Below are 576,716 nucleotides of genomic sequence, written 5' to 3'. Positions count from 1 at the left end.
AATAATGAAAATGATAAATGTGAACTTGGCTGTCCAGGGTTCTGTCCATAAGCAGCAAACACTGACTCCAGTTGAGTAAAGCAAAAAAAAAAAAAAAAAAAAACCAGAGGGAGAGAGAAAGAGTGGAACTGTTCACAGAATGGAGAAAACAGGCAAGAACTAAGACACTTCACAAAAGAAGATATGCAGGAGATCAACAAACATGAAAAAGTGTTTAACAACTCTAGCAATTAGAGAACTGCAAATTAAAACCACACTAAGATTTCATTTCACTCCAATTAGAATGGCTATTATCAAGAACACAAGCAATAATAGGTGTTGGTGAGGATGTGGGGAAAAAGGTACACTCATACATTGCTGGTGGAGTTTCAAATAGGTGCAGCCATTCTGGAAAGCAGTATGGAGATTCCTCAGAAAACTTGGAAAGGAACCACCATTTGACCCAGCTATCCCACTCCTCGGTTTATACACAAAGGACTTAAAATCGGCATACTACAATGACATAGCAACATCAATGTTCATAGCTCCTCAATTCACAATAGCCAGATTGTGGAACCAACCTAGATGCCCTTCAATAGATGAATGAATAAAGAAACTGTGGTACATATACACAATGAATATCATTCAACCATAAAGAAGAATAAAATCATAGCATTTGCAGGTAAATAGATGAAATTGGAGAATATCACGCTAAGTGAAATAAGCCAATCCCCCAAAACCAAAGGCTGAATGTTTTCTCTGAAAAAGTGAATATTGATAAATAACAGGGGGTGGGGCCAGGGGCAGTAAGAAAAGAATGGAGGAACTTTGGATTGTGTAGAGGGAAATGATGGGGGAAAGGGATGGAAGAAAAGATAGCAGACTGAGACAGACATCATTACCCTACGAACACATATGACTACAGGAATGGTGTGAATCTACATCATGCACACCTATAGAAACAAAATGTTATACACCATTTGTGTACAATGAATCGAAATGCAGTCTGTAAAAATAAAAATAAATAAAAAAATTTTTTAAAGATCTAAGAGAGGCCAAGAAGTTTCCGGATTCATAGCATGGAGGCAAGCCACTCCCTACAACGCCAGCCGCACACTGGCCGAGCTGTGGTTCTGTGCATGAAATTCAAAGTCCTGAACCTTATCAATGATGAAAAGAAGGGAAAATGGTCCATTCTCCAGGGTCCTTCAAATCTCCTCACGGTGTGTGAAGTAGGACAGTGACAAGTCCTCTAACGATTCCTCCCCGACCCCAAGAGAGGCCATGGTCTTTCCACCTGCTGCCCCATGGCCTGTCCATCAGCAGGAAGGAAAGGACTCTCCTCAGCACAGTTCCCCAGGGAACACACTGGCTCAAGCTAGCTTTTCCTTAGATGTCCAACAGCCAGGGCTTCTGCTCATATCCCACAGCACTCTACTAGCCAAGCTGGTCAACTCTAACTTACCTGCACTTTATATCACTGAAGCATGCTCCACGTGAACTCAAGAGGTACCAGCCCACAGAGGGTAAGCCACAGCCCTGGGCATGCAGAGCAGTGCCCTCTCAACTCGTCATTACCTCCCTGTTTCTTTTTTAATTTTTTTTTTTTTTTTTTTTTTTTTTTTTGCTCCACAGATGGGATACAACTTTTCATTTCTCTGGTTGTACATGATGTAGAATCATGCTGTTTGTGTAATCATACATGTACACAGGGTAATGATGTCTGTCTCATTCCATTATCTTTCCTTTCCCCACCCCCTCCCTACCCCCTCATTTCCCTCTACACAATCCATTCTTCCCTTACCCCCTCCTCCACTCCCTTTATGTATCAGCATCCACTTATCAGAGAAAACATTTGTCCTTTGGTTCTTTTGGGATTGGCTTATTTTACTTAGCATGATATTCTCCAGCTCCATCCATTTACCTGCAAGAGCCACAATTTTATTCTTCTTTATAGCTGAGTAATATTCCATTGTGTATATATACCATAGTTTCTTTGTCCATTCATCTGTTGAAGGACATCTAGGTTGGTTCCACAATCTTGCTATTGTGAATTGATCTGCTATAAACACTGATGTGGCTGCATCACTGTAGTATGCTGATTTTAAGTCCTTTGGGTATAGGCCAAGGAGTGGGTTAGCTGGGTCACAATATCAAACGAACTATACTACAGAGCAATAGTAACAAAAACAGCATGGTATTGGCAGCAAAATAGACAGGTAGACCAAGGGTACAGAATAGAGTACACAGAGATGAACCCACATAAATATAGTTATCTCATACTAGACAAAGGTGCCAAAAGCATACAATAGAGAAAAGATATGCAGCAAAATGAAATTAAACCCATCTCTCTCACCCTGCACAAAATTCAACTCAAAATGGATCAAGAACCTAGGAATTAGACCAGAGACTCTGCACCAATAGAAGAAAAGGTAGTCCAAATCTTCCTCCTGTTGGCTTAGGACCAGACTTCCTTAACAAAACTCCCAGAGTGCAAGAAATGAAAGCAAGAATCAATGCATGGGATGGATTCAAACTAAAAAGCTTTTTTTTTTTACAGCAAAGGAAACAATCAACAATGTGAAGAGAGCCTACAGAGTGGGAGAAAATCTCTTCCACATGCACTTCAGATAGAGCGCTAATCTCCAGGATTTATAAAGAACTCAAACCTTTACACGGAAAATATAAATAACCCAATCAACAAATAGGCAACGGAACTGGGCAGACACTTCACAGAAGAAGGCACGCAAGCAATTGACAGATATATGAAAAAATGTTCGACAACTCTAGTAATAAGAGAAATGCAAATCAAAACTACCCTAAGATTCCATCTCACCCCAATTAGAATGTCTATTATCCAGAACACAAGCAACAGTAGGTGTTGGCGAGGATGTGGGGAGACAGGCACACTCATCCATTGCTGGTGGAGCAGCAAATTGGCGCAGCCACTCTGGAAAGCAGTATGGAGAGTCCTCAGAAAACCTGGAATGGAACCGCCGTTTGACCTCCCTGTTTCTTGTTCCTGTTTCTAGCCATGATCTCACGGTTCCCCATCCACAGTACCCAGCACACAAGGTGTGGCTGCTGCTCCAGATGACAGTTCATGTGTCAGGTTTCTTCTTGGTTCATTCATTTTCAAGGGCCAGAACCATGACAGCATTCATGTCAAGACCTCATTGTGGCAGTAAGCGCCCCACCAGGCCTCCCATGCAAAGGGTAAGAAACTCCAGTTCCCATGGAAGGAGAAACCGCCACCCCAGAGTCACGCATACCGTGAGGTCAGAGGCCAGGAAGGTGCGTTCTGTGCGGAATGTCTGAACTTGCCAGATCTCGGGGAAGTTGGATCTCTCCCAAGGAGCGTTTTGCCCTGACTCTTGATAACTGTCAGCACATCTCACAGACAGGAACTCTTGAGATAGTGACGCCAAGCAGCCGGGAACCATTAAGAATAAAACTGGAGCTGCTGAAGGAAATCAGACTGGCCAAATCTCTGAGCTGATCCTTCAAACTTTGAGGAAGGAGAGCCATGAAGGTGGGCGCAGCCCTGGGCCTGCCTCTTAGCACACTTTGCCTCACAGAGCGGTGCAGCGTCGAGTGAGGATTCCCAACTGGAGTGCTGCTGACACCCTCAACTGCACAATGCTTTGTAGCAGGGCTTGTCCTTAGCAGCATCCGGGACCTCTACACGCTAGGTGCCAGTAGCACCCCTCCTGACAGTTGTGACAATGAATGTCACCGTGAATGTCTCTAGATATTGCCAAATGTCCCCTGCAAGGCAAACTCATCCCCAGTTGAGAACCAGTACTAAGTGCAGGCTCTGGAGTCAGACCGCCAGGGGCCAAATCTTGGCATCCACTTAGCAAGAAAGCTTAGAAAATGCCTTCATTTTTAAACCTCTCTGTTCCCTAGTGGCCATAACTGAAAATAAAGTCAGTCCCCACTGGTAGACTGGTTGTGAGGACAAGGTGAGACACTCCTTGAAGCACACAGAATGGAGCCTGGCTCCTGGAAAGCCAATGCTCAGATGCAGATGAACATCCTCATCTTCCAGAAAAGGAAAGCAACCCTCAGAGAGCACAAGCCCAGCAGCAGTCCACGGCCACGCTAGGACACAAGTGAGCGTATCTTCAGTATTCCTAATGAGCTCAAGAGCCGGCAAGTGAGCTGCTGCTGTGCGACAGCTTCCAGCCTGGACTCTGTGACTGAAGAGGACAAGAGAGATGATCCCTGTGTTTGAGGCGCTCCAAACCCAGTGAAGGAGGCAGGCCTGTGGCCCGAGGGTTTTCAGAAGTGCCTATTGTGGGCTGTGCTAGAGAAAAATGCGGAGTACGGTGGGTTCACAGGGATGAGGCACCTGATCCAGCCAGGTCACTCAGTGGGGATATCCAGAAGGGCCCTGAAAGACTATCAGCTCCTTCCACCTCGCCGCCCCACTTATTCCATCGAGCAAATGGCAGGCAGCTTTCAGCAGCGACTGACTGCGCTGGTGCGTGAGCAAGGGCACCTGCCTTCGAATATTTGTGGAGAGGAAAGAAACCACAGACTCTCAGAGACGGGCTCAGATCTCTTCTTTCAGAAGCACAGGACGGGCCAGTGGGCCACTGCCCCTTGCCTGCAATTGGTGCATTCTTTGGCAGTGTGGTGACAGAGCTTAGCACACCCAGGTTCGCCAGCACTGGGCTTTTTACTCAATGTCAAAGACAATTAAACTTACTCAGCATGAATAGGCAGTGATGATGCATAAGCAAAATCCAAAATTGCCACAAGAGCTGGTCCTTTTCCTTGAAGAAGCCGATTGCATAAGGTGGGACAATAACGATCCTCATGACAGACAAGAAAGGGTTTCACAAGCGGGGATGTTTTAATAGCCCTGTATTTCACTTAATGAGCTCACTGCTGAAGGCACACACTCAGACTTCCCCTGGTGGGTGAAACACCTGTATCACGGCTGTGTCATCCTGCACCTGTACCCAACCTCAGTCACTTGCACCTGTCCCTGACAGTACTGGGCCCGTGTGAAGAGGCTCAAATTCCGAGGACGTCCTTTGGAAACAACACCCAGGGCCACCTCTCGCCATGCATCTCTGTTGGAAGAAGACCCTAGAGGCCAGCGCTGCCCAAAGTGTGGCCCTTAGCCAAGGAGCACCAGCCTCCCTGGGTGCTGGCTAGAAATGCGCGTGCTTGGGCCCCAACCCAGGCCTACGCACCAGCCTGTGGGGGAGGGGACCTGTGTTTTAACCATTTCTGCACAGGATTCCGACATTTAAACATTAGTTTAAAATCACCCCCCAAAAGTTCTCTTCCTTTTACTATCTCTTTCATTAATTCATTTAACCAAGATTTATCAAGTAATGATTCCTTATTAGCCTTGCTACTAGATGCTGGGTGTGTAGGGAATAAAACGGATGTGATTTTGGCTCTTGCAGACTTTAAATTCTCCACTGTGGAAGAATTGGGGTTGGTGGCCACTTTTGATGAGAAGCCCATCAGGGAGTTAGAAGTGAACTCTTGTTCCTGGCAGATACTCAAACAGAGTCGCACAGAGTGAGCTGGCTAACCCAGAAGAAGCATTTAGTAGACGCCAGAATTGCGCTGGATGATAAAATGACAGCAACAAGCAATGAGACTTAGGCAACTCCTGCTCTGTACCTTGACACCCCTCCAGCCCCACTCCAGAATTCTGCACTCAGAGGCTTATTTACATGTCGATTTCCTCAGCTGGGAGACTGGAGCCCTTGAGGAAAGGGTCAGTCCCATTCGCCCCGTTTCCCAGGGTTCAGCATGGCATGTGGAACTCACTCCCTGTTTGCTGAATGAATAAAAGGGATAAACCCCACTTAGCCTGGGAGGTGGCCAGTGCTCTCTGTGTCCTACAACCACCTGGGACAGCCTGCAGAATGCCTCAGGACTGGGAAAGAAGCCCCTGCTCTTGAACAACTTGCATGTCAGCAAAAACTCTACCAACAGGACCCAAAGGTCTTTTAAGTCAGGTCCCCATGAAGAAGGCTCCGGAGCAGAGCTTCCTTGAAGGAAGTTCTGTCTTTCTAATAGTACCTCCCTATGTGTTCAAGGAGGAGAAAAGGCTAAGGGGGAAGGACAGGAGAGATGGGCCTCTCTGGGGGTTAGGGAGATACAGGGCAGTGCCCAGCCTGCCTGGAAACAGGAGTATTAACCACTGACACTCAGTAGTAGCTGGGACCTCAGAGGCTCTGCTCAGCAGCAGATCCTTAGGAAGCTGATGGCGACAGGTTTTTGCCTCATTTGGGCACTTGATGGACTTAAACCAGACTGTGTACTTACTTGGAAAGAAGAAAATCAAACCATGAAAACATGTTCCTCATGTGAAATTACATCATCCCAAAGCGAGGTAGAAAATGGGGATTTCATACCACTTTTTAGCTCTGGAGGAGCAAACTCCCCTCCAAGCATACACCAGTGCTGTTTGGGTTCTGCTCAGGGACGTTTTGTTAAGACCATGACATGTGGGAAGGGGGAGCTTTGGCAGATAATGAAAGTGGAGACCGCAGGGGCTGCAGGATCACCTGGGAGGGGCAGGAGGAAGACCAGGCAGGACAGAGCCCCATGGCCAGGGCCACCAGTAAGCAGCCACTAAGGGACAGGGGCTCTCTGCGTCTCATCTTGTGCCTCAGGAAGAGTCTCCTACAACTTAATGGCATAGTCCATGGCCCAGGTGTGAGGAGAGGTGACCCAAGCAAGGCTCACGCTTACCCTCAGTGTACAGAAGCGTCTAAGACAAGGCATGAGGGGAAGGCTTAGGGTCTCCTCCATCTTATGCAGGAGGAGGGGAATTGAAGACGAGGAAGGGTCCCCTAGCCCAACTACCCACCCACTGCTACCCAATGCAGGAGCTCCTGACTGAGGCGAAGGCAGGGCTGCTCAGGTCAGCTCTGGAGGAAAGTCAGGGGCCAAGCTGGAGATGATACAAGGAGCCTGGGGCCTCAGGCTCTGGGGACTTGGTGTCCAAAGGGCACCTGTAGGCCTCAGGCAGGGCAGGTCTTGAGGTGCTCCCACCACAGGAGCCCCCCTTGGGCTGGCCAGGCAGGGGCTGACAGAACTCCTAGGACGGGGCTCAGAGGGAGGGAGGGAGAGACGGAAAGACCGAGATTTGGGAAAAGTGAGTGAGTAAATGAGACTCAAAGAAATAGGGACAGAGACAGGCAGAGCTAGATGGCAGGAGGAAAGCAAGCAGAAATTATAGTGGCTTAGGGGTGACTGAACGTTGTTTTAAGAGCGTCACTTTTAATTCATTTACTTAACCTCTCACAACATCCTGATGCAGGTATTATTACTATTTCCCATTTTATAGATGAAGAAAACCGAAATTTAGAGATAGTAAATGTCTGAACCAAGATTCTAACCTAAACAGTTTGATTTCAACATGAAAAAGAAAGAAGGGGGGAGGAGAGGAGGGAGAGAGAATCTTAACATGGAAAACATTTCATTGGATGGATGGATGGATGGGTGGGTGGGTGGGTGGGTGGATGGATGACTAGCAGGTAATAGAGAGAAATGTGTGGAGCAAATCCCAAACCTCATGATGACCAAAGCTGTACCCACACTTGTTTAGCTTTCTGTCTATTCTGCCTAGTAGAATATTACATGAAATCACTTGTTATTTCACAAACTCATCCTCCATAATCAAATATTTCCAAAAAGAAAGATGGACAGAGAACTAATAGCCTACAAAGGGGAAGAATATAGTCCTGTCCTCCAAGACTGGAGTTTCAAAGTATGTCCCTGTATCACATTAAGAGACCCAGAGAAAATGAAACGATTCAATGTTTTCAAACTTTGTTCAAAGGATCAGTACCTCATAGTCACCCTGGACCAGGGACTGTTACAGTCTGGACAGAAGGAGGGGGAGGACACTGAGCTCTCCAGTGACTCAGAGATGGCCTTCAGAGCCCCCAGTTAGTGTGATGAATTCTGTATGCGTGAAGTGGGAGAAAGGGACATGAGCACAGAGAACAAGGAGCAGCCCATTTTGCCTGGTAAAGTGAGAAGACCTTCACACAATTAGCTTTGAGCTAGACTTTGAAGGGCGAGCAGGAGTTTGTTCTATGGGGAAGGAAATAGCAGTATTAGCAGGAGAAACCACATGAGCCCAGCCTGGAGTCATTAGAGTACAAAGAACCTTCCAGAAAGTCATCAGACATTCAGTACAGAACTTCATAGACGAGTAACCAAAAATGACACCAATGAGAAACAGGGAGGTCAGACGGTGACAAGTATCAACTGTTGGTCGAAACCACATGTATTTTAGTCTTTGAGGTCAGATACCCTTTGCAAATCTGGTCAAGTTCTGCATCATCTTCACACACACACACACACACACACACACACACACAATTCTGCATGTGAAGTCAGTGATCTCAGATCTCCAGCTAGGTGTCTTTGCTGAAGGCAGTTAGGAACTGTTGATTATTGTAGCAGGAAAGTGGCCAGATCAGATCTAGGTTTTAAGAGATGGCCAGAGAATGGATAGACTTGGAAGATTCTACCATAAGTAAAATAAGCCAGGCACAGAAATAAAAACGCTGCATAATCTCACTTACATATGGATCTTAAAAAGGTCAAACAGAGAAGCAAGGAATATTGGTTACCATGTCGTATACTGGGAATCGATTAAAAGGAGATTTTAGGTGCTCATACCACAGAAAAGGAGATAGCTATATGAAGGAAGACTATGTTAAATAGTGTGTCGTAATTAGTTCACTAGGTGTATGTATATCAAAACATAGTGCTGCACACATTAAGTGTTTATAATTTTATTTTTTTTAAATGAGAGATGGCAGGAACACAAAGGGTAAAAGCCCCCACATGGTCCCATGAGGATCTGGGACACTGCTGTCCCTTAGTAACTATAAAACCTCGAGTAAGATAGCAAGTTGGCATATGATTCAGCAACTGGCTTTCCCATTATAAAATGGTCATCATGCTACAGGTTGAACATTCCTTGCCTAAAATGTTTGGGACCAGCAGTGCTTTGGATTTTGGAATTTGTGAGGTTCTGGAACATTTGTATATACATAGTGAGCTGTCTTGGGACCCAAGTCTAAACATGAAATTTACTCATGTCTCATATGCACCTTGTACACAGAGCCTGAAGGTAATTCTATGCAATATTTTCAGTGCATCTGCATTTCGACTGTGACCCATCGCGTGCAATCAGATGGAATTTTCCATTTGTGGTGTTGTGACTGCATTCAAATCTTGGGATTTGAAGCATTTCATATTTCAGATTTGAAGCATTTCAGATTTCAGGTTTTCAGATTAGGGATGCATGACTTCTGGTTGCCACCTCAAAAGACCAAAGCAAAGATAAAATAAAGTAAAGCATTTAAGGCACTTAGCACAGAGCCCCGAGCACACAGGGAGCACATGAAGAAGTCTTTGAAAAGATGAGCACAGCTCTGGTGGGTACAGCAAGGAGAGGGTCCTTGGTCATTGCAACAGTGCCAGAGGACCTGGCTCACCTCCGGCCCCAGGACACACCCAACCCAGACCCCTGCTCCCTGGACACTGTCTGTGTTCTGAGCAAACCAGGCCCTCCAGGGTATGCTCCTACTTCCTTTCTAAATTAATGGTGCATGCACCTCCTAAAGCCAAAAATCATAAGATTGGAGAAGGACCGAGCAAAGCAGCTCAGCCACAATGTTTCCAAACAGATCACACAACCAGAGAGATTATGCCTAAGATTTAAACTTGGCAATCACAGGCCTATTCTTCAGGTTGTGAAACCAATATTCAAATAGCTGATGAGGCGGATTCCCAATCAAATGACACAGGCTCCACTGAAGATGCCGACCGTAGATACGCCACGGACACGTCATCGTGTGTCACTCAGCAGGAAGGGCACGAATCATTCAAGGCAACTCTGCTTACAGGGCAGATGGCAAGGGCTGGGACATAGTAGGCCCTCAATAAATATTTGGTCAACAAATAAATGAATGAAATGAAAATGGCCACTGGACTTTCCAAAGTGAAAGAGAAAGTACTCAAGATAAAGGCTTGGGTTTATCCAGCTTTCCCAGAACCCTGCGCTGCAGGTGTGGAAAGGCTGCTAACACAGGCATGTTCCCAAGGACCTGGTATGTTCATGGGTTGAGATGTCCATATGCTGAAGTCCTGCTCCCTTGGTGTGGCCTTATTTGGAAATAGGGTCTTCATAGAGGTAATTAAGTTAATATGAGGTCACTAGGGTGGACGACAATCCAATATGACTGGTGTCCTTAGAAAGGGGGGTAATTTGGAGACAGACTCCTGCAGAGAACACCATGAGTGGATGAAGGCAGAGATCAGCATGATGCTTCCACAGGCCGATAATATCAAAAGTTGCCAGCAAACCACCAGAAGTGAGACGAGAAGCCCAGAACAGATTCTCTTCACAGCCCCGAGAAGAAACCAACCCAGATAACATCTTACTCTCAGACTTTAGTCTCCAGGAAGAAAGACAATAAATTCCTCTCATTCAAGCCACCCAGTCTGTGCCACTTTGTCACAGCGACCTCGGGAACCTAATACCGTGCTCTCTGCGACATACCCAATAGCTCCAGAGAGCACGGGGAGCTAGTTTAGGTGACTTTTAATGGGACAGCCAACCTAGTATGTGCCTCTTTCTAAGATGGTCAGAAAGTGAAATGAATTGTAAGCTAGAGAATTTTAGTACTCCTTCTCTTGACTAATACTTCACAGGCAGGCAGGAAGTGCCTCCACTAGCTGGTCTCTGTCCCTGCTGATGGTGTCGGGGTCTTAAGCCCCCTTGCTCTTCTCGACCAGCGGCAAGGGAAGGGGACACTCCCCAACAAGGTCAGACCGGGATGGGTAGGGCCGACTGACCGCCCGCTCCCCAGCCCTCCCAGCGGAGGACAATCAGACGCATCAGGGAGACCCGTCACAGCAGGAACTCCTTTATTGAGGAAATCCCACAGCTTTTATGTAGGGTGGGGGCTAGGCAGGAACCAATCAGCTTAAAGGTCAGCAAGGCAGGGGGTTCACGCAGGCGAGAGTTCCATTGGACTATATGACAAGCACGAGCTGATCACCTTCGCGGAACTGTTGTTAACAAATCCCTGACGGTGGTCCAGTTTATCGCCATGAACTATTGAAACCGCCTTTGAGGCCTTGATCCTGCTCACTCACCAGGAAGTAAGGAGTCAGCCTGAGTTAGTTAACGTGTCATTAGTCCCAACATGATGGTAGACACACAGGTGAGCCCCAGAGGCAGACGCAACTAGAGTAGCCTCCCTGTAGCTCTGCCTACAGCTGTGAGGACGAGCTCGCTCTGCCCAGAAGAGTCAGGGACGATTTCACAGAAAATGTGACATCTGAGAAGGTCTTAAGCGTTTCCCCAGCAGACAAGGACATTCTGACAAATTAATCCCCAGGGGCAAAAGTCTGAGTCCCCACGGCAGGGGCACAGAGAGGGAGCGATGAGCCGGGCCAGGATGGAGAGGATGCGGGCGGGGCTGTGGACAGCTCCACTACCGCGGCGGGGTCTGGGGCAGGTGGTGATCCTGTGCTCAGGTAACCTGGGCCACAGCACCGTCAGGTCACTTTTCATGGTGGTCACTCTGAGGAGATGGTCTGGTGCCCGGGAGACCAAGCAGCAAGAAGCTCTTGTCACAGTCCTGGGAAGAGACACCAAGGGCCTAAACCACAGGCACAGAACCCTAAGACAATTCTGAGGCCATTATCAGGCTGTGTTGACCCAGTCACCACAAGAGGGAGGGCGTCCCAAGAGGAGGTGACTCTGCCCTATAAGAACAGTGCCAATGACTTCTTACCTTCAGGAAAGAGGACAGGTGGCCCTGGTGAGTCCTCAGATCTCACCTTTCCTTAAGAGGTGCAGAGAGGACCTATGAGGAGGCCCTGGATATCGGAGCCCACTGAGGACAGAGGACAATGTGGGTGGCATCGCTCTTCAAAGCTGGTACCCACCCAGCTAGGTGCCCTCCACGCCAGCCCTCGGCCAGGCCAGGGCGCTTGAGACCAACCTGACCTACTATGCCCTAGCCTCACAGGAGACGGCAGAGCCTGTGGAAGAAGCGGAGGCACCCGAACGCCAGGCGGGCCGGCCCAGGAGGGAGCCGAGGCACCCCGGAGTCCCACCGGGCCCTAGAATCTCAGAGTCTTGGGCTCCGAGGGACCGCAGCCCCCACCGGCCACGGCCACCAGCATGGGGTCCCGGGGCCCCAGTCTTCCATCAGCTACATGCCCGACCCACTCTTGGGCAGCTGCAGGAGGGCGCACAGCCCCCGGGAGCTCAGCTCACCCTGCACAGGTGAAGACCTCCTCAGGCTGAGCCCGTGTCTCCCCGGGCCACCCCCGAGGGCCACAGGGCGACATCTCACACGGCTCCCTTGGAGCATCTGAGGGCCGCACTCCGGGCCCACCCAGTCCGAGCCCCGGCCGTCCCCCTCGCCCCACAGGTGGCTCCTTGCCGACCTGCACTCCGCTCACGCTCCTCTGAACTCATGCCAGGGCCGAATCACTGCCAGTTTCCCCCTTGGGGTTTTTACATGGGAAGGGATCTCACTCCAAAGACCTCCCCACTTGAGGCCCAAGCATGTGGCCTCCAGCTTGCCGCTCACTGTGCCTCCTGCTTCGCAAGGACAGCTCTGGCCTTTGGGGATGAATGGCGGGAGGGAGGAGTGGAGACAGAGGCAGCGGTCAAGGGAAAGGGGGAAACAGGGTGTGGTGGTGGAGAAGGGCGGCCGGGGTGCAGAAGACCCTCCTTTGTGCTCATTCTTCTGTGTACCCAGCCGCATCTCCATCCCCATCCAGGAAGTTTGGAAAGCAGTGCGTTAGACCGTGCGGCTGCCAGGAGCACAATCGGACTTCCATTCTTTGGCACAGAGCTTTGCTTAGTTTAGCAGGAGGACACGAACATCCCCAGGTGGTACATGAGACAATAAGTGATGGCGAGAGTATTAGAATTTTTATTTTTGCCTCATTTCGCACCATTAAATTCTCAATTTTTTACATGCACCATATGCATTCATCCATTATAGAATTCATAAGCAAATTGATATACACATATTGGAGAGGCATGCTCAGTGTATTTTTACTAAGATGCCTGAGCAATCAAAAAGGTTTAAGGAATGCTGCCCTGGTGGCTGTCAGACAAACCTCACATGCCTTCGACTTCACTAGGGGTTAGCGGGTGAGGCTGCACCTAGTGAGACATTGGCACTGCTGTAAAACCCGTCATTTTGCATGTGACTTCCTGACCCTTGGTAGGAGCATCATGAAGAACGTGTTATGTAGGCTGCATTGACAGTATCAGCAGCTCTAGAATGAGGGAGGGGATAGTCTCACTCACCTTCACTTGTGCAGACCACACTAAAGTCTTGTGTGCCCTGCCAGAAGTTATATTTTAAGAAATGACAGAGTCCTTTCAGAGGACAATGACAAACAATGTCCAGAGCACTGAAGCCACATCAGTAGAGGAATTCCAGAAGGAATTCAGTATGGCCAGTCTGGTCAGGACATGGGGTATCTAAGAGCCAGCTACAGATTTCTAAAGGCCAGACTGGAGAGTGAAGACAGACGTACTTCATGTGACCCAAGAGTCAGAGCCAATGGGTGGAATTACAGGTAAGAAAATAAAGGCACCGTCTACAGGAGAATCTTCTGGTCGAGGATGGAGGGTCCTGCCACTAGAGACGGGCACACAGACACGGGCACCTGCTCGCTTGAAGGGTAGCAGAGCAGACTGCAGCCCATGCTCCCCGCAGGCAGCACAGGGCCAGGTGGTCCATGGGTGAGCGCGGGTGGAGTGCACGGGTATGTGTTAAGTCAGTGGTTAAATGGAGACTCACAGACACCCTCCACCTGAAGAGGCTGAACTTCCTCAGGTGAGAAAACCGATGCAAAGACAACCGGGGGAAACACACCCTGATTCCAAGGCTCCCCGAGTGCCCATGACACACTCCTGGCCCAAGATGGACCCTAACTTCTGTCTGTCTTCCTCAGCAAAGCTCAGGCCCCAGCCCTGCAGCCCCACCGCCTGTGTTCACCTCCTCTGCTCCATCCACGGGAGGAGCTGGGTGGACCCTGCACAAGCTGCTCTCCTGGGGCAAGACACATGGCCCCTCACCGCCTCCATCTCCAGGAACGCGCGTTGGCGGGGGCGGTGGCATCCTGCAGAATATATTTGCACCTAAGAGTGAAACTCCAGAGTCAAGGAGGTTAAGGATTAAGGCAGAAGTTTCGAGGGAAATATTTTTCCCTCAGAAAGGGACTTAGCTCTCGCTCAAATTACAAACTCACAACATTATTAGAATTATGCATTTAGCTTTTCACAGTTTACAAAGCATTTTCCACACCCATTTTTTTTTAATCTGATCCTCATGATAATCTATTGAGATAGGTCTTACAATGATTATTTCCATTTTGGAACAAGAAAATTGAGACACAGAGAGGTTGCTTAACTTGCTCAAGGTCACACAGCTTTCAAACTCACACCCAAATCCCCTCATTACAAAACCAGAACTCAATCCACTGTCCCACACTGCCCCCCAGTGTTCCAGAGGAAAGACTCCTGCCTGTCTACAAAGGTAACAACAACAGCTGCTGTCCCCACATTCTTAACAAAGGCTCTCTTCAGCTTTTATTGACTGTCTTGATAATGATGTGGGTGGTTGGCCTCAGAATGATTCTCATACAGTTCATTTCTGCCCCTCAAGGAGCCAAGCAGTTTCCTCATCTGTTTAATATATGTGGTTGATACCTGCCTGTCTCCAAGGATGGTTCTTAATGGCATACAGTAGGTGCTTGAAAATTGCATACTGGGTCTGTTGGCACACTTCTCTTTTCTGAGATGCTGGTTATAAAAAGACGTTTGGAACAATTGACCAAACTTAAAATGTACTGAGCGGGAACTGAGGCCCCAGGTCCCCACATGGTATCTTTTCACTCGAAACCTAAGTGCATGTCTCTGCTTGTTTGGCCTGCGGGGATTTTGTAAAATGAATCGTTTCAGCAAAATGCATCTCCATATAAGAGAAGGCAGAAACCCAGGAATCTGGGGGTGGAGGAGAGAAATAAAATGATTATTATTAAATTCCACGGAGTCTTAATGCAAAGCCATCTCAGGCACGTTTTCACCATATGGCCCTGATTGTCCAAGATGGTCCACATTTCAGATGCTCTGCATCCCACTCTGACCACACAGGGGACTCTGGGCTGAGTCACGTGACTTCATGTGGGGCCAGAGAAAGATGGGTGTGGGCCAGACTCTGCTTGGGAACTGCAGACTAGAGAAGGCAAGGACTGGGCCCCGGAGCATTCACAGAGAAGAGAAGCAACGGCTATGAGAGGGGCCACGTGGAAAGAGCTGTCAGCTCAGGGGAACAGAAGGGCAGGTTTCCAAGGAAGTGGCCTTTGAGATGGATGCAGAAGGCTGAGAGGAATTGCCCGTGGAGGGAAGTCAAGAGGTACCCGCCTGCCATATGGGCCAATACTCTGTGTCCTGGATGCTCCTGAACTGGCTTAAAAAAAAATTCATAACTTAAAGAGAAGTCCATTCTCTTCGTGGTCAGTTCTCAGATTATGGGTTAAAAATGTATAGAGGTTTATTAGTCCCTTCTGTTTCCTTGTTTAATTTTTAAAGTATTTTGCCCGTTTTTCTACTGTGATTTTATTCTAGTATTTTCTTACTGACTTGCAAAACTTTCAATGTCTTGATCGATATCTTTGTCACCTAGGTTGTGAGCATTTTAGCCTGGTTTACCATCTTTTATGTGCAATCATTGGATCCGTAAACGTTCTCTATTAATAAAGAAATCAGCTTGCACAAATGTACCTGTCTGCATTCCTGTTGTGTTTCGCACACAGCCCCGAACCTTCCACTCCTTATCTGGACCTGGTGGTTCACCGTTCCCACCCATCCCCAGGAGGCAGCCTGGCCTCCTTGCCTCTTCTGATCCTCATCCAAACCCCCTCCGCCTCCTCCACAAATCAAGGGCCCCAGTCAGAGCTTCCTTCTCCCTGAAAGACTCCAAAGGGTTTATTTATCTAAGACTCTCCCTCCACCCCCAGTCCTCTCTGTCCTCATAGGACAGTGAAAGGAGGAAAAAGTCAGATGCAGCAGAGGACAGAAAGCAGTGGAGCGTGGCCGTACTGCCAGGTCTGATTCATGATTCAACAGAGATGAGGGAGGGAGGCCGAGGTGGGTGTGGGAGCCGCAGACACACAGAGGAGAAGGATTAATTGAACCAAGCCAAGCTCAACCTTGAAGATGCTGGTTTGGTTTGTTCCCGAAATAGGGTTGAGCGGATGGCTGGTTCTTACTTGTTGGTAACCAGCTCACCCATCCCTTCTCTTAAGTCCTTGTTCATTAATCTTCTTAAAGAGAGCGGCTTGACTCCATCAGGTCTGCTGGCGGTGTGTCAAAAGCCTCTTCTTTTACTGAGTTTGCGAAGGAGAAGTCCAGGGATTTCTGCACAGGGAGCTTCCGTGTAGAACAGGGAAGCAGTTGCCCCTCCACTGTTGAGGCGTCCCTGTGAAGGCCCAGGGCCGAGCACCAAGGAGCCGCCATTCCTGCCAATCACACATTGGGTTACGCCGTCAGCGTGGGATAGCATTGACCGCGATCCAGGCCTGGTGCACACCCACCACCCTGAACAAGTCAGATGCGGTCTCTACCGCTGTCGAAGGAAAACTGCAATCGGTGGTGTAGGGGGACCCTGAGAGCAAGCTTGGGGAATTCCCAATGGGACCAGAGACATTTTCACAGAGAAAGTGACACTTGAGGTTGCCCTTCGAGGTCAAGGACTGTGTCTTGCTCACCCCAGGTGTTGCTCATAAGAGGTGCTCACAGACCTGTGCCAAGTCAGTAATCAGGAGCTCAGAGGAGTAGGAGTCACCAGGAAGAAGGATAAAGGAGGTGCGTGACAGGAAGGAGGCCCGTGATGAGAGGCGCGGAGCAGGAGCGGAGCCTGGGGGCCGCAGCAGTGTCTCAGCGTGGGTGTGGACTGCGGGCAGCACAGAGGAGGCCGCAGGCTCGTGTGCCAGGCTAAGGAGGTGCGACTAGGTCCTGGGAACCGGGGCTTAGGTTTACTGACGCAGGCTGGGGAGTCACGCAGACGTAGTCAACGGAAATGTGATCGGAGATTCCAGGCCGTGGGGAACGGCGTGTGTGTGTGTGTGTGTGTGTGTGTGTGTGTGTGTGTGTGTGTGTGTCCATCAAAAGTGGTCATCTTGGTAGCATATGGGACGACCCAGGGAGTGAGGTGAATTTTTAAGGATTTCGAAGGCCAGCCAGACGCCTGCCCAGAGCCTCCTTCTCCCCGTCTGGGAGGCCCCTTCATAACTGAGTCCCTCACTTTGTCCTTCAAGTATCCTTCAGAGACGTCCCCGCCGATTGGCTGCTGCTCCTCTGGATTAGGGTGGGCTGCAAATGTATGAAACCAGGAGGAGGAAGGCACCAGAACCACCGCAACTGTGACTGGTGGGCACCTCCCGAGCCCGGCCGACAGCGACTTCAGCTCAAGGCTGCCCAGCTTGCGGCCATAAGCCAGGAGCACCCGGCTGCTGGATTCTCCTCTCTCTTCCTCCCTTGGTTCCTTATTTGACAGCACTCAGTATATTAATATCCACACCCGCATTGTAAACCCGGGGCCATCTCTAACTCTAAAGCTGACGATGAGCGTCCGCCGAGTCACCGAGTCTGAGACCCTCGGCACCACTTCTAAAGGATGACACGTCCAGGTGGCGGATGCCGGAGCCCACCGAGGGGGCCTGCAAGCCCCTGCGAAGGAGCTGGCTTAGCAGTGCCCAGCACCTCTGCCCTCAGCACCACCACGCGCCCTGGGAGGGAGGCCTGAGCGGCGGGTCGGCAGGGCTCAGTGCTGCCCGCCGGGGCCTGTTGGAAGATTTGCCCACCTTTTGCTTTACAAATAAGGACGGTCATTTCCTAGTGACTGGAGACCAGCCAAACAATAGCCAAGAAATGGGCAGAATCAAGTAGCTCCTCGGCCATATTCCTCCTCTCCTTCCTGCAGGAGCCCAGCTGGTACCACCTCACCTGCATACCCACACTCCTACACTCCTACACACACACAGCTACACACCTACACTCCTACACACACACACCTACACTCCTACACACACACACACACACACTCCTACACACCTACACACACACACTCCTACACACCTACATACACACCACACCTACACACACAGCCCTACACTCCTACACACCTACACTCCTACACACACACACCTACACACCTATACTCCTACACACACACACCTACACTCCTACACACACACACCTACACTCCTACACACACACACACTCTCTTACACTCCTACACACACACAGCTACACACCTACACTCCTACACACACACAGCTACACTCCTACACTCCTACACACACAGCTACACACCTACACTCCTACACACACAGCTACACACCTACACTCCTACACACACACACACTCTTACACTCCTACACACACACAGCTACACACCTACACTCCTACACACACACACTCTTACACTCCTACACACACACAGCTACACACCTACACTCCTACACACACACACACTCTTACACTCCTACACACACAGCTACACACCTACACACCTACACACACACTCCTACACTCCTACACACACACACCTACACTCCTACACACACACACACACATTCCTACACACCTACATACACACCACACCTACACACACAGCCCTACACTCCTACACACCTACACTCCTACACACACACCTACACACCTACACACACTCCTACACTCCTACACACACACAGCTACACGCCTACACTCCTACACACACACACCTACACACCTACACACACACAGCTACACACCTACACTCCTACACACACACACCTACACACACACACTCCTACACACCTACACACACACCACTCCTACACACACAGCCCTACACACCTACCCACACACACACACTCCTACACTCCCACACATACACAGCTACACACCTACACTCCTACACACATGCTTACACACCTACACACACACTCCTATACTCCTACACACCTACACACCTACACTCCTACACACACATACCTACACACCTACACACCTACACACACACACTCCTACACTCCTACACACCTACACACACATACCTACACACCTACACACACATACCTACACACCTACACTCCTACAAACACACCCTTACACTCCTACACACACACACACCTACACACACCTACACTCCTACACACACACCTACACTCCTACACACACACACCTACACTCCTACACACACACACCTACACACCTACACACACACACCTACACTCCTACACACTTACACACACGCCTACACACACCTACACTCCTACACACACACACCTACACACACACACCTACACTCCTACACACACACACCTACACTCCTACACACTTACATACACACCAACACACCTACACTCCTACACACCTACACTCCCACACACACACACACCTACACACACACACCTACACACCTACACTCCTACAAACACACACCTACACTCCTACACACACACCTACACACCTACACACACACCTACACACCTACACACACACACACCTACACTCCTACACACTTACATACATACCAACACACCTACACTCCTACACCCCTACACCCCTACACTCCTACGCACACATACCCCTATACTCCTACACACACACACCCCTACACACCTACACCCCTACACACCTCTACACACCTACACTCACACATACACACCTACACACACACCTACACACCTGCACACACACACCTACACACCCACACACCTACACATACACCTACACTCCTACACATCTACACACACACCCCTACACTCTTAAACACCTACACACACACCTATACACACACCCCTACACACACACCTGAACACCTACACTCCTACACACACACACTTACACTTCTACAACCTACACACACCCCTATACTCTTACACACCTACACACACACCTACACACCCACCTACACACCTACACTCCTACACACCTACACTCCTACATACCTACACTCCTACACACCTGCACACACACACCTACACTCCTATACACCTACACACACACCTACACTCCTACACTTCTATACTCACACACCTACATACACACACCTACACTCCTACACACCTACACATCTACACACACACATACTCCTACACACATACACATCTATACACACACCTACACTCCTACACACACACCTACACTCCTACACACCTACACACACACACCTACCTACCTACAGGCACACACATACACTCCTACAGCTTGCAGCCACCGCCGGTGTGCCCTGCGGTTTCACTTTTTCCAGAAGCGCACGTCTGCCATCTCCTCGTGACTGATTTACTCACCTTCCAAGTCTCAGTCCGTGTGTCATCCTCTCCAGCAAGAGAGCACCCGCAGGAACACAGCACCTCCTTCCTGCTTCCCCGAGTCCTGCTCTTTCCACCTTCTGATCTTTGTTTTTTGGTACTGGGGAACTGACCCAGGGGTGCCTAACCACTAAGTCACAGCCCCAGCCCTTTTTATTTTTTTATTTTGAGACAGGGCCTCGCTAAATTGCTGAACCTGGCTTTGAACCGGTGACCCTCCTGCCTCAGCCTCGCGAGCGGCTGGGATCACAGGCGTGTGCCCCAGCTCCCAACTGCTCTGTCTTATCCTGTACCACGATGCATTCAAACTTTCTGGTTTGCTCTCTGTACTTGCCAAGAGGCCTTCAAGTCCTCAACAAGAGGAATCATGACTTAGGCATCATCTTCCACAGGGTCCCTCTCAGAAATAGGGACCAAGTGGACATTCAGCAGAGTTGTTGAAGGGAACTGACAATGAGCATGAGAGGTGTCCTGGAAGACGGCGGCCTTGAATTACCTCTTAACAAACCCTCAGTCTCCAAAGGCGACTCCCCAGCTCCACAAACCACCTCTCCCTGTGTCCGTGCCCTGGGATCATCCTCTTCTCGCCTCTGTTGGCCCCAGAACTCACCTGGTACCAGGAGAATGCAGAGGCAGGGCCTGTCTCTACCTTCCAGGGTGGTCACAAGAAGACGTGCAGCTTATCCAGGCTTCTTGCCACACTCCCTCAAGGACAGTGCTTCTCCAGCTGAGGCAACTTCGTTTCTCAGGAACTTAGCAATGTCTGGAGACATTTTAGCTTGTCATAATTAGACAGGGAAGGAGACGGGGAGACTTTCCTCTAGCATCTAAATGATAGAGGTCAGGGATGCTGCTAAACATCCTCAGTATACTAGACAGCCCTCCACAACAAAATGACCCCAAATGTCACTTGTGCTGAAGTTGAAAAATCCTGCTCTAAAGGAAGCTAGGTTCCATGTAGGAAGTCCTACTCCCCTCAGACCACCATGCTAGAAGGAAGCCCAAGCTAGTCTGTGGAGAGAGAGGGAGATATGGCCAGCCTCTGACTCCATTCTTCTGCAAAGCTAAGGGTCCAGACACGGGAGGAAAACCATTCCAGAAGCCAACAAACTAAGGCATTCAAATAACTCTAGCCCCTGACATTCACAACAGCAACCACATAAGCCCCCAAACAAGTTGATCCCCATCAACCCATGGGATTGCAAACTGGCAGCAGCACATTGCTTTAAATCACTCCACTTGGGGGTGGTTTGTTATGATTCAATCAATAACTGAAACACCCAGATTCTGATGTTACTGGTATTCTTATCTCTATCTCTCTCTCTCTCTCTCTCTCTCTCTCTCTCTCTCTCTCATCCTGTTATGTGTCTTTCTACTATCCTATAGCCTGGGATGGCAAGGTTTTTATGCAAACTGATCGACGGGTCTCCCAGGTGTTTTAGACCCATGCAAACTCCCTGATAGTTGTTTTAGTCCTACCAGCTGGGACTGCAGGAATCCTGCAGCACTTTCTAAGGGAGGGACAGGAGCCATTTTCATTTTATTGATGGGAAAAGGAAAAGAGTAAAAGTCAAATGCTGCTACTGCTTTTGCCAACATGATAGACCCCAGGACCTGCACTGGGCAAGGTGAGAAGGTTCTGCCAGAGGAACAGGGTGAATTTTGATAGAGAACTGAAGCCACTACAAGGGGAATCCTGAATGACATCAGGCCACACCCGGTATCCTTGTTTCCAAATCCAGACCTGTTTATCACCTAACTCAATTCCATTCAGCAAGCCATTTTTGAACACTTGTTCAGAAATTTATCCCCACTGGAAGACTCAGAGATGAAATTACCTAATTCTTACTTAAAAGGTTCATTTTTTTTTAATTGTTGATTCATTTACACAATTGTGGAACAACTTTTGTTTCTCTGGTTGTACACAAAGCAGAGTCACACCCTTTGTGTAATCATACATGTACATAAGGTAATGGTGTGTGTTTCATTCTGTTATTTTCCTTCCTCCACCCCCACCCCACCCCTCATTTTCTTCTATACAATCTTTCCTTCCTCCATTCTTGCCTGCCCCCCATCCCACCCCCATCCCATCATCCACTTATCAGAGAAAACATTCGACCTCAGGGAGACTAATGTGTCAGCAGTAAGCTATGAAACAGGACAAAATGAAATAATGCTAAAGTGTAAGGCTAAGAAGTGAAGCGGTCTGTGGGTTGTACTCTTATGTCACTGAAGGACACTCATTCATCCTACACTGTTTTCCAAGCATCTGCTTCATTCTCGGTACTGAACCCAACAGAAATCCAATAGTCAGAGGTTCCTGACTCAAACTTACAATTCATTCTTTCAGATGTAGAACTGGACATTTAGTATAAACCTGTTTTAAAAAGTGATGTTTCAGGGACTAGGGTCGTGACTCAGTGGTAGAACACTTGCCTAACCTGTGTGAGGCACTGGGTTCAATTCTCAGCACCGTATATAAATAAATGAATAAAATAAAGGTCTATCGACATCTGAAAAAAAAAATTTTTTTAAGTGATATTTCCCAAGAAGTAACCAATGAACCGTCAATTTTAGTCTACATACTGAGACTCTATTTTTTCAGTTTTACTTAAGTATAATTTATGAATGAAAATTGTGCATATTCAAAGTGTGGCTGCATTTGGCTTGTTTCACTTGGCATAATGTCCTCTGAGAAAGACTCCTAAGTCTCATACTATGCTCTGTAATTTAAAAATTAAAAGGGGATAAAGAAATAATCTTTCTGTAAAGAGGGGAAATCCAAAAGTTGAAGTTTTTCATCTTCCTAAATGTCCATTTCTAGACAAGGTGCCTCGGGCCATGCTTTCAAAATGGGGGGCAAGCTCTCCTTCTGGAACTCGAGGGTAGCTAGATGGCACAAGGCAGGGCAGGCTAGGTCATGCTGCCATAACAAACAGCCCTAAACTCTCAGTGGCTGTAAACAATAGCATTTGTGTCCTCTTCACCCAACCTGTACAGCGCAGTTAGAACTCAGCTCGTCAGGATCACTCAGGGCCCCAACTAACAGAGGGTCCTCTCAGTCCAGGCCTCTATCTCAGCACAGCAAGGGAATGTGGAGAACCGCACACTAGCCAGAACCAATGGATGTTCCTTGGCAAAGCTAGTCACGTGGTCACACCTGACTCACAAGGATAGAGACTGCAGTCCTGCTATGTCCCTGGAAGAAGGAGGAAAAAACAGAAATGCCTGAGTATTACCAATGACTATCACAGAGAGTCACGGCGTAAGTTCACAGGGACGTGTTCCTGAAATATCCCATTTTTACCTGAACATTGATCATTCAAAGCACTGATTAAATATTTAAACAAATATGAAAATATAATGGACCCAAGTGCCAAACAATACATGAATTTTTAAACTAAAACATATAACTTGAAGGGAATTTCAGGCTTCTGGATTTTTAGCCTTCTACTCTTTAAACTCCCCTCAGTCACTATACTTTGCTGTTTTGAATGGTTCCAAGGGGTAAGATATTAAGAAGCACTGGTTTAGGATAAATATTCCATTTAAGAGAAATGGAAAAAATAGATGCTTTGGGGACCTCAATATAAGATATGGATAATGTTCTCAATTTCCTGACAGGTAAGGCAGAAAAGAAAACACAGTCACATAAATTTGGGGTTTTTGTTTTTGTGTTTTGTTTTGTGTTTGCGATTGCTGGGGAGGGGGCAACAGAAGGCAAACATATCCAAACAGAAGCTAGAGTCTTCCTGGGAATGCCATTTGCCAGAGAGCACACATGGTATTCTTACATCAACTGCCATTGACTAAAGGAATCCCATCCAACCTGGGTGAGAGAAAACCGGTTGTTTTCTGTAGATAAAACCCAGTTCAGGCATACCTGAACATTGTAAAGGCTAAATATGCTACCCAAGGCCAACATCATTCTAAATGGAGAAAAATTAGAAGTATTCCCGCTAAAAACTGGAACAAGACAAGGAGGCCCTCTTTCACCGCTTCTATTCAACACAATCCTGGAAACTCAAACCAGAGCAATTAGACAGAAGAAAGAAATTAAAGGAATACAAATAGGAAAAGAAGAACTCAAACTATCCCTATTTGCCAATGACATGATTCTATATTGAGAAGACCAAAAAATACACCACCAGAAAGCTTCTAGAACTCATAAACGAATTCAGCAAAGTAGCAGGATATAAAATGAACACTCATAAATCAATTGTGATGGACGATGAATGATGAATCAGCTAAAATAGAGACTAGTAAAACCACCCCATTTACAATAGCCTCAAAAAATAAAATAAAATATTTGGGAATTAATCTAACAAAAGAAGTGAAAGACCTCTACAATGAAAACTACAGAACACTAAACAAAGAAATTAATTAAGACCTTAGAAGATGGAAAGATCTCCCATGCTTTTGGATAGGCAAAATTAATATTGTCAAAATGGTCATACTACCAAATGTGCTATAGAGATTGAATGCAATTTCTGTTTTAATTAAAATGACATTCTTCATAGAAATAGAAAAAGTAGTCATGAAATTCATTCAGAAAAATAAGAGGCCCAGAATAGCCAAAGCAATCCTCAGTGAGAAAAGTGATACAAGGAGGCATCACAATACCAGATCTTAAATTATACTACAGAGCTGTAGTAACAAAAACAGCATGGTATTGGCACCAAAACAGACAAGAATACCTACAGTACAGAATAGAAGACACAGAGACAAACCTACATAAATACAGTTATCTCATACTAGACATAGTTGCCATAAACATATATTGGAGAAAAAATAGCCTCTTCAACAAATGGTACAGGGAAAACTGGAAATTTGTATGTAGCAAAATGAAATTAAACCCCTATCTTTCACCCTGCATAAAATTCAACTCAAAGTAGATCAAGGACCTAGGTATTAGAACAGAGACCCTGTGCATACCAGAAAAAGAAGTAAGCCTAAATTTCCATCATGTCGGCTTAGGAACTGAATTCCTCAACAAGACTTCGAAAGCCCAAGAAGTAAAATCAAGAATCAATAAATGGGATGGTATCATACTAAAAAACTTCATCTCAGAAAAGGAAACAATCAAGAACATGAAAGAGCCTGCAGAATGGGATAAAATTTACCTGCACCTCAGATAGAGCATTAATCTCCAGGATATATAAAGAACACGAAAACCTTAACACCAAAAAGAAAGAAAAAAAAAAAAAAAAAAAACTCAGTAAATGGGCAAAGAAGTTGAACAGACATTTGGTCAACAAATACATGAAAAAATAGTCACCATCTCTAACAACTAGAGAAATGCAAATTAAAACTACACTGAGATTTCATCTCACTCCAGTCAGAATGGCAATTATCAAGAATACAAGTACTGATGAGGATGTGGGAGAAAAGGCACACACATACATTGCTAGTGGAAATGCAAATTGGTGCAATTTCTCTGGAAAGCACTATGGCAATTCCTCAAAAAACCTGGAATGGAACCACCATTTGACCCAATTATCCCACTCCTCAGTATATATGGAAAGGACTTAAAATCAGCATACTACAGTGACACAGTCACATCAATTTTTATAGCAGCTCAATTCACAATAACTAAACTATGGAACCAACCTAGGTGCCTTCAACAGATGAATGGATGAAGAAAAGGTGCTACATATACACAATAGAGTACTACTCAACCATAAAAAAGAATGAAATTATGGCATTTGCTGGTAAATAGAAGGAACTGGAGTCCATCACACTAAATGGAATAAGCCAATCCCAAAAAAACAAAAGCCAAATGTTCTCTCTGATATGCAAATGCTAACTCACAATAAGTGGAGTGGGGGACAGAAGTTCATTGGATTAGACAAGAGGAAATGAAGGGAAGGTGGGGGATGGGATAGGAAAGACAGTAGAATAAATCAGACATAACTTTCCCATGTTCTTATATGAATATATGACCACATGTACAACCACAAAAATGGGAAGTTATACTCCATGTATGTATATGTTAAAATACATCTACCATCATGTATAACTAAAAAGAACAAATAAAAAATTTTAAATATTAAACAAAAAAAATCCAGTTCAGGGACGGAATGGAAAGAATCTTAAAAGACTGATAATAGCTCTACCCATTAAGTACAGATTATATGCACCATTTAGAAGTCATTTCCCTGTAATAGCTAATTAAATGCTCAAAGCATCCCTATGTGGTAGGTGCTGCTATTATTCCCCATTTTACTGATAAGGAAACTGAGATACAGAGACATGAACATGCCCAAAGTCCTAAAATTGAAGGTGGTGGAGCCAGATTCTGACTCAGGCAGCCTGACCTAGAATCCTCACTCTCACGCATCAGGTTATTCCACCTCGACAGGATCAGCTGTGGCCCTTGCACCTTGTGGGTTTGCTGAGCTCTGAACAGTTGCTGATGATCACGCAGTTCCTTATTAAGTTTCTCAAGTAGGCTATCCGTTACAGCCCAGCCAAAGGGCCTTCCTTCTTCATTCACCCAGGGAGGCCTTCCCTCTCTTCTGAGGACAAGCCTGGACCAGATTCTCCTCTGGTACTCAGTCAGGCCTGGCATGAGAACCTGGGGCCAGCATGATTTTCTGGAGGGAGATTTGCATTTTCTCCACATCATTCCCAGTGATTGATGGAGACCCCAAAGCTCCACACACTACATTAGCTGGCAGAGATGACTTCAGCATGGAAACATTTCAGGGGATGTAATACCAGCTGCCTGCCCTTTCCATGAGAGAACTGGAGAAGTACTCCTTGCCTTATGCAGAAGAAAATCCTTCCTTTGGAGCTATGGGAAGAGACTGGCTGCTGCATATGTTTCTTGCAGTCAGGAAACAGAACCAAGCATCTAGTGCATGCTGTACAAAATCCCTGCCACTCCAACCACCTCCATCATCCCTGCCTCTGAAACATCCAGAACCACATGAGGCTGTGTGCTTGCCATAACTAGTTTGGGTCTATTCAATCTAAAGCTGATGGTTGATCTGTGGGCCTGAAGGAACTGAATCAAAGACTGTGGAGACCATTAGCACTGAGACAGAAAAAACCAGAGGGACCAGCAGTGTGGTCGAGGCCCTGTCAGAGGCAGCAATAGCCTTAAACCCACTGAGAAGAGCACTATCTGAACTGGGATTGCACACGCAGCTGCCTGTGAGCCAGGCTAATGTGAACAGGACCTAGGGTTAGACCTAGAGAGCAGAGGGGCCAGAGGGAGCCTGCCTGAAGGTACTCACCTTCCATGTTTTCCTCCTCTACAAACAATACACAGCCCAAACAAAACATGAGCAGGACTGAGTTGCCAGGTGCCTGCCAGGGCCCTCTGATGCTGAGTTCCACCACAGGGACCCTCACTTACTGCTAGGGACTGAATCAGGCCACAGAGCTTCTCTGAAGCTTGCTTTCCTTATCACTCAGGAAGAGTTAGCTAAGAATTAAACAATGACATCCACCTGATTTTGAGCTCCTTGAGGGTAATGACTATTCTACCACTAGCTCTTGACCTCAGGTCTGATACATGTAGATAACCAGTGGGTGATGACTGGAAGGATGTATGTATGTATGTATGTATGTATGTATGTATGGATGGATGGATGGATGAATGGATGAATGGATGAATGGGTGGATGGGTGGATGGGTGGATGGATGGATGGATGGATGGAGGGATGGATGGGTGGATGGATGGATGGATGGATGGGTAGATGGATGGATGAACAGATGGATGGATGGATGGGTGGATGGGTGGATGGGTGGGTGGATAAGTTAAAGAATGCACCTACTGGGGCTGGGAAGATAGCTCAGTTGGTAGAGTGCTTGCCTTATAAGCATAAGGCCCTGGGTTCGATCCCCAGCACCGAAAAAAAAAAAAAAAAAGACTACACCTACTATGTGCCAAACATTGCACTTGATGCTCTATAACCATATCGTTATAAAAAGAAAAGACTCAAATGCAATCCTATTGGTCACAAACCCAAGTTTTCCAAGTTCATTCCTTGTGCCTTTTGATCTTCACATCATGCAGTCGATTCCTTATGGTGGAGATGGGCTTTCAGGCAGGAATTTGTATGCAGGGTGGTGTCAGGATCATGGCTTCTTTCAGCCAGCCTCTCCCAAGGACCTTCTCCCTCCTCTTACCCGTTTAATAGCTGGCCTTGCTCACTCACTCACCTCCTGTTCCCTGAGCACCCAACCCACACCAGGTCCCATGCCAGGCCAGGGGACACAGAGTCGATGCCCAGGGTCCTGTCCTGGGGGAGGTCACCTTCCAGGGTGCCGCCTCTGCAGGGCTCCAGACAGGATTGCCACAACCCACACCAAGCACCAAATTACAGCAATGTTCTAAGGAGCAGCTGGGGTTTTATTTTTCATTTCCTCAGCACACCCGTCTCTCCACATTTAGTTGATATGCTCTAAAGAACAGGCCCTGACACCTGGGGGTACATTTTTGGAAAATGTGTGGACCATATGCATACCTAACTTGCAGCAGAGCCAGGGAGCAATTGGTACGACGCATCTTGGCACTGGCTGGCTTTTTTTTTTTTTTTAATTCCTTAACATCTTGCCTACAAATTGCATCCTCCAGCACTTCAGAGAGCTGAATAACCCCAAATGCTTATGGCTCATTTCATTATGCTTTATTTGGGGCTTTAAGGAGGGTGACCAGAGTCTGTCAGGAATAGTCCAGCAACATCAGGGTTGATTAGATTGAAGAACGTTCTAGGAAATTGATTTCTGTATTCCTTTTGTTGTGGAGACCACGGGTCCCCCTAAAGTGGTCCTGTGATTGCCCCCAGGAGCATGTTCCCTAACCTCTTGTGAACCTGTTGGCCACTGCTTGGCTGCCTTTTATTAATTTCTTCCAAAGAAAAGGGGGCAGAAAGCAGAGCGCTCCTAAGGCAGCAGGCAGGGTCCTGCTGCACGATTTCAGAGGTTTCTGTCCATACTTGCTTGGCCCGCTTGCTTTGGGCTTGTGGCAAGGTAGTTCATTATGGGGGGAGAACATGGTGGAGGAGGTCTCAGAACAGGCCCTGTTCTGAGAATCGGGAAATCAAGTCTCTGCCCCTCTGCTGTTTCTCAGCTGTGTGGCCTGAAGCAAACCTTTGAACTTCAGTTGCCTCCTCTGTCTAACTGCCAAAGAAGTGATGCTGTCCATTTCTACAAGGCTGTACAGCTTACACGCATTGCTGGGTACACATCAAGCCTGGCATGGGATCCACCTCCAATCCGGGAACTGTGTGCCCTTGTGCAAATTAAATAACCTGCCTTCTAACTTCCCTGTATGCTAGTCACTTTTCTGTTATTGTGGCAAAATATTTGAGATAATAAACTCATAAGGTGGAAAGCTTTACTATGGCTCATGATTTCAGAGGTTTCTGTCCGTGCTTGCTTGACCTGCTTGCTGTGGGCTTGTGGCAAGGTAGTTCATTATGGGGGGAGAACATGGTGGAGGAGGTCTGTTTACCCCATGGCAGCTTGGAAGCAAAGAGAGAGGGGCTGAGGCCCCAGTACCCCTTCAAGGGCAGGCCACCCACCCCAGTAACCTGATTGCCTTCCATTAGGCCCCACCTCCAAAGGTTCCACCACCTCCCTAGAGTGTCACAGACTAGGAGCCAGCCCCTCAACATATGGGCCTTTGGGGGACATTCAAGAGCCAAGCAATGACATTTTGCAAAATGCAGACAGGAATAGAAGAGTAGGCCTGAGGCAAGGGGTCTACGATTACTTTTTAAAAAACTGTATGAACATTTAGACTCAGTTGTCCCTTGAGCCCGTCTCCTTCTCCATCATCTGCACAATCACTTCCTCCCATTGCCCCAAATGAACAAATGCACAACAAAAGTAAAAGCGGTGTGCGTGCTTCACAGCAGCAGCTTCCAGATCAGTCTCAGCATCTGATTCCAAGCCAAATCACTCCCCTCCGGTACAACAGCCACCACACTGAATAACGCAAACGTTGTCATTGCCATTACAACATCAGTGTGCCCTGTGCTGGACCCAGTTATTCTGAACTCTCCTGACTCCATGCTTTCAGTGATAACCTTGGAGCACCGCTAACCACGGATGGAACTGGACATAGCATTGCTGCACGTAGCTATCGTGTGCACGGCAACCCACTAGCTGCTGTCACATGGCACCATGACCCCATTCAACCTCATAGTAGCCCTGAGCCATACCATGGCACACACAAAGAAACTGAAGCTCCCAGAGGTGAAGTGACTTCTCCCGAGTCACACAGCAGGTGGTAGATTGCAGATGGGACCCAGGATTTTGAATTCTAGATCTAGTAATTCTATACTTGGATTCTGCTCTCTGCCTCCGGCAAAATACAGAGGGTCACATTATAAAGACACTTGCCCTAGCTCTGCTTCCATGGCCACCCTGTTTTAGGGTAAGGGATTCCACACAATGAGCTCTCTACTTTCTTTCAAGAGAGAAGAGATGGAAGGAGATCTGAAGTCTCTCTCTCCCTCCTTTTTTTCTTTCTTTTTTTTTTTTTTTTGTAACCAGTAAAAAGGGACTTTGGGTTACAGTGCCAGAATGGCCCTACCATTTATACATATGAAAGTTTTGTGCTTCCTCTTTGTTTTTTGTTTGTCTGCTTGTCTAAGAGGCTGGGCACAAGCCCATTTATTCTTCACTGTCATACACAGGGCTCAACTGCACTTCTCACTTGACCAAGCTGAGTGGCCACCACTTGCTCAAACACATGTAAATCCTCATGCATTTTGTAAGTATTGCCATCAAGAACAAGAGTTGCTCTTAGGAGGATCAGAAAAGTCACTTTTGACAACATATACAAAGAAAATTAGAGCTAACTTATTGAGTGCCGTAGTCCATGGAGGCTGCTATAACAAAATGGCCTCGCCTGGGCAATTTATAAAAGCAGAATGTGATTGCTCACAGTTCTAGAGGCTGAGAAGTTCAAGAGCAAGGTGCCAGAATGTGTGGTGTCTGACAAGGACCTGTTCCTCAGAGATGGGGCCTCTGTGTCCTCACACAGCAGAAGAGGAAGGCAGCTCCTTCCTACTTTGTTCCTAAGAGTACCTCCCACTCACAAGGTGGAATGCTCACAGCTAAACTGCTTCCCAAGAGGCCTCACTCCTCTCTGCTATTGTACTGAGTATTAGGTTCCAAGGCATCAATTTGGGGAGACAAAAACAGACCATAGACCAAGCCCACCCCAGGTTCCAGCCTTTGCAGAGAAAGAGAATCAGGGGTGGGGAATCAGACTCAGACTAGCTGCTTACCCAGGGTCCATGGGGCAAGGAGAACAGGACAGAATACAGAGTTGTTGGAGTACAAAACCTCATCCTGCACCTGCAGTGTGTACACGTGCACTGTTAGGGAACCTGAGTCACATGCTTCTCCCAAACACATCTCCATTTCCAGCTGGGCAGACCTGAGAGCAGAAGGCAGGAGGCTGCTTCCCAGCACAGGTGATTCAGGTGAGCTGGGAATTGGGTGGAGGAGGGGGAAAGTCAAGGCAACCACGTGTCCAGCCATAATTCCCACCAGGAAGGGGAAGTAGACGTTCAATGGGATGGGAGGAGGGGGGGAGGGGTAGCCCTGGGTGGCTCCTCTCCAGTCCCTGGATGAGCTCTGCTGCTAAACCAAAGAGGCAGATGGTGGCCAGTAGATCCCATCCCTCCAGATCCCCCAGGCTTTGCCCTCCATCCCCTTCTGAGCACAGATCTGGCCTCCTCCCACTTGCCCGAATTTCCTTGCCCAGCCTTCCATGGGAATGTGTCACAAGTCAGCTAATTTAGCTAGTTTCTTATCATGCTTGCATCTCCAGCGATGCCCTGAAAAGCATCTCAGGCTTTCTCTCTCCCTGGTACCTCTGATAATGAGATTTATGACAAAGATGCATCTCATGAGAACACATCTTCTTAATTTATAAAAAGTATCATTGTTTCACTAGGTCTTGCAAAATGTCAACGTAGTTTTGTTTTGTTTTTGTACCAGGGATTGACCCCAGGGGTGCTTTACCATTGAGCCACATCCCCAGCCCTTTTTTATATTTTAAAGACAGGGTGTCTCTGAGTTGCTTAGGGCCTTGTAAGTTGCTGAGGCTGGCTTTGAACTCGTGATCCTCCTGGCTTAGCCTCCCAAGCTGCTGGGATTACAGGTATATGCCCTGCTCAACGTAGCTATTTTCAAGCACCTACTGTCCCAAGTATTGTGCTTTTTAGGCACAAGCTCAGTAGTCCTCTGATGAATGTATTAATCTCAATCCCACTCTGCAGATAAGGTGGATGAGCCTCAGAGAAATGTGGCTCACCCAAGGTTATCGAGGTGGTACCAAGACTCTACCTCAAGGATTCCAGGTCTGATGTCTATGTTCCTCCAATGCCCTCCGCCTGACACTCCTCCAGTCAGCTCAGAGGGAGGAACTTAATCAAATACACAGCATTCAATAATTTTTCAGACTCGTGCAAGTGCTATTAATTGTATTAGTCCAGGTCACCTGAGAACAGATATCAGTGTGCCAGAAATGTACTGTCTTGTGAGCACAAAATGGGGAGGGTGTCAGGAAAGGCTGCAAAAGTCACAAGACCACAGTGCAGGTGGCCACCCTGAGTGAAGGAGAGAGGGGATACAAGATGAGGGAAGCCTGAGTAGAGGGGTCTCAGATGTCACTCAGGCTGAAAGAGAGCTAGGCCACACCACTGGGGGAACCTTGGGCTAAGCAACCCATCAGAGAGTTCCCCGGGCCTCTTTGGATCTCTCTACCAGACCCAGTCACTGAGAGCAACAGTAAGCAGTGGGCTTTGGTGTGAATGCAGAGATGGACTCCAGAGCAGATGGACTCTGGTCAGCCATACCCACTACAGTCAGAGGCTCATTCTCATGGCCGCCGTGGTAATTTTGTATAGACTCACGTGAAACATTTGGAATTTTTCTGAAACATTTGTTTAATTTGCAAACCTGCTTGAATGTTTTGCAACTTTTTTGTCTGAACACAAAACTAACCAATACAGTAAAATAAACCCTTGAAAATAAAGACAAATTCAGCATGGAAAGTAGTTCAGATGCCCTGTGTTATGACACAATGGAACTCAGACAAGAATACTGAATATAGATGATAATACCTGTGTGGAAGGGGTATCTCCTTTCCCATCCTAACAAGCTCACATGGAGGGCTCATGGGTCTGGGTACCTGAAGAGCCAGCTCGCTGAACAATTGCAAAGTATCACAGTAGCAGACAGACCCTAAGGGGATCCCCAACTCCTGGTGTTCACGCACTCACTCATACAATCCCCTTCTTGAATGAATGGAGATAGTAACTTCTCACCAATAGAACATGCAAAGATCACGAGATGTCACTCCCACGATTACGTTACTACATATAAGACTGCCTCCTCGGGTCACTTCTGCCTCCCCTTGCTGTGCTTGTAAGTAGCCCATGGAGAGAGCCACCTGGCAGGGTCCTGTGGGCCTCCTGGAAGATTGCGACTCTCACCTCCTACAGGACACAAGAAGATGGATTCCACTGAAAATTCCATGCGGCCAGAAGCAATGCTTCCCCAGTTGAGGCTCCAGATGAGAATACAGACCAGCCAACACAGTGATTGCAATGTGTGGATCCCCAAGTAGACAAAGCTGACCCAGAAATCATAAGATAATAAATGCGGTTTTAAAACCCCTAAGTGTGTGGTCATTTGTTATGCAGTGGCGTGTAGTAATGCAGTCATGAATATGCTTTGTGCTGAGTGAGACTTTGTACAGAGTAGTCACATTCACTTGGTTAGACCATCCACCCAGGCCTAGGCATGGGGGAGTGGAGGAGAACTAGTTAAGCAGAGATGATAGCTAAACTACAATACAATTAACAAAGTATCATAATCCCCTGAAAAACAAATTTCTGGGTGCATGCAGCCATAGAACATTACTTCTACTCCAGGGAGTCCAGAAAAGCCTCACAGGCACAACCTCTGAACTGTAAAGAAAGTTCTAACACCATGAAGTCATTTCACATTCACAGAAAGTTCTATACTTTAGGTTAAAATGACAGCATCTTTGCAATGATCCATATTCTCCTTTTTAAATGTGCATTTTAATTCTAACTAGGAGAAACAGTTTCTTCATCATGAAAGAATGTCATGATTCAGAAGATTTTTACATTATACTTTCTCCTTTGCTTCTTCCCCAATTCAGCAGAAGACGCACCTGTGCCACTTTCTCAGGGTGTGAGAGTATTACTTGTGTGCAAGACCCAGAGGAGTGAAACAGCTGTTGGCAACGTCATTCAGGAGGGTTTCCCTCACTCAGTTGCTAGTCTCCATGGTGACTGCCGGCCACAGCCTGCAAACAGTTACCTTGATTGCATTACACATCCCCGAAGACTCTGCAGAGGGAATCCTTGTTGATTCCTCCGTCACCATGGTTTCTGTTTCTACCATGCTCCTGGGTGATCTCTAAGTGTGTGCACATGCACGTATATATATTAATGTATGCACTGAAGTTTAGCACATGCTGCCCTTTGCTCTCGATGGAAGCCAACACATGCTTGAGGAGTGACTAGTATAATCTTGGCAGTGGAAATGATACAGCAATGCTCATCCCAGAAAAAGGTCTGTGGTTGCTCATAGTATCAGCTGAAAAATTCCTTCAGATTGACTGATAGAAACATATAAGACTGAGTCTCCCCAGAGAAGAGCATCTCTGCAGGCACTAAAACTACTTCTAAGTTTTGGACTTGATAGAAAAATAACCCACAACGGAGGGATCAGTTTTGCTCCATGTCCAAAGACTGTGACCTTCATACGAGAAAGTTGTGTGCATATTCATGACATTTGCTCACAATGACTAACATTTATAGTTTCTGTGGTGCAGCCATCTCATCCAGACTATCAGAAGCATGAGCAAGTCTGTCATCAGAGTCACATCTAAAAGTTACAGTTGCGATTTCTATTCTGATGCTGATGAATCTGCCACCATTATGACTTGGGAGCCATCAGTGTTTCTCAATGTTGAATATGATCATCAATTGCCCTGCAAGTTTTGTGCAAATGCAAATTCTGAATCAGTGGGTGAGGCTGGAGATTCTGCCCTAGCACCTCAGCTTCAGGTGATGCTGATGATGCCGGTCCAGGGACCACTGAGCTACAGGCTTCTAAGGAGTGCTGACTGCAATTACAGCGAGGATTCTCAGTAATGACGCGATTGATCTAAAATGCCACTCACAGCACTTTGCATGGAACAAGTATTCCATAAATGTTGTTTCCCTCTTTAAAAGGTGTTCCCATCCTCATTCACTCATGGCACTGTCCAGCAACTTTGGGAAGTAGGGTAAGGCAGAGATAGAGTGTATCCCCCACTTTAAAGACAAGGAAATCTATGATTATAATAATGAAAAAAGAGTACTGGCATAAAAGGAAGAAAATTTAAAAACAAAGATAAGGAAATGGAATTTTGGAGGGGTGAAATGATTTGGCCAAATTTGTGGAGTTAATGGGGCAAAGTCAGAAATGAAACCTTGGTCTTCTAATTCCCAATCCGGTGTTCTTTCCATCACACCATGCTGTGAGCCTTCACATCCACATTCGGAATGTCACTTAATTGATTCAAGATGAAAACCATCTCATCTTATGTTTGGAAGCCAGAAAACCCTGAAATCAAAATCTGGCACAGACACTACTCTCAAAAACCTCTACAGGCCAATCTCAAAAACATAGAAGCAAAAAATCCTAAATAAAATATTATCAAATTAAATCCAGCAGTGCATTTGAAGAAACATACAGAATGACTAAGTAGAGTTTATTCCAGGAATGCAGGATAGTTTAATATGAGGAAATCTATTAACATAATTCATCACATCAACAGGTCAAAGGAGAAAAACCATATGATCATTGCAAAAGATGCCAAAAAAAGTTTGATAAAATTCAACGGTCATTTGAGATTTAAAAAAAAAAAAAAAAAAAAAAAAAAAAAAAAAAAAACACCCAACCTGGGAACTAAAATCTATTTCTTTAACATGAAAAAGACTAACTTGCAGAAAGCAACAGCCAGTAATCTAGTTAATTGGGAAACACCAGAAATAAGATAGACCTGACAATCCTCACTGCTATTTTTAACCTTGTTTTAGAAGTTTTAATCAATGCAATAAGACAGGAAAAATAAATAAGAGGTAGAAATAGTTTAAAGAAAGAAATAAGATTATAATTATGTACAGATGCTGATTTTTTTTTCCAGAGAAAGAGAGAGAGAGAGAATTTACTTTAGATCTGCTAAAAAGAGTTCAATAGTCTCAACAATGAACAGTTTGAAAATAAGATTTTAAAAAGATCCCATTCAAGCTAAGGAACCAAAAAAAAAAAAAAATTAAGATACCTACTAACAAACTTAACAAGTAGTATTCATCAAACTATGGAATTTTACAGTGAGGCATAGAAGAAGAATTGAATAAATGGAAAGAAATCCCATTCTCCTAGTTGGGAAGTCTTTATATTAATTTACAGACTTAACACTTTTTCAGTCAAAATTACAATGGTATCTTTGGAACTTGAGAAAATAATTCTAAAGTTCAGCTAGAAAAATAAATGTGTGAGAACTGTCAAGAAAATATTTTAAAAGAAGAATAATGTGGATAAACTTGCCTTACTTGACTAAAAATGTACTATAAACCTACAATGAATAAAATATTGCTGTAAAGGTGCCAAAGAGAAAGATAGATCAAAGAAGCAGAATGGGAAGCTCAGAAATGTCCCCAAGTGGAACTACCTAAGAATTTATCAAATAACACAGATAGCATTTATGTTCCATGGGAAATTTTGTGGAACTAATGAACTCACTATGTGAAAGTAAGTTTTCACAGTTTCACCTTACATCATGAACGAATATGAAGTTGGATTCAAGAGTTATATTTTAAAGACGTCATAAAAGGAATGCACACACATACCTAAGTTCCTCAACATAAAACAGAGTCAGAAGACCTAAAATACTGACACATTGGGCTATCTAATAATAAAGAATATTTGTCCTAAGGAGAAAGAAAGCCAATGACAAAATGGAAAACTTTAAGAAAACTTGTATGACAAGCAAAGCATTAATATCTTTAATATGGTAAAAAGATTTATAATGCGATGAGAGAAAGAATAGCCCCACGTTATAGAAATAGGGAAACTATATAAGTCAGTTTCAAACCAAGAAATACAGTCTATATATACACAAACAAATGTTCAACTATATTACTCATCAAAAAACACTCAAAATAAAATCCTTGATGGGGTATGTTTCCTGTAAAAGCTGGCAAAGTCTACAATTCAGTGAGGCAGTTCAGAAACCGTAGAAACTCGTGTATACTGCTTGGAGCATAAATGGGTTCAAAACTTTTTGAAAGGCAATTAGCAATACATCTAAGGAGTCTTCAGTCCAACTATTGTACCTTACAGATTTATTACCTACTGAAACATTATAAAATACAAATATGTATGAGACAAATGCATAATAATATATTTATAATGTTATTTATAATAGAAAATGATTAATGATTTACAATAGGGAATTAAGTTAGTTGCAGTTAATCTATTCAATAGACTACATTAAAGTCACTGATTCAGTGAATTAATCTATTTATTAACCTGAAAAATGTTCAAAATATATGACTAAAGGGGGAAAGATAAAAATGAGCCAGTATGCCCTGTTTGATAGCATTTTGATAAAACAGACACATGGAACAAATGGAAATGTTTATAGTGATTCTCTTGAAGTGATTGAACAATAAGGGATCTGGTTTTTTTTTTTCTTCTTCCATTTGCTTTTCAGTATTTTTCTATTTTGGCACATGGAGCATGAATTGCATTTGGAATAACCACAAAAATTATGTGCGTGCATGCGTGTGCAGCTTATCTGAATGAGGCCACGGAAGCCAGTGTTTAATCCTGAGGAGTAGCATGACGCAAGCTCAGTGAGGATCAGGAAAACCCGCCTGCACTGTGAATAGGTCAAAAGAGTGAGAACTTGGGAAGGAGGAGACGAATTCTCCTGCTGGACTGCAGCACGAGGCCCCCAGAACCCCGCCGCCTGGAGATGGTGACCAGGTGGAAGCAGGCGAGATCCAGGAAGCCAGAGGAAGATGAGTCTTCAAGAAGAGGTGATAGAGAATGTGGTCAGGCGAGGGGAGTGAGGATGGGTGAGCCCTGGGGACTAAGGACTGGCGATGCAAATGCGGCCACAACAGAGAAGGAGCCCAGATTTCCAGGCAGATCATCCCCAGGAGGTGGCGAGGTAGATCCCAAACACCAGCGCAGAAGCTTATTCAGGGTGGAGTCAGGGTTTCTCTAAAACTCTTCAATCTGTTCTTTATGGTCACAAATGCTGCTCTCTTCATTGATCTCATCTGATGGTCACAGGTGACCTGGGAGACAGGCATGACCATCGTCATCACTCCAGCTGTACAGAGGAGACAACGGAGGGAACTTTAACCTCTACCCAAGTCTGTAATGCAGTTGGCTCAGGACTGGATCCCTGACCTGTCTTCAAATCCTATATTCTTCCACCTACCTACCTGTTTCACTATAAATATAGGTCACAGATGAAAATGAACAGTCGGATAAATTTCCTTTAAAATTTTTTTTTTAAAAATGGAAATGAGAAGGTCCAATTAAGATTTAGCATAGAGAGTGGTGAGAATAGAAATCAGTAATGAATTTATCCATTCAGTAAAGAATTATTGCATCTGTCTGGAAAATTTAGATTACATACTGATAACAAAAAAAAATCAGTATCTTAATGTCTTAAAACAATGAACGCTTTTGTTTCTTTCTGGTTCCCAGTACATGCAGAGCACAGCATGTCAGAGAAGCTTGCTGCTCATCAAAGTTACTCAAGGACTCAGGCTCAGTGAGAAGTTCGTGTCTTCTATAACATTGGCAGTCATTGTTCTAGAATGGAGAAAGCTCTAGATACTCTGTCACCAACAATTAAATACCTTGAGATGGAAATGAAATGAGAAATATATCACTTCTACTCCAATCCCTAGCCAGAACCAGTCACATGTCCCACCCAGCCACAAGGTTCCAGAAAGTTGGAGAACCCCAAGAGCTGGTGAGCAACCCTCAGGACCTCCATGGCAATACCCATGCTTACCATGGGGACACTGCCAGGGTTCACTGCACTCAGGAAGAAGGGTAACACGTGAGGAAACTGACGGGTAGGTGACAGATAGGTGAAGAGTCTACCTACAAGATAAGAAATCAATTCATTGATTTCTAATAACAATACCATTGAGGTAAATCATTCCAGAGAAGATTGCTTCTCTTAACTAAACATCAGGATTTTAAAAAAGAAATCCTTCATCTTCTAACACAGAAGAAAGCATATCAGAAAAATAAGTTATGTAGGTCAATAATTGAGTTATAAATAGCTAATCAGCTACTACTTGTTTTTTAATTTTTTTATTTGTTCTTTTTAGTTATTCGTGACAGTAGAATGTATTGTGACATATCAAACACACATGCAGTATAACTTCCCATTTTTGTGGTTTTACATGATGTGGAGTTACCCTGGCCATGTAAGGTGTCCACTCAGTCAATATTCATTTTAAAGATGTCAACTGGATGCAGAACATTATCCCAAAACCCAGCTCCAACCCTAAGTTCAGAGCGCTCCACCAGTCTATTATGCAGGACAAATGGGTGTTCTCCAGAACACTGAAGAAACTAAAGTCCTTCCTGTGCCCCAGGGAAACTATTTGGTGTTCTTTGTAAACTTTTTTGATACTCTTGACCTGGAGTGGCAGCAAGATGGACTCAGGGGATGGTCAAGGGCTGGTGCAGAAAGCTGGAGTCGGGTCTTGGTTTTACTCAGTCTTTGCTGAACACTGACAACGGCGACCTCACCACCATCCTGTAAGGAGGCAAACTACAAAGTCCCCGACACTTGGGGGGCATTCCAGGCGTGCAGTTGCCCTTGCGTCACTACAGCAGCTCAGGTTTTAGAACATCTGCCACAGGCAAAATTCCAGATGTGCCAAGCAAGCTTAAGACCTCAGATTTTATTTTACAAGGCTCAGATCTGGACCTGCGTAGTAACTTCGATGGAGAAGGTGTCAGAAGTTTTTCTCATGTAAGTTCTTTTGCATATCATACCTCCTTCAAAAGCCAAATTGCTAGTTATAACAGCCCTTCTACAAGCTTGCCTCATGTCATATGACAATTAGCCCGAGAATAAAGTTCAAACACATTTCGGAGAATGATGAGTTAGAAGGATTTGTCAGTTGACCAAACAGGAACTAGAAAGACGGACGGCTGTTGGTGATGCTTCGGTAATGCTCAAGCCAGGCGAGGAACAAAGACATTTGCAGTGAGGACTGGGTTTATCGTTGGAAAAGATAGCAAATATGTTACTAATGAAAGAACAGAATCACTTTCAGGAGGCGAGCAACGACTTCATCTTCTCTTGGGGGTACTCAGTCTTCTATTTTTTCTGCAAACTATACCCTTCAGGCAGCCGGCGAGAGTCCTCGGGGAGGGGCCAGGTGCATTTCTCCACAAGCCTTGAGCACTCTTCTGTGAGCAGAGAAGCACATTATCCAATCACCTCAAGTTCAGAGCCCTGACTGTTGTGGAGGAACCTGGCCATCCTGGTAGATGGGCCTGCAGAAACTTGATGTCTTCTGATAATAAGAAGAACTAACCAAAATCCAGCTTACCACGCCCTGCACTGAGCATGGGCTCCCTACATCATCTGTCACCTCTGTGACTGAGCCACAAACTGCACAGAGGGGCAGGAGTGAACAAGGAGGAGGAAGAAAGAGATTAGGGGGACAAGAATGAAGTTGGGACAGGGAGAGGGAGCACCAGGCGGACAGCCTCCGATAGGGAGAGCTATACTGAATCACAGTGAAACTGCTCTCTGGAATCTGATAGGAAGAGCAATGACGTGAGACAGCCCCAGGCAAAGGGAGGGACATGGCACAAACAGCAGCAAATCACCCCTTAATCCGGACTCGGCTGTGTTGCTTTGGAAAAATCACTTGGCTTCTCTGAGCCTCTGCTCTCTCACATTTAAAAGAGGGATATTTATCATCCAACACACGATTGGAATGAATATTAAATGATAGTGTATCTGAAACCGAAAAGCCCTGTATAAATGTCAACCCTTAAAAGTTTTACAAGAGTTCCATTCATTCTTTCATTAAACATTCTATATACCAAACCTGGTGTCACAAAGATAAACAGGTCAAAAACAAAAGCCCTGCCATTTAGGACCTCTAAATCTAGAGGCACAGACAGATAAGAAGCACTGTGGAGATACCATAATGCAAGGGATCCGCACACTTTTCCATCAAGGACCAGAGAGTGAATGTTTTAGGCAACTCCTTCCTGGGTATAGCCAGAGTCCAGCCATAGACAACACAGAGATGAAGAAACGGGGCTGTTTTGAAACAAAAGATGGCAGGAGCAGTCAGGAAAGAGGCAGGACAGGACGTGCAGGGTTTTAGAGCCTTGATAAGGAATTGGATTTGAGCAGAAGCAGAAAATAACTGAACAGCTCTCCCCCTGCCTGCAGTTGCACAGACCAAAGTCCATTCTGAGGAACGTAAGGCCTCCCGAAGGCTCACCCAGGAGTTTCCCACGCCCTCTGAACCTAGGACTTGAGTATTCCTGATGCACATTAGCATTTTTAAGGTTCTCTCTCTGAGAACTCACAGAAAGGGAATCCATTTAATTGTATTAAACTTTTCACATTTACTAAGGAAGTCTAGGTAGGAAAGGAGGGAGGGAGGGGAGTAGAAAAGAAGTGTGTTTCAAAAAAAATACCCACCACAACCCCAGGAACCAGTGTTCCGTGGTGTATCCACTTTGGAAACATGAGAACGTGGAAGAAGCAGACTCCTGAGGAGTATGTCAATAGCCTCAACCTGCCTCCTGATTCTTTCTTGAGCCTCATGGTCAGCTGTTCCCAAACCCCCAGGACTCTGCCAAGGCCAAACCACCTGGCTCTCCAAACATACCATACTAGTTCCCACCTCCTTATTTTGACATGTTCTGTTCAATATGCTTGGAACATTCCTCTCTTCCAGGTCCACCTGCTAAACTCCCTGATCTTAAAACCCAACTCAAGAAGGTCCTCCTTTGTGAAATCCTGAACACTACCCCTCCCTGGTTCCATGGTGCCTACACCACAAACACACACACACACACACGCACACACACACACATGGGGCACTGTTTCCTTCTCCATATTACTTATATAGGGTGTACCTAATTCTTTCATTGCCTCTATCATTTCATATCATAAGAACTTGTCTGTGTCTTCTATTTTAAGACCTCTCCAGTGCATTTCCAGTACCAGACACTACATAGATGATATTTCAATGGGTGCATTCATTCATAGATTTTATGTGAGAAAAGTACCCAATGAGTTCTACCTCTATTGAAGTCCAACTAATCTCTCCCATTCTTCCGTGGGAAGGCAAAAGATGTTTAATTGGGGAAAATCCAAGGTAACATAAGAAGCATCTCTAGCCTTTGATCCTGTGTTGAAAGACAAAGACTTCATTAACTTAATTTAAGGTACGGCACCTACCATTGCAGCACTTTGGTGAACTGACCTCTTTGCTATCCTTGTGATCATGTAGCTGTGTGAGAGAGCACCACAGAAAGGGGTGTCAGGTGTGGCCCTGCCACGGGATACCAAGGTCAGCCTGCGTGAGGAGCAGGGGAAGTATGTGTCATGATGACCTAGGCCAGTGATTCTCAAGCCTGAGTGTGCCTGCCACCTGCAGTGCTTATGAAAGCACAGATAGCTGGCCCCCACCCTCAGGAGCTGATTCAGTAGGTCCAAGGAGGGGCCTGAGAATTTGCATTTCTAACAGTTCCCAGGGGCTGCAGATACTGCCGGTCCAGGGACCACACCTGGAGAACTACTGACCTGTGGGTTCCCTGACTGCTTTCTGGTGTTTATGACTGTGACTTAGGAATAGGTAAGCTCCAGTCATGTGGTACTACTCTCAGGAAATACAAAGATGACCAGCACTCAACTTGGAATCCCAAGACCAGTCTTGCCATTGTTTCCCAGCAACGTAACAGCCAGCAAATCACAGAACCTTGGAACACCTTAGCTTCTTCCACGAAAAAAAAAAAAAAAAAAAAAAATGGCAACTGATTGCGCATCACTGTCTGCCCTCATTGATTTGCTGAGTGAAGATGGTGGGGAAATGTCTTACAAGTGTCTTTATACACGAAAAGCACTAAAAGAAGGAGAAATTTGACCATTCGAGGTAATACAAACACATGTGAAGGGTACAAAACAATTTTTAAGGTGCAGGGGTGGTGGAGGGTAATTCAGGGACAGAGTTCAGAACCAAATTTCTCTATATTAACCACAGAAGTTTCACACATTAACAGATAGCAATAGAATTTAACTTTAACCATTGAAGGGTTTTCCTATATAGACATAGGAAAAACATTTCCCCATTATTTAGGAAAACATCACACTATCTATCTGGGATAAAAAAAAATGCAAAATACAAACTTTTCATCTATTCTAAATCAATTTGAATGTACCTGATATCCAATAGTGGATAGTATACATATTTCCAAAGGCTATTTTTTGTTGATACCTCACACAACTTAATACATGATAAATTAGCTATGCATTTTTTGAGCTAAACTTTGTCAAAAGAAAAAGACCTTGAGTATCCAAAGCTTAAGAAGATAGGCTTCTTTCATGTAATACAGCATTTGTCAACATGAAGAAAAAATTGAGTACTGATGGTCTCTTCTTAACTTAGTTTTTTAATCAAACTGTTTTTGTTTTGAGGTACTTATAGAATCATACTCAGAAGTAATACAGAGAGGTCCCATGTACCCTTTACCCAATCTCCTCAATGCGGGTACCGTGCAAAATGATGGTAAGTATTGGAACCAGCATATTGACTTGATATAGTCTATTGATCTTACTCAGACTTCCTCAGTTTCACTTCTGCTCATTTCTGTGTGTGCCTGTATATATTTAATGCCATGAACTTTTATCACATGTGAAGGTTCATGTAATCAGGATACAGAGCAATTTCATCACTTGATTATGGAGAGCCTTAGTGTCAAGTCTAGAATTTGCTAACCATCCAAAAGTCACCTGGAAGGTTTTCCAAGCAGTTATTCTGTGGAGAGAGGAGCACAATTAAACAGAAACATTTACAAGATTAATCTGGAAATAATAGATAAAATTAACGCATGATGTGAGCAAGAGAAGATGGAAGAGTGAACTGATTTAAATGACTACCATGATTGTCCAAGCTAAAAACAAAAAAGAGCCTAAACCAGGCTGCCATAACTGACACACATAAGGGAAAAAGGACTGAAATAAATTTTAAAAGGAAAATTGAGAGAATTTGGAATTTAAGAGATTGAGAAAGCAAAAATCAGCTCAGTTTTACTGCAAGCCTAGGAATGAAACTAACTTGAAGTTGAATTATTTGTTCTATCATTTACTTAAGCAAGTTCTGAAATCTCGGCTTCAATTTCCTCATCTATGTAGAATAAAAGCAGCACCCCTCCCTCATAGTGCAGTTGGATAGACAGCATGAAATAATAATGCAGGTAAAGGCTTCATCAGTAGCTGGTATCCCCCTCCAATCCCCAGCCCTATAATGATAACAATTTTATAACCTTATTTTTCCATTCTAAATGTCATGAGCATTGCATGTTCTCATTGAATGATTCTACTTAATAATTCCTCTTGTTGGACACCTTCTCTGTCTCCAATACTTCGCTATTTTTTTTTAAATCATTCAAGAGGTTATTATTGCCTTTGATCAACTGAAAAATCCAACTCAAAAAAAAATTTAATAAAAGAATGTATTGGGAAAGAAAGAAGGCTTTTCCCAAATCTTATCAATTCTCTCTTGCTGATTCTCCCACTTCCCTGCCTCAGTTATCTTAATTTGGGAATATAACATTCAGCTTTTCCAACCCTGCAAAGCCCCCAAGTTACCGGACTACATAGCTGTTTGCACTCTGAAGGAATTTCTCCTAGCAAAGCTGTCTTTTCTTCTCTTTCTACATTCAGGTGGGCCGCCTTCAGCTAAAGTCTGCCCTATTCTTACCGAAGATGGAACAAGGACTTGCAGGCAGACATCCTGGTTATCCTTATCATTCCCCAATGTTCATGTCTCCACAGGGTGATGGTCACAATCCTAAGCTATCATAGGTGGGAGGTTAAGAAATATTTAACCCATGTTATTTTCTCTTTTTCCTGGTTATTTCAAATGCAGGATTTTTTTTTTTTTTTTTTTTTAGGGTAAAACTGATTTTTCAGGGATTGAAAACTATTGTTAGCAAGTGCCTAAAAAAAGATGTGAAACAGTTTACATATGTCAACTGTAACGGTAAGGTCCCAAATGGGCACATTCCCCTCATAATTTTTATTTTAAAGAAAGCAATACATAGATGCTTCAAGCTATCTTGCTATGCACATTACACTTGTACTGTTTGGGGGAAGTTTATCTACTTTCTTAGTGAAGTATTTTTTGTATAAAACCTGTTAGAACCATGTTTCTTAAACTGAGTCTAAGAATGGAGTTGATTGGAAACACACAGTATATATTAATAATGTATATGTGTTTAAAGAATGGTAAGCATTGTTAATTTCATTGTTCATTGTTGATGAATGTTTTCTTCAATTAATGTTATCTTATGTTTAAAAAAAAAAAAAAAAGAAAAGAAAATTTTCATGGCAATGTAACAGAAGTCACTGACTTCTCAATCTGAAATAACTGGGACACATCAGCCCTAAACACTGCCTCCACTAGTTAGCCAATTCCACCTCTGAGGACCAATAGCTTGCAATATATTCCATGATTTGATCCAAATTATGGGTCAGTGAAGATGATAAACAACTTTGGATTCCAAATTTTAAAAAAAACTCAACAACTCAGAATGTCTTAAGTGTGTATTATTTCACAAAGAAAGAAGACTTAAGGCAGGGTTCATTCTGTATTGATTAATTTAGTTTTTGCATACAAGTTCATTACCTATTCATGTTTCTCATTTCATTACTTGTTTATGTCCTGTACCCATTGCAGGGGTGATTTTTTCCATTTCCTTTGATTTGTAAAAATTCTTTATATAGTGAGAATTTCAACAATTTTTCTACCATACATTTAAAAAGTCTCCCCAGTGTAATAGCTCCTTTCCAATTCTTTGGCATTTTTTTAAATATAGAAGTTTATGCTTTTGTTTATATATTATAAAATGCATTAATATTTTATTTGGAGTTTAATATGTAGTTTTTTAACTCAAAAAGCCTTTTCCTATGTGCAGTTAAATAAGTACATCCTCATATTTTCTTTTAGAATACTTATGGCTTAATAATTTATAAAAACATTTAAATTAACTCAACTGAAATTTACCTTAGTGAAAGTCGAAGGTAGAAATGTAATTTAAAAAAAAAAAAAGTGGTAGCTATCACAAAGCAGTTTATAAGGTACATTCTCTCTTATGTGGCTTTCAATGCCACCACCGATTTACATGAAATTATTGTGAAAAATTGTTCTGGTTTCTTGACTTCCTATTCCCCTCCATTCTAATGTCAGCTTGCTCCTGGGCCTCCTTACACTCTTTTAATTATTGTAGCATGATAGCTTGTTTTTCCATCAAGCATAGAAATTCCCTACACGTTTCTTTTTTAGAAGATTTATGACTTGTCCGGTATTTTTTCCTTAGACGATCTGTGCATTTGTGTGTCGAGGTGCTCTCGAAATTCTGTTAGCATTTGAATTGGGATCAAAGCGAATATTTACCTTTTTTAGAGAGAGAACTAAAAATTTTATCATACTGCATCTTCCCACCCTGAAACATCCTTATCACACTAATTACCAAGTTTGCTTTAAGAATTCTCTGAGTTTTAGAGTTTTCTTTTTAAGGGAAGATCGCATGTGTTCCTTAGTTACTAGGACTTGGGTCTAACAGTGTTGTTATTGTCATTATTGTTGCTATTACAAATGAACTATTTTCTATTAGTCTCTCTTCATCTATATTTTATATGACCATCTTGTCCAACTTATGTATTAGGACCCAATTTATTTTAAAAGTTTTTCAGACTTTTGTTGGTTCTGCAGGTAGGCAGTTTTATCTTCTGCAGTTAGTATTTCCAATATCATACCTATTTTTCTTTATTTTATCGTATTGACCAAAACATAATCCCCAAAATATGTTATGATAATGAGAGGAACCCTCTTTGATTTTGCTGACTTAAATGGAATGTTTCAAATATAGGTTGAAGTATATGAAATTGTCACTTTTCCAGGTCAAAGAAAGTCAAATATCAATAATTCCATAAGTTTCAAGCTATTAGGTCCAATATTGGAATTTGAATTTAAGTAGGAATTCATTATGAGTTAAACCAGCATTTCTGAGCTCATACAGTTATCAGGCATGGAGCCCAGCTATGGACATAGAACTCTTAAAGAAACAAACACAGACTCTGCCCTCTGGAAGTGGATAGTACTGTGGGAGAAAGGAGACCATGATTCAGCTAACACAATAGTGAACACATAAATAACAAACTAATTTAAATAGCAAAAAGGGCTCAGAGGACTTGCCAGAGACCCTGAAGCTGAGGTCTGAAGGTGGATGTGGAACCAGTCACATGCTGGAGACATGGAGGGTGAGTCCTGGCGACTATCAGGAGCCCAGCGTGACCAGAATGCCATGAAGTGAGTCCCCCAAGCCACAGGCCAAGTCTGAGGTGAGACAAGGTGGAGGAAGAGCCAAGGTTTGAACTGGACATGGACTAAGATTTTGGTTTCAGCTGGGCTTCTAATTCCTGCAGATGAAATATGGCTCATGGCCGATACTGATTAGCAGTGATGGGACAGTCCCAAGCAGCCCACGGTGGGAGGAGGCATGCTGACAAGCACCTTTGGAGGGACTGGTGAAAGAAAAACAAAGCCATCTCCCGATTGTCCCAGACTGCTCTCAGGCTGGACAGGCATGCAGAGGACAGATTTGGGAAGGCACTGAACTTGACTCTGGAAACCAAAAGGGAGAAATAATGCTTCTTGAACAAAGGAATTCACTTGATTCTCCAAAATCAGAGAAGCGCTCATGGAAGCCCAGGACAGAGGATAGAGATAGTTTCCCCCACAGGTGGGCCTGTGTTATTTGTGAATTCTTTTATAAAGCCCAGCAGAAAACCCCAAGGAAACAAGATAAATTTTCATGGCTGTGTCCAGACCACACTTCCTCAGGAAGCACCTCATTATCTGCCCACTGGACAGAGGAAAAGACAAACCAATTGTGTCTTAAGAGCTGTCGAGAAGAACAGGTGGCAGAGAAAGGCCAGCTGGGCTCCAGCCAGGCCCACAGAGACTAGGAAGCTTCTGGGGCAGTGGGGGTGAGGGAGTTGAGAGCCCAGATAAGAGTGGACGACCAGGCATAATCACGTGGCAAGGCATAAACAAAGATGGGGCAGAGGACGGCAGGAGTCCAAGGGGAACGCGTATGGGTGTTCCAGTAAGGGGCAGTGGGAGGAGGAGCAGGCCACTTGAAAGCTGGACTGGAGTCGTTGAGACTGTGTGGCACAAGTGGAAGCCCAAGGTGAGCAGGTCCCTGCCCCAGGAGGCTCCTGGCTCCCAGGCAGGACTGAGGCTCAGAACTTGCAAAAAGCCCAGGGCCAAACACTGGATTAAACAACAGTGTGAGATCAAAAAGGATCTCCAAGGGGCAGGCTGTGTTCTCAAGTTCAGAAGGATCTAGAACCCCAGCAGAGAGAGTTGGAAGAGGAACATTCAGTGAGTCCAGTTCAGGAGAAAGTGACAAGACTGAGGGACACGTCTGCTTGGCCTCTCAGGACATCCTAGCCTGGTGACGGCAGCGTCCTGCCTCCTCTTGTCTCTCTGCCTGGTGCTCCCTCACTCCCTGCCCTTCCCCAAGTGTGTCTGGGCACGTCGAAACCCTGACGTGAGCGACTGCAAGCGTAACCTGCTACGAGAAAGAAACTACGCCACAGGAGAAAGAAGAAACGCTGCTGGCGTCACATGGGACACTCTTACTTAGGTATTATTGGTCACGGGACCAACGGGTCACTTGTCACCGTGGTAACGACAATGTAAACAGCTCCAGTTTTCCTGAGCTGGTGTTTAATGACGATTGTGTTACACAGAATCATAACTAATCCCACAGCGGACTATAAACAGAGTTGCCAGTATCCGACCTCATCAATGATGGAGAAAAATAACTTGTGAGTGGACATTTCTCAGGGTAGGCGTGCAGTTCAAGCCAAGAACACAGGGAAGGAATCTCTCGGCTCAGCTTGAAGTCATCACTGTATCCAGGACTCCTTTTTTCCCTCTCCATCTCAGTTTTTAGGGAGGGATACTTTCAAAAACTCTTAAACATGATAGATTTGCAAATAATCCCAGATATGCATATCTCTAGCCCTATTGCTAAATGAGACCTAAAGTTAATGATTACTATGAAATATCTGCATTTGGAGTGGATCAGATCTTTTTTTTTTTTTTTTTTATGTCATCAGGGGAAGGCAAAATTCAGGCTTATAAGGCAGATTGTTCCCTTCCAAATGTGTGGTGCAAATGGGAAACACAGTCTTCTCTCTCCTTTGCTCTGTTCCCTCCCCTCTGCCAGAGTAGTAAGACCCAGGTTATAGGACCATTACTGCCACCCACTGGTTGGGAAGCCAAGTCACAACCTCCATGACCTTGGGTTTCCTGACTCTCCAAGGTTGCTTGGGCAAGGTGGCAGGGATGCAGCATTTGTTGGAATTTTTTTGTTTCAAAGCCTGTTCCCTTCCCATCCATCACACAGGTCTCAGAAAGAGCAGTCTGAACTAGGAGATCAGCTCACAGGGACCAGCTTCAGTTTTTTCCTCTACTCTGATTCATCATTTACATTAAAACCAATTTACTCCAGTTCCCACATAATAGTCCAGATTTGCACAGAGAATCTACTAAGTTACTGAGCACCCACCGCATTGACCACCCTGTGGTCAGGTGTCTAACTTGGACCCATCAGCTCTGGCTAAGGGTGAGGATCATCTGGAACCAATATGGCTGTCCTGTCGAGCCCCAATGGTCATTTTCAGAGGCTGATAATGAAGTGGGGTGGTTCCCTCTTTTGTAGAAATGGAATATGCAATTGATTCTGAAAATCAGAAATTGAACATAGTAAAGCTCTCAGGTCTGCATGTAATCACACACCGAGAGCTCAGCCCCTCTGGCTTTAGTTTGGTGAGGAGAGGTGATGTCTGCCATTGAATCCAACTTCCTGTGGCGAGTCCTGAATCTCCCTGAGCCTCATTGTCCTGGTCTATAAAATGGGGCCGTGTAGAATTAGAGTATGAGTACGTGAAATGAAGCACAGCAATAGGGCACTTGGGAAACCATCCTCTTCCTTTAACTCTGACTCCACTTAACTTTGTCCATTTCTTTCACTCTACTTGTTTCCTATACTTTATCCCAGAGATGGTGTCATACAGGTGGTTGTGACCAAGCTCCTGCTCTTAGGCAGCAGCATTTTCTGGTTATAAAACTAGGAGAAATAACCTAGAGTCCTATGACTTAGGTTTGTCAAATGGGATTATCAGGAGGATCGTTTTTAAAATTTGTGCTTGTAGATCACTTAGCATAAGGCCTGGTATCTAGTCTGTGAAAAGATTAGTATTAGTGACCATCATCATCGTCGTCATCGTCATCATCATCATCATCAGTCAGACAGTGCGTTTTCAGAGCTTCAAGTCAAGCACTCAGATCTACTTCTTGCCAAACCAGCTCCTCTGTCCCACTTATTAAACTCAACATGATCAGCTGGTCATGGCTTGAAACACTCACTGTCACTGTGCAGGATCTGAGTCCTCCCTTTCAGCATGGTGAGTGGAAGAGAGTCAGTTCCCAGCAGATTCCACCTGGAACTGACACAGAAGGATCCTGTACGAGACTGCAAGGCAGATACCTTCTCCAGCTTTATGATTCCCTGACTGCTGGAGCAGAGTTTCTCAGAAAGATGTGAAAGTTCAATAAACCAGAAAAGATGGAACTCTGAAGGTTAATCTGATCCTGTGTCAGGAAGTCCACTTGGGAGGAAAATATTTCCTCAGAGTAGGAGGGTCTTTCAAGGGGAGCTAACTCATCAATAAACCTCCAAAACAGAAACAGCTCCCTGTTGAGATTGTGGGTTTTGGTGGCACCTAGAGGAATCTGGCTGTTGGGCAGCTCTCTGGCACCTAAAGACCTGATGACTGGGGAAAGGCAGCCTGGGAAAATTGACTCAGCATCTCCGTTTAGTGGCTCCTTATGGAAAGAACTTTGCCTGGGGACAATTCAAATTCTATTTCAAAGAGGTTTACAATCTGAAAAACTAAAAAACAGGGACTTTGGGAGTGGTAATGGGAAGACCTGTAGGCAAGGCCACTACCTCTTATCTTGGAAATGATTTTGAGTCCTGAATCTGCAACACACCAGCTCAGAGACCCTGGACGAGAAACCCAACTTCTACATAACAGGTGAGAACTGAACAAAACCAGTGGTTTCAAGCTCTTCCATCAAGTCTGGTGGTCCCTTGTTATGATCTCAGAGACCATAACAGGTGTGAAGGAAAAGATATGACAGTGGTGATCTTCTGGTCCCCCACCCCCACCACAACCCCTTCAGCTAGACAGTCTCTGCCCTTTGTTTTAGACATCGTTGTTTCAGATGAGGTTGTGTTAAGAAACATTTTTCCTTTTTTTCTAGGCAAGAAAAATGATCTCCAAATGCTCTCCATCTCTGACAGCCTCAAGCATGCAGGGGACAAGAGGCTGGGAAGGGGGGTTAGCACAAGGTCACAAAGGACCTTCCCTGTATGCTAAGGCCTCCAAGCCTTGGCCAGTGGGAAGCCACAAAAGAGGGATCATGTGAGCAGGTCACTGGGGTGGCAGAGCACCCTGAAGGATGGATGAGTAAAGAAAGCACGGGGTTGGGGGACCCCATACACCAACCACAGCCGCCAAACAGGATGTAAAAGAATGGATGGGGAGCGGGGGAGGGGCAGGGGCCTCCTTCACAAGTCGGCAACTTCCATTGTATTTTTCTTCTGCTTTTGTCTTCTAATTCCATTCCTGTCTTTTAAAAAGCAGAGGAAAACTGGCTTGCACCAGCAGTCAGTGTTGCTGACCTGTGTCGCCTCACACCGGAGGCGCACAATGGCACTGTGGTGAAGGGCGTGTCACGTTCAGCTAATTAATAAAGGCCCTGACACCGTCCCCAGCCAGATCACGGCTGAGGTTGGCCGCCAGTCCAAGACAGACACCCACACTTCCCCGTGACACAGGCACCCCGAGCCCCAATGTGATGCCCCTGCACCTCCCTCATCAACTGCAAAGTGGCACTTGCAGAATTCCGCCATGCCAGCTGCAGCCCGCCGTCCCGTTCCCACCATCAGCCAGCCAGGGTAGGGAATTCCCACAGGCTTTCCGGAGAAGTGTTACAGACGGAAAAGCCACGTCCAAGCCCCTGATTTATGACGTGCCGTGAACTTGACACTTGTCTCATGTTCTTGAGCCCAACGCAAATGAGCAAAAGCGGATCTATAAAACGAGAACTGAGGGAAGGTTGTGTGCCTTTAAAACACCTACGAAGGACTCCTCGGCTCTCCGCAACACGGCGTGGGGGCTCGGCGGGGAGCAGGGTACCATTCCCTCCTCTGTGGCAAAGATTGTTTTCCAGAAAGAGGTGCCAGCCATGCCCCTGGCATGCACTCTGCTCCCATGCCATCCTCCAGGCTGCCTCACCCCTGCTGGGTGCTCGCACACCTTCCCCGGCCAGGAACGCCCTGCCCCCACTCTCAAGATGCTCACACGTCCAAATCGTGTTTTCATTTACCCAGCAGAGGAAGGAGTGAATTGTGCTCCAGCTTCCTGAAATCAATTTTGCTTTATAGAACCCCAACAAAATTGCAGAGGCAGAGAATTGAAAAGCAGAATTCCCGATAATGATCAAGTCCGACCTGTTCATTTTCAACCTGATGAAACAGACCCAGAAAGGGAAGATGGACACTCCGAAGTCCCCCAAGAATGGCCAATGTTAACAGTGATGCACGGCCAGGAGCTAGGGACTGCTCAATGCCACACACACATGATGCTCAAATCTCACAACCAACCATGAGTAGATGCTATTACTAGCCTCATTTTATAGGTGGGAAAACCAAGAGGGAAGAAGACAATTCCAGGTTGTCTAGGCTTGATGCGGGGAGAAACACAGAAGGTGCCTGGAAGACTCTCCATGGACAGCCAAATACCTCACCTCTCTGAGCCTCTGTTGCTATATCTGTGAATTGAGGATAATTCTATTTTGCTCCTAGGATAGTTATGAGATTTTAAAAGAAATGAGGCATGTAAAATCACTTGAAAAGCTGAAAGACACTGTGCAGAGGAAAGAGAAAATACGTTTTTCCTCCAAAATGAAAAGTGTATTTATTGGAAGTTTTTGTTTACAATATATGCTTTTAAATATGTGTTAAAAAAGAACAAAATAGAACAGAAAAAAATTATAAAGAAAATAAACAAGATCCAAAGTTCCACTATCCAGAGCTGATCAGCCAGTTTGGGAGATCACTGAGTGTGTGAGCATGCCTGTAATTATTAATTAATGGTATCACACTCCTCATGCTGTTTTGTGGGTTGTGTTTTCCCAGAAGTTATTCATGGTAAAAAAAAAATCAAGAAAGACTTATTTTAAGGAGGTTGCTCTTCTGAGTTTTGCACATCCCATAAAAGAGCCAGGGTGGTTTGTTGATCGTCCTCTTTCGGGTGAAACTGGTCCTCAGGGGCAGTGTCATCACCTATGGTGGGACAGTCTGTGCCCTGCAGAAGCCAGGGAGACAGGGGGACAGAAAGCCAGCCTGTTCCAGTCCCCTGGCACAGCTACAACACCCAGGGAAGGGCGCCTTTGTGCAATCCGCACAAAGGCACCGTGTGTACTGGCCTCTGATGGAGGCCGACGCTGGCCGTAGAGACCCTGGAGCCAGAGAGCTGCTTCCAAGCATGGCCAGGGCCAGCGAGGGCAAGCACAGCTGGCGCCTGCTGGAGGTCACTTCTGTGCCAGATCTGTGCCCATGCCCTAGAGCACAAGGTCAAATGCCCTGGCACGCACACAGCAGCAGGCTCCAGGATGTGCACTGAGTGGCTTCTGCTCTGTGTGAGGACTACTTACTCAGCTCCCATTCTTCTCCTCCAAGCAAGTTTTAGGAAAATATCCCAGTGACAGGAAATTTTAGCAAAACTCTGCTCCAAATGCTGCTTCTGAGCTACCTGGGAGAATCAGGTGCCCCAAGTCTGGTTTCCAGAAAGGCTGCCTTTGGGAGGCTGTGTATGAACCCAAAATTCCCTGCATGTCTCTAAAGCAATGGCAGAGTGAATGAGCTTTCCCCAGCTGCAAAACAAATCACCTCAAAATTTAGCTGTTAAAAACAAGCATTTCTTATCACGAAACTTCTATGGATCAAGAATCCAGGTGGCAACTTAACAGGGTCCCTCTAGGTCAAAGTCTGTCATAAGGCTGCTGTCAAACTGTCAGCCAGGGCTGCCGTCATCTCAAGGTTCAACTGAGTCAGAAGAAGAATCCACTTCCAAGTTCATCCACATGGCTGTTGGCAAACTTCAGTCACTTGCCTCCTGGGCCTCCCCACAGAGTTCCCTCAGCATGAGGATGAGGGGGACAAGGGGAGGGGAGGAGGAGGAAGAGAACACAGAGGAAGAGAGAGAAAGAAAGGGGAGGGGAGGAGTTGAGAGAACAGAGAGGCCAGTCTTTCTGTAACCCACTCTCAGGAGGGACATCGCTTTTGCTGTATCCTATTCCTTAGAAGTGGGTCCCAACTTCAATCCACACTAAAAAGGGGAGAATTAAAGAAAAGCACCCATCTCCAGACTCCTGCATGAGTTCTGACAGCCATCTTGTCCCATGAGATAAGGACACCACCAGGGATGCCAGGAGAAGGAAGAGTCTGGGGGCCTGATGATTTCACTGTTGCCTTTGCCTCCAAGATTAAAACCTTAGGTGTTAAGGCCCCTTTTGAGTTTCCCTCACGTACTAGTGAATCTCACGGCAACTGCTACAGGTTGTCAGCACTAATCCTCCAAGGGTCCAAGTTCAGAGTCAACCAGCCTTTCTATCTTTTTGACATGAGATACCTATACTCAGAGAGGTAGCAGTATTCACCCCTCACCGTCCAGCTGCAGACTGGCAGGGACGAGGCCCAGACCCCTGGTCTCCACAATTACCCAAGCAGGTTCTGAGAGTCCCCAGACCTTACTGAACACTCAGGCCTCTGTTTGGGACATTCCTGGCAGCTGGAAAAGTTCTGACTTCCTCAGGCTATGTATTTGTACCAGAACATTCCCTGCTCTGTTTCTCTGCTTACCAAGTAAACAAGAGAAATGGAAGAGGGAAAATATTTTGGATGAATTGATGTCTCACTGCTCAAAACCTTTTGTTTTATACGCGCTCGAGCCAGTAGCCCCAGAAACCGTCTCTTCATTTCTCAGCCCCTGTGCACACGGTTCCTTCTTTGGAGCCCAGCAGTTAGCAGCAACCACAGATTAAATATGTTCTGTGGAGCAGCAAGGTAGGGAGGACTTTTCAAAGAGCACACAGGCCCACAACCTAGAAGGATTGTTTGTTACCAAGTTGGCTCACGTGGCTGATCTCCTAGGGGAGAACCTTCCACCCCACTTGGAGCAACTGGCAGTTGACCTGCCCAAGACAGAAGCATCATAGCTGTAAAGTTAATAAACATTTAATGTAGTAAAAGACACATTGGTGTCCTTGCACACCCCCATCATTTGCCCCAGGATGGGCTACACTGAGCCCCTGCCAAAGGACTAATCTCTGTCACCATATTTGAATGATATGTCATCGCTCCCCTGGCCTCAGGTGGTTGGTCCCCAGGTGGTCACCAGGCCCCAGGGAAGACCATACATCAGCCAAAGAATTTTCTCTTGAGAAATTGAAGTAAGGGACACACAGACTATCAATGATGACTGGTTCAACTAAAAGGTCATGCAGCAATCGCACTTTTTAGCCTTTTGCATAACAACAATAAGAGAAAACCAGCCTGCAGAGAAGGCAGATTCTAACTCAGAGAAAAAGTGAAAAGAACCCACATCATTTCTGAGAGAGGGGAAGAGCAATTTCTAGTGGCTTCCCAGTCACCAGGTAAGGTCTCAGGCCCATCTAGAGCTTGGGATTCCAGTGGCTTTCTGCTCTTTGCCGCAGTGATTCACCTTCCAACTTATCGATTGTTTCCACCCACATTGCCTTGTCTGATCTTCACAAATACCGGAAGACAAACACGCCAGTAACCTCATTCTTCTTTTATAGAGAAGAAAACTGAGGCTTAGGGAGGGGAGGATATTTCCTAAAATTATTTACTCAGCTAGCTAGAAGGAGCAGAACCTGAATTCAGGTTTTCTGACCATAGCAATATGATAAAAAATAATCATCATCATCATCCAGAAATGGAGTAAATTTGCTAGGAATGCCCATGATTTTTTTTAGGCACTCTGGTTTGAGGAAGAGACAAGAGTATGTGAATCCTCAGTGGTGACAGAAACAGTCCAAATCCTTAGATCCTATTTTACTTTCATTATTTTATTTTCATTATTGGTTTCTTTCCCTTTAAGCTCTGAATTGCAAACAGAGATGCCTACAGGGGCCAGGCAGGAAAGGGAAAAGAGGGAAGCAATCAGGAGCTGCGGAGACGGTGGCAGACCAGAGTGACCAAGTCCTTTACGACTCAGCTCCAGTCACGTGGGAATGCAGATCCCACACTGGAAGGCTTTCTCAAGATTTATGAAAAGCTAGAAACCTGATTTTTAGTGAAATGGCCTAATTGTGAAAATAAATATCAGCCACACAAACGACAGGTGTTGGCCACCTCCTTGTCACCAACCCGCCCCTCTGTTCTGGATTGCAAACAGTAAGGCCAGGACCACGTGGCATTCATCTTTACACCTCTAATGCCAAGCACAGAGGAAGCACTTGGCGATCTGACTGTCAGGATTAGATAAAAATGACATCATTCTCTCTCAATTCAAATGGCACCATCTTTGAAAGGTCTTTCCTCACCACCTCTACTCATCCTGAGAGCCTTCTCTGCCCCCTACCCAAACCCCACCCCATGCAAAATAGGTCCTTGATTCTTACCTAGACATGCGGTGACCTAGAATAGAGGAAACATTTCCCAACCTCTCTTGCAGCCAGATGTGACTGGGAGGATGAACTTGGAGGTACTATGTACAACTTCCGGGAAATATGTTCCAAGAAAGGGTTGTGCCCTTCTCCCTCTCTTTCCCCTCTTCCTGCTGACTAGGATGTAGGTCTGATGGCTGGGGTTGAAGCAGCTACGTAAAGTCAGGAAGTACAAGGCGTATAGTGAGGAGAGTGGGACAGAGGATAAAAGGAGTGGGTCTCTCATGATTTCTGAGCTATTTTAGCAGCAAAAGATTGATGGATTTTGCCTGAGAAGAAAATATATTCCTGCTTTGTTCCATCTACTGTTTTGAAGAAACTCTAAGAGAACAAATTTTTATGCTCTATGTTCTTGTCCTGCTTCATTTTTATTTAGCACTTAGCATAAAAAACACGTGTGCTCTTTGGGTTTATTTTGGATCTAGGTTTCAGTCCATGGTCACATGACTCTCCATCGCCTTTGAGCCTGTGGTGAGGCGGGAGGCCATGGCAGAGAGCATGTGACAGAGGAGACAGCTCACCTCATGGAGGCCAGGAAGCAAAGAGAGGGAGGACGAGAGGGGCCAGGGCTCCAGCATCCCTCCAAGGACACACTCCCAGTGACCCTCCTTGTTCCGCCAGGTCCCACCTCCTAAATGTTCCACCACCTCCCAACAGTGCCACAGGCTGAAGACCAAGCCTTGCGCAAGGCAAATTATAACAATGTATCTATTTGTCAAACGCATCCATTATTTTTGTCTCCTATTAGATGATGAGCTTCACGAGGGTGGAACTCTGATTTGCTCCCAGTCATTTCCCTGGTGTTTAGAAGACTGTCTGGTATACAGTAGGTACTCAGAAGCATCTCTCGAATGCCTAAGCAAGGTGGGCTGGATTAGGTTACAAGCGAAGCTGCACTGAATGATAACCTCCACCCTGTTTCACAGCAGCTACCATCAGCTGGATTCGTTCAATTCGTTGAACAAATTCCTCCAGTGCAAGTGAAACCAGGGAAAAAGAAGGGGGCACTTCAGCAACATAAAGGACTTGTTCCAAATTCACAAAGACCACAGGAAGAGGGGGGAAAAAACCACTGAAAATACATTTCCACTTCCAAAGGCATACTTCCATGATTTCTACCCTATTTTTACTCAGCAATGGCAGCTCCAGGGTCCAGCCAGGGCCTCAGGGCCTCTGCAGTGTGAGAAAGCATGTGTATTCATGGACTGGCAGCTGGTCAGTGTGCTGGATTCAGGGCTGCCTTCTGGACTCTAAATAATGTCGTTTTTAATTGCTTCAACCTCATTCCAAAAGGGGGATGCTGCCTCCCTTGTAGAAAGATAAGCCTGTGGTCAGGAAGCAAGGCCACCAAACACTAGGCCCAGCCAAGTGGAAGACAAGAAGATCTGACCCCCACTGCCACAGAGGGTGACAAGGCCCCGTGGCACTCTGTGACCTTCCCAAAGCAGTAGCAGCCATTCTAATTAACAGAGGAGGCCTGAGGGAGCCCAGAAGAGATAGGAAGTCCAGTTAAAGACTTCAGTCTCACACTGCTCCAAGGCTAGACCCAGGCCTACGGCCGGGGCCCAAGCCTGGAACTTTCCTATACGAGCATTTCAAGTAGGGAATGGAGGAAAGAAAGGCTGAGTGTGCTAAAATGCCACATTATTCACTCAAAATAACACCTGGCAGGATACCTCCACATCTGGAGTACGTCACAAGCCTGCAATTGCATTTGGCCAGGCCAAGTGCTCTACAGCTGTTAGAGGGTAAAGGCGGATAATTAAAAACAGCAGGTTGCCATGGTGCAAAATCGGTCACTGCCGAACAATTTGCGTGTTTGTCTTCAGTTAGAAGTGAGTTATGTCTTTGGGGGAGATGGGAAGGTGATTTCTCAAGACACCTAAATGGAGAGGAAGTAAAGGCTAAAGGGAACTCGCTTGTTAAGCACCCCCCCTGTGCCAGGCGCCCCATGTGTACTTTTTCTTTTAATCCCCACCACAAGCTTATAAATAGGAATTCTGATCGCCCTTCTCCAGATGAGGAGATGGAAAACCGGTGTCTTAGTCCACTTCCTGCTGCTATAACAGAGGACCTGAGACCGAGTAATTTATAAAGATCAGAGAATTATTTCTTACAGTTCTGCACCTGGGGAGGGCCTCTATGCTGCACCATCCCATGACCAAAGGCAAGAGGGCCAGAGAGCATGCCTGAGGGAGGGCAGAAGGAGTCGGAGTCACCTTCCTACAGAAGCTCATTCCTAGAGTTGCATAAATCCATTCATAAGGCCAGAGCCCTCAAGACCTCATCTCCTGCCACACATGGTGACGCACACCTGTAATCCCAGCAGTTCTGGAGGCTGCAGGAGGATGGCAAGACCAAAGGCAGCCTCAGCAATTTAGCAAGGACCTAAGCAACTCAGTGAGACCCAGTGTCAGAATAAAAAAATAAAAAGGTTTGGGGATGTGGCTCAGTGGTGAGGTGCCATGAGCTCAATCCTGGTACCAAAAAATAAAATGAAGACTAATCTCCTCTTATTAGACCCCACTCTCAATACTGTGGCTTTGGCAATTACATTCCAACACATGGATTTTTGGGGAGATGCATTTAAACCATAGCAACCAGTGACATACCCAGAGTTCCACAGCAGAGTTAAGTGACCCCACCAACATTCAATCCAGGTGGGTCTGTTTTTTCCCGTCCACCATCAGTTCACTGGCCCGAGCTGGAGACTGCAATGGCTCCAGATGGTACTGAGACATTGGGGTAAGAATATCAATGAGCCCAGAGACATGGGAAAGCTTTCCATGCCCCAAGACACTTGCTGCAAAAGGACAATCATGCAACACATAAGTAAATATAGATTATAGGTTACATGTTAATTATCTGGTAAAGAAGAAACCTTGAGCTTTATAAAAATTGGCAAATGATTACCAAGGTGAAGAAAGGGTCAGAAGGAGTGGTACATGCCTGTAGTCCCAGCAACTTAGGAGGTTGAGGCAGGAGGATTGTACATTCAAAGCAAGACTCAGTAACTTAGAGGCCCTAAGTAACTTAGGGAGACCCTGTCTCAAAATAAAGCATTGAAAATGAAGAAGGGGGAGCTGGGGATGTGGTTCAGTGGTTGAGTGCCCCTGGTTCAATTCCTGATAGAAAGGAAAGGAAGGAAGGAAGAAAAAGGAAGGAAAGAAGGAAGGAAAGAAGGAAGGAAGGGGGGAAAAAAGAAAGAAAAAAAAGAGAAAGGAAGAAGGAAAGAAAGAAGGAAGACTCTAGAAGGTGGTATTTGTGTGAGGGGGCAGAGTCAAGGAGTGGTTTCAGTATTCAGGTCCAAGGAGTTTGTCTGGCTGAAAAGAGGGACAAGGTCCAAGGCCAAAGGCAGCAGCATCCAGTGAAGAGGGATCACAGCCCCACTGACTCTGCTTTCTCTGGCTACAACCCACTCACCTCATTATTAGGCCCCAACCCTTTCCAGAGGGTTGACCTCCAGAAAGGTACAGCCATGTCAAATCTGGGAAACCCTGTTGCCTTATTTAGAAAAAGAAACTTTGTAGATGTAACTAAGCTAAGAATCTTGAGATAGAATCATCCTGGAATATCAGAGTAGACTCAAAATCCGAGGACAAGTTTCCCTCTAAGAAAAAAACAAATAGAATTGTGGTTGCCAGGGGCTGGGGGAGGGGGAATGAGAGTCACCGATCGGTGGACATGACGGTTCAGGCTGCACAGTGAATAAGACAGAGACCCGCTGTAAGGCAGTCAACAATGCTGCACTGTCCACTTAACCATTTGTCAGCAAGTAGATCTCACGTTTTCTGTTCTTGTCAGGAAGAGAGGAAAAAGGGAGGCAGGAAGGGAGGCTAAAGAAAGAGGCAGAGGGAGATTTGAAACACAGAGAGAAGTCCAAGTGACAACAAGGACGGAGCCTGGACAGGCAGCTATGAGGAGGGCCAGCAGCTACCAGAAGCCAGAAGAGGCAAGAAAGAGATTTTCTCCTAGAACCTAAGGAAGGCGTGCAGCCCTACCAGCACCTTGACTTTGGATTCTGGTCTAAAAACGCAAGAAAATAAATCTCTGTTGTTTTAGGCCACGCAGTTCATGGCAATCTGTTACATCAGCTCTAGGAAATTAAAAGACCCCCTTTCAAAGTTTCCATCCTGCCCGTGGGCCAGGGAGACCACATGTAGCACATAAACAAGTTTTTCCCATACAGAGCCCACGGGTTTCCATTTCCCCAGTGGTGTTGTCTTTTGGCAGCTCTTGGGCCTCCATGGGGTGGAGAGTCATGTGACCATGCCGCCTGATACTGTGCTGCCAGCACCCACCAACCCGGGCACAGCGAAACACGGCAGAGGCTCTGTCTGTCTTCTGATGCTCCTAACACTACCAACAAGGCTTCAGGCTGCCGCCATGGCTTCTGGGACTGTCAGCCCCCATCAGAGCTTCTGATGCTGCCTCTTAATGAAGATGTTGGTACCCAGGCTAGGTGTCCACCAACAGATGAGTGGATGAAGACAATGTGATCTCTATACACAAAGGAGTGGTGGTGATAGTCAGCCATAAAGAAAAATGAAATTATGTCATTGGCAGGAAAATGAATGGAACAAGAGACCATCATGTTAAGTGAAATAAGTCAGACTTGAAGGTGAAGGGTCCTACGTTTTCTCCCATACACAGAAGCTGGAGAAGAAAAAGGCAAAGAAAGGTGAGGGTGGCTCTCATAAAAATCAAAGGGAGTTCAGTAGAGGAAAAGGACCAAGGGGTAGGAGACGGGGAAGAAGGAGAAAGTGGTGGGGAGTGATATTGGCCAAATTACATTGTTATATTGTGTACTGTGTGCAATCCCATCAGTATCTACAACTATAATGCACCAATAAAGAAATGTGGGGAAAACGGATGCTGGGATCATCCACCATGCGGGAACTTCAGGAAACTCTCCCATGGGGACCTCAAACACCTGGCACCAGCCTGGCCAGGATTCTTCTTCTTCACATGCACAGGGGCAACAGATAAATCCAGGGTGGTCCCCCGTTCCTCCAAGGTCTCTTCATGTCTGCATTGAAGGAAGGGAGATGCTCGCTACACCCACACTGCAGGCTCACACCTCCTCTACTGTAGAAAGGATCTTTGCGCCTCTGAAATGTTCATTTCCATGAACAGACTAAAGAAAAACATATCCTGTCCCAAACACAGCCAAAAGAAATCTCACTGACTTTCATTTTGTGTCCATAATTTCTGTACCAATGCAAATAATAACAACGGACAAGAGAGGACCATCTGTTTACTGGAGCTTCAGAGAAGAGAACTTTGGCAGTGAAATTGTATTTGAGCATTTCACGTGGTAGTGAATAAAACCTGGAAGACTCTTCACCAATCTTTGTCTCTTGGGGCCCAAAATATCATTGACATTAAGAAAAATGGAATAGTCAGGCCCAGAGAAAGGAGATTTCTAAATTGGGCATTCTGAAAATGCTCTCCCCTACCCTCACATCACAATCCACAGCACTGAAGCTGGACACCCGTGGACTCAGCACCACAGAATGACTGTAGAGAAATGAAAAAAGGACTATTTTGACACACAGCACCTTCTCTTCTCAGAACAAAGACATAAGTTCACAAGAGCTAAAGCTAAGGAGAAATCTAAAAGATAGGTAGATCTGAGTTGCCCCTGTCCTCAAGGCCTGGAACTCTGTTATGGGTCCAAGCTCATGTGGCTGACTCCTTCTTCCCTAAGGATGAACTGTTTTCAAGAAACTCCATGATGGATGGCAAAAACAACTGCCTGCGGCTCTCCCTACCAGTTGTCTTTCCAGGGAGAGGCCAGAGGAGGCAGGTTTAAACTGGGTGACTTACTACACGGGTCCAGAACAGCCCCACACAGTCTCTGCAGAAAAACAGGAAACTCACCCTCAACTCTGAGAGCCCCTTTTTCTGCTAACTAAAGGTAATAAGAGGTTGTATTCATTAAGCACCTATTACATGCCACCCCTGTCATAGACATTACCTCATTTGGTCATTTCCCTGCAGGAAAGGTTTCATTATTCCTGTCTTACCCCTTTCTGCTGTGCCCCATCCGCCTATTGGGGACAAGATTGCAGGCATCCAAAACGGAACACGAAAAATATTCTGGCTGATAAACATCAGCTGCTGCAACAAGTCCCGGGGCAGGGTGTGTCCGAGGCCAGAAGTTTTCATTCTTTCTCAAAACACAAAGCCCACAAATTAGAGGGCACCCAGTCCTGACGGTGACGTCAGCATCTGCTCCCCGGCCTATTTTCTTTAATAACCGAGCTATTTTTCCCTGGCAGAGAACTCTTTGAATCCAACACAAGAGTTGGGTCTAGCACCTTCTATCAGCATCTGGTGACTGATGGGGTGGGAACTGACCCTGGAGGTTGGAAAGTGAGAAATCACTGACGTTGAAAGCACGGCCAGGCTTTGCAGCAAGCAGTCAGCTAAAATCGTCATATACGTGGTCCTCGGCATCTGGTAAAAAGTTCCAGTCCGGAGGCAGAAAGTGGGAAGAGACCACCGTTCCCATGGTAACAAGACAAAGTCAGATCAGCTACAAAATCAAAGCTTGTCCAAAAACCCACTGGAGAAGTGATGACGTAAAGAAACCTAAATGAACTAAATTCCGGAAAGTGACAAACTTTCCTAGGGGAGAAAGAACAGAGAACACCACGGGCAGGGGAAAGACAAGGCAGCTGTAGCCCATGAGGCCTAAGTGCAGGTGCGGGGCCTGGGTGGAGCAGAACTCAAGGGCAAGGCTGCCGTGCAAGCCAGTCGCTCAGCTGAAGGCCTGGAGCCTGGCGGGAGAGAGGGGAGGGGCGAGGGGAGGGGCGGGGGGAGGGGTCCCCTCACCACCGCCCAAGTGCAAGAAGACTTCCTCTGGCCCCAAGGCAAGGGCCTCCGACCACAAAGGGTAGGACCAGAAACTCCAAGGAGAATCCCTCAGAGCACTCAGCAGCAGTCCTCGAAAAATGGGAGCAAGCAAGAGAACTGGAGAATTCCCTACCAGGTGCTGCAGGGCCTTCCCAAGAGCACCGCAGTGGGCTTTCAGAGGCCGGGCAGGGCAGCAGGATGCAGAGGAAGCTCTCCAGGAGCAGGGACCAGTCACAGAAGACAGGTGTGCACAGTAAAGGGAACGAAAGAAAACAAAAGCTGACATATATACACACACGTTTCCCTGAGAGACCACTGACCAAGGCCAGCAGCAGCACTGTGGGATGGGGTGGATGGTGTAAGGGACATGATAACAAAAGCAGGAAAGCCGAGAAGACTGAAGCACGTTGTGTCACCGTGAAGTTCTCATATAGCCCATGAGGATGGACACTGTTGTTATTTGAAGGTAGACTTCTTATTGGTGCATGGTGATGCTTCGTAATAGTGGACTCAATATGCCATCTTCACACATGGCCCTGACATCAGTTGACCCACCTCGCTGCCCAGTACCTTCCCTTTGCTTCCCCGCCTCCCTCCTCCTCATCTGCTTTTTCCACTCTGCTGATCGCCCCTTCTATTATTATTAACTAATGTGCTCTGACTATATATGTATAAGTGGACTTGGTTGTGGTATGAACATGGACATAGTGTAATTTGGTAGATGTCATTCCCCAGTATGTCCCCACATCCTGCCCTCCACCCTCCCTCTACTCTCTTGGTCTCCCTGGTCATTTGAAGGTAGACTCTTAAAAGATTTCTCAATCTTCAGCACTCCAGTTCTCAATCAGTGGCAATTTTCACCCAGAGCACATTGGCAATGTCTGAAAATACTGTTTTGAATAGAGACCGGGATGCTGCTAAGTATCCAACAATGCACAGGACAGTCTCGTACAACTTTGGTCAAAAAATTGTATGACCATCCTCCCAAGGTTGAAAAACTGCTCTCTAGAGCAAAGACTAAAAGATAGCACCATGATGCAACCCCTCTGGAAAACAGTGTGGAGAGACCTCAGAAAACCTGGAATGGAACCACCATTTGACCCAGCTATCCCACTCCTCAGCCTATACACAAGGGACTTAAAATCAATATACTACAGTGACATAGCTACATCAATGTTCATAGCAGCTCAATTCATAATAGCTAAGCTATGGAAGCAACCTAGATGCCCTTCAACAGATGACTGGATAAAGAAAATGTGGTATATATACACAATGGAATATTATGCAGAGCCGTGACAGAGGATGGGAGAGCAGTGACTGAGATCGGGGTTCTCTGATGACCTAATGGCTGTGGTATGCCTGGTGCCTGGGAATGTCTTTGTGCAATGGCACAGAATGCTTATCTGCTGTAGTAAAGACCTGCATGAAGAGGCCCTGTGCGAGAGTCCTATAAGCTCTGACCTTGATCTCAGACACATGGCTCCCAGGAATAGAGGAATTCTTATGTTAGACAACCACAGTGTTTCACCAGCTCTGCTTCTCCTGTTCCTACCTGCTTTACAGTAACTTTTAACAATTAACTTTCTTGAGAACTACACGAAGTTCTTAACATTGCACTTTGCAACTGTGGATTGCAACTGCGGAAAAGCTTACATAGATTTCCTGGTTTCTGTAACTTTACTGAATACAAAGAATAATACTTTCATAGTCTTTAACCTGATAATGAGAAATACATAAAAAAAAAAGATTGCTGGCATAACTCTTTAGATCTGCATCTCCATCAGAGAGCAGAGTTCCACCTGATCCCAGCTTAATTCAAAATCTGTGTTTGTGAATCTTTATTTTTCTAATCCCCCTTTGCCCCTCACTGGAACAGTGAGTTTGGTCAGGCTGGTCTCAGCAGAATATTACTCAGCCATAAAAAGAATGAAATTATGGCAGTAAATAGATGAATCCAGAGACTATCATGCTAAGTAAAATAATCTAATCCCCAAAAACCAAAGGCTGAATGTTCTATCTCATATGTGGATGCTGACACACAATAAGGGGTGGGGGGAGGCAAGAATAGAAGTTCATTGCATTAGACAAAGGGGAATAAAGGGAAGGGATGGGGATGGAGATTGGAAAGGGAAAGACAGAATGAATCAGACATAACTTTCCTATGTTCATACATGAATACACAACCACTGTAACTCCACATCATGTACAACCTCAAGAATGGGAAGTTATACTCCATGTATGTATGATATGTTGAAATACACTCTACTAGTCATGTATAATTAAAAAGAACAAATAAAACTTTAAAAAATAGTACCATGAGATATGAAGAAGAAGAAAACAGGAAAGGACAATGGGACAAGTACAAAATAACAAAGCTGTAGATTTAAACTAAACCATGTTGATGATTATATGAAGTATAAATGGATGGAGCATACCAGTTAAAAGGCAAGGATAATAGACTAGATTTTAAAAAGCAAAAGTCACCTATTTGCTGGTTTTGAGAAATATGTTTAAGATATACTGACACAGAGAAGTTAAAAGCAAAGGGTAAAAACGATAAACCTTCCAGATACCACACATAGCAAAGTTGGTGTAACTGCTTTCTCTCAGCAAACATAAGAAATACTATATGATACAAACAAAGTCATTTCAAAGCATCAATTCATCAAGAAGACAAAACTCCACACATGTGCACCTGCAGAGCTGAAAATTATATGAAGGAAAAATTCACAGAACTAAAAGGGGAAAACAGATAAATTCACACTCACAGTTGGGGATTTTTCTCCCAGTAAGTTATAGAATATATAGACCAAAAATAATAATAATAACAATAACATAAAATATTTCAACAACATTAACAACCAAATTGCCTAACAGCTTACAAAATACTACATCCCACAACTGTAGAATATACATTCTCCTTAAATACATGTGGAACTTTCACCGGGACTGACCATATGTTGGATCAAAGAATAAATTTCAATACATTTCAAAGGATTATAATTGTACAAAGTATGTTCTCTGGTCATATCTGCATTAAATAAAAAGCAGTAACAATAAGATATATAGAGAATTACCACCATTTGGAAATTAAGCCGTGTGGTTCTAAGTATCTCATAATTCAAAATCACAGAGCCAGGTATGGTGGCACCCACCTGTAATCTCAGTAGCAGGAGGCTGAGAGGCAGAAGGATCAATAATTCAAGGCCTGCCTCGGCAATTTATTGAGACTTTGTCTCAGAATAAAATAGTTGAAAGGGTTGGGGGTATAGTTCAGGGGTAGTATGTCCCTGGGTTCAATCCCCAGTATAGAAAAAAAAAAAAATCATGAAAGATATTTTAAACTAAATGATAGTGATATAGCAAATTATGGAATGCAACTAAAGTAAAGCATAGAGGAAAATTCATAGCTTTAGATGCCTATATTAAGAAGTAAGGTGAAAACTAATCATCTAATCTTGAATATCAGGAAACTAGAAAGAGAAGATAATGTAATAAGTAGAAGAAAGGGAATAAAACTAAGAGTAAAGAAAATGAAATGGAAAAAGTTCAAAGAGAAAATTTAAAAACCAAAATTTAGTTCTTTGATCAGGATAAAATAAAATGCTAAAATGCTAACATGACTAATAAAGAAATAAAGAGAGAAAATAGAAATTACAAACATAAGAAAGGAAGAAAAGGATATCACTCAATATCTCACAGACATTAGAAAGACAATAGGGGATATTATATACTGTTATGCTAATAAATTTGGAAAACTAAGATAAGTGGGCAAAACTTATAATGAGAATTAGAGAATCAATTGATCCATATCTATTTTTTCGTAATTTGGTTCATTACCTAAAACCTTCCAGAAAAGAAAAATCCAAGCCCAGATAACTTCGCTTATAAATTCCATCAAGTATTTAAGGAAGCTATAACATCACATTTATACAAACATTTCAACCCATTTTTAAGCCAGCATTAACCTCTTGTATTTGATTTTCCATTTCATTCTTTGAAATTTTCTGATATTATTTCATTGAAAAGATTGTGCATTCCTTTCCTTATGGAAAAAAAAATGGCAGAGAAATAAAATGAAACTTCTTCAATCTGATTGAAATAATCTACAAGAAAACTGCAATGTTAATGTTATATTTCATGATGAAAATTTTACTTATAACATCAGGAACAAAGTAAAGATGTCTGTTCCCACCACTTCCTTTAAACATTATAGTGGAGATCCTTATAGTACAGTAAGGCAAGAACAAGGAACAAAAGCATGCAAATTGGAAAATGAGCAGTAAATCTGTCTTCATATAAGGAATCACTACGTATGTAGAAAATTCTGGAATTTTAAAAAATTACTAAGCAATTTTACTAAGTTTTCAGGATACAAGTTCATCTATAAAAAAGTTACATTTCTAAATATTTGCAACAAATAATTTAAAATGAAAATTAAAAATCAACATTATTTATAATAACAATTTCAAAAGATTAAATATCTGGGAATAAACTAGCAACACCTCCACACTAAAAACTACAAAGAAGTACTTAGAACAATAAATACAAGGAGAGAGATGTTGGACTTAGGCATTCAAAAAGGCAATAGGTGGGCAAAGAAACTAAGCAGACAATTCTCAAAAGAAGAAATACAGTCAACAAATATATGAAAAAATGTTCAACATCTCTAGCAACCAGAGAAATGCAAATTAAAACTACATTGAGTCAGGCAAGGTGGTGCATGCCTGTAATCACAGTGGCTCGGGAGGCTGAGGCAGGAGGATCAAGAGTTCAAAGCCAGCCTCAGCAAAAGCAAGGCACTATGAAATTCAGTGATACCCTGTCTCTAAATAAAATACAAAACAGGGCTGGGCATGTAGCTCAGTGGTCAAGTGCCCAAGAGTTCAATCCCTGGTACCAAAAGAAAAAATTACATTGAGCTTCACCTCACTCCAACCAGAATGGCAATTAACAAGAACACAAGTAACAATAAAAATTGGCAGGGATATAGGGAAAAGGGTATACTTATATATTGTTGGTGGGACAGCAATTAGTGTAACCACTTTGGAAAGCAGTATTGAGGATCCTCAAAAAACAAGGAATGGAACTACCATTTGACCCAGTTATCCCACTCCTAGGTATATATCCAAGAGAGTTAAAAATCAGCATACTACAATGACACAGCCACATCCATGTTTGTAGTAGCTCAATTCACATTAACAAAGCTATGGATCCAAACTAGATACCCATCAACTGTTGAATGGATATACATATAATGGGATGTTACTTAGCCATAAATAAGAATGACTTTATGACATTCACTAGAAAATGGATGAAGTTGGAGACTAGCATATTAAATGAAATAAGCCAATCACCAAAAAACAAAAGTCAAACATTTTTTCTTATATGTGAATGCTAACCCACAACAAGGGGCAGGAGGAGGAGAATAGAAGTTCAGCGAAATAGACAAAGGAAAAAGAAGGAAAGGAAAGGAGGAAAATAGGAAAGATAGTGGAATGAATCTAACATAACTTTCCTATATACATGTGTGAATACACCACAGTGAATCTCCACTTCATGTACATCCTTTAAGACTGGGATCCAAATTAGAATAAAATATAGTCCATGATTGTATAAATATAGCAAAATAGATGGTACTGTCATGTATAACTAAAAAGAACAAATGAAAAAAAGGCAATAGGACTAGCTATTCATTCCCCTAAAATAAGCTATAGACAAAAGCCCAACTTAAATCCTGGCTGACAAGTCAATTCTAGAATTTATGTGAAAGATAAAAATCCCAGATGGTCAAAACAATTAGAGAAGAGAAAAACAAAGCTGGAAAATCTTAATTTCAAGACTCACCAAAAAGCTACAGAAATCAAAACAGTGTCATAATGACAAGAAGACAAGCAAATAGATCAGTGGAACAAAATTAAACGTTCAGAAATAGACGCACATATACAATATCAGTTGATTGAACCATAGTTCCAAATCAAGGGAATGAATAGAGAAAAGTTATTTCAATAAACATGGTTGGAACAACTGCATATTCATATGGGAAAAAATGAATATATAAAGAATTCTTAAAACTAACAATAAAAACAATCTAATTAAAATGGGCAAAGGAATTGAGTATACACTTCACAAAAGTAAATACTAATGACCATCCCAAAAAACCAAAGGTCAGGTGTTTTCTCTGATATGCAGATGCTAATTCATAATAAGGGGAGTGGGAGCTAGGGAAGGAGGTACTTTGGACTAGGCAGAGGGGAGTGAAGGGAGGGGAGGGGGCTTGGGGGTAGGAAGTAGAGTAGAATGAGCCAGACATTATTACCCTGTGTGCATATATGATTACACAACCAGCGTGCTTCCACATCACATACAACCAGAAGAATGAGAAGTTATACTCCATTTATGTATGATGTGTCAAAACATGTGCTGTCATGTATAATTAATTAGAACAAATTTTTAAAAATACAAATGGCCACTAAACACAGAAAAAGAAGCTCAACCTCATTCATCTTCAGAGTGATAGCATTTAATACCATCGAGATGTCTTAAATTTTTTAAACCAACAATAATAAAAGGTTGAAAAGGAACTTTCGTTGGTTGCTGGTAGGAGTGTATAATGGTACAACCATTTGGGGGAACTGTTTCCTAGTTTCTTCTAAAGGTAAGCACAAATCTACCCTGATAACTCAGCAGTTCCACGCCTAGGTATTTAACCAAAGTGAATGAAAGAAGAGATCTATGAAAATATTTATACAAAAGAATTCATAGCAATGCTGCCCTTCTTCACAGGGGGCTGTGAACAGAGAAGCGAATGGGATGTTATGCAGGTGATATGGATGAATTAATGATAGATAGATACACACAGAGGTGCAGGGGGGACAGTTCCAGCTTTGATGAGATTTTCAGAGACCTGTGATCCCTTGGAAAGCGGTGGAGAGCAAACCCTCTGGTCTGCATACTCTCTCCCCTCTTGGCCACTGGACATGACTCCACCTCTTCCCTGGATTCCAGCGACTCTCATACTATGAAATCTTGAACCAGTTACCCTCACTGAGTTCTTCATCCCTGAAATGAGAGATAATGAACTCATAACATCTACCCTGCAGGGTTGTCATGAGGACGAATTGCAGAGAAAACCAAAAGCCAACCTGCCATGTAAGAGACCAGGGGCCAGTTGACAGGTCCCATAAAGGGCCAGATCACCCACACCATTCGCTCGAGAGGCTTTCCCTCATGACTGTACCTCTTACTACCTGACTCCAAACTCTCTCTCCAATTCTTCCACCCACTAGGGGCATCTTGGAACGTGGGTCACGCTCTCTGTTGCGTTCCCACAGAGGTTGAACTTCCCTTACGGTGGCCGTCATAGCTGAGTGTGCACCTGTCTGCCTCCCCCAGTGAATGGGAGCTCTTCAAAGGCAATATCTTTAAAAGCCAAAATCACGACAGAAATTAGTCCAACTCATCTGAATGCAAAAGGACCGCCATTAAAGAGAGGCAAGGGAAAGCCATGCAATTTCTGGATCAGATCCTGCCTGTATTTAAAATGTTGATATTTTGTTCATTGTAGTTTTTTGCATTTATGTTGCTTTTGATGGGTTACATTAAGATATTGTTTATCTGAGTTCGTTGATATTCCTTAAAATTTGTAGCCAAGGTCAGTTCCTTACTCATCCCTAGTCCTGGCCCTGAATTAGTAGCCAGCAGGTCTGGGATTCCCAGCTCTGATTCCATACTGCTTCCTAAGGTCAAAGAGAGACAGTATTCACCCTCTCGAGGAGCTCACAGTCTGATGACAGGGTGACGGTTGCGTGGACAGTTATAACAGAAGGGACATCTGCCAGCATGAACATCACCACAGGGGACTGTGAACAGAAAGGAGAGCAGATGTCCACCCCTGCCTGAACTTCTCAAGGAAGAGTCCACCAAAGAGGAAAGGTCTGAACTTACAGCAGTTCCCTGGAGGGGTTCACCCGGTCGCCTTCGAAGGCTGTGGCAGCACCAGTAAATTTGGAACAATTGTGTATCTCTCTTCATCTATGTTCTATTGCCTTTTACCTTTTGGTGTATTTCCTTATAAATTCTGAGCCCAAGGACAAGGCTGAGTGACACACCACATGAATGCAGGAGCCAGAGGGTGAATGAGTGAATGGAACTGGCTCAGCCTCCAGTGTCATCGTGCCGGCAGATGGCACTGGCTTGGGAAAGGACTATAGCTCCGTGTCCACAACAGCAAAAATACCATCTGCACCCTACCGTGCAGGCTGGAGACACCGGGGGAGGAGGCGTCCGCGAGGAGGTGACATAAGCAGCCACTGCCAGGTCCAAGTGCAGCAGAGGACAACTGCAGAAGCAGCCACTCCTCCCTGGAAGAGGATAGCCCCATCCTAGAGGAGGAGGCTTAGGAACCAGGTAATGAGTGTGTGACTAGCAACTAGCTCACTTCCCATCAGTAATGGGGCAGTAAAACCTCGTCCCTGGGTGGAGCATTGAAAGAATATCGGAGCAAGATGCTTCCCCCCGTGCTGGCTCCCAAGGCAGCCCGTGAATGTCAGCTCTGCTTTCTAACAGACTTTATTCCAAAGATTAGTTTTAGGCTTAGAGTAACATTGAGGAGAAGGTGCAAAGATTTCCCATATGCCCTCTGCCCCCACCTAGGCACAGTCTCCCAAAGGGGTACACATCATAATCGCCCCAAATCTATTTTGCAGTGTACATTCTTTGGGTGCTGACTAATGCACAGCGACACATATCCACTATCCCAGCCTCAGCCTCCAGCGTGGTTCCACTGTCCTGGAAGTCTTCCGTATTTCACCTGTTCACACCTCCCCCTCCACAGCCCCTGGCAACCACTGATCTGTTCACCATCGATAGTTTTTGCCTTTTAATTAATTCTACATTCAATTCACTTTCTCAACCAGGAAAATAAAATATAGTTCCAATCTAATTATCACCAGGGGTGCCTCAGAGCCCAAACGTGATAGCTGTGTGCAAACGCGGCAGAATCCACGTGTGCTTCTTTCTGGAGTCCCAGGTCTGGGCCACTCTCCCATTCATTAACCACTTCCCTTCTGCAAGTGACCAGACCTCTTGATTCTGCTTCTTCATCCGCGTAGCAGGGATAATAATGGTGGTGGGGACCGACAGCTCTTTGAGAAGCATAAAATTCATTGCAAGTGCTCTCATTCACTTATCGATGGCGTCCGCTTTTTGGAGGCTTCTAAATGCTAGGAGCTGTGCCTCCAGAGCTCACGTGGTGCCACGGTAATTCTGTGGGGCAGAAACTGAGCTCAGAAATGTAGGTGATGTTCCAGGTGCCAAAGTTGTTAAGAGGCAAGCTAGCTCCAAACCTCGGGGTGTCTGACTCCAAAACCTCTATTTATTCCACTACTACCAAGTGACTCATTGAACAAGGCAGCAAGGTCTGCATCTGGAGGCAACAGTGAAAAGCAAAATGTTTTCAACTCCTGCCCAGGTGAACCAGGGAGGACTTGATACTTGAGCCAGGTCTTGTGCCTCTGTCCCATGTTGGCTGCTAAGGGCTCTCACTGCAACCTTCTCCAAAGAACTGCCTGCAGCAGACAGAAGCCCCCTGACCTAACTGTGCCTGAGAGGTTTTGCATCCTCCGCGCCACCCCTGCCCCAATCCAAGAGCGACCCTCAGTCAATGCCTGACCACTTCAGAGCAGAAAAGCTACACCCTTATTCCCAGGGTGCTCTCGGCCTGCAGAGTCCTGCATGGGATCAGGCTGAGGATAGGTCTCCGCAGAAACCACCCCTTTGATGGCTTCATCCTCTGCCTTCTCCAGTCTCCCTCATCTCCTTGCAGCTTTTTTCTCTGAGAGTATTCCTTCAATTAACCACACACATCCTCCCCAGCTCAGTTCTGCTCCCGGAAAACTGACCCAAGACAATCTTTGGAATTTCCACTCGGAAATGTTTTATAATTAAGAAAAGAACCCTTCAGTAAAATGGAATATCTTCAAATAAAAAAAAAAAAAAGAACTATCAAGCCCTTTCATTGTGTCAGGCACAGCAGTATGTGCTAGAGAGAATACATAATCAAAAACACACCCAGCTTCCAGCAGGAAGAGGGCTTCAGCGAGTCCTTAACAGTGTGGAGCTTCCTCAAAAGACAAGGAATGGAATAACCATTTGACCCAGTTATCCCATTCCTAGGTATATATCCAAGGGAGTTAAAATCAGCATACTATAGGGACGCGGCTACACCAATGTTTCTAGCAGCTCAATTCACAAGAGCTAAGCTATGGAGCCAACCTAGGTGCTCCTCAACAGATGAATAGATAAAGAAAATATTGGAATATTACTCTGCCATAAAAAGAGAATGACTTTATGACATTTGCTGGTAACTGGATGAATCTGGAGACCATCAGTCTAAGTGAAATAAGCTAATCACACACACAAAAATCAAAGGTTGAATGTTCTTTCTGATATGGGGATACTAACACACAACATGGTGGGGGAGGGAGAAGAACAGAAGTTCAGTGGATTAGACATGGGAGAATGAAGGTAAGGGGGATGGGAATAGGAAAGAGTGGAATGAATTGGAGATGACGTTCCTGTGTTCACATACACCACAGTGAATCTCCACGTCATGTGGAATCCTAATAAGACATACTTCATGTTTGTATAAATACATCAAAATATATGCTACTGTCATGTACAACTAAAAAGAACAAATAAAGTTTTAAAAAAATAATAGAGGGGTCTAATGAGCAAAGATGTCATCAGGATTGCACTTGAGAAAGGCATCTCTTGACCTGGCAGGACCAAGGGAGAATCATCGGATTGGAAGGAAAACACCAAAGGCAGAGAAATAGACCATAAGATGATGTTATGGTCCAAGAGATTCAGTGAATGGGAGGAGACAGATTGGAAGGGAAGGGGCACAAGATTAGGGCAAACAAGTGACTAAAAATGCCCGACATTCACTGATGATACCGTTAAGCTGCTTCGTAATCTGTTCCTGATGCCTTTCTCTTCCCAACGAGTGCTTATTCCAGGTCTCAGCATACAAATGACTCTGAACACAGTTCACCTGGGAGCCCCTGGGCACCAAGCCCTGTGCCGGGTGCTGGCCCTGCCCTGCAGCACCCACAGTCTGCTGGACACAAGGCCTTGGGCGTCCGCCCTGGGGATTAAAAACAAGCCCCAGTAGTCTTTTCCTTCCAATACCAGTCTCCAGCCTCCACAATCTGAATGCTATTTCTCCTTTAATGGACTCTAATCCAATGTGTCACTGATGCATTGTGTTATTTGGGCAAGACCAGAAAGTCTTGATGACCCAGTGGTTTTATGAAGCCTGGTGCGGTGTGAAGACTGTGGGCTTCAGCCTCAAAAAGACCTGGGGTCAAATCCCAGCTCTGCCCCTGGCTTGCTGCTCATCCTCCACCAATACGTAACCTCTTCCAGCCTCGTTTTCTCATTTAAAAACCTGAGGACTTACTAGCTACCTTTAAAGGTGTTTGAGAGAATCAACTGGAACACACGAAATAGAAGGCTTGGAGGAATGCCTAGCTCAAAGTAGATGCTCAATAAATGCAAGTGATTCAATTGCCGTTGTTTAAATCCCTCTGCGGTGATTTCCACACAGGGACCCAGGGGAGATGCAGATGTCCAGCCAGATTCTTTATCCAGTCTTTCATCTCTTGATTTGCCAGTCGCTTGTTTTGTTCAAAGGACAACTGTTGAAAACAGATGTCACCATGTGCCATGAGAGCTGGTATGTGTTTGGGGACAATCATTGGCTCAGGCAGGCCAGGTGGCATCTGAAAAATGCATAGGAAATACGCGTCCTGGCATGATACTCTGAGAAGTCAGCCTGTTCCCTCTGTGGCTTCACTTTCAAAGCAAGAAGTTGACATCCGTCCATGTTCCACATACCTAGGATGCCAGACAGACCACCAGCGGGTGGGGCCCATGTTCGAAGGGTTCAGTGTCTCAACCGCACCAGAGGCCAGGAATCTCGGGGACAAGGGGTCAACCCACTACTCGGTTACCCTGCGAGGTCTCCTCCTGCCCTGCAAGCAGACAGAAACCAAAATGGCATCTCTGTGCCCCTTACTCCCTACTCAGACTCTCTTTTCATTTTGCTTTTGTTTTTAAGTATTGGGAACTGAACCCAGGGATGTACCACCACTGAGCTACACCACAGCCCTTCTTATTTTGAGGCAGGATCTCACTCAGTTACCCAGGCTGGCCTTGAACTTGCAATCCTCCTGCCTCAGGTAGCTGGGATGACAGGCAAGAAAAGCCACTGCGCCCAGTTTTCCTCAGGATCCTAAGTTCCAGGGGCCTCAACAGCTTTGCCAGTTTAGCTCAACATAAGCTGGTGCCTGAAATCCCAAGGCCATCAGCCGTTCCCTAAGCCCCTAACTGTCCCACCCCAAAGTCCCATCCAGGCCCGTCCTGGAGGCTGTTCATGTCTCACCTAGACCACCGCTGTGGCTCCTGAGGTCTCCCTGAGCCTCAAAGGAAGAGACCTGGAAGACGCCCCCTACTCTACTCTAGCCACCCCCTTCAGAGCCCCTTCATGAACCTTCCGGGGAGCCCCAAGCGTTGCACCTTGAGGTGGGTGGCAAGTGAAGGTGACGGACATGTAATCAACACAAATCCACCCAGCTGTACAGGGAAGGTCGGTGCCGTTGACACAGGTAGCCGTGTATGTTACTCCTCAGTGGGAACAGGGCAGGGGAGGGAACTGGCCTCGTCCTGGCTGTCAAACTTTTCAAAATAAGGTGAAAAACTAAGATGGCAGACCTAGTACTAAGGCCTGCACACCGATTCCAGCCTCGCCTCCACTGGCGCCGGGGAAGGAGGCCAGCTTTCTGGCCTGAGGCAAGAACGTGCTTAAGAGACAAAGCGGAAGTGGTTCACCTCGTCCCCGGCTCCACACAAGTGCCAGCTCCGGCTCACGGCGGGTCCTCGGTGCAGACAGGGACAGCCTCACGTGGACACGCGTTGAATACTTCCCAAACGCACTTTTCCACTCTTAGGCCTCTTGCGGGAAGAGGCCCCGTTATAAAGACAAATAGGTCCCGAGGAGTGGGCCACGGCCTGAGGCAGGATCTTCACCTCCTCAAAAAGCTGATGCTTTTAGGCCTCCTGGCTTTGTATGAGGAACCTCACCGAGGGAAGCAGAAGGGCCATGGCAAGGGGGCCCGCCCACCGCACCACTGACAGGCCAGCAAGCTTTTCAATGCACTGGGCAGGCTGATTTAAGGCAAATGTTTTGCTGTAAGGTGGTTGGTGAAAAAAAAAAATCCAACAAACACACATTCCCAGATGTCTGCTCTTCAGCGGGCAGGATGGCTAGAAAGAATGTCAGGCAGCAGAATCAACCTATAATGGACATGGGGGCCTTTTCCGAATCTTGGCTCTGACACCGAGGCTGTGTGATTTCATCCTGTCTCTACGCCTCTCTGGGCATCAGTTTCATCACCATAAAATAAGACAATTGAACGAAATTACTTTTCCCCCAACTTCAGTCCTGGGAGCCCTTTCCTCACTGCTCCTCATATTGATACACACCACCTTGTGATTTTTGTCACATCCACATGCCATTGGCACTGTTTAGGTAACATTTTGGGTTAAAACTGCCTCACTTCCTCCCTTCCCCCCACCCTTGAAACTGATTTTGAAAGGAAACTTAGCAGAATTACCATGAATGGAAACCCCTGTCACTTGCCAGAACAGAAGGCAGCCACAAAAGTAAATAGAATAAAAACAGAACAATGCTTTTAATACTCTCTCCAAAACTGCTGCCTGTGAGACCCATCTCTCTGCAGCAGGAGGTTGGTAAATGGTAGAGAGGGTCGAGGATCGTCCAGCACCCACCTGGGACTTTCCCCCGGCCAACCCAATGACCAACAGAGAACTTGAAGGGAAGAGCTTCTCACCGCAGAACTGCTATCCGTGTCCTATCTTGATCGCCCAAATCTTCCCAAGACTCCTGTGGTTTCGGAAACAATCGCTAATTTCTAAAGTTGACTCTTATACTGATGTTCCCCTCTGGCCCTGCCGTAGAAGATTGATTATAAATAGCAGAAAACGTGAGTTACACGCGATTTTGAGAGAAATGACTTTAAATATCAAATGGAAACATTCTCAGGACATTTGCCAATTAGAAGGGCCTTGACCATACATTAATAGGCAATAATCTGTGATTCGTGTAGTCACCAATTATCTTCAAATAACCACTTCTCAACGACCTGCAGTGCTTTAAAAAGAAACTTGTTCAACTCACACAAAGAAGTAGCAAAAGTGAAAAGGTGAAGAAAACTTAGGAAAGAAAAAAACCAAGTCTGATAATGAGGGCTATTCCCACCCTCATCTGATATCTATACAATCGGGACCAGTGATGGCCATATTTAAGGACATACTGTTCCTTGGACAGTCCTAAGCTGGAGGAGGCTGTGCAGCATGCAGCCGGTCAATTCGTCATAATGAATATCCACACAGTGTTTGAGTAAACTCTACTTCCCTAAAATCTTGTTTGCACCACTGATTTGCTTCAAAAAGCATTGTGCCAGTGTGCAAAGATAAATTTGACAGGAGCTTGTGTCGTCCAGTTAACACAACTTCCAACTTAGTAGAGTTCAGGTAAATCGTGGGACCTCAGACCCCTAGAATTTGTGTGTGGATATTCAGATGAGGGTGAGAATAGCCCTCATTACCAGTCTTGGTTTTTTTCTTTCCTAAGTTTTCTTCACCTTTTCACTTTTGCTACTTCTTTGTGTAAGTTGAACAAGTTTCTTTCTCTTTCTGGAATTCATTTCCCCCATTTAAAAAGAGGGAGGGGAAAGGATTGCTGGACTAAAGTAAGAGTCACATTTTTTTTTCTGTAAAAGACCAGATAGAAGATATTTTCAGCTTCACAGTACATACGGTCTCTGTTGCAACTCAATCACTGTAGCAACTCAGCAGCCGCAGCATGGCTGTGTCCCAATAAATCTTTATTTACAAAAACAAGTTTTGGACCAGATTTGGCCTCCAGGCTCAGAGTTTGCCTTTCCTGGACTAGAGGATCTCAAACTTCCAGCTCTGAATTTCCTTGTATTGACCAAAGTCTGTCATATGGCAGAGTTGAGATTGAAACCCAGGAGTCTGAATTTTGAGTTCAGGACTCCTTCCTCCAGAACTGTCTAATCAACCAACAAACCTGCAGCTAGAAGACAGTGCCTCCAAAGAGAACAGGAAGAATTTCTGTTACCACTTCAGATACAATTACTCTAAACTTTTTTTTAGCAGTGGGGTGTTAGAGTCCATGAAGTTTCTTCCCCCATTGCCGAGAAATGTATCATTAGCGTGGGAGAGAAAAATTCCGGAGGGTGGGGAGAGGGGCAGATTTGGACCTTCATCAAAGTCCTGCTCCAAAAAGGGAATTATTTCCTCTCCACCTCACATGTGCATGGCATGGTATGGTTTATCACAAAAGCACTTTCATATGTGTTATTTGATTTAATCTTCACAACATCCCTGGGAGGTGGGACTCATTCTGTGGTTAAGGAAACAGAGGCTCTGAGCAACTGTGATCGTTTAGTGATAACAGAGACAGGAGACAGTGGTCTGTGCCACGGTTACATTTGATTGATTCATTCACTCATTCATTCACCTGGACCTCCAGGCAAATATTTCCCAGGCAATTGACAAGCAGGGGCTGGGTGATCAACATAAGCTGCATGAACCCTGCCCTCATGGAGCATCTAGTCCAGTGGGAGTAAGAGAGAATGAACAGAAAAAGCAGCAGTTCGCTAAGTTATTAGGAACAGGGACGGTGCTAAGAAGTAGACAGACAAGGTGAGGTGATAGGGAAGGAGCTTCCTCAGGACAGGGATCAACAAAAGCTTCTGGAAGGGAAGTTTATAGCAGAGCCTGGAAGGATAAGAAGAAGGTTGGTAAAGAGAAGAACATTAGGGGTTCAAGGAAATGAGGGGAAAAAAAAGAGCCTAGGACTGGGGATCAAAGAGCTGGTTCCAAGACGATCATGCCACAGCTGTGAGCCCAGGGCCCCTGTGTACAGAATGATAAGGCCAGCACCTGCTGGCAGGGCCACTGGACTGCTCAGAGCTGGGTCCCCGGCTCTTTTCATCGTTATGTAAGGCCTGGAGCAACTTCTCCTGACTCAGTTACCTGGCTGGAAAAACAAGATGGTCATATTGGTACCTACCCTGCACAAAGGTGGTAGAGAGATTTAATCAGATTGTCCCTTAAAGCTTTAAGCACAGGGCTGGGGCTGTAGCTCAGTGACAGAGCGCTTGCCTAGCATGTGTGAGGCACTGGGTTCAATCCTCAGAGCCACAAAAAATAAATAAAATAAAAGGTATCATGTCCATCTACAATAACAAAAAAAAAATTTATGGTTTTTTTATTTTTTTGTTCTAATTAGTATACATGACAGTAGAATGCATTGATATGTTTTGATAGATCATACATAAATGAAGTGTAATCTCTCATCTTTCTGATTATACAAATTGTAGGATCACATCAGTCATGCCGTCATATATGTACACGAGGTAATAATGTCTGTTTCACTCTACTACAAAAAATATTTTTAAAAAAAGCTGTAAGCACAGAGTCTGGCATCCAGTAAATGCAAAAAACATGGACAATCATGAGGACTAGAAGGACAAAGGAAAGAAAGGGAACATCTTTTAAGCTCCTGCTGTATGCCTGAGCTGGATTGAGTATTTGTTTTCATTAGCCTCACAATCCTATTTCACAGGGAGAGTATAAATGGTCTTCTTGTCCAAAGTCACTTTATGATAAAGAGTGAGGCCAAGATTAGAACTCAGGTCTGGATGATACCATGAACCACAGTTTACCTGGCTTCTCACCATCATTCCAATGAAACATCAAGACCTAGTCCTGCTCTACAAGGAAGTCCTTGCACCCCACCCTGGTCCCTCAGGAGCCAAGATCCCTGGTGGAGGGGCCCCAGTTCTGTTCAAAGTGAATGCAGCATCCACCTAGGCTTGTGAGGAGGGTTCCTGTTCCAGAGGAGGATCCAGGCTCCGTCCACCCATCCCAGCCTCCATCTATCCATTGCGGTCTCCATCAGATGTCCTCCCTCATTGAGGGAGTCACATACTTTGCCTCCCAGGGTTTCCTGTGCTGTTCTTCCCATTCCATAAACAAGGACCCTAAGGCTCAGAGGACAAAAGTGACCAGCTTGGAAGTCCAGTCACACACATGGGAAATGCAAACTCAGCCTGATTCAAGAGTTACGTCTTTTGATATTTTGTCAGGCTGTTTCTCCTTAAGGATAGCAAACTCTGGCACCTTAGGGACTTCACATTTTAATGGAGAGGAGAGGAGAGGGCAGAAGAGAAGGCATTTTCCCTCACACAGCACAAAAATTGGACTACTAGAGAAGCTATAACTAGTGAATCCTGAGTTTTTTCCTCTTTTCACTTCCATTTCCTGCCTTTAGTTCCATCCACCTACCTCATGACCCTGTGGACTTCCCTCAAGGTGCTTAAAAAATTAACCAAATTGCATCTTAGTATTCTCACAAGAAATTCCATCAAGGGTCACACTTATTGTGTATCTACTATGAGCCAAGCACTGTGGTAGGCATTTTCCCAACATCACCTCATGTAGCCTTGAAAAGATCTCACGGTCAGCAACACCAGCCTTATTGTAGAGGAGGAAGCAAGACCCCAAGAGGCCAGATTCCCACAGGCACAGAAAAGAGGCCCAGAGGGGAACCTGGGCCTAATTCGGAAGCTCTTGTTCTTCACACTGTCAGGCTGCCTCTCAAGAAATGAATGGGTTTCACGTCACAGGAGGGAGTAACTGTGACCTGGTCATGGGAGGTGGTGATCATGGAAAATCTAACCAGCATTACCTGCAGGCTGGTTAGTGGCCACCTACTCAGGCCCCACCCAGACCCACTCAATCAGCATCCTGAAGATGGGCAGGAGTATGTCTACAAGCTCTCCAGGTGATGTGACCAATGCCATTCAGCTTTATGACCTCTGCTATATACAGCGTCTCTGCAATCTGCGGCACACAGCACTGCCTGTCAATCACAGACTGGGGAAATTAGACACAGCGGAGGAATGCATCTTCCTCCAGGGATACAGAGCGTCCTGTGGAATGAATAAAATAAACCCAGACAACTTCTCTCAGGGTCCATCCCCACAACTAGGAATTCATCCTTCAGTAAGAAGGAATAAAGAGGCTGAAGCTGGACTGGCCAGTCGAATGTTCTTTGCTAAACCCAGACCCACCCTTAGGAGAGGAACACCCCTTCGGCTCACCCTCTGGGGACCCTCAGTTCACAATGGGATTTCAACCCTGGGTCAGTGGGTGAATCTAAACTCCCAGCAAAACAGAGTTTGCTTTTCTTTTTGAGGATCTCCATAGCTCCTTACTGTGCACACCCACAGTGAATATGGAAAACAAAGGACTCCTCTCCGTTTCCATCTGGACAATTCCTTTGCTTGTAAGTTTGTTGACTGCCTTGGGATTGATGCTACAAAGCATGGATTTGAAGCTCCAAGACTATTTATTAACTCTAAGGGGGGAAAATGTTATGAAGTGAGCAATTGTTAAAATCCAATCCTACTACTAATACTGGTGGCTTATTTTGCTTCAATCAACCTGAAATGTGTGATCCAAAAAATATCTGACTTCATTTTGTTTTGGAAATGTTTTAGTGTTGCAAAGCCATTGGCCCAGAACCTCACACCGAACCCGATGACCTTCATGTTTGCCGTTCCGTTTCAGGCCTTGTTTTCCTATTCACATACAATTTTGCACGGTTGTTAATTGCACACAGAGAGATTTAAGTCCTGCTTTTTTCCTGGTTCAAGTTTCAGCATAAGTGAGTTTACGCTTGATCTTCATGGAGATGATTTGAATTTCTGGACCATGGACTCATGAGTTGGCACATCACTTGATCATGCCATAGTGAATCAGAAAGTACTTACTGAGCTCCTACTGTATGCCAGATGCAATCATAGGCCTCCAGGAATCTAGCAGTGAACGAGACAAAGTCCTTGCTTTCAGAACTGCAGCAGCACGCGTCTCCTGGGGAAGTCACTCGCTCTTGTCTACATGATTGACACCGCTGGAGCTGAGAGCACACAGCCTGTGTGGCTCACACTGAGGAGTTACTTCTTTAGAACAGATTTCTTTTGTCCCTTTAGGTGGGAAGCAAATGGAACCAAAGGCCAGAACAAGCCTAGGGATATGCACCTTCAGGGCCGGCCAGGGCTTCCATGTTATCCTCCTGCCTCTTATAAGGCGCTATCCCAATTTTTGCAGCCAACAGAGACAGCAATGTGTCATTTTCCACCAGAAATTCATCATCATGGAGTATTAACACTTCTCTCAAACATTTGCCAATTGAGCTGGTTCACAGACATCCCTGAAGATAAGCTATAGGTTTAAATATGTGTGTTCCCTGGTATTCCAGTTCTTTCTTTTGTGTCTAGGATGATGCTATTACAGATTGTGTCCCCCACCAAATTCATGTGCTGAAATCTTCACCCCCAGGGTGATGGGATTAGTCGGGGTGGCCTCTGGGAGGTAACTAGGTCACAAGCGGGGAGCTCTCAAGAGTGGGAAGTACCCTGGTCCACCATAAGACGCAGGAGTTTGACTCTTCTCTCTCTCCCCCTCTCTCCCTCTCCCTTTCCCACATGCAAGGATATTACAAGACAATCATCCACAATCAGAAAGCAGGCCCTCAACCAAAAAGCAGGCCCTCACCAGACACTGGATCCGCGAGCACCTTGACCTTTAACTTCCCCACCTCAACAGTGAGAAATAAATGGTGTCATTTAGCCACCCAGCCTGTGGTGCTTGGCCACAGCAGCCCAAGCTGACAGAGATGGACGCTGTCAGACAGTGAACATCAGCGTCCAACTAGAACACTGAGGCACCTGAGGGAGCTTCCGGGGGCTACAGGCAGGGAAGCCTTTCCCACTGGGTGGAGTTCTTCTTATGGAATGTCACCCCTGAGGGGCACGAAAAGGCAGGCGAAGAAAGAGCCACCCACCCCAACTGCCCTCGCCATCTCCCTCCCCCCACTGAGGGGCAGCACATGCTCCGGGGGAGCTTGCTCCTTCTCAAGAACCCTCAGGAACTTCCAGAGCAGGGCCCCACACGCCCCACACCTGGCTCCTTGCTGGGGCGCATCTTGCCTGGGCCCATTGTGTTGGGGACAGGACTTGCCTTTTCACCTGGTTTTCCGTATCATGCCACCAAGGCCAAGACCTGTCCTTGGCCGTCTTCTGTCCCCAGCAGTGACACATGCCTGGCTCTGGAGAGATGCTCAACAGACGTTTGCAGGCCCCATGAGGCAGAAGGTTGAAAAGAGGATACATATTCTAGCAGGTAAGTAACAGGATAACTGTCATAGACCAGTGCCCTGTGGGCCTTGTTGATCTGGGTCAGTGAATTCAAAGTTCCCAGGTTCCCCTCCCTCGGAAGCTCAGGAAAACAGCAAGCTTTGTGATTTTTTCCCACTTAATCCCAATTACTCTTATTTTCAGATTTTTTTTTCAGTGCTGGGGATTGAACCCAGGGCCTCGTGCTACATCCCAGCCCTTCAGACATTCTTAATTCACACTCTGCTGCTGCTCGCTGAGTTCTTCAAGTTCTCATGTTACTGTGTTCCGTCTCTGAACCCTACCTGCGCCCCTACTTCAAACCAGGAAAGCATCCTTCATTGCTCTTTTTCTTCAAAATGAAAGAAAGAAAAACTGCCTCACGTTTGAGCACCTGACGGCAACACATCTCCTCAATACTCAACAACAGCCCTGAGCACGGGGTGGCAGTGTTCTATTTCAGAGGCAGGGAAGTGAGCCTCAGAGAGGTTGTTTCCTGCCTGAAGTCACACAGTCAGCAAGTGACAGGCAGGATTTAAATCCTGTCAGGCTCTCCTCCCAGCACCAGCTCTTGGCAGTCAACACTAAATGCCTGACAAACACCTGAGAACCAAGTGCTCCTCTTCCTAGCCGGGCCACCAACTTCCATGCCCCTTCTCAGCACATGCTGTGACTCTCCTAACCCACTGAAGTGGGTGCTAACACCGTCCCAGCATCGAGGCCTAGAAAAGAGAATTGCAGGTCCCAGAGCCAGGAAGGAGCTCTGAAACCTTTGATGTGTCCCGTGTTGCTCATCAGAACAGCCTGCTCCAAGGCACAACTCCTATTCCAAGAAGGCTCAGGGAGAGGTAACCACGACCTTCATCAGCCACAGTGACACTCAGGTTTACCACATCTCAGTCTCCCCTTCATAACTGGAACTCACCTGGCCCGAGTGAGTTGGAAAACCAGGCTTATGAGCACGGCGTCCGGCTTTGAGTGGAAAAACATCAGTGCTGGAAGAGTGTTCGGAAGTAGCTAGTCAGTCCTTCTGTTTGGCCCATGAAGAAACCGAGACCCCAGGTCCTGGCCCCACTCTGATCCCCAGTCTCCTCATCTGAGGACAGGGTGGGCTCACGCCCCCTGCTTGTTCTTCCTAACCTAACTATCTCCAGGCTCAGGGGCCCCCTGGAAGTTCAAGCCCAGCTCTTTGACCTGGAAGTGCATTGCTGGAGCTCAAGGACCATGTCAAAAATGACAAATAGAGATGGAATCAAAAATGCTTCTTCTAAGACAGAAAAAGATGGAAGCACAGCACATATGAGACCACAGATGACCCTCCTTGGTGACATAAATGAGAATGAATCAAGGATGATGTCACTTTTCTTCTCACAAATAATCCAAACATTTGGACCCAGGTAGGCGCTGTCTGTCAGGGGGCTAAGTACACGCTGGGGCTCTCAAGAGCTGGTGGGCGCCCAAATGCAGATCAGCAAGAACAAATCAAAAAGGGTCGACTATTTATTAACCAACTGCGCTGTCTTAACTTTATGGACAATGACTTGAATCAAAAGTGAATTCAGGAGCAGGACATTCATCCGCTCTTCAATGATAAATTAAGGTGAAGTGGCCAGGTTGGATGGTGCAGGCTGGCGTTAACGCGGAGATGGGAAATCACCATGGAGCTCGCACGCCTCCTAGTGGCCGAGCTGGGTTCCTGCCAGGGAGGATTCCCCTTCATCCGTCCTGCCCAAAACCCACTGCCACCTACCTGGTATGTCCACGTCAGTTCAGAGCCCTCCGTGTACCAAGATCTGGGCTATGTGCCATCGTCAACGTTCATATTAGGTGACTCTCATTAAACTCATTTTATAGACAATGAAAGAGTAACTCAAAAAGCTTCAATCACTTATCCAGAGTTACCAAGCTGGAAAGGAGTCCAACCAAGATCCGGGGAATTCCCAGTCCAGCCTCCTTCCCCAACATCAAGTTGTGTGCCAAGTGTTGAGGATGCAGAGATGAGCACTCTGTTTGATCTTGCGGCATCCATGGGTATTTATGGAGCAAGCAGACTCATATTAAAAAATCTGGCCACAGAATCCCAGTGGCTGTTTGCAAAGGGGTAGAACGGAGGCCAGTTAATGTACTTGGGGGGACCAGCCCTTCCCTCCTCCAGCATCTCTGACCAGCCTCCCAGGGCCCAGGGGAGCAGGAGCTTCCGCATGGACCGCTGCATCCATCGTTAGTGAGGACGGCTCCCTCCAGCCTGACATGTAGGTAAGAAATGAGGTCCTGGGTTGAACAGCTGTAAAAACAGACATCATTAACCAGCCTCAGCCTTCAAACGCTCCAAGTCAAGGCAGAGGAGAGGAGAGTTAACAAGCCTTCCAATCGGCCTTTCACAGGGCTTGATGTGTCAGGTCAAGGAAGATTCGGAACCCTGTGGGAACTCAGCACAGAGAAAGTCAGGTTGTTATTTTAGTTTGTTGATAGGAGTGACAGGTTAGAAATGATTCTAGCCAAAGCAGCCCTGGGCATCTATTTTTGCAAGGTACCAGAGTGCCATTTTCTATTTGGCACTGGAAACAAACCATCCCTCAAGGGAGAAAATCCAACACCAATTTTTTTCTCATGGAAGCTTTCTTTTGCATACGCATTACTTCGGTGGTGGGAATTCTTTCCTTCTTTCATTGATGCATATGAATCAGCTTTTATAGAAGTAACATCACACTCAATACGCTATTTTGCAAACTGTCTTTTTCACCTACCCTGAAAAATTTTCATATTACTTAAATATTCTTCTACCTCATTTTTAAATAATTGCCTGAAATGTCAATTTGTAGATTTATCTAATTTTAAAATGTATAACCACTTAAAAATGAAAAGTGAAATTTAAGTAGCTTCAAGTTTTTATTATAAAAATTTTTATTAAATCCTTAGAGCTAAATCTTGGCTATATTTTCATTTTTCACATTTAAATTGTGATGTGACACATTTTTCCAAATACTTAACCAAGAACTCCACATTTTTTTAAAATTCATGTAATGTTTGGGAACTTCTATCCCTTCTATATTTTCTAGATCTCCTCCTTATCTTCATTTATGTGTTCACTCACTCAACAGCTATCTACCTGTGGAGCACCTACTCTGTTTCAGGCACCAGGCTAAGGACTTAAAATGCACCCATGAAGTAAGCTCGCACACACACACACACACACACACACACACACACACAACTGCCTCATGGAGTTTACATTCTGTGGAGAGGGAGACAAAAAAATAAAAATTAACATAATCAATATGTTATGTTAATAACACAAAACGCTGAGAACTTCAGGGGAAGAAAGACTGGGTTATAGGAAACCAAAGCATTGGGAAAGGGTTGCAATTTTCAATATGGCGACCAAAGAGAAGAGGTCTTTGAAAAACAAAGAGGAACAGCTGCCCAGAGGAAAACTTCCAAGTAGAGGTCACAGCCAGTGCAAAGGCCCTGAGGAAGGAGCACAGCCAGCAAGTTTAAGGAAGAATAATGAGATCATCTCATGGAAAGGTTGGTAACTGCTATATGTCCCTTTAAGTGTAAGATTCAGCACCCATACCAGTACCAAGATCTTGATAAGGTGACCTTGAACCTCAAAAAGGTCACCAGCGTTGGTGTCTTGAGGGCAGCACCACCAATCACAATTTGATTAAACCCTGTGACTCCAAAGCACATGCCCCTCCCTCATTCTCCTAATCCAGCGTTTCCTGGTGTGGAGGCTGTTTTGGAGGCTGGACAGTTCTTCATCGTGCTGTTTTGGAGGCTGGACAGTTCTTCATCGTGCAGGACTAGCCCAGCACCATAGGACGACCAAAAGCCCTGCCTCCTGCCTGCTCTTTGGCATCAACACCCCTTGTCATTGGGACATCAAAGCAACCTCACACTGATTCCAAGTACGTCCTAGCTGAGACCTCCACGTGGCCTGTGAGGAACTGCGATCCTGGCAGGGCTTGCTCTCTGGGTTCTGCATGTTCCTCCATGACCAGCCACGCTACCTTGCTGATTGAACAGGGACCCTGTGCTTTACACATCTGCCACGCCGGCAGGAAAATTTCCCTCATGTCTTTAAAAGTGAAATTCAGAGTCACGATGATATTTGCTAGGTAACACACCAGCAAGTGGGGGAATCTGGATTTACTTCTGGCGCTGTCTGTACATGTGTGCTCATTTAACTAAACTAGCAGCAAGTCCAAGTTCAACCAGCTCATTTCAGTCTCAGTGCTTTTTACATGAAGAGGGAGACAAAGGGAACGAATGGGCTGATCCTACATAACTTAACATTAATAACACTAACAGTGTTAATAGGATTGCTAGCAGTTATTAAGTCTGTACTAAGTGCCAGGTACCGTGCTGACCAGCTTACCCCAGTCCTGCTTCCACTTCCGTACCGTAGGTATGATTATTACTGTCCTTTCAAAAACTAGGGAACCGGTCTTAGAGAAGTATCAGGGTCCTGCAGAGGCAGAGGCAGAGGCAGAGGCGGATTTGATGCCGGCAGCTAATCTCTCCACCCGCAAGCATCAACTTCAAGCAGTAATTCTTTCTTATGCTGCTAGAGCAGCAATTAACAAACAGAAAAGGAAAGCCCTAGAGGAGCACTATATTTTACAATGGGCTTTCTTGTGAAACTCTAATCCAAAGTCCTTTTTTTCAAGTTTTCTTTACAATGAATCAGCCAATCTAAACAATAGAATCCCAAAACAGTGTCTCAAAGCTAAAATTCATAATTACCATTAGGAAGATGAAATTTAAACATTTGAGAGTCAATGGTTCATTTAGTTTGTGGTGTTTTTTGGTTTTTTTTTAGCATCTAAATTATTTTTAGAACAAATCAAAATAAGCTTGTTATATGGCCAGGCAATAAAGTTTTCTTGGGCATGAAATGGGTTTGGGGTTTTGTTTTTGTTTTTGTTTTTAGTTTTGGTTTTGGTTTATTGGCACTGGGGATTGAATCCAGGAACACTTTCCCACTCAGCTACCTCCCTGGTCCCTTTTGTTTTTTTTATTTTTGAAATAGGGTTTCTCTAAGTTGCTAAATTACTGAGGCTGACCTCTAACTTGCAATCCTCCTGCCTCAGCCTCCCGAGTCACTGCACTAGCTTACAGGCTGAAATAATTCATAAAGCCTAAAATGTGCAAGTTGGCAAGCCACAGGAGAAACTGGTCACCGTCACCAAGAACAAAGGGAGTTTAAAGATTGCTTATTGCCAACTTAGCTCAACATCTCAGGCTTAGGGGGAAATTACTTTTTAAATGATGACATGACTTGTTAGCAGATGGTTTAATGTGTCTGTTTGCTATAATGTTAACCCCCAACACTTCCCAAAAATTAAAATCAACAAAATAGATGTCATCTGGTAGAGAAAGAGAAATAAATATATCAAAAAGCCAAAGTTAACAGGGCTAACAGCATTACTATAACATATTGTTTTACTTGGTTACTACTGACATCCAAAACCAAACAATAAAACAGGAACTTACAGGCTTCTTATTGCCTCATAAGGAAGATTGGTTACCCTTTGTCAGGTGAGACAAGAATTTCCTGACACTGATATCTAGGAGGAATTTATTGCTCAGCACTTTGTATTGGAGACATTGAAAATCATTCCCAATAATATACTCAACTTTGATATTACTAAAAGTAAAATTCTTCCTCTGGTTCTTTCTCATATTGACCATGAATAAAAGTTTAGAGATGACAGAAAACTGTTACTCAGTGATGCTCTGGCCTGCAGTTCCCTGGGTTAGTGTGATCCAGGTGTGCATGCTAATGCTGATTGGTCTCTACTACTATGAGGAGCTCAGAGAACAAAGACAAATGGATGAAACATCACTCAGATTCACTTCCTCAAACAGCAGCGATGGTGGTCTAGCTTTGGACCAAGGCTGGACTCTTCCTTTGTGAGCTGCCCTCCATCCATGGTGAGACCCAAAAGTGAAGCTACTCTTACTAGTTGATGAGTGTCGGTAAAGGCTCAGTCCCTGGGAAACAGATCCAGGATTCCAGCAGGTGGAAGATGATGCAAGGTGAAGCTGGGGTAGTAGACATTCTGGGTTCAGAGGCGGCAGCAGCCTTCAGCCTCCAGTTCCAACCCCCTTTAGCCCCCCGAGCCTTTTCCATAGGCCTTTTCTAAATTCAGACCAGACAAAGAAGGCACCTTTCCATCAGGTTACAAAAGTGAGCTCACAAGCAAGTGTTTATGACCTTGGGTACATAAGCTGAATCAGGGTGTTCATGACCTTGGCTCTATACTAAAAACATAGCCCACCAGAAGCCTCCTCGAGGGAGCCTAAATATAGCCACTTCGGGCCTGCCCAACAAGATTCACACCAAATGCTATGTTTAACAAAACAATAGAGAATACAGAAGAAAAGATCCTGAAAACTGTATGGCAGTGTGGTGGCAAGGTACGATAGTGGCCCCCAGTGCATTGAGTGTCTCCTAGGTAGGCCTGTCCCAACTGACTCCAGACCATGTGACTTGCTTTAACCAGAATTACCCTCATTTGTTATCCTCAGACCACTCTGTGCAAAAGCCCCAATTAGTTTACTGGGTGGGTGAGAGGTCACGCGGAGTAGAGAGGAGCTGTCCTGGTCGGCACCCCATAGGATGATCAGCCTGTGGGCACCACAGGTGAGTGAGGTCATGCTAGACCAGACAGCTGACCGCAGAACTGCTAGTCAATGCTCTGATCTTAGAGAAACCCTATTTCAACAACCCATGCTCAATAATAAAATGGTCATTGTTTTAAGCCTCCAAGTTTGAGGCTGCATTTATGCAGCAAAGCCAACTGAAACCAACACTCATTGCAAACAAATTCTGAAGTGAGAATGAGATTTTGAAGTGCATTTGACCATTTCAATCTCTGAGTTGAGAAATGTCGTACCCTAGTTTACAAGTGGGGGATATTCCAATAATTTATAGAAGTGCTATACAGAAACCAAAAAGCATTTTTCAATAGAAACTCTTAACCAAAAATGATGCCTGGGTTTCTAGACTGGCTCATAAATGTGTAGTTAATCAATGTAAGAGATATTGTTTAAGTGATGCATTAAAATAGAAAAATGTTTAAGTAATTACTATGAAATGGAAAGTGCACTTGAACAAATTTAAAATCTGAATGATGGCGCTTGAGAAAATATAAGTTCGGTTTTAGACTGAGGTGATCACTCTCTGACAAGGCTTGTAGTGATGCTCCCTTCTGCATTTCATGCCACGGTGTAACCCCCTGCTGGGGTGGGCTGGACCTAGCATTTTGCTTCTGGTGAACAGAATAGACAAAGTGACGGGGCGTCACTTCCACGATTAAATTACAAAATATTGTGGCCTCCATTTTGCTAGTGCTCTCCATTTCCCTCTCGGCTTGCATGCTGTGACGAAGCAAGCTGTCCTGTTGGAAAGCCCCAGTGGCAGAAACCGAGGGCAGCCTCTGGCCAGCAGCCACTAAGAAACTGAAACCCTCGTCCAACAGCCTGTGATACTGACCCCTGCCAACACCCACATAAGTGAGCTTAGAAGCAGACCCTTACCCAGTCGAGCCTGAGATGAGACCACAGCCCCAGCCCACGCCCCCACTGCAGACTTTTGAAAGATCCTCCAGCAGAGGATCTAAGTAAGCCATGCCTGTTCCTGACCCACAGAAAGTGCACCAGAACAGATGCTTGTGGTTTTAAGCTGCTAAAGGTGATTAGTTATACAGCAATAAATCACAGACTATGGTCTCCAAACCTGCCTGGGTATCAAAATCACTGGAGAGTTTTGATATTTTAGTCATAATTTAATTTTTAATATTTTTTTAATTTTTTTAAGTAAAAAATACTCATTATCCAAAAAAAAAAGTTTCTAAAGAAAAAAAGCCCACTTACCTCCTCCAAAGTAACCACTCTATCCATTAGGGGGCATATCCTTCTACATTTTTTTATGTAATTACATATTATATGATGATATCATACCAGAAATATTGTTCACCAACTTGCTCTGTTCACAGAACATTATATCCTAAAGCCCTCCCTCCCCCCCATGTTGACCTGCATATTACATTATTTTTAACTCCCTCCAAGTAGTTCATAAATGAACGAATCACAATTCATTTAATCATTTCCCTACCAAAAAATATTTAGAATTGCCTCTTATTTTTATATTATAAATAGGATTTTAGTAAACACCCTAAGGCATCCCCTCTTTGTGCATATATACAAATAAAGGATAAACACATTTTTAATTTTAGTAGACAGCAAAAGTTTCTCTAAAAAGGCTGTACCCATAACCACTCTCACCAAAGTGAATGATAGTACAAGTTTCCCCTCACTTTCATCAATAATGAATATTATAAGTCTTTATTATTCTTGCCAATAGATGAAAAATGTCATTTGGCTTTCAATCCTATTGTTTTATTATAATCTCCAACACTAAAAAACATGTGGATTTCATTTTCTTGCACATGAGCAAATCATGACCACAAGTATCGTTCTATGTGTCCTTCCAGGACTTGGGGAATTTTTAAATTTATGGATAAAATGGAAAGAAGAGAGACATAAAAAGGAAAGGAATTTCTTTAAAAGATGGATTTTAGAAGTAAAGTCCATCGTGGACAGAGAGGAGCAGGATGTTCAGCTCCAGGCTCAAAGGAGGTCAAGGAGCCGTGACAAGCTACCAGGTGGCAAGGATAGCGCAGGGACAGTGCTGTTGACCTGGGAGAGACGTTCACTTGTTTAGGTGTCTTGTAACCATGGACCTTGAAAATGTGTTTCTTGAAAGTACAAGTCTACATTAAGGATCCTTGAGTCAATGCCTCCAAAGTAGTTACATGGCCAAATAAAATCCAACAATAACAATGTTTTCTCTGATCATCTTCAGGAAGATGAAATATAGTATTTCCAGTAGTATATTCCCAATGATATATTTCTTCAAGGTACACACATTCTCCTTTTGCAGATGGGAACACAGGCTGGGAGAGATGGAGTAATTCTGCTCAGCTCTCCTGTCATTAACTGGCAGAGCAGAGGTCTGAACCCAAAATGTCTGATGCCAACATACGAACTCTTTCCACCAGACTCTGTTGCCTCCAAACAGATGGGAAAATTTGGCACTGGTGCTGGGTTCTTGTCATTCTTGCCGTGTGATTTTGGGAATGCTGTTCACATTCTTGGACTTTCGTTCAGGTCTGACCTGAAGCCTATTTATTCAACTTTAGTTTTGATAAATCATTTTTGCAATTACTATTATCTACTTAGGAGCTGCTTCCTGAAGTGAACATGAAATCTCCACTTATGCTTTCAGGAAATAAATTTGGGATGAGAAAGTAACACCATATTCAGTGTGGATAAAAAGGAAAGGAAAAGCTTGTCTTTTTTAAGTGTAACCATTTTTTTTCTGACCAAAAAAAATATCAAATGCTCATTGTAGAACATCTGGAGCGGAAAAATTATCAAAATCCACGTTTTTTAGTGTTGGAGATTATAATAAAATAACACGATTGAGAACAAAACAATATTTTTCATTATGTAGATGTGTTTCCTTCTACTTTTCTTCCTATGTATGTGTTTTAAAACAAAACGGGGATTCTGTTATGTATGCAATTTTGCTTTCATTAAATAAATATTATAAAACATTTCCTCAAGTCATTAGAAATTATTCAAAAATAGCATTTTTACTGGCTATACAATGTTCTGCATTTTAGATGTGCCACAATTTACTGAACTGTTCTGCAAGAGGACTGCAAATAAAACACCTGTGTGGGGAAGAAACTAGATAAGACAGGGAATGAAGAAATTTGGTTCTAATTTGCTACTATTTGCATAACAAACAACCCCAAAACTTAGTGGTTGAAAATAATACAACATTTATTTCATTCAAGAATCAGCAATTTGGGAAAACCAATGGGGTAGGTAATTCATCTCTATTCCATTTGGCATCAGCAGGGTCACATGGATTCCAGGGTCTAGAATCAACAGAAGGTGCTCACCTAATGTCTGAGCACTGAAGCCACTATTAGCTGGAATCTTAGCTGCTGCTGTCAGAATACCTATACTACCTGAGGTTTATCCTTGAGACCTGGACTCCCTAACAAAATGGCAGCTGGGGTCCCAAGGTAGAGCATCTCAAGAGCTCTAGAGAGCCAAGCAGGAGCTGCATTTCCTTTTCAGACCTAGACTCAGATTTCAGCAGCATCCCTTCTGCCACATTCCATTAGAAGAGAGTCACCAAAGGCCAATCAAACAGAGAATTAGACTCTAATTCTCCAATTTCCTTTGATGGGTAGAAGGTCAAAGAACACACAGATCTGTTTTAAAGCTACTACATTTGGGTACTACCATCAATGGAGCCCTTTCCTGAAGCCAACTTCCTAGCCCAGGGGATGGATGCTCCTCTCTTTCAACCCAGGCCAACCTGGAGGCTTGCTGGTGGCAGACATCTGAGGAATTACATGTGGTCCCTGAATACACAGCCAAAAAGCAGAGCAGGTCCCTTAAGGGTATGAGCATACCCCTTTCTTGGCCCAGGCCAAGCCCAGCAGCCCTCCAAGCTCCACAGGTCTTCTTCCTACTCCTGCAAAAGCTTCTGCAGACCTATCAAGATGGGTTCATGGGCCCAATGGCTGGGGGCCATGAATCACAGGCCCATGGTCCCCACTTGTTGAGCACCCCTTCATCCAAGCAGACCTTCTGAAGGCCCCAGGTCTCACAATGCTCGTGGTCCAAGTAGACTCTGAACTGAGCAGGGAAACAGGTGGGGGAGAGCAGGGGCACCAGGCTGAGAAGAGGAATGAGGAACACTTGACAGGAGCTGAAATTCCATTTGCATCTTGAAGGAAATAGTATTCCAACACTACCACCCTTCATCATCCCAGCTTTATGATCCACCAACTCTGCTCTAAGCTACATGGTCTTTGGGGTAAGTCATTTCAAGGTCTCTTCAGTTTAGGAAAGGATAATATGAAATCCACCCTTAAAACATAAGCAATCTACGGTTTCAAACTTACAAATCCATTAGCCAAAAAAGAACTTTCCAGTCAGAAAAGAAAGGTGTTTCATTTTCTCTGAGGAGCAGATGTCACAAAATAATTCTTTATTTAATGCTCTGGAAAGGAGAACTATTCCCCCACATGCTACCTGTTATGCTTTACATATGAGGTATCTGCTAAAAGCTCATGTGTGAGACAATGCAGGAAGGTTTAGAGGTGAAATGATTGGGTTGTAAGAACCTTAACCTCATCGGTGCATTAATGCCCTGGTAAGGATTAACTGGTGGTGACTGTAGGTACGTAGGGTGTGTGTGGAGGAGGTGGGTCCCTACAGGCATGTCTTAGGGGTATATGTTTTGTCCCTGGAAAGTAGAGTCTGCTTCCTAGTGCCATGTCCCAAGCTGCTTTCCTCCACCACACACTTCCACCATGATGTTCTGCCTCAGCTCAGACCCCAAGGAAGGGAGTCAGCCATCTATGGACTGAGACCTCTGAAATCAAGAGCCTCAAGTTTATCTGGAGGCTAAACTTTTCCTCCTCTGATTGTTCTTGTCAGGTCTTTTGGTCACAGTGGTGACCAAGCTGACTAAACACCATCTTTGTCTTTTCATGTTTCTCAGTTACCAAGAAAGTTTTACCCACAGGAAACCAATTTTTCTAAAGGAAATTTTCAGAATAATCTTTTTTGGATGGTCCTATTTTGGACAAACTCCTTCATCCAAGAGCTGGTGATGGTTTTTTTTTGTTTTTTTTTTTTTTTTGAACCTGAAAATCACTCTCTACCCACTTCCAAACCAGTTTCCAGAGCTGAAGACACCATGGTTTGGATTTCATTCCCAGATCAGGCTGCTAGGGGAATCACAAATTGGCGACTACCCAGTTCCTAAAAATAAGCAACTGCCGGCGACCTCTGAGCTGGCTCACTGGTGCTGTCAGAAGGGCACTTTCATGTCACCAGCGGAGACTCCCCCACCACCGGCCCAGCAGTGGGTGGAACAGACGCCACCAAAGCCCTTTCCATTCCCTCCGCCTCCAACACACCAAGGCATTTGCACACGCTCCCCGGAATTGCTAGCTGGTCATTTGAGGCTAAGCCTTATAGACAAAGTCGAAGTTCACTCAGGGACATGGCAAGAAAAGACAACAAAACACAAATTCTCTCCAAAATCTGTTCCCAGACTCTGGGATATGACCTGGCACCCAGTCAAGTGAGAGAAAAAGGGAAAGAGGAAACGGGGGAGGAAGGACAGTCATGAAGTGATTTTGAATAAATCCTCATTTATGTTTGCCATACACTGTCTCTCGTTATAAATTAACAATAAGTAAAACTGAGCACTTACTATGTTGTGGTCACCCTGCTAAACTGCCTTGCAGACGTCAGCTCAAAACCCATGATAACACCACAAGGCAAGAACCTTTATGAACCCCATTTTACAGATGAGGAAACAGAGCAATTAGGTAACTTGCCCCAAGTGCCAAATAATAAGTGTAAGGCCAGAATTTGAATGCAGGCTTCTCTGAGGAGAGCGGATCTCTTCCATTCCTTCTTTTCCCCTCCCTCTCCTCCTCAGAGCCTCAGCAGCCTCTGGTAGCCATTTCCAGCCACGGGCACACAGGTACGAGCCTCGGCAAAAAGCAACCACATGGTCACAGAGCTGGGCCACCAGGACCGGGGTTGCCGCTGTCAGGCCAGGAGACTGAGGAAGAGCCGACTAACTCTGATGCCAGAAGTGAGGGTACAGCACTCTGGGTAGAAGAAAGAACCTCACAGGCCTTAAGGAAGGAAAGAGTGTCCCGGTTCCTGGAAGGACCCCGTGCGACTCCAGTCACAGGAACAGTGAAGTCAGAGGGGTCGAGAGCCACCAGGGTAAAGAGGCCACCGCGGGGTTCTGAGCAGATGAGCAATGTGACACCAGTCGTGTATTTAAAACCACACTCTAGCCACCGTGTGGAATGGGCTGGAGCCCAGTAGACGGGCAACACGTGCCAGGAGTCCAGAGAAAACCCCTTGACAGTCCTCAACACGCCTTCTGACCACTGGTTGGTGCCAGAACACCAAAATGATCAGGCCTGATCCCTGCCCTCTGAGAGTGCCGAGTCTGGAGAGGGAGAGGACGTGTGGAGAGAGTGAGGGGCTCCATCCTCTAATAGAGGCAGCAGGAAGAAGAGAGTGGGGTCAGAGGGCACTTCACTGAGGAAGGAGGTCTGTGGGGTCCGGGTCTTAAGGAAGGAACGTGAGTCTGCAGGAAGATAAGAAGGTGCCGGCATCCCGGGACGGGGGCCAGCACTCAGGAGACCTCTACAAAACATGCCCCTGTGAACCTGGGAAAGTTCTCAATGGGAGAAGCACCTGGCCAGGTGGGAATCCAGAAAGAGGCAGTGGTGGGGTGGGAGGAGACTAGGGCCCAGCACAGGTCCTGAAGAGACTCACCCTGGTACTTCATCTCACAGGAACTGCACTTTCTCAGGGAATGAGAAGTCACAGACAATTAGTGAGCAGGGACATTTCCCCTTCCAAATGCCACCCTCCACGAGGGAAGGGGAGGCCTAGCAAGGAGAAATATTGAGGGTTCCAAACACACTGTGGGTCTCCCGCAGAGGTGACCTGGGATCCAGCCACTGGGACCCGGTTTTGAGCAGCTTCTCATAAAGCTCACACACCAGTGGCCACTGGGCATGCCCAGCTCAGAGCAGCCCTCTCAGCCCCAAGAGCTAGAGGCCAGAGAAATCCAGGAAGAGGCAGTGTCGCAGGAAACGGAAAAGGAGCTCTGGTGCACACCAAACTCAGAGGGAACCGGCAGTCCTGCATCACCTCCACCCAGAAGCCTCTCCCAAGGTGGTTGCTGCTCCCAGGGCCCCTCGGCTCGTCCCCCAGACCCCTCTTCTCTCCCTCATCCCTGGAGAGGCTGCTGCCTGCCTCCTCCTCCCTTCACTGAGCTCAGTGTGGTGGGGTGGCAAGATACCTTTCTGCCCAGAAGATCAGTGACCTGGCTCCCAAAGTCCCAACCCCACGCTTATTAACTACTCTCCATCCCTGGCCTCAGTTTCCCCATATGCAGCCCTGCCTCCTTCATAGAGGTGGTGGGAATGGGCCTGGTAGTCCACAGAGTACCATTAAAGTGGAAGAACCCCTCTGCACCTCACCAGGTTTTTACACCTGATTTTCAATCAACTTCCTGATACAGAGATGGTTGTCTTGGAATACAGTGTGCTGCTCAGTAAGGACTATTGAAGCAGAGACCCTGGAAGTTTCCAGAAGAGCAATTCTAGAGATTCAGGGCTCACCAGCACTGTTCTGATACTTCCTCTTCAGCTCATGGTCAAGAGCACTGAAGCCTCAAGACAAGGACTAGATCCCAGTCATTTCTAGCAGGTCCCCTGGAAGCCAAGCGGCTGTCCCTTCTTCCAGTGCCAAGGACCCAGCTGTGAAGAGCGAGCTCACTTTCCTGCACAGAGATGGGCTGAAGGCAGCTCTGCACAGGAAGGTGGGCTGGCCTTTAAGGAGAAGAAACAGCCAGGCATTGTTTGCCTCTGGGTCCTGGCAGGGTTGAGGCTGAGTGGGCAGAGAGGGGGCTGGAGGCTCTGGCCACAGAAGGGAGAACCCCTGGATGGGAAGGGAGCAGGGAGTGGTGTGTGACAGCTGGGCTTACAATGGGGTCATTGTTCCCTCCCTGTGTTACATCTGTTCCCCTAAGGAAGAGGGCAGATAAGGAAAACTGAGTCAGGAAGCATCTGCCATGGCCCAGGGAGAAAACTGCGAGCTGTCGGCAGAGAAGGCAGCCTGGACGCTCCTGTGGGGCTGCCCAGAGCCAACCTGGCCAAGGCTGTGGAGGTGGGAAGCTTCAGCTCCCTTCCAGGGCCATGCCCCCTCCCCCAGGCAATCTCTTTGATCCTTTCTCTTATTTCAATCTGTTCATACCATGCTGTGCATCATGAATACTCTTGTTATTTTTCCACTTTTCACTAACTAAGCATTTCTTTTACACATATCAAAACTTCCCTAAGTACCTATTTCTAACCTAGCATGTCTATTGTGTTGTCCTTTAAATCATAAAATTCAATGCTGGTGAGTTTGCAGAAAACCTGCATCTACTAAGTTGCTGATGATTCCACCTTCTGCTGAGGAATTTGATAATATGGCTTAAGAAGCACAAAAATGTTTATCTGTCTTCTGCTGAAACAAACTCCTTTGAGTATGCTGTGTGCTGGTACTTACATGATAGCTCGTGAAGCCTCATTAAAATCCTACAAAGCATGATGAAGTGCAAATCAAGTCTCCAGGTGAGAAAACTCTAGCTCAATGATGTGAAGTCATTTCCCAAGATCAGACAGGTAGATCATCAGAGATCAATCCCAGATCTTCTGACTCTAAATCCAGTACCCTTTCTTTGCTGACTGATTCTCCAACTCACACAGAAATCCCACCCCTGGGAATTTAGACTGAGAACTTTTATTTTTTAATTTGAAAATAAAAATAGAAAGAGTCCACTGCATTGCTGATTATTATATGAAAAATTAGAAGCTAAATGTCAATCGCAAAGTAACAAGGAAGCAAACTGAAATGAGTCCACTGAAAACAGTATTATTCAAAAGTAAGAAATTAAAATTTTGTGGATAAACAGCATAGAAACTTTTGATAACTGAAAAACATATATGTACTGTATGACTATAACGGTAAAAGTGTGCCTACCTAAATTGGGGTACCAGGACATCAGGCAAAATGGAAGTACTACTTTACAGGGAAGTAGAATTCTGGGTACACTTTTCTTTTCTTGGTACCAAGGATTGAACCCAGGGGTGCTCAACCACTTAGCCACACCCCCAACCCTTTTTATTTTTTATTTAGAGACAGGGTCACACTGAGTTGCTTAGATCCTTGCTAAGTTGCTGAGGCTGACTTTGAACTCACAATCCTCCTACCTCAGCCTCCTGAGTCATTGGGATCACAGGCACACATGAGTGCACCCAGCTGGGTATACTTTTTTCTCTACAAGACTTTTTTTAATGCCAATTCTGATGTTTTAACAATAAATAAGTTTGTAACATCTCTACTAATTTTTTTCAATGATTGTTTTCAATTGTTTCCCAAAATTCTCTTTTCTCTCTTGTTATGATTTATATATGAGGTGTTCCCAAAAGCCCATGTAAGAAAATGCAAGAACATTCAGAGGTGAAATGATTGGGTTATGAGAACCTTAACCTAATCCATGAGTTAATCCACTGGAATGAACTACCTGGGTGGTATCCGTAGGCAGGTCTGTGTGGCTGGAGGCGGTGGACACTGGCAGAATGCCCTTCTATTTTGTTCTTGTCGAATGGCACGCTCTCCCTTTGGCTTCCTGATCGTCATCCCGAGCAGCTTCCCTCCTCCCTACTCTTTCACCATGATGTTCTTCTTCACTCTTGGCCCAGAGCAATGGAACCAGCTATCTATGGACTGAGACCTCTGAAACCGTGAGCCCCAGAATAAACTTTTCCTCCTCTAAAATTGTTTTTGTCAGGTCTTTTGGTCACAGTGACGAACCTAATTTATCTCGGATTCAGATAAATTTAACTTTGTGTGCAGAAAGAAACATAACTGCCTTTGAACTAAAATTTTTTTCATTTCTTATGTCAGATCTGAGCACATCCAAACCAGACTTTGCAATACTTGTGCTACCACAAGATTTGGGCCCTCAACCTTTCTGAACAAAGAGGAAGAGGAAATGGCAGAAAGTCGCTGACCAGCTGGAAACAGCCCTTGGGGGATTCCAGTGGCCAGAGGGATTGGGGAGAGGTGCCCGCTGGTCCACAGGGCCAATTTCAGAGCCTCTGCAGCTCCCAGTCTACAAGGATTTGGCGGTTTCAGTGATTTCAGAGACTATTTGTGGCAAGGAGTAGGAATCACTCACACTAGTTGAGGTTCTGTGGTAGTGGGTTCTAGGACTCGCCGAGGTATTCCCAACACCCTCAAACCAGTCCTTGTCAGCCGTGAGACCCAGGGTTTGTCTCGCCTTCTCTTTGTCTCTCTCTCCAGTCTGGATCCCGTTCCCCAGCACCACATCACAGGGACCACAGCTCCAGTCATTCCTTCCCCTCAGAAACCACCAGTTTCTGTCACCACAAACCAGGGACCCAGTCTGATGAGAACAAAGATTTTGCATCCGAGAGGACTCACTGCAAAACCCACAGTGGAGAAGGGACAGATCAAGAAGGCTAGAAGAACACCCACAATGTCCAAAAACCAAGATCAGACTGGATAAAGAGTCAGGGTTAATAAAATACTCAGGGCAACAGTCTAGGGAGAAAAATAATGATTATTTGTGCTCAAAGTAAACTGAAAATTGAAAATTTCTGTAACCAGACTGGGTCACAGTTTGGTACCAAGGGTCGTTTCCCTGTGCTGCCCTTGGACTGTGTGGTACTGGGGAAATAGCACAGGGATCTACTGCACTCGTCCCATCCTGCCAACCCAGACATCAGGAGAAATCATGGGGCAAAGCCATAAAAAGAACCATGGACATTTATCAGGCAACATCAAATGAGCAAAGGTAGATAGTAAATGACAGGTTAAGAAACCTGGATCTGTCACTAATTTGCCAATTAACTGTGAGTAAATCGTCCTACTCTGTGGGCCCATGTGTAATGTGAAGACACTGAACTAAGGAACCCTATAGATCCCTCCTGCAATGGCTCTGGAGGCAGGGTATGCTGCTGTCATCTCTTGCTGACTTATTAAAACCAACTGTTAAATTTGGGTGAATTTTTTTTAGGGGGTGGGCAGTACCAGGGATTGAACTCAGGGGCACTTGACCACTGAGCCACATCTCCAACTCCATTTTGTATTTTTATTTTTTAGAGACAGGATCTCACTGAGTTGTTTAGTGCCTCGCTTTTTTGCCGAGGCTGACCTTGAACTCACGATCCTCCTGTCTTAGCCTCCCAAGCCGCTGAGATAAACAGGCGTGCGCCACAACTTCACTCCCAACTTGGGTGAATTTTTTGAGTCAGTTATTGAACACAATCATAGGAAAAAAATAGATTATATACATTTACAATTAAATTCTATTAAAAGTCAAAAGTAAAAATGCTTAAAATTCTCACTTCCTAATTGTTTACTATATTTTACTATTATTTATGCCAGGAGTTGACAAACTTTTTCTCTAAAAGGACAGATAATACCTTAGACTTTGAAGACCACAGAAAATCTTCATCACAATATTCTCTTTGTTTGTTCATTTGTTTGCTTTGGGGGACTTGTCTGTTAGTTTTGTAATCCTTTAAAAATGTAAAAGTCGATCTTAGTTCATGGGTTGCACAAAAAGAAGTCAGGGATCAGATTTAGCTACAGGCTGTAATTGCCAACTGCTGATCCAAGGTTGTAAATGAACTGACACGTTCCTTCACCTGTGAGGTGGAAAGGCTACCTAGTGTGTACTATCGCACATCTCTTCCTGACTGCATGTTGCCATCTCATTAGTGTCTTGGAATCGGCCATGATGGGGATATTTATTTACACAGTGGAAATGGACAAACACACAGATCAGGACTTCTTTCCTGAAAAGGCAGTTGTTCAACATTTACCAGGACCACAAGGAAACTACAGTACTTCCATCCTATCCAGGAAATCCAAGCAGGGAAGCAGGATGCAAAGGGAAATCCCAACCCACAGAATCAAAGAAAAAGACCGAGCAAGGATCCCTCCCTCCAGCCGCACACACCCAGGCATGGCCAAGTGACAGGTGATCTTTGGTGACCACCCTTAGGTCTCAGATGTGCTTTTCTGTGCTGGAAACTTACCCTGTTTTTCTCTTCTCCCCCTTTGAAGCTGCTGTTTCTGTCTCTACTGTTGTCCTGAGCAGTAACAAAGCAGCTGAGGTCCCTGCAGAAGCTACAGGGACAGACATGGTACAAAGGGGTCATGGCTGTGAGGCAGAGAGGCAGATGCCAGAGGAAAGACGGCTCCATGGAGCTGCCACCCGGCTGCTCGTGAACTTGGGGCTTGTCTGAAAATAGAACAATAAATGCGCAGGTCTAGACTAAGTGGCAATTTTGGTTTTAGGGAAAGCTGATCCCCCCAGGTTGAGAATATCCCTGAGAAAGCTTGTTTTCAGCAATTTGGGCTCAATTAGGCAAGAAAAGTGCCTGGTAAGACACAAAGACACCACACAAGCCAGGAGCAGGCCTTCGGGGCATTTGCAAATGCCTGAACAAATTCTGTTTGTGCAAACATTGCCTCTGTCCTGGAGGGAATGAGGTGCAGCCTGGAGAAGCCACTCAGTGTCCGTTTATCTCCAGGCCCCGGGGGATGAACCCTGGGCCTGGACACCACCTCTCGCTGTTCTGCTTCTGGTTATAAGGAAGCTACAGGAAACCAGAAGAGAGCTGGACCTTTCCCCAACACCCTGCTGCCTGAACCAGGTACCACAAAATGCTGGGGTTGGCAGATGAAGACTGAGAGGGTTAGAGACAGCTGCGTAGACAGAGACACCCTTGAACTAACCCTTGAAGGAATAGGCAGAGACTGAAAAGAAAGAGCACCCGTGGAGCACACAAACCCAAGCCGTGGTTGTTACACTGAGAGGTGTTTAAGCTCCTTAGTCATGGGACAAATTCAAATTAAAAACCACAACGAGAGTTTAAAAAGCCACAAGAGAACACCCCTCCCACCCAAACAAAAAAGTCAGATGATTGACAAAATCATTACTTCCTTTGAGCCCATCAGAGAGTCAAGGTTACAAGGTGACCAAAACTAAATGCCAAAGAATGACAACCCCCCTGTAAGAGGACACACAAACTCTTCCACCTATACAGGAGGAAGGGGTGGCTATCATAAAAGAGGGTAAGAAGATCATCATTAAAACAAATTCTTAAAAGCCAAGCGTGGGCTGGAGTGAGCATTAGGAACTCCTGCAAGCCCCTGACGCAAGGGGAGGTCATGCCCCCCAACTCTTTTTCACAACCTCTACTGGATGCTTAGGAGAGAGACGGGGCAGGCAGGAGACTGAGAGCCCTTGCTGCCCCATAGGCATGAAACCCCACCAATTTTCCAGAAGCTTCCTTCACAAGAAGCCAAAACCTTAAGCCACTAGGATAGAGGCAGGCAACCTCCACTCCCAAGATCCAAGCAATGATCCACTGTTAGAGAAGGGGCAGAAGTACAGCCATCTGCCTCAGGGGACGAAGTAGAAAAGCTCCGTCCCCATGACAAGCCTTATGCTGAGCACAGCAAAGCAAGCCACAGCAATCTCCTGCGGGGTGAGGGCCTCTCCTGCAGGGGGCACTCTCCTGCTCTGCTACTGGCCTTCAATCATGACATCCCCCTTCACCAGAATGGCTAAAACTAATAAGACCGATGTTGCCAGGAACTGGCAAGGATGTGGAGCAACGGGAACTCTCAAACTCTCCTAGTAGGAGTGTGAATTGGTGCAACCACTTGGGAAAACATTTGGTAATATCTACTAAAGCTAAACACTAAGCATACGCCTCCCATTCCAGAAATTCTACTTCTGGGTATGCATCCAGGAGAGATGAGGGCATACATGTGCCCCAAGGGGCATTCCTGAAAGACTGTTGGAAATAACCCCAAACTATAAACAGTCCAGGAGTCGCGAGAATCACGTATGGACTGCAGAGCTGAGGCACCTTCACATGACGAAACGAACACCACGCAACAGTGATAACTCGCACCTGTGACCAGAGTAAGTCCAGCCAACAGGCTGAACAAAGAAGCCAGATTAAAAAAGAGTCAACAATAATATGTGATGATGGAATCAGAATGCAGTTAGCCTGCAGAGGGCAGCAGCCGGGAGAGGAGGGGAAGGGGAGCCCTGGCAACGTAGGACTTTGTGATCTGGTTTGTGTTGTGACAAGTTCATCTGGCTGGGCCTCTATGATCTGAGCCCTCTTCTATCTCACTGTTGCACTTAATTAAAAAGACGTTTCCTTTAAGGACTAGAGCATGGTACCATGGGAAATGTTGATCAAGTCGGCCGAGCTTGAGCAGTAAGCAGGGAGATGGACAGTGTATGGGCAGAGCCAGTCAGGATGGGCTTCGGGTCCAGATCAAGGGGTCTAGCCTTTGCTCCACAGGTAGAGGAGTGCCTGTCACCAAAGTTTTTTATAAAAAGATAATTGTAGAGTCACGTGCAGTTGTAAGAAATAACAGAGAAATCCTTTGCTTCCCGCAATGTTGACATCTTACAGACCTCTCGTATCCAAACCAGAAAATTGACTTTGATATAAGCCACCAGCCTTATTCAAATTTCACCAGTTTTACATGCACTCATTTGTGTATTGTGTATGCATGTGTTCAGTTCTATGAATTTTATCACATGTATGGATTCCTGTGCCCACCACAGTCAAGATATATGTGTTAAGTCAGCGTCTCATTACTGTGACAAATACCTGAAATAAATCAACTTAAAAAGAAAATGTTTATTTTGGCTCACAGTTTTGGAGATTGGTCTAAGACCAATTGGCCCCACTGCCTTGGACCTGTGGCAGCCCAGTACATCATGGTGGAGTACATGCTGGAGGAGGCCCATTCACCTCATGGTCAATGGAAAAGAGGGAGACCAAGGTCCCACAATCCCCTTTGAGGGCATGACCCCAGTGACCTGAGATCTCCCACTCAGACTCTCTTCTTAAAAGTTTCACCACCTCCTAAAGGCTGCACCACTTCCCAATAGTGCCACAGACTGGGACCCGGCCTTTAACACAAGGGCTTTGGGGGGAATGTTCCAGACCCAAACTATAGCAGTACAGCATAGTTTCCTCACCAGAATCCTTCCCACTTCCCTTGTATAGACTTGCTAAACAAATGGGTGGTATCTAGATCATAAAATACCACTTGGCAATGAAAGAGAACAAACTATTGATACAGGAAACAACCGAGATGGATCCCAAGGACACCAGGCCAAGTAAAAATGCCAATCTCAAAAAGTTCCATGCTGCACGGTTCCATTTATATCACATTCTCGAAATGACAAAATTATGGAGACGGAAAACAGATTCGTGGTTGCCAGGGATAGGGAGGAGGAGGGAGCGAAGTGCCAGCCATAAAAGGCAGCAGCCAAGGCTTCTGAGCAGAGGACAGTCATGAATAAAGTCAGCCAGGGAAGCCTGCTCCCAGGAACCTCGACCTTGCCTTCCCAAGGCTTGAATCCTGCCACCCTCAGCCATGCCTCTCTCCTGCCCCACCCAGCTGCCACCCTCGGCTGCTGTCCCTTGCTGCTTCAGTGTCAAGTATGTGGGCACTGGTCCTGGTTGAAGGACCTTATTGATAATAGCACTCAATGTGGTGTCATCTGTCCCCTGGGGAAGGAGGCAGGCCCTCCACTGTGACTCCTTTTCATTCCCCTGCAGACCTGCTTGAGGAGCTGCGAGATCGGGACACTCTCGGGACCTTCGCTGTCCCGTGAGTTTGGACAGGTTGGTTGGTTTTGTGGTTGGCTTTGCTTTGCCTTTGTTCCATCCTCTGGTCCCTGGTTCTTCTCTAGATGTAATTCTATTAGACTTTTTTTTTTTTTTAAGATGTTGATAGACATTTATTTTATTCATTTATTTCCATGCGGTGCTGAGAATTGAACCCCGGGCCCCAGGTATGCTAGGCAAGCGCTCCACACTGAGCCACGACCCCAGCCCTCTATTAGACTTTTACAGAAACAAATGTGCCAAGGTGGAGGGTGGGGTTAGTTAGCATAACATCTCCATGTCGTTTTGGAATTAGACTCATGGGAAGCCTCCAGGCACACAGGGAAGTCTGACACAAGCCAGTTACAAGGGACGATTCAGGGGGCTGGTGATCTCCCACCAACAGGCGATTCCCCGGCGTGCAAATGGCGCCCAGGGCCCAGGAGCCAAATGAGGAGAGAAAGTGTTTCATAGCTCCACACCAGGAAGCCACCCGAGCCCTGTAGACGGGTGACCCTGCTTCAGGAACAGCCAGCCCCTGAGTGGAACTCTAGTGACATCTAGGCTGTGAGCCAGGCTCTGTGCTTCTGCTGGGGACACTGTCTGTGTGATAAGGACACTGTCCATGATAGAAGGGGCAAGGGTTTCTTAGGGGAGGGGACGCTGAACTGAGCCCAATGGACGAGAGGCTAGCCGGGCAGTGGGGTGTGTGTGTTCTGGAGAGAGGGAACAGCATGAGGAAAGGCACCACACGTACCAAGAGGACTTGGAGAAGGCTGCTGTGATGGGGCGTGTGACATGGGTCAGGAGGCAGGGGCTCGAGGTCAGGAAGGGCTTGTCTATTATGCTAAAAAGCTTGACCGTTAAGTGACTGGCAAGCACGGGCAGTTTGGAGAGCAGAGGAGTGACTCGGAGTTTTGGAAGATTACTAAGTGGCCCTGTGCTGGCAGATGAAGTACAGGGGCAAGACACTGGTCAGAAAGATCAGCGAGGGGCCCGCCACCCTCTCTCCTCCTCCTCACTGCCAGGAAGGAGCCAAAGAGATGACCCAACTTCCCAGGAGGGTGACACGTTAGGGGTTAAGGGCAAGCACTGCCTCCTCTTGTTGGGACATGATTTATCCAAACAAGGATCAAGCCTCAGCTTGAACTGCAAGACTCAGGCCTTCTGGAGCCACCCGTGGGCTGAGGAGCCACCCTGAGAGAGACCTGGCCGAGCACAGGCTGGGAGTCGGGCAGCCCAGGGCAGCCTGGCTCATCTGCCAGACGTGCGTCTTCTCTGCAGAGAGGAGAGATGAAGATAACCTGGGGAAGGAAAAGCCTTCCTCAGGATGGGACAGCTCTGAGTGCACTGATCTGCCTGCCTGCTGATTTGTCCCCTGTTGAGAAAGAGGCTGGAGGACGGGAGCACCTTGGAGCTCTGCAGCCCTGCTTCGGGGCCCCTCTAGGAGAGTGCAGCAAAGGTGGAGGGGACAGTCTCCCTCACACACCTCACAAGGACAGCTGGTCAGGAACTACAGGGTGAGTCAGTCATTTACAGGCTGGTGCAGAGAGGTGTCCTGGCCATGTCAACTGCCTCAGTCCATTTGCACTGCTATGTCAAAAAATAAACTGGCGCCTGGAGGAGTGGCTCAGTGGCATGGCACTTACCTAGCAGCATGGCAGCCTGACCTCCAGCACTGCAAAAAAATTAAAAATCACTAAAAAGCCTCAACTAGGTGGCTTGTAAACTACAAACACTTGCTTCTCTCAGTTCTAGGGTCTGGGAAGTCCAAGGTCAAGGTGACTGCAGATGACACTTCCCCACTGTGCTCAAGTGATGGAAGGGGAGAGGGTCCCCTGGAGCACTGGAGTGAGGGCACTAATCCACTCCTGAGGACCCCACCCTCATGACTAGTCACCCCCGAGACACCAAGCCTTGCGGGCTAGGATTTCAACTTGTGAATTTGGGGAGGACACCGACATCCAGACCAGAGCACCCGCAGCAGCGATCCCACCTCAGGAATGGCCACCCGCTGTGGTCCTCTGTGGTGGCACAACGTGGGCATGAACTTAGTGGATATGCACGGAGCTCATGGGAAGCACACCCTCAAGACTCGCTGGGGGCCCAGGTGGGGCCTCTGCAGGGGCAGTCAGGGCCGAGCTCAGCTAACTTGTGTCACAAGTGCCCTGTGTGAAGACAGAACTAGCTCACCACTTCTCATCGGTCACGTTCTGAGTGAGTGCCGTTCAAACAAGAAAATGCAAATAATTTTGAACCAGTCTAGCGTTAAAGAAAAATCAGAATCCAACGAAGGCAGGCAGAGAACTTTGAAGATTGTACCCTCTTCCCCACTGACATTACCTCCCCAGAGCATGAAAGGTTTTGCGGGTGGGGATTGAACCCAGCGATGCTTTCACTGAGCCACATCTCCAGCCCTTTTTTTTTTTTTTTTTTTTTTGTAAACAAATGGGATACATGTTGTTTCACTGTTTGTACATGGCATAAAGGCATACCATTCGTGTAATCATAAATTTACATAGGGCAATGTTGTTTGATACACCCATATGTTTTATTTTTTCCCTTCCCCCATCCCTCCCACCCCTCTTTTCCCTCTATACAGTCCTTCCTTCCTCCATTCTTGCCCCCCTCCCTAACCCTAACTCTAACCCTAACACTAACCCCTCCCACCCCCATTATGTGTCATCATCCACCTATTAGCAATATCATTCGTTCTTTGGCTTTTTGAGATTGGCTTATCTCACTTAGCATGATATTCTCCAATTTCATCCATTTGCCTGCAAATGCCATAATTTTATCATTCTTTATGGCTGAGTAATATTCCATTGTATATATATACCACAGTTTCTTTATCCATTCATCAATTGAAGGACATCTAGGTTGGTTCCACAATCTGGCTATTGTGAACTGAGCAGCTATGAACATTGATGTGGCCGTATCTCTGTAATATGCTGATTTTAAGTCCTTTGGGTATAGGCCAAGGAGTGGGATAGCTATCTCCAGCCCTTTTTATCTTTTATTTTGAGACAGGGCCTCACTCAGTTGCTGAGTCTGGCTTCAAATCTGCAATCCTCAGTCTCCAGAGTTGCTGGGATTACAGGGGTGCACCACCGCACCTAGCCTGAGCAGGAAGGGTTGGGGGGGCACACCTGTGTAATGATTTTCCCAGGGTTCCCCTTGTCCCCAGTTAGGTGAGTGCTTCCCAACACCTCTGTGATTCCCCTACATCCTTTCTTAGTAACAAACCCGGCCTGTATTCAAATGTTTAGATAACTTGGGGTTTTCAACATATGGTCAAGATAAATCTTGGGATATCAAGGGTCAAGAACAACACCGCAGGCAAGATGGCAGAAGGAACCCTTTTTTTTTTTTTTTTTTTTTGTGGATTACCCTGGTGACAGGAGATCAATTGACTGAAAGGAACCTAGAGATTAAGGCAATGTTAAATACTATGACTTCTCTGGGAAAGTCCCTCCGTCTTCACTGGGTGTGAACTGGGGCATTCCCTGCCTTCAATGTAGTGGACACGGTGTGGTCAATCGCATCTCCTAAGAGTTTCCTGCCGACACTGCATGTTACTCCCATGCTACTCTGGACCCGGCTTTTGAAGGGTGGGTTTGGAATAGCAGTTATAACCAAAGCAATGCTTCCCTTCCAGCCTAAGCCGAGGACTGAGTCACGAACACAAAACTCAAACATTACTGTGCTGAGTCAATGGATTGGTACAAACTGGCCTTCTTTCCACTCCTCTAACGTGCCAAGTTCTTCCTCCTGCCTTCCCGATCGTCCTCTTCTACTGGAACACTCTGAACCCAGGTCTCTGCATCGCTGCGCACTCCACATTCAGGTCCCAACTCAGATGTCGGCACCACATGGGTATAGATGACGTTCTGAGAGCTGTTACGTATGCTTCTGGTAAATTTTCAAAAAGTCATCAAGTTTTATACACACGACATAGGATTTTTGTGTGTATGTTATATTTCAATTAAAAAGTTTCTTTTATGAGATAAGATACCTCCTCAGACTAACCTTCCCTGATCACCCCATGTCCCCACCCTCTCACTCTCACGTCAGCCTGATTTATTGTCTTGATGGCATTATAACCATCTTCCATTAACTTGCCTATGTAAATGTTTACTTGTTTATTTCCTGTCTCCTTCTCTAGATGATAAGCCCCAAGTGAGAACAAGGACAACACCCGTCTTGTAAATAACTGCCTGGCGAAGAGCAGTTCACCATGAAAGAGTGAATAAGTGAGCGGCAGTTTCCCTGAGTCCTGTTCTGAATCATCTGTATATTTAGAATCACAAAATGAAGGTCTTTTCGTAGGTCACGTAAGCCGAGGATTCCCAGATCTATGAGGCCACCGTGCACTCTGGTTAGTAGGGAACATTCGTCTCTGCTATGCCTGGTACAGTAGCAAACACCCTGCCTGGAGCCCCTCAGTCCTGGGTAAGGGGACTAGATGGACAGAACTGTCAGCTGTGTGACCTCCCTGAAACACTTCTCCTCCTGCATAAGATGGCAAAAGAATCCCTACCTCAGCAGTGAGCGTAAAAAAACTAAAGAGAAAATAAACGTAAAACAAAGAAAAAAGCGCACTTAAGCATTAAACAAAAAACAATGGTGAGCGCACGGGAGAACCTTCTAGAATACTGACGGCATTTCTGTTTCTTTAACTGAATGCTAAGGATTTGGGTGAAGTCCAATTGTGAAAATTCAAGCTACACATTTTATGTTTTTGTGAATGTATATTTTACTTTGTCTAAGAAAACTCGTAAAAATATGGCAAATCCAGCTCTATCTCCAAAGCCTCTAATTAAAAACCCATGAGAAAGGCTTCTACAAAGTGTCCCTTAATAGCAGGGACACAATTAGAGGGTCAAAAGATGGCCCCATGGGCATCTGATAGAAATGAAACAGTTTGTCAACAAATTCAAAATTCTATTTATGCTGTCATTGTGGAAAGCCATTTATATCCCTACCCAGATACAAGTAAGCTAGAGCAGAAAAGTCAACCATTTTCATTTGTCTGTGGGCACTGCCTCTGTCATGCAGAGCAAAAGCATCTGTTTAAAACCCATAAACAATTATCATTAAACACAATAATAGGGCTGAGGATATAGTTCAGTTGGTAGAGTGCTTGTCTTGCAACCACAAGGCCCTGGGTTCAATCCCCAGCACTGTCCAAAAAAAAAAAAAAAAAAAAGATATAAACACAATAATACATGTGAGGCTGATTTATTAACGGGCAAACTGATCCGCCTTCAGAATAACCAGATTCTTGCAATCTTGAGATGTGAATCAATTAGATCAAGTGATGGAACTGTTTCTGCTGGTGGCAACACTCAGGTCAGCACACACTGTGCTTATCTCTGTGCCGGTCACTAAAAGAACCAAGCTGAACTCAATGCCAGAGCCCCGCCATGCAGGCCCGGCCTCTCGACCCAGCCTGCCCTCCAAAGACGGTTGAATTCAAAGCATGGCAGGCATAAGTGGTATTAACTGGCTTTCAGCAGAATCACATGAAAAGACTCATTTCCTGATTTTTTTTAAGAGGAGTGGGTTTTCATTTACTTATTTATACATTCTTACCTATTTCCATATTAGGTCTGTTTTCCTGAAATAGCTCCAAATGAACTAAAATTCAACATGTGCTTTTATACTTCCTGTAAAAAAACAACTGTAAAACAACGATGGAAATCACCAGAATTTCACAGATTCCCTAGAGTCAAAAATGACTGGCAAAATAATAATAATAATAATGGTAGCAAGTAAAGAAATGATTTTCTAAATTTTAAGTGGAAAATAGTTTTATTCTAACAGATTCCATGGATCTCTTCTCAAATGGGCTAATTACATCACAAATACCACAACCACAACACCCAAAGCACAGATGCACTGGGAAGGGGGCGGAAACAGAAGACAGACACACACATACACACATACGTACATACACACACACATACACACACACACACCAGCAATAGCAGCAGGTGGCCTGTTGGCACATTTCTGTGTAAGGAGCTAAAACATTGGTTGGTTAGAGTTTCCAGGCAAGTCCAATCGCTATGCTGAGTTCCTCCACACCCACCTTCAATTCAATGGAAATTTTTTTTTTTTTTTTTTTTGGTAACAGGGATTGAACCCAGAGGCACTCACCCACTGAGCCACATCCCCAGCCCTTTTTATTTCTTCATTTAGAGATAGGGTCTCACTGAGTTTCTTAGGGCCTCACTGAGTTGCTGAGGCTGGCTTTGAACTCAATGATCCTCCTGCCTCAGCCTCCCCAGCTGCTGGGATTATAGGCATGCGCCACTGCACCCAGGTTCAATGGACATTTTTTTGCCAATAGGTGAAAATGACTTTGAATTGGGTTTTATTTTTTTTTTCAAATTATTCAATTTTTTTAACTGGGTTTTAAATAGGCAAGAGGAACTTGGTAAGGCAGGGGAACGGCTTGAGAAGGCAAGGGTGGGGGCAAGCACAGAATGGAGGACCTCATCCCTCCGGCTTGAGCTCCATGCCGGTCTCAGGCAGTGGTCAGGAGCCCCTCCAGGTGCACAGTGAGGAGAACCCGCCCAACCTCAGAGAGGAATTGGCAGGAGGAGGAGGAGGGATCTGCCTCCACAGAGGCTTCTACTGGATTCCAAATTCAGTGTCTAGGAGTAACACAAATCTGTGAGCCGTCCAGGTTAGAAAGGAAACAGAAAACAGGGACTAGAAATGTGCGTGTTCTAAAGGCATTTTTTTTTTTTGCAGGAAAAAGACATTTTTATTGAGTAAATCTCATCAACTAACTAGCATTCAAATGTGCCTCTGTCCCTGCAATTCAAAAGTAGCCAACCCTACTTTTGTGCTAGGCCCTACACAAAGCTTAAGGAAAGATGTTCTCACAAATAACTGAGAATGTGTTAAACCTCTGGACTGTTAGTTATTATGTGATTCCCTCTGCTTTGTCCCCTTACTTTAATTACATTCCGATGGGAAAACATGATGAGGATTAAGAAAGATCAGCGACTTTCTTCAATGGCTTTAAAATCCAAGGAACAGGAGCAACCTCCACGCTTCCTACTCCTTTCATTGCAATAATTGGGCCACAATACTTTCTTTTTCCAGCTTAAAAAAATACTAGTAATTTTGGCAAGTGAACTCAAAGAAATAGATAACATACACAGAAAAGGCAGAGAGCTTTAAGCCTCTCTTGGAGTAGATGCATTCATCTTTCTTTAGCTGGTACCTATTAAACCAATGTGAAGTTGAACCCAGATCTCAAATCTCAGATTTCTCTGAAAACTACTGGTACTAATCACAGACACAGACACAAATACTCCTCGACCCAAGTTGACAGATTTGATTATAGGGCTTGAATGGTATATCAGGACTTACATTTGGCTGTGAGTAAAGAACTACTAACATTGGCTTAAATGAATAAAGTTTTTTTTTTTTTAAATTACAAAATTAGAAGTCTGAGGTTAAGTAGTCTAGGACTAGAAGGATGGCTCAAAGGTACCTGCTCTACCATCCTCCTGATCCTCAGGGTCACAAAGCGGCTGCTGCCCACCAAGCATTTCATCTATATTCTAGGCAAAAATAAAGTTAAATGTGTTGTCTTTGTGAGGTTTTATGTTTTTATTCAAAAAAGGATATCACATTCCCAGACCTCTACCACATCTCACAAGCCAGAACAGAACAAAAAACCAGACATCTAGCTAAAAGAGTGCCAAGACAGCACAAGGCCCTGGGTTCAACCTCCAGCACCACAAAAAACAAAAAAACATAAAGAAAGAAAGAAAAAAAGAGTGCCAAGACATCAATATTTCCATTGGATATTTTAGCTTAGCACAGAGTTACTCCAAATAAAATCAGGGTTCCCTTAAAACAGAATGGGAAGGCCAGGAATGTGGTTCCGTGGTGGAGCACTTGCCAAACTTTCATGATCCCCAGCACCACAAAACAAAAATAAAAGGAACAAATAAACAAACAAAAAACCAAATAAAACACAATGAGAGAAATGGGGAAAAGATAGAGTACAGAGATTAATAGAACTTGTCCTAAGTGGTGACAGACTGTGGCTTGAGTTTCTGGTTTCACCATGGGGTGGGGGTGAATTAAAATGGCAAAGGATTGCTAACTGAAATGGCTTTGTATTAGTTGGTAATTAACAGTAATAACTACAATGGCCCCGTGGATCTATTCATATAGCACATGTTTTCTATATATACTAAACTTTGTCACAAGATTAAATGAAAAACTTTCCTGAAAATATTTGCATAAGGCAAAGAAAGACATAGAACACGGGACTCTAGAATGAGCCTCGTGCCAGCACTGTGCTAGAAGTGTCCCCCGACCCCACTGCCCTGCTGTGCCACCCAGCACCCCTGGAGGTGGAGGGCTCAGCTCTTGCTGAGCAGGGAGGCAGCTGGGTGAAGGATTCTGAACCCTGTGCTCTTCACCAGCTTCTCTGTCTCCTGTCTCCTTGTCACTCTATAAGATAGATACCTGGTTGTAGTGGAAGTGAAATGGAAGTAAAATGGATGGAGGCAGTATGTGAATTTAGACCTAAAGAAAGGTTAGATATTGTATGATATGTCAAAATATCTTCTACTGTCATATAACTAAAATGAATAAAAACAAACAAACAAACAAAAAGGTTAGCTAGACCTGTTCAAGAGAAAAGCCCTCACACATTTCTAAAATACCCCATGGAGAAACTGCTAGTTTCCTGCCCAATATCTAAACTCCCCTCCTTCCTTAGCATTAGGACCCCAGTTTTATTAAGGATAGAAATGACCCATTTAAAACACATTTCCCAACCTCCCTTGCGGCTAAGTGTGGTCATGTGACTATGTTCTGGGCAGTGAGTAAGTCCTGTTGACAAGGAAGAGAACAGGAGTGGCTGACAGCAGGAGAACCCAAAGCATCTGTCCTGTCTATAGCAGCAGGGACCCCACCACGGACAGTCCGGGAGACAGACAGGTAGGAAACACAGTCACAGGGTGTGTCCCAAGGCAATAGGAATACCAAGTAGGAATTATTAATTCTAATGTTTTCCAGTGGACTCTAGTGCAATGCCTAGTTACCAGCTGTGTGATTTTCAGCAAATTACTTACTCTCTGGGTTTTCCTGGGTTTTCCCCTATTTGAATGGAAAAATAAATCGCACTCCACAGAACCACTTTGGGGATTCAATGAGGTTATTTAAAGCAGTCAGCTACCGGTCAAACTCGGTAAATAATCTCACCTGGCATCTCCTTCCCATCTTTTCCTTATGTTGTTCAAGAATAGAGGCCACTGTGCAGTGACAGAGATTAAAGGCTGAGAAGGGGGGGTCTGACGAGCTGTTTTCCTGCTCCCACTCACAGGACGATTTGATAAGCCACTGGTGTGCATTGGGAATGCACCGACGCCAGACCTGGTTTGGAAAAGTGGACATTTCTTTACCATGACCAGAGGCCTCATGTATTAACCTGCTACAATCCCATCTATCCGAGATGCTGGAAGTGACCACACCCCACCACCATCTAAACCATGGCTGGGGGTGGGGGTGGGGAAGGAGAGCTCTGTTCTCTGTGCTTGGCAAGTGTCCCACACTCTTGATTTATGAGGCAAACTTGGCCAGGAAAGTCACCCAGGCTCTTCAGGGAAACGAACGTCAAGGAACAAAACCAGATTGTTGAGCACAGACTAAAGCATCTTTATCCGTAGCTTACTCTCATCCCTCAATCACAGACATGTTCTCATAGGAAAAAGCACACGAGGCCTCCCTCCAGGACCACCCAGTACGGGATTCAAGAATTCACCAGGAGAGGCCTCCAGGACCAGTCAAGACCTTACACATCACACAGTGACAGCCCCACTCCAGCTTTCTGATGGCAATGTCAGGCTCTTATACAGAGCCCCAAAATGCCACAGGGGCACCTCTTGGAAATCAGCAGCGGCTGCAGCAGCAGCAGCACCCAAAGATAGATGTGAGCCTGTGTGAAAGACCGATTTCAGTGACTTCATGAGTTTTCCAAAGCACGAGCTGGTGGCACTCTGCCGGCTCCCCTTGGCACCCTGGTACTTCCTTCCCCACCCGCACACCCATCTGTGACCTGCTCCAACCAGTTTGTGCCTGACAGGCACTCTCCCTAACGGGCTTGTGTGGTGTGGCTGAACACCTGAAGTTCAAATCTATTGAAAGCACTGTTTTCTTGGTCCTTAATATTTCAAAAAAAGACAATGGAAAAGTGAAGATATTAATATCTTCCTGATGAAAAGACTCATGTTGAACATTAGCCAGCCCCAGAGCAAGTGAAACCACGCAGGACCCACCAGCCAAATAAGAACTGGCTGACCTTTCTCCTGTACCTGCCAAGGTCTGAAGTTCCAGAGTGGTTGCAACCATAGCTAACGAGGAGAGAATGAGCAAGAAAGGGGGCAAAGCTGATCACAACCTCTTCCCTGGTGCGGGAGGCCTGCCTGCTAGTCACCAGCCGGAGAGGCGGCGGGACCTGGGAGAACCATGACATTTTAAGGTTGAGCTAAGCATTGATGAATACACTATATTGGACATTTATATCTGAATCAAAGCTGTAGTTTCCTCAAGAGAAATATGGGCCTTTATGATACTTCAGAGCAACCAGAAAAGTCACAGTGGCTGCCAGTTTTCTTTAAACGTTAAAGGGACATTAAGAGAGAAAAATACAATTGCATTCAGATGGCATCCTCGGAGCTGTGCTTCACAACACCTGTAACAGGGTTAGAACAGGCATCTCGGAATTATCATATGCAAACACACACCTGACTTCCATCCCAGAACCTGTTCTTCCTGTGGTCTTCCCCCATCTCATTAAACAAGCACTCACTCCGTCATTGCACTCAGGCAGGCCAAAATCCTTGAGGTTGTTCTTGAATCCTTTCTTTCTTTTACATCTGAGGTTCAAACTACGATAGAGTCCAAACTTGAGGCTCTAGTTTCACGAGTTACCACCTGTCAGCGCCATGGGATCTCAGCCACAAGGGCATCTCCCTGGGTGGCTTCAACAGTCTCAAGACAGGTTGTATTAGTCAGGGTTCTCTACAGGAACAGAACCAACAGGAGGTATGATTATTAGATTGGCCTACACAACCAGAAGCTGAGTAGTCCACTATGGCCATCTAGAGACTGGAGACCTGGAGAAACTAGTAGCTATGTAGCTCAAGAAGCTGAAGCCTCAGAACAAGAGGAGTCAACCATGCTACCCCAGTCCAGCACCAAAGGCTTCTGGAAACTCCCTGGAGAATCACTAGCAGAGTTCACTTTGGAAGAGTGAAAAAGCAAGAGTCTGATATCCTCAGGCAATCACAGCAGCTATCAAGAACCCATTCCAGAAGAATCGAGTTTGCATCTACTATATATCTCAAAATTCCTCTCACCCAATTCCAAAAAACTCCAAAAGGTTCTGAAACACACGGTCAAGTTAGTCACAGCAACAGCCCCATTGCCAGTACCAATTTCTGTTTTAGCCAACTTTTTCGCTGCTGCAACTAAAAGACCTGACCAGAACAATTTTAGAGAAAGAAAAGTTTATTTAGAAGGCTCACAGTTTCAGAGGTCTTACTTAGTCCATAGACAGCTGGCTCCATTCCTTGGGGCTCAAGGTGAGGCAAAACATCATGGCAGAAGAGTGTGATGGAGGGAAGCCGCTCACATGATGATCAGGAAGCAGAGAGAGACTCCACTGGTCAGATACAAAATAGACACCACAAAGCCACGTCCCAATGCTCACCTCCTCCATATACACCCTACCTGCCTTCTACTACTATTCAGTTAATCCCTATTAGGGGATTGATTCAATGATTGGGTTAAGGTTGTCTTGATCCAATCATTTATCCTCTGAAACTTCTTACATTGTCTCACACATGAGTCTTTGGGGACACCTCACATCCAAACCACAACATGTCCTTCCTACTTCTCTCCCTTCCCAACTACATCTATCTCAGCACAAGCAACCCAAGGGACACTTGTCAGATCTGCTCAAAATCCTTCAGTGCCATCTCTTTTAATTTAGAATAAAAGCCATCATGCTCAGAATGCCCCCCACCCCCGCATCTGCCCTGTATCTTTTTGTCAATTTATCTCCTCCTGCTTGCACCCTGATCTGGACCACCGGGGCTCCTTGCTTTCCCTCAAACATGCTGAGCACTGTCCCAACTCCTTAGTACTTGTTGTCCTTTCTGCTCAAGTTATCTTTCACTTTTAGTTTTCTGCTTAAATATCACCTTATCAGAGAAGCAGCCCTGAAGTTCCTAATACAAGTAGCAACTCCATCCCTCCTACATGGACTCTGATACTCTCCATCTCCTCCTCTTGCTGTAGGGATGTCCCTGTCACTTATCTTCTCCTGAAGTACTATACATTGGTTCACTTCTTTGTGGTTTACCTTCCCCACCCAGGGTGTTCAGCTCTCCAGGGACTTTGCTTTGTCCACTGTTATAGGCACTTGTTATTTTTTGAGGGAGTAAATAATAATTTATATTCAAGTATTTATAAGGGTTCCTAAATGCCAGTCATTTTATAAATGAAAATTTTGTCCATGGCCCCTTACATTTGGAAACAAATTCTGAAAAGGAAAGGAGCTGCCTCCCCACCCCAACCTCCCCCTGCCCCAAGCCTCCTCTCAATTCCTCTCTCCTCCATCTTGGAACATTTCCAGGACAGATGGGGGTAGAGGGAGCTCAGGGGGTCCCTTATGGGCAACCGCGGCTGCCCATCAGTACTTGACTCTAACACACACAGACACCAGGGCCAGATCCTGGGATTCCCAGGCCTTTGCTCTGACCGCCAGACAAGAACGTCTCTGTTAATTTGACTTCAGTTCTGTTTAATTACTAACTTGGTAGTTTCTGCTCTCTGCTTAGCTGGTTGTCAAGTATGTGGCACTTTTGATAATTTAAGGGTTGGAATTTAGTCTATTTTTACAATTGAAATTCAGCCTGGAGCTAGAGTTTCCCTTTTATTCAGAAAGAGAAGCAGACAGAACATCAAAGGCAGCTGTGCTGTGATTCTGTCCTTTCTGTTGCAGTACAAGCAGGCCTTTGCACACTGGAAACTTCTACTGGACCTGTAAATATGAAGTCCAGTGCTTTCGTATCATTAGTTTTTGTCTTTCTGTGTCCAGCTTCATCCAAAAAATCACCCAGTAATGTTCGATGACCGTAGTGGGAACCAGGAATGGAATGGAATCCTGGGTTCACTACAGCCTCTGGGTTGAATGACTACTTAAGATCATATTATCCCCATTTATGAATTCTACAAGTGTTCGTTCCAACCAACATTTATCTGGTGCCTCATAGACATATGCAGTCTCTCTCACAGGAATCCCACAAAGGGGAAGATGCAGTCCCTGTCCTTGGGGGGCACCCAGTCTGATGAGAAGACAGAGAGGAAAAGGTACTGTAAGGAATCTGGCCTCCCAACCACCTGTCAATCTGCATTATGCCAGCCTCTCCCTTTACAGGAATTTCCGGCTTACGTTGCCGTAATCTTCCTGCCTCCCACATTACGTTCTAATATGTCATTGGTCCATCAGTCAGTCTGTAATAATTCTCCTCCGTGATTGGTTCCTCCCAGCCCGCGAAATTCCGATATCTGAGGAGAAACCCTGCGCCATCTTCTTCCCTTTTCCCCTTAAAATAAAGTTCCTCGTGTGGGACCTGTGTCTGTGGAGCGTTTTTCTAGGAGTTATCCACGAACCAAAACTGCCCCTAACATCTGGCTAACAGGTACCACAGTCCCCCTAACTGTGGTAACCAAGGTGTGCAGAAATCGTGGGGACAAGAGAGTTGGTCAACTTGAAGGATGGGTCAGTCATTACCAGGGTTCAGGAAAGAGGTCAGTGTTCTCAACAGATGACAGCCCGTGCAAAGGCCTATGCAGGCCACAACGAGCAGACGGGAAGCTCTGCATAGGTAGTGTGTCAGGGAGTGAGGCTGAGGAGGTGTGAGGGAAGATGGGGGGAAAGATGGAGAAGGTGACACTCCACCTGTGAGGTCGGGTCAGATGTGATGGGAAAACTTGAAGCCCCTTGGTAAAATGGGCATGACGGAAACAGCAGCTAACAATTCCTGAGCCCTCATTTCCAACATTCTAAGTACCTTCCAGAGAAATCTACAGGTTTCAGAGATGGCAAGTGTTTTGCCCAAGATGACTGAGTTGGGAAGAGATGAAGACGAGGATCCAAAAGCAACCTGCAGCTCCAGAGCCCAGCCCTTAGCCGGCACAGAGTTTGCAAATATTCATTGAGCTAGAGGATATGGATGTGCTTTGCAAACTATTAAGTGCTGCCCAAATGTATCCACTGCTGTCTATCCGTTTTGTGACAAAATGGTCCAAACAGGGGTCTTTCTTCATGGCTACTTGACAGTGCAACCCTGAGCTGTTTTTCCCAGGCTCAGAGTAGCAAACAAGAAAGGCCATGAAAGACAGAAATCACTCACTGGGGATGAAAGGAGAGCAAGTCTGGGCTTTCATGAGTCACACTGAGGGACAGAAGAATTCTAAATGCAAATTAGGCAGCCCTTCCAAAAGCTTAGCCTGTGCTGGCACCTGCCGGTGCCCACAGCAGATGTGGCAGCATGACGGCATCCAGGCAGCTTCCCCTGGAGGGTTAATGTTGCAGGGCAGTTGCTTGTGTGAAGGGGCCGTGGGGCGGGGGATTCAACTGGGAGTCTTCTTACCTAAGAGGCTGCTGTGCATCTTTGGGAAAAAACTCCAGCCTAGAACTCACTAGCGATAATCATTCCTGCGTACCTCCTGGGAGCTGCCTGGCACTGAGAGTCTCAGACACCTTCCCCAGGAGCAGTGCCCACCTGCACCTGGGGACATCATTCTCCTTGTTTTAGAGATGCAGATAGCTGGAGGTGGTGGCTTGATTTGACCAGGATCACTCAACTAACTAGTAAGTATCAATCCTAATTTGAAACTAAAATTCAATATAATACATTCTCTTTTGACAGTACCGGTTGTTTTTAAGCTGGAAGCCTAATTCTTCTGTTTGCTGCATCTGTGATCCTGGCACTACTGGGAGTTCTGTTCTGATTGATAGATGAGTTGATACCTGCTATAGTTTACATGTGTCCCCCAGAATTCAAGCATTGGAAAACAGGCCCCCTGGGAGAGGCAGTGTTGGAAGGTGGGGCCTTTAAGAGGTGTTAGGGCTTTGAGAAGAATTCCGTGCTCTCAGGGACTGGATTAGTTACCACCGGAGCAGGTTGTGGTAAAGCTAGCACAGTCCCTCTGTCTCTTCTGCTGAGCCTACTTACTCTAAAGCTTTTCCACCATGTTCCATGTAACCAGGCCCTCACCAGAAGCCGAATGAACTTTATGCCATATTCTTGGACTTCCCAGTCTCCAAAACTATGAGCCAAATAAACTTTCTTTATAAATTACCCACTCTTGGATATTCTCTTATACAGGAGAAAACAAACTAAGGCAATGTTTTAGCCTTATTCTGGAAAATGTTAATGTGGCTGTATAGAATCCTTTTCTACAATGTGGGGAGAAACTCTTCCCACAATGTTTGTGTAGATCCTGAAAAAAGAGTTGCTTTGAAAACATAAACAACAATAGAACAACCTTTAGCACCTGAAGACCTGCTATCTTGTAAAACATATCTTTGAACTTCATGGCTCCAAACAGAAACAAGAATTCTAAGCATCCTCTGAAATGGTTTCTAAACTTACGAATAAGGAAATCTCTGACCTAGGTCCCTTGTGGGTTAATATTCACACCTTGGAAAATTCTCTTCACCCTGAGTCCAACCAAAGATCTAGAAATCTCATTTTCTAGAGTTCAATTGAATTTTGGGGAGGGGAGAACTGGGGATTGAACTCAGGGGCACTCAACCAGTGAGCCACATCCCAGTCCTATTTGTATTTTATTTAGAGACAGGGTCTCACTGAGTTGCTTAGCATCTCGCTTTTGCTGAGGCTGGCTTTGAACTCTTGATGTTCCTGCCTCAGTCTCCTGAGTCACTAGAATTCCAAGCATGCAGCCTCCTGGTCCAGCTTCAGTTGGAATTTAAAGAAAAGATTTAGACGGAACCACGTGAATCACCAAAATATCTGACAGCTTTGAATTGCAAAAATTAAAAATAAAACTGTTGGGGTTCAACATATTTTATGCAGACCTTTAATAAGACAGTTCCTTCATCACTGAAGTGATTGGACAAGCTCACCCAGGGCCAAACAACGCAGGCAGAAGCAGGAATCAGACTAGGGATTGGCGACTATGCAGATCCCCTGCTCATGCCTAGAATGCTGATCCAGCACCAGAGCTGGGGTAGGGGCAGTTCCAGCATTTGCCCTTTGAAGAGGCATCCCGAAGTATCTGCTCTAGTGGGGCTCCCCTGGACCAGTCTTCTGTTCCCAAGGTCTCTGAGGACCAGACCCCAAGCTGGGGTGCTCTCAAAGGGTACCCTCAGTCTGCTCATGGGCAGGCCACATTGAAGACTGCTGTAGAAATGGGCATGAGACTGGAGGGGCAGTTTCAAATCTCACCTTCATAACTTTCTAGCTAGAAGTCTTTTGAATACCAGCTTTTTGCTTTGTTCTCTCCACTTTGTGTAGAGTTGTTGTTGTTGTTGCCCGACATTACTGATTATGGTAAGGGGATCTGGGTCCCTTTTGAATAGCTGTGTGTGGTACTGTGCCCAGTCCCGTCCCCTACCCTGCAGGACAGAATGCCAATCTACGGGTTGTTATAGAGACTATTTATAAGCATTTCCATCTTCCGCATGGCAGATCCAAACCCGAGCCTCATTATTTCCATTGTGTTTGTTTTGCTGCAGAATGGTAACATTTACATGGAAATGGGTCTTTTTCTCTATCCTGTAATTTGGATTGTTTAGTTTTCCTTTTTGGACTTCTTTGATGCTGCTGAAGAAAGAAGTCCGCAGGAATCTGGAGAAAGGAACAGAGTGGGCGGCGAGGGGCAGAGGCGGTAACCTGTTTCTTGGCCTCTCTCTTGGCCCATCTCCTCTTGCCCCAGCTGGACTAAGCATCTCCTTCCTGTTCTGCATTTCTGCCTCCTCCAGCTGGGGTTTCATATGTCAGCATTTAGGGCTGGAGGTCTCACTTTTACTCCTGACTGGAGATGAGACCTTACACATGTCTCCTTTTCTCTCAAGGCCTTGCTTCCATCCTTGTGAACAGAGAAGGTGTTTAAACTGATCATCTGTAAATCCAATTACTTTCATAAGCCCACTGGCCTGACATCCATTCCATGGTGAGGTGACAAGAAAACAGGCCCTTCACTAGCCATATATCACTTTATTTAACCCCTCTGATGATAGATCATCTAAATGAATCATCCCTTCCTCTTCTATCTCTGATGAAGTAAAAGTTCCTTCATTATGCCCAAGGTATGAAAATAATAACTGACCATGCTCCCCCTTGAGTTCCATGGGGTCATTACTATACCAGATTTTCCAGACTTCCCATGGCTCTAAACCTTCTCATGTCCTTATCATACTACCTACCACCAAGACTAACCCAACTAGTTCCAATTTAATTGCAACCTTAAAATCTGTGTTAGTCAACTTTTCATTGCTGTGACAAAATACCAGAGAAAATCCACTTACAGGAGGAAAAGTTTACTTTGGCTCTGTTTCAGAGGTTTCAGTCCATGGTTGACTGGGTCTGTCTGTGCCTGTGGTGAGGCAGAGGAACAGGCAGAGAAGGCATGGTGGAGTACAGCTGCTCATCTCATGGCATCTGGGAAGGAGAGAGAGGGAAGAAGGAAGGAGGGCACACCTCCAGGGACCTACTTCCTCCAATTGAGCGCTACCTGATAGCCCATTCACCTATATCAATGGATTAATTAAGTTCATTCGTGATCTGATCACTTCCCAAAATCCCCACCTCTGAACATTTCTGCACTGGGGACCAAGCCTTTACCACATGAGCCTTTGGGGTGCATCCCTGATCCAAACCATGACAGAACCTTCTAGGTTTAATTTCTTTCTCTCCTTTCCCCTTTATTCCTTCCTGAAGGAGTTATAAGAAATATAATTCCACGTCTATGTAGATACTCTAGAGAAGCACCTGCAAAGGTCTATAATAAGGCACACAGAAGGATGTCTTACTCAAAAGAATACAATTTTACCATAATGAATAATAAGAAAGAAATGTCCATCAGCTTTTTATAAATTCAATGAAATACTATGTAGTTCAAAAGAATAAAGGAGATCTAGAAGTATTAATTATGGGTAACAGACAGACATGAGGAGTGGGAACACGAGGTTTAAGAGGATTATTCTAGGCCTTCTCCTCGTAGCTGGAAAAAAAGTAGGTCGAGGTTGAAGCGGCTTGCAGAATCACCGCAGCAGCACGCTGTGTCCGTCGCCTTCAGGTCCTCCTCGCCCCCAAGAGGCAAAAGAAAGTATAGTTTCTCAGCTGAGTGATGACAACATTACAGAAGAAAGAAGAATGTGGAAAGGGACCGAAGAAAATCTTTGCCCCACCTACACAAAAATTGGATAGCATGATACTGCATGGCCCCAACTCACACAGAGATGAGACCCTGGGGATCAGTTCCCCAGTGGCAGGAGCCAAGCCAAGCCTACCAAAATCCAGGTTAGAGGAGGAGGAGAAGACAAGAGCAGAGGATGGTCCAGGGGCTGGTCAGGAGAATAAAGGAAAGGCTCAAGACAGCAAGCCAGCAGAGGAGGAGGAAAAGGGAAAATCAAGTCTTACCAATGCAGAATTTGAAGAGATTGTCCATATTGTGCTTCGGAAGTCCCTTCAGGAATGCTTGGGTATGGCTTGTGCGACTTCCTGTGTCCAGACCGTAGTACATACTGAGTCAGACAGAGAACCAGGCACTGCTTCTGCTACTGATCATGAGAATGCTGATGGAGAGAGGAAAATGGTACCTCATACTCCAGAGATTTCAACCTCTGTAGCAGATGAACTTTCCCCAGAGCTAAGGATATCTAAATCAGGCCAGCCAGTTCCTGCACCCTCTGAGAAGAAATCTAATAGACTTTCCTTAAGCTAAAGAAAGAAGGAAACACAAGATGAAAAAAATGGAGAAAGCTCAAGGGGGACATGAGTGCAGAGAGAAAGACCAATCAGAGAAAATGATTCAGGGCGATTCTCAGATCAGAGGTCAGCAAAAAGGAGAAGAAAGTGGTTTTGGTCAATGTTTAGTTTGGGTCCAGTGTTCCTCTCCAAACTGAGAAATGGAGGTAGCTGCCTGGGAACATTGAACCCTCAATTCTCCCAGATAATTGGTCTTGTGAGCAGAATACAGACTTGGATTATAATCGCTGTGATATTCCTGAGGAGATTTGAACAGGGCATGAGAGTGATGTGGCCTATGCCTCCTATGTCCCAGGAACCATCATCTGGGCCAAGCAATATGGTACTCCTTGTGGCCAGGCATGGTAGAATCTGATCCTGACCTGGGGGAATATTTTCTCTTCACTTCTCATCTTGATTCTCTGCCTTCTAAGTACCATGTGTCATTTTTTGGAGAAACAGTTTCTCGTGCTTGGATCCCAGTCAACATGCTAAAAGAATTTCCAGAAGCTGTCCCTGGAGCGAGCAGGAGTGAAAAAGTGCAGGAATAAGGGCTACAGCCAGAACTGGTGGCAGCCATCATGGTGGCTCAGAAGGAAGAACAGACCAGCTCTGGGGAGAGGGTCAACTAGTTTGGTTTCTGGAGCCATTACAGTGAATCTGACAGCAGTGGGGATGGAAAAGACTTAATGCTTTCTGGGGCTAACAGCCCAGAGTCCTGCTTGGAAAAAGAAGAGGAGGAATTAGAGATAGAGGAGGAGAAAGAAGAGAAAAGAGACCCAACTTTGCCTGGTCCCAAGCCAACCAAAACACATTCAAAAAAACCCAAGGCAAGACGCATGACAGATGGACAAGAAGGGACCGTGAAAAAGAAGATAGTGAAGAGACCTCTGGGCAGTGACTCCATGGTACCTCCTGAACCCATAATGGGAAGGAAAGAAGGGCAAAGGACTTCAGATCTGGACCAGCCAGGCCCTAAGAAAAAATTTCAAGTTCCCCAAACCAAGGCCTTAGCAACCACCTTGTCTCAGGAAAAAGAAGTTAGAATGATGCCAAAGGGCCCAGCCCAACCAGCTCCTCAGGGGGCCTGTCCCCGGAGGGGAAAGAAGGGCCTAGACCCCAGGAGCCTCCAACTAAAGAAGCCGAAAGTATCCCCACTGAAGACAAAGCCTCCAGTGACCTGGAGCAACTCATGGAAGTCCAAGGAGCAAGGGGAGCCGCAGCCAGGAGAGGATGCAGAGGGGTTCCCCGTGGCCTTCTTCGAGGAGAAGTCCTGTGCTCTTACCCTACTGATCTCTGTAGCAGTGAGGGGGTCCCTGAGCCGACGATAATTGTTGGGGTTGTTAACTGGCTACAAGGTTCAATTCAGTTGTGCAGTTTATGTGTTAATAAAGCAGGTTACTGATGTGAAAAAAAAAAAAAAAGAAAAGAAAAGAAAAGAGGATAATTCTATCAACTGGGCCCACTGTGCTGGTCCCCACATTTTAAAGAGCAATTTACCTGCAACCCTGCCTGTTTTAAGTCAACAGGATACATCACATTCCTCAACAAACTGTTGTCTGCAAGAGACATGCAACCCAGAAAGGCTCCTCCCTGCAGATAAGAATAAGGGTTACCCTGCAAGACTTTTGTGACCTTTACACAGACCAAATTCCAAAATGTAGGGGGATGTGATCATTAGAAGTCAGTCTCCTAACCATAAAAAAATAAGAAAATAAAAAAATCTGTAACAAGTTCCAATTAGAACTGGTCAGTGTGGACCAAAGTGATCCAGAATTCCCTTGGGTCTTTAGAAAATCTTCCCTTTATGGGATAAGACCGTGCATAGTAGGAACTTGGAAGTCTGATTTAGTCTTGCTATCAGTCAAAAAGTCAAGAGGCAGAACTGAGTGAAGGACTATCTAGAAACTTCCCTGGGACCCCAAGTTAAAACTGGAGGGCAGGAGGGGAATGACCTATAAAATTGCTTGATTTAAGTTTCTATATGTGTCCTATACACAGGATGGCAGGCATAATGGTTTAAATATAAAGACATAAATAGGTTAAGAGTAAAAAGAAAGAGATGTGCATGTGAATACTAATTAAAAGGAGACTGGAGTACCTATAATGAATACCAGGTGAAGTAGACTTCAGGACCGGAATATTACCAGCAATAAAGAGAATCTTAAATAAAGAGGACAATTCATCAATATGACAAAAGAACCCTAAATGTGTGGGGTGTGTGTGTGTGTGTGTGCATGTGCACACACACAGAGCTTTAAAACATATGAAATGAACATTAATAGAACTCAAAGGAAAAATAGACAACTAACAATTACAGTTGAACACTTCAACAATCTTCTCTCAGTCAGAAAAATCAGAAAGGACATGGAAAACCTGAACAACACTATAAACCAACTTGACCTAATAGATACTTACAGAGAATGCTACCAAATGCAGCATTAGCCACCAAGACAAACCAAATGCTGAATCAATCGTATAACAAATCTCAATAAAATTTGTAAGACTGAAATTGTACAAAAGCAAATTCTCCTCACAATAATGAAATTAAGTTAGAAATCAAGAACAGTAAAGTATCTGGAAAAATTAAAATTTAAAGAGGGAAAAAAAGAAAACTATCTGGAAAATAGCTCAATATTTGGAAATTTAAAATATGCCTTTACATAACTGAAAGTCAAATGAGAAATTATGAAATAATTTGGAATTAAATAAAAATGAAAATACAACATTTCAAAACTCATTGGATGCAGCCAAATCAGTTTTTACAGGGAAATTCATAGCATAAAGACTTTATGGTGATAGCATTCCAGAGAACATGGTGAATATTCCTAAAACCCACCATACTTCAAATAATATGTGTGGCAAGGACCAATTCCACAAAATGACACAGTACAAGAAGAACAAGGACTCCCTGTAGGCCCAGGGAAAGCAGTGTGAGGACAGGAAGAAAAGCAACACTGGTGAACAGAACTAAGCCCTTCTTCCAGGAAAAAAAAAAAAAAAAAAAAAAGGCTAAAAGTACAAAGAAGATCATGATAAGGCTTGAATGCTTGAGCCCAACTGCAGATCTAAGAGAATGCTGGATATTAAGAGATGCAAACATTCTGAACTGGAAGGAGATGAAAAGAGAAAGGACCAAATGAGGCAGACCTGGGCTTTATCTTCTGTTAAATTATAAAGATAGTAAAATTTTGAGGTTAGGTTCACTTCAAAAAATTAAGTTTTATGAGAAGACATCTTAGTTCTTTTTTTCTGTTGCTATAGCTGAATAACTGAGACCGGGTACTTTGTAAAGAACATAGGTCTGTTAAACCTGGCATGGTGGCACATGCTATAATCCCAGCTACACAGGAGGCTAAGGCAATAGGATCACTTGAACTCAGAAGTTTCAGAGCAGCCTAGGCAACATAGTGAGACCTCATCTCAAAAACAGAAAAAGTTGAGGGTGCTGCTGGGAGCATAGCTCAGTGTGTAGAACACTTGCCTACCATGTGCAAGACCCTGGATTCAATCAAAAGAAAAGAGTAAGAGGGAATGAGGGAGGAAGATAAAGTGTTTATGTAGCTCATGATCCTGGAAATTCAAGGGCATGGTGTTGGCATCTGCTCAGCTTCTGGTGGAGGCCTCATGCCACTTTACACAAAATGGAAGGGCAAGTGGAACATGTGAGAAGTCAGGGGAGACAAACCACCTGACCTGCTCTACAACAAACCACTCACAACGTCTACCCAATCTCAAAGGAACTACATTAACCCTATTCAGGAGGGCAGAGCCCCATGCCCCAACCACCTCTTAAAGATCCCACCACTTCTCAACACCGTGACATTGGCAATTCAATCTCAACACGAACTGTAGTGGGGACAAACCATACTCAGTCCACAGCAGAAGAAAAGAATGGTCTCCAGTCAAAGAACCAATAATTATTCACCTTAAGGAAATAGAAAGAGAGAGGTAATATGTACCCCAAGCAAACAGGAAGGACATGATAAAAATGTGAGCAGAAATCTACAAAAGAAAAACCAGAAAAATAAAGAGAAAAATCAATGAAACCAAGAGCTGTTTCCTTAGGGGAAAAGAAAGACAATTCATGAACCTCTAGTCAAACTGGTCAAGGAAGAGAATATACAAATTATTAATATCAAGAATGAATCACCAGATCTACTCAGGTTAAGAATAATAAAATATTATGAACAACTATGCCAATAAATTCAACAATGATATGGATGAATTCTTCAAAAAAACATAGTCTTTGACCCAAAGTTGCTTACAGTCTGCTTGGAGAGTATAATACACTATGACAGGGCTGGGGTGTAGCTCAGTGGAGGAGTGCTTGCCCAGCATGTGCAAGGCCCTGGTTCAAACTCCACCACCACAAATGATAACATTTGTTTTAATACACCATGAGAATTCATTTTTATCTACCTGAACAACTCAAATAAGAAATTATAACAAACAAAGATATGGAAGCACGGAACAAAACAGAGGCTTCTCTATCACTGGAACAGGAAAAAGCAGAACTTTTCCTTGGGTAGAGAACTGAGAATCAGTGAAGGATATTAAGCTGTAATCATGTATATTTGTTTTAGGTGGATTGTTCTGTCAGTTGTGAGGGGAAAGAATTCAAGAAGGCAAGACTGGAGGAGTAGAAATTAGGAGACTCTATAGTTGAGTATTTCATGAGGGTCTTAACTACCAGGGTGGTAGTAAGATCTGAGAAGAGAATAAAAATCTGAAATATTAGGAGACAGAATCACAGAACTTGGTGACTGACCAATAATGGGAAGGATGAAGGAGGGGGAGCATAGGAAGTCTGTTGTTTCTGGCTTGGGCGTGAAGGGCTAATGGATACAGGGAACATGAAAGGAAAAAGTTGTTAGTGGCAAGGAAGGTAAGCTAAATTTAAAGATTTTAGACTTGAGGTACCTATGGGAAATCAAAGTCAGGCATGTTAAGCAAGCGTTTGGACACAGATACTTGAAGTAATGGGGAGAAGTCAGCACTGAAATAACATTCCACATGGGTAGATCTCTCATCTACAAAGAGAATACAAGAGAAGGGGCGAAGAGTAGAACCCTGGGATAGATGTTCAGAAAAAGCTTTATGATTTTAGAATAATACAGTTCATAAGAAAGCACAAGCATGCACAAGAGTGTTAAGCCACATCTTATTAATATCAAAAATTTGGAAACAACCTAAATATCAGAGAAAAGTAGAATGGCTAACCTGACAGCCTTTTAAAATTAAGTTTAGGAAGAATCTAAATTAATATAGAAAATGGTTATGATAAAATGTTACATGTGTTCCTAGCTTTAAAAAATATGTACAATACGTGTGCATATATATAGTATTATTACACATTATTTAAGCATAAAGTCCAGGGGAAAAGGACATGGAAACATCAGGGCACTGACAGGTGGCCCTGATAAGGCCCCGGATGCAGCCCCGCCCCCTGACTGCAGCCCCGCCCCCAGAGCCCACTGGGCGGGGCCTCCAGCTAGAGATTCAGCCCCGCTGCTCCTTCCCAGTTCCCCCGGCGGTTATTGACCGTTAACGAGGCTCGAGGCACAGGCCAGTAGCGAGATAGAGAGGGTCCCTGTCCTCAGGGAAGGGGAACCGCGACGCGGTTCAGCAGGAGTTGAGTCGGGGAGAGCGGGCCGCAGCCCCTCCTGGGAGGTCGAGGAAGGCCTCTCAGAATGGCTCTTGGACGCGGCAGAGGAGGAAGGGAGGCGGGCTGCCGCCAGTTCTGAAGGTTCGATGCCCCATCTGAAGACCTGTGTTTCGGAGGTGCGCAGGGCCGCAGATCCGTGGAGGGCTGGGAAAGTGAAGGCTTGGCACCGCTGGAGGCAGGAGAGGCAGCTGCCTAGCGGACCCTGATGGAAGCGCCACGGCGGCAGCTTCGTTCCCCTGTGGATTCCCAGGGCTGGGAGCAGTGACTCGCATACTTTTCCCAAAGACTCTGATTTCACCTGAATGGGGACGATACACAGTCGATTAGTTTTTTGCAGGTGTCTTTCTTGCCCTTGACCTTGTGTCCTGAAACAAAGCCACTGAAACAGTTCCCAGTTTACTTTTGTAAAAGTATGTTCTGTCCAGGCCAAAAACTAGGGGTCTCGTTCACTAGATGGTCAGCTAAGTCCCTGGTCTGGCGGGGCAGACTCTGGCTTTGACCCCTAATCTTGCCCTCCTCCTTGATACACCTGTGCTTTGGATCTCCCCAGGGCCTCTTATTTTGGGCTACATTCTTGTTCTGGCTTTTTCTGAGGGCCTGAAGTTTAGGGACATAGGGCTTCTGCCAACTCGAGCTACTCCAGAGCTGGTGATTCCTTGTCCTTGACTATTTCCTTAGACTGTTCCACCCTTGAAAGAATTCTTAGTTATTCTCAAGTTCATCTCCCTCATTGTATTCCTGAAGTGAAAACTTAAAAAGACCCTGTCCTCCTCTGATGAGCGCCCTCACTCAGAAACTTGCCCCCAAGAAGTGGGGCTAGGCCCTTAAGATGAGGCAAGGTTTGGGTCTGAGTTAACACCAGGGTGTTTCTGAGCTGTCCCTGGATTAGGGGTGGGGACCTTAGAGGTGGAAATAAGAGAAAGGGAGAGTGTGTGGTGGGAAGAGAGGGACATCCATCAAAGATGGTTGTTTTGGGGCTGGGGATATAGTTCAGTTTGTGGAGTGCTTCCCTGTCAAGCACAAGGCCCTGAGTTCAATCCCCAGCACCACAAAAAAAAAAAAAAAAAAAAAAAAAAGGTTGTTTTATTCAGTTTTTTTGTTGCTGTGACTAAAAGATCTAACCAGAACAATTTTAGGGGAGGAAAAGTTTATTTGAAGGGCTCACAGTTTCAGAGGTCGTAGTCCATACAAGGCCAGCTGCATTCCTCAGGGCTGAGGTGAGGCAGAACATCATGGCGGAAGAGTGTGGTGGAGGGAAGCAGCAAGAGACTTCACTTGCCAGATACAAAATATATACCCTAAAGGCACACCCCCAATGCCCACCTCCTCTAGCCACACTCTTCTGCCTTCAGTTACCCCTCAGTTAATCCCCATCAGGGGATTAATTCACTGATTGGGTTAAGGCTTTCATAACCCAATTATTTCTCCTCTAAACCTTCTTCCATTGTTTCACACATGAGCTTTTGGGAGACACCTCACATCCCCACCATAACAGTTGGGAACGTTTATCATGGAATAGGAGGGTAGCCAGCAGGAACCCACTGGGCAGATGTGGGGGAACCTCAGAAGACTTAGCTGCATTTCTGCTATAGGGTTCCCCAGGGTTCAGGATTTGGAAGCTCCTAAGGACTATGCAACTACTATGAGAGATGAACTTCATATCACCAGAAGGGTTGGTGGGTGGGTGGGGCCCGACGCCACCTAATGCTAAGGGAGTCACAGAATTGAGTTGGGAGAATGTCCTGTTTTGCTTTAGAAATGACCTTATTGACTTACTCCTCCCAAACCTGGAAACCCACACTCTGTGCCTTCCAGATGGTGGAGCTGAGAAAGGAGCATCTACGTATTTCTGCATGTCTGGTTGGTCTCGGGGTCTCCCCAAAGACAGAACTGAAAGGACAGAGAGGAAAACGCTCCAGCAGGAGAGCTCAGTACAAGAAGGTAGGGAGAAAGGGGTTCTGGCAGTCGACTGCCATCGGGGAGCAGGGTGCAAGGGGCAAGGCTTTAGAGCAATGGCTGCCTGAGATTGTTGGAAGAGAGAAAGCCACACGAAGCAGGTGTGATCTGAACTTGAGTTCTCTAGGACAGCGTTCATTGGATCAAAATCAAGCCAAAGGGAGACTAGACTGTGTTAAGGTGGAGCCTGGCAAAGGTGGGGTGATAGACAGATGAACCAGTAGATCCATGGACTGAATGAGATATCAGAGAGCTGAAAGGCTGAGTTCTCAGCAAGGAGAGGATCATGTGATGGGGGTCTATTTGGAAGGAGTGTCTAGTATCTGTGTTCCGAGAGAGAGGATTGAGAGGGCTGATGGTGAGGGAAAAGGTGGTCCTTAAATTGGAGGGACTCTAGAAGCAAAAAGCAATCAAATGCCCAAGGTTGAGACTAACCAAGGGGCTGTAGAGGGTGGGGTAGAGGCACAGAGGACCTTTGGTTGGAACATGAGCAAGCAGCTTAGTGGGATAATAGGAGGAGTGAAAGATCAGGGGAGACTTGAGCCAACAGGTTCACTATAGAGAGGATGAGGCCAGCCTGGAAGGGGATAAGAGATGAGGGAGAATGTGGGCCCCAGTGGCAGCAGAAGGCCAGTAATAGGGGTGAATGGTGTAAGGAGGAGTGGGATTCCTTGTGAAGAGCAGAGTATAGTGAGAAGAAAGCAGAGCAGAGTCAGAGACAAGGAAGGGAGGAGCAAGGGGAGGAGCCACTATGGAGAGTCCTGGGCAGAGAGACTGACAGCAGACCAGAGGTAGAAAGGTCTCAGACGGAGCAGGTGTGGGTGCCAGGGTTAAAGATGGCAGGCACAGCTGGGGAGCCAACGTGAACTCAGGAAGCTGCATCTTCCCAGACATCCCAAAGCAGAAGGCCAATTGCCATGGTCCTGCTTTCACACTCCTGCCAGCACAAATCTTCACTCAGTTCCCAAAGCTGCATGATCAGGGAGCCTGCCCAAGTGACTGCAGGCTTTCGCAGGAACCAAGAGCCTGGTAATCATAGGGGCAACTGCAGCAGGCTGTCCATTCCCATGTACCCACACTTAGACTTCTTGAAATTCTTTTTATCCCTTGCCCCAAGACTTTCTTTCCATTCAGTTCCTTATGTATAACTCTTTCAGGAACAATCCCAAGTTGCACTGGGGCCCTAAAATTATACAGCTCACCTCAAGAAGAGGATGACAGGAAAGAAAGAGGTTAATTACTTCCATAAAAGGTCCCATGCCACCACAGCTTCTGTCTAGCTAGCTGACAAAGCAGGAGATGGGGTCGGATGTTGAGAGAGTGAACATTGGTTTGTCCCAAGAAAAGGACCCACTGTACTATTCATCAGTCTGGAAAGGAAAGGCAGGTGAAGCCCACAGCAAAGTTAACAAAGAAATGTTTCCCCCAAGGAACAGGATCCCTACTGACACTTTGTGGCAGACTACTACATTAGTACTGAGAAATCCTGATTTTAAAATTGTGATTCATCAGGAACCTAGTTTTTAAAATCAAAACATCCTACCCTTGGCTGCAAGATCTAATTCACTTGGACAAAGAGAAGCAAGCTTGATTTCTAGCAGCAGATTCAGATAAGGAGTTTTTGGACATAACAATCCACATCTTAATCTGTCCTCCCGACCATCAGACCTGCCTTCATCCCCTGACACACAGCTCTGCTTTGCTTCAACCTATTGAGATACCATTTTAGGGCTGGCGTTGTGGCTTCGTGGTAGAGCACTTGCCTAGCATGTGTGAGGCACTGGGTTCAATTCTCAGCACACATATAAACAAAAAAAGTAAAAGTCCATTGGTGACTAAAACAATATTTTTAAAAAAGATACCATTTCATCTAAATTTTACCAAAGTGCCACCCTATCCCAAAATCAAGTCATAACATTTCCCTTTCTTGGTGACACACCCACATGGTTTCTCTGCTGTATAGACCTCCCTCACAGCAGTGGGCCAGCAAGACTGACTTTGTTAGACTAAAAGTTTACTCCTGTTGAATTAAAGCTGTGGGATCAGGGCACTGAAGATTCCCTTGAGATTTGGTCAAGATTCTCAAGACAGTGGACTGGCCTCCTTGCCTTGCCTTGGTAGCATTGTGAATCTCTGAGCCTCCTCAATTCTCAAGATATCCAAAGTTTGTCTTTGTGTGGTTTTACTCTGAATTTAGACCCTGGTTGGTTATATCCTTGACCCTTCAGAATCAGGTTCACTGTGTCTCTGGGAATTTTTGGTTTCTGACCAGACGTTGCATCTCCTGGTGAAATGTGGCTTTCAGCACCCTCTCCAGCCTTCTGTTTATCCATGAGAACTTTCTCCAGTCTCTGGTGTGAGAAATCTTTGAGACAGGTCTCACTGTAATGTCGTTCCATGTCAGGTGGCTGCTGATTTCTCAGGTCAGCAAGTAGAAGCAGCTTGACCTTGGTGTTGCAGGCTTGAAACGTAAGCCATATTTACCTTTGGTCAACAGGCAAGCAATCTCTTGGGCTCAATTGCTCAGCAACTTTGTGCTGCCTCCTGGCATAACTTCACTAAGGACAGATTACAGTTACATCAGCCACTTGAGGAACTTGGACAAGAAGAAGAATGTTCATTTGGAAGTTCTTGTACAATTAGGGAAAAGACGGCCTTAGAGGAGATGGTGTATCTGATCTGCCTAAAAGAGAGATGACTGGGATTCCACCGAGGTCCCCCCTCCCTTGCCATCCTAGGGGATTACTCAACAGGACTTGTCAAGGTGGGGGCCATTGCTGACAACAGCTACAGAGGCTTTCACTTTAGTATCTGTGTATGTATGAAAAGAGTTTCCTGTACTGGAACTTTCTGCCTTTTCCCTATAAAAGGAAGATAATCTTTTACCAGGATAATTTCATATTTGTCAAAAGTCACTGCTCTGACTTTGTTATTTCTGTATCTTCTCCTTTCTCCTCACTTGGAAAATTTTAAAGATTAGTTGTTGACAGATTGTTGTGCATACTTAGGTGGTTCAAAAATGCCAAAGACCAGCAGCTGGGGAGGCTAAGGCAGGAGGATCACGAGTTCAAAGTCAACCTCAGCAAAAGTGAGGCGCTAAGCAACTCAGTGAGACCCTGTCTCTAAATAAAATACAAAACAGGGCTGGGGATTTGGCTCAGTGGTCGAGTGTCCCTGAGTTCAATCCCTAGTACCCCCACCAAAAATTAAACGATTCCTTTTACATTAAAAAGTATGGACAATTTTATTTAAATAATAGCCTTCATTACTGTAATTATGAAAGAAAATATCTTAATTTTAATAGAAGAGCTTTTAAATGTGAGTTTAAGTTTTAATAAAAATACAAAGTTTATAAAATATATTTTTACAAATACCTTGTAATATTTCTGATCAATTTTGGATAAATTACATTGAGTTAGTAAACATGTTCATTAAACAACCCTGACTCAATTGCCTTGGTTTTATTATATAAAATTAATGCTAAGACAATAGTCTATATGCAGACAGTTTAAACCTTCTTAAATCTAAACTTTCTAAAGAAAACAATCCTTGTTAGAACAAAAATTTTAAGATTGCAAAATAAAAAATTGTGTTTAAGTTAAATCATAGGACAGCTGTCTTTTAAATTGTTTTGCAAAATTTTTACATTATCGCACATTATCCAAAATTGTAATTTCCAAATAGTTAAAATTTTAAAACCTTATAAAATGTTGAGTTACTTGATATGTATTTGAATAAAGAACAGTTTCCAACCTAAATATGCGGACACACACAAACATACACACTATATGGCATATAGTATATATGCCATATAGTATATAGTGTGTGTATATGTGCATTATATATATATATGCACTATAATATCATTTTGTTTTTAATCCTCATTATATAAATTATATAAAGGAGGTATTTATCTTCATTATATACATTAGATAAGGCCCATAGGCTTACAAAACTCAGTGCCATTGGGTGATGTATTGGTTTTATCTCCTGAAAATGTAAAAGATGCTCTAAAATGTGTACTCATAAAATTTAGCTAGGCAGATCTTGGTTTCTTGACTTTTAGTTTTCCCTGTGTCTTGAGAAAAAGTGGGTTGCCTTGACTAACTGTAGTAATTAATAAAAATGATTAAGACTATGCTTACTAGAAGAATTACAGAAAAGTATGAATGTGTAGGCAAGATAATGACTGGTCTGTTTATTAAGGAATTATTACTTTATTAAAATGGCAATTCAGTGTAATATATAGATTTGTTTTAATAACCTAAGATAAATTATATCTTAAAACTATATTATTATTATATGTGTATTTGTGTGTTTATTTTTTCTCTTGATATAAAAGTATATTAATATTAATTTTTAAAAATTACATAAATGGGGAAAAAGACATTTAGTGGTATGTTCTGTGCTACTGGATTTAATCATGGAAAAAGACTTTTTTGCACATTGTTCTTCAGATGATACACACACAAAAAAAAGTGTTTACTTTCCATAAAATGGCCAAGTTATTTTGTGTACAGATAACTGTTTTCTTTTGAATCATTGAAATATTCTGTTTATTCCCTGTCCTTCTGGTATTGAGTAATTCTCACACATTTTTTTTTTTTTTTAATTTTTTAAGCTACTGGATCAGACATCAGAGTAGGATGGCTGTTGTACCTCCCTGAGAAGGACTTTACCAGGTACTGTTAACAACTAACACAGCAGGAAGCCCCTGCCCCTCAAGATCAAGACACGAGCTGAGCACGTGCCTGGGAGTCTGTCACAGAGGAAGCAGAGCAATCATTCCACAGCAAATGATCTCAGAAGAGGCACCTTCCACCAAGGTCATCAGAACCAAGGTGGTGACTTCATAAAGGGTACAGTTTCCCCCAAGAGCCATCAGACAAGATGGAGAGAGCCACCAACTGGCTTGCTTTCACCTGCATGTGCTTTTGCTCTTTCCTGTGTTCTTTCTTTCTTTGCCAAGTGAAGCTTTAAATTGTTGACACTTCTCTTTTAACTGTGATACCTCTAAGGTCTTTATCCTTCATATGGTTTTTTGCAGCCTTAGACACTCCAGGTTTGAATCCAACACAAGGCTACAATTTGCTCAGGATTTGGTTAAAGCATGCTGTAACACTGTCTGTTGAGCTTGTACTTAATTTCCTCTGGGTGCTGCCCAGCTTCCTTAGCTACCAATTTCTTGGAATTAACCAACTAATTTCCTATGTGATAGGACTCAGCCAAGAAGTGATTTTGAGATGACAAATGCTGTAACAGGTCAAGCAATCAAAATTCTAACAACCCCATCACATCATACAGAAAGGAAGATTTCAGTTTTAAGCAGAACTATACTCAAACTTTTGTGAAATTGGGCTTTTCCAACCAACTTTTCACAAAAGGAAAGCCAGTGATGGGGGTGAGCGTGATGATGAGATGCTTTGAGAAAACAGGACCCAATAAGAGGACAAGAACCAATAAGAATCCAATGAAGAAAGATGAGCCTCTGTTGGGTACTCCACAGAGAGGTAACGAGCCTCTGGAGAGTCCACAGAGGTTCATGGTGTCCCAGCATCAGTAGATGGTCTGGAACTTGGGCCTCTGTGGAATCTGGTGGGAATGTAGAAATCAGAAGTAAAAGGTTCCACGAGGGGAGCCAGACCTGGTAAAAGCCTGAGGGCAGATGGAGATCACCCACTCAGAGGGATGTTGGCAACCATGGAATTCCAAGGCTGCAGCATCTTGCCTGCGCTCTTAAACAACAGAATGTCAGCTTCCATGGCCACCATGTTTCCCAGCTCACAGCAGGGCTACTGACAAGACTGTTGCCACAAACTGCCCAAAACAGGGAGCTTGTCCAAGTGTCTGCAGAGGACAAGAGGAGCAAGCAGGAATTATGAGAGTGGGGATGGGGGCTTTGGCAGAGCAGTGCTAATCCTCCTAAGGCTTTCTTCCACATCCATCCCCTACGGTTCCCTTCCAGGGCCAACCCCAGGCTGCCCTGAAACTGAATAGGGATATGGGGAACGGGGAAAGATATCAATGTCCTGTGCATCAGGAAGGCTTGGCCCTTGCAACCTCAGATTCTTGTAGTTAATCTCTCCAATCTGAGAAACAAAGAGCATAGGTGACATGTGGTGAAGAGAGGAGCAAAGCAGTATTTCAGCAGGCTGAATTGGAGACCAGAAACCAAAAACAACACAATCACCGTACAAGATAAAATGGTCCGCAACAAGAATAGCAAGGCCTTTTGCAGACATTATCTTGGGTGATTCTCACAACAACCCTGTGAGGTATGGAAGCCAGGTTTCATCTCAGGAGCAGCCTGAATGCTGGGAAGTTAAATAGTTTGTCCAAAATCAGGACCTGGAAGTTCTGCCCTCAAAAAACAATAGTGATTCCAATTTATCTCACACCACCTGCTAGAGGGCAAAACTCATGGCCCATCCCATCATTTTTCATCTGGATGGGTGGGTGGAACAGGCTTCCTGTAGGCTGCCCCTCTGAGAGCTGTTTCTAATGGGAACTTGCTCTAGGAACTGATGACCTCAGAGATTGCATACCTGCACCCTCATGGAAAAGTGAGATCAAGGTTCACCCTTAGGCAACACAGCAGTGGCTAGATAAAACCTTACCTCCTGATGCTATACCTTGATTTCTCTTTGTGACTCTGCACTGATCTCAAGAGACTCTAGTGAGTGACCAGAGCAGAATTCTTACTCTCCTCTTTCTAAGCAAGCTGTAGACGTTCACTATTTGTGAATAATCTGATTTACTACAATGAATGAATAGAGCTTTGTGGTTCATCCCCATTATTCACTTTACAGTGGATAAAAATATTTTCCTTTATTTCTTGTTTGTAAATTTCAAGAAGGGTTTTCTGTATGTCATGTTCAACTGATTTCTTAAGTTCCTACCCTCCTCTGATGTAGGCACAGATTCCCAGAACTACCAGAGCAAGTATACCCCACTACCTGGGCCTCTGCCCCTGATGACAGAGCTTGGGCCCCAGTATCTGATTTGAGGCTTTCAAAGGCTCTGAGCATTGTTCTTCCTGTCAGCCCGAAAGCAAGGGAAAGGCTTGGACTAGAGACATCTATGACAGGGCCATGGTTGATGAATAAGAGGTGAGGAGCTCTGCTGTACTTCTTAATAATTCAGTCCATGGCTAGTGAATCCTGTGACCAGGGATTTATCCTGGAGCCCTCTACCACACCCAGACAGAGGGTCTGTGAGCTTCAAATATAAATCCCAGCTCCCATTCCTGCCCTGCCCCCATTTCCTTTGAGGCTATGCTAATCTTTCCTGACAGTTTCCATCCCCAGTGGGCCTTGGGTCCTGAATGACTGATTTTAGAAAAGTGGGAAGAATCTGGGAAGATTTGAGTAAACATGACCCAATAAAAGGACACGAACCAGTAAGAATCCAGTGAAGAAATATGGGCCTCCGTCGGGTACTCCACAGAGAGGTAACGAGCCTCTGGAAAGTCCACAGAGGTTCATGGTGTCATGAAGGAAGAAGTCAGCCTCTGCTGAGGTCTGGCACTTGGTCCTTCCTTCCACATTGCCATATCTATCTTTTCCAAGTGTTAGTTATATGTTGTTTTCTCTGTAAATAGTGGAGGAACAACAAAAGGACCCCCAAACACACACTACAGTTTCAATGTAGCTGAAACTAGTGCCCCAAGACTTGCTGAGATGCATCTGAGCAGAGCTGATCTGAAGCAAGCAAATGCCTCACAAATGCCCGAGTTCTAGAACCACATCCTAGAGCTATAGCACAGTGACAGTATTCCTCAGGGTAAGAGAATCCCTGAAGAGGAAGGTGAACCCACAGTCCCCCCTCACAGCATCCAACCTGGCAGATCCTGCCACTTCTCCTAGGCCTTCTAGATCCTTCCATTCTTCTCTGGATCTTACTATTTTCTGATTTCACAGTAGTACAATTTCCCCTTTATTCTACCTACAACCAAGATATTAGCTGGGTTATCCTTTACCCTCTTGGTCACCTCAGCTCGGACCCTACCCTTTGATAGTCTGGATTCTCCCAGGAATTTCTTCCAATTCCCAGGGATATACATTTTCGGGATTTCCTCTGTCCTCAACTCCAGCTTCTCACCTTACATCAGTCCAAAGGATACAACCCCACTTCACATTCAGCCAAAAGAGTTCACTTCCACAGAAAAGCACTAGTGAACAACACAGCCACTAGAAAAGACCCTGTAAGGGTGGTGATGAGAGTGAGAGACGGAGCCCTCCCAGGCCAGCAAAGACATCAGAACCCCTGACTGCTGACTCAGCACTGAACTGTTTCCTCACCGAAACAGCCCTTGATCCAAAGCACCTGACCCTTCCCCACTGTGTGATGAGGCTTTGCCAGAACTGGCAGCAAAACTAGGCTTCAGCTTTTGTTATTCCCCTCTAATTTGGCTAAATCCTTCTGCTCCCGCAGGAACCTTCTCTGTCACCACCTGGGCCCCCAGGTGGAGGTCGGTGCTCCACTGCAACCTGTACTTCCGTGGCCTATTACTTCCCTGTTTTTCCATTAAGCCGTAAGCTCCGAGAGAGAAGTATTAGTCGTACCATTCAGTACTATACCTGATTCCTAGCTCAGAACCTGTCATGCTAGCCATATGATATGTGTTTGGGATGTTTGGATGGTTGAATGGATGGACAGATAAGTTGCATTTAAGGAGACTGTGGGGCGTGCAGGTGAAGCAATCCAGTAGAGAAATCTGTGGATATGGAATTCAGAAGAGAGGACTAGACTGGAGAGGAGCCATGTTCAGTCATGTACATATCAGTGGCTTTCTCCTTGGAAATGGACCCTAGATAAAGTACTTGAATGTCAGGAGAACTGTGCCAGACCCTGGTTTCAAGCGTATTGATCTTCATCCCCTGGGATAACCATCCCAGCCCCTACTAGTCATGGTCCCGAGTTCACTACGAGCCATGGACTATCTCCAACCACTTTATCATAACATTTCCCTTGAGGTAGTCATCCTCACTTTGCAGGCGAGGAAGTGGAGGACATGAGGTTTTCCTTCACAATGACTCACAAGGATCAAAATCCATGTGAGGGAAGTTATGAATTGGGCTACTCACCCTGTGTTCCACCCTCTGCTGGAGCTACACAAATCAGTAACCAGTAGCTACATGTAATTATTCAACTTGAAATAATTACTTAAAATTTAGTTCCTCAGTTGGACTAGCCACATTTCAAGTGCTCAGTAGTCACATTTGTCTAGAGGCTACTGTACTAGACAGTTATTTCCCTCAGCCCAGAAAGTTCTATTGGACAGTGTGGACCTCGAGTGCCTTTCTTTAAGGCAGAACTTAAAAAGCTCAAGCAAGCTATACTTCCCATACTCCTTTGCAGGCTTACCTACTCAACATACATATGAGTTTGATGAGGCCAAATGAGGCTGCAATGGGGGCAGAGGGGTATCTTCTACAGCTTCCCAGGTGTACAGCTGTGACATTGGCATTAGACCTGCCAGCAAGAGCAGCCACTTCCCAGTTCTCACTTCCTTATCCGTGGCCAGAACTACATTGAAGGGTTCTTGAACTAATACTTTCATGTGGCCTCAGAGGGGGTAGCTTTCCTGATGGGCCATTTCTGTAGTATTCTACAGTCATACCTGGAGACCCAGAGCACAGCCAGCTCCCCCAGCACACATTTTGGTAAGTTAAGATTTCATGTGTTAAAATTTCTTCCTGCTTAAAATATCCAGAACAGATTGTTTCCTGAACCAAATTCTCATTGATGTGGTACAGAGAAGACTTACAACACAGCCCTTGTATTTCCAGATCATTCCCCTGAGTTCCAAACTCTGCAAATACAGTCCTATCTCCTAGCAATTGGACTGGGTAGCCAAGCACCAAGAGCCTTTTGAACTTGTTTGTCCACCTTATGGTCCTTCAAGATACTGTTTATGTCTTTCCATATTAAACTTAGTCTGTCCGCAAGAAGTAATGTGGTCAATAAAATAACCCAATTTCCTGGACTAATCCAAGCATGTTTGTGGATCACAAAGGCTTTGTAATAAAACACACTGTATAGAGTGCAACTCTATCAAAGTCCACCGTGGTGAGTGTTGTGAATTTTCTTAGATAAGAATCCAGTCATTGTAAATCAGTTCAATCAGGTTGCTTATTCCTACACATAATGAGCTATACTGAGGAGTTGGAGGATTTGGTTGAAATGTCGAGGAGGTGGCCATCTGAGACCTGGTATGTAGAAAACTGAAAGCAAGGCAGGCCAGAGCACAGGGTGGCATGAGCAGGAGGCATCTGGACATTGGAGAATCATAATCTCTCCACAACTCTTTTCTTGCTCCCTGTACCCAGGTCTGAGACTATGAGTCGAGATAGGTGTCTGGGAACTAGCCTGGACATGTGTCACCATGAATCACATTGATTCTGTGGAAAAACGTGCTCTGAGTTCCAAAGAACGAGAATATAAACTGTCAAACCACTGGTCATTTATAAATTGGGTACATTCTGAAATTACAGTTTCTGCCAACCTCTATCTGTATGAATCAGCCATGCCCATTTTATTTATGAAAACGTTAAAGGCACCATGGTATAGTCAGCACCTGCTCAGAAATGTGTCCTCATCTGTTGGGAGGGGTAACATGCTATAAATCAAAGAGCCTGGACCCTGGAGTTGCAGAGACCCAAGGTCAAATCATGGGCCCATGGTTTATTAGTTCAGTGATGTGGGGTGCATGGCCTCCCCACTATAAATCTGTTTTCTGAACCTGAAGATGGAAGAAAACCCTGTTTATAGGATTTTCATGGTTATATGAGAAAGGTAAGTTGCTTACTCAGGAAATTTTCAGTAAAGGAAAAGAGGGAATAGTTCTACAGAGAAACTTAGCACCCAGTCCCATAATTTGCCAAAAGTAAGGAACTTCTACCTGCACTGCCCTAGGGTTTTTAGTGTTGTGTTAAAAATACCATCCACTTCCTGTTGTGTTCTCCTGTGATAAGTCAGAGTAAAGGATGAGTTTCTCATCCCCAAAGACCTCCAAAACAAAGTGGTCTACCAAAGACGAAGGCTTGTTTTTCTGTCACTAATGGTCCTGAGTTTCTTTCTCCACACAACCATTGAGGAACCCAGGTTCCTCCCATCCTATTGCCACACCAAGGTGTTACCCTCGTCTGCATGATCAGGGTCAGACACAGACACATTCACGTTTCAGCTCAAGAGAAGAGGAAAGAGAGCTGCTCCAAGACCAGGAGCTTCTTTTGTTTGAAGACGATGCAGCAGTTGCACATAGCACTTCATGCACACCACATTGACCTCAACCTTCGTCATCGACTTTAGTCACCTGCCACTCAGAGCTGCAAGGGAGGGCCAGTAAATGCAGCCAGCTGGGCAGCCATCTGTCTGGCAGAAAATCATTACTATGAAGAAGGGGACGGTTTTGCTAACCAACTGTCAGTCTCAGCCATGGCCTCCTTCCTGCTTGACCCATCATCTTGTCCTGGGTCTAGCTCTGACCTTTGACATTAATTTGGATCTTTTTTACCATTAGACTTCATGGTGAAACACAATTGGCCATTTAGGCTCTTTAACATTGGAGGAAAAAGTGGGGGCCAAAGAAAAACTCCTGGGAGCTAAGGTAAGGACTCAACTCAAATTTGGCTGTCTTCTGGAAAGGCAGATTTAATGTGTGAGGCCTTTCCTCCCAGGATTGGGAGAGATGCTGGCATGGCTTACTGGAGGATCACTAGAGGAGATGGGCACCTGCTCTTTGAAAAGGGAGCACAATCATATTTTTCCTGTAAATACATGCTTCCGCCAAACAACTGGAACCTGCAGCAAGTCTGTTCCTCTGGGAGTGATTTTTAAAGGATGAAAGAACACACTGTGCAGAACAGAACTAGAGGCTCCGATGGTGTGGAGAGTGAGAGAACAGGATATCTGGATGCTCTCAGCTCCTCTACTTACCAGCTGTGTGACCTTGGCAGGTTGTCCCCCAGTCCTAGTCTTCGTCCCAGGTTCCTGACAATGCAGCTCCTGAAACCCTTGAAATCTCTGGAGTGACAAGAGTATCTTCCATACACTAGATGACCAGTTGGGGTCCCTGGATAGCTTCAGAGTGGAGCCTGGTTGGCAGAAAGACCAAGGCATGATTGGAGGTTTGAAATTCCATCTTTCCCATCACCCCAGACCCCCAGGGAGAGGAGAGGGGCTGGAGATTGAATCGCCAGTGGCCAATGATTTGATCAGTCTTGCCTAAGTAATGAGTGTCAATTAAAATCCCTGTATGAGGACTATGTGAACTTTTCATTGCTGTGACCAAAATACCTAATAAAAACAACTTAGAGGAGGGAAAGTTTGTCTCACAGTTTAGGAATTTAGTCCATGGTGGGTGGATTCCATTGCTTTGGGTTCAAGGGGAGGCAGAGCAACATAATGGAAGGGCATGGCAGAAGAGCGCTGTTTACCTCATGGTGGCCTGAAAGCAGAGGCTCACTCCCAGTGACCCTCCTCCAGTCACCACCCAGTCAGTCCATTCAAACTGGGATAGATCGATTGAGTTACTGCTCTCACAATCCAGTCTTTTCACCTCCAAACATTCCTGCGCTAACACAATCTTTTGGGGGACACCTCATAGCCAAGCCCTAACAACGGGGTTCAGAGAGCTTGAGCTGGTGGACACATGTGGGCACAGGGAGGGCGTGGAAGCTCCACACCCTGCTCCATACTTGTCCTACGCATCTTCCCCTCTGGCTGTTTGAGTTGTATCCTTCATAATAAACTGGCAATAAGGAGTAAGAAAAGCACATTCCTGATTTGTGAGTCATTATAATGAATTATCAGATCTGAGGCGGGGATCATGGAACTGCTGGTTTATAGACGGTCACAGAAGCACAAGCAGAAATCTCAGACTTGCAAATGGCCTCAGAGAGAGAGGAAGTCTGGTGGGACAGAGCCCTTAATCTATGGTATCTGTGCTAACTCCAGGTAGTTAGTATCTCAATTGAACTGGATTATATTGAACCGGTGGCCAGGGAATAGGAGAATCGGTTGGTGTGAGGAAAAAATTCACACATTTAGTGTCAGAAGTTTCTCGAATAGAAGCAGTTCATTTCCATGACCTCCTCTCCTGTTTCTTGTTTGGAACCTTTCAGCAGTGACTTTAGGGGAAAGACAGTTCCTCCCTTCTCATTCTGCTTCTTCCATGTCCATTACCAGATGTGGGAAAAATCAAAGGTCTCCAAAGCTCCCTCCCGCCATGCACTTCCTGGGGACCAGAATCCTGAGCTGGCATTTTGGGTCATTCTCAAGACAGGTGTCAAACTGCTGATTATAGTTCCCTTGATCCAAGTGCACGAAGAGGTGGAGACAGCAGGCAAAACGTGTGCAGCCCAAGCAGTGTCTCCTGTGGAGCTCAGTCTGTGAACACGTCCACCGTTTGAGTGAAGACGCCTGGCAGCCTTGAGTCTTGTTTTCAGGAGTGAAAGTGTCCAAAGCCACAGATGTCCACCAAACTCATTCCAGAGTGACTACAGAGTAATGGCAGGTGGGGGTTGCTTTTTCTAGGCTCTTACACTAATTTACCAAATTTTCCTGTTTCTAAATTTTCTATAAAATTTTATTTGAACCCATCATACATACTTGGGGTAAAAACAAAAGCAAATAAAAGGTACCTGGCCAAAGGGAGCTTTTCTCCTACCTCAGTCTCCTGGCGCCTCAGAGCCTCCAGGCCTGCTTTCAGGAGCAGCCCATTTGCGCAAGTCTGTAGCTTTGAGAAGTTCCACGGTCTCCCTGGTATTTATGCAATTGCCTTACTGAGTGTCAATTTAATTAACTATTAAGAACACCTGAGTTGCAAGTAGACCGTTGACAACATGGCCTTAGCAGCTTCCTCACCCCTCCTCCTTTGGTCATATATATTTTTTTTAACCTGGGATTGAACTCAGGGGCACTCGACCACTGAGCCACATCCCCAGCCCCTTTTTGTATTTTATGTAGAGACGGGGTCTCACTGAGTTGCTTAGTGCCTCGCTTTTGCCAAGACTGGCTTTGACTTGCGATCCACCTGCCTCAGCCTCCCCAGCCACTGGAATTATTTTTTTGTCAATTTCATTCACGCCCTTGGTTCTCCTCACCTCCATCCTGAAGCCTTACAGGCCCCTGGCACCATGTGCCCCCCCCAACCCCGCTCTCTAGAACTCGTATGTGAATTCTAGCCATACTTATACTGAACAATAGTTTATTGAAATTCCTATTTAACTCAGCATCCTTCATTTGCTAAACATGGGGTTTTATTCGCTGAAAACCCCACCCTCACAGAACCAGAAGCATGTTGACAGCAGGGTTTAGGCTTTTTCATGTCCCACCCACCCACATCCAGGAGCCAGCGCAGGTGGGTGCTCGCCCAGCTCGCTGCATTGAACAGAAGTCAGGTGCTCCGAGGTTCCCTCTGCCTGCCTGGCTAGCCTTTGTCCTTGGTGGGGGAGGGGACCAACATGTCCCCAGTCCTCCCAGTGTGCCAAGCACGGTGCCATGTGCACAATAACTAAATTCAACACATCTCTGAGCCTCAGTTTTCTTACCTGGAAAAAGAATATTGTTAAACACTAACCCTGCCCCCCCAACCAGTCTTGCTTCTGGGCTACCTGTAAGGATGAACTGCCACAGGGAGGTGTTCCTGTGCTTTCTAACAGAAAAAATGCTGCATCATTGTCAAGGCTGACTGTTACTATCATTAGCAATTCTAATTTAATGATAGGGAAATATACAACCTGTACCCAATTCAATTTTTCTGTAATTTTAAATATTGACATCTACTAACTGTTCATGAAGGAACAGCAAATGAACAAGGGTGAAGTGAAAGTTCAGACAAGGTGGGGAGCAGGAAGTGAGGTGAGAAGAGCCAGGGTCCCCTGATAGGAAGGGGCAAGAAGAAGGGGACAGGCAGGCCCTGGAGACAGGAACAGACTACCTAGATGGTGCCCTGAAAGGGGCCCCCACAGAAACCCCAACCCTCGGGGACCCACGCCCATGCCAGGAAGCCTGCTGAAGATCGCCAAATGGTTTTCTGTATGTGCCAGCTCCCCAGTATAAAGATGTAAGACCAAGAATGGTGAAATACCAGTCAAACTTCTTCAAGGCATAGACATCTTTGAGTTGGGACTAAATGTAGCCATTTCTCAAGATCTGGGGCCAGGAGAATGGTTCCTTCTTGAGAAAGGAAGAAAGGGAGGGAGGAAGAAAGGGAAGGAGGAGGGGAAGGGAGGGAGGGAGAGAGGAAAGAGGGAAGGAAAGAAGAAAGGAAAAAGGAAAGAGAAGGAACCACAAAGATATCCTACTGTCTTTAGTGATTTCTTCTCCAAACCCTGAAGATGCATTTGGTGAGTTGTCTCCAATTCCTTGAGCCAGAACCCAAAGAAAGATTAAAGTGCGTAGAAAACATGTCCTTCAGAGGTGGAAAGATGGTCGCTAGTCCATGCAAAGCTCCCAATTATTGCAAGACTGTAAAGACACATTGCTGGGTAGCCAGTATTGAAGCTGGTCCCTGTTCCACATCCACTTCGGAGGCTGAAGACCTTGAATTACTCTCTTTATACACACACAGCTGCTCAACCAAGTAATTATCTTAACAATCCAAAAAGCATACTAGTGATCCAGATATCCCTAATGCATACATTACATTTTCAACATATAAATCCCTTGGTTCTCTGATATATTTTGAAATGATGATCCCTTCTGGACTTCAATTTTACAAATGTTGCAATCGTTTAATTTAGTTTTTTAATAGAACCACATAAAAAGGTGACGGTCTTGTCTTTTACATTGGCATTCTTTTCCTTTTGTGAAAATTTGATGCCAGAATCAGCCCTTTCCATACTTAACCCCGGCCCCTATGTTGTCTTCTTGATCCAAGCTGGTAAGTGGGAACAGGTGGTCACCAATTTACAGAAAGCTGGGGTTGGGTGGTTTGCTCCATACCACTCAGCTTTTGACAGGTTATCTGTATGACCCCAAAGCTTTGCATGCTGACTTCCCATGCGTCACAGTTAGCTAAGGTGTTGGTTTTCAAACTTGGCTACATTTGGAATCATCTGGAAAGCTTTAAATACTAATACCTAGTCTGACCTCCAAGATGTTTATTTAACTGGCTAAGGTGTGGCTAATGCATTAGGATATATTTTCTTCTCTACCTCTTAAGGTTTTGTTGTTTTTTGTTTTTTTGTTTTGTTTTGTTTTTTTGGTACCAGGGACTGAACCTAGGGGTGCTCAACCACTGAGCCACATCCCCAGTCCTTTCTTAAAAATATTTTATTTAGAGAGAGTGTCTTGCCGAGTTGCTTAGGGCCTTGCTAAATTGCTGAGGCTGGCTTTGAACTTGTGATCCTCCTGCCTCAGCCTCTCTAGCCACTGGAATTATAGGCATGCACCACTGTGCCCAGCCCTCTAAGTTTTTAAAATCAAATTTATTGTTGTGAGATAATAGCAGATTTACATGCAGTTGGATGAATTAACATAGAGAGGTTCTTTTACCCAGTCCCCCCTCCATGGTAACAATTTGCAAAACTGTAGTATAATATCACAGCCATGATTTTCACTTTCATACAGTCAAGATACACAACATGATCACCACTATAAAGGGGGCACACTCACTTCCCCCTCTGCACCCTTCCCTAACCTTTAGTAACCACTAACCTGTTCCAGAATTTTGCTTTTTGAAAATGCTAAGTGAAATCACATCTAGGGGATCTTTGGGCATGGACATTTTCCTCTCAGCATAATGCCAGGTTGCAGCCACCTGTAGTTCCTTCTCCCACCACCTGGAATTGGAAAACCTGCTAAACAAATCCCGAAGGAGCTGTCCTACTTGGTTATTTTTTATGGCTGGGTAGTATTCCCTGGTGTGGACACACTACAGCTTCACCATTTGCCCTCCCAAAACCAGGACTTCCGTCCCATTTCTGGCTATAATGAGCAAAGTGGTTCTGGACATCTGGGTGGGGTTTTTTGTGTGAAGACAAGCTTGCATTTCTCAGGGACAAACACTCTAGGGCCACTTCTGGGGTTGCTGCATGTTCAGTTCCCAAGAGACTGCCAGGCTGCCTTCCACAGCAGCTGACCTCTCACCCTCCCAGCAGCAATGCAGGTATTCCAATTTCTCCTTGTCCCCTCAGTTCTGGAGTTGTCACCTACACAGTGACATCTCACTGTGGTTAGACCGCCTCTTCCCCTTGGTTACTGAGGACGAACATGTTTTTCAGTGCTCATCTGCCAACTCTGCATCCTTTTTGGTGTTGTCACTCATTAGGTGCAGTTTTAATTGGATTATTTATATGTTTTAGAAGAAACCATTTGGCTTTGAGGGGTTTTTCAAATTTCAAAATACTAGTACTTCACGTGAAACAGGGTTTGCAAATATTTTCATTACAGTCTGTAAATGGTCTTTTTCTAAACCTCATTTTACAAAATTTTCCTTTGAATAGTTCCAACAGATTTGCAGAAAAATGGAGCATGGTATGCTGTTCCCACATACCACCCCACTGCACACGCATGCGTACTCACGCACGCTGTTTCTCTTCTTACTAATCTTTGCATTCACTTGGTAGCTTCGTTATAATTAATGAACCAGTACTGACACATTATTATTAACTAGAGTCCATATTTCACATTTAGGTTCACGCTGTCTGATATACTTCTATGGATTTTGACAGGTGCATGCTGTCAGGTATCCACCATTACAGGGTCGTGCCGGACAGTTTTACCACCCTAGAAGCCCCCTTTGCATTGCCCATTCACCCCTCCACCCCCTCCCCTGGCATCCGCTGATGTATTTACTGTCTGTATAGTTTTGTCTCTTCCAGAATATCACATGGCTAGAATCGTATACTGTGTAGCTTTTCAGATCGGCTTCTTTATCTTAGCACAATGTACTTAAGTTTTCTTCGTGTCATTTGGCAGCAATAGTTTTCTTTGTACTAATAAACAAAATTCCATTGTTTGCATATACCACAGTTTGCTTATCCATTCACCCATTGAAGGATATTGCAATGGCTTCCTGTGTGCAGGTTTTTGGGTGGACACAGTTTTCAACTGAGTTGGGCAAGTATAATTGTTGGATCCCAAGCCAAGAACATGTTCAGCATGGTAAGGAACTGCTAAGCTCTCATTTAAAACAGGTACCATTTGGCATCTTTAATGTATGATATTAACAATCCTTTCATAAGTTATTTGCTCTATGTCTTTGGTGAAGTGTCCAGATTTTTTGCCCATTTTTTAAATTGGGTTGTTTTCATACTATTGAGTTTCAAGTATTCTTTGTGTAATTTGGATACAAATCTGTGATCGCCCACCGCCCACGGGGACAATCACAACACGTACGCTCTTGATCACAGGAACCAAAAAGCCCAAAAGCTGCTTTATTCCACAAGTCTCCGACTTATATTGAGAACATTAGCCTATCAGAGAGTAGACTACCAGGAAAGTCAGCCTATCAAGGAACAGTCTCCAGGCAGATACCAGGATCGCCTCGTGTACAACAGCCAATCAGTTACTTCCTAAAACTTGTTTACGAGTGCAGCTATGTTTGGCAAGCTGCCAGGCGCCATCTTAGAGATCAGGCCACGGTGTGGCTCTGGGGCCCTCAGAGCCCGCCCCTGACATCTTCCCCTTATTCTTTAAAGATGACTTGGGACCATGCCTGTCTTAGGTTGTCCATGGCAAATTACATCCTTACCCGTCATTGGAATTCTGACCTCCAGGCGTCAGAACCCTGTCTTAGGTTGGTATGCATTTCCACGGATCTTACCCGTCTTTGACTACTGGTCCAGCATGCTTAGCCATACTTGGGGGGATGTGCCTGTCTCAATGGCTGTCAAAGTCTGTACTGTAGCCCGTCGATGACATTGGGCATCTTGGCGAGCTCTGATTTGGCTGCGTATAACATAGGCTATCCCTAAGCAGATAATAATCAGAACATCTACTGTTCCAGCCCACTGTTTTGTCAATCCCAGGGCTTTAGATAACAAAGAGAACATCTCGGATACCGATGCAACTTGAACCCTGGTGGTATTGACTCTGAGTATCAAACATAGATGACCAATTACCAGTAAGGTAGACAGAGAGATTTTTAGATAACATAACCACAGAGCTAAGGTTATTGTAAGCAATAGGGGTGACACACACTGCTCTTAAAGGATAAACACATCCCAGTCCCAAAAGTTCTTGCAAGATATCCACTTGTTCTTGTAGTAAGTCCACTCTTTGATTTACAAGGAGTATGCCTGCTGTTTGATGTTGGTTTAGGGTCTCTTTAGTCTGTAAGGCTGCAGCTGTATTTTCGGCCAAGTGATTGACTGCTGTTGTTATAGGTATGGCAGTTGCTAGTGCTGCTGTTGCAGAAACCACTATTGCAGTGACCATAGCCGCTGTGATGCCAAATTCTCTCCTGTTTCTTGATAGTAACACTGGCAATTCCGCATCTGTAACAGAGACTGGGACTGGTAGGAAGGTAGGAACACTCATCAAGACTGCCAGCGGGAACCTAGAAGCATTCCAACATTGAGAGAGATAGCATCCTAAGAGACTAAAAAGAGGTTGTAAGTTAGTTCAAGGGGGGCTACGAGCATCATGGTCATCAGAAGTATATTGGTCTGAGTTACTTGTTGGTAGCATTGGCACTGGTCGAGTTAGTCGCTCAGGAACCCAGATAGGCGATGTTTTATCCTGTGGAAACACACAAACCGAGCCGCGGCTCCAGTAAAGCACCGGGTCCGGGCCGTTCCATTGTCCTGTAAGAACATCCTTCCATTTTACCGTCACTCTATCATGTTGTTTATGATTGCCATGTCTCTCCGCGGCAGAGCGACCCTCATTATCCAGAGTTAAAAAATCTAAATTAAAGAGGCAAAGAGAAAGTTTATCTTTAGGGGACCTGAAGGTCTCCCCTATTCCCCCTTTTTGTTTAGTGATGACACAAAACAATTTTCTGTACAAACACATTTGAGTAATCCCATGCATGTCAATTCTAATTCACTTATTTTCTTAAAAAAAACCCAAGATATTAGACAAGTGTCCTGAACAGTATTTGCTGTCTCTTTCCTGTTGAAGAAAAGTCCTAGAAACAATTGATATTAGACATTTTATTAACATCAATATTTTATTAGCTTGACCACCTCGAGACTTGTGAGTTATTTTCAATGACATTTTACTTTCATTAGTTTACCCAATTTGAATTGAACCTTTAAATCACGTTAATTAAGAGTATCTGGATCCATTTTTAAATTTCAATTTTAGGAGCGCTCAATTTTGATACAGACAAAACATGACATTGGACAGCATGACATACACATAACACAAAATCAAAGGCCTTGAAACTTTATAGGTGAATCTCCATTGCAATGTAACAGGTGTACCATTGGCCTTAAGCAGTTCCCGTAAGGGTTGTTGCATACGAACTTTTGATATTTCAGACCCCATCTTGTACAATGTAAGCTGCGTTCCGCGTGCTTATCTAGTCCTTGAACCACCTTTCGCTTAGTCCAAGGTGTAGCCACCTTTCGAGTGCCACTTTCACTTTAATGCCTTTAATGTGGATCGCCTTTCACTTAGTCCACTGTTTTACTTTCCTTTTTATAACCGGTTTAACTTGTTAAAATTTTAGAATATCTTACCTTGTTTTCTTACTTATCCTTGTAAAATTTTCATTCCCGGGTTTCGGCACCACTTGTGATCGCCCACTGCCCACGGGGACAATCACAACACGTACGCTCTTGATCACAGGAACCAAAAAGCCCAAAAGCCGCTTTATTCCACAAGTCTCCGACTTATATTGAGAACATCAGCCTATCAGAGAGTAGACTACCAGGAAAGTCAGCCTATCAAGGAACAGTCTCCAGGCAGATACCAGGATCGCCTCACGTACAACAGCCAACCAGAGTTACTTCCTAAAACTTGTTTACGAGTGCAGCTATGTTTGGCAAGCTGCCAGGCACCATCTTAGAGATCAGGCCACGGTGCGGCTCTGGGGCCCTCAGAGCCCGCCCCTGACACAAATCCTTTATCAAGTGTTTTGGAAATATTTAATCCCAGTCTCTAGCTTGTCTTTTCATTTTCTTCACAGTGTTTTCCATTGGAAAGAAGTTTCTAATTTTAATAAAGTCTAATATATCCATTATTCTTTCACACATCATGCTATTAGTTCTCTATCTAAACACTCACAAACCCAAGGTTCCCTAGACTCTCTCCTGTGTTATCTTCTAGACACCATTTAGTTTTGCACTTCACATTTAGGTCTATGATCCATTTTGTTAATATTTTGCTTCAACCATCAAATATGATTTTGGAAATCATTTCAGATACACGATAAGTAGAACAGTCTGCTCTATTTAGTCCTATTTTTAACCATTCTGATCTCTTATTTCCTTTCTGAAGTTCCATATCTTGTTTCCATTTCCTGTCTGTTTACAGAACTTCCTTTAAGGTCAGCTTTGCTAGCAAAAAAAAAAAAAAAACCAAAACAACAACAAAAAAGACAAGCACCTCAATCTGTGTTCTTCTTTAGATGTCTTTACTTCTCCATCTTTCCTGAAGGACAGAGTTTCTGGACATAGGGTTTATAGTTGATAGTTCTTTACTTTCAGTACTTGAAAAATGTTGTACCACTTCTTTCTAGTCTCCAGTGGTTCAGATGAGAAATCTACTGCTATTCAATTTACTGTCCCCCTATAAATAAATCATAATTTCTCTCTACTTTCAAGATTTTCCTCTTTAGTTGTCAGAAGTTTAATTTTAATGTGTCTTGATATGGAATTCTTTGGGTTAATCCTACTTTCAGTTTGCTAATTTCTTTATTCTGTCTTTTGCCACATTTGAAGAGCTCTGCTCATTATTTCTTTGAATGCTCTTTTAATCCCACTCTTTTTCTCTTTCTCTCCTTTTGTAACTCTGTTGATATGAATGTTACTTTTATTTGTTTTCTATTGTTACTGTTGTTGTTATTATCTCACAAGTCTATGGAACTTGATTCACTTTTTAAATCTATTTTCCCTCCATTCTCTTCCTATTAGGTAAATTATATTGATTTGCCTTCAAGTTTACCCACTCAGAGTTTTAAAATTTTGTAGTTCTATAACTTCCATGTTTATTCTTATAGTTTCTATTTTCTCTATGTTTATAGTTTCTATTATTCTATATGTTTTCATGTGTTTCAAGATAATTTGTTATTGATTATTAAATAATTTTATGATGCAACTTTAAAATCCTGGCCAGATCTTCCCAACTCCTTACTCATCTCACTGTTGGAATCTACTCACCGTCTTTCCTCATGCTGTTGCAGCTTTCCTGGTTCTTGATATGACAGGTATGTGGAGTTTGGGCCAACGACAGAGGTAGATGGCACAGGCCCCAAGTCTACCCTCACTTCTGACACCCAAAACAATAATTCACTTGAAGGATTCCCAGAACTCACTGAAAGCTCTTATGGTTACAGTCCAAATGCAAAGCTTCCACCATCCTCCCCTCCTGCAGTCAGGGGACATCATTCTCCTGGCATCAGCAAGTGATAATGCATACAAAGTGTCACCAATAAAGCAAGTTTTCCTGAACCTTGGTGTTCAGAGTGTTTACTGGGACTTCATTACATTGATGTAACTGACAATCAATTGCCACGTGGTTGATCTCAGCCTCTAGGTCAACTGCCACCGTGTGACTCAAATCTCCTACCCTAAATTACATTGTGGGTCTATCTGGCATAGTCGCCATCACCCTAAGTTTAGCACCTTAGCCTAAGAACCAGCATGGCCAGTCCAACCCTAAACAAGGCATTTCTATGAGATATGATACGGACTGCCTCCCGGGTGCTGAGGGCAAAGGTCAGACATCCCCTGCTCAAGGCCAGTTCCTTTACTACACAATGAATGCCACTGGATTGACTCTTGGACATTTTGCATGACATTCTGAATCTTAAGAGTTTTCTCATTAGATACCTCTTCCTCCCACATTGAGGTACAGCCCAATGGCCAGATGGTCAGGGAAGTCCAGCTTGCTACTGTGCCTCACTACTACCACCAATGCAAAGGTGAGGTGCTGACACACCAAGTTGCAAGTGTGTTGGGTGAAAGTTCAGCTTCCCTCGCAACCTTGCTAACACTTTCTCAGAGAAAGCCAGTCACTGACTCCCAACATCTCAGTCTCTCCAAGTGGAGAGTATAAATCAGCACCCTACTTACCGAGTCCCACTGTCAGCAGAGGATGGGGGCAGGGGTCTGGAAGAAGGGAGTGCCAACTAGCCTTGCCTCTCAAGGTGCTGACCTTGTTCCATCTCATTGGTGCTGGGTGGGGATTGAGGTTTAACGCATCACTGGACCCACCAACGCTGCCCGGTTGGGGGGACCTGCACATGACACTTTCTCCTATGGAATGGGAAAGTAGGGTGCAAGATCGGTTTCTCATACAAGGTTCCCCATTGAAACAACAGTTCTGGCAGGGAAACTGGGCGTGTTTTTCCCAATAGAGTAGAGCAGGTATTGCAAAAAAACTTTTCTTGCAAGACCTTGTTTGCTCTCAGTTTCTCTGTCTGCAATTGCCCAAGGGATATCCTTAAAGCTCTGCGTTCCTACCTGACTTTCCCTGACTCGATTGTTTTTGCTATGATTTATTTGGTTCCTAATTGTTATTTTACATATTTCTGAAAATGCAGAAACCAGGAGGAATGGATCTCTTTCGGAAGCCTGTGGAATGCTCCAAGATCAGAAGCTTAGCATCTCAGAAAAACAATACTTTCCTAGGCTGAGGCTGCCTGATCAGCTGGTGCTTCTGGCGGTGAAAATGAAAGAGTAGGCCCTGAGGCTTCCCTGCAGCCGTGGCTCTCAACTGGGTGCACGAGAGAGTTACCTGGGGGCCTTTTAAATCCCACCCATGCTTCTTCTCCACCCCAGACATTCTGATTTAATTCAGGGGCAGCATGAGCGCTGAGATTGCTGAAAAAGCTCCCCAGGTGATTCTAACATGCAGCCAGAATTGAAGGGTTGAGAGCTGATACCCTAAGGATCCTGAGAAGTTCTGGGAAGAAGGAGCAATAAAAAGCCAAGGACTAGCAACTACAAATTGGTGCCCATAAGCAATAAAATCAGCATGCGTTCCCCTAGACACCTGCCAGGAGCTAGCCTGCACCTGCGATGCAGAGATGAACAAGACATGGTGTCTGTCCTTTCTGTGGAGGTATGCAGATGACAGAGCCAAGGCAGACACACCCACGGCCACAGCAGTGTAAAGGGGACACAAGGAGGAGGTCTCCTGCCTGAGCACATCAGGAGCATGCTCCAGGGAAGCAGAGTTGAGAAGCACTTTGAAGGAAGAATGGAGCTTGACCAGGTGGTGAAAGATGTCCCCACCAAGGAGCAGCATCTTAATCACCTGGCACCTGTGGCTTGTTCCACACATCACAGTTCCCTGTTTACTTCTAAACATTTACACTGAGCTTGGCACTTGCCCCGGACGATTCTGAGCAGTTTGTTTAATAGGAGTGTCTCGTTAGAATTGTCTGAGGACCTTTTCCAATGCAGGTTCCGAGTTTCCTCTCCAGACCTACTGAATTGCAGTCTAGGGAGGAAGGTCCATATGGGTTTGGGTTTGGGTTTTGGAACTAGCTCCCTAGATGATTCTGACCTCACCCTGAGGTTTCCAAGTTAAGAATGCCAGTGTTTTAGCAAAGGAGGGACATCCTGCCTGAGGTTTCCAGAGACACAAGCAAGTGCTGGAGTGACATCAAGTGGTGATGTCCTACTACTTGGACGTGTGAGAGGCCACTCATCCGCTTTGCCTGTCCAGAGAGTTTGATCTCCTTCTGCTAAGAGAGAGAGATTATTATCAAGATTTCTCTAGAGGGGGTTGGGGATGTAGTTCAGCGGTAACTTGCCTAGCATGTTCCTTGGTGGCTCAGCTCCAAGCTGGCTTCCTTTTGGGATTAAGTGTTGGCCCAGTAGTTACAGGACACGCACCCCAGCTCACATCAATGGCCCAAGCAGAGAGCACATGTCCCACTCCATGGTGGGATTGTTGCATGTTCACTCTGAAATCACACACTGGGGCCAGGGAGGTGGCTTATTCTGATTGGCTTGGACTAAATTGCATGCCCTGCCTGCCCTTGGAGCTGAGGGAAGGTCACCCCTGGGCCACATCTGGCACCCATATAGAATGTGGGAGTTGTTGGGAAGGGACAAGGAGAAAATGGAGACATCACCTCAGGAATGTCAGTTGGAGAAGGGGCTTGAGGGGACAGGTGGGGTTCGTGATCAGCTCTTCACACACTGCCCTCTTCCTCCTCCCTGTACTAGCACCACCTTTAGAGAGAGAATTCAACTGTTGTTCTGAGAAATAGTCACATACAGGTTGTACCCTGTGAGTGGGGGGGGGGATGTGCTTCCAAATAGAGTGTTCCAGCCCCCCAGTCTGTTTTCACCCGTGTCCCTCCCCACGTGGCATTTTCAAGTCCCAAGTCTCTGCCCATTCTGCACAACAGGATGCGCCCCTCACAGTTCAGGCTGCGACCTTCCTGACGTGTGCCTTCCTGAATCCACTCCTTCCAGAATCAAGTGGAAATCTCTACTACCTTCTTCATCTGCAGTGGGACATTTATTTCCCCTATTATCACTTTACTGACATCTTTGGAGACAAAGATGAATGCACCGTCAGTGGTCACTCTACCCATCTCCAAGTTAAACCTCGGGTCATGCCCGTGGCTGGCTCAAGTTCATGTCAAGGGTTGATTTGCTTGGTGCTTTTAGTCTCTGCCACACAGTAATGTTTTCAGAGATGACCAGACAGAAAGAGGACATGAGCTGTGACAAGACACAGCAGAAGCTGCTGAGGGGGTGGGGAAGGTGGGAGAGGAGATGGGGAGGGGTGGACAGAGACACAGAGTTTCTGGAGAGCTTCAATACTAGCATGTGGCAGTGGGCTCACAGGTAGCACCTGTTTACTGGGGCATATCACTTTCCCCTCTCTGCGTCTCATTAGGTTTTTATGACCAGTGTTAGTCACTTATGATCAGTATTGGGTTGCAAGAAACAGAAACTAATGCTAATTAAGTAAAAGTTATGTTGAAGCAGCAGGTTTGTATGTCTGCAGACATCATGGGGTCGGGACCGGGCAGCCTGGAGAATGGGGGCCCCTGCTGAAAGAATTCACATTTAAAAGGAAAATTTATACAGTTCCAGTCAAATAAAATGTGCCTATTACCACCTTCAGGCCTCTACCCTGCAACCTCCTTCCAAAGGAAATTTCTGTGCCTGGCACTGAGGCCTGGTCAAAGCTGGGTACTCAAAGCCCTGCCAGAAGCTGGACTCTGGGTGGTGGGGAAGGTCTAGTGTGCATGGCTCAGGTGTAATGACTGTTCTGGTTCTTGGCCAAGCCCACAGTCCTGGCACTGGGTCCGGAAACAGAAGCCTAATGCCAGGCTTCTAAGCCTTCTCCAACCAGGAGTTACCCACACAGGCTAGTCCCAGCGGAGCCATGCCCCTCCTCTTGGCTGATGCTTAGGCAAGCAGAGCAGAGTCTGTTCAATCAGGTTTGAACCTGGAGGAGTTAATGGAACAGTACACCACACTCTAGGCTAGGAGATGATGTCACCCACGAGGGGCCCCGTGGGGGAAGGAAAAGGAAGGGGATGCAGGTGGCCCCCACTTCCCACCCTTGCCACCCAGTAGAGCCAAGGGTGCTGACACTTCTAAGCCCAATTCCCCACTAGACCAAGAAATCCAGACGGGACAAGAGCCATTGCAAGTTAAAACTTTATGTGAAATTCTGTAACTGTATAGTGGCCTGGGGGACCCGCCCCTCAGCACTTGCTGTAGATGGCAGCGCTGCCCCGCTCCTCGAACTCTTCCTTGCTGACCCAGAGCTGCTGGAAGGCCTGCAGCGAGGCCAGGATGGAGCCGCCGGTCCACACGGAAGTCTTCCTCTCAGGAGAAGCAGCCACCGTAGGGCTGTCCCCGGGGCAGAGGAGGCTCAGCTCCTTCTGGAAGCGCTCGGGGAAGCCATCCAGCATGGTGCAGCCGCCGCACAGCAGCACGTTGGCGGCCATCTCCTCTTTGAAGCCAGTGTCCTGGCAGCGGCCCAGGCAGGCGGCCGTGAGCTCCGGGAGGCCTGGCTCGTGGCTGCCCATCAGGGAGGGCTTGAAGAGCATCTCGGCGCAGCGGAAGCGCTCCTGGCCGATGGTGATGACCTTGCCGTCGGGCAGCTCGTAGTCCACGCGCAGCTCGTTGAGGCCCAGGCAGAGCTCCTGGTCGGGCAGCAGAGCCGCGTAGCAGCACTTCTTCTTGATGTGCTCTATGATGTGCAGGTGGTCGTCCGTGAACTTGTGGCCCGACTCGTTGAGCAGCTGCATCAGGTAGTTGGTGAGGTCACTGCCTGCGAAGTCGGCGCAGCTGGTCAGGCCGGGCAGCACGTCGCCCTCAGAGATGGGCACCACATGCGAGACCCCGTGGCCGCTCTCCACCACCAGCCCGGAGGTCTTGCCGTAGGAGTAGATGGACAGCAGCGCCTGGGAGGTCACGTGCATGGCAGGGATGCCAAAGGTCTCGAACATGAGCTCCGCGTACTTCTCCCGGTTGCTGCTGGGGCTGAGCGGAGGGTCGGAGACCAGCACGGCGTGCTCCTCGGGCAGGATCTTCATGGCCGTGTGGAAGATGTACTCCCAGATGCTCTGGACGCAGTCCCAGTCCACCACGACGCCGTGCTTCAGGGGGTTCACCAGCTTCAGGGGCGCCTCCATGTTGAGCAGCTCGTGGCCCACGTAGGTCTCCTTGCGGGTGTCGCCTGCGTCGGCAGCCGCCTCGGGACTGCGCTTGCCCACGGTGGAGGAGATGAAGTAGGTGGGCCTGGGCTCTCCGGCATAGCCGCACTTACAGTACTGGGAGCCCAGGTCAATGATGAGGGCCTTGATCTTGCGCACCTTCTTGGGCTTCATCTTCAGCTGCGCAGTCGAACCTGTGTCCCGAATGCTGGCATCAGGACCTGGCAGGGTTCCTGCCTCTCCCGGGTCCCCCTGGGCAGTGCCCATGGGCATGGGGCTAGGGCTGTTCTTTGTCGCCATCTGCCTTCCTTTCTCACATCCACATCCTAGAGCTCCCGAAGGAGAAATGAGAGCCCACCTCCAGCAGCGTCCTGGCAACCACTTAGGATTGTGATGTCACTGGGGGCTGGTCCATTCAGGCGCTCTGGGGAGGGCTTGGTCTTGTCACCTGCCACCCCTATCCTTCTAACTCGAGTTTGCTCCAGGTGGGAGCAGGTGGCCTGCAGTTTTAGTAATCCAAGCCCACTGGGGTCTCGGGTTTCTGCTCCCTCCCTAATAACTCCGTGCCTAACCCCCTGTTCACTGAGGACCTTTCCCTTCTCTGCTCCTTGGCACAGTGATAAATAGTCCATCTCCTACAGTAAGTCAGGCACTGTACCAGGTACTTTTGTTGTTGTTATGCTATTATGTTTTTCCATATTTTACTGCCACATTAGAATTATTCCTTAGTGGAATGTTGTTAAATATTTGTACATGCACATGATATTGCAATATAATTTGGTCCATATCGTTGCCCTTGTACCAGGCACTTCACTTGCTATGTTGCAGAATCCTGGGAGGAAGGAGGACCCAAGTACACAGAGGTTCAGAACCCAAATGATTTACCCAAGAGCACACTGCTCTAGGACTATCCTCCAAGCCAAGTTCATCCAACTCCTACCCACTGAGCCGCCTCAGAAGGCTTGAGGGTCCAAGAGTACTCTTCTCCCGTTTGGGTGTCCCCATCAAACAGTCACAAAGCTCATGAGCCTGTCCTTGGTCCTTTTCTTCTCATACCTCCCGAGGCCAAGAGCACCCCAACAACTCCTTAAAGGGGCAAGCCTATCACTGTAGTGGCTGCCCCTTAAATGAGCACAGGGCTGGGTATGAGGTTCAAGGTACAGCATAAGATTGGATTCTGGGTGCCCTTAGGGTGGCAGACATCAGCACCAAAGTGCCCAGCTTCAGAGAGGGCACGCAAGATAGTGTCCAAGCAGCCGCCGAGACATGTTAGGTCTCGTGATGTGAGTTCAGCACACCCCAGAGTCTAATTTCACTGCTGACCTTATGACCCTGATAGAGAAGTAGGCTTATGTCCAAAAGAACTCCTCTTAAGGTTGTCCTAGGTGTCCACCTGAGGGTCTGAAGTGAGACAGAAAAGCTTGGCACAGTCACCATAGCAACAAAGGCTCCAGCTAAAATGGATGGCAGATGGTGTCGATCCTCTCTTCAGAATCGTCTAGTGCTTTCTCATCTCGCCTGCTCAAAGCCAAAATCCTTGCAAAGGCCCACCTTCCGCCACCCACTTTCTTCTCCCACCCCACGGCTTCTTCTGCCTCCATCCACAGGCTACACACTGGAGAAGGCCAGGCAGCTGACATTTACTTTTATTCAACTTTTTGGGTCATGCAGCCGCTGCTGCAGTGACTGAGCTCCGCTGACTCAGCTAGGCAATAGGAAGTGAAGAGCGTGGCTGATTCAACAGACTGTCAGAGGGGCTGGGGTTGGGGCTCAGGGGTGGAGCACTTGCCTAGCACGCGTGAGGCCCTGGGTTCCATCCTCAGCACCACGTAAAACTAAATAAAATTAAAAGAATTGTGTCCATCTACAAATGGAAAAAAAAAAAAACAAAAATGAAGAAAACTTTCAGACAACTAAAAAATAAAATTAAAAGAATTGTGTCCATCTACAAATGGAAAAAAAAAAACAAAAATGAAGAAAACTTTCAGACAACTAAATCCATAGGCTGGACCCCGTGGTGTTCTGACGGGCCCTGCCCTCCCTCATCCGCCACGTGAGCACCTCAGTCCTATGTACCTGGGTGGCTCTCCCTCACCTCCATCAGAGCTTCACACAACTACCACCACCTAAGGCCCCGCCCAGGTCACGGTGGCCTTGCCGCCCCTCCTGTGCTCTCGCTTCTGCTCTAAACACTTCCTAACGTGTCTCATTTCCCAACATTTATTGTCTGTCTCCCTCCAACCCCACCTACAGCAGCAGAAGCCCTTTCCTTTTTCTTTTTATTTTTTTACTGCCGTATTCTCAGCTGCCCTGCCCGGTGCAGGCACTCGATAAACATTCATTGAATGAATAATCGGTTCATTACAAAATTCAGAAGGGGAAGCACTTCAGAAATTACTTGAAATGTGCCCGAACATGGGACAAAGGTTCCTAGTATCTAGAAAACCCTGGATCACTGGATGATGTCACAATCCCCGATGTCATCATTGGGAACATTGCTAAGTGGTCCTCTGATTTAAGCCCCTCAGGTCTTGAACCTAGTGGGAGTGAGGGGCTTTCTCAAGAGCAATATGGCTCTTGACAGTGTGTGGGCTCCTCAGGCAGCAAACATAGGGGATGGGCCTGCCAAGAAAGCAGGGGAGCAGGTCTCCATGCAGACTCAGGTCCTACAGACTGCCTCCCTGAAGGAAGGCCCTGCAAAGCGGGCAGTGTGGGTCGGCCGTAACAGTGCAGAGCCAGAGGAACCCGTGAAGTCCACAGTGCCCAAGCAGAGGCCCAAGGTAGAGGTGACCAAAGCGGTGGTGGTGGACCTTGGCACCGGCTACTGTAAATGTGGCTTTGCTGGCCTGCCGAAGCCCACCCACAAGATCTCAACGACTGTGGGCAAGCCCTACATGGAGACGGCCAAGACTGGAGATAATCGCAAGGAGACCTTTGTGGGCCAGGAGCTCCTCCACTCGGAGGCTCGTCTCAAGCTAGTTAACCCTCTGCGGCACGGCATCATCGTGGACTGGGACACAGTGCAGGACATCTGGGAGTACCTCTTCCGCCAGGAGATGAAGATCGTCCCCGAGGAGCATGCTGTGTTGGTGTCAGATCCACCCCTGAGCCCACACACCAACCGAGAGAAGTACGCCGAGATGCTGTTTGAATCCTTCAACACGCCTGCCATGCACATTGCCTACCAGTCGCGCCTGTCCATGTACTCCTACGGAAGGACCTCTGGCCTGGTGGTGGAGGTCGGCCATGGCGTGTCCTACGTGGTCCCCATCTATGAGGGCTACCCTTTGCCCAGCATCACCGGGAGGCTGGACTATGCAGGCTCTGACCTGACCGCCTACCTGATGACCCTGATGAACAACTCGGGGAAGCACTTCACCGAGGACCAGGTGAGCATCGTGGAGGACATCAAGACAAAATGCTGTTTTGTGGCCCTGGACCCCATTGAAGAGAAGAAGGTCCCTGCTGTTGAGCACGAGATTCAGTATACTCTGCCTGACGGGAAGGAGATACACCTGTGTCAGGAAAGGTTCCTCTGCTCAGAGATGTTCTTCAAGCCGTCCCTGATCAAGTCCATGCAGCTGGGCCTCCACACGCAGACGGTGTCCTGCCTCAACAAGTGTGACATCGCCCTCAAGCGGGACCTCATGGGGAACATCCTGCTCTGTGGGGGTAGCACTATGCTCAGCGGTTTCCCTAACCGTCTGCAGAAGGAGCTGAGCAGCATGTGTCCCAATGACACCCCACAGGTAAATGTGCTGCCTGAGAGAGACACTGCCGTCTGGACCGGTGGTTCCATCCTGGCCTCGCTTCAGGGCTTCCAGCCACTGTGGGTCCACCGCTTCGAATACGAGGAACATGGGCCTTTCTTCCTCTACAGAAGGTGCTTCTGAACTCTGACGAGGCACTGCACCAGCTCTGCTGGGCAAGCACCCACCTACACACAGGAGCTGAGCCAACACGTTCATCACTGTTTCATTAAACACCCCTCGTGTTCCCCTCGGAGCTTGTCTGTTTCCTGACAACCTCACAGATGCAGCACTGGCCTCAAGATATGCATTTGCCAAAATAAAAGCAGGGGTGGGGGAAGGATGAATGAAATATGCATTATATGTTGACTGGTTAAACACTTTTTCTTGAGAGAAACTAGCCCTAAAATTAATGTGTCCTTATTGTGTGTGCTCCCCACTGGGGGGACTACTTTGTTTAAGCCAGCTTTGGAAGGAGCTATGGAAAACTCTTTCCAAAACACCAGTAAGAAGTATGCTGTAACAGATCAACTGCCCACAAAGCAGCGGTGTGTATTTCATACCTTGCCAGCAACTCTGAAGATTTGGAAATTGCTGGTGAACATATCTGACCCCTGCTTTAACTGTACCTTCTTTCGATTCCAACAGTCCCTTTTGCCTCAATACTAGTTCCTATTAAGCAATGGTGCTGACTTGCCACTGAAGACTAGATTAAGAGCGAGGTATGTATACATGTCTTGAGGGGCCAACTCTTCAGAAAATGAATGTCGTATACACTCCCCCTTTTTAATAAGTGGGCAAAGACTTAACCTTCAGTTATCAGCTCTGAGGTCAGGGCTGAAAGCCCCTGGGGCTAATGCAGTAGGAATCTGGGGTGGATCAGGATGAAAGCTGCAGGTTCCGGGGCTGACGGTGGGAGCTGCTCTATGTTGATCATTTTAATCCAGCTGAGGAACCCAAAGGAACAAACAGATCTTTAGTTGGCAGAGAAGCCTTCCTGGAGCCTAGCAGGTTCTGGGGTATTTCTGCATGGGGAGTTTGTAACTGCAGTATACCGAACTGGAAATTCAGAACGGTGTCTAAGTACATTCTTGTCCTGCCTTTAAGGTTCAGAATCCAAATACTAGCAGGCAGCAAAAAATATTAGAAAGGACAATGGCTTTCGACTGTGTAGTCTGAAACTCTATTATGCTATCACCTAGCTTTGTGACCTGAATCTATTTGCTTACTTTTCAAACCAAATACAGAGCTGACATAAAACCAGAAACAAACACCCGAATACAGGATCTGGCTCACAGTAGTTAGCCAGGACCTCACAGACATCCACCTTCTATCCAGAAGCCAGACCACGTTTGGCTTGTCTGTAACCTCTAACTTTAACTGTCATTTTGAATCCATCTAACTGGGGGAATTCTGACAATGTCAAAGCTATTTTTGATGGCTATAATGGGGATAGGAATGTGTGCTACCGATATCTAATTTAAGGCAAAGGTCAGAGAAGTAGCTAAACATTCTACCACACACAGGACAGCTACCCCTATTCCACACAAAGAATGTTGTGACCCACAATATTAGTATTACTGCTGAGAAGTCCTGCTTAGCTGAAGGACAGGAAGACTCAGTGAGAGGAAACAACTGAGTCCAAGACACCAAGCCCGGTGGACTCAAAGCTCAAAACCTTGCTCCTTCCTTTATGCCATTAAGATATCTTGTTGTTGAAGTTCCTGGGCCTTTACAGCCAACAGAGTAACTGCGGGCACAGGGCACACTCGAGGGCAGGCCTTCCGCACTGCCCACCAGCACCGTACGAGGTGTGGCATGTCTATGATCTCAGGGACATTTGTAGTTACCAAGCTTTTCAGGTTTCCACCCTTACCCTTTACTAATACATTTACCTAATTACCTTTACTAATAAATACGACAGACAAGGATGGACACCCAAGAATCCCAAGGGCTTACGCAGATGGTGTGTCTAGAGAAGCCAAGGTACTTAGAGAGTGGCACAGAAGAGGAAAAAATTTCATTTTGCTTCCCAAACTTGCAGACTCCTTAAATTACTAAGAATTGTCTGTTTTATTTTTTAAAAAACACCCTCTTGTTATAGCTGACAAATTTCTCAAAATGTTTGTAGGTGTGAATGTGTGTGTATACGCATAGATATAAAAAAAATTTTTAAATCTATGGCAGTGCTAAGAAATTACACTGATTTATATCACGAGGCCACAGAGTTTCTCCTTTCCCCATATACTCAAGTTCTTCCCCACGAATTCTTCCTTGGCTTTGCTTTCAACTTGGAAGGTCTGCTCCTGCCTCCTGCTTCTCAAAATGAACAAATTCAACCCTGCCCAGATGAGAGACAGTACTGATGGCACTCTGTATTCACACAGATTCTTTCTTGTCGTTACATTACATTAAGGAAATTAAGCATTCAGGAAAATTCACAATATTATCACAGACACATTTACTTTCTATTTCTAGTCTAAAGCATGAGCCCTTTCACTGTTATTCAAAGCAAGAGCATGACAATATATTAAAATACTATGTAAGCTACCATGTTCATTTATCCATGCAAAGAGGAAGTTGAACTGTGGCTCAAACCTTATTATGCCAATACCATCTAATTATAGTAAGTCTATTATGAGTATGAGTCAAAAAATAGATTTCCCCAAAGCAAAGTATGTATCTTTTCTCTATTTTATGAAAAATTTCAAACACACAGTAAAGTTGGGTTATACAGCAAATACCTCTAGATTCCATAGTTAGCATTCTACTATAGTAAGGAAAGTCTTCTGAAATGACAGTTTGGGGTAGATCTATATTCTGATGACCAAAAACAGAATTTCCTATTAGTTTATATACAGAAATAAAGGTACAGTTCTAGTATTAAAAACTTTTTTTTTTTTTAACTTTACCCAAGGATTAGTCACAAAACTGTTGTCAAAATAAACAGGGCTTTTTCTAGACTTGTCAAAAGGAGAAAACATTCTCATTTTTCCAAAGAAAATAAAAGTTCTTTTGAGAAACTGAATAAAACAGAGGTCAGTTTAAAACTATAAATAAATAAAATGGCCTAGACATGAAGAAAAACATTTCGGTTAAAGGAAGCAGTATCTGGAGAACAAAGAATAATTTTCAGCCCTGTGTGCCAGACCCTGTGCACTGCTCACCCAAACCAAAGGTACACGATACCGTTTCAGAAATCCTGAAGTGTTCCAGCGCTAACACTGCTGACTCTCTAGCACAGTAAACAGGCAACACAACAGTCCTGACCAGTGTAACTACAGGAGGCGTAGCCCAATTAAAACTGAATCACATGACTTAGATGATGCATTTCACTTTTTATTTTGCTTTAAAGTGAAGCCAGTTAAGTGTCTACATCTGACTGCTGGTAGCACTACTACTCTCTCTTACCTACAGTGCTCTCTTCCAGTAACATAAAACAAATAAGTAACATTACTTGTCTTCACATTTTTGAGGTAGAAACCATGAAATATTATTCCCTATTAACAGATAAGAACAGAGGTACAAATCAATTATGTGACTTGTCCAAGGCCCCAATATGAATCAGATCTGTAGCTGGGAACGAGACCTAGTCTCATGATTATCATAAATAATCATGCTCTCAAACAGCACTAAATACAAGAGCAGTAATTCCTTAAAACATTGTGACACATTGGCTACAGCTCCAGGCTTTGCTAATGATTAGGATGTATCCTCCCGGGGAAATAAAAACAGAATTGCCTGGGGTCTGCTGAGGTCTGCCACTATAGCAGCTCTCGGCAACACTAGGCACATCATCACACTTCCAGTTCTCCACTGCCAGGCCTCAGGAACAAAGGGTGGAAGGACAATTAGGAAGAAGTCTTCTCTGCTGGAGCCTTCTAACGTCAGTCACTCTAGCATGCTCAGTTTCCACTGGGTTCTGTCCATCTTTGGTGGTATAAAAATCTCAGCATCTAAAAGAAAGGAAGGTTGTGACAGACTTATAGTCACTTGCTGGTGGGAGCTGAGCCAGTATCTCTTTCCTAAATAAACTAGGTGACTAGGTTTTACAGTTATAAGACAACCATCACAGCCAGAGTGAATGTGTCAGCTACCCTTGTAACCTCCTGATCAGCGCAAACCTCGTGGAGGCCCTGCCCTGAGAAGAGGGACTACATTCAACTTCAAGCATGCTTACCAAGTGATCCAAAGTAGGAGCCTGTTCTAGCATTTCAACTGGGAGGGGTTGGAAGTGGTTGCATGCAGTAATACAGTAATTAAAACTCACAATGAACACCTAAGATCTGTGTATTTTACTATATGTAAAATTTACCTCCGTTTTTAAAGAGTTGAACAAAAACCAAAGTGTGGTATCAGGTAAACCACAAGCTGTTAACTAAGATGCCCTGCTAAAAAAGAAATTTAAACATATGGTGGGGTGCCATCTAAGGGAAAGTCCTGAAACTGTAACAAAGACTCCTAGGTACTCTTTCAGTTAGATCTGTGGAGTCCCTTATCTAACTAGGAATCATATACAAAAGGCAAATATGAAAAAATATGTATATAACGATGTTATTGCTCAGCATTTTTTATATTCATATTAAACTTTTGGCAGTATATGGGCACATATGCAGAAGACTCTCAAGATTTTCTTAAAAAGTACGATTTTCATGTTATACACAGACATACACCATATGATTAAAAACTGTCTCATTTTACTTTTCTTTGACATACTTTACAATCCAGATTTTCTCTGATCATGTCAGTTTTATAATTACACGTGTACCTACTACTTTCTACCCTCAACCCTGAAACAAAAGAACTGTATGGACAAAAGTCCACCAGAGAATTTGTTTGGTCACATATTAATAAAAGACTATATAAATAAATTCATGGTCAACAAAGTCCATAAATTTCATAAATTAGTGATTAAAGTTTATATATATTCTATCTTATTTTAAAAATTAGACATAACTATAATTGCATTTAAGTCAAGACTTAATTAAAAATAAATATCAGAAACTGGCTTTTTGGTAGGAAAGTAATTATCCTGACAAACTGTTACGACAGCAAGGCATGATGTCATTCACATTTCCATGGTGGATTTCATGGCATGAAAAGTCATTTAAAAAAATACTTTAAGGGCTTTTTAATTTTTCCAAAGGACCTCAATCCTACCTATCCACTGTAACATTTCCAGCCTTGCTGTGATTTAAGCACTTTTTCTAATATCACTTTCATGCATTTTATACAAGCTTACATATTTGAAAGACTCGCGATCACTCTGCATGACCATGCACCAACTGAAACATGAAACCACTACAGAAAATGACCCATTAGGTTGCTGATCCCAGGTGATTGAGAGTCCATTTAACCCCACTGGCTTGGGGAAGGGCAGTTCAGGAATATTTGAGTGGGACTAATTTTGCAAGCAGTTTATCAAGGCCTATTTATGGATTATGAGAACCTCTTCCTCCCCAAGCCACAGGGCACTGTTCCCAAACACTCAGATGATAAGGGGCCCTTCAAGTATTTGAATCTTTAAGGGCTAGTTGGAAAACGGAAGTGCTCTTTGATGGGGGAAGCCACTTAGAACACCCCAGGGAACAGTGTGCGTGGACCTGTACTGAAGGTCATCCTCAGGTCTGCAGCAAGAAGCAAGGGAAAGAGGGGTCTGGGGATCACAGAACAGTACAAACTAAACAATTACCTAATTGCCTCAGGTCCAAAATGAATTTTTAGTACCCCAGAAATAAGACACATGTTGAAACTGTGACCAAAAGCAGTTCCAGGAGGAAGGGGAGCCAAGGCTACGGGCGCAGCTGTGCAGATAATATGAGATCTGCTGGGATGGAATCAACTCGGCTATGAAAGTTACACTTAATTTGAATCCCCAAAGGTCACGTCAAATGTCATCAAAATGCTATTACAGTGTAGCATTTAAATGAAAAATTTCAGAATGTTGCCTGTCACATGATAGAAAATGCAAATGAGAGTAGTAAAAATTGCCAGTTGTTTTAAAAGGGATCACTAACTTTTCGGAGGTTAGTACACTTGAGTGATCCACCTGAAGAGCAAATACCCAGGCGTCCAATTTATCTGTCAAAAGTTTCTAGCGAACTTTCAAAACAAAGCCTTTAGGGCTTGTGACTTTTAGGAATGTAGAGTCTGACTGAGAGCCATCTCTCCCAATAATCAATCAAAACATTTTAAGTATAAAATTAATTTGGAAATGCAGATAAATGCTAATATTCTTTGGCTTTGCCTTCAAATTATATTTTCATAAAGGTTAAATAAAAAGGTCCAGTGCATAAGGAAGGATTATGAAAATGTCTCCAAGATACCATGTTTAACTGCAAAAAACCAAAAATGATGATTTGGAAGAAACTTCCAAATGTATGTGTAAAAGTAAACTGTTTGAACTTTAACCATGAGGCGGGGTATTATTGAACAAGGGTATTTCAGAGTCACTAAATTAAAAAAAAAATTATACTTTTAATATCATGTTGGACTTTCCTCTATCAGGTCCCTGTCACTGTAGAAGCATTTAAGTGATCTTCCTAAAGATGCAGTCTCAAATGGAGGGGGAATTATAGTTAATACCCAATCTCTCCTTGCACTGCTGACCTTCAAAGCACCTATGACAGATAATCCTTCAGTATTTTCAGAATTTCGAGAGAAGATACTAACCAAGAACAGGAACAGGAGTTTTCTGCTGTTGGTAAGATGCCATGATGCTATTTGCAGTAGAATTGGGACCTAGAACCTAAGTAGAAAATAGAGTGTATAAGCAAAGATTGACATATTCCTGATGTCTGCAAAAACCAAAGGTTCAAATGCTTAGCAATAAACAGTCTATCATTTTTATTAGTATTGCACTGACACAATAATTATCTTTTTCTACATGAATTTGCCAGTTTCAACTCAGGACTCCAAATCTCCTTCCTCCTGGAAAAAAAAAAGTAATAATGGGGCAGGGGGACACTCTAAAATAATATATACCTGACCTTTTCCAAATAAGCAAGCCATATCCCAACACAAAATATCAGAGACTACCTAATACATAGAGTATCACTTATACTCAGTCATGGGAAAGAGTCACTTTAATATCAAATACAAATATGTGCATCTCACAAGTGGAACAAAAACTCCACACCCATGTTGAAGCATAAGACTTCACAGGAGTTTCAGGCCCTCAACAAGCCTCTGGCTTGCTCCCTCGTCTCTCCAAGCAGTCCCTGGCAGAACATTCTTAGACGTAATCCATGCACTCAAAAGTACTTTCAAGCGACTCATGGTATCCCAAACATATCTCATCATCGTACTTTCACTAACTAAAACAAAAGCACAGATTTCCTGAGATGACTCAACCTCCTGCCTGAAAGCACGAAACCAACTCTGAGGCAAAGCTTGTGAAGCCGGGGCTGGGGCCTGAAAGCACACTCCTCTGTCAGCTGGCTCCTTATTATGCTCCACCGACAGGGGGCCTCAGAGGGACAGTAGAAGGCTGGAGGAAGAAGGGATTTGCTTGCCTTCACCTCAGCAGCAGCTGTTCATACCAGTTTCCGTTCATTTCTATACACTCAGAACCAGACTCATGCCCCTAGAAATTTCAGATTGAGCTGGCCAGAACCCTCTTCTCACATGTTCAAGAACCCAGGCCTTGGGGCTGTGGTTCAATGGTAGACTGCCTGCCCAATATACGCCAGTCTCTGGGTTCAAATGAGGGAGGGAGAGGAGCAAGCCCTCTAAATCATAATAATCCCTGAAACTTTTCTGCTCCTCACTTTGTTCCCCAGCTACAGGGGTAGCAAATGCTGTCCTCTAGTTACTGTCTCGTGTCCCTCCCTCCTCTGTGGTCCCCTATTGCCTCTTCAGTTGCCCAGCACTTGTTTCACCAACCCATGTATTAAAATCTCTGTGAGGGAGTAACAATTGTGGGTTTTACTTTCCTTACTGGACCCTGATAGACCGGCCTTTCTGAATCCAAGTCTAAACTCTTTACGACAGGCCTGAGGGGTCAGAGTGAGCAGAGTGTACACGATGAACAACCAGATGACAGTACATGAGAAATCCTGATGAGACACAAAGCTTCAGTCCCAACCATGACCTCTCAACTGGGAGGTGAGAGGTCAACTCTGATCCTAGCTTTCCCCTCCGCTCACTCCATCCTCTATGCTCAAGGAAGACTTTTCCATCTTCTCTATGACAGATAATTATATCCCAAAAGAGAAAGAGTATGTCACTTAACATCTGCCGATCTGCACTAGCCACTGAAAGGCAAATGTAAAATCTTCTTACTTATAGCTTAAACACAAATCTAAGATAATTTAAGGATGACATATGATATTTTAAGCACAGTGAAGTTCTTTGTTTTGACTTTTAAGGGACTGTGTGAATGTAATAACCTATCAATATGATGAAAACACTGCCTTTGAGAAAACTTACAGGTGTGGTTGAATTCTGCTGGTCGGTGAGAGTCCAAATCTCTGGCAGCGACCTTTCCATCAGCTGCAGAGCACCCTCAAAGGCTGTCTGTAATTCCCTTCCTTGCTCATCGAACTCAAAGAGAAAGAGCATCTTTAAAAGACGGTGTACTTCATCTAGAGAGAAGAAATGTGAGTGAGTGGCAAGCTGGGTCCCCAGCTTCACTGCTAGAATCATACCACAGTTTCTTTCTCAAGCAGAACATTTCTAGGGTCAAACTACAGTTGCTTTCTTTCTCCCTTATCTACTTCTTTCCTCCCAAATGCTGAAGTAATTAAACACATCTACGACAAAAGGAAAAACACACTGGGGCCACGCAGGAAGCCAGGCCACCTAGTCCTTTACCCTGGCTTAAGTGCTTATGTTTCATAGTTGAGTTAGGTGGATCCAATGGAGGAAGGCTTCTAGGCTGCTGCTGAGCAGGGCTGTCTGAGTAATGTGCACTAAGAAGACCCTTCCTGCTGAAAATTCTCTTCTTTCCTCAAATTGGGAAAATTGTATCTACTGAAAATTGTAATCTATGGAACTAGGTTTGGTGCCCATTTACTATTTTTTGTGGTCAAGAATCATCAGTGTTACACCTTTCGATTTTTCAGTGCTTTGTACCACTTCACTCAATGCCTCCAAGAGGGCCAGATCCTCCTGCGGACTCCCTTCTTTGAGGCTGTGCTTCTTCCGCTCTGCCTTGCGGCGATTCTTAGATGATCTCCTGTCGGATATTAGAGAAATGTTTAAAAGGGGCTCTTCCTGGGCTGAGTGAACTGAAAATAAATGCCTATTGGTCACCAACGTTCTGGGAAATGTGAGTCTACAGATGTACATGTATTTTGGAGGAACATGGTATTAAAGCTACACACTAACATATAATAGGGGACTGTAAGTCTTCTAATTAAATAAAAGGAAAATCCTATTCAAGGATATAATCCTTATATAGGATATAAGGAAATAAGGAAAAATCTAAAGAGTGATGTTTTTCCTTGAAGTTTTGATTAAAATATAGAGTAAAATAAAGCTATATCTTGTACCATCCTGGAATTAGGAGTAGAACAACCAATTTGAATTTTACACTAACTAAACAAATTTAAAAGCAACAAAATAACATTTAAATGAGGAGATACAACATGCCAGTTTGGAATATAACAGAATGTACTTGAATCCCATTCCTTCCTGCTGCAGAGCTTTAATCATGTTATTTGTTTTTTTCTAACTCTTAAAAATTCAATTCAAGTTGCATTTGTTACAGTTTCTGATCACTACACAAATCTTCACAGTCCTCTGTTATCAATGAGTTGAATTTAAACAGAAAATCTTGTTTTGCATCTTCCAAGCAGGAGCACAAGCTCTTATAATTCAAATCTCCTTGTAAGTCTTTGGTAGTTGCTGCATTGGCATTTGATACTTGTGACAAACTGTGACACGAAGTCAAGGTGTGATGCCTTACATTATATCCACAACCTCTTTTAATCCTGATTCTGAAGATACCTGAAAGATTTTTTTGTCTTCAAAATCTTTTCACTGTAGTCACCTACTCTTTGTTAAACCAATACAATCAGAGGTTATCTAAACTGACTAGATAGTGAAGTACCTCATCTCACTAGGCAAACTTCCAGACCACAAAGCTGCAGAGAACATTTCAATGCCAAGTGTAAGCTCACAAATACGTTGCATAAGTCCTTGCACAACTTCCACTTGGCCTTGAAGAAAATCCTCCCCATTCCCACTGCACTGTCCTAGTAGAAAACCAACTTAGTTGCTTCTAGTTTCTCCATTTACACGGGATGGTCGCAGTACGAAGCAGAGTGACACGTACGCTGATATTCTGGAGTTACTGTGGGAGTACCTGCCACTCATCTCACTGCCACTCACAACACTGCTAGTTTCAGAGAAGAGGTCTGACTCTTGACCGTGGGGCACCTCATCTGGAAAAGAAGAACCAGACACGGATGAAAAATTCCCAGCTAATGTGGCTTGCCTTCAGTGAGGTAAGTAGACTACAATCAACCAGTACATATCAAAAGAGGGATGAAAATTACTGATCTCAAAATAAGTGAGATCTTGAACATGGTTATTATTCCTGTGGATCAGTAGCATACCAAACTTTTTTTTTCCTTTTCTTTTCCTTTTTTTGAAATGAGGAAAACTTATTTTGTGAAACAGAAACAAGTCACTGCTGGTTGGATGCGGGGAGGTGGGACTACTTGGCACAGCTCTTCTGGTTTATGCTTGGCTCTGACCCCAAGACCCTCTCCAATACTCAGAAATACAGACACGTGTAGTCCCTAGGGGCCTCAGACTCCACATGGTATAGTAACCAACCACAGGAGGAATACTGCTATGGTTTGAATAGAGCCTGGCCCAACTCAACAATTCATGTTGAGTCATAATTTCTTAAAGGGCTAGTGTTGAGACCTAGTCATAATTTTTTTTAAAAAAATATTTTTAGTTGCAAATGGATACAGTACCTTTATTTTATTTATCTTTATGTGGTGCTGAGGATTGAACCCCTCAGCATGTACTAGACAAGCACTCTACCACTGAGCTACAACCCCAGCCCAGTAGTAATGAATTTAAGAGGGACTAAGTTTTTCTTGTAAGAGTGAGTTCTTGTTCCCATGGGACTAAACTGGTTGCTGTAAGACTGGGCTGTATAAAGTGAACCTGCCACCTCTTCTCCTCTCCTGCACACATGTATTTCTTCACAGATGTCCACTTGCCTCTCTGTCATGAGCTCCTCATCAAAAGCCAGGAAATACTGATGCCATGCTCTTGTACCTCTAGAATTCTGACCCAAATAAATCTCTTTTCTTTATAAATTACCCAGTCTAAAGTACTCTATTATCACAACAGAAAACAGACTACAGCAGACACTAAGCAGCTTAGACATCACTAAGACCCACGCACAGGCATCAACAGGCTTCATGTAGGCACTCACCCAGAGGCACCTGGGGCACTTGCTCCTTGAGCTCTCGAACCACCAACAAACGATTTTTATGGCGACTGAACGTGGCTGTCTGAGAGTCCAGAAATGCCATGTAATTTTTCTGGGCTGAGGATACAGAATGGAAAATAATTGGAATGTAATGTTTAAGGAAAGAGAAAAAACTAAGGGGAGTGGAGAAGCAGTCAGGAAGGATTAAAATTCAACAAAAAGAGGCAACAAATCTTCCCAGCAGGATTATTTCTTCAATGAGCATTAATGAATTGGAGACTGAGATTCCAAATCTGGGTTTATCAGTATCATCCCAGAACACCTAAGACTACACTTATAAAATTATCTGAACCAAGACTCGGTACCTAGCCCCTGAAAAGACTGGCAAATAAAAGTAGTGCACAGGAAGCTATTAACAAAAATTAGAAGTTACTTGAATGTTTCTTCCTAAGCACCCATCAAAATGCCTATGTGTATAGAATAAATGAATCTAATGATTCCTGAAAATTATTGTCCAATGGAAAAATTACAAAAAATGTCACTAGTAGAATTTATTAAAAAAAATAGTACTATCCAAGGACACATTTTATTAATAGGTATTAGGCTTGTGCAGTTGAATTATTAACATATTTTTATGTTCTCATCACTCATGTAAATCCAAGAAAGAGCTGGCTAAATGAACTGGTATAGCAGGAAGGATGCTTTGTGGATCTAGTTAGGGACAATTAAAGTGAATAGTGCCAAAAGTACCCCAATAATATTTCCAATTAGGATGGGGATGGAAGAAGCAGACAGGCAAAGAATATAAATAAATGCAAATGTCAGAAAGGCCAGACATACCTTATGAGACAGACTACTTAAAAAGTCAGAGATTAAAATCAACATGCACACTCTTTAAGATTTCTAGAAGTCAGATTGATTTTGTTCTTTCCCATCTTGTTAAGGGATAGCAGCTATCAGAGTATTCTAGACTTGTAATATTCATTTATTCCCTAGGAACCATAAACAACATGTGCAAAGGTTCTTTTTATTTACTTTTCATCTCAGTTTGAAATATTTCAGATCTTTATAAGAAGTGTAATAGTTTGACGAACACACATATACCCTTTACACAGATTTACCAATCGTTAATGTTTTGCATGTTTTCTGCTTCCTGTTTCTCTGTGCATATGTGTTCCTGTGTATGCATGTGCGTTACACACGTGAGGTATGTACACTTGTTGGTACAACTACAGAACCTTTTAAAAGTACGTTTCAGATATTCCTTCACTCCCAAATACTTTGGCATTTACTTCTTAAGCATAATAAGGATATTATCTTACAAAGTCACAAGATTAAATGTAAAAAATTTACCACCGATACAATACTATTACCTAATGAGTTCATATTCATGTTTACCGACTATTCCCCAAAACAAAGATTCCTTTCCCCCCACCTCACTGTGCGGCTTACATCAGTGCCAGCAGTCCACCAACAGAGAACAAAGGCCACGGCCAGAGTTTGCTCTGGCAGAGGACACTATGACAGGACCAGTGAGACAGCCCATCATAATCCAAACCCATGCAGTACAAAGATTTGTGGGATTTTTTTGGCTGTGGGGATTAAATACATAGGTATTTTACCACTGAGCTACATCCCCAGTCCTTTTTATTTTGAGATAGGGCCTTACGAAGTAATCTAGACTGGTCTTGACCTTGTGATCCTCTTGCTTTAGCATCCTGAGTGACTGGGATTTACAGTGTGTGCCAGCCTGGCACAAAGATTCTTAATTTTTTTTTTTTTAATCAGAGTTTTCTAAAGTTCAAGCTTTTACATGTAACTAACAGTTCAGCATAGTCTAAAAAATTATGATCGAGTCTATATACCACATTCTTTTAAAATGCAGTAATAGGGCTGGGGACGTGGCTCAGTGGTAAAGTGCCCCTGGGTTCAATTCCTGATATCAAAAAAAAAAAAGCAGTAACAGAGTATCCCCCATCTTTCTTCTCCCCTTCTCTGTACTTCCAAATGGAGAATGCTATCTACAATGTAACCCTCACCTTCTAAAATGGAAGGCTTTATGTTGGTTTCTATAATATCCAATCTGTCATATTTATATACCTAAAAGAAAAAAAAAAAGTTTTAGGCAAGAAAACTTTTAGTGGCTGGAGTTAAGATACTTGGATTTCAGAGGTGATTGAGATAGTTTCCTGAGAAGCAGGCCTCCTATATGCCAAGGAAATTCAACTCGTTTTAATAAAAAGCAGTAATACTTCATATATGGAAGACCAATTCCACACATTATCAAGGATAAATCTTAAAAGAGGTTTTATTTTATCTTTAAATTTTTGTTGTTGTTATTGTAGATGGACACGATACCTTTATCTTATTTATTTATTTTTATGTAGTACTGAGGATCAAACCGGTGCCTCACCCATGCGAGATGAGCACTCTACACTGGTTCACAATCCCAGCTCTAAAACATGGTTTTAAAGGCACATTCATCCTTAGGCGGGAACCTGACCATTCCTATTTATCTCACTTACTCAGAGGATAAGGGATTCCAGGTGATTCTGTCTCCCTTCTGCTCCTCTCATTAGCACCCAACACAAGAAAGATTTTAAAATTTCTTACCAATCTCAGAGCTTCTTCCCAGGCAGCTCCTTCTAACAGCAAGAGCACAGCTTCTTCATAATCCTGGTAAGGAAGACAACCATTGAAAGAAGTAAGCAGTCAGATGTCACCAAAACCCACTGCAAAACTGCTCGGACCTGCCTCCATCTCCCTGGCCCACCTCGCCCCTCACACTAAAAACTCACAGCTTCCTAAGGCACTCTGGATATTAATTTCCATAAGCACTGGTACAAAAGACAAAGGAGGGGTGGTGTCTCCTCAAAATGATGACAGAACAGGTAAATATGACCTCTTTACATTCTTGGACATCAAAACCACCAGGTAGGTCTGTTAGCAATGCCCATTTCCCCATCTTCACTACCGAGGTTGCTTCAGCAGGTTTAGGTGGGCTCCAGAACTGTGAAGACCACCACACTCTAAAACTTAAACAGCAGACTAGAATAGTAATCTTCAAAGTCTTTTTGCTCTTTTCAATGCTTTTTTTTTTTTCCTCAAAAATTTTCTTTCAAAGTTTCAAACCCTTAGAAAACTGAAAAATGACCAATCATGGTGAACGCATTTTCATGTGTTTCTTGGTCATTTATATATCTTCTTTGGAAAAATAATCTATTCCAATCCTGTGCTCATTTAAAAAATTATTTGTTGTTGTTATTGAGTTATAAGAGTTCTTCGTATATTCTGGATATTATTTTATCAGATATATGATTTGAAATATTTTATTCCATTCTAGAGATAGCTGTTTCACAGTCTTGATAATGTCCTTTAAATACAAAAATTCTGAATTTTTACAAAACCCAAATTGTGGACTTTTCTTTTGTTGCTTGTGTTTTTTGTGTTAATTCCAAGAATCCACTGCACCAAATTCAAGGTCAAGAAGGTTTAACCCTCATAGGCAGAATTAATATTGTCAAAATGGCCATACTACCTAAAGTGCTATACAGATTCAATGCAATTCCAATTAAAATCCCAATGATGTACCTTACAGAAATAGAGCAAGCAATTATGAAATTCATCTGCAAGAATAAGAAACCCAGAATAGCTAAAGCAATCCTTGGCAGAAAGAGTGAAGCAGGGGGTATCGCAATACCAGATCTTCAACTCTACTACAAAGCAATAGTAACAAAAACGGCATGGTATTGGTACCAAAATAGAAAGGTGGATCAATGGTACAGAATAGAGGACATGGACACAAACCCAAATAAATTCAATTTTCTCATACTAGACAAAGGGGCCAAAAATATGCAGTGGAGAAAAGATAGCCTCTTCAACAAATGGTGCTGGGAGAATTGGAAATCCATATGCAACAGAATGAAACTAAACCCATATCTCTCACCATGCACGAAACTAAACTCAAAATGGATTAAGGACCTCAGAATCAGACCAGAGACCTTGCATCTTATAGAAGAAAAAGTAGGTCCAGAGCTTCAACATGTCGGCTTAGGACCAGACTTCCTCAACAGGACTCCCATAGCACAAGAAATAAAAGCAAGAATCAATAACTGGGATAGATTCAAACTAAAAAGCTTTCTCTCAGCAAAGGAAACTGTCAGCAATGCAAAGAAAGAGCCTACAGAGTGGGAGAAAATCTTTGCCAATCATACTTCAGATAGAGCCCTAATCTCCAGAATCTATAAAGAACTCAAAAAACTCTACACCAAGAATGCAAATAATCCAATCGACAAATGGGCTAAGGAAATGAATAGACACTTCACAGAAGAAGATCTACAAGCAATCAACAAACATATGGAAAAATGTTCAACACATCTCTAGTAATAAGAGAAATGCAAATCAAAACCACCCTAAGATTCCATCTCACCCCAATTAGAAAGATGATTATCAAGAATACAAGTAACAACAGGTGTTGGCGAGGATGTGGGGAGAAAGGTACACTCATACATTGCTGGTGGGGCTGCAAACTAGTGCAGCCACTCTGGAAAGCAGTGTGGAGATTCCTTAGAAAACTTGGAATGGAACCACCATTTGACCCAGCTATCCCACTCCTTGGCCTATACCCAAAGGGCTTAAAATCAGCATATTACAGAGATACAGCCACATCAATGTTCATAGCTGCTCAGTTCACAATAGCCAGATTGTGGAACCAACCTAGATGTCCTTCAATTGATGAATGGATAAAGAAACTGTGATATATATATATATATATATATATATATATATATATATATATATACACATACACAATGGAATATTACTCAGCCATAAAGAACGATAAAATTATGGCATTTGCAGGTAAATGGATGAAATTGGAGAATATCATGCTAAGTGAGATAAGCCAATCTCAAAAAACCAAAGGACGAATGATATCGCTAATAAGTGGATGATGACACATAATGGGGGGTGGGAGGGGTTAGTGTTAGGGTTAGGGAGGTGGGCAAGAATGGAGGAAGGAAGGGAAAAGAGGGGTGGGAGGGGTGGGAGGGAAGGGAAAAAATAAGAGAATGAATCAAATAACATTACCCTATGTAAATTTATGATTACACAAATGGTATGCCTTTACGCCATGTACAGAGAAACAACATGTATCCCATTTGTTTACAATAAAAAAAAAAAGACTGTTTTAAAAGCAAAAAAAAAAAAAAAGGTTTAACCCTATGTTTTCTTCTGAGAGTCTTATAATTTTAGTTCTTAAATTTGGTTGTTAATCATTTTGAGTGACCTGAAGTTTTTTAAAACTCAGGAAATGTCAAAGAAAAATTCGTATTTCTAGCTTCTCCTGAAAGAGAAGAAATAATGAAAGATGCTTTTGGGTTGTTTCGAAATCTCCTTAAACAGTAACTAATCACATTAAGCAAAATTAATAATAAATTATTACAGAGTTTATCATACATGTAGAATTAAAATGTGAATTATACAAAGGACAAGAAGGGGGAAAGGAAATATACCCTTGTAAGGTTCTCCCATTACACAGGAAGTAGTATACTATTAGCTATTCAGCTAATACTATGATAAATCATTATGGCATTTACTGTAAATCCTTGAGCAACCACTAAAATAATCAAAGAAATATAGCTAATAAGCCAATAAGGGAGATAAAATGGATTTATGAAAAATATTAGATCCAAGAGGGCAGAAAAAAGATAAAAAGAAACAAAAGATCAATTAGCAAATAAAAACAGCAAGACAACAGGTTTAAACCCAACTACACTGGTAATCTCTTTTAAAAGCAAATGGTCTAAACACTCAATTAAAAGGCAGAGAGTGAGACTGGATGTGGTGGCAACTTAGAGAGACTGGCAACTTAGAGAGACTCAGTCTCAAAAGAGAAAATAACAGAAAGGGCTGGGGAGGTAGCTTAGTGGTAAAGCACCCCTGGGTCCAATCCCTAGTACTGGAAAATAAAAACAAAAATAGAAACAAAAACAAAGCATAGATTGTCAAATTATATTAAAAACCAACAACTATATATTGTTAACAAGAAGTCCACCTTAAAACATAAAGACCACATACAGACACATTAAAAAAAGAATGGAAAAAATACACCACGAAAAGAGTAATTAAAAGAAAGCTGAAAGGGCTACCTTAATAATACAAAGTGGATTTCAGAATAAGGAATGTAATCAAGGATAAAGAAGCATGAAGCAAACACTGGTAGAATGAAAGGAGAAACTGGAAAATACATCATTGCAATTGGGGATTTAAACACTTTCTCTTCCAGTATTGATAAAGTGAAAAAAATCAAAAATGACAAAAACCAATAGCACCCTAACCTAATGAACATTATAGAACATCCCATCATGGATGTCATGTTCCCTTTACAACATTCTTCAAAACAGACCACAATGGGTCACATATGAGGACTGAATTAACAAAAAATATGCTAATTCCAACAGAACTAAGTAAGAATCAATAATAGAAAAATGGCTGGAAAACCTCCAAATATCTGCAAGTTATCAACACTTCCAAATAACCCACAGGTCAGCAAAGAATCACACAGGAAATTAGAAAATGAAGATATAACATGTCAAAATTCATAGGATGCAGCTAAAGCATAGCCTGAGGGAAATTATGTGCTTAAACTATGAAGGGGAAAATTTCTCAAATTAGTAATTTTTAAGCCATCACCTTAAGAAAATAGAAAATAAAGAGCAAATTTAACCCAAAGTAGGCAATAAAGAAATAATAAATTAATTAAATAAAACATGGAGAGAGACAATGAAATAGCTCATTCTTTCAAAAGACCAATAAAATTCATAAGCCTCTAGCCAGACTGATCAGGAAAACAAACAAACAACAACTCCCCCACCCCAACCAAAAGACACAAGTAACCAATATCTGGACTGAAAGACAGGACATTGCTATTGTCCCTATAGGACAATACTATGAATGACTTTATGTAAATAAATCTGACAATTTAGATGAAATGTATAAATTTCTTAAAAGATCCAAACTACCAAAGCTTACTCCAGAAGACACAGATAACTTTAATAGGTACATGTTTACTAAAGAAATTGAATTTATAGCCAAACACTTTCAACCAAGAAAACTTCAGGCCCAGATGGCTTTACTAATAAGTTCTACCAAAAATTCAAGGGAAAAAGTATGTCAAAAGCTGAGCAGGGAGTCCTGTTGAGAAAGTCTGGTCCTAAGCCGACATGTTGAAGATCTGGACCTACTTTTTCTTGTATAAGATGCAGGGTCTCTGGTCTGATTCCGAGGTCCTTAATCCATTTTGAGTTTAGTTTTGTGCACGGTGATAGATATGGGTTTATTTTCATTTTGTTGCATATGGATTTCCAATTTTCCCAGCACCATTTATTGAAGAGGCTATCTTTTCTCCATTGCATATTTTTGGCCCCTTTGTCTAGTATGAGGAAATTATATTTATTTGGGTTTGTGTCCGTGTCCTCTATTCTGTACCATTGATCTACCTGTCTATTTTGGTACCAATACCATGCCGTTTTTGTTACTATTGCTTTGTAGTACAGTTGAAGTTCAGGTATTGCAATACCCCCTGCTTCATTTTTCCTGCGAAGGATTGCTTTAGCAATTCTGGGTTTCTTATTTCTCAACAGGACTCCCATAGCACAAGAAATAAAAGCAAGAATCAATAACTGGGATAGATTCAAACTAAAAAGCTTTCTCTCAGCAAAGGAAACTATCAGCAATGTGAAGAAAGAGCCTACAGAGTGGGAGAAAATCTTTGCCAATCATACTTCAGATAGAGCCCTAATCTCCAGAATCTATAAAGAACTCAAAAAACTCAACACCAAGACTACAAATAACCCAATCGACAAATGGTCTAAGGAAATGAACAGACACTTCACAGAAGAAGACCTACAAACAATCAACAAACATATGGAAAAATGTTCAACATCTCTAGTAATAAAAGAAATGCAAATCAAAACCACCCTAAGATTCCATCTCACCCCAATTAGAATGGCGATTATCAAGAACACAAGCAACAACAGGTGTTGGCGAGGATGTGGGGAAAAAGGTACACTCATACATTGCTGGTGGGGTTGCAAATTAGTGCAACCACTCTGGAAGGCAGTATGGAGATTCCTTAGAAAACTTGGAATGGAACTACCATTTGACCCAGCTATCCCACTCCTTGGCCTATACCCAAAGGACTTAAAATCAGCATACTACAGAGATACAGCCACATCAATGTTCATTGCTGCTCAATTCACCATAGCCAGATTGTGGAAACAACCTAGATGCCCTTCAGTTGATGAATGGATAAAGAACTGTGGCATATATATACAATGGAATATTACTCAGCCATAAAGAATGATAAAATTATGGCATTTGCAAGCAAATGGACGAAATTGGAGAATATCATGCTAAGTGAGATAAGCCAATCTCAAAAAACCAAAGGACGAATGATCTCGCTGATAAGTGGATGATGATACATAATGGGGCGTGGGAGGGGTTAGTTTTAGGGTTAGAGTGAGGGTTAGGGAGGGGGGCAAGAATGGGGGAAGGAAGGACTGTATAGAGGGAAAAGAGGGATGGGAGGGGTGGGGGGAAGGAGAAAAAAATAACAGAATGAATCAACCAACATCACCCTATGTAAACGTATGATTACACAAATGGTATGCCTTTACTCTATGTACAAACAGAGAAAGAACATGTATCCCATTTGTTCACAATAAAAAAAAAAAAAGCTGAGCAGGAAGAGAGATCTGTGCTGTCAAGGGTCAGAGGAGCTGACAGGAGTAATAAGCCCAACTGAAAGCAAAGCCTGGGATAAGAAAGAGGCTAACACCACAGAAAGCACCAGCTCCTGTTCATTCTCCCCCAGGGAACACCACACCACACTGGTCCAGGTCACCCGGCCCGGCACAAGGTTCCATCGCTATTAAGGGAGCCCAGAACAAAATGCTTCAGTGGTATTTTGTCTCTTGGAAGGGGACAGGAATGGAATGGGGAGGGCCAGGAGTGGAAAAGTACTGGGTAGTGAGCTAGGGAAAGTGTCTTCGAGCGTCACCACTCCTCCACTGCCCCACAGAGGCCAAAGCAGGGGTGCCCAGAGACGAGCTTGGCCCAAGGCCTCAGATAAACAGACCTAGAAATGAAAGCAGGAGGGCTAGGAATGCACAAAGGGGAAGGAAGAACAAGAAGAGCCGGGGCCTGAGTCCTTGCCTGGCAGTGGGCCTGAGTCCTTGCCTGGCAGTGCGCCTGCAGGGTGTGCGAAGCGAGCGTCCCCCGTGAGGCTCCCGAGGTAAAGTCTGTGACTGCTCACGGTCAGCTCTGAAAACTCACACACAAATTCTTAACCAGGAGCCAGTCTTCACATCAATTATACGCACACTCTTCCAGAAAAAAAGGAAGAACAGCATTATCCTGATACCAAAAGTAGACAAAGACTCAAGAAACCCTCAAGAACACAACCAAAAAACCTTCAAGAAATACTCTAATCCACCAATGCAGGAAAAGGATAAGAAATGATAGCCAAGAGGTTTAACCCAGAATGCCATGTTGGTTTAATGACTGAGACTCAGTGTAATTTGTTATTATCATTGGACTAAAAACAAAAAAACAGTCCATAGTTGAAAACACACTGGACAAAATTCGACGCCCAGGCATGATAACAACAACAAAACCTTCCCAACTAGGATTAGAAGGGGATTTTCCTTAACCCAAGAGGACAGAAATTGCCACATTTTTCCTGTATTAAGGCTACAAAGCAAACATCTTAGGCTTTGCGGGCCTGACTATCTCTGTCACAATTCCTTAGCTCTCTTGTTGCAGTTTCACAGCTGCCACAGACAAAATGTAAACAAATGGTCAAGACTATATTGCTTTATTTACATAAGTAGCAAGGTGGATTTTCCCCCTGCCAGAGAGAGCACTCCGGCATGATAAGCAAGTTTTTAAACTTCCTCTTTATTAGTCCAAGTAATAGCAATACCCCTGTAGCATTTCACAGAAACAAATTATTCATTACACTACAGATCTGTCTACTATGACCTACTCCACTCTCACTGCCTAGAGGATAGAACAAAAACCACTCTAGAACATAACACTTTGTTCTCCTCCTAAAGAGTTCAGTTTGGAGCTGGGGAGATAGCTCAGCTGGTAGGGTGCTTGCCTTGCAAGCAGAAGGCCCTGAGTTTATCCCCAGTACTGCCAAAAAAAAAAAGAGTTCAGTTTGTCAGTGTACATGTATTGGAGTGTGTGTATACATACATATGCATATATATATATATATATATATATATGTGTGTGTGTGTGTGTGTGTGTGTGTATGCAATAAATACCATAGTAGTACACACCCAAGGAGGTGTTTTCTACAATCAGTTTTCTTTCAAGTGCTCTCTACTCCCACTACTGAATTTGGTTATCTCCTAAAATGTGAGAAACCAACTACAACTACTGATAAACCATCTGCTCATTATAAATGTGAGGTTCAACAAGTAATACATGTAGAATATTTATTCAAGTGAGATAATAAGCACTCATTGTTTCAAGCAGCTAAATTCCGAGGGAGAAAGTTACATGGCCATAGACAATCCTAGTAGTAGCAGCTGAAGACCACACACCCGGTGTTGCTGCTACTACTGTCTTCACTGGTGGGAACACAACATGGTGCAGTCAACACAGAGAAGTCCTTCAGCTTCTTATCAAGTCAAATATTCACTAAACTTGGGACCCAAGAGTTCTACTTCTATCCCCACAGACATAAGTACTAAAATGTTCAAAGCTGCTTTATTCTTTAGACCCCAGAATGGAAACAATCTGAATGTACGTCAGAGTGAATGGGTCCACAAATTGTGATACAGTCATGCGATGGAATACTACTCTGCAATTAAAAGTAATAAGCTACTGATTAAACTACAACATGAATGACTCTCAACAGCATTATAAGAGTGAAGGAAGCCAGACTAAAAAGACTACCTACTCCACAAGGCAGGAAACCCTGGGCATCAAATGGTTGTCCTATTAGTCTGTGGCCAGTGTCAATGTACACTTTTATTATTTTCATGATAAATTCTACCAAAAGCTCATATGGGTACTTATAATCAGCTATAAAACTGAACTCCTGTGGCTGGGGCTGTAGTGGCAGAGTGCTTGCCTAGCACCTGTGAGGCACTGGGTTCCATGCTCAGCAGCACCACCTAAAAATAAGTTAAAACAAACAAACAAACAAACAACTGAAGTCCTTAAACTGCCCCAGGGCTAAAAGAAACATTTCCAACAGAGAGAATAGTAATAAAAGCCAAAAGTGTATCTAAAGTTGAATTACTTTGTTACATAATGAACCTTTTCTCACTGTTTCTATTTTGGCAAAGTGAACATGAAAAGCACAACTACCTTGAGATGAATTTAGCACTTTTTACCAAGGTCAAACTACTACCATGTATTATACTAAAGCTCTACAATATTCTAACCCACACAATTTGAAATCATAGTTTGAGAATCCCTATATGAAGGGCTTGGAACCAGAGTATTTTGGATTTCTTCAGATTTTGGAATATCTGCATATACATAATGTGATATCTTGGGGATAGGACCCAAGACTAAACAAGAAATCATTGATGTTTCATATACACATTATACATGTCCTGAAAGTAATTTTACATAATATTTTTGGTATGCCTGAATTTTGACTGCAACCTACCATATGAGGTCAGGTGTGGAATTTTCCACCTGTGCATCATACTGGCATTCAAAAAGTTCCATATTTTGAAGTTTTTCAGATTTAGAATTAGGGATGCTCAATCTGTATTTAGAGATGTACTGAACTGAATTTCCAAGTTAAGTCAGCAAGGGAAGACTCTTCCACGTTCTCAGGACCTAATGATTACCCACAGATCCTTTAACTTTCACTGTCGGTAAAGTGCAATCAGCAAGCCCCTTCTTGTTGCCTGGGGCTTTACAAGGTAGGAAGTGAGCTCACCTGGGCATACTGTTCCAGAACTATGGCTGCATCACTGTGCTTCCTCTGCTCAACTAGCTTTCCTGCAAAGATAACAATACGTTTTTGTCAACAAAATTGAAGATTCATTTTTTTTCTTTTGGCTGAAGTGCTTCCTTAATTTGTCTTTATTATGTATCAAACTATGTACTTTGTAAAAGTTTCTGTGAGAGGAGTAAGAACACACATCATGGAGTCCTATCTTAAACAGCAGTTAAAATCTAAATTTAGTACAGATTTTGAAAATCATATAGTCAAAATTAGCCTTAAAAAATGCACGCATATGGGAAACTGACCTGGTATCCCTCACTCATCCATTTCATCCTTTAACAGGAAGAGACTGCTGTTTCTTTGGTTGAGCACTAGATGGAGGTAGTTGGCTTATGTTTGGGGTCATGCAGTGTCCTTAGCTTCTAAAATCAATCAGCCCAGATGAGAGAGAAAACCCTCTAGGAGGGGCATAGGAAACCCAAGTCTTATTAAGAGGCAGGCAGATTCATGTCTCCCATCTCATGCTCACTCTGGGGCTTTAGGGAAAAAAAAAGGGGGGGGGGAGACTCGCCTCCACTAATTAGTTTTCTTTCTTCTGGTGTGAGTAAACTGCCTCAGGTAAATGGGCACACAAAGTGACTGCACTGTAGGACAATGCTCAAGACCTTGATCACCGCCCTCTGCACCTTTCATCTCAGAGAACCAGATATACTCCATCACAAGACATGGTAGACAGTTCATTAAGAGTTGTACAGAGTATCAGAGAAGCTACTAGATCCTCCAAGAACAGAGCTCAAAGGTATGAACTACCAATAGTGTAAATTTCTAAAAAAAGTTATCATGGATCCAGAATAAATAATTAAAAGGCCTAAAAATAAGTAATTGTCAACACTCGTAAAAATAGGGACTACAGAGGAGCCTACAGATCTTAATAACCAGAAAAAGAAAAGTAATGATTCGACACATTTTCTAGTGCCACAGGAAAAGGAATAATACAAATAACAAAGGACGATATGTATGTAAATTCAACAAGCTATAATTTGGAATTTTTTTAGGACTGCTTTTTTTATTTTGAAACCATAACAGTGTTTACAAGGCTTTTTGAATATGGTTTATCCTCTCTGAAATTTCATGATGGAGTTTAATCCTGACTGTGAGGTTGTTAAAAGGGTGGACATTTAATCAAACTATGGCATTTAGAGGTGGGACTTTGGGGAGCTGATCAGAATTAGATAAGGTCATCAGTGTGGATTTCATGATTGAATACTAATGGTGTTATAAGAAGGGGGAGAGCGATCAGAACACACATGCAGTTTTTGTTTTTTTGTTTTTGGTACCAGGATTGAACCCAGAGACTTTTGTTTTTTGAGGCAGTCTTGCTAAGTTGCTGAGGGTGACCTTAAGGTGCTGGGCCTGGCCTTAAATTTGTGGTCTTTCTGCCTCAGTCTTTGGAATTGCTGGAATTACAGTGTGTGCCCCTGCACCTGGCTTCAAAAACACTTGGAAGCACACTCCATCTTCTCGGTATGACAGATGTGGGCACCACCTCAGGCCTGCCAACAAGAAGGCCGTTACCAAATGCAGGCCCTCAACCCTGAACTAGAACTGTAAGCCAGAATAAAACTTTTCTTTACTACTTACCTAGACTATAGGTAAGTGATACTGTGCTATTAGCAACAGAAATTGGACTAGGAGAGGAAGGCAGGGAAAAATATACCAGTCATTCCTTTATTTCAAGGATGGCCAAGAAGACTAGAGCCCTACACTCCTCTTCTCACAGCCTCCTTACCCTCTCCTGCACTCAAAATCAGACCCTGGTACCAGCCCCAATCCCTAGACTCTGAAGCCACCAACTTGCCTTCACTTTCACACTGCTTATACATTTGGCCTTTTCTTCCACTCCATTCCCGGAAATTGCTATTATGGATTCCAACAACCAATGTCTATGCCAGAATGCCTCCATCCCCAAATTCATCTTTACCTTTTTACATGGCACATAGCCACCCAGCTACACTGTTAGGTGTGGCCATAGATAGATCGATGTTTGGTGAATGATATGGAGTAGAAAGGACAGTGTAATTTCGAGGTCATTTCCAACTTAAAAATAAGTGTCTTCCTATTATTACTCTCCCCCACCCCCACAAGGACTGGGATATGGATGGAAAGAGAATCAAGCTGCAACCACCTTAGAGACCATGGAGGCGCACAATGGAAGGCTCTATCAGTCCCCACATGAGAGAGAAACTGCTTTCTTTAGTGCGCCATTGTATTTAGGGGCTCTTGTTGTAGCAGTTTGACCTCTACCCTGCTTTAGAATACATCATTCTAAATTAAGTTTTATCAGTGAATATGAGCTGGCTCAAGGTATTTATCTGAAAAATTACCAAACAAAAACAGAAAACCTTTTGAAGAAGTAGAAAATGAATAACCATGCTCACCTGCCAGAGTTCTAGCAAGGTCGGCCAGCTGGTCTTTGGTCAAATGAAGCTGGGCTGCCACACAGAGGGCTTGCTGCCAGCTGCCACATGTCAAAAAGGCTGAGAGAGCCTTAGAGTGGGCGCCACAGCGGGCAAACACAAGCCCCGCTGGCTCATGCAGCTGCTCCTGCATCAGGTGCTCCCCATAGGCAATGCTGATAGCCTGTGACAACAGGAGATTTAGGATAGATGAGGAAATGTGACAATTTCTTCAAAGCCCCAGCGTAGGCTGCCTTAATCATTACAATGGTGTCTCTTGAACCACTTGGGAAAACCCTACGGTTTACCAGTTGGTTCAATCATTTTTCCATTCCAAACATTACTAGAAATGTACATTTATTTATTCAATGATTATTGGGCCCTACTCTAGCCAGTGAGAATAACACAGCAATGCAAAAAATAAAATCAAACAAATGATAAAGCAAACAAGAACTGCCACCAAGTTCCTGCTGTTATGGCAATAGAGAATGAATTCCAGACAAGAACAGGGTCCTCTGGGAGCTTGGTGTTTGACACCTAATCCAACAATGAATGGCTTTTGGAAGAAGACTGAGAATTTCTACAAGCACATGGAGCTTAAGGAAGGACAGGGCAGAGGGCTGGCAGAGGCACTGTTACACAGTGTGACATCTGTGAAACTATCTTCAAGTAACGAGACCGTGGAGAGTGGAAGAAGCTGGTGCTAACAAAACAGGCAGGGACTAGCTCAGAGAGGGCATGTGTGTGATCTGTGGATGAATAGAAAAATCTGTAAGAGGCATGGTGGTTAACTGCAGGGACGTGGGGGTCAGTCTGGGCCCCGTATCCCAGGTCTGCCACTTTGTAACTATGGCAGGTGGCGTCCTCATCTGTACATTGTCCACAATACCCTATCAGGTTATGAGGATCACATAGTACACCAAGTTTACAAGCAAAGTTGTCTGGAAAATAAAAAGCTAAATACATGTTAAAAAAAGCAAAAACCCTAAATTGTCTCCCTTTCTCCTGAAATAATCAGGAAAGATGTGTATTTTTCAGACTGACCATCATGCATCTTGGGGCCAGACCAGAGAAGGGCAGGAGGGAAGCAGCTGTGGTGTTCTAGATGAGGAGTCAGGGGCAACTCCTTGGTCTCTGCCCTAGGCGATTCTTCATGACAGATCAGGGTCATCTCCCCAGATAAGAAGTTCAAGATGAGGCTAACTAGTTTCAGGACAAGACGGGAAACCAAGGACAGTGTTATGGACTCGGGACACTCACCTCAGCCCTTTCCAACCAAAGCACAAAGCCTCATTTCACATACCTGGTACTGCTGGGAGTTTGGCGGATATAACTTCAGAGCTTCCTTATACAAATTTTTATCTTTAATTAAATTTAAGCATTCTGGGAAGAACTCTGGTCCTGCAGGAATAAGATTCACAGAAACAAGGCTTAAGACTTTGGAAGCAAAATGGATTTCACTTCTACCAATGGTCCCCAAACAAAATTAATGTGGGACCTTTTTAAGACCTTATATAATCAAGTACCTGGGGAAGTACCCCAGGAATGTTTAATGGGCACCACTGCAGATTCTGAGGCAGGAGAAGCACTAACTGGAACCAGCATTCTACTAGGAATTCTTCCCACACTGTCCACCTGGTGAGCTTATTAAACACACACCTTGGTCCTCCCTCAGACCAGCTGAGTCAGTGTCTCTGAAGAAGCCCAGAGGTGAATGTTTAACAACAAGCACCCCAGGTGATTCTTCGTTGTCCTCAGGTCAGCCCTCAGTAAAGAATCCCAACTGCTCCAGCACAGGTTGAGACCAGGTGACGGAGACCAGCAGACACTGTTCTTCTACTCAGTCACTGCCAATTAAAACTATCTCCCCGGGTGCTCGACAGGGCCATCCACTCCAGACATGCCAGGGCTCCATTACATGTGGCCAACACTACCAGAAAGGGTAGTGCTTTGACTCTGAGGCACTGAAATTAGGAGGTATTCATAACCCAAAAAGGATCTGATCTACATTCTTGGCTAGGAAGCGGCTCCTAGCCAATTTGCTTTACCCTCGTTTTTCAGAACATAAGGCAAAACAAGGTGAACAGACAACATGGTTACAGGTTTCAGGAGTGGAAACTAAAATCAAATCAGTCTCTTTCTAAAATAACCTTTAATTTATACCTTGCCTCGTTCCAAAGAAGATCTGAAACAAAAATAAACATACTAATCCTCAAGCTTACCACACTTGCTGAGGTGGCCAATGGCCTTTTCAAACCGTTTCAAGTATTTGTCTATAGTGAACCGCTGGTAATTAGTTTCCATTTTCTTAAGAGTATTAAGAAATGGAAGATATTCTTTGGGATCCTAAAAAAATAAATGAGAATATTATTTCTTGTGATATTCACATATAAAAATATGACACTTAACCATAGCAATAAATTCAGAATATGATTTTAAATGTATTACTACAGTATGGTGTTAATCATATATTATGTAATACCTAAAATCAAACTACATTGAAGACGTTTTGGTAAAAATGTTTTCCCACATAGTGTTTTTAGTCCACATGTGGAATAATAACAACTACTCCTTAACTAAATCTCACAGAACACAGGCTACGAGGGAAAAGGTCATGCCTAGAGGTCATGCAACGAAGGCACCCGAGTGTCTCCTAACAGTGCAAGCCACTGCTCTTGGTGCTGTTTTCATGACATGCTGTGTCCCCCCCGATTTACAAAGAAAACAGGTAAAACAAAACTAAACTGTACTGAGTTGACAAAAAACTCTTGAGGCTCTGCCAACCTACCACTTATTGGCACTACCATCTCTATATCTTCTCTAACCTTGTGCCATGCCCTAGAAGTCGACTGGTTTTCTTCCTAAAGAAGAGATGCATCCTGTTCGTGAGACAATTTCAGTGGCAAACAAGATGAATACATTTAATGATATTGGGAAAGAACCAAGATAGAAATAATTAAATGCTCATGACTGTGACCTGGAGATAACTTGGGTCAAATTATTTAATCAACAAATATTAATTAAACACTGGATAAGTACAAAGAATACAGACACAGCCCTTCACTTCAGGAAACGTCCACTGTAGGGGGAGAAACTATGCTAAGAAAGGAGAGACCCTAGGAACATCAGAAGCACATGAGGACATCTCATCCAGTCCCTGAAAAGGGAGAGGGGGCAGGAAGGGCTTACTGGGAGAGAATTAGCCAGGCTACCAGTGAGGGTGGCAGCAGTGGAACCTGTGGGCCCAGGTGGTAGACATAATGCTACCTGCAAAGGCAAGGGGCAGTGTGCAGTGGGGGAGGGTGGCAAAGCACTGCCTTTTCTTCATGGGCAAAGAACAAAATATCCCAAAAGATGAGAACAGAGAGGGACACAGAGGCCAGATTGTGAAAAGGTTCCTCAGCAATGTGATGAATTCTGAATCGTATCCTAGGGGCAATAAAGAGCTCATGAAGAATTTTAGGCAGAGAAGCACTGACTGGACATAAGATGGGCAGAGAGGCCCTGAGCCTTTCTATCCTATCTTCCATGTTTCTACTTTACAGTGAAAAAGAGAACCACGTGATGAAGCACTGCGATGGAACAGAAATTACTCATGGTATTTCCTTTATCAGAGAACGGTTCACACATGTGCCTATCATCTTAGAAATAATGACAGAACTTTATTTCACCTCCTCAACCCAGGAATCAGAACACTTTGATAAGCACAGAACTGTGAAAGAACGAGGCTTAGTGGGCAGGCTCCAGAGACTCACAGATCTGCCTCAGTCCTGTACCCACAGCATATCAAAAAGATGCTGTACTCTCAGAAGCTGGGGTTCAAGCTACTGTGATTATATAAACGAGACCCCAGTGATGCAAAGGCAGTCATTCCACATACCTTTTGTGACTTCTCAGCTACCATGAGGACCAAATCAAAGTCGTAGGTCCCAAGAGAATGATCATATAATTCATTGACATCCACCAGAAGCAGTAAATATTTCAAGGCCTCCTCTGCACTCACAGTATCAGGAACAGACGCAGCATTTTCTGTTGGTGTTTCAGAGAACAAAACAGAACCTTTGGGGACAGAACCCGACAAACTTAACACGACCAAAAATTAGGAGCAATAAGTTCTTCTGACAGTTGGGTACCAGATAAGCATATATTTTTGACTCTTTTATCGTGCTTTAAAGGGCACCGCTCGAAAAGACCAAGTCTTAAAATGGTAACCAAAGGCCACATGTTAACTCTGGGATGTGACGATGATGAGGTAATGGTCATCTCAGAAGACCAGTGACTGCTAAGGCCATGTTAAACCCTCTATCTGTGAGCAGGTCTCTACCTTGAAGCTCGTGTACCTTCTGCAGGACAATCTCCAGTTCTGGGGTAGTTTTCTTCACATGAGATGTGAGTATTGACAGGCAGTACCTGAGGTAACGAGTGAAGAACACCAGAATAAGGAGGAGAATAAGCCGGACAAGGACAACTACACATCTGTTTTTCAAAAGACGCCAGTAACGACAGCGCCCATACTTGTGAGGGTCGATGTTCTCCATGGCTGTTCGCATGGCATCACAGATAAGGTCAAGTTTTTTCTCACTGGTATCACTGGATGGTCGGATGCTGCTGTTAACAGGTGGAGGGTACATAGTCTTCGTGACATCTTCTTCCCTAAGAACGAGTGTGTATGACCAGGTCACTAACAACACATGGCCCAGTGATCAAACTACTAAAGTATATCCAGCATGCTTATAAGACAAAAAATAAAAATGGCTTTGGAAAACAGTTTAATTATTAAAATGCTGAGAAATGAAACATGTCCACAAGACTTGAACAGTAACAGTCATAGATTTATATTCATATTAGCATCAAAGAGGGTATAATCAAGGTGTCCAGTAATAGGAATAAATAAACAGTATTATATTTACATAATGGCATATTACTGAGCAATAAAATAGAAAGAACTAATCACACACACACACGCACACACAGATGAACCTCAAGACAAGCTGAGTGAAAACAGCTTTACACAGGAAGAGTAAATACTGTTTGACTTCATTTACATGAGATTCTTGAACAAGAAAAGTGATTTCTGGTGAAACACTTGAAACAGGGATGGGACATGAGGACTGACTGAGAAGGAATTCGAGGGAACTTCCTGAGAAGGAAATGCTATCTTGCCAGGGGTTCAGGTTACATAAAGCATACATTTGCTGAAACTTGTGCCTTTTACTGCAGAAAATTCTGACCTCTAAAAATAAGACCAAAACTAGTCCATAATCAAAGAATGTATTCTAGTTAATGCTATGCAAGGTGAAGTACTAGGAGGCAAAGAACTGATGTTTACAGTCTTCCATATTTGTCTAATACAAGATGAATGACAGATGGACAGATTACAGATAAAGCACATATACAAAAATATAAACTGGAGAATCAGGGTGATGGTATAGGACACTTCCTGGACAATTCTTTCAGTTTTTCCATGTTTAAAATACTTCATTAAAACTTTAGGGAAAAACTCATTGCAGAGAAAGACACCATTTGATTTTAATCTCTTAAGAAAAAAAAAGTTTTAAATGTAGGCCTACAAATCTAGTCAAATAATTCTGAATGACAGCTTACAAAGTCACAGTTTTAAGTAAGCTGTTCTTAAAACAAAAAAACCTACCAGCATCTAAGAATAACAGTGATTTTTGAAAACTGAACAATGGCTTTTTTCTTCTCTATTTGTTTGATTTCCTTAACAAGACAAAAAAATTATGGAAATGATAATTATCAAAGTACTTACTTTAATTCTGTGAAAAACAAATTAATATGATTTACAGAATCTATCTGTCTTATGAAGGTTTCCACATTTTCAAGAAATGCCTATGAAGAAAATGGACAAATATTTCAGTTCAGATCACATTAGTCAAAGTAATTAAGTAAGCAAGGGTAAACGTCAGACTTAGAAAGTTACCTTAGGGTTATGATCATGAATCAGGTTGAGATTAATTCTCAGTTTTCTCATGCACTCAAATGCTTCTCTGAACATAAGTCTGGAAGGATACAGAAAATGGATAGAGAGGGTATTTCACAAAAACTTAGCTCCTTGGGTCCAGCATATTTTCCTTTTTATATAAACCAAATACAATCAGATTAGAGTCTAAATGTCAAACAACTACTACTTGACTTCTACTCTGAAATTACAGAATGAAAAAATGAGGTACCAGATTATTTTCTCCTTAAAGATGTGACCGAATCATCATGACAGCCTGAGGACTTGTAATGTCCCCATATTTACACAGCAATCATCAGAGAACTGAGGTCTATCATTTTAACAAAAAATTAACATAATATAAAGTTTTATAATACAAATTTGCTCCAAAAAGATTCAGAAATTCAATCATTTGCTTGATGACAGTGGCTCAGGGGCCCATCCATAAATCTGTGGAGAGCTTTGGCTTTCTACTGGGATGAACACACACACACATCTGGCACACAATTTCCCGGGGTTCACAGGCCACCTACACCCATGGTTAAGCCCAGGCATCACCTTGGGTTAGAAGCCCCTTTGTGTGATAAGCTTTATGATCCTTTCTGCTAAGAATATCTACTACAACATAAAATATGAAAATAAAAATATGGAGGGGGTAAAAAAAGCAAAGTGGGAGATTTGATTGAAGATATCTAGGGGTGGATCCAAGATTTCGGACTAGAGGGAGGCTGCGTTCCTTGTCACTCTGTTACTCGGGTTTCAAGCAGAGGATATCTGTTTCTTGGCGAGGCAGATTTTACTGCTTATCGATCTCCTGCTGTTTACCCCATTTGTCTACTGCGATCACCTGCAGTCAGCCAGCATATTGACACCTTTTTGAGTGCAGACTGCTCACTGTCAGGCACCTATCATCCGCCATTTGCCAGGCTCTTGCCAGTCCATCGCCTTTCACCTATCCATCATCCACCAACTGAGGTTCACCTCCCAATCATCCAAGAGCAGTCAGCAAACTGACCTCAGACCACCAGTGGAGCGCCAGTTGCCTGCTGTTGCCTGGAAGTTCACTGTTACAGTACCTGCAGGTTTGGTTATATGTGGCTGCCGCCACTTTGAGACAACAGCCAGGCCCCATAGGACCCCTGGCCAGACTGACTGAGCCCCGTCTCCAGGATCCCTCAGCCCGACCAATCACTCCCTGCATCCTGGGGCCCTCACATCGACTGAGTGCTCTCTGTCACCAGGACCCCCAGACTGACTGATTGTACTCCGCCTCCAGGATCCCACAACTAGACCGAATACACTGCACCTCCAGGACCCCTGCCTGACCAACCGCACCCGAGCTGCAGCTCCCCATTTGCCAACACATTTGGAAGCCAGAGTGGCCATCTTGGATAATCCTGGAAGTCGTAGCTCTGATCTTTTTTTTTTTGTGGTGCTGGGGCATAGCTCCGATCTTTAGGTGGGGCAAACCCATCCTGAGACACCTGCTGGAGACTGGAAGCTCATTGTCAGGTACCTCTCATGCATAAAGGCTACTGAAGACTGGGAGGTTGGAATACTATATGACTGCTATAGTGTAGATTTTCTTTTTTCTCCTTATTGAAAAATTTTAAGTTTTTATTTCTTTACTTTTCTTGCTCTCTTTTCCTTTTGTTTCCCTGTTTCCTCAGAGTCTCTTTCTCCCTTTATGCATGCTAACAACCAACTTCTTTTGATTATACTCTCACTCTTTCTATTATCTAGAACTTCTATATATTCTTTTCTTATTTGATTAACAGTTACATCCTACGTCCCTCTGCATCCTCTTTGCCCTCCATTAGAAACTGCAGACCTTATTGAAAATCTGTTTGTTACACTGAAGATAATAATTGAACTCATTCTGTTTATTATGACAATATTGTTAATGTCCTCATAGGGGCTATTTGGTCTAGGATTGCATACTGTCTGAACTGGGCACTGCTAATATTGATCTCCACCTTAAAGAAAAGGTTTTGAAAACCTATAGGGTCACTATAAGCCTATCAGGGGGGAAACTGCAATACGCCAGATCTGCACTGCTGGAGGGGAAGATACATGAACAACATGAAAAAACAAGGGAAGAAAATGATCCAAACAAATCTAGATTCTATATTAATAGAATCCAATGACAGTATGGTAGAAGGAATGTCAGAAAAGAACTTCAGATTATACATGATTAAGATGATTCTTGAAGCAAAGAATGAGATAACAGAGCAAATGCAAGCAATGAATGATAATACCAATAAGCAGTTGAAAGAGCAACTGCAGGAAGCAAAAGATCATTTCAACAAAGAGACAGAGATTCTCAAAAAACAAACAAACAAACAAACAGAAATCCTTGAAATGAAGGAAACAATAAACCAAAGAAAAAACTCAATGGAAAGCATCACCAAAAGACTAGACCACTTGGAAGACAGAACCTCAGACAATGAAGACAAAACATTTAATCTTGAAAATAAAGTTGTCCAGAGAAGATGGTAAGAAATCATGAACAGAATCTCCAAGAACTACGGGACATCATGAAAAGACCAAATTTAAGAATTATCGGGATTAAGGAAGGCACAGAGATACAAACCAAAGGAATGAACAACCTATTCAATGAAATAATATCAGAAAATTTCCCAAACCTGAAGAATGAAACGGAAAATCAATTACAAGAGGCTTACAGAACACCAAATGAACAAAATCACAACAGATCCAAACCAAAGCACGTTATAATGAAAATGCCTAATATCCAAAATAAAGATAGGATTTTGAAGGCTGTGAGAGAAAAGCATCAGATTATATACAGGGGGAAACCAATACGGATATCAGCAGATTTCTCAGCCCAGACTCTAAAAGCTAAGGGTCTGGAACAACATATTTCAAGTTCTGAAAGAACATGGTTGCCAACCAAGAATCCTATACCCAGGAAAACTAACCTTTGGATTTGAAGATAAAATAAAATCCTTCCATGATAAACAAAAGTTAAAAGAATTTACAAATAGAGAGCCTGTGCTACAGAATATTCTCAACAAAATATTCCATGAGGAGGAAATGAAAAACAATGTAGGTCAGCATTGTTTCCTTTCAAAGGAGAAACCAAGGCAAGTTAAAACCAAAAATAAGCCCAAATGACTGGGAATACAAATCATATCTCAATAAAAACCCTGAACATTAATGGCCTAAACTCATCAATCAAAAGACATAGACTGGCAGAATGGATTAAAAAGAAAGATCCAACAATATGCTGCCTTTAAGAGACTCATCTCATAGAAAAAGACATCCACAGACTAAAGGTGAAAGGATGGGAAAAAACCTACCATGGTCACACAGACTCAGTAAAAAAGCGGGGGTTTCCATCCTTATTTCAGATAAAGTGGACTTCAAGCCAAAGTTAGTCAGAAGGGATAAAGAAGAACATTTCATACTTCTTAAGGGAACCATAAATCAGGAAGACATAACAATCATAAATATTTATGCCCCAAACAACAGTGCATCCATGTACATCAAACAAATCCTTCTCAATTCCAGGAATCAAACAGACCACAACACAATAATTCTGGGTGACTTTAACACACCACTGTCACCACTGGATAGATCTTCCAAACAAAAACCAAACAAAGAAACCATAGAACTCAATAACACAATCAATAACCTAGACTTAATAGACATATATAGAATATTCCATCCATCGACGAGCGAATTCACTTTCTTCTCAACAGCACTTGGAACCTTCTTGAAAATAGACCATATTTTATGCCACAAAGCAGCCCATAGTAAATGCAAAAAAATAAAGATACTGCCTTGTGGTCTGTCAGATCATAATGGAATGAAATTAGAAATCAATGACAAAATAAAACACAGAAATTACTCCAACACCTGGAGACTAAATAATATACTACTGAATGAAACATGGATGACAGAAAACATCGAGGAGATAAAAAAATTCTTAGAGGCAAATGAAAACAACGATACAACATATCAAAATCTCTGGAACACTATGAAAGCAGTACTAAAAGAAAAATTCAATGCATGGAGCACATTCAAGAAAAGAATAAAAAGTCAACAACTAAATGACCTAACATTACAGTTCAAAGCCCTAGAAAAAGAAGAACAGAATAACAGCAAAAGTAGTAGAAGACAAGAAATAATTAAAATCAGAGCTGTAATCAATGAAATTGAAACAAAAGAAACAATTCAAAATATTGACAAAACAAAAAGTTGGTTCTTTGAAAAAGTAAACAAAGTAGACAAACCCTTAGCCACACTAACAAAGAGAAGAAGAGAGAAAACTCAAATTACTAAAATTCGTGATGAAAAAGGAAATATCATGACAGATACCACTAAGATACATAATAATGAGAAGCTACTTTGAAAATCTATATTCAAAAAAAATAGAAAATACTGAAGACATCGAAAATTTTCTAGAAACATATACTCCTCCCAAACTGAACCAGGAGGACATACACAATTTAAACAGATAATATCAAGCAATGAAATAGAAGAAGCTATCAAAAGCCTACCATCCAAGAAAAGCCCAGGACCAGACGGATTCTCAGCCAAGTTCTACAAGACCTTCAAAGAAGAACTCATTCCAATACAGGAAATAGAAAAGGAGGAAGATATCTATAATGAAGGTTTTCCATACTTCTAAGTTTAAAATACTTGTTATCTGCACACATAATTCACAATGAGCTAACTAGTCAAACACATGGCACTTACTTGTCCAGCCACTTCCGAATCTGAGTTAAAACGAGGGCTCGATGATGAACGACTTCTAAGTTTCCCCTTGGCATCTTAAAATAAATCAATTAAAGCAATAGCATTATTAATTTAATGAAGTAAAAAAAAAATTAAATTGCCAATTTTACCTATTTTTCATAAAGAACTACAATAATTCTATAAAATGAGAATGCTAGTAGTAGAATCTAGTTGTGCTCAAGATGTACCTTAATTTATCAGAAAAGTTTCCCTTTCAGCCTGTATCAACGCTTTTTGGTATAAAGCTACCAGACAACCTAGCCAGAAAAGTTTATAATAAATTATTTAAAATGATAAGAGAGCCAAAAATACAATTTGCAAGACTAGTTTGGTACTGACTGAATAAGAATCAGAAAGCCTAAAAAATTGGCTTACCTGTAATATAAGCTTTGTATCCTGGGGCACAACTGTGACAATCCGTGAACCCCTCTCTACCTTCCGCAGAATTTCTCCATTGGACACGTGACTGCTGCACAGAGCTGCCTGTAATGCTAAAAGTACCACTGGCCTTAAAAATTCTCATGACAAGCCACTTTCCATCAATTGCACTTGAATCTGCACGTCAACTGAAACAGAGTAATTAACCAGGTTCCGCTGCTCTCACTCAACCCCAAGATCATCAGCTCTTCGGATGAACAATCTCATTCTGGTGTTGCCAGAATTTTACAGAATCCGCATACGTAACTTCTCAAACAACACGGAAGAATGCAGGGTGACTTGGAGAGCTTCTCTATTTCTTAGCATTACTACTACACTAAAAGCAGCATCAATGGAAGAAAGTCCCTGTTTGCAAGTTAGTAGCAAAGAAAATAACTGCCTTTTCAAATAAGGAAAACATACACACAGCTGTTAGCTAGGACTCCATAAAAAGCCAAAGTGAAGAATTCAAAAGCAATGAAGACTCCATAAAAACAAAAGACACTGGGACAGATTTGTCTCCATCTCATACACTGAACACTTACTTTTAAGTGAAGCATCCCTCAGGGAAAAACACTGGCATGTATGGGAATGGGTTGTCAACAATAAAAACTCATCACATACTGCAAATGATGTGATATTTGATGCAACCTGCAAAGAGGCAAGGGAGAAAGCTAGCTATAATTCTTGGAGCTAACACTATGAAAAAGATTCAGCACCAAATAAAGCCTTGATACCTCAGTGTCATTGATGAAAAAGCGACACCTATCAGTCAGACCAAGGACACATTCCTGTAAAGAAATAAAACTGAAATAAGCAATTCTATTTGACACTCAGTAAGTCTAACTTCTTTATTACATAGTCCTATTGCACTATGCTTTCATGATTTCATATCTAAGTCTTTGTCTTCAGGGCTGAATGTATGTACGTGAGACACGACTGTCTAATTAACAAGGAGTACAATGCCATCCCATCCATCAGCAGCCACATCATCTCTATCTTGAATACAAGTCCATTCTCCTCCCTCTACAGGATATAGTGATTATAGAACAAGACAAGTCCCTTTATCCTCGCACTGACTCTACTCCAAGAGTCCCTGTGTTGATACCCCATTCTGTCTCATCCTTCACAACCTACTCTTTTAGGCAGCCGAAATCATTCAACAACCATGAAGCAGAACACATTACTCTGGGATTCAAAAGCATCAATAACTTTCTAACTTTTATTTTAAAAATCCAAACTCTCTCCAATGGAATCTCACTCAACTCCAGCCACACCACCTCCATTCAGTCCCCCAGATAAGGCAAGATCTTGCCAAGCTCAGGGTGATTCTAGTTCCTTCCCCTAAAACTCTTCATTTATAAGCAGAGCTTTCTTTACATTTCACCACATACATCTAAGCAGGGATTAACTCAGTTGTCTCATTCTATAATCACTATATCCTATCACTCACCCCAATTACAGACATTCTAATACACAGACTTTCTAATATTTGTTGAATGACAACCTACTCAATACTAATTTTGAGATCACATTTGTGTTTGCCTCAAAAGATATTTAATAAAACTAACTGAATATTCTCTAAACTAAGGATGAAATTTGCCAATCCCATACACTCTCATTTTATTCTCCCTAGAACCCTGAAAGACACTGATTTTCCCATTTTATAGATGAAGAAGGTGTGGCTTAGGAAAGGAAGTTAACTTCCCTTTGATGCCTTGGGATTTAGTGGAGACCCAGGTCTAACTCCAAAGGCCATGTTCTTTCAACCTAATGCCAGCAGTCTCTGAGTAACTATTTTTAAGTGGTAAATTTTCCTGTCCTGTGTTCACTTACCTCTCCTCCTATCATGGCCAATTCTATCTGTGTACATGGATAAGGAAACTGAACAGGAAATCCACCAGAGTTCTTCCATGGTTCAACAGTCAGAGAAGGTGACTCTACAAGATTGGCCAGGTTTGGGTTACAAATCACTAACTGCTCTTAAATAAACAAACAAACAAGCAAAAACAACAAAATACCACTACCAAACATGTTTTATTTGGGATATCATGAAGATATACTGTTCATTACAAGAGAAAACAGTAGTAGAATATACTTGCCAATTCTGGTCTGTAGGTTAAGAGTTTTCCAGGATAGAAAGACTTAACAATTGAGCTGAGGGATGTAGCTCTGAGGCAGAACATTTGCCTAGTACATGGGAAGCCCTGGGTTCAAACCCCAACATTGCCAAAAAAAAAAAAAAAAAAGCCCTAACAATTAATATTATACTGACAAGTACATGTTCTCAGAAACTGAAGATTTACGGAAAGTCATAAACATGCTTTCCTAAAACTATGATACTCACCCCAAAGGTACTTCAGTATCTGGCCATCAATCAGCTGCAGTGCTACTGATTTGGTCTTGGGACTGCAACATAGACTGATTATGATCCCATCCACTGTCACAGAAGAACTGAAGAAAGTTTAAAAAAAAAAAAAGGTGGGGGGTGAGGGATAAACAGTCATTATTCTCAAAAGTAGTGACATTTCACTTCACTGATTTTGGAAAGCAGAAAGAGAAATAAGCATTGCTTATTTAAATAAGCCCTGTGGTGCTACACTATCTGTTTTAATACAACATACACATACACACATATAACATTTATAGAAACAGAAAGATAGAATGAGAGAGAAATTATTGTAAGTCTAAACCTAGATAAAGCAATTATTTGTTACACAACACTATTTTCCATAAAGCCAATAAGCTAACTATCTACATTATAAAGTTATCACTCCTAATCTTGCAGCTACTTATTACAACTTACTAAAATTCACTGCCTTCACGAGACATAGCTAGTATCAATATCTGTCTTCTTAAAATATAAACTGCATTAATATAGCAGTTGATCTGTAGGAAAACAGGTATACTAAGTATCTCTATTGCTATCACCAACACCCATGGAAAGCTGTGGGTCTTTATTGATGAGAAAAGGGGATCTCTTATTACTATTACATTTTTTCCTGAGTCAGTGAACAAAGAGAGGTAGACTTTCTTGAAGATGAAGAGGCAGCTGTAAGCAAATGATGCCAATACTAATATTTAATTCAAAGTGTTTTTAAACTAATCTATGAGAAACCTAAAATTTATAACAGTAGTTAATTTCTCTGTAAATGCCTTAAATTTGGGGAGGATAAATTACCAGACCAGAGGGTAAAAAGAACAACCTCTGGAGCTAGACTGGCTAGGGTTACATCTGGCTCCACCTGCATGACCTCAATCTAGCCACTTAACTGCACTGTGCCTTAGTTGTTGGGCTATAAAAGGATGGTGCCCACAGCACAGACTTCAAAGAGGCACTGTGTGAGAAATAAGCAATTAACATGGGGAGAGTGCTCAGAAGAGGTATCTTTTCCAAAGAACAGCCACAGTGACTGCAAACTACTAACAGCTACAAACTAAGGAACTTTATATTCCTCAAGATGCTGACATTTTACATGAACAACAAAAAAAGTCTTGAAAAACAAAAGTCAAAGCAGAAATAAACTGTGACTTCTCATTTCCTTTAAGGCAATAGAATGGCTGCACCTAGCCTCTCCTTCTACAAGCTAATGATAAAAAACTTCAAATTTAAAGAAGTAGAAACTTACATGATTGGCACATTTCTAATATAAATCGCTCTGCTTTTCAAAAAGTAAGATCCTGATTAACTTCAAGTGCTGCATATAGCTAATGCAGAATAATTCAGCATCTGGACACACAAAAGGTTTTCTCAAAATATCAGGAAGCATCATGAGCCAAAGAAGGAATAAATGACTGCATTAAAACGTTTTATGTATATAATGCGCAAAATTTCCTGATTTTGCAGTAAGAATTCTCCAAACGTAAGTCTAAGCAGTAGGGCTTTAATGACAAGTGAATCTGGGGATTAGCATCAATGAATGACTAGGCTGCTAAGGCCTGACACTGAAAACCTGAGGTGTCCGAGGGCCAGCCAGAAAAAGCTACCTGTTGCACCAGAGGGTTTGTGTGCTATGTAAGAGCGTTTACTAAGCAACACCTGTTGCCGATGAAGATGCAGTCAAGAATCAAAACACACTCAGGGCCAGAGAGCAAAATTTCAGGAAAGAAAAACAGACTTTCTAGTAGAAAATACAGTCAAATGCCAAACAGGATATAAAATAAGCACTTTGAAGTCACTACTTCAAAATGAACCATGTGTGCATACACGTTTTCCATGAAAACTGGTCATTCTAATTACCCTTTGAACTTATTAAAATCAATTAAAAGGTCTGAACAACTACTCTGCAGTAACACAGGTAGTTAATGAACTGAAATACCACATCTTAAAAACGTTTTCCCTTATTTACTGGTATTTGTTCTATTTTCACTGCTTCAGATATGTTTTTTCGTCTGTTATTTTGACATGATTCAAAACCTGACTTATTCCTCTTTTCTTGAGTGCTGGGGATTAAACTCAGGACCTCATATATGCTAGACAAGAATGCTACCACTGAGCTAACACCCAAGTAGACTTAACTCTCTTGCTAAATCTAACAAGAAAGCTATTGCTTCTCAACCTTGCTCACTAGAAGCCAAAATAGCTATACCTTCATAAAAGACAAAAGCATAGCTCCATTTGCTTATGTGACATGTGGAACACAGGAAGTACTGCAATACCTGACATTGAGCTGTCCTTGCTCCTCATCCATCTCAGAAGGGGTCACTGTCAAATGGTGAATGACAGATTGTTGGCTGGACTGACTGTGACTTATGGCCAGGAAAACGTCCTCTTCAATCCAGGTGAGAAAGCTGAGCTTCAGGGGATTCACTTCTTGGTTTTCACTATTCTCAAACTGAATTCTGGTTAAAATATTGAAGAATATCCAAGACATGAATAAAACTAACCTTTAAAACCTTTCCTGAATGAAGGAAGAATGAACCAACTGACTATATATCTTGTATACAGTCAACTCCTAATTAACTTGGAGGATCAAAACCTGAGCTAATACCAAATAGAAAATTCAAAAATAATGCATGTCTGGCTTAGGAATCTGTGTTTGCATTTATTTTAAATTAATTTCTCATAACCTGAGATCTTTAGATTTGAAGAGAACAACTCAGGAAACTGGCTATACAAGAACATTACCTGTCCCAGTGTCTACACTATTGATCCCCAGAGCTGTTCCATTGTTACCACTTCCCAGCATTCAAAGATACTAGCAGATAATACTTGGGTGTCTGCAAAATAGCATTTTTCTAAGCATCTCACATCAAAACGATTAATTAGCTTGGGAGATGGCTTCCCTGCCTCTCTCACCCTCTTCCTTCAGAGCATTTATATACCTGACTAAGGCACTGTCTTTGCCACCTCTCCTAGGAATCCATAAAAGTTACACCCAGCTTTTTAGGTCCTTTTTAGGTAAGTCTCAGTTCTCAGGGAAGAGGCTGGTTGCTAGGGTGATCTTCGTATTCAACCAGCTCTTCCTGGACTCGGTCTCTCCACTGCACTCAGCTTGGAGCATTTTCTCTATACAAGATCACTCCTCTCTGGTTCTCTCTGACACTCTCCCAGACCTTTGCCAACTCCAAATCAATCCTTTCCTCCAGGATCCAGATACGTATTCATGTTCTTCATGAACTCTTTTCTGAATGACTTGACTGTTATCCTCCCAATTTTTTTTTTAAATGAAACTGTATTCTCAAGTGCTTCACACTTTCTAATTTTCCTTATATCTCTGTCCTCAAGTAGTTTCAAGTCTGTGTGCTAAAATATGGATGTAGAATGTTCTCCAAAGGCCCATGTGCTAAAGGCCTGGTCCCCAATCAGTGACACTTGGGAGTGGAACATTTAAGAAATGGGACCTAGTGGGAGATCTTTGGTCATTGAGGACACACCCTCAGAACCCTAGGACTGTGGTCTATTCTTTTATTCATACCCAGCCTTGAGGTGAACAGGCCTCTTCTACCACTCTATTTCTATGATATTCTGAGTTGCCACAGCCCAAAGCAATGGAGCCAACTGTTCATGGATTGAAACCTCCAAAACTGTTTATTTTGTGAGACAAAATAAACCTTTCCTTTTTTTAAGTTGAATTGTCTCAGGGTTTTGTTCCAGTAATAGAAACATACTATAAAGTGAAATAAGCAGGTAAATATTCTTTAAAAATGACTAAGCATGATACAGGTAGCCCCCAAATCATACACAGATTGGACACTTAAATATATCTATTAAGTACAATGGATATATTTACAAAACACATTACTTATTACATTCTACTATTCTCTATGCTAAATTATTTCTATTAATTTAATTACAGATGTTACCAAGTGGCAGATTAGGTCAGTAATTAAGAACATTGGACTTACCAAATAGAACAGAATTAAATCCTGGAGTCTCTAATTATCAGGTCTATGACCTTGGACAATTACCTAATCTCTAACTTCATCTTCTGTTCTGTAAGTACTCTCAACACCATACAAAATGTTTTTCAAAAAAACACTTTCTCACAGAAGTGACATTATTATTGACTTTTGGGTCATTTGTTAAATGCCTATACTGGACCTGAGGTACTCAATTATGCCCAATTGTTTTTTAACACTGTTTCAGTTGGAAAATACATTCTGATTTCAACCTGAAAGCCTCAAAATACAACACCCAGAAGTTCTGGAGTCTACGATGAGGCGAAGGGAGAAGCTGCACTGAGTCATCCATCTGTCAATAAGAGAATGTCACAGTGCCTTATCATCTTCACCTCCAACTTTCCTATGTGATTTTCCCTGGAAAACCAAGGGCTGTTGTAAGGAGTGGGTTTGGGGTCAGCTTATGATTTCCATTCCTTGCCATCCACTGGAATATAATGTACTCAAATAAACTAAGTGACTGTCCCCTCCAACTGGCCTGAAAAACCAGGGCCTGCCTACTCTATCTACTCTTGTTTCACTGAGCAATAGGCAGTAAATAATACTTGGCTACATTTAAGACAAAATGCTGGCTGATTCTGTTCCCAATGCACAAGACAATTAAGAACCTACATGTATCTCTTTTCCAGATGAGGTGTTCTAAGGGCAACTTTAAATCCATTTCCACCCACAGCTCCCAGCTTCACTGTGGGATCCACACTTGGACTATCACCTAGGAAACAAAATTACAAACATTATCATTTATAAACTATAAATATTTCTCCTAATGCTAAGGGAAGAGGTTCCTGCAATTATTGAGTTCCAGAAAGCAAATAAAGCAAGCTAGAAAATAACTGCACCTCAACCTCTTTTTCTTAAACTCTTTCAGGCTTACCCAAAACCTGCTGTCCCATAATATTTTATCAGTCACAATCTTCACCAATGAAGGCCACATCTCAGCAAGACCAGGTGGAGGCACTACCTTCTCACTCCAATGCGATTTCCTCCTCTGTCCTACAACCATCTCTCAGTAACCTCGTACCCTCTGAAATCTCATGCTAATGCTTGAAAGATGAATTTTTTTCCCATTCTTGACCCACTTTATTCACTGCACAGCAGCCAATGCAATCCTTAAAAATCTTCAGTGAAGACACTGCATTCCTCTGTTCCAACCTCTCTACAGCTCAAGAGTAAAAGCCTTCACGGCTCTACAAGAGCTGTTGCTATCATCTCTATGCTCGTTTGCTCTGCTGCAGCCCCCTGACCTCCTGGCTATTTCCCAAACACAACAGGAGTTATCACAGTTGCTTTTCACTTGACCTAAAAAGCACTTACTCACATGTTTGCATGGCTCCCACTCTGATTCTCATGGTACCATGTCGCCTTCACAGATAGGGTTTCCCTGTTCACCCTAATTACAAAGCTCCCTTCCCCCAGCAGGTCCCTATTCTCATATCTTCCCTATACCATATCTTGCTTAATTTTTCTCCACAGCACTTGCTACCTGATTATACTGGTCTTGATAATGAGCAACTTACGTGATTTTACAAAAGATATTTTAAAAAGTAAAATAGGAATTGTAATAGCATTTTATAGAGTAAAACTAGAATCAGAAAAACATACATTCAAACAGGATTCATATAAATAGCAGGCTGCTGATTTAACAGAAAAGCTGTAATGAAAGTTGGAAATTCCAGAATGAATTAACAGTTTTTATTATTCTCTCTCAGCAGCTATCTAGGCTTGTCTGAGCTGAAAATTTAGAAGATACTGCAAACAAACCTACCACTATTGTATGCCCATTTACTTTGACACAACCACAGAACTCACAAAATAAAAACAAAATTTCAGGTTTTCCAAAACATCAGGAAAGCAACAAGGAACTGAGAGCAGAACTGTGAAGGACAACTGGAGCAGGAGCTGGAACACATGCACTGAGGTCCCTGCCCGTTCTTCCTCAAGCGAACTGCAAACCCTCTGGCACTGAGCCCACTCAGCTATAGGTCAGGAAGAGCCCATCTCTGGCAGTTCCTAGGAGATGTGTGTAAAGCCAACAAAACAGTAAAGCATGTTAAAGATGTAATAAGACACTATGTTATTCCCAGAGTGAAGGTAGTACTTAACTGACTCTTTAAGTCAGTAAGGCAAAGGAAATGCTCTCATAAGCCAAAGTAGAATTTAGGAAAAATAACAAAACACAAGCCAATTAAATATCAGAATAATGATGAAATGATTTCAATGTTTTCTGAAACAACATCTAATTAGAATTTACTTTTGTGCAGGAGTAGGAGGCACTTGAGTTCAGAACACTTTGGGAAGTCTTTAACATACCACATTTATAAACAGAAATCTGGTTACTGGCATCTAGAACAGCAAGGTTGTTACTCTTTTTAGGGTGTGCAGAGAACATGACTTGATTCGCCGGGTGTGGAAGCAGCAGTCGGTAGGTGCACATGGGAGGTGGAATCACAGTCTGTTGGAAGACTGTCACCAATACTCTGTCTACACATGAAAAACAAAGAAAAAGATCAGACTTTTGGATATTCAGTCTGAAAACAAGACATCTGAACATAACTGTACCTCTAAGCAATAATGGTGGCAGAAAATAAACAGCAATTATTGAAAAATAACTTTTGGTGTTTCTTTCATGAATAAGTTTAGAAACAGTACTGGGGTGGGGTAAGTGTCACAGGCTCTGTATGTAACTGGTTATTGTCAGCTCCAGGCCTAGAGTAGTCCCTCTCTGGACTTCAAAGTTTCAGGTACCAGAAACTAAGGCAAAGAGGCCAAGAGATCAGAGTTCTGGCTTTAAACTTATCTGGGCCTGTAGCCAAGCCAGCCAAAACCAAGGGAATCAACAGTTTTAAAATCCTTGAAGTATTTTCCTATGTGTGCATTTGATAATAAAGTAGAATTAAGAACTGATTAAGACCATGTATTCTTAATTAACAGAACATAATGATTATAAAATCAGTATTAGACTACCACATAGAACATGAATTATATAAGAACTCAGGTTATCATCTTATAAGCGAGAGTGCCTTTATGGTATCAACAATAAGTAAACTATTCGGGTGACTACTGAACTCACCAATTCAGCATCCCCCAAAATCTCCTCCACCTAATTATAAAATACCAATCTCATCCTCATACTAGACAGATGTCTATGACTTAAATTGAAATGAGAGAGATATAATTCACAGATGCTTATGTCAGGAAACAAAGCAACCCAGGTCAAGGGGAACAAGAATGAACATTAAACACAGCTAACACAGACACTCCCACAAGATTCTCTGTTATCTTCTCTACAATGATCAAATCTGCAAAGTCCTCAAAAGTCAGACAAGTAAATTGTGAAACCCACGGATATGGTATAAGAGGGACAGGGTGGCGACGGGGGGACTACGTTTCTCAAGAGAGCATATACCCCACCAAATGGCATTTGAAACAACAAATGAACCAAAATAAAGCAGACAACCCAAACAAAGACTTCCCCACAATTCTGGTCAAACCACATCTGTAGGCCCTGGGTTCCCTGGCAGGCTCCTGGCCATACTTCCCAAAAGCTTACTTCCGTCAATGACAGCTACATTTGCCAGGTCAATTGAATTATCTCCTGAGCTCCGGTCAGTGGTCCAATGCCAGTCATAGCAGAGGTAATGCCAGCCCTGACAGAGAACATGTAGCCGGTATGGGGTCACTGGGTCCCACATCAGAGACACAATCTTGCTCTTCCCACTGGTGCTGAAGGGCATACTTTGTTTGAGATACCAGTGATAGTTTCCAACAGTCCAGAGCTGAACTGCAAAGGAAAATGAAAGGAAAGCTTTTTAGGCAGGGGACCAGACTTACATGACTTACTAGAGGGGACAGGGCAATTTTGCCTTTTTAAAATAATCCTTCCTGCTCAGTCTCTTCATTAAAATAATAACTTAATAATTGTTAAAAAATAGCTATCCATGGAGACAAATTGTCAAGCATCAATAAGACCAGAAGTACATGTTCTATTTTACCTCTACCTTCAAACTCTATGATCATGAAAGAAGGCTACTAGAAAAAAGTAGTGTTTTAGCAAGTGTTCTCCATAAAGAGTTGGGAAGAAAATAATCTGGCAATAGTAAAAGTACAGTCATGCGTTACTTAACAATAGGGACATGTTCTGAGAAATGCATGTAAGGGAATGTCACTGATGTAGGTCATCATAGAGTACAGTTACAAAAATAAGATGGTCATAGCATCTTTGAGTGATACACTCTCATGGGACCACTGCTGAATATGTGGCCATCCTTGATAGAAATGCTATTATGTGGCACATGACAGTACTAACTGAAATATTCAGTCTAAGGTCTGGACTAGCATCACTGTGTTTAATTAGTCTTTAAATGTTTAGTCGCAGACTGTCTGTTTTTAACAATGATTCGGCTGCCCAAAGAAGATGAGCATGCATGCAATTATCCTTTCTAACAGGCATTAAAACCACAAGACCTAATCATTACTAAATGATGCATATAAATTAAAATCTTCATTAGATTATGAAATTTATTTTCTTAACCTGCCTGCTTACTCACTAATTCTTAACTTTGTGATATCAGCATATAGAACCAGCTCTCTAACCAAGCCACTGCAAGACCTCCATAGAGTCATGAATTAGTAAATTAGACCACAGGCTCACGCTCTAAAATGACAGATGTTGTAGCTGTTCCAAGCAATGTTTTTATCCTGAGCACATCATAGTGTTGTTCACTGACAACCTGGTTAATCAGGGGTTCTTAATTGCAGCTATTATGTTAAAAAATCACTTGAGAGTTTTTATTTTTCATTTTGCAAGGCCTGGTTTCACACTGCCAAAAGGCAAAAAAGAATTAGTTAATTAATTACTGAAATAGAATCTCTATCCCAGGACACTGAATCCAATTCTGAAATGACAACTGGACATCATTAATTTTTCTAAATGTGCAGCCAAGATTGAGAACTATTTGTTGAATGAATAAATTAATTTCTTAATGACATTTCAGTTAAAAAAGTTCTACTTACCCAAAAGCTTAAAAGACACTTGGAACATAAGCAAGTAAAAATATTAATAAACAAAAATGTTCAATATCTTGCTGTTAACAATAAAGAGAAATTAAACTAAATATCTAACAGCAAGCAATTTAATAAACTGGCACAAAACACTATACAGCAATTTAAAATTATGCAGATATACACAAGAAATGGAAACGTGTGTGATACACTGTCAAAACAAGTCGTAAAATGGCATGTATCACATTTATAGTTTTAACAAAAATGAAATCATAGCTCTACTGAGATATACAGTTAAAGAAATCTAGAGAACAAGAAAATTTTAATAGTGCTTCTTACATAGAACCACAGGATTTTCTTCCTCATCCTTACTTTTTAACATTCTCTTACATTATTTAATGTTTAAAATGTATAAGAATCTAAATATACCCAATCTAAATCCCTTCACTCCCATAGCGTTCCTTGGGTTAGTATTTTGTTCTTGTTTTGTTCTTTGGGTTTGTTTTTTGGTTTTGGTTTTTTGTTTTTTGTTTTTTTTTTGGTAGTATGAACCCAAGGGCACTCTATCACTGAGCTATATCTCCAGTCCTTTTTATTTTTTATTTTGAAACAGTGTCTCACTAAGTTGCCCAGGCTGACCTCAAACTTTCACTCCCCCTGCCTCAGCCTCCCAGGTCACTGGGATTACAAATGTGCACATGGTGCCAGGCGTGGTTAGTGTTTTGACTGTCTACAGCAACACCACTGAAGAAGGAAAGCCCAGATGACTTATCTGTCATCTTGGCTATACTACAGTGCCCTGGTTGAACACTAGTCTAGATGCTGCGGAGAAGGTTATTTTGCAGATTTGATTAATATTTACAAGCAGTCGTCTTTAAATAAGGCAGATTTCCCCCAATAAGATGGATGACTCATTCAATGAGTTGAAGGACTTTTTTAAAAGCAAAGACTGAGGTTTACAAAAAAAAATGGAATTCTGCCATAAGACGAAAACACAGAAATCCTGCCAGAGTTTTCAGATTTTTCAGAGTTTTCGGATCTACAGATTTCAAACTTGTTATCCCCCACCAGTGCATGAGACAATTCCCTAAAATAAACCCACCCATCTCTCTGTTCTCCCCACCCCACACATGTCCTATTGCTTTTTTCTCTAGAGAACCCCAACTGATACACCAGTGAAATCCCTAAGATTAAAACCCAACGTCTCCCCCATCTCTTATCACTTCAGCTTCTTTGATCCTACTAAGGGACTAAACAGAAGGGAAAAAAGAAAACCCAGACCCTCCACTTTCAACTACGTTTTATGAAACCTAAGCCAAGATACAACAACTGTCCTACCATAGGTTTTCAAAGCAGAATGTTCTTCTCTCTGAAGGTCTTCTAGCCAAACAGCAAGCACAGAGGAGTCTGCATTCCAGAGCAAGTCATTTACCTAGCAGTGAAAAAAGGTCACTGGCCTTTGGCTATGCATTTATCTCAAAATCTTTACAATAGCTAAATTCCCTGCTCTCACATGCCAACTCAACCCACAACACGAGTTGATCCCCAGCTGTAAATTATCAACCAACACTACAGAGTACTTAAACAAATCTGTGAGATATCATTAGACATAAAGGACTTAAAAATAAATGCATTATGCTTAAAGATTAAATATTAATTGTGGAACTATGATTATGTAATGAAAAACATTCTTAATGGCTAAAATTTTACATAATTAAAGATTAGCATTTGCTGTGTTTCTGCTTTAGCAGGATTTTACTAGCACACAAGCTGCTTAAGGTTTAAGTATTACAAATGATCACTGGAAAAATTATGGTCTTCTTAAAATAAAAAACAGCATTTCTATTTCCTTTCTGTGTTTTATATAGGATGGAGTAGAAATGCTCTTCTTTTTTGCAAGGTCTTCTTGGAAAAACAATTTCTCTTTCATTTAAATAAAAAAAAATCAGTCACAGAAGCCACCACTTTTTATTATCTACTCTGGAGCTTCTATTTATACACCCAAATCAAATATAAGCCTCCTCTATAACTGAGGAGAGTCCTCTAAATTTAATTGCAAACAACTGACACCTACCTTCACCTCATCTTTGAAGAAAGGAAGTGTAAAGTGTCCATGAAGAAGTCCATTTTTCTCAAAAAATACAACATCCTGCTGGTTGGGTTTATCTTGCGTAGATGCAATCAAACTACCTGAGGGTCTTAAACCAAACCCCAAATGTCAGCATACCAAGCTCAGTCAGGTGGTTTAAAACAAGATGACTTCAGACAAGAGAATTTTTTCAGTAAAAATCAATAAACAAAAATCCTCACCTAAGGATGGGTTAAATCCCATGTGTCTCTTTCTCTTTGCAAGTGGTTGACCCCAGTGTGGAGCTGCACCTGCCCAGGGTAAGGGTACCTTTTTCTAAGGTACCCTTTGCACAAAGGCTCCATCTGCCTCCAAGCCTTACGGATTTAAATTGCACTCAATGACATTCTTAAAAACCAGTACATTTTTTTAAACCACTCCAAGTATAATGTCCTAAAAACTGTCATCTATTTTCTCCTTCAATTATGACTTTAGTAAATAGTCTGTGCTCAGGCAGGTATTTTTTAAGACTTACAAACCAAAACACCCCTTGTCTTATTCACATTTGTCTCCATTGTTTTAATACAAAAACACCTCTCTCTTGCTCCATCATCCAACATCACTTGAATACTGATAGAAAACGTGATGTGTGAAACCAAAGATCTAGTGGTTTTGCAGTTAACAGAATGAACTGAGACACAGTATTTTTTTAATCTACAATTTATATGCAGCTGCATATGACAGGTAAGAAGTGATATGCACAAGGGTACTGGTCCAAGGAAGTCTAAAACCAGCTTGCAAGTTCCTCAGCAAGAAGATCCCTTGCTGTGGGAATGTGTACCAAGGAAGGAGCTCTTTTCCTAGTTTTCATAAAAGCTCCACTTGCGCCACAGAGCCTCCTGGGACTTCTAAGCACGATTGTGTTTTCCACAATGGCTTTACAGAAGCCCTACGTATAACCATAATCTTTTAGGAAGTAGGAAGGCAAAATGCATGGGGCTTTGGAGTGATGAGACCTGTGAAGAGGACTAGAATCTATTATTCACATTAAACTCAGAGACAGGCAAGGTGCAAGCCTATAACCCCAGCAAGTTGGGAGGCTGAAGCAGAAGGATCACAAATTTGAGGCCAGTCGGCCAGTCTTGGCACGTTAGCAAGACCCTGTCTCAAAAAATAAAAAAAGGCTGGGAATGTAGCTTAGTGGTAGAGTGCTCCTGGGTTCAATCCTCAGTGCCACCAAAACAAAACAAAACAAAAAGGAATTTGGGTTTAACAGAAGAAAAGAAAGGAGAGAGAGAGGAAATCCAGATAGAGGTTTAGAGCTAAGTGAAGAAAAAAGCAAATATCCTTCTGGGTCACAGAAACACCACTACTCAGTGGCACCACCACACCTACACTGGTTCTAAGAAAGTCTCTAAGGAAGAAGTCCTGAGGCTTCTTATCCCACTCACTTCCAGGCCAGAGCTGGTCCCAGTCCTGCCACGGGCTCACTGGTTGACTGCAAAGCAAACTCTCGGTTCCACACTCTGACCTTGCGTGCCCCTGTGTGAGAGGGAGGTGCAGTCAAACAAACACACTTGAAACACAACAACAATGCTGTCAAGTCACAACTTTTTCCTTTCTTATAAGTGAAGCTGTTGTGGTTTTACAAAGCCAATTAGATTAATCATGTTAAAAATCTGTATCTAATGGGTAGAAGGTTGGACCAGAAGTTACAAAGGCCTCTTCTAATTCTTAACTCTAAATTCATTTAACACCCACAGCAGCACATCTTTATCTCTTCTGTATCACTAAAGCAAAAGGAAGAAAACTTTCCATAACCTTAATGCAGGGGAAAAAAAAAAAAAAAAGTTGTGTTTAATTGCAATTTATTTTCATACCTGTTTCTGGGCAAACAACACTCACAGCAAAAAACTGCCCGTCCCCACGCCAGGTAACTCGTGGTCTATGGTCATCCCAGGGCAATGCAGACTCATGCTAAAGAGAAGAGGAAACACCACTATTACTGAGGGACTTTATGGGGCCCAGAATCAAACAATCTTCTGCCATTAAGTATAAATCTTTCATATGAGTTGATGTTATCTAGAAAACCAGTTAAACTTTCCTCAGGAAACTTTCTAGAAAGCTCTTAGATCCAGAAATCAACAAGAAAAAAATAGAATTCAAAAAGAAAACAAAATCCTTCTGTGGGCATTGAGAGCTATAGAACTAGACATTAAAAGCAATAAACTTAGGAATCGATCAGATAACTGCAAAGAAACAAATGCTGTTTGTCTGAATTCAACATAGCAGTTTGGTCCCATTACTGTGTGAGTTTTACAAAAGGGCACAGAGTCAAAGGTGAGAGGAAGGTGGACAGGGAAGAGCCACAGAGGTGGTAGAAGCAGCAACAATCAAGGATGAAAACACTGTGCTCTGCCACAGGAGGGAACAAGGCCTCCAGTGCCACCTGCATCTCACCGCAGCCCTCCCGCATCAGTGTCACTGGGCACTAGGGGAGCACAGGAAGGGCATTAGCAGAGAGCTGGAGTAATACAACAAAAACCCAAACCACTCCCAGGATACTTGCACCTGACTAATACATGGTTTGTTTTTTTCCTTAAGACGGGATCTCACTATGTTGCCCAGGTACCCCTCAAACTTCTGGGTTCAAGTGATCCTCCCACCTCAACCTCCCAAACTTTAGCTGGGACAACAGGAATATAGCACCATGCCTGGCAAAATCCATGTATTTTTGTTTTGTTTTCTGAAGGGCAGCTGTGAACTTTCTTTCTTTCTTTCTTCTTTTATTTATTTTTATTTTTTTTGTGGTGCTGGGGATTGAACCCAGGGCTTGTGCACGTGAGGCAGGCACTCTATCAGTGATATCAGTTATATCCCCAGCCCTGAACCTTCAAACTAAGTTAAATCCCTAGAAAATCTCTAGAAAAAGTTCAGGAACAAAAGCTACAGCTTTTGACCAGTATGTCAAATATTCAAATGCATTATGGGTTTTTTTCCTCTTATTATTTGAATCATTTTATGTCATTAATAAAACTTAATTTTGGCATTATTAGGCAACTCTTAGTTTAGTGGGTACCAAAAGTAAAATGCTTTCTCCAGAATTTAGCAGATTATGGAAAGCTGCCTTATTCTGAATACTATATTTAATGTGTATGATTCAAAGTTTTTGAAGTGTATTTTTTAAGTTGAGTGACCATCACCATAATCTAAATTTTGAACATTTTCATCACCCCAAAAAGAAATCTCATGCCCATTTGAACTCATTTCCTCACTGACCCCACAACTCCCAGTTCCAGGCAACCACTAACCTACTTTCTGTCTCTAGATTTAACCATTCTGAGCATTTATATGTAAGTGGAACCATACAATCTGTGGTCTTGTGACTGGCTTCTTGTACTTAGCCTACTTATGAGGTTTATTCATGTCATAATATATATCAGTAAGGTACTACATTTAAATCTAAAATACATGATCTTAGACCATTATAGCATATTTACTTGTTGCTTAGAGGAAAAAAACATACAAATGTGCAAGAACTGTTTCTTTGGTTAAGTTCCTTCAACCCCTACTCCCTGCCCTTTTTAGTCCTTTTGCAAAATAACAACAACTAAAAACAAAATAGGGTAACATAAAAACCAGTTGTCCTGACTTGGGCAACTGTAAAAGTTTATCCTAAGGACACAAGGTTGTTTCTGCCCTTTAATAATCCTTCCCCAATTCTAATGGATCAGCACAGTTTTCAGAATGCTAAAGTAGATCCACCACATACACTTTGCTTACAACTGGTGTTCTCAAATAAAACTTACATTTTTAAGTTCCAAAAGTTATCCATTAAAATAAGGACAGTAACTATTATCTCAATGCCTAAACTCTGTCCTGTGCTATCTATGTTACATACACTATTGCTTCTCAACCTCAACCCATATAAGGGAGACATCCTTATGCCCATTTTACAAATAAGAATACCAATGATCAGAAATGTTAGAAAACTTGCCATGGTCACATAGCCACTCAATGACTAATAAAGACATATGCTACTCATGGGGATACCTGACAATATGCTGGAGGATACACAGGGCCTATCTTCCTGGGACATTAATTTTGCTTACTGGTAATATTTTAAAATTAATGCTCTTAAAAATGTGTGTGTTGTACAAGCCAAAACAAAATAGTTTTTAAAAACTTAATGTGATAGCAGATTCTGAAGCTACTTCCCAAGATGCTCCCAGCATGTGCTATGTTCACATTTCTCTGTCTTTGAGGTTCTCTACACTAGAAGATTGAAAAGTACTGTCTAGGGCCATCAAGACACCAGTGTGTGAGTTTAAGAATGTTTTATTTCATTAAAGAGGGAAAAATGGGCTGGGGCTGTGGCTCAGTGGTAGAGCACTTGCCTAGCATGTGTGAGGCACTGGGTTCAATTCTCAGCACCACATAAAAATGAATAAAATAAAGGCACTGTGTCCATTTACAACTAAAAACATATTTAAAAGAAAGGAAAAATAGTTTCATCCAACAGGAAAATTATCTAGAAAAAGAACAAAGTAAAAAATGAAAAAATATCAACAGCTAGAGTAAAAGTATGAAAATGCACATGTGAATGATCAAGAGTGAGTAAGGGACAGCAGCTCTCTGGAGAGGATAGGGAAGGCATCAGAGAAGGCTACCAAGGGGCTTCATTTCCATTTGTCAGGTTTATACACTTAGAAAAATCACAAAACCGGAAATAACAAAAAACCAAACCAAAACAAAAGATCTTTGTAAGAGACTCACTCACTCCCTGAGAGTTCTGAACAGCTACAGGCTCATTACAACAGAAAAGACTGACTCATTATTGTCCTCTAAATGGTCACTTAGGAGCTTCTGCTGGTCAGCAGGACTTCCATCTATTCCAATCAAGGTTCTTTACCCATCAGATCAACCTTACCAATTGCATTTGAAAGGCTGCTTGCCTGCCTTCTGATCCATGGAACTGCGTCTCCTTCTTGCCCCATCCAACAGTGATAAACTTGCCTGTAGAATAATTTGATCAGAACATGTAGAACAACCAATAAGATACATGAAATGAAACAGAAGTAATTTATTATTCTTCACAAAGTTAGCTAATGACAATTACTTGGTCCTCTAAGATCTCTCATCTCAAACACACTGACCAGCAGTCAATACTGGAAACACTTATGTTCCACCTCATATACAGCAGTGATTTGTAGGAATTTGAAAGCTCTTATTTTGGAAAGTACTTTACTGTCATCTTATACATTTTAAGTTCCCTTGATGACACAAGACAACAATCTCACTCTCACCTAAAAATGAAATATGAAGAATTTACACAGTATGTCCCATGGGCAACAAAGGGAAAAAAAAAAAAAAAACCAACCCAAGAGCTGAGAATGAGAATAAAATTCTGATTTCCAGCTTTAATCAACCAAACGTGTCCAACCTTCCTGCCTGCTAGTGGTGAAGGGGAATCTCGAATCTACCTCCTCATATAGATTTAAGAGACTGAAATCCCCTTGTGGCAAAACCCAATATCAGAACACAAGTCTCTGCCTTTCAGGCTGAGGTTCTTTCTAAATATAGCTTCTCTTACATAAAATATAAACTCAGAGTTGCTGAAGCAAAGCAGCTCTTCTGTTCCTAGAAGTATGATCAGGCATCCATCTACAAGAGATACTATGATGACATCCTGAAAGCTTCAGCCAGATCCAGGACCCAGTACTTCCCTCCTGCTGTTGACTCTGATTCTGATGAAGCAAAACTGTTCATAATTTCTGCAAATTATTGGTGAACACGACCATTTCCTGTCTGCTGTGTGTGGGCTTGTCCCAGCACCTCAGTACATCAAAGCACACCTTGCTGCCATGTGCAAAGACTGGTGCTTATTCTAGTGCATACCCATGGGATTCTATCTGCAAGTTTCCACAGAGAAGTAAAGGACCAAGGAATAAAGAAAGAGAACTTTCCCAGTGGGATCAGACAATAAGAGATGGGGTTACAACAGGGGTCTACAAGTTCTGGCCTAACACCTGCTTTTACAGACTATTGGGACACCGCTGCACTTTATTATGTCTACCACTGCTTTTACATTGCAACAGAGTTGAATAGTTGCAACAGACTGTAAAGCCTGTAAGCTGAAAATATTTGCTCTCTAGCTCTTCACAAACAAGTATGTCAACCCTGGATTACAGGAAAAATATTCATCACTCTACAGAGTGATTTTCTTTTTGTATTGATATCGACACTTCTAAGACCTAAGATCCTAACTGAAACTCACTTTCCCTTGATTCACTACATTAGCATTAGCCTTTTTATGAAAAAGCCAATGGAAAAGTCAGGCCCAGAGCACTTTCCTGCCCCAAGGTAAGCTGATACTGGCTACTCTCTCTATGACTATCCTCAAATCTGGATGCCCGAGTTTCATCCTGGGTCCTGGACCCTAGATTCTTCCCACACTAAATATGTTCCCAAGACTGGAAGGGTTCCCTACGTGCCAATGACTCCCAGTCCAAAGCTACAGCTTCTCCTAATGTCAGTCCCTTATATCTGCCTACTCAACATGGCAAACCTTTACATAAAGCCCTTAAATCCAAAACAGAACTCACCACCTATGCTTTATAAACCAGCACTTCCCCCATCTTCCTTCTCTCCACTACTGGAATCCTTATTCCCGTCACCTGAGGTTCTAGCTGAGTACTACTAAACTCTTCTTTACTTTACAAAGTCTATTTATATCAATTTTTAAACTGGTATTTCTCAAACTGGCGTATGGCAGGAGGGAAACCATGCATATATCTTCCCAAAAAAGCTTCTTGATTAATTCCAAAAAATGTATTCCCATTCTGAGACTCAGATTTTTACTGAATCCATTCTCTTTTCTAGCCCAACACTTTCCTCATATCTCATCCAGATTCCTGCAGAAACCTTCTATCTGATCATTCTGTCTCTCATCTCTTCCCTCTCCATACATACAAACAAAAATATAGGTGCCATTAAGAACTATCTTTCCAGTAAAAAAAAGGGAAAATTTCAATGTCAAACTTCCCTACCACAGTGCACAAACTTAAATAAAATTCATAGCATTTGTTTATTCTGCACTCATGTCCTACCACCCCAGTACACCAAATTACAGGTCCCTGAATAAGCCATGATAATTATCGGAAGTATCTCACCCTTGGAAAGGACTAATTTATTTGGTTGGCCTCCTTTCCCATCCTTACCCTCAGTCACACCAGTTCAACTGAGACAGTTCAAATTGGCATCCTCTGGGAACTCTTGCCTCTCCAGGTAACTCCTTCCCCTCCCTTCCTTCTGCTACTCTAAAACCTACACACAATATCAATGCTCCTTAACCATTTTTTAATTATCCACAGCCTCAAACACACTGTTGGGTTCATAGTACCTACTAGAAAGTTATTTCTGAAATGTATTGTTTATTGAATTAGTACATAGCAAGTGTTTAAATGATTTCTTGACTTGGCGGAGCAAGAAGCAATGAGGTTGGACCTAAGCAACAGCTGAAATGTCTTTTCCCCTAAACCCTCTCTTCAACTGGGTGCCTTCCAGCTGGCCAGAGCTTCTTACACTCAGTAAATATCTCCTTTCTCCTCCCTCTTCAATATTCACACAGCCTCAATGCCTACATTACCTCAGCCAGATCTTGGCAAGAAAACAATCTGATTATGAAGATGTAAATTCAGATCTAGACAGCAAGAACAAAAATTAGTCTTTTATCCTACTTCTCTTATTTTCTTCTCCCCAAAACTGTACTCTAGAAATGCTCCCCTTATCCTAGCTTATACAGATTCTTTCAGCCTAAGCCTTTCCTAGGGTTTAAGCAACAACTATCTAGGTGACCTTAGGCACAGATTTCTATCCCCCAGATTACTGACAAGGCCAACCCTCAGACCTGGAGAGGCACCAGAGCTAGCCTTTTAAGATCTGGGATGGGCTGAAGGAACCAGGCTATGAAACACTTCGTTACTGAAGATCTAAGCTATATGGTTCTTCAGGTTTATGATGTGGCTATCATTATAAAAGAAAATGAGCAAAACTGAGGAGGAACTTTAGGTCACAAAATGTTCCAAAGCTGTACTCACTTTCACCAAAATCATCCTGGTGGATTTGCTGCTCCATGATTGGTTCAAAGTCTCTTGTCATCATAATCAGGGTCTGCTGACCTTAGAGGGCACAATCAAGAATGATTTTGTTTTCATGTAACAAGTCTGTCATTCCTCAAGCATCTGTGTCACTGTATGCTACAGAACCAGAATGGAGGAGCTATGGTCAAAGGAGGGCAGAGAGAAGGCATACAAGTTTTTGACTAATAAAACAAAAGCTTTATCAGTCACCTGATGCTTACCCTCAGTTATTTATGTGCATAAAGCTGAACAAGAAGTCCATATAGCCCTCCTCCACTAATTTCAACATTCCTAGCTTCCCAGACATCTCTTTACTATCTACCTCTGTAGTGACACTGCTTTGCCATGCTCACCTGGAATGAAGAGATTCAAGGAAAAAAACAGGAACACAAAGGGGTTTTTTTAAGGCTGTTTATACCAACTCTTGCTCATGGAGTAAGTTAAAATGAACAATGCTGACATTTTTAACTGCATCTGTGGACCTGGTAGACACCATGGGCTTCATGAGTTGTTTTCCATTCCCAAATACCAAAAAAGTTTCATTAAACACCTTTTTATAACTATATTGAGATTAAAACTTAAGTCAGAAAACATTCACTCCACATTATAATATAGGTATCATGGTTCCGTTGGACACCAGGGACCAGCTCACCTGTAGCAAGAAGCACCAGCTCTTGGTCAGGACTCCAGCTCATGATAGAGATGCCACTGGCCACACTCCCAACACATTCCAGCTGTGAAGGAGAAAAATTGAAAAGGGAAGTTAGAACACTAGTGTCCTGTGAAGGTTTACTATGGCCTCAATCAAAACAACAGAGAAGAAGCATATGAAGGTGAATTTATCCAACAAACATGACTTTAGTAACAAGAATCAAGAAACCAGACGTGATATTAGGCACAGGGGTTGGAATGGACACCCCTGTTCCCCAGAGCTGTCTCAGGAGGGAGAAAACACCATGACTCTACAGCAGGACTAGGGTCTCCAGGAAGTAAAGTGGGTCTCAGGAGGAATGACAAGCAGCTCAAGAGAGTCCAGCAAAGTTTTTCTGTGAAGCTCAGAGTGACAACAGAACCAGGAGAAAAGAAAGATCAGGAGGAAAGATCAGGAGGAGACACAAAAGCATAAAGAGCAGTAAAAAAATCAGCTGTGCCCACAGACTAAGGTCCACACATACACAGGAATGAGGAGGGCATGAAGGTGAAAGGATGGGAGGGAAACAGGGAGTAAAAGATCCTATAAGGCATTAAGGAACACACACCCATCTTACAGACAATCGAAAAGTCACTAAGGGGTAAGTAAGGCTCCATTAAATGGGGGTAAAGGAGCCCAGTAATCAGGAAAAAAATCATACAGAACATTTTGAACATTAACATCTACCTTTTAAATAAGAGAAAGATTAAATTGTATGTGATAGCCTTTGATATTTCTCACCATGAACTAAAAGTAAGGTTTAATAATAATGTTTTAAATAGAATGGATAAAAATGAAGGTGTCATATTTAAACTGAAAGGGTTCAAATTCCAGTCTGATTATTGTTTGATCTTAGCCTTGTTACCAAGTTCTCTGTGCCTCAATTTCTTCTTCCGAAGACTAGGAAACGACAATCTACCTCATAAGGCTAGAGTGAAGAACAAATAAAATTTTGCATGAAAAGCACTTGAAAAAATTGCCTGGCACATTGTAAGTATTTAACACATACATGTGGGCTGGTATCACCCTAGTATCAGCAAAACTACAACTCATCTCAATAGTAAAGAGACGACAACTAATGAGGTAATCAAAGATTTAAAAAGATGAGGCGATTGTAATTAGAAGTCTTGTAGTTAAAATGTTAGAATGGAAATTCGGAAATTTGACTTTGTGGTAAAGAAAGAAGCAACTGGTTGAAATCTATCTCCACTGGTAGTCTTAAAATATGCCTGCAATCATAGTATATCACGAAAGTGCTTGTAGTTCAGGAACCCTGCAGTTAATCCATCAGCATTTACAACAGAAAACATAAGTCGCACAAACATTTCAGAATTTCCAAACTGGGAAATAAAAATTACAACTCAAGATGAAATTCTGATCAGAGGTAGCCTACACCATACAAGAATGGTCAGCTTTTATTGTATTTAAGCTCTAATTCAGAATGTCCTAATTGTTTTGATTGACAGATGCAGTACACAAAAACTGAATTTTTGAAAAATCCTGAAATATAGTTAAAGCCTTGTCTTGTATAAAGAAATACACAACGTGAAGATTCTAATTTGCAAAGGCTTAAATATTATCACTATGGACTGAAAACCCGAACACAAGTGACTCAGTTGAGGATGTCTGTGACTTCCTCCTCAATGGACCCTTCTCACCTGGTGTGTGCTGAGATTGCAGAGTATGACGTCTCCAGAGGCTGTGGCCACACACACAGATTCCTGATCCAGCAAGTCCTGAATACCAACAATGCAGTCACTTCCATCTTCTGGAAGAAAGCCTTCTGCCACCAAAGGAATTTCATTTTTCACCTTGTACCAAAGCAAACACATAAGTAAATTAACCCAGTCTACTCTGGAGAACAATCATAACTTTGAGAGAAATAAAATATTTTCTAATGCTTCTTTCATAAGATAAAAGCTTTAAAAACTTTGTTTCTAGATTAAAACCCAAACTTTCATTTGAGAAATACTATATCATCTTTAACAAGAAAAACAGGTAATATGGCCTTTTTGCCAAACAAAAACAGAAACAAGAAGTATGATCTCTTTTAAAATATCTAATAAAACATGAAACCAAATACTGCTGCTTTCCTTTTGTGGTATTAGGGATCAAACTGAGGACCTTATGCATGAATTGAGCTTCATCCCTAACTCCATTACTCTGGTTTTCTAAGATTTCTAGAAAAGCAATACAATGGGATCTCCCAAAACATGTAAGTAGCAAAATATAACAAGGAAATATATCAAAACCAACCCATACAACCTTCAGAAAGTTATACAGTAAAATCCAGCACTGAAAATTGGGATTTAGCTGGTTTGAGTTAGAGACCCAAACATATTTTCAAAAAGTACCATGGATAGGGCCTGGGAGTACAGCTCCAAGGCAGAATGAGTGCTTAGCATACAGAGGCCCAGGGTTCAACCCCAGCACCACAGAATAATAAATTGAAGAGTTTCAATTTTAATGTGCATTCCTAGGTGAAAACCACTGTTATAATAGTTCTTATGCTGTAGAAAGGGTAAAAAAGAGGCAGCCCATATAAAATATAAAGTCAGAGCTTTGCCAGTTAAGCTTAAAATAATAGCATAGGTTACTATATAATCTATATCTAATATGCCATCTATATAAAACAGAATTTAATTTAGGAAGATATAAATTCATTAAGATATAAAGGAAAACTATCTGGGGGAAGGAAGTTAAAAGAAAACAAATCAAAGAACATGCCAAATGCTAGTATTTTCCATCAATAACTTACTTCTCTTGTGACAGGATCTACTTCTATCAGTCCACATTCTGAGCCAATGAGCACTGTTCCCTGCTCAGTTCGGAGAGAGAAGCACTGAGGTTTCCCTGGTGCTTGAATATCCCTGAACTCCAGAGTGCGAAGCAACTTTAAGTTTCGCATGATGGAGCAATGCCCGAGAGGAGATACAAAACTTCCCTTGATGAAGCATTAATCCCTAAAAGAGAAAGGAAGAGCATCAAGTGGTAAATGACCATGCTCACATAAAGTATAATGATTCCAGGGATAGAGAAACAGTAGACAGAACAAGCAAGGAAGAAAACCTACATATCTGAACATATACCCCCATGAAGACGTGTGGCAGCAAACTGATTATGGAGCTCTGATACACAAACTAGGGGTTCTGAAACCTATTTTATGCTCTCACTCTGTAGGAAAGGTAAGAGTCTCAACTTCAGAGTTTTTTCTTTAAAAAATATTTAACATCAGTTATTCCTCAGGAAAGTGCAAGACACAAAATGAACGGAAAAATGTTTTATTTTTGCACATATATTTATAACCTGACAGATGTGTGAAGACATAAGGGAAAAAAATACCCCATTGATTAGAACTATATAAATATCTATGTATGTTTACTGGCAATTGACAGGAATCTGGAATAAAACAACTATAATATTCACCAGGGACATTTACTAATGAAGTGCTTTATATACACATAAAATAAAAATTTAAATAAAAGCATTTACTACTGTCAAGTAGGGAAGAAAATATTGTGAAATGATAAGTCTGCTTCAAAATGATGACGAACATCTTGAAAAGTCTGATGCCTAAAGGAACTACTTCAAGAAACTTCATTTTCCTGGCCAAGTTTTTACCAATGCATGAGAAAAGATGAGAAAAGCATGCTAAATAGGACATCCACTTTGGTCTGGCAAAATCAGACTTGCTTTAACACTCAACATTATCTAAGGAGGGAAAAAAATATTAATGTGCTGGGTATTTATATTGCAATCCCTTTAAAGTTTATGACTAAAGTCTGTAACACGCTAGGAACAGCAATTACACTGATAGGTCACACTGGCCTATCACCTTAATCTTGGCATCTCATGCAAATGACACTGAAGGAATAAAGATGAATCAATCCTTATGGTAAGTAGGCAGATGTCCAGTGAAATAGGAATGATACAAAATACAAAGAGGGTTAAGAGAAAGCAAGATCATATATGATGAGAATGAGAAAGAGAACCAAAGCAAACAATGGCTTTATTAAGTTTGGGTGACATTAAATTCAAGAACTTCTGAAAATTATTTGAATCAAATTATACCATGCAGGTTTTTCATTTAACCATAAATACATAGGGCTTGGGGTTTTCAAATCATAAAAATCACATGTCTTTCATCTTTAAAGATAATCACTGACTGATATAACTGAAAAGCAGATGTGAGAAGAGAATGCAAGGCAAGGGAGTAAGCAAGGGACAGCGTAAGATAAGGACAGGCAACAGAGAGTCACTGTGCAGAGTGTCCTAGTGGATTTTCACACTGTTTTATCTGATACTCATGGTGTCACCTCTTAAAGGTATGACAACATCGATGCCCTGGGGATTAAGTTTCTAACACATGAATGGGGCAGGGGGCACATTCAAACCATAGTATATGTTCTTACTATTGCCATAATCAGATTCTCATGTCTCTACAAGTCTCCCTTTGACTCTGGATTCTATTCACCATTAACCTGTGGATAAAAAAATGGGAAGGTAAAGCAAAAGAAAATGACTAATTTTTTCCTATTATCTTTTGGTTCCTATCACTTTCACCCCAGCAATGGGGCCCTCACCCTTGCAGGGGCCTTCTTCCCCTATCTCTAGCACTCCCAGGATCAGCCCCATCAACTGCAGCCCCAGAGACAGGAGCATCCCTCAGGCAGGCTCCACCCATCCCCAGTCCTCTGAAATCTGGCCCAGAGGGCATCTGCTCTGAGTTCCTGAGTTCAACACCTAAAGTCTGAGGCTTTGCAGTACCTCTGTTCCAAGGTTTAGGCCCTGATGTCCCCAGCATCATCCCTTGTTTTGACCACCCCCCCCCCCAAGTATTGTAGCAGCTTCCTTCAGCTAACCTTTTATGTCACTTCACTGTTCCTTTCACTTTTGGTCACTCCAACAAGCATTTAACTAATTCTTCACATTCAATTCTCCTGAAATACTGTGTGGTTTCTGCTTTTCTGAATGGACCCTGATAAACACAGCAAACAACTTGGGTTCTGAGGTCACCAAGTTTTCAAAATCAGTGAGAGCGCCAAGTTCATTAATCCCCTCCCACCCTCATTCCTTCAGTGTGAAAACAAACTTTCTGAGTTTTCACACCCACCATCCTTACTCCTCTACTTTTCAGAGGAAGTCATAACCCCAGTTCTTTTGAGGCTAGGAGAGGAATACCGCCAAATGACCCAGGACTTTAGCCTGTTAGACTCTGACATCTGCAACCTCCAACTCCCCTGCTGCCACAGATTCAACTTTTCTCAGTTCAATCTGCTAAAGATCCCTCCACAGCACTGGTCAACCCTGCATCCTCTCCTAATTTTCTGAGAGCCCCTTCATTTTCTTCCTTTGCCCTTCATCTACCAATCTCTGGGCTAATCACTGTACCCATTACAAATACTAAGCAGATCACTAATGATGAAGATTAAAAGACTAAATGCCTAGCCCTGACTGAACTTGTCTCAACTGCATTAAACACACATTGTTAACCTCATGCTGTTATCACAAGCTTACAAATGCAATCTGATAAACGAAGGGTTTGCCATTCTTCCACAAAACAATTCATCCTATTTTCGGACTTAAGCGTTTTCACTCTCTGTCCCCATACTAAAATACCTTATGCTACGATCTGGTTTGTGACATCAAAACTTGCTAAGTGTTAGGATCTGAAGATAAAGATTACAGTCATTGCCATAATTGTTTAGCGGGGCGAAGGAGGAGTAAGCCACATAATATACCACAATGGATGGAAAAGCACAGGAGACACTATTTACACTTAGACACACACATACACACACACATTGCAGACGCGAGAAGAGACCCGTAGCACAGCTCCCGAACCTCTAGTAACCACTGCCTTCCACCGTGGATTAATTGATTCACTTTCGGTAGTATTATGCATTCCCTGCATAGAATCTGGAGACTGGGTTAAGCGCAGCTGGAGAACAACAAGTCCTGCCCAGGATGCGGCACCCCGAAACGCCCCAGATGGGCCGCAGGGGAAAAGTCAGCAAAGACAATCCAAGGCTCGAGGGAAGAGGAAGACCACGCCGCAATCGACTCCCAGTCTGCAGCGGGCAGAGGAGCCTGGACGTGCACAACACAACAACGCGCCAGGGCGGCCAGGGCCCGGTCCCGAGCCGCAGCTCCGCTTACGGCGCACGAACGCTCACCTGCGCGGCGCTCTGAGGCCCGCACACAGTGTACACGCGCCTCTGCCCGAGCTCCCGGCGCTCAAAGACCCTCTCAAAGTAGAGTCACCCGACCGCAGGTGTTGACGCTACAACGCGGCTGAGCAGCAAACACCGCGCGACCGGGGCTCCAGAGCGAGGCGGCGCGGGCGTGACGTCAGGCAGCGCCAGGGGCGTGGCCAGGCTGCGGGCGGGTTCCGGTCTATAGCACTGCCTTCCCTGTAGCCCCGGTGAGGTAGTGTAGAGGGCGTACGCTGGCTTCGGTACTCCTGAACCCCCTATTTTATCTCACCCCCAACTTGACACCGGAGTCCACGCACGGTAATTGGCGGCGGTGGGCGGAGCCCGTGTGCTGGGGAGCAGCGCACGTGCCCTCCCACGCGGGTCGCGCACCGGAAGGACTTCCCTGGCTGTGACCTGCAGGGAGGAAGCGCTCCTGTCCCGAAGGGCGGGGGCCGCGGCGCAGGAGGTCGCCATGGCTACCGAGCTCAAGGCTGCGGAGCCGGCTCCCGCGGAACCCGCAGTTCCGTCGCTCGTGGATCGTTACTTCACTCGCTGGTACAAAGCGGGTAAGTGCGGAAGAGGGCGATCTCTGCTTGGCCTCGTCGGCCCGATGCTGCGGGGAGTACTGCGGCGGATCAGGCGCGCTGTCCCGGCCCTTCCTCCCGGCGTCAGGAGCCGGCCTTAGTGCTCCTCTCCAGGCCGCGGCAGTGACGTTTGCAAAGACTTGGAAACCTGAAATAAAGCCGGGCGCATTCTAGGTTTGGCTAGCGCACCGCGAGCTCCAGTGCCTCGCTTGCGGGAAAACGCGTGGGCTAAACAGGTACCCAGGATAGGATGGGGCTGGCGGTGTAGCTCAGTGGTAGAAGCGCTCGCCCAGTATGTGTGAGGCACTGGGTTCGAGCCTCAGCACCTCATAAAAATAAATAAAGGTATGTGTCCATTTACAACTAAAAAAAATTACTTAAAAGGATGGGACTGGATTGTTAAGGCCTTTGAGTACGTGGGGGACTTGCGGGGCAGGATCCTATAGGAAGTAGCCAGTTCCTTAAAATTAGCAGATGGAAGCAGGTAGAGGGAGAAGGGATGTAAACGTGCAGTCTGCATCTGTTGCCGCTGGTGTTGTCCACGTTGCCATGTAGAAGCAGGCATTCCTATTGTAGTGTTTTGTGTAACCTGTAAGTACCAGTGGCAGGAGCGTCACTGGGGACTCTAACCTAATTCCTACCTTCTCCCTTTCAGTCAGGAATAATGGGTGTACTCATTTTTAAAATATTATATACCATGTTTTTCTGTTGGTCAAATTTAGGGTAAAGAGCCATCCTGGTTCACACAGTACTGAGGGGTTTCCTCGAATGTGACACTTTCCTAACATCAAGATAGTTTTAGAACCCCCCCCCCAAAAAAAAAAGCCAGTGTCAGATAAAGAATGGGACACTATTATATTTCTCTAACAGAAATAATGGGTATAATCATTTTATAAAGTGAGGACAAAAGCCAGAGAAAATTGTTCTTCACCTTAACATTAAATAAATGATTCTGTGTGGGTCTGATCCATTTAAATACTTCATATGAAAACTTTATGTATATTTTTAATTGATTAAAGGATACCAGTGATCAGCATGAGTCTGATCTTCATAATTATCTCAGTGAAACAAAAAAAGTATCACATAATGGTAGTAAATATTGATTTAGCAACCAACAAGCTAATTTATTCTTCTAGATGTCAAAGGAAAACCCTGTGAGGATCACTGTATACTACAGCACTCTAACCGGTAAGCCAATCAGAAATTGTAAATTATCAAAGCCATTTTCTTTTTTCCTGGTATGGTCTTAGATTAAGCAATAGCTTATTAAATGAACATTACCAAATTACCTTTTGCTGTGTTGAAATGGTATTATAGGATTGTGGTTGGCAGAAATTGACCAAATAATCTTGATTAACCAAACATCCAAATAGGATACACCCTCAGTTATCTGCTACTTAAAGTAGCTGCTGCCAGAGCCCATGGAGACTGTTACAGTAGACTGTAACTGTGTGATATTCTGTATACAAAGGCGGGCCTTACTTCCCTCTCTTCTACTCCAGTGCTACCTAAATCCCTCTTCTATTGTTCACTTTCCTAGAAAGGAAATTCAGAAACACTCTCTCATCTATTATTATATTTCTTATACTATAGTTAGGGTCTAATAATAGCCAAAAGAAAAAGCAGGGGGATGGTAGTTTGACTAAACAAATGTCAGTTCAGATACTCTAGTGCGGGTGGGAACACCATTACAGGAAGAATAATTATACCAAAAATTAACACAGGATCAGTTCTTTTCTCCTTATAGAATATGTGTCATCACATTGGCGGAATCACATCCAGTTCTTCAAAGTGGAAAAACAATTAAAAGCATTTCCTATCAGATCAGTACCAACTGTAGCAGACTTCAGAACAAGGTCTCTGGGAAATTTAAGCGGGTATGTTCCTATAATTTTCTGATTATTATCAACTAAAATCCTTTATATTCATGATATGATAGATGTAGTCAGCCTTAGGATCCAGTTATGTGTGCTCAGCATTCTTTTGTGTTAGTTCAGGGTGCTAATTTTAAGTATATTCTAACCATAAAGAAATTTCTCTCAATGAAAAAATGGGTATTTCTGGAGCTGTGGTATCTATCATATCAGGTTCTATATCACCACTACTCTTGTCCCAACTCTAATACCAATATAACAATATATTTTGTCTCTTCCAGATTTATCAACCAGTATCTCAAGTTCTGTAAAATTTAGGTGATTATTCTTTACTGTGATTTCACATGTAAACTAAAAGAAAAAATATCCTGAAATAGTAGGAAAAAAAATCAGAGAAAATAATATGGTATTAGCTCCTTACCATTTTTCCATACTAAAACATTGCCAGTTAGTACATATTTATCACATCCTTCACCTCCACCTCCACCCAGTGCTCAGATAAAATGTTCCCTCTACCCTCTACAACTGTAGGCCAAGATGGACTTGCTAATAAAAGAGGATATCATGCCGAGTACAGCTTAGTTACATATTCAATCGTCCTGACAAACCCACTGGGTTGGGAAAGTTTCTGCAAATTATGCTTGCTGTTGCAGGACAGTGTAACAACATGCCTTAGAATTCCTGACTTCTCAATGGAAACAAATGGACTTTAAAAAGCATGCACCTTTCCTAAATGAAAAAAGTCTACAAATTATAATACATATAATTGTTAATGCTTATGGATCTCTTGTAATAATTGTAATAAGCCAGTGTCCAAAATAGTAAGACTGCTGTTATTAACCAAGAACAGAGAGGGACCTGCATATTGAACCCACTACAGATAGGTTTCAATTGTATCTCAACTGCTAATCATTTATTCTTTTGGTACAAACTCAGTTGTAGACAAGCCTTCTGGGACAAGTTCTCCTTCCTTCTCCCTTAAAGTGGGGAGTCACAGTGATACCTGTATTTTGAAATGAAGTTCCCACACACACAGGGGTGAAACCAATGTAGTAGTAATATATGAATCCCATCCCGTAATGTTTTGAGGGGTAAATTAAAAAGTCATAAAGAATAGCATCTTAAATGCCTATGTTTGCTATAGGAAAAGTTCTGGAAAAGAATAGGGTAGCACATAAGTCATGCCTGCATTGGTTCCTGTGAGCCTCCTTATAATTATTTGTCAGAACCTCCTCAGATTCCTCCATCCAATGGTGTACATGGAACAATAATCTTGACATCACATTCAAACAGATATGTGTATCAAAATGTTGTATTGATTTAGGAGTTACAGGATAATAGGCAAATCATTTTTATTTGGCTACTTAAAACTTTTTCCCACATTTTTCTCAAATGCCATATTCTTAAATTTTGTTATTAACTTTTTGTAGTACTAGAGATAAAACCCAGGGATTCTCTACCACTGAGCTAAATCCTGAGCCCTTTTTATTTTGAGACAGTCTAGCTAGGTTACCCATACTGACTTTGAACTTGCAGTCCTCCTTATAAATTAGAAAAATTCCTCCTTCAGAAATCCTTAGTGATTAACCCTGATAAAGAGATTTCTCTGTCTATTAAGTTCTAATGTAAAAGGTAGGAATCCCAATGAAACTAACTTTGAACAATGTGGCTCATACTGTGTCAGGTTGAATTTTATATTGTTACCTGTGGTAGATTTTTCCACATTTTGAAATCTTTACACATGGCTATTTATAACTTTCTCATTTATAGTTGAGAAAATATATTATTAGTCTTGTTTTAGTCAGCTTTTTCACTGCTGTGACCAAAATACCTGACAAGAATAATTTTTAGAGGAGGAAAAGTTTATTTGGGGCTCATGATTTCAATGTCTCAGTTCATAGATGACTGATTTTATTGCTCTGGACCCAAGGTGGGGCAGAACTCCATGGCAGAAGAGTATAGAGGACAACAGCTCAGGACATGGCCAATAGGAAGCAGAGAGAGCCCCTCACCAGAGAAAAAATATATACCCCAAAGGCACAACCCCAGTGACCCCTTCTCCAACCACACCCTACTTGCCTGCAGTTACCAAGTTAATCCCTATCAGCAGATTAATGAACTGATTAGGTTAAGGCTGTCACAACCCAATTGTTTCTCCTCTCAACTTTCTTGCATTCTGTCATATACAAGCTTTTGAGGGACATCTAATACCTAAACCATAACAAGTTTGTAACTATGTTACCTATTATCGCATATATCTTAGTCAACTGTTTTTGCTAGAGTATAGAATTGGTACCTAGCACATAGTAGGCATTTGGTATGTAAATGTTTGAATACATGAATGGTTTCCATGTATTTAAGTAATTTTTACTTAAAACACCAGTTTCAGGTGTAGATTCTATTTTAACACTGAAGGTTGCCTCTCAAAGAAAAGTGGAATGTACATCAATTAATTAACGCTCCCTTCTCATTTCCCAGGGGGCACAGTTTCTAACAGAACTTGCACCTCTGTGTAAGATTTACTGCTCAGATGGAGAGGAATACACCATATCTAGGTGAGTAACTTTTTAACCACAATTTAGGAGAAAAGTGTCTTAGCTTCAAATATGTTCATTTACTACAGGAAGAGTAACTATAAACATTTGTTGTTTCTTAAAAATAATTCTTTTTTAAATAGCTGTGTTAGAGGACGGTTGATGGAAGTGAATGAAAACATTCTCCACAAGCCATCTATTCTTCAAGAAAAGGTAAAAAAGGGGAAAAATATCCCATTCAGCCCTTTTTATCATTTGATAGTATTAAATATTCTGTTACTTTTCCAGCCATCTACTGAAGGCTACATTGCAGTTGTGTTACCCAAATTTGAAGAAAGCAAAAGTGTAACAGAAGGGTTACTGACACAAAAACAATATGAAGAGGTTGTGATGAAACGCATTAATGCCACAACAGCTACATCATGAGGATGGAGATGGAGTGAAAAGCACTGTAGGCTACCTCCCCTCCCGTGGCCTAAAACGCCAGCGCACTAAAGGAGAAGACCCAGAGTATGTGAAGCACACTCAGCACCCAGCCATCAGCTGGGGAAGCCTAATCCTTCATGTCACTGAGCTTCCAACCTTTGTCTTACATAACAAGGCATGGCTCCTTTTTGTCTTCAACCTTCCAGATCTGCCCTGCCTAGAGACTCACTCTGTTGCCTCTTTGACTGACAAGCAAGGGATGTTTTTCTGATTAAAAACAACAAAGCTCTTTCAGGAAAGTTTGGAAAACAGAAAAAATTTAAGTAGCCAAGTAAAAGCAATTTACCTATGGTACCTATGACCTGGAGGAATACATGACATATTTTTTTATAATTTTTGCCTGAGTTTTCTGTCAGTTTAATATTTTGAGAAAAGCTAACTAGCCTTTCTTCAGTGTGACACTACCAAAAAGTCTCCTCCCACTCCTTTTGCTTCAACTTCTCTCCCTTTAGGTTATAGGGAAGAAGCAGGAGTGCCAAGTGTATCTTCTCAGCTCCTTATGGAGATGGGCCTCCCCTCTACAACAAATGAGATCTCTTAACACTGACTTCTTAAATGGCAGACACACGAAAGGCTTTGCTGGGGCTTTCCTGGCAAATTGAAGTACTAGTGTTAATCTGGTTCTTGCAATACATAGGTTATAGTCACTCGGTCTCACACTTTTTAAGTACAGTTAATTTCTAGCACAGAAATGACAGAATAAGTCATCCAAATGCATAGATGTCTTTGAACCAGAACAAAGAATTTCACATTTAAACTAAGATAAAAGGGGGGGAAAATCCCACTGAACACGTGGTCTAACTTTGAGCTGGGGGTGTTGCTCAGTGGTAGAATGCTTATCTAACATGCATGAGGACCTGGGTTCAATCCAAGGTGCCACAAAAAACAAAAAGATTACATACTAAATTTACACCGAGTTTCAAAAAAGAACTTCACATCTTATTTAAGGACTATAACAAATACATAGATTTACATTTCCCAGTTTTTGAATAAAATAGTTTTTAAAGAAAAAAATCACTTGATGTGTAGCTTCCTTTGGTTTTCTATCCTCTGATGCTGTTGAAATCATGCTGTCCCTTTCCCATCCCCATTCACACTTTCATGAGAATATTCTCAGGTATGTAAAAGAGCATTTTATAAATAAAACTTTAAAATTATTTTTAGTTTACAAGAAAAACTTGTTTGTGCCTGCATGAGTGTCCCCTATATATGCCCCCCGGACATGACGTAGGTAGCAACAATGGTGGCCCTGAGCTGAAAATATAAGCACCAGCCAGGAAATCCCTGCCTCATAGCACAAACATTGATTCCTGAAGACTTCATACAGCTACTGTGTCTATTTTACAAATAACATTACATCATTCTGCTATTTTTATTGTAATTTGAAAGACTTGGTTTCACAGAATAAAAGTCATGTTTGATAACTTTGATTATTTAAATAGGTATTTTATGAAGGTCACTAACTGAGCTGAGTTCATCCATTTTTTTCCCTGAGGACTACAGTAAAATTTTTCATTGACAAAATACCAACTAGCTAGTTGGTGACAGCATGATTCTTTTAGGATATTTTGTGAATGTTGATTATATTCGCTGACCCAGATAAAGATCATCAGACCAGCTCATATCTACTGCCTTTTGTAATCTGATGACATGACTGATTTCAAAATGAATTTCAGAGTGTTGTGATACAAACTGACACCATTCTAAAACAAAGTTAACAGTATCATAGGGAAAAAAACCTATAAACCAGATCCTTCAAAGCCCCATCCCACAAAAACAGAAAAAGCTTCAAACCCTAAAATTAAAATAATCAAAAAGATGTTTATTTGTTTTATGATGGAAATTCCCATGCCACATATATAAAATATATTATTATTCAGAATTTAAACAGTTCATTGGCTCCAATGTCCTTTTTACAACTAGTAGTAAGAAGAGTAGTTCAAAATTGTTTTTTAAGCTAGTAAGAAAGGCTTATTAGGATTCCCTCTAGCATGTAAGGCAAATTGGCCAGCTATGCTAGAATGAGACCCAAAAGAGCCACCTCTGGCTGGGAGCCTAGCTCAGTGATGAGAGCTTGCCTTGCATGCACAAAGACATGGTTTTGATCCCCAGCAAAAAATTAAAAGGCCATCTCCTTCAGGAGTTGCTCCAGGGTTTTGTGAGTGACTTCCATTACCTGCCTCAGGGAAGGAACTCGTGGTGTAATAGATAACCCTCGCACTGTGAAATACTTGTTAGAAAACAACTGCCACTAGCATGGATGGTCTGTACTGGGGCAACCAGGGGCCCTTGTCACACCTGGACAGGGAATGAAGATGAGTCCATAGGTTAAAGGAAAGCCCTATGTTCACCCAGGTTACTGTATATTTTCTCCTGAAATTGGGGTTCTAGATGATAAGCTTAAATAAAATAGTTAAGGTCAATATGTCAAAGTTGAGCACTTATTCAAAATAGCTTCTTTGGATTCAACTGTCATTAAGACAGTGGGGATATTTGGTTTAATGTTTAAAGAGCATTATTAGTGCAATGTCCCATTTTAAAATCGCACTGCAGTTAGAATTCTAATTACTACCATGGTACTTATTAGTTGTCAGAAAGCATCACAATCTGAAGATCAGAAAATAAAGCAAGATTTCATTGTTTTCTTTATAAAACTGTTGAACTTCTGAAAATATAAAGGATCATTTGCTTCTTAAAAATGTCAGCTTTGCCACATGATATTCCAGAGATCTGGCTTCAAAGCTTCTCAAGTTTTAACATCCACAGCGTCTTTATTTGTAACTGAGACCCATCTGTTATTTTCCATCTGAAGCTGGAAGAGTTAAGACAATTAGTTTCTGCTTTACTCTGAAACAAAAATTTTAAAATTAAGTAGTAACTATTATTTTCTTTTGCATTTTCCTTTAAGCCATTAAAGTGAATTTAAGATAGAAAACTGCCTCACCTTCTTCAACAATCTGTAGCAAAGTGAGAGAAGGTGGACCAAGAGAGCCATCATGGATCTTGCCTTTGTAATACACTTATCAACCTACAATGACAGAAAACATGCAAATCATATTCCAAAACTGGTACTTCTAAAACCTTTATCATTTATTTGGTTTTAAAGTGGTAACATTTTTCCATTGTAGAAGTCTTAACAGATCACGAAAGGTACGGATTAACACATGATCAGACTTGAAGCCCAGAACATAGGGGAAAAGGTTGTTGCCCAGGTCTCAGGCCTGTTTCATGAACCCCAGAAAAAAATGGGTGAAAAAGCACACTTCCAGCTTTTTAGGAGTTTCTTAAACAACTCTAAGTAGTGTCAGGGAATCCCCTACTTTACAATTCCTCATGCTCTGTTCTGTGGACATAAGCCTACATTTCCTCAGATATCTTACAGAAATCCAGACTCAGGCATTTGTACCTTCCATGACCGCCTTTAGGGTTGCTGCTCGTGCTATGGAATTAATCTACGTCCAAAAAGCTAATTTAAGTGGTTAGCCTGTTCCTTGGAGTTAGTTGTAACAACAGATAATAAGTGATTTTTTTCAGTCAAGGAATGAAAAATGGAAATTCACCTTCTACACCCTACTTTATTTCAAGAAAAAGGGCCTGAAGAGAAGTGTGCAAGTTTCTCAAGTGTCTCCCTGAGTAATCCCCTTTTACCTTTAGAAACACTTTATTCTGCAAAGATGCTTTAGTTACTGCCTGGAGCTGGTGGCATAGAGGAATTAGCTTGTTTATTTCCAGGAGAAGCATAAGCTTGTCATCATCTTTCAGCTGAAATGTAATTTAGGAAGTTACAACAACACCAGCAAAACAACCCCATTTTTTAGATTTTAAATACCTTTACATCTTAATAACATACTCCTGAAGTGGGTATACATGACATCACCACCAATACCAGGCAAGAAGAAGGCAGGTGTTACCTGTTTTGAAAAAGCTTGTACGCTTGAAGTAAGTTTTAAACCCTCTGCAGCAAAAACCTGGAAGAAAGTGAAAACAATCACTATTTTAGATAGATGTCTTATGGGTTGGAAAGAAATATATACATTAATATTTTTATATAGTTTGAAAAATACAACCTAGACATTAAAGTCATGTCACAGAACTCCTATAATTTTTGTGTACCTAGGAAAACAAGAGTTTATAGCTGGATTCAGAAGTTTTTCCAGACCTGTTACAAAATAATCACTGGAGAGGCTCCTCTGTACCTGGAAACTTCCAGTTATTCTGAAAGGTCACACAGAATACCTGGGTTTTGGGAGGGATCCTGAGCTCAACTCATAAAATCCCCAATTATAAAAGGGTAATGAATCTTGAAACATGAGATCAAAAAGGTTAGAACATTCCTACTTGCATCTAACCAAGATTAAATGTGTCACCTGTATACATTCCATCACCAACCGTTTGAAAGGATGGATTCAGGTTGTTGGTTTTGTTATTTTCAGATTGCCTCTTCACCATGCATTTTATTTATATTAAGTGAGGAGAACAGGATAAAGAATGGTGAAAAATAAGATTGAACAAAACAGGAATAGTCAGGATATCATGTTAAAATGATATGTGGGTCATTTTCAAGTGAGAGATAACATGGGAAGGAATGAAGACTTTGTTTCAGGTGGAGCAGAAATAAAGGAGAGAACAGAGCAAATATGAGTTATTTGTAAATAAAAATAACAGATCTTGGATAATAAACTAGATAAAAAAAATAATGAAGAGACTAATTCCAAAGTTAACTTTTACCCTTTATTCAACAGCCTGGATACCTCGCTGTTGTTGGTGAAGTGGTCTCAAGGTTAAGAGTCCTTGCATCTTTCCCTGCCCTTTGAAAGGGAAACCATGAGCTACATCCAGATCCTAACTGAATGATTCCCTTCCCCATGTGCTCCTCACCATTCCACATTATCACTCTCTCTTCTGCATATCTTCTCCTTCCTTTTCAGACTGTAAACCCCAGGGGGTCAAGATCCTTGCCCATCTTGTAGAATGTCATGGTTTTAAAACCACCTTGAAGCTGATAACTCCCAAGGCGCTCTCTGCATTCCTGAACTACCCTGACACTAGCGCTGTGTATTCTATTTGGCTTTTGTAGTTAACATGAGCAAAACAAAATACTCGATTTCCACCTTCTAAATCTGATGTTCTCCTTCAGTGTTCCCTTGCTCAGTAAATGACACATTTACCATAGTGGCCAAGCCAAAACCTTTAGAATATAAGTCAGATGATCCTACTGCATGTCAAAACCCTCAGTGGGTTTACCATCATGCTTCACCACTTTCCTCTGACTCACTCCATTCCATCCACCATTGTCCCTTTATTCTTCAGATGTATGCAGCCCCACCCTTACACCTCGGGGCCTTTGTACTGGTTCTGTCCATCTGAAATACTCTACCCCCACCTATCCATCCAAGTCACTCTCTAGCTTCATTAGTGCCTCTATTCAGATGTTACCTCCTTTTCTTTCCAACCCCTATCACCTTGATATTCTTGTCCTACCTGGTTTTATCTACAAATACCTAAATATGTTCATTATATACTTAACTTTCTAATGTCTATCTCTTGACACTAAAACATAAGCCTCTGGGGGAGGTACTTTGCTTAGTTCACTTTTATCCCCAGAGCTCTTATCCATGATTCTGACATGTAGCTCAATAAATATTTGTTGTTAAAACACGCCATTTTATGTTCATCACAGTTTAGAGACAATTAGACATGGATTTAATGCAAATGCTCACACAGACAGTGAGTAATGTACAGTATAGAATAACTTAGAAAAGAACACAGGCCAAAGTGAACAGAATGAATCCAGAATGTACTGCAATTGTTTTAAGCAAAAAGGTTCATTTATAAATCTAATTTACAGAAAAATCCAGACAAAAAAATATTTTCTATAATTCTTCTATGTTGAAAATCACCCCCTTCAGCTGAAATCCTTTTTCTGAAGAGGTGCAGGCAGAGGACAGGAATGCCCAAGGAAACTATATTTAAGAGTAAAACAGTGATAGAAATTTCAAATTTCAATGCAGGAATTCTCTTGGCAAACAGGCTAATATAGCGGTCAGGGGAAATAGGAAAGGAAGGAATGGTGTGGTGGTGGTGTGTGTTTGGAGCCCCAGCTACTTGGGAAGCTGAGACAGGAGGATTGCTTGAGTCCAGGAGTTCCAGGCCAGCCTAGGCAACATAGTAAGACCTGACCTCAAAAAAAGGAAGAAAAGAAAATAGGAAAGGAATTTTGCAACACACTTACTAATCTAAAGCTTCTAACTAGAGGAAAGAAAAATGGAGACAGAAATTTGTGGAATTCCATTAGACACAGGGCAAAAGGGTGGTCCAGCATATCTCTCTCCTGAAATCATCATGAACATGGAAGAAAAGGAGGAAACTAACGAGTACTGAGAACCTTCTACTGATCTTCAGTCTATTACAGAAATGTTTTTATGTGTTATTTTATCAACATCATTCATCCAGTGCAATTATGAAGAGGCCAAAAAGCCTATCTAGAATTCTAGAAGATAGAAAGGATTTGCATCTGCTTTCAAGATATTTTCATCTACTAGGGAAACCTAAAACTTGCATCTGTTGCAAGTTTGCAACATTGTATCTGTTGACTTCCAATCAAGCTTGTTCTGCTTATCCCTATATTTTTGTTTCTAATGAGATAACCAAGAAAGCATGACAAAATGTTACTGCAAGCCCTCTTTCTATTTTTTTATCACTCTCTAGAGCACAGGTGGATACATGTGCAAGTAACACAATATACTAAATAACTGAGAAACCAGTTATAATCCACTTTTAGCCCAGCATTAAAGTAGTATCATCAAGTAAAAATAAAACATACCTCTAGGTGATGAATTAAATCCTGGGAAGTTTTCAGTGGCCCTTCTCTTCTAAAATAAAATGAATTATTAGTAAGGTTAAAAAATTGTTGCTGGAAATTGGCTGCATAATATAATTTTGGAGCATTTTGTATATTAACAGATCCCAAGAATGGACTAATAATAATGGGACTTTATTCTTAAAGCAAATTTAATCTTTATTACTTCTTTGGGCACTTTTTTTCTCCCAGATAAACATCGTATATGTTAATTTTATAATGTAAAGAAATTTAAAATTGGCAAGTTACGTTTGAGTTCTATTTGTCCTTTTTAACCTTTTTTTTTTTTTTTTTTTGCATCATTTGATAACATCTTAACTAAAAATCCTTTGTTACATAATGAAAACAGGATCTGACCAAAGTCAGAAAATTCTTCTAATTTCAACTCTGGTAGGAATTCAGCTATTCAGCTTTAATAAGACATAAGTTTCAACTCCAAATGCATAATCATGATAATACCTATGCTACTAGTCTTATCAAGAGATTGGGAAATATCAAATTTAAAACTACCAAGAAAAATTAAGAACTCTAAAAAATGAAAAGTAAAACTGCAATAAAGAAAATAACGGAAAGAAGAGTATACGAAGAGCAATATACCAGGCATAAATCAGAAAATTTGTACTCTAGTAGCAGCCAGTTCTGCCACTTAGTAACTCTGTGACCAAATCATTCCTAATCTCTAACAAATTGTTGAGAGTATCTAATGAAATCATAAAGCAAAAATCACATTAAAAACCATAAGGCACTGATACATTTGAAATGTTTTCAAACTAACAGGCACTAGAAAATTTTAAACACATTATTAAGAAATATGAATTATTACATATAAATTATTAAATCATATAGATTATTATAAGAACCTTAAACCACGGCCTGAGGAAGGGTTATAAAACTGCCTAAGAAAAATGCAAAACTAAATACTGAAAAGATTCATAGTCAGAAACAAGGACATAGAATAAGTTGTCAAACCATAGTCCTTAAGGGAAAATGGAAATGACTGTTGAGGAAACGGGTATACAGACAGTGGGTAAAACACAAAACCAACTTGGGGTGTTATCACAAGGAGGTAATTATATTACCAAGATTTGCCTAAATGATACAAGATGTTTCTCCACTAGAGAAAATCATCTTTCTGTCTCAAACTTCATCCTTTCTGTCAAATAACCATATTCTAGCAACAAATCCCATTCCAATTTTTGTTTTGCTTTGTTTTGTTTTGGTACTGGCGATTGAACCCAGGAGTGGTTTACCACTGAGCCATACCTCCCCCAACCCTTTTTATTTTATATTTTGAGACAGGGTTTCACTAAGTTGCTTAGGGCCTCCTAATTTGCTGAGGCTGGTGTTACACTTGTGATCCTCCTGCCTCAGCCTTCCAGTTTGCTGAGATGACTGGTATGTACCATCATGACCAGCTCCATTCCACAGTTTTAGGAATTCCTACCACTGATGGGACAGTCCCTTCTCTATTTCCAGTCTTGTTGGAGTGGACTCTGTCCTTTACCCAAATCCACCATTCTGACTTGAAAACAAAAAATGCTTATCTTGTTTTCCTGACATATTTTGAAATAATAAAGCAGTTATAATCTTAAAAAAAACTGATAAGCATTTTGGGAAGATTTTATATAACATACTATAGTCATTAAATAATGTATTTCTCCAGTTTTTATTATTCAAAAACTTTTTTAAAAAGCATGATCTTCATGCTTATTAGAGATCAGTAGCATGATTCCAGCTAAAAGCTGAGATTTCAGTTTCAGTAGTCTGTGGAAATGTGTTGTGTGTGAACAAGAGTTTCACTTTTTATGTTCCTTTGTGTGGGGGGAGGGAACTAGAGATTGAACATGAGGTGCTCTACCACTGAACTATATCCCAGCCCTTTTTATTTGAGACAGGGTCTCTCTAAGTTGTTCAGGCTGGCCTTGAACTTAGGATCCTCCCGCCTCCGCCTCCAGGTAGCTAGGACTACAGATGTGTGTCACCACAACCAACCCCACTTTATGTTCTCTTGCAGATTTGAGCCATCAGATTTTAAAAAGGTATGAACTAAGCAAAGAGGTCAAAATTAATGCTGGGAAGACTCAATTGCAGAAGCAGCTCCCTAAACGCAATTAAAAACTAAGGAAGGAAGCCACCAAAGAGGAATGGTATCCAATGATGGAAAATATGGTAAGGTATTAACAAGAGATGGCTAGTTAACAGAAAAATTACTCACTCCTGTCATTTCACAGAAGACATCACCAAGAGGCAAATAAAGCCTCTTCCCTGGGGAATGTTTTGACCCCACTCCTGATCTTCCTTCCACATGAAGGAACCGCCACAAACATAACATCCCTCACCTCTGTCTGCCACGTCACTTATTCCACCCTGTAACATGGGCAGACACCCATCTTTTCAGTCTTTGTGGTGACTCTGCAAAACTAAATTGAAATTGTACCCCTTCCCTCTCTCCCTTTTCTCTTGGAAGTGAAATTCCTCTGGAAGATATCTACACTTTCATGTGCTTTGGAGAACATCCTGCCCCATGTGGCAAGACTGCTTAATTCTAGGATCATTTTTAAAGACCTACTTGCCTGTGGATATAAACTATATTCTTCAATTCAGCTTTATTAATCTTTTTAAAGCCAAATGAGTACGAAAGGAGCTTCCTAGAAGATAACCAAGTATTGAAACCTGACTTTACAAATTTCTGAAAAAGTTAGATTTCAGAAAATGAATAAAAAGTTTAAAGTCATTCCTTGAGAATAATTCTAGAAAAGATTATTAGCAGATAACTGGCTTTAGCTAAGCACAATGACTATATTATGTGTATAAATTAATACAGCAAAAGACTGGAATATGATCAACATTGACATCAGTAAGACATTTGATCAAGAGCCTTATAATATGGACAAGACAAAGAATATTGGAAAGGTAATATTAAAGTTAGGGAAAGTCTCTTCTCCATAATGAAAGGTGACTCATGGAGATTTGGCAACCTATAGAGTAGGTCTTCACAGCTCCAATCGTTAATGTGTGTCTAATCATTACTTGTATAAAGATATAAAAGGCACTTTAAGTGGTGTTGACTGACACAGAGATATGATATACAGGTTGACAAAAAAGCAGCATGTAAAATTATTTCAAAATTATGGAAAGAACAGGATACAAAACTAGAAAAGGATTACTTTAACACCTAACTCCCAATTAAATAGCTGTGTCTTCTTCTCATACCCGCTGAAGTAAACTATTATAGTAAGTACTTCCAGTCTTGTGGCGGGGGCGGGCAGCACAAGGGATTGAACTCAGGTCCTCACCCATACTAGGCAATACTTCTATCACTGAGCTTCATCCCCTGCCATTTCTACTTTATTTTGGGACAAAGTCGTCCAGGCTGGCCTTGAACTTGCGATCCTCCTGCCTCAGCCTCCTGAGTCACTGGGATGAGAGATGCGTACCACTGGGCATGGTTTAACTACTTCCAGTCTTTTTACCATACCTTTGCTAGTGACTTTAACCTCACAATGATTTAACATGGCACTTTTTCTTTATACCAAGGATCATACTAATTTTAAAAGATCAAAATGTAATCACATTACCTAGTAAATAAATATAGAGAATAGGCCATCCTGGACATGTTCCGTCCATATTGAACAATCTCATTCTCCTGATCCTCCCACTTCTCAATTTCGCAGTCAGCATCAGAGGTGAGCAAACCCAACTTAAGTCCAAGCTTTGCTATCTTGGCTTGCTCCTACAAACATACATTTTAATCACAACTTTGTCATTGTTGATGCAAAAGGAAGAGTAGATGTAAGACTATAACAAAAGAAAAGGCTTTACCTCAGAATCAGGCTTGTCCAGTTTTAATGATTTCAGGTTTGCATTATTCTTCTGTGACAATAAAAAAATTAAGATATCTTAAAAGGCAGTACATTTAATTTTGAGGAAATGCAATAGTAATAATGTAAAAAAATACTTGTAACAAAGTCTAATTTTAACATACTCAGTATATAGTTAAATTATATTAAGTATTTTAAACTAAACAAGCCATTGCTGAATTGCTTGTGGCTTTGAACAGGTAGTTGGTTTGCAACATGGAGCCACCGAAAGCACGTCAGTGTCCTGTTTCACCGTGTCCTCTGTGTTTGCAGTTGCGCTCCTCTTTGCACAAGGGTTTCAGTGACCTCCCGAGACACTGCAATATCCTTGGGAGGCAATAATAATGTCCCTCAAACCTCTCTGGCTTCTCTATTGCAGTAAGATTATTATAATGCTTGAATTATTCTTATGAAATGATGTATTTAAAATAACCACCATAAGTACTTCATACTTTCCTGATGGATATGATTCCGGAATTCAATTCCTCTAAATAATATGCCTTTAGAAGGGTAAATGTCAACACCTTTGTTCCATTGCCATCACAATTGTTAATCCTGTATCCCAGGTAATAAAGATTACACTTAGAATTTAAGATTTAATATGTGAACCAATGTTCGATGGTCTCCTATTTTTGAAAGTAGTAGTTAATTTTTATATAAACTATTTGGAATTCAGAATATATTTCTTCTAGAAGAAGAGAGATCTATACCAGTTAGGTCACCGAGCAAGTTCATAGATAAACTACTTATTTTAAGAACAGAGTACAGGATAGACCCTAGCACTAACAACAGCATGTTTCTCCAGTACCTTTAAGATATGTATACAGATTCCCCTCAACTTACTCATAGATAAACTACTTATTTTAAGAACAGAGTACAGGATAGACCCTAGCACTAACAATAGCATGTTTCTCCAGTACCTTTAAGATATGTATACAGATTCCCCTCAACTTACAAGAGGATTATGTCCTGATAAACCCATCATAAGTTGAAAATATCAAAAGTCAAAAATGTATTTAATATACCTAACCTACCAAGTTAGGTAGCAGATGGTAGAGTATCAGCTGCTTCCCTCATGATCACCTACCTGGTTCACTAGGAGCGGAAGCTCACTGCCACTGCCCACCAGCACTACGAGAGAGATCATACTACTTACAACAAACTTGGTAAAGATCGAAAGGTAATGTGTGGTTTCAACTGAATGTGTATCACTTTTGCACCACTGTAAAGTGATAAGGTCACTAAAGTTAGGGACCATTTGAGTGTGTGTGTGTGTGCGCGCGCGCGCGCATGTATGTATGTACATAAACCACATAACATTTTGGTCAATAAAATAAGGCACATACAATGGTGGTCCCAGTAGATAGATGATATCACCTAGCAATGTCATAGTCATCTTAGTTTAAGTACACTGTGATATTATTGCAACCATGAAATCACCTAATAACACATTTCTCAGAACATGCCCCCCTGTGTCAAGTGATGGGTGCCTGTGTGTGTGTGTTTTGGGCTCCTTTTTTTTACCCCTTATTACAGCCATGACTTGTTACTTCTGCCACTAGTTTCACTTCAGAACAAAACTGTTCCCTTCTTTTCCTATCCCATAAATTAGATCTGCTCATCGAACAGTCATTCTGAGATTTTTTTTTTAAGGATGTTTTATTTTAAACACATAAATGAGGCAAAAGGACACAAAATAAATATGCACAGAGGAACTATAAAGTCATACACATATAAGCACACACACACACATACACAAATGCAAGCTGGTTCTTGTGCTTATTAGAAAATAGACATGATCAATGATCCCTGCTCCCCCTTGGATAGTCATATCTTCTTTACTTCCTTCTAGTGCACTATGAAGCAAATCATAATGCAATTTAGAAAGTTAAGAATAGTCTGAAGATTTTTAGGCTTTACTATAGACTATTATTCGCCACTGTATTCTTTTAAACTAGCTGTGTTTATTATGTTTTTAATTTTACAAATTGTTGTTATTGAAGTTTTCAACGAAGACTACAAGAGGACTCTCTCTTTTCATCTTACTAATGCCACCCCATTTGCCATCTAGTGGACACTATTTTAAAATGCAGTCAGGTGCAACAGTTTCAATTGCTTAAGGTTGAAGATTTTGAGCCTCTGAAAAGAGAGCTACAAATTTGTAGGAATATAATTAGCTATGTTATCCTTAAAAAAGGAGATGGTTCATGATTCCGAAATTATTTCTTACTAAAGATAACACCATTTAGTTCATAAAATCTTTTCTCCCTTCCACCTATTAAAAGCTCTATGATATCTCTTCTTATCTCAAAAAATATTTTGTAATAATACTATGTTATAGAAGGCTTAAAAAAAATCAAGCTATCCCTATTTGCTTAAACCCAGTAGGATATTAACTATAATATCAACTACCAGAGTTAAATTGGATTAAAATAATAAAATAACAAAATAACAGCAACAACAAAAATTTTTAGATTTTCAAACCCCTGAGAATAGCTCAAGGCATTGATGCTGTCTTTAAACAACAACAAAAAAAACCCACAAATTTATTTTGCAGTGTTACGGTTGCTTCTGCACCAACTACATTGTTTACAAAACTGCAATTCAATATTAAATGTCAGGTTTTCCTTTAAAATGCACTAATTAAGTATATGTCATTTCTTAAACCTGGGGGTTTGCTTAAGCATTTGCTCTTCCCCTACACCAACAACCACACACACTATTAACCTCTGCATCCCCAAACAGGCACTTCACTCTCTAACTCTTCATTGCCAGCTCTCTCTTCTGATGCTCACCATCTCTTCTTCAGAATCACCAACAAATTCTCTCTCCTCTCTATTCATTTCCTTTTTATGTGAGTTTAAACCTGTACTATCCAATAGAGCAGCCATTGGCCACAGGTAGCCATTAAACACTTGAAATGTGGCTAATCTGAGTTAAGATGTGATGTGAGTGTAAAATACACACCAGGATCTAAAGAGTTAGGCTGACAGAAATACTTCAAAAGGGTTCCATAGTTACATGTTGATTATATGTTAAAGTGATAATATTTGGGATATACCAGATTAAATATAATATGAAATTAATTTCACAATTTTCTTTCTTAAAATATAACTACTATAAAATTTTTAATGATGGATGTACCTTGAATCATGTTTCTACTGGACAAGTCTAGGCTAGGCTGGCAGAGACTAGCTTGCCTTTTTCATTGACTCACTAAATTATCAAATTATTTTCTAAGTGTCATACTTGTACAGGCAGTTCTAGAGAAAAGGAAGACTGTAGTGAACAAAATGTTTTTAAAATCCCCACCTGCAGAATGGATCTGTTTGCATCTTTTTCATCATTACTGCACCAATGCCTAGCATAGTGCCCATCAAATAGAAGATGGCCAAGAAGTAATTAATGATTGAATGAATGAAAAGAGGAATGTTTTCTTTTCTTTTCTTTTCTTTTTGTCTCACATAAAACATTGACCTATCATAAGGACTTTCAGCCATAAAAATGTTCCTTTCTTTGTTACTGGAACTGGGTATAAATTTATGTGGGGCATAACTTACCATTCTTTTCTCATTTGCCATTATGATGTCTATTGCTTTCCCTCTACTTCTGATACTAGAATTATTAGGACACTTGACAATTTTAGAAAAACTGTCCTTTCTGATAAGTGATTTTTTTTTGTAACTATAATCTCTGCTTTTCATAGTTTCCATTTTATTCAGGACTATAAATTTCTGTAGAATGATCTCTACAAACAAATTGCTGAGCTCATCAAAACATCACCTGGGTAACATGGTTGATGTTAAAATGCATCGGCCAGAAGATAGGAATTTTCATTCCCAAAATGAATCTTAAGACCAGTGCCCAGCTCAGTTATCCCTCTGTATCTCTTCCCGTACACATGGCATGTTTTCATCTAGGTAGAAGGTATAGGAAAGTTCTCAGTTTACAGAGAATGAGCCCAACAAAACCTAGCAAATTAGGCCCAAGATATGGAGAATAAGATGACTCTGACCTTAGATTAGGTATTATTAATCACAAATTCTGTTACTCACCCTCTCAAACCCTCAAACCCAACAAAAGTATTCAGAGTATGGGCCACATGTAAATTGCTACCAAGAATAACAACTCTGAGCAAGTCTAACATCCTAACCTTTTTCTGTAGGGAAGGAAGGTAGTAGCAGTAGATATCAAGAACACAATTTAGATTCTAAATGAAAACATTCTGAAATGTACATAATTCTACTTACCACTGGCTTTGGAAGTGAAAGGTAGCCATACTTCTCTCCTACAAATAACATATATAACTTAAAAACTTTTTTCTATTAATATATTTCTATTATTCATATTTAACTTTTAACAATATTAAATGAACAAGAATTAGTACATTCATTTGGATAGTCTATTAATTATATGTCATTCAGAAATAAAATCATAATTTGGTTGGCAAACATGAAGACTGCCAACACCTACATCTCTAAGGCACCTGAGATGGCCAGTCTCTCCCAACACAAAAGGGAGAAAAGCAAAATGTCTGACTTTCACTTATTACAATGAGCTCCATTCATTGAGTGCTCCTCTTACCACAGCCTACCTCTATTGAAACCAGATTCCTCTTTTATCAGCACTAATACCAGTACTTCTTCCTTTTCTGAAAGTACCAGACCAAATCATTTACAACTAACCTCATAATATATTCTCAGTGGGAAGAAGACAACCCCAGAAAGATGATTGGGGTGGGGGTTGCTGGGCAGTGAACCCAGGGCATTGTGCATGCTAGGCAAATGCTCTACTATTGAGCCACATGTCAGCCCAGGAAAATGAAATAAAGCAAGCAACAGGGTTTTTTGGTTGTGAATTGACACATGGCATGAAGCATAATAACTGAGGAAAGGAAGGAGACAGGCAGTGCCCTCTCCATCACTGTCTTATCATTTTTCTGGCTTCCAGATCATGTACATGGTTAGGTTACAATGAATGATAAATGGTTTTTCAAAACTGGTTTGTGATACCTGGGATAAGAATTTAAGATGAGATTTGAACAGTAATTGCTTCTTGAAGGAAAACAAGTGTATTCAGCTATAATATATCACCTTGAGCCAAATGAAAGTGTTCATATACAAACATTTGGAAACTCGAAAACAAATTTCATATGGCCCAACCTTAGAAAATATAAGAGCACTAAATCACTTGTTTTCTTATAGAACTCATTTTCTTATGAACAAGGTGCACCTGTTGGTCTCAGAATAGTTTATACAACTACTAAAAGTTTCATCTAGAGTTGAGCTCCTGAGTATGGATTCCACTAGTCACATGTGACTACTGAGTACTTGAAACATGGCTAGGCTGAATTGAGATGTGCTGTAAATGTAAAATATCAGATTTTAAAGACTTAGTGCAAATGTGAAAAAAGAATGTAAAATATCTTATTGCTAATTTTAAAATATTGATCTGTACTGAAGTAAGGCTTTGAAAATATTTAGTTAAATAAAACCTATTGTGCATCTACTTGCTAATATATATGTTAAATAAATATATTTATGTGACTAAAAAAAATTTCACCTGTTTCTTAATTTTTAATGTGCTTTCTAGAAAAATTGAAATTACATACGTGGCCTGCATTCTATTTCTGTTGGACAGAGCTGATCTACAAAATGAATTACTGCAAGGCATATACACACAATGGAATTTTACTCAGCTATAAAGAATGAAATTATGTCATTTGCAAGAACATGGATGGAACTTAAGAATATTATGTTAAGCAAAATAAGCCAAACTCATAAAGTCATGAGTCGTAAGTTTTCTCTCCTATGTGGAAGCTAGAGAGGAAAAAGGAAAAGAAAGGTATGTGTGTGGGGATGGTGTAATGAAAATCAAAGGGAGATCAGTAAAGGAAAGGGACCAGGGGTAGGGAGAAGGTGAGGGACAGGGGGCATACTGAGGAATGATATTCATGAAATTATGTCGTTACATGTGTGTTTGTATGAATATGTAACAAATCCTACCATTATGTATAACTATAGTGCACCAATAAAAAAAATGGAAAAGGAAAAATAATTATTGCTAAGGGTCAGTTAGTGGAATTTCAAAATAATTTATGATTCAAATAATTTCTCTGTAATGTCAGAATTGTAAGAAAATTTTATTTATAGTTTTTTGATCTCAGAATTGGTAAGGAAAAACCCTTAAATGGAAGGCTATTTTCATTGCCTTGTAGCCAGGCTCTAATATAAAAAGTACCTGACTTAGCTGCAAGAAGATTAATAGAAACGATGTTCGGGTCATTCAGAATCTCATAATTTACCACCTATCTAATTCAAAGTCTTAATACTATCCATAAGATCCCTAAAAAGTGGACTGAGCTGTGACTCAGTGGTAGAGCCCTTGCCTCATACGTGTGAGGCACTGGGTTCGATCCTTAGCACCACATAACAATAAACACATAAAAAGATATTGTGTCCACTTACAACTAAATTTTTTTTTAAAAAAAGATCCCTAAAAAGTGATCTTAATATGCTGTAAAAAAGAGTGCACAATCATTACTTAAAGATCACTAGCTCAGGCAAGGAATCTTGTAGTGTCTAAGCTTGATCCTCCATAGTGTCCAGGACCATGAAATGATCACATCTATTCTCCAAAAGGGGAAACAATTATATAATCTGGCTTGCTACCATTACCACCAGCTAGTTATATTTATCATAGGGCAGTACTGATCTCTGTGGTCTGCTTTAAAGTACTTGTTTGTTTTGCTCTCTATTCCTATCCAGCTTAAAAGTAAAAGAAACCACAGTGATCACATAGTCCAAAAGGAATATAGGATTCTCCTGTTTTAGTTCTGTTCTGTCCACAGTGAATGGTAGAGTGCTATGTGGAGAAAGACTGGTAGGGCCATGTATAAGCTCAGTGTGAGAAAAATATCAAGACCAACCTGCAATTTTTGTCATGGTAAAAGAATGAGGAAAGGCAGCACTCACATTGTACATCTGCCTACTCTAATCTAGTCTGCCCGTATTATTTTAATACCAAGGATTGAATCCAGGGGTTATATCCCCAGCCCTTTTTATTTCTTATTTTGAGACAGGGTCTCACTAAGTTGTTTAGGGCCTTGCTAAATTGCTGAGGCTGGCCTAGAACTTGTGATCTCTTATCTCAGCCTCCAGAGAGAGTCACTGGGGTTATAGGCCTGTGCCACCACACCCAGTTAATGCCCTTACTTTAAAGATAGGAACCTGAGGAATAGAGGCTAAAGGACTTCTTCAAGGTCACCTAATGGTAAAAACAAAAGAATACATTTCTTGCCATTTATTATATTGCAAGTACCATGGCAAATTATTTCATTTATGGACATAAAGAAACTGAAAATTGAAGGGCCAGGTAATGTGGCTAGGCCTCCATTACTAATGTATTATTATACCCAATTATATCTTCTATAATTTAGCCAGCCCCATCCTCGGCTAATAAATAGTAGACCAAAAACAAGGATCCAGTTTTCTGGCCCTCACTTGCTTACTTCTTGCCCTGTACCTTCTGAACTGCCTAAGATTGGGCTTTCTCAGCCATTTCTGGAAAGCATTCGAAAGTAAAAGCAAAACCCAGCATGACAGTTGTAAGCGTTTTTCACAGAATCAGTTCATACTCATCAGAATACTTTAGTGCTAGAGTGGAGTTTAACTACTTGAGTAAAAACATATGAGTGGTTGATAGTATTTATCTTTGGCATCACTTAGATGAAGTACAACTCCCAGGTCTCTGTAGCTTATCCATTGTGGGACACTGACATTAACTTCTTCAAACCTCAGTTTTAAAATATGACATATTATCCCACAGAGTTACTGAGAAGATTAAATAAGAATGCACATCTAGCACTTATCAAAGAACCTGGCACACAGTAATTGCTTAATATTTTATTTGTATTTTATATTATTATGGTTTATATGCCTCTGAATGATCATATTTATAACGTTACCCACACAGACAGCAGCCTGTGGTTTTATGTTTCATGGAACATCCCTCGCTCAGAGCTCAAAAGGACACCGACTTCAGGGAGTGCTCCCAAAAGGCTTTTCGAGTGGCAGGAGCCTCAAACCACTCAGCCGATGGCCTTCATTAGTGAGCTGAGGACACTCAGAGCTAGGGCAAAAAGCGCTTGCCCGAGTCCAGGTGGAGAAGGAGCTGGGCCTCGCACACACTCCGGCTCCCCCAGACCAGGTGTCCTGTCACACACAGGGCCACTTGGCTTCATTTCCTAACAATCCCTCCAGCTAAGTGTTATTCTTCCTTAAATGTAGAACTGACCTTTTAACATATAAAACTTGCCTCATAAAAATCCCTGTAAGTCCTTGATCAAAGCTTCAAAGTGATGTACCATTCACACTCGCTATTGCAGAAATCTTTAAATGGAGACGCATAGTAAACATTTATTATACTTTATAAATGATGCTACACTAGAAGACCTATCATTCCCTGATTTTTAAGCAAATCAACATTTATCCTGAATGGATCTTTTTAATGAAGTGTTTAAATATTCATCTTCAGTAAAAATATGTAATTTGATGTTATGACTTTAAATGACATTTTATTTTTTAAATCATGCTTTGACACTAACAGAAACCATTCAAAGGGAAAAATATATGTATATATACATAAAAACACATAAATAATAGGACACATGGCACAATGGAAAATAAAATTCAACAGTAGATATGAAAATAATGAGCAAAAATGATGCCTTCCTATACAATGTATGGTACTAGTCTACATGTTGTAGAAATACCAATGAACTTACCCACCACAGGCAATATTCCAAGTTTATGTAGTCATCAAGGAAAGAGATTCCATCCAAGTGGAAGGAAAGCAATTCAAAAATCAAATAACTACATTCATTTCATTATGAAGTTAGTAGAATTAAATCAGAGAATTTCTGTATAATGAAGAGCTTTTGTATTAAAATTAAAAACAATTTAGAAGAAATGAAAAATGATATTTCAATAGGAAAACTAGAATGTTAATTCAGAGAAATCTACTATGCTATAGAACAATGAATTGTACTGCTTAGACACTAAAAATAAAGACAAAATATTTTTGTCATTTTTCTTTGGCAGATAATTTTATTCTAGAAATAATTCAGTGGGGCCATAACAAGATAATTCACTTTGTATCTGAGACTTCACATTAAAAAAACTAATAGAGTTACATTAAAATAATAAAATATAAAGGAAAAAAATCATACAATATGTGGACAGTTTCTCACCTCGTCTTCCTTCAAACACATCATTGATTTCTCTCAGCAGTGTTGACATGTCACTAATCTGAGATTCCCAAGCTTCACAAAATACATCTAGGTTTTCTTTAGCAATTTTACTAGATGGATGCAACGTCAGTGTTTCAGCAGCAGAAATTATCTACAGAAACACAACATACACAGGCATGCATTTTTAAATCTCAGCTCTCATAATCACATTAGAGACCAAACTTAAGTCTTTTCTGTTCAATTCAACTCAAAAAATAACTATTAAGTAATTTCTACACACAAGCCCTATGTTAGATAATACGAAGATACACAGTAGAATAAGACCTGCTATTTATTAAAATCTGATTTACAGATAAACAGTACATACATTATTGTCCTGCCTTCAGGGGGCAATTATCTTTATTCAAGGAAGACTATTTCAACAAAGTTATTTTCATAGCACCATTCAAAGACATACACTGTGATGACAAATAATGTACTGTACATGATAGTAGAGGAGAAAGCGATAGTGGTGGAGTAGCAGGAGTAATGGCAGGGAGACAGCAGTAGTGGTAGTAACAATGTACACACACCCAGGAGTGCGTGGCAGACAATGACATGATTGAAATACTGCGCCTTATCAGTGCTTGACATACATTAATCCTCAAAAACAAACAAAACACAACCCTTCTCAAATAAGCATTATTCCCATTTTACAGCTAAATAAACTGAAGCTCAGAGATGCCAAGTAACTTTTCCAAGATGCTGTAACTAGTATATGCCAAGCTGACACGTGAACTCAGATCTACCTGACTCAGAGGCTGGGCTCTTTCCACCCCACACACCATATCTCATGAAACAGTGACATGGGCAAGAATCAGCCTTGTACTTTTACATATCACCATATGGGATAAATAAAACTGTCCATAATTTAAAGAATTATGGTAGTGACTACTGTCTTTGCATCAAAATCTATCTTGTCACCCCTCTGGACACACAGCAAGATTATATTCCCCTGCCTCCCTGTTAGAGGGGTGTCATGAGCAATCTATATCATTAACAGGCCAAACATGTTTGTCTTTCCACAATGTCAGAATCTATTGAATAACTATAAATTCATTTTCATCAATGGATGAACACTTGCAGGTCACCTGGGTGAACACAGTTCTGTTATTCCAGTCTTCATTTCTAACAGCTGTAACACTTAAGGCACACATCACAGCTTACACAGTTAAATATATAATTTACAGAAAGGCTAAGTAAAGGTTAAGAAAGCCACAGCTGTGGGGAGCCATCCTTATCTAGCAAAATCAGACGAGGTCGAGACATGGGACACAGAGGCCTGACTTCTAGAACTGGCTACCACAGGTGACTGTCCCAGATTGCCAGAGAGTATGTGGTGCTGTGTGGGAGTGGCTCACCGTCTGGTTCTATGGTAGTTTCCCAGAGTAAATGGCTCCCCTGACTCCGCCCCATCCTGTTCATCACAGAAGCCCTCCTGATTCAGGCCCCTTTACTTGTGTGGCTATAAATAAAGAAGTGGTAGGCTACTCCATGTTGTTAGAGGCCAGATCTGATATGGTCTGATCTGTCATGCCCCCCTCATTTAAAAGAATATTGGCCCTTGTGTGTTTATTGATTAGATAGGTTTATGGGTGATATAGTCAACACCATCCTCCAGCAGTTAACCCTTTCTCATCCACCCAGGACATGGCTGAGAAACCCCCCATACAGGAGTTCAAGAGGCTGAACTGAGAGCAGCAAATAGAAGGAAAGGAGTCACTATAGATGGTTGGATGAGATTAAGAACCAGACAAAAAACTTGTTCAGGGAACAGAGCTATCAAAGCACAATATTTCATTCTAGGTCAAGATCCTGCAGGAGGACAATATCAGAGTGTCAGCTAGGAATGGTCTTTGCATGGTCATCACAGAAGGAGAAACTACCCTCTGCTGAAGCCCAGGTCTAGTGTGTTTGATGAGTTCATGGGCCTAGTTTTTCCAATATGAGTGTGATACATCATGCAACCATGTGCTTATGATTAATTCAAGTCTGCTTCTGATTAATTAAGTCCACAGGTGGTTATTTTTATTAGCACTATTAATTTATCAGTTTGTGCCTTATGGTTATGTACTAGGCTGATGGTGGTTGTTTACTTGTAGAAATAAAGTATAGAGTCATTCCACCTCAGCACCTAAACACAAAATGGAGTGGCTCTTATGGTAAAAACCCTGCTTTGTAAAATGGAGTAACACAGGTTTAGGCACGGTCTGAGAACTACTGGTCTACACATGGGGGAGTAACAGCAGGGTAGCCTGCTCCCCACAAGGGATATGGCCATTGACTGAATCCTGTCCACTTTGACCCAGACCATGGCTTCCATGCCTGGCCCATTCAAACCTCTCTCATGCTCCTCAGTACTCTTCCCCTGCCCCATAGGAGGGTTAATGCACTGAACCCAGCAGGAATTCTAAGGCCCTGTGGGCTGGCAAGTCACAAGATGAAGCCTGGATTGCCAAGAGGAGAAAAGCCATGCCATCAATCAGGACTATCAATAAGGGAGAAACCAATTGCTTTAAGCCACTATTATTTGGGAGTTTCAGGTTTTATCTTGTGTTAGCTGCTACATAAATGAATTAATGAAATAGCTAATATTTTATCTTTCATGTAGTAATCATTCTTTAACACAAAGTACTTAAGAGATGCTCTTTGTAACATAGACAGAAAATGGATGGCAAACAGAGCCCAAAGACAGGAACAAGAACTGACTGCACATGGCAAGAAAGCCAAATACTCCAGTACCAAAATACATCAGTAACCAAGGTAAGTAGGCTGACTCTCATGTGAAAGGACAAATATCGAAGCTTTGGTTTCTCCTGAAAAGCAGAGATGCCCTGTTTGTAATGGTGTTCTGCATATGATCATTATGGAAGCTGACTCATATAGCTTCCACTCCATGATAAGCCTTTGACATCTCTGTAGGAGGCAAGCAGTCATCCCCCTAACATCCAACATGCCAGAGTGCACACACTGCCATTGTCTCTTGATCACTTTCACTATTATTAGCTATAAACCAAAGACTCAGGGACTGAACATCTACCATTCAAAATTGCAATTTAAGAACAAGTTCTTTTAGGTGACCATAATAAATGACATAAGAACATCTGGAAAACTGTATTTTAGAGCTTGGACTCAAAAACAGAAAAGAACTTATTTTTCTTTAGGTTATAACATTTGACAGAGACAACGTTTGATGGAATATCAGGCTGAGCACAATGGCACATGCCTGTAATCGCAGCAGCTTGGGAGGCTTGAGACAGGTGGATCATGAGTTCAAAGCCAGTCTCAGCAACTTAGTGAGACCCTGTCTCCAAATAAATATAAGAAGGGCTAGGGATATGGCTCAGTGGTTAAGTGCCCCTGGGTTCAAGTCCCATTATAAACAAATGAACAAATAAATAAATGGAATATCAGTTTTGAAAAGGCTTTCGAAAATTATAAAGACTAACACTATAGAAAATTTAGAAAAAAATAACTTGCAATCTAAATAGGCAGAATTTTAATTTCTGCATATTCCCATATAGTCATTTTCACAGGCACGTATATTTTGTATAGTAGCAATTATAGTATATACACAAATCTGTGTACTGCTTGTTTAAACATTGTAACAAAATATTTTTGATGTTACCAATTCTGGTTATCATATTATTATTTTAACATTATAATGTGTTATTTGCCTAATTTAAGATAGTTTGCTTGCTTCAAATGAATCTTATTACAAATAATGTAACAAGAATTGTTTTGTTTTGTTTCTTAAATCTCCCTAGAATAATTCCCTTAGGAATTATTAGGTTGAAATGTGAGATTATTTTTATGGCTTGTTACATAATAGTAGCTTACTTCCAAAACATGTTATAGTATTATAAACAGCTTCATTTAAAATAAATATAAAATAGAATTTCAGTTAAATGGGCCAATCTCCAATTTGGCAGATGACCAGATAATCCAATGGAATGTAGTTCTAGCACATTATCAGTGAAAATCCATTATCTTGCTTTCCTATAGTAGATTTGGCTTCCAATTATCCAGAACGCTTTATACCTTCCTTCCTCACAATCTCCTATAACAATAAGATAAGACATAATATGGAGGGAAGAATCTGCTATTAAGCATACCTGTTGGCCAGTCACCTGAAATGTCTCTTCTGCATGTATACAGGTTATTTCAAGAGGTTCTGTCCCAGATACATGTCTCAGTAATCGACAAGTCTGTAAGAAAACAAGTCTACAGTTCAACTTTCATGCTCACATCCTTCACAATATACAGTATCACTTTATAATTATAAATAAAATTAAATTTTACAAATAAATTTTTTTTCTTAAAACCTATAGGAATAGATTTATGTATTATTGAAATTATTAAAAAGCTATATTGTTTACCAACAGATTCTCTAGGGTCAAAGTGGAAACAAATAAAAGCACAGCATATTATTTCTACTTCCAATCTGATCAGGACTTTAACCAAAAACTGTACTCATGTCAGTATTCCCTCATGATTGTTTAGCTGTTGTACCATAAACTACAATTTCTTTTAGCAAATAAACCTATTACTCACCTCAACAAGCTGTTCTTTCTGTTCAGAGAGTTTACAGGCATATTCAGCCAAAGCTTCTAAATTTCCTTCTACTCCAGTAAGTTTTAATGCTTTTAAAACCATGTGATCAGCATGGTATTTTAACAGATCTGCTGCCAGCTGCATTGCTGTACTGTGAAGCTGCAGATGTGGGGGGTGAAGGCCATGAAGGAAAGGGAAAAAAAAATAGCATTTGTCACCAATCACATGACAAGCACTTAATAATCACAGAACAGAGGCCTCGAAGCAGTCCCATCTGATGGGCTGAGGGAGGTGTGAAGGTCCCTGAGGTTCCAGAAGTTGTGGAGCCCTGGGGAGGGCATAAGTCCCTCCCAAGGACCAAGGTGAGGTCTACTCCTTGGGATTCCCCAGGACTGGTGACACTACTACCTGTGGAAGATGACCTGGCCACTCAGTGTGGAGCAGCTGCTGCGCTTTTCATCCTATTACCCACCAGCTCTTTCCCACACAGCTTCTCTCTAAGGTAACAATGTTTCTACTACTCTTGCAGCTAGTGAGGAATCCATAGTATTGAAAGTATGGTATTCAGAGTGCTAAGAGGGAAGATCAAATGGCAGCTCATGATCACGAAGAAACCTTTTAGCATACTTTTAAAGAAGTATCAATGTGAGATTCAGCCAAATAGATATTCAATGAAATGTTATTAAATACCCATGTTGTCGCAGGCACTGCACTAGAGAGGCTGGTCGTCCATGACAAGTAGGACCCCGCTCTCAGTGGGGTACAGCCTATGACAGTTGCTCTCCAGAACTTTATTCTCTACTCTGAGAACAAACTGGTTCCAGCCAAAATAACACATAAAAAGGTAACCAAAACCCTAAGGCAATAATTGTGGGTGGAATGGATTTTAAGCCTGGCTCACTATGTGGGTATCTTTGGACCCTATTAACTCCAAAAATGTTTTCTTATCCTGCATTTTTTTAAAATGATATAACAGGCGATTTGGGGGTTGTCCTGATCATTTTTAATAAAAATATTGTTCTAAAGAAAATTTGACTTCGAATTAAGCTTTTTTAAATGTAACAACTTCTTGTTTCCTGGAAGTAATCAATGCCAATTCAAATTACAAGACTTTCTACGAAATTAACAATAGGATTGTCTGCATTCAAGAAACCAAGTGAGAATAATTAAAGCTAGAAACAAAGACACTAAAATTCTCTTTCCTTTGAAAACTAAAGTCATATAACAATTGTACAAGATTCTGTTTAACCAGCAGGACTTTAGAGAATATCTAATACCAACCCTTTATTTTGTAGACTGAAATAGGGCAAGAGAGATTGAGTTCCTTGCCAAGGTCACATAACTCTTACAAACGGTTCTGGGGACAAGTCATTAACAACCATAAAGGAAGAAAAAAGGGCATATGTGCTCTGTGCCATGTCCTGAAAGCAGCTTTATAAACTTCAGCTCCCTTAATCCTTAAAAGAATTCTTCAAGGTTGATGTGGTTATATCCATCTAAGAGCTAAGAAAATGAAAACTGTGAAAAGTCCCTCAGTCTATCACCAAAGGGTTTCGCACTGTACTAAAAGTTCAGGATTTCAACAACAGTTTAGCTAAAATTGAATAGGTAGGCTTTGTTTTAAGGCATAGAAAACCAAGGCCTTACTATGTTCAATGGGGTGTTTGAATGGAGGTTTCAACAGAGCGGTCAGAACTGAGCTAAGATGTGAAACAGATCATCATGCATATAATTTACCAAACATCCAGAATCCAATTTCATTCTCTTAAGCCGTTGACGCACTTCAAAAAACATAAAAGGATCATGAAAACAGAGATAAGTGAGAGGTTTTTATGAGGAGGATCTCTCTGGGGAGCTGATCAGTGCTTATGATGAGGCTCCTCCAAGCACCCCTCCAAGTGGAGAGAGTAACAGGACATGGCAGTTGTAGTGTTGAGGGGGAGAGACAACAGGAAAGCCTCTGAGGGATACACACAGGCATCATACGAAAGACAGTCTGCTTCGAGGGTCTACTGAGGCCAAAGTCATATTACAAGGGCACTAGACCTAAGAACTTTCCACCCCCACTTCTCTTTTCTCTCCTTGTGCCACAACCTGGCAAAAACCAGTAACAGCAGCTACACTGTGGAGGACGAGGGGAGTGGAAAAGAGAAGAGACCCCATCTCTCCCAAAAGCTCTGGCAGGCCCTGGGGAACATCAGAGAAGTCCTACAACTGAATGAAGACTGGAATGCTGATTAAAATATTGGAGTGAACCTTCTGATTTCTGAACAAGGATTTGTATTTTAAAACTGAAAGTAAGGATTGGCACACGTTTTCTATAAATAGGCAGATAGTAAATATTTAAGGCTTTGCAGGTCACACAGGCTTCATTGCAACTGGCCAACTGTGCAGTTCTACAAGGAAAACAGTAGATAGCATGCACACAAAGTGGGCAGAATTTTGCCCAAAACACTACTTAGAAAACAGACAATCCAGAGGTAGTTCGTGAACAAATTCCTGTCTCAGAGTAACTATAGGACTTTCAATGGCCTGAGCAGCCCAGTAAGTCATGAGATGACCACGTGCTCATTTCAGAACAGGGAAATCTCTAGTGAGGTTTAATTTAAATTCAGCAAAATGCATCCAACTTAAAGGTACAGTTTTATGAGTTTTGCAAACACGTAAGCCATATAATCAATATTTCAAACAGTTCATTACTCCAAAGAGGTCTCCTATGCCCCTTTGTAGTAAATATCCCCCCGATTCTTTTTTCTTTTTCTTTTTTTTGCAGGACTGGGATTTCAATACAGGGGCACTTAACCACTGAGCTACTACATCCCCTGGTCTTTATATTTTTTAATTATTTTTTAACTTTGAGACAGGGTCTACTAAGTTGCCAAGGCTGATTTTAAACTTGAGATCTTCCTGCCTCACCTCCCAAAATGCTGAGATCAATCATGAACCACTGTATCTGGCATACATCCCTCAGTTTCTGACTTCCGGGAGCCACTAATCTGATTTCTATCATTAAAAATTAGTTTTGCCTTGTCTAGAATTTTTTTCTCAATGTAAACACACACACACACACACACACACACACACACACACACACACACACACAGAGTTTTGTGCCTGGCTTCTTTCCTTCAGTGTAGTCTTTTAGTGATTCATCCATATATCAGTACTATTCCTTTATGTTGCTAAATACTATTTGGGAGAGTTATAAAAAAAAGTCATTTGCCAATTCCTCTGTTGAGGAAATTTAGGATGCTTCCAGTTTGGGGCCATCATAAATGAAGTTGCTATAAGTGTTCATGTGCAAGTTTTGAGAATGATGGCACTAAAAATGGTGACTTCAAACTAGGTCAAAGGGAAAAATTGCAGCCACTACAGACACAGGGTCACATTAATACACATGCATTTCATTCATAATGAAAATTAACAGTGTATGAAAGATGGTGGAATGAGACAGACATCATTACCCTATGTACATGTATGATTACACGAATGGTGTGAATCTACATTAGAAACCATAGAAATGAAAGATGTACCCCATCTGTGTACAGTGAATCAAAATGTAGTCTGAAAAAAAAAAATTAACAAACAGAAAAAGAGGCTAAACTTCAAACCATACTTACTTCTTTCTTAAGTTCATTGAGACTGTGACTGATTTTCAAAACTGTGAGTTCCAATTCTTCAGCAATGCTTTTTGTTTTGTTGCTTTGCTAAAAATTTTAAAAGAAGAATATATGTAATGCTATGTCATCTTTTAAATTCATTATTCAAATTTCATTTGAATTATAAATTATAATAAATTCTATTTTAAGGATAAAAGTATATTGTTAAAATTTACCTGCTTAAGGTTAGAATGAAAAATAGAATTTTAATTGTCCACACTAACTGTAAACAGGTGAATTCTTAAAAACTCATTTTCTTTAATAAACTTACGTCTGAAACTAATCTCTTTTATTTTCTATTTAGAATGTTCATCCCCTTCACTCTTAACCTCATTGAAAATCAAAGTCCTATAAGACCTTACATAAATGTCATTTTCTCAGAGAGCTTTCTCAGGCTAAATCTAAATAAGAACTTTTTCCAAACCCACTCTAAATGTTCTCTAAGAAATCATTCCAGTTCCCAATTCTGTATTTCTTTTTAAATTTTTATTTGTTGGTTCAAAGGCTATCTTCACATTAGGTGTGGAAGTTCCACAAAGGCTGGAATCATCAGTGAATCCATAGTACCTGGCAGAGCACATGGCAGGTCTGAGGTATTCAGTGCTTTAAATATGTAAATCGAAGTCAAATGTCAACACCTTCCAGTAGGCTTCTTGATTCCTCTTACTAAGTATAAACTCATCCTGCTTCAAACCCTCTCAACACATGATCTACACCTTCACTTAGGATACTTACAAATTTTTTGGGGGGAGAGGGTCCTTGTTCCACCCTTTTCCACATTTTTTCAATATCCCAAAATCATTATAGGCAACAATCCTATCTAATTATTCTTTAAATTTCTGGTTCTTAGCATATAAAAGACTCTCAATAACAACTACTTAAAAAAAAAAGAAAGATATCTGGTGCAGAATCAGAGCTCCAAGTGCTTGTGAAATATGTGAAGGGTGTTAATTGCAAATTTAAGAATTGATAGCATCAGGTTTCTAACAGCATTTCAACACAAGAAGCTCTTTATAACATTTAGTTTAAAATTTAGCAACAATCTACAGTGTTAAATATCATGTAGATAATTCAAACTAAATACAAAACATTGCTTGAATCTCTTATACCACACTCTTTAATTCCCCTTTAATGAGCATTTGCACTGTGGTGATACCAACAAAATACTTGAGAAATCTGTGATTCGTGTCTACTCTTCATTTATAAATCAATCTAGTTACCAGAAAATAGCTGCTTCATTTTTCATGATCTCAACCATATTCCCCCTCCTTCATCCTTACTGCCAAAGCTTTTGTTCATGACTCTGTATTTGTTCTATTTCTGCTGTGTGTTATATGCCATATGAAATACTTTTGTGACATAGCCTAGGTCTAAGAAATGAATAAATGGTGCCAGCAACATGTCTTAGGCCTCTGTCTGTCCATTTTGTAATCTACTGCTATGAGAGACAGGGAACACCCTTGCTGTTGTCTTTAGCAGTCCTGTCCAAATAGCCTCCCATGTTTTAAGCACACTAACAGCCTATTTGAGGTCCACTAAGCAGTTGCCAATGGATTTGGACCAGGACTCTGTCCAAGAATGAAAGATCTTTACCTGCTAGATGGATCTATCCTTGTCTTCATTGCATCTAAACCTCAGTAAATGTTCTGCAGCACTGTCTATCAATCAGCTGTTCTCAGAGTTAAGAACTGTACACATCTGCAAGGCTCCAGCAGTAAGAGTCACATACCAAGAACCTCTAGGTAGGAATCTACCCCTCTGTGCTTCACTCTGAAGAAGCATTCTGGGGAGGAATTGTGCAGAGGTGAGTTTGGTGGAAGAGTGGAGACAAGAGGGCAAACTAAACATGGTGATGGCCGCAGAGTTCAGACTGGCCTGGAAAATGCCACATCCTGTGAATGCTGGGTGGGAAGAACACTGCGGCTGACTAGGAGGGAGAAAGAGATGAGACATCTTGATTTCATGTTCACCACATTCATCTTCCTGGTGATTATGTTAGCCTCCACACGTCTCAATACATTAGTGAAAAGCTTATTATATCCGATTTACTTTGAGGGGGAAAAAGTGCTTACAGCTTGAATCCACACAGAAATGAACTGCTGCAGTTCCATTCTCGCCTGAGTTGACAGTTCCAAGATGCGTTCCCTGTGCTCATGGCTGGTGTAAGCAGAATCAGTGAAGTCCTCCGTACGCTCCAAGATGACTTCCAATGTTGCAGAAAGGTTCTCTTTGGACTGAAAATAAGGGTTCTCCCGTACAGCTTCAATATTCATCTGAGAATAAAAAGGACATACATTCATGTGAGTCAATATTCCCAGCTGATTGCAATGGGTTAAACACTATCAATTATTTCCCAGCTGAGGGGAAATAGAGCCTCCAATGATAACTATATTTTTCATGACCCCAGGAGAACACCTTGTTCAAGAGTCATCAGGGACCATGCATAGCTTCATTCCTAGAGTAGTTAATACAATGACATTCCCGGGAGATCAGTGACTACTACGACAGAAAGAGCACCATCACATAGCAATTGGCAGGAAAAATGAACTAGCCTCCAGGTAAAGGATTTGCATCTGAGAAAATGCCTGAGCAAGCAAAGTCCTGGAAGACATGCTACACCCAAACATGAATATGTTCTGAGCCCGGGGGATAGGTGTGGAGGGTGAGAGGGACTGGAAAAGACACCAATTTTTCCTTTACTAATTCATCAAAAAACTTTCCTAGTCACCTAACTGGTCTCCCTACAATTTGTTTTATGTCCCCAGTAAGCACCTCACTGACCCAGTCATCCTATTCAGAGGTGCTGCATAATCCTTCCAAAACATAAGCCCTCTATTGCCACATAACCTATAATTAGCTCCTCAACATCAATGAAATCAAGCCCAAACTTCTATGATATAGCACAAAATCCTCTGTGGTCTTGTCTTTACAAACCTCTCTAATAGTCTGTTCATCTCCCAAGCCCCCAAAACTTCAGCCATTCTATGTCCAGAGTTGCTTGACTGTGTGAGCACATGCTCATTTGTGCAATTTTCCTTTCTCTTAGCCTTCAAAGCCACACTATATCACTTCAGCTTTAACTTCTAGTCCATGAAATATGTCACAGAGACAACTTGGGCCACCAGGAAAAAAGTAGTGATAATCATGACTGTGGTGATGATGAACATGCTGATAAGGAGGCTTACATTTGCTAGGCACTTTAAAGTCCTGTCACAAATATTGCAAGTTAATCCTACATATGACCCATTTTAAGATGAACCATGAAAAAATCAAAGTTTGGAAAAGTCAAGGGGATATTTAATAATCACTCCATCCTAGGTATATAGGATTTTTTTTTTTTTAAAGCTAAGAAAGAACATTAGTGAGGTATGGAACCAACTGTGAGCATCTGAATTTAAAGAACTTAACTAATAAAAACATAAAATTTAGTCATGTTGACCTCACATCATTTATAATAAGGTTTTTACTTTCCTTTTAGAGAAAACTTGTATGTGTTTTTAGACAGCAACTTAGTAGAGTTTGGTGGAACTTTCTAAAGGCTAGTCATTTATGTTTCCATAAGATTTATCTACTTACCTATAATACTGAATACAGAAAGGTATCCAATTTCCCTCTACAGATTATATTCCCCATAAAAAAAAAGAAAAAGAAAAAGAAGATACCAAAGGGAAGCCACTGACATTGAGACTGAGCCTATTCTTACTGGCTCTGCCCTCTGAAGTATCTCATCTTGGAAGGGTCAGCAGCAAGAGTGGTCAGCAGCAGACCCAGCTGAGCACTGCTCCTGCTTATCCTGGAACTGGAAATGAAGAAGGCACGAAAGACCTGCTTCTAATCCCCACTCCCTAGTTAGCCTTTGACGCTTGGCAACAGATCTCCTCCCTCAGTACTTATAAAAGAGGGAATTAGAAAACTAATATCTTAGATTTGGCAAATTTCTAAGGGAATGACGTCTTTGCAGCTTCTGTCCCTTAGGAAGAGATGCAGGAGTGGGACTGGCGTCAGAGAAAGAAAGAACCCCAGAGGCATTAGCTGAAAGGTCAAACATGAGGACTAGAGAGTCCTAGGACCTACAGAAGGGTCCCACTTCCCTTCTTTACGATTCATCAGCTTTCTTCCTTCAAAAAAAAAAAAAAAAAAAAGGCAGGAGGGCATAAATATATCCACCCAAAAGGGAATAGGGGATTAAATAGAGTATTTATTAAGAATATGGCCCCTAAAATGAAATGTTCTACTACTTTCTTTACTGCAGGGTCCTATTTAGATCTTCACACAATTTTAAGTACAGTAAGCTAGAAAGAACACCATTCCTGTCCTAGCCCTGTTTTCGAGAGGTGGGGGAACCCTCAACATATTGGACAGCCTTGGTTTTTGCATCTGCTAAGTGAGAGCACTCTACTGGATGTGTCCCTGGGGCCCTCCTGACTCAGACTCTGCCCATATCCAGAGAACACCTTCTTCATCTTTCGACTCCACAAGAAGTCAGACTGCCTGGAGCCACACTGTCTAGCTTCAAATCCCAACTCTGATACCTTCTAGCTAGCAAGAAAATCTCATCTGTGTCTCAGTATCTTCAGTCACACAATGGGGACAATGACGACTGTTCCTGTGCCGTATATATGTTCACACTTTTACAGGACTCAGACCAGGACTGGCAGAGTAAGGACTCAGTAACTGTTAGTATTATTGTTTACTTTAAATTGTAATTATTAATGCTATTATAATATTGCAATCTCAAATATCAGCCTTATGGCACAAGGATGAGCAGGGGTCCTAGCAGAAATGATTTGCTGGACTGACATCGCCCATGGATGTATGTATGGTACTGCTCAAAAAAAGGGGACAGGATTATCCTTCTAAACAGGAGGCTATGACTACACAATACAACTCAACAGGGCTAGAGTAGGTACTAGAAGCAAAGACCACTGTCTTTTATAAATGTAACACTGAGTCAAATGTTACTGAACAATAGATTTGTAGATAAAGATGCTGCTTTAAAGAGATATATCTTTTTTGTGAATCATCACTGTGAATTTTTACACAAAAATATGGCACTATACATAACAATGCTCCATTCAAATGAAAGGAAAAATCAAAATATAATTTCTTTATTCTGACCTTGAATTCTTTAATTCCAGTAAAAATACTGATAGATGAAATATCAGACTCTCCATTTGGTTTACAGTCAGTCACAATTTCAACAACCTTATCCAATGCCACTTTCATTCGGTCAAACACTCCTTCTTTGTTTTTATGAGCTGATTCGCAGTTGGGATGCCTGAGACACGTCTTCAAAACAATAGAAGATTTTAATATGTGACCCATTCGTAACACACAAAATCTTACAGAGAACATGTCATGCTAATAAAAATGGTTCTTTACCCAAGTCTCCTGGGTCCCTGGCTCCCCCAGCTGCCTCTCCTCACTAGGGTGGAAGCAGGATGAGCAAAAAGCGATAGCAAGGTTAAGTGAAAAACGCAGAGTGCAAAACTGTATCTGTACACTTCAACGATAAGCTCGCCTAAGGTTTTTTGGGGGAAATAAAACTATTTCTTCCCTATGATTAAAACTATTTAAAATGTTGCCTTACACATGCAAGAACTAAAAAAGAATGAAGAAAAAAAAAAAAAAAAACAAGATGATCTATGACTGGAGCTACAACTTGGGCTTTTAAAAAATGATATATTTTGAAAAACTGCTCACGGGCCTAAATATGCACAGAGCTTTCTGGAGGGGCTCCGTGAGGTCTCTGTTTTTGTGGCCTGGCTGATTCCAGCACAGAGTAACTACTCTCATCAGAGAGGGGTGCTAGACAAACTGTAATGAGACGCCTACTAGTTCATTCTTGAATTGCACCAAATTGCGGGCCAACTGCTATTTGGAAATACAATCTCCTGATTGTTAATTTTGTAAAAAGGAGATAAAGGAATTAGAGGTATGAATTTACAGAATAAACAAACTAAGGGCTGATTCATGCTGCACTGTTACTTAACCAATCCTAACTTGCCCAGCAGCACGTGTGCTGGCTCCACAGCAGACAGCAACCCTGCAGGGAGCAAGCTCTGACTCACAGCACCTGCTCACCTCTCTGCCCAGCTGCTGGGTCACTGCTCACTCGCAGATTAACTACTATTAGGAGCTGGAGCAGAAGTTAGTGTTCTTGCAAATAACTGAGATTTGACGCTTCCAGGCCTAGTTTCTAAGTCACCACTTTAATCTTTATGAGAGAGTGAAATAGATAAATCAGATATACTTAATGGTTTTTTTACTGATTATAAGTTTTAACAGAGGAAAACAAAAACCTTCTTACCTTTGAAGCTGTGAGAAGCATCATTGTACACTTTTCTAGAACTGCCCTTGCTGCTGCCATTTTTGCCTTTTTCTTTTCATCTTTCAAATCCTAAAAATGAAATTAAAGCACTGAACCATCCAAGATCATAAAAACAGTCCAATTTCTGAAAAGTCATTTACTCAACATTACTCAAAAATTCAGTAACAATGTTAGGTGGGAAAAGAAAAAAGGAAACAAAGAAAGAAAAGAAGAATCCAGGACAAAGTTTTACGAACTGTTGGTGTCCCCACCTAAACACAGCAGTCCCCACCCCTACCCCATCCACAGTTCCACTCTCCAAGGTTTTAGTTACCGGCTGTCAATTTTTGTTCACTATCTCTTCCCATCCCCAGTAAAATGTAAGCTCCAAAAATAATAATAAATACTGGAGAGGATGTGGATAAAAAGGATAACTTTTACACTGTTGGTGGGACTATAAATTGGTACAACCACTGTGGAAATCACTATGGAGGTTCCTCGAAAGATCAGGCATGGAACCACCATGTGACCTAGTTATACCACTCCTTGGTAATTATCCTAAAGAATTAAAGTCATCCTACTATAGCAATACAGGCATTCCCATGTTTATATCAGCACAATTCACAATAGTTAAACTATGGAACCAGCCTAGGTGTCCATCAACAGATGAATGGATATAGAAAAGGTGGTGTGTGTGTGTGTGTGTGTGTGTATAAATACATACATACACAATGGAGTTTTATTCAGTCAAAAGAAAAATTATATAATTTGCAGGAAAATGGAACTTGAGGCAATAAGGTTAAGCAAAATAAGCCAAACTCAGAAGGTCAAGGGTTATATGTTTTCTCTCACAGATGGAAGTTAGAGAGGAAAAGAGAAAAGAAAGTTGCAGGAGTAGATTTCATGAAAATCAAAGGGAGATCCATAGAGGAAAAGGGTGAGGGGAAGGAGGAAGGAAGAGAAAGGAGAAATATCGGGGAGTGATATTGGCCAAATTCTATTGTTATACTGTGTGCATGTATGAATATGTAACAACAAATCCCATCATTATGTACAACTATAATGCACCAATAAAAAAATATAGGGGAAAAATAATTAACTTTAATAAACAGTAATTTTTTGGTAACAAAAACAAAAATAAAATGTAAGCTCCATGAGGGAAGAGGTTTTTTTTTTTTAAATTTCTTTTATTTACTGTTGTATCCCCAATACCTAAACTAAATCCTGTTTCAGAATAAGCAGATAATAAATACCTGTTAAGTGAATTGAATGAATGAATCTGACCAATATCTGTTTTCAGCATATCCTGACTATACTAAGGGAGAAAGCATTTGAACCTTGGATGCATATTCCATGAAAGTGACCCAGAGAGAACACTCACCAATCACAAAGATGCCAAAACGGCTGCTAGTAAGTTTCAGGGGTTCCACATCTGAGGAGTTAAATTTTCAAAACAGATACTTTTTCAGCAAAAGCATATAACACTTTTAAAACAATGGACCAGATTCTTACTAGACTTGGGAAAAAATATATATTCTCCATACCAAATTTTTAACTATAAATCAAAATAATGGTGAAAGTTTTCCATTTATGTCCAGAGGCCAAAGAGGATCCAGCAGAAAGCATAACTGAAGGGAGGTGGCTTTGAAACCTAAAAATCACACCATGTTTGCATCAAGAAAATGTAAGATAATATATAAGTATTATAACAGACTAATAATTTTATAGGGGAAAAGAAGATTGAAGAAGATGAAGAGAGAAAAAAAGAAGGAAAAGAAAAAAATTGTTTCATAAAAACATTGATGGCAGAGTAGAAAATGAAATAATAAGGCGCCTACAGACAGCTTGATTAAAGACTAACCTTATCCAGGCTGCTCTTTCCAAGCCATTACCCGTCTCCCAACTCAAGCAGCAACCAGGAAAGTTCACATCCAAAACTAAGGGAGTAACTTATGTGGCTATTCCTAGAAGCATCTCAAGAATTCGCTGACAGATGCACAAATTCCCCAACAAGGAAAAGTCAATCCTGAAAGTGATATGGGCTTCCACGTGCCTAAATTTAGGTGATTATGATCTGAATTGGGGAACAGATCCATGAAAAGCCAATATTGTGTTGTAGTTTGAAAATGACGGGCTTTAGAATCAGACTTAACTGAGTTCATCTGGCAGCAGAGTGACCCTGGGAAAGCACTATCATCTCAGGTTCAGTTCCCTCATGTGTGAGACAGTAATAGTGACACATACCTCATAAGGAGAATTAAATGAGATCATGTACATTAAGTACCAAGCACATAACAGAGCCCAGTGCAAATAAACAATGGCATGGGTTATTACTATTAACCTAATGTGCTAAGAAAAACAGGAATACATAAGAAAATACTCTAAGAAACAAATGATGGCTCTGCTTGTTTATCTGAGCCCTGGTAGGGGCATCACTGGAAAGCTTCATAAAAGAGACGCTCTCAAGGTGGGCACTGCAGACAAGTATGAGTTTTCCTAGTGAGGATATATTTAACTGTCACTTGTGTCCAATAAGGATACACTGGTCAACTATATCCTGACTTATTTATGAGGGGTTTTCAAGACCAAGGTTATAGATTTAATAAGCAAAGAAACCAGCTCAAGTGATTGCTAAGACCACGCTTCCATCCAAACTAAAAATTATGCTTTTATCTGAAGATTTTGAAGTGTAGTAAATACATACATTTTGTCTGTCTCCAGTTAAATGTGCAAACTCCACCATTTCATTTCCAAACTGACTGAATATCTGGACAAACTCTTGAAAGCTATTAACTTTCTCTAGTCTTTCCATAGTTGCAAGAACCTGCAAAACAGAATATTTTAGTATTAGATAATAGATATAAAAGAGACATGTCCAGGCTGAGGAGAGTGAAGAAAAAAAGGGAAATTCTAACTTCTAGAGGAAAGTTGAGGAGGAGGAGCTAAAAAAGAAGACAGGAAAGAAAATGCTCAGAGAAGCAGAAACTGGTTCAAAGGTTACAATCTTTTAGGGAATGATGTGGTTTGAGGATGAGATTTGGGCTTATTTAAAAGTTAAAAGGAAAAAATTTCTAAATGACTAGACTTACAAAGAAAAGATCATTTATGTAGCCAATGGAGAAGGTGAGAATGGGGTGGATGGACTATGGTCGCTGCTACAGCTTGAATATGGTTTCAGTGTGGTCCCCATAGGCTCCTGTGCTGGAAGGATGGTTTCCAGAGTGCCAATGTAAGAGGTGGTGGAACCTTTAAGAGGTGGGCTTAGTAGAAGGAGGTTAGGTCCCTGGGGATGTTGCCCTGGGGGTGGATTAATTCATTCCTCACAAGCCTTGAGAGTGGGTTGTTTTGAAGACAAAGCTAACCCCCCCATGGTCTCTGGCTTCCGGTCTTGCCATATGATCTCTCTGGCACATTCTTCCACCATTGTAATCAACCTCCAGGAAGCTCTCACCAAGGGCTGAACAAATGGGACTAGCAGATCTTGTAACTTTAGCTCCAAAACTGTGTGAGTTAAGTAAATCTCTTTTCTTTATAAAGTACCAAGTTTCAGATATTTTGTTAGAGCGATAGAAAATGGACCAATACAGTAATCAAATCTGAGAACCAAGAAGGTAGTGAGGATAAAAGACAACACACAGAAGCTGTATGGTTCACTGAACCAGAACTGGACCAATCTCAATCATCTCAGTAAAGTGGAAGGAAGGTCATCAGCAGAGTGAGGAGTAGAAAGGGAAGATTAGGACTTATGAACAGGAAAACAGTTTGGATCGATCAAGAATTATCTATGTTAAATAAATTTATTGTCTAGAACCTTCAGACAGGAATAAATACAGAAGTGTGAATCTATAGTAGAGCCACAGATAATGCATTTTCTTGACATAAGAAATAATGTATATAGATGTGAAACATATTTTCGAATACTTTTTTCTAAAATGACAGCACTGATTTAGTTTTAGTCTGACCAAGAGAGGTTAAGAAAACACAGATATCCTGTGTTTACTTATTTTTAATGAGGATATGATGGATATTTGTCATGTTAAGCCGCCCTAGCAGCTCAGGAAGCACAGGCAACTAACAGAGATAAGGCAGATTGCCACACTGAACAGAGCCTCCATCTTTCAAAGAGAAGAAAATTGATTCTGTTCCTCTAGCACTGCCTGATCCACCTCTCCAATTTCTTTTTCTCTTTAAAATTATACTTTTTGATTTACTCAACACTCATCAGGTGGTTCTTCAAACCATACTGGGACAGTCCCTTCCCTGGCTGGCTGACCTCCTCCTTGCCTAGGGAATTATTCAGGGAAAGAAATTATCATACATGCTCCAGGTTTCTGGATGATCGAGAAGCATGACCATCATCTAAGACTCTATAAGATTTCTAGACTGGAAGAGTTTTGTAATTATTGTGGAATATTTAGGAATTATATAACTGTGGATAATTATAGTCTCAGATGATTTAATTTTGTCTTAGCTTATAAATTGTTACTTTCTGATTTAGAAAAAAAAAATAAGAATTCAGCATTTTTACCAACTAGGTTACTACTACATTTTGCCAATAAACCTCAACAAGTAGACAATGATTTTTAGAGAAAAACAATATTTGCATTCAAAAGTTTAGGCCTGGTCCATACATCACCTAGAAATGATAGGCACAGACGGAAGAAACACTATTTTTAAACTATAGACAATTAGTACTACTAATGATTATAATCGACCTGTATTGCCAAATTTTCTGTAATTAACCCAGAAAAACACGTTTAAACAAAAATATTGCAACATCAGAAAAGCAAGTACCTTGTTTCTTGAGGCTATTATCTGTTTAATGACTACACGGTCTGCCAGCAGCAACACTTTTGTTACAGAAGAAAGAAGTAATCGTGCCGCCTTTATAACTCCCGTTTTGTCTGTAAAAATCATGATCTGGCCATCAGATTCTGGATGATTCAAGTTGGTTACATCTGTAAGCGCTGCAATTGTTTCTCCTAAGAAATGAGGAGGAGGAAGTTAAACTGGGAACAAGTCACTTAAGTAAAAATTCAGACTTTTTTCTGATCGTGGATATAACATGCATGATAGGGGAAAAGTTGGCTCTGAATCCTTAGTTAAAGAATAAGCAATGGTTTCTCCTTGATGACTGGAGGGATTATCAAATGAAGTTTTCTAATAACAAAATAACAGCACATTCTTCAGAACTGTGACAAACTCAACTGACAAATTTTTGCTTCTACCCCATTTAAAAAATGGAATTTTCGTTTCTAGTGGTGTGGCAAACGACACAAACTAAAAGCCTCCTTCTCTGCAAGATAGTAAAATAAGTGGTAGGAGTCAAAAATCAAAGAACCTAAATCCAGAATAGTAAGCAGAGGCTTGGCCTGGAGTGGGTCCAGAGGCAGGAGGAGAAGGGCCCACGGCTTAGGTTTGTAGGGTTATCCACGGAGAGCAGAAAGACAAGGCTTTGGGGTGACATCTTCAATGAAAAGTGAAGACTGTCTGCTCATCAGCCTGGAATTGAAGTGGGGAGATCCAACAAAGCAAAAGCCTTCCCCTCTGGCTTCCCCCCTGAGACTTCATACCCTGGGCTGACCCTCACTCAAGCTTGCAGGTGGAGTTCATACTTCCTTTGGTACCCAGTGCACATCACTCTACCAAAGAGATAAACTTCCACCCCTCTAGAAAAATTGTCTTATAGGCCAGGTGAGGTGGCATACTCCTAACAACAAAATAACAATTTGGGGAGGCTGAGGCAGGAGGATCCCAAGTTTGAGGCCAATCTTAGCAACTTAGTGAGACTCTGACTTGAATAAAGGGCTAAGAATGTAGACCAGTAGTACAGCACCCTGGACTCAATCCCCAATACCAGAAAAGAAAAATTATCTTCACTGGTTTTATCAAATTGTTTGGTTTCTATTTATTTAGTGATATGAGCATTGAGCCCAGGGTGTTCTACCACTAAGCTACACCACAGCCCCCACATCATTCATTTTGTTTGGGTTTTTTGTTGTTGTTGTTGCTTTGTTTTTTCTTTCTGAGACAGGGTCTGTTGCCCAAGATGGCCTCAAACTTGCAATCTCCTACCTCAGCCTTAATCCTCATGCCTTAGCCTCCCAAGTCACTGGAATGACCATCATAAACCAGTATGTCTAGCTCCATTTCATTTCTATAAAGCAATATTCATCAAAAAATAACATAAGTGTTTGCTCTCCTTAAAGATAAAACCTATAATAAACTCCCAAACTCCTTGCTGTTAAAGTTAACAAGATATTTAAAATAATAAATTATCATCTTGCAGTGTTCAAGATGATTTTTAAGTTCTAAATAAACCTGTGTATCTAGTGATTGACTTTCACAAAAACTCTCCTGTCAATTTTACTCCATACACACAATAATGTCTCAACCAATAGGCTAAGGATCTTGTGACAGTACTAGAACTTTAATGGACAAATCACAGGTATAAAACAAAGTCAGTATTCAGAAAGACAGGTCTGGTGGGAGCTCATAAAGTGAACTGGAAACAAGAGACTCAACACTAGACTGCCATTTTAATCATGGTGGGAGGGGATGAGGACTTTTGGAATGACAGTGATAGAAACAGAAAGAAGATGATTTAAGAGATACTAAGAAAAGAAAATATAAAATTAGTACCTGGCTAGTGATAAAAAGGAAAGGAGGAGTGAAAAATGCCTTCAAAGTTGTGACCCTTAGTCACTTAAAGGAAATCAGAAGGGCAAGGAAAGGAGATGATAAATTCAGTTTCAGGAAACAGGAGTTTTAAATGACAGGAATGCACAAAACATAAGCCACCAATGTGGACTAGTCAGCAGATACGGATGTGACATTGTAATGGCAATGGCCAAAGCTTTAACAAGAGACGAAGCCGGCGGTGGCCAGTCTCCAAGATGGCGCCCAAGGATCCTCGACTACTGGTACTCACAACCAGTACTCCCAGGGTCAAGCAGGGTTGGTGTGGTAAAAGTTCTGGTCACTGCTGATGTTAGGTTATTAAAAAAACGGCGGCAATCATCTTGTTTTATCTCTGAGGGAAGCCAGTTGTCATGTCATAAGCAGCCCTCACGTAAAGAGACCTGCATGGTGAGAAAAGGCAGGTGCAACCAGTCCACGACCAAGAGGAGCTTGGAAGCAGCCTTGCGGTCCTGTGAAGCCTTCAGGTAACTGAGGCCCAACTGACAACCTGACTGCAACCTGATGAGACCACTAACCCAGAACTCCCATCCCACCAGAAATCACCCCTGGATTCCTGACTCTCAGAAACTGGGGGAGAGCCGGGCACCGTGGTGCACGCCTGTAATCCCAGCAGCTTGGGAGGCCAAGGCGGGAGGATCGTGAGTTCAAAGTCAGCCTCAGTAACTAAGTGAGGTCCCAAGCAACTCAGCAAGACCCTGTTGCAAAATAAAATATGAAAAAGGGCTGGGGATGTGGTTCAGTGGTTGAGCACCCCTGGGTTCAGTCTCCAGTACCAAAACAGAAGAAGAAACTGAGGGAGATGATACATGTTTGCAACTTTATACTTCTACATTTGGGCTCATTTGCTATAATAGTAATACAAAGTTTTTATTAAAAAGTTTTATGGCAAAATAAACAAAATAGAACCAAACCCAAATGCACACAGAAAGGGGCAGGAAGAGAAGTATCAGTTCCTATCCTATCAGCAATAGCTGAAAAAATAAAAATGTTTCCTCTGTTTCTCTGGAAAATGTTAACTTTTCCTGTTAATCTCAACCACCAAAGGTTTTACACAAGCTTGCACATATGCATGATTTTAACTCTTGTTTTTGTTTAAAATGACTGAATCCTAGGTGTTAAACTCGTAAATACATGAGATAGTAATATTTGATAAACTCCCCAACACAGTCAAATGCTTCCTTAACATTGTTCAGCGTTTAGAGTAGTCTATTCAGAAGTTAGTTCCCTAAAAAAGCACAAAGTTATCTTATAGCTTCATGGTTGTCATTTCTAATTTCCTAGAGGCAACAAGTATTTTGTCTTGAAGTGAAAATCCAAAGGCACTCAAACATGAATATTAATTGATGCCCCATTTAAATTATAAACCTCCATATAAATTATAAATCAATGTAAGTGTTCAACAGTGAAAGAATAAAAAATAATTATAATGACACTAATATTTGTTGAGCGTTACTATGTGTCAAATGCATATATGCACTTTAGAAAGATAACTCTACAAACAATAATAGCACCATTTTAATTTTTTTTTTTTTCAGTACTGGGGATTGAATCTGGGTCCTTGTGCATGCTAGGCAAGTGTTCTACCACTGAGCTATATCCTAGGTCTTTATTTTATTATTTTATGTAATTTTATTATTTTATTATTTTATTTTTTCATTTCATTATTTTGAAACAGGATCTTGTTAAATGGTCAAGGCTGTCCTCAAACTTGCGATCCTCCTGACTCAGACTCCCAAGTAGCCACAATTGTAGGTGCGTAACACCACCTCCCCATTAATAGCCCCATTTTACAGATGAGAACACTGAGATCTAAAAAAAGTTAGTAGCTTGCCCAAAGTCTCTCTGCTGGCATTTGGAAGAGAGACGGACACATGGGCAGTCTGACTATCAGTCTCTAGTTCTCTATCATGACTTTGTATTATTCCCCTCAGATGAATGTCGAGTTGTCCAGAGGAGAAAATGGTGCATAGGTGCTAACTAGGCCAGAACCATTTCAGTGATAGAAGTCTTAAATTCATACACATTAAGAACAACAGGGAGGTTCCAGTCACATTCGCGTACCCGAGGCACAAAGTGACCATGAAAGGAAAGGGCACCTTGAATAAGAAGAGATGACGTGTGGAGTCCATGACACCTGATGGCTTCCAAAAGAGTCCCTTTAGGCAGCTGCCTGGGCTTACCTGTGGAGAACTGCACTCCGGGGGTGTTTGTCAGTAGTTCCTGTCCTCCTCTTGCTCGCCCTACATTGACACAGTGGCTCACCACGAAGCCAACGAGGGCTCAGGACACCCTTTCAATAGAAGGCCCCACTCTGCGTTTTCCGTGCATTGCCCCCTCTATTAAGGAATGGCTTTTACAAGTGCCACATAATAATTTAGTGCCAGGAAACAAGTCTCTCTCTCCTCTCACAAGCTGGTTTGTTTCCTTTTAGCAAACAATAAGAATTATATAACCTTTTGTTTCTCACATTTTTGTTTTGCCTTTCAGGAAGTACAAGATAAATTTCATACTTAATTAAAATAATCATGTTTGCCAAAGTTTCTGGTACATTTGTTTTCATCTCTCACTTTCACGGGTTTATTGAATTTTTATTGTAAGCTATTTCAAATCCTTTTTTATAGTAGGAAACATATAAATTATGAATAGAATAAGTCTCTCTCCTGCTTCCCACATAAAACCTACTCTCTAATCCAGCAAATGGCTAGAAGTCCAAGAGTCAAACCAGAGTTCCCCCTTTCCTTTAGTCAATAACCTTGTTCTAGAAATCCAACCACCTTAATGAGTATTTGTGTACTCTTCCTGCTCTTTACAACCCTATTACGCTGTCTTCATCTGGCTGTTTTCATTGTAATGCTTCCATTTTAATCTCCCTGCTTTCATTCTCAACCTCTCTCAACCTGTCCTCATGTATTCTTCTCCTCCACCATCTAAAAGATTTCTAACACAGTCTCTTTCATCTGGCTCAAAATTCCTCAATGACTCTCTATTACTGAGAGAAGACTCTATTACATCATTCACATACCATGTAAGAACTTGCTCCTCACCGGGTATCATGGTACACGCCTGTAATCCCAGCAGATCAGGAGGCTGAGGCAGGAGGATCAAGAGTTTAAAGCCAGCCTCAGAAATTTAGTGAGGCCCTAAGCAACTCAGCAAGACCCTGTCCATAAATAAAATATAAAAAGGGCTGGGGATGTGGCTCAGTGGTTGAGTGCCCTTGGGTTCAATCCCCAGCACCCTCCCACCCCCCAAGAAAAAAAAAAAAAAAAGAATGGTCCCCTCTATATTTACTTAGTCTTATTACACTCACTTCTTTTCCCCTAAAGACCTTCCAAAGCTACTTGCTCCCCTCTCAGGGTTGCTCACCGCAGGACCTGGCGCCAGCATTCATCCAGCTGTTCATTCCCTGAACCTTGCAGTATGCACAACTCCTCCTCTGTCACATTCCCCATCCAAGCATCAGCAGGCCCTGTCGGCTTCACCTGACAGTATCGTCAGATGCTACTGCCTTGTACCACCTCCAGTCTATCATCACCTGACCTATATCACCAATATCTATCACCTGGACCACCGCAACAGCCTTCTAACTGACTTCTCCAATTCCTCCATCAAACCCCCTAACATACACTCTCTAAACAGGAACCACCAGTTGCCCTTTGAAGACGTATTTACTCATTTATCATGACCTGTCTCCCTCATTAGAACACAGGCTGCATGCGGATAGACTTCTGAGTGATTTGTACATGGCTATATCCCCATAGCCTAGAATAACGCCCCGTCTATTGCCAGCACTCAGGAGATATTTGAAAAATGAAGACACAAATGATAATTCAACAAAACCAAACTATTTGTAGCTCTCAAAACACCTCGGGTTCTGAAATGCTTCTGGGCCACCAGCAATAGAGAACTATAACAACGCAAGGCCTAAAGTCATGACAAATGTCTGCCATAGAGCATGGGCACCCACTAATGTAATATTTTCTACATGGCGGGAGGTAGGCTACCATGGTCCTCGAAGGCAAAGCCCAGGCCTCACACTTTGGATCGCTCGCCACCAGCGTGACCAGTGAAAGAGTCCTGTGTTTCAGATTTAGAACTTGAGCCAAAAGAAGTTCAATATTCCTGGAAGCTAAGCCAGGCCTTCAGTGCCCTCGATGTTTATTATCAGAAGACCCAAGCACAATACACACCTTTACTCAAAATAAAACAGCAGTTAGTCATCATAGCCAAAGCAATAAAACTGGTATAAATAGACTTCAAAATCAATATCCACATACCTGCTTGTTTGGCTTCAATACAGGCAATACTTATTTCTTCTTTCAAATCCCAGTTTTCATTGGCTATTGCTTCACCTACTTTGACAAATCTTCCAACTGCCAGGTTGACGGCTTGTCCTACACGCTGAATTGCTTGCAGAGTTTTATCAGACTTTTTGGTGTTATCTTTATGATTAATAAGTGTGGTAATCTAAAAGTAAGATAAAAGCAACTGGCTTTAATTCTTTTTTTCATTGAGACATAATATTTGTATTTATAAATGAGAAAGAGCAGAACAATTCAAGACATAGATGCACAGATCAAATCAGGGTAACAAGTATGTCCACCTCCTCAAACATTCATCATTTCTGTGTGAGAGGTATGTTGTTAAAAGTTTATGCTTAAGACCAGGCTTTTCTTTCTTATTTGTTCTTTTAGTTATACATGACAGTAGAATGTATTTTGACACATTATACACACAATGGAGCATAACTTCCCATTCTTGTGGTTGTCCTTGATATAGAGTTACACTGGTCACGTATTCATGTATGAATATAGGAAAGCCATGTCCAGTTCATTCTGTCTTTCCTATTCCCATCCCTCCTCCCTTCCTTTCATTCCATTCTGTCTAATCCAAAGTACTTCTATTCTTCCCTACCTCCCACCCATTGTGTATTAGCATCTGCATATCGAAGAGAACATTTGGCCTTTGGTTTTCTGTGATTGGCTTATTTCACTAAGCCTAATAGTCTCCCATTCAATCCATTTACTGGCAAATGCTGTAATTCCATTCTTCTTTAAGGTTGAGTAATAGTCCATTGTGTATATACAACACATTTTCTTTATCCATTCATCTGTTAAAGGATACCTAGGTTGGTTCCATAGTTTAGTTATTGTGAATTCTGCTATAAACATTGATGCGGCTGTGTTACTATAGTACACTGATTTTAAATCCTTTGGGTATATACGAAGGAGTGGGATAACTGGGTCAAATGGTGGTTCCATTCCAAGTTTTTTGAAGAATCTCACACTGCTTTCCAGAGTGTGTAAACCAATTTGCAACCCCAACAGTAATGTATGAATATACATCCTTGCTAACACTTAAATTGTTATTTGTATTCTTGATAACTGCCATTCTGACTGGAGTGAGATGAAATCTCAGTGTAGTTTTAATTTGCATTCTCTAATTGAACTAGCTTTAACTTTATCTCAACATTTTGTTTTAAGTTATATCACAAGGAACAAGAAAATCAAGCCTAGCATATTGGACTAGCCCAATGGATTAAATCAATAATGTTAGCTGTTTCAACCCAGGGACATTCAGCAAAGTATCTTGCATCATTCCTCAGGACAATACTTGCATTGATTACAATCCCAAGTGCACCTAAGGGCAATTATCTGGGGCACACAGTTCCAGTAACTCTTCAGATCTTTCGAAAAATCTTAGGAGAAAAGCAGGAGAGAATAGATCATTACATTCCCATAACTCACAGAACACCAAGTACTTCAGGTCCATTTTCCTCTGCCACGTCCTGAGCGGCTGTGAGGGTGGAGCGAGCACCCTCCCCGGCGTTCCACTCCATGGGACCTCCGTCCACAGGTTGTATGAAGTAGTACATGTGCCATTCGTGGTTACAGAATTAACTGAATACTTAGAGTGACCAGCATAGTCTATTTTCTACCTCTCTAAATTTTGCTGCATCAGTCTCAAAGTCAATGAAATACCAAGGTTGTAACACTTGTTCCCGGGCCCCAACATTAAAAAAAAAAAAAAAAGATGCCAAGCTCAGCTTACTGCAACAAATATAAATCTTTCAAAATATTCAGAAAATTAATATCTGAACTATACTGACATATAAAAATATTTATTAAAGAACATTGTATGAGAACTTGGGATGACGTTCAGTGGTTGAGTATATTTCTAGCATGCATGAGGGCCTGAGTTCAATCCTCAGCACCAAAAAAGGAAACAGAAAAGAAAGGTACATGAAGAAACAGATCCCAACTAGTAAATGTATGTAGAATTTAACTTTGAAATTATTTATATGGCATATCAACAAAGACTACAATAGAGAATGAAGAGAAGAGAAAGGAATTCACTCATATCCTTTGAGAAATTAGTATGTGCAATGCACTTTATATGTCAAGGTATTAATAATTTAGAAGAGAAAGGCCTAGATTTGAATCTTATTTCTGCCATTATCAAAATGATCTAGCAAAATGTCCTTAATCTCTCTAAATTTCCACATCTACAATGTTTTCCAACATAGTTTTAATATCTACTAAATACCCTGAAGATGCATGGGTGAGTAAGATTCATACAATCCATTAGGTTTATAGTATAAAATGCCAGTAATTCAATCACACAGAATGTATTTGTTGTACACTACCATATGCCAAGTAAAATTCTAGGCGATGATGAAATAACATTGAAGAAAAAAGAAAAAGCCCTTGCTGTCATGGGGTGGCATTCTAATGGGGGAGCTGGGGAGACAAAATAAATGGGTCATCAAAAAAACTTTAAGGTACATGCTATGCAAAATGTTAAAATAGGCTCATTTGATTTAAAGTATCTGTGTAGCTGCCTGAGATTGGTTCATCTTCTTTCTATGACAAAGAGATATTTAAGCAGAGATCTAAATAGTAGCAAGTAGCCAGGCTGGCGAACACCAGGAAATAGCATTCTAGGGAGCAGCAATGGTCAGGGGCAGGGGCAGGGGCAGGGGCAGGAATGAGCCTGTCTTGTTCAAGGAAGTCAGACCAGAAGTGGTCAAAGCACACTGAACAAGGAGGCAAGTGTAAAACCAATGTCCAAGAGATGGAACGGGTGGGAACTAGCCATGGAAGGCTGGAAACTGGAGCCAAGAGTTCAGGTTTGATTCTGTGTATCACAGGAAGCTACCGAAAGGCTTTTAAATAGGAAAGTGGTGTGATCTCTGGAGTGGTATTAAAATGTGTTCATGAATTCTCTCATTCTTCTCCCTTCCAAAGGTGGAGCCTTGTTCCTCTCCCCTTGAATGTGGGTTCAGCTCAATGAATAGACCAAAGTGGAAGCAATGGAGTACTTCTGAGGCTAGGTCATGGAACACACCCTGACTTCCATCTCACTTGCCAACTCTTTGGGATCAGTTAGAGTAGGGGGAAAAAAAAAAAAAACAGCTGCCATAACAAGGAGGCACTCAAGCAAATCCATGGAGAGCCCCACAAGGTGAGGACTTTGGACAACAGACAGAAAAAAACAGAGGTCTCCTGCCAAAGCCAGATGAGCAAAACTGAGAGCAGATCTCCAGCCCCAGTCAAGCCTTTGGACCACTACAGGCCCAGCTAAACATCTTTTTAGCAATTTCATGGTAGACTTGAATTCAGAACCACCAGGTAAGCCACTCCAGAATTCTTGGTCTACAGAAAGTATGAGATAATTGTTGTTTTGAGGCACTAAATTTGGGGGAATTTGTTCCACGTTGATGGATAACTAATACTAAATTCTGGAGTAATGCTATAACAAAACCTAAAATGTAAAAATAGCTTTGAAATTGGGACGTGGAAGTTGAATGGACTTTGACAGGTAAGTAAAAGACCCAAGAGTGCATGGGGGGTGTAGTCCAGCAGTAGAGCACTTGCCTGGAATGCAGGAGGCCCAGGGTTGAATTCCCAGAATCATTTTTCTTTCTTTCTTTCTTTTCTTTCTTTCTTTCTTTCTTTCTTTCTTTCTTTCTTTCTTTCTTTCTTTCTTAAAGCTAGAAGAGCATTGAAAAAACTTTGTAGAAGCACAATAATTGGGGGGCATTACTCCATTTGGATTGTCATAACAAACTATCTTACACTGGGTGATTTATAAACAACAGAAATTCATTAGATAGAGTTCTGGAAGCTAAGAAGTTCAGAGTTAGGGCTCCATAAGACTCAGTGTCTGGTGAGGGCCAGTTCTTTGTGGATCATGCCTTCTAGGTCTTGGCATGGCAGGAAGGGGAAACAGGTTCCCTCGGCCTCTTTTATATTAGTCCCATTCATGACTTAGTCACCTCCCAAAAGCTGATAATATAGCACCATGGCAGTGAAGTTCCAAGATATCAGTTGTGGGAAGAAAGCAAATCATTGCAGAAGTTAGAAAGTTTAAAGAAAAGTGAGAAAAATCTCAATGGAAAATGAAGAAAAAGAGACCCTTCTTATGGAGTATGGAAAGAAGAAAGTATATCTAATGAATTCAGTGATCTAACTAAGGAGATGTCAAAGCAGACTTTGAAGGTCCTATCTGGCTTCTTCTGCTGGTTACAGTAAAATTCAAGAGAAAAGAGAAGTTAAATACTGTTAAATAAAAGCAGGCCAGAACTTGCTCATTTTGAAAATTCATAGCCAAATGGCATACCATGCTAATATTAAGAATGGCTTCTAGGCAAAAATATAATCTGTCAAGAAAGCATCATCTAAAAATGAAACTATAGGTGTGACTATAAAATCTTATGCTACAATCTCAGCATGATCCAAGGAAACAAGTTTCCTAAGAAGCTTAGAGTTTTTGTCTCTAAGCAGTTCCAGCAGAAGCCCAGTTAGAGAAGGAGACTTGTAGATATGGCTTTTGTCTAATACTGAGTCCAATATGACTCCAGACCAACAAATGTAATTAAGTTGGCAGAAACATCATCAACCTGGACAGAAAAAGACAGATCAATACAAAATGAAAAGGAACTTTTATACCCCCAAGCATCCATGGGCAAGGAGCAGACTGAGAAAACTATCACTGCAAACAAGGGCTACCTTTCATGAAAAAGGACAATGACAACAGGATGGCAAAAGGAGGAGGCAATGCCAAGGGTGATGAAAAACCATTTCCAGGACTTGAGTCCAAACCAAGGAACTACCAGTCTGTGCCCAGGAGAATTTCAGAAGGCTATAAGCCAACAGTTCCTAGTCTCCCCATTTCCTATTTGCCCCCTAAAAAAAGAGAGAAGTGTCTATAGTGGTTGTTATTATTTTGGAGGAAACAGAATCCTTTCTTCAAAATAAACTAAAAAACACAAAATAAAATTAAAAATTACCTAAAAGCCCACTATGTAATCCCATCAAATAATTGCTACAGTTGATTCTTGCGAGCGACTGTGGGTCCTAGTGCTGGGAAGCAGGAAACAATTATGAAGCCCATTGGCACCACCTCAATCTTTCTCCACACCTGGTGAGCTTTGCCACCTCTGACTACCACCTACCTTGGGATATTCGGGAGTGAAAAGGAGTGTAAGTTGTTGCTTGGGCTGAATGTGTCCCCTCAAAATTCACTTATGGAAATCCAAAGCCGCACTGTGATGGCTTTAGGAGGTGGAGCTTTGGCAAATGATTAGATCCTGAGTATGGGGCTCTCGTGAACGGGGTTAGTGCCCTTGTAAAATAGCCCCCAGAAAGATCCTTGCCCTTTTTCTGCCTTGTGAGGACAGTGAAAAGATACCCATCTGTGATCCAGGAAGCAGGTCTCACGAGACACTGAGTCTGCCAGCACCTTGAGATTAGACCACTCAGGACTGTGAGAAAGACACTGCTGTTGTTTAAGATACCTCATCTATGGTCTTTTTCTTACAGCAGCCCAAAGTAAGACAGTTATTTATATGAAGTTTTAAATTTTCAGTGATAAAGGAAAGATCCCATAATTGGGCTAAAATACCAACTATTGTTCACTTCCCAAGCACACACTTGGCTTTCACTGCAAGCATCCTCCCCAGTGCATAATTAGGTGTGGCTGTCTTCCTCTTATTCAAAGCAGTGTGGATAACGTTTGATCTAAATACAGATATGCCTTTACAACTGATATTTAGGGGCGCTAAGTCGACTCAATACATTATTATTAAAAGAACTACATATGCCGGGTGCCGTAGCACACACAGGCAATTCCACCTCTCAGGAGGCTGAGGCAGGAGGATCACAAGATCGAGGCCAACCTGGGCAACTTAGCAAGACTCTGTCTCAAAATAGAAAATAAATAAAAGGGGTGCTGGAAGTGTAGCTCAGTGGTAGAGCACTTGTGTTAGTATGTGTAAGGCCGTGGGTTCAATCTTGAAAACCACAAAGAAAAAAGAAAAGATTTAGTTAGCTCCTAAAATTATTTTCAATCTTGTATAAAAATGAAGTTTCAAAAGTTATACATGATTTGGTTCAAAAGAGAAAATGAAAAATATAGGAAAACCGCAGGAAATAAAAATCACTAATAATCCTACAACACCATGAGCATTTTGGCATATTTCTTTCCAGTCTTGTTTTCTAAATATACAAACTTAAATATACAGTTTTATGAAATTTAAATTAAATTTCAATTTCCTTATGCAAAAAATAAAACTAGCTGAGATTTATTAAGCACAACAGTACTAGGCACTAGAGAATGTTTTACATGTGTCCATTCATTTAATGCTTACATTTCTAGTATCTAATAGGTGCATGCTATTATTACCTTCATTTTACAGATAAAAAACCTGAAATTTGAAGAGATTAAGAATTTGCAGGGCTGGGGAGATAGCACAGTCAGTAGAGTGCTTGCCTTGTAAGCACAAGGCCCTGGGTTCAATCCCCAGCACCCAAAAAAAAAAAAAAAAAAAAAAAAAAAAGAATTTGCCCAAGGTCACAAAGTTAGAAAGCTGTCTACACTATTAATCACTGCAATGTCTCTCTTACCTACTAGGATTCTACTGAGGATCAAGGGGGAAACAGCTTTGAAAATTATGTCAAATAAAATTTCAGCTATTACTCTTGAAAAATAGGCAGCATATTAATTAAGAGTCACAAGTTGGAACTGCCTGACAAATCCTAGAGAACGTTCCAGAGAGAACAACTACATGAACCAGAAAAGAAGGCAGAGAAGGCATCCCATGGGGAAAGAAAGAAGAACTGATATATTAAAGAATTTTGCAATGGAAGAAAAGAATATGTAGGACTTACTTGCTACCTTCTGACAAAGTGTGTCAAGAAATACAAATTACTAACAAAGTATATCCTAGCAGTTAAAAGCATGGACTTTGCCTGGGTTTGAATCCTGGCTCTGCTACATGACCATGCAGCCAGTTCTTTCTGTGACTGTTCTCATCTATAAAAATGGGGATAATAATAGCATCCATCTCATAAGGTTACTGTGTAGAAAAAATAAATGAGTGAATATAAAATCCTGTATTTAAAAGAGTGACTATTATACAATAAGCACCACCTAATTATTAGACATCATTACACTGATTAGATTTCTAGAATCTCTGTTCTTTCCTGATATTTGTGATGTTTTTAATTTGTAGAAAAACTGACAGCCAATCCTAGATTGAAAAGGACTTTTTTTAGTTTATTTATTTACCTGCAGAGAGGCAAGAGAGCAAATGAAGGAAGCCAGGATGAAAGAAAGAACAAAACCAATTCACTGTTTGAATTGTGTTTTATCTTTGCAATTAAAAACACTTATCCACGTACATAAATCAGCAAAGTGCAGAGAAGGCCCCTCATCTACTCTCTCCAGCTGCAACTCACTGAAACAAGGACTCTCAATGTTTCCAAGGTGATGCAGAGAGAAATGGGAAACTGAAATGAGCTACCTGCAATGTGCAGGGTCTAGAAATGGTGAATGAAGGAAATCTACCACAGACAGGAAAAGACTAGTAGGGAGTAGAATAACATTCCACACCAGGGTGGAGCTCTGTGGCAGAGATCCTTCTTCCCTTCCTGGGATAGAAACATTTTAAGACCTGGAGTGTGAGTTTTGACAGGAAGAATAAAGAGATTATTAAAGGAGATGGGTAGTTGCTGTGCAGAACAGATCTTTGGTTCTTAGTCCAGGACTTTTCAAAAACTGAATTATAAAATATGCAACAGAAAAGTATATGTAATATAAATACACATAGTTTAAAAACATGAAAAGAAGACCCAAGCACCCACCACCAAGTTCAAGGGAACAACGCCAAATCTCTGACAGCCCATGATCCGCTTCCTCCCTCACCCCAGAGGATACCACCTGATTTTGCATTCATTACTCTCTTAAAACTGTTGCACATATGGTGTAGCCTTAATGTATGGTTAAATTTCGCCTGGTTTTGAACCCTAATTTTTTTTCATTCAACATTGTTTCATCCATATTGATAATTATAGCTGTGGTTCATTTTACTGGCACAAAGTATCTTACTGGATGAACATAGCACGATTTCTTTAGACATTCTACAGTTAAAAGACATCTGGATGGTTTCTGGTTTGGGGTCATTTCAAGTAAAAATGCTCTCCCTATTCCTAACAATTTCCCTAATATATTTTTCAGGGGCTTCTCTGGGGGTATAGACTTACAAGTGGAATCACTGGGCCATTGTAATACCCATTTTTGTACCAGTTTACATTTATTTTTTGTTTATTTTTATAGTGCTGGGGATCAAACCCAGGACCTTGCCCATGCTAAGCACACACTCCACCACCGAGTTACATCCTCGCCCCCACCTTCAATTTTAATAGATTACAATAAGCTGTTTTCCAAAATGGTTGTGACGTTAACGTTTCCATCATCTCCACCTTCCCCACCAACACTTGTTCTCATTGTGGTTTATATTTCTAATGAAATTGAACTTCTTTGTAATTATCTTTAATCCATTTATTTCCTTTTTTGTAAGATAACGATTGCTTTTACCAGCTTTCAACAGCTAATCTTTTTTATTTTTGATTCACTGAAGCACTTTATTCTGGGTTACTCATCATTTCTTGGCTGGCTGTGTTGTAATCATATTCTCTCACTTTATGGCTTATCTTTTCACCTTTATAATGTCTCTAAATTTTCATTTTGAGGTATGGGATTAAACCCAAGGCTTTACACGTTAGGCAAACACACTAACATTAAGCTATATCCCTAATCCTTTTTATGTTTTATTTTTGAGACAGGGTCTCTCTAATTTAGTTGCCCAGATTGACCTCAAACTTGAAATCCTCCTGCCTCAGACTCCAAAGTAGCTGGGATTACACTAGTGGCTTATCACGATTATACCTGGCTTATAATGTCTTTCAATGAACAAAGGTTCTTCACTTTAATATAGTCATATTTATTAACCTTTTCTTAGTTTATACTTCTAGTGTAGTAAGAAATCCTTTCCCACAATAACATAGTAACAACATTGCCCTATTTTTTTTGTGTTATAAGTCTTTACTTTCATATTTATATATCTAATCCATCTGGAATTGTTTTTTTTTTTCTTTTTGTGTTTTTATTCTCTTTATTTCTATTTTTTGTTTTGTTTTGTTTTTGCTTTCTTGTTTCTTAGAAACATATTTTATTTATATATGGTACTGAGAATCAAACCATTTTTTTTAACATGGTGCAAGACAGAGATCTAATTTCATGTATTTCTATTTAGATAAATTATTAGTCTCATTTTTTAAAGTTCTTCCTTTCCCTACTGTTCAGCTGTCATTTACCAAGTCTCAGTGTAATGGATCTGTTCCAGGTAGCTCTATTATATTTTTTTCTAGTTTCATTTGTCCTCCTTGTTCTTATTTTTACATTATAGCTTTATAATAAGTCTTGAAATCTGGTAGAGCAAGTCCACCCACCTGTATCCCTTCTCGATATTCTTGGTCATTTGTTCTTTCATAATTTTAGAATTATCTTAATCAAATTATACCTTAAAATCCTGTTGAAATTTTAATTGGAATTACATTAAATTTTTAGATCAATGAAGGAAATTGAAGTATGTTTACAACTTCATGTCAATCTAGATATGAACACAGCATTATCCCCCTCATTTATTTAGCTCTACTTTAGTTTTTTATAAAAGTTTTGTCCTTCAAGTTTTGTCCTTGAAAACAAACATTCTTAACCAAAAAAAAAAAAAGTTTTAAATTTTCTCCATTTAGTTTGGTATCACTCTTTTGAGATACACATTTTCCCCTCCTAGGAAACTATTATTTTGCTCTCTTGTTATTATAACTGGCTTTAGAAGTACTTTTTCTGTTTATTATTTAATAATATTATTAATATTTTTAATTGTCAATAAACCTTTATTTTATTTATATCTGGTGCTGAGAATCAAACCCAGTGCCTCACACATGCTAGGCAAGCACTCCACCACTGACCCACAACTCCAGTCCTTCTGTTTATTATTAAGGTAGAAAAATAAAATTGATTTTAGTATTCCATATTCTGTGAATTTGCTAAACATTTCTAATTTTATAAATTATTCATAGCCTCTTTTAAACTTTCTATGTAGATAATAATATCATAATGACACTTGATTTTTCCTTTCCTATCTCTATACCTTTTATTTCTTCTTCTTATTGCACCTGCTAGGATTTTTAGTACAGGTTGACTAGAAGCTGTGATAGTAAATAGTCAATTATAGTTTTAACGGAAATGTTTGTTTTAAATCTGATTGTCGCTATGATGTTAACTGTAAGTTTTCTGTAGATACTGTCATGTGAAAGAAAGTTTTGTTTTTTTCTACTAGTTTGCTAGGTACTCTAGATCATGATGCTGCATGTAACTGAATGCCTTTTCTGCATATAGTTATGAACATATATCTTGTCTAGTCTGTGAAGACATAAATTGTACACATTTTTCTAATACTGACACAACCTTGCATTCCCAGAATAAGATCTATAATTTGGAGAGTCAAAAAAGGTGAGACTAAATCAAAACAGAAACTATCTACTTTAAACTGTACAGTGCTAACCTTGTTTATTTACCTCAAGACCCTGTTTCTGGGGCTGGGGAGATGGCTCAGTTGGTAGAGTGCTTGCCTTGTAAGCACAAGGCCCTGGGTTCGATCCCCAGCACCCCCCCCCAAAAAAAAAAAAAAACCTGTTTCTTCCAAAGCATCAGTCCTGATTCATACATGGCTTTGCTTTGCTTTTCTTCTCTCTCTTTTTTCCTTTTTGAGACAGGGTCTGGCTAAGTTGCCTAGGCTGGCCTGGAACTTTTTGATCCTTTTGCCTCAGCCTGGCAGATAACTGGGATTACAGGTGTGCACCATCACTCCCAGCTACCCAAGTCTTCTCTGAGTTCTCAGAGCACTTACTTTTGATGATGTTCATTTGATACCTAGAATGGGATATTCTATACATGTCCTATTTACCAACTGGAATATATGCCCCTTAAAAAGCAGCAACTAATAAGTACGTAATAAATCCTTGCTTACAAGTATTTAAAATATTCTTGTGTGGATGAGATATAAAAAAATTAGTTAAGTAACAATGCAGCATCCTTGGAAAAATAAGACTTCTACATGAGGTTTTTAAGGAGCTGAAGTTTTAATGTAACACTGAAACTTTCAGATCATTCTAAATTGTACTTCATAGTTTCCTACCCGCCTTGTTAACAGAGTATTCTAGCCATGCTTTTTATACATTTTTTGATGTTAAGTAAGACTTAACTTTTTCTTGTTGAGACAATTATTAGGAATATCAGTTATGGTATTATGACATCTCTGCATAGCTGTGCAGTACCGAACATGTGGGATGCAGAAACTAAGCCATGGCCCTGAACAAGACCTTAAGGGGTGGGGGTGGGAGGGTGGGGCAGAAACAGAGATGGAGGTATTTTTCTTCTGTGGCACTGACCTCTAGTTAACTCTCAGTTGCCATTCACTTTCCTCCTCTCTTCTCACCCTTTCACCCCAGAATTATACAATGTAGCTCCTAGGACTCATAGGTTTTAAGCAGTGATACTATAAAAAGTTACCATTTCTACAAACTGAACCCCTTGTTTTTGCCACTGTGGACACTCTGTACATACTACAGCTGACCTCATCACTGCCTCTACTCTCCAGAGGGGACACAGCATACAGTAGTAGCTAAACACACAGATCTGGAGCCATGCTGCCTGAATGCAAACCCCACTTTGGCACTTGGAATTGAAAGTCCTAATGACAAGTTCCATGATTTTGCTATTCTTTAATTTCCTTCTCTGACTTATGAAAATAAATATCTACCTCACAGAATTGTACTAAGAATTAAATGAATTAATATTTCCAAAGTGCTTAGAACATAGCCTAACATATAATATGGAATAAATGGATAAAATACTATAAACTCCATTGCTCTTCTGTCTCTTAAAACTGTTCCATTGTTTCTCACTTTTTTTGTGGTTGTCCTGGAGGTGGTCTTTTAGGAGAAGGAAAGAAGGAGACAACACTAAGGGATCCCAGCAGTTCTTCCCACTGATCAGTGCCTCCATCAGACAGGAAGGGGAGGAGTGTCAGGTGTGTCACTGCTCCATTAGTCATGGGAAACAGGTGAAGAAAATGGGGTTGTGTATTTAAATATCAGCATAACAGGAATCTAGGGACAAGTGTGACTGCCGTTTTCAAATGCTTGCCCTGGGATGGAGAAACGGGAGTATTTTAAATTCTACAAACAGCTACAGACTCCCCATCACTGAACATGGTTAAGCAGGGTACTGGTGGCCAGGTGTCAAGGATGCTCTAAGCAAAGAATTTTTTTAATGCAGAGTCGGATTTCTTTTTCTTCTAAAATCTTGGTAATCCTGGTATGAGTCACCAAGATGTTACAATCTAGGCATGAGTCACGCATCACCAATGCACTGCTTAAGAAGGCACAGAATTCTTCAGTCTCCACAGTGCTTGGCACAGTACCACAGATCTAAGTGAGGAATTCTAGTCCTCGGGCTATGTATACCTCAGCTCAGAGTTAACAAAATCTTTAACACTAAGTGTATCAGTTAGCCGATTCCAGACTTCTGTTATAATGGACAAATACAATAATGCAATACAATAATGGGACTTGGCAAAAAGGTGTGCATCTGGATTAACTCTGAGGCAGTCCTTCCCGTCACTCTTCCCACACGCCGGACAAACGCAGACAGAAGTGGGCAGGCAGGTCCAGGGAGGCCGGGGTGAGTGAGGGCTGGGCGAGCCCGACGGCAGGGGAAGGGGACAAAGGCCTCTGGAGCGCACGCTGGACTGGGAGGCTGGTAGGAATGACCCAGCTCGTGCAAACGGCAGGGATTCTGGCCTGGGATGCGAACCGCCGACAGCAACTGGCCGCCCAACTGCACTAGCCAGGTCCTGGGTGCTGGGGGGCCCCGCAGGGGTCCTCTCTGCCCCCGGGCTGGGCCGGGGGCCCGCGGTGCCTAGCCGCGCGACGGGCGCTGGGCACCGGCGGGAAGGCACCTGCAAGGCTCTGCACCGCGGTCCCGCAGCCTCGCTGCTCAGCCCACCGCGCTGGGCCGCCGAGTCTCGGGCCGTCACGGCCTCCGCCCGCCCGCGATCCCGCTCGGGAGGTCGGACCCCGGCCGCAGCACGCGCGCGGAAAGTGGGGCAGCGGCTGACTCCCGCCCCGCCTGGCCCGCCCGGGTCGCGCGAGCTGCCGCCGCCATCGCGGGCCGCGCTGGAGGGAGAAGAGGGGCCGCGCCGGACGCCACTTTACCTGAGAAACCAGAGGGAGCAGCGTTTGCTCCACCGACCGAGTTTTGATCTCGAGTCCCGAGTCGAAGGCAAAGCCCGACGGACAGGAGCCGTGGACTGCCCCCGCGCCGGCGGGGCCGGGACAGGCAGCCATGGCCCTCGGTCGCTCTTGCAGTCGGCGCTGCGCGGCGGGCCGGCAGCCCGCTGCAGTCAGCCCGCGGGTCTACAGCCGCTGCTCCGCACCCGCGCAGCCCGAGGCTCCGCCCCCGCAAGCCCCGCCCCGGGCCCAACCCCCATCAGGCCCCGCCCCCAGACTGCCCCACTGCCTCGGCCCCGCCCCGAGCCCCTTGGACTCGCCTGCTCTCCGCAGCCCACTCCCTAGCCCGGACACCCCCCCCCGCCCCGGCAGGGCTCCGCCCTCTTTCCTCCGCGCTGGGCGCCCAATCTCTTTGCGAACCCGGAGAAGCAAGACACATGAGTCTCCCAGGAGGACAAGGTCCCCAGCAAAGTTTTTCATCTTCCTGATAGATGACATGTCCGAAATCAATTCCAAATCCCCGCAAAAACCTCTGGAATCTGCGCTGGGGTTGAAACTGAAAACAGAACCAGTCAAGTCAGGGGGCGGGGCCTCTCGTCTTCGAGTCTTCTTGGGAAGGTCCCTTTTCCATCCTTATATTACGAATGTATTTCTAGTACTTGGGAGTCGGATTTAAAATGAAAACGTTTAATGATGCAATAAGGAATACCTGGGTACTCAGCAAGAAGATGGTATATCTTTCAGGCTGTTTATTCTCCCAAAGGGAATTAAACATGAAAAAAACATTATTGTTCAACCCTATTACTTTTTAAATTACTTTTCGAAATTGATTTCTCTTTAGGCACAGAGCAGTTTCTTAACAGATCAATGAATGCAAAGTTATCACTGTATATTTCTGACTGAAGTCACTTACTGCCAAGGTTAAAAATCTGGTCTCTGAGCCCAAATTTAACTTAAGAGTCCCTGTGACAGGAGGGAATGTAGAATACCCCTTACATTCAAGTTTCCAGAAGCAAAGCCAAAGGGAGGTTGTCAGAAGCCCTCAGCCGGTGAAGGAGTTCTAGACTTGAGCAACTGATTTGAGGAGTATTAAGAACTGTTTGGTGAAGTATCACGTCTGCCAATGAGACACTGTCAGGGTAGAAAAGAATCTAAGGCTGCTTAGTCCACCCTTACACCTTAGCGGGATCACTCCTCCATTCACTACCTCAGACTGATGAGCTGGATACCATCAACCTGAAGTGTTGGGAGCTGTTCCCCAAGCACTGTTGAAATGTGCTTTGCCAGAGTGCTTCCACTTGGTCCAGCTTCCTCTCCCGGAGCTGCACAGGCATCTTAGGCATTGAAGATAGCCAAGCTAACTTGTTCCCTTCATTCAAAAAGTACAGTTTCTTAATTCAACTCTCTTCAATTCCTATGTCTCAGTCATGCACCTCACCGTTTCCTTATCTACCACAAGACTACCTTTCCCCAGTGCAATGAGGGATTCGGCTACAGTTGGGGACCCTTAGCATCTTTTTAAGGTGCCCAGCATCCACTCTCTAACCATACCTCCCTCACCCAAGTTGAGTAAATTTCATAAAAATTCAGTGGACACTGGTACCAAAGAGAGAAATTAGGATATAAGGCCTGAGAGAAAGATGGAGGTAATACACCTGAAGATCAAATTTCTCAAGAGACAAGAGGCTAAGGTTACCATTCAACACCAGTAATTTTATTTCAAAATATAAATATTTTACATTTTACAAAGAGGTTACATCAGTAGGTTGTCAGAGCAAGTTAAAGCTAAGAAACAGCATTTTTGTAAGAATAAAGAATATTTATTGTCATATTTGACTATGTTTACTTTCAAGCTATCTCTCCTTTGCCTGAGAATGTGGAGAGGACACATTTTCAAAGAATTACATGAGCATTACAACTATATGTCCAATCTTAGTTTCACAATCAAATGGTATTTGAAATACACTCCAGTCACCTAAACAAGTGGCACTGCAAAGGACAAAGAAGGGTTTCTCTGGGATAGCCACATTGAGAGTTCACATCTGGGTCTCTGCTAAACAACAGAATTGGTATTTCATAAAAAGCTGAAATGATGTTACTTTAGGATTTGTCTCCATACCTTTCACTGTAAAATCTAAACCTAGTGAACAGGTGTGGTTAAGAGAACTCTGGACTTGGAGTCAGAAGTTCTGCAACTGAATTCTGGCTCCATCCTTTTGTGGTCTAAACTTAGGGGAAAATCACACACACACACACACACACACACACAAAACTTTCAGAGCCTCCAGTGCCTCATCTGCAATGATTATAATACTGCCTAGCTCACAGGGTTGTTTTCTAAAGGTGTCTGAAAACTATAAAGTGCCATACAAAAACATTATTAAAATGTAATACCAATATATCACCCACTGTATTTGCACAATACTTGATCCTTGAAAAACTTGCAAAATTAAACACAAATACTGATTTTACACACCATAAGTGGAAAAGAACCTCTATACTTTCAAGTGTAGCTCTGAATGGCAAATATGCTTGCTTTCTAGTATCTCACTGAAATGTGAGATTTATTAATGATTTCAGGATATCACAGCAATACATTCACTATTCAGTATTTCCACTAGGGATATATTCTAAAAGAGCTGTAAACTTGATCAAGAGCTATATTCCCAAGGGACCTGCAGTCCTTTGAAATGCTCAGAGAAAAGGGGGGGGGGGCACAATCTAAGGTCAGACAGTACTTGTGACCTCTTATTAATTCACAATGTTATCATAGCATGTTAAGAACTCTTCAAAGTCCCAAGGAAAAGAAGTTCAGCATTCCTCAATGTTAACTGAGCATTGAACACACACACACACACACACACACACACACACACACACAAATGAGATTTTTCCTCTTACAACATCTATCAACATCTCTTAGAACTATTGCTATAAGAAAAACACTTTGCCAAAAGCTGCTTAATTACAAGGAAAGGAGTAGAGAAGGAGAACATGGACTAAGAGAAACAGAACTGTATTCCATTCTGAATTCCATGACTGACTGTGTGTATGCACATGTCAGACAAACTACTTTCACCTAGGCATTTGTTTCCTTCCCTAGAAAATGACATGATTGCCTGATTATATGCAACCCATTCTAGCACAGTATTTCTATCACTCTAGTAGACAGGACATCTTGATTTATAATTTTTGTGTTTATCAAAAAAAAAAATCTTCTTAGTGGCTTCAGATATGTTTATTTTCTTTAGGGTCTCAATAATCAATGTTAATAAAATTAATGTATTTTGATGGTAAAATGTATAAAGACAAGAAATTGATAAAAATAAAAAGTACACATTCTTAGCTGGAAGTAGCATTTGGGAGCATGTTGCCAGAAGGTATTTCCACTGTGAAAAGGGCTCTCTCAGTCCTACTGGAGAATTCTTGTAAGGGTGCTGGGAGAGCTTCAGAGGGGGCTTATAAGGTCAAGACTGAATGTCTTGAGGGGTTTTAAACATAAATCCTCAGGATGAAAGTTCTGGATAGCTCACCTGAATCAATTTGCTCTAATCTACCCCTCATGGCCTGCATTTCTGAGTATTCTAGCCCAGCAGGGACACATTCCTGAAGCACTAATGTAAGCAAGGTGGGAACTAGAGGTACTAGGAAGTCCTGATAGGTCATAAAGGGTTCATGTTAAGACCAAGGTTAGTCAGAAGACCTCACCTGCAAACCCTGAGGCAGCCCTTTAACTGGAATAAGCAGCTGCCAATTCCAAAGGCTATAGAGTTCATTTAAATACAGGGTCTCCATGTAACATGTTTTGCCTATCTTTCCACAGTTAAGAGTCAATCCACGCTAGTCTTCCAGACCAAGGAAAAACTGCTAGTTAATTGCCTCTCATGAAGAGGGGGTTAGAATATCTTGTAATTTTAACAATATCCAGACTAGCATTTAAGGTAGTCAAACAGAAATTGTCCAGGAACAGAATGTGGAATTCAAAAAGGACTTAAAGGACATGGAACTTATGCTGAAGATTCTATGCCTTATTATGGCTTGGAAAAGACAGGAGCATCTCTGTGTGCAGAGCTTTTATCTCTCCCAACACCCATACCTTCAGTTTACAACTGATGGTGAACCTTCAAGTAATCTTTAATAAATCCATACAACACAAGATGCTTGGACAGTGTTCTGTCCTCGGTATTTACTGAAGCTACATCTACTTTGTTGACACATTGTTCCTAGGGAAACTTCCTCTTTCTGTGTTAAATTTTGATGGAGATTCTTTGGGACAAGTTATTGTTGAGACCTGAACTTAAGATTCCTACCTTGTCACACCATCTGATCTCTATCTACATCCTGTGAAAATTCTATGAAACCTCCCTGTGCCTAAGGGCACATGCTGGGGTGCCTCTCTCTGGTTCTGATTTTCCCGGCTGGTGGACTGACCCAGTCCTTAGGCTGTTGCTGTAGCAACAGAGCAGTTCAAGTTTCCTGATCAGGACTGTGCAGCACTCTGGGGCACCTCTGCTCCTGATATTTCAGGGTGGTATTACATCACTGCTGCTAATTTTGGCAGCTTGAAACTATTCACTTACAGCTTATAGTTCCTCTCTAAGAACCCAGCAGTCATGCTAATAATTATCCCAGCAACAGTCATATATTAGCTCAAGTTTAGCCTCTTGCAATATTACTTTACACAACTAAAAGCATTTCGGAGGAACATAATTTATATACGCACACTAATTCATTGTGTATAGTATTTCCCTCTTATGAATGTGCTAATTACAGCTGTAAACTTACCAGTATATAGTTAAGGAAAACAAATTTTTTGACCCTTTTAAGACAAAATTTTTAAGTTTAGTTTTACACATGATCTGGCTAAAATTTAAGGTGAGAGCGCCTTCTTATGAGTTATCTCCTTCAGCAGCACCCTGTACAGTCCCTGGCATGGAGCCTAGAGTAAGCAAACTCTTGAGAAATGTGCTAATGAACAAATAAATAAATCACCAAATAACTGACTAAAGAGGAGAGTTAGCTATTTAGTGGTCAAATCAAACACTTAATGGAATAGCAGGATATAAAAGTTAAAGGATTCATAATACAAATAAGAGATCCACAGGTAGTCTACTATAGAACAACGGTTGAAAGACATCATGATAGCCTTTTCTAGATTTTTTTTTTGTTTAAGTAGCATAAGAATATATTTAAGCAAATAAATTGTCAACTTTATAGTGAAATGTTTAAGAAAAAAAATAATTTCTACTTTTAAATGTTTTCCTTCAACATTACAAACTCCTTCCACTCCATACTCCTTTGAGAACAAAGGATGGGCCTGATGATTATTCTAAATGGTAGAAAGGGTCAAAGCTAAGGGCAGGGCCCCAGGCCCAGCACTATGATTAAATGCAGGGCAATTCTGCAGGCATAACAAATGCCAACATCCCTTCTGGCTCACAGGACTGGGGAGCCTGCAAAACAGAGAAGGAACAGCAGAGTGTGCAGACTAAGGAGTCAGAAAGAGCTGAGGTCAAATCTCACTAAACTATGTGACTGCACTGGTCACTCTTCAGAACCTTACCTTCCCCATGTAGTAAAATAATAAGAAACTACATGAATACTAATGTGAAGTGGTCGTGAAATAATATGTGTAAAAGGACTGTATAAAATGTAAAGCACTATGCTGGTTAATGTAATATCTGAGATATTTAAGGAGTTACAATTCAGTTCAGCAAGCATTCATCTAGAGTCGTTATGTGCAAGGCACTGTGCTAAGTGACAAAATATAAATATAAAATTATACTGCTAAATAACTACCTGGCAGAGTTCCAAATAATTAAACGGGGAATACATTTAACAAATCAATACCACTACACCTGAGAGTTTTCACTTAAACATTTAAAAGAAAAAAACTCAATGAGCATGAATTCTATCATAGTGTTTAACATTCATAGCAGCTTCTTGAGTATTTAAATTTATGTGGGCAGCCAAGTTTTAAATTTTGGCAACACTGTAATGAGGGACAGAGGGAGAAGGAAGAGCTTCAGACTTTCTGTATCTCCTCTGGTTGCAACATTCAGCAGAACACCAAATACACTTCCCTACCCTTGCACTTAAGATTTGTTCTTTCTCAAGGAGGAAACAATATGTTGTTCAAGAAGGGTAATCCTGCTCAAAAAACTACATACTCAAAAGTGAAAACCCTCTTCACTGAAAAGTGACTGTCATAGAAAAGTTTATGAATAGGTTTCTTAAAATAAGAGAAAGTGTCATTGTATATATTTTTTAACAGCAGGTAGTTTAGACTTTTTGAAATAACTTTATAAATACATATTACTATAATAAGATATAATCAAAGTGGGAAGAATTCAAGCCACGGTGTCAGTGTATAAACGGAAACTTCAAGCCATCTTAGCAACAGTTAAGTGAGCACACCACATTTCTGAACTCTAATCTATTTGAAAATGCAAAGCAGCCCTCAGTGAGTTCTCTCTTGCCCAGGTGTTCTGTACTGAAGGCCAGGAGGCTTCTTTTCTTGTCTTGGTGCTGCCTTCTAGGCACAGCTGAAAGGACAAAAGGCCATAGCTCAGCTGAACTCACTGTCAAGGTGAAACTTCCTAGAGAAACCACTGCAGTGAAACCAAGTCAGTCTACTGAAGATTTCAAATCTTCAGAGATGTCACGGAAAGTCCTAAAAGGAGAAAAGACAGAATGTTTAGTTTGCGTTTGGAAAAAGCGGGGGAGGCAACAAAGTCACATTGGTGGAAGTGTCTAACCAGTCACCATACAACAGTACTCTATAAACTTGAGAGCCTGGATGAGATTATACAGCCACTATTTTTTTCTTAAGATTTTCACTTAAATTGTTTCAAAGTCTGTTAGTTGTCCCTCATTCTTTACTAATAAGAATCCCAGCTTCTTGCTGAGTTTGTTATCTCCCATTCAAAAGACTATTTCCCCAGACTCCCTCGAGACTACATATGACCACCTGACTAAGTTTCGGCTCATGGGACGTAAGTGGAAGTGTTATGCCACTTTGGGTGTTATGCCAACTTCTTAAGAGAGAGCACTCTCCCTCAGCTCTCTGACCTTCTTATTTGCTGGAAAGAGGATATGATAACATTGAAGAAGAAAAACAGAGATCAAAGATTAAACACTGAATGGATAAGTTTTGTTAGAAAACAGGAAAGCTGATCCAGCAGAGTCCATCAAGCTCTGAAGGATGAGGTTCAGGAATGGGGCAAACCTTGTAATCAAATGACTTGAACAGTTTCTGACCCACATCAGACATGTTAAGTGAATATTGCTAACTGACAGGTAGAATCTGGGCTGGATGGAAGTGGTCTTCTGTAAACATAAGCGTACCTCAGGACTCAGGACAGCAGCAGCTAACCTGGCTTGAACCCAGGGGCTTGAGCTTGAACTTGAACTTGGCTTGAATGCAGGGGCTCTACCTCTGAGCTACGTCCTAGACCTTTTTTTTTTGAGACAGCAACCCTCCTGCGTCAGCCTCCCAAGTCACTGGTACTATAGACATGTGCCACCACTGCACCCGCCTCTGCTAATTTGGCTTTAATACAAAATTTACATGCCTGATCTGTAAATGTCACCAGGTCACGTTTATATCTATACTGGCGCCTAATGGCCAGGTCAGGGTTTATCAAAAAAACATGAGTCCCAGCATCCATCTTAGACAAAAGAGCCTCACATCACAGCTGGCAATACCTCAGAATGGAGAGGAGCTGGGCCCGGATGTTTACCCAACAGCTGTACTGGCCCTGGACTGCCACTCTGGACCTCTTTTATCCCAGCAAGAAATGAGCTTTAGCTGAAGTCACTGGTACTCTGAGTCCCACTGACAGTGGGTTGGTTTCTTTGGTGACACACAACCAAATCTCTTAAGTGATATAGTCATGAAGGACAGTTTATTGCCATTCTTTTACATAGAAGTTATTTTGCTCTTTTATTAAAAATACCACCAATTAGGAGTAAAAAAATATTTGAACTTAAAATGTCTGCATTTTTCAAAAGAATTTTAATGTCTTCTGGTTATATTGGTTTGTGGCTATATCTTTATAGCATGTTGTTCATTTTTAGATTTTTTTCCTCATAGTCAAATAAAGCTAATTTTATTTTATACCAACAACCAAATATTGACTATTAAAAACAAACTGCTCAACATTTTCATTAGAAATAGAACTGAAGTAGAAGACAGGGTTAAGCATTCCAAACCTTCAGGGAATAGTTCACAACTGCAGAAATAAAAGATGGCAAACTGTTTTCATCAGACATAATCACCTAAAAACTTAGAGCAAATTATCTGAACTTCAAATACAATTCTGCAATCATACCACCTCCCTGACTCCTTTTGCCTTCTTGATTTTCAGTCAAATAAATAGGGTTAGATAGGTAAGTCAGAGATAAATAGAAGACCAAACTTTTAACACAAAGTAGAAAGTACTTCAAGGTCAAGAGGAACCCAAATAAAATGTTACAAAAGAGAGTACACTCAAGGATGCTCAGTTACCGCAAGGCTCTTTCAAGGATGGTGACCTAAGCCTCCTGTACCTCTGAGGCATGCTCTCATTGGCACCGCTCTTCTTCAAGGAACAGCCTTAAGAAACAGGTGAGTTTCCTGGTTATGACTCCTGAGCTTTGAAAGGGCATATGTGTGATATAACTAAACTCACTATGTTAAAAAAAAAAAAAAGTATGTTGACAGGTCTAAGAATTGGAATGAATGCTGTTTCCTTAAATATTTTCATGTCCTGAAGAAAATATCCAAAAATGAAGATTTAAATATATATGAACATTACATGCATTCCTTCTATCTTTCTATCTACCTATCATTTTTTAATAGTGACACTGTTGACATCTTTGTGCCCTACAGGATTTGAAAGGCAGCACGGCTAGCCTCTATCCACCAGAGTTCTGACAATGTCTCTAGACATGGCCAGACGTCTAAGGGAAATATCACCCCCAACCCCAATAAGAACCATTGCTCTAGATACCTATTTATATATCTAGTTTTCATAGTTTCATCCAAATTTGTGTTTTTACACTTCTATACATGCAAATCTGGCAACAATCTCTTTCTGACAATAGGAATTTCAGGTGGCACACAATGCTGGGAAGCCCTGGAAAATTTTTATAATCAATAACCAAAAACTGGTCAATACTATGAAGCATTTTCCAATACCCAATAAGTTTCTTAAGTCACCCTTCTACATCTTTTAAAAAAAATCTAAAATAACTGCAAGCTTGAATCTGTGAGTGTTCATTTCCTCTAAATTATGAATGAAAATTTCTGCCTCTGGGCAAAGATGCATGAAATAAGATTAAGACTGCGGTTATCCTACTGACTGCTTTCTGTTGACAAGAAAGCTTAGCTGTAACCCTGAAATTCATACCTACTATTCAGTGCTGCCTCCAGGCCAAGAAAGCCTGAAAAAGCCTTCAGAAGGAAAAAAAGAAAAGAAAAGAAAGTAAAACAAGCTTAGAAAACAGATACTAAGCATTTTCCATCTCAATGTTATCTCTAGTTGTATAGGGTGTCGTGGTGATGGTAGAGTGCATATAAAAACTAAGGTAACACGAATCTTGAGCAAACCTCTAATTATACAGGAAGACGAAATAGTATAACCTACAGGTAGAAAATTGACTTGTTTCTGGCCTATCCGAGAGATACTGCTGTGCCCTCAGCAAGGCCTAGAAAACGTGCTCTGTGGATTAGGAAGAAACAAAGGCATAAGCATAGTATTGATGCTATTTCTACAAGCACTGGGCTGGGGCTGGGGCTGGGGTTGGGACTCAGTGGTAGAGTTTGCCTAGCATGCATGAGGCCCTGGGTTCAATACCCAGCACCATAATTTCCTGCCTAAACCCTCTAAATACAGTCTTCTTTTCCAAACCATAAAGATTATTATGCTCCTGAGGACCACAGTGGTATGATTCCTCATCTAAGAACAAGCAATCCAGAAAAAGATCGTATGTGGTTAGGGATTTGAACAGAGGAACTGTTAACATTTTACACCTCCTCTAAGAGCATTAGAATTTTGCCCTATAATTTCTCATCATCTCTTGCTCTTTGAAAATATTTCCAAGAATTGTTTCCTTCTAAGTTTCAATGAGATGTCTACAATTCCTTTTAACCCCCATGGAAATGTTTAAATCTTTTCTGATTTAACAACCCAAGGTTTGTTGACTCCCAGTCTCCCAGAAACGAGAGTAAAATTTAAACATATAAAAATAAAAAGTCTTAATAGACTAACTTGACTTAGTTGTTTCTACACAGTTGAGGGTACAACCCTTGTGATTGAGCAAATGTCATCATTGCTATTCATATCTAGTGCCTTCCGAGTACTTGGAATGAAATTCTAAGGTTGGGCTTTATTATATCTCGTCCTCTTTTTTTTTGTTTTTAAATCAGCCTTAAGGTTGCATTGCAAAAATCTTTTTTTATCTGATCTGTTTTTGGTTTCATAAGTCTATTAATTCATTAGACTTTCAGAAGTGAGGCAGGCCTGGGCCAGCTCTTGCAGGGCAGCTCTGAGAACCACATCGAGCATGTTATCTTTCTCCTAAAACCATTAAGGCCATTTTTGGTAAGACAGTTTCATGATCAGACATGCCTGCATTCTGAAAAGACCACATTAGCCAAAGTATGGAAAACAGACTGGAGAACAGTTAGAATGGTCACTGAGAGATGAGCCAAGAGACCAACCAGGCTGCAGCAGATCCAAGAAAAGCACCTGCTTAGACCAGGGATGGCAATGGGGGAAAAGGGACAAGGGCAGATTTGAAGTAATACTGGCAGGATGGAGTAAAGACAGTCAAACAGGGCACAGGAAAGTGAGGGGACAGTTACAGAGCCAGTGAAGAGGAGAATGCTGCCTTTCTCTTGGTACCCCAAAGTGTTTAGGGAAGGCAAAGGCAGAGAAAGAGCAGTAGCTGAAACACACCAGCCTGCAGGCTTCGCAGGGGTGTGACTGCAGGCAAGATACCTCTCGAAATCTGATTTCCTCATCTACAAAGATGGCAAGAGTTCCGAACCTCATATAAAAACACCTGGACAGACCAAGAAAAATGACAACACATGTAAAGTTTTGACCACAGGACTTAGCACACAGCAAGTTCCAATGTTAAAGAAGTTGTTCTTATTTCTATTGAAGAGATAATTTAAACTTCCCATTAAAGAGTGCTGCACTGAATATGTTTCCTTCAGGTCCTTTCAAAATGCCATTAGAATTAGAATGCCACTAGAAGAATCCCAGGCACAGTGGCACACACCTGTAATCCCAGAGACTCAGGAGACTGAGACAGGAGGATCAGCTAAGACCAGTCTCAGTATCTCAGCAAGGCCCTGTGTCGAAATAAAAAAGGAAGGGGTGGGGGCTGGGGTGTAGCTCAATGGCAGAGCACCACTGGGTTCAATCACCAGTACTGAAGGCAGAGCAGGGGAAAACGCCAGTTAAAGTGTCTTTTAAAAGGCATAAACCAGTGGTGCAGGGTACACAGTAAACTGTGTGTGAATTTTTGACTTCAACTCATATGCATGAATAACTTGGAAGGAAAAACACTTGAAGGCTATGTGGTCCTCACACGGCCTTCTTTAAACCCCCACACCAGGCTGGTTACTTTCAGAAGAGGAAGCAGGGAACAGGTCTTTTGCTTCTTAAGTATTCACAGTAGCTTCGACTAAAAATTATTACTGTACTAACTTGGAATCATTAAAAAGCTTTTTTCATATGTAACAGCAAAATAGTAATGAATCTTGTTTTTTCTTCTTGTTTGGTAAGCCCAAAGAATAGGGTATTGACTTAGCAAGTGCTCTCTGTTACTTTCAATTGACAGTCTGTTGGCATCTCAGGTACCCAAGTAACCGCCACTCAGAGGTAAAGGCTGAAAAGGATATCCTAGTGTCACCTCATTCCAAATGGTGAGGTCTTTGTCAAAACTGCCCGGGTCCCCCTCCACCTATTCTTGTTGAGGACACCAATTTTTCCTTGCCATCAAGCAAGAGTGCTGCATTAGCTCAAATGGTCCTCTGACCAACCAGCTCTAACTCAGAAACTATTTCACTTGTTCTGAGTTAAAAGCAGTCTGGCGATTCCTCAGATAATATGGTACGGAATTACCATTTAACCCAGTTATCCCACTCCTCGGTTTATATTCAAAGGACTTAAAATCAACATACTACAGTGACACAGCCACGTCAATGTTTATAGCAGCTCAATTCACATTAGCTAAACTATGGAACCAACCTAGGTGCCCTTCAACAGATAAATGGATAAAGAAAATGGGATACACACACACACACATATATGATGGAACATTACTCAGCTTTAAAGAAGAATGAAATTATGGCATTTGCTGGAAATGGATGGAGTTGGAGGATTATCATGCTAAGTGAAATAAGCCAAACGCAAAAAACCAAAGGTTGAATGTTTTCTCTGATACTCGGATGCTAATTCATAATAAGGAGGTGGGGGCCCTAGGGAAGAATAGGTACTCTAGATTAGTAGAGGGGAGTGAAGGGAGGGGAAGGGGTATGGGAGAAGGAAGCATAGCAGAGTGACACAGACATTATTACCTCGTATATGACTGTATGACCCTTGTGACCCTGCAATATGTACAACCAGAAAAATGAGAAATTATACTCTTTATGTATGATTTATCAAAATGCATAAATGCATTTTACTGTCATGTAAAACAAATTAGAACAAATTTTAAAAATATTTTTAAAAGGATGTCTTAGCTGGACACAGTGGCATATATATGCCTGTAATCACAACGGCTCAGGAGGCTAATGCAGAAGTTTACAAGTTCAAAGCCAGCCTTGGCAATGGTGAGGCACTAAGTGACTCAGTGAGACCTGTCTCTAAATAAAATACAAAATAGGATTGGGGGTGTGGCTCAGTGCTTGAGGGCCCGAGTTCAAATTCCGGTACCCCCGCCTCCCAATAAGAGGATGTATTGCCGAGTATGGTAGCAAGTGCCTATAATCCCAATGATTTGGGAGGCTGAGGCAGGAGGATTAAGTTCAAGGCCAGCCTCAGCAACTTAGCAAGAACCTGTTTCAAAATAAAAAATAAAAAAGGGTTGGGGGTGTAGCTCAATGGTAGAACACCCCAGGGCTCAATCCCCAGTATCAAGAAATAAAAATTGGAAAAAAAAAAAAAAATCACATCTCTTTGCAAAATATAACACTTAGAACAAGTATATGTAAGATTGTATATAATAATATAAAATGGTTTAATTAAATACAAGATCAGAATCAACTTGTCAATGACTCCTCAATTATACCAGAATACTTCAAGGCAGAGAAACTGGTGTTTTCCAGTTGAGGATAATAAGGACTATGCAATAAAGTCTCTAGAAAGTTACAATCTATTCTGAGACTGTCCCTCTTACTTTTGTTGTTATGAATGTAATTTCTAGTATTCCACATAGAAAATTGTTTTGCAAGTGTCTATTAACATTAAACCAGATGTATAACCCGGCATTCCACTTTAGACATATACCCAGTATTCATGTCCACCAAAAGACACTTATAAAAAAGTCACATCATCTTGATTTATAACAGCCATTAATGGAAATTACCCAAATGTCTGTCAATACTATACTGAATAAATGAGACTGTGGTATATTCATTCATATGCTAGAATACTAAACAATGGAAAAGGAATGAATATTAGGAAAAGAAAGCAACAAGGGTGAATTCCAGAGAGACAATGTGGATCGAAAGAGGTCTCCCTTAAGAGTCACATTACATGATTCTCTTAAAGTTCAAACACAGCAAAACTAAACTGACCATAGTCAGAATATGAGCAGGCAGAGGGGCCTGAATGAAGAAGCATACAGAAGGTTTTAAGAGTATTGGAAATGTTCTGTACCTTGATATGGGTGGTAGTCACATGGATATAAATGTATGAGAAAGATAATTAGCTTAAGTCTTAATATATTGAGGACTTATATTTCACTGTATGATATGCCTGAATAAAATATTATAATGAAATTATGAGATAATTGGGAAAATTTTTAAACATTACAACTTACTTTATGAAATTATGGTGATAGTAGATGAGAGCAATTATTGTTTTAATACCTGAACTGGCAAAATATCAAGCTTAAACTCTATAGTAGTACCTCCAAATAATTTTTTTCTTAATGTTCTATTTTTAAAAAAGTAAAACCTATAGAAAACTTGAAGGACTAGTACAATTAACTACTGTAATGTGTATGTATGAATATTTAACAACAAATTCCATCATTATGCACAACTATAATGCAACAATAAAAAATGTGGGGGTGGAGGGAACCATAAGTCTTCATCTGATTCACTAGTAAGCATTTTACTACAGTCACCTCCTCTCTCAGTTAGTGTTTTGGCTGAACTGTCTGAAAATAAGTTACAGAAATTATGCCATGTTATCCCTAAGGGACATTCCCCTACCAAACAACCAAAGTAACCATCATCAAACCAAAGAAATTTAAGAGTGATTATATATTATGGAAAATATGGTCCACAGTCAATCTTCCCCATTATTTCAGAAATGTTCTTCATAGGTTCTGCTCATCCCAAAAATTAAAATTAAATTTTTCCTGCCATATGTAACCCAAAGTCTGAAAATTATTTATTTAGTGTCTTCTACAATATTTATCACAGCATTAGTATTCAAACACCTTTATTCTGACAAGTCTGGATTATGTATTTACCAAATAGAGAAAGAAGACAGTTCGATGTTCACACATGGTTTATGACCATTATACGTGAACTCACCGCTGAGTCTGAGCAGGCCACGGGGTCTGGTTTGGCGTGGGCACTGAATTTGTGGGACTCACTAGCATGGCACTATAGATATTGGAAGCAACCACAAGGATGCAGAGAAGTATGGGCCCAATGATTGCCCCTTCCAGACCTAGGTAGTAAGCTCCGCCAGCTACTGCCAAGCCTGTCAGATAAGGATGGCCACCTCTGGAAAAAAGAGCACAGGGATTAGCTCGTGAATGAACAAACAAACCTCACCTAACTCAGAAAAATATTTCTAACATGATGTTCATTCTTTAGTACACCAGGCTTTTTAATCTATTGCAGGTTTTCTTTAAATTACCTCCATGAAGGTAACTGATCACTGGTGGTAAGATTATTGACATGAGGGCTGGGTTGTGGCTCAGTGGTAGAGCACTTGCCTAGCATGTGTGAGGCACAGGGTTTGATTCTCAGCACCACGTATAAAGAAATGAATAAAATAAGGGTCCATCAACAACTAAAAATATATTTTAAAAATACTAATAATATTGAGATTCAAGAATTTTCTTGCCTATTCACCAGTGTGCTATATCTGCCTCCTTTTGCAAGTTGAACTAAAATAGCACTGTTAACAGATAATCTGCACCCAGTGCAGGTGGGTCCCTAAGGATTAATGCTGGCTTAGAACTGGTTATAGTACTATAAAATTTACAGTAAAGTTTAAATAAATGAAAACATTAAGAAAAAATCATATACCTATTCCCAGTGTTTAAAAACCTCATCTATTAAACTAGTTACCCACACCTTGATGTTCTCCTTTTAATTTAATTTTCTCTCCCAGTTGCCCTAAGGCTGGCTCATGGAGTTGCTTGTCTTTTTTTGCTCTTGAACTTTGGGACTTCAGAGTTCTTCTACATAAGTTATTTTCTACTCTAACTTACTAAAAAGAGAAAACAAGGTGGGATACAATTACTCTACATAATTTAACTGAAGAGTACTACCTTCTGGAAACACTGATCCTGTCTACTCTACCTGTTAATTTACTTAAAAATTCAATGTATTTTCTATCTAGACAGTTTGAGTAGGCCATACTCTGAATTTAAGTAGAAGAATGAAATTCAACTTTTGGTCACAACCTAGATCTAAAAAGCAATGTGAATCTGAATATATGACTAAAAATTGGCTTGATTTACTTAATGTAATTCCTAAAAGAGCTATCAAAACCAAAAAATGGCTGGGCACAGTGGCCACACATCTGTAATCCTAGCAACTCTGGAGGCTGAGGCAGGAGGACTGCAAGTTTGAGGCTAGCCTTAGCAACTTAGTGAGGCCCTAAGCAACTTACCTAGATCCTATCACAAAATAAAAAATAAAAAGGACTGGGGATGTAGTTCAGTGGTAGGCATCCCTGGATTCAACCCCAGTACCAAAGAACAACAACAACAAAAAAACCCAAAACGGAAAGGTATTTGTTATATGACCAAGGTTTTGATTCTGTCTTAAATTTAACCTGTACTCATCACTGAATCATACTGCCTTTTGTTTTATAGGTGGTACTGGGAATTGAACCCAGGGGTCCTCTATCACTGAGTCACATCCTTTTATCTTTATTTTTGAGATAGGGTCTTGGTAAGTTGCTCAAGCTGGTCTAGAACTTGTGATCCTTAGCCTCAGCCTTCCAAATTGCTGGAATTATAGACCCATGCCATCACATATTATCTAACTTAAGAGAGCTCTGCTTACCAGACATAACTTCCTGAGATTTGTTTTTACATGAAAATCTTCAGACATACAATCTCATAATCTTTTTCTCCATAAGCAAAGAGAGGCTAAAATAACTATATTTTTACTGTACTTAAAATATTTTATGTATATCTGATAATATATCTTCCCCAGGTTAATGCCATAAAATAATGAGAAAATTATTTCACAATTTTATTTTAACTGAGTCTCATATTTCATAAAAGTACTTACATAACACAAAATAACATACCTTATAAACAATGTTATTTTAAACTAAAATTTAAAAGGCTACCTTACTGAAAAATCCTTCTATCAGTTCTTTCCCCAAACCCATCTCCCTCAAAATACATAACTGTTTCAAAAAACCAATATATATCTCTGGATGATTCACCAGTAATTTCAAAATACTCACCCTGAAATATCAGAATAAATTGCAGTGTCTACAAAGTATGTTGGCAAGAGATGAAAAACCAACAACAAAATGGCTTTGCATCCTAACCCTTGTGTCAGCCACAGGTCTAAAACTGCAGGTACTGCTGCCCAGTACGTCCCCAGGAACGGCACTGCTCCAAGGATTGCTGCTAAGGCTAATAAAACAGGAAAAAAGAAAAGCTGCTCAAGGTTCTCAAAAAATAATCACAGTGCAGCAAAAACTAAGCACCATCTCTTTCTACTTAAAAATACCCACCGAAACAGTACTCACAAACTCTAATTTTAAGGGAATGATAAGCCCTATTTAACTGAATTTTCCAGTTAAATAAAAGTCCAACACCTTAAAATATGTTATTAAAAATCTTCCCAATGTGTTTGTCTACTTTGTAAATCTGTTCATAAGTGATAAAATTTTAGTGTTCTCCAGCTGTTACACTGAATGGTTAGTTAAAATACAGTTCTATAAAAGGGTAGCACACTTATCAACATTTTTATTGAGAAAAAAAGCTAATCAAATATTGATTTCTAGGTCTGCGGGTGTGGCTCAGTGGTAGAACACTGGCCTAGCAGGTACAAAGCCCTGGGTTTCATTCCCAGCTCAGAGAAAGACAGAGGAGGGAGGGAAAAGAAATCAGTTTCTAAAATCCAGATATGAATGTATATTCTTTGCTTCAACTAAAAATGAAGTGTAGTTAAAATAAAGCAAATAAACTAAAGCCCACGAGTTGGAGGACCCGAGTTCAAATTCACCCCTCCGAGGTAGGTTGTTCAGGTACTCTCACATTCTCCCTCTCTCAGGTCATTAGCTTTAGTCTTACCATTAACCGTATGTGTAACCTTGGAAAGTTTGGTTTCTCATCTATACAACTGGAACACTATCCACCCTGCCTGCCTCACAGGGTGATTATGGAGTAAGAATCCCCATATGTTCTCAGGGTGCTTGCACGTCAGAGGGTGGGTTTGTGGACACCAATGGAGGAAAGAATGCGAAGAAGGAAGAGGGAAGGGATGAAAGTGGAAGAGGCGAAGATAGAGGTAAATGTGGAATGCAGAGATATTTAAGAAAATGGGCAGTAAGAGAAATGAAGAAAAAGCCAAAGGACAGGAACAGAGATTACATAAAGAAAAAAAGCACAAGACGGTCATTGAACCACCTGGTGCTTATGGAATGAGGACACGAGCAGAACAGATCTTAACAGGTTTAGATTCGTCCTCTCCCTGGGACAGGACCCTTCAACAGACAAAGCTATCTGACAGCACAATGTTCCCTGCCAATCAGTTCAGTTCATATACTGAGCACCAATTACACGCTAGGTGTGTGGTAAGTGCTACCACAACTCGTTTAACAAATACCTGTGCAGTACTTTACATGTGCCGGGTGTAAAGTAACACTGGGGAAACAGTAACAAAAAACAGATAAATACAATCCATATTTCTGGTCCTAATCTGGACTAGATTAGGACTCAAGTTACAAAATTTATTCTAAATTTGAAGAGGAGGACATTTCCTAACATACGTAAAACAGTCTAACTTTCCTCAAACAGAGGGCAGTGGAAGTTACAATGTGGTTGTTACCTGATGGGATGAAGACGATATTGATGCCAAATATAGTATGCGTCAGCCAAGTGTACAATCCATAAAAGCCAGCCATTTTGAGGGAAGCATCAAACACCCCTCTAGAATGTCCAAAGATAAAAGAACAAGTAAGTAAACAGCATCATGTGGTGATTCCGAAAAACCAATACGTCTAGGTTTCTGGTCACTTCATTTCCAATCTGGTGAAAGTTTCAATTTTTCTACTAACCTGAGAACAATGTTTCATTTCATTGCAAAGAAATATAAAGGCTTTATTTTAAAATCCTAATGTTTATAGAACTGTTCTTAAAATTTCTCTCTGATGAAAATATAAAACACTAAAATACCCTACCTACTGAAATAATTCAACTTTCCACTTCTGAAGCAGGTAATTCATTCGCAATGACTATATTTCATAAGTGTGAATAGCATGAGTTCACGGACAGAAACCCAGGCTATGGTCAGCCCTCCCCTTCAGAAAGAACATATGAGCCAGGCATGGTGGCCCACACCTGTTAATCCCAGCAATTTGGGAGGCTGAGACAGGAGGATTGCAAGTTCAAGGCCAACCTCAGCAACCCTGTCTCAAAATAAAAAACAAAAAAGGGCTGAGAATGTGGCTCAGATGATTAATACCCCCTTGTCAATCTCTGGTACGAAAAGGAAGAAAAAGGAGGAGGAAGAGGAGGAAGAAAGAAGAGGAAGGAGAGGAGAAGAGAAAGGAGGAAAGAAAGGGACAGGAAAGAAGGAAGGAAGGAAGCAAGCAAGCAAGCAAATGAAGCTGCAGCACCTCAGTGAGCACAGGCTCAGCATGCTCTAGACCTGGGTATGGCCTCAGGGCAGGGGAAAAGGGAGAGATACTATAGCCTGCACTTCCTTCATCAGTCTTTCTTCTCCTTAACAAAATTTCCCCACAGTTATTTGTGCAACCAAGTCTACAAAGTAACTTCTCCTATGAACATTATCAAATAAGGCAGGTCGCTGGGGTAGAATTTACAACCAAAAATAAATAAATAAAATAACTCCAAATAACTCCAAAATCAGAGAGAAAAATATAAGAGAAGCTAAAAATAGACACATATTCAGTGATTAATAAAGGAATTTATTATGTGAATTTCTGCAGTAACCAGACACTTTCTTTTTGCTTTTTGGCTGGAAGATTAGTAAGACAGCATTGTGTGAGGAGAAGGAAAGACCTGACTAGAGACAGCACAAAAGCAGAAAACCTGAAATAATCTCAAGGTATCACAAACCCATAAAAACCTGGGCTTTGCAGGGAAACGGTGAGCACTTGGTGTATTCATGAGAGATGGAAAAGCTATAACTGAAGAAGCAGAGGCTGGGGCAGCAAAGGGGACACTGTACACACAAGGACACTGTTTTGCAAAGTGAACCATGGAGTGTACTCCAAGAGAAGTCAGGTTCTAGAGCCTCATGATCAGCCACTTACAGGGCTCTGAGGCAAGGATTTAGTAACACAGCAGCTCCCCAACTGTAAAGACCTGTCATCCTTACCAACAGCTTTCACTCGAGAATAACTTAAAGATGTCATCAGATCCCTGACAAGGACCAAGACTAAAGTGGCATCAAAAGGGCCAAAAGAAAGGGAGAGACCCTGCAGGAAACAGAAAGGACCTCAAGAATAAGTGAATAGGGGAGTCAGAGCAAAGAGAAAATGACAGAGCTTCAGACCTTAACCTTGAGGGAAGAGTGGCAGCGTCTCAAACATGTAGATGACAGAAAGGAAGAGGAACAGACGAAAGGGGTAAGTTTAGTGTGGGCAATGGTAAGTCAAAGTTGATGGAAGCCAGGTCATGAACACCTGTAACCCCAGCAACTGGGGAGACTGAGGCAGGACGATCACAAGTTTGAGGTCAACCTCAGCAACTTAGTGAGACAGTATCTCAAAATCAAAAATAAAAAAGGTGAGGGATGTGGTTCTGTAGTGAAGTGCCCCTGGGTTCAATCTGCCCCTGGGTTCAATCTCCAGAACCAAAAAACAAAGAGGCCTATGGAAACCTCCTGAAGGAAGCTGAAATGAGAGATGAGTTTTAATAGAGAGTTCAGAACAAGAGATCTGAGGTGTTTCGGAGGAGATTATTATAGGAGGGGACAAGATAGTCCTGAGGGGCAAGTGTAGAGGAAATCAGGCTGTGCTCTCATAAGGGGCCTAAAAACAAAGATATACCAGCCAGAGAGAATGAAAGCATTTCTATAGTGGGAGGAAAATCAACAGAGTGCCATATTCCCAGAGACCCCAAGAGAAGGAAACTATTGAGAGGGAGGGAATAACAATGTTGAGAGATAGAGAGAGAGAGAATGGAACTTGCCTAGAATTAGAGACATCAACGTGAAAAGATACCGACATAAGCACATAGTCTCCTTTCTTCTACCTCTGGGAATGCTAATTATGATATTCTTACTAAGGCGACTTTTAGATAATTATGTGGACCCTAAAGGTACTACATACTGTTTGCAGCTATTAAACATATTCATGCAACCTGATAAGGGATGAAAAAATATATTCCTCTTCACTGCATTACTTTAGAAAACAGCAAAGTAAAATCTAGCAGAGAATTTTTCAACACCCTCAAATCCCTAACAATGTTTTCTTTTCTCTTTTTGTGCTTTAGTGAACTATAATCTATAAATAATAAATTCACCAACAAGTGTGCAATTATTTTAAGTTACATAACACTACACTTAGAATGTTTCCATCACCCCAAGAAGTTTCCTTACGTGCTTTCTAGTCAACTCCTTCCAGCCCCTGACTTCTAGCAGCCACTAGATATGCTTTCTTTCACTATGACTTTTGTCTTTTCTAGAATTTCATATAAACAGAATCATACATTATATAGGTTTTTTAAAAAAAGTGGTAAAATATGGTATGATTACATAACCAGTGTGACTATACCATGTATAGCCAGAGGAATGAGAAGTTGTGCTCCACTTGTGTACAATGTATCAAATGAATTCTACTGTCATGTATAACTAATTAGAACAAATTAAAAAATAAAAAATTTTTAAAACGTTTTTTAAAGGGGTAAAACATGAATAACAACACTTAGCATCTTGATGACCTTTGGCATGTAATTCAGTAGTGTTAAGTACATCACATTGATATTACGTGCTTTTGTTGTTTGGTTTCCTTCACCTAATGTTTCTGAGCTTCATCCACATTGTTGAGTACAGCAGTACTCTGTCATTTGATTGCTGGTTAGTATTCCATTATATGGATAAACCACAATTGTTTATCCACTTACCAGCTGATGAGCATTGGACAGTTTCCAGCTTTAAAGTTATCATGAATAAAGCTGCTACGAACATTCAAATACATAACTTTCTGTAAACATACAATGTCAACATTTTTCATAATAAATATCTAAAAGTAGAGACACTGGGTTATACAATGTTTATTTACCTTTATGAGAAGCACTAAACAGTTGTTCTGATCTCCCAATTCAGAAAAAAATTTATAGTCCACGGCCTCCAACCCAGAAGTCACAACTCCATCACACGGTATATCTGCTTAATGTGTGATGTCAAAGTTCACACTAAACAGTTTTATGTGAGGCAGGAAAAAGCAATCGGCTCACGAAAAGATAAATGGCAGTACCCCTAAAGCCTCTACTCTCTAGTGACCCAGTTTACAACAGGTGCTCACCACACACAGCTATTACTGATGTATTCTTATCAGAATTTTTAAGATGCATATACCTGACCAACACCCAAGGGATTTTGATGAAAACAAGGGATTTTGATGAAGTCCCAGAGACTTGCATATCTGAATTGAAAAGGGAAGTTCAAGACAAACCAACATCTGCTTTTAAGTACACCTGTGGTAAGATAAATAATGGTCCCACAATAATATCTATATTCTAATCCCTAGAACCTATAATATGTTACCTTATAAGGCAAAAGGAACTTGATAAATATGATTAAAAATCTTGAGACAGATTATCTTGGATTATCTAGTTATACCAATATAATTACTAAAGTCCTCAAGAATGATAATGAACCCTTATTTTCATATCATGTATAAAAATCAACTCAAAATAGAGTCCAGACTTAAACTTAAGAACTGAAACTGTAAAATTACTAGAAGAAAATAGAGGGAAAAGCTTCTTGACCTTGGTCTGAGCAATGAGTTTTTAAGATATGACCCCAAAAACACAGGGAGCAAAAATAGACAAAGTGGCATTTCATCAAACTAAAAAGCTTCTGCAAAGGGAAATAACAGAATAAAAAGACAATCTCAGTTTGGGAGAGAATATTTGCAAATCATGTATCTGATGCAGATTCACATTCAAAATATGTAAGAAACACAAGTCAGTAGGAGAAAATTAACAGCTCAATTTAAAAATAGACAAAGGGTATGAACAGACATTTCTCAAAAGAAGATATGCAAATGGCCAACAAGCACATGAAAAAATACTCCACATCAGTAATCATCTGGGAGATGCAAAATAAAATCACTTCACCCACATTACAATGGCTATTATCAAAAAAAGACAAAGTAGGTGAGTATGCAAACAAAGGGAACCCTTGTACACTGCTGGGGAAAATGTAAATTAGTACAGCCATATGGCATTTATAATAGAGATTTCTCAAAAAACTCTGGATATATATCCAAATGAACTGAAATCAGTATGCTGAAGCAGTGTCTGCCTTCCATGATTTTTGTTTTGTTTGCAGTGCTGGAGCCAGAACCCAAGGCCTCACACGTGCTTCACCACCGAGCTACACGCCCCACCCTGTGCTCCTAAGGCAGCACTACTCAGGACAGCCAAGACGGGGAACCAACCTAGCTGTCCATCAAGAGAGGAGGTGATAAAGAAAATGTGCATTCAATGCCACATTATTTAACGTCAAAAAGAAAGGAAATTCTATCATTTACAACAATATGCACAAAGCTGAAAGACATTATGCTAAGTGAAACAAGCCAGGCACAGAAAGACAAATACCACATGATCTCACTCATGTGGAATGAAAGAACTGAAAGAAGCAGAAAGTAGAAGGTGGTTGCCAGAGGCTGGGAGTAGAGGGTTAGGGAGATGGTCAAAAGGTCAAATTTTCAGTTATAGGATGAATAAGTTCAGACGATCTATTGTACAGCATGGTAGTTATTCTTAATAAAAATGTAAAAATGAAATTTGCTAAAAGAGTAGATCTTAAATGTCTCACAACAAAATAAATATGTGAGGTAACCAATATATTACTTCAATTAAATCAAGTCATAATTTATACAATATATCAACATATTTCATTACACAGAAAATATATATTTTTGTCAACTATACATTATTTTTTTAAAAAAGGTAACATGTTTTTTAAAAAGTCCTTACATAATAAGTAAGGCTATCTAGAATCAGTGGTGCTGGTTGTACAAATTGTGAATGTACTACAAACCTTTATATATATATATAACCTTTATATATATATACTTTAAAGTAGTTAAAATGGCGAGTTTAGTATGACACAGCTTTCATCACAACAGAAAAAAATTAAGCCAGGCACAGTGGCACATTCCTGTAATCCCAGTGGCTTGGGAGGCTGAGGCAGGAGGATTCCAAGTTCAAAACCAGCCTCAGCTATTTAGCGAGGCTCTAAGCAACTAAGTGAGAATAAAATATTAAAAATTTAAAAAAATAAAATATTAAAGTATGGCTCAATGTTGAGTACCCCTGGGTTCAATCCCTGGTACCAAAAAAAAAATTAAATTAAATTAATATGAGAGGGAATACAGCAAGACCAAGGAAGGAGACATGAGGTTAGAAGCAGAGCTCAGACAGGGAGATCAGAAATCCTATGCTGCTGGCTTTGAAGCTAGAGCGAGGAGCCTTAAGTCAATGCAGGTAGCTTCTAGAAATCAGAAAAAACAAATTTTCCCCTACATCCTGCTAAAAGAACACAGCCTTGCTGACATTCTAATTTTTAGAACTTCCAATCTTCCAAACTAAAAAATAAAAAGCGTGTGTTATTAAAGCCACTAAGTTTTTGGCAACTTGTTATCGCAGCAATGGGAAATTAATACGATACAAGTAGCATGTCAGCAAGTTTTGGTTTAGTTGAACAGTAGCACACAGATCAAGCTACAAAAGCAATAACCTATAATACTCATCTCTCAGGTTCTCTGGAGCCTCAAATTCAGAGACCGAGAGCTAGGGATCTAGTTCAGTGGTAGATAGCTTGCCTAGTATGTGTGAGGCCTAGGTTTGATCACCAGAAACAGGCACACATTAAAAAAAAAAAAAAAAAAAAAATTTTTTTCTTAATGTGCCTATAATTATGAACTGTGGTACTCACCAAAGAATAAACAATCTGATAAAACAGAATACAAAGTCCAGAAGTAAAACAAATTGTATGTGAACATTTAATAAAAGGCATGCATTTCAAACCATAGGTACAAAGATGGACTTTCACGGGGTGGGGATGTAGCTCAGTGGCATAGCACTTGCCAGTATGTGTTAAGGCCCTGGGTTCAATTCCCCCAAAAAAGGGGGAGAAAGGGGATTAGAAGTTGCTAAATGATTGGGAAAATGCAAAATAAAATCAATGAGCAATATCACCTCACATCCATTAAATTTACCCTCATAGTCAACTAAAACTTTATCTGGCACATAACTAACAGTGTGTACAATATAATTTAAATGGACTACCAGAAATCAGTGTAAGAATATTCCTTACAATCATACCAATGAAAGATGATTCCTTCATTTTATTCGCTCACTGGTATCAACTGATAAATCAACACTTTTTGGATATTTAAATTCAGTGAGTACTTTCCCTGTCTTGCTGTCGACAAAAAACATAAAGACATACTTTATCACAACTCTTGCAAAAATCCCAGTAGACCCCTACTTGTAGCATTCCCTCTGTGTGGCTGCACGAATTCATGGTGCCAAGAAGCACTGCCCTTGCCCTTTGCAACTGCTAACAAACCATATGATCAAGCACATTCTGTAGAATCAGTACATATTAAATCAGGTTCATAGTATTTATGACATGTTGTGGTCTTCTTCCACCCTCGACCCTCTCTTTGGCGGGGAGGGGGAAAAAAGGAACATTGCCTGTGCTCTGACTTCTGGGTCCTTTCTCTTCAAGTGATTCTTCAATGATGATTGACAGCTGTTCTTTAACCACATCTTTAAGCTCTCTTAGTACTCAGCAATTGATGAGAATCAAATTCAGAAGATTCTGGAAATTATTTCCCTTCTCTCTTTTGGTAGCTCAGCAGGACTGATTCAAGAAGAAACTGACATTAGCCACTGAGCTGGAAGTGCCCCTTTCTAACAAGGCCACTTCCTCACACAGAGACTTCCCATTATTGTATAGATGTTCCCTTGCCCCACACTATGGTAGACTATTCCTGGGCAGGGCACCTCTCTAATGAAAGGCAGGTCATAGTGCTCCAATCCAGTAATGCCCTACCTAACAATTTGACCAGAAGACCTGCTTTTCATGAAATGAGCAAGGCCTGGAGTTAGGAAAACTACCACCAGTCAAGAACCTCCACACACTTGTAGGGTCATACATTGCGGCCAAGTAAGAAGCACATGTCTAAGGAAGAATACATGAAACAAAGGAGTAAAGAGCCCAAAATCACATTCAGCCTACTCTACATTTCTGTACACTGGTTCAACCCTCAAGCAGAAGGACACCAGACTTACTCCCCAAGACAACCAACAGCTATCATCTGTCTTACCAGTATTCTCCCTGCATTGCAACAGGATGTCTCAAGCAGGAGAGCTAGCAGAGAGAAACAGGGAGCTCCCAGACACGGCATATAAAACTCTAACTGGGAAAAGTACCCTCCGGCTCCCTTTATTACACCTTGTTTCCCAGATATTGTAAAACAGTATTTTTTTTTTTTTTTTTTAGCAAATTGAATATTGTGTCAACTGTGTTGAGTAAAGTCTATGAGACCCGTTTTTCCAACAGCTCAGATAATTATTAGCATTTTTTAGCAATAAAGTCTTTTTTAAATTAAGTTACAGAAGTTTTTCAGGTATAACACTATTATGCACTTAACAGACTATAGTATTGGATAAACATAATCTTTATGTGCAATTGGAAAACCAAAAAATTCACATAGCTCACTTTATTCCAATGGTCTGGTACTGAACCTGCAGTATCTCCAAGGTACACCTAATCTCTCTTAAGAAATTACATCCCTCTCGGCCTGTCCTGGCTCATTTGGCCCAGAGACCCAGCTCCACAGTACAATGCACAGAAATCTGGTTGACAATGGATTTCCAGTGTAAGGGGAATGGTCATGCTGTGCATTCAGACCCAGAAAGCTGGCTGAGGGGTACAGGAAAGAGCCATTTGCATGGAAATCTTCCAATCCCATGAAAACAGCTCTGAGTCACAAACAGAGGCATACAACACTGGCATTCAGTAAAACATCTGGAAATGCTGGCAGTAGCAATATTAATTGGTTTTATACCATTAATACATGTTTTATGTCCTCGACAGTGCCTGTAGATCATGGAAGCTTATTCTAATGCTAAAAATATTGAACAATATTTTCAATTGAACAATAGGCTGTTTCAATTACCAAGACAAGTTGTAAACATTTGCATTTCAAAACTAGTTCTACAACAAGCCCATTAAAATGAATGTAGTGATTTCTAAACCATTACAGTGAGAAATTATATACAAGACAAAGTTTTTTTACACAATTTTCATTGGAAACTCAAAAAAAGATAAAGGTTCAGGTATATCAGATCCAATCTTTAATCAAGTAGGTTAAAAGGCATGTATTTACTGTCTTGATTATTTTTTAAGAACTCTAGCTCATTTAATTTTCCCAAATATGCAGAACTGATTCTCCCTCTTTACTTCAGTGTTAGGAGATCTCAAATAAATGAAAATACTTTTTTATAGCTTTAAACTCTTCCTTATACAATGTGAACAAATACTATTTATACCCTGAAATGCACGGAAGTTTCTTCTCAATGAATATTTAATTGGCTCAAAGTAAAAACTGGAAATGTTGATTTACAAAAGAATCATTGCTGACCTTTTTTTTAACCAAAACACTTTAAATTCTCCAAAATTGGGGTGTCAAGGTGGGAGTATGTTCACTTTCCAACTCAATGACTTACAGTACACACATTCTCCCATCTAATTCACCAGTAGGACTTCCACCCACCAGTACTGAAAGTTGTAATCCCAGCAAGCAAGAGCCATACCCGTGTGCATGCACTCATGTGAAAATATCACACACACTAAATTGCATTGAGGCCGTGACAACATGCAACTTAGTAATGTGCAATATCTCCACCAGAGCAAGCAGAATGGGAGCATCAGGGAAGAAGGGTGTGATGTGTACATTCAGGAGACAACATGCTGCTAAAGGGAGGAAAATGGTCTGGGGATAAGGGATGCATGCCACTAACTCAAAAATTCATGAAATGAAAACCTAACCACAAAAGTGTTCAATTTAGGAGAATACTGAGTCAGAATTAAAGTAATAATTAAGGTTCAAAACTTCAATGGCACAGGGATCATACAGGAGCCACATAAATCAGAAGGCAAAGCCTCAGGAACAGACACTTTCACTGTCTGGTCATGCAGTTAGCCTCCAGTTTCATTCCACTTTTAACTTATTAATGGATCATATAAAATGAGTTTAATAACTTCCACTTAACTGCGACATTGATGATTAATGACTGCTGCTTATGAAACTTGATATCACTGAAAATTTAAGATCAAGTTGCACTTTAAAAATGCAACGTTTTCATAATCCTTTGTATGTTTTCCCTCTTAACAATCTCTCTCCATGAAGAAACATTCCTTCTTGAACACAGTCCTTCAGAATGAAAAATTTAACCAGAGTTCTTAGAAATAGCTCACTGCTGTCCTGTATATACAAGAGGCTCTTGAGAGGAATCCATGTAAGACTTACACAGAACTTGACCTAATAAAGAAATACCCCAAAGGACACAGACTGCAAAAAATCATCTTGAATTACAATCTTTATATAACTTGATACAGCTTTGGTCAGAAAGACAGCTCAAGTCTTAACACTTTTTCTAGTCTATACAGATTTATCAGACTCCCAAAAATCAATCAGTTTTGAGAACCAACAATGCTGGCTATTGAATTTTTATTCTGTATTAAAAACGGATGACAAAAAATTGAATAGTTTTTGTCTTACTGTACTTTGGAACCTTATGTGGGTTACTGGCATAGTGCAGAATTAGTGTACACTAAGAAGAAAAGGCAAAACTAATTTGTAAAAAAACACATTCCTTCACATCTCTAAGATGACCAGCACTCTTCCTAATCTCAAATTCTCTGAGCTAAAGACCTGAATGCCTAGCTGCCGGCTGCATGTATCATGTATCTATGTGAATGGTCTAAACAGTACTGCAGGTTTAATTCATGAACTTCTACTGCAACCAGCTTCTCCTGGAAGAGTACATCATAAGGTAACAAGATATGCACTTTCAATCAGCTAGACATAGGTGTAAGCACAGCTCCACTTACCATGACCACAGATCTGCTAGCAACCATCCCTTAAAAGAATTAAATTCCAAACAAAAGAGGCAGCATACCTGGTACTCCCACCTCCCTAAAAACAGATGACTCCATAACAGACCTTTTAGAGGATAGCTGGCAAGTAGAATACTCTAAGAAGGGAAAAATTCAAGACTTGTGATTTGAAAACAGAAAAACTTTTGTGGGGTAAGAGTCAGTGCTAAGGAAGGTTATTTTAGGAAAATGAAGCACCATCTTTCTTAAAGTTCTTTATGGGCAAGGTAGATGCTCTTCTGTATGGCTTATGAAGTCACAAGGACAGGAGAACTGCTGTCAGCCTCTGAAATGGCTGGGTTAACAGTCTTTTCCTGCTGGAAGAAAGAAATACTCTATTTGATAGAGTATTTGCATATGCTTTTTAGATTTAGAAAAATTTCTCTGAGATAAACAAAAACACTACTGTTGGAATTTCCATTATTTACCCAAAGATAAGCATAATGACCTAGGGTCACATGACATAGATGGGACACTAAAGCTAATACTTTCCTGAAGACAGCGTCACTCTGACAGCTGCTGTTGGATAACACACTGGAACCTTTATGTGGATGACCCAAGGACACTCCAGGGTACCAAAAAACCTCGCAAAGTTTCCAGAGATAATAAATTTTCCCTAGCTGTAACACATGAAAAGTAAGTTAAGATTAGTAAGAAAGGATTATCAGGTGAAATCAAGATTTCTGCAGATGGCTGACTCCAAACAATACTCTGTGGTTCATTCATTGGCGTTTTTGTTTTTGATTATGGTACTGGAGATTAAACACAGAACCTCACAAATATAAATGCTAGGCAAGTGTGTACCACAAAGCTGCAAACCCAGGTCTTTTTATTTTTTGATAAGGTTCTCACTATTGCCCAAGCTGGCCTAGAACTTGCAATCCTCCTATATAACTGAGAATACAGGCATGCACCACTGCACCCAACCAGATATTGCTATTTTTAAAATATATATGGAAACAGAAATGCCCAAAATTCACTAAATGAAGCTTAAGACCACCTGACTAATAACTTACTAGATGAAGAGTTCTAATGGATGATATAGTAGGGTTTAACTTGAGTAGCTTTTCACAAAAGGTAAAAAATACAGTCATATTAATAAGCAATAAGAGAAAGGGGTTGGGGAATGAGTTGAGAGAGGCCTATACTGCAAAGGGCATTTCCCTACCAGACATGATGAAGAGAAGAAATAGGGGCTAGGAGCCAGTGGCTTTGAAAGAGTTATGGAGTGTAAAAGTTGAAGAACCTCATTCAAAAAGCAAGCCTGCCATTCAAGGACCTCAGAAGCATGATGAAGTTTCTGGCCACAGCCTACTATGCACACAGAGCTTCTGACTTGGAGATAACTAAAGACTGCATTTCCAGTATCCAACCTATCTCTGCAGAGGGCATAGCCTGATTGCAATGGGAGAGAGAAAGAAATAGGAAGGCCATTTGCTGCTCTCCTGGATCCAAGCTAGAATTCCTGAGAACAGAGAAGGGTTCTGAGGAAGTGAAGTGGTGGAAGAAGGGGGTCCTCCCATGCAAGTGGCATGACATGGGGGTCTAGACTAAGAGCCTACTAATGGACAGCACGCCAAGACATCTTTGGAAATCAAAAACTCCTTGGAATTTTTTTATTAATACATGTACTGCTTATAGAAGCTTCTCAAAATGAGATTAAAATCTTGAGAATACCAGAGTCCTTCACTAATTTAAATGATGACTATTACTAGGAAGCTCAAGACAGAAAACAGGCTTCTCATGGAAAGCAGGTGGAGAAGAGAACAAGCAAAGCATGAATCTTACCCCTACCTGATTGCTTCTTCCACAGACTGGCCAATAATATTAGAAGAAGGGCCTGGCTGAGATAGTGGTGTCAAGCTTATCACCCACTTCACTGGTTTGTAGTATTCATCACTGGAACTTAACAGATAAAATAGTGTGGTCAGGAAAATTATCTGCAAAAAAAAGGACAGTATCTCCTAAAAAATCACATTTGGGAAACTACAAACAGACAGACATCCACAAATGAGAAGAGAATCAAGAAAATGCTTTAGTGGAGAATGTGACATGTACTTATCTAGATAGACATACCAGAGAGAGTACAAAGTTGAGAAGGGCAGTGCCACTGTAGAAGAGGATGGTCAAGAGCGTGGTAACCGTGGTGAACAGCAGGCTCACGTTCCGGCTCATAACAATCCACAGGGACTCCAAGATCTGTCCGGGAGGGAAAGATGGATATCAGAACTCACCCTCACAAAAGGAGCTACCACAGCCAACTAATATGCTTTGAATACAGTGCCTTACTCCATAACTAAAAAAACAAGAACTACGAGCTCCTTTAAATGAAGGGGAGAAATCAATCAAAAACATCTGTATGTTCTAAGGTAAGAAAAATGGTTACAAAATTATGGTTACAAAATCAAATAATCAAATGTTTATTAGAAACTTTTCTACTATAACAGGAAATATTTTATTATATAACACTAAGTTTAAAAAGCAGAATACAAAAATTTTATATATAGTATAGCTACAAATACGTAAAAATAAAATGCACATAAAAATGTCTACAGGAGAATATGTCAGAATATACCCTGTGTATATATTTATCCTGTAGGATCACAAGTACAGGCCATGAAGTTCTACCAGATATTATATTATCTGCCTTAGTTCACTCTTGCCATCTTAGATTCAACTACAAATATAAAAAATAGCACTTCAACAATCATTAAGATCACAAGGGTTAAGGCACAGCCCTTCCTGAGACAGACAATAATGATTATATGGACATCTACTGACTTAAGTTCATGCATTCCCTGCAAATCACTAGAACCAGATATCAAGATAATGGCTATTCGTATGTTAAATATGCCAAGAAGATGTATCGTGTCTACAGTTCACCTCCTATCTCTTCATGAACTTTAATTTTATGGTAGTGTCTGTTCTATTCTTCACAAGTTGATTATCCTCCCTCATAATGAAAAATATGGAAGCAAAATGGTCAGGAAAACACCTTCCATTAATTAACAGTTTTCAAGATATTTTCACAAAACTCACAACAAAAATGTGAGGGAAGCAATGCAGATGATATCATCTTTTTTATAGACTTATAAATCGAAGTTCAGGTTTTTAAAAGCTTGCCCAAGGGCACAGAGCTTAGAAGGAGAAACAGGGCTGGGGATGGAACTCAGCGTTGTTATTCTGGTGCCCTTTCTGAAACAGCGGTTCTGTTTTTTGTCATGTACTCATGTTAGACCATCTGTTCTCTGAAAGGCCTATCCATTCCTTTCCTACCACAAATGTATCATTTATAAAAGCACGTTTTGTTGCCCTGGCATTTCTTGCCGATCTCAGCTCACTCTTCGTAAGAGAATTTCAGCAGGCTGGCTTCATTTACAAAAACTCCTTATATAAAATCTTGAAAATGTTTCACGAGGCCCACAAAAATATGCATGATTGACTGTTTGACCTTGTGGGATAGAGAATAAATGAACAATACCACTGATTCCAAGAAACAAACCTTTTGTGATTTTGACAAGCATTCTTTTGGGGGTTCAGTCATTCTGGAATGTTTATCAAAAAAAAAATTTTTTTTTAAATAGTTTTTAGGTTACACTTACAGAAAATACCCTGTGACAATTTAAAGAAATTAATTGAATATATCAATTGTACTAAGGTAAATCAAGTAGTCTTTCTTATTTGAAAGAAAGGGAATAAGCTGGAAAAAAAAACAGAAGAAAGGATATTTCTAGAAACTTAAATTAATCCTTAAGGTAAAGTAGATTTCTAGTTTATATGGCAGGCTTAGAACAGAGGAAATCAGTAAAGGCAGGAATAGTGACAAAGCCCCTGAACCTGAAAATGAATCATATTTCCGCAGAAAAGATATAGCCCAGGTCAAAAGCAGAAAACAAGAGCCAAGTTTAGTATTGATTTAGTCAAGGAAAGCAACATAACTTGAAGAACATCAAGAACAGAGTAGTAAGTCCAGAAGAAACCTAAGCCAGTAAGCAGCATGTTCATAAAAGGTGGCCTCTGCTGTGGGTGAGAAACGACCAAGGAGGTCTCACTGTCCTCCAGCTGTTCTACATCCCCTCACCCTGAACTGACTGCTCACCACATAACCTCTGATTATTAATCTGGCTTCACAGGTATTTATGGAGAGTCATTCACCACCTTCTATGGAACTAATGAAGCAGTTTAGAAAAAGACTAAAGAACATTACAGGGATGCAGAGTCAAAATAAGAAAAAAATGCAGGGGAACCTCGATGTATTCTGAAATACACTGGGAAGAGTCCACAAACAAGACTGGCTCTTAGCTGTCTATAGACTGACAGCAAGATCAGAAAAGAAAACAGACAAAACAAGTAAATAAAAGCTAAAAGGTATAAGACTACTAAAAGAGTCCTCGAGAGAATGATATATGGTTTGAAAGATATTGCAGTATCATGGCAAATCTGGTCTCTGGAACCAAGGAAAGAAGAACTGAATTTGAATATCAACTGTTATTTCTAATACCATTAGACTGTCAAAATGAAAGCCATTATCCTGGTTTTGCAGAATCTTTATGAAAATTAAATTAGAACCTAGCATAATATTAGTCATAAAATATTGGATATAAAAAAACACTAAATAACCTATTTGTTCCCTAGACTGTCCACTACTCAATATTTAAATGTGTTTAGCCATAAAAAAAAATTTTTTTTTTTGGACTACATGACTAAACTGTCTTTGTTTCAAAACCGTTTTCTTTCCATAAAAATTGGAATTTGCTTCTTTTTCATCTGTTCTAATCTGATTCAATAACATCACTTCATCTGTCAGTAACAGATCCTTTAAAATTCAACTATTACAGGCTCAAAGTAAGAAAATAAAGGATTCAATAACTTTTTGTTAACACACCTGACTTTTGGGAGGAAACAAACATTCAAATATATTATTATACAATACGCTATCCTGCATATGCACTGGCATGAAAAAGGTGCATGGAAGGTCCATAAACTGAGTAGAACCTGCTGACCCTTGGGCTTTGCTATAAGCTAACCTGGATGGGACCTTCCAACTGGCTATTTCACTCCCAGAAAGTATCAGACTGCCAAGGGTCACTCTGAGGATAGCTTCAAAGGTGAAAGGTGAGACTCAGAACAGAGGGCAGTAGACACTTAAAAGCTTTCATTAGTAATATTCTCAAATAAAAAAGGAAGGATTAGTATGTAAGAAAGAGCTGTAGGATATTACAAATATGATAGCAGAAACAGGAAATTCAATCAAGATTTCAAAAGTAAAGCTGAAGCCACTTCTTAATGAGGGAAAAAGGAAAAGCTAAAAAGGGAACAAAAGATATTTAAAAAATTAAGCAATACACGTCAGGGGACCAACACCTGACTAAAAGGCACTTCAGAAAGTTGGTAAGTGACGCACCTGGAGAATTCACATCCCCAAGGTCCTTCTGAGGGTCTGTGAGGCCAAAGTTATTTTCTTAGCAACACTCAAGCATGTGCTTTACCTCGTGCTGGCCTCTGCACTGGGGACGTAAAGACAACCGGTGGCGGGTAGAGCTGCGGGGCCATGGCAGGAGTCGGGGCAGTGGGCATCTGACTGCTCTAGCGTTCTCTGTACTCACCACCACAAAGCTAGCACCAACTTCACTTAAGAATGTCCTGTATGCAGCAGGAAAAGCCATTCACTCTATTTAGTATCAATCTTTGAATACTTGTCTTTGTTTTTTTTTTAACATTCTGTGTGAAGAAATGGGAAATAAGCACGAAACACTCCCGTCACTCAGAGGAAGGGCACTCTTACGACTGACCTGGGAGCTAAATTAGCTGCCCTTCTCACCGAACACCGTCTCTACGTGGTATTCATTCGAAAGGAACAAAGTTTAATCAAAAATGAAGAAAGTGTCATTCAAAAGAAATCACCCAATGTTTGTAGTCAACAATAAAATTTGAACTTTTGAGAAAAAAAAGTTTAATTTTGTATATTTCTGTCAGGTGTTGGTGGCCTTGACAGCTGAAGAAGATGATTTTCTAATACTACTTAACAAAGCATATCAATATTTTGAAGATGTATAGATACCAGTGAATTGATATTCCAAATGAGCAGTGTATGCTACAAAAGCATGCCAGGGTGAAAGAAATATTCCTAACTAAGATGAACCAAAAGACTTTAATACCCAAGAGTACAAAAAGATCACTGATAGGATTTTAAATTTCACCCTGCAACTAACCTTTCAAAGGTTAAATGAATTTTGATGCAGCATCAAAGAAGAATAGCCACAATAAACAGCTGTTAAAAGATTCCTCTCTTTGCTATCTAGATACCTGTATGGGACTGGATGATCTTCATACACTTCAACCAAACATCCCGATAGACTGAAGGCAGAGTAGATATGAGAATGCAGATGTTAAACAGATTTGCAAAATTAAAAGTAAGCCACTCTTCCCAGTACATCTTTTTATTTTCAATTTCAGAAAATAGTATTTTTCACAATCTAAAAGCGTACTGTATATATTAACATGTAATTTAATTTGTTATTTAATAAAGAGATACATACACTTTGGAATCTTTAGATCAAAAAAGTTTGAGAATCCCTGGACTACAGAAAACACAGGGCAGGGATTAACAAAAACATAAAATAGCCTGGAGAGGTATCTCACACCTGTAATCCCAGCTACCCAGGAGACTAAGACAGGAGAATGGTTGGAGCCCAGAAGCTTGAGGCCCAGTCTGGGCAATACAATGAGTCTCTGTCCCTTAAACAAACAAACACAAAAAAAACCTATAAAACAAAAACTGAAGGACATGAATTTCAGGATTCAATGCAAACTATTACAGCTATCTGGGAGGAGTGTGAGGAAGGAAAGAGACTGAGTGCAGGTAGAGGGAGCAGCAGGAGTTGTAGAAAATCACATGGGAAATATTAGAAGGCACTGAAGGACTTGAAGAAGTCACATCTTTACCTTCATCTTCCATATTTGGAAGCCAAAAGATAATACCTAAAATGGCAAAAACAAGAAAGGGCAATGTAAGCATTTTAGAGATCCAGAGGTGAACACCCAGGGAAAGCTGCTTCTGGAACAGACAGTAATTCCTGGAGACTGTCACTGGGAAACAAAGAGCAAGGCACTATTTCTTTTTAATAAAAATCTTAAAGCACTGACTTTTCAGCTATGGTCATGTATTACTTAGATAAAACTTGGATTTTTAAAAAGTTAACATGACAAACCTCAACTTTTGTAACTTTATTGAAAATCACAAGTCCATTCACAGGAACATTCTCATCTCTGTGAAGAGCCACATGCCAAGACACCTCACAAAGTCTACTCCAGAATGATGCAGAGTAGAAGACTCAGCAATGCTACAAGATTGCAGAAGTGGACAGTGCATGGCAGAAAAGTAGGGGGAAGATAACAAGCTAAGCCTTCACATATTCAGTCCCTTTAATGTACTGAGCCATATTTCTATATGTCAAGGGCTTTGCCCATCAGAAAAGCAGATCTCTCTCTCTAGCGGTCCAGCTGAAGACATTCCGGTCAAGCTGTACGATGAGGATTCCTGAGAATATGGGAGCCCATAGTATCACCCACATGCTTCAGGATTCAGCTCCTCTTGGGTACGTTTTAACAGGGCAAGTGCCAGGGACGCACACCTGAAGACAACTGCTTTTGGCTATCTTCCTAGTGCATTAAGAGTTCTCCAGTCTATAAATGTCATGGCATTAAACGCAGACTAACTGAAAGTTTCAAAGAGTGTAAAGAAAACCTGGAATTAGAGTTTCTGTTTTTATTTATAAGTCCACCATAACTATAAATACTACAGCTTACCGAAAGAAATGTCTCAATGTTCTCATGAACAAAGGAGGCAATATCCTGCCAGTCCAGAATGTCTCCCAGCCAGCTGTTCTGACGACTTACATGCATCTTATGTCCTTTATGTCTTCCAGAATGTGTTACATTCTATGAGATAAAACAGTTCAGACATGAAACTTCCATTTTAACCTACAGAGTAAAAAGTACAAATGTCCCATTCTGCTTTAGGTCCACTATGTACCTCAGTAAGTACTTAAAGGTGAAAAATCTTTATATTACTTAAGAAATCAAGTAAAAACACCACCTAAAAAGATGAAATACAACATTTTTCCACTTACAGTTTAGGTACTGTGTCTAAGCCTGGCTCAAGTACTTCCTTCCTAAATATAGCTTTGAAACACTTTTCTCAATATATACAACAGAATACTAACACGTTACTCTTTCACCTTTTTCTTCTTTCTTCTCAGTTCCTCCACCTTTTTCTTGGTCTTCCACCTGCGTTATTCCTCCTTCCTCATCTCCTTTATTAACTTTCCATACAAAAGCCAGCACAGTAGTATGTGCCTATATCCCTGCTATCCCAGATGAGGCAGGAGCACAGCCTGAGCCCAGGAGCTTGAGGTCAGCCTGGGCAACGTGAAGAGTAATCTCAAAAAAGAAGAAAGAGGAAAAAAAAATCTTCCATACAAGACAAAAGGAGGAGCAAAGTGACTGTAACTAAGAACCAAGGATAAGGGGGAAAATGTAATTATCAGGAAGAGAACTACATTTGCAAGGATGCCGCCTTAATTAAATCTGAAAGAAAAGTGAATAAACAGAGTGAGGTTAAAATTCAGGGTGAAGCTCTTAATATTTTGCATGTGCTTCCATTCTCCCATTTTTGCAAATGAAATAGAGATAAAATATCCATTACACAATGCAGAATAGATATGACCTTTCTGATCACCTAGTTCTTTGGCAATTGGAATCAAATATATGATATTCTATCTAATGTTATCTTATTTGTTTTAACTCCCACTCTTTGAAGTTAAGAAAACCATTACTATATTCCCTCAACTCATCCAAGGACAAGAGAATACATTCAAAACAGGTCACTAGGTCACAAATTAAAATTTAAAGTCAGTCCTCCTTGCTTCCACCCCAAGTTAAGAGATTTACAGCTGCTCCTCCTCTCCTTACATCAACCCTGGGGAAAAAATGAACAGCTCTGCCCCATGGTACACAGAGCTCAGCTCCTGACAGCCACTGGACCTGGTGCAGAGCACGGCTCAGCAGAACAGCCGCTTTCTAATCCATCATTTTTATACTTGATGAAAAACTGCATTATTTTCCATCACAAATTCTGAAGTCAAAGTACATAAACATAAGCAATACACAAGATTGATTTAAAGTAAAGGTCTCTTAACTTTTAGTCCTATTTCCACTTCTTCAGAGAAAAGTTTTTAAATGTCTAGAACTGTACTGTTCAACAACAGGATCAAGTAGCCACATGTGGTTACTGAGAGCTTAAAATGTAGCTAGCCCAAAAATAGATGTTATTGGTATAAAGTGACCACTAAATTTCAAAAGATTAGCATTAAAAAAAAGAATATAAAATATCTCATAAAAATGTTTTCTGTTGATTACATATTGAAATACAGTATCTAGGTATATATTGAGTTAAGTAAAATATATTATTAAAATTAATTTCATCTGTTTCAGTTATTTACTGTAACTACTAGAAAAATTAACATCACATTCATGGCTTGCCGGGGCTGGGGACACAACTCAGTAGAAGAGCACATGCTTAACATTCATGAGACCCTGGGTACAACACCTAGCACCAAAAGAAAGCAAACATGTGGCTTGTATTACATGTCCACTGCACAGAGCTAGTCTGAGAGACAAGATGTCGTCCACAACAATAGGCAGAGGATGATACACCAGAAAACCCAGGTTAACAGGTTCTGCCACCGAGACGAACCATCAACACAGATGACTTTTAGTGACCTGAGGCTTAAGATCCTGCTATTTAAAAATTTCAATAAATGAAATTCCAATGTGAATACAATCCTGTCTAGTCAATGAGTGTATAAAGTAAAAGGACATTCGTTTACAATGAAAATATTTTGCTAAGATAACTTACCTTTACAAACCAAGAATGATACAGTCTGTCCCAAAGTTCTAGTACTTGCTTCTCAATTACAGCTGTATTATTCATCTTATCTCCTAAAATTTTATGAAGCTAGAAAAAAATACAGATATAACCTGGTTTAATAATTCAGGTGACTAGTCAGCAAGATTAATACATGCTGGGTCTTCATTTGTCCAAACCAAACTAAAATGTTCCAGACTATTTAGTTAATGCTAGTTACATTATGTTGTTTTCTTAAGTTCTATTTCTCAATGTTTCCAGTAAATTCCCTTTCCTCTCTCACCTTTTTGCTTCTTTTTTCTTTCCTATATTCCCACATCTCTAAGAGAGACTTCACGTAATAAGAAAATGAAACAAATGAAGTCATCTTACTGACCTCTCTGAGCTCACCTACCCAGAGAAAAATCTTCATCCTGTGACCCCAGTGCATATGTATCATGTTACAATATATACACAACCTTTCACATATATAACGTATCACTGCATATACTATATATAATGTATCATACTACATTATTAAGAATTATCAGGCTGGGGATATAGCTCAGTTGGTAGAGTGTTTGACTTGCAAGCACAAGGCCCTGGGTTCAATCCCCAGCACCACAAACAACAACAACAATAAAAAAAAAAAAAAAAAACAGAATTATCACAGAAATTTAAGTGAAATTTTATGGCCTTAACAATAAACACAAATCCTTCCCTTAGTTTGTTTATTGAGAGATATCAGGTCTCAGAGAATTATGACTGATCAGACTAAAACCATATCACACTATTAAAGACAATTTGAAACACTGATTTGTAATTCCTTTTCCTTAATATAACCGTTTGCATTTTTCCTTTTCCTCTGCAATTTTCTGCCTATTTACAGACTATTCTCATAAATCTGTTCTCTTTTGCATCACAAGCATTTCATCTGACATTTATCATCTCTAATGTTTTCATATTACTCCATTAAATTCTAATATTAATCATCACCCACTCATAGATTATATAGATGATTCCCAATTTTCAAAATCATAATGACTTTTAATATAATAAAAATATAAATAAAATATAAAATAATAATAAAAATATAGCTATTTTTTCTTATCACTAATAGTAAGATAAATGAACAGGAATCAAAGAAAATAATGGCTCTGACTATGCATTGCTATCTTCCAAAAGATTGTGTCAATTAATACTTTCTGACACTATAGAGACATTAACAATTTTCCCAAAGTCTGTGGACTTAACTGAAAACTTTCAGATAATTTAGTGGGTGTAAAATGGTAACTCATTATTTATACTTTTTTTAGTGATGACAGTGATCATTTTTCCATTCTGTTTACACTGCATATTAATTCACCTTTGGTCCATTTGATGTTGGTCTTACAGTTATTTGTACCAGTTATTAGACATAGCTGATGTAAATATATACCTTTATATTGAACTGATTTATTAATAAACCAGACACTAACTATATAATAAAAACCATCTATCTGTACCAAGCTTTTAAATTTACAAATGTATTTTCACCTACATTACATGATCTTTACAACAACCCCAGGAGTTAGAAAATGGTCTTAATGAGCTGGGAGAGTAGCCAAGTGGTAGAGGGTCTGCCTAGAGTTCAATGCCCAGCACCGAGAGAAAGAGAGAGAGAGAGAAAGAGAGAGAGAGAGAGAGAGAGAGAAACAAAGGTAAATGACAGTCTGGATAAAAACTCTCTAATGTTCTTTCAACTACAGTATATATAACCTATGAACAAAGAACACCTCCTAGAGCAAATGATAAAATGACTAAAATCCACAAATGCCCAAAATCTAATTTCCTTTAGTTACTTTAAATTAGTCTTGTATATATCATGACTGTCAGACACTCACTAACTTCCTACCAATTCTTCCATCAGCCTCTAAGATCTCTCCTCACCAGAAAAAGTCTAAAATTGTTAGTTGGCGTGGGTCTATGTTGTCCACACACAGTGGCCTTTTACATAGTTAAGCACTATTTTAAGCTGGCATCTCCTAAGTCGCATTCCCAGCACAACAGTTAAATACCACAACTATTAAAGGACAGAATGGCATAAAATTACAAACATGATATATAAAACATTCTTTCCAAAATCCTGGTGATATCAACCATAGCAGAACACTGTCATGCAGCATTTCAATACATACTGCAAGTCACAAGGAAGACTGGGCTACAGAACACAGAGTACAATGGATTTAACATTGCTATCAGAAGAATGAATGAAGGGCACATATTGTTGATAGTACAGGACAAGCTCTTTGTATATGAAAGGCAAGAAAGCATTAAAAGCCATCAGAAAATCACTCAAGGTGGCAAACATCCTCATGTCTAAAATGGGAATGATAAAGTCAAGGGGCAATTCTCTGTATTCATCTTGCTTGAAATCTCAGCATTTGCCAGAGCTAACAGGGTCTTTATTGATACATCTTCTTCTCTGGGCTTCTGTGCTACACAGGTTGCTTTCCTTCCACCTCCGGACTATGCCTCAGTCCACTGGCTCCTCCTCTGACCTCCAGAAGGTCTACCTGTGGCTCTTCTATCTACCCTTTCTATGTAGGCCATGTTATAAGTTTTACCGTGTCCATGCCAAAATTAACATGCCGAGTCCTAAACACCAATTCCTCAGAATGTGACTGCATTGGGAGACAAGAGACTTTCAAGAGGTAATTAAGTTGAAATGAAGTCATTAGCATAGGTCCTAATTCAATATAACTGGTATACTTATAGGAGAAGATTGGGACATAGACACACAGGGGAAAATTACATGAAGAAACAGGAAGAAGACCTCCTAGAGGCCAAAGGAGAGAAGCCTCAGGAAAAAACAACCCTGCCTACACTTGACTCTCACTTAGCCTCTGGAAATATGAGAAAATAAATTTCCATTGTTTAAGGCACCCAGTCTGTGGCACTTTGTTATATCAGCCCTTGCAAACAAATAGAGGCCACTTTATCAAATCCCATGGGCCATCTAATATTTTTTTTTTTCCACCTTTTGTATTTTCCTGATTCCAATTTCACAGTGACCATTAGATTCAATAAATCATTTTCTGGCAAAAATCAAACAAAGTCCATTCATCAACCATCTAACACAAGAATTGAGTAGATTATGCCTGTATCAATAAGAGGAACATTATGTATAATTTCTTAAAATTCTTATTTCAATACTTTTTCTAATTCAAAAATAATTTCAATTTATTAACAAACTAAAAAATCAGCACAAAACTCAAAAGAAAAACAAATCCAAAGAAATGATATTCTGACTTACCCAGATCATCTATTCTGTTGTTTTATTTTCCTTTGCATAATTTATTCCCCTTTGCCAAAATCGATCATACATAACATAAATTAAATGTCTGACTTCCCCAACAGATTCAAAGATCTATAAGGGCAGAGTTCACATATGTCAAGTTCCCATTAATCTCAGAGTCTTTGGAAAGGAATCTTTTAAGCATATCTGGTGAATCCACTTTAAAAGGTATAAACGTCTATTATTCTTGCCTGAAATAAATGTGTGGTTACTTCTGTCAAAACGTCTAGAGGATAATATATGCAGGCTTTCTTCAACACACTTGAAGTGATTTGACTTAGCAAATGTCTTCCGACTTCAAAACTTCAATATTAGATGACACACAGCATTCATCTTCATCTACTTCCTAAGACTCTTGCAGTCATAAGACACAGAATGAATCTTTTCAATTAATTAGTATTCCTATAGCATGAGGACCCCCAGCGAGCAAGGCTGGGAACTGATGTTTGGGCAGGTCAGGCCTTGGGGCTCAGCATTCACCCACAGTGACAGAGCAGGCAGGAGCCCCATCTGATGATTCCCAAGTTGCCATCTCCTTCCGTGAGCTCCAGTTCTGAATGTCTAATTGCCTTCACGGCAGTCCTATCCAGGTGTTTAATAGGTAGCTCAAACTAAATATGCCTCAAATTTAATTACTGATCCTCCCTTGACACCTAAACCCACCTCCACATCTCTTTCATCAGAGTCTTTCTTCTAGTTGAACAAACCAATACTTCCTTTCCTTACATTCTATATCCAATCCATGAGAAATTCCTCTCACCACAACCAAAATAATATGTCCTAACTCTGACCATTTCTTCCATTTTACATTTCCATACCCTGGTCCAAGTTGTTAACAGCTCTCGCATGGTCTATCAGAATAATCTTTTATCCGGTCTCCATGCCTTCTCCTTTTCTTGCCCCCTTCTCCATAAAGCTGCCAAAATAAGCTTTCAACATCCTAAATCAAGTCATGTCTCCCTCTATGTTAAATATGCATACTACTTATATTTATAACTAAAATAAAACCCCTCCACCCCACCTTCTTGTCCTGACCTAGGCTTGCCTCACTGCCTCATTCCCTATTCCAGTCACACTGGCCTTCAACCAAGCTTGTTACCATGTTTGACACAATCTTTCCCTAGACCTTTGCCAACTGCCTTCTCATCATTGAAGTCTTAATGGAAATGTTGCCCTCTCAGAGACCTCTGGGGTACTAGCTGAAGCACCATCCTGAGTCACTACCACATTACTCAATAATGCAGCACTTATTAACACCTGAATTTTCATTTGTTTGCATGCTTGATGATGGTCTCCTCTCGCTGGAGTGTCATCCCTGGGAGGGTGGGAAGTTCTGATTTACTGCTGGCATGTTTATGGACTGATTGGCACCTTCATTTCTAATCATGGAAGGAGGGACGAAGGAAACAAATTACTTATTCTCTTGCTGTCCCAGGTACAAATTTTTTAAAAGGGCATACAAAGCAGAAAGGCAGCTCAAGCAAAGCTGTGGAGTGAAGAAAGTCAACTGGGAGGTCCACGTGTGACCAGACAACAGGAAGGGACACAGGAGATGAGGCTGACAAAGTAGGCGGTAGGGGTGGGGGAGACAGATAGGACACACACCCTATAAAAACTCTCTGGGCACGACATTTTCCCCTAGCTTCAGTCCTGTCTGGATTTTAGCTCTTACAAACCAGTTTTTTCTTAGTGATGATTCTTAGATAAGACTCTTAGGTCATTAGAAAGTTACATCTGTGGTTTTTTAAAAAATAACTTCATTTAATTATTTCATTTCATAGGCCTTACAAGTCAATGGTTTTCAGTATATTCACATTATGCAACCATTACCATAAATCATTTTAAAACATTTTCACATCCCAAAGCAAACTCCATACCCATTAACAGTTACTACCTCACTCTTCCCCAAATGCCCTCCCGAACTGGAATCATTATTCTATTTTCTGTCGCTATAAATTTGCCTGGTCTGGACATTTCATGGAAATGGAATCTTACATTTCTTTATGTTGTAACACTCGTCCCTTCTTCATTCCTATATTCAGTTAAATAGCCCATTTTATTCATTCACTACCTTTGATCCAGCCATGAGGCGATGGACATTCAATGTTTTTAGATATTATTCCTCTTTTAAATCAAGATCACACATATTTTATAATTTTTGTAGCAATGCTCCTCCCTCTTCAGCTGTCTTCATTTTAGAAGGTTTCATACCTATTTTTCTCTAAGTAATTTGATCTACTTCTTTAAAATCTAAGGTGCATTTCTCCAGCTACCAAAATTCCCTGTACTTTGTACTCTTTGCAGAAAGATAAGGATCCCAGAATATAAATTTCTCCCAAATATATTAATAAAAAATAAAATGCCATGATTTAAGCAAAATAACCTGATCTACAAAGTCGAAAACCTTCTGCAATGGCTGGATTTTACTCCTATGACAGTTCTGATATAAGCATCCACAACTTTATCTTTCACTTATATGTACACACACACATGTATTTTTTTTTTTTTTTTAAGAAGGGGCATGTGACAACTGATTGTTATCAGAGACAAACACAACTTTCTCTCAACTTTTAACTAGACTCATGCCATCCTTAGGTAGATTACCATACAGAGTTTACAATATAGCTTCCATAATTTTGGGGGGAGATCTGCTTTTGAACAAGGAATCAAATACTGATACAATTTTCTGGCCACTAGTTTTACCGAAACAAACCTTGTTAATCACCATATGATCCTAATTACTTCAGTATATTAAGACTTTACTCCCATGGGCAATAGGAAGAAAGAAAAAAGGATATCCCAAGCCCATGCTGAAAGGCTAATCTTTAACTGTGACAACTGTGTCTTTCCCTCCCCGTTACAAAGATCCTTCCCCTCAGTCAAGGTCATCTCCTCAAGCACACTCCTGTCTCTGCTTCTTTGCTCACAATAAGAACCCTTCCTAAAATACACTCTTCCTTGATCTGCCCTTCCTTCAAAGTGTATATCAAGTGCCATATGAAAGAACTTTCTCCAGTTCCAGGTGCACACTGCTACCACACTATGGCAGAAAGAATAAGGACTTGGAGCTGGTCATTAACCTGAAGCTGATTTCCTACATGATCTTCTGGGACCTTCTCAGCCTAGTTGTTTCCTCATCTGCAAAGCAAGCAAAATAATTCAGACTCCTGCGGCTTTCTTGGAAAGAGTAAATGAAACTAACTGGAAACTGCCAAGCACTATTACAGGCAGATAAGAGGATGTAATATGCCTTAATACCTTTTTCTCCTTATTTGACCACCCAAGATTAGTGATCATTGTCCTAAAGCACAATAACAATCAGATCCACCTCAAAAAAAGGTAAATGAGCAGGCTCTCAGACTGTTGAGGCTACACTAGCACTGTTCGGTGGTGGTCCAGAGGTTTAATTTCATTTTATGTTGCTTGTTGGCCTGTAGATTTAAGCTTATTTCAAAAATAGAAATGATTCCAAACAGAACCTCCATGCTTTCTCAAAGCAAGAAGTCACTACCAATGGAGACCCTGCAAAAGAGAAAGTCACAGAAAGGCTCTTTCCTTACCTTGTGTGTTATCCATTCTCGTCCATACTGATAGACATTGTTAGCTGCAGAATTCAGGGCTCTTTGGACCACCTGAGCCTCAGGAAGCCAACTAATTTAAAATAAAAAATGAAAAAAAAGGATATTTTTAGTGTACCATTCCAATCACACTTTGAATTTGATGTGTTACTTTAGCAAACAGTAATGCTGACTGGTCATTAACACACAGATGTGCATCACAAGCAGGGATCCTTGATGTCTGAGCCTGACTGGCCTAACTCTAACACTCACGATTTCCCTTTGATCTTTCCTTAGCATTTAGGCCCACTTTCCTTCCAGTCATCCTTTCATGCCACTTTGCCTGGTTTCTCTGTCCACACATAACCTGGGTCATTTGTCTAATTCAGCACCAGGGGAAGGGGTTCTAGGACACTTGAATACTTAACATCCAGAGCAAAGTTCTCAAAGTGTGGTCCATGAAACAACAGCACCAGAACTGCTTGGAAACCTGTTAGATAAATGAAAATGCTTGGGCCCAACCCTGGACCTACTGAATGAGGAACTCTGGGCTGAGGCCCAGCAACTCATGCCTTTATAATCCCTGGAGGCAATTCTGAGGCATGCTAAAGATTGAGACTCACTGATCTAAGGAAGTGAAGAACTGAGAAAGAATTTAGAAAATTAAGAGTAAATAATTATTTTCAATTTATTATCCACTAAGGATCTTTTTAAGATGTGAGGAACTCCTGAGCAAAACACACTCACACAGTGCATGTAAAACCAGTAAAGTCCAAAGGCAACATGTTACACCTATGGAAATTTCCTGGTTTTGTTACTGTCCTATAGTTATGGAAGATGAAAATACTGGAGGAGGTGGAATAAAGAGTATATGGGACCTCCCTATACATATTTCCATGTGACTTCAAAAGTTGAGCCAAATAAAACGCCTGTCTACAATAACCTGATCTAGGGCTATTCCGACTATATGTGCTTTCAAAACAGCAATAGAGATGGTGTTATTACAATTCAAAACTAGTATGAAAGAAGTTGGGTTTATTTCCATTACAGAAGAATGACTACCAAAGAAAGGGAATCCTTTATATGGAAGACTGAAACTACTCCTAGAGGACAACACCTGGAAGAAGGTCTAACATCTCCTGTGAGGTTTGCCTGGATCAGGTTGCTCTTTCCTAAACCCTAATAGCCGGTTCATGTTGGTTCCTCTTTTTCTCATTCCCACTTCAAAATGTTTTATGTTAAAAGAACCAAAGGTCAGATGATCTCACTTCTGACCTCAAAGGCATACTGCCCCCAATTTCCCACTTTCCCCATATCATCCCATTAAACTCAAAGTATTATATTCATACCTATTCTGACCTGCTCTCCTCAGTTTGGGCCATGGATTCATCTCATGCTCCAATGTCAGAGAAATGTCCCAGACTTATCCCTCTCTCCTAATATTTTCAATTCCTTCTACCCTACCAATTTCTTCCCTTCAGCAAATAAATGAGATTCCTCCATCTTAATTTTTTAAAATTTGCTCTTCACCCCCACTCAACCACCAGTTACTCTTTCACAAGTAAGTCTACACTTACTTTCTGCAATTCCTCACTTCCCCATAATTTAACACAAAGTCATCTAATCAGGTTTTGCTCTGTCAACTCAATGAACTAATCTGTGGTCACTACATCCAGACTCACTCTTATCTTACTTTCTCTGCAGCATTTTTTTGGGGGGGCGGGGGCAATACTGAGGACTGAACCGCAAAACTCATGCATACTCAGTATGACTCTCATGCTGAGCATGCGCCCCAGTCCTTCTGCAGCAATCTGACATCTGCTTACCACTACTACTTTCTTAAAATTTTCTCTCCCCTTGGCTTTCCTCTTTTTTCTCATTCTCTTTTGCTGCCTATGGTTTTCTGTTCAGTCTTGAAGACCAGAGATAATCCAGAGGGCACATATCCAGGGTCCTCTCTGTGCATCACACACCTTCTTTCTTAATACACTCCACCTTGAACCCAGACCTCTCATCTGATTCTAGACTCACACCAACTACCAATTCCTTCATTTCAGCCTTGATTTCTCTCCTGTACTGTATACCTGCCTATCCTCCTGGATGCCTCCATTTATCCTTCCCATAGATTCCAAAACTCAACAGGTAAATTTTCCCCACCAAATCTACTCTTCCATTTCCTGACTTAGTGAATCCATCATCATACCACCAACAAATCCCCTTAAGATTGTACAACTCTATCCCTCCTGCTCACCCCCACTAGACCTGTCCACAGTCCAGGGCTTTGCAAACTCTTATCAGGTTTTACTCTAAGAGTTTCATCTGGTCTCAAGGACTAAAGTCTTACACCCCTTCAACCTTTTTTCTACAATGCAGATGGGAAGACTATTCTAGAATGAAATCTGGTAACACTTTGCTTCTGAAAGTTTACATAAATAAAATCATACCCTATAGTCTCTTTTCTGTCTTTTGTCTTTGACTCAACATGTTTATACTACATGTTGGTATATTTACTATTAGTTATTTGTATTTAATGCTAAATAATATTCCAGTGTATGTATATGCCACAATTTTTAACTTATGAGAACTGAGGACAAGTAACTTGGTATACTCTAATATGGTTAAGTCAGTGGAAATACATTTCGAAAGAAATCCTTTTAACAATATTCAAATGTGATTTTAAACCAAGTTCAAGTAATGTCCTAAGCAGATTTTATATAAAGAAACATAATCAAAGGATACAATCAATATAAATCTCAATTGATAATCCTAAAAACAGCAGATTATTTCCTAGCTTAATTAGTGACTACAAAGGGTAAAAGAGCAGGTTATACCATTATTATGAAGTATAAAATAGGTAAACAGCAAAACTCTGTTAACATTCCCCACAAAGACCTAAAATCCTTTTTATGCAAGTTAAATTAAACAAGTACACAGAGATCCTTGAGGTAGGAGTCAGTAAGCTTTGTCTGGGCAGGGTCAGAGAATAAATACATTAGGCTCTGCAGATATGGCTCTCTCTGCCACAACTACTCAAGTCTGAATGTTTCAAAGACTCAAAACAACCAGAGGCAGTAAGTAAGTGAATGAGCAGAGCTTTGCTAAAAATAAAAAAATTATTTACAAAAACATGCAGCTAGATTTAAACCTGGGTCAAAGTTTGCCCACCCCTCCCCAAAAATATTACAAAATGGGAATATGTCAAGAATTATATAGAGTTGAGGAGCCACACACATAAAGATGGCTCCCTTCAGCTGGATAGACACATTGGTTCTAAGTACTAATTGCTACTAGAGAATAACTATCTCAAGTTGTTAAACTATAATCCTGGTCCCTCATCTCTGAAATGGGGATAATTTCTTCAATCTACCTCAGTCACTATACAAACAAATGACATCAGGGAGATGAAATTATAAATATGCTGTAAATTATAAATCTCAATTCAAATATAAGGTATGGAGCTGAGCATAATCCCTGGAGGCAATTCTATAATTCCAGTTACTAGGGAGGTTGAAACAGGAGGATCAAGAGTTCAAGGCCAGCCTGGGCAACACAGCAAGATCCCATCTCAAAACAAAAAAAAGGATCAGTTACCATAAAAATTTTAGTTACTCCTAAAATTTTAAGTACTTGCCCTCTCCTCTTCCTAGTATTATGTGCCATTCTTCTGAAAAAAAGAAATCACATTATTTATCAAAGCCTAGGCAAACCCTATTTTTTAATCTTCTAATATAGCTGTATCACCGAAGATCATTTCATGCAAACAGATGTTGAAACGAGTCATTCATCTCTATTTTTTTTCCCCAAAACAATATTCTTACTTTGCCCACTCAGGGTGATTTGCTAGGGTTTCATTAATCAAATTACTTGTGACTTCAATCATGTGTACACTCTCTTGATGCACCTGTATTATGGATAAAGAGAAAAGAATCTCAGTAATTAATAAAACTAATTTAAAATTTAACTTTATACTCTTATTACTGGAGCAATGCTTTTAGAGTCATATAATTATGGATCTTGGTTTTAATTAACTTATAGATGTGCACTGAAAAGTTGCTCAACATGTCTTGTGACATACACTTTAAGAAATAAAAAATATATGACAGTTTCCTCTTCAGGAAGCTTAACAATTTACTTAAGAAAAAATGCATTAATAGGTGTGTACTTTACTTAAGAAAAAATACAAGAATATGTATTTTAATACATATACATAAACATACTTAGTTTTCATATATATGTGTGTGAATATATATCATGTTTGTGTAACTACATAGGCAATACGATGCTCTACGGGTTAACAGAATTACATTTTTGGGGTAAGATGTACAAGCAAATAAGCAACTAAGATTTCTTGAATACAAAAAAGCCAACTAAAACTGTACCTCTAAATTTGTATTGCCTGATAACCAAGGAAACGAGGGGGGAAAAAAAGGAATACACCAGGGGCCGGAGAATATAGCTCCTGTGGTAGAGTGCTTGCCTCGCAAGCATAAGGCACTGGGTTCAATCCTCAGCACCAGGGAGAGGAAAAAAAAAAAGGAATACGCCAGAGGAAGAAAATTTATCTGTGACACTAAAACAAGGAAAGAAACAATTGAGTGCCACTTGGAGCACAGCATTAGGTAGAGAAATAACACTTTCTGAAGCACAAGAAGCCTCACAGTTCACTCCTAAGTCACTCCCAAAGCTGACAAACTCTTAAGATTCACATGAAGCACACAAATCTGCAGAAGGAAAACCAAATATTTATCCTTTTCTGACTGAAGAGGGACAGAAGTCACAGTAGAGAAGAAATGGATAAATCACAGGAAGGAGATCAACAGTGCTTCCTCTATCTCTTGTTCCAGTAAAGTTCAAGAATATGCAAGGAATTGGAAGAAACCATGTAAAAACAAGGGTAGTTTCCCACAGGGATGGGTATGACCTTAGCCAAGAGGCAAAAAAAATGCTAGGGAAAATCACATAGCAAAACCTAGAGCAGAACAGAGTCCACCTGCACTAACAGCCACCGAAGCAGTCAAAGCAACCCACTCACAATTCTACCAGGCCCCGGCAAAAGTGGGAAGAACACGAACACACACACACACACACACACACACACACACACACACACCCCAAAAAAAAGTAACTACTGCTTCAAAACGAACACAAACTGACTTCAATAGCAATGAATCAACTCACACAGAATACCTGAAAAAAAGCCCCAGACCAAGTAAGGCCTTATAAGTTCTTATGAAGTATTTAGCTTTCATTTGGTGGGATCTGGGAAACCACAGAAAACTTAAAGCTTAGAAATGACATGTTACTTAAGTTTTTAAAGTAAATCTGGATGCTGTGTAGAGAACAGACTACACATAATGAAGAAAGGAGCTCTGTTGGGAGAATACTGAACTAACTCAAGCAAGAGATGGTGATAGATTTGAGCAAGGTGGTGGTGGAGAGCAAAGCAGTGACTGCATTTGGGATACAGCTTACCTTAACTGTCTTGAGTTAAACCAACTTTGCAAAAATGAACCTCATGGTTATGGTATATCATCCTCAATATATAGCTAGATTTAATCTGTTGTCTTATTATGGATTTTTGTGTCTATTTTTAAGGAATATTGGCCTGTAGTTTTCTTTCTATGAATGTCTTTGACTAGTAGTATCTGGGCAACCATGGCCTCATAAAATGAGCTGGAAAATGCTACTTCTTTCTCTGCTACATGCAAGATGTTTCATAAGACCAGTAATATCCTTCATTAAAGGTCTGATAGAATTTTTGATAAAATTTATCAGCAATCATCTGGATCTGAACTCTTCTTCATAGAAGGATTTTCAGACACTAATTCAATTTCTTTTCTTGATATATAGCTACAGCTACTCGATTTTTCTATTTCTTCTCAGTTCTGTTCCATTTCTTCCTCACAAGGAATTTCTCTGTTTAACCAAAAGTATCATTTTGGTGGCACAAATTTGTTCACAATATTCCCTTATTTTCTTTTTAAGGTCTGTGAGATATGAAGAGAAATCTCCTATATCAATTTTCTTTATATTTTTCAGAGAAATAGTTTTTCTATCTTAATGCTTTTTCCTGTTTTCCACTTCTAATTTCATTGATTTGCACTTCATCTTTATTGCTTCCTCCCATTTCCTTGTGATTTGTTGTTCTTTGCTACCCTCCTAAAGTAGAAGTTTAGATAACTGATTTCTTATTTCCTAATTTATGAACTTAATGCTAAAAATTTCCTCTCAGGGTTGCTTTAAACGCATCTCATAAATTGTGACATGTAGCAGCTTCATTTGCATCTAATTCAAAGTGTTCTCCAATTTCCCTTGCAGTTCCTTCTTTGACACAGATCATTCTCATGATCAATTTCTAAGTGTATGGAAGACTTCTAGACATCTGTGACTGATTTCTAATTCAGTTCTGTTGTGTCCACAACCATGCTCTATGATTTTAATATTTCCAAACATATTAAGTATTGTTTATCTTGGTATTTCATATCTATTTGAAAACAATGGATTCTACTTGTGAATTAGGTTGAGGTGGTTGACAGTGTTTTAAAAGGCTTCTAAGTATTCTTATTTATTTTCTATCTCATTATTATTAGGAGTACTTAATGCCAAACTAAATCATAGATTTGAGCTGGGCTGTGGAGGTGCATGCCTATAATCCTAGTAACACTGGAGGCTGAGGCAGCAGAATCCCAAATTCAATGCCAGCATCAGCAACTTAGTGAGACCCTCAGCAATTCAGTGAGAAGAAGGACTCACTCAGTGGTAAAGCTTTCCTAAGTTCAATTCTCAGTCCAAAAATTTATTTGAAAATTCAAAAATCATAGATTTATCTATCTCTCTTTTTAACTCTGAATGTTTTTATTTTAGGGCTCTGTTATCAGAAGCATACATATTTATAATGTATCTTACTACAACATTTTATTATAAAAAGTCCTTAATTTTCTCTAGTAATATTTCTGAATGAATTTTTTAGTTGTTTTATTATCTGCTTTCTATTTCACCCATCTCTACTGTTCCTTTGTTCATCCTTTACTGCCTTTATGTTCAGCAAATACTTTTTAGCTTATCATTTTAATTTTCTTAAACTTTACACTATTTAGTGGTTTTTGTCTAAAACTATTTACCTAGAACTTTCACATTTAACTGATCACAATCTACTTCAAGTTAATAATGACTTATATGCAGAAAAAAATTTAAAACTTCACACCAGCATAGTTTCAGTTCCCAACCCTCTTCTTTATGTTATAGTACACTATGTAAAAATACTATATATAAATAGTTCATCTATGTATGTTATAGAGTCCACAATAGAGTATTACATTTTTCTAAGTAGTCAGTCTTGTTATTTAAACAAATTAAAAGAGAGGGTAGCTGGGCACAGTGGCACTTGTCTGAAATCCCAGCTACTTAGGGAGGTGGAAGAAGAAGGATCGTAAGTATGAGGCTAGCTCAAGCAATTTAGTGAGACCCTCTCTCAAAAGTAAAAAATAAAAAGGGCAATGGAGGGCTCAGTGGTAGAGTGCTTGCCCAGCAAGTGTGAGGCACTGGGTTCAATCCTCAACACCACATAAAAATAAATAAATAAAATGAAGGTATTGTGTCCATCTACAAATAAAAAAAAGTTTTCTTTTCTTAAAGGGGCAATGGATGTAGCTCAGTGGCAGAGCACTAGTTTAATATTTGTAAGGGTCTGGGTTCATTGAATCCACAGGCCCACAAAAATAATAAATTAATTAATTTAATTAATTTCCAAAAAAAGAGAGGGAAAACCTACAGACATGTATTTACCCATATACTGACTAAGTGTTCTTCATTCCTTCCCTTGGGTCCAAATTATTTCTGGAGTCTCTCTTCAGTCTAAAGGAATTCCTTTTGCATGCCTTAGAGCACAGGTCCACTATCAACATATTCTCAGTTTTGGTTTACATAGAACTGTTTTATTTCATCTTTACTTTTAAAGAGTTTCACTCAATATAAAATTCGTGGTTGGCAGGTTTCTTTCTCCATGACTTTTTATGTTGCTCCAACATCTTTGGGGTTCACTGTTGTAAAAATTGTCATGAACTGTACTGTTGTACCCTTGTATGTAATTAGCTTGCTTCCTTCAAGATTTTCTCTTTATCATTGGCGCTGAGCAGTTTCACTGCAATGTGTCTACGTGTGTGTGTGTGTGTGTGTGTGCTACTGAGGAGTTGTTAAAATTCTTGGATTTTTTAATGTTTTTCACCAAATATGGGAAGCTTTCGACCATTTTCAACTACTCTTTTTTCAAAATTCGTTTCTACTTTCTTCTCTCTCTCCTCATCTTCTGGGATGCTAATTACATGTCTATAGAACATGTGATATTGTCCCACAAATCTCTGAGGTGCTGCTCACCTCTAACTGTCATGGTATGACACCAAAGACAGGCAACAAGAGCAAAATATAGGCAAACATGATTACACCAAACTTAGACATTTCCATGTATCAAAGGACATGTCCCTCAGGAAAAACTGCAGAAAAACTGTGGGGTTTTGCTGCCCACACAAGGCAATATATGAATAGCACCAAGCTATTAGCCAACCCTTCCCCAGTTGTTCCTAGATGGTTATTTTCCAGTGCCTTTAAATGGTTTTGCTAATAATTTTATAGTTTTCTTTTTGTTTTCTATGGACAGAAAGACCTGACATCCTCACCCTATTATCCCAGGACAGATTAGTAAGGTTGAGCCCAAAAGCATTTCTAGCAAACCACATGTGGATAAAAAACAAAAATAAGTCGTCAAGGATGACCCTGAGAGTATTTTGAGCAAGAACAGGAATGGAGCTGTCACCTACTGGGAACACCAGATGAGTGAGAGAAGGTCTAGGATTCAGTTTTTGCTATGTTACATTTGAGATATCTATTAGACATTCCAGAGGACACTGTCACTGTGCTGGTATCTTTACTGGAGGGAGAATAAACTAGACAAAATAAGGCTCCCTCAAAAGTTCAGTTTGTATAAATCCCAGACAAGAAAAAAATAGTTCAGTAAGAACTATTATGGAGATTCAAGAAAGCAAAAGCTCTCTAAAGCATAGGATGAAAAAGAAAAAGAGTTGAAAGATGAGCATAACTGAGATGGGCAGGCAAGAAGACAAAGGGACAAAGAGGGGAAAGCACAGTGGAAGAGCAGGAGAGAGAAGAAAGAACAATGAAATGCCCAACTGATGAAAGGTCTCTCTAAGAACTAGAATGGAAGGCTGCAGTAGAGCAGGCTGAGGAAAATATGGCAAAATACAAGTTTATAAAGTCTGTACAGTATATTCAAGCGAGTATACATGACTGACACCCAAAGAACAGATAGGAACTGCACAGATGTAAACAGAAGAGCAGGCTGTTAGGAATAAATAAGATAAATGTAAGGATATATAAGGCTGAGAATGACTGAGAATAGGACTTCCAATTGGACATACCACTGCTGCTCATCAAGTTATGTGCCGCACTTACAAACATATCTCTAATAAGACTATAAGAAAAATTTCATGTCCATGATTTCATGTGAGCTTTATAATCCCTTGAAAACAACAAACCAAAATCTGGGAGTTTAGTTAAAATAAAGATTAAGATGCACAGTAAGAGTGAGGGGGGGGAAGAAAAAAAACCCGAAGTAAGTAAAAAATATCACTGGAGAAAAAAATTTTAGCTGTGCTTTGGGAAATGGTTTTCTTTGATGAGATGAAAGGGGAGAAAGGAAATACAAGTTGGGAAAGCAAGAAATAAAGATCCTATGGTATTTCAGCAAAAAGACCAATGAGACAAGAAGGGAAGGAGCTACTCAAGAAATTTCAAAGGCAGATACTGGGGTGTGTGCCTGCAGTCCCAGCTAGTTGGGAGGCTGAGACAGGAGGACTATCTGAGTCCAGGAGTTTAGGGCTAGCCTGGACAACATAGCAAGGTCCCATCACAAAGAAGTTTTTTTTTTTTTTGCGGTAATGGGGGTCGAACTCAGGGCCTTGTGCTTGCGAGGCAAGCACTCTACCAGCTGAGCTATCTCCCCAGCCCCCATCACAAAGAAGAAGGAATGGAGGGAAGGGGAAGGGAAAGAAGAGGAGGAGGGAGTGAGGAAGAAAGGAATTCAGAACTAGTGAACAAATTAGGTATCACAAGACCAGTTCACAATTTCTCTAATGGGGAAAAAAAAGTTATTTGTTTTCCAGTATGTCATCTTTTTATCTGCATTGCCCCTGAGCATTTTGATGATGATGATATAATAAAAATCATGTAAAAGAGATTTAAAAGGAAAATGAGCTAGGCAAATTCATTAATATATATATCATAAATAGGTTTAGTTGTTATATATATAAATACTTATAAGCCAAGCAACATATTCCATTCCTCTTCTGTTGGCTTATTGTCTATACCACAATTTTAACAATTATGAATTGTTTAGTGGGAATAGTAATTGTATTCCCACTAATAAACAGTAAATTCATTAGTGGGAATAGTAATTGTTGTGCTTTACCTTTGCAGTCAGGAGAAGGGCTAAAAGAAGGGTTCCTATTACTAGCAAAAATATGATGAAAATGCTAATTATTTTATCTAACATCTTCTCCAACCAGATGATCATCTGCACAGAAATGAAAAAGAGAATTATCTTTAAAGTACAACTTAATAAAAGCATTTACATATTAAAATATCATGAACACAAAATAGAAATCTCAGCATTGCAAAGCAAACTATGGCATACTGATTAAAGCAATAAAGCTGTAAGCAACTTTAGAAAGTTAACTAACAATATTAATTACTGTTGTTTGCTATGTGAAGAGTTCATTACAGTCATATCTAAGAAAAGGCAGTCAACTAGAACATAACCCCATATCTATGTTTGGATTTTCATACTGTGGTACACCTACAATTCAAATTATAATTTATAACCTGATAAATATTCCAAACAAAACATTGAAAATCCATTAGTTGGCATAAAATCTCATGAAGTTGACTACTGACCAGCAAATATAGGTGATTTTAGAAAAAATAGTTTTTATAATATAGGTATGCCCTAAATTATACAGATAAAATAAAGTAAAATAGCAGTAACATTTGAAACACGTTTTCCTTTAATTAGAATTATAAAAAGAGTAGTAATAAAAAATGTAATGTTCAGGCAAAGATAAATAGCAAACTCAGAATAGCAGTTATGGGGAGTGGGTATGAGGGTTGGGAGACAGATGCATGAACTGGCAACTATTTAGGTAGTTTTATCAAACTCGGTAGGTAAATAAGTGTTCCTAAAATCTTTTTTATATTTGCAAGATTTATAATAAAATGCTCGTAAAAGACTGATATTTCACTTAAAGTGAATATTCTTTTGAAAACATAAGCTTTGTAATATAATTATTCAAATGTAAATTAATCAATGTAGTGATTAGTCCTTCATCAATAACTTAAATTATGCTCTCCCTAAATGCTGTTTTTGATATATTGACTGAGTTCCCTCTTCTTTCACAACCACAAATAATACACTTAAAAAAATTTTTGTTTGCAAAATATATAACAATTCTGATAGATTTCTACAACTCCTGCCATGCAAAGCTACCACTTAACATTTTAAATTTAATTAGAGTAACATTTGCTGAGATATCATATTATACTCCTCGATCCAACATGAGCTACAGCATTACTAAGGCAATTATTTAAATGTGAATTATGCTCTCCAAACAATAAGTTAAACATCTAAGAGCAAAGAACATTTGCTAAAAAATCACCATGTCTCCTACAACATTTATTTTTTACTCCATGCTTATAAGCTGGTTGTCCCCTTATCTGTATTTCATGAAGGACACTGTCATTAAGACATCAATGCTAAGGTAAACTAAAAGATAAAAAGTTAATCTGTAATCTGGACAGTTAAGAGTTTCAAACAGAAGAGTTAATTTTCAGTGCATGCTTCCAAAGCGTCAAAGACAATGTAGATTAAAAAAGGAAAAACAGGTTTCTAAGATATGGAAGGTCAGATGTCTTATTTTGAAGGTAAGTTCTAAAATCAACGAAATGAAAAGTGTACAATCAGCAACTAGCAGAACTTCTTGGGACAACTTCCTGAGGAAAGGGCTAGTGCTGCATCTATTACTCCTCTTTGTATCTCCAGATCTAACAGTACCCAGCATACAGCCAGCATTCAATTAATAGATATCTGAAAAAGCAAGCATATAGTAATTTGAGAATGAAGACTAAATTCCTATCCACTAACAACGTAGGAGCTTCTGGTTTGGTTTCCCTTTAGAAAAGTCAAATCCTGAAATGTATTTTTAAATGAAAATTATGTTCTATTTAGAAAGTATGGAAGTCTAACTTTATATCTGGGTATGTAACATATAAAACAGAATATCCACAAACATATTATGTATACAAACTTATTACAAAATCCAACTTCATATTTTTAAGCTAGGGTAGAATTTTCCCAATTCCAATTTTGTCAGAAATTAAGCATACAGTACTTATTGAAGGCGTTGGAAGCCCCCTGGTATATCTAATCTGCTTTATTATGCCCAAGGGATAACAGGGGGATTTAGATGTTTCATTAAAAAGTAAAATAAAATTATTTAAGATGCTCAACACGTAAGTTAATTTTTTTTGTTTTAATTCACATTATGGTCAGCTAAAATTAAACTGAGAACAGAGTGAGAAGGGAGGCAGTGAAACACTGAATAGAGATGGAAGATCTTTTAGAAAAGGCTTATTAAAGAATAAAAAGGAGGGCTAGGGATATAGCGTAGTTGGTAGAGTGCTTGCCTAGCATGCACAATGCCCTGAGTTCAATCCCAGCACCACAAAAAAAAAATTTTTTAAATAAATAAATTTTTAAAAAATCACCCTCTAAAAAAGAATAAAGGAGGATAGAAAAAGTCATGAGAAGAGAAACAAATGTGGGTAAGGGAGTCAGTACACAAAAAACTAAGGACCGTAAGAGCAGAAAAAAACAAAGGATAGAAAGGAAGAGGACAACCAACCCCAAAAGAGTAAAAAACAAGACCCACAAATAAACAGAATCTGAGAGAGACAGAACAAGAAACATGGACAGAGGAAGCAACGCGGGCAGGCTCCAGAGAACAGAATTCCTGAAGACATGCCAGACATGCCATCCAAGGAAGCAGACCCTGTCCCATGCTCTGCTGTGGGTAGCAGACACTAGACCACCCACCATCACTGCCTGATTCATGGAAACTGCAGGGCCTCGGGCAATCCCCCAGTCCTTCCAGGCTGCCACCAAATATTTTAACTTAGGAGAATTTTTGTTGTTGTTGCTTTGTTTTAAAGGGGAAGGGGATAATTTTAAAATGGTAAGCTAAATGTTTCAAGTGTGAATGAAAGGCATACATTCTTTAGAGATATCAGTGAATTTATAACTATGCCAAAAGCCATTCAAAAACCTCTAAACTGACTGACTGTATCAAGCACTACTGAATTTCTCTTCTATTTCATTAACCTAGGCCCATGTTTTGCTGTATTTTTTTTAATCAACACCTAGTTGAGTCTTAGTGCAAATAATCAATACTAAGAAATAAAACAAGCCCTGAGAAACAGATCACATTTCACTCGAACATAAGAGGTACGCTCTCACCCTCTCCACTTGATTGAATCGGTTTCCTAATTCACTCCACTTGAACATTTTATATATTAAAATTACTAAGGTTGCAATGTTTTGACCTTAGCTGCATGCAGTAATAAAACAGCCCTCAACTCATTTATGTGCTTTTGTGGAACACACTCAGAATTTCAAGTAGTTACTCTAACTCCACAGCAATGCTTCAAACATGCTACATGGACTCACTGAAGAAAAGGGAAGTTCCTGATCTCTTAGGAATCTTTTTAACTAAGTTAACTATGCACTTTAGAATCGGGCTCATAAATTAAGGTTATCTAACTCATTTAGTCCACTGACTATATATTAAATTTAATTTAAAGAACTCAGTTCTCCTTTCTCACTTTTCTTGGGGACAATTTTCATTCCTTGAGGACAAACTGGGAAAATATACAAAATCATCTACTTTGATCAAAATAAGAAAATGTGACTTTCGGCACAACACTTGCCATAGATTAAACTCATCTACTCACATTAATTTTATTAGGAATGGACAAGAATACAACATGTATGCGTGGGACTGGGGGAGTCTATTTCATCCTCTGCTTGTTTTCAATCCAAAGCTGAGAATTTAGGCATTGTCAAAGTCTTTCTTTTCCTCCATTTAACAGGGGGGAAAAAATCCTAGCCACTATATTTACAAGTCTAATTTTAACTTATTTCAAGAAGTACCATATCTTTCTTAAGGTCTGCTATAAAATAGTCACTGAGGACTTTTAGAATCTTACACAACTTCATGACTTGGGAACATAAAAAATTAGATGTTTATAGGCCATGACTACAACCTATTTTAAGCTAAAAATCAAATTTTGAAATACTAGCTATTTTCATACATGTGTGTGTGTGTGTATAAAATGACCAGTCAAGGGAATCATACAAATATTTCAGACTGTGTCATGTATAGAAAAAGTAACATAGCTCTCTTTCCTTTACAGTAACTGCTACATAATGTGTTTGCACACATCAGAGGAAACTAGAGGAGCCCTGTCACACAGCTGGAAAGGCAAGGAAATCAAGAACCAAAAGGCAGACCCTCTCACAAGCACCTGAGCAAGGAGATGCCCTCCATAGTCTAAACAGCCTTTGTTGAGGTTTTAGCAAATTGAACTGTAACAGTATTCATTCTTCACGACCTTCCATAGCTTATGTAAGTATAACTTTAAAAACAAAAGCTTAGTTTGACATACGGACAGAGACACAGAGTGAGACCGGGAGATACTGGGGGAGGAGCGGGTTATAGAATTCAATAGCAAAACCAACATCTGTGTATTCATTTACCTTCTTATTTAGCCAGTGCCAGAGCTTGAGGATAGGGGTAAGGTGAGAAAGAGAAGATAAGAACAGTGGAACATCATTAGAGAATGCAATAACAGTATGAAAAGAAAAGAAAGTCACTGAAAGCATGAGAAGGAAATTGTCAGGAAAAACTAGGGGAAAACCATAATGCAATTAAGAAGCTTCAAAATCTAGAGAAGGTAGTATTCCTCTATGACCAATGAGGACTGAAATGATGATAGCTGCAAGCATTCTTGGTAACCCAACAAATAAAATGCATAAAGTAACCTGAATGCTCGCAGGCTTGGTATCTACTTTTGTACTGCTCAATCTACCTGCTCTTACTGCCATGCCTACTACCTGTCATTTTTTGAGGGGCATTAGGGGACCAGTACTGGGGACTGAACCCAAGGGTACTTTACCACTGAGCTACTTTACTCCCCCAGTCCTTGTTATTTTTATATATTTATTTTTTTATTTTGAGACAGAATCTCAGAAGTTGCTGAGGCTGGCCTTGAATTTGGAATCCTCCTGTCCCTGAATCCAAGTGGCTGAGATTATAGACAAGTGCCACCACACTTGCTGTATCCTATCCTATTGCCAGGTCTACCTAATGAACTCCTACTTCATCAGGAGATGTCCTGGGATCACACCCTGTGCAAACCTTCCCTTTCCCACTGCCTTATCAACACAAGTCACCTCTCGCTCATTACTACCACTACATCCTATACTACATGAAGCAAATTAGATAATGCTTATACAGAGCTTACTGAGTACCTGGCACTGACACAGGGATTCTATGACGTAAGTGCTATTATACCTATTTTATTGATAAGAAAACCAAGGCACAGAAAAGTTAAGATACCCATCCAAGGTCACAAGGCTAGTAAGCAGCAGAACTGGCATCTGCTGAAACCCACATGGTTTCTGGTTCTGGTTCAGCAGAACCAGAATTTGGATGCAAAGTTCATGTTCTTTAACCACTAAACCTTTGGGTTTTCATGAATTGCTATTTCTCACCACTAAATGGAGCTACTGTATCTGGTTTTCCATGATTCATCTGACTTTCCCTGGAATTAGCACAGTATTTGACAAATAGGAATTACTCCAAAAAATTCACTGATCTGAGCCATTACCTAGTTACATAATTTTAGGCAAATCACTTAACATTTCTGGATTTCAGTTTAGTCTTAATAAAGTGAAAGAATTGAACCAGGTGCTCCATAAGATCCTTTTCTCCCATATTTATGAAGAAAACCACACAATACTTAAACTAAATCCATCCTATCCTTATATGAACCATAATAATAAACTTCAGAATTTCATCATAGAATCAGATGTTAAATCAACACTTATGAAAAAAGACTACATACCATAGAATGGAACATTTCAAACCATGAAACATATAAACTTCAGACCAAGCTCTTAAAATATAATACCTTGCTGTCAACTTTTAACAAGAATTTCCCAAGCCCGATGATTGGCCACGGTGCTAAGGCCTCCTGCCGCTCCTTCAGGAAGTGCTCAACCACCTGCCACCAAACGTGGCAGCGCTTCTCCAGGAAGTCCACAACACCAAAGTGAATAACCAGCTTTTTGATGATCCACACTGTAAAATACATTCAGAAACAAAATACAGATCAGAAGGGTATAATACGAAAAGGCTACTTAATTTCCTAAGACAGTAATACTATTTTTTAAAAATAAAGATCAATGCCAAAAAGGGAGAGGTGGAAGAATTCGAGTTCTAAACAGATGGACTTGGCCAGGTAACTTTTCACACAGTCCCCACCACCAACATACACTCCTCTTTGTGACGCCTGAATCCCTGGAGGAGTCAGGGTTATTTTACAGTTCACATAAATACAAGAGATTCTTATCATGTGGGTTTCAGTGACTACAACGGTCCCCACACTTCGCCCTTCCTAAGAAAACTAACCCGACATTTTCTAATCTCTCTAGCTATTACAGTTGCTCTTCCCAAATTCAGTTCTTTTCCTTGGATGTTTTGACACTTAGCAACCAGAAAAATATAAGGTATTTCACACGCATCATGATTTTATGCCACCACAGGGTAACATTTTCAAGTGTATAGCATTTCCTCACTTGATGCTGCTCTGCACATCTAAGGAGATGCCAGGGCTGAGCAGAGAAGCCAGTTGAGTGCCAGCAGGGTTGCTGTAAGTAGCCCTGAGACTGAGCACTGCACAACTTCAGCAGGGAATCTCGGGAAGCCACAATGGGAATATCTCCCCCTGGAATTAGGCAGTGCAGCGGCCCTTCAAGCAGTTAAGCTTCCTGATAAGGACAACTCAAAAGATGGAGGGGCCAGAAGGGAGTGATACTAATCTGTGAGACCTACCTTGAAGTTTGGACATGGATAACTGCTCTCATCCACTATAATTTCCCTAACTCCAGGGATTTGTGTTTCAAGCCCTGACCTTATAACCAGAAGGATGAGTTTCCTATTTTGAACCATGAACTCTGCACTGGACACCAGTTCAACAATTCCTTCATTAGCATTTTTAAATCCCTAGAAAAGCTCCTATGGTTTCTAGAACAGGCTCATGGTATCATAGGCTATAGAAAGCATTCGAGGAACCACCTTGGTCACAGCCTGCCCCCCAAGGCCATATCAAATTCCTTAGATGGTCAGAAGGTTCAGATATGTCCAGGATAAACATAACTCCTGCTAACCAACCTCAATGAAAAGGGGATCCCGACAACCCTGACACATGACTTGCCAGCACGAAGAAATCATCTGGCAGAACCAAAAGAGGATGAAACCACATTTCACCAAGTATTTCTACAAATTCCTTAACAGAAGCATAGCCATAGTGCGTTCTCTGTGACTTGTTTAATTTAACTGCATCTTGTTACAAGTGCCTACCAGAAGTTCTGTTGGAGAACATAAAAAACAGATAAAAATTTCAACTATTTATACTGTATGTTCCCTAAGGACAGCACTCTCCAGTGCTTGGTCAAAATAAATGTTTAAAATAATGGCCAAGCCAGGCGTGGTGGCACATGCCTGTAATCCCAGCAGTTCAGGAGGCTGAGGCAGGAGGATCACAAGTTCAAAGTCAGCCTCAGCAAAAGCAAGGCACTAAGCAACTCAGCAAAACCCTGTCTCTAAATATAATACAAAATCGAGCTGGGGATGTGGCCCAGTGGTCAATGAGTGCCCCTGAGTTCAATCCCTGGTACCAAAAACAAACAAATAAATAACATAAAGACCAAGATTTAAATAGCTGACAAATTCAGTGAGAATAAGAAGTGATGAAAACTAGTGATCCAGAAGGTATACAGACAAGTAAGTTTAGGCTTTTGTACATAGTAGAAAACAGATTTCCAAAAATTATATAGGGTTTTAATCAATAATAAGAGGCTAAGTATATTTTTGAGCTTATGGGTGATATATTAATGAAATATCAAAGTAACAAATTTCCAGGATAACATTTGTTCCATGACTTAAATGCAAACACACAACTGTTTAAAGTAACAATAAAATTTTATCAGATGCTAAAATCCAAAAGAAAAAAAAAAAAAAGTCTTTGAAGACAAGACCAGATTTTAATTAACCAGATAATGACCTGCAATAGGCACAGGCAACAACTGCACAATCCACAGGTTCAACCAGACCTGGACAGCAATGATGGCCCAAACGAGAGACACAAAGTAGATGTCACTGGTTTTCTTCTTTCTAAGAAATGTTCCCATCTCCGGTCTTTGTCTGCCCAGGGTGGGTGAAGGAGAGGAGGGTGAGGAAGAGGAGGAAGGTGAGGAAGAGGCAGGCAGCGTTACAGGGGGTTCTTCTTTGTCTGTGGTTTCTGAAAAGGGAAAAGGAAAAAAAAAAAAAAAAAAGGCCATATTAGTCCACATTAGGAAACAGTACAGAGCACTCTGTTAGGCTGCCCTGTGTTATTAAATGTACTCTGACAGAGTGTATAATATCATTAGGTTTAAAAAGACAAAAAGATTTGTATATGTTTACAAATCTTTATACACACTGAAACACTTGTGGAGAATCACACTGCTAACAGATCAAATCTAGGTAAACTTAGAGGTACTGCTGGGAGACAATGTTTTTTATAACTAATATGTACACATCATTTAAATAAACTAGAGAAAAATTCACGACAGTGAAGCTGAGCATAATAGTTATCAATAAAAATTACTCAGGGCTGGGATACAGCTCAGCTGGTAGAGTACTTGCCTTGCAAGCACAAGGCCCTGGGTTCAATCCCTAGCACCCCCCCCGAAAAAATTATTCAAACCACATAAAGCAACAAATACATATATAAGAATTTCTGTATTTAAGAATTCTTCCTTTCCTTGATTTTTGTTTTTGCAGTACTGAGGAACAATCCTAGGACCTCACACACAAACATCTGAACAACAATGGAAAATACTCTACCACTGAGCTACAATACCAGCCCTCTTCCTCTTTCAACAGAAATTTAGAGTAGATGCAATGACATGTTTTTGACATAATGTGACTTTTCAATGTCATTTCTCCTAAAATAGAACCAATTGCTCTTATAAGAACCCAGGACTTTCAAATGTGTCTTTTGCTTTGAAAAAGGTACAAAACAATGAGAGATTGCTGGGGTGAGGAATTTTCGAATAAAGGAAACTATACTGGATTGTTTCACATAAGGGACTCTTTCCTAACAATGTAACAATTGCTACATTTTACTATAGGGCTCTATTATTTCTGCTTCCTAGTTTTGAGGAAACATACCATACACATCAGAAATCATAAAAATTTTAAGACAATATTATTCCATATGCTTCATGATGGTGGAAATTAAGACCCTAAAACTTTCATTTTGACTTCATTAAAAAATATTAATTAGGGCTGGGGTTGTGGCTCAGTGGTAGAGTGCTTGCCTAGCAAGTGTGAGCACTGGGTTCAAGTCTCAGCACCACATATAAATAAATGAATAAAAAATAAAGGTCTATCAACATCTAAAACAAACCTTTAAAAATGTATTAATTATAAAAGTAAATCATATTTCAGAAAGTTTAGAAAAAACAGAAACGAACACCTATTTGCCCCAGTCTTTGGTGTTTTTTAATTTTTTATTTTTTTGGATACCAGAGAATTAACCCAGGGGTGCTCAACCACTGAGCTAGCCCTTATATTTTTATTGTGAGACGGGGCCTTGCTAAGTTGCTGAGGCTGCTCCCCAGTCTTTTACACAGTTTCACACAGTTATATCATGCTACACTTTATCGTTTTCCATTTTTTTTCTTCAGAACAAAGTCAGTCAGGGGACTAGGACCTTGTCTGTCTTGTTCTTCCTCCGCTGAATTCCTAGCACACAGAAAAGTATCTGACATGATGTAGGTGCTCACTAAATATGTGTTGAATGAATAACTCCCTTGTTATGTCATCATTTTTATAAGCAGTCACATAGTAGCCAACTGAGTGCTCTATCATAATTTCCTCAGTGCTTCTTTTAATGTTAAAAGTTTAACTGTGAATAAGTTTTACTGCTGAGATACCATATACTATACAGTAAGTTAGTTCACCTCACTGACTAGCATTCTATCCTGAGGTCAAGGTTAGGAGCCATGCTAGTTACAGCATGATTTTGTTTGACTTTGCTCTCATCTTTCTAATTTGGAACTCCATGTTGGTGGATGTGCCAGATATTTGGAAGAATAACCACTTCATAACCCAAACATTATCTTGTTTGCACTTTAGGACATGATTCAATATATGTTTAAAAAGGAAAAAAAGAAAAAAAAAAAAAAAAAGTAAGTGTTCCTACTACTCTTGGATCTTTTCTCTTGATGACTGCTTCCTTCAAGATGTATGTAAAGTCAGTTCCTCACCAACAGCTCACTATAAATAATCCGTAACTCCAAATGACTCTAGCACTAAGGGGTGTCTCAGCACAGACCAAGGTAGTCTCCACATTCCCGAGCTCTGTGAGGGCACAGTATGACATAAGCTGATGAAATCTACCAGTTGCATCTCACAGGAGCCTGCAACTCCAAGAGACAGGCCACAGAGAATAAGCAAGTGGTTTGTTCAGGGAACAGCATTAAGCAAGCAAACCAAACTTTTAGAAGAAATATAAGAGAAAGAATGTTGGAGAAATGGATGACTAGAAGATAGAAAATAAAAGCACCCCTCTCCCCTGCAAAAAAAGAAGAATGTGAATTGAGAAAGGGAAACACAAAGTAAGGAAGAAAGAGAGCAAAATAAAAGAATGCAAGAGAACTGACAGTTATAAAAGAAAGAAATAGGAGATAAGAAATCAAAAGAAAAAGTCTAGGAGGGAAGGGAGTCATGCTGTGGAAAAGGTAAATGAGATCCCAAGAAAAGAAAAATCAAAGTGACAAAGAGCAAAAGAAAAAGAAGAAAAACATTTCTAAAAAGGGGTGGTGGAAGAACCAAGATAAGAAAGCCAAGAAGGTAAATAATTAAATGTATGAAAAATTGACATGAGGACAAAGACAGGTAGGTGGCCTTCAAAGGTGTAAGAACATTCATCAGAGAGAAAAAATGAAGGACCGGCAAGACTGAGTAGCATTCTGTGATGCTAGCATCCTTCTTAACTCTATATTCCATTTACATCTCATTTTCCAGAATAACTCTGAATGCCTTCAGGACCTCAGTCACCTGCAGGCTGAGTGGAGGGCTGGTCTTCACTGCTCGACTCATAGCCCGTGATGGAGATGGCCAAGTTGGCTAGAGTAGACGCTGCCATGGAGATTACTTGCCCTGGTAACTCTGCCCCTGTAAAAGAAGCACACATTTCTTAAACTCTTTAAAGCAAATGAACAAAGCAGGAAATAATTGCTGCAAATTTAAACACAATCCTAAATTTTCAAAAACAGTAAAACAAAACGGTTATTTCTGACCCACTAGACCAATATTCTTCACTGAGGAAGAATGCTTGAAAATCAGTAAGAAACTTTGCTAAAAGCTCAAGTCCTTCTCATTTGGAAACTTGATGGTGGTAGGTGTGAGAAACACTGCATTATATAAATTTGAAGTTCCAGGCTTATATTTACTTTACAAGTTGATTTTAATATACACTTCTACCAAAAAACACTGCCACACCAAGTTTAAAAGTTCCCTGTTTAAACTGCTTTACCTGTTGTATTACTAGGTTCTAGTACAGGATGAGACACCCCACATTTGGTGTTCTAGTACAGGATGAGACACCCCACATTTGGTGTTCTCAGTAACACATTCCCTAAATGAATAGGCAAACACATGAATATTATGCAAAACCACAGAGATCTACAAAGTATACAATTCGGCACAGGCAAAATCCACCACTCTGAAATCTAAAAGAACACCATGACCTTCTTTCGTGTTCTATGTTCCCATGTTAACTTCCTAATAATACCAAGCTTAACCATTTGCATTCATTTCAGTTGAAACACTTACTGACAAACAAGGTCTATCTGCAATGATCTGCCATGGTAAATGGGGCAGACTAGTTCACACAACATGAGGCACAAGTGTGCTTTCCCACACGCTAGAAGCTGGAAAGCAAAGAATAAGTATTTCTTAGACTCCCCTTGCAGTCGGAGTCTCACATGTAATGCAGTTTCTGTCAAGCCAGTACACCCATGCAAGATCTGGATGACAGAGTGTGACTCTAATTTAGAAGCCACACAGCTTTCACATCAAGTTGTCGTGGAGGCATATGATTTTTCTGTAGCAACTCAGGAGAAGTTGCAAGGGTTCTGCTATCTGATTTCTAATGTCATGGCCAACAGCAGCAGCCATGGCCTTTAGTATAAATAGTCCTTTGGTATAACTGAGCAGCTCTCCTAGTTGCAGTGCTTCTGCCTGTGTCCGAGCCAAGCTTAGTTTCCAAAAATGGTACATGAATTTCTAAAACCTAGCCAATACCTCTTACTATTTATATCAGCCAGAATGGATTCTACTGTCCACACCCTAAGAACACTGGGGGTTCTAGTCACCAAATCACACGCCCACACTCGTACAGCTAGGACCTTATCTTTGGTAGGCCAATATTCAGTGTGACAACAGAGAATTCTGCCAATCAAGTGAAAAGAGCCACAACCCTTCAGAAAGTCAATGACTTTTAGCTACAAATTAGTTCTGCATACCCAACAAATTCAAGGCTGGCTATCTGCCAGAGATAAGCAAGTCAGAGTCTGAGAAGGCTCTGGTAGAATCAGACATCAGAATCAAAAAAGCATTTACCTAGCTCAACCCAATCCCTCCTAGAATATGTACCCTGGTGGCAGGAAATAAGTTTACTTTCAGGCAATTGGAAAGAAATTAAACTCACAGTCTGGGAAGAAAGTCTAAGTTATGTATCTGGATTGAGTCCTTATTCAACTGTCCTTACAAGGTCCTTCCAAGATGACAAGACAGCAAGGGCTGAGATAGAGGGACAGTACCTCTTAGGTCTTACGTGTACTCATTACCTGCTATAATGTGTGTGAGGAATAAAGACAAAGACCCAGACTTCAGTAGCCTAATGCAAGAGGCATATGTGAATTAATCACACAAAAAAATGTATGTTGACAAATTACAAAGCTATCGAGGACTGGGTATTTTGTGAGCTAAAACAACAACAACAACAACAAAACCCTTAGTATGGAGAATTGGTAAAGGTTTCTCCTAAGTAGTAAAAATGGAGATGATACAAAAGGCAAGAGAAAGAACCTATCAAAAGAATATAAAGAATAACATTCTGGGCAGAAGGAAGCAAGCAGAAGGCTGTGGAAGAGAGTCAGTGTGTCCAGAATGCAGATAGTTGGTAGGAATCTGTACTGAACAAACAGGTTGGAGAGAAGCCAGATGATGCTGGACCACATTAAGGTCTTCAGTCTTCATTCAAAGCACAGCAGGAAAACCCTAGAGTGTTAAACACGATAGTAATATTCTTCTTTTTTTTAATGGAAATTTTATTGAGATAAATGTAGATTCATAGGTAGTTGTAAGAAATAATTCCTTTGTACCCTTTACCCAGTATTCTACAATGATAACATCACATACAACTGTAGCACAATACCACAAGCACAGTATCACAATCAGGATATCAGCAGGGTACAAGATAAAGTGTGGTAGATTCATCCCCTTTCCCTTTTATAATCACACTCTACTGCCTCCTACCCTATAAATAAATGACCAGTTTGCAGATGTAAAAAGATCATTCTTGCTTGTCTGGGGATGAGTGGGCTCCGGGAAACAAGTTATTGAAGTACTGTGAGGACAGCATGGACTGCTGGAAACAGGAGATGTAGGAAAGTGTCTGGATTCAAGAGACAGGGAGGAGTCAAAGTGGACCACACTCGCTGATGAACTGATATGGGGAATCAGAGACCAGGTGCCCAGGTTTGCCAATTATGGTTAGACAGATAACATGTAAAGGAACTGAATGAGGATTTTGGAGATACTAAAGTTCTTTTGAGACTTCCACATAAAAATTTCACAAAGCTGACTTACACCAAAGAAACAGGATGAGCTTCTCCGAAGTGCGCCCAGGAGTGATCTCTTAGGTAGGCCCCAAGCAAAAACAGTTTGGAACACCCAATGGCCTGAGACAGTAAAATAGAAAAAGAAAGGGAAAAAAGTTCCAAAGTACAAAAAAACCAAGGCATTTGCTTTTCTGACTCAGCTATCTCCCCAGTCCCCCTTGGTTTTTAAGTAGCTCCAAAATAACAAGATCATCTTATGCTCCTTAAATAAGGACTTTTGGTTTGGCTGCATTTTGACTTAAAATTGCTAAATGCCCACTAAGTATTCATTCCCCAAGTAAGTGACTGGGTCATATGCTGTGGTAAGAGACCAAGATCCAGGTCTCAAGTTCAGTCCAACACTAAAACGATCAGTGACAACTGGTACACTAAGACTAAAGTTAGTAGAGTGAAATAGACATTATTATCTCAAGTACATAGATGATTGCATGACCGATGTGACACTACAAAATGTATAATGAGAAAAATGAGAGAGTACACTCCATTCATGTATGATCAAACTGTATAAATGCATTCTACTGTCATGTACAACAATTAGAATAAAAATTAATTTAAAAAAATTTTTAAAAGACTAATGTTAAGGAAATGTAAATGGGGAACAGAGGATGGAAACCTAATCCATGTGGGAGGTCAGGGAAGGGCTTCCACAGGAGCTGACAAGAATACTAAAAGATGCCACCCTTTAACTCAGTTAAAAATAAAAGTTAGCCAGACAAAGAAGATAGCAAAAGTCAATCCTGAGGAAGAAAAGGAGAGACTGGTGTCTCAGAGGGCAGGGTAGAAACGTATTCCAGAAAAACAGAAAAGAGGATATAGACACAAAGGCAAGCTGTGTTCTCTGCTAAGAACAACAAGCAGTTCACTAAAGTCAGAATAGAGGGTAAAAAGAGAAGGGTGGAGAGGTACGAGGAAAACTGGCACCAGAGAATGGAAGGTCTCAAGAGTCAACTAGGCACAGAGGCAGGACAACTGGGTAAGGAACCAAGATGGCCCAGATTCAAATCCCAGGTCCAGTCCTTACTACCTGGATGACCATGGTCAAGTTCTTACACATCAGTCTCCTCATGTGTAAAATGGGGCTCACATAAATTCCTACTTCACATGTGAATCAAGTGAAACAGCATATATATAAAAGGCTTGGAATGTTGCCTGGTATACAGGAAACACTCAATAAATCTTAACTATTACCATCATCTATACCAAAACTACTGGCTTTGATGGCATAAAGTATAAAGCACAAGTTCTATCGCTTCCACAGTATAGGGTTTGTGCTTATATAAGAATAGGCACTGAAAGACTTGAGGAAAAGTAAAATTAAATCCTCAAAACCATGACTTAAGAGCAACTCTCCAACTTGTTGATGTTACTAAAATATGCAGTAAACATTCAATAACTCTTAGCTACATCCATGAGAATTATGTGATTATCAGTCTAGCTAACATATGAATGGTTCAGCCAATTTTTAGAACACCTCACACTTCATAAAAGCATGAAAGTAAACAGAAAAAAAAAACAACAAAGAGCATTTGAAAACTATGCATATAAGACACAGCAACTGCTCCTATCAAACACACATGCATTTTAATAACTTCTATCTTAGCAATGTCCTTCAGCACAAAACCCCCAAGGGTCTAGACAGAAGTATGCCAAGACTGAGATTCTAGTCAAGGTCATGGTATTAGATAAAAAGTCCCAGCTAAAAATAGAGACATAAACAAGGGAACAAAATCTTGGGACTCAAGGACTAAAAACAAAAAACAAAAAAGGAAAGAGTATCCAAGGTTTCAAGTGTCAGTCTCCCCACGGATGGGGCAGTATAAAGCGGAACATCTACACAAGTTCAAACAGTCACCAATCAGGACAGAAAAACAGATCACAAAGTCAGACTAAAATCTGTTAATATGACTAACTCAACAGTGGGTAGCCTCAATATTAAATAATCATGGGAAAATATATTCTGAAAACAATGTCATAAGGAGATATTTCTTGATCTACTTTATTCTTTTTCACAAGGATAGTGCCAGTTGCCAGCAATACATCCAAAGATGTCTGCTGGAGAAGGCGTAGCAAACCAAATAAAGTCTCCCTAGCTTGCAAAGTCTCCCTGAACTAGGTTTCTGTCTCCATTACCAATGTGGAAGATACAGCTCCCTCTTGATCACTTCCAGCATCACTTCAGAAGGGCCTGGGGGTGGACCAGAAGTTTCTCTGCACCTGCCTAAATGGTAATAACCATAACTGGGGAGCAGGAATGAGCAATAAGAAATTTAGTTCACTCCTTTTCTTTTCCTACTTGGGCTTACCTGGACCAAAGATGTTCACTCCTATTACACATCATCCCAAACCATTTAGGAAACTACCAGTTTCTCCCTGAAAAGGTCCTTCTAGTCACAATTAACCAATGTCAGGAGCAGGAGACAGATGTACTCAGTACTTCTCAGGATGGGTACCCAGGCTACTAAAGGAAGATACACAGGATGCTTGTTTCCCTTACTTTCCAAGAAGTCTCTCATACTCAGAGCAAATGGCTCACTGGGTCTGTTTCTTCATCTGTAAAGTAAGTATGATACCAATCTCACCCGCTTGCTAAGATGACACGTATAAAGAGGCAATAGAACCTCATCCGTAAGACAGGAATAATGTTAATGTTTCTCTTCTCTCACAGGCCAAGAGGATATACAGAAGCTGTTTTCTAGGTGCTCCCGCTTGTTCCCCCCAAAACTCATGCTGAAATTTAAATACCATTGTAACAGTATCAAGAGGTGCCATATGATGAGGACCAACAGTATTGAGTTGCCAAGTGGGGCCTCAGCAAGCAGGCCCTCACCAGATGCTGGCACCCTGATATCAAACTTCCCAGCCTCCAGGACTTGGAGCCAGTAGAATTCCTGTTCACTATAAATACCCAGCCTGTGCTATTCTGTTATAGCAATATGAAAAGGACTAAGACACCAGGTTTCTACTGAGTGAGATTTGTGGAATTCAGGAGGCAGAGAAGCTAGGTCCTGAAGCTGTGATGCACCAACAGAGCCACCGTGGAAGAAGGAAGGAGCTGACAACTACGACTAGTGCAAGAAGGATCAGTAGTTGATAATTTTTCACCATGATTGTCGTTTACTGAAAGAGCCTGGGAAAGGCAAAAACACTGGGTTTAGAGTCAAGAATCTTGGCTTTAAATCTTAGCTCTACCTGTGTGACTGTGGGCAAGTTGATTAACCTCTGAAATTAAATGTCTCCACGGGCAAATGGACACCTACATTTTACAGAGTTTGATTTGCTTATTTTTTGTTTCGTTGGTTTTGGGGTTTTGGTTGGTAGGTTGGGTGGTGGGTGGATTTTTACAAAGAGCACAATTGAACAGAGTTCTCAGCCCATGGTAGTCACATAAACATTTCTCCCTGCATTTTACCTTGGACTTCCAGGCAATACCATGTAAAAGCTTCCTGGGTCCAAGAGAAAGTCACTGATTAAGGCCTCTGGGTTCAGATGAAACTACTGAAACTAACTCAGCAATGACCCGTAAGAATTTTCTGGAACTAGGAACCTAAATAAACTCTTGTTTTGAATGCTGATGAAATCCAGACAACTAATTTTGTGAGTCTAGTGAACCACAGACTACAAAAAGCTTCTACAACAGCCAAAGATTCAAAGATCAGAAGACGTAAAAGATACCTGCACAGGGGACTGGCACACAGGAGCAAGGCTGGCAGTGCCAGGAAGCCCTCCCGTACCTAACTGTACCTGCAGGAGGGAAGGAAGTATAAATACAGGAAAGAGCAGTCCCACTATGGACAAGGAAGGCCAAGTCCTGATTCATAAAGAAACAAGGTTCTAAAGGCATGAGGAAAAAAATTTAGAAAGTGAAAATATTTTATACTCATTTTATGATGAGCATTAAGACCAGAAGACCAGAAAAGGATTCCTGATCAAGAAGCAATCTAGAATGAGAGTAAAACAAAACAAGGAAAACCAAATCTGCTCTCAACATCTGCTCTGCATCCCTGTGATTTCCCTCCTTGTAATGGTCAAGAACACAAATACCATAAATCTGGTCTGCATGCCCACACAAGGCATGATATTCAGTTGGTTGAATCCAAGGATACAGAACTTAACAGAGATACAAAGGGCTGCCTCTACTTAATCAGCCCTGGGCACAAGCAATCAAAAAAGAAAGGCATCCCCAGCTGAGAGGTAAAGAGCAACCAGAGCTGCTTGAATCACTCACAACTAGGGAAAGGAAAAAGGAGAAAACCCACCCAAGAATCTGGCAACACTGCTAAGCTTTCTGCACTAGATGCCAAGGCAGGAAATTTATTTCCACTGGTCTGATATATAATCACAGAGTCCAACAGATTCTGAGCAGGAATACAGGCTTAAAACAGAAAACTTAAAAAGACAGCAAAATATAAAATAAAATCTTCCCTATTTTCCACTGTCAAAATATCTGATTAAGGTTTCTTCATTTCAGATAAAGTTCTGAACATATATTTATGGATACAAACTATCTTACAATTATCAGATATTATTCACTTACCAAATAATAGAATTTATTTTTTTAAAAAAAACCTTTATAAGGAAGCTGAACAAACACACCAGTGTGCCACAAATAGTCTTGTGATTAAAATAAAATGAAGATGTTAAGAACAATGCTATAGAAGTATATTCAGTGACAGAGAAAGCTGCTTATGATGTAAGTTTAAATTGTGGGTTACAGACAGGTAGACACACCTGTGACCCCTGGTATTTGGGAAGCTGACGCAGGAAGACTATAAATTTGCAGCCAGCCTGGGAAATACAGCAAGACCCTCTCTCAAAATTTTAAAAAGCGGTGGGGGTATAGCTCAGTAGCAGAGTATTTGCCTAGCATGAAAGAGGCTCTGGGTTCAATCCTCAGTACCCCAACAACAACAACAAATTAATTCAAAATGCATCAATGGCCTGCTGGGAGCGGTGGCAAAAGCCTATAATCCCAGTGGCTCAGGGGGGTCCTGAGTTCAAAACCAGCCTCAGCATATTAGTGAGGCCCTAAGCAACTCGGCGAGACCCTGTCTCTAAATAAAATACAAAAAAGGATTGGGGATGGAGCTCAGTGGTTGAACACCCCTGGGTTCAATCCCCAGTACCAAAAAAATGCATCAATGACCTAAATATAAGATAAAAATATAAAATTCTTATTGGAAAACACAGGGGTAGCACTGGGGTTGTGGCTCAGTGGTGGAGCACTTGCCTACCACATGTGAGGCACTGGATTCGATTTTCAGCACCACATAAATAAATAAAGGTATATATCCAACTACAACTAAAAATTTTTAAAAAACCATACTGGTAAATATTCATGAACTTGGATTTGGCAAAGCACAAGCAACAAAAGGAAAAATGGAAAAATTAGACTTTAAAAATAAAAATGTCAGGCTGGGGTTGTGGCTCAGTGATAGAGCACTTGCACGCATGAGGCCCTGGGTTCGATTATCAGCACTGTGTAAAAATAAAATAAAGGTATTGTGTCTGCCTACAACTAAAATATATATATATATTTTTTAAAAAAGTCTGCACATCAAAGGAGACTATCAAAAGAATAAGACAATCCTCAAAATGGAAGAAAATATTTTCAAATCATATATCTAGAAGTATCCAGAACTCCTAAGCCACCAGAAATCCACACCACAAAAGATACCACCTCACACCCACTATACTGGTCATTATAAAAAATGGAAAGTAGTGTTGGCAAGAATATGGAGAAACTGGAACCCTCATGCTTTGCTGGTGGGATGCACAATGGTGCAGCTGCTGTGGAAAATAGTTTGACAGTTCCTGAAAAAGTTAAACATAGAACTGCCATATGACCCAGTAATTCCAATCCTAGGTAAATACCCTAAAGAACTAAAAATGGTATACATGTATCAAAACACTACATGATACCCAGTTTATGGGTACAATTTTTATGTTTTTATGTATTTGTCAAACCATAAAAATAAAATTAAAATTCTAAAAAAAGGAATTTTAAAAAGTTGAAAATATTCAAACAAATTCTTATACATGAATATTCAGAGGAGCACTATTCAGAACAGAAAAAAACTGGAAACAACCCATTCATTCAGCAACTGATGAATGGATAAACAAAATGTGACATATACCTGAGATGGAATATTATTCAACTATGAAAAGTCTTAATATATGTATAGTTTCCTTTTGGAATGACGAAAATGTCTTGGAATTAGGAGAGCTAAGGGTTGCACAATATTGTGAAAGTCCTAAATGTCATTTTTAAATGGTTGACAGTTAATTGTATATTATATGCATTATATCTCAATAAAAAATACAAAAGAAGAGTCAGGTGTAGTAGCACATGCCTATAATCCCAGCAACTCAGGAGGCTGAGGCAAGAGGATCCAAGGTTGAGGCCAGCCTCAGCAACTTGGTGACATCCTATTTCAAATAAAAAAAATTAAAAAGGTTGCAGATATAGCTTAGTAGTAAAGCATCCCTAGGTTTGATCCCCAATAGTTGGTGGGGAGGGGGACAAAAAGAAGACAGTCTAAAAACCAAAAATATTTTAAATAAATTCATTTTCTGTTTGGAAACCACTACAGGTTTTTAAATAGATTTAAAACCACTTCATCATAGAATTTTTTAACAGTTATTCTCCAAAATTCATCAAGAACAATATCCACAGAATGCTCTATTTCTTACCAGCAGACTCTCTTCCATTCTGTTTTTCATAGAGGGTACCCACAGACATCAGAAACACAATAACCAGGAATACTGGAATTCTCCATGAGCCAGCCAGGGATGCTGAAAATTATTAAGAATTAACATTTTTAGTTAAATCAAATCATAGTACTTGTTCATAAAAGACAGTTTTGTTGACTGACAAAATAATTTAGTATACATGCTAACTACAAAATTATTTCACAAGGAAAAAAAACTTTTTGAAGGCCAACAAACAGATCACCTCTATTTCCTACTCTCAAAGGCCCCGGGTCTAAAGGATCGGGTTTGTGCCAACCTGTCCTTAATGGGCTGCCTAAGGAATCCAGTCCATTCTAAAGACCAACCCAAACTCAACCACACACCTGACCCCAAAATGAGCAGAGCCACATGGACATACTGGCCTGCCTCCCCCTTCTCCCTTCCTCAAATTCAAAACAAGTCACATGGAACCGTTCATTGATCTTACAGATAAACTCAAGCATCCCAACTCCAGGAAGCTAGAGAATGCTGCTTTGTTCAGCATCTGATTCTAAGCGGAGATGTTTGCAATCTGGTTTTTGTTGTTGTTGTTGTTGTGTATAAGAAGTAGCTCTAAAAATTAATTTAGGCTATCTGCTGCTCTGGATTACTGAATTCTGTTTTAAAATTAGAACTTAATATTCCCATCAACTCAGACTTGAAAATAGAAGTCCCAACCATATGCATCATGCTGGAAAAAAAAAAAAAGAAATCACTCAACCACATCCTAGCAACCCCCCAGATAACAGTGGGTGGTTCCACACAACAGGGAACTCACTACGCAGAGCAGCCCTGACACCTGATGGTCCCTATGGGGAACAAGAACTTTCTCTGAAGCTACTCAGCTCTGAACCTCTCCCTCATGGTTATAGAGATCTGCTTAAACCACTCTTTCACAGGACAGAAAGCCCTTTGAATATTAGAGACAGGCCTTCATATTGCATATCCTTACCTCCACCTCCTCCCGGCCCCTCCCGGCCCAGTTCCCTCCTCTGGTCTTCAATCCTTCAGTGCATGATACACCAGGCCTCCCACAGTGCTTGACTGAGGATCTGCATGCTAAGTGTGACACTCAACGAAATGACACAACAGTCCGGAGCATTCTACTTTTTAAGATTATACTTACTTTTAAAGGACTTTAATGAAATAATTAAAAGATTGATATTTTAAAAGCATATCATTTTCATTAAAGATTAATAAAAAAAACTAAAGTATAACACTTTCTAAAGATTAAAGAATTTTAAATGCAACACATACCACTAAAAAGAATCCACTTTCATTCACACAGTCTCTGTTGACCTTAAGCTAGACATTTTTTTCTTTTCTCCAAAAAGAGGGACCCACCTAGATGAAAAAGCAATATGATCCAGACAGGAATTGAAATCGCTCTCAAGTAGCGTTCAGTGCTTGCGTTCCACTTGAATGAAACAGTCAACACATAGCCAACTACCAACGTCCAGATCTTAAATAAATGAAATATAGACAACTGTAAGATACATATACATGAAAATGAGCATACAATTATACATCTGTAAGCATCGGTATCATATGAGTGCTCTGCACACAGGACAGAGAAGTTTCATCCCTACGTCCTCCCCTCCTGTTTAGATAAATTGTTCCGAAATAAACAGGCATTTAAAATTTCATGTAGTAATATTTAAATATGCACTTAACAAAAATAAAAACTATATTGTTTTAACTTAAGACATGCTAAAGTTCAGAACCCGTTTTATGTATAAAAGCACTTAAGGTAAAATATTCAATAAATACACCATGGATTTAAATTGTAACCTAAATCTTGTGGAATTCCTAGTTTTCAACATTGATTAATGTTTTGAAAATAAATGAAAAGGGGGAAAAAAAGGAAGAAAAAAGATTTCTAAAAAGAATCAGGTTAAAACGATTCTATTCCAGTCTATGCTGATTTTTTTTTTAAAGGCCATCAGACAGATGTCACTGTGAAAGGACTTAGGCAAGCAGCTGAGGTGTGTGACCCTCTGAGATCATCTGGGTAACAGAGGGTTAGAACCTAGCTCAGAGTCAGGAGCACCAGCTGAAAAAGTGCACCTGAAAACATAACTAGTGAAAGAAATTGCAAGACTTGAAAGCAGAAGAACCAGCCTGTGTCTCCCCACCTCTCTACTCCGAAGCTATTTATAACTAGGCCTCAAGAAGCATCACAATACACCAGTGTGGCCTACATAGAAACCTGTATTTTCATAGAGCATTTATAAAAGATGGAAGAAATACATACTCCAGAACCAATTTGAACACCAAGAATTTAGTCTAAGAATGTAAAATTCAAGTTTGACATGAACCTTGGAAAAAAGAAAGCAAACTAAAACAGAAAAAGAACATCCAGATATAATTCAGAGCATAAGAACTAATAGTATTGTTACAAGACAGAAAAAGAACCCATCCCCTACATTATTTCGGTCACACCTACCAATAAAAATAATCTTCAGGTCTTAAAATGGTTTGTAGCTTCTGACTATTTATTAGCCTATTTATTAAGGACCATATTAGTATCAGGTAAAGTGATTGTCTCAATGAATTCTGCACTACCAAACTGCATTAAGAATAAAATTCAGGCTGAGAAAGGAAACAAATTATAGCATATGTGATACACATACAGCTGGGAGCAAAAACAAGCTTAGAAAAGAAAATAGAATATCAAGATTGATAGCTGTTTTCAAACAGCTGGAAAAATGTCACAGGGAAAAGGGCTGAGATTTAATTTTCTGTGGTTCTGAAGCAGAAATTGTAAGTGGAAATTAGGAAACAACACATTTCAGCTTAATATGAGAATAAAGTTTTCTAACAAATGATAGCTCTCTAAAAAGAGAATAAGTTATGTTTGAACAACTGCTGAACCTAATTTGAGAATGACAAGGTAGGAAAGTCTGCCCTCAGCAAGAAGGTATATGCTTTAAGTCTATGATTCTTTTAAACCAATTCCCAAGAGGTTTCTGTTTCTTGCCCGCACTTATAAGGAATCAGTATTACTAGCAGGGAAAGCAAAAACAAGAGACTGCATACTTCAGATATTTTAAGGAGAAACTTATGATCTAGAAGTATTTTCATTCAGCAAATACCTCATTTTAGTTAAAATAACTAGTTATTAAACATACTCCCAATTACACTTTTGGAAATGTCTGAATACTCTGCAGATAAATATCAAAATATTCACTATTCCAGTTTACAATGTAAAAAACTGGTAACAACCTACAATGTCATTTAATAGTGGACTGTTTAAACAATGGTATCTCCAAAAATGAATAATTACTCAGACTTTCAAAGGCAAGATGAATATCTATATTTAAAAGCACAGTATAAATTTATGCATCTGTAAATTTATAAATGGTGAAAATACACTCAACACAAAAATGTTAAATAGCTATCTCTGAATGGTTGGATTTCAAGGGGTACTTTTTCTATTTTTTAAAAATATTTTTTAGATGTTGATAGACCATTATTTTATTCATTTATTTATATATGGTGCTGAAAGTCGAACCCAGTGCCTCACACGTTAGGCAAGCACTCTACCACTGAGCCACAGATCCAGCCCCTCTATTTTTTTTTTTAATAGTCTTTAGTTGTCAGTGGATCTTTACTTATTTATATGTGTGCTGAGAATCGAACCCAGGGCATCACACATGCCAGGAAAGTGCTCTACCACTGAGCCACGACCCCAGCCCAAGGGGACTGCTTCTTTATCCTTTATTTTTTTTCCACAAATACTGAATGAATTTTATCCTATGAGTATATAATACACTTGTAAATAGAAAAAGAAATGTAATTTAAAAAAAAAAAAAACAACTCTTTGGTTTATGGATTTTTGAAAATATTTTTAAGTGCTTCCTCAGAACAGACTCACAAAAGTGCAAGGCAAGTAGCCCACATCTGTAATCCCAAGTGACTCAGAGGCTGAGGCAGGAGGATCAAAAGTTCGAGGTCAACCTCGGCAATTTAGCGAGGCCCTAAGCTACTCAGTGAGACCTTGTCTCCAAAAAAAATACAAAAAAGGGCTGGGGATGTGGCTCAGTGGTTAAGCACCCCTGGGTTAAATCCCTACTACCAAAAAAAAAAAGATTAACAGAAGTAATATTATTAGTCCAAAAGATATGGCCATTATAAAAAAACTAGTTTATATTAAACATTGATTCTACAATTACTTAAAATGTTTATCAGAATATTCTAATACAAACTCAGAACTAAGACAATCTGTCAGAAACACTTTCTAAAAGTCATTCGGGGTGGGGGGGAAAGCATTTATACTACAGCAGTATTAGAAAGAAAGAAGTCTGGGGCTGGGGAGATAGCTCAGTCTGTAGAGTGCTTGCCTTGTAAGCACAAGGCCCTGGGTTCGATCCCCAGTACCCAAAAAAAAAAAAGAAGTCTATATAAGTACTAAAGAGGAAAGAAGTCCACAATACTAGGATAAACAAAAGAAAAGGGCAGAAATACATGTATGACATTCACTTTGTTTAAAAAATCCCTAAATTTTGTATCTTCACACAGGCACAGATATAAATTTAAAAGGCTGTACATCAGCTAACAGCAGCAACATCTGTACTGGGATGCAGCAAAGAAAAGGGATCATTTACCAATAAACTTCTAGGCTATTTAAATTGTTTTTTAACACATTTTTCTTGAGCATGTTTTACTTGAGTCACTAATTTTTTTTAAATACCAGTGAAAATGAGTATTTATTCACAATTGATACACAATTTTGTTTTGTTTTGTTTCATTGTTTTTGCAGTGCTGCGGATCTAACCAGGGTCCTGTGCATGCCAGGCCAAGGGCTCTAGCACTGAGCCACCTTCCCAGTCACCAGAGTTCCTCATCTCAGACCCCTTACAAGTTTTTTTATTCCTAAACCTTCACTAACACAGAAGTCTGAGGTCAACAAGTCAACTTTAGATATATTTAGCCTGTAAGCAAATCTGTTCATGCATGAATTTTCACCCAAGCATAAATCAATGAGCCAACTAGATAAGAGGGCACACATTCCCAAATTTATTTTCTTCAATACTATGTCTCCTTTTCAAAATACATAGTCCACAGTCATTTTCAGTGCTAATGTGCAGATACTACCTCAGCTGCATAAAAATTGACAAAATTTATTTAGCACTTGAAGTAAAGCAAACTAATAAGCAATCACATTTTCTTTTCATTTGTCATGATAAACCACATGATCCTAGCTAAACAGCATATAACGTTCATAAAATATTAAGTAGAGATTCCTTTTAGACTATGTCTCCATGCTATTTATTGTCATCTGGGCATCAACTAGAAAACCTGGCTTGCTTCAGTTGTGTATTTTTGCAGAACACTTCCCTAAGTCTTTCTCTGAGACAATAAAACAACAAGTCTCAAGTTATGATGCCACAGCCCTAATCAGAGTCAGGATCAGTAATTGCTTTAGGTACCTCATTCTCCTTTAAAATTCCCATTTGTGAACTACTCTTTTTGTCATATGGAAACTTTTAAAGAGTCAAGAATTTTTATGATCAATGTCTTTAACTGAAAGAACTAAGCTCTGGAAATTTCTTCACTGCTACCAGGTAAGCAGAAACAAACCTAGAGAGGGTTTAGAAGTGGAATGGAGCAGACCCAATAACCTGCTAACATGCTGTTCCTAAGGGCCTCTCGCAATCTGTAGGATGGAACATCAAAGAAACTTACATACACCATCCAAGCCCATTGTCACTTTACACAACCAGGGTTGAGTGACCCAGAGAAGGGCCCTCATCTGCAAGGCAAGTCCACCTCCTTTTTTTTTTTTTTTTCTTTTTTTTTTTTTTTTTTTATTAAGATGAAAACAATGGGAACAGAACCCAAGAAGAAAACAAATCTATTACCACTGCGAAACTACAAATGGTCTTCGATTTTTTTTTTTTTTTTTTATGTACTGGGGATTAAACCCACTCTTTTTTTGAGACAGGGTCTAGCTAAATTGCTTAAGGCCCAAGTTGCTGAAATTGGCCTCAAAACTGTCATCCTCATGCCTCAGTCTCTGCAATTGCTGGGATTACAAGCATATGCCACTGTGTCTGGCTCAGTCTTCAAATTTTTTAATAAATTTGAACTAAGAGGGAAAGGAGATCAGAATACTCCCAGGAGAGAAAAAGGGTGAGGCCGGGTGCAGGGGTACACGCCTGTAATCCCAGCAGCTCGGGAGGCTGAGGCAAGAGGATCTTGAGTTCAAAACCAGCCTCAGCAACTTAGGGAGGTCCTAAGCAACTTAGCAAAACCCTGTTTCAAAATAAAATATTAAAAATTGGGCTGGGGAAGACCTCAATGTTTAAGAGCCCATGAGTCCAATCCCAGTAGCAAAAAAAGAAAAAAGATAAAAAGAAACCTGTGAAGCAAGTGAGGTCATCAGTATTTCAGACTTATCTTGCACAACTCCACACCATGTGAGAGGTCAAGGACTGAGCCACATGTCAGTTTCATGCAACAAATGACTTTTTGGGGGTAGAGGGTTGCTGGGAACCCAGGGCCTTGTGCATGCTAAGCAAGTGCTCTACCACTGAGCTACCATATTTTACCACATAATCATCACCAGCACATTAAAACAACATATCCATAAGTATTCCATGGATCCTAATTTGCAGCAAAGAGAGTTTAGTAAAAAATGATTTTTAAGTAATACCAGCACAAATTTTTTATTTTTTAAAAAAGCTTCACATAATGGTCACACCCCACTTTTTGCCAAAAGAAAAAAGAAAAAAACTCGGCATAAAATCACGAGGTTTATGCGGTGAAATACAGTCTATCCCCAGTCCAATTATTTTTTAAGCATTACGGTATCAGTGCCAGGGCAATATTCTAATATATTTGAAATTACTTAAAGGAATTACTCATAACATAATGGATTAATTAGTCTTTCACCTGTAAGCAGAATGGAGTGTTAGGAAACTGGAGTCAACAGTTGAAGTGATCCAAAGTGAGGTAAAGAGGAACCGAACTACAAAGATAAACTGTGACAAAGAAAAAAACGGGCACTAAGGACACCACAAAGGAAAACTGTATAGGACCTGCAAAGACTGCACAGATAAAAGGACACAACAGAGAAAGAACGACTAAGGTTTCCAGGTAGCCAGGATCCCAGGACCTTTGGGAGAACAGCTGTGGTTAATCCCATCCTTTTATTCTTTGATATTTTTCCTGATAACTACAGTCAATTTACATTTTAAAAAGTTAAACTAAAAAACCTTTTTTAACCACAATGCATTGGGAGAAACTTTTTAAAATCCTTACTGAAGGTTACTAGAATTTTGGTGAAAGCAATTCACCTGCTGGTAGGTCCAAAGAATGCCATTTACCGATAGCATGAACAAATCAACCTCTAAATTCCTTCCTCCCACCTCACAGGACTGAGAACGAAATTACAACCACGAAAAAAACCTAATCCAGTACCTGGCACATGGTAAATGTTCAAACCTTGGATTTTTTTTTTTTTTTTTAACATTTTCTTTTTTTAGTTGTAGGTGAACACAACACCTTTATTTTATTTTTATGTTGCACTGCAGATCAAACCCAGGGCCTCAAGCATGCTAGGTGAGTGCTCCACCATCAAGCCACAACCCCAGTCCCAAACCTTGGATCTTAAATGTATGAAACGTCATCTCACCAAAATGTGGATTAGCCCAAACACGGTAACTTTTCTCTCCACCTCTCTTATCTATTCCTTTCTTCAGCAGCAGGCTCACATTTACAGAAGATGTCTAGAAGCATAAAGGCTGCTGTTCTGTAACAGGCAGTCCTGCTTAGGCTCACAAAACCAAACCGCTCGGACAATGAGATAGAAGAGTTACAGAGAGGGCCCCTGCCTGGTCACATAGCCTCTTGCTTCAAGTTAGGCCTTAATCAGCACTTTGTGCTCCAAGCCTGTTTCTCTCAAATTCAGGTCAACTCTGAGGCCCTATTCTCAAATGTAGACCTACTCACTTTTTAGCTCATCGATACTATTCCTTTATAGGTTTGCTGGTTTTTAACTCCCTTCTCCCTTGCTCCCACCACTGCGGACAAATGACTGACTTATGTTAGCTCAGTGGCTGAGCACATGTTTAGCATGTAAAGGCCCTGGTTCAATCCTCATACCACACCCCTCACCAAAAAAAAAAAATTTAACAAGTGTGAGCTTCCTCCCTCCAACCCCCAGTCTAATCTATCTTGGCCCTTCCTTGCCACTCACCACACAAGTAAAATGCAAACATGAGGGTTTATTTTCAGTATAAAGATATTCAAAACTACGTACATCGAACTGCAGATGCTTCTTCCCAGGTATTCACTTTCTCAACTCTTTCCACTGAGTTGAGTGTCTGAGAGGGACTGGCCTTTGCCTCACTTTCCCCCAACTGTGCCACCTTACCTACGAACTCAACTTCTTGCTCCAGTTGAAAATACTTACTATTCATGTATGACAGAACTTTGTTCCTAATTTCTTACAGTTTGGATGAATATGCTACTTGGGCAGTATCAACAGTCAAAAATGTTAGCAGAATCTGTAAATGTGTCTGATGTGAACAGTACTGAATTTCTTGAGGACAACAAGCATCCCATACACCTCACAGGCACACAGTAGTCTCCCTTTTATATGAGGCATGCAATCCACTTAACTGTACCGTGAAACAAGATAAAAGAGCACTGAACTGTGCTCCATAAAAACAAACCACAGGGCGGGTGGTGTAGCTCAGTGGTAGAGCACTAGCATGCTCGAGGCCCTGGGCTCAATTCCCAGCATTAAAAAAAAAAACACTGTGACTTCTGAGCCTGTGGCCCATAACTGGTGGGTGACCAACATTTATCTGCGTATACTAACTCCACTCGAGTATGCTCACATATGGGGCTCCAGTAGAGTGTGTGTTTAGCATGCAAAGTCCTGGGTTCAATCCACAGCAACAGAAACAACAAAAAAGATAATCTCATATAAATATACATGCGCCTTGCAGTCAGAGCTTGCATCTTACCCCTTTTTTTAAAAATCCTTCACAAAGGACAGGGCCTAACATCACGCTTAATGGAACCGAGAGATGGTATGTATCCATAAGCAAGAGTGGACAGTGTTCTGGGCTCAACCACCCTACCAAAGACCTCGGGCAATTCAAAACCCTGCTTATCAGATAGGTGGAATTATTTCGCAACTTAACTATGTTAAGATACGTTGAACTTTATTTCACTGACAAAAGTGAACCAAATTCTTTAAATGGGTTTTGTGTGCGGGCTTTTGATGTTCTTTTGTTATTGCTCATGGGGCTGGGGAAAGAACCCCAGACCTCCAGTATGGTAAGCACCCTGTACCGCTGAGCTACAGCCCCAAGCCCTCCAGTAAAGATCAACATTCTTAACATTCTGAAGCATCAACTATTCACTTGTTTTCAACAGTTTCCAGTAAAAATGTGGATAAACCGGCCAACAATAGACTGAGCTGGAAAATGTGTTAAAAGGTTATCTTCGAAACTCCAGTTCTAAGGCTCCCTGGTTTTTTAAGAGTAAACTGGGAGTGATCCAAGCATCACAAATCTACCTCCTTCACCCAGCAGGACGAGATGTCCTGAAGAAGTTCCCAAGAAGTAGAGTGTGGAAAGGCTCGGGCGCAAAACACCTAGTGCCTCGCACACACTATATTAAAATAATCTGAATTGAGAGGCAGCACCTGGCCGTGAAGAAAGTTTTGTTTTAGGACTTAAGAAAACTGAGTTAGCCAGTCCTTTCTTTGTCCTTAACTGGCCCTGGTCTGGTAAGAAGTCACCTCTCCTATCTGTAGGATAGCAAACTGAACTCCAAACTCTAGGATCCCTTCCAACTCTGACACCCAGACGTGCACAACTGAGAGTGGTCAAAGCAGCCAGCCCTCCCTCTCCAACCAGAAGGAAAATTAAGCACGGGCTGAGGCCTCCGCTCGCAAAGTGCAACAGCGCTTCTCAGCCAGGACACTATACCCCCTGGGATGTTGCAAATCGCACCCGCCTCTCCTTCGGAGGAAACGAGCCAAGTTCCTCAGGTGTCGCTAGGCAGGAGGCACGGACACCACTGCAGCACCTTTGGTCGCCCTTTCGCAACGAGTTGGAACTGCAGGGTTGCGCCCCAGCAAGTGAGGGTGCGCGGAGGGGCGAGCCGCCTAGGGGGACCGGCCGGCCGCTCGCTCACTCACTCACCCACAGGCTGCTGAAGTAGTCCAGCCCGCGGCAGATGAGCTCGCCCGCGTGGGCCAGCAGCACCTGCACACCCAGGTAGCTGCCGAGGCAGTAGAGGCCGTAGAGCAGCGGGCCGCCCGCGCCCAGCAGCAGCAGCAGGCGGCGGCGGCGCAGCGCCTGCTCGCCCAGGGCCTCCACGCCGTAGTCGGCGAAGCAGAGCGGCAGCAGCAGCGCGGCCAGCACGATGGGCGTGTGCGCGCGGTGCAGCCGCTGCAGCCAGTGGCGGCCCAGGCGCGTCAGCGAGCTCTTGAAGGGGTGCAGGAAGGTGCCGCACAGCACGGCCCACAGCAGCGGCCGCAGGAAGGCCTCCAGGATGAAGTAGACCAGCACGGCGGCGCCGCAGCACAGGCAGACGAACAACACGGCCCCGGTGTTGTAGAAGGCCTGCTTGATGGGCTTGTCGAAGCGCAGCGCCAGCGCCGCGGTCCGCGGGGTCTCGCCGACTCCGCCGCCGCCCGACCCGGCGGCGCGCGGGGCCCGGTGGTCCTGACGGGGCGAGTCCCGCGGGCCGGGCACCTCGGCAGAGCCGCCTCGGTCGGCCATCGCGCCTCTGACCCCGCGGCCCAGAGGCGGAGCCGAAAGCAGGCGGGGAGCGCGGGCGGGCGCGGGGCGGCGCCGCGCGGCCTTGTGGGAGCCGTAGTTCCGGCGGTGCCGCGAGCGCGCGCCTGGGAAACTACGACTCCCAGGGCGCCCGGCGAGCGCGCCGCCCCGCGCGGGATCCCGGCAGGTCGAGGTAACCAGTTCCGAAATCCCAGGAAAACACTAAAAAGCGCTCTCCCCTCCTCAGTTGATGTCCACTGCGTAGGCAGGGTCCCAGAAAAGGCGCCATGTACAGAGACAGAAAACCCTTGGGGAGTACTTGCATATGACCGCAGTCCAGACTCTGTTTTGCTGATTTAATACACGCTGCTAAAGTGTTCTCTGTTACCTCGTGTACATATATCACGGCCTGACTGATGTGATCCTGCAATATGTAAAATCGGAAAAATGGGAGATTACACCCTATTTATGTCTGAGCTATCAAAATGTATAAATGCAGTCTACTGTCATGTACAACAAATTAGAACAAATAAAATTTAAAAAATTTAAAAAACAAAAGTGTTCACTCTGGTGTATTTGGCAAGATTTTAAATAGCAATTACCAAGTGGCAGACCTTCTAAGTGCCTCACTCCCTATTAACTCTTTTTATCCTTAACCCTTCAAAAGAAGGTGTTATCCTCATTTTGCACACAGGAAAACTGAGGCACAAGGAACCAAGTACCCGGCTAAGGTCACGCAGCTACCTAGCAGAAGAGGCGGCAAACTCTGAATCCTCCATCTGTAACTCGTTATCATCTATGCTAACTGGTCTGACCGGGGAATACGGTGGTAATTTTTAAAGCTCCTCAATGCACTGTAATGCACACTCCCTCTTGACAACCACGTGTGCAGGTATCAGTGCTACCAAACACTGGAATCTTTTGACTCCATGAGGATGCAAATGAAATCAAATCTGGCAAGCCAATATGCAGGTAAGCATCTTATTGGGGCTTCCATTTAGGAAGGGAGACAGCCCCTACAAGATGTCAGACTGGCTCCCTGAACAAAAGGGAGCTGGTTTTATTGGTTATTTGCAAGGGGTGGGATGTTAATTGGCGGCAGGTGTACTCAGCTCCAGCATTTTGCCCTGTGCTAAAGACAAACTGACTGCTCCTGTTCAAGAGGACACGCACAGGGCACGCTGACCTTAGATGCAAAATTGACACTGAATTGAAGGTAGCACACATCAAGCTTCCTTATGGGCTTCTACTGGGGCATAAGCCAAGACCAAGGGATGCATTTATCCTTTGTCCCTGTGGTGGTCCCTGTCTCATCAGTATGGGAGCAGTCTTAACTTCAAAGTGGTCTACATGAAAATCTTAAACTGCCATTGTTTCTTTTTGGGACCTGGTGTGGGGTGTTAAGCCTCCAAACTCAATGTCTCCTCTGTCATATGGGAATGATAATAATAGAAGCTCTTGCCACAGGGATGTTGTGAAAAAGAGGAAGCTCTGGGCAGTGCAGGGTGCTTCTGCTCTGTTGCAAAAGTGCTGGAATCCAAGCCTTCTAGCTACAAAAATACCCTAAAAATAGGACTTTTAGCTTTAAAATTTAGGAATGAAAACCTTTACTGAACAATTAATATGTGAATGTTCAAACCCTGCAAGTTATTCCTTTCCTGTTTTTAACATGTCTTAATGTGAATTTCAACATAAGTTTTGTTTCTCTTCTAAAGTAAAACAGTTTTCAGGCAAATAGACTTGCTTACCAAATCTTGGGGATAAAGGGATTTGGTAAAAGAAGCAAAAGGCAGAGTAATTCTTTAGCATCTCATTTAGCACCTTCAGGTCACAGTTTTTCTATCTGTCTTTGGAGTTTGACTCAGTGAATGTTTCCTTCAGTTGCTCCTGTGGTTTGCTCTGCTGCTTAACTACTGTGTTCAGGCCTTCTTAGATCATGATCACAAATTATGGTCATATTAGCTTTCGGTGCCCATTTTCACCAATTCAAGGTCCTCCCTCCCAAAAAGTCCTGAGTCATTTCTAAGGGGTCCCACAGGGAATGCCTCACATGTGCTCAGAGACATAAATCACCACCAGCCATCTGTGTCACCCTGCTGCCCAACAGAGCCGAGTCCAGTGCCCATCATAGATTGCAGTGTCTTTGTCACTGTCCCCACACATCTAATCTGCTGGTGACAAAGTAGAGCTGGGTTCCATTCAGAGTTGAAGAATTCCTTCTCCCTAACTGCCAAATCTGTACCCTTTTGTCACCCAAACCCTAAACCAGGTCTCTTTTGTGCCCCATGTATTATAAATCCTCTAGTGAATAATCTCTCCCATGCCTGCTCTGTTGTTTTCTAACCAAATGGCCTGTGAGGGAAAAAGATCAAACCATTCCCCGTCCTGCTCCAACCAGACGCTACCACCAGTTACTAAAGGAGAGCTCTTACATAGTAAAAGTTTTATCAGTGAATACAGACAAACCGAATAGGACAAGGGGTGTTAATTTTGCCTAAATCGTATTGGGGCCCCAGTTAATCAAATCAAAAATGCCCTGTCCCAGCATTCTGTTTCCAAGTCTCAATGAAAAGCAAAATTGCTGAATGTTTCAAAATCATGCTAACGGGGCCTGGGGACATAGCTCAGTGGTAAAGTGCTTGCCTAGCATGTGTGAGGCCCCGGGTTCCATCCTCAGCACTGAAAACAAAAATGTACTAATGGCCCAAGCAATAGATCTGACAGGTGTCAGGCAGCATTCTAGCCAGGAATGGAACTTTGAGCAGAAATGAAGGTTAAAGCACTACAAACTAACTGGACGAGCACGTGCATGGCCTGACACAGGCGGGATTCCCACAGGCTTTGGCTCACCCCTCCAGCGGTCATGCGCTCCACACTGAAGTCAAAGTCAGCAGTGTAGGCACCTGTCTCCCTACAAGGCTCCTAGAGAACAAGGACTGGATTTGCCTCATCTCTGGGTTCCCAGCAACTGACACAGCATAGGACATTCATAATAAAGATCAGGAGCTCCCTAAAGTTGGCTGAGAATGAATGAGTGCTATCCTTTCCCAAAAGCCCACTTGTGCTTTCTGCAAGAAATGGTATTGAAACCCTGGAGATGTTTCCACTGAGCATCAACCATGTGGTTGAAAGCAGAGAAAAACTACTGTGATACAGGAGCTAACAACTGAATTCGAGAGGGGACCTAGAGTCCATTCAAATCTCTAGCTCATAGGGCAGCTGCTTTTAGGTGTCTCCTCCAAAGTGCCAGGCTGCTTGGGCTCCCTTCTCTGGTCCCACGTGGCGACTCATTCTGAAGATCTCATGAAAGAATGGCCCCCCGGGGGCACCCAGAATATGGTGGAGGTAAAATAGATGCTGACCCTGGAGACCAGACTGCCCTCTGCCTTCCTGTTGGATGAATCAATGAATTTTCTCATCATTTAAGTCTCTTTGGAGTAGGTTTTTCATTATTTGCAGGAGAAAGCTTCCTGGTTTATAAGATCGGTTGCTATAAAGATGAATGAGAACACATACATAAAGCAGCAACACAGTGCTAGGACATGGTAACAACCCAAGAGTGGCTTGGTTTGTCCCACAGAAGCCAAAAGGCATCTCTTAGTAAATGTCCACAGACTCCAGAGGTCTAAAGATAACAGTTCCAGAGGTGTAACAAACACAGGCAGAGAGAGGATTCTCCATGTGTTTCTACAACCTTTCCTAAAGTACTATGGGTACTATGCTAAGTACCCACTTGGTACAAAGTCCAGAACTTACAATGTTGAGTGTCATATATATAAAGTAGTATGTACAGTGCAGAAAGAAACTACATGAAAATGTCATCAGACAGACGTGCATTCACATTCCAAATCTGCCATTTGTCTGTGTCATCATGCACAGCATCTCTGAGCTCAGCTTCCTCATCTGTAAAGGGAACATACGTTTTTTTATTTCTATGGGCTGGCAAGAAATTACAAAAAGCATGTTAAATACCCAGAACTGCAGTGAGCACCCCATGGTCCAAGACCATTGCTTTGCAGAATTCTATGGACATTATTCACACTTGGAGGTACTATTCACATATGGTGTCCCCTGGAATTGGACAACAAGTCCCAGCAGCAATGAGTTCATGCTTCAGATGTCTCTTCTATCTTCATGGGATGGACAGCCAGATACAGAACTCTCCATTCTGGACCCTTCACCACTGTTGTGCTGACTCAGTTATAAAATGTTCTGCTAAGAGATGTCTTGGCTTCCAGTCTTGTCCCCTCTCTACAAGGATATTATTGGGGTTGCTGGAGATTGAACCAGGACATTGAGCATGCTAAACACATGCTCTACCACTGAGCAATAGCCCAGTGCCTAAGATTATATTTCTAAAACATAAATGTAGTAATGTCACTTCTTTGCTAAAAAAATAAATAAATACTGGTGGTTCTCCATAACAAAAGAATGAACTATTTTCCATAATACTCAATCCCTGTATGATTGAGCCCGAGCTCTTCCCCCTTGTGTCTCTAGATAATCCCCATTCATCCTTCAGACTCCAGCTCATAGTTACCTCCTTGGCAAAACTTTCCAGATCCAGGGAAACTTGGCCGCTACCTCCCTGTGCCCATGTAGCACTTGTATCTACCTTCACTCCAGTATGGACCATATTGTATTCTAACCATTTCCACAAACATTTGAATTCCTCATTTGAGGGAAACTCATGAGTGAGATTCTCTGCATTTCTTTCAGTGCTATGGACATCTTATTTTTAATAATTGAAAACAATGAATATAGTGTATATTATTGTAAAGGCTATTAGATATTCTGGGAAGAATACAAGCTTTTAAGGCAGTCAGAGCTGGGTTGTAATCCCTCACTCTGTTGCTTCCATGCTGCGTATCCTTGGATAAATTAACTTACTGAGCATGTCCCCTCATTTGAACAGAGATGATAAATTTATGTGGCCAAGCTGTTGTGGGCATTAGAACTAGTATACATAGGTAACAAGCATGGTACACAGCCAGAGTGCTCATCACCTCCCTCCCCATGGCCTCTGTATACACAGCACTTGGCTGCCATGAACTGAATGTGATTATAATGATTACTTTACAATAGAAATTCCAATAGTGAGTTGGGCGCGGTAGCTCATGCCCGTAATCCCAGCTCCTCAGGAGACTGAGGCAGGAGGATTTTAAGATCAAGGCCAGCCTCAACTTAGCAAGACCCTGTCTCAAAAAAATACAAGGGCTGGGGTCATAGCTCAGTAGTAGAACTCCCCAGGGTTCATTCCCCAGTACCACCCAAAGAAAAAAAAGTGGGAAGGAAGGGGATTAGACTATAGAAGAGAAAGCCATTCAACCCATGGAGACAGAGATTAGAGTGATGAGACCACAGGCTAACGAGTGCTGGCAGCTACCAGAAGTTTTTAGGGGAAAGGAATGGTTCCCAAGTCATCAGCCCTTGCCAGCACTTCAATTTTAGCTCCATAAGATTCAGTTCAAGCTTCTGACCTCCAGAACTGTTAGAAAACACATTTGTGTGTGTGTGTGGTTGTGTTTAGTTGTAGATGGACACAATACCTTTATTTTATTTATTTATTTATTTGTGATGCTGAGGATAGAACCCAGTGCCTCACTCATGTGAGGCAAGTGCTCTACCACTGAGCTGCAGCCACAGCCCTGACCACATATTTTTATATCATGAGAGTAGAGAAAGGAGAGCTGAGGCCAAAAGGAACTTTTTAGAGATTGAAGAAGTTTTCAGAGGGCCTCATGCTCAGACTTTGAACATCAATACTGGGTGTTTTGTTTGTTTGTTTGTTTGTTTTTTTGGCCCACGTCTGTCCCTCAGTTCAGTTGAACTTTGTCCTAAGTTGTCCGGCTTCCTCTTCTTCACACTCTCTAGAAAGCTCTCTAGAAACTGATGTCAGATCAGCTGGCGCAGAGCTTAGAGGTTTGCTCTTGCAACCCATGGGTGTTGTTTTAAGTCACTAAACTCATAATACTTTGTTTCAGGAGCCATAGAGAACAAATGCAAGCCTTGCTGAATGACAGTGGTTCCAAAACATTTCCTGGTCTTTCTTCTGAGGTTGCACTCTTTTGTCCTGGAGAGGCCTCTCTTTACCCTTTGCCTGCTTACTTTTACTCCTTTGTCTTAGTCAGTTTGGTCTGCTATCACAAATTACTGCAGATTCGTGTCTTGAATAACAGAAATGTATTATTCATAGCTGTGGAGGCTGGGTATTTGGAGATCAGGGCACCAGCATGGTTCAGGTGAGGGCCCTCTTCCTGGTTCAAAGATGACTGGCTTCCTGCTGTATCCTCTCATGGTGGAGAGCAGATAGAGGAAGTAAACTCTCTTTTGTCTCTTCTTTTGACGCTATCCCATCATGGCTCCACTTTTGTGATCTAATCATCCCCTATAGGCCCCATCTCCAAATGCCATCACTTTGGGAAACAGGATTCCAATATATGAGTGCGAGGAAACAAGCATTCAGTCCATAGCACTCCTCCTTAACACCCAACTTCATTATCATTGCCTGCTTTCCTAGTAGTCCCAGGAGTGAGGGAAGGACCCCTGCTCCAGGTTTGTATTGCATATGGGCTTTTCCATACCACTGTATTCACCTCCAGGTATTGTCATGGTACATGTGTGTGACTTCCCAGCGAGGCTATGAACTCCTCAGAGTAGAAATCAAGAATGATTCTTGGAGTCTTCTAGGTGTGACTGTCTAGTAGAGGAATGGGCACATGAGAAACTTCAATAAATAATTATTAAATGAATGAGTGGTGAAAGCTTCTGCGTGCAGGTGACTTTCCCAGTCACTCAAATCTACTCCAGTTCTCTTACAGTTTATCTGCTGGCCCTTGCACCTGGATTGAGCCCAAAGAAACTTCCAAGTCCAACAGAAGTTAGGGTCTGACAGGTAGGCTACCCACTGAAGATGCTGTAGAATAAATACCAGAGGAAACAACTAGAATACCAAACAAGGACAAAATGTTTGGTGTTTTGTGGTGAGGATTAGGGCCTAAAATGCAGAATGTAGTGGTGCTCAATTTTTTTATAATACATGATCTTCAAAGACCTAGTCCTAAGAGAACTGGCAGCTAGCTACTGCATTTTGTACTTTCTAAATCTCCCAAATGACTCACTAGGCTCTACAACTGAAGCCTATTTATTCTTAACATATAATATGATTTAGTTGGCAATAAGGCTCCTAATTGAAATTCTTAGAGCTAGCTATGTGCAATTAACCAATGGATATACTCGAAATGGGATTACAGACCTCCACTTAAAACTTGATAGGGAATTAAAATGAAGCTATGAACACAAGTTTACTTTGCACACGGCTCCTTTGCTCCTCTATGGGGATTTTTACCTGACTACAACAATAAGATCTTCCTCTTTGTCAGACAATCCAAGATCTGTAGATTCAGAAAGCATTGAGGGAAACTTAACCAGTGAAAGATTTAAAACAAAGAAATGGAAAAACAAAAATGCACTTGAGCAAAGCAATACGGAATTATAAACTAATTTTAATTACATCAACAGGAAGAATTTCAAACTATGTTGAGAATTTATATTTTAAATCTAGTTAATATATTCTGACTGTAACATAATCCTCTAAAGATAAAAGTATGATAGCAAATGGACAGAATAATCATTAGGCAGCATTTAGGAGTATTGATACTATTACTTTACATAAATAGAAATCCATGTCTTTTTAGTAATTAATGTACCACATTGAGTAAAAATTCACATAGGACAGGCTTATAAATATACATTTATATATAATCTCAAAATCAATCACAATTGAACATTTGGTACACAATTATTATAAAACAAATATAACCCATCGATGTCTATTTAAAGGCATAGTTTTTACAAAATAGTATTTTGTAGACAGTCTCAAAAAAAGTATATTAATACTCCCGGAGCCAGATTGTTCCAGCACATTAACACATCAGTGGGAATAAGGCATGTGGAGAGGCTGTGTCACTCATCCAGGTGATCAGAACATTCTAGGTGATGAAACAGTAAGGACTCTAGTAACCTGGGCAAATGCCACACCACTGCAGTACCCCATAACCTCAATGAATTGATTATCTCCAGAAGAATCAAACAGAATGGTTTTTCACCTAATAGCAAATATCCAGGAGAAAACTACCAACATTAACCAAGCATCAGTGTATTTTAAGGGAAAAATTCCCAAATGCTTAATGAGTCACAAAGTTTTAGTCACCTGACATATTTAAAATTACATTGGCTTAGCTACTATTTTCATGAAAAGGAACTGAAATGCAAGTCACCATTAAATATAAAAACAAAGAAGTCCAACTCGAAACTAAGTAATTTGCTAATTAAATAAGTGAATCAGGAAGTTAATTAAATATGAAGCATGTATAGGTTGCACCAACATGCCAATTACTCATCTAACACTAGTCTTGGTTTCTTAACTAACGGTATAGAAGAGTCAAGTTCAACAATGATACTTCATACGCTCTTAACAATTCATAATTTTGAATGGAAGAGGCAAGCCTTGTTGCAGGAATCTTTTCTATAAACTAAATTGCTATAAACTCAAGGGTAGGTTACCCTGTAACACACATAATATTTTATCTCATGGATTTTAAAGTATACAAGAGATTAGAAACAAAAACAGCCCTGATAAAGACCCTTAAATGCTCATATATATATGCATTTATGTGTAAACACGCCCACACCCCTTCAGGTATGTACAAATATATATATATAAACACACTGAGAACAATCAAACTGTTCATCACATAACCAATTCTGTTTAGAGAGAAAAGATATACATATATACAATAACAAAGTATACACATCTCAGCATTTGGCCTAGTGCCCTGGTGCTCAAATATTTTCCATCACATCAGGTATATGCCATGTCACATGTATAAAACACTCGTATGGGTGTAGCACAGGTTGATAAAACTTAAATTACTTCAGGGAAATAAATCACTCTGACACATTGAAATCCTCACTGCGAAGGGCAATTCAATAGTAAAAGTTGCTCATGATGGCCACAGCTTAGGCAAAATAAAACTAACTTACCCAGCTTTATGCTTTACCACCAATTGTTTTACACCAAGTACAGTAAAAAAATTAGAATATAAGTGCATGGGAATATCATTATGCCATTTATTTATTTATTTTGGTACAGGGGATTGAACTCAGGGACACTTTACCACTGAGCTATATCCCAGTCCGTATTATCTTTTATTTTGGGACAGGGTCTTGCTAAGTTACCCAGGCTGGCCTCATACTTGTGATCCTCCTGCCTCAGCCTCCCAAGTGGCTAGAATTACGGGTGTGTGCTATTACTCTTGGTTTTGCCATTTACTTATAGCAATGAATCAACTATAATTTATTTTTAAGATAAGTTATTCACTAACATCAATATTTTTATAGTTAGCCAGTAATAAATTGTTGGCAGTATAATTTACAACAGATCATGATACACTGCTGTGTTCCTGACCAACAGCAAGTATGGGAAAACCACAGTCCACAGCCAAACCCAGACTTCTTCCTGTTTTTGTTCAGCCTACAAGTTAAGAATAGGTTTCACAATTTTAAAGGGCTTTTATCATCAAAAGAATATTTGTGACGTGAAAATTATATGAATTCAAATTTCTCTGTCAATTAAGTTTTATTGGAACACAGCCATGCTCATTCATTTATATTCTGTCTACAGCAGAGTGGAACAGCTGAGACACAGAGTGCAAGGTCAAAAATATTTACAACCCGACCTTTTACCCAGGAATTTATCCTGGGCTAGAGCTAAGTGGTAAACGCAGTGGTAATATGTCTTAAGACAAAATCCTGAATATAGACATTAACCTTTATTACAGGAACATTAGTAAATACTATCTAGGATGGAAATCCATCCCAAGTTGTCCAAACTTTCTAATTTATTTAATGACAAAAGGCAACCCAAGATACTTAAATATAGTTTCTGCATTTTATCTGAAATCATGTTTATAGATTTACCTTTGAGACTAGAGTAGAATCATAAAAGGGCACTAGAGACAGGTCTGGTGATACCATCTGTAATCCCAACTACTTGGGAGGCTGAGGCAGGAGGATCACAAGTTCAAGGCCAGCCTCTACAATTTAGCAAGACCCCATCTCAAAATAAAAAAAAATAAAAAGGGATGGGGAAGTAACTCAGTGGTAAAGCACCCCTGCATATAATCCCTAGCATCACAAAAATAAAAGGGTCATTAGATTCCAAGTTAGACTATAGACCTAGGTTTTAGGCAGGTCATTTTTAAAAATAAATGAAGATAAATACATTCTTCCCATTTTGTCTAATGTGTAATTTTTTTAAGTATTAAAAGCACTAAGATGACTGGTAATCAAAATGTTTTTAAGCAGAAAAGAAAGTTGATACAAAGTAAAATGTGCTCCTTCCCTCACTATAACTATAAAAAGTCCTCCTATTCATTATAAGTTACTAAAGTGGAAAAAAGGCACCTAGTTAAGTTGAATATGGATAACAGTTTCCACTGAATAAAACTGTTGGTGACTCCACAGGAATGTGCATGAATGTGCAGGAAATCCATCACCCCCCAGGGTCTTTGCTGCCTCCTTATAATATAAATGCATGGATTAAATGGTATCTCAAGTCCTTGCCAGCCCTCGTAATTTATGCCAAATGACTAACCTCATTTTTTTCATCTGTAAAATTGGATTAATAATAGAATCTTCCTATGGTTGTGAGGATTAAATGGGTTAATCCACATAAAGTGCTTAGAACAGCACTAAATACATTCAGCTAGCTTTACTATTATTCCATTCAGGAATTTTACAAAAAAAAAAAAAAAAATGGAAGAAATCAAAATCAAAGTCTATAGGGTTTTAATTTCAGCATGCCTATCAACTGATGATTCTCTGAGATGATGGACAAATGCTGGTCTGCATCCCTAGTCTGTGAATTCTTACTTCTGAACAAGGTTTATTGTTTTATAATGTCAACTAAGCTGGGTGTAGTGGTATGCCTCTAATCCCAGTGACTCAGGAGGCTGAGGCAGGAGAATCACAAGTTCAAGGTCAACCTGGGAAATTTAGCAAGAACCAGTCTTAAAATTTAAAAAAAAAATTTTTTTAAAAGGGCTGTGAATGTAGCTCAATGGTAGAGTGTTTAGTTTGTATGAGCCCCTAGGTTCAATACCCAGTGCTGCAGGGAGGGGGGAGTCAACTAATGTTTAATGCAGGCAAATTAGAACTGTTATTAAGGATCTTCCCATTTATGTTTCAAAAGACAAAATTCAGCATTTGCTAAAAGAGTAATTTGTGGTTTGATTGCAGGTAGAAGAATAAAAACAAATGGCCAGTCTGGTAAGGTATATGAAATACATGTCTTCTGAACCAAATATGACATACTGTCACATCATAGCTTCACATGTTTATTTATTCCACACGTGTGCTGAGTACTTACTCTGGAGTAGTGTCTGCTCAGTAATGAGTAATGAGAAATGGTCCCTGCATGAGGGAATTAGCAGGAGGACAAAGTCAGCAATTATAATAAAATTTGGTGAGTGTTATAGTGAGGAAGCCCCAGGGGCTATGGGAGTGTTGGGCAGGGTCCTAAACCTACAAGTCCAGGGGACTGGAGGAAGAAGTAACTAGGCTATGACCTGAAAGATAAGTGGCAGCTCATCATACACAGGAGGTGGAGTGTGTATGAACATGGGGCACCTGACAGTCAAGAGCCAGCAGGTCTGAAGAACCCAGAAACCTTCATTCTTGCTGGGACTTAGCAATGGAGAGCAGCAGCAGGTGGTGTCAAAGCTGTCCATCGTTTGCATGATACCTTAGGGCAAGAAGTCACTGAAAGTGCTCAGCATAAAAATGCAGAACCATAACCAAAGTAGGAACAATTAGTGAAATAAATAGCTTGGTCTGAAATGTAAGCAGACGGAATCTCCACTCATTTTTTTTTTCCCTGCCTGCTACTAACTGGTCTTTTTTGTTTGTTCGTTTGCTTTAACCTATTTATAGCTCAAATATTGTACACAGAAGAGAGTGAAATATAAAAATATTTGCTTTCTTATTTACAACATGGGTTCCTGCATACTCAATCCTCACTCCTAACCAGCCATTAAAGCTGAGAAGGTGACACACAGCCCATCATGCTCAGTCACCACCGAGGAAGGGCTTAGTGAGGCCTTGGTAGTCAGGGGTAGCCATGGGCTTGCATCTGGAGGTCCATTGTTCACTCGATGTTATTTTCTCTCTCCTCGTCTGCAATGAGGGGTACTTCTCCTATATCTCTTGGAAGTACTTGCTAACTGTGAGATGTCACAGAGCAACGATGTCTTCTTTCTTTTGGTTCGGACCAGAAGAATGTGAAAGTTCTCCCCGTAGGTGGGCTTCACCTCTGACATGAATCTCAAAGATGGCTTTAGAGCTCACAGTCTCCAGTACTATTTAATCACAGAGTTGGAGCCGGCAACAGGGGCAAGTCAGAGGACTCCGGAGCACCACATGGGAGTGCCTCTCAGTAGTGTGACCGTGCCCACAGGTCATTCCCCCCCAGTGGGCTGTCAGCACAGACCTTAGGAACAAAGGAATACTTGGGGCTCCTTTTAAAAAAAGGAAATTCATTACATCAAGGCATTATGAAGAATTATGCTGACGGCCAGTCCAATTTACAAGTCTGAACATTTTGAATAGATACACTAGGTGAATTCACTTTATGGGTCATTTTCCCATTTTACTAATTCAATATTTTTTTGCTCCAAATCTCTTCAATCCCCCCAAAATATTGATATAGTATTAAAATGACTTAAATTTTTAGTAAGACAATTTGTCTGCTTTACCACATCCTTAATCATGCTGACATACTTAATCATGTCTGCTACAACACGTACTTTAATGCATGCTGACTTTGACAATAGAATTGGCAATAAGAACAGTTGAATACTTTCATTTATAAAATACAACGGTAGAACAGTCCAAATTCAAACTAAGGATACCCATGGTTTTTTTTTTTTTAACCGTCAAAATGATTTTGCATCAGGAACAGTCACAGTTCTGTTTGTAACCTTTTCAAAGAGCTATTAAAAACGTTTTCTCACAACTACACACTAATTGAGAAGAAATCAAATAGATATGAACAATTTTCATATAATTTTAATCTTCCCCATCCTTCCCATCAACTGTATACACATCTAAAAGTACTTATGTTCTATAAAAATTCGCTCAAAAGACTGACCATGAACTTGTGATACCCAGGGAAGTTCTCCTTAGCAATCTTAAAGTAACTCTTTTGGGCTGTAATACTCAGTAAAGATTGTCCAGAGACAGGATTTCTGTGTCTAGCTCTTCTCTCCCTTGCTATGTGTTATTTGACCAAGTAACAGAGGTACACGGCATGTGGGTCATAAATGGACAGCTTTTCTGGATCTCAAATCTTGCTAAGATGGCAATTACAATCTTCATTGAGCCAAAACAGAACTATTGTGAGGCTCAAATAAGAAAACACATTTGAAAGTGCTTATAAAAGTTTTAAGTACTTCCCAAAAGTAGGATCATTATTAAACAACCCTCTTTGACTAGAAAAGAAGCTTGTTCTTTCTTCCAAAAAGCTGAAATCATAAGTTTTTTTTTTAAATAACAGAAGCCAAAATTATACAGGATATTTTTAAAAAATTATACTAAAGGCTTTCCAATCCACTGACTCTGCTGGCCTTGTGGCAGTGGCTAAGGGGTTCCCATCAATAAGTAGAAGGTCAGGGCAACAATGAGAAGCAAACAGAACGGAGATGAGAAGGTCTGATAGGCAGCTGACGGCATAAAAATGTCTTCGTACTTGTAAATACTGACAACACGCTCTGAAGCCGGTGGAGAGTCTATGTCATGCCGGGTGATAGAGCCTTTAAGAAAGAAACAGAAGGGGAGGAGCAACTGAAAAAAGTACAGATTTAAAACAGTATTAGAAAAGCAACAGAAAAACTAAAGACAGGTCTTCAGTGTGAAATGCACACACAGTGATTGTAAAGATCTGGAAGCAGGATCCGAGTTATCAGAATTCTCTATAATTGTGCACATTATGAAGAACACAGAAATCAGCTAAATTTATTCAAAACTGACAGGTCCTATTAATCTTCTCCCCTCCTTTAATAGATCAATGGTACTGGTCTGTCTGCAGCATCTCCATTTTAGAACTGTTTTTTAGACAGCATCATATGAATGCATGCTGAACCCCAAATGCAAAAAATGACATGGGCTTTGTCTTTAATGAGTTTCATCTCCTCAGCAACAGGATTCCAAACAGCAAAGGCTACTAACCCTTTCCTCTCAAATCTCTCATTTACATATGGGTCATCAATAACTCCTGGTGACACTGAAATCGTCCTTACAGGTGGAAGCCCTCTTCTGTTGTCTGCGGGACTTGGAGAGGCAGCAAGCCCCGGCTGGGCCAGAGTGGGTGTGTGTCCAGTGAGTCTGTGTGTCTGGCAGAGCAGGGAAAAATGGTACAGAAAATAGGAGGATTAAGACACCAAACAAGTCTGCAAGTGGATAACATTTTTATGTCCTGGTTATAAGAGGGAAGATGTAAAGGCTGTGTTAAAGAAGATGGTTAACTGCTGAGGGTGTAGCTCAGCGGCTTGGTGCTTGCCTCACATGCCCTGGGCCCCGACCCCAGCACCACAATAAATGAACACATACGTATGTACGTGCGTACATACAAGATGGCTAATAAGCTGGTTATGTATCTGTAGCTCCAGCTGCTGGGAGGCCAAGGTAGGAGGACTTGCTTGAGCCCAGGAGTTGGAGGCCAGCCTAGGTAACATGGTGAGACCCCATCTCTTAAAAAAAAAAAAAAAAAGATATGTAACAAGCTGAAATTGATTAGAAGTGCCTGACCTTCTGAAAAATCCATATGAAACTTGGGTTAGAGAAATTAAGGCGTATGAATTCAGTGCAAGAGTCTCCTTATAACTAAGGCTCCAGTGAGGGGAGCTAAGTAACAGCTACTAGGAACGCCCAGCCGAACTTGACACATGAAGTCTACTCCAGCATTGTCTCCTATTCACACCAACACCTAGAGTTGGTACGGAGATTCTCCTTTCCAGGGCCCCCTCGATCCTCCTCCTTAACCTCACCTGACTGGTCACCTACAGGGGCTCCTAGACTTAGCAGTGCACCTCCAACTCAAGCCTCCCTTGGGATAAATCTAACCACACCCCTTCCATCCTTAGCTCGAAGGTTATGCCCTCTAAGAGCATACTACGAGAATGGACGGAATTTGGCCATGGAGGCCTTCGAAGGGCGTTCAGGAAATGAGAAGAGCACAAATGTGGACACGGAGCAGAATGTGCCTGTTGTGCTTGGAGACGGTGAGAACTGCAGAAGTCTTTTTCAAAAAATAGTTTAGTTGAGATGGACACGGTATCTTTGTTTTATTTATTTATTTTTTAATACTTAAAAAATTTATATGTTGATAGACCTTTATTTTTATTCTTTTATTTATATGCAGTGCTGGGAATTAAACCCAGTACCTCACACATGCTAGGCAGGTGCTGTTACCACTGAGCTACAACCCCAGCCCCAATACCTTTGCTTTATTTATTTATTTTTATGTGGTGCTGAGGATAGAACCCAGCGTATACCCGTGCTAGGGCAAAAGTTCTACCCCTGAGCTGCAACCCCAGTTCGAGCAGAAGTCTTGAAAGAACTTATCAGGAAAAGCCAGACAGACTCAGAGCGGACTTTGAACATCAGACTAGGATGCCATACTCCTAGGAAGATGAGTCTCTGGAAATACAGTAGTCCCCTGATCTGTGGTTTGTATTCTGTGGCCTCAGTTACCCATAATTATTCAGGATCTGAAAATACAGTACTGTACAATAAGGTATTTTGAGAGAAAGCTTACATTTATACAAATCTTATTACAGTTTATTGTGACAATTGTTCTATTTTCTATTAGTTATTATTGTTAATCTTTTACAGTGCCTAACTTATATATCATGTATAAGGAAACGGGTGGTATATATGGAGTTTCTGGCATCCGGTGGAGATTTAGGAACATATCCCCTGCAGATAAGTGAGGAATACTGTACAGCGTTTTTCAATTTATAAAGCCATTTCAAATGCTAGTTTTCATTTAATCCTTTCAACAGTCCTATGAAGTGGATATTATTATTATCCCCACTTTAGATATAAGGAAATGAAGTTCGGAGTTTAGATAATAGGCTAAATATTATATAGCTATACCAAGGGGCAAAACCAATATTCAAATTTTTTAGGTTCTAAATCCCAGTACTTTAAACGAGTTCATTTCTCCAGACTGAGATATAATTTATTTCCCAGGGTACTAGAAGTACTTGAAGGCATCACTGCAGATCCACTGTTGGTAATATGGGAAATCAGCAAATGAAAAAGGTGTCACACGTGGGGAGGCTTCCAAGAGTCTTTGCCACAGGCAAAGAAATGTGGATCATGCAATCTCCATAGTGATCAATGCAAACAAATTGATGGAAAGAAAACAGCAAGATCAGATGAGGCAAGGAAGAGTCACTGAGCACACAGTGAAGAAAGGTGCTGTCACCAGGAGCCAGAGCCAATTCCCGGCACCAGGACTGCAAACCAAAGCCACCCACTCCCGGTCAGGCCACTAGCCTGATCACCCAGGAAGAAGGCTCAAGACACAGTGTAAGTGGTCCTTAGCGGTCTCTAAGGGGTCTTGGGGTGTTCTTGGGTATTCCTGGGGAAATGCTGCAGAGCCTTCCCTGCTGAAGTGAGGTCATGCATGGATCAGCACCCCCAGGAAGTCTGTTAGAGACTCAGAAGCTCAGGCGCCCCCAGACCTGCGGGAGATTGCATCTTAACAATACAACCAGGGAGGGGCTGGGGAGATAGCTCAGTTGGTAGAGTTCTTGTCTTGCAAGCACAAGGCCCTGGGTTCGATCCCCAACACCGCAAAAAAAAAAAAAAAAAAAAAAAAAAAAAAAAAAAAAAAAAATACAACCAGGGAATTCCCCCACACACGGATATTTGAGCAGTAACAGGCTAAATTATAGGGTGATTTGGTGGATTCGTGACCACCAGATGAGTCACAAAGGGAGCACTAATGAAAAACTTGCTGTCAAGCTCCAGAAAACTCTCCAGAAGCCCTTTCCTCAGTGTTTTTCTCTGCAGAGGATGAGTTAAGGACATCTGCTGACTGGAGACAGACAGACAGGGCTGAATTTCAGCTTCCGTCAGTTAGGTGTATTGCCTGAGCACGTTCCTACATCTCTGATGTGAGGATAACCTCCGCAGGATGTGGTAAGGAAAAAACGGATTTGTTGTGAGGATTAAACAGCCCACACCCCCACAGGGCAGACACAGGACCTGCTTCACTAAGCACATAGCTCACCCTGCACTGGTTAGCTCGTCTGTGCAGCTCCTCCATCTGCCTGTGTGTCAGAAGACTATGACAACCTGCTAAAGGAAGGACGCCTCTCCTGTTTCTTTTGTATTATTCCAAGTGCTTACAGCTCTCGGCAGACACAGTGTGACTTCAGTTCATAATGAACACAAGCACGGACACTGGTGCTTAATGGGGATGCTGAAACGTAAGCTTACCCTGAATGGCTGGACCCCAGGCAAACAGGTAATACCAACTCAAGTGCAGATCCACGATTGTTTCGTCTCTGGGGACATTCACGGGGCGTTTAAATCGGCAGGTGACACGATTGTTCTCGAAAACTCCTTCTTCGTCTCTGGCAGGATTTCTCTGAATCTCCTTTGCCCATTGGCCCACGTTATAGAAGTGCTGTATGCGGACCCTGCCATTGTCATCGTGGACACAGGCCATGACATCGTCACCACCCTGACAGGGAAAATGAGTAAGATGATGAAGTCAACGGTTTGTCATTTAGAAACATTTCACTCAGAAATAAATACTCCGTCACTTCTGTAACTTGAAATCCCATCAGAACAATCATTTAGGACTGGGGGTGTGGTTTGTGATAGACAAATGCTTGGCATATGCCTGGGTTCAATCACTCGCATAGATAAAATTTATTTCAAATGCTATTAAAAACTTTAACCAAGTGACCAAAGTCAGCCTCACCATAACTGACATCGAGGACCTCCTGACATACATAAGTACATTACCACCTATGTGCAAGAAATTCTCTTGCCCAAAACATATAAGCTAACAGTGAGAACAATCAGACAACCCCAAATTGAAGATCACACAATAAAAAGAAGAAAAACTAGTCTATAATGTTCAGAAGGGTTGTTATGAAAGATTCCACAAATTAATTAATTATTAGCTAATTAATTTAAAAAGGCTAGATAACTATTTCAAAATAATGAAGACTAAAGATACACAATAGGGACTGGGGTTGTGGCTCAGTGGTGGAGCACTTGCCAAGCACATGTGAGGCACCGGGTTCCATCCTCAGCACCACACAAAACTAAATAAACAAAATAAAGGCATTGTGTCCATCTACAACTAAAAATATTTTTTAAAAAATAAAGATGCATAATAACTAAATACAATCCTGTTCCTAGACAGAACATTGGGTCACAAAATAAAAATTTGTTATCATTTGGTGAATCTAGGTGAACCCAATATAGATATTTGATTTTTGGTACTATCCTTGCATTTACCTATAGATATGATTTTTCTCAAAAAATCAAGTTTAAAAAATTAAAGTCATGTGGCTGTGGTGGCGCATGCCTATAATCCCAGCAGCTTGGGAGGCTGACAGGAGGACTGTGAGTTCAAAGTCAATCTCAGCAAAAATCGAGGTGTTAAGCAGCTCATTGAGACCCTGTCTCTAAATAAAATATAAAATAGGGCTGGGGCTGGGGCTCAGTGGTCAAGTGCTCCTGAGCTCAATCCCCAGTACCCCCCCCACAAAAAAAAGTTAAAGTCGTGTCAATTGTAACAAGATATACCATACTTTGGAGAAGGCTGGTAATGGGGGAGGCTACAGACAGGATATGGGAATGTGAATCTAAACTGGCTCTAAAAAATAAAACATAATCTTAAAAAAAACACCACAAAAATAACTGAATGCATTAACAAAGTTTCATTTTGCATTTCCATGCATCAGGTTTTAAACAAATTTTTGTCTGTTCTTTTTCTTGGAATAAGAGAAGATATTTTTAAAGGTCTGATCTGAGCCTCAATTTTTTTTTTTTTTTTTGTACTGGGAATTGAACACAGGGGTGCTAAACCACTGAGTCACATCCCCAGCCCTTTTTATTTTTGAGACAGGGTTTTGCTAAGTTGCTGAGGTCCTTGTTAAGTTGCTAAGGCTGGCTTTGAACTTGTGACCCTCCTGCCTCTGCCTCCTGAGCCACTGGGATTATAGGCATGTGCTATGGCCCGTGGCCTGAGCATCCTAATCTCAATAGCCCTACCATGAGTACAAGTGCATGCCAGGACAGGAAGAGGGCCCTCCTCACGGGAGCCAGCTTCTGGAAAGACCACCCCTCCTGTTTCTCCTGACACCACAGTGGGAGAGAAGTACCCTCCTGCGTTTGTACCCACATAGTCTTACCTGATGCATCCACTATCTTCTGCCTGGACTGGAACTGGTAGAGGCTCATACTGCTGGTGACTTCACAAAGAACAGAGCCACCAGGGTAGCCACCTGCTTACACTGCCCCCTCAGTCCCTTTCTGCCACCTACCACCAACCTGTGTCCAACTCCTTAGCAAATCTCATCGGTGCTGCTTTCAACATCCACACTGAGCCCTCTTACCACCCCCATGGCTGGAACCCTGGTCTGAGCCGCCATCACAGTGGGCAGGGGAGGAGAAGGGGGCGGGCCCTCTAGACACTAGCAGCAGCAGGTGCAAAGGCTGAGGAGCCTAAGAAAGCTGATGGTGCTACAGTTTAGATATGTGATGTCCCCCAAAATCTCATGTGTGAGACAATGCGAGAAGTTTTAGAGGTGAAATGATTGGGCTGTGAGAGCCTTCACCGGGTCAGTGAATTCATCCCCTGATGGGGATTAACCGGGTGGTAACTGAGGCGGGTAGGGTGTGGCTGGAGGAGGTGGGCACTGGGGATGTGCCTCTGGGGTATATATTTTGTATCTGGCGAGTGGAGTCTCTGCTTCCTGATCATCATGCTTCCCTCTGCCACTCTCTTCCACCATGATGTTCAGCCTCACCTCAAGCCCCAAGGAATAGAGCCTGCTGTCTATGTATTGAGATCTCTGAAACCATGAGCCCCCTCCTCTAAAACTGATCCTGTCAGGTCTCTTGGTTCCAGCAATGAAAAAGCTGACTGAAGCAGGTGGTTCAGGAAGAAGCTGGCATGGTGGCGAGGCTCAAGAAGCAAGAGGAAAGAACGCAGCTGAGCCATGGAGAGAAGCAGAGGTGAGAGGAGAGCACTGCCCGGCTTCCCCACGCCCTGCCTGCTCCTGTCACAGTCCTGTCTGAGGTCCAGGCGTCTTCTGGCCAATGGACATTTTGAAAACCTGAATTGTTGGACCCCATTCTCCACGCCCCTGTGGGAGTACTGCAGAGCCACACTTTTGCAAGGCCTCTGAGTAGGGGCAGTGTGCTTTCGTTCTGGGATTGGCTATGTGACTCGCTTTGTGTCAGGAAAGTACAGCAGCTGCAATGTGAGCAGAGGTCTGAAATGAGCTCATGTGACAATTGTAACATAAAAAGAAATACAGATTTGGTCTCTGCCCCTAGTTCCTGGCACACAGCTTGTAAAAAAAAAATAATAATAGTAATCCTGGAAACCTCTGGAGTGCTAAGAATGTTTTTTGTATACTAATGAGATGACTAGTAGCTGGGGCCCCTACACGACTTCAGAATAGGGGCTGGTCATTAGAAAATCAAGGCATGGGCTGGGGTCGTGGCTCAGTGGTAGAGTGCTTGCCTAGCATGTGTGAGGCTCTGGGTTTGATTCTCAGCACTGCATATAAAGAAATGAATAAAATAAAAGTCTATCAACATATAAAAATATTTTTGAAAAAGAAAGAAAAATCAAGGCATGATGACTAGAGGATTGGGACTTTCAGTCCAACGCCCCCGTTTCTGGCAGAACTGATCACTAAAGGCTGATGATATAATCAATGATATTTGCTTAATGAAGCCTTCCTAAAAACTCAAAAGAAAGGGCTGGGAGTGTAGCACAGGGGTAGAGCGCTTGCCTAGAATGAACAAGCCCCCAGATTTGATTCCCAGCACTGTAGAAAACAAAGCAAAACAAACAAAACCCAAAATAACAGGGTCCAGATGAGCTTCTGGATGCTGAACACACGGAGACGGCTGGAGGGAGGTGCAAGCTAAGGAGGCGCGGAGCTGTTCACCCCTTCCCCACGCCTTGCCCCGAATACCTCTCACATGTGGCTGTTCTCTTGTATCCTGTGCAATGTCCTATATAATAAATGGGGGTTATAGTTTTGATCTGGAATGTCCCCCAAATGTACCTTTTTCCTTTATAGGTTGATTATCTTAGGCATTTTGTCACAGTAATGGAAAGCTAACAAAATAAGTAAATGTAAGTAAAGTGCTCAGGGTTCCGTGAACTACTCTAGCAAATTAATGAAACTCAAGGACAAGGTTATAACCTAGGACTTGAAATTGGCATCTAAAGTGGGGGCAGTCTTTTGGTAACAAGTCCTCAACCTATGGGATCGGATGCTATCTCCAGGTAGATGTGTCAGGAATGAATTGTTAGAGGACATTTACCTGGTATCCACTGGAGGACTGCTTGGTGTGGGGAACAAAACCCCCATATGTCTGGTAACAGTGTTGAGTGTGTAAGGAAAGAGAAAAAAACAGTTGGAATTTTCCTTTTCCAATGGCTCTTCACTTCTGCTTCGGCCATGAAAAATCATGCCCCTATGGCCATTCCTTCCAGATGGACTGAGAAAACCTGAATCCATCCCACCACTGCAGCCAAGTGCAGCTGATCCCTGCTTGAAATGGGCTGAACCCCAGACAAATCACACATTTATGAGCAAGAAATAAATGCTCACTAATGTAAGATACTCGGTTTTGGAGGCTCTTCCTGCAGCATTACTGTGGATACAGCTGAGATACTTTATATGCTAACAACCAACCCTTGCACTTAAGTGAGCTTAAAATTTTTCTTAACTTACAACTTAACCAATATAATGGTTATACTGCTTTGATCAATTGATTTGCTTCCTAAATCTAAAGAAGCCCAGCAAACTGAAGTGATAAAGCAGATTCTATCATGATTTGCATCTTACCATTTTCTTGTCTGAAGAAAATCCAACTGCTACCCAGCCATCTGTGTCTGCACTCAGCTCAAATTCCACATCAGCCCCGATCATCCGGTAGCTAAGGAAGTAGTCACAGGTCTCTGCGTTACAGCCTGGTTTGCCATATCTATAGGATGTGTCAAAAGAGACATTATTGGGCTGGGATTGTGGTTCAGCAGTAGCGCACTTGCCTAGCATGTGTGAGGCCCTGGGTTTGATCCTCAACACAAATAAATAAGTAAATAAGTAAATAAATAAATGTATTGTGTCCATCTACAACTAAAAAAAATAAAATTAAGAAAGAGACTTACTTCTACTTATTCAAATACAGTAAAAGATAGTATGCCCCGCAATATTACTAAAAAAATTAGGTCTTTGCTTCCTGGGGTCTCAAAAACAGTTTTACTCAGTTAGGAAGAACCCTGGAGAAGACCTGCTCCACTTAATCTACATATAAAATGAGGTCCAGAGAAGGGAAGGGGCTTGGCTCAGGCTGCATAATGAAATCAAGGGTAGCAACAGGACCTGAACCTAGGTCTCTAAACTCCCAGCCAGTGTTCTCTACATTATAGTTTCTTAAACTTTAGTTATTACTGAATTATTTTTGAATTCCTTTAGAGGGAAAAGATTCTTCAAGTTAATAACTTAAATCACTTTTTGTTAATTAAATATACACCAATTCTTTTTACTTACAAATTTTTGTAGTTAAAACAACACAAATTTAGAAATTAAATATAAATTCTACAAACAACAAACCTGGGAAAACTGAAATTCATAGCAATCACGTGAGGGGTGATGCGATTTTCCTGAGTATGTTACTGTTGTGCACATGGCGTGTCTGACTGTACCCCGCAGGGATTTTTGAATGGAGCATGTTCTCATTGCTGCTGGTAGATGATGGCTCAACTCCCCACTTTATCTGTCAACTTGCTGGGAAAGCCTCACTTCTACAATGCACCAAACGAATCAATACCTCACCTGGTAGCCACGGAGCCTAAATACATCATTTTTTTAATAAAATTTGCCTTTCTTCTGTTGGGCTCCTTGGTGGTAATACAATTCCAAAGTCAGACACCAAAACATACAGCAGTATAAGGTGGTTATCTGAATAGTCAGATTATGCATACTTCATCTTTTTAAAGAGCATCATTGAGAGGAAAATACAAATTTAAATAGTCTTACAAAGGATCTGTGGATCCTTTAAGAACCTGCAAGCTAGAGTTTGAAGAACACGATTACACCATGGTCAGAATAATAGAAAATTGTATCAGCAGAGATGGTTCAGTGGTAGATGATGTGTTTAGCTTGCACAAGGCCCTAGGTTTGATCCCCAGGGAGGATGGCTTGTAGCAATCCAAACTCAGATGGCAGGTGTTTGAAGGAACAGGACAACAGGCTGCTAAATTTTGATTGAGGAGGGAAGCAAGAACGAGCTACTATACTGGCAGAAATATCCTGAGCCGTGGGGGAAGAAATGTAAGATCAAGGCCGCCTGGACCCGGCTTGAAAAATATGAAAAGGGCTAAGTAAAGTTAAAGGAGCAATGAATGAAAACAAGTCACTCTGAAACCAGCTGGGTACTGAAATTCCTTTCCTTCCCAAAAGCACCCCCTAATCACCAGAAATTGTACATTGCTAACCATCTTCCTCAACACTAGCATTCTGGATCTTTAAAAAATATCTCTGAAATGGCCTTATCATCCAAAGAAAGCTCAAAGCTCCCATGTTCATTGTTTTCCCTTTAGACCTGGACCCTGAAAGACCACCAAATCAGAACCTTCAGTGCAGTGGCCCTAGAAAGGGACAGTTTGCTTCAGGAAGTAAAGGGTTTAATAAGAAGCTTTATCAATAAGGCAGCGCTGTCTAGATGGGAGCCTGCTGTCCACGCTACGGCTTTCTAACCTAGCACAATGTGTCGTCGTGGAACACCACTAAATAATCATGTGGGGACTCACCTGAGTCTGAGTGGCAAGCTTGCTACAATAATCAATGCTCAGCGATTAGTTAGCATCATGTAGAAATCCACAGGTCATGACTATTTATTTGAAAAGGAATTGAGTATTAGATCCTTCTATCAAGGTTCATTCCACCCACAGTTCCTACTGAATAAGCATAGACATATTTTGTGTCATGTGAATCTGCCCCCTACAACCTACTGATGAGGCATAGGCACTGGGCTCAGAGCAGAACAGCCAGAAATGGAGAACCTGAGACTGTCCAGTGTGTAGTGCATGCTAGAGCTAAAAAGCCTCTAAGATTGGGGCTGGGGTTGTGGCTCAGTGGAAAGAGTGCTCGCCTAGCATGTGTGAGGCACTGGGTTCCATCCTCAGCCCCGCATATAAATAAATAAAATAATAAAGGTTCACCGACAACTAAAAAAAAATTAAAAAAAAAAAAGCCTCTAAGATTGAACAAAGTGGCCACTAGAAACACCGTAACTCTAGAAAACACCACAGCATTGCAGAAGTTAAGAAGGGATACAGGCCCCTGACTGGAATGGACTGCAGGTGCTTTAAATACTACCTTGAGAAGGAAATATAGTTCTCAGCCTTAAAGTTATCCAACTTGCATTTCTACCAACCTAAAGCATCCCTTAGTTTTTCCACAGTCTTCCACTTTGATTTTGGCAAATGGATCCACAGGAGGAGCCGTAGGGAAAGCATAACCTGGGCAGTGAGAAAAAATAGTGGTTAGAAAATCCAATAACAACTTTTCCAATGAGAATTATTTTTATGGTTTGATCTATTTAGTTATATATGACAGCAGAATGCATTTTGATTCACTGTACACAAATGGAGCAGAACTTTTCATTTCCCTACACGATGTAGTCACACCGTTTGTGTGATCATACAGGTACATAGGGTAATAATGTCTGTCTCATTCCACCATCTTTCCTTCCCCCCGCCCCCTCCCCTCATTTCACTCTACACAATCCAACATTCCTCCATTCTTCACTTACTCCATCCCCCGGCCCCCCATTATGTATCAGCATCCACTTATCAGAGAAAACATTCGACCTTTGATTTTTGGGGATTGGCTTATTTCACTTAGCATGTTTTCCAACTCCATCCATTTGCCTATAAATGCCATAATTTTATTCTTCTTTATGGCTGAGTAATATTCCATTTTGTATATATACCATTTTCTTTGTATATATGCCAGTTTCTTTATCCATTCATCTATTGAAGGGCAATGGTTGGGGACTCACAGAGGGCTTTGATTAAGCCTAATTACCCACCCTGGGGGGTCAGCACAGGGTGTCCACCTCTAGCTTCAACCTTACATAGCATCTGGGAATGGGTGTTCTCTTTTCTCATTTTCAGGCAAGGAACTGGAGACACTGAGCATAGAAGGCATGATTCCATATAACCACTGGCTTATCAGTCCCCTGGGAATTTGAAAACCACAGTTCTAATACAATACACATCCTCTAAAAGAAAAAATAGTCAATGCTACATTAATATATCCAATAGAAGGATTTTCCCACTTACATACACAAAAACGGGATTTTTCCATTCCATTTCTCTGAACTGCCATTTTGCCTTAAGCTGTATGTAACATTTCCATACATCACTAAGTCCCTTAAAGACAGTTCCTAGCAATTGTGTATTTTGTTAGGAAATCACTTAACCACCATAATACATCAACCACATATTAAAGGCGAGGCCACGTCACGAGTCCAGTTTATAACTGAGTCTCCTAGGCTGAGTACTTCACCCAGGAACCATGTGTGAGGCATCCGGTGTTCTCTGCCCATCCTAGTGTCTGACACTGGACACTGAATAAGTAATTGTCAAACGATGTAATAAAATCACCCACCAACATTAGGTAATGTAAATAAACATAAAAATCACTAGATTTTCTCATGATTGTAATGCTTTATTTAAAATGAAGTTTTGTTTAATTTTAGTTCATTAGATGTATTATATGTTATAGGTTGGGGGTGTAGCTCAAGGGTAGAGCACGTGCTTTGTATGCTCAGGGCCCTGGTTTCAACTCCTAGCACCACACAAAGTCCCCAGGCTAGACTTCCTGGCTCACACATGTGCACTCTGGATAAGTGCACTCCATCTCGATCACCCAAGACGGTCCATCTCCACCACCCTAGGCGTCCATCTCCACCACCCTAGACACTCCATCTCCACCACCCTAGGCGTCCATCTCCACCACCCTAGACACTCCATCTCCACCACCAGAGACACTCCATCTCCACCACCCTAGACACTCCATCTCCACCACCCTAGACATTCCATCTCCACCACCCTAGACACTCCATCTCCACCACCAGAGACACTCCATCTCCACCACCAGAGACACTCCATCTCCACCACCAGAGACACTCCATCTCCACCACCCTAGACACTCCATCTCCACCACCAGAGACACTCCATCTCCACCACCAGAGACACTCTATCTCCACCACCCTAGAGACTCCATCTCCACCACCAGAGACACTCCATCTCCACCACCCTAGACATTCCATCTCCACCACCCTAGAGACTCCATCTCCACCACCAGAGACACTCCATCTCCACCACCAGAGACACTCCATCTCCACCACCAGAGACACTCCATCTCCACCACCCTAGACACTCCATCTCCACCACCCTAGAGACTCCATCTCCACCACCAGAGACACTCCATCTCCACCACCCTAGACACTCCATCTCCACCACCAGAGACACTCCATCTCCACCACCAGAGACACTCTATCTCCAACACCCTAGAGACTCCATCTCCACCACCAGAGACACTCCATCTCCACCACCCTAGACACTCCATCTCCACCACCCTAGACATTCCATCTCCACCACCCTAGACACTCCATCTCCACCACCAGAGACACTCCATCTCCACCACCCTAGACACTCCATCTCCACCACCAGAGACACTCCATCTCCACCACCAGAGACACTCCATCTCCACCACCCTAGACATTCCATCTCCACCACCCTAGAGACTCCATCTCCACCACCAGAGACACTCCATCTCCACCACCCTAGACACTCCATCTCCACCACCCTAGACATTCCATCTCCACCACCCTAGAGACTCCATCTCCACCACCAGAGACACTCCATCTCCACCACCAGAGACACTCCATCTCCACCACCAGAGACACTCCATCTCCACCACCAGAGACACTCCATATCCACCACCAGAGACACTCCATCTCCACCACCAGAGACACTCCATCTCCACCACCCTAGACACTCCATCTCCACCACCAGAGACACTCCATCTCCACCACCAGAGGCACTCCATCTCCACCACCAGAGACACTCCATATCCACCACCAGAGACACTCCATATCCACCACCAGAGACACTCCATCTCCACCACCCTAGACACTCCATCTCCACCACCAGAGACACTCCATCTCTACCACCAGAGACACTCCATCTCCACCACCAGAGACACTCCATCTCCACCACCCTAGACACTCCATCTCCACCACCAGAGACACTCCATATCCACCACCAGAGACACTCCATCTCCACCACCCTAGACACTCCATCTCCACCACCAGAGACACTCCATCTCTACCACCAGAGACACTCCATCTCCACCACCAGAGACACTCCATCTCCACCACCCTAGACACTCCATCTCCACCACCAGAGACACTCCATATCCACCACCAGAGACACTCCATATCCACCACCAGAGACACTCCATCTCCACCACCCTAGACACTCCATCTCCACCACCAGAGACACTCCATCTCTACCACCAGAGACACTCCATCTCCACCACCAGAGACACTCCATCTCCACCACCCTAGACACTCCATCTCCACCACCAGAGACACTCCATCTCCACCACCAGAGACACTCCATCTCCACCACCAGAGACACTCCATCTCCACCACCAGAGACACTCCATCTCCACCACCAGAGACACTCCATCTCCACCACCCTAGACACTCCATCTCCACCACCCTAGAGACTCCATCTCCACCACCAGAGACACTCCATCTCCACCACCGTAGACCTTGAACACATGATAAAATACAGCCCTAACTTTTCACCACCTGTAAGCAATTGGGTCACAGGCATTACTTTTCTCTATTCAATGCTGATTTTGTGCTAAGACCTACATCCATTTCAGCACAATAGGCGAGCTCTGCCTTGGATGAGAGTTTTGTTTTTCCCTAATATTTATGGAGCAGCTGTTCCATGTACCTTCATCCCTGTCTTCCTCTTACTTCTCACCACAGTCCCGAGGCCATTTTTTTTTTTTTTTAAATTCCAGAATATTTACCTAGGACTTCAGGTAACTCACAGAGACAATCTCTTTACCTGTTGCTCATGTCTCAGACTCCCTATCTTCTTTCATTTTTTCAACATAGTACCCTTACTATTTCCCAATCATACATTGGTATCTGGAAGATTCTAGCTTAATAAATGCTAGTTATTATTCCCCTGGATTAGTATTACTATTATATTTTGTAAACTGGGCTGCAAACTAATAACCATCAGATAAGACTGTCTTTTTAAGAAAAATGGGTTTCTTAACATCAAATAATAACAAGGGGTTTTTGTTGTTGTTATTGTTGTGTTGGTACCAGGGATTGAACACAGGGGTGCTTAACCACTGAGCCACATCCCCAACCCTTTCTATGTTTTCTTTTGAGACAGGGTCTCCTTAAGTTGCTGAAACTGGCTTTGAACTTGTGATCCTCCTTCTTCGGCTTCCCAAGCCCCTGAGATTACAGGCATGCATCACTGTGCCCGGCAAAAGCAAGTTTTGCAACAAAACTCAAACATATGTTTGAAACCAGTTTATTAGTATTGGCAAACAGCTTCTCTAGCACTCATTTTCTATCATCTTGTATGCCTCTAAAACTTGGAATGAGAACTTGTGTTCTCTCAAATCACTTATAGATCCATTTAATATCACTTTTTTTTTTTTTCCAGGACTGGGGATTGAATTCAGGATCTCATGCATACTAAACACATACTCTACCATTGAGCTACACTCCTTACCCCTAATAACTTATTTTTATCTCATTTTGTAAGTTGCTGAATGATAATTTAGCTTTTGTCCCTGGTTCATGGGAGACAAACTCTAAATCCTTAGAACTTACCAAGTGATGGGAGGATCTTAGTTATTCATGAGTGCATTGGATTACGCCTAAGTTTGTGCTAAGAGATGAGGTGACTCAGGATGGAAACTGATCACCAGAGTGACTAATAGTGTGATAAGAAGATTGGAACTTGGAACCCTCCCAACCTCCAGGGAGGTAAGGGGGACTGGAAATTGAGTTCAAGCTCATGGTGAATGATCACATCAGTCATGCCCACACAATGAAACACCAATAAAAGCTCCGGACACTGAAGAGCAGTGGAACTTCCTGGCTGAATACATTGATTTGTTGGCAGGGGGTGTTAACTTTTCATCATTGAGGTCAAATTACCCCAACAAAAATAATTTAGTGAAGAAAAAGTTAATTTTGGCTCACGGTTTCACAGGGTATGGGTCAGATACAGGCTCCATTGCTCTGGGCCCAAGGTGAGGCAGAACATCATGGTGGAAGGGCGAGGCAGAGGAAAGCAGCTCAGGACATGGCGACCAGGAAGCAGAGGGAGCTTGCATGCAAGGATTCAAGGACAATATAATCCCCAAGGCTCGCTCCCAGGGAACTACTTCCTCCGGCTATGCCCTACCTGCCTATAGTTACCAACCACTAATCCATTCAAATTATTATTATTATTATTATTATTATTATTTTATTTATTTATTTATTTTTTTGCGGTGCTGGGGATTGAACCCAGGGCCTTGTGCTTGCAAGGCAAGCACTCTACCAACTGAGCTATCTCCCCAGCCCCATTTAAATTATTAATCCATCAAATGGATTGATCCACTGAGTAGATCACAACTCTAATAATCTAACCATTCCACCTCTGAACATTCCTACATTGCTTCACCCATGAACTTTGGGGGGACACTTCATATCCAAGCCATAACAGAGGGTAACACGCTTATTCCACCAAAAGCATGGAAACCGATTCGGGAGCCAGCCAAACCTCACGCTGTGTCTCTCCACAGGTGGTCCCAAGTTGTATCCTGTATGGTGCTTTCTTAAATTCCGAGAGACATTCTAGTGATTTATAGAGCCTGAGCGATGGCAGTGTGGAAGGCCCCTGCATTTACAGCTGGCCAGTTTGAAGTGTGGACAGTCTTGCTGTAGTCCATGACCTTTTTAGCCTGCGGGGTCTGCACTACCTCCTATGGTACTACCAGAACCAAACTGAAGTACGCTGATGGAATTTGGTAGTAGAATAAAGTGGAGCAGTATTCTAATTTTTTTCCTGAAATTTAGTGATCCCTCCCTCTTTGGACTAAGTTTGGACTGTGTGCCTGGGTCTGAACTCTTGTCTGTGGGCTACAAACCAGCCTTCCATAGGCTGAGCACCACGCGAACCTTCTCGCTCGCCAGCGGCTGAGGCTTGCTGACCGGCCACATCTGAGGGAGCGGGAGGAAGGGCAGAGGGCTGTTCCTTCAGTTAGATTGAGTTCCTGCAAGTCCTCCATACCTTGCTTCATCCTTACAGTGGCAGGTGGTTCAGTTCTCAGCTTTGTGCTAGATTTCCAGAAAAAGCCCCGCATTCCAGCTCAAAGATGTCAGCAGCTGGGCAGAGCCCCATCCTAGAAAGATGGGTGGCAGCCCTGGGAGGCCCCTTCTGAGCATCCAGGTTCTGATAACCCCAAGCCTTCCTCTCGGCGCTCCCGTCCCACGGCGAGGTGGCTGTTTCTTCTGGTTACTTCTCTCTGCTATCCGTTAGCGCCTAGTGCTAGTGACCCTGTTTAAAAAAGCTAGTGTGATTTCTGTCTTTCTGACTGGACTTTAATACTGACTAAATGGATTCATTCTTGAATTCTCATACAATGCATCTGTCCCGGCTGTAGTTTATTAGCAGTTATCATTTCAAAGGCTACTGAATAATGATTTTCAGTAGGATCTATGTTTTACATGCACTGTGCAATTCCAGTAGTAAATTATTTGAATTGTGGGTTTTTAAGTACCTCGGAGCACAGAATTAAATTGCTATTTCTTGGCTTGTGAAACACTCATTATCACCTTATGCAAAGGCCATCTTATATTTTTCCTTGATCCATTCCTAACCCTGTTTTCTTTCCTATATTAGATAGGGTATAGTATATTTCCCGTATGTCCTTCTGACAAGGAGAAAGATCTTAACAAAAATGAGCACTCTGACCCACATATCTTAAAAAAGATATTTTATCACAGTAAAATCTCTTACTGGTAAAACCTGAAAGGACACATCGGTAATAATGGGTACCAGAAAATACGGAGCCAAAGGTTATGTCTCTTTGTCTCTATGAAGCCCAGGACTCTGCCTGTGCAAGGTCGGGACCTGCCAGGTTGCAAGAAGCCTTTCAAATTCCCAACAACCACCACCTTGAACTCTTGCATGATCACCTTATGAGGTATTTACCCAAGCTGCCAGCAGCAGAAGTGACTCTAAAGGGCAGGTTCCAGGCACAAACAGTTTCTCACTCTGCTACAGCCACCACCACAGGGCCACTCTGTCCACAGGTGTGCTACCTTGGCTGGACACACACAGGTCTGGAAATGCCTCAACAGAGCAGACTAGCGAGGGCCTAGCCCAACTTACCATTCACTGTCCATGTGTTTACTGTTATGTATATGTACTCTCAAAAAAAAATGTAGTATTTATGTTTGCAATAAAATGTAGTATTTATGTTTACACAGAACAGTAAAGCTCATCATTTTGTTTAATATTTCCCCTTGGAAATCTACCTACGCATGTAAATGTAAGCCCTGTTATTACTGCTGGCTGAATAATATTCCCTGAGGTGCATAAAAACACATTTTCCCAAACATCCTTCCGAGTTCAGGCACGTGGGCTGCCTCCAATGTGTGTTTTCTTTATTTTTCTTTTTTTCCGGAAGTAACAGCCTTTACTATTACAGGATTTGGCCCTCTGAATTACAAAGTCATTTCTCTACCCTAACCAGGTGTTGTAATCAATACAGTCCTCCTCCCAGATACTGACTAGGTTCTTGAGACAAGATCCCTCCCAGTTTTCCTTCTAAACTAAACTCCCCAACCAGAAAACTTAATTATTCTCATGAAGTTAACAGATTCTCAACACCAGAAATAGGTGGAGGAATGCTTGCCTAACATTGGTATAGAAGTTCATGTTGACCAAAAGAAGACACAGGTTTCTCATTAAGCTTTTGTTTTGATGGGTCTCAAAATTTCTCTGACAGATTTTTGGTCAAGTTGTTTCCATTAAAAAGTACTGATTTTAAAAACTAATAACTTAAAACTGCCACACACTTCTCACATGCTGAAGAGATGAACATCTTTGCCCATGTTTCCTGCAGGTATACGCAACAGGTTTTCATCCCGTTTCCAAAAACCCAGGAGAGGAAGCGATGGGACACGATTTCAATTCCAGGGCTTGATGAGATCAGCATCCGTGATGACACCCCCGTAGTGCATGACTGCCTGTCTCCCCCGAGTCCTCAGGGGTACTTGGTGCCACCAGGCTCACATTTTAGCTAGGGTGCTAAGTACTAGTGTGCTGAACAGTTCTCCCTCTCTACAACAACCACTTGGGTTTCTCTGTGATGTGTACTTCCACATTCTCCCTTTATCACTTGGGTTTTGATCTTTTTCATGGGGGTTTGTGTGTATTTCAGAAACTGTTGGTTTCAGACAACTCACTTTTTTTTCCTCCAAATCTGCCACCAATTTGGGCATTTTTTTTTTTTTTTTTGTTAAGACTCAAACCTTTAAATTTGATAAAGTGAAGCTAAGAATTTTTCTTCTTAGAAGTGTTCTTTTTAGGGTCTTGTCTAAGACATCACCCTCCACCCAAGGACATGGAGATGTCCCTTTACATTTTCATTTATTGCCTTTGTAGTATTATCTTGCCTATTTAGAGGTTTGACCCATTGGGAATTAATTCTTTTATATGGTTTGAAGTAAGAAATCAATTTTATTTTTCTCCCTACATTGAACAAATTTTCTCAACACCATTTGTGAAATAATTCATCTTTTCCCTAGGGATTTATGATGATACCTCAATAACAATAACCAATTCTTGTGAACATAGGTCTACTTCTGAAATATGTTTCTGAGTCAGGACTATCTCATTTTAAATACTAGACTTTGTCTTATATCTTAATATCTAGCAAGGCAAAACCCTCTAGCAATTCAGGAAACTTGATTCTTCCTTGTAAAGTACAGAAATCAATTTGTCAAGTTCTCTCCCCAAATGCTGCTAGACCTTTTTGGCTGGAATTGCATTAAATATATAGATGAATTGTGTGAGGAGGGAGAATTAATATATTTATAATACAAAATTATCCTTTCCAAGATCATGGTATGCCTCTCTAGTCACATCTTTTATATCTCTTAGTAGTTTTAGGACTAATATATCCTTTATCATGTAACACCTGGATAATATAGGTCTTTGTTGCTATTTCAAACAATATTTTAGTTCCTTTTATATTCTCTTACTTATTATTGCTGGTGAAGAAGAGAGCTGTTGGTTTCTGTATCTTGACCTTGGTTATGAAATCCTTACTGCATTGTCTTGATTATGTCTCTTTATTTGTTCCTTTTGGTTTTCTATGTAAACACTCACATTATGTCTTCCCTTCCAGTTCTTATGACTCTGAATTATTTTATTTTTCTACTGCATTGATCAGGACTTCCTGTATTATACTGAATAGTAATAGTAATAATACTGGGGTATCCTTGTCTTATTTTAACCTTAAAGAAATAATATCTAAAGATCTTCTATTAAGTATAGTTAGTTTCAAATTTTTTCAAAAGAGACTGTATCAAGTAAAATATATTTCTATATTAGAAAATTATAATCTTCTAAAAACTATACTTATGTATTCAATTTTTTTTTTTTTGAGACAAGTTCTATGTTGTCCAGGCTGATCTGGAACTCCTGGGCCCAAGTGAACCTCATGCCTCAGTCTCCAGAATAGCTGAGACTAGGTATGCATCACCATGCCTAACTGTTGAGGTTTTTAAAAATATATTTTTAATATATATAATGATAACACTGTAAAATTATACAGGTAAGATTTTTCTCTGTTATCAATTTGCCATTTCTACAAGTGATATTTGATATTGTGTATTTCCAGATACAGTGTTGAATTTAGTTAGCTAATATTTAAATTTATTTAATTTTTTTATTTGTTTAAATTTTTCTTTATGCCACGTTACTTAGTTCCAGAAAAATTTTTTCCTGGCTGAAACTTAATTGAGTATTTTACTTAATAGTGTGTGTGTGTGTGTGTGTGTGTGTGTGTATATATATATATATATGTGTATATATATATATATATATATAAACATATATATTTTCTTCTTCTTCTTCTTCATCTTTTTCTTTTGTTTTGTTTTTGTGGTACTAGGAATCAGGACTTGCATGTGCTTAAGCATTTGCTCTACTACTGAGTTACACCCTAAGCTTGTATTACATAAATTTAAAAGACAGGTTATAGCTATAACTCTTTCCTATTAGATGATATATTTTTGCAGAAAACAAAAACCACTCAAGCTATTTTAAATAGGAAAAGATTCAATACAAGTAATTAGATGTTTTCAAAATTTTTGGAAGGGCTGAAGGAGCAAGCTATAGGCTAAGCCTGGGAGACTGTTATGCAGAAGCCCATGGCTGAGCTGGTTTGCTAAGGCAACTACGCTTTTATTGCAGGTGGACATGTAAAAGGGCCCAGTTGCCTTGTACAACAGGTTGACAGTGTTCAAAAGGTTAGATGTAAGCCTGATGTGGTGACACACACCTTAATCCCTGCTACTCGGGAGGCAGAGACAGAAGGATCACACGTTTGAGGCCAGTTTTGACAAATTAGCAAGACCCTATCTCAAAACAAAAAATAAAAAGGACTGGTAATAAGCTCAGTGGTAGAGTGCCCCTGGGTTCAATCCCCAGTACCAAAAAACAAGGTTAAACATACACTTACCATATGACCCAGTAATTCCATTTCAGGTATATACTCAAGAGATTAAAAACATAGGTTTACACAAAAATTTGTACACAGCAGCATTATCGATAATAGCTAGAAAGCAGAAACCACCCAAGTGTCCATCAGTTGACAAATGGATCAACAAAATATGGTAGTGGACATAGTGGCACATGCCTGTCATCAGCAGTTTGGGACACTGAGGCAGGAGGACTGCAAGTTCAAAGTCAGCCTCAGCAATTTAGTAAGGCCCTAAGCAACTCAGCAAGACCCTGTCTCTAAACAAAATATAAAAAGGGCTGGGGATGTGGCTCAGTGGTTAAGTGCCTCTGGGTTCAATTCCCAGTACAAAAAAAAAAGCTAAATGCATAAAATTGAATATTATTTAGCCATAAAAAATGAAATACTGGTATATGCTACCACATGAATGAAACAAACTCATTTTGCTTAGACAAGAGTAACAAAGCCCACATTTTATAATCTCATTTACATTAAATGTCCAGAATACACAAATATTGAGACAAAGATTAGTGATTGCCTACAGCTGGGGCAAGAAGAGTGGGGAGGGGGGAAGATGAGGAAACAGCAGGGCAATGGATAAGGGGGTGGGATTTCTTCTCAGTGTGATGAAAAAACCCTAAAATTGACTGTGGTGATGGTTGCACAACCCGGAGAACATACTAAAAACCACTGCACTACACACTTCAAATAGGAAAATTTTATGGAAATCACATGCAATTAGAAAAAGGGAGAGAAAGAAAAACCAATGTGTTATGGTCTGGATATGAAATGTTCCCCCATAAAAACTCATGTGAATGCAGGAGAGGAAATGGTTAGACTATGAGAGCTGTAACCTAAACAGCAGATTTATCCATTTGATGTATTAATAATTTGAATTGATTACTGGGTGGTAACAGCAGGCAGGCAGGTGTGGCTGAGGAAGTAGATCAATGGGGATGTACCTGGGGATAATATACTTTGGCCCCTTGCTCAAACTCTCTCTCTCTCTGCTTGCTGGCTATCATGAGCTAAGCAGCTTTCTTCCACCATAGCCTTCCGCCATGATGTTCTGCTTCACCTTAGGCCGAGTGTGATGAAGTGGGCTGACCATGGACTAAACCTCTGAAACATGAGCCAAAGCAAATTTTAAATCCTCTAAGTTGCTCTTGTCAGCTCTTGGTCACAGTAACACAAAATTGACTAGCACACAATGGATGTCTTGCAGGTGATTCCCCTGCTCCACATACCCCACTTCTGAGTTCAAATGTCACATGTCTAATTGATGGAATCAAAATCACAGGCAGAACTTGGGTTTCAAGGTTGTACTGTAACCTCTGCAGTAGAGGCGGGCACACTGGAGAGAGGGCGGGATGGATGCAGAGGAAGTCAATCCACCACCTCCTCATATTTCTCCTTCTTTATTCTGCATCTTCACCTTTTTCTTGGATTAGATTTGCCAAAAATTTGTGTTCTCTTATGAGGCTTTCCAGAGTCAGATTTTGCTTTGGGTGATTGTCCTCCTTGGGGTATGTCTTCCAATTCACTTATTCCTATCCAGATCTGTATTATTTTCTTCTTTTTGTTTCCATTTTGAGTTCGATGATTTGTTCCCTTGTTTTCAATCTTATTTCCTGATAGATGTATTCAAAACTATAAACTTCTAAGCTCTACCTTAGATTCATACTAAACTTTTTCTCTTTTTTGTACTGGGGATTGAACCCAGAGGCACTTAACCACTGAGCCACATCCCCAGTCCTTTTTGTATTTTATTTAGAGACAGGATCTCGCTGAGTTGCTTAGGGACTCGCTAAATTGCTGAGGGTGGCTTAGAACTCGCCATCCTCCTGCCTCAGCCTCCTGGGCCACTGGGATTATAGGTGTGCACCACTGCGTCTGGCCATGCCAAACATTTGATATGCAACGTTCTGATGGTCAATTGATGTGCATCTTAATTTTCTTTATGACTTCCTCTTTAACACACGGGTTCACGTTGTTTTCATTTCCAGACACAGGTGACTTTCCCCCTTTTGTTAATTTCCAGTTCTACTGCATTGGCATCAGGGGACATCTGTATGGTTTTGTCACTGTTTTGCAGGCTAGGGATCCAATCCAGAGCCTTGCACGTGCTAGGCAAGCACTCTACCACTGAACTACACCCCCAGTATCTCATTATAATTTTGATTTGCATTTCCTTAATTATCTTTTCATGTGCCCCTTGGCTATTTGTACATCTTTGGAAAAAAATGTCTCTTCGGAGCTTTTCCCCATTTTTAAATTAGGTTATCTATATTTTTGTTGTTACAATTAAAACTCAATTATTTTTAATCTCTGCTATGCCTAAAGTTTTCCCTTTTTAATTTCTAATATTATTTGTCTTCTTTTTTTCATGATCCATCTTGCCAGAAACTTATTCTGATGGCTCGTTTTATGTGTCAGTTGACTGGGCCCAGGTGCCTAGATATGTGGTCAAACACTGTTGTGGGTGTTCCTGTGAGGGTGCTTTTGGAGGGACACACTCATGGGCTTGGAATTACATGAATTGCCCTCCATAATGGAGGTGGGTCTCATCCATTCCCCAAGCAACGCAGCAACAGTTGCCTTTGGACTTGACCCATAAGAGGGGCTCATTTCTCGGTCTCCAGCCTGCTGGCCCAACCTGCAGACTTTGGACTTGAACTTGCAGCTTCCACAATCATGTGAGCCAGTCCCTAGAATAAGTCTATTGATTTTATTTCTCTGCAGAACCCTGACTAATACACTTATCTCTCTTATTCTTTATCTATCTATCTAAATATTCATCCATTCTGTACTGGGGATTGAACTCAGGGCCTTGGACATGCTAGACAAGCACTCTACCACTGAGCTACCAGCCATCCCTTTTCATATGTTGAGACAGGGCTCTTCCTAAGTTGCCCCAGCTAGCCTCAAACTTGCTATCTTCCTGCCTCAGCCTCCTGAGTAGCTTGGATTACAGGTATGTGCCACCACACACAGTTCTTACTCATATTTTTAAATATCCTCGCTTTTGATTTTGTTGATCCTCTTTACTGAATATTTGGTGTCTATGTCATTAATTCTGCTATGCCCTTATTATTTTTCCTTTTACTTAGATTTAGTCTCTTCTTTCTTGAATGTCTCAATTTTCCTTTTCTTATATCAGTGTTTAAGCCCCAAAGCCAACTGCATCCAGAAGGTTCTATCTAGAGATTCTACAAGCAAATCAACTCCTGATGTCCAACACCAAGTTCCCCAATGTTCTTCCTCCTATTTACTTTCTCGATGAACAATCCCACCACTGACCCAGTCTCCCAATCATGAAACCTCAGTCCCAGAGGTCTCCCCTTCTTCCACTTGGTACATTTACTTAATCGTCGCGTCCTGTGACTCCTACCTCAGACACCTGAGCCTCTCTCTGGGCTACTACTTACCCTCCTATCTGGTTCCTCTTCTACCATGTGCCATGTTTTTCTTTTTCTTTTCATAGGGTTGGGCATGGAACCCAGGGCTCGCACATGCTAGGCGAGCCCTCTAACACAGGTATACCCTAGCCTCATGGATCATCTTTCTGAAGCAGAAATCTGACCCTGTTGCTTCATTGCCTAAAGACTTCTCCTTGGGCTGAGGATATAGTTCAGTTGGTAGAGCGCTTGCCTCCCATGCACAAGGCTCTGGGTTCGATCCCCAGCACCACCACAAGAAGAAAGGACTTTCCCTGCCCCTCCCTCCCCCACCTCCATTCTATCACTGATCTGTCTTCCTTACCTGACTTCCTTAGTCTTGAAATGCATACGCTGTGGCCTTGGGGATCTAGCTCAGTGGTCGAGTACCTGCCCAGCAAACATCAGGTCCTGGGAACTGTGTGGGTTGCACACACAGACATGGCTGACTCCCCTCCCATTTAGCTTGGTCTCTTCTTCCATTTTTATCACTTATTTTTTGTCTTAATCCTTTCCCTCCATTTTCCACTTTATAAACACCTTATTGAGACTAAATAATACTGGTTGGGGGCTTTAAAAAAATAACTGTCAACATTCTCGTCCTTCCCTCTCTTTCTTTCTTCTCACATGGACTCTGTGAACCTTCTATAACTCTTCCCTGTGCGAGAATAATTACAGCCACTTTCTTCTTCCCCTGGTTTCTTCTGTTGCCGTTTCCTCCCGTCAGACATTCCTGTAACATGAGAGGTACTTATTTTCTTGGTTGACTTTGGAGTTTCCCAATATGGTTCTGAGGTTTCCATGCCTGTCTAATTCGTGGGCACTCTGTTCCTTTTCTGCAATCCCCTGAGCCTGCTTTCCATGCTCTACTGGGTGGTTAATGGCTTCTGGTTTGCTATTTATTGCTTCTAATTAACTGCTTGGCTCACAGCCTTCAGGTATTAATTTAGTGCTAGACTCCTTGAAGTTTTAACCAGAAATTGGCCATACCCTTCAGTTTCATCCCTGAGAACTACTACATCAGCCTCCTCCTGGGCTTCCTGAACCATTTTTTCTACCCATTGGAGTCATACAACAACATGGCGGCATCAAGGGGCTTCGTGATATGGGAAGTGCCACATGCCTGTGAATGCAGTCTTGCTGGTGGCATTCTGCTGCTCAGGAACCTGCAATTTCCAGTTGCCTGCCAGATCAACGCTTAACTCCTCAAGTTCGCTCACAAAAATACCCAGCACAGGTCCACAGGGACCGTCCACTCAATGCAGGCTGCTCTACACAGTCCTCTGCTATCCTAGCTGTGTGACCTTGGCTGAGATAGTCACATTTTCTGTGGCTCCCTTAACATCAAGGCAGGGATTGTAGTAGTGTCTAACTCACAGGGTTGCTGAAAGGAGTGAAGTCAATATGGATAAAGTGCCTGGAACAGTGCCTGGCACACAGCAAGCACTTGTAATGAGTTAGCGCCACTGTGTGTTATCATCAGCTCAGATTCATGGAGGACACAGAGAGAAATTAGATGCAGATCGTTACCTTTAAACAATTTCTGGATTAGTGGGGTGACAAGTTACATAGCCACATGCATGGTGGACGTAGGAAGGATATGGGAACGTGAGGGAGCTTGCTTCTTCCCTTTCCCCATGTTTCTGTCCTTTTTGCCTCTTTACCAGCTCTTTCTCAAGATAGGAAAAACTGGTCAGAAACTCACTGATTGGGCCACTTTACAAGCATTCAGATCATTATGTCTTAAAGATAAGCTACCACACATGGCTCTTCTTCCCAGACAGGGACTGGCCCCAAGCTCAAGTCAGGAACCAACATCTGTGTGGCTGGCTGGGTTGTCTCAGGATCTGTTCCTGAAACCTGGCCATCTGAGCGGCAGGGAGAAGGGAGCAGGACCTCACCCCAAGCCAACAGCCCACAGTTCTTTGTTTGCTTTTTCCTAGAACCCACAGAATGGGTATTAGCCCATAATCAAATGGTAGTGCACTGCAAATCCTACTGTGGTTCAGAATATGTAGCTTCTGATTTGAGAAGCTCAAGGGAAAGAGGTATGTGTACAAGTACCAAGACCCTACGCAGACTCCTGAGCACTGACAGTCAAGAGGTCATGGCAGGGTTAGGAGTGTGCCTGGGAGAACAGCCTTCCTTATTGGCCCAGGATGGGAGGGGGAGAAAATCAGGCAAGGCTACCTGAAAGAGGTGGCATTTGAGCTAAGACTGCAAGGATGAGCAGTGTAGGCTAAGATAGTGGGTATCCCAGGAATTCTGAAAACCAGCATAGTTAAAATAACACATAACTTAAATTTTAAAAGTGAGCACAGGAAGGGGTGATCAGAGAAACCAAATGGTGCACAGCTTCTGGATTTGGGGGTCTTGGGCAACCAGACATGAGAGAAATGGTCTGTGGGCAGGGTCAGTGAGGGTCAGCGGTTCTCCCCTGCCTCCCTGAAATCCCTATTCCCACCACTACTGCTCTATTTCTCTTTTTCCAGTTGCCCACTGCCAGGCCCACCTTTCATTACAAACTCAATTTCTTGGCTACTTGGAGTCTGTGCAGTGGGGACTCTGCTGGAGAAAGCAAGTGGCCTGATCTCCACAAAAGAACAACTCTGCTTATTCTGGTGGAAAAAAGAATAGTTTAGGGCTGGGGTTGTCGCTCAGGGGTGGAGTGCTTCCTGGCAGGCGTGAGGCCCTGGGTTCGATTCTTAGTTCCTCAAATAAATAAAATAAAGGGCCATTAACGTCTTTAAAAATTTAGAAAAATGAATAGTTGAAAGGCACGATTCCACATGCCTCTTCCACCAAAGTAATCAGCCTGTGTCCCTCCTTCCCCCACCGAATCGAAATCCACCCTAAGGAAGGTCACGCCCTGCCTCTCATCTCGAGTCCTTCGGCTGCCTGGGGGGCTCAGGCCATCATGCTCACAGTGGTGTAGGATGCTGCTAACAACACCCTCTTCTCTCTTCTGGTTCTGCCTCTCTGGCAGTCCCTTTAAGACAGTGTCACTAATGACTTCTAAGGCTCTGTACTCAGGACCTACAGGGTGAAAGCCCAGGTCATGGTAGGATCTGTATCTGAAGAGGAAGTGAGAAACTGTCAGAGGTCAGGGCAGAAGCACAGGGAGTGGACACTCGGCAGGTGTTCTAGTCAGCTTTCTCACTGCTGTGACTAAAGGACCCAGCCAGAACAACTGTAGAGGAGGAAACATTTATTTAAGGGCTCATGGTTTCAGAGGTCTCAATCCACGGAGAGCAGAGTCCATTCTTCCGGGCTCAAGGTGAGGTTGAACGTCACTGTGGAAGAGTGGCAGAGGGACGTGGCTCACATGATGATCAGGAAGCAGAGACTCCACTCCTCAGACACGAAATATATACCCCGTAGCCACGTCCCAATCCCCTCCTCCAGCCACACCCCACCTGCCTCCAGTTACAACTCATTCAATCCCATCGGGGATTAATCCACTAATTAGGTTAAGGTAACAACCCAGTCATTTCTCCTGCAAACCTTCTTGCATCATCTCGCATGTGAGCTTTTGGGGGACAACTCATCTAAATCATAACAGCGGGGAAGGAGAGTAGGAGAGGTTGTGAAGGGAGGCGGGCCACGGTGCAAACTCCAGAGGACGCCCAAGCTTCCCCCAGGGAGTAGGCTGAAACTATCACAGGTTTTTAAATGCAACACCAACAGGGTCGGAGGTGGGCTTTGGGAAGGATAAGCGGTTACGTGTGCAGAATGGATGCGAGGGGTGACCAGGGATGTGGAAACACAGGCCACAGCAGGCCCTGCCACCACTGCGTGGTCACCTCATCTAAATGCCCTCCCTCTTCCATCTCACCAGTCTTTCATGCCTCCCAGCTGGACTCCACGTAGCTGTCCGTGATTACAGAGCCCACCTGATGTCCAAGTTGATAAAACTAGACGATGCAATTAACAGATCATTCTCTCTGTATGCACAAACTTATATTCTGAGCTTGTCCTTCATCTGTTAGGCATATGTACCCAATGAGAATATAAGCTTCTGCATGCCATGTTAGCGTCACCTGGCAGTACTAGGTTGGATTTATGCAGAATAAATATGCATCAGATGCTTCCAGAAACAGATGGGTTTCAGAATATTTATCCTTTTCCAGAGTGACAGGTTCAGCTTCTGCTTGTTGTCCTCCAACTCTGCCTGCCATTTACACCTTCTTCCTGGCCACATGGCTGCCCAGCTAGAGGACTGCACCTCCTAGCCTCCCCCACAGCTCGGTCATGTAATGACATTTTTGCCAAGGAATATGAGCAGCAGTGATTTGTGCAGGCAGCCTAACAGGTAATTGCTTACCCTGAACTTCTCTATTTCTTCCCCTTAATCTTGAACAAGGACATGCAAGAAACCTAGCTTCTACCACACAGATGAGGACAGAGACTTCGGGGATGGTGGAGCAACAATTGGAAAGAACCTATGTCCCCAAATGACCATATGGAATAGAGCCCACCCACCCGCCCCAGAGCAGCAAGGTTCTTATCTGAGAGAAAAATTATCTTATTTAAGCCACTATATGTTGGGAGTCTCTGTTTCAGCAGTTAACAGTCTACCTAAAAATATGTATTTCCCTAAAATCCATTTTCTCCACTTTCTTTTTTGAACTGGATCTATTATGTCTCAGCTGTGAGGTCATCCGTTCCAGCTTCCTTTACACGTATGTGTGACCACATAACTAAGTAAGTAGAATTGTTAAATGGGAACCTCAAAGTAATCTTATAAAACAGTCAGTGACCTCTTCTTCCTGCTTCCTCTTTCCCACTGTCTGGATTGTGAGTGTAAAGGCTGGAGCTCAAGCAGATATTTAGGACCATGAAGTTACATGCTAAGAAATAGGAAGGAGCAGAAGGGCAGGATCCAGGGTCCTGGAAGACCAGGGAGTCTCCATACAAATTCTGGGTTACTTCCAGCTTTCTTTAGGAGACAGAAAATTCTATCTTGTGGAAGGCATTTATGCTGGTTATATACAGTTCAACCTAGTCCTAATTAACAGAAAACATCCATGAGCAGTTCCCCACATTTCAAACCCCAGCTTGATTGTCAGATATCCCTTTTAGCAGAAGTAAAGGAAAATGACTACTTTCCAAAGTTGCAGAAGTTCCACTCCTGAATAGAATCAGTTTTCTTTTGTGCTCATTGAAGCAGCTCTACGGGGAGGCTGGTGGCTGACAACCCCCAGTCTCCCAGCCCAGATGGCCCCAACAATGACGGTTCACACTAGGAGACCGCAACTGTGGTGGCCGAAAAGTGGGTTAGGAGTGGGGAGGGAGATGTGACCCAGCTCTGGTGCCAGGGCAGTGAGCACCAACAGAACACTAAGATGGGGCGCTAGTCATGGGAAACTCAGGTCAATACGGGGAGGAACAAGGCAGCGCTTCTCCTTAAGCTGGGGTTTCTACTTCCCACCAGATGCCCAGGTCTCACACACCCCAGGCGAGATGGTGGCCTCCTCTCCGGCTGGGAGGGTAGAGGCCCGACACTGAGAACCGGGGAGCCTCAGTTCAGCACCGCTATCCACAGCCTCACAAGACTCGGGTGACCACCTCCCTCTCCCGTCCTCGGTCTCCCCACGTGTAAGGCAGACAGCAGAAGCTGGTCCCAGCCTCCAAGCCCGTGGGGGTCTGAGTGGTGCGCTCCCCAGCTTGGCCTTGGCGGTGCACAGCTGTCCCCCACTGGCATTCTTACCAACCCCCTTCCGCCTCCATTCTGCCGCCTCGGTCCCCACCTCGCGTCTCCCCTCCCGCAGCCCCTCACCCTCCCGCAGCCTCACCGTCATCGGACAGGTAGCGCAGGTCGTAGAACTCCCCCGCAAAGGTGCCGTAGGAGGAGTCGTGTCGCGGCACCGCCTCGTCGGCGCCCGCGTCCCCCCGCGCGCGGCCCCGGGGTCCCCGGCCCCCAGGGCCCGCGCCGTCGTCCGCGGGGCTGGCAGCGCAGGCGGCGGGCCCCTCCAGCAGCAGCAAGAGCAGCGGCGCCCAGGCCCGCGGGCACTGCCAGGGCGGCCGCGCCATCGCTGCGCACCGATCCCGCAGCCAGGCCGCTCCGGCCGCAGCGGGGGCGCCGCGGGCGCGGGCCGGGACCGAGCCGCCGCCGCCGCCGCCAGCACGCGCCCGCGCAGCCGCGGAGCCGCCGCACCCGCCGCCACCCCGCCTCGCTCTGCGCATCCTCGCTCCAGCCCCGCAGCCTCCCCCTTCCACTCACCATGTCGTCTTCTCCTCCCCAGGAGCGTCCCTTCTCGCGACTTCCTCCCATTCTCCCCATCCCCCTGATCTCTGTCCTCGTGCTCCTCCAATCTCCCATCCATGCGGGTTTGGTCTTTCTAGGCCCTGCTACTCAAAGTGTGGTCCCCAGACCAGCAGTATCAGCATCACCAATCTCAGGCCCCACGCTATCAATCAGGATTTGCTTTTTACCAAAATCCCCAGGATCCCACCGCAGAAGCGTTCTTCTAGGGGGTTTACCCTGGTCACGACGTGCTGGATTGCCGCGTCCCCCAACTTGTTCCCGCACCTTTTCACTTCTACAATGCACCTGCTAGACCCGTAATTTCGTGGGATCATCTCATCTCATCTTGAAATGGCAAGATTTCACTAGATAGATGAGTAAACTGAGGTGGTCAGAGGCAGAGAGAGGAAACTAGCACTTAAAGTGTGCAACCACTAAGGCCGTTCGTGTCTGAGCATAACCTGCTCCCTTGGAAACTAGGCAGCAGGCAGCATAGGCCTTGACCTGGCCCAAACCGGGTCTGGTGGCCGTGGTAAATTCTCCACGTTTTCAAATCCATTCCTGCCACTTAAATTCTCTTTGTTATTTACTCAGTCATCCATCTGTTCACATCAAGCACTTACTATATGGCAGGTTCCGGGATTCTCTACGGGTGATAGTTGTTGGAATGATAAAAACTGCTAAGCTGTTTTCTGCTAAGGACATGGACACAATTCTTTTCATGTAGAGTCAGCATTTTTAACCTAATTTCCTGTTGTTGTTGTTGGTTTTTTGTTTTGTTTTGTTTTTGTTTTTGTTTTTGTTTTTTTACTTGATTGCATAAACTAGGGAGGCAGAAAAGCAGATTCCAAATGCAGGCCTAGAAGTCAGATTGTCTATGGTAGTGATCACGTGATCAGTAATCTTCATGGTGCAATGAAGATTAAGGAAAAGAGGTAAAGATCAGTTGGGTTCAACCCTATCAACAGCATGAGTGAATATGCATAGGATTATGAAACATTAATATTCAAAAGGAAACTAGTGACCTCAACCTTTTATGGCCCAGTTGGCTGGGAGATAGGGGGACAGCTGTTGACTTAGGGAGATGTTCTGGGAAACACAAAGTTTAGGTGTTTGCCATTGCATGCCAGCTGATGGTGGGTTGTCCAATTGGTGTTTAAACGTGTTAATCCTGATAGCTGAATCAAGGTATAATTCATGAAAACCTTCAGTTTCACTAGATCCTCCAACATAGTAGTTGCTATAAGCAATCAATCAGATTTATTGTTTGTAAAAGGTTAAGGTGAACTATAATTATTTAAAACAAGATTCCTTCCCCAAAAGCATAGCTCAGCAATGCATACAATTCTAAAATATGATTCTAATAAATTAAAAATCTATTAAATCCTTCAAAAAACCCTAATCCCTTCTTAAAAACTGCAATGTTTCTTTTCTTCTCTTCCCAATCACCAGAGCAAACATGGTCAATTTTAACTGGACTTACATTTGGCTAAAAAGAAAAAACATCAGACTTCTGATTTCAGTGTTGATTCTCTGGTTTGGGAATTCAAGCAGCTACCTATTACTTTCTTTTTAATTCCTTTCATTTCAGTTATTACAATGAACAGTAATGGCACCTAAATAGAAGAGAAATAAAAACCAGGTCATATTCATCTCCTGGTAAATTGGTCTGGTAAAAAGAACGTGGTGGGGGTGTTTGCAAGCACAGCTTAATACACGGCCTTGCACATAATCTGTGGGTTTTAATTATCCACTGTTGTTCAGAACCTGGTGTCTATGGACTCAAAAGAGGCCACAGATAGGCTCAGAGGTAGTGTAGCTTATGAAAATAATATTGTGATATATGAATGTTTCTAGAGAGGTGACAAAGTCCCCTACCTGCCTCTCCATGTAGGCCTTAGGACCTACTTGGGTTTCTAATTCCTACAGAACCTATTTTTACCGTTTTATATGATTCTTTTTAATGCACTTAAATTGTCTTTTAAAGTTTTCTTATATTTTTTGTGTGTGATTTATTACAAGATTTAAGATCTGGGAAGACCCTTAGCAGAAATGGTGATGCAGTTCAGTGGTAGAGTGCTTGATAGAGTGCTTGCCTAGCATGTGTGAGGCCCTGGGTTCAATCTTCAGTGCTGCAGAAATAAATAAATCCCTCTGCATTTGTTCCACTTTCAATTATACCTCTGTGGACACTCTGTGTTCCCCACCAAGGCAAATCCACTGGATAGTCAAGAAATATTGTGAATTCCTCTTTTGCACATGCTTTCTGGGGAAGAATTCTGCCTAAACATTCTGAGACCATTGGCTGAACAAGAGCCAGTTACTCAAACAAGAACTTAGAGATGAACCAGAGTTTAATTTCCTTTTCATTTTAAAAAGAAACAAAACATCTTTATTTTATCTTCTCATCAAAGTTATTCTGATAATTTTTTCTGTTATAAAAACTTCCCATAAAAGTGCTATATCTTACTATTTGACCAATGACAGATGTGCCCATGCCTTGGATTGCCTGGTGTATGTAATTTTTCACTTTGGATTTCATAAGAAATAAAAATGTGATCCTGGCAGTTCTTCAGAAAGTTAAACATAGAGTTGCCATATGATCTGCAATTCCAAGAGATCTGAAAGCATATGTTCACGTGAAAACTTGTACATGAATGCTCACGACAGTATTATTCATAATAGCTGAAAAGTAGGAGCAACCCAAATATCTATCAACTGATGAATGGATAAACAAATATGGTATATCCACAAATGGTATATTATTCAGCCATAAAGAGGAATGAAATTCTGATACATGCTGCAACATGAATGAACTTTGAAAACATAATGTTAAATGAAGAAGCCAGTCACAAAAGACTGCATAGTGTATGATTCCATTTATGCAAAATGTTCAGAATAGGCAGATCCTTATATAGAAATTCATAGACAGCAAGTAGACTAATGGTTGTCAAGGGATGTGGAGTGGTGGTAGAATTAGATAATGGTGATGTTTGCATATAAAACACTGACTTGAACACTTTAAAATGGTTAAAACAGTGAATTTTATTTGAATATTTTAAAAAGCTGTGATCTTTGAGATGGTGAAAAAAAGATAACAATGATGTCAGAATGGTCCTGTGCTATTTGGGGAATATAAAATTCTGGATGCTTCCTGGTGGGGACTTCTGAATGTTCAGACTTTGTTTTCAAACTCTTTATAAAGATCTATGCAATTCACAATCCAGATAACTGTGGATTGAGGATTCCCAGACCCTTGCAGTAACCTACTGTGACCACTAGGGGTCTGGGTCACAGATGGAACCCTAGCTCTAGAATCTTAGCAAAATGATTTCCCACCCTGGACCTAAGTGTTGTATGACCTCAATGGCGCTGTTGGTTTGATTTTAAGTCATAAAAAGGCGAAGCAACCATATCAGTTCCTTTTAGTCACTACCAATTTACCCAATACAATTTTATCTCAGGTCACAATGCCAAGCACCCATCCTACATTTGAGTAGGCAAATAACCAAGACAACTGATGAAACCATGGAATCCTCTTGATTTTACTCATTAGAGGTGAGCTGCCAAAGGTATTGGGTTTTCATATACAGTAACAGCCAGACTTTCAGTGACATTGACATTTCAAAATACCTGTGAACTCAGGGGGAAGAGGGAAAGAAGCAGGAGACAGATCCTCCTGGAAACAGCAGCCACAAAGCCCATGCATCCCTCATCAGAAGCAAAGCAAATCAGACACATACGAAATACTAGGTTTCCTGGCTTCCCCAAGAAGTCTTCAGTCATGTCCTTGGGGGTTCCATCAGATAGCTGGAGGCAAGGGGTGGACACTTCAGAAAGCAGTTTAGAGCAGGAAGAGGCTGCTGCATTGGCAAGAGGTGATAAGCCCGTGCTGCACAGGAACGTGTTTTGTGTTGTGTGCACAAGATAAAGAACAGTTAAAGCTGTTTTAAAAGTACAGCTGGGGTCATGGGGGTAAAAAGCCCCCAAAACTACGATTGCCCCAGTAACTCCACTGAGGAGCAGACAGCAGTAAAAACCAACAATGAGAAGAACGTGAGAGCCTGTAAAAGGTAGAGCCAAGCCCTGTACATTTTGATAGCTCCTGGCGACATCACGGCAGCATACCAAGGTACAAAAGGGGCTGATGTTTATAGGGATGACCATGACTCATTAAGGAAAGGTTGAATACTCTCCAGTGTACTCTGTTTACTAAGGCAGGGAAGTGTGTAATACATTTATGAAAGATTTCCCTCAAAAAATATTAAAATTTTAAAGTCAGCACTTAAAGGGTTACTCCTCAGTTATCTGAATATTTGCTCACTCATGACAATGCTAGCAAATGAGGCATTACTTTTTTTTTATAATCATTAGTATCAAATTATTGGCACCATTCAGTTGTAAGGATAGGGACAGGAGAGCAAACTCTGTAACATAAAAATACAGTTCTGATACAAATGTACAAGATCAGTTCCATTTAACAAGCAGTCATAAGAAATGGATGGACAGTTTACACACAAGGAAATACAGCTAGTAAATCATCACATGGAAAAGTGCTCAGCTTTTCTAGCAATTAATGAAATAAAACAACTTTTCAAGAACAACTATACACATCTGTTAAACTAGTGAAAATAAATAAAATGGCAAAACCCAATATTGGCAGAGCTATTGGTAAATAGAAATGCTTATACATTGCTGGTGGCATCATAAATTTTAGGGGGATTCAAGCATTCAGAGAGGGTAGGGGGTGTTAAACTAGATGACCTTTAAGGTCCTTCCAACCCAGAGATTGGATCTTTCTAGAAAGCAATTTGGCAATATAAAATGAGAGCTATAAAATATTTCATGCTCTTTGACCTTGGAATCCCTCTTTGAAGATACTCCCAAGAGAATACTCCAAAGAAAGGAACATATTTTTTTACAAAGACATTCATAGCAGCACTATTTATAAGAGTGAAAAATGGATATAACTCAGATATCTAAGGGGAGAGGTGAGGTTAACCATGTTACATGGGTATAAAGATATTTAAGTTGGCAAGAGTAGGATCTGTTTGATAAGGAGATAAGGGTTAGGCAGAGAACAGAACAAGAGAATGTACACACTGACCTTAACTATGTAAAAATGTGTGCATGTTCATCAAGAAAGCTTGGGGAATAATTTAGAGTGATACTTTGTGGTCGGGGGTTCTTTTATTCCTGCAAAGTTGTTCAAGTGCATAATAAAAATTTAAAAACACATTTCTTGAAACTATATAAAAAGAGAGCAAAGTTTCTTCTGGTCAGGGTTCTATCAATAGGACATTAATCAATCAACTTTAGAAATGGTTTTCCTTTATGGAAAAACCAAACGACTTTCCTTATTGAACCATCTTAATCCTATATGGATTTTTAGACAATGCAAGCTAGAATTTCCTACTTTGGGTTCAATGATAAATTTTGTTTATCACAAATAATAACATATCTGATGAATTCCCAAATAAAATTATATTGCAGGTTAAGCTAGAGAACTTTTAGTCATGGTGATTATACATATATTTTTAGTTCATTTACTCATGTCTGAATAAAAATAAAGGACTTTATAAGATCTGTGTATTTATCGGTGTCAATGAAAAAAGAACAGTAAAGAATTATTCTCTCATTAAAAATTACTCTTTAGCAAAGAGTCAAATCTTGATGCAAGTTCCAATCATACAAAATCACATGGATGAGATTGTTAGTGAAGGATTCCACGCCGCCTTAGCCCCTGTGGTTTTTAACAGACACACACAGGGACTTCTGAACGGGAATCCCCGTTTTCCCATCTTTCTGCTCCTAGACGTACCAAATCCTGTCTGGACTACACTGAGCCATAGAAAACCTCTACTGCTCAGGAGACACAAAATAACTTTCCCAATGCAAGTCAAGCCCGAAGTTGACTTCCGCTCGCCCTGGAGACCTGGGGAGCACACATCCGTATGTTGTGCCAGAATGAGCACACTACGCCCGAAGAAAGAAAACGGACAGAAGGCACCATGCCATCCTCCAGGCGACAAGGGGAGAATTTCACAGTTCGGTCATCAACAGTCTTTTCATCATTTTCTCTCTCTCCAGTTCCTGCCGTAGTGTCTCTGCACTAAGAAAGAAAGAAAAAAAAAAAAGAGTGACAAAATAGTGAGACAGACCCTCAAAAATTGCAGGAACACATAGCTTCAATGTCATCTCCCAAGTTCCTTCTCGACTTTGCTTTTTAGGACCCCCTCCATTGGCTAGCATTACCATGACTTGAAATTGACCGCTGACGTGTTTCCTGGCTGGAATGTGAGCATGTCACTCATCTCTGAAACCCAGAGCCCTGTATAGCACCCGGTCCACAGTGGTCACTCTGTACAAGTCTTGAATGAGTGGGAAGATGCCCAGGAATTAGATTTCTTTAAATCAAGTTGGTTTCATATGCTCTTTGTCCCAGAGTTTAATCTGAGTACTGTCTGAAGTAATGTTTGCTATGGTTTAAATATGTGCTGTCCCCCAAAGTTCATGCATGAGACAATACTAGAACATTCGGAGGTGAAATGACTGGGTTATGAGAGTCTTAACCTAATCGTGCATTAATCCTCTGATAGGGATTAACTGGGTGGTAACTGAAGGCAGGTGGGATATGGTTGGAGGAGGTGGTCACTGGGAGCAGGTCTTGGGGATTTATATTTTGTCATGTGGTAAGGGGTGCTCTGTCTGTTTGTCTGTCTGTCTGTCTGTCTGTCTGTCTGTCTCTCTCTCTCTCTCTCTCTGCTTCCTGGTGCCAAGTTCTGAGTTGCTTTCCTCTACCACACTCTTCCACCATGATGTCCTGCCCCACCTGGGACCCCAAGGAAAGGATCTGGCCATCTATGAACTGAGACCTCTGAAACTGTGAGCCCCCAGATTTCTTTTCCTCCTATTCTTGTTAGGTCTTTGGGTCACCTAAGTGGAGAAAAAGTTGATTAAAATGTGACTTAACATAATTTTGTTTCATGAATGGAACAGAATGAAGTAAAATTGGCTATTGTGAGGGGTCACCTTGACTGCCTGGCCCCTTGCATCCCATCGTCAGTCATGTACCTGTGAAACTTGTTTGCACTGTTTAAACACACATGCACACGCACACACACACACACACACATACACACATACACAACTGTCTGTCTCCCTTCATCCCCAGGCACTAAACCCTGTAAGGGCAGCACTTAACCTGTTTGCTCACTATACATCCCTGGCACCTAGAATACAGCTGCCCCACAGATGTGTCAATGAATCCTCTCAGGATAAATGAATGAAAGGAGCAGGAGGGTTGCAGGTGGCACAAGCACAGTGAACCTCGAATCTGTGCCTGGTTTCCCTGTCACCAGAGTTACCTGCAGGTGCCCGCTGCTCTGATTTACCTGGCTGCCAGAGAAACAGGCTTCCGGGTGGTGTAGATGGTCTGTACCGTGGAGACAGTCTCTGTCAAAGGCCTCAGGGCCACCGCTGGAATCAGTGGGGAAGACTGGCCAGGACAGCACTGTAATTTACTGTCTCTGAAGTCCGCCTGGAGAAGACACAGAGAAGAGGAGATTGATCTCCATATCCGAGTTCCATATCCCACAGGCAGCTGCGCTCTCTCTAAGCCTCACTGTACCTGCTCCTGTCATTTTTTAATAATAGCTAAAATCAATGGCCATTTTAAGTGATTTTGCTTTGTGCCAGACACTATGCTAAGCACTTTACATACATTACCTCTCTTGACAACCTTTTAAGGCAGAAATCATATTTCATCACATCTTAGATACCATCAGTTATAAGACACATCATTTTTGTGTGTACCACACAGAAAGAAAAATGTGGCATTCAAACTTTGTCATGTTGTACCCTGTAGTAAACATTCTGATTTCAAAGATGTAAAGAGGTTAAAAAAAATAAATAAAAAGTGTACATCTTAGAATTGATTTTATGGAAAAGGAACTTGAGAGGCTCAGATAAGTTAAGTCTTCTCTCCAAAGTCATACAGGAAGCAAACATTAATAGCAGTATTCAGAAAGAGAGTTTGCTAACTCCATAACTGATGTTTTTCACCAATTTAGCCCACGTTTGGGGGATCAAAAGTATGATCCCCAGGCTAACAGCATCAACATTATTTTGAAAATTGGAGGGAAAAAAAAAATGCTCAGGCCCTACTCAAGTCATTGGAACCTGAATGTCTGGGGATGAAGTCCAACAATAAAAATTTTATGTCACTTTTAATACAAAGTAAAATATGCTTATTACTTCTACATAGAAAGCTTAGAGGATCTATGTTAAAGTGGATAAATGAAGAAATTCCCTAATCCCTTACTGCTGTCATCAGTATTTTCTCATAGTAGTTTCTCCTATACATAGTTTTTTTTTTTTTTATTATAAACAAATGGGATACATGTTGTTTCTCTGTACATGGCGTAAAGGCATACCATTTGTGTAATCATAAATTTCCATAGTTTTGGTTTGTTTTTACACCCTTTGAATAATACCACCAAAGTATGTAGTTTGTTTGTTTGTTTATTTATTTATTTATTTATTATTATTATTATTATTTTTTGCGGTACTGGGGATCGAATTCAGGGCCTTGTGCTTGTGAGGCAAGCACTCTACCAGCTGAGCTATCTCCCCAGCCCATGTAGTTTATTTATTTATCTTTTGTGGTGCCTAGGATTGAACCCAGGGGTGCTTAACCACTGAGTCACATTCCCAGTCCATTTTATGTTTTATTTTGAGACAGGGTCTTGCTAAGCTGCTGAGGCTGGCTTTGAACTCTTGATCCTCCCGCCTCAGCCTCCCGAACTGCAGGGATTACAGGTGTGTGCCACCACGCCTGGCCAGCTGTGTATTTTATAACTTGACTTTTTATGCTAGCTCTTGACCCTGAACTTGGAGAAAGTTACTTTCTCCAAAAGAAGAGGCTCTGATCATCAAATGGGTAATTACTTTCTTAGGGATTATACAGAAGGTGAGTTGTTCCTCCCAGGCATCCATGGAAACCACTGAAAATATCACGCAGAGTTTAAGTTCTGTAAGGACATCTGAGTTGGGCAGTGGGGAGAAGGTTTATCTTTGAGGGTGGGGGCTTGCCGAGTCACAGAGAGCTTGCCCGGATATGGGGCTGGGGCAGTCATTTGAGCTGCTCATCAGCTCACCCGGGCTCACCAGCTTCCAGCCACATGGTAGGACTGCACTGCCCCCCTGAAGTTAGCTGTGACCATATCCCCTGCTTTGGGCTGGTGCTGTGTTCCCTATCTGTTGAAAGACTCAAGAGCCAGTGGGTGGTTGATTCCTCCTCCGGCTTCTCTTTCTTTTTTCACATACTACTATCCTGAAAATCTTTCTCCTCTGCCACTGTGATTAGAAACATTCCACCTGCCATGCAACTGCTACATTAGCCTGGATCCCCAGAAAGAGAGCACCAGAGAGCAGATTCCTTAGTCTACCCAGGGCAGACGTGCAGCCCGAGTAGGAAATTCCCTGTGTTGTTTGGAAGCACACACAGGGTTAGCCTGTGCCCCCTGATCCAGCAGCTGGGGTAAGAAGTTGCTTGGGTGGGGGTTGGGCATCTGATGCCGAGGCTGAGGGACATCTGCACTGATGGTGCGGAGGCAGAGGTGCCTAAGAGGGCTGGGGCTTCGGCATGACCACAATCCGCGCAAGCGGTCTCCCTCTCCTTCAGTGCCATGCATTCAGGGTGGGCAGGGGTGAGGGGAAATCTCAAGAAGGTCCTGGAAGAGCCAGCCAGGTGGCACACACCTATAATCCCAGCAACTCGGGAGACTGAGGCAGTAGGATCACAAGTTCAGGTCCAACCTCAGCAACTAAGCAAGGCTTTAAGCAACTTAGGGAGACCTTGATTCAAAATAGAAAATAAAAAGGGCTGGGATGTGGCTCAGTGGTAAAATGCCCCTGGGTTCAATCCCCAGTACCAAAAAAGAAAAAAAAAAAAAAAGTCATTAAAGAAGCAGTAAAAATTACTAATTCAATCTCAATCCTAAGTACCTATCTTTTAAAAACGCTTTTAATACTTGTTAAATGAGGAGATAAATGAAAGCACTTTCTTCTTATTCTGGGGAAGAAGTACTGGGGACTTCTTCCAGAGGTACTCTACCATGGAACTACATCCCCAGCCCTTTTTATTTTTATTTTGAGACAGGGTCTCACTAAGTTGTTCAGGTTGGTATTGAACTTGCAATCCTCTTGCCACAGCCTCCTGAGTTCCTGGGATACAGGATACACCCCCATCCCTGACTTCCTTCTTCCTCCTCCTCCTTCTTCTTAGGATCAAACCCATAACTTTGTGCATTTTAGGCAGGCATTCAACCCCAGCCAGTGAATGAACTTTCAGTGGAACAAAGGAAATAACAGAAGGACCGACCCAGCTTAGGAAGAGGACAGAAATTGGAGCCAGTCAGGGGCCCTTATCCTTGATGGACCAACATCAAGCCTCATCCTTGATGGACCGGCAGACTGCCTGTTCAGTTAATGGGCCCAGAACAAAGCAGAAACTGGTCAGCTAACACCATGAGTTTGGCTAACGTTACCCACCATCTATCAGAAATTCTAATCATTACCTCCCATCTAGTCCCCTCTGCTGAGTTACTCACTTAGATATCCTACAGCCTGTTTCCTGTTTCCAGCAGGTCTTTCAAAGGCAAACGCATTATCTCTCCCAGTTTTGTCTTCTCTCAGGTTTGCTTATGGACCCACTGCATTCTGCAAGTCAGAAATCTGAGAACCATTTGTGACTCTCTCTCCACCATCCCGTCCAATATCCTACCAACCTCCTACTTATTTCCTCCATCTCTGCACTTCTCTCCACCTCTCCAATCAAAACAGTGCTGGGTTAAGCTCTCTGCCCTCTCTCCCTTAAGCCACTGTCCTAGATTCTAGACAATTGTTGTAGATCCACTGTCTGGACCCGAATGTTCTCCTACTGTGATCACAGGGATCCCTTCCAAAAGCAGCTGTCTGCCACCACCCTGCTTAGAGTCCTTTGAAACCTTCCACTGCTCTTAGGGTAAGGATCAGAATCCCTCCTGCGGTCTGTACAGTCAAGCCTAACTTTGTCCCTATCACGTTTCTCCCTGCCTATGTCCCCTTCCTCCTCTCACACCTCAGACCCCTTCGGTTCTGCCATTCAGTCCCTCTGGTCTTCTTTTCAAACCCCTGAATGCACGATGCCCCCACCCTGGGCTCTGGCCCATGCCGTGCCCCGCCTGCTTCAGCTGCCTTCCAGCCACTCCTGCCCAGTTCCTAAAAGTCCCAGCGTGACTTCTGACACTGGCTTCCTGCTTTGTCCTGGCCCCCAGCTTTCAGGAAGGGCTTCTCCGAGTGTCTCACAGTAATGCCAAGGCTGGGCGGGAGGCCAGACTGCCCCGCCACGGCCAACGGAGGCAAAAGGAGCGGAGCTTCCAGCCGGGGAGCTGTGTCCAGCAAAACTGCAGTGAGGCTGGAAGGGGGTCAGGGCAGTGCAGCTAACATCCCGGCACAGCCCTGCCGCCCTGTTTGCCCATTAAGAGGCAGGAGTCGGAAGCAGTTCCTGACCCCAGAAATGGACCGTTCTAGGAGCCTCTTCTTTTCCTTGCCTGAACTACTGGCGCCTTCCTGCTCTGCTCATCTTCTGAAACCTGAATCAGCTCCCTCCCTCCATGCCCATGGGATTGAAGCCGCCTTGGGTAGTGACCGTCACCCGGCTCATGAGATTACACTCAGGGCCACCCCTGGCCACCTCACAGATCCTCCACTTATGACCGAAGTCTGAAGAATCATACTGTCAGTAGGAATTGCAAACTGATTCCTTGGAAGAGAAGAGAGTGAGAGGAAGGGGGAGAGGAGGACATTCTCATGACCATCTCCACTTATTTAAAGTAGAGGCTGGTGCTCAGAGAGGAAAAATCACTAGTCTAAGATCACAGCATGCTCAGATTTGGATCCAATCGCCTGAAGTTGGAAACGGGAGTTCAAACGAGTATATATACATAGGTGTTCACAGCAGCACCATTCACAGCCCAAATCTCCACCAATGATGAACAGATCATCACCAAACTGCAGTGTATCCGCACAGGGGAATATTACTCCACCATGAAAAAGAAGTGAAGTGCTAATACAGGCTCCAACATGTGTGAACCTCACAAAGATGATACTACATGAAGACAACACCAAGGGCCCCAGGTTGTATGACTCCATTTGTAGAAAGTATCCAGACTAGGTAAATCCACAGAGTAGAAGGCTGGTTGCCAAGAGCTGGGGGTCAATGGAAAAAGATAGAGTGCTACTCATCAGGTATGGGGTTTTCTTTGGGGTGATAACAATGTCTTAGAACTAGACAGAGGTAGTCATTTCACAACATTGTGAATGTACTAAGTGCTACCAAATTGTCAGTTTAAGTAAGTGAATTTTATGTGAACCTTGACTCATAAAATAAAACAGGCAGACCCCAAATCCCAGCTCCTTCCCAACCTGAGTTGAACAGTCCATGCTGTCGTCCAGCATCCCACAGAAAAGCACACCATGTGGGAACAGCATTGTAAAAGGCAGATCTGCCCTCTGGATCTACTTACGGTAAACTGTGGCGCAGTGCTAAAAGGATCGGGAAACGGGCTCACCGTATCAGCCGGGAATGTTTTTATCTTCAAAAAAGAGAAAGACAAGAGGGGTTACCTTCATCTGAGAAAACAAAGTTTTGAAATCTTTGGCAGCACACCCTTGAGACTGAACGGAAGGGTGCAGGGACCTCCGCGGAGCCCTGGTCCCTCAATGCGGGCTGGTGGTCACGTCTACCTGCTATTGGACCACGGGGCTGTGCTTGGCAGGGAACAGGATGGGGTGTCCTTGGTGGCTCCCCTCCCCAGGGTCTGCCTGGACCTTCCAGGCATGCTGAATCCCAGGCCTGATCCACAAAAGGCCACATTCAGGGTGGATAACAAGGCAGCTGTAGCTGCCCAGAGTGGCTTCTGAGGGCTTCTCCAAAGCCGTGGGGAATGGCAAGAGGCTGCTGGAAGGTCACATCAGGGACAGTCTATCACTGTGGGCAAGGTATAAGAGTCTGGGTTAATAAGGCAGAATGTACCCCAATGCTCGGGGTCACTGCAGCACCAAACTGGTCTGAAAGAGGCTGGATGCCCCCAGCATGCTGAGTGGTAGCCCAAAACACCCTTGGCTTCCGTTTCTTTTGTCTTTGGCTTCCTGGAGGCCTTGGGGAATGGGAGGGCTTGTTATTCAAACCAGTATACCAGCAGGTCCAGCGCCTGGCGGCTCTGGCCCTAGCTTCGTCTGCAATCCAGGGGCTCAGAAGCCACCTGCACAGTGTGTGCACCCTGTGCCACCTGCATGCAGAGGGCTGTTGCCAAGACACCTAGCACTCTCTGCCCAGTGGCAGCAGCCTCGTGTCTCACAGGGTCTTGCCCATGAACCCTGGGCTGGCACCTGGGGCTCCTTACTGCTAATGAGATAAGACAGGGATGAACAAGAGCACATTAAGACCCAAATTGGCTGAGGTTTTTCTGAACATACAGGGTAGGTCTCAAACAATATGGGGACCATGGTGTCCTTACAATGTGCACCGAGATGTGCAGCCCAACCCTGCTCCCCTCCCCCCAGATCAATATCTCCAAATTCCTAGAATGGGCCCCACACTGGAAGGACTCTCAGGGTGAAGCCTCGTGGTACATTCTCCTCGCCACCCTGACAGGTCAACAAGGTGCTCTGGGACCAATGTCACAGGAGAAGCAGCTGCAGACAAGCGTTCAGACCATCGTTAAATAGAGGGGAAAGAACTTTCTTATTGCTATTAAAGAAATGTGAGAGTCAGCAACCTCAAAGAGGTTTTATTCCTGCTGTGAATGACAACACTAGACCCCAGCAGTTACACGCGTGTTGCTCACGCTGTGGCAGAAGAAATTCACTGTCTACTGATGGTACTGCCAATTGGTCTAGCCACTTCACAAGGGGGCAAAAGCCACGGTCACACAGTGTCACCCAGCAGGGTCTAGCCTGATACTAAAAGCTACGTGCATGTTCCCTTGAACAGTGACAAACTGGGACCAAAGCCCGTGTCCCACAGTGGAGGATTGGTTAGGCAAATGGGGCCATTCACTGGATGAAAAATAGTCACATGCAATGTGGCAACAAGAACCAGAGAGAAATGACACAGTATTAAGTGAAAAGAGAGAAACAGATGATGATGGGCTACTTTGATTTAATATGTGAAATTATGAATGAATATGGACACATAGAAGGAAACGTGAAAAGACAAAAAACCATGCTAGGGTGGGATTAAGGGTGATTCCTTGTAAACTGTTAGGTCGCTCTGCTCTTATGTCACTATCTTGATAAACAGCAAGAGAAGACATGTTTAATTTTTTTTTTTTTTTTTTTTTTTTTTTTTTTTAATTTTCAACTGAAATGACACTTTCTCTATCTGGTGAGTAAGTACCGGAACTTATATTCCCCCCTTGAAAAAGCCAAGGATGCTCATCAAAATTCTAGGCAAACAAACTCTTCCTGGTTCTTGGGAGCCATGACTGAAGGGGTGGGACCACAGCTGAGTGCCCCAGTTTGACCAGGGCCGGCTGGATTCCACACTCCCCATCCATCCTGGGCGAGAGCACCTGCCAGCCAGGCTCTCTGAGGTCTGGCGCTGCTGCACACCCGTCCGGACGCCGCCTCGCCTGCGCTGGCAGGCCCCTCTCCCTGCCGGTGTACCTACCAGCCTCGTTTTGATTGGAGGGTACATGCAAACTCCAGTGGTCTCTTCCTTCATGGGGAGAGAGAGTGGAGGAGAGCAGCGGGAGTGGGCACAGTGGGGGTTGCTGGCGGGCTCTGCCTGCTCACGAGGAGAGGAGAGAACGGGAGGAGGAGGTGGTGAGATAGGGAGGAGAGAGAGGAGATAAGGGAGGGGAAAGGAGAGAGAGATAGCACAGTGCAAGACAGATCTGGCAAATCCAGACTATTCTCAAGCCAGCTTTGCCCGCAGCTTCCTTCCAGCCTCTGGCCAGCTCACGCTGGTCCCACCCGCCACCCTCCTCTCCTAGCCTCTCTCCTCCTCTCTGGCCCTCACCTCTCTTCTCCACTATATGAGCCCTGACACTCCAGAACCCCCTTCCCAAGGCTGGCAGGGAGGAGCCGTCACCTGTGCCAACACGCAGGACTGGTAGCTGCACCCTGGCACACCACAGGGTTTTGAAGCACTGCCCAGAGCAGGTCAGAGAGAGCCACCGTGAATTAGCAATGCCAGCCATGGGAGCCATATGCAGACTGGCCACACGCTTGAGAGCATTTGCCTTCCATGCCTGCCCCCACCCGCCCCCAGGTTTCTGCTAAAGAAGGGCAGGTGCTGTGGTGTGTAGGTAGAGGTCCAGCAGAGAGCACTGGGAAGGAGGCCCGCCCGGAGAGGAACACTGACTTCAGGATTTCACCTGTCATGGCTCTGGGTTTGGAAAACAGACTGACCTCAACCCACCTCCCACGCCCAGGTGCCCAGGCCTTGGCGTTCATACTGGCACTGATACTTGCTGCTTAGCTGGAATACACCAAGCACTGTGAGAAAAGTGCCACGCCCTTTGGAATGCCAACTTCCCCACCCTGGCCCTGAGGATAGCCATGCGCCAGCAGAGATCCAACAGCTCGTATCGGTGAGGATGAGAACGGAGAAGAGATGCTGCCCGGTGTAGGGGAGGGGGGTTGCTGACAGGGTTACTCTGGGTTTCAGGGAGGGACCATTTGCTCCAGAGGATAAATACACACATATTGAGCTCAAGAGAGGTTCCTGAAATAGTTGGTTTCATCCCACCAATGAGGAATAAAAGACAGCCTCTGGACAAGTTTCACTGAAAAATAATCAAGAAAATTGTAGGCCTCTTTTCTCTCTCCAAATTGATCTAACTCTGTCCCCTTGACAATGGTGCAGTGCTGGACAATTCCCAAAGGGCTTTCACAGCCAGAGTCTCTCAGTGCTCTTCACAACGGACTTCTTCTACTCTCCACATATGGGAGATGCATAAATTGCATTTGCAATGTCTGAATCTGGGTTCTAGATTCTCTTTTTGATTGTTTCTCAATCCTTTCTGCAGTAATAAGTGAATCCCTTGTAGGTACCTGTCCTTAAGTTTGACCAGCCTACTGAAATCCTCCCACCCTTTTCTCTGTTCCTCAGGATAAATCCCACCTGCCGTAAGATGGTGTTGGAGGCCTGCAGGAAGCTGGCTCCTGCCTGCCCTCCAGGGTCAGTTCCTACCGCTGCCCCAGTGCACCGATGCTTCAGCCAGAACCAGCTGCAGCAGGGGCCCTCAGGTGACATTCTGCCTTTGCTGACATCAGCAGGAACTCAGTGTATATTTTCTGAAGAAAATAAAAGTTGGCATAAGAGACCGAGAAACATGGCTGTGTTTCCTAGAGGCCAAAATGTGTTTAATCTGAAGATTAAAATGAATGACTTAAGGCTTTGCTTTCCTCGTAAATGTTGATCATTACATAAGCATTTCTGACCTTTCTAAATATGCACCTGAATGGATTTCAACAAAAGAGCATCCCTGGACTCTTACTAAATCCACACCCTTGGCTCTTATCTTAGTAAATGGGAAGGAAATAAGATAATGCATGTAAACAGATACTATCTTGAAATACCATTTTATTCCCCCACCCAAGTATGTCCTCTCCTCCTTGGGGCTTTCCCATTTGCAGGCTGCTACCTTCTTCTGTAACTGCTTGACTTTTGAGTTTCAAAATCTGACTCTGGGGGCACAGAAAGATTCTTGGCACAGACTGATGATGAAGAAAATGAGTTTCTTCATCATCTAGATGAGAAAAGAGACTGCTGGTTTGAAGATAGGAGAAAAGTCAAGCAAAGAGAAAAGGGGAGACCCTGGTAAGTCTTGAGCCAACAGCTCTGGGTCCCTCTCCATGGCTGAGGCTGCAAACAGGGATTAAAGAGCAGCAAGGACTAGCTCTCAGGGAGAGCTGCTTAGGCCCCAGGACAGCATGACCCCAGGACAGCATGGCACCCAGTATGTTGGAATTCACATCTCCCAGCAGGACAGTGATCACTGCTGACCCAAAGGGCCACAAAGGAAGCAGAGTGTCCTAGATGTATCCCTAAAGGCTGACACTGTGGAATAATTTATTTCTTTCCCCCTCCCTGTACCCTGGTGAGCACAGATAACCCACAGAGCTGCAGAGGGGCACCCTGATTTGGCTGGAGATCAAATTTTGGCCCTCCTAGAAGAATGATGTTCAAAATAAACACTGAGCTGTTGAGCCGAATGGGAATCCACTTCTGACCCCCAACCCAGGGCTGTCCCTGGGCCCTGCATAGCCTCCCTTGGCCAGGCCAATGTCCTCCCTAACACTTGTACTCTTCACTACCATGCCATGTGCCAGAAGGCACTGGGTTCTAACTGGCTCTGCTCCATAAGTCAGGTGAGTGGTGTACAAAGTGCAGAGATCCAAGAGAGAGCGGAACACAGCAGCAGAGGGGTGCATGATCTGCATACCTGGGAGCAGCGGTGGGCTCTGCATTTCCAGAGTCAAGTCTGTGAAAGCCTCATCAATTCCCCTCCTTGGTGCCACCAACACCCCCTGCCGTGCTCTCTCACATCCCAAGAGAAGAGAGGTGCTGCCACTGGCCCTCTTCCTTGCCACCCTCTGTCCCAGACAGGAACTCTACGTGATCATGAATTCTGATGCAGGAACTGGGGACGGCAGGCGTCAGGCTACAAAGGCTGTCTGGCTTCTGATGGCTAAACTGAGCTACATAATACAAGACTCGGGGATTAGAAAGCGGTTTGGGGAAAGGAAGGGGAAATGCTTTAAGAGTGAAGCTGGAAGGAGCATTTCTGTGGAGAGTTCGAGAACCCAAGCCCTTGGAGCAGTACAGGAGGCCACAGACGAAGGAGGAGGTAAAGCCTTCGCCGTGTGGTGCAGGGATGTTCATCTGATCTTCTCGAACGTGTTTTGAGAGATGCCGGTTCGAGATCAGGTCTTTTTGTTACTCTTGCCTCTTTGGACTGGGCTTCCTTAAAAACCACTCCAAAAGATGAGACCTGATTCCAGGTGCCCTGGGTGGAACGTTCCTGAATAAAGGCAGGAACATTTAGAACTATTCCAATTTCTCCAGTTCCCTATCCTTCCAATGCTGGCTCAAGGATTATGAGAACTTCAGGAATCTTAGCTGGAGGGGGCTAGAGCTTGGGAGGTGACTTCCCAGGAAAGTATTCATGTGGGATGGGTGTCACCCGGGAAGTTTTGACACTCTTGCCCCCATAAAGTGCTGCTCCCCTTCCAAGGAAATGCTGAAGGAAGACCCAGAGATAAGGCCAGAGGCCAAGGGCACAAAGCTGGCAGCCCAGGAACCACACCTCATCCAGGCTGAGTCTCTCAGACCAAGGTTCTGAGCACCTCCCATCCCCACGCCCCACTTAGCAACTCTGGGGACCAAACCTGGGTTGACAGCTTGGAGATGGTCCCAGAACTTCCCCAAAGCCTGGACTGTGGAGAGCAGGGTGGAGGCCAGGGCATCTGGCTGGATAATGGGGAAAGAGAGACACATCCTGGCTCATACCATCTGCGACTGGAAAAAGTGCTAGAACCGAAGTTCAGGGCCTGGGTTCCAGTCCTGACCCTGACACAGGCCTGCTGGGCGATCTGATACAAGTGTCTGGCCTTCTCTGGGCCTTGGCTTCCCCATCTGTAGGGGAGGAATGGGACGAGATGGCCCGAGGCACCACTCCCACTGACAGATGACAGAGCACGAGGAGGTCCTGGCTGCTGCTTAGGCACAGGCCACTTCCCTCTGTCCCAGCGCCTTCCTGCGGTGCATTCAGACGCCCCTCTGCAACCTCCCCCAGCAGGTGCAGGATGCTGACCTGCAGAGGTGAACGTGGCTACGGACGCACTGGTGCCTGTGATCCCCAAGTGGGAGCAAGTCTCCAGCCCCAGTCCTGAGTCCACTCTCTCCTCGGTGAGGCCAGAGGGCTGTTGAGATGCTGAGAGGAAGGGAATGGAGAGAGGGGGACCAGCCACAGGGAGTAGCAGATTGCCCAAGTCCCCAGCTCCTCTCTAGGATCCGCTGACACTCACGGGAACAGGATTCATTCAGAGCCAAGTGTAGTCGGAGAAGGGTACTAAGGAAAGCCATGACAGAGTGGGCTCTTGCCAACATGCCAGGCACCGGGAGGCCTTCTCTCCAAGGGCTGCTCATGCCCTGAGATGAAGGGCACCCAGCCGGAGCACACAGATTCACGCAAACCTCAGTGGGCAGCTGTGTCTCAGTGTGGTACAAGGACATTCCCCGTCCAGGCCCGGGCAGTGCGGCACACTGAACCCTATTTAAGAGTTTAGTCAGAGCTGCCCAACACGCAGGCAGGGTTTCCCAGGGAGAGGACTGAGCTTCCTGGTGCTGAGGGGTGTGAGCAGAGGTGGGACTATCACTGACTTTGGGTCAGCAGATCTCTGAGTCCCTGCCACATGCTGCTTTCTTCCTCATCTCAGTCTGTGACATCCAAACGAAAACAGATAATATAATTCCACAAGACATTAAATTATTAGCCAGATTCCCAGTACAAGTCTCCAAAGAAATCCTACCACTCCTGGAAAACCCACTATGTATTATTTTTATGAACTGCCCCTAGCTCTGAGATCCACCAGACCCTTTACTGAATTCTCAGTACTTTGGTCATGCTTTATTTGCTACATAGACTGTCTTGGTTCATTTTCTTCACCAGGAAAACTCCTATTCATATTCTGAACTCCATGAGCCTCCCATTCCCCATTGCCCCCAGGCAGGGTTAAATATTAGGTCCCACAGAAGTGGCCGTTCATAAGGGGGCAAAGGATGATGAAGAGGTGCGGAAAGGGTCTCCACTTCTGGGTTTCCACCTCTGAAAGGCAGGGGGAAGGGCCCCCCTCCCACCTGTGAACAGTCTGGGCCACCTGTCTAACAAGGAGGCTGTGAATAATTCTGCAACTTTGACTTCAACACAGGAAGGGCGTAACTCTGAAGGCTCCCAGAACAGGGGTCACCCACTGTCACTTCTCAGCTGTTTATCCAAAGGTGCTGCCTCGAAGCTCTCAGACTGCACCAACCCTCCAGATGAGATGTGCAACTGTGTCCATGGTTTCTTTATGCCAGCTGGTCAGCAGTGGTGGGAATCCCCTTGCCTGGACAGTGCTGTGTCCCCCGTGTCCTCTCTTGAAAGCCTTCTGGAAATCTTTCCCTAATACCTTACTCCTCCTCCAGCAAGTGGGCCCTGAATGCCTCCCACTTCTGTCTCTCCTGAGCATCTTCTCATGTAGCGCATGGCCTTTATCGACCCAATATCCCCTCCAGCCTTTAGCTGTCCTCTCCACCCCCACAGCCCAGCACGTGGCCAGACACGCAGCAAACCCTCTGGAGAGAGGTTTCGACTTGGCTCACAGCCCAAAGTGCTGACTTAAGCTTAGCACAAAGTGGACTGTGATTTATGCTCAAGTACACTCGGGTACCACACTGAGCCCAGCCAAAGGTATATCCAATAATAATACCTTGCACGTCTTTGTGGCACTTTCTGTTCTCATAGGACACACCTACAAGCACATACGCTCTCATAAAATTCTTATAGTTCTCCTGTGACAGACGATGGCATCCTTTATCTTACAGAAGATGGAGCAGTGATTATCAATGTCAAGGCTCTTAAAAAGGGGAGCAGAGACTGCAGACAGGACTTGGCTGTGTGACTTCTGGTTCAGTGCTCTGTCCTCTAAAAAGGGTTTCTCACCTGCAAGAATCCCACAAGGGCCACTACCCCTAAGGGGAGACCTGTATGCAGAAGATGGATGACAGTCAGAGGCACAAGGGGCCTGGAAAGCCAGGGTACAGCTTCGAGTCACTGTTTTAGACCAGACAGATTGGTGGAAGCAAAAGCAAGAGACGGGTGGGCATGCAGGGCGCAGCCCAGGAAGCCACAAAGCCAAGACCCAAGCACGGAGAAGCCCTGTGAGCAGCAGACAGGCGAGGGCAGGACCCCACTCCAGAGGAGAAGCAGCCCTTCCTCCAGGGCTGAGAGGCGCGGGACCCAAGGTGCCTGAACCCCCACCCCAGGAGGTGCTCCCTGTGCCTCAGAAGAACAGCCCTCCCTGTAGCAGTGCCCACTTTCCACCCGGACCGCTGCCAAGATGTTGCTAGGGGCGGTGGCTTTTCAGGTTTTAGCAAAATGGGAAGTTTACCAGAGGAGTGGCTTCTGTGAAATCCATCAGGAGATCGCCCGGCTCCAAGGTAAAGGTCCCTCCGCGCTCGGAGGGGCTCTGTGAAGGTAAAGACGGCCCATTAGTGACGTTTCTGGATCGACAGCAAACACACCAGAAAGATGGAGCTTCCCACCCCTCCTCTACCACTTCCTAACGCTGAGCTCCTCTGGATGCCCATCCCTCACATCTCCCTTGCTCAACAGTGTACCAAGTGTAGAGACTGAACCCCAATTTTTTCTTTTTCCTGGAATCTTTCTGGATAGAAGTAGGGCATGGTGTGGGGAAACTGTCCTTTTTAGAGCTGAAAACAACTTTTCTTAAGTTTTCCGAGTGTTCTTTGATTGGTCTTTTGGGGAAAGGCTTTAAAGAGTCCTTTGAATGTGTACCCAGAGAGCAGTCCATCCTGCCGGGGGAGGATCAATTGGCCTTTAGGAGCTAAACTGATCTGCACAAAAAAAGGGGAAGATGCTCATGGTGTGTGGGCAGCACCTCTGAAGATTACGCTCCTTGGTTTTGGAAAACATTTTGTCCTCCTGCTCTGGGGTCTTTGCTGCATGGGTGGTTTTGAGGCCCTTTAGAGGGGAGGAAAAACAAGGAGCCATCAACTTGACACCAGCAGGGCCCTAAGGGGAGAGATGGCCAGGAGAGGGAGCCCTGCGGCCTTTGGAAGGATGTCGCTTGCTTTCCCTGCCTGGCCAGCACCACTCCCTTCTGTTTGTAAATATTTCGGCCTGGGTTTAAGCAGCTGGAGGATCTGTGCTGAGAGCTTGTGTCCACACTTGAGACAGAATTGTAAGAGGGCTCCCTGCAGCGGAGAGAAACCCAGCTTAAGATCCCAGGAGGTGATCTGCAGAAATGCAGAGAACCTCAGTCTCAGTCAGTCACTGGTTAAGGGGGCTAGGCACATTCCTGTGTTTGTTCCCAACTCCTGGTGAAGGGACCAGGGCAAGACCAGCTTTGGTCATGCAGTGTATGGGCTTGGACTATTGCTATGTAGATATTGCCAGGAATTGTGACCCTGGAAACTGCAGAAGCCTCAGGCATCCAATTATGAGGACCTGATGCTAACTGCCCCTGAGCTGGACCAAGGAGAAGACCTTCTCATCTTAGGAGGAGGAAACTGAGACTTGAGCACCTGGGAACAGATTGGAGCTCTGGTCTTGCCTTCAGGACACCTGTCCTGCGTGCATACCTTTCCTCATGCAGGTGCATGGACCAAGGCAACCTTTGACTCAGTATCCACTCGGACAGCAATAGGTTTGTCTGTGTTTGGACCAATGCCAAAGAGAGACCACAGTTAGAGGTCACTCAGAGAAAATCAAGAGAAATGTCTCATGTAAAATCTTTGTCACTGTCCATTCCCATCTCTGGCAAATTCCTGGAATTTCAACCTGATAAAGAGCAATATTTCCCATTTTCAAATTAACATGGCTTATTCTGTAAGAGGAAGGGGATGGAGATAACAGTGTTTTTATTCCTCCAACTTGTCCATCATGGAGTGTGGAGGGGTGTTTCTCCCTTGATGTCCTTATAGTAGAGTGATAGCTTATGTAAAATGATATTCTAAACCAAAATTGCCCCCAAGAATCCCTAATTGCTCTTTTAAAGTACAGTATACATGGCTTTATATCATAGCATATCTCCCACAAATGGATGGCTTATATTTTGGGGACAGGGTACATGAAAACATGTTTTGCTGTTTTCAAATCTGAATACACAGAAAGGATCATGCAAAATTTAAGTGCACACACCAAATGTCACTCACTAAAAGGACCCTACTTGCCCAGCACACAGCAGTTATTCCTTGGTGCTTCTCCCATACCTTGGCCCCTGGGGACAGCTGGCTCTTGCCTTCTGACTTCTGGGGTGAGCTGACTTTCTGCAGCTTGGGGGACACCAGTGGTACTGAGGCTTGTGTGGCCGCCGTGGTGGAGTCTGTGGCTGGGGCTGTGGTGGTTCCCACCGCCTCGGCCAGGTCTGGAGGGAGGTCGTCTTCATCACTGCGGTTACTAAAAGCACATGAAGCTCTGCTCATTACAATAACACACGGGCTGCGCAGCGGCGGGGGCGGGGGCTCCTCCAACACGCATCCAGCGTACAGAGTCTAAGACACTGACTTTTTTTTTTAGACCTAAACAAATTTGAGCTAGATTTTCTGTTACTTGCCAGGACTTCTTTTAAAAATTGTGGTGAAATACATATAAAGTGCTATTATCATTTAAGTCCTTGTAACTGTATAGCTCAGTAGCATTAAATACATTCACAATATTGTGTAATCATCACCACTACCTGTCTCCCAAACCTTTGCACTTTCCCCAAGAGAAACTCCATATTGTTACTAAACCCAGCTCTCTATGGCCTCCTCCCTACAACCTCTGGAAGCATCTGTTCCCCTCTCTGTCTAATGAACTGGTCTACTCTAGGCACAATGGAAGCACAATCAAACCACCTCTGTCCTTCTGGGTCTAGTTTGTCACATTTGCTATGGCGTTTTCAAGGTCCAGTCATGTTGTGGCATTTATCAAAATGGCACTCTTTTGTGGTGAGGAACACACCACTTGTGGATGTACCGCCTCTTCTTGTCCATTCATCTGTCAAGGGACACAGGTTCTTTCCACTTTTCAGTTCTGTGACTGATGCTGCTGTGAACATGGGTGTGCAAAAATCTGCTTGACCCTTGCTTGCAATTCTTTTGGATTAAATTTTCACCTACGAATAGGTCGCTGGGTCCTACGCTACTGCTTTGCTCAGCTTTTTGAGGAACCACCAAAGCAAAGGATATTATTTGGAGAGGTGTCCCTTAGGCAGGTGTATGCAAGGCTGGTAGGAGCCTACTACTCTGAGGCAAAGGATAATAGCCTCTGTTGTGGTCTAACAGCAAACTGTCCCTTGGGTGTGACAAGGGACACCCAAGGAGTGTTTGTTTGGAGGCCAAGTAACTCTGGTCTCCGAATCTCTCTGTGGTGAGGAGGTAACCTGGGAAGAAACGACTTGACAGGAAGCCACCACCTTGGAGAGGAAGTCTGGCCTGGCACTGTGGCTTATCTCCATGCTTGAATCTGGAAGGAAGCGTTACTGTCCCAAAGCATATGCCAAGACTGGAAGCCCCCTCTGACCTGTCATCCTGGCATGTCACTGGAGCAGTGCCATTGATTCCCCATTCTTAGTATGAACAGTATCTTCTCATTTTCAGAAATGAAGACAAGTCTCCTAGCGGCTAACCTGCCAGTTTGCTGCCTGTGCAGTAAAGAGTTAACTCAGAAGGCCTGAGATGCTCAAGCCCCATACGCATTCCAAAGGTACCCCTGGCACTGACCAGCTCCTGGGAAACATCCTCTGGGCCATTGGGATAGCCTGCCTGGTGGGAGTGTCTATGCACCCAACACCTTGGGCCATGTCAGAGTTTATGCTACCCATGTGTTACATGGTGAATCACCTGGATTTGTACACCTGAGGTTTTAGGACCATGCTAGATCAGTCTGACCTGAGGCAGGGGTCAGGGTGGTCTGGAGATTGAGCAGCTAAGGTCAGTCATGTGGGTGCTCCATGCTTACATGACTGACCCCCAATAAGAACCCTAGTCCCAAAGGTTTTCACTGCTCGAGTGAGCTTCCCTGGTTGGAAATACTCCTATACGTTGTCGCGCATTATTTCTGGGCGAATGCATCCCTGTCCATGTGACATCATGGAGACAGGGCAGTAGGAGCTCCTGCCTGGTTTTTCTTGGACTCCACCTCTGTGCTTTTTCTCTTTGTTGATATTAATTAGCTTTCTTGACTGTAATAAATGGTAGCCACGAGTATAACTGCTTTTCTTAGTGCTGTGAGTCCTTTTGGAGAGTCACCATCCTTGAGCATGGTCTTAGGGACCCCTGGCACACCGTCTCTCCTGGAGCCACCCTCTGGAGCCATCCTGGCACAGGGGTGGAGTCTTCAAAATGATGCTGAGCTCAAGAGTATAGATCAAAGACCCCTGGCTGGAGGACACAAGGGAGGCCTGAGCACGGTCCCTCGTGATGCACCCTGGGCAGTGGACCTCATGGGAAACAGGGCACCAGATCACAGCTGCAGCGTGGATGGGCCCTGGGGTTTTTAGAACAGGCTGTGTGTGGAAAAGACTCATGAGGAGAATTTAAGATGAGGTTTGAACAAGTTTGTGAAAAACTTAATAAGATATCCCATACTTGCACTCACACAGATGAAACAGGTCTGGTAAGTTACACGTGCCTGGGCCCATTATATTTTCTCAACAACCTGGCATTACGATTTCCAATTTTTCAGAGAATCAGATGTGATTTCATGGACTCAAAGTCACATGCCTAGGTACGTGAAGGAGTTGAGTTAGAATATTTACCTCATTTGAAACAATTTGGTAGCATGGCTAGTCAACGGAACGCTGGGGTAAGATATTTTTTTTTACTTTATTTAAAAGAATTGAATCCTTAAAAGCATATGAAGTATTTGTTTTTTACATAAAATGTCATTTAAAAAACATAACTCATCTTTCACAGCAGGAAGTCAACTAATACTGTTTAAAATTGAAAAGTTCCAATTTTTTCATGGGTTTTTATTATCTTTTGTCTTAACATAGATCTATGACAAAGAAACATATCTAAAATTCAGTAATTTTATCTCAGCTGCTGAGGTAAAATTCACATGTTAAATTCACAAAATAACATTTTAATAAGTACAATTTTGTGTGTAGAGCTTTGCTTTGAAATTATTTTTTCTATTTTAAAAATATATGCATAGAAGCATGTCTAAAGTAATGATCATCTGCTGTGAAGACTGGTTTGTTGGTTTGTTGGTTTTTTTTTTTTTTTTTTTTTTTTTTTTTTTTGTGGTGCTGGGAAAGAACCCAGGGCCTGGTCCATGCTAAGCAGGGTCTCTACCACTGAGCCACATCCCATCCTCTACTGGGTATTTCTGATGTCATGGTTCTGGGGAATGGGTTACTTTTCTCTTTGAACTTACATGTGCCATTTATTGAATTTTTAAAGACTTTGTTTCATTGTGTTTCCAAGTTATAGTCTTGGAAAAAGGTAAAACAGCTCACTCTTTTCTTTCCAGTTCAGGGCTGATCTGGAACTTGGGAGCTCAAGAGATCCTCCTGCCTCAGTCTCCTGAGTAGCTGTGCACTCCCACTTGCTAGCCATTTTCTAAACCTACTAGCTACAGATGTCAAGATGATACTCCACCTGCCTGGAGTTCTGCTGGGCCCCCTCTGCTCCTCTTTGTCTGCACACATGGCCACACTTCTCTCTGTCACGTTTCCAGGAAAGAACACACCTGAGGTTTTTGTTTACATCCTTAAAAGCTGAGGCTTAAAAACTCCTTGGGAGCACCTGAATATTATGATGGTCTTGGTAAAGCAACTAACATCTCAACACACAGAGCCCAGGCCTAAGAACAAGAAAAACCGAGATAGTGCACATGTACGTACACAAAAACGATCATACAGGAAACAGTTTCAGAAAATCCGAAATCTGAGGTTTCCACCTGTGTTTCTTAATCATGTGCCTATCAACTTTATCCATTTCTAGGAGTTAAGCAGATGAGCAGTAACCCACTGTTGAAGATGTAAGAACCATTTCAGGGAAGAAAACGTAACATTGGCAAAATCCCATCCATTACATTTGCTATTTTCTACTAATGGGGAAATGCTGCCATTCTTTGATTTTTCAAGACAGAATATTTGGGGCGGGGCAACTTAATAAACATGCTTTTAAGTTACAGGTTTGAAAAGGGTTTTCTTCAAAGAGCCCATTTGGTGAGTGCGTGAAATTTTCTTTCCTTTCAGGCCATCTAGAAGTCAGTCATTATTTCAAACATGATTACATATCCCAAATGGGTGATCATGGTATTTTGAGTTTCAAAATGTGAAAGGAAAGGCAAATCCCACAAGCCTTGTCCTTGGGGAAGCAGATTTTCATGGTTTAATTTGTTCCCTAGAGATCATTAGGACTGTTAATTATTTGAACCCTATTCATTTTGGTTTTCCTAGGAAATGTGCTCCTGTATTGTCCAGAAGTTTCTTTTAAAGCTAATGAGGTAGGGTGCGTCTATCCTTATCCTCTCCCCCCGCAGTATGCCTCTTCCTCTTTCCACAAGGTGCAAACGGTAGTACTAAGGTGTTTGAGGATCACATCTAGAGCCACCTCTGTGCCCTAACTTCACACTCTGGAGACCCACAAACTTGAACTTTTTCTCACAAGTTTCCAGGTTCCAAGAAAGAAAGGAGAGCACATCCACAGCCTGGCTCCTTACTAGGGGTTTTACCTGTGCTAACCCCCACAAAATTTCTGAGGTAGACATTAGCATACCCATTCTACAGATGCAGAAATAATAGCTCAAAAGTAAATTTCCCAAGAACTTACAGCTGTAAACTGGCCAGGGCTCCAGCAGCAAGAAGCCTTTCCAGCCCCGAGTCCTCATGTGTTCTGCTGCATCTGGAGACATGCCAGTAGCTCTCTGACCAATTACACACCCAGACACAGTGCCCAGCCCATAGCCAAGGTCAAGAAAAGAGGACTACCAATGTGACCACCACTACTGTGACTAATCAACCACCACCTTTACTACAACACTTTTTGGATTGTAACTATTTCCCACTCTGCCTTTGCCACCAATGCACTGTGACTCTTTGGATGGGAATTGCCGAAGACACTTTGCTCTTCCCTTGACAATGCCTAGAACAATCTAGTGCACACTGTAGCCAAGAGACTTTTGTTAAGCTAAGCTGAAAAGAACTGGCTGGGCCCTGGTGGAATGTGGCTCCTTCCACTGGTCTCACACAGAGCTCAATGCTTAGCCTTGGCTCTGCTGACAGACCATGCTACCATTTTACTATTATGCCATGGCCTCCAGTGATCCCTGCCCTGGTATTCCTGCTACCGTGTAATGCTTCCTCTTGAGTATGGGTTGCACCTAGTGACTTGCTTCTCAAGAACAGAATGTGGCAAAGTGATAGGTTGTCATTTCTGTGATTAGGTTACAACACTGTGAACCTGGCCTTGCTAGCACCCTCTCTGGCTCTTCTTTACCTATCAGAGAAAGCCTGGGTGACTACAATTGAGAGTAACCTGGCCCAATGCCCTTGAGTCATAGCAATAGGGAAAGGGCCTTTGGATGAGACCATAGCCCTCACTGCCATCTTCAATACAGCCTTGTGAGAGACCCTGGCACAGAGGAGGACTAAGGACTCCAGCCCTCCACAACAGCAATCAATAATGAGGACATGTGTAATGTTTTCCATAGGAAAGGTCTGGTCCCATTATGACCTACGTTGGAAATAAACAGAATTTGGAGAACGACTGTCTCTTTGGGAATCATCTAAAGAGGTAAGAAGCATTTATAACCAAATTTTCAGCATCGCTGAGGTTACAACTGAAAAACTTGGAATTCAGAACTCACAAACTATATTGTCTTGTCAACTTCCTCACTCGAGGAGGCTTGGTTTCCGGTTTTTCCACAGCTGGCTGGGCAGTTTCCACACGTATAGGGATAGGACTTCTAGAGATGTACCGGAAAAGAGAACACCACCAATAAAAAACGTTTATGCTCTTGTTTTAGTGAGACTGCTTTCTCAGTTAATTCATACCTTGATAACATTGATAGTCAAGAAATACATTTTTTTGCCTTTCTGAGCTACTTATTTAATAATTGTAACTAAAAAACAGAAAATCCAAAACAAACAAACAAACAAAAATGACGAGGAAGAAAATACAGCAAGTGAGGAACTCAATATAATTGGGGAACCAAATAAAATTTCTCTGCCCCACCACAGTCACCCCACAATATTGAGCGTTTGATTCATAACCAGATTTTGCCAGTAAAATGGATGAAGTAAACTCGGTTTTACTTCCCACTAATCTGGTAGCTATGTATTTTAAACATAACACAGAACACATTGTAAGAAAATAAAGAAGCATGATATATTTTGTGTGAATGATGTCTAATCAGAAGACCAACAGAGCTTACTCTAAACATTTTAATTCTACGTACATGTGAGAATGTTAAAAATTAAGTTTAACTTTCATCTTTCTTCTGTCACTTATGCCAGACAACTGAAGTGCCCCTACTCAAAACAAAGATTTTAAGGAAAAGCTTTCACTATTTTTGAAGTGGCCATGACTAAACTCATTTTTTAGAAATTAGTAATGACTTTCTCTTTTGGTGGGGGGGTTACTGGGGATTCAAGTCAGGGGCACTCAACCACTGAGCCACATCCCCAGTCCTACTTTGTATTTTATTTAGAGATAGGGTCTCGTTGAGTTGCTTAGTGCCTCCTTTTTGCTGAGGCTGGCTTTGAACTCGTGATCCTCCTGCCTCAGCCTCCCGAGCTGCTGGGATTCCAGGCATTTGCTACCATGCCTGAATAAAGTCAGTAATGACTTTCTAGCACCAAAGGAGCATCTAAACAAGTTGAGTCAGCCTGCAAGGGACCCACAACAAGTCAATTAACATTCTGGGCCTCCATGTTCTCTTCTCTCCAATGTCTAATTTTGTGATCATTATGTGACTGGTGCCTAATAAATGTTTGCTGAATAAACATAGGAATGAGCAAATGAGGAACTGAAGTCTGACTTCCTCAGACTGGGAGCTCAGAGGAAGTTGAACATGGTTGCTGGAAGGTCTCAGCCTCCTCGGGGCTCAGAGCTCTGCTTGGGTAGAATGGCTGATATCTGTGAAAGTTCTTAACCAAGAACATAGGTTGGAAATCATACGGCAATAAAAAGGAATGTTAACTTTTATTTGGGGCATCAAGTGTAAGATTTTCCCCAGTATCTGGAAGTCCTGGAGTTGGACTCAAGAGTCTGTGCCTTTAACAAGAGACTGATGCAGTCATCCTTGGACACCTTTGGGAGAAACTTCCTTAGGCAGCCCCTGCACATGTAATAAAGCTGCCATGATCAACAGGTTGCTACTGACTTGGTCCCAAGTCATACAGGTACATGACAAGGTCATATCTATGTGTTATGAGACAACTAAAGTCTCTTAAGTTCTTTGTTGGTATAGCACATAGCAAAATTAAATCTGAGACTAGGCAGTGGTTTGAGCTAGGTCTTTGAGGTTCACATTCTCTTAGTTTTATTTTCCCTCTCGGATGGAAATTATTAATTCCCACGTCAGCAATGTTTCGAAGATCATGTTGACTACACCGAGGATCATTTCCCCAATTGAATAAAAAGCAACAGACCTTACATTAGTGTCCTGAAGACTGGATTTCTTATTGATATTTACAAATGTTGAGTCCTCTTTTCCAATCTGTAAGACAAAACAGGTTAGTCAAAGCTGAATATCTTGGCATGCAAAAATGTTTTCAACTCTCCTACATTCTAAGGATTACAGAAATGTGAAGGTGGACCAAAGAGGGGATTCATTATGTATTCAGGCAATAGCAACCTTGTTCTGGTATTTATATAAGTTAACAAAAATGTGTTTTCTTGAGTCATGCCCCTCAAAGGGGATTAAGACACAATTATTCAAATGCAATCAATTATTGTATTCATACTTTTATTAAACACCTGCTATGTGTCAGCTCATGCTTGATTGAGAAAGGGATGGTGTGGGAAAAGTCAAACCCACAACCGGCTCACCTCACAGTTTAGATCAGGAATAATTATCAGCTGTATGCTCACACGGCCTTACAGTTTACAAAGGAATCTGGAATCTGTTCTTTCACATCAGTGGAACAAGCCTGGGAGGAATTACATCATTTGACTTTGACAGAAGCCCTGTCTTCCTCCCTCTGGTGAGTCCCAAAGAATGACAGGGGAGGAAGGGACACCCACTCAGCCTGCCAGGCCAGCGGAACGCACCGTGCTGGATGAGAGACGCAGCCCTCACGCTGTCACAGCACACAGAGCCAGGCCTCTGGCTCTGAGGGCACTGAACAGTTGGTCTGCACGGGTGCCCACACACCCGGGCCTGCTTCCTGATGAAAGCCTTCTTAAGAGCCGGCAACAGCCAGCACTGCTGGCCTGTGGGAACTCGGCTCTTTACCGTACACCCTTGCTCTACATGGAGGCCAAGAGGGAAGTAGAACCCTGGGGGGATGCACAACCCTTCCCCCCAGCCCCTTGGGACACTCTAAGCCAGGGGATCCCAAGGCAGGTTCCTGTTTTCCCAGGAATGCGAGTTCTACTGATAATAGTGGGAACTGTTTCACAAAGTGTTCTGTGGCCAATCAGGTGTGAAGGAAACCCAAACAGGTTTCTTTGCCGCAGGACTTCTCAGAACCTATTAGAAGATGTGTGCATTGGGACTGTTTCAGGGGATTTAGTGAGAGAATTTCCAGAACAATCTGGATGCCTCCTACAGGGCTGGTGCACCTTGTGGCATCCTGGGCAATACTGCCCTGAAATGACTAATTTCCATCTCGCCCTCTCCTTCTTTCCTGCTCTCGTGCCCTCCCGTCCTGTCTGTCTGGCCAGGGCACTTTCTTTGCTTCATACCTATTTCTCATCTTTTTCTACACTGTGCAAAATGCAAAGTTTCTGACACACCGCACTTTCTCACTGGAGCAGAAACACGAGTCCGCCTGAGATGGTGTGTGCAGTGTGGGGCCACTGGGCACGTGATAGAGCTTTCTAATGTAGATCAGAGCAGCTCTGTAAACTTGGAATATGTCTGTTTTATTGGTTCCATCAGAGTGTAAAAACGGCATACTCCAAAATGATGAAGACAGAAGAATTAAGACAAAGGCAATGTGTGTCTATAACTTTAATATATAACATGTGATGAGAAGTCAACTGGCTCATCCTCTAGGAAGTGCTACCACTGTGACCTACCATCCGAGCACCTGACAACTTCATCTCTGTAGCAATTAGTGTTGATATCTGCACAATGGTAGGGCAAGGCATCGTGCTGGGTATGTTACACAGATTGCCTCAGTTTTCACAATAACCTAAGGTGGTAGGTACCATTATCCTCATTTTACACGTGAGAAAACGGAGGCTCAGATTAATGAACATATTTAAGGTAACACCACGGATAAACAGAAAGCTGATTCAAACCAGGCCATCTGACTTCAATATTCCATACCTCACTGCTTCCTGTTTATATCACAGTCCCTAAATAGGAGAAATTCTGTAAGCCTTTTCTGGGTTTTCATGGTATATTCTGGAAGGATCTAAATTACTCAGATTGCTAAATAAATGGAGATAATAATATAACAGATTATTGAATATTGCTTTGTTCTCAGCAACACAGGCATAAACGTTAGGTTGATGAGGAATGAAGATCGGTATATAATTTTCTAGTGAGCTCATGAGCAACCGTAGCTTCTCACATACTGTTCCCAGGGCAGGGGTGGCAAATGGATTTCTACTTGAGTGACAAGTTTGCTTGACTGGTGGTATCTCCTTGGAAGATCTTCTGTGTAGAAGATAATCCTGAGGCCACATTTAGGGTCATTTAGGGAGTATGGTGGTCAATGCATATGACCAGTGACACTTGTTATGGGTGCTAGTTTGGGGTAATGGAAATTATGGAACTATCATCTCTCATCTCCAGCTCATTCTCTGTGCCTCCACTTGGACCTGAGGCAGAACCAGCAAATTCAGTTAACTGCTTTCCCCGCGGGCTTCATGATAGGACATGTCAATAGGGGGCGCGAGTGGGGCAGGACTTGCTCCTTCCTGTTTGTTTCCAGCTTCGGTGAGTCACCCCAGCCTGTCTTCTTCAGCTGGGCAGTGGTGGTTCCTCCAGGCCACATGGGGCTCATCCTCCAGCTAAGAGACACCAGCACTGGCTACAGGGACCCTTACTCAGAAATCTACATGTCATCTGCATGGGGCTCCTACTCTGAGTATCTAAATTTTATATTTACAGCACATCATTCCCTCGGCCATGAAGCTGGAAAGTGCTTCCCAAAGCTGCTCCTTCTAGAACTTGGGAATAGTGTGACTCCAGATGTGGTCCCAGGAGCTGTTTGGAAATGCAGGTTCCTCAGCCCTGCACTGACCTGTTGAATGGGGCTGGGCCAGCTTTCCTGAGGATTCACGCACACTGACGTCTCACTTACCTAATTAATAACTGGATACCAGTTAATAATTCTTGCGATTAAAGCCTCAGTTCACATACCAAGGTGTGGTGCCTCTCTTCAGGCTGGTCCCTCCCAAGGGGAGCAGGGCTCGGCATACCTGGGCATTGACCCGGGAGGCGTTTTCCAGCTGCGCTTTCAGAATGTTACACTTCACGTGTTCTGCCGCTGGGGAGGGCAACAGGGGTGTCTGAAGAGTCTTCTCAGAGACCTTCTTTTCCTCGGCCTGAGACAAACCAAAATGCAGAGGATGGATTGTAAACAGAGTAAAAAGAAAACACACACGGTAACTCTCCCAACAGCCACAACGACACAGAACACAGATCCAAATGTCCAGGCAAGTGCGTCACCAGCTTTATACATTTGGGCCCCCGGGTTCACAAGCATGCATCCCATTCTCTTGTGAAGGAGGCAGAAGACACATGGCAGGGGTGAGACCCAAAAAAGCAAGGAAGGGGCTTATCTGGGGTCAGGCGGCAAGAACCAATGGCAGAACCACACTTCAGCCTGGCTTGGGGTCATTCTCCCCACAGCGGCTACTCTGACACAGAAAGAGCCAATGCTATGACTTGCAGGGTCAAGGGAAACAGTGCAAAGAATCTGGGGACGCTTTCATAATATATCTTGCTAAAAACTGATCTGTGTGTGTGCATGGAGCTGGGGATTAAACCCAAGGCCTTGTGCATACTAAGCAAGTGACCTACCACAGAGCTACAGGTCCAGCCCTAAAAACTGTGATTCTTAACAAGGAATCTGTATCTATATTCCTTTTTTGGAGGGGCTGGGAACTGAACCCAGGATTAAGCACATGCTCTACCACTCAGCTACACCCCAGCCCCTGTTACATTATTGGAGAGCATCTTGGACTTCAGTAATTTGGTACCACCTGCACTATTTCCACCATCTCCCACGTGTTAACTGAACATGTACCTAAAATTCACGTGATCTAGTTAAGGGGGGCACCCTGGGACTCCATATTCATATTTGAACCATGCTCGAAGATGATATCTCTGAAATCTTAGACTTGGTAACTATTCTATTTATTATAATAGACATGATGATATTTATGTAATAATTAAAATAAAAAGCACTTATCCACTTGGGTAACCTGAAATCATCTTTAATGGTACACACAACACTTTTGGGAAATAATGTCTTACTGCTAACTGTACCTTCATGACCATTGCATGTCCCAGAACTAATATAGTACTTGATGCAGAGTAGGTGTCCATTAAACACCTACTGAGGACCATCACGATGATATACAGCTATCATCAGAAGAGGTATGCATTTAATAAGAAAGCACAAAACCACGAGATTGCCAGAAGCCAATTTGGCAATATCAGTATCATGTCGGCCATCATGTACCAGGGCAAGAAGAAACTGTTCTAAAGCCCTCAAGTTCTTCATGTCCCCAAATTAGTCAGTCACTAATTTGAAAGTCTTATTGAGCACCTTGGTACTCTTAGTAGCAATATTATAAAAGCCATAGAGGAAGCAAAAGGCAATTGGCTGACAAAGAAAAGAGGACATAGTATCCGGTTTCCTGGGAGGACCTCCAAACACACGGAGGAGCATTTGGTAGAGTAAGCTGCAATTTCACATCATTAATGCCAGAACAGGCAGAGGCAGAAAACCTGGATTTGCATCTCAGCTTGGCCTTACTAGCACCATTTAAAAAGAGAGTGGGGTTGCTTGGGGTGTAGCTCAGTGGTTAAGAGTGTTCCCTGGTGTGTGCAAATCCCTGCGTTTCATCCCCACCAGTGCGCGCACCCACACACACACAAAGATAATGATAATGATAATGGCCAAAAAAAAAAAAAAAGCTCCAGTAGGTAACATTTACTGAGAGCTTACTATGGGCCCGCCATTGACTTCAAATTTCATATGCACGTCTGACCCAATCCTCTCATTAGTTCCTCCCATTTGGAAGTAGGTACAATTATTATCCTCTCCATTTTAATAAAAGGTGAAAGACTTATATGATATAAACAGAAACCAGAGTATTAATATCCTCATTTTATAGATGAGAAAAACAAAGCAGAGAGATGGGAAGGTCACTCAGGAGATAAGCAGAAGGGCCATTTACATTCAGGAACAGTGACTTTGGTCAAAGCTCCTTACCACTCCTCTGACTCTCCCTGTGTCAGTATCTCTCTTTTTTAAAAAAAAAAAATATTTTTTAGCTGTTCATGGACATTTATATCTATTTATTTATTTATTATATGCGGTGCTGAGAATTGAACCGAGTTCTTCACACATGCTAGGCAAGTGTCCTACCACTGAGCTGCAACCCCAGTCCATGTCTCAGTTTCTTTACTCACAAGATTTTTAGGATGTTCAAATAAGGAAAAATTTTTAAAAGGATACAAATGACACTTTGATGCTAGATTCTTTGGTTAGAAAAGAAAATATAACAAAAAGTTGCTTTGGATGGGAGAACACTAATGATCCTAAGTGATCCAGTTGTGCTTGAAGAATGGGTTTGTTAGACTAGATTCATTATCCTCAGGGACTTAGTTTTCTCCTTTAGGCAAATATCTAACTTATTTATAACTTACATTTTAAAAGGTAGGATTTGTAGCGTAGACTTTGGATAATTACCTTGTGTTTATAAATCCTGTTACATTATCTGTTCCATATTGAATGGGTGTTTTCGCTAATACGTGAATAGTTAATTTTTTAATTAGGTTTAATTTTTCTGCAATAACATAGGAATTAAATTAGTTATTAAGCCCATCTGAGGTTTTTGACAATTGCTTGAGGGAATGTGGTTATACTGACAGTAATGACCGAATACCTACTTAGAAAAACGAAATGCTGCTAAAGTAAGAAGAGAACAGCAATTCAGCATCGATTTCCCCCTTGAACTTTGGAATTCAAAATTGCCTTTTTGGACATAAAATTCAAGCCATCTCGTTCCTGTTCCATCTGAATGAAGCAAGAGTAATAATGTTCAGCTGTATGAACTGACTCAGGTAAAGGCCGACAAATTTTGGAAAATTTGTGGAGTATTGTATGAAAAATTTTTTTTTAAAGCATTTCTATCCGGGCACAGGGGTGCATGACTGTAATCCCAGCTACTCAGGAGGTTAAGGCAGGAGGATGGCAAGTTCAAAATCAACCGGGACAACTTAGCAAGACCCTTTCTCAAAATAAAAAAAATAAAAGGTCTGGGAATGTAACTCACTGGTAGAGCACCTAGGGGACAATCCCCAAGACCCCTGGCCCTGCTCCAACACACCAAAGAAAAGAAGAAGGCATCTCTATGGGAGATCACAAAACCACAGCTCCAGTCTGGAGAAGAGTCCCAGAATGCTGTGCTTTCTGTCTTCTGAACGACTATACTTAATATTTTATGTTCTATTTGAATTGTGGAAAGACACTTTATCATTCAATATTTCAAAACATACAAATGGATGCCAATTTTGGGCCGTGGGATTATTATAGTTGGAAACAGGCCATCTGTTGGAAGATGTCATCTGGAAATAAAGAAATGATCAGATGCATATTTAAATTGTTGATTCGAATTGTTTACACATTGGAAATCTAATGAGATTCACATTCCTGTGATAATTCTGGGTACGACTTTGGAAGTGAGTAGTGACAATGACTTCTCATCATTAAATAATCCTGGGAGGTCGTCTAAGAAGAAACGGAAGATGCTCAATCCTTCAGGTTGGGGGAAAAAAAAACTTTAAAAGCCATCCAAGCCAGTGTTCCCAATTGTAGTACGATATCAAGCGAGGTCCTTGCAAGGAATGCTCTATTGTTGACCAAGAATCATAGTGTGAAATAATATGCTCTGCTTATATGTTGGGACAGAGTCAGAGTTACCTGGAAAATCACATCGTCCTAGTTTACTCGCTTTCTGATTTTTTTCTTTTTTTTTCAGTGCTGGGGATTGGGGATTGAACCCAGGGCCTTGTAGTTGCTAAGTATGAGATCTACCACTGAGCTACACTTCCAGAACCCTCATATGTTTCTCTGAATAGAGGAGAAAGGAGGGAAGTTACAGTAAGTCATAGTGGACCTCCAGGCCAATGCTCTGTAATGCATAAGTGTCCAGTCATGCCTTCACCCAGAGCAAGTCACTGTCCCCAGTGTCCTACCAATGGTCATGGCAACTACAAATTACTGTAGTGATTGTGAGTTCTCTGCTGTACAATATGCTGTATCTCATTGCAAAATAGTTTTAGATTTTGTCAGACTCTGGGTAAGCCTGCATTAAAGTCATTTATCATGTGTATTGTTAAAGAAAAGTTGAAAGCCGAGGGATTAAGAAGAGGGAGAAGATCGATCCAGGGAGTCCATGATGTATTGGATCACCCAGCAAGAAGGTAAGTGAAGTTTTGCTCCTAAAAGACAGCCTGAGCAGAAATGTCAAGAAAGATGGAGGAGAAATCCCTCCAAGCATAGGCGCATGGTTTAGGAGGCAGGCCACGTTAACAGGCGCAGTTTGGCATGAGCACCAAGTCCACGCTCACTGCAGAGCCCCAGGCGCTGGACCTTGTTAATGTTGATGTGAAGAGCAGGCCAGGGTCCTGCTGCCTTCACCGTCTCCAGTTCCAGCTTCTTCAGATGGGCAGCAGCTTCACTGAACAGGGCAGGTGGTCCTGGACTCAGTTCTACGGAGCAACCAGGGAAAATAAAAGAGGAAAGGTCAAAGGAGAGAAGGTTACATGCGATAAGGGACACTCCCCAGGTCCTGGCCCCAGCACCCAGTGTGCCTGCCTCCTCGTCTTCTAGCTTGATGGAGTGTGACAACAACGGAGGACAAGGTTTCAAGGCCCAACTCCCGCAACAGTCCCATGAGTTGGGTGGCCCTGGCGAAGCTGCTTTACCTTTCTGAGCCTCTGAGTCATTTTTAAATATAAATAAAATTATTTACCTTGTAGGGTTGCTGTGAACAAGAGTGAGGTCATTTATATACAAATGTTTTTAAAATGAAAAAGCTCTACGCAAACTGGAGACTTGAATATTCGGTCTGAGAGGCACAAACATGTACCCTTATGCAGACATTATTACCTCACGTACATGGATGACGGCATGACTGATGTGCTCCCACAATACGTATAATCAGAAAAACGAGAGACCCAACTCCATTTATGTAGGATCTATCAAAATGTATAAACGTATTCTACTGTCATATACAACTAATTAGAACAAATAAAATTAATTTTAAAAAAGCCATGTTATGTTTCTAAAATCAAATCCATGGACTTTGATTTTTGTACCACTTGGGATTAGTTGACCACCTTTGCTCCCTCTAGCTTGAATTTACTGACATTAAATATTCATTATAAAGCAAAATTTGCGCTAAGTATTGTTAGCAATTGGGATCTAGGAAGGTGAAAGAAAGAGATGACTGAGACACAATTCTGGTTTGAAAGGAGAGACAGATACATGCACAGATAATCCAAATAAAAGTGGCAAAAGTTGTAATTGGCTATAGGAGCAAGAGAGAAGGTACTCCAAAGCCTTGAATGGTGGGTGGGTGATAGGGAATGTTTTGCTGATAATATTTGAGCTGGTTCCTGAGGGATGCATAGGAGTTCATCAGGACAGAGAAAAGCCTTCCAGGAAGAGGCAACAGCAAGTGCAAGGGACAGAGCTGGGACTGGCACAGTGTCTGGTGAGGAGAGGAGCTCCGTGTAGCCAGAGTGTGCCAAGGAGTCAGGGAGGCTGGAGATGCTGGCAGAGGCCAGGTTATGAAGGTCTCTGTGTGGCCAGGCTCAGCAGGGTGGCCTTTATCCCAGGACAGTGAGCTCTTGCAAGGCCTTAAGGCATTTGGACAGAGCCATCTAGTGAAAGTGGATTCGGCAGCCTCAGGAGGGAGGCTGCACTGGAGGAGGTGCCCACCAGGAGGCTGCCACAGTTACCCAGATATAAGATGAGGCAGGACTCGGCATGGGCAGCCTGGGCCGCGATGAGGGCACAGACTCGGTCTCCATGCAAGTGGGTTACGAGTCCCTGTTTCCAGCTCGGCCAACCCAGAATTGTTTCCTGGTCTATGAAGGCAGAAAGGATCATGCTGTTTTACCTGCCCCCAGACTCAGGCCATGTCGGGGCTGGAAGAGCCCTGGGCTGTCATCTCCTCATCACCCTCCATCCCCAGGAGAGGAAACTGAGGCACTGAGAGGGACCCCGCTCCACAGCAGGTCCCAACACTTAGCACCAGGTTTAGAACCAGTTCTTTCCCCCAGTTCACCAGAGGCAAATTCTCTACTAAAATATATTAAAAGTATCTGGAAAAAAATTAAAAAGGCAGACATACAAAATCCAAGCCTGCCTGTTAAAATTAGATGGAAGAGATATGACCGACTCTGTCTATTACTAGAGGTTTTTCCAGCTGCTTACTCTGCCTCAATGACTTCTGACAGGGACCGCATCCACAGTCCACCTGACACCACCTTATCTCGGAAGTCCCATGTCAGAAAGAGGGCAGGACAGGTTTATCCTGGCACTAGGACAGCTGAAATCCCAGCCACCACTTTCCTGCCCTTTCTCCTTTCCGCTGCTCGAGCTAAGGCTGGGTACTGCCCAGCAGAGGACTGGGGAGACAGCCATTGCCCTGTAATGACATCGGAAACCGTGACCCTAAGGACCCCTGCCTAACTGCATCAGGCTCATCTCTGTTCCTGCCCAAACCCTTCCAGGCTGCCCTTGAGCCCTTAGGAAGCCACTCCTGCCAGCAGCAGGACCCCCATCCTCCCAACTCACTTGTGAGGGACTTGCTGCTGGAGCTCGGGGACCTCAAGGGCCCCTCCTTATTCTCCAGGGTCAGTGACAGGCCATAGTTGGAGTGGTGCTGGTGCTGGTGCTGCCGGTGATGCCGTCCTGAAGCCTTGGGGGGGAACGGGGTGCCCCCATTCTCCTCGATGCCAAAGGGCAGCCGGTCGGAGGGGCTGAGCACCGGGGAGGGGAGCGGGTAGCTGTGGTGGCGACAAAGTCAGGATTTAGAAAAGCAGGACCTCTGGATCCTCCGGTGGGTTTTGAAAGATGATCTCTAAGCACCAAACACGGAGAGAACCGGATTCAATGGGTGAGATTCCTGTTGAGAGTGGGCGGTCAAGGGCACCGCATGCCGGGAGAAGGAGGGGCGGGAATTCGTGTCCCTCGGAGAACTTACTCCTTGTACCTCAAAAAATTCTTGATTTTGAAATGGAATGAAAACATTTCTATATTTTAAACACATTCTCTAGATGGGAGGAGGACATAAAAACAATAATAAAACGTTAAATGATCCTATAAGATCATGTTACAAACTAGAAGTTCCTCTCCATCCCGCCCAGCACGCAGAAAACCTGATTCTGTCCCACTTTTAATTCCAGTGGCTCTTCTTTGTGTTGACCAATATTGTCCTGTTCAAAGCCCCTTCACCCGCCACCTAGAACCCTGGACCAGATCCTCTCCCACCCTGACTCCCTCCTTCGGTTCGTCCCCCTCAGAGAAGTTTCCAGAATGGTAATCTTTATTATCTTTCGGAGCAGGTCACTCTTCCTGGGGAGCTCGAGCCCATCTCCTCTTCACCCTTCCAGGACAGAACCCCCCGGGAACATCAGGAACCCACAGCCATCCCCACAACTGCAGGCCCACTGGAACCTTCTGGGGCCTGGGATGGGAGCTGCGCTGGCAGGAGAGGGGCCACACTCCTGCACACAGGCAGCACGGCCAGCCTCCCGGGGGCTTGCAGCCCGTCTCCAGCAATGTCCCTCTGCACCCTAAAATCCCTTCCCTCCTGAGCTCCCTTCTTTTTTAACCAACAGAGGTGCCCCCTCCCTGGGAAGATTTAAGCCAGCTGCACTGTGAGCCTGCCTGGCCCGCTCACCTCTCTAGCCCGGATCCCAACACCTGCTGCCTTCCTGCTGCCTTCCAGCAGCTGGCCCAGGGCATCCCACAACTCTGTGTCAGTCGCTGACCATCCTGAGAGCGGGAGTGAGGGCGCAGGAGTGGAGACAGTTAACTCCTCCGGGAGGGGAAGGTGTCACAGGGAGGGGACATCCAGGAGGAGATGGTGAAGATTTAGCGGCCATTCCTGAAACAGAATCCTCTTTCTTATGGGGAAACCCCATTCCTCCTGTTCCGGTAGGGTTGATCTTGACCCCACAGGGTTGGGTCTGACACTCAAGGCTGGTCAACTGGAATCTTCCATCCTTCTAGTTCTGGGATGTGAACCAATCAGAGATCATCAGAGTTGACCCTAAAATTTAATGCATGAAATCCAAAAGACAGGGGTCTCTCTCTGTCTCTCTCTCTCTCTGTGAGAGTCAAGCAGGGTCTTCTGGTGACTTCTGTGGGTCCTAAGCACTTCTGCCTTTGTCCCTTCTTTATAAAAAATAATTAAAAATTGTATTTCATGGCAGTGTTTATATAAAAGTATATTCATATAAAAGTATGTTAATGTTTTCTCCAACTATAAGTTCATTTTTATTTTTATTTTAAAAGAAATTTAAACATTTTTGTGGGCTCCTAATGTACTGTGCACCTAAGGCACTATGCCCACAGTAGATAGTGAATACACTGGTCATGACCATAAGGATGATGTAAGCTGAGGCTTCTTGTGACTATATTCCCTGGACATAAAGCAGTAGCAGTATCTGTGGGAATGAGATCCATGAAGCGAGAAAAGATGAGCAGAGGTTAAAGGTAGGTGGAACAAGAAAAAAGTTAGGGTATCATTTGAGTGCCTAGATCCAGCCACACCTGAAGCTGATCCTACCACTGACCTTTTCAATTACGAGGTTCAGAAAATGCATTGATTGAGTTGGTTGTGTCTCTCCCATTTATAATCCACGTTATAAATTGGTGTTGGGGTTTTCGTTTTGATATGTGTGTGTGTGCAAGCCTGTGTGATTTCTTTCAGGCAGAAAAGGTAGAGATGGTTGTTATGGGCCTAAGGAACAGTATGAGCAAAGGAATGATTGGTTAGAAGAGGAGGATGTGAGAAGGACTGAGGGGGGGGAAAGTAGGAGGCAAGACCAAGAAGACAAGCTGGGCTAGTCAGGAAGAGTGCAGCGTGTGCAAGCGTGCCAGGCTATTATCAGCACAGTTGGGCAGGTGGAAGGCGTGTGAGCTGCTCTCTGGGATATTCAGACGGGGTGTGAGCAGGCTTGCAGTCTGTCCCCTCGGGTTCCCGGGGAAAGGAGGAGACCTCTGCTGTAGAGGCAGGATGTTCGTGGCAGAAAAGGCATTGATTGTTCCCCTCACTGTCACAGGAGCGGGCTTTCTGCTGCACCCTGACTGTCCCCTGGACACTTTGCTCAAGGACAAGCCTACATTGAGTGTGTACCCCTAAGGATGTGGAAGAGGACATGGTTTTGGCTTTGGGATCATGCTCCACCCCCCACCCCTTTCAACCTCAAAGATCCAGGGTACCCACCCTCCTCCAGAGGCAGGAATGGGAGAGAAAACGGGTGCAAGGTGGAGCTGAACACCTGGGCTCCAGTCTTAGTCCTGCCCTGACCTTGAATGGAACCCAGGGCGCCTGCTCAGGATTCCACTTCCTTCCTCTGTAACATGAAGTAGGTTAGGTGACTTCTGGCAAATTTCCAGATCTGAGAATCATCCTTTCTCCCCATGATCTATCTAGTCCCAGCCACATTCCAGGTTCCGGGCTACCTATTGTACACAAAGCAGCCCACTGGCAGGCATAGAGGCCTTTGCTGGATACCAATAGGTGCACCGTCAGTCTCTGAGAGAGGAAGACAGGAAAGAAAGCACCCAGGGAGGGAGAGGGAGGGAGAGAGGGAGAGGAGGGACTACAGAAGTTGGAGACCCAGAATTTGACCACAGTTCTGTGGATTACAAATCCGGTTAACAGTATTTTCTTGTCTCCCAATTATGCTGAAAAATATTATTTGCCCTAGAGAGGTGCAGAGACTGGGAGCTCAGAAGACAGAATGCCCTTCGCCTGAGAGGACTCGAGACCCATCTTGCCTCTGCCCTGCTGTCCTGCCACTGCCAGCCCATTATAGGTCTGAGCAGGCACTGCGACTGTCTAGGTGGGGGACAGATCAGAGAAACGCTGAAAGGAAGAGAGGGGCAGGATATGGGTACTGGCTGGATTTGAGAGAGAACATGGAGACAGGGAGGGGTGAGGACATGCCACATATTTTTTTAGACTGGAGGGACAGGCACATAGCATGTTGTTAATAGAAAAAAAAAAATGGTAGAGGATGCGGGCTACTTTGACATGACTGAGCTTCACACGGGCTACAGTAAGCATGATAATAAATGCCCAAGGGAAAAGATGTCTTGTCACAGAGATCTGGCACACATTCAGGGCTGGAAGTGGAGTTGGAAAGCTTTGACTAAGTGTTTCAGAAAGATGGCAAATAGACACCACTTCTGATGCCAGCTCCGATTGATCCTCACTCTCTGCCTGGAGTGCGAGATGGAGGAGGATTCTGGGATTATGCCAGGCTCAGGGGGAAGAGTGCTGTGATTGATTAGTGATGCCTGCCATGGACGCGGAAGAGCACAGTGGTGTCATGAACTTGTCTTCCCAAGTTAAAAGTGTGTGCTTTTTCATTTCAAGGAAACTCAGATCGAAGGGTCAAACAGTAAAATGCAGGGAGTAAGAAACTGCATTTGGTAACATTTCAAATCAAACGTGCATGTGTGACTTTCCTCTTACTGCAACTTGAGGGGGAAGACTCGGAAAGAGACAAATGGAAAGAGAAATAGAAGAGAGTCCGAGAAGCTGCCTGAGGCTGGACAGGAAATATGGTCAGGCTAAGTGCCTCTAGAAGAGCAAAGGTTCCTAAGCAGGCGGTACATGACCTGAAAGTGTCCTTAGCTCAGACAGATGGGGAACCATCCTGAAGATAGCTGGCATGGAGTCTCATGGGGCTGTGGGTTCATAAAGGACACTGCTCATGGCCTCACTGCTCCCTGCAGAGCTCCTAGAGTTGCCATTGACATAGACTATGATGTAAGTTAGTGGCTGTGAGATTGTGCATCTGCCGGTTCATACGGTCTGAAAGGTCAAGCCCACCCAGAAGGTCCAAGAGCACAGAGCAGCCCACGAGCCTCAAGGATGTTGGCTAAGGCTCAGGGGATTGCCAGCTCCACGTCCACCATCACCAGGGACAGGCTCACGAGGCTTCTGGCATGCTGGAAAGGAGGTCACCGATCCTGGCTTCAGAGTGGGTCGCAAAGGTGCGACGTGTAGGCTCTGGCCTTGGCTTCCCGAGCTGACGGGGAGGGCACCTGCCGTGGAAGGCGGGGCTGTGATGTGCCCACCCTGCGCTTGCCATCCCACAGCCATTCTGCAGGGACGCTGCTCCTGCCTCATCTGACACTGGAGCTCAGCGAAGATGAATCATGCGGCCCGTTGGTGTCACAGTGAGTACCGAACCTTATCTAATTTCTCCTCTTTCCTTTTCTCAGGGGAAGACCCAGCTCTCATTCTGTCTCCAGCTCTGGAGAAGCCGGTGTTCCCAGTGGGCCGGTGTCCCAGGGGACTTCACTGACTGTATTGGGAGGGCACAGTTCTACAGAACCAGCTGGTCGAGGGGCTCTCCTGGACCTGCTTAATCCCATGCATGCTCCCAACTAGAGCCTCTCCCCTCCGGGGCTCTGGGATCCCAGCCTGCCCAACACATGGTGCTCAATCAAAATGCACCACCTACCAGAATTAGGGAAACCAGGATAGGGGGAGGGTCCCAAGCTGGAATACAAAACAAGGCTTTCTCCTGAAAACAAGACTGAGTGTTCAAGTGCTCTGAGAAGTCAATCATATAGTCTACAGCTCAGCCAAGCTCTGGGTGACATGGGCTTTGGAGAGCAGCCCTGGGATCTAATCCTGAATAAGAAATTCCAGAATTTTAGAAATGGAGCCCTTGGGTATCTGCCATTTTGGTGGTTTTAAACTCTGGATGGATACTAAAATCACTGGGAGAACCCTTATTCACTTACTGGAGGGAATCCAAAATGGCGTAGCCAGTTTGGAAAATAATCTGGCAGTTCCTCAAAGAGACACCATATGACCCGGCAATCCCATTCCTAGATACATGTCCATGCAAAAACTTGTACATGAGCTAGACTAGGGGCACATGCCTGTAATCCCAGCAACCTGGGAGGCTGGGGCAAGAGGATCGCAAGTTTCAAGCTAGCCTGGGAAACTCAGTGAAACCCTGTGTCAATATAAAAAATAAGGACTGGGGATGTAGATCAGTGGTAGAGCACCTCTGGGTTCAATTCCCAGAACTGAAAAAACAAAGCAAAACAAAACGAAAAAAAAAACCAGAAAGAACAAAACCAAAAACCTGTACACAAATGTTCATGCCATTATTCATAATTGCCCAAAGGCAGAAACAATCCACATATCTCCATGTTCATCGACTGATGAATGGATAAGCAAAATGTGATACCTCCATACAATGGAAAATTACCTAGTTGATAAAAAGGAATGAACTATCCATCCATGCTACAACATGAAGGAACCTTGAAATCATTAAGCGACATGAAGGAAGCCAGACACAAAAGGCCACATGCCGTATGATTCCATTTATCTGGGACTTGGAACAGGCAAGTCTGTGGAGGCAGAAAGTGATGAGTGGTTACCAAGGTCTGGGGAGATGGAGGAAATGAGTGAGTCACTGCTAATGGGTCTGAGTTTCTTTTAGAAGTAATGAATACGTTCCCAAATTAGATTTCAGCCATGGTTGCACAACTTCAAAAAAATACTAAAAACCATGGAATGGTACAATTTAAATTGGTGAACTGTATGCATGGAATATTACACCTTAATACAACTGAATCAGAAAATCACAAGGGAAGATTTTGAAAAAAATAAACCACTCAATGCTCAGGCCTTACCCGGACCAATTACACAGTCACCCATCTGTAAGTCCAACCTGTGGCCAGGCCTGAGAACTGCTGCCCTGACCACCCTCCTCACTTTGCATATGGGCCCACAACGGGGAGTGAGGTGAGTGGGTCATACAGCCGGTAACTGGCTGAGCCCGGGACACCGTCCAGGCCTCCCATCTCTCTGCTCACTGCCCCGAGTGCTGCCCATCTGCTGCACCTTCCATCTGTCCCAGCTTCTATTTCAGGCAGCAAATGCACTCATCAGGAAAATCCAAGTCCTTCTCGGAACCTACTGGCTGAGACGGCCTGGCGTACGCACCTTGTCTTCCCGTCCATACAGTGAGCTCTGTAGGAAGAGCTACTGTCGCATCACACACTTCTGTGTCCTCCACTGGAGGAAAAGTGCTGAGCACAAAGCAGGTGCTCAACTAATACTGGTCAGGCTGAGAACAGTGTTCTGGACAAATATTTTAAGTGCCTGGCACTGTGTCAGGCTTGAGGACGATGGTAGATGAGATCTTGTCGTTGTCCGAAGGAGCTCGCAGCTGCTTTGATAAGGGTAAGCAGGAGAGGGGCCACAGGGGGAGACCTCCAGGGTAGTGATGCTTGAAGCACGTGATGTCCCAAAGGATAAGAATGGGCTGGGGGAGGTGCTGGATTGGGTATCCCAGGCAAAGGGTACCCCAAGTGCTAAGGCCTGGAACTGAGTGCACCCTAGGTTGGTGAGGGGACTTTCCCTGGCTTAATATGGGCAGAATGAGCTTTGCACTGTTATCACTTCAATTTTTGCATTGGGATTGAGTTCCTCAGGAATTCATGTGTCACTTATGAAGTAAAGTTCTAACTCTTCTCCTGATATGAAGAACCAATAGTTCCAACATCCCCAAAGGAATAACTCATCCTTGCCCTGAGACCGTGACCTGCCATCTTCACTGTGCTGGTCACTTTTCCAAAGCCTGCAGATCCATTCCCTGTTCTCCCCTGGCTTACTCTGCTTCCCAGGACCTGCACTTCCAGTCTCCCTCCCCCTGGCTTCTGCGGCACAGGCTAAGGAAGCACCACAGGGTATGGAGTGTGGGAAAAGGACCTAAGTCGGGGTGATCCCCCCTCCCTTGGGCTGGTGTCTCTGTGATGTCTCCAGCATCAGCTGAAGGTCCTCTATGGCTCCAGCTCCCACTAGACAGGCTTCCCGTGGCTCTGACCTCCAGGTGCTGGAACACTGCCACCTCCCTTTGTCCCTCTAGCCTAGGAGTGATAAGCAAGCTCTGGTTATTGCTCATTTCTGGGCTGCTTTGCTGCCCAGTTGAGTTTCTTAGTTCTTTCATCCCTTATATAACCAACTCCCTGCATTCAATTCCTTCTGTAAGAAATGCCTAGAGTAATTTCAGTTTTCCTAATTGACCATGATAAATATGCAATATAAATGTTTCTGTTTCTGGATTCTTCACATTCTTAATGATCTATGTATCTGCTGCTAAGCCAATAGAAGTTATCCTAATTACCTTTACTACACATTTTAAATACAATAGCACAAATCCGTATTCCCTTGCCACATGGTTCTTTTTCTCTTGTGCTTGCTTTTTCTCCTCCTGGCTATCATCACACACTCAGTCCTTCAGATTACTTTAGAATATCATTTGTTACCAAAAAAATGCTACTGCAATTCTGTTGAAGAGTGAAATACTATGGATTAATCTGAAAGAATGTGCTTATAAGAACATGTATCTCTCCATCTCATATCTTTTTAAATGTCCTTCCATTAGCTGGGCACAGTGGTGCACACCTATAATCCCAGCAGCTTGGGAGGATTGTAAGTTCAAAGCCAGCCTCAGGAATTTAGCGAGGTTCTGAGCAACTTAGTGTGAAACCCTGTCTCAAACTAAAAAATAGAAAAGGGTTAGGATGTGGCTCGGTGGTTAAGCACCTCTGGTTCAATCCCTAGTTAAAAAAATAAAAAAGTCCTTCAGTCAGAATGTTTAACTGTTTAACTTTTTCATGAAGGTATGGAACATGCCTAATTAACTTCTTTCCTTAGGTGTTTTTCAGTTTTGACAACTGAAAATGAAATATTAATTAGTACATATTCCTTGATTTTTGTGATTAGATTTACAAAGCTATTGACTGTAGGATATTCCTGTTTCTGGCTATTTTGTTGGGTTCTCTCGTTAGAAGGAATTCACTTGGATTTCAGGAAGAGAATCCACATGAATTTTGTTCTTTCTTTCCATTACTTACTCCTTGTTTTCTTAGCGTATTGCATTGGGTAAAGCCTCCGGAATGACGTGGAATATTAGCTGTCCTCCAAGTCTTCATTTGGAGTTTGCAGACTGTCTACTCTTTGAAGTGGAATGTGGCTCCTGACAAACTCCACCACTCGGTAGGATGTACTACTTCCCTTTTCAGGTGCTTGAAAAAGACTCTGTCCTCCACCCTCCCTCACAATCACCACCAAGCTGACGAGCTCAGTTTTTGGAGTTCATTCTCCAAGAAGTCGCACAACCTGTCTCCTCTGCTGGCATTTCCCCAGGTCCATGAGGCTTTTCCAAAAACACAGAATGCCAACTCAGCAACAAGTGTGATTTTTCTCACTATCAGGGCGGCCCTTTTCTGAACCAATAGACTTACACTAACCACAAAGCAGTAAGTCTCCTCTCTTTAGCAGAGACTTCAATTTCCTTCTCTTCATTCCCTTTACCTTCTGCAGTTAGTATAGTCCTTGTTGAAAAAGAGAGAAAACACAAAATCCAGAAGTTGAGTTCTACCTCTATCTTGTTAATTTCCTATACCATCTTCCAAAAATGGTTCTGTTATTACATTTTCACCTTTTTGCTCCAAAGTGTGCCATTGATACAACTTTAAAATTTTGTTTTTTTTAAAGGTCCTGTGCAGTCTGCCCCTGCCTTTGTGCAATGCTGGGAATTGAACCAGGGGTGCTCTATCACTGAGCGACACCCCCAGCCCTTTTTATTTATTTTTTATTTTTTTATTTTTTTATTTTATTTTTTTACATTTGAGACAGGGTCTTGCTAAGCTTCCAAGGCTGGCTTCGAAAATGTGATCCTCCTGCTTCAGGCTCCGCAGTGGCTGGGTGACAGTCATGCGTCACCATGCCTGGCTTATGCCCCTTTATTTTTTATATGTTCAACCTTCCCTCTCTTTCAAATACTGTTTCAAATTGTGGGTTCATCTAAAAGGCCCTCAAAGCCTTTCTCTTTGAGATCATCTGTGCTTCCTATTCACATCCCGCATGAAAACTACTACCTTTTAGGTCTTTTCCTGGACATTTTGAAATCTGATTTTTCTCAAGATTAGAAAACAGGGAAGATTAAACCCTGAATTCTACTCGTTTCATATTAATGATTCCAGGACATCAGGGTCATCTCCTTCCAAGGATCTTGTCACTTGGGCTTTTCTAACCTAGACTTCCTTACCGACCAGAATTAGTGGCAATTCCTGCAGCGCTGCTTCAACCTTCCAACAACCAACTTGTCAATCAAGCAGGCCAAGACACCAACAGATGCCCTGCCTCTAACAGAACGCCAGTGTCTGGGTGGCGGAGACACCTCCCACAGGTACTGTGCCAGCCTGATGTCTCTCTAGGTAAGCACCATGAACATCCGCTATCCAACGTGGCTGCCCAGCTCTGGTCCTGATGGCTCACTGTGCACGGATCACGTGCTGCCTGTACTCACTAGAGTTACTGGTCACTTAGTCCTGCCTGTATCTCAGTTCCATGGCAAGGTCCTAGAGGTAGAATCAGCATCTATGCAGTCCACACAGTAGCACCCAGGTGGCACACTCCAAGGATGTTCCAAAGAAGCCTGCCTGGGACAAACTGGTCCCCTTGTTTAGAAGTCAACATGGGGGCAATTTCATATGCTTCATCAGACCTAAAGCATGAGGAAGGGGCTGACAGATCTCCACAGAGCTTCCCACTGGATGGGCCCCAGAAGGGTTGCAAGTGTACCCAACCATTTCTTCTTCCCATCCTTGGAGTAAGTGGCAAGGATCTGCGGGGTTGGAGCCTCGTCTCCTTGCCTGCTCCACCCCAAGTGCTATATAAATACATCGCCTTCTATCTGTGCCAAGGACTGGAAAAATCGGGAGGCACCACTGGTTCATACTCAGTTTTCACTTGGACTGTGGCTCTCCAACTGGACTCTCTCAGCAGAATCCACTGAAGCACTCTGTTTTTATAACAGATGGTATCAGCCAGAATAATACCTCCTGACCAAACACCAGTGCATTAATCATGCTCTTTAAATACTCACAGAGGGAAAAAAAGGAAAAGCTAACATTTTTGAAGTGCTCAGCACTGTGCCATTAATCTCCAACAACTACCTGAAGAAAGGACAAATATCCTTATTTTATAGATAAGGAAACGGGCACAGAAAGACTAAATAACTTCCCCAAAGTCACACAGCTAGTAAATGACAAAGCTGGGATTTGAACCTAGGATACTTGACCCTAGAGTACTAGGGATTGAACTCAGGGGCACTCGGTCACTGAGCTACATCCCCAGCCCTATTTTGTATTTCATTTAGAGATGGTCTCACTGAATTGCTTAGGGCTTCATTTTTGCTGAGGCTGGCTTTGAACTCATGATCCTCCTGCCTCAGCTTACTGAGCCACTGGGATTACAGGTGTGCACCACTGTGTGTGGCCTGTGCTCTCTGAGGTACCAAACCATACTGCTTTGTCATTGGAATGGAAGAAATCTAATGACAGAGGACTGATAGCTAGCACTTAGTTTTGGCTTTAGGGCTGTTTGGCTGTGACCTTAGATAACTCACTTCACTTATCTGGGTTCCAGACACTGCACTTTTGGACATTATATCTAGGAACCAGAGCATGAAATAATGAAATCATTTGGCCCCTCCATGTGTGACTGAAAGAAGACAGACATCTACTCATCCTAGTTTCCAAGATACCTGCCACTTATTTTGATTTTTAATTTAATAGAAACTAAACAGAACAACATATTGTTATGAGTTCTCACTGAACTCAATGCAAGCCTACTCTTAGGCAGTAAGCAGAATAAATGTTTGAAAAGCTGTACTTTTTTCATAATGAATTTGAGAAGAAAATTTGTATCAACATTTTAGAAATGTGACACATTACAAATGTTAGGCCAGTTAATTAGGGATGATTTCTTACAGTAACTAAGTTTTGTTTTAAAAAAGACTAGAAGGAAAGATGACTACCTCATTTTCTCTTGTCTGAAAAAGGTCAAAATTACATTACAAAATTATATTTGTGCTTAGCATGCATGAGGACCTAGGTTCAATTCTTAGCACCAAAAAAAGAAAAAAGAAAAAAATTACATTTTAGACTCTTTTATTCCGATTGCCAATTGGCAGAAAAAAATTTTTCTCAAATTGTTTGTTGTTGCTGTTGTTGTTTGGTACTGGGGATTTAACCCACGGACACTTTACCACTGAGCTAAGTCCCCAGTCCTATTTTATTTTGACACAGGTTTTCACTGAGTTGTTTAGGGCCTTGCTAAGCTGCTGAGGCTGGTCTCAAACTTGTGATCCTCCTGTCTCAGCTTCCCAAGTCACTGGGATTACAAACATGCACCACCTCGCCCAGTTACAAATTGTAATTTTTTCAACAAATTTTCTAAGCAGCTTTCTGGTGTCAGTACAGGTGATATGTGATTCCATCCTAGATAGGGAATCTTTTTTACTTATTAGCTCCTTGGAGCAAAAGGTGGCATCTTTTTTAAAAACATACCAGTACTTGGCACAGGGTAGAAATATAGCAAATATCTAGTCAATGAATTAGTTTTAGTGCATTAAATTTTAATTTTCCTTACATAATTATTGAGCAGCTATTCACAAAAATTACACTTTGATTATGAATTCCCTAGTTGTTCCTAACTACATTAATTGGCCTCTGCAAACTATAGAGTACAATGTTCCACATCTTAGGGAAGAGAGCCTTCATGATTTCATGGTACTTGGATCTCTGCCCTTTGTAAGCCAGAGTAGGCCATGCGTCTTTCCCTTTGGGTCTGGAATTTTCCTTGGGCATAACTGTTATCGAATGATTCTAGGGAGTGGCTATAAGCAGGTGAGCAGGTCTTGAACATTTTCTGCCAGAAAATCCATTTTGCTTTGATGTTTCATCCTTGCTAAGTTTTACAATGGCTTTCTCATGTCCGTGTCTTCATGAATGTGTGCACACGTGTGTGCCACTGGGTGCCAAGAAGTTATGCAAGAGGGCTCCGTGGGATTTATGGTGAGACCTTGGATATTAGCAATTTCAGCTCAATTGCAGGATCTGAGTCCAGAGAATTACTATTTCATAAGTTCATTTTTGTTCAGGGGCTCAAGACTAAGATTTTTCGATCTTTTTCTTGCCTTAAAAAAGAAAAAAATGGACACAAATAGAGTTGTTTTCCTTTACAGTATTCACATCTCATAAGTCTATTCCCTTCCTGGTTTCTCATGGATTTTTTGTTTGCTTCTCAATTCTGTGTCTCACTGACCCCCTCTTCCCCAACCCCTGCTTTAAATGAAAATTCATTTCTCTTTTCTTCAGGAGGAAAACAGCAAGAACAGATTTGCCCCAACAGCTGCGTGGAGTACATCCCCAAATGGTATTATATGGGAGCCCTCAAGGAATAGTAAGACAAAATAATCACTGTCATGAAGGCCAGCTGCTACAGCGTAAAGCCAGGCCTCACCCTGCCGTGCTCTACGCTGTGGGAGACTCGGGCATGAGATGGGAGGGAGACTTTCCACTCCCTAAACACCACCCAAGTCTCCAAATGAATGAAATTAAAACATTATTTATTCTAGAATAAAGTGCAGGTTAGATGAATAAAAGGCATAATCTGTTAAGGGTAGGTTTTAGACATTCTAATTGCACGAGATATCCAAGGGAGGTGGAGCCAGAGTTGAACACTGGGCATGCATGTTTCTGAGGTGACACAGATGAGGGTTAATCTATTTTGGTGTTCATTAGTGCTTAAAAATCCCCGATGATCCGTTCTCTGGTCTTCATTTCTTGTAGGCTTTCCAGAAGCATCTCTTATAAACATCCTTAGTTAGCCTCTGAGGCAAGATGCTGGGCCCAATCTGAAGGACCTGTTGGCTCAGTGGGCTTTCACACATGCACAATGTCCATTATTCAGCCAGGGAATGAGGCCGAGGCCAGGTGGGTCATTAGCATAGCAACACCTCCTGCTTCTGAGGTCTCTGCTGCAGAGAGTGAATGTTGAAAACGTCCACCATTCAGCAGGGGATGATTAGGTAGGTTTCTGCGGGTTTCTTATAACAGACGCCTGCGGGGATGTTCCTCTAATTATTCTAACCCTTTTCAATTGATTGCCTAGATAACAAGGGTCTTGGTATTTTAAGTTCTGTAGGCTTTCCTTCACTAAAACCACTGGCGAGTCTTGGGATGCAGCTGTGGTTTTAGATAAAATATATTAGAAATTTAATTGTAACTAAAAGTAAACCTGTCCCTTCCTTGTCAAATGTACCGGAAATTCACAATGTCTGAGTGAGTATTTAAGTAGCTCAGGTGGAAAGTTCTCACTAAACTCCCAAACAGGAAAGGAAACATAGATACTAGAAATCAATTCCTTTGCCTCGGCTATGTTGCCTATATATATATCCCTATAGACTCTCTAGGGTGGAATCATGCTGAGTGTTATCTGAACTTCTGGAGATCTGCTTTTCAAACCATCTGGTAAAGATCAACTCCTCCTGGCCTTCCCTTTCCTCACTATTATAAGTGCTGAGATAACAGAGTTAATTGACTTCAGCCTCCAACAGCCTGATCTCCTCCTCACATCCTTCTGCACACCCCTCCCCTCACCAAGGGGTGCTTAACCACTGAGCCACAGCCTCAACCCTTATTTTTTATTTTTCTATTTTATTTATTTATTCATTTATTTATTTGGTACTGGGGATTGAACTCAGGGCACTCAACCACTGTGTCACATCCCCACCCCTATTTTGTACTATTCTTTAAAGACAGGGTGTCACCAAGTTGCTTAGCACCTCACCATTGCTGAGCCTGGTGATCCTCCTGCCTCAGCCTCTGGAGTCGCTGGGATTATAGGTATGTGCCACTGTGCCTGGTCTTTATTTTTCATTTTGAGATAGGATCTCACTAAGTTGCTTAGGGCCTTACTAAGTTGTCCAGGCTTGGCCACGATCCTCCTGCCTCAGCCTTCCAAGTAGCTGGCATGATTATAGATGTGAGCCACCAATGGGGTAGCCAGCCTGATCTTGCAAAAGCATGGGTTCCAGACAGTTCATAGAAAACAAATAACAAATGGCATTCACCAAGATGAAAAGGTGTGCCATCTTGCTGAGAAATGTAATTAAAGTGGAAATTCTGGCTTTTACCCATCAGACCATCAAAAAAGTTTAAAGTAAGGAAAGGCTATAAGCTTGCCCCCTTGTGTGGTCACAGAGGTACTGTCATGATGGTGGATGTATACAGGTAGGATATATTTGGATTTCATTAGGCAATGTCCAAATCAGATAAGCATATAACTTTTGGCCCAGAGATTTCTACTTCTAGGAAATTCATTCTACAGATACAAGTGCACAAACAGAATGCCTAGGAATGGTAGATGACTGTCATTTTAAGGAGCTGACACAGGGTATGTGTCCATCAATCTTGACTGGTTAAATAAATAAATGTGCTTGTTTTTTTCAGGCTAGTTTGAGATTGACAAGAAGAAATGCTACCCACGTTTGCCTCTGGGGAGAACCAGGGAACTGGGGAATAAAATAGGAAGGAAAAGTTAACTTACTTTTGTTTGAATTTTTACCACTGTATTACCTATTTTAAAAAAGCAAAAAGTACAATGGTTCCCTTTACTGCTTTCTACTCAGTCTCCTAACAGGTCAAAGTTTCCTCTGCTTTGTCTGACATGAAATCCCAAATTAGATAAATTGGGAGCCGAGCAGACACTATTTCAATTTGAGTCCCAGTTGTGAAAGCAGAAGGGATTCTCAGCAGTCTCACCATTTCCTCACCCTATGTCAGTTCTGCCATTTACAGGTGGGAAAGCATTGTCCACATTGTGCCTGGACATTTATTTCCTCGGATTCTCAGACAGAAATATCATTTCTATTTCTCTTTTATTCCCTCTCAAAAGATCCCCGTGGTGTTTCTGCTCTTAGCTTGTCAGTTTCAAAGAGATGTGTCTTTCTGCACCGTGTTAACCATCTTCCAGGTGACCTTTCTTTCGGAACCATGCACCATCCTTGCTAAAGTTAGACTACACATTTCCACCCATCAACCCGTGGGACGGACCATTTCTTGAGCTAAACTTTGACTCTCCTTGGCCTGTTTCTGTCCACAGGAGCTGCTCAAGCTTTACATCTCAAAAACCACTAAAAATTGCTACCAGCTAGCATCAAACCCAATGTGCAAAGCAACTTACAGACACCAGGTCATTTAATTCTTTCAACAGCAAGACATTGTTACATTCTCTTTGGGGGTGAGGAAAATGAGACCAACAGGAAAAACTGGCGAAAGGTCACATGGATAGTAGGTGGCGACGCTGGGATTCAAACCATGTGAGATTCCAAAGCTCCTGCATTTTATCTAGGCAGAGCCTTATAGGGCTCTTGCCCCCAACAGAATCTGATCGCCCCACTGTGGACTCCAGTTCCTCTCTCATGTGGTCTGCGATGTCCTACCATCTTGATTGTGTGAATTCCTGTACCCAACCAGGAGTGCTAGTCTTTTTTTTTTTGCGGTGTTGGGGATTGAACCGAGGGCCACGGGCTTGCGAGGCAAACACCCTACCAACTGAGCAATCTCCAAAGCCCAGGAGTGCTAGTCTTGGCACAGATCCTTAAGACAGGCACGTGGGTATGCTCCAACCTTATCCAGATGCAGGGATGAACTGGTGTCCTGTCTCTGGAGTGAGGAGGACCATGATGCAGGTGTGGTTTGATGAACTTGGGGGGAGGATTGATGGTGAACATAAGCAAACACAGGTTGAGCAGATTTAGCTACTTTTCAGAAGTAGGGTACTTCATGTGCCCACCCACTTGCATTTTAAACACTGCCTACTGAAAAAATAAAAATTAAAAAAAACTTTGCCTTTAATAGAAATTAGAACTAAGCCATTAAATCGAAGACCGACATAACTAGGTAAGAAGCTGCATTTTTCCAGAGTGAGGTTCTACCCCAGCCCACCTCAGGTTAGTTCCCTGGAGGTAACCATTAGATTGCAGGTTCTCAGGTATCAACCCCCAAACTCCCAGCCCAGCACTGGACATTTAAATACACTGTCCAAGTCATTGTTTGGCTCCCTAAATTGGGGGAGAAGTGGGCCAATCTGCAGTATTGATTTCCTTAGCAGAGACTCAGCTGCATGTCAACCTTCTGTTTGCCTTTTAGGTACCCTTGGGGCTTCTTCAAATGTGCCAGTTTTCCGGTGTGAAGGGACTTCTAACAGTAGTTTGCTTTTTCTCGCTCTCTGCCCTCTTCTGTCTTGCCTCCACATTTGCCCATGGCCTCCTATGGTGAGATGGCAGAAGCAAATTATTCTAGGCCAATTTGGGGCATTTACCTGGAACATTTGGAAGACTTGGTCAGTCAGGGAATTGACTTAGAGCTTAGTTTGAGAAATATTGACCCAAAGGGATCAATATGGCTGCCCAGGGAGTTCTTTGATGAGCTCAGATTTTAAAGGACTAGTTAAGAGCTACAAAGTCAAGGGCAACAAAAAGGTTCTGTCATTAGTTGTACTCAGAGCCAGACCCAGAAGGCTGGAGTCACTGACCTGGAAGGATGGTGCGAGAAAGACAAAAAGGAACTTTCCTACTGTCCTCATTCCATCTTCACCGTTAAGGAGGAGCATTTTTAGTGGAAATGGGAGACCAAGCAATGAAACAAGCAAGAGGGTTTTGAAGGTCAAGGTAATTATCTGGCAAGCTTTCAAAACTTCATGAGTCACATGAGTCCAGTGACACTGTCAACTCACTGTTAACGTGCTTGAAGGGATTACGGAAATAAGAATGGATGATGGACCAGTTACGAATGCAAATTTCAAAAAAGTAAAATGTTAATTCCATCAGCTGTAGGATAGCGAGCTTGATTTTGCTGGCAGGTTAACGCTCCAGAAGAAATTATGAGTTCTCAGGAACAAGTGGATCATCTCAAATAAGGAGGGGTTCACTAAGAACAAATAATACCCAATCTCTGCTCCTTTGAAAACAGGACTGTTATTGAATGAATGCCTGCAGATGGGTTATAACTAGACTAGAGGGCTGGGAGGTGGGCAGGGCTGCCAGACCAGTAGGGGGCGTGTGGTGGGGGTGGACAAGTTAGGAGATCACTGGTGATGGGGGAAGGTATGGACGGTTGCTAGACTACTGGTGACGATCATGTGGTGCAAGTGGACAGGGTTTTCAGGCTGTTGGTGCAGAGCGGTGGCTCTCTAGGTAGTGACCAGACTTCAGCACAGTGAACTGCTCAGTATATAAACTAGTAAACTTGCTGAGGTGTGGATCCACAGGGTCACATGATGGAATGACTGGTGGTGAGGACTTAAAGCCCGGATGTTGAGAGCAGGCTTCGGAACTGGAATTCTGACTCCCCTAATTACTTGGTTACGTGACCTATACACATTGCTTGGCTGAGGTCTGAGTTTTCCCACCTGGGACAAAAGGACACCACTCACCTCACAGAAAAGTCAAGTGATACAGGCAGAGAATGAAGCACAGCCTCTAGCTTTAACCCCTCTGCATCACTGTGGATCAATGTCAACCTGACGGGTTTAAAAGTCAGGGGCTGCTCTGCCCTCTTCATGCTCAACATTGTACCAAGGTCTTGAATAAGAACACAGTTGACACATTGAGCAACATTCAGATGATGAAGCGGAATCCAGAAATAACACGGTGGTCCATGTCCTACTCAAGATGTGATGTCACCAGGCTGGACGAGGTTGTTCAGATAGCTTCCACCTGGCCCAGAGGTGGCGTATCACTGCCTGTTATCTGGTTAGACGTTTCCTTTAGAATGAATGTAGGACAATCCATCGCTGAGCAGACATTCACGGAACATCTGCTATCTGCCAGGCACTGGGAACAAAGGCAGGTAAGATACAAAGCGTGTACTTCAGGCGTGTCCAGGACCCGAGGAACACAACAGGCTGCTCAAATACAAAAGCTGTGAGCGCGCAGTTGCTGTATCTGGGGGCGGAAGGGGGGTGGAGTGGAACACAGAAAGGAACCTCATTTTCAGAGGTGGGGGCCATCAAGAGAGTGTCTGGAGCAGACGACATCTGAGCAGAGAGTTAAAGGCTGAGCAGCAGTGGAGGGGAAGGAGAGGAGTGACAGATTTCTACGTGGAAGGAACAGCATTTGCAAAGACAAAGATGTTACAGCGGGGTGGAGGGTGGGGGGTGTCTGCCAGGAACCAGAGCAGTTTGGTGTCATAGGATCTTCAACAGAAGGATGAGGAGTGGGGAGGGAGGTATGCTAGAGTAACGGGACAGACATGGAGAGCAGAGGAACCCTGTCTTCATCGCGCGGGTGATGAAGAACTCGGGCAGGCGTCCAGCATCCCAAGGGCACAATCAGGTGGTGTTTTAGAAAGATCACTCTAGAGACTGTCAGGAGAATGAGCTTGACAGGAAGATCAGCAGGGGCACCTGTTGGCAAGGGGAAAGATGCTTCTGAAAGATCAGTGTTGGGAAAGAAGAGAAAGGAAGGGCCAAATACAAACACTCACAGCTGAGCAGACCTGTGGGCCTCCTGGACATGGGTGGCAAAAGGGAGAAGAGCTGTAGATGATGTATAAATTATTGTGATGGGTAAGAGAATTTAGGGAGAAGAAAAGTTGTGAGGTTTGGCAAGGTGGTAAAGGATGACATATTTGATTTTTGACAGGTGCAGTTCAAAGTGTGCCTGGGATGTCCAAGATGAAAGGTCAGTCTTAGGAACACACAGGAGTTGTCTGAGTTAGGACAGTTTCAGAGTCAACAGCACTATAAATTTAATACAGAATGAGAAGATTCCAGTAGGCCACAGTGAGAAAAGCATTAGGCAGAAGAAAGACCCTTGGAAAATAGCAATATTTGATAGGCTACCAGAAGAGGAGACTGCTAAGAAGAACCAAGAGGCCAAAAGCAGTTGAGAAAGGTCAGCTAAGCTAAAAAATGAAAAGTGTACACTTCATTTAACAATTAGGAATTCATAAGTAAGCACACTGATTAGACTTCTTGGTTGCAGACAACTGAGTCCATTCAAGTTACTTTAAGCAAAAAGATATTTATTAGAGGGTATTACACAGCACATAGTCTCCAGGAGACCACAGACACAGGTCTGTATGTCCTCCAGTCAGGAAGAACAAAGTTGCCAAGACAAACCCCCACCCTTACCACAGGATTGTTGTCTGGAAGACCCCACTGCCAACATTTCACTCTGCTCAGCACCCGTCACCAGGTAACTATGACCTTCACCAGAGTCGCCCTGAAATGCTTCAGCCACTGTGCCTGCAAGAAGAGAAGAGCCACTCTGGCCAAGAGCAGCCTTGCCCTAGGATGATCTTGCTCCACGCCACCTAACTGAATGCTCACCTTCAGAATGCCAAAAGCCAACTGTCCCATCACTGAGATCATTGACAAATGAGATTTTTGTGCAGAAGCAAGAATAAAATGAAGATGGACTCAGAAAAAAAAAAAAAGGAAGAAAAATCTTTATTCCTTGGAAACACATTTGTAAAGATGTTATCAGTAAGATGAAAAGATTCAAAACACATTTATTTGGACACAGCACATACACTGAGGATCAAAACATCTGCTAAAATGGAATACACCTGTAAACAAATACCTCAGGGAGAGTTTATAGGTGACCAACCCAATGGGCATGGTATGCAGCTGAGTCCCTTCTCCTGAATTGACTGTGGTCACCAAAAGAGATTGGACTGTAGCAATAAATATCTTGAAGGATGTGGATACATGCTTACAAGGGCTGAAAAACGGGCCAAATTACAATTGCGTATTTTAAAGTGGAACAGTAATTACCTAATTTCACAAAAACACTAATGAAAAAATATTTCAGGCCTATCTATTAAAATATGCTTGACTCATGACTTGATATGGGGAAAATAAATATTTTGGTGTGTCACCCTAAAAGACAACACATTGTTTTCTGGTTCTGCAGAGAGACCGGGGCCAGGCCTGCCTTCCCTGTGCAATAAACGCTTTGGCACAACCTCCATTAAACCCTGCACGCGTTCATGGGAGCCTCAGGTGCGTCTCAATCGCAGGTTCCTTTTCAAAGGAGTGAAGCCTAGAGTACAATCCAACCCCCGAATCCTGAAGTGTGTATTCACAATGATGTCTTTTGGAATCATGCAAGTGAGCAGCACCGATGATTAAGACATTTAAAAACTATTTCACACTCGAGCAGCAAATTCTATCAAAATGGATGCTATGCAATTTGTGATTAGTGCTAAGGCTGAACTTCAAAGTGGCTAAACTGCTTTAAGACATGAAATTCATAAAGTCTCCTTGTGTTTACAGAACATCTAATAAGTTATATACTTTGTTGCTTTTCTGTTGCAATAGAAGGGGGTATCCGGGTATGGGAAGCGGGCATGGAAGTTTTCCTTATGAGATGTTTGGTTTGAATGAGTGCCCTCAACCTCAAAGAAATTAAATTTTCATAAATCAAAGAATTTTAGAGTCAGAAAAGACCTTGGAGATCACTTAGTCAAACTCATTTTTAGATGGGGAAGTGATGCCAGAAAAGGGGAACCAGCCCAGACGCTCACTCCGCAGCGCAGGCTGGACGCTAGCAGTCTCCGTTCCTACCGCGGTGTATGCCAAGCTACTGTCCCCCACTTTTCTGATTTAATTTGGTCCCATTAATTAAATAAGAAAGAATATCAGGTAAGTAGCAAGATGATAAACATGGACTTTTGTTCCAATTTTAAAATCAGAATATCAAAATGATTCCTGAGCTTTTAGCTCCCTTCATTTCATGGAGAAACGCTGTCAACAGTAAATCACGACTGGCTATCGTGGCTATCTTCAAATATTTACACAGACACGGGAAACGGCTCTCAGAACCATTCCTCAAAGACACTTGCAGGAACACATGCACATGACACCGAGCCCCTCCTCAGGGGTTGCGGTGACAGCATGGTGGGGACTGGAGAGAGACCCTTCGGTCTCAGAGAGCAGTCATGAGTTTGTCCCGACACGTCACACTGTGCGTCCCTCCTACGTTCCTCTGGTTCTGGGCGTGGACAGAATGGCTGTCCTCTCCGCTGGCCGGTGCTTTCCAGAGCCACCTGTCATCCTGAAAGGGTGGCCTGTTTTGTTTGCAGAGTGAATGGTTAGTGGGAGAATGGGAGAGAATTCAGAGAGGAGAGTGAGACAACACAGGTACAAAGGAAATGGGCCAGGGACCAGGGGACATGAAAGCAGGCACATGGAAATGAATGGATTGGCTACTCAGTATTTAAAAACTCTGAATGCAGATCAACTTCCAAGTTGAGAAGAGTTCTGTCTGTGGCCAAGCCATCCTTTCTCAAAGGGTGTTGGATGGCCAGGTCAGCCTGGGGAAGCCAGGTGAAGGTGGGAAGGTTCCTTTACTACGGGCAAGGCTTCTACCATGCTCACGTGCAGGGCGATCTGTGATTGCCTCAGGTGGCATTTGCCAAAAGTGCTGGACCAACAAACTCTCTTTTCAAGGGAAGGCTGATGATACACAAAATGCTGGAACCCACCCCGGAGACTCCCATGCAGGAGGTCTGGGGAGGGGCTGAAAGCTGCCATTTCCAACAGGACCCCAGGCTGACAGTTAGCAGGGCCACTGCAAGGGGCTCTGTTGAATTCCTTGTAAAAAGTGGGACTGAGGAAACTACTATGATAAAACAGGCAACACTACATAGAAAGTTTATAAAAGCAGCGTTAATGAAATAACATTTTATATCAATCTTCTGTTTCTCATGTCTGGCAAATAAGCTACCTTTAAAATATAGAATCAGAATTATTGCTCCACCAATCTAACTTGCTGCAAAAGCCACATGAATATCAAGTGATTATGACAAAAAAAAAAAATTACACTGTTGTTTTACAAGATCCAGAGCAAACTTTTATTTGCCTTGGTCTAAGCAGATTGATTTCTACCTCTGAACTTTCTCAAGGAGCAAAGCTTTTAACTCTCTTTAAGCAAACTGAACTCACGAACTTTGTTCCTAAAACAGCTTGCCACATGAACACTAATTAAGACTGATCTAAAATGCAAATCCATTTTCACAAAACTGGCCTTAAAAAACACTTTGAGGCCTAACTATAAACACAGTACTGCAGTGCCAGCTCATTGGGGAAGGGCAAGGCAGGGACCAGGCAGGGTCAGCCAGGGGTTGGTAAGCAACAGCCCTCAGGCCAAATCCCACTGTTTCTGCAAACAAGTTTTACTGGGGACACAGCCATGCCCTCTTATTTATATATTTTCTATGGCTATTTTCAGGCAACAATGACACAGTTGAGTCAATGTGAGTGACAATGACCACAGTCAAAAATACTGACTATCCTTTACAGAAAAAGTATACTGACCCTTGGGTTTAGGGAAAAAAAGATCCATTGCCAGCAAGCAAACCCTGTCCCCATCCCATTTTTTTAAAATCCTCTTAAAAAAAAACAAAACCATAAAGGCAATCCCCAAGTTTTAATCACATTTTAAGTAAACAAATTCTCAGGACAGGAAAATGTTACTTAGAAAATCTAACATCTTTGACATAACATCTGTGATACAAAATCAAACCCAAAATAACTGAGGTTAGAATGATTTTTCAAAAATTCCCTTTTATTTCACAAAAACTTGTGGCTGGCTTCTCCTGCTTTGCAAATGATTCATCCCGGCCTTGGCAATGTAGCCCTGGGGAGCTGCTTCTGCTGCAGCCTTTCAATTCATAACTAAATAGAGTGGGAGCTTTTGGAGAGAGAGGACGACTGTCCAAGGCAGAGCTCGGGAGTCCAGACACTTACCTGACGCCGGGAGAGTGAGGGTGCCACCGGGGCTGGCTGGGGTGCACAGTCGGATGGTACTGAGGCTAGAAACGAAACACCAGACTCCATTACTCGCCCGCCTCTGGATCTCAAGCATCTCATTCGCTTTCTCTTTCAGTGGCAACCACCTCAGGGGCGGAGGGGGCTGTGGACAGAAAGGCTGTAACGGAACCCTGGCTGCGGGGTGGACCTCTCCCAGGGGACTGTGTTTCTCCCACTGACAAAGGCTGGGGGGCTGGAAGCCTGTGCCTGGTTCTCAGCATGCCCTCTGCAGAGGTGGCCTCCGGGGAAGGGGCTGGGATGCTGCTCCAGGAGCATCTGCCTGGAGGAGGGTGGTCATCTGGCTCCCAGGACGGGCACCGTTCTTCCCTCCCAAGGTAACAGAAAGGCGGTGTGGGCGGGAGGCAATTTCCCTCTTCAGAAACAGTTTCTGTTGCTGCTGAGAATGATGACAACGTGTGTGATGGTGACATCTACACACACACACAAGGGCTGGACGGGGATGCTAAGTAAGGCAGTGGAGCTGTGGGTGACTTACTTTCTTCCTGGTATAAACACTAAAAATAATTTTCTAAAATGTACTCTAAAACCAAACAAACAAACAAAAAAATCCATAGCACTTATTATCTTGATAAAACTGGACGGAGGTAGACGAGGAGGGAGGGAAAGAGGGTGGGAAGTCATCCACTGCAAGAGGAGGAAAACAGATCTAGAACAGTGACCAGGGTGAACCCAGAGAGGCCTGGCTGGGTTGCAGGCAGCCTACCATCATCTGGCCTGTAGAGGGCAGCGTCCTAGACACAGTCACCATGGGGTTTCTCAAGGCTCAACTTGCTATGGGGCAAATTAAGCCCTCCTGACATTAAAGTCACTACAATCTTGGCACCATTAATCTTTTAATTATTTCTTCCCTTCCTCTTCCTTCTCCTGCTGCTTTGGTTAATAAGCAGCAGCCTGCTCTGTTACAGAAAATTCTCAGCAATTCTGCTCATCCAATTTTCATGGACCTGGGATGCCCTCCCTGCCTACTCTGTATTCCAGAAACCTTTCTTTTTGCCTTCAAACATGCCTGTCAGCAAGTTGAGTCTGCAGTCCCCAAAGGACAAGCTGCAGGGGAAAAGAATCTGGAGAAAGTATCTCAGTAGCAGAGTCTGAGAGATGACCAGGGCTCCAGAATCTCCCTGCTGCCATCTCTTCATTTCTTTCCCTTTTAGGGGATTAGGAAACCCACAGGGTTTGGATGATTAACCCAACGCCAAACTATTCAGTGGCTGTGGTCTCATAGCCAGGCCCAAAATGAAGTTCCACACCCTGGATCTTCAACAAAAAAGAACAACTAACCCGCAACTGGATCCCCTACTCTTTTCTCTGCCTTCAAACATACCAAATCCGATTCATCAGAAAGAGGTGGAAACCGGATCCACAGACCTGGAAAAAGGAGATTCTAGAACCTTCCTCGGTCTCCTCTGGTAATTTGGTGAATGTTATAAGCCAGGTGGTCCTCTCAACTGGGATAGTCATGTTCCTCTGGGGATAATGGAAATGCATGTCTGTGTTTCTGCTTGTCAGGATGACAGAGAAAAGGGAAGCTAAACATCCTGTAACTTCAGGGACAGTCCCAAACAAGGAAGAACCGTCCCTCCTTAAATGCCAATAATGTCCTCACAGAGAACACAGCCGTCCCTCCTTTGCAGTTGGCTGACTTTGCTCTACTGGGAATCAGATAAATGCTGCCACGCCATCCTCCCGAGAACTCTTCGCAGCATTCCGAGGCAACCAGGCCAGTTCTCAGGATGTTCTTTTCCCGGGCAATTTACTCCCAAACCTTGATAGAGCAATGCGGGCTCTGTAAGGCTGGCACAGGACCAGTGGTTGCCAATGATGTGGAGAGAACAATGTCTAGATAAGTTTCTGCAGATCTGATGCCAACCAGAAACTTCCTGAATGTTAACTCCAAGCAGAGAAGGCAGAGGGAGGACCCCTGTGGGGGAGAGGGAGTGCCAAGCTGGGCTGCTTTGCTTTGTTTACTTTAATTTTTCTCCTCTCCTTCAAACACTGATCACTCATCGGCAACCTCTCCCTTTCCCTGAACAGTTGCTCACACCCAACGATCCCATAACAAAAACGGCCTGTGAATGAGACTCAAGAACCCTAGGAAGGCAGGGAGAGAAGGAAACCAGACTTTTCTACTACCAAGCACCATTTACATGTTGTTCCCTGAAACTCAGAAGTCATGTCCAGGTTCTGCACACTGGGAATACAGCTTCATGTATGGAAGTCAATCATCAAATTCTTGGGAGATGTAACTTAGAAACCTAGTGAAGATGATGTCCATGGATTGAGATCTCACCCCCATGTAAGGAATTACTATCTCCAGTAAAGAAAAGAGATCATCAGCACAAGGCTCCAACATGAAATCGCTGGGGAGCAGCATCACTACCTGGGCTATTCACAGCCAGAGTAAGAATAGGGAACAGCAACCCGGGACATGGTGTCCCCTGGACACTCACACCCACCCAGGGTGAGAGACTTGACCTTCTGTGGTTTGGATGTGGTTTTCCAAGGGCTCATGTGCTGTCTTGGTCCCCAGTGTGGTGCTGTTGTGCGAGGTCATGGGGCATTTAAGAGGTGGAGCTTAGTGGGAGGTGATCAGGTCTCTGGAGGGGCGCTGTTCCTGGAAGAGATTAGAGTAATCTCCTGGGACGCTGAATAGTCCCCCCTTAGAGTGAGCTGTTATGAAAAAGCAAGCCCTGCCCCCTCGCCTGGCTCCTTGTCTCCAGGGTGAGCTCTGCTACCACACACACTCCTGCCATGGTAGTGCCTCTGCCCTAAGGCCCTCACCGGAGCCCAGAAGTCAGTGCCATGCTCGTGAACCTCCAGAACTATGAGCTAAATGAACTTATTTATTTATAAAGTATCCAGCATCAGGTATTTTGTTAGACCAACAGAAGAAAAAAATGACTAATATAAGGTCTCCAATTAAAAGTCACCAGACAGGGAGGTTGCTTTTGAGCAGAAAACAATGACCACCTGGGAAGCAAGGTACAATCCACCCAGGGTCCCCTGCCTGGCTGCTCATTAGAACCACCTCAGGAACTCTGAAACTCTGCCCACGCCCAGTTCCTATTCCCTAGAGTTTTTGCTCCATCTTTCTAGGGTGAGGCCCAGGCACTGTTTTTTTTAAATGCTGGCCGGATTGTTTTCATGTGCAGTAGGATGAGAATCCCTAGACCCGGTGGCTTCCAACTGAGGAGAGCAGGAGGAAGGGGCTCCTGAGCTGGTATTCAAAATATGTCTTAGTGTACGGATAGGAGGTAAAGGAATCCCGGGCAGACAAGCATGGGCAAAGGAACAGTGGGAAGGAATTAGGGGTGACAGTCATGTAATTCCCTGGGTGGAACACTTGGGGTGTGATGAGGAGTAGTGAGAAAGAAAATGCAGAGACGTTGGAGCCAGGTCACAGAAGGCTGCGCAGGGCCAGGGAGGGCCGTCCACCTGGCCGAGGAGGAGGCTGCACTGCGGACCATGTTTCTCGTGCCACCAAGGGCTTTCGTTTAGTGGGTGGACAGGCAGGCAGGCACATGGGCTCTGGCTGGCCGTCCCAGGGAAGAGTAGAACATCAACTGTGGAACACACTTGTACTTCTGTAGACGAGAGGCCTAGAACAGCGCTTTACAAAGCAGGTTCAAGAAACCACTTTTCCACTGATATTAATGGGTTTGCCATTAAAAAAAAAAAAAGGAAGAGAAGGCTAGGGTTTTTTTTGTTTTGGGTTTTTTCTTTATGGGGTTCGGGGGGATCAATACACAGATGATTTGGCAAAACAACGGATTCTAAAGATATGTAAAATAAAATGTGCCTTTCTTGCAGGATTTTTAATACTGTTACATCCCAATGGACATTTAAGATCCATGAAGGTAAAGGAAGGAAGCAACAGTTCCCAAACATTTGACCAAAGCATCCTCTTCTAGAGGCACATCTCAAGGGACTCGTGTTCCCAGGCCTAGGACACGCTTCAACAAAAGGCTGTCTTATTTGAATGTCACCACGAGGTTGCATTTGACCACCCAGAAACTTAAGATGTCCCTGATGTTTGCCAGTTGCCAAGGTTCAGAAAAACAGGCAGTTCAGATGACCAGGAAGAATCAGAGGCCTGAAGGGAAGGTTTCTCTTATTGTTTTCTCAAAACAAAACAAAACAAACAAATGGACATATTACTTCTTCAAAATCTGATGATATACATAATGACTGGTAAGTATGGCAAATTTAGAAAGATCTTTAAAAAGTAGGATCTCACCTGGTAATTATGGACTTCAGGATTTGTTTTGGAGCTAAAAAGAAAAAGAAACATTGTAACTTTAGGGGACGTGAAGTGGCATTACTGCAGACCTATTTAATCAGAAACCCCTCCTGTGTGCTCCCTGCTCCATTCTGAATGCTCACACAGAATTTCTTTTTGGTTATTGGATGCTTAAATGAACATATAACCAGGCAAACCACAGATAGCAATCTTCATCCGGCACTTTAGGTAACATTCCAAAATCACCTAAATATTGCTAACAGGTAATATTCCAAAATGCAGCTGTGATATCGTATTTTGGTCCCAGAAAGGAGGTCCTTCCAGTTTTGCAAACCAAGTAACTTCAGTTCCCACTACAGGCTGCCCTGACCTCTCTGGCGGGGGGGGGGGGGGGGGGGGGGGGGGGGGGGGGGGGGGGGGGGTCCCAGGAAGCGACGGTGCTGTACTGAGCTTCTTCCAGCAGGAGGCACCGTGGCCAGCCATTGCTGGACATCTACCACCATTGGTGGATGGCACTCTGGTGGCAGCCACACGTGGCTCCCTCGTTCTTCACTAAGCTGCTGCTGCTCTGGGCACCACCATGGAACGCTCACTCCACACAGGCTGTGCTGGGAACGTGGCATCTGTTATTGTTTAATCCACAACACAACAGGGCGGTGAGGTCGACTGCTTCCATCCACCTCATTTCACAGATAAAGGAACAGCTGCCTAAAGAGAGTCAGGAAACCTGCTCAGGGTCGCCTGGCGAGTCAATGGCAGAACCAGGGCTGGACTGAACAGCTGCTCAGTCCCAAAGTCCGTCTTCTCTCAGAGGACGAAGGAAGAGTTCAGAGCTCCTCACGCATCTTATTTTGACGGCATTTTTAATAGAATTACCCTGCGAGCCTCTCCCCAAACACATACACACACACACACACACACACACACACACACACACACACACAGAGAAGAGGTTGGTGTAAGATGCAACGTATTTAAAATGCAAGTTCGATGTCTGCCAGAAACCCACCAACATGGCACTCATTGGATAATTGCTGTTGCTAGGGCGGTGTGCTTGAAATCAAGTTTATTGCTTCTGCAACAGTGACAGGGAAAGTGTCCTGCCTATGAGTCTTGCCTGGGGTTTAACTGGCTCTGGGCCGGATTGCCGCGGGCTGGGCTTCATCGGGCAGGCTAAGTGGTCTGTGAGGGGCTGTTTTCCTGGTAGCACCTCTGCAGCCCAGGGCACAATTTCATACATGGCTCCCGTAGCAATCCCTCTCACCCCAGGATCTCACCGGCTGCGAAGAGCAACTGAACAGCTGTGAACAGCGGTTATTAGCTCATTTGTTCCTAAAGGGTATATTTACTGGGGCTTTATTTTTCCCCGCCTTGGGAGTATTTTTTTTTTTTTTAGTCTGTTTTCATTCCCAATATATAATCTCCACTAGACACTAAGAGGAAAATGTCATTTTATTAGGGAAATACAAACAAACAATCACCTTCTAAGAGAGCAAAGAACTGCTACAATCACAAGCCCCTGAGAATTAAGAGTGAGACACCAGACAGGCTAAGAAAGGTGCAAGTGTTTTTTAGCATACTACCTGCCAGAAAGACTCTAGAAATAGGCACACCTGCAGAGCACGCTAACCCATGCAAGAGTGCTGCCATCTCCTTCTACCGCAGGCAGCCGGGGCAATGCACAGGGTTCGACAGGACCCTCGAGCCCCTTCATTAGATACTGAGAATAAAACCCAGAGGCAAGAGGCTGAACGCGTGAGCCCCAGCAGAACAGCACTGCAAGCGTGGCTGGAACCAGGGCACAGCTCCCAGCTGTGTGATCCCAGGGGTTGGTTCTGTTCTCCAGAACCCTGGGCTCCTTGAAGGTACCCTGAAGCCACCTGGGGGGAGGAGGCAGATGAGCAGCAGGGCCTGCTCCCCTCTCCCACTGAGCTTGCTCCAGAGCAGCTCGGTGTTTGTCTGTTCTGTTCACTGGCCTTCTATGTTGGGCTTTTTCTGGAGTGTGTGCATGGGGGTGGTGCCCAGTCTAAAAAAGCTGGGAAAATGCTGATGGAGCCCGACCTCCTTGATTGCAAATGAGAAAAAGGAGAACCAGAAAGGGGAAGCCAAGGCCCCAGAGCATGAAGCTGTGCTGGGAGAGAGGGCTCCTGAGGCCTTGGCAGGGCTCTGGCCACTAACCAGGGCAGCAGCAACCTGCCCCACCACATGCCACATCTGCTCACTGGCCTAGCTGAGAATACACTGCAAGTGAAGCCGTGCCCGTCTCAAACGCCACTCTTCCCAGCAGCCTGGAGACCCATGACTGGCAGGCTAACTAAACTGGACTACCCACCTGTGCCTGGAGTCCAGAGCAAGAGTCAGCAATCTGAAATTGGTTCTCTCACATGACATCTGTCCCCACAAGTCCAAACTCACACAAGAAATACCGTTGTTTCAAGAGGAAGAGACAGATATATATGCCAGGTAGGTCAGCGGCTCTCACCTGAGCTGCACACTAGACTCACGCGGGGAGCGCTGAAAACCATGTAAGTCACTTGGCCCACCACATGGCCTGGTCAAGGCGTGCCTTTCTGAGCTCACCCGATAATTCTAATGTACAAGAAAGATCAAGAACATCTCTGCTAGGGAAGGGGGTTCAAACTGGCTGAATTCAGTCCATGGCCGAATCTGGCCCAGTATTTGTTAATAACATTTTATTAGAACACAGCCATGTCTGGTCATTCACACACTGTCATAGCTGCCCGAGTACAGAGCCAGATGGTTGTAAAGAGCCAGCACACAGCCGGTGGAATGGAAAGCACTTTCTATCTGTCCTTTACAGAAAGTTTCCTGATTCCTGTGCTGGAGATTTTCAGTCTTGTGCTAAGTTTCTTTCCTGCAGGAATTGCAGTGAAGGTGTTAATGTCTTCTGCCATGTATGACTGACACCTGCAGGTCACTGAGAAGACCCGGCGCCTGTCGGAAGCACGGCCTTCCTTCCCCATCACCGGCTGCCACACTACCAGCACAGTGTGCTCCACACGTGCCTAGCACCTTTCTCGTCCACTATTGTAACAGACAAGGCACAACATTTCTCAAACTGAGCATCTGTTTCCCAGAAAAACAAAACTGCCTTGGAACATTCCATTGTGTACTTATTGAAAACCGGGAGGATGATATAGCCAGGCAGCAGAAAAGGGGGGAAAAAAGTATCAGGTGACTCACTCAGACTTAATTGTTGTATTAAGGGGAAAGTCGGTATTGCGAATAAACACAGTAATCAGGGAGCAGAGCTGTGCTCGAGGCGGGGAGCTGACTTACCAGAGCTGAGCAGCGATCACTGGGTTGCTTGCTGGAAAAGAAAAACTAAAAGTTAGGACATCTTAGTGAGCTTTACAACTTCACCAGGCAAAGACAGAGGCTGGTCACAGACTGGTCCCAGCCCAGTCCAGGTCACAAGCACTGTGGCTACTTTGCCTTCCCCAAGGGTGTGAGCCACCCCCGCTCCAATGCACTCTGCCCCTCCCTTCAGTGCCTACAGCAGCCCCTCCCTGAGCAGCCTCCTGGGGCTGGGCAAGCTGCAAGGTGGACACCAGACAATCCAGGAGCTCACGGCTGAGACATAGACCAGAAGCACAGAAATAAAGGGAAGCTTGAGGGAACCAAGGCAGACTTCTGACTGGGGTGGGGGCAGAGTCTGCATGGCAGGGGCCCAGAGTCTGAGTTGGAACTTATTCATGTACACTTCATTTTTTTTCCTCCCCATTTTAAGAAGGACGTGGCAGGGAAAAAATCATTAAAAGCTTTACAAAGAAGATGCTGGAATTCTGGCTAGAAAAAAGAAGTCTGTAAAATAAAAGGGAAGAAAAGGAACTGGAGACCAGGAAGAAGAGTGGGAGGGAATCACAGGAGTAGGGTTCTGGAAGAACTCCAGGCCATCTGGTGGGGTCAAGACACAGGGCTCAGGGCCTGTTCCTTTTATGCACACGCAGAGGGACAGGGACCTTACTACTGTCTCAAATTAGTAATTTTTATCTTTGGAAAATTCTTCCCTACACTGGGCTGCTTTGGGTAACTATGACCCAATGGCCCACACGTGCAGGCATGATCCTACTCAAGCAGACAATAGCCCCTGGAGCAGCGAGTTCTCCCTCCCCCACCCCGGACACTCCCCAGTTGCTACAATCACTCATCGACTCATATCCCTTCTCTGGACATGCTCCCATTCTCCGGCCTTTCTAGAAAGCGAGGCCATGTTTTCTGGGCGTTGGGCATTTTTCTTCCACTAAAAGAGCTGAGAATGACTAAGACGTTCTGGCTGCCATGATTACTGCATTGTTAGTTTGTTCATAAAGGAAGGAGACGGAGGGGAGGTGGGGTAATGAAAGTTAAAGATTCTAGAAGGAGCAAGTGGGGAAGCTGGTTTCCCTGGAGGCACACTAAGTCCTGAGCTGTGAAGAAAAATGTACAGAGGCCACAAAGGGTAAAGGTCAGAGAGGAGGGGTGCTCGGTGCTCTCGGCCCTGCTGCAAAAGAGCCTCCACTGAGAGCTAAGCTGCGTGTCCCTGAGGGAGGAGCTGAGACAGGCAGTGAAGGCTGGGCTCAAACGGAAGGAGCCGGCTGGCTCATCCACTGACCTAGCACTTCCTGGTTCCAGGTCTCACAGGGTGGGCCACAGAGGTAAAGGACAGACAAGATTCAGGGTGGGGGGGTTTGGGGAGGGGAAGGGGTAACATCCCAGGACCTGGCTACCTTCAAGGAGAAGGTGGGCCTGGACTGACTGCAGGCCCCTGAGCCAAGTCTCTCCAAGTTCTGCATCTACTCCATGTGGTCAGATTCTAGTTAACAGGAGCCTGAGGTCCCCACCAGAAATGGCAAGATGGTGGAGAGAAGAGACCCAGCACCTTTTATAAGCAAGACAGGTGTTCACCTATCATACCACTGAGGTCCCAGTTCTAAAAGAAGCAGAGAGGCACATGAAAGAGAATAATTGTCCTGGGGGAGAGCAGGAGGTGACATGCAAAGGGGTGACTAAAGACTGCAGGACAGCAGAAGCCCTGACCCCCACCAAGAGAACACCCCAGGATCACTTTCAAAAGTTTCAGATGATGAAGCAGGACGGCAGCAAGTTCCCTCTCAGGCTGCTGGAGCCAGCCCCTCAGAGCTTGACCCACTAAGCTGTGCTATAAAATGCCAAGGCAGAATGAAAACTGCAGAACCTTTGAAGGTGGAATGTCTCCGGGACGGGTAGCGTTTACTCGGCTTCCTCTCGAAGGTGCTGGTTCTTCGTAACCTGGCGCCGTGCGTGGCCTGATACTCCGTCCGCCCACTGGGAAGTGAACATGTGTTTACGCGTTACCATTATCAGAATCTCAGCACTTCCTACATATTCGGAAGTGAGTTTGTATGTTCAAGAGCACCAGTGTACGTTCCTGGTAAAGACACACTAAGTTTAAGCTTTGAATGTGGAAACAAAATCATATTTGCCAAAACTAGGCTATGTGACAGAGGAAGGTATTTTTACTAAGGGACAAAACCTGCAATTTAAGTACCAGCCACTTGGCTGCACAAACCAAGCAGGTCTGAGTACCTGGAACACTGGCTAAGAGAACGTTGATTAGCACACAAAATAGCCTTTCAGTGGAACACACTGTGTGAGACATTTAACTCATCTTTTAGAAAGCTGGTACCAATGACCCCTTTGCTAAGCCCTGGCTGCTTCTTGCTATGCCCAGGGAAACAGTATTTATCTCACCAGGGCTCTGCTGCAGCTTCCAGGAGGGATAGCTGTTCTCTGCTCATCTGCCATCAATCCAGCGACTCCTGGTTTATGATTTATCAGATGGAAGGAGACGAATGCCACAGGCTCCGTGTGTCTCCAAGGGGCAGCCTCATCTCAAAGCTTCCCTTCCGACTACAGTTCTCCTTGAAACCCAGAGGACACTAGGTACAGGCCCCATCCTGGGGGAGTGTCCTCCCAGGAGGGAACAGGCCTGCCTTGGCAAGCACCCCCACTCCCCACGGCCCTCCGCGCCGCCACCCCAGCAGACCACGGAGCCGCTCTGCCAGCCGCTCTGACATTTCCATCCTCCGAGAGCTCTGTGATTCGATTCTTTCTCAAAAGGACTTGGTCTTTTTCATTTTTTTCCCCCCCTTGGAGCATTTAAAAATACATTCAAACAAAATAATTCTTTAAACAGAAGTGCACAGCCATTTCCTTGCACAGTAGATAAATCTGAAATGAGCAAATCTTTTGGCATTTTTAAACAGAGTTTAGGGACATGCCAGGTGTGGGCAGAGGTTATGAAACCATGTGTAGTTTTATATCTCGTAACTGAGGTTCTCAGACCTACACATGCATCTCAAAAGTCAACCCGGGAGCCCATTTAAAATGCACATTCCAGGACCTCACACAGAGATGCGCCTGCTCACAGGCTCTGATTACAGGGTCTCTGGTCATTCTCATTTCTAACAAACACCCAGGGAGTTTCCATGCACTTAGAGAAAGACATGGTCTTAGAATCAAAGGTAAAAATGTATCACAATAAGCTCTCTATTTCTTCAGGCTCTTCACAGATTCAAATATCTACTGAGACTTCCAAGGGGAGACAGAGATACACACACACAGACATCTGCTCTCATTCTTAATCAAAACCAAATTTCTTGACATTGGCATGGGAAAGGAAGACTACCACCGGGGGTTAGATAGACAAGAGACAGATTGTCAGGTTGTGAGTCTCTGCACTACCATGACTGTGGGAGACTTTGAGCCCTGGTTTTCTTGTCTAAAAACTGGGGATAGTCAATCTACCTCAATATTAAGGCTGCTTCAAGATTAAGGTGGATACATAAAGAGTTCTAGCAGAGTGCTGTCCAGAAGAAGTTTCCACAATGATGCTATGCCCGGTTGGCCCTGCCCAGTAAGTAGCCACTACTGTCAAGAGACTACCAAATACTTAACATGTGGCTGGTAAGACTGAGGCACTACATTTTAAAGTTTATTAACTATCCATTAATTGAAATAGCTCCATGTAGCTAGTGGCTACTGTACTGGACAGCATAACTCCAGTTGCAGGCCAGCTATGGACAATTTTGTCACTATAGGTTGAACATCCCTAATTCAAAAATCCAAAGTCTAGGGGCTGGGGTTGTGGCTCAGTGGTAGAGCATTTGCCTACCACATGTGACGCACTGGATTTGATCCTCAGCACCACATAAAAACAAATAAATAAATAAAGATATTGTGTCCGTCTACAACTAAAAAAAAATTTAAAAAATCCAAAGTCAAGAATGCTCCCAAATTCCCAAACTTTTGGGTGCTAAGACTCAAATACTTGCAAAATCGAATATGTGAATATTCCAAAATCCGAAAAGCTCCAAAAAAATTTAACATTTCTGGTCCCAAGCATTTTGGATAAGGTATTGTCAACCAGCTTTAGTTCCATTTTATCAATGAGGCCAAAAGAGCTTAAGTGGCTGGCCGGAAGGTCAGAGCTTAAGAAGGAAGTGGGGCTGGGCCCCGTGGTCCAAAGCGCTGGGTTCACAAAGAGAAGCGGCTGCCTTCCTTTCAAACGCATCACCCGTGTCCCAAGGCGGCCCCACCTGAATCTGAAGCGGGAGCCCAGTCGGATGAAGTCGGATCTGGTGGACTTGCTGTTTCCCGGCGTGCGCAGGCGGAAGAAGGCGTGGTGCTCCACGGCACACTTCCACAGGTGCTTGCAGGTCCGGGCACTGTCCAACCGGAACACGAAGGTGTGCTCTTGCTCACGGCCCTGAGAGAGCAAGCACAGGGTCCGGTGGGGCATCTGTCACATCAAAGCAGGGCGGTTCACAGCAAGGAAGGCCGACGGGGGTGCAAGGCCTACCTGGTCGTCATCCTCCACCACCACCAGTGTCAGTTTGCTCTTTTTAAAATCCATTTTGGTAATTTTAGGCCTGGTCAGAGAGAAAGCATTTTAAAAAGCACAGTCTGCAGTAAAATGATCTATCTACACATCAAACAGCAGTTTCCTTTCTACTTTTAAAGCTTAGATTGGCTAAGAAAAAAAATCATTCATTCATTTAAATGTGATTTTTATCCAGAGGTTTCAGGGTAAATTGCCACACACCCACAATGAGAAAAGGCTGGTGTGATTTTAAAATAAATCTGGGTGTTGCATATCCCTCAATAATCATCCATCACATAGACTCCACCACAAAATAGGAAAAGACATTTTAATATTAGACAAAACTAAATTACCAAAAGAATAAGCCTATTTTGTTAGCTCCTTCAAAGATTAATATGCCTGTCGGGGTCAGTCCAAGAGAATATTCACAGCCATCTCTTCCCTACAAACAAACGAAGTGACAATCGGTAGAGGGTTCTAACAGGTCGTCACAGAGCAGAATGCAAAAACAGTTCCCTCACCACAAGTTACTTTGTTGGCACGCCGTTTACAGACTTTTCAATAATAGCAAAAGCAAATGACTTGAGCGTGGGCAGTCCTTACCCTGACAATGTGCATGTCTACCCCATACATTTCCAGCCACTTCGCTTTATTCAGATAGGAGAGTTCCGCCTGGGCAGGGCTCTTTCCCCTTAGAAAAACCAACGGAAACACATGTAAACCGGGACTCGTACACCCGCGGGGCTCTGAGGGCACTCCACACTGGGCAAGGTTACGCAGCAACGACAGCAACGGGGGGCAGCAGCTTCTACTGACCGAAAAGATCTCCAAGAACATACTGTTACTGAATAGAAAGATCACAGGACAGTGCTTATAATAGGGTCACTTAAGAAAACAAGACCACATTTTTTTTGGTGGGGGTGTAGATTCGGATATTGAAACACAAAGGAAAGGGTGGGAAGGACACACAACAAGGCTGCCACCAAGGCTTCCTGCAGGGCGGGAGCTGCGCCTGTGTGTGATGGGGTGAGTGGTGGGAGGACACCAGAGTCACACAGTTCCATATTGTTTCAATGATACAATGAGAGTGCACGCATGTCACCTTCCATTAACAAATCAATAAAAAAAGTTATCAGGCTTTTCGGAAGGACTGAGGGGCTACAGGAGGCCAGGCTAAGTTCCAGGTCTGAGAGCAGCAGGGTGGTGTGTGGGGAAGTGGGGCTGGTGCAGGGGAAGGGGGATCCCAGGAAAGTGAGTGAGTGAGTGAGGTTCAACCGTGTTGCATCAGGGGAGGAACCAGAGATAAATGACATGGCTGGCTTTAGGTATGAGACCATGTCTCCTGAAATACAACGCAGCATAGCACATGGTCTCAGCTGCGGGGACTCCTGAATGGCAGGGCTACAAGGCTGGGCACTTGAGGTCAGAAGTGTTTCTGATTTCAGGTATGTGCAGATTCTGGGATACCTGAGGACGATGAGAGACCTTGGGATGGGACCCAAGTCTAGACATAAAATTCATTTACGTCTCCTATACACACTATGCACATAGCCTGAGGGTTTTATACACTGTTTATAACTGTGTATAATTTATACACTGTTTTTATTATGCCTGTATTTTGATTGTGACCCACTGTCCCAAGAAGTCAGCGTGGAATTTTCCAATGTGTCATGCTGGTGCTCAAAAAGTTTCATATTTTGGACTTTCAGATTAGGGATGCTTGTATTTCTCAAAGGTTTACTCTAGAAGGTTCAGGTCAGGGTCACCAGAGACCCAGGTGTGTGAGAGTGGTTTGGGGCAGTGCCATCTTGCCGGGTACACTAAGCAAAGCTCTGTTCAGAGGGAGAAAGGGACTACAGCTTGGTTCTTGCTGCATATCTCTCAGAAGAGAGATGACTTGCAAGCCACTGGGGACATAGGAAGCACAGCACAGAAGTCATGAGCTGAAGCTGCTGTCGTACAGCCGTCAACGAAGCAATTCTACAGTGGAGAAGACAAAACACACACACACACACACACACACACACACACACACGATGAGTAAACAGATCGGAATGCTACAAGGGGGCGTCAAGGTACCTGCACTCTTTCCATCTCTGGAAGATATCAAATTCCATGGCTTCTGTCTGATTTGGAATGAACCGAAATTCAGACACAAGCTCTGGCGTGTGTTCCGGAAGCTCACACTCCCCAAGCTCGGCTGCAAGTTTCATAAAAGGGAGGAAAACAGGAGACATTGAATACTTTCAGTTATCGCTGCAGCTAAGTCTAAAGGCATTCTGCATGACTATACGGCACAGGTACCCCCTGAGGCATAGCTCTTTCCTTCCAGGGGGATGGAACTCTCATTTGCTAGTCCTACGTTCACTCAAAACCCCCAAGAATCATTCTGATGCCCTCCCCGTCGGGCGATACGCCATCACCTTGGTTATTACTGTCTTCTTCCCGACTATTTCTCCCATCCAGGGAGGCCCTGATTGCATTTTTCCTGAGAAGTGGTGGGCCCCACAATTGCAATAAAAGCCAATGGCAGGGAATGAGGATCTGCCCAGCAATATCCACAGCACGAGGCGCTTGTTAAGGGCAGGTGAGAGCACTTCAGGGTCTGCAGTGCCAGAGAGGATGGGCGGGGAATTCGGTGCATGCAGAATCTGAGAGAAAAACAAGGAGGGAGAGGCGGCGAGAGGGCTGCCGGAGCAACTGCAGCCAAGCAGGCAGAACCCGGGAGGGAGGCAGCTGTGCAGAGAAGAGAAGCAGCGACAGGAGAGACCCCCGCAGAAAGCCCAAAGCGCGCTGCACAGTCCCTGCTCTTGCCAAGTCACCCACAGGATGGAGGCCCCAGGGACACAGGTGGCTCTGCCCCTCCAGGCAAGAATAAGAAGATCCACTCTCCCCACCCAACCTCTGCAGACCCCAGAATAAAAAGGACTCCTTCAGTTTCCTCCAATTCCAGGCTATACAGTATGGTTCACAGACCAGCAGCACACACGTCACCAGCGAGTTTGTGTGAAATGCACACTCCCAGGCCCCGCCCCCAAGACTCAAGTAAAGCCTGCCTTGTCCCAAGACACCCAGGGGACAGTTGAACACCTTCCTTGGAAATCATAAACTGATTTCCAACAGTGAGTTTTGAACTTGAAGGTGCATCAGAATCACCTGGTGGGCTCATTGAAACACACGTCCCTGGCTCCACACCCAGAGTTTCTCCAGGTCTGGAAGGAGGCCCAGAATTTGCATTTCCCAGGTGATGCTGATGTAGCTGACCTGGAAAGTGTTCCTGGAGAACCTCTGCTTCACACACCAACTTCACCAACAGACCAAAGCAGGCCTAGGTGCCCCAACAGTCCAGGGACAGCAACTCACTATGTACCCAGCAACCCTTTCCACCACCCCACTAGGCCATGCCCAGCCAGCATGGGCTTCTGAGATCCTGCTCCCACATTCTATCTTCCTGGGAGGGACTCCAGCTGGCTTGCAGAGTAGAGAAAACAGTCCTTGTCGACACAGAGGAAGCAGTGATACCAGACTCAGATGGACAGCGAGGGGCCTGTATAAGATGAGGCACAGACCGGGGCCTGCTAAAGGCCCCCCTGCAGCCCCTCACCTGCACGTGACCCAGGGCAGACTTGGTCAGGGTGTGCGGCACTTGGTACCCTGGGCAAAGGCACAGAGGAGGACTGCTCTGGAAACACTATTTGCCCAAAAAGGGTGGAGTTGGTTTTCCTCTGCTGAAGGCCACCACCGACCTCTAAGAGGCAGTTGTGCAACCAAGTACCTGGGAATCCAGAGGGGCTGTGTGGTCTGGAAAGACTCCCATGACATGAACCTATGTGGCGCCTATGGGTCACTGCTTCGAGTGGTACTGCAGACAGGACAGGACTAACTGTGCCGGTGACATCATTGAGCGCCAGAGGGAGAAGCCAGGCGATGATAAGGTCTTCCTGGGGGGCACAGACTGGGCGTGGGGGCCAGCATCCAACCTCACCTTCCCTGCACTACAGGAGGCCTGAGCGCTGCTTGGTACCATTTTGAGGTAGCATGCCTGCCTTCCAATAAGCTGGTAGAAGAACTTGACACCTCACTGGGCTACAGCCTCTGCAGCGAGGCTCCAGCTCCAAGAAAGGTGGAGGGTAATGGGCACAACCCAGACATAGGAGAGCTGGAATCCCAACTCCACCATGTACTAGCTGTGTGACCTTGGGCAAGTCACTTAACCACTCTGGGTCTTTGATGCCTTATCTGTAAAATGGGAATCGTCCCAATAAGGACAAAACAAGAGACTACAGGCGTACAACAAATGACTGACTGTCCAATTCATCTTCCTCCATTCATTTTTTCCCCTTTACTTGGATTAATTTTCAATTCTACCACAAATTTATTCCCCAAGGAGCACAAGTCTCCATATAGGGCCACCCTATCACAACTCGGAAGTGACTTCTGACTCAAGGACAGCAGTGGCAAGACACGCCTTCAAGGCTCACGCAGGGGAGGAAACACACCCTTCATTTGACTCAGACCCACAGAGCTGCTCTAGTGATCAGAGCCCAGGGCAAACTGCTCGGCTGTATCAGGCATTTACCAGGAGACGGGGTGGGGAGGGCACGGGGACGGATGTGACAAGAGCTTCCCCGTGTGTGTCCACGTCTTCTAAGTCTTTTTACTTGAACTTGACAGAACGATTGCTTCTTAAATTATACTAACGTTATGGCTCCCCCTCCAGTGGGTGATCTTTCCAAGAAAGGCTCATGGGCAGCTAATCTTCCGCCGGTCTCTGCTTGGGACAAGGCAGCTGGAGCTGGTCTCGGACTGTCTTGCTGCCTCTGTCACACAGGGTGGGGTGTGGTGCTGGTGTGTGTGCCCAGGCCTGTAATCACTGAGGACAATATACAACCTGCAACATTGTGCCAATGGCCTTAGGAGAAAACCTCTCCTGACGGGCGGCCCCTGGTGCTTTCATTTCACTAACGACACCCTGACACCTCCTGCTGGGCTGCTGCGCCTGATGGCACAGCTCAGCCCTCAAGGGAACGCAGGTCACAGGCTATGCCGGTGAGGTCTGTCCCTGGCCAGAGCTGACAGGCTGCTGCCACACTCCCTAAGCCATGGCCACCCCGTGGCAGTCCCTGTGGGCCTGATCCATCACAGAAACAGGGATAGGAAGCACTGAGCGCTGTATGTGACTCGGATGGCTATGAATGACTCTATCATCACCTCCACCACCAGTGCCTGCAGACCACACAGGAGGCACCCTTCAAAGTCCCTGGGGTTTCTCCAAATCATTCTGCACTGAGTGATCGTCTGCCATATGTCAAACCCCATTAGACAGTAGGATTTGAGATGACTCCGGAACAGAAGTTTCAGGTGACAGGAGTTTCCTGTCTTTGAGTGAAAACATGGCAAAATACATGTACTAAAAATACCAACATAGAGAAAATGTGTACATGACTGATCAGACTTACATGTCTTAAAAATCCACTCAAAACTCATAGACAGAAACTCTGGTGGCCTATGGGTGGCAGGACAGGGGTTTACTTCCTTTTCTACTTGCTTGATTATTGTGCTGTTGCCCTGATATTCTGTTAATAAGCATGTACTAATTTCATAATTTGAAAAAAATTTCTTGGATCAACTTTTAAAAATTGGTAGAACACAAAAGTGGAAAGCCAAATCTTGTTATGGTATTCACAAATACTAATTACGAATGAACACCTCATAATTCATCCTCCAATAGAAGCCCATGAACACACCGATCAACGCGTCCACGGCATATGCCTATCTGATGTGCTAATGAAATCCCCCATATATGCAGCTACACTTCAGTCTTCTCTTAATTAGCACTAGGGACCTCAGCAAGTGCTTCCTATGCATCTTAATCCACAATCCACCAATGCATCCCAGGGAGGAACAGCCCGTGTTGACAATCCAGCAGGCAGACTTCTTGCCATTCAGATCCTGCCCATATGCTGATGACCTGCTGCAACGCTTCTGGCCTGAACTCTGAAGGAGCCACATTCAGACCCTGAGTTACTGCTGCTGCTTCCGGCACCTCTTGGCCCAGAGGCCCTTGCAGGCTGTCTCCTCCACAGGAGCCCCGCTCTTCCTCCACCACTCGCTGCTGCCACCGCCCACCCTAGGAAGCAGCCTGTGAGTCAGCTCTGACTCCTCTCTCAACACCTAAGTCTAATCACCAGGTCTGTCTCCCTGTACTACCAAGGCTGGCTTTTGGGGTGTACTCATAACTACCTGCCCTATTCGGCTCCCTCAGCTGCAATCCCAGTCCCACTCCAACCCCTTCTTCCCATAGAGCCAGCGAGGTATGAAGTTCATGCTCTTTAAGTGGGGTCTGAGGCTGTCCACCTAATGGGAGTCTTGAATTTCACTCTGCCATATTGTTCAACTGTCGTGGTGCTGGGATGGATCCCAGGGTCCTGCACATGCTAGGTACATGTTCTTACTGGGCTAAACCCTGGCCACTCTTTGCACTTCTGTTTTGTGCCTCAGTTCCTTGAGTCAAGCCCTTTCCACATTTCCCTGTGGCCCTGCCTCTTCCAAGTGTCCCAGGTGTCTCTGCTGCTGGTGGAACTGCTCTGTCCTCTGCATCTGCCTCCCTCACTGGACTGCAAGCTACTTGGGGACACAGATCATGCCATATTCATGTATATCCTGGGACAAAGTAGAGCACCAGGCCTAGCACACAACAGACACTCATTTATTAAAATGAGAAGTAGTAACATTAAAATGCTGATTACTACTAAAGATTAATGTACCTTGTAGACAGAGAGCGGCTAATTCCACGGCCGTTTCATAGGGGCATTTCAATCTTGAAAAAAAAAAAAAAGAAAAGAAATTAATCCTAAATATGAAGCTATATACTCATAACTATATAAAATGCTGGTAAAACCATTCTTCAAAAGGCAGTGATATCTAAGCAATGATTTTTGTTCTTAGTTTATATTTTTGCTCTCTGTATTAAAGAATGCAAACTGACTTATACTACAAAGTTCCCAAAGTCAGTTCTCATGAACTGGCAAAATAACCCAATCTAGGTCTACTTTTCATCAATCACGTGGGCAACTTTACTGAATTTGGCAAGAATGGGGAAGTTTGGAAAACTGAATGAAAAGCCTTTCCTTGGCCTTATTATTTTAAAAACTTATTTTCAGTTTATCATACTGATAAAGTACATGCATCTTTTCAAGCTGTCTTAAATCTCTGAAACAAGGTTGCAGTGTTAAAAGTCAACACGTGGACACCATAACTAATACTGGGTGCACTCAGCTAGATTCTAACCAGGATAACTGAGGCACAGCCACAGAAGGGTGTTAATGCCAATCTGGTGATCTCATTCATACTTATCACTTCATAGTTAGTTAGAAAAATAATAATGACATACATTGGTATAGCACTTCATAGTTTTCAAAGCCTTTTCACATACATTATTTGAGCTGGTCAATGCATCAAGTTTGTAAAACCTGGGTCTGACCAGTGTCCCCCCATCTCCCATTTCATAGATGAGGAAGTAAGTGTTCAGGGGTCTTGCCCAAGGTCATCCAACCAGGACTAGAACCCTGTTCTGCTTTGAAGTATAGCAAATCAGGCAGAAATGCATGTAAACTGCAAAGTACTGTACGAATGCAGGGTGCCGCCATTAATATTTTTCTAAACTAAAGACAATTTCTACAGTCACAGGCCTTTAGTATGAGGAGCACAGTATGGAGAGAGAGATAAAAATACACACACACTTAAAACACGCACGCTAACCAAAGGTCTGTATTGCATGGTTGAATAAGGCAAATGTATACACTGTACAATCGACTCGTTCTACAGAGGATATTCCACTGAAATTTTTATAGTGCATAGTCTATTGAGTTTGCAAATTCCAAAATTACATTTTAAATTTCCTTTGGCTTACATTCGGAATCAGAATGGACTCTTGTCGGTAACATCAGGTATTACTTCTCAGCCTGAATATAGCCTTAGTTTTTCATGTAATAGAATATATTTAATACCTATGCTGAAAAATGACATTGTAAAAGCTCTGACTGTTGAAATATCTTATCTTTAAAAGAAACCAATATTGCATGCGAAATCAACCACTTCGGAACTAATAATGCTTCTTGTGCTCAACAGTCTTTGTGCGTAGCCAGAAGCCTAGTATTTAAAAACCATTTTTAAGATGGGAAAGGAAATGAGATGAGATGTCTAAGCCTCTTTCTATCCAAATCAGAACACAACCTCTTTCCATGACTTCAACGTGGATGGTGACGAATGAAAGTTTTTGACTGCCCAAATGCTTGTACGTGTATACATACTAATAACGTATCTTGCTTGCAAATACAACAAAAGCCATTATGAATGGGCAGTGATGTGATCAGGGAGTGAATTATTCCCAAATACACATCACTTAAGATATTAAATGCTCTTGGAAATGCTTCAAGCCGTATAGTAATCATTTAAAATAGGATGATAATGACAGCGATACAAGTATTAAACTCACTTTACAATGCCTGGTGCACTTTTTTTTTGAATTTTGGAAAGGGAACAAGGGTAAAAGAGTTAAAACAGTGAAATATTTCAAAATACATTATGCTCTATATCCTGGGTTAAGAGTTAGAACAAAAACATACTTACTTTCCAGAAAGAATGTCATGCCTGAGTTGTAAAACAAACAGGTACCTGACAAACATATACAAAAGTTAACAGAGGGTAACCCTTTCCCAGCCGCCTCCAATCCCCAACTTCCCCCACAGATCCCTGCCCTGCACACAGCCTGGGGTTTTGCATTGCCAAAAGGGAGTCCAAATAAATGAGAACTCGGGTGGAAGCATCTCCTCTTGGGCCACCAGGAAGACATCCCAGAACCTAGCTAGGCAGTGCATGTAGGGAGTCCGTAAGATACTTGGAGGATGGAACAAGGAACAGTGAGCCATCTAAGGAGGCCTCCACAACTCCTCTGATGCTCAAGAAGCGAGCCAAACTGGCCCACGGAACTGGGCACACAGGCATGCAATGTGTCCACTAAAACAGGCAGGGGGAGCTACTGGATTAGGCCTGGGCCAGATCCACCTGGCAGATTGCAGAATCACAACAAGTTTGCAGCTGACTGCATTCTGTGATCAACAGCCTGAGCTTTTCTCTCTGATGCAGCCTAACCGCAGACTGTCTTTTAAAAAAAAACAAAACAGGCACACAAACACACACTCAACCGCATACATGGGGGCACACACACGCAAGAAAGACTCTGGAATTGGACTACAACGGGTTACACGGAGAACAAAAAATGAGGAGGAAGGCAGCAAATCACACAGGTGAGGCTTATGTAGGTAAAAGGAACGCCCTGGCTTCAGCAGGTTTTGTTTTTTGTTTTTTTTTTACCAGGAGGATGTGGGCATCAGTACCACTTGCAGCGCTTTGTAAAAACCAAAGCAGCCTACGCTCTACTCCATACCTACAGAGTCAGGAATCCTACACGCAAGAGTGGTCCCCAGGAATCTGATTTGTTCAAAAGCTTCCCAGGTGTTTCTGATTCACACAGCCTGGCTTAAAAACCGCTGGCTTTGGTGACAGTGAGAAGCAGCATGTTTCATAAAGGGCTCTGAGGAGGAACACTGGAGTAATTTAATTTGTTTGAAACTTGGAAACAATACAGGCTGTCACTTTCTGTGGAATGGACATAGGAGAAGGTGGGTGACCCAGAAATCAAATGGGGGCGGGGGATGGAAGATTCTAGTACATTCCAGGATGTTCCTGTTTCCCAATAGGTGCTTGACCATAATTGACTTTACTTCTAAAATTCAGCATACTAACTGTATTCATGTCAAGGGGAAGACAGTACTGACGTGGCCAGAACTAGGTAAACCTAACGTCACAATCTCCGTGGGCCCATCCAGCAGGGGCAATGGTGACAATGGTCAGTCTTAAAGCACTACTTAGGAAGTCGTCCCCATACTCATGGCCACCACTGTGGACCACCCAACTGAATACGTGTCACCACTACAATCCATCACACAAAATACTCTGACAAGGAAGCCCTGGGGGTATCAAAAGCAGAAGGCTGGTAGAGAATTTCACTGAGAGAGGGTAGCAGGCAGGGAACACCTCACTTGCAATGCTAAGTACATTCTCCTGGCTTCTACACTGCTCCTGAAGTCCAAGAGACAGACACACACAGGCAGACGCATCATATAAGAACTCAGTGGGGCTGAAAGGTGACACGAAAGGATTCTACGAACTCTGCTGTAATTAGTGCGGCAGGCTTTAAGGGAGGGAGCCTTCCACTGTAACCATCAAGAGAATATTTTGCAGTTCCTTAAAAATAAGAAGGCAATTCTGAACTGAGAAACACTCTCCCAATACCTGCCTTCGGATTCTGTAAAATAAAATTCCATAGAGCAACAAATCAATTTACCCATGGTCCAAGGAAACAGAAACATGACGAAGAAAAGCAGTCTAATTTCAATTAACAAAGAAAAACATCAAATGAAGCAAAGTTGTGGATTTTCAACAGAATACAGAAACCCAGGAAAAAATGCTAAGAACTCATGCTCAGAAGTACAGACAGTGGATGGAAAGGGAGGCAAACCCATGACTTAGAAGATCCACAAATGCTATAGAAAGCTAGGGTTACACCGGGCATAACCCTCTGCATTATGTCCTTACCTTGTAAACTCTTCTCGAAGATTGTTCGGTTCTGAGGAATAGTATTTAACTCGAAAGTGCAACACATAAGCAGGTCCAACTAAACATTTGGAAGGTGGAAGGTTGAAGATGTTTTCCCCACAGAATGGACAAAAGGAAAAACACGTTAAATCTACAGCACATTCATCACCCCACGTGGGAGGGCACAATGGGGCACACATCGCCAGTACATTCTTTTCAATCCCCATCTGGAAAACCGAAATGGACTTTCACGTTGCCTAGGATAGTTTAGCTGGTAACCTCATTTGGGCAGAAAACCTTAAGGCTCCTGATGAATTACTAAGAGCTGGCATTTTACTTTTACCTCTGATGCCAAGATGCTCCAAACTGACAACCTACATTTTTACAAAGTACAAAGTGGGTTAAAGGAAAGTGTTCTGCCATCTAAAAATAGAGTAAAGAAATACCTTAAGACATTTTTAAGAGAATAAAGGTTTCTTTAAATGACCCAAGCATAAACGACATAGAGAAATGTGTACTGCACCTGTAAAGGGGTGAGCTGTACCCCACTACCAAAGAGCCTGCCTACTCTCCATTCTGAGTCTGCTTTGTAACTCATTAGGAAGTGAATCTAGCAGGTACAACGTCATGTTTCTGAATAGCACATTAGTCAGTTCTCACTGGCAGAGGTGTCTGATTTCCAATGAGAACATAGCTGGGTTTTAAACAGTCACTAAAAACTCAAATTCAAATGTTTAAGTTCTAATCTTTGGCCAGCTTTAAGAAACTAAGAATCGTTCATTTAGAAAAAACAGGCATCCCAGCTATAATGAATACTCAAAACCCTCAAAACTTTGGCAAAGGAGTTTACCCACAAATAAAAGGAATAAATGATTAGGTTAAATTCTGTTTACTTACTTTTCATCTGCTTTTTTATGGGTTTAGAATGATCCAGCCAGTGCTGAAAGAAAAGAAAACATTTTCTTTAGGAATAGTTCATCGACAGGGTTATAAGCTCTCATAGTTACCCCACCCCTTTACAAACCTCAGCAATTCTACCCACCCAAACCACCGGCTGGATCAGGTCACGAGTTCTTTGGTGGGAATCTGCAAACTGCTTGATGTGGTACTGAAAACTTTGTGCTTGTGCACCGAAGTGCATTGTTCTGTGAGGAACAATTTCTGTTAGCCTTTTAAAGAGGTACCTGGAAGCACTTAAAACCCCTGACTTAACTGATCTGTAAAGTTCCTTCGAATGCGAGGAGTCATGACCACCTTTTCCTTGAGTTTTTCACATTACCATCTTCTCCAAAAATTCCATGTCTCCGTTAATCTAGAGAAAAGTACAAGCTACAATGCAGAGAATCCCCCTTCCTACTTCAGGGGCCTGTCACCCTAAACTCTCAAATTAGAGAGCTAAAGTTCAAGTCCCTTTTCTTTTACCAGGTTATCGACCCACACCACAGATGGAAAGACAGCAGAAATCTGCTTAAGATAATTTTGCTGGAGCCAATGACAGAATTTCAACTTCCTCTAGTTTTTATCAGAACTTCTTCAGTCTTTTTTTTTTTTTTTTTTTGCAGGGCTGGGGATTGAACCCAGGGCCTTGTGCATGCGAGGCAAGCGCTCTACCAACTGAGCTATCTCCCCAGCCCTACTTCAGTCTTATCTAAGGATTGCAAAACCCTTTTCCTCAAATAAAGGGGTCTCTATACTGGCAAAGCTGAGGACACTATAGTTCTAAGGAAGTCTCCCAAGGAAAGCTATATTTAGGAACATTATACGGATGTTCCTCATCTTATGATGGGGCCATGCCTGGATAAATTCATTGTAAATTGAAAACACTGTAGGTTGAAATTGCATTTAATAATCCAACCTCCTGCACGTCATAGCTTAGCAACGCAGCACGCTGTCGAGTATCAGTTGTTTACTCTTGTGATTGCGTGGTTGCCTGGGAGCTGAGGCTTGCTGCCACTGCCCGGGACCTGGAGAGATTACTGTTATCAAGTATTGCTAGCCCCATAAAAGCTCAACATTCAAAACCCGAGGTTCAGTTTCTCCTGCATGCCTAGTGCTTTCGCACACTCTGGACAGACAACACAAGTCAGGGACCATCTGTGCCGCAAGCCCCTTGGTACACATAGTCCCTGGAGGCCAGGGATCCTGCACCCATTATTTGTGTACTTCCTGTGATAGGCACAGGTGTGGTACTAGGCAGGCCATTATTAGATGGAGAAATAAATACATGTTAAATATGAATTCTGTTTTAAGTGACGTAAGCTAGGGATGTAACCCAGCACTTTAAGCAAACTTGGTGCACGCCAGAACATCAATGTTAGAAAATCAGTTGGAGTGACACCACCAGAGTAGGTTTCTTGCAAGCTCTTCAGAACCAGCGGCCATTCTGCTGACAGCCAGAGACTTTCAGAAGCAGTCGAAGCCCTGTACCTTCTAATAATGAGAAAGGGCGGGGCTTAATGAGTACAGGGTACTCTACCCCTCACCACAGAGCCCATTGTGACTGTGTGGGAGGAGGGGGCGGGGAAACACAAAAGCAAATAACAGACGAATTATAATACAGTAAGCCCGAGAGCAGTGCACAGCAGAACGTGGGCTTCTGTCATCTCCACTCCCGGCTAGGCAAGCGTGTAATAAAAGAGGCAGATCACCGCAGCGGGATGCATATCTCAAAGGCACACGTACAGGACGCTTTATCTCATTGTTAATAGCTCTGAATTGGAAATGACCTAAATGTCCATCAACAAAGATGGATTAAAAAAATGGCTCATCCATGTAATAAAATACTATTTCTAGCTGTTGTAGGCCTATGTTTATTGATATGTGTCAAGAGATCCACAGCACAATGTTAGATGCAGAAAAAAATCAGGTTGGTCCCATTTATGTGAAATTATTATTTTCTATCAAGATATGTCCAGAAGGATAGGGGTTGCTTTTGGATAGGGGGGCTGTGAATGTCATTTACTTTTACCCCTCTCTCTCTCTTTTAATTTAATGAGATGATTATTTGCAGGGGGTGGGCTGCTTTCTCACTTCTATACGCATGTACCATTTGCCCATCAGGCAGTTTTTGATAATGTGTTTGCCTCATGAGCATTAGATATCATCGCTACACTCAACCAGGCTCTGATAACCCCACCCTTTGCTCTAGGAGGACAGACAGACTGGAGATAAGCATATTTACTTGCCAGGCACAGTGGCACAGGCATGTAATCCCAGTGACTCAGGAGGCTGAGGCAGGAGGATGGCAAGTTCAGAGCCAGCCTCAGCAACTCAACAAGGCTCTAAGGCACTTAGTGAGACCCTGTCCCAGATTTTTAAAAAACAAAAATAAACAGAGCTGGGGATGTGGCTCAGTGGTTAAGCACCCCTGCATTCAAGCTCCTGCATTCAACCCCTGGAACAACAACAACAACAAAAAGCATATTTACTCTCCCGCCAAGTATCATGCTAATGGCTATGACTAAATCTATCCTTAAATGAATTCACCATTACCATGTAAAGAAAGTTCTCCCTGCAACCAGTCTCAGCAGCCCCCTGGCGCACAGCTCAGAGAGCTCAGAGGAGCTGACCCGCTTTCTTTCCTTTTTCAAATGTTCTTACAGTCATGCCAAGCAGATCATGTTTACCCCTACCTCCCCTCTCCCCTGTCTACTGTCAAACTCGAATCTCCACCCAAGTCCAATCTGTGTGGCTTCCTTGGCAGAGGTTCTCAATGCTGGCTGTGTGCATGCCAATCACAGAGAAACTTTCAAGAAGTCAGCACCCAGAACTCACCCAAGACTCATTAACGGGAGTCTCAGAGCATCCATGTTTTATAAAAACTCCTAGTGCAACCATTAAATATTCAGAATTGACGTTTTCTGCATCAGCTCCTACCCAGGAAGAGGCCCCGATGATCCTGAATCATTTGCAACCTCTCTGAAAATAACTATTTTGAGTTCTGCAGAATCTCAAACAATTTCAGGTTTTATGGGCCAGTCCAAGAGGTGAAGTGGCTAAATGTCCGTGGTTGGGGTTATCATGCAGACAGACCATGGCTAGATCCTCAGGCCAGATGTTCCCATGGGCAGCAGACTGCTTCACCCTAGGGTTACATTACTAGTGGATGTCCCTTGTCCACTGTGGGGCTGGATTCCAGCCTTTCTGCCAGCATCTAGGTCTGTGAAAAGCCTGGGGCTCACCAAGCTGAGAAATAAATCAGAAAATGGCTTCATTTGGGAAACTCCTTGGCCCTCAGGGGTTTTCAGAGCAGGTTTTGATGGCTCACATCAGAGGTGTGTAAGGAACCCAGTCATAATCCTAAAACTAGCGACGATAAAACCTATCTTGTATCCAACTAGCTCAAAATGACCTGACTTTCTTCACAGCTACAGGAGCTCGCCAAGCTCTGATCACTCATATTTTATCCCACAAGACCCCCTGTGACTTGAATACTGGAACAATGAAAGCCCGATGTGGCATTTAGTAAATTGCAACCTATGTGTGACTTTGAGGACTGTATTCAGTAGCAGCAGGACCTGTCTGGGATGTTCACCTGTGTCCTGGCTAAATATAACCAGGCCACCCGTCAGTAAAGGCCAAGGCAAATGGCGCCAGTCCTCTCAATAGACCATTAAACCAGTCACTGCAGACAGACATATGCACTTCTGAGTTCAAATGGCAAAACATTTAACTCAAACACACTAACGGTGTTAGCAAGGTGGCTTCTGATCTGAATTCGTCATCCCAGTCCATCTGGCAAAGTCCTTCCCATAAATCAAGATGTGTGAGAGGATCCTGGCAAAGCCCATCTGTTCTAATAGTACATTAGTCCTGGAAATATGACACACACAAGGCTGAGGTAGAATTTAATGGTCTACACAGAAGCACTGGAACCACAATGCCTGAGAGAAGCCCAGGGGTTAAAGAGGGTCTAAAATCCCTGTTTCAACATCCCCAGAGCCTTCACCATTAAGCCTGAGCGATGGAGCTCAGAACAGGATTTCTAGTGTCTGTAGAATCTCTTGACTTATAAAGAACATCTAGATTGTAGTTAAAGTAGAGCTGGAAGGAATCTGAAGAGGTAATCGTACCCAAAGGGTAGACAGAGAAGGAAGGGGGAGGAACACTGCTGGAGTCCACTGTGTCATACATATCACCTCAGTGGGCCTCAGAGCAGGTGGAGGTGGCCCTGAAGAGGCTGTGGGAGGCATGTCCCTATAAGAGGGGGAGGCAGGATTCCAACCCCCACTGGGGTCGGCACCACTGCTCCAGGATTCCACAGCACAAACCACCTGAAAACACCCTCTCTACCCATCTAGGATGAGTGCAGCCCAGAAACTCACACCAGCTACTTGAGGTTCTTCCTTGGGGGTCTGTCTAGGTCAGTTGTGGAGATCCCTTCCATTCAGCACTGGTATTTGCACGTAGGCAGGAAAACACTCCCTGGCCTCTCTCACTGCCGGCATTTAGATAGGCCGCTGGAGGCCTGTGCCACTGACCCATTTGACACCTCTTTGTACTATCAGGGAAGGAGGAACAGACCAGAATTCAAGTCCCAGCTCTGCTACTCCCTGGTGTGTGGCCACCAGCAAGGGGTCCATCCTGAGCCTGAGCTTCCTCAGTCATGAGCTGAGCTGCCCCAACACTGTGGAAGGATGAACTGAGCGTCCGCAGAAATTGTACTGTATCATTCAAGCAGACAGAATAATAGGTCTGATTTTCTTCAGGTAACACAGATCCCGCCCAACAGCCTTATACTCTCCCACTACCTTCCCCTCTACCTACCCTGAGCACTTACTCATTTCTTTATTTTTTTCTTTTGTGGCTCTGGGGATTGAATCCAGGGCTCTGTGCATGAGAGGCAAGTGCTCTACACACAAGTTACACCTGCAGCCCTGCTCCTTTTCCTCCTACAGTCACATCTGAAACCGCAGGAGCACCCAGCGGTGCCCTCTGTACAAGCAGCAAATGTGATGGCCTTCTGAGCAATAAGCAGAGGGAGGCCAAGGGAGCTGGAGTCCCCACAGCACCCACCGCGCCTTTCCAGGAGCCACCATCTGTGTGTCAACCTCAGCATTGCAGCCCTGGGTCTATGCTGCAAAGCCCAGAGGAAAAACGTACACAAGCTTCAGACGAAGGCCCTGACTGGTTTTTTTCTGAATTCCTTGCTGCAAAATATACTGCTATAAAAAGCTCTCTATTCCTATTGGGAAGGGGCTTAGGAGAGGGATTTAAGGTGGTCACATCAACTCAGCAGAACACCTGCCCCTGAGAAGAGGAGGGAGACTCCAGTTTGGAGGGGCTGTTGTTATAACCCCCACACAAGAGCACCACCTGGCAAACCCCTCTCCTGTTCTGTGGACCCCATCAGGTTCACTTTCTCTCTGGTACCATGTTCATCTTGTTGGTGACACAGGCTTTCTCTCCTCCAGGCTCACACAAAGGCCAGTCTCCACTAGACCACTGATCACGACGTACTCCAAGGGACTACTTGTCTCTGAGTCCCCCACCAGAATGCGGCAGGCAGGGGCAGAGTCCAGCTCATGTCTGCAATGACAGAGCTTGACACTGGGTAAGTTCCAAGTCAAAGTTGGCAAGTGCTCTTTCTGTGTGTGTGTGTGTGTGTGTGTGTGTGTGTGTGTGCGCGCGCGCGCACATGCACATACCATGTGTGACACGGAATCAGCACAGTTTGGTGGAATGTGCTGGGTTTTGGAATGAGACCAAGTGGAATGAATCCTGGTATTGTCCTTATTTTAACCTTTACAAGGTTCTTAATGTCTCTGAGTTGCAAATTCATCACCTGTAAAATGGATCTGCTTTATGGTCAACTTTATAGATCAGATGAATGTCAAATGAGAGCTCTACAAAGCCTTTAATTCAAAGCCTGGTTCAGGGTGGAGCTCAGTAAACAGCAGACCAGGACCAGGTAGTGTGAAAGCTGGAGGGGCATGAAGGCCAGAGCCCTTGGCTGGAAGAAACAAGCTTTGATATGCAAATCGCACTCCCAGCCCCTGCTCTGAGGTGTACCAAAGTGAGATCCACAGAGTGGGCCCTGGATGGCCTTCCCTTCTGACAAGGAAAAGGGAAACAGGAGGGCCCAGCGGCAATTGCTAAAAATAGATGATGCCAAAAGGCTTTGATGGTTGCTTCAAGGCTGGGCAGGGCACTATGGAAACCAGGCCTGGCTCTTTCAAGAAGCTGGAGGTACAAGCTGGGTATACAGACAGCTGTGCCCAAAGCCCTCCTACCAACTGCTGGCCCTCATGTCAGGGGCTACGTGAGAGTGTACGCATGGGGAAGAGCCTCCACTGTGGAGCAGGAAGCCAAAGGCCAAGTGGACCATTCCCTTTTGGGTTCCCATCTGTTAGCCTGCTTTCCCCAGAAACATCCCCGGACATCCAATCCCTCCCAGGCCTTGTGAAGACTGACGTCACCCCAGCAGCCACCTCAGCAGATTCTCTCAGAGGGGTCTTGTTTACATGTGCTGCCATTTCTCCCACACGCAGCACAGGCTCACACAGTCCAGCTACCATACCCTTCCTGGTGTGCCCACCTGTGGGAAGCCGTCCTCAAGGAGCAGAATCAGACGAGGATGAGCCATGGGACGCAGAGGCCTGGCCTCTAGGAACTGCCGGGAAGCATGTCGCACTGCGTGGAGTGGTTCCCTGTCTCCTTCTGGAATTTTCCCCCTAAGAGGATGGCTCCCCTAACTCCACCCTATCCTGTCCATCACAGAAGAAGCTCCTCCCGGTCCTTGCCCTCTTTATCTGCATTTTATAAATAAAGGAGAGTTGGGAGACCCAGTTGTTGTAAGAGGCCAGAGCAGGTATGGCCAGACCCGTCTCATAAAAAGAGTACTGGCTCTCATGTGTTTATTGAGTAGATAAGTTTTGTGGGTAATACATAGAAAAACCATCAACATCATCCTCTGGCAGTTAACCCTTTCCTCCTCCACGTGGGATGTGGCAGAGAGGGGCCTGACACCCACCTAAGAGGACTCTGGCTGCTGGCAGCCAGCCCAGTTAGGGAGAGGAACATTCTATGGTTTGGATGTGGTTTGTGTCTCAGAGGTTCAGGTGATGGGAGCCTGGTCCCCAGTTGGCGAGACTGAGGTGGTGGAGCCTTTAAGAGATGGGGCCCACTGCAAGAAAGTCAGGTTACAGAGGCTCCATCTCATAATGCCTGTGTGGTGGGAGTGGGGTCGGTCTCTCCAGACTAGATTAATTCTTCAGAGAGTGGGTTACTGGATTACTGGAAAGCAAGGTCACCTCACGCATGTGGCTCCTTCTGCATGCAGTCACTTCCCTTTCTGCTTCTCTGTCATGATGTGATGTAGTCAGAAGGCCCTCAACAGAGGCCAACCAGATGGGGCCAGCCAATCCTGCCTGGTCTCTCAGTCTCTAAAACTGAGATAAATAGATTTTTGTTTTCTCTCTCTCCCCCTTGCAGTATTTGGGATTGAACTCAGGATACTCTACCACTGAGCTATATCCCCAGCCCAGCCCTTTTTACTTTATTTTGAGACAGGGTCTTGTTAAATGACCCAAGCTGGCTTCAAATTTGCAACCCTTCTGCCTCGGCCTCCCAAGTCACTGGGATTACAGGTGTGCACCACCACATCCAGTTAAACAGACCTCTTTAGAAAGTACTCAGCCTCGGGTATTGTGTTATAGCAACATAAAATACACCAAGACAGAGCCCTACACCCATGTCCCAGATTATAATAAACCTTTTCTCCTCCTACTCGCTGGGCTCCTCAATTTCCCTGCGAAACAAATGTTAGTCCACTTTACAGATAGGCACAGACTCAAGAACACAGTGCACAGTGCACCAGAATGAACACATGCAACTGAAATCACAAAACCCAGGTTTGAGTCCAAGTTGTGCTAGTTACTAAGTGACTTGCCAAGGTCTAATGGCTTTGGTTTCACTATCCAGAAGATGGAAAGATTTGACAAATGTCACTCTGAAGGTCCCCTCCAGGGCTGAAGTAGAAGGTGCCACGTTGCTTGCCTTGTACTCAGAAGTCACCAAGTTAAGAAAAGGGAGTCCTAAGCCTTAGGATCTAGCCACAAAGGTTTGTTTATATATTCAAATAGGAAACCCGAGGCTATGTGAGCAAACTGCCACAGAAGGCAAATAGGCTCCAGGTTTACATAGAGGAAAAACACCCCGGGAGCTGGGGACATGCTTCATGAATAGGGGACAGGTGAGATGGCTTGAAGACAGCAGGAGTTTAAGCAGGGCGAGAGGGCATTCCAGGGAGAGGGACAGTCATGCCACGCACAGAGTAGGGTGGGCCACCAGGACATGGCCTGTAATGATGCCAGCCAAGAAGTCCAAGGGTGACAGGAAGGGTCCTGGCCTCGAAGGTGACAAGCACGCCGCACCTGCCACTGCAGGAAGAGGAGCCTGTCACGTTCAGAAAGCGAGATGCTGGAGAGCTACGAAATCTGGAAAGGATGCCTGGTCCCAATGGGAACATCCCTCCTGCTGCAAGTGACCGGACACCGACAGAGGCGCACAGCAAAGTCTTTGGAAAGAGAGTCACATCCACAGCTCGGGAAGCTGAGCGGCTGAAGAGGGGTCACCCAGGGATGGGACAAGCTGGCAAGACAACAGGCACTTGCTCAGTGGCAGCCATGGTGGACACCTTCTCCCCAACTAAAGGGGCAAGTACACCTGCCTCCCCCTCAGACTCAAAAAATCACTGACCCCGAGAACCGGAAGAGCTCTTAGAAAACAGGTCCAAGAACGCTGTTTTATGGATGAGGCAACTGAGGCCAAGGGAGAAAAGGTGGCCTATTTGAAGCCCACCAGATGAGTCAGCAGCAGAGCCAGGAACAGGGTCCAGGCCTGACTCCTGAGCCAGGGCTGTAGATATTCTGAAGCCACAGAAAGCATGTGCTTTATGACACACAGAAGGCAGAACGGAGAGGAGGCCCAGGGAGGAGGGCTGAAGGGATCCGACGCTGGGACGGCTGGAGGATGCTGAGCAGAGAGAGAACGCTGATTGTGGCACTCAGGAAGCAACTGGAAATGGGACCAGGGTGCAGATGCAGATAGAAAGCGCAGGAATAGGCCGACTCCTTTCTCTTGAGATGGGATGGGGAGAGAGAGAGACACTTGGAGGTACAGGGCAAGAAAACAGGTGAGGACAGCTGCTGGACAGACTTGGTGGGGACTGAAGGTCGTGGTCACCAATTAGAAAGGGAGCTATGAGGGGCTGGGGATGTGGCTTGGTGGGAGAGCGCTTACCTAGAAAGGGGACCGCGGGCACCCGGCATCCCCAGAGGGGCTGACAAGGCTCCAAGCTCAGGTCGAGGGCTTGGACTTTGCTGAACTTGTCATCTCTGCAGGTGCCAAAAGGCATAGCAGTGACTCTCCAGCACTGTTTGGCAGCCCAGGAGAAGCCACAGAGAAAACAGATGGGCCTGCAAGTGAAGGGGAGGCCAGGGAGCAGACATGGGCAAGTGAAGGGGAGGCCAGGGAGCAGTCACAGGGGCAGGAGAGCCAAGGGCTGAGGGAAGACACACGTGAGGGGGCCGAGGCTCGGCGCAGGCAGGGAGGAAGGGGAGGGCGGCAGGAGGCTGGGAAATGTGAACAAGGCAGGAGGGGACACTTCAGGGCCAAGACCAGAGGGAGAGGGGCCACAGAGATGGAATCAAGGAACACCATCAAGTGGGGAATGGCAGAATTCTGGATCTGGGAGTGGGAACAGGACCCAAAAGAAATCTGTGTGCAGTTTGCTTAAATGAAAGGCAACAGTGGTCCAGAATACTCAGAAGGGTCAGCAGCTAGAATCCTGAGGCTGCCTGGGGGAAGAAAATAACTAAGACACAGAGGCCCCAAGGGATATAAAGGACAGTCCCGAGGCCAGAGGGCAGGGCCCTGGCTGCTCAACTTTAAGGAAGCAGAACCGGATGGGAGGCTGAGACAAAAGCAGGGATGCACCTCCCGGGGCCACAGTGAGAGTCTCCAGCTGAGGAACAGGGAAGAAATCGGGCTGTAAGCCAAGCAGGGAGAGGCTGCTGTGGGTAAGGGCAGACAGGAAGTCCTGAAGGTGCAGAGGTGGCGGGTGCCCAGGGGACCACCTGGGAGGTCCACCAGGAGGCGCTAGAGCCAGGGGCACTTCCCTCCAGACTCCACCCTATTGCCGAGGGCTCAGCACCTCACTGACATTCTCCAGCAGCCCCACTGACCAGTCTGAGCAGCTTTGGGTAACAGCTGTCACATGTGGTCCCCCAGAAGTATCAGGCAACTATCTTTTTTTTTTTTTTTTTTTTTTTTTTAGTTGTCAATGGACCTTTATTTTACTTATTTACATGTGGTGCTGAGAATGGAACCAGGGCCTCACACATGCCAGGCAAGCGCTCCACCACTGAGCCACGACCCCAGCCCTGAAAGTATCTTTTAGGTATGAGAAGTTTCAGGTCTCCAGCTGGAAGGCCTTCCCAGGGACCCCTGCCTCAAGACACTGTCTGCCTCAGCACCCACTCCTCCTCCTGCCCTTCCTCGCTTGACTCTGCTTACTCTTGTCTCCTTTTGCCATGTTACATCATCTGTGTTCACCACTTTCATCCACAAGCCTTAGAACGGGGCCCAATGCATCACAGGCACTCAATAAACATTTTTAGATTGCTGAATAAATTACCTTGGAAACCCAAAGATCTTGTTGGGAAGGGGGACTATGAAGTCACTGCTACTTTCAAAAGAGTGGTTCTGAGCTCTGTGGAGGTCACTCATTCTAGCATCTCCACTGTGAACAGTTCTGCCTCTGGGACAGCAAGAGAAGTCTGCTGATCCAGTACCCCTCCTGGAGTCAGTAAGGTGGTCCTGGTGCAGGACCACAGTCTGCTCTGACTGCCCCCCTCCCACTGACCCCCAGCCTGGCTGGGCCTTAGCCACCTTCACAGGACCCTCTCTCTACCCAGAGAGACTCCACAAGAAGATGGTGGGAAGGCCTGCCTTGCTGCTTAAAAATAAAAGTAATTCCAATGCAAGAATTTCTACAATGATAGCTCTTCTTCCTCCAGCCTTCTCTAGAAGTGTGTCCATAGTGCATCCCTATGCTCAGGAATGTTTCCTTAATGCATCCTGAGCACCAAGCCGCCTGGCTGTCGGCTGCCTCGGAGAGGGCAGCATCCCACAGCATCGCGGCCGCACTCCACTCGAGCACCACCACCATGCCAATGCTCGTTACTGGAACAATATCACAGTTTTACTCCTATTTTTCTCTACCAATTTCTAGCAACTGTGGATCTGCAATTAGCATGAAAAGCCAATCTGTCCTGAAATGAAATTAAAGCAATACATACTGCGACCTGGGCAGAGTCGAGGAACTGGAGGCCAAAGTAGTCTGTTTCCACGAGGTCCAAGTGGTACACGATCTGATCAAACAAATCCTGGCCTTTGGCATGTTTCTGGAAGACAAACAGGGAGATGAAAATTTAGAGTGTGAAAGCCGGACAAGAAACAAAAGGATTAAAAAAAAAAAAAAGACACTTCTCTCTTTTAAAGTGTACACAAGCACACAAGTTTTGAAAATTTTAATTATTTTATTCATGTGCAATACAAACTCATAAAGAAATTCAAACACCATATACTAGTGTAAAGGGATAACCATCGTTGACCCTTGCTAGCCTCTCCTTACAGAAAGGGAGGTATATGAACAAACACCTGTGTGTGAGGGTGAGCTCTCTATCCCCATCAGACTCTTCCCCAGAGCAGCAAGACCCGGGCTGTCTCATTGCAGGTGACATGAGGAAATCTGCTCAGACTTTGGGACTGGCTCTCCCGGCCTCCTAAACTCACAGAGCAAGTAAACAAGGCCCAGAAAGAACAAAAGACCTCCTGCACGTCACAGACCATGAAGCTGGGACTGAAGCTCCAACTGCAGGTCCACCTCAGGGTTTCGACTGTGCAGTACACAGCCGGGAGCACAAGACAAGTCAGCCCCAAGTCCTGCACTTAATAGTGGGTGTGCCCCGGGACGAGTCATTTCTCCTTATGCTTCTCTTCCTGCTCTGTAAAGTAGGCCTAGTGGCAGCTGCTCTTGGGAGGACTAAGGAGATCACAAATGAGAAGCCGCTGTTAGGAAGGCTGAAGTCTTAAATGAAAAGGCTTATCAGTACTCGCTCCAGCAGAACACAGGCACAGCTTGGTAAAAACTACATAACTGCAAATGCGTTAAATCTGTGTCGAAGCAAACGACAGCAAAGAAAACAAATGACTTCATGCTAGACAAGTAACTCCTTATTACAAAACCTGGTAAATGAGGGGAAAGAATCCAGCCTTGACTCTGCCTACACCTGCAGCGATGGGGGCCAGTGTGCACAGCAGCACATGCAGAGATGAGCTCCAAGTGGACCACAGCCCTAAACGTAAAACTTAAAGCTTTCAGAATAAACACAGGCACCATGCCTCACAACCCCAGATTAAGGCATGGTTTTGAGATATGGCATCCAAAATACAAGCCACAAGAGAAGAAATGAATTGGACATCAAATTGCAAAACTTTTACACTTGAAAAGATATCAAGATCTCAAGAAAATACAAAAGGCAACCCCAAATACAAGACAATTTTTGCAAATCATATGCAGTCATTGCTCTATATCTGAGGAGAACTAGTTCCAGGACCCACAGAGAATATCAAAATCAACAGATGCTTAAGCCCCTTATAGAAATGGCGTAGTGTGTGCATATAACTTATGCACATCCTCTTGTATACTTTAAATCATCTCTAGATGGCTTATAATACAATGCAAATGCTATGTAAATAGTTGTTATACTGTATTATTTAGGGGCTAATGACAAGAAAAGCAATCTGTACATGTTCTGCACAGATGTAATTTTTAAAAAGTTCTTTTGAACTACAAGTCAGTTGAGTAAACGGACGTAGAGGGTGGACCATATCTGCTAGGGACTTTTATCTAGAATACATAAGGAACTATTATAATTCAATAATAAAAAGACAAATGCCCAATTGAAAAATGGCCAAAGAATAGGTATAGATAATTCTCCAAAGATGTACAAATGTCCAAAAAGTACCTGAAAGACGCTCACCATGATCACTCAGAAGGGAAATGCAAATCAAACCATAATCAAATGCTGCTTCATACCCACTAGGATTAAAAAGACATTGTAAAAAAATGTTGGAGGAATGGGAATAAAAACTCATGCAACCACACTGGAAAATAGTCTCATGGTTCCTCAAATGGTTAAACACAGATTTACCATATGCCAGTGATTCTATTCCTAAGTATGTACCCAAGAGAAATAAAAACACGTTTATGAAAAACTTATACGTGCAGTATTATTCATCATATCCAAAGGGTGAAAATCACCAAGTAGTCATCAACTGATAATAAACAAATGCAGTAGATCTGCCTGATGGAATATTATTTGGCCATAAAAAGCAATGACGTATGCAACCAAATGCAGACGGACCTAGAAGACTCTAGGCTTACATGAAAGAAGCTAGTCACAAAGTATCATATATGGTGTGCTCCTGTTATAAGAACGTCCTGAGTAGGCAGATCCATAGAGACAGAAGTTAAGTTAGTGGCTGCTAAAGGCTGGAGGGTTTAGGATGTGGCAGCAAAGGGAGTGGCGTTTTGTCAATGAAATGTTCTAAAATTAATTGTGGTGACAGATGCAGAACTCTGTTAAATGTACCAAAAGCCACTGAATTACATACTTTAGGTGGGTGAACCGGAGGACATATGAACCTCCATGAAGCTATTTTTAAAAAGCAGATGGGTGGAGTTTTTCTTTACTGAAATATTCCAACAAATGAATAATGAAGAAACAAGAGAACCATCACCAACACTTTGCAGCCCCTGATGAATGGAAGCTTCTGCGCTTGGGCACCAGTGGCTACTCACTTCCCCACAGAAGAGTCCCAGCCCCTGTACTGTGCCTGGTGCAGAACACCCCCCACCTGAGTGACCACAGCTCCACACTCCTCCCTCCAGGAGACCCAGCCTGAGGAAAGTCCTAGAAACTCCTCAGGGCAAATGATCCAGATTCTTTCTTCAACGAACAGAATATAGGGACAAGAAGATGTGGTGGGGAATCCTATAGGTTAAGAAATGTAGAAGACTTTATAAAAGGTACTGTCTTGGGTGCACTCTTGGATGACAAAACTTAATGAACAAGGAAGCAATTACAATAAAGTCAGAGCAGTTGCCGCCTGGCAGGGAGGGCGCACAGAGGGCTCTGGCCAGCAGGAAGCTGTCTCCTGAGCCGAGGAGTGGCGTCTGCTCCCTCACAACTCGTGCAGCTACACCTCTGCTTTAGTTGCACATCTGTATTTGCATGATATGTAAAAAAAATAAAAACACGGGGCTGCAAGTGTAGCTCGGTGGTAGTGTGCTTGGCAGGCCCTGGGTTCAACCCCCAGCCCTAGATAACAAATGGACACAGACAAAAAAGTAAAAACAGATCTAAATGCCTGGATTACTGCTCCTCTGAAGGCAGCAACTCCACAGAGGCAGAAGGCTGAAGGTGGGATGAAGTTCTCTAGAGAATGAGCTAAAGGAGGGGGAGAGACGAAACAGCCCATCCCACAACCCCTGGGACACAGGACGGACTCTGATACTCCAGAACACTGCTCAGTCACTACCAAAGACAGAAATAAGGAAAATGTACGACCTTAGGCAAATAGACTCCATAAGCTAGCTGTGATTGCAACCACAGACAAATACGTGTGCGTTATGTATTGTGGACTGCTTGACCCAAACAGGAAATCTGTTCAGTTTAATTAGCTGTATTAGGGTGGAGAAATTGTGGGAGGTTTCCTCCCCAAGTTTTCCTAAAGACTGATCTCCTGGCAGTTGTCGAACAACTTTTTCTTTAAAGTCCCCCTTCCTGGTGCCCTTCCTTCTTGCCCCTGACAATTGATCCTCTGGGTAGTTTTGCCCTGTGACGCTCCAGTGCTGCCAGCCCTTGGAAACACCTGCTATTGTGGCACTAATGCTTCATTAGTGGGTCTCCTGGTGGGACTGAACTAGTTAAGAAAAGCTTTAGCAGCAGGACACGCAGGCTTGAAGGAAGCAGGCACCCTGTCTCCCAGGTGGACCACCAACTGCGGCCTTTGCAATTCATAATTTCCCCCAATCCTTATCACCAGCCCAGACTTGTCCTGCAGCTCCTGACACAGTGCCCTGAACTTACAGGGCCACAAAACCAAACTGGCCCCGAATCCAACCTGCCCCGCACCTGGGTCTCTCTACGTGGGTTTAGGACTTACCATGTAGGCATATGATTTCTCCACTTCACAGAACACTGGTTGAAAAATCACAGCCCTGGGCTAGGGAGATAGCTCAGTTGGTAGAGTGCTTGCTTTGCAAGCACAAGGCCCTGGGTTAGATCCCCAGCACCGCAAAAAAAAAAAAAAAAAAAAAAAAAAAAAAACATGGTCCTACTTGTGTACAATGAAAAAGGTCAGCATAAGCCTCTATTCAGGTCATTCCAAATCTCACTTTTCCAAAGCATTTATGACATGACATGTCATACTGGAAGAGCTCAGGGTGGAGGTGGGGGAGCAGGTCCCTTCTGCCAGGCCAGACTCCTGGAGGTGGCAGGGCCCAGTCCATAGGAAATACCACCTTTATTCACTGCTGGTCCTTTTCTCCACACCTGAAAACACTCTCCCACAACCATATCCTCCTCGACTATGCTCCCGGTTCATACAAATTCTGCTGGAAGAAAGAACTGCCAATGGCCCTTTCCAGCTCCAAAAAGAATCAGATAAAATAATGAGGGCTAAAATGGAGGGAACCTTGAAACAGGCCCCAGTAGGTTATTGGGTAGGATGACATTAAGAGAATCAAGCTTCCACTGCATTTGAACCCACTATCTCCCTTCCTCCCGGTCCACAGGGAGTTCACATTCAGTCCTCAGAAGGTTCTGGATAGCTCAGTTCTTCTGCACTGCCAGCCCTGACATCCAACACCTGGGGCTGAAGCCCAGAAAGGGCTATATCAAGCTTAGCCCAAACAGAACCTCTTCAGGAGCCAGACAAGAGCTCCCTCCTCTGTGCTTCTACGAGCAGGCGCATGTCTGTATTTACACAGGGTCACCTTGTATGGCTGCTCTCTGAGCCTGCACCTTCGCTCTCACTTGAGACTAAGTGCCCCTGAGGGCAGGCCCACTCCACTCACCTGAGTCCCCAGCTCCTATCCCCCAATGCTGGCACACGGCAGGTGCTCCATCAATGCCCTGGCTGCATGGATGCTGTGTGGATGGACGGCAGGTGTGTGTGTGTGGGGGGGTGGGTCTGGGGTCAAGAAAGACACCTTCTGAATGGGCCTTGCTAATGCACTGAAAACAGACCATGATACTTCACAAGCCAGAGACCTAAAAATGAGAATATGCTCATTAAAATATTTTCAAATTAAGCATTCCATGAACAAGTGCCTGGGGAACCACATTGCACTTCCAAGGCTGTTTACCTAAACACAATTTTGTTGCTGTTATGTCAAGAGCTGTTTAGTGGTTACGAAAGGCCCTAAGTCAACATGACAAGACTGGAAAGCTGTTCTTTGTTGCCTTATTGTGAACTAGGTCTTTCCCTCTGTGATAGGGCCCTTCCTCCCTCCCTCCCTCCTTCTTTCCTTCACTTAACAAACGTTTGCCAGTTGCTTATCAAATGCCAACTGCCACTGCAGGGCACAGAGCAAGGGTTACCAAGTCGGAAGTTGGGTAGCTGCCCCCCCACCATCATAGAAGTCCTCAGTGAGCAAGAGCAAGTTATCCAAATCCACCTGAGACTCAAACCCACAGGCAGCAACGCCACTCAGCTCCTCAATCTATACAGAACACGGGGACTTACCAAACCAGGGTTGCTGCTCTGGAATGCAATGACAGTGTAACCAGTCCCAGACTCACACAGTGAGCTGTCCCCAAACACAGCAGGCTCTGGCCAGCTCCTCCCTGGAGCTCTTGCACAGATGTCTCCTAGTTTTCCTGCCTCCCATTTCAACACATCACTTTTCACCAGGACCAGCCACCGGTGGCTTCAGTGCGTCTCTTAGTAGCAGTTCCTTCTGATCTGACGTGAACTCCAACAACCAAGCTCCCTAACACTGTGTGTAAAATAAGAGTATGCACTTGCCAAAGAAAGTTGGGGCAGGCAGGGGGCGGGCAGGCAGCCAGCAGGGAAAGGCATGGACGGCGTGCCCTCTTTACCCGCCAACTGGAGTGTCAGAGGTCGCTGTCTGCTGACTCACTGGTTCCCAGCCATGTCTCTGATAAGGGAGACTGCTGGACAACTGATGCCTGAACTGCCCCCCAAAAGAAATGAACTCTGCTGGCCCCAGAAAAGATGATGCAGGCAATCCCCTACTGCAACCTGAGCAAGGGCGGTACTGACAGGTCAAATCCGGTCCTGGGAGAACAAAGATAGACACGAACATGTCCAAATCTCATCTGGTCTCCACAGCATGAGATGCCAGGCATCCCAGGGAGACTTGAAAGGAAGGAAGAAGCTGTGTACTCAGCAAAGGTATGAGGCCCAGATATGAAGTAAACTGGAAAACCAAGACGGGCGGGACTTCAGGAGCCACTCTTTCCAGGTACGTATGGCCATCCTCCATCTGCATGCTGGCGCCCAGGGGACGGCATGTCCCCGTGTCCCTCCATGATTCAGCATACCTGGACCACAGCAAGAGCCCCAAGCAGCCCTGCTACCCCCAGTGTCTCCTCCCCCACACCCACCTTCCCTGCGTTTCCTAAAGCGCTCCATGCATGACACCTCACTCAGTGCTCTGCTCAAAAGCATCCAGCAGGGGCTGGGGTTGGGCTCAGAGGTAGAGCGCGTGCCTCAAACGTGTGAGGCACTGGGTTCGATCCTCAGCACCACATAAAAATAAGTAAATAAAATAAAGATATTGTGTCCATCTACAACTAAAACAAACGAACGAAAAGGAAGCATCCAGCAGGGAAGGAGGTGCAGGCGGCTCAGCCTCACGTCAATACTGCCTAACCTAAAACAAGATGTGCTTCTCCCCAGGCTCCATGGAACCATGAAGCACGCTGTTCCCCAAATACAATGCCCAGCCCACCAGACACAGCAGGCCCCACCTCTACGAGCTGATTTGGGCCCTTCCTCACCCAGGATACTCTTCCCCCACATTCCCATTCCTGTCCTCGCCCACAAGCCAATCTCCAGGGTCAAATGCACATTGCAAGTAAGAAACTTCAGTACTCAACTTTTTTTTTTTTTTTTTTTTTGAGTTGTAGATGGACAGCACACCTTTGTTCATTTTTTATGTGGTGCTGAGGATGGAACTCTGTCACTACCACGTGCTAGGAAAGCGCTATGCCACAGCTACAGCCACAGCTCCACTACTCAGCCTCTGGTTGGCAGCACCCTGCCCTGTTCATATTTGCTCTTTTGTCACCTGATATGTGGTTGAAATAAACACAAACACCAATGTGAATTAAGGAGACTCCTCAGTTCCCACAAGTCTTCCAACAGCCCCCTGGTTCAGAAGTCTGATTCCCCGGTCCAACTCTGTTGGGAATTTTCTGTACCTGGGACGCCCTGGGTATAGATTCCCAGAACTGCCATCATCTCTTCCAGACCAGTGACTGCTCCAATGCACACCAGGCCACTGGAGCTTTGGAAACCACACCCCACTGTGACCTATCCCTATGGCTAATGAAAATGCTCTGCCTTTTTTGCACGATATGTTAACCAGTTCTGGATTTTTAATGAATGAAAGGATCTGCCCTGTTAAAGATGCCAGGAGTCCCAGTCAGTTACTGTCTATCAGTCTCTGATCCCAGCATCACAGCATGGGGCACTGGTGAGGCAGTGCATGGGGAGCTGGTGGGATCCTTCTCACTTCACAGGACCTAAGGGCACCTCTGTGTCGGTCGCTTCCAGCCCAGTATGACTACACACAACTGTCCCACACAGGGTTGTGCCCTGGGATTCTGAGGGGGAGAAATGCTGGGTTGGAAACCCAGTTCTACCACTTTTGTGGCAATATAACCATGACCTTAGGCAACCCGGAGTCGCGGCTCCTTTGTCTGAAAAAATGGGAATACTTTCATCTGCTCTGATGACCTGACTAAAGTATTATATTAATATAAAAGTAGGAGAGCAGATGAGCATACTCTGTAGCCTGGTGTGCTATAACAACAAAGGAATTATTAGTATTTTAATTCAAAGCTTTCATTCCCACTTGTGCACAGGAATAATGCCATGTGCTTTTTGTCAAGTGCTTAATAAAAATCAGGGTACATAAATCCCATTTAAAGAAAAACTCAGGTTATAGGGAGGGAGGAAGATAGTGCTTGGTAGTCAAATTGACCAAATTATGTCATTATATTGTGTATTGTGTGTATGTACGAATACATAGCAACAAATCCCTTCAGTATGCACACCTATCATGCACCAATTTAAAAAAAAGTGGGGGAAAAGAAGAAAGAAAAACGCTCAGTCCATCTTGGGGATTTCTGTAAATCTGTTGATCCCTAAAGATCAAGTCCTTCCTTTCCAAGTCCTTAGTGTCCCTGAGTGCAGGTCTGTCTTAGTGCATGGAATCATAGGCGGCTTCCCAGGCTGCTGCCCAGAGGCACTGACCTCATGGCTTGCTCCAGCTTCTTCTAGGAAGTGCGATTTCACGGTTACTTACCACTGCTGCCCCCACCCCCGACTGGCTAACCTGCCAGTTTTCCATGAGCCCTGGAAGGAAGCTAGTCCTCTGTTACAAACACACACACCCTAAATGGTCTTGGGGCCTCTGTTCCTGCTATGGTTTCCCCCAAAGGTTCATGTGTTAAAGGTCTGAATCCCAGGGAGGCACTGTTGGGAGGTGCCATAGACCTTTAGGAGTTGGGGCCTACTGGCAGGTCCTTAGGTTCTTAGGGATGTGCCCTTGAAGGGGATTTTGAGACCCCCGTCCCCCATGTCTCCCTTTGGTTCCTGGATCACGATGGAAGTGCTCTGCTTTACCACAGGCCTCTCACCATGATGTGCCACCCTTACCTCAGTCCCAAAGCAATTGGGACCACCTGATCTTGGACTAAAACCTCCAGAACCATGCGTCAAAATAACCCTTTTTCTCTTTACAAGGTAATTACCTCTGGCATTTTGTTTTAATAACTTGGGGATAATACAGTCCCCATTGCCAATGTGGCTAAGTCATCATAAACAAACACACACTGTTTACTATAGGATGTCATAAACACAAATATCTGAAATCACCAAATAAGCCACCATGACATTTTATCATGAACTAGAAATACCATCTCAGCCATCGGAAAGATCTGATGGCTCAAAAATAGAGTGCAGTCATGCAAAGACCATGCAGACATGTCCAGAGTCTGCTGGATTTATATAACCAGGCCATCCAGCTTACAAATCCCACATGCCAGATAACAACTACTCCAATGTAAAGGTTCTGTGACCCCATTTTACAGAAAAGATTGAGCTCAGAGAAATCATGTGATCAAATGCATATGGTTTCTAAGTGTCAGAACTAGAATCCAGACCCAGTCTTCCTGATCTTGAGGGCAGAGGTCTTTCTACCTCATCCTGCTACTCTCCTACCTAGCCCACCTTCTCACCTCTTCAGCTCTGAGCCCATGTAACGTACTCTGCAAACAAGGAACATTTCTTAAGCCCAATCCAACAAACAAACATTAAAAGCCTACTGCATGCAAGCTTTTGGCTATGGCTGGCATATGGGGCCACAGGGTCCAGCACAGCCAGATCTCAGGGTGGGAAGGCGATTCCCAGTCCTTCTGGAGGGCAGGGAAGCCACACCATGTGGAAAGCAGACTACGGGCTCACAGGCTAACACAGAAGCCACACCTCTGCAGTGAGCGGGGTATTGCTGGGCAGCTCCCGGAAATCCAATTCTGGTAAAACAGCATGTCATTAATTTCCTGACTTGTCTGGCTAACAAGCTCTCAGAAGTCAGAGGAAACAACAAAAAAACAACAGGACTTAATTTTGACCAACAAGGAATTAAGAGCCATATTAAAAGACAGTGGCTGTCATTTCAGTATGTGAGTCAACGGAAGGAGGCATTGCTGGTCAGTTCCACAGGCAGCCAGTGTCCTGAGACACTGAGCGGGAGCTCCTCCATGTGCTGCAAAGACCAGAGAGGGAGATTCTAGAGACAGCTCTTCCACCATGACTTCAGTGACCGCAATCCTGTGGACCTTCTCTTTTTTCCTTCCTTCCTCTCTCCCTCCCGCCTTCCTTCCCTTCTTTTGGCAGTGCTGGGGATGAAACCCATGGCTTCATACAAGTGTCTGCCATTGAGCTACACCCCCAACCCTTGAACCTTCTTGCTGTCGACAGGGAATACCTGACATCTGCTAGCGATCTCAATTTCTGTCTACTTACGCCTCTGTCCAAACCCAACTGACTCATTAGTTAAAGGGACGGGTTTCCCGTTTATTCTTCACGATGCTGAATGAAGTCAAGGACACCTAAAGCTACTTGACTCTGGCTGCCCTGAAAACTGGTTTCACCCAACACTTCAAATATCATGCTTCCTACTCTCAGCAAAGAACATCAAAACAGCACATGCTGACTACTCTCACTTTTGGTGACACTTACTATCAGGCACACTGCCTACTACACCACCCCACTGACAGGGGCATTAACAAAATACATGGCAGTCTCCCTAGCACGAAGGTCCCTTGGACCAATTGCTCTTCAAGTTCTGAGACTTGGAGTCACTGCAGTTTTCTCAGATGAGCAGAGTCATGTAACCTATTGTAGTGCACCTGTCCAATTTGGCCCTTTTCTTTCTTTCTTTTTTTTTTTTTTTTAGAGGAGGGAAAGTTTATTTGGGGCTCACAGTTTCAGAGGTCTCAGTCCATAAACAGCTGGTTCCATTGCTGTAGGTCGGAGGTGAGGCAGAACATTGCGGCCTAAGGGTGTGGTGGAGGAAAGCAGCTCAGGACATGCAATCGGGAAGCAGAGACTAGTACGGTCCTCTTCATTCCCTCGTGAAGGGAATGGGGCACAGGAGATGCACTGAATGACCTTTGAGGTGGTGCCTTCCACTCCAGTGGCTTCCGTCTTCCATCAAAGACAAGCAAGCACATGGGGACTTCACAAGTACTTAAGGTACTCGTGTGTTATCCTTTCAAATGGGGGTGCTTACAAACATGGCTGCAAATTCTCTGACACCCCTATTGAGAGAGGGTCTTTGTCCTTTTTCCTTGAATTCTCTAAGAACTTGGCACAGCTGCAACCAAAATGATGTGGGGTGGGTGGTGTTTTGTGATTTCCAAGGTGAGGCAATAGTTCCCTTGGCATGCTTGCTCTGGGGGAACAGTCAGACAGCAGTAAAATGTCCAAGGACCCTGAGACTTTCGTGTGTATAAGGCTGCAAGCAGATGTTCCAGTCTACTGCCAGAGCTGAGCCAGCCATCCAACCATCCCTGCCAAGATGCCAGACACGTGAGTGTAGCATCTTGGACCCTCCACATCAGCCTATGTGGGACCACAAAGCCATGAGGAGCAAAAGAATCTCCCAGCTGAGCCCTGCCCAAATTCTGGACCAATACCATTCATGTATGATGATAAATGGTAGTTGTTTTCAGGAACTAAGCACCGGGGGAATTTACTATGCAACAAAAGATAATTGGGATGAAAACCACACATACACACAGACACTTCATGTGTGCATGGCTTGTGTGTGTGTACATATAGGATGCACATAAAATTTTTCACAACTTAAAAAAAAAATGCTTCTTAGGAAACCCCCATTCTGTGATACTAACTGAGGTTATCACCTGCTTAGAAACAAAAGACATACTTATGCTTTAAAAGAAAAATAATAATAAACCTAGAAACTGGTTCTGTTTTGTTTTCTACATGTGGTGCTGAGGACTGAACCCCAGGCCTGCATGGGCCAGGCTGGTGCTCCACCAATGGGCTATACCCCCACCCCCTCAAAGGCCACTCACTCTCTCTGTTTAGGGGAAGTACATAAATTAACTAAGGGTGCCTTACACTACATTTGCCAAGAGGAGCTCAGTAAAACTGCCTGAAAAGCAGGAGGGGTCATACAGATTAAAACAGACACAGCTACCAAATGCAATGTGTAGCTTATACAAGTTTTTAAGATGAATGCAAAAAAACTGATCAAGGACTTGGTATTCAATGACATTAAGGAATCAGTGTGCATTTTGTTTAACATCATAATGATATTATGTTGCATATAAATTTATTAGAGATACCCATTTAAGTACTAACAGGTTAAATAAGTTGTCTTGCTTTAAAATACTCCAGAAATTGAGCTGGAATATAGCTCAGTGGTAGAGTGCTTGCCTAGCATGCATGAGACCATGGTTTCCCCAGTACTGCAAAGAGAAAGAACATAAAATACTCCAGAAAATAATAATAAAGGGATGTTGTATATATGAGGATTTCAGCATACTACTTTATGTATTTGAAATTTTCCATAATAAAAACTTAAAACCTTGCAATGTGCAAAGGAGCTAAGGGATTAGAGGGTGTCAGCACACTGTAGCCCAAGCCCTGTCTTGGAGCATCAGGGCTGTGGTTGGGAAGAGGAATCCTCTGCCCCAAGTGATGGTAAAGTGCTGTGGGATGCAGAGCAAATTACTCCAAGTCATTAACAATTAATTTTTCTTCCACATCGTTAAAATAAAATTTGTATACCGACCTCTGCTGGCACCCAGCTCAGCAATTGTGTATGCATGCTTAATCCCCACCCTACATTCCTGCATGCAGCTTTGTAAGGGGGTCGCCACCCTACCACTTACTCTGCGCTTATTTCACAGACACAAGTAAGAGCATCTTTTTTTTTTTTTTTAAGATTTTAAAAATATATTTTCTTAGTTGTAGATGGACAAAACACCTCCATTTTATTTATTCATTTCTATGTGGTACTGAGGATTCAACCCAGTACCTCACACATGCTAGGCAAGTGCTCTACCACCAAGCCACAACCTCAGCCCAAGTAACAGCATCTTTAAAGCAAGAAACAAAGTGTACACCGCAATGAAAGCTACATTTTTAGCTTTGGACACACCAAAGTTAACTTCCTACCCAATCTAAATCTGGAGAAACAATGTCTTCATCCTTTAGGTTTCTGAGGGACACAGTACTGACTTCTGACCTTGAACTAAAGCCCCCCCAATTTGTGACACCATGATATGGAACAGAATGAGTTCCTCAATGGACATCCTTGGATGGCCACAGTGACCAGGCCTGGGTATGGGATCCAGGTCACCAGGTGAGAACACGGAAATGTTCTAGAAATCAACACATTCAAGTCCTTCATATTACAGATGGGGAAAAATAAGGCGAGAAGGCAGACCACGTTGCCAGGCAGCCACTGCAAAGCCAGGAATAGAATGGGAGCCTTCTGACCCTGAGACCAACACACTTTTCTCAGAACTGTCTTGAGACAACTGCATGATGGTTGCTACCTGAATGGGAAAGCAAAAAGGCAGCCTGGATTCTCTGCTCCGGAAAGGTTAAGCAGCAAACATGCAGCATCAGAAAACCACTCATTTTAGGGCTAAAAACTCGTTGACTATAAAAAGTGCTTGCTTTGGAGAAATATTTTTGGCCTTTTTTCTTTCTTTCTTTTTTATGGTGGACCAAAAAACAACCACCACCACCTACCACCACAGGAGAAAGGAAAAAGAAATGAAACGAATTTGTGCCTGACTAACAGTAACATGCAATTAAAATGATGGATGTCTCTGTGCCAGAGGTTGCATTTGAAACAAAGCTGTTGGAGAAGGGCAGCCCTGAAAATAAATTGCCAAATTACTTTTTTTGCAGCCAGATTGCAGAGTTGCCCCCGTGCAATTCTGAAGGCAAATAACTCTACATCAATAAATATGCAACAAATTCCCAGGAAGCCCAGCCAAGAAACGTGAACAGAAAGAACTAAGTTTGGGTGGATGACTGCCCCCACCCATCTTGCACTGTCGGAATGTGAACTAAATTTGAAAAGTGAGGCAAGTCAACGCCACCTCGGACCCAAAGCTTCCCTGAGCTCCCCTGCCCTGCGGGGACTGCTCCCATTTAATCTGTGCAGCCCTTCGTAGCTCTGAAAGTCGCGCTTGGGATCTGACCACACAGCCTGTTCCACAGGGCATAGAAAGCAGGGCCTGCGTGTCACAGGGATGGGCCTGGAGTTTCAAAATCTATTCCTCAGCCTGGAGTCTGTTGTCCTGGAAGTTTCTTAGTCGGGGAGGATGTTCTAAAGGTTGTATGAAGTGAAATGATGAATTCAACAAGGCTTAGCACAGGGTTCACCCAAAGGACACACCTGGTGATGGAGGTGAACTCATTCCGGGTAGCATGCCATTAGCGGAAGGGGAAGATGAGCTTTCTGGAGGGTGAGTGATAGGGTGGTATGAGGGACCCACCTACATGCTGCACTCTGCATCCTCAAATTCAAATGCTAAAGCCCTGACCCCCAGGACTTCAGGATGTGACTGTATTTGGAGACAAGGCTTTAAAAAATAAGATTAAAATAAGGCTGCAAGATGAGCCCTAATCTAATCTGGTGTGTTTATAAAACAAGGAGACGGGACACACACACAATCCATTGAAATCAGGGAGGCTCACCCCTGGAGAAAGACCCGGTGAAGACAGAGGAAAAGGGACAGCAAGAGGGCAGTCACCTACACACGAAGGAGAAAGGCCTCAGAGGACACCAACCCTGCTGGCACCTTCATCTTGGACCCCAGCCTCCAGAACTGTACAGAACATATTTCTGTTGTTAAGGCACCCAGGCTGTGGTGCTTTGCTATAGCAACCCTAGCCAAGAACAGAGGGAGGAACAGGGACTTCAAGTAGGGGTGGGGTTTGGACCTGGGCTCCAACACCTACAGCCAGCATGACCTAGACTTGGCCCCTTCGTTTTCCAAAGTTGTTTTCTGTCTGGAAAGTGAATGTGAAAATAGTACCATCCCACCAAACAACATAAGGACAAAATAAGAACATGCATGGAGAGTTCCATCCTGTGTGGTCACAGCTGGCCACGAGCAGAGCCAGAGTGTGTGCCTAGGACCTCTGACTCAGCCCTGGGAACTTGCCAGCCCATGTCTCTGGTGAGGAGGGTCCTTGCGGTGTGGCGGCCCTTGGACACTTGCAAGGTGCTTTCCTGGATTAAGACTGAAGGGGAGCCCCCACCTCAGTAGCCATGGAACAGTCTTGGACCCCATGTTCCTTGGGTTCCATCCATGGATGGCATTCTGTAAATGCAGACAGTGAGCCCAGTGAGAAAATGAGCCTGTAGTCTAGTTCTGTCAGTGTCATGCCAACTGCTAAGGCATGGAATTCTAGCATGATTTTACTTAGCTCTACATGTGTGTAAGACTTTCAAAAAGGTTAATGAGTGGAAAAGTCCATAAACTTCTTCCCTTTAAGCCCTGTCTATGGTGTGCTTGGCTGCTAGGTCATAAAACTGTAACTAAGCCACCAGTACCCATTCATCTGATGGGGGAGTATATCAACAAAGTTGTCTTTTTATAAGTAGCCTTTGGTTTTCCTTCTCCTTCTCCCTCTCCCTCCCCCACCTCTCTTTTGGTGGGAAGAAGGGATGAGTCAGTAGTCAGTGCCTCCCTGCAAGGAGGAGGCAGAAAAGGCTGGTAATGTAGCTCAGTGGCAAAGCATGGGTTTGCCCAGCATATGCAAGGCCCTGGGTTTACTCCCAGAGCAGGAGGAAGAAGGGAGGAGAAAAAGAAGCAGGAGGAGGAAAGAAGAAAGAGAAGGCAGAGAAGTGCACATTCAGATGGGGACAGCGAGCGTGTGCTGCTCCCAGCCTGCCCTTGGGTCTGGATCTGTAAGGGGGGCACCATCACCATCATCTCCCTGAGGTGCCAGGCTTGCTGTTCGTGTGAGCTGTAAGTTCGCCACACAAAGTCAGGCCTTCCTCGCCCATGAAGTGAGGAAAGCACTTCCCAATCATACACACGTTCTGCAAAACAACCCCCGAATGCCACGCAAAGTACAAGCATTAACCAGGACTCGTAGGAGATGTTACTTTAAACAGAATGCACATTAGGAAATTATTAACAGAACGAAACACCTTGCAACAAATACGGTAACTGCCACGGCTGGTCACCATCTAACTGCAATTGTCCCCAGTTCAGGCTGTTTACCTGGGATGGTTAGCACTCAGGGTCCTTCAAAAAGACAGCCTTGACCGAACCAGGCATGAACCCCCAAATTCCCTTGCCTTCTAAGAGAACTAGAAAACAGAGGGGGAGGAAAACCTTGGGGTCACACCAGTGCCACCCGCATGTTGGACAACTTCTGCTGGATGGTGCGGAGACAGGAAGTAGGTCAAGAGGAATGGGGTAGGGGGTGCGGTCACCCCAGAGACCTAGCCAAATGTCACTCCCTGGGAATTCAGACTGTGCTATCATGTCTTCTAGTTTATCTTTTTTCTCTTTCTCTCTTTTTATTTCATTTTATATTATTCAGGGATTGAACCTAGATGCACTTAACCATAGAGCCACATCCCCAGCCCTTTTTATTTTTTATTTTGAGACAGGATCTCGTAAAGTTGCTAAGGCCGGCCTCAAACTTGTGATCCTCTTGCCTTGGCCTCCCAAGTCACTAGGATTACAGGCATCTGCCACCATGCCTGGTCCAATTTTTCAAGAAAATCTAGAAATAGGAGAGTTTTGTGTTTTTGTTTTTGTTTTTTTTTTAATGTGAAATAGGGCAGTTTAAAAAAAATGTTGTGTGGGCTTCTAGTTTATTTTTGGTCAAATTATATTGTTACATTGCATGCATGTGTGAACATGCAACAATAATTCCCACAATTATGTACAATTACATGCACCAATAAAAAAATATGTAACAACTTTAAAAAAGCAATTAAATGTAACTTACATAGACAAAAGTGCATGTACAACTCAAGGAGTTACCAAAAGCAAACACCCCTGGTGACCCCCACCCAAGTGAAAAACCAGAGCCCTCCCAGCTCCACCCCCACCCCACTGAAGCCCCTGTGTGCCTTTCTGGGGCTCCCATCCCCTCCTCCTTTCCCAGGGGCACGGTGGATTGTGGATTCACTGTGTCGTCTTAAAGTTCAAATCCATGGAATCATACAGCATGTATCATTCACAGGTGTCTGGGGACAATGCCCCTTCGGTTCCCAGGTGAGCTGTGTCCATGAACAAAGGCTCACAGGTGGCACTTTACAATTCTAAGAGGAAGGGAAATGAGATCCAGGAAATTCACCTTTTGTGGGTTCACCTGCAATAAAGACTTGGAACCACAGAGGGAGGGAGGAGTCAGAGATAAGAGACTAGGTGGTGGGTGGAGGAGGGCAGTCAAAGTCAACAGAAGGGGAGGGTCTGCTCCCAGATCAAAGGAATGGCAAAGGACAGGGCACAGGGGCAGTGGCAGGTGCCAGTGGGGGGAAGCCAAAGTTCATGGTCACCAATAGGCAGAGAGTAAGCCTCCCAGAGAGACTGTAGCCAAGGAGGCTGGGACCAGCCCCACTCTCCTGAGCCCCTGGGCTCTCTCTCTCAGGAGACAGAAGCAAGACTTCCTAGAAGGAAAAATCAACAAAGGTGACCCTAAGTGCTGCTTATTTCTTAAAACAAAACAAAACAAAACAACAAACAACAACAAAACCTTTTCATTACAGACAATTCAAATAAATACCAAGTAAATAGAATAATAAACACCTGTCAGCTTTTGCAACCATTAACATTCTGAATCATCTTTTCCTCTACTCGTCTGTCCTCTGGCCTCCATTAACAGTTTTATACTTCCTTTACCCAGAGGGTGGTAAGTCATACTTACAATGAGATGCACGAATCTGAGCTGTTCTGGTTTGACAAATGGAAACATCTGTGTAACCCGCATCCCTCTACCCATCCCCAAGCCACAGATATTCTGATTTGTTTCCTGCACCAATTAATTCTGCCAGTTCTATATGCATATAAATGCAATCAAACAGAGGCTACTCTTTCATGTAAGGTTAATTTCACTCAGCATAATGCACGTGAATGCAAAACTGAGATTTCAGAGTTCAGTTCGAGTCAGGCACAGTGGCGCTTGCCTGTAGTCCAGCTGCTCAGAAGGCTGAGGCAGGAGGATGGCTTGAGCCTAGGAGTTCTATGCCAATGTGAGCAACACAGCAAAACCCCATCTCTTTAAAAAAAAAAAAAAAAAAAAAGCCAATCTGGTGCAGACATGTCTACATCTTCCTTCCCATGCCATCCTCTGTGTATGACCTATAAAGCTTTGAGATAAACTTTACAGATAAAAGTGACCCCAACTGGGATTCAGAGCTATGATTTTTCAATGAACTGCTCAAGTCCTGCTCTCTTCCCTTGGTCCCATGTTACAAACACCAATTTCTGAACCTAAAATGCACAACAATAACTATCCCAGCGTTCTGACAAGAGCTGCTTTTGGTATCCTCAGAGAAGCAGAGTGGACCGCTTCTCCCCGCTCCTGTGTCCTCCCCTGAGCAAGAAAATCCAGTAAAGCACATAAAAGCTGTAGTGTTCTCCACAAATGCAAAAGACACGTCTTCTCACCAAACTGGCAGTGCCTTGCAGAAAGAGCTGCATCTTTGACTTGGTCTTGCCTCTACCTGGCACCTGACTTGCTCTGTGTACACAGCAGGGCCTCAGCAAGTGCCCATCCTTTGCTGTTCTCTTCCCCTTGGAAATGTCAGCTCCTCCCAGATCTGAGGCAACAGGGCAGAGAGTAGGAGCTGGCTCCCTTTTCTCACACAGACTACCTGGTGACGGTAACACCACAGTTCTGCTTGGGCATTCTGCAAGCTCAAAGTTCATAGGAAGCAGCTCCTCCAGAGCCTGGCAGACAGTGTCAGATATGGCTGCTCTTCGGTTTCCTTCACAGGTTCTGCGGGGCAAGAATTCCATTCAAACCCTTCCTGAACTTCTCTCCAGGGGCAACCTGCTGGTCTCGCACACTGGGTCTCATCTAGAACCACCAGGAATAAATACAGGTTTTGAGGTCCATTTAGGGGTCCTCTTCAAAGAAAGAAAATACATAAATAACATAGATTGGCAATCTTTAGGAAAACCAAGGCCCAGTGAACACAATACGAGGGCACCTCAGCCCTGTACCACCTTCTGGGTTCTCAATCTCACCAACATGACATTCGCAAAACATTGGGGTCACCTCTCCGTTCCCACCCCTAAATCCAACCACCAAATCTACAGGATTCCAAGTCTTCCAGCTCCACTGAACTGTCCTTCCTGTTCATGCCCAGCACCACCCTTGGTGAGACCTGCAATACAGCTGACCACCTCTTCGTGTGACCGCCCACCTGCCAACGCCAAGCAAGCCGGAACTCCATCGCGCAAGAACATTTAATTGATTTGGCCTCCTTCCCATCTCCCCTGCTTCAGCACCTCCAGAGCCACATTCCATTCTCCACACACGTCTTCCTCACACCCTCTCCAGGGAGGTTCTTCACAAGCCTCTTCCAGTTGGACTCCAGCGCACAGGGTCCAAATCAGCCCAACCTCTCCCCTGAAGCCATCCCCAGCCAAAATCCACCTCTACTTCCAACAAAACCCACGTGGCTTCATTTGTCCAGTTATGACAGTGCCTAAGTCTTTTTGCCTTGTATTGGGGAAATCTGAGAGGCATAATGAAGTGGCAAAGAGCTCAAAAGAACAAGCAGAATTTTCTGGGTCTTAGCTACTGCATAAGTTTGCTACTGTTACCATAACAAAGTACCACAGACTGGATGGCTTAAACAACAGAAATCTATTTCCTCCCAATTCTGGAGGCTGTAAGTCCAAGAGGAAGGTGTGGCCAGGGTTGGTTTCTTCTGAGGCCCCTCTCCTGGGCTTCTGGATGGCTGCTTCTCCCTGTGTGTCTGTGTCCTCAGCTCCTCTTCTTAAAAGGATATCTATCAGTCATGTCAGACTAAGAAGCACATCCATAACCTCAAACGACATCAGCCGCTCTGCTGACTTCTGAGAATTATCAGGAGGACTGGGAACACACACAAAGATCCTGCAGGACTTGTTGGCCAATCTCAGTCCCATTAGGAGCCATAAAAGCCCGGTAACTGCCTTTGCCACCAGGGCCATTTTAGATCCTTCTGTACCAGGGTGCAGCTGTGTCCCTGTCTGTGAGATAAGATTGCTCCTTCCCATGACAAGGACCAGATATCCCGAAGCATTTCTGCAAATATGAGATGCAGCATAGTATGAAGATTGTGTTTTACCACAAACTTTTAAAAAAGGTGTATATAATATGATCATATATTTTGTTGAGAAACCTTTTTTTCTTCAAACTTATAAACACAGAACTGACACTCAGGATAAAAGTTATTTTTTATTCATTTATTCTTTAATTGTTTTTAATTGTGAATGGACCTTTATTTTTTTATAGGTAGTGCTGAGAATCGAACCCAGCGCCTCACACATGCTAGGCAAGTGCTCCACCACTGAACTATGACCCCAACCCAACAGTTTTTTTAATACAACTAGTATTTTCTAGCCCCTCCCTTGCTTTCTCTTCCTATTCAAGTAATCTGTTATAATCACCTCAGAACAGGTATGCTATATCCTTGAATGAAATACAAAAATTTTTTAAAAGAAACAAGAGATGAAGCACATAGCTGTTGGAGCCAGGTTCCTGGGTCCACCTGGTTTTAGTGGCAAGCCCTTGGATGAGACAGTAAACTAGCACTTCTGTTTTCTCCTCCATAAAACATGGCAATGGCTACTGTATAAAGTTTTTATGGGAATTAATGGAGCAAATATACAAACTGCTCAAAACTATGTCTGACACATAGTAAGAACTACTTTCATATAAGGAGCCCTTTGTCTGGGAAAACCTCTAACTTTCAGGAATTCTGAAGACTCATTCTCAACATTCTGTGACCTTGAAAGACCAGCTAGCTTCTGATACTGGTGATAATCCTATGTTTGACATCTAACATTTGTGGGAAATCTGAAACAAAACTGACCAAATCCAATTAAGCCAAGAACTTGAACCAGTAATTCTGTTCTACCATCCGCTGAAGGGTATTTCTGATGATCTCCATTCTGAGAGCTGTACCACACATGTACCGTACGTAAGCTGTAAACTAGTTCTCTGTTGAAGTTTCATCTTTGCTCTTCAAACTCAGTTTCACAGGTTGAGTTTATTCCACCAGTTTCTAAAGGCCAAGGTCAAGGTCATCCACATACACCAGCAAGACAGCACAGGGGCCAAGAGCACTTACGCACTGTGTGTACTCTAGTAGTTGCTTAACCACTCTGAGCCTTGATCTCATCTGATAATAAGGACACTGATAGGAACTATGTACTTCATAGGGCTGCGAGGAGTAAGTTAAATTGTGCAAAATCTGTTGAACAACATAAATGGTCAATGCTCCTTGACAACATCATTCTAAAATGAAAGAAGCCAGATAGGAAATACCACAGATTGTATGAGTCTACTGTATTAAATATCCAGTGTCAGCAAACCTATGAAGACAGAAAAAGATTAGTGGTTGCCAGGAGCAGGGAAGAGGTGGGAACAACTTCTTAACAGGATACAGGGTTTCCTTTTAGGTGGCAAAAATGTTCTGGAACTAGACAGTGATGCATAACATTGTGAATACAATAAATGTCATTAATGGTAAATTTTATGTCATGACTATTTTACCACAATAAAAAAGTCATTTGCAAAAAAATAAAAAAGTCAACAATGTTATTCATATATTGTTTGAATTACTCTATAAAAAACTGCCATAATGTGAAGTGCACCAGGTCCCACCCAAGGCAAAGGCGTCCTGCAAGTCCCCAGGCAGCAGAGGGGATGCCACAGGCAGGGCCGCAGGGAATGGTTCCGGCTGAGCTTCATAAACGCAGTAGCATCAGGGACGAGCCCTGAGAGACAACGAGGCCCTGGGTGATAAGTCAGCCAAAGAGAAGGGAAGCAGCGCGCGGCAAGGCACCTGGGTGACAAGTGAGGGGCCTGCCGGACAGCCAGCGGGTGACAGCCCTGGAGGGGAACTGTGGAGAAGCAGCCTCGGAGCCTGAAGGTGATGTCAAGTCCAGTTCTGTCACTTACTGGCTGTGGGACCCCGGGGCAGAACCTCACTGCTGGGCTTTCTGCATGACGAGAGCCACCACCGCGCTCTGGGAGAGGTGCCAGCAGGATTACAGACAACGCCAAGGGAGAAAGCCTGACCTGAACCCAAGACGCCACACAACTGTGAGACACGGGTCCCTGTCAAACACTGGCTCTCCAAGAACCAAGGATCCCCTCGGGAGCTCCAAGATGTTCTGATGACTGGGTTTGGCCTCCATGCCCTGTAATCCCGGTGGTAGTAGACTGGGGTGTGTCCCAGACTGGACTTTGAAAAGCTCCCCAGAAGATTCTAGCACACAGTAAACTCTGCAAATTGCTGTTGTAGCTCATTAGTCAACACCAGAAAGGCCAGAGAATGAATAACGATGCTCCAAAGGCTGGAACTGCATATAAAGCTGTAGGGTAGACTGTCAGCAGCCTGGGATCACTATGGGGGTGGGGTGCGGAAGGTAGGGAGTTGATGACCTTTGTGTCCTCTGAGTGAAGGGCTGGCATCCTACAGCACCCAGCATGCTGACCCTGGGCCACCAAGGCAAGGTTCAAGTTGCTCCTTCTCCTTTTTATAGCACAGGAGATGTGCCGTGCACTTCAAGGACAGCTCCACGCCCACCCTAAATGAGCTTCCTGTGAGCAGGCCCACTCTTTTTTACCATTCCCTAGTCCTCACACAGAGTCTTACATAAACTAGATGCTCTGTGGTTGGTTTTCTTTTTGGAATACATAAATGAAACTGCTGAACCAGAATGGGTCTTGTCCGTAAATGACTAAACTGCAGCTCTCTGGGAAACTCATAAATACAGAGGGGCTCATTCCCTGAAGTGAGCTAAGAAGATAAAGGACGTGTTATAGTCATCCTCGAACACGCAATCCTTCTTTTTCCTTTTAAGAGACAGCACACAATTTTTGCATTTTTCTTCAGGAGTCTCTTTAGTGAAGATGAACTTCTCCATAAAGCTAAATACTTCTAGACTAAAAAGCAAAATAAATCCGTAGCTTTAAAATACAGAGCGGCCTTCAACCATGGACTCCTCAATTTCCCATTAAAATACCCCACATCCCATGTCTGCTTCCTCAGGGTCCACTCTTGAACATCATCGTACCTGCCACTGCCAGCTCATGATCACAATGGACCAGTATTGAGTCCTTCCGGGCCTCCCCCTGGACTCTGACCTGTCACTCTTGCTGCCATCAAAGTGGTGCCGGTACTACCTAATACAGATCACAAGGGACTGAGCAAGTGGTGCAGGCTTGGTCTCAGGCCCCAGCACACAGCAGCGATAAAAGGACTGTGGTCAGGGAGATGCCCAGAATGGGCCGCTGGGAATGCGGCAGGTTAATAAGTAACCCGCCCAAGTCTTTACGGCCTACCGGGCACTTCATGGGCAGACCAGGACAGCCCCCTGCCATGCGCCAGGGGAGGACCCAGGCTTGCTTTTGAAGAAGTAGTAGAGACTCGGAGAGGCCGAGGGTCTCGCGGATGTCACCTGGAGGAGCCAGGAGGGCTGCCTGCAGGAGGCTGCCCTTATTACATCCTCATTACTGCTCATTTGCCACAGGTGAGCAGCCAGGAAAGCAGTTCCACCCCAGAACAAGGCTTTGGACCATGTGGTCCCCCTGGGCTCCAGTGGGGTATGGCCAGACATCCAGCTGTGACGTGGTCAGCCCATTTCTTTCGCTGGAGCGTTCCCTGATTCTGTGTTCCCTAAAACATCACTGGCATCCCCAGCCAGGAAGGAGGGAAAGAGCTCTCACAGGCCTCCCTGGGTGTAAATATCCAAACAGGAGTAACCCAGACAAAGAATGCGTCAAGGTCAAAACCAGGGTCAAGGAGTCAATGGCAAAAGAGAAGGTGGGCCGAGAAGAAAAAAGAACAGACACTTTTTCATCAAATCTACTAAGAACTTTCTAAAGACAAGGGATTTGGACTCTTCAAAGAAGCAAAGCCCAGTGAAAAATGAAGAGAAAGTCTGGACTCCCCGGCAGAGCTGAGCGAGGGGCAGAAACTCCAACATCTTATTTTGAACCTCAGCGCCTCTTGCATGTGCGGTTCCAGCCACCAGCAGAGCTGTTCTCCAACCTGCCCTCGGAGCCCAAAACTTTCTGTCTGATATTTTCTGGGCTGCCTCCACTGCCCCTGCCACCTTGGGCCTTCCAGTGACTTATCTACATTCAGGTTTCCTGATCAGGACCTCCCGTTGATCTGCTTGTCCTGAGTTACATGCTTTGAATAAGGCCAGTTCCCTCTGTGGGTTGTACCTCAGGGTGACCGAACATTGAGAAGCCAACCAACAAAATCCAGAGACCAGGAAATTATATAGGGCTTCTTCAACAAATAAATGGACAAAAAAGGAAAAATAAAACAGAGAAAAGACAAGGTAGAAGGGGGATTCTGGATTAAGAGTCTTAGATAAACTGTCAAGTAAATGCAATGCAAGGACCTTTGTTGGGGTTTGGAGATGAGGTGTCCCCTACAAGCTTCTGTGTTAATGCAGGAATGCTTGGAGGTGCAGTGACTGGACTGTGAGAGCGGAAGTCCAATCAGTCCATCCTAGTTTGAAAGGACTGGCTGGGTGCTAACTGCAGGCAGGTGGGGTATGGGTGGAGGTGGGTCACTGGGGGCGTGTCCTGGAAGGGCTCATTCGTTGCAGCCCCTTCCCCACTCTCCGTTTCCTGGCTGCCATACATGAATGTTCTGCCTCACCTCCAGCCCAGAGCTGTGGACTTGGCCCACCAGGGACTAAGCCCTGAACTTGTGAGTCAAAAGGAACTTTGCCTCCTCTAAGTTGTCCTAGTCAGGCCTTTTGATCACAGTGACAAAAAAGTGACTAAAACGACCCTGCTGAAAACCAGTGAGGGAAATTTGCACTGACTAAATATCTAACTCCAAAAATAATTGTTATATCATTTTTAGGTGTTTTAACAGTATTGTGGATAATTTTTAAAATATAGCTCTTAAAGACACATAACAAGGGGCTGTGGCCATAACTCAGTGGCAGAGCACTTGCCAAGCATGTGTGAGGCACTGGGTTTGATCCTCAGCACCACATATAAATAAATGAATAAAATAAAGGTATTGTGTCTATCTATAGCTAAAAAGAAAACAATAAAAAAAACTTAAAAAACAAAAAAGACATATAACAAAGTACATGTTTGTATTTGTTTTAAAATCACTGGGGAGGGGCAGAGGTCAAGGTATAAATGAGGCAAGGTGCTGATAAGTGACACAGCCTGATTACTTAGGCTCCGCAGTACAATTCCCTCTACCTCTGAATATGTTTAGAAACGTTCCCAACAAAAACGTTTTTAAAAAAGAGGGCAGAATAAAGTGAAGAGCACAGATCCTGCCATTGTGCACCATGTGCAGTCGCTGACTACAGCTCATTCACAGTAAAAGTGGAGTCGAAACATTAATTCCTACTCAATAAGAAAGGCTGGAGGAGGAAGCCTGTGGATTTGGGGGCTTAATGTGTTCTCTCCCGCTCCTGTGAGATTACCTCGGAGGAGGAGTGGATATGGAACACAGTCTCACAAAGACCAGGGGAAATAAGCTAAACACAGTGGGGGGGAAATGCAGCTCTACCTCAAAGTTAGCAAAGTTCTTAACACAAGGCATTACGGGAGGAAATACTGTAGGGCTAACAGATGTGAAATACTGAACCTCACCAACAACTGGGGGGAAGTGAAGACCAAGGGAGTCCCCATCGCTCCCACTAGCCTGGAAAAATAAACCAAAACAGCTACACAATGTCCAGTGCTGGAGAAGAATGGCTTAGGGAGGTTTCAGAGGCTGCTGGGACTCCTGTAAACATTGTGCATGAAATTAAAAGGCCCTGCCCATCCAACCTCCCAGGGACACGCCCAGTACCTGTGCCCCAGGAGACTAACTCCAGAAGGTTCAAAGCAGTATTTTTTTGTCCTAATAGCCCCACACTGGAAACACCCCAAATTCCCACAGAGAAAGGATAAATTCATATACGTTTATGCAAGAGTAAAACTAGACCAGGAAGAATTACAGTTGTTAACCCATTCACACAGATGAATTTCACATATCCATTCACGTTCATAAACATATAAAACAAACAATGCACTGTTTACTTTATGGGAGACCCTATAAAGAAAAGGAAGGGATGAAAGGCACACTTTAGGAAAGGGAGGAACATTCGGGGGCTTTCACAGCACTGGTGATATTCCTTGTTTAAGCTGGGTGGTGGGTATAAGAATGTTCATTGTATTGTTTTTCTTCAAACCATCCATGTCATAGAAAAATCTTTCATGGTTATATTTCATCATTAAATTATTTTAATATGCTGGACAATGGACTTGCCAATACAGAGTAACTCAAACAAAATGGAAGGGGGAGAAGAAATTTACCTGACACCCCCACCCCCAAACTAAGACCAGATAGCCTCAGAGGTTGCTCGGCACAAAGCAAGTTCTAGGGGAGAGATGCCAGAATTCCAAGAACGAAACCAGGAGGGGAGGGCTGGGGACATCCATGTCTTCACTGACAGGGCCACTGATGGATGGGCAGCACGGAGTTAACAAGGTCCAGACCTGCAATAAAAACCCCTAACTCAGATGAATGGATGAACCATCTGCAGTATAGATGTGGGGTGGAACATTAGACTTAAAAAAGAATGAGGTTCTGACACCGGCGACAGCACAGAGGAACCCTGAAGACACTGAGCTAAATTACACAGGCCAGACACAAAAGGACAGATGCTTCCTGCTCCTGAGGCCAAAGAAGTGTCCATCCATCAGGGTGTCTCTTGAATGGAGCCACAGTAGCTCCCCCCGTCCCTGGCAGGTGGCCTGGTGGTGACAGAATAAATTTGGGCAGTCCCATTTACCCTATAAAGCCTGGGAGCACTGACTCCATAATGGTTACATTGGACTCTACTTACATAGGTCTCTAGAGTAGTCCAATTCACAAGGACCAGAAGAAAAATGGTGGCGGCCAGGAGCTTAGGGGGAGAGAAAGTGGGAGTTCAGAGTTTCATGGGGACGGAGTTTTAGTATGGGAAGATGAAAAAGCTCCAGAGATGGATGCACTGCATGCCATTGAATTGCACACCTAAAAGTGGTTAAAATGGTAACTTTTATGTTCTTTATAATACATTATGATTTTTTAAAATTTACTTTGGGCTAGGTGCAGTTGAGTACCTGAGCAGATAGGACAAGGAGCACCCTCAGCCCAGTCCACCAGAGTGGACATCATGAAGCAGATGACAACACTCAGATCAGGAAACGGGCATGGAGGGGACACCACAGAGCAGAGGTATGCCAATTCTGCAGGCACCTGCCAAACCAGGCAGATGGTGCCCTCGCAGCTGGTGGGCAATGGGGACATTTCCACTGGAGACGGAGCTCAGCTGGGTACCAGGGAAGCACCGGGTGATCCCAGGGGTAGGACAGACCTTTTGGGATAGCTTCCAGTTCCCAGTTTCAAGAAGGAAAAACTGGGCACTCAGCCAACAATGACCCTGGGGCAAAGAACCTGCAAAAACTGCTGAGAAATGGCGCACAGAACCCAAATGACAAATGGAAAGGCGAAGTGGGGAGGGAGAGAGAGGGGGTTAGTGCATGAAATCCTGACCTTCCCAAGGAGTTCCAAGGAACGCATGCAAAGCAGGACAGTCGGGTGTACACGGCAAGGGCTGGGGAACACTGGAAAGCCACACGGGAAGCCTAGCCTCAATCTGGTGCTCGCACACTCTCCAGGTGAGTGGCCCAAGGCCATTTGCTCTTGGAGACCCCCGTGAGGGGATAATGCCTTTGCAGGCAGTGGCCATTAAGGGAAGCAGCACAAGTTCTGTGAGCCTGGGAGGTAGGGTTACCTAACAGGCAGGAAAACAAGCACTGTGCAAGACGTCAGAGGCAAGAGTTACACCACACACACACACACACACACACACACACACACACCACAGAGAATCAGGTTGGAGTTAAGTCATTCAGAATAAGCGTACAGAGGGCACCAAACTGGTAAAAAGTGTATCAGGAAGCCTGAATGGGGAAAAAAACATTAAAAAGAAAAGGCGGGGGTAGAGCCCCTCCCGCAATCCCAGCTACTAGGGAGGACGAGGCAAGAGGATCACAAGTCCAAAGCCAGCCTCAGTAACTTAGCAAGGCCCTGTCTCAAAATAAAATAGAAAAGGGGAGGCAGTGCTGGGCAGCTCAGTGGCAGAGCAACTGCCTAGAATGTACGAGGTCCTGGGTTTGATTCCCAGTACCAAAAAAGAGGGGCTGGGTTAGGGCTGAGGGTGGAGCTCAGTGGTAAAACACCTGCCTAGCAAGCATGAAGTCCTGGGTTCCACCCCAGCATGGAGCGGGGTGGGGAGAAGAAAGATATATGCCATGCTTATAAACATAAAGCACAAAGAAACAAAGTGAAACCAACCAGTTGCTATGCAGCAGGATGGGACATGGAAAATGCTTTTCTTGGTGATAATTTTAATGTTGCTCTATGAAGTACTCTAAAATATGTCGCCTACTTCTGATCTGGGTGTTAAAGAATCACACCCGAATGCACCCTAGAGAAACTGCACACGAGTCCAAACCCAGCCTCTGGAAATCCCCAGAGGCCTACAAAGGCAGAAACCTTTTGAGGCTCAGTGGGGACCTCTTGGGAGGCTCAGCCTCTACCATGCCCAGCACAGCTGTCAGGGACTTTTCGGAACACAAATCTCCCCCAGACTGAGCCTGAAGCTGGAGTCTACTTCACTACAGTGTGGCTGTAGCAGGTTTCTAAACCCTTCTGCTAAGCCCTGGCTCTCCCCTACAAATCAGGGATAACAGCCAGCACAGCACAGTTTTTGAGATCGTTCAACAAGATAATCCTGGAAGCACCTTAGTGCAGTGCCAGGCTAGCAGCAAACGTTCAATAAGGGTAGCCTGTCTATATATCTAACTTATGGCGCTTATCTGCACTTCAAAGGTTCCTCACTCATTCCTTCAAGACCTAAGGCCACACCCAGGCTCTTAATCCTCCCCACTTCAGGAGTCCAGGGCCCAGGGAAAGACTGGCATTTTCTGACCTCCATCCCCACTGCATTTGCACTTGCTGCCCCCAAATCTGCCAGTGAAATCTAACAGTAGGCATCCTATGTATCCCTTGGGACAACCCCAATGCCACTTTGGGCATCAAACCTGCAACTCCACCCAAGTCCAGTTTCCCTGCCACCCTGCCTCACACGGCTGCCATAGACCAGGAATTCAAGAAACCATCCTCCCTCTCCTGTACCCTGCCAATGCTTCAGCAGAGGAAGAGCCCAACAGGCCTTTGCTGACTAAAAAAGCTTTACCTTAGGCAAACAAAAACATTCTGGAAAGCAATTAAAAATAAACCAGACATTAAAATCAAATGGGCCGGGTGAGATACACCCAGCCTGAGGGATAAGCCACTGAGACTGCAGAAGGCATGAGATTGGGGAGATTGGGGACCAGGCGACACCAAGCAGGCTGCAAAGTTCTAGCCCGCCTCAGCCAGGTCAGCTCTGGCTGCAAGCAGAGCCCCAGGCATCCCTGAGCAGGCAAGAGAGTTGTGACTGCATCAAAGTAGAAGCTCCCAGATGCAAAGGGACTCAGGCTTCATCAACAAGACCTCAAACTTGGGGTCTACAGTCCTTCCTCGATTGTGCCAAAAGGGTGGAAAGAGATTTCCATCAACCCACTGCAGTCCACCGAAATACATGTTTATGCTGGCACAGTGACATACACCTGTAATCCCAGCTACTAAGGAGGCTGAGGCAGGAGGACTGCCAGGTTAAGACCAACCTAGGCAATTTAGCAAGACTCTATCTCAAAGTTTTAAAAATGGGAATGGTGGGGGGAGTAGGGGTTTGGAGATGTAGCTCAGTGGTAGAGAGTGCCCCTGTTTTTGATCTACAGTACCAAAATAAAAATACCATATTTATATCTAATACAAAAAAAAAAAGGACAGATGGATAGATATATACCATGGACACCACAGTCTCTGAAGAAATTGTAGATATCTTTCTATCTTTTGCCTCTCTGTATTTTCTAATGCTTCTGCTGTGGATGTGTTCTCAATGTGCAATGGAAGTCAGGGGGAGATACGCACCAACCTGAAAAAAACCACAGAGGAACGAGTCCCTGCTGCTTGCAGCAGCCTGGGCAAGTGCTGGGGAGTGAGTGCAGATTCCTGGCAAAGGAGGCTCCAGGCAGAGCAGAGAGAAGCAGAGGGGACTCTCCCGCAGCCAGCCCTGGGGACACCAGTAGGGAATGATTGGACACACATGTTGAAGACAAATTGTAGGTGGAGGATTTCTGTGGTTACCCAGATGGATATCTGCTAAGTCCCCACGCAAGAATTTAAGGGAAGGCCCCACCCCCACCAACCTTCTGCTATTTCAAAACTAAGGGCAGAATTCTATGAGATTATGCACGTGGAAGTGCTTAACAAGTTCATATTTGTTCAAAGTCCTGTACCACTGTAAGGTCATGTTACTGGCACCAGAGAGGTTGGGCAGACCCCACCACCCCTGTAGATCAAACCCCCTTCTATATTAACAGTAGCCATCCAGTGAGTGTGGCACCAGTTAGAGAGCTCATGCTATCTAGCATATCCCACCTGGGGAGGGCATCCACCTCTCTCAGCCCCCAGCTCAGCTCTCCTTTAAAAACAAAGGCATTCACAAAAATCACACAAATCCACGGCCTAGATAGCAATCCAAGGCTGCCGTGGTCTCATTCATGGATTGAGAGGGGGTGGGGTAAGCACTGCAGGGCCACCTTCAGCCAGTACCCATCCTGCAGGAGCAGAAAAGCAAGTCACCCCAAGGCCTGCCACCAGGCAAGGCAGTGCAGCAGCCAGAGCCTCGGGAGGGGTAGAAAGGAGGAGCTGCCTTCCCTTACCTCCTGGAGTGTCCCTTCTTCCCACAACAGAGGGCGAGGACAGCCCTGCAGTCCAAGCTCCACTCCACTTTCCCCTGGCCCGCAAATTCACCTGACTATACCTGTGACCTGCCCTGGCCACGGCCCCCTCTCCGAGCCAGGCCCTGATCACCCCTCACCTGGACTACTGCCACCGCACGACTGGTACCCAGCCTCTCCTCTGACCCAGCCTCACTCCACAGGGACAAACAGGAACAGACTCCCTGAAGCACAGGTCACTCCCAGCTCAAAGCTGCTGACAGTGCCCACCCCCGCTGCCCACAGCGATGTTTCATGCACAGTGCAGCTGCTCTTGGTTCTCTCGGCCCTAGAGCCGGGGTTTCAGCAGATGCGAAGGGACCACCTTATGGGCATCACCTGGGGTGGTGAGCTTGCTAAAAGCCCAGCTTCCTGAACCGGATCAGAAATTCTGGGAGTGGGCTCTAGGAATTTTAATTGAAGAAAAAGAAAAAAATTCCAGATGAGCTGGGAATGGTTGCATCCACCTACAGTCCCAGAACTTGGGAGATTGGGGAAGGAGGATCACAGAGCCTGGGAGATCAAGATCAGCCTGAGCAACATAGTGAGACCCCACCTCAAAAAAAAAAAAAAAGAAAAAAAGAAAAAAAAAGAAATCCCAGAAAAACCTGGTACACATTCAAGTTAGAGAAGTGTTTCACACGAGTTTCTAGCTGCTTGGGAAAATCTGTCCTACTTCAACAGCTAGGGATACACCCTGCCCATCCTACATGTGTTAGGACTGGGGCGCTGGCAGTCCTACAGCTGATCCTAAGCTCCCACAACTTCAAAAACTAAACTATCAGGGTTCTCGGAGCAGCCCCTTCTAACCCTTCCGCTGAATGACTGAAGGGAAGTCACTTTATAGTCACAGGCCTCAGTTTCCCATATATACAATGTGTGAGCTGTGTGCTTTCTAGGGTCCTTTTCAATTCCAAAATAAGGCATATGACCTTTACGTTGCATCGTGTATGTTCTGTTGGACCAGAGACTCCACTCCTAACATCCTAAGAATTGGGGGGGGGGGTTCTTTTCTCATCCAAAGTGAAATTTTTAATAAGCATCTCTCATACTATATCCAACCACCTATTTCCACTAAAGAACCAAGCAACGGCTGGTCTGCCTGGCACAGCTTTATTTTGTTTTTTTCTAATGTTCCTTACTAAATTTTTTTCATATCCTTTCCATGGTCCAAAGAGGAGGAATGAGAGTTTTATAAAATTACAACCTCCTAGCAACCTTCAGCATCTTGCTTGTTTATTAAGGCTTATAATATCCTTCCCATCATATGATGTTCCCATTTTAAAGACTGGGAAATTGATGCTCAGAGAATTGAAGTCGCCCAAGGCAGCAGAGCTGGGCTGTGAGATAGCACTGGAATTCTCCATGTTTGCACTGTATCCCAATGAGTCAATGCCAAGTTTCAGATACAGTGAGAGCAACTGGGCCAAGAGCTACACTGGCCAACCAGCTGTTCCCTCCAAGCATGGCAGGAGTGCTAACCAGCCAGCCACACATCCTAACAGCTCTCCCCACAGAGCTGCTGGAAGAACGCACACGCACTGAACGGAGGCGGGGCTGAGCAGCAGCCACCCAAGCAAAAGTGATGCCAAGGATTTAGTCAACAGAGAGCTAATACGAGTCAACAGTGGGTGCTGCTGCCAAGCACACCAATGGGATCCTCAGCTGCATTCACAGAGGAAGAGTATCTACTCCCTCCACCTGCCCTGCTTAGATCCGACCACACCTGGGGGATGGGCAGGCTGGGCTAACAAAAGGGAGGTGTCTTCCAAGGCAGGGCCAGGATTTCTGAAGGGAGTGGTTCTGGGTAGCACTCTGATTGGTAAGGTGAGCCAAGGACTCACCTGAAAGCTGGGTTTGTACAGGAAGCCCACTGCGTGTTATAAATGGATTCTTAAAAAGACCCTTCTATTCACATTATTTATCACTGACCATCCACAGCAAAGGTTAGGAAAACCCAGGAGTGCTAGAGGGCTGAACCTACCACCAAAGGAGCTCCAAGCCCTGTCCAAGACGATCAACTCACTGAAGAGGACGATTAAGGTGGCTCCTTCCTTTATTATATATGACAACAGAGAGCTAATATGAGTCAACAGTGGGTGCTGTGGCCAAGCACACAGTGGGAGCTTCAGCTACATTCACAGAGGAAGACTGCCTTTGCCAAATTTGAGCTCCTATCCTTTCAAGCGTCAAAAACTCCAGAAAACCCTCCTTACTCCCCCGCCCCATTTGCCCCAGCAACACATCTGGGTGCGCCTGTCACATCACTTAGTATTGCTCAGAATAAAGACACGTGTTTCCACCTGTCCCCTCCCCGAGAGCCTCCAGGCCATGTCTCTCACCTTTGTGTCCTCAGCACAGAGCTTGGCACATTAAAGACATCCAATAAATGACGACTGAACTGAGTTGAGGTGCCACAGCATGGTCACACTGAGGGTGTTATTGTGTTCAAGGCAATTTCAGAACACAAGTGTCCTGACTAGGGCTAATAAAAAGGTTTATGACAATGCATAACCACTTTGAGTATGTGCAGCAAAGGAATTCTTGAGGCCAACGCCACCAGACGGTTTTAATTACAAAGGAGCCACAGTTAGCCAGGAGTATCTGTGGAAAGGATAGGGGCAGAGAAGCTTAGGGGTAGAGAGGTCAAAGGTACATCCTATCTGTGTGACAGCAGCCAGGCAATGCCAGAGCTCAGGAAGCAGTCGAAATCCAGAAACAGAAGATGGAAATAATGACTAATGGGGCCACATGCCTAAAAAAAATGGTACGAAAAGGGAGTTCACTGAAGTGGGTCTGATGAACAGTGCAAATGCTACCAATTCATCGGGGAGCAGGCCGCCTGGCGCTGAACCTCGTAACTGAGAGAATTAATTACAGGAACTAACACTCTGAGATGGGAAGATTAGTAGGGGAGACCATGATGCAGTTCTAATATCTAATAAATCTTTAAATCGATGAGCCATGCTCACTGCTGATTTTTCTTCATCTTTCCTCTCCGGGAGCTCACGTGACAAAAGCCAGCATTTGCTTTTTATTTGCCTCTGGACAAAGTGCACAGATGTATATGTGTATAAGTAAAAATGGGGGTTCATGAAATCATCTTAAAGGCACCAAGAAAACTGCCATACGAAGAAAAGCTGGGATGGGTGGATTCTCCTTTTAAAGGGAAGAAACCTTTTAGGATGTAAATGTCCCCTTCCCCCCATACTCTGCAAGAGCTCCACCGGCTGTCACAAATAAGTATTCCCATCCCTACCTGTTCATGTGTGTACCAGTTTGGGTCTATTTACCACACATATACTTTACCCCGCTTGCATTTTTCATCTCAGAAACACCACTTAAGCTTGTCGCACAAACCTGACAGCAGCAATACATTTTATAAACGAATTATCCATGGGGAACAGACAAGCAAACCACTGGTAAGGAGCACTGTCAAAGTTCCCAAGGATAGCATTCTGTTCCCAGATGCAAACTACGCCACATCCTCTCCAGTCTCAAACTGCCCACTCCAGGAGGCAGCCTGCTCACCTCTCCTCTCCTCCCTGGCTCTCAGGCTCTCTATCCCAGCCAAATAAAAGTAGAAAAACTTCGTTCTTGGGGAACTGGAACATTTTAATGCTGTTTCAAAGATAATAGTTCTAAGGACGGGATGTTGGTTCCTTTGTCATTAATAAAAAGGCCCCAAAGGGGTATTTTCATAACAAAATGATATCCTGTGGGAGAGCACAAGAAGCCACAAAAATAAAACTGCCACAAACCAAAACTGTCTCGAAATTAAACCTACACAGGGAAGGATTAAACCCCAAGCCAGGCAGCTCTGATTTTCCCATTTGATACCCTTACACGTTCCTAGTTCTCTCGTAAAATCCAAAGAATTCCTGCCACCCGGAAAGGCCTAAATGCTTTCTCTGCAAGTCCGGGTATGTTATTCCTTCCCCTGAAACCCTCGGGACGATCTGTAACATTCATCTAAAGCTCAATTACTGTTGTGTCCTCAGTCACACCCAAAGATACCCCAAGGCACCGTCTGCCGCAGCGCCGGGTGCACAGGAGGCGCCCCGTTAATGTGTGGGTTTGATTGGATCTGAGCTGGCCCCTTCGTCAGAAACACTCTGATAGCTGGACGCCCTGCCGGGGACAGCAGCGCCGGCCTAGCTCGCCGCCGCAGCGGGGCGGGGGTGCAACCACCTGTGGGCGGCTGGCCGGGACGCAGGCCGGGGCGCCGCCGCCGGGGTGTGCCGGGCGGGCCCCACGCACACTGCCGAGAGCTGGGGTTAGTCGGGAAAGCCAGGACCGCGGGGCCCGGGATCGACTCCCAGGGCCCCACTAAGGTCTCTGCCTTAGCAAAGTTGACCATGTCCGAGAGTTAGTTCCCAAGTCGCTCCACCCCCTTCGAAGCTGCGAGCCAGAGGAGCTCTTTGGGTTGGAGTCAGGGGCCACACTGAGGAATCGACAGAGCAGAGAAACTATTCCCTAAACCCCTCCCAAACTTGGGGCACCTGCTGTTCAACAGGCGGGGACTTTCCTCTCCACGGTCTAGCCAAGGCCTGATGGAGGGCTCGAGAGGGGGAATCAAACGGGACACCGGGAGCAGCCCAGCACTACTTTGAAATGTTCTACCCATTAATCCAGCAGCAAGAATGCCCCCACTGGAACCTGGGGCGGGAGGTAGGGGACGGAAGAAACACAGGCCATCCTCGCCAAGGGGCAGGGACTCGGGAAGAGGGTGAGGCCCAAAGGATCAGGTGGGCACCATAGAAGAGGCAACCCCATAGCACAACGTGCCAAGAAGGGGGCGCGGGCCAAAGAAGGGGGCAGGGAGGAGACCGGGACCGACTGATGACCCGGGAGGGAGCAGTGCTACCGAGGGCTGGCAGTAGGAGATGGGGGAGGGGATTCCCACCGAGGTGCAAGCGGGCCAACCCAGAGGAAAGCACTGGGGCAGGGGGACCCGCCTTAAGGGGTGCGTGGTGCCAGTGCCCCGGACCGGCCCCGTCACTCACCGGCAGATCCACGCTCACTTCGGTCCCGTCGAGCAGGAAGACGCGGCAGTAGAGGGTGGCCTTGGCCGCTCCAGCCGCGGAGATGTGCACGGCCGCGCCGCCGGTGAGCAGGGGCCCGCCGCCGGCTGGGAACACGCTGCCCCCGGGCGCGGCGGGCAGCGCCGAGGAGGTGGCGGCAGCAGCCGGACCCCCCCGCGGCCCCCCGTCGCGCTCGTCCCCCAGCCCGGCGGCCCCGCGCCCTGCCGCGCCCCGCGCGTAGCGCTGCATGGAGCGGCGGCCAAAGGTCCGGCGCAGGAACCGCAGCATCCTGGCTGGGGGCGCCCCCTGCCTCCGCCCCCTGCGCCGCCGCCGCTGCGCCGCCGCCTGGGAGCGCCCCGCGACGCCGTCAGTGCCCGCCGCCGCCCGCGCCGCCGCCCGCGGGCTGCGGCCCGGGGCTCGCTCCCGCCGAGGCCGAAGCCGAGGCCGCGCTCTGGCCGCCTGCGGGGTGCGCCGGCCCGTCCAGCTCCGCCTGCGAGTGGCGGCAGGCGGGAGGGCGCGCTCCGGGCGGCCCGGGGCCGTCCCGCAGCCGCCGGCGCCGCGCGCTCTCCGGGTGCGCTGGCTGCGAAGGGGCCGCTGCCCACGGGCGGTCTGGGGGCTGCGGGGCGCAGCGGGGCGGGGGGCGGGCTGCGGGCTGCTCCCGCGCTGCGCGCCGGCCGAGGGCCAGCCGGAGCAGAGCGCCTGCGTGCTCCCGGCGCGCTCGCTCCCACTCGCCGCGCCGTGCCCGGCCCGAGGAGCCCCCGCCGAGCGCCCGCTCCCAAGGCGCCTTTTCCTGCGCCCGCAGCCCTCGCCTCCCACCTGGGAGGCTGCACCTCCAGCCGCCACCACCGCCGCCGGGACTGCAGCACGCCCTCCTCCCTCGGGGCTGCGCCGGGTAATTGTAAGCCGGGTCTGTGCTGCCCCCTGCCGGCCCGAGCGCCCCCTGCTGCTGTAGGTGCACTCACGTGTGTACACGTAGGTGAGCACACACGTGTTTCCGGCGCCCCGAGCCTTGGAGACGCAGAGTCCCCCCTCTCCCTGTTAGAAAAGCAGACCTCATGCCCTACGGGAAGCCTTGCCCCAGGGGCCAAACAGAAACACACGAAGTTTCTCCTAATGGAAAAATGGCGCTGGGTTTCCCCTTCTGGAATAGGAAAGAGCGGACTAGGTAACCTACAAGGTCCTTGCTACTTAATTACATTCTATCGTTAAAGATCTCAGAGCTGGAAGCGCTAATTTAACCTTCCAGATCTGTGGACTTGTTCCAAATAAGGAAATGGAGGCCTGACGAGGAGGGGAAGTACTTTTCCAACATACTTCACAGGGGACACCCCTTATCAAGGACCCTGTGTCCACTATGAGGAAAGAATCTACACACGCAGGTGACTGAGAAGGCGGGGAAACGTTGAACAGGTCACTGAGAAGCAAAGTAGAACTGGGGCCGCGAAAATGAGTAGAACAGGACACACAATGTCGGAGACAGAAGGAATTGTTTATAGGCACTACGGGGCAGGGTCCAAGTCGGCTTCAGAGACTTGTCAGGTGCTGCTGGAGCAAGGAATGTGGAGAAGATGAGGCTGAAAGGAGGTCAGGCCTCCTGGGAAGAATAACAGTACTATTTATCGCCCCTTAATCTTGTGCCAGACACTGCTAAACCCTCTCCATTCATCGTTTTACTTAATCCTCATGACAGCCTGGTTCCATAGACATTCTTATCCCCATTGTACAGAGGAGGAAACTGAAGCTTAGAGAGCTTAAGAGACTAGCTGCAAATTCCATGGTTAATGCGGGTGCTTTTCCCAAGCTCCAGAGCTGTTGCTAAAGCGCAGTTGGCATGATTGGCAAGCAAGGGAAGGTTTCTGAGAGGACTGGACGAGGCAGTGTTTTCAGCAAAAGGGACTGAGAAAGAGGGAGGGAGGGACTTAAGGATCATTCCAAAACAGACATTTATTGAAGATGAGGCACTGTCTTAGGTGATTTCATGGGTGATATTTTCATTAAGCCTGACTCCACTTCTTCCAGGTTCTTCTATTTATCCCCTTTAATTTAGGTGGATTTTGAAGCTTAAAGAAGTAATATCTTTTCCTAAGGTCTCTGCTACTGTCAGGTACTCTGGCTTGTTGCCTGGCATTCTCTTTAAGACACAATGGGGTCTCCCGTGTGGCAGTGTATTCTTAGAGGGCATATGCAAGTTAGTCCCCAGATACCCACTCTGTTCCCCATCCCCCTGCAACTAAATTTAATAAAATACCACCAACAAGTTCAAAGGTAGACTGATTCTTCTTACTGGTTTCTAAGGATAGCTCATTTCCTACTACGTAGCCCAGGAGTGCTATGGTAGACTAGGTAATGGACACTCAAAGATGTCCGCATTCCAAGCCCCGGAACCTGTGAATGTGTCACTATATGTGGCAAAAGGGACTTTGAGATGTGATTTAATTAAGGAGGTGGAGGTGGGGGGATTAATCTGGTATTAACCCAGTATAATCACAAGTGACCGTAGTAGAGGGAGGCAGAGGGATCAGAGTCAGAGAAAGTGCCACGGCAGTAGCAGCAGAAGTCAGAGTAATGGGTTCAGGAGCCAAGGGAATAGCCTCTTAAACAGCTATAAAGAATGAAGACTGAAGCATCCCCTAGAGATTCTAGAAGGAATGCAGCCTTGATTTTAGCCCTTAAGATCTATCTTAGTCAGGCACTATGGTGCATGCCCATAATTCCAGCTACTCAGAAGGTTGAGGCAGAAGAATCACAAATTGGAGATCAGCCTCCACAATTTAGCAAGATCCTGTCTCAAAATAAAATTTTAAAAAATTTAAAGGACTGGGGGATAGCTTCGTGGTAGAGTGCTACTGGGTTCAAGTCCCAGTACCACCAAAAACAAATCTATCCTCCTGAATTGTAAGATAATATATTCATGTGTTTTAAGTCTCGCAGCAATTGGAATCTGATCCAAGTGATATTAAATAATATTAGTTTGGAGCATTATAGTTTTCAAAGCCCTCCAGCCTCCATGGAGGTAGGAGCTCTCTTTGCAGCCACCACCCCAGCAAGCATCGTTCGACTTTGTGATTATACCTTTCTCTCCTGCTGAATGGACTCTAAGCTGTGTAAGGACAGACTTTTTCTTCTTCCTCATTGTGTCCTCACCCAACACCTAGCCTGCTGTCTGGCAAGCAGTAGGGAGTCCATTCAATGTTTGTTGAATGAATGCAGAATTTCATTTCATGCCTGGCACAGTGACTTGGGAGGCTGAGGCAGAAGGATAGCAAGTTCAAAGTCAGCCTCAGCAACTTAGCGAGGGCCTAAGGAACTTAATGAGACCCTGTCTCTAAATAAAAAAAGTTTAAAAAGGGCTGAGGATGTGGATCAATGGTTAAGCACCCCTGGGTTCAATCTCTGGTACTAAAAACATAAAAAATAAAGAATCTCGCTTCATCTGTGAGATTAATGGCTCTGTGGAGTATGCATTGCTATTGCCTTTAGAGAGGGGGAAAGGAAGATTGGATCGAGCCCAGACTCCCACACTCACGGCTCCTGACTCCTGACTCAGATTCCATGTGCTACTGACAAGACCATGTCACAGTGAATCTCATCCCATCTTCATCAGAATAGTGATCTAACTCTATTGCCACATTATTTAGAAGAGAAACAAGGCGTAGGTATTCCTTTAATGAAAGTTCACATCACTGAAGTTTTTTGTTTTTTGTTTTTTGTTTTCCCCAACCTTTGCAGTACTGGGGATGGAACCCAAGGGCCCTCTATCACTGAGCTACCTCCCCAGGGCCTCACACATGCCAGGCAAGTGCTCTACCACTGAGCCACATCCCTAGCCTTTAAAATTTTTATTTTGATGCAGGGTCTTGCTAAATTGCCCAGGCTGACCCCAAACCTGCGATCCTTTCTCTTAGCTTCCCAGGTAGCTGGGATTATTATAGGTGTGCACCACCACACCTGGCTTCGTATCACTAGAGTTTCAACCTCAGCATTGCAACATTTGATGAGTATGTGTACATCTGTTCACAATTTTGTGTTTCAATTGTTACTCTTTCTTAATCTTGGTCTTTCAGACCCAAAGCCCCTAACCCTGTTACCTGAAGTCTTAATAACCAGCCCCTCAAAGATTTTAATTGTCTTTTCTTGCACCTCTCTTATGCCTGATGTGAACTGACCAGAGCTGCACATATATCCTGTTTATTAAAGCATTGCTCCTTGATGGGCCTTTTTGTCCTTAAACTATTATTCAGAATCTGCAGGGCTTTGGGCTGAATGTTTGTCCCACCAAAATTCATAGGTTGAAATTCTAACCCCCAAGGATTAGGAGGTGCTTTTGGAATGTGGGGTCTTTGGGAGGTGATTAGGTTATATGGATGCCACCCTCATGAATGAGATTAATACCCATAAAGAGACTCCAGAGACTCCCCAACCCTTTCAGCCATGCAAGGACATAGTGAGAAGGTGCCATATGTGAGCCAGGAAACAGGTCCTCACCGAACACTTCATCTGTTGTTACCTTGATCCTGAACTTCCCTGACTCCCACACTAGACAGTTTATAAGCTCCCAGTTCATAGTATTTTTGTTATAGCAGTCTGAATGTATTAGGACACCAGGATTTCTCCTGCCTGTCTCTCTAGAACCATCTATATGTATATTTTAGTTGTCGATGAACCTTTATTTTATTTATTTATATGCAGTGTTGAGAATCAAACCCAGTACCTCACACATGCTAGGCAAGCACTCTTCCACTGAGCTACAACCCCAGCCCCTAGAACCATCTTAACTGACTGTTTAGGAAATAGTTTCCACTAGCTTTCATCCTTTCCTGGATCATAAACAGAAGATTGGCCTCCTATATTTCACAGCCATTTTTGGGATTTGATCTTGAGAGTCACATTCTTGCCGTTTCCTCATTGAAGCTCAAATGCCACTTCTGTGCCCACTTCCTCTGTTCCTGAGAACTTTCTGGTGTCTGCCCATCAGACATCTTGTACCATCAAGAAACCTTAGAGAGCTTCCTATGCACTCCCTCCCTCCAGAGTAGTTTCTCAAGTTAATTAACAGTGCTTAGTCCTGTCTCTAAGGAATTCCATTTTGGAAATGTGCTGTTTATCTCCATTCTTTGTTTCCTGGTTCATTTCTGAGACTCCAGAAAGTTGTGCCCTCATTCCTCTGGACTCCATTATTCCCCACAGAACACAATTACGCTTTAATGTATGTTCCAATTTATTCCCTTGTAATTTTATTCTTTCCATAACATATTTTTTGAAATCTTACTACGTACCACAAAGCCATGTCCCTTTAATAAATGTCAACTTAACCTTTTCACCATCAATTTGCAATAATAGCTATGGTTAACTAAAGACCACAGAGTGAGCATCTATGGTTTCTGCCAGGCTAGCATGCTCTTTTCTTGTTTGGGTTACTTTGTGGAACCATTTCACCCTGGACTCAAAGACCCAGTGGTCTGAATGAAGCTGAGCCTACCTTCTGCCTCGAGTGTGAGTACATGAACATTCGTGGCCAATCAGAGAGCTGCATTTCCCAGAGACCTGTTACTGGCTCAAAAATGAGCAATAACTCATACCAGGCCAATGAAGCTTAGCCTTGGAATTTGGGCTGCAATTATTTGGAAGAGGCTATTTCTTTCCATCAGAATTGGTGAACCATCACTGTGTAACTCCACTTTGACATCATATAAAGAAAGTCTGAGGCTGACATCCACACAAAGAGAAACAGAATCAAAGTGACAGACACAGATTTCTGATGACAATTTAATTTTTGGCTACCTGGATCCAGCCAAACCTGAAGCAAGACTTTTCTCTTGGAATTACAATTTGAAGAAAGAGAAGGTGGTGGGTAGAATCATATGTGTGCCATCACAATTTAAAAGGAGACAATTTAAGGAGTATAATTTAAGGAGAGACTCAGGATTAGAATGGAAGTTTTCCAAGTCCTAAATCTTTGGGGAAACACAGGTGGCTCTCATAAGGTAACCCTAATATCAAAATGCACAGAGAGGGTGTTGGGGTAGCTCAGTGGTAGAGTGCTTGCCTCGCACGTGTGAGGCACTGTGTTCTATCCTCAGCATCACATAAAATTGAGAATAAAATAAAGGCATTGTGTCCACCAACAACTGAATTTTTTTTAAAAAGATGCACAGAGAGTGGAAGAGGAACATTTATCATACTGCCTGCCCACCCCACTGCCTCCCTGCCTCCATCTCCACTGTTGCCCATGCTAAGCTCCCTTTTACTTGACATCCCTAATGAGCTGTTTTGTCCCTTATTCTCTCTTAACCGACAGCTTACCTTTTGTTCTTCTTTATCCGTGGACTAAAATCAGTGCTATCTAATAGAACTTTCTGCAACAAAGGAAGCATTTTTACATCTGCTTCATCCAATATGGTGGCCACTAGTTACCTGTGACTACTGAGCACTTAGAAGATGGCTGGTATGACTAGGGAACTAAATATTTAATTTGATTTCCTTTAAACTTAAATTTAATGGTCACATGTAAATGGTGGCTACCATATTGGACTACACATCACTCCACGCCATCAACTACAACTGGGCTTGTCTCCCTGGTACCTGTTTTACTCCCATTAGGAGGGTCTAGTTCTAGCTGGTGACCCCTTTGGCTGTGTCCCATGCTTGGTCAAATCACAATATATGACGGATCTTTTTTTCTATCATCCAATTGCTGATGATAAAAAATCCAATTGCTGATGATCCCTGGTACGTTTCCTTTCCAACTTGGGCCCAGTAGAACAGCTCCTTCAGCAAGGGTAGCAAAAAGAAGACAGGCCATGACGCCATCAGCAAGGTGGTGACAAAGGCTACACCATGGACAGTCACAAGCCCATCCAGACAGTGGGTTTCAAGAATTCCCCTCAGGCACTCAAAGAAATCCAGAAATTTGGCATGAGGGAGACAGAATTCCAGATGTGCACACTGATACCAGGCTCAACAAAGCTCTCTGGACCAAAGGAATAAGGAATGTTCCATATTGTATCCTTTTACAGTTGTCCAGAAAATACAATGAAAATGAAGATTCACCAGACGAGCTCTATGGTTTGGTACCTTACGATTCTGTTACCATTTCAAAAATGTACCAGATGGGTCTATGGTTGTGCCTCAGGGGTAGAGCACTTGCCTAGCATGTGTGAGGCACTGGGTTCGATTCTCAGCAAATAATGAGAAATAAATGAAATTTAAAAATGTAAATAAATGAATAAATAAATAAATTAAAAATAAAGGTCTATCAACATCTAAAAAGTATTTTTTAAAAGATCTACAGTCACTGTTGATGAGAAATAACTGCTGGTTGTCAAAGTTACAAAATCGCAAAAATAAATAAATAATACATCCAGCAGCTGCCAAGTTGGTCAAAACCAAGGTAAATCGCCCTTTCAGGGAAAGCCCTGAGCAAGTGGGCTGGTGGTGTGCTTTGAAAATCCCGTCACAACTCAGAGCTTACCCAAGAAGCAGCATTCCTAAGTGGGGATCCCATGACTCAGCTGGGGAATCACAAAACCAAGCAACGGAGACCACAGACACAAAAGCACCCTCCCGCCTCACCCTTCAATGCTGACTTCAAGTTCAGGCTCAAGTCAAAGAAGGAGAGAATTTAAAGAAAGAGAAGGTGGTGGGTAGAATCAGATGCATGTCAGCAAAGCACTAAAAGGATCCAGGTCTAGGAGGGAAACAGAGGGGCTGGAGCTAGTGACTTAGGACTCAGTGTTGCATTTGGCACCCTGGCAGAAGCCATGAATGGACCAGATGTGCTTAAGAGAAAATAGAGGCATGCAGGGAGATGGTAGATCCAAACCACTCATTTTAAAAGCTCAGCATCCCAGGGAAACAGCAAGGTGCCTCTGGAAAAGACCTCTGCTGATCTCTAGTCTCATGCTCGCTTCTCTCATCTGTGAAATGGGTGAGTACTCCTCACCTCAAAGTTTCACCCTAACCCTCTATGACAAAACAACTGGTGAAAAAAAAAAAATTAAAGTCTTTATCAACTGCAATGTCCTTTAAAAATGTAAGACTGGAAGATGTGAATACAGCTAAAAGGAACTCAGGGACCAGGCAGAGGGGTTAGGGCATAGTTTTAATTTTAATACTGAGCAGGCTGATATATATTAGGAGATGGAGAGCTGAAGGGGACCAGGGAGTTTCCCAGGGTGCTTGGGGAAAAGGGCAGATGGTTTTCTGAGGCTGTAGGAAAGACAGAGCCAGAGACCAGTGGGGCTGGGGACTGAGAAATGCTTATCAAAGACACACTGCTTTTCATTCCCAAGGGGAAAAAAAAAAAAGGACACCTTTTATGTCACGCAGAGATTTCGCATTTATTAAGTGCCGTGGCAGACGTTACCGCATTGAACTATTCTTCCTGAGGGTCTACTCTTCCTGGTTAATGAGGAAATCAGGGCTCAGGGTAGCCGTGGGTGCGGCCCAGGTCTCAAAGCTGTGAGCAGCGGCAGGGCCGGGATTGAAGCCCGGGTCCCCCAGCTATTTGGCTGGGTCTCCTTCCCTCCCTCTGCCCTCTCCAAACTGAAACCGGCTCTCCCCACGGCCACGCCCGCTCCCGCCCGCGCTGACTCACTGGGGGTGGGGGTTGCTCTTTGCTCCCCAGAGTCAGCCTCGGCCCTGCAAGACATCACCCTTTCTTCCCCCTTGCTCTGAAACACCCTCCCTTCATCTCCCGTCCCCCAACCTTTTCCTCCCTTTCAATTAAGCTGTGAGAAATAAAGGCAGGCGATACTAAGAAAGGCACTACAGGACAGCCCTGCCCTGCCCTGCCACTCCCCGCCTGCTCTCGGGATTCCCAAGGGACACAGCTGTGCTGTTCACTGGGCCTGCTCCTGCAGAGGACCCTGACAAGGCCATACTTGCAGCCCGGGCTCTTGTACCCTACCCCAGTCCTCTTTCGCCTTGGAGTGTCTCTATCAGGTCAGTAAGTGCCTGGAGAAGCAAAGGCCAGTGCTCCTAGGTGTGGGTGTGGGGACAGAGGGCCACATTCTTGTATGTCTTTTTTTTTTTTTAAATGCTCAGTGACCCTACTCACAAGTAAACTTGGCCTCACCCTCGTGCTGGAATTTGACCAATCAGATTAGTGTATTCCCTCCTCTTAAGACTGAGGTGGGCAGCAGGAGAATTTCCTGGAGTGGGAGTAGGGCAGAGCCTTTCTCTACCAACAGCTGAAGCCAGAACCTCTGTCTGCCGTCCCTCATCTTGCAGGTCCTACCCCACGCCCCCTGCTTTCCCACAGTCCTTTCTTGAGCCCCTGTAGTCTCCCTCCTCTAATCCACCTCCTACCCAGCACCCAGAGCAACCCTTCTGAAGGAAAATGGTCAAGTCATTGTGTTTATAGTCATGCAGCAGCGCTGGTGACGGAGTTGTAGGCACCTGGAAGGGGACCCTGGGCTGTCTCTATTGCCTATCTGGACAAATGCCACATAAAGATTTTTGGCCAGCCTCTATTTGTTGGAGAGTGAACCTATTTTAAACCAGAGCTCACACTCACTCTTGGAGGAGGACCTGTCTCTTGGAGGCCTTCTCAGTCTGGCTGCTGTAGCCTTGGCACCTCCATCCTCAATTCTAAATTACCATCACTCTGCAGTCATTCTAAGATGGCTTCTTTATACATGAGTCTGTCTCCCCTCGAATACGTTTTCCCATCTTCCCATCTGCAAACTCTTATTCCACCTTCAGAACCCTCTGATGGGCCTTCTCTGCAAAGCCCTTTCAGAGCCTCACAAGACAGACCTGTGCACTTACAGCACCGAATGCACCTGCATCTCCTCTACCATGTAGGCGGGCAGTCCCTCTATGCTGAGAGGTATCCGAGCTCACAGACATGGAGGATGGCAGCTTGGCTTGTAATGGAAAAGAAATGGGGCGGAACTGAGGGGGGATGAGGAACTGCGCCCCATGTGGTGTGGGATGGATAGGCTGTGGGGGAGCAAGGAGGGCAGGTGGCAGGTGACTCCAGTCCCCTTCCCTCCCAGATGGCCAGCTCCTTGAAGGTGGGAGGAAGCACATCTTGTTTACCTCTTATTTTCTGCCCCATGCAGGCCTGGTGCAGGGAATTCCTTCAGAACTGGGCAGGCCTGAACCTGCTAGGAAAGCAGTATCAGTGAGTCCAGCCAGGAGGGGCTGGGAGGGCAGAGGCAGAGCCAGGCTGGGCCTGGTGAGTGCAGGTGTTGTGTTCAAGAGTCGCTGGGTACCTGCCCCTAGTCTGCTCCCCACCTCCCACCACCCTCCTCTAGAGGTGACCAATGCCCAGGGGGTACTAGAAAGACAGACTGGAACTGCCTTTGAGACTTAATTCTACCCCTGACCACCATCCCCTGACCCTAGTTAAGTCACTTCTCCTTGGGCCTTCGTGTCCTGGTAGAGCTCCGCTCCCCTCACACACACGCATGCACGTGCAGGGGCTGACCCACAGAGTTGTACATTCTGTGGCCATGGTCACTCAGTGAGGATGGGTATCAGACAGTCTGATCCAGAAGCAGCATTAAGAGGTGGTGTTTGAATCCTGACCATGCCACTCACTGACTGTGTGACCTTGGGCACAGAATTTGAGCCCTCACGCCTTAGTTTCTCGTGTGTTACTGGGGCATAATAATAGTATTGACCTCACAGGTCTGATGTGGGGAGGAAACGACGTGCGGCATGTCAGCTATGTCTAGTAAGTGTCCAATAAATGTGAATTGTTATTGTTAGCATTACTGGTCATGTTATTATCGATAATTTTATATCCACTTAAAAAAATAGAAACCTTCTGGGTCAGAGCCTGACTGACCTGGCAGGGGGCCCCGGGGAGGAGAGGGGCCCCGGCTGAGGCAGGACCAGTGAGGTCAGCGGCTCTGGGGGTTGGCGAGGACCTTGCAGGGACTGGGAGAGGGGAGAGGAGAGAGAAAGAGGGAACTGGAGAAGAAATACAGCTGGGGGGGTGGGGGTGGGGGGAGCTCGCACAAGCAGAAGCAGTGGCCAGGGAGCCAGCTCCCAGGGAACAGAAAGCCTGCAAACCGGTCTGGGCAGTCCTTGAGCCAGGCTGTGTCGGCTGGTTTGGGCCGGAGTCCAGAGGGAGCAGCCTGGCTTTGCGTGGCTGCCTCTGGATGCTGCCCCTGGGTGCTGCCCGGGGCCTTTCCCTACCTGGGAGGTGCTATCAGGGTCTCCTTGGGCCTGGCCTATGGTAGACCCTCTGGGTCTGGGAGAGAGAGAAAGACTGCTTTTGGGAAACCTGGAGCACACAGGTTACCACGAAAATGCCCTACCACTTTGAGTCCATCAGAAACCCTGCTCCCAAAAGGGTGCCAAGATCATTCAATGTGTAAAGTACAGTGTTCTTTTCTTTCTCTCTCTCTCTCTCTGTTATATCCCCTCGCCTTTTTAAAAATACTACTGCTATTTTGATTTTTTTATTGGTGCATTATAATTAATACATAATAGTGAGAATCATGTGACATATTGGTACATGCACATAAATAGTCAATTTCATTCAAGACAGTCTTTGCAAACGAATGGTGCAGGGAAAACTGAATATCCACATACAAAAGAATGAAGTCGCATGCTTAACTCAAACCATATCCAAAAACTAAATTCAGTATGAGCTGGGCAAGGTGGGGCATGCCTATAATCCCAGCGACTCAGGAGGCTGAGGCAGGAGAGTGAGTTGGAGGCCAGATGGGTGACACAGTTGAGTGAGACCCTCTCTCAAAATAAGAAATAAAAAAGGGTTGGGGATTTAGCTTAGTGAGACAGGGTCACTGGGTTCAATCCCTCGAACAACAATAGAAAAAAAAAAAAAAAAGAAGTCTAATTTAAATTTTGTTTAATCCTCTTGCCTCATCTTTATATGAGTACTCAACACTTTGGCCATGTAACCGAAGTGTCATGGCTAATTGACAAGCACCTGTGCCAGTAATCATTGTGAGCAAAACACTCCTAGCAAACAGGACAAGAGAGGTTTAACTAAAGGGAGAGGTGTCCCTTTTCTGACTGCTGGTGTTTTAGGATGTTGCCCCTACAGGTGTTGAAAGCTCTGCTGCGGTTTTGAAAATAAGGGGAATAACACATTAAATAGTAGGAAAAAGGGATGCCTGAAGGTATCACTTTTAGGAAACTCACGAAGAAGACACAGAGTTAACACACCAATAGGAAATAGTTCACTAGTAGTCTTAACTAGTAAAGTAAACGCAAATTAAAGCAGACCTGAGGTGCTGACATTTGTTTTAAAAAAGATGTATAGAGATGGTATTCCCTCAAAAAAAAGTTTATAGTCCTGGGGATGGAACCCAGGGCCTCATGCATGCTAGACAAGTGCTCTACCACTGAGCCACGCCCCTGTCCCAAATGGGGTTCTCAAGGCTAGCAAGACTGTGGGGAAGCTGACATTTTCAGTTTGTCAATTACACTAAGTTTACCAAAGCCTATTGGAAGGTAATACATAGCAAGAAGCACAAAGATTATTATCTCCTTGATCTAGGAACTCCACTACTAGCAATCTATCCTAAGGAAATATTATGTAGAAATCTTACCCTGAAGTACTACCAAAATGGCAAAATACTGTCTGTATCCTGTGTTAGAGCTGCAAATGAGAGCCGTGACGTGAGGGAGAATGTCGGGTTGGAGGTGATTAAGTGCATGTGGAGTTAAAACAGGGTGAGTAGCAGGGTGTTTGAATTACTCAAAGAATTTTAAAAATACAGAGTCCCAGGCATTATCACATTTCTGCAAAATCGGTATCTTGCTCAGAGCTCCCATCGAAGTATTTCCTTTTATTCTGTACTGGAAATTGAACCCAGGGATGCTCTACCACTGAACTACATTCCCGCCCCTTTTTATGTTTTATTTTGAGACAGGGTCTGACTAAGTTGCTGAGGCTTGCCTTGAACTTGGAATCCTCCTTCCTCAGCCTCCTCGGTTGCTGGAATTACAGGTGTGTACCACTGTGCCTGGCTCTAAATTGTCATCCTTTTTTCCTCTTCGCTCTTACCTGCCAATTCCAGTGTCAGATTCTCTCTGCTTCCAGTTTAGAATCCAGAGAGGAGGAATTTGGTTGGGGAATATTATTTTGTGCCAGGTCATAGGTCACCATCCATCCTATGAAATTGACTGCTCTGGTCCAACCAACTCTAGGGGACTAAGTAGTACATAACACAGTCCCCCTGTGCATTATCACCTCTCAAACTCAGAAGGTCCTATGCACATGACAGTTTGCCCGGTTGCAAAGGCAATTATAAAAATATCCTGTGGATCTCTTTTGGGAAAAGCAGATTAAGTGATTCCAAATTTCTAGTTGATAAGAAATCGAACTGAATCTTCAGCTTGAGTTATAATAGCAAATCTCAGCGAATGCAGTTGCCTTACTGTGCCAAGTATTCTGACAGAGAGAGATAAATATCCCATGGCCATTTAATAAACAACCATTGAGATAATCAGCAAACATAACCTCCAGTAGCCTGGACTTTGGCCCTCACAATCTTAAGAATGTTGCCTTCACCCCTGTCAGGGTTTTAAGTAGCACTTTCCCAAATTATTTCAGCAAATTAGTGGTTTGGAATATCGCACTCAGCTTCAGCAATCCTTGCCAACCTCATCCTGCTCAGAGAAAGTCATATGTAGTCCTTCCAACGCAGAGTGTGATGTTTCTCCTTGCTGAAGTTGGCCAGTGCTGTGGGGTTAACTGGGAGAGGCTCTGGCAATGGAGCTGCCAGACTGATGCCCAAGGAGAAGTCTGAATGACCAGGGATGCAAGAAAAAGGGGAAATCAGCAACAGGTGAAGGGGTCTCCCCTTCCTCAGCATCCCAAACCCAGAGGACTTCTTGCTGTATTAATATGAGAGCCTCCTGTGGCTATTTAATTTAAATCAAACAAAAATTTAAAATTCGGTTCCTGGGTTCCATTAGCAGCATTCAAGTGACCAGTAACCACATGTGGTGAGCATGGTGGCACATGCCTATAATCCCAGTGACTTGGAGGTGGGGGCAGGGTCGCATGTTCAAGACCAGCCGGGGCAACTTAGTGAGACCCTGTCTCAAAATAAAATATGGGCTGGGATATAGCTTGTGGTAAAGCAGGTTGGGTTCAATCCCCAGTACTTAAAAAAAAAAGTCACATATGTCTGTCTGATGCTACGGCATTAAACGGCACAGATGAAGACCGGTTCCATCTCTGCAGAAAGTTTCATTGGCCAGAACTCTGCAGTAAGCTGCCTTCTCTTCCTGCTCCCCTCCCTGCCAAATGTTACACACTGTGCCCCCTATAGGTACAGATGTCATGAAGCCGGTTTGGAAGTCTCTGGATAGTTTAGCATCTGTGCTTGGAGATCTAAAGATACCCAAACTGTGTAAGGAAGGTCCTCCGAGGACCTATAAAGGCCTCACCCAGATGTTTCTTGGAGGACTCTCACTCTGCAGAGAGGGGGTTCATCCGTCCCCTCTTCTCTGCCTTTTCCAGCAGCATAGCCATCATGTTCATCTGGATGAGCCGGCTGTCCATTTCCAGGCCCCCGTAAGGGAGAGAAACTTTGAAAAGGGGAATAAGTTCAGGATTCATATGCCCTTAAGGTTTGGGAAAAACATAAAAGGCTGGAGCTTAAATGTAAACCAAACCAATCCTGCCCCTGCCCTCTCCACCAGGCCAAATGGCAGTACTAGGAGTGGGGTGACTCCGTGGGAGACTGTCAGGAAGGATCGGATTAACATAGCCGTCAGCAAAGCTCCAGGAGGAGGCTTCACCCAGCAGAGCTGAGCCCTCAACCTTGATTCTGTTGTGGAGAAGATGACAGGGACATGCCAGGTGGTCCTGAGGTCCCATTTTCAGCTGTACTTGCCTTAATCTCACCTCAGTTCTGCAGGCACAGTTGTTCCTCTGCAGAGGACGATGGGCACTGGCCTGGGTGGATGCTGGAGCCCCCAAACAGAGCCGCCCTCCCTTCTGCATTCCCAGCCTGCTTCTCCCAGCTTGCGTGAACCTCAGCATGTGCTAAGCATGTGCTGAGAATCATCTGGGGCAATCCGGTCGGCCCTATTGCAAAACACTCTGGTGATATC

The 576,716-nt window shown here is 43.0% G+C and overlaps 8 protein-coding genes, 1 non-coding gene and 2 pseudogenes across 18 annotated transcripts; 4 read left to right on the top strand and 7 right to left on the bottom strand.

The window, feature by feature from the left end:
• Positions 1-125,604: 125,604 nt before the first annotated feature.
• LOC124964060 (zinc finger CW-type PWWP domain protein 1-like) lies at positions 125,605-127,340 on the top strand (annotated as a pseudogene).
• A 33,311-nt stretch (positions 127,341-160,651) lies between these two features.
• Positions 160,652-162,606, bottom strand: Actl7b (actin like 7B). The gene has a single exon (XM_047525405.1). The coding sequence runs from the start codon at positions 161,906-161,908 to the stop codon at positions 160,652-160,654; it is 1,257 nt and encodes a 418-aa protein (XP_047381361.1). The 5' UTR covers positions 161,909-162,606.
• Positions 162,607-164,178: 1,572 nt separating this feature from the next.
• On the top strand, positions 164,179-165,501 carry Actl7a (actin like 7A). The gene has a single exon (XM_047525677.1). It carries the CDS (start codon positions 164,179-164,181, stop codon positions 165,499-165,501), a length of 1,323 nt encoding a protein of 440 aa, XP_047381633.1.
• Positions 165,502-168,675: 3,174 nt separating this feature from the next.
• Positions 168,676-231,176, bottom strand: Elp1 (elongator acetyltransferase complex subunit 1). The gene is made up of 37 exons (XM_047525228.1): positions 230,811-231,176; positions 227,393-227,597; positions 226,293-226,445; positions 224,596-224,677; positions 223,902-223,982; positions 220,733-220,818; positions 217,683-217,779; positions 217,254-217,344; positions 215,809-215,932; positions 215,073-215,166; positions 212,284-212,514; positions 211,044-211,214; positions 209,346-209,445; positions 206,991-207,173; positions 204,679-204,785; positions 204,168-204,271; positions 203,069-203,122; positions 202,877-202,982; positions 202,290-202,405; positions 201,876-201,949; positions 197,136-197,214; positions 196,965-197,044; positions 195,710-195,847; positions 195,519-195,604; positions 195,075-195,223; positions 193,417-193,540; positions 192,498-192,595; positions 191,177-191,378; positions 188,730-188,791; positions 179,369-179,431; positions 178,795-178,855; positions 176,759-176,872; positions 175,637-175,745; positions 174,408-174,535; positions 173,788-173,942; positions 172,030-172,105; positions 168,676-169,313 (listed from the first exon to the last, which is right to left on the bottom strand). The coding sequence occupies exons 2-37, from the start codon at positions 227,540-227,542 to the stop codon at positions 169,249-169,251; spliced, it is 3,993 nt and encodes a 1,330-aa protein (XP_047381184.1). The 5' UTR covers positions 227,543-227,597; positions 230,811-231,176; the 3' UTR covers positions 168,676-169,248.
• On the bottom strand, positions 178,193-178,319 carry LOC124965054 (uncharacterized; annotated as a pseudogene).
• Abitram (actin binding transcription modulator) lies at positions 231,053-237,326 on the top strand. Its single transcript, XM_047525232.1, has 6 exons — positions 231,053-231,397; positions 232,552-232,603; positions 233,163-233,292; positions 235,768-235,844; positions 235,967-236,036; positions 236,112-237,326. Exons 1-6 carry the CDS (start codon positions 231,304-231,306, stop codon positions 236,247-236,249), a joined length of 561 nt encoding a protein of 186 aa, XP_047381188.1. The 5' UTR covers positions 231,053-231,303; the 3' UTR covers positions 236,250-237,326.
• A 336-nt stretch (positions 237,327-237,662) lies between these two features.
• Positions 237,663-295,406, bottom strand: Ctnnal1 (catenin alpha like 1). 2 transcript variants are annotated; one of them, XM_047525231.1, is made up of 19 exons: positions 295,167-295,406; positions 281,820-282,009; positions 275,635-275,822; positions 273,545-273,664; positions 270,841-270,930; positions 269,649-269,819; positions 266,603-266,803; positions 264,492-264,578; positions 260,872-261,030; positions 260,433-260,525; positions 256,279-256,429; positions 251,279-251,316; positions 246,991-247,041; positions 246,747-246,901; positions 243,133-243,178; positions 240,221-240,277; positions 239,958-240,071; positions 239,254-239,337; positions 237,663-239,121 (listed from the first exon to the last, which is right to left on the bottom strand). In XM_047525231.1, exons 1-19 carry the CDS (start codon positions 295,296-295,298, stop codon positions 239,056-239,058), a joined length of 2,193 nt encoding a protein of 730 aa, XP_047381187.1. In that variant the 5' UTR covers positions 295,299-295,406; the 3' UTR covers positions 237,663-239,055. The 2 variants fall into 2 exon arrangements, with proteins under 2 accessions (XP_047381187.1, XP_047381185.1); XM_047525229.1 differs by having other exon boundaries at positions 243,133-243,181; positions 295,167-295,405.
• Trnat-ugu (transfer RNA threonine (anticodon UGU)) lies at positions 292,490-292,566 on the top strand. The gene has a single exon. It is a non-coding gene; the product is annotated as a tRNA-Thr (tRNA).
• Positions 295,407-296,873: 1,467 nt separating the features above from the next.
• Tmem245 (transmembrane protein 245) lies at positions 296,874-382,856 on the bottom strand. 2 transcript variants are annotated; one of them, XM_047524467.1, is made up of 18 exons: positions 382,265-382,856; positions 373,443-373,560; positions 372,060-372,161; positions 362,521-362,637; positions 359,477-359,713; positions 357,323-357,492; positions 355,887-355,910; positions 351,489-351,593; positions 344,827-344,909; positions 341,012-341,102; positions 334,127-334,225; positions 332,017-332,148; positions 326,284-326,406; positions 326,002-326,147; positions 313,666-313,766; positions 312,071-312,245; positions 309,946-310,140; positions 296,874-301,854 (listed from the first exon to the last, which is right to left on the bottom strand). In XM_047524467.1, exons 1-18 carry the CDS (start codon positions 382,844-382,846, stop codon positions 301,809-301,811), a joined length of 2,646 nt encoding a protein of 881 aa, XP_047380423.1. In that variant the 5' UTR covers positions 382,847-382,856; the 3' UTR covers positions 296,874-301,808. The 2 variants fall into 2 exon arrangements, with proteins under 2 accessions (XP_047380423.1, XP_047380424.1); XM_047524468.1 differs by lacking the exon at positions 355,887-355,910.
• A 7,219-nt stretch (positions 382,857-390,075) lies between these two features.
• On the bottom strand, positions 390,076-427,667 carry Frrs1l (ferric chelate reductase 1 like). Its single transcript, XM_047525784.1, has 5 exons — positions 427,277-427,667; positions 407,621-407,705; positions 405,028-405,166; positions 400,412-400,658; positions 390,076-396,714 (listed from the first exon to the last, which is right to left on the bottom strand). Exons 1-5 carry the CDS (start codon positions 427,665-427,667, stop codon positions 396,542-396,544), a joined length of 1,035 nt encoding a protein of 344 aa, XP_047381740.1. The 3' UTR covers positions 390,076-396,541.
• A 3,086-nt stretch (positions 427,668-430,753) lies between these two features.
• Positions 430,754-562,543, bottom strand: Epb41l4b (erythrocyte membrane protein band 4.1 like 4B). 8 transcript variants are annotated; one of them, XM_047524308.1, is made up of 26 exons: positions 561,645-562,543; positions 525,957-526,061; positions 514,552-514,594; positions 513,655-513,733; positions 511,627-511,671; positions 509,763-509,815; positions 505,075-505,195; positions 503,599-503,686; positions 503,349-503,437; positions 502,975-503,044; positions 502,712-502,881; positions 500,329-500,438; positions 498,432-498,462; positions 495,129-495,162; positions 490,811-490,875; positions 467,725-467,936; positions 465,511-465,629; positions 461,102-461,227; positions 458,155-458,222; positions 456,369-456,467; positions 450,779-450,965; positions 448,936-449,013; positions 442,445-442,561; positions 440,298-440,366; positions 435,123-435,268; positions 430,754-433,835 (listed from the first exon to the last, which is right to left on the bottom strand). In XM_047524308.1, the coding sequence occupies exons 1-26, from the start codon at positions 561,948-561,950 to the stop codon at positions 433,628-433,630; spliced, it is 2,838 nt and encodes a 945-aa protein (XP_047380264.1). In that variant the 5' UTR covers positions 561,951-562,543; the 3' UTR covers positions 430,754-433,627. The 8 variants fall into 8 exon arrangements, with proteins under 8 accessions (XP_047380264.1, XP_047380265.1, XP_047380266.1 ...); XM_047524309.1 differs by having other exon boundaries at positions 450,779-450,956; XM_047524311.1 differs by having other exon boundaries at positions 433,637-433,840.
• Between the last annotated feature and the right edge of the window lie 14,173 nt (positions 562,544-576,716).

Source organism: Sciurus carolinensis, chromosome 14 (assembly GCF_902686445.1).
Source record: "Sciurus carolinensis chromosome 14, mSciCar1.2, whole genome shotgun sequence".
In the NCBI taxonomy this organism is placed as follows: domain Eukaryota; kingdom Metazoa; phylum Chordata; class Mammalia; order Rodentia; family Sciuridae; genus Sciurus; species Sciurus carolinensis.
This window is presented reverse-complemented; position numbering and strand designations above follow the sequence as displayed.

What these genes read in the sequence shown, in the direction of transcription:
- Epb41l4b (XM_047524308.1), bottom strand. Translation starts at nt 561,950, where the DNA reads ATGCTGCGGTTCCTGCGCCGGACCTTTGGCCGCCGCTCCATGCAGCGC. An exon ending in AAAATAGGCTTATTCTTTTG is followed by an intron (nt 503,045 to 503,348) that starts GTAATTTAGTTT and finishes CTCTCTGACCAG; the next exon opens with GCCTAAAATTACCAAAATGG. An exon ending in CCTCACTCTCCCGGCGTCAG is followed by an intron (nt 467,937 to 490,810) that starts GTAAGTGTCTGG and finishes TCGCCACCACAG; the next exon opens with CTACCCGCTCCCCTCCCCGG.
- Elp1 (XM_047525228.1), bottom strand. Translation starts at nt 227,542, where the DNA reads ATGCGAAACTTAAAGTTGCTTCGCACTCTGGAGTTCAGGGATATTCAA. An exon ending in GAGGGATGCTTCACTTAAAA is followed by an intron (nt 202,406 to 202,876) that starts GTAAGTGTTCAG and finishes TGGTACTTTTAG; the next exon opens with CATTACAGGCAGCTCTGTGC. An exon ending in ATTCGGAAGTGGCTGGACAA is followed by an intron (nt 197,215 to 201,875) that starts GTAAGTGCCATG and finishes GTATCCTTCCAG; the next exon opens with ACTTATGTTCAGAGAAGCAT.
- Ctnnal1 (XM_047525229.1), bottom strand. Translation starts at nt 295,298, where the DNA reads ATGGCTGCCTGTCCCGGCCCCGCCGGCGCGGGGGCAGTCCACGGCTCC. An exon ending in TAATAGCCTCAAGAAACAAG is followed by an intron (nt 273,665 to 275,634) that starts GTACTTGCTTTT and finishes TCTGTTTTGCAG; the next exon opens with GTTCTTGCAACTATGGAAAG. An exon ending in TGCTTCTCACAGCTTCAAAG is followed by an intron (nt 269,820 to 270,840) that starts GTAAGAAGGTTT and finishes ATTGTTTTGAAG; the next exon opens with ACGTGTCTCAGGCATCCCAA.
- Actl7a (XM_047525677.1), top strand. Translation starts at nt 164,179, where the DNA reads ATGGCTCTTGACAGTGTGTGGGCTCCTCAGGCAGCAAACATAGGGGAT.
- Abitram (XM_047525232.1), top strand. Translation starts at nt 231,304, where the DNA reads ATGGCTACCGAGCTCAAGGCTGCGGAGCCGGCTCCCGCGGAACCCGCA. An exon ending in GAGGAATACACCATATCTAG is followed by an intron (nt 235,845 to 235,966) that starts GTGAGTAACTTT and finishes TTTTTTAAATAG; the next exon opens with CTGTGTTAGAGGACGGTTGA. An exon ending in CATCTATTCTTCAAGAAAAG is followed by an intron (nt 236,037 to 236,111) that starts GTAAAAAAGGGG and finishes TTACTTTTCCAG; the next exon opens with CCATCTACTGAAGGCTACAT.
- Tmem245 (XM_047524467.1), bottom strand. Translation starts at nt 382,846, where the DNA reads ATGGCCGACCGAGGCGGCTCTGCCGAGGTGCCCGGCCCGCGGGACTCG. An exon ending in GAATGGAAGAGAGTCTGCTG is followed by an intron (nt 362,638 to 372,059) that starts GTAAGAAATAGA and finishes CTTCTTTTACAG; the next exon opens with GGGCAGAGTTACCAGGGCAA. An exon ending in TGTTAAAAGTTGACAGCAAG is followed by an intron (nt 355,911 to 357,322) that starts GTATTATATTTT and finishes CCTATCCTCAAG; the next exon opens with CTCTGGCACTGGCTAAATAA.
- Frrs1l (XM_047525784.1), bottom strand. Translation starts at nt 427,667, where the DNA reads ATGCGCAGAGCGAGGCGGGGTGGCGGCGGGTGCGGCGGCTCCGCGGCT. An exon ending in AAAACTAAGGGATGCTTTAG is followed by an intron (nt 405,167 to 407,620) that starts GTTGGTAGAAAT and finishes CACATCCTATAG; the next exon opens with ATATGGCAAACCAGGCTGTA. An exon ending in CTGGGGTCCAGCCATTCAGG is followed by an intron (nt 396,715 to 400,411) that starts GTAAGCTTACGT and finishes TCTTTCTTAAAG; the next exon opens with GCTCTATCACCCGGCATGAC.
- Actl7b (XM_047525405.1), bottom strand. Translation starts at nt 161,908, where the DNA reads ATGGCGACAAAGAACAGCCCTAGCCCCATGCCCATGGGCACTGCCCAG.